The sequence below is a fragment of the Armigeres subalbatus genome, chromosome 3 (genome assembly GCF_024139115.2).
Source record: "Armigeres subalbatus isolate Guangzhou_Male chromosome 3, GZ_Asu_2, whole genome shotgun sequence".
NCBI classification, from domain to species: domain Eukaryota; kingdom Metazoa; phylum Arthropoda; class Insecta; order Diptera; family Culicidae; genus Armigeres; species Armigeres subalbatus.
The window spans coordinates 139015440-139592155 of NC_085141.1; the positions used below are offsets into that span (position 1 = coordinate 139015440).

At 40.2% G+C, this 576716-nt stretch overlaps 11 protein-coding genes, 2 long non-coding RNA genes and 2 pseudogenes across 21 annotated transcripts in view; 9 read left to right on the forward strand and 6 right to left on the reverse strand.

Annotated features, from left to right (window-relative positions):
- Positions 1-9423: 9423 nt before the first annotated feature.
- Positions 9424-64935, forward strand: LOC134220902 (probable multidrug resistance-associated protein lethal(2)03659). Of its 3 annotated transcripts, none has more exons than XM_062700059.1 (11): positions 9424-9571; positions 38720-39114; positions 59970-60101; positions 60168-60427; positions 60578-60954; positions 61021-62214; positions 62393-62617; positions 62671-63310; positions 63373-63603; positions 63676-64369; positions 64434-64935. In XM_062700059.1, the coding sequence occupies exons 2-11, from the start codon at positions 38930-38932 to the stop codon at positions 64753-64755; spliced, it is 4260 nt and encodes a 1419-aa protein (XP_062556043.1). In that variant the 5' UTR covers positions 9424-9571; positions 38720-38929; the 3' UTR covers positions 64756-64935. The 3 variants fall into 3 exon arrangements, with proteins under 3 accessions (XP_062556043.1, XP_062556044.1, XP_062556045.1); XM_062700060.1 differs by having other exon boundaries at positions 9457-9801; XM_062700061.1 differs by lacking the exon at positions 38720-39114 and having other exon boundaries at positions 9458-9801.
- Positions 64827-66905, reverse strand: LOC134220904 (uncharacterized). Its single transcript, XM_062700063.1, has 4 exons — positions 66641-66905; positions 66445-66585; positions 65824-65876; positions 64827-65761 (listed from the first exon to the last, which is right to left on the reverse strand). Exons 1-4 carry the CDS (start codon positions 66784-66786, stop codon positions 64923-64925), a joined length of 1179 nt encoding a protein of 392 aa, XP_062556047.1. The 5' UTR covers positions 66787-66905; the 3' UTR covers positions 64827-64922.
- A 2-nt stretch (positions 66906-66907) lies between these two features.
- Positions 66908-79230, reverse strand: LOC134220905 (mediator of RNA polymerase II transcription subunit 22). Its single transcript, XM_062700064.1, has 3 exons — positions 78994-79230; positions 67259-67360; positions 66908-67178 (listed from the first exon to the last, which is right to left on the reverse strand). Exons 1-3 carry the CDS (start codon positions 79088-79090, stop codon positions 66961-66963), a joined length of 417 nt encoding a protein of 138 aa, XP_062556048.1. The 5' UTR covers positions 79091-79230; the 3' UTR covers positions 66908-66960.
- Positions 79231-79283: 53 nt separating this feature from the next.
- Positions 79284-81356, forward strand: LOC134220903 (WD repeat-containing protein 46). The gene is made up of 2 exons (XM_062700062.1): positions 79284-79432; positions 79486-81356. Exons 1-2 carry the CDS (start codon positions 79430-79432, stop codon positions 81295-81297), a joined length of 1815 nt encoding a protein of 604 aa, XP_062556046.1. The 5' UTR covers positions 79284-79429; the 3' UTR covers positions 81298-81356.
- Positions 81357-92180: 10824 nt separating this feature from the next.
- On the forward strand, positions 92181-105908 carry LOC134225112 (DNA-binding protein K10-like). Its single transcript, XM_062704898.1, has 2 exons — positions 92181-93409; positions 103241-105908. Exons 1-2 carry the CDS (start codon positions 92411-92413, stop codon positions 103421-103423), a joined length of 1182 nt encoding a protein of 393 aa, XP_062560882.1. The 5' UTR covers positions 92181-92410; the 3' UTR covers positions 103424-105908.
- Positions 105909-115582: 9674 nt separating this feature from the next.
- On the reverse strand, positions 115583-458431 carry LOC134224223 (6-phosphogluconate dehydrogenase, decarboxylating). 3 transcript variants are annotated; one of them, XM_062703533.1, is made up of 7 exons: positions 458427-458431; positions 134853-134932; positions 134596-134790; positions 119004-119112; positions 118754-118868; positions 117127-117371; positions 115583-116741 (listed from the first exon to the last, which is right to left on the reverse strand). In XM_062703533.1, the coding sequence occupies exons 2-7, from the start codon at positions 134924-134926 to the stop codon at positions 115773-115775; spliced, it is 1707 nt and encodes a 568-aa protein (XP_062559517.1). In that variant the 5' UTR covers positions 134927-134932; positions 458427-458431; the 3' UTR covers positions 115583-115772. The 3 variants fall into 3 exon arrangements, with proteins under 3 accessions (XP_062559517.1, XP_062559515.1, XP_062559518.1); XM_062703531.1 differs by lacking the exon at positions 458427-458431 and having other exon boundaries at positions 134853-134999; XM_062703534.1 differs by lacking the exons at positions 134596-134790; positions 134853-134932; positions 458427-458431 and adding an exon at positions 150365-150657.
- Positions 128848-132749, forward strand: LOC134228104 (uncharacterized; annotated as a pseudogene).
- On the forward strand, positions 167378-168449 carry LOC134220912 (uncharacterized). Its single transcript, XR_009982103.1, has 3 exons — positions 167378-167600; positions 167679-167956; positions 168050-168449. It is a non-coding gene; the product is annotated as an uncharacterized LOC134220912 (long non-coding RNA).
- On the reverse strand, positions 170033-171324 carry LOC134226334 (uncharacterized). Its single transcript, XM_062707053.1, has 2 exons — positions 171152-171324; positions 170033-171090 (listed from the first exon to the last, which is right to left on the reverse strand). Exons 1-2 carry the CDS (start codon positions 171275-171277, stop codon positions 170110-170112), a joined length of 1107 nt encoding a protein of 368 aa, XP_062563037.1. The 5' UTR covers positions 171278-171324; the 3' UTR covers positions 170033-170109.
- LOC134224225 (LYR motif-containing protein 4) lies at positions 172700-188657 on the forward strand. 2 transcript variants are annotated; one of them, XM_062703539.1, is made up of 4 exons: positions 172700-172830; positions 172896-172997; positions 173062-173182; positions 188327-188657. In XM_062703539.1, the coding sequence occupies exons 2-4, from the start codon at positions 172909-172911 to the stop codon at positions 188375-188377; spliced, it is 261 nt and encodes an 86-aa protein (XP_062559523.1). In that variant the 5' UTR covers positions 172700-172830; positions 172896-172908; the 3' UTR covers positions 188378-188657. The 2 variants fall into 2 exon arrangements, with proteins under 2 accessions (XP_062559523.1, XP_062559522.1); XM_062703538.1 differs by having other exon boundaries at positions 172710-172759.
- Positions 188706-320473, reverse strand: LOC134224224 (D-2-hydroxyglutarate dehydrogenase, mitochondrial). 3 transcript variants are annotated; one of them, XM_062703537.1, is made up of 5 exons: positions 320269-320473; positions 228657-228778; positions 189276-190274; positions 189026-189191; positions 188706-188963 (listed from the first exon to the last, which is right to left on the reverse strand). In XM_062703537.1, the coding sequence occupies exons 2-5, from the start codon at positions 228747-228749 to the stop codon at positions 188710-188712; spliced, it is 1512 nt and encodes a 503-aa protein (XP_062559521.1). In that variant the 5' UTR covers positions 228750-228778; positions 320269-320473; the 3' UTR covers positions 188706-188709. The 3 variants fall into 3 exon arrangements, with proteins under 3 accessions (XP_062559521.1, XP_062559519.1, XP_062559520.1); XM_062703535.1 differs by lacking the exons at positions 188706-188963; positions 189026-189191; positions 189276-190274; positions 228657-228778 and adding exons at positions 240155-240879; positions 240935-241091; positions 241148-241446; positions 241513-242188 and having other exon boundaries at positions 320269-320449; XM_062703536.1 differs by lacking the exons at positions 188706-188963; positions 189026-189191; positions 189276-190274; positions 228657-228778; positions 320269-320473 and adding exons at positions 240155-240879; positions 240935-241091; positions 241148-241446; positions 241513-242188; positions 277595-277727.
- Positions 391033-475836, forward strand: LOC134224222 (polyhomeotic-proximal chromatin protein-like). 2 transcript variants are annotated; one of them, XM_062703529.1, is made up of 9 exons: positions 391033-391635; positions 446445-447189; positions 447322-447633; positions 447739-448165; positions 448230-448710; positions 448768-448927; positions 448982-450272; positions 463444-464238; positions 474467-475836. In XM_062703529.1, the coding sequence occupies exons 1-9, from the start codon at positions 391604-391606 to the stop codon at positions 475186-475188; spliced, it is 4965 nt and encodes a 1654-aa protein (XP_062559513.1). In that variant the 5' UTR covers positions 391033-391603; the 3' UTR covers positions 475189-475836. The 2 variants fall into 2 exon arrangements, with proteins under 2 accessions (XP_062559513.1, XP_062559514.1); XM_062703530.1 differs by having other exon boundaries at positions 391034-391635; positions 447742-448165.
- Positions 444035-444665, forward strand: LOC134220558 (uncharacterized). The gene is made up of 2 exons (XR_009981950.1): positions 444035-444172; positions 444234-444665. It is a non-coding gene; the product is annotated as an uncharacterized LOC134220558 (long non-coding RNA).
- Positions 475837-534400: 58564 nt separating the features above from the next.
- Positions 534401-576716, forward strand: part of LOC134219851 (uncharacterized) — a 444111-nt gene continuing 401795 nt past the window's right edge. The window contains exons 1-2 of the mRNA XM_062698736.1: positions 534401-534505; positions 557503-558385. The gene's annotated coding sequence lies outside the window, so the exon portion shown is untranslated. The remainder of the gene's footprint in view (positions 534506-557502; positions 558386-576716) is intronic.
- The window catches only part of LOC134222016 (uncharacterized), a 61177-nt pseudogene continuing 32222 nt past the window's right edge, over positions 547762-576716 (reverse strand).

Sequence of the window (576716 nt, forward strand, 5' to 3'; positions counted from 1 at the left end):
AGCGACCATGTACTTCGTTTTGCTGGTATTGATCGTGAGTCCAATCCTCACTGTCTCCCTCTCAAAAGGCACAAAAGCCTCTTCGACGTGCCATGGATCAATCCCGTATATCGACCTCAACAGAGAGGCCGTCTTCAATGTCTCGTACATGCTTATACTTGGCTCATTAGGGACTCCAAACTTTGGTTGCATCTTGAAGCCCAAGCTAGTGAATTAATTAATTAGAAATTTTCGATATCGATCAACTTCTTCCAGACTGACCATTCTAAGAACCCCATACAAACTTTGGTTTTGGATTGAAAAGCCGCGTTGGAACAGGGCTTTGCAATCCAAAATCAAAGTTTGTATGGTGTCCTGGAGATGTTTAGTCCAGAAGGAATTATGTAGTCAGTTTAGAAAAATCTATTTTTTTTTCTTTCTCGGACCGCGCTTCAAGATGCTACCAAAAATTGACTGAAGTTTGTCGACCCTTAGTGTATTTTTGTTTTTTAAAACGCGGCTTTCCAATCCAAAACGAAAGCTTGCGCCCTATGAAGTTTAGTCCAGAAGGAATTGATCAGTTTTGAAAAATCTATTTTTTTTAGTTTCTCGCACCGCGCTTCAAGATGCATCCAAAAATTAACTGAAGTTTGGGGTTCCTTATGATCGGTAGTGAAGGAAATTTTTGAAAAAAAAACGCGGAACGCGGCTTTGCAATCGAAAACAAAAGTTTGTTTGGAGTTCTGGAGATGTTTAGTCCAGAAGGAATTAATCAGTTTTGAAAAATCTCATAGATTTTTTTTTTCTGGACCGCGTTTTAAGATGCAACCAAAAATAAGTTGAGGTTTGGGGTCCCTTATGACCGGTAGTGAAGAAATTTTTGGAAAAAAATGGAAAGCGGCTTTGCAATCCAAAACGAGAATTTGTTTGAAGTCTTGGAGTCGTTTTAGATTGCAAAGCTGCGTTCCAATTACAGTCCCATCCCGATTTTGGCAATACCCGTTTTTGTCTACCCCCGATTTTGGCAACACCCGTTTTTGGCAACATTTCTTCCCGATTTTGGCAACAACCTCGAAAATGATTTTTTATTACTTTTCAGAGCTAAAACCTTCTTATTAATATGTAATAGGATAAACAAAACCAAAAGTGAATGTCATTAGGGTTTATATGCGTATTATGGGCTCTGTATGAATAGTGGGCACTTCCACTGAATTAATGAACCACTACTCGTATTACCGCTCATTACAAACAATGTCTATTGAAACTTTTCTGATCTTTTTATTCACGTTTTCCGTGTCCCTATTCACACTACCCTAATCTAACCAGCCCACCGTAGAATGTCGTATTTTTTGGCTTCTCACTGATCATGTCGTCGATAAGTTGACTCACACCGTTGTACATAGTACATCATCTATTAAGCGAAGCCCGCTGTTTACATCACAATGCAACCGATACTGCATGAGTGATTCAGGAACAAGCAATCCCAGTAGGTTTAATTGCTACTGATTGGCACATTCGATTTTCCAAGTGCGCTGTTTAGCCATCAAGTCGTTTTGCTCATTACGCGCCGAGAAACTGTCATTTTATCATTTTATCCGTCTTTCTGCCGAATTTTCATATAGAAAATAAGCAACAATTTTATCTCAAAGAATTTTATTGTTTATAATTTACACAAATTTATCTAGCAATTAAGATCAGAACACTGTTGGCTTTTCCATTTTCCTGATGTGTCAATTGCATAACGAGCCTTTTGATTCCAGCATGCTTGCCAATAGTTTAACAGTAATTGTAAGAGTTTGGTAATATGTAACCGTAAGGCTCTCGAGAAGGCATTGAAAAAATCAGATCATGAGAAAAAATCGGGTTAATCTAAGCCAACTTGATGCTCTTCCGCGGGGCAAGTTATGTGCTTCCTAAGATTTTTGAAATTGGACGTTAGATGATTTACCGTTTAATGGTATTTAACACTAACCAATGGAGCCAACGATCGCTCCTACTCGTTTTTGGCATCCATCTGAGTGAGGCAGTTCACTCATTGGCTATGGATGTAGCATAGATTGCAATAGATCAATGCTCACAATGCTCATTCACTTTTCAAATTTCTGCTCTCGAGTATGCTGTTTGTGATGGCGAAGTATCAGAAGTGGAGTACCTCCTGTGAAGTTCCCATGAGATCGCTGGTGTAATAGTAGCTGCTTCGGTAGGCGAGTGATGCGTCACATGTGGTTTTATTATTATGTATTCAGCCTAAGGCCGGATTGGTCTCTACGGTACATAATAGTCGCTGTGCGTTACCAGTCACGCAGTCTACGGAGGGTCCGTAAATCGTCTTCCACCTGATCGATCCACCTTGATCGCTGCACACCTTGCTTTCTTGTGCCTGTCGGATCGTTGTAGAGAACCATTTGTACTCCAAGTGCGCGTTGGTCCTCCACAAGCATAGTACAGATCTCGTACTTACGCTTTCCTGCCACGTTGCGTCTTCGAATTTGTCTGCTGATATCGTTATCGGAGGTCAAGTGAGCCCAAGTACACGAATTCTTCAACCACCTTGGTTTTGTCGAATAGCCGTTGTCTTCTCGTGAGCCTACTTCGTCTTCAACGTATTAATCACTAGTCCGATCTGCTTTGCTTCCTTCTTCAGTCTGATGTAGGATTCTTCCATCTTTTAAAAGTTATAATAATAAAAGTAGTGCATGGAGAACTGGAGTGCGATGACTTGCAGCGGTTGACTGCTATCGAGTTTCAGAGGTGGCATGCCGCAAATGGTCCTCCAGCTTCCACTTGGCCATACTATCACTCGTAGTACGAGGTGCACATAGTGCTCATGGATCAATCATTGCCGCCTGAAATATTCCTGGTTTGAGTGCTTGGAGACTGACTTGTGCAAAGGGATTTGGTTTTAATGACTCGAGTGTAGTGAACCCATACTCGTACTACGCTTGACCAATGTCCAGAATGCAGATTTCCGTTACCATTTTCTAAAACAATGGAACGTCTTATGCCTTGCGTTCTTTTTTCCATAATGTCAGCAAAAATTGTGCACAGAACTTTAATCTCAATCACACCGACTACAAGAAAGTTTGCCTCTATCAAAATCCGTTATATATGAATCCGAAATTTGTAGCACATTTAGTCATCTTGTATCCGTCGGATGGCTATTTGATTTATATAGTGAATTATGATAAAAATAAACATTTTCGGTGGACTAAAATTTATATGAGATGTCAGATTGAAGTCAGCACTTCAATGGACTACTATATAAACGTTTTTTATCACTAATTTTTTTTGTAAGGACATGGCCGACGCTATTATTAATTTCAAATATTATTTATTATTAAATTTGTATTATGAAATTGGCTAATTATTTACATTATCGTTTGATTACCATTCTTGAGTTTGTTTCAATTTTGTTTGAGCTACAATTTTCGAGTTATGAATATTATCGCAAAAATGACAATTATGATGCACGTGCATCACTTAAACACACTCCGCATACTTTGTAGTACATATTCTAAGTATTTAGCTTCAATCATGCAAACAAAAAAAAATTGAAATTTTGTATGAAATTTTTTTCCCGTTTTTGGCAACATCCCCATTTTGGCAACATTAAAATCCGGTCGTGTTGCCAAAATCGGGAAGGGACTGTATTTTAAAAAATTTCTTCACTACCGATCATAAGGGATAACAAACTTCAGTTAATTTTTTGATGCATTTTAAAGCGCGATCCGAGAAAGGGAAAAAATAAATTTTTCAAAACTGACTAATTTCTCCTGGACAAAACAAACAAACTTTCGTTTTGGATTGCAAAGCCGCGTTCCATTTTTTTCCAAAAATTTCTTCACTACCGATCGTAAGCTACCCCAAACCTCAGTTAATTTTTGGTTGCATCTTGAAGCGCGGTCCGGGAAAGAAAAAAAATAGATTTTTCAAAACTGGCCAATTCCCTCTGGACTAAACTTCATAAGACACCAAACAAATTTTCGTTTTGGATTGCAAAGCCGCGTTCCAATTTTATCCAATCCAAAATTTTCTTCACTACAGATCATAAGGGACGACAAACTTCAGTAATTTTTTGGTTGCAAGCGCTGTCCGAGAAAGAAAAAAAAAATAGATTTTTCAAAAGTGACCAATTCCTTCTAGACTAATCATTTCCAGGACACTTTTCAATCCAAAACCAAAGTTTGTATGGTGTTCTTAGAATGATCAGTCTGAAAGAATTTGATCGATATCGAAAATTTCTAATTGATTAATTCACTAGCTTGGGCTTCAAGATGCAACCAAAGTTTGGAGTCCCTAATGAGACAAGTATAAGCATGTACGAGACATTGAAGACGGCCTCTTAGTTCAGGTCGATATACGTATCTAACTCATCTTATGACAAGTGAAGTATCAAATCATATCTTTTGAACAGTATAGCCATGATGGAATGCTAACAGTTTAACCAGATGTAGATGACTGCCAATGGTATGGGCTACAGAACAATTTGGAGTGCCAGGAACATTTGCACAGGGAGAAACTGAATTGTAAATCATACCCTTGGACTCTGTGAGCCTGTATGGACATACACAGTTCACTCGATTCCATATCAGCTGAAGTTTACCTGGAAGACCAAACGATCTAAACTCCAGATAATTTGGAGAACCTAGAACATCTGAAGTAATACTTACTGTAGCATGCCTGCTCACATTACTAAATTGTTTAAAGCTTAATTCTCAAAAAATGGAATCTAAATCATTCGAAAAACAACGAAAATTAATACTGAAGAAACATGAATACAGTGTCGGGTTGACAATACCCGTAAGTTAGGCAATTATTGGTTAACTAGCAATGTTTGATATTACTCATGGCTTGAATATCCCTAATTATTCACTGCCAAAAATATCTATATATAATAAATGTGTCTTCGTTATAAATTTTTGCAGTAGCTTCACCCTAATATAGGGGAGATTGGGGAGACTTGATCCCCTTTTCTGATTTCCGATGTATCACAGCCAAAAATAAATAAACATACGCGATTTCCACACAGACTCTCTAAGAAATATAGTATTTAACTTTACTGATGTATGACAGTCCTTAAATTATTGTTGTTATTGATACACAATCGATTTTTTTAAGTGCTGTCAAAAATCGACTTTCAAAATATTCGGGGGAAATTGATCCTTCTCCAAGAACTTGCTTTGATAAAATTAGAAAGGTGCCCATAGATTTTTTTTTTAAATATTTTTCCTTCAAAATACGCAAAATTTTCGATTTGCTGTGCGTATACATGAACGATTTTTGTTATTGAATTCGACAGCTCATACAATTTTAAAATTTGGGGAGACTTGATCCCCTTTCTATGATATCTACGCAATACATATTTTTTCCTGCCAACCCTTCATCAAATCTGTCAAATTTACAAAAAAATAGAAGCCTGAGAACAGATTTATATTTTTTTTCGCAAAATTTTTGTATGGGTGACTAATAGGGGATCAAGTGTCCCCATATTGAGGCAATAACTTCAAATCTAAATATCCTAAAACTTTGATGGAATGTCGACATTTTTATCAGTACAGATCACTAAGCGTATTTATGGCTTTGCGCTGTGAAAAAACGAAAGCATTTGGTCATTGTTAAGAAAAGATGTTCAGATTTTGAGTGGCCAATAAAGAAAACTTTAAAAAGGTCAAAACATACAAACCGCCCTGCGGAATAAATAAGGTTGTAAATCCAAAAAATAACTCACCACATAAAGGTCATTTGTCTAGAGGATCTATACTAAAAAATAAGCTAGAACAAAACTACTTTAGTTAGGCGGGTCCCGTAGCGTAGTTGGCTACACGTTCGCCTTTCAAGCGAATGGTCATGGGTTCGATTCCCAGCCCCTCCACCAAAACCCTCGTCAGTCGACGGATGCGCAGCCTATGCGGTGGCGTATTGGGGTGCACGCCTCACCGTCACGGCTGCCTGATGACGACTGACAACTTGTTCTTCTCGGAGGTATTCCTCCAACGTTACCCGGATAAATGGAAAATGAACAATACAACGATCATTGGATACACGACATGGACAAAACGGACACAATGGACTCACGACGAGATGGACCAGCAATGAAAACAACAATGAATAATGGAAAAATCTAAAAATAGATTCTGTGTGGATTCTGGCTGCAGAATACCACAGTAGATCTCGGCACAGTAGCGGTCAAGTAACACAGAGTGCCTATCAAATAAATAAAGGAATAAAAAAAAAAAAAAACTACTTTAGTTCTCGATAAAACAGGGGGTGATTAAGTCTCCCCGGGGATCAAGTCTCCCCACCTTCCCCTAATTGATATAGAAGCACACATAAATTAAATAATTGCTGATTCGAGAACACACATAAAGTTTATTTGGATATATAGGGGAACGGTTCGCCACTTCATCCCATAGCTCCTATTTCAATCCCATCAAAAACAAAGCAATGGAAAGAAATTTGGTTTGTTTATAATTTTTGTGATTTTTTTCAGCGTGAGCACGCATGTTGTCAAAAAGAAGCTACGAATTTGGTACCGTATTTCTTTGTTTAGCGATGAGATGGATATATGTACAGTGAGATGGAGATCAGAACATTTCCCTTGTGTATATTAGTATTAGTAGTTTGCGTGGAGAATGGTTATGTGTGCGCAAATATACATCATAAGTTAAATCTATGGATTTTTGCCAATAAAAATGTGTAGATTTTGGATAGTGTGCAAACTTGAGTCTTGGATTTTGAAGCCGCGTTCCAATTTTTTTCTAAAACTCTTTCACCAGGGATCACTAGAGACCCCAAACCTCAGTTAATTTTTAATTTCATTTTAAAGCGCGATCCAGTTAAGCGGGCTTGGTAGTCATATGGCTACTGCTTCTGCCTCATACGCAAAAGGTCGTGGGTTCAATCCCAGATCCGTTCCATTATCCTACTTTGTATCTTTCTCTATATTTCTCATGTTCTAGCAATCGCTAGAACTGGGAATGGACTTCCATACCGTTTCCATTACTCTTCCTATACCTTCAACTTCAGTATTCTAACAGTAATCTGCTAGAATTGGAAATGAACTATAGAGCTCGTTTCCTACATCTAATTAGCAATTCCATAATTTGCCTTCTCATATCTATAACATTGGCAGCTCGTTAACCAAGCCGGACCTCTGACTCTAGCCCCTAATCCAAAATTCCAACAAATAGCGCATGAACTCGTAGCAAGTGCAGAGGTATATTCGGCTTGCAGTGGGCGAGTGATTGCATCATCATTTCCTCCCTTCCATACATTGACTTGCATTCTGACGTGGCAGGCGCCAGTATGACCTAACAAATGAGATCACCAGTACTTGTACATTGAAGATGTGTGCTAGTCCCAAGCAAACATCTGTTGGTTCCCTGTGCAAGAACAGCTGATCTGGTCATAATGGAGTAGCAACTACGAGCAGTCAATCAAGCTTAAGCTCATTTTGAAGCGCGATCCAGTGTTGCGAAATGTTGTCAATTGGGGCACGATCTCACCCTAACTAGCGTTTACTTTTGTATCGAACAAATGAATTTTCAAAGCAAATGCATCGATTAATAATTATGGTAGAAAAAAAATATTATATATATATTGTTAAGAAAATTATTTTGAGCTTTTTAGTGGACTGTCTTCTTGTCGAGTCAAGTACGAGACACTGAAGACGGCCTTACTGTTGAGGTCAAAATACGTATCTGTCAAGATACAATTAAGTGGTGGAATTCAATGGGATTGTACAAACTCGTCTTATGACATGACAAGTGGATATATATTATCAATTTCATACATTTATTTGAGTTTAAAAAAATCTAACAAAACATGTTATTTTTGTAATAAACTTGCAACAAAGTGTGAAATTCATTTATACCAAGCAATGTATTTTTTTATATAAATTCACATATTTTAACAACATCCTGCACCAAGCTTCTAACAAATTTGGGTATAGAAATTTAATAGGGTAAGACGGTATAATGCGCCCCACCTGGCCAAAGCGCCCCCTTTGATTTCTAGAAAACTATATCTAACTAAGGGTCAAAATCAGTTGGAACCTATAAATATTTATAAAACCATCATACTATGTGAATGTGGAAGTATTTTTGTATTACATAATGAAAATAATAGCAAAATACAAAAAGTTATAGTTTTGATGTAACTTTCAATGTTTGTTAGCTCAACATTCTGGAGCGACGGTAGCATACTGTTCGCAAAACTTGCACTGCAACACTCAGATGGGCAACAAAATAACTTCTCTCAGTGGTTAATATGATATAAAATTGCTTCCATCTTCAAAAATGTAACGTTTTTCAAAAATATGTTTTATTTGTCAAAACGCCCCAGTGTAGGCAGGACGATATTCCCTTACCGACTTAATCTCGTACACTGAGGATAATCTGTACATATTTATCGGCGAAAAGCCATAAAATTCAATATTAAGATTTAAGTGTGCGCACAAACCATTCACCATCCCAGAACGCACCTAAAACCAAATAGTATAACACATATCATGATCAGCTGTACATATTTTTCATAAGCGCTAAACGGTTTTATTAGCCGAACAAATGGATCACAAATGCGTGGTTAACTGATCAAAATCTATTAGTGTACACATATTTATTACGTGCAGATTATTCTGAGTAGATCAGGCGACCTTGAAATCTACCTCTGCTCGGTTATTAACTCCGCGGTCCTGGTACGTTTCAGTCTTTTAGGTTTGAGGCAAGTTCTCCGAAGTATTGTATCATTCTATTCTACCAGACCAGTATACCGGCTGGCGACTGCCGTAATGTATATTTTCATGGGCATGCACGTATCACATGCACGTGTTAAAAAATCGACAATTTGTCAGCCACCGTGAAATCCCTTGCGAAGAGTAATCGATACCAAAGCAAGTCTCCTGATGATTGTTGGAGATACCTTTATCCTTTATCACCCTACATTTAGAATTTTTCGTCCATCCAGCGCACTACAAAGTGTTAAGTCGATGAATGGCGCGCCGTAAGCTCCTCTGAACGTTGATGCGAACGATTATCATCGTTCAGATAGAACAAAAATCATGCTCCCACTATCACACAATTTTACCCCTAAATAGTCGTCTATAAAATAATCACTTTTACTTTGCCACCTTGAAGATCATTAGAATAATTGTTCTATTTGAATTAGAATTTGTACTGAAATATCTTGAAACAATTCAAAAAGGCAAATCCGTTCTTAACAGTTTTGCGTGCATCCGTCCGTCACAACATGTTTTACGATAGCACAAAAACATTCTCATAATGCTATCAAGCCTGTGTTCTCACCATCTCGTTGGAAATAAACGACGCTATCACCGGCATTCACATACCAAGCCGTTCACGCTGTCCACACCAGGGTAGTGTTTTTACACACCTCGACCGACACACTGCCAGATGGAAATAACTCGTGAGAGCTACATCCAATCCCGAATGTTACTCCCGCGTGTGTGAATACAACCCAAGAATCAGTCTACATCGAGCCGCGAAGAACTGCAAACGCGCCGTTACTGTGGTCGCGTAGGTCCGTAGATAAAGTGATTGACCGCCACGCGCCGTGCCTTTTGACCTATTTATCGGTAATCTGTCAATTGATTCTAAATGTGTGATTTCTCAAGTGCAATCTGTTGATATTATCTTTCCCAACCAGTAGTGAAAGTGAAAAGGCTCCACTAATTAGTAGATGTGAACAGGAGAAACGGTGATTCAATCGATTATTGACAAAGTTATAGCAAAATGTGTGCACTGTCTAGTCGAGTGTTTACGCATGACTCAGCTTTCTGAGCCAATCGAACAACTGAGTTTGAAGGTTGGTCCAGTTTTGTTTTAGTGAGTGATCGAAAATAAGATTTCTGAGCCAATGTACCCGTTTCAGGGTCGAAGAAAAAACGGTTTCCTTTTTTTTTTTGCAAGCAGATGACGAACAGCAGGAAAAGGGAGGACGTGTTTCAGCGATGTTTCATGAGTTGAATTATTTTTGCTGCCTTCCTTGTTAGTCTACGTCTGCGAGGCAACAAGTGTGGTCTAAGCGAACCGGCCGGCAATGTTCCATTGACTAAGTTTTGTTGCGCCTTGGTAGCTTGGTCATTCCTGGTCCGTTTACGCCAATCTACATGCGACACAGGCGTGTTATGTAATAATGGTACATACATGCGAAGAGGGAATGCTACATAATTCGTTGAAAATAAGTGCCAATCCGCTCCTGCAGCATTCAATATTGCAATGCAATTTCCTTTCCATTCACATTCGCTAAAAAATGCGAATGGAGAAAATATGCGAGTTGCCAGAAACAAAAGGACAGTGACATTGCACAAAATATTTAAAAAAAAACTGACCCGAACACTGTTCAAAGAAGTGGATTTTCGACTTTCTTTAGGGACAAAAATAGTAGAGTATCAAAGATGACCGTAGCTCCCCACATTAGAAAGATTCGATGTTTGTTTATTCATGGCCTGCATTATCTATAGGATACTAAGTTAAAAAGCCGGACAGGTCCCAGCCTTATAACAAAGAGAAAATAATGTAAATCTAGGAACTTTTTTCAAATAGGCGTAACTGTGTTTGACCTTGAAATTTGAAATGGCGAATACTCTCTCAATTTAGCATATTTCGTTCAGCTAACGGTACTATCAGATAGATCGGAGTCTATTCCTTCTGTTAGGCACATAAGTTCACCAAAACAGTTTAATTTATGAGCACAGTCGCCGTTCCAAAAATCAAACTAAGAATCATGTATGCCCATTTGAAAAAAGTTCCTAGATTTACATTATTTTCTCTTTGTTATAAGGCTGGGACCTGTCCGGCTTTTTAACTTAGTATCCTATAGATATTCCAAATGTTATTGGATTCACTATGTCCGGGGAGTCGATAATGTTTCTTGCCCTAAAACACCTTCCCTGACCGAGAATCAAAGTCGCCGTCTTCGGATTGGCAATTTTGCGCTTTTTCTCGCAAGGTAAATTGGAGACCTCATTTGTATCCAGGGGCTGAAAAAAAAAAATCTTAAAGTTAATCAAAATAACAAGAGCTAGACAGATGGTCTTCTGCTGAAAAATGATTGTATTAATAATTGATCATTTCAGCGCCAAGCAGTTACTGCAATTTAATAATCCTACTTATTAACGACAACTGCAGTGTTAAATAAGTTTAAGTAATTTACATTATCATTATAAATATTTGTCGATGGATAGAGAATGAAGCAGTGCACTGTTTGTCGTAATGACAAATATTTGTCAAATCATGTCGATTTCTAATTGGTTTGATGGATGTCCGGATCAACATGATAAACATTTGTCATTATGACAAACAGTGGAACTTATCGGGTGGTTGTTTGATATCCCAAATTAGATGAGTTCTTAAAATCTTAGAGAACTCCAATCACGCTAAACATACTGAACTGCCTTCAGGATAAAAAATATTTGACCAATAAGACTTTTTCTACACATAGTACCGTTTTGGCTCAAACTCCGAACATGACTCATATTCCGAACACTGGCTTTTTGGCACCCTAAAACTAAAAATTCCATTGGTTTTCAGTTCTGATGATTCTGATGAAGCCAAAATGGCCATTTAAAAGCGAATATGAACCATGTTCGGAATTTGAGTCAAAACGGTAGCCCTTCCTTATACTTGGGCAAACATTGTCCTCGAAAACAAAATATGTTACCTACCAGTTTCTACTAAATTCGTCTAAGTCATAATAATTAACCCCACTTTGGTTTGTCATCCAACAACAAACGCATTGAGGCAACTCTGCCAGTCATCGTGAAAATCAATCTATTTGACGAATGAGGTTACAAGCCTGAAAATAAGCTAAGCGGGTGTGCGTTGTGTAATGATAAAAATCCCAGATTGATCTTACTAGCAGTGATGAGACCTATCTTGTGCAATAAAAAAGTAATAGGTAATAAAAGTGAAAAGTCAGTACAAGTAGAGAGTCTCTGTAACTGCCCATGAAGGCAGTTTTTTGTCGAGTTTTGTTACAACTTTTTAGAATTATGAATCGTTTTCAACTCGTTAGTTTTCTCCAATGACTATTCTAGAAGAGTTTGTTCTAAACCACTCGAAAAAACTAACAAGTTGTTTTGTAACATTGTTCAATGTGACCGCATAGCAGTTACATTGGAAAATTCTGTCGCCGATATGTGTCTTGAACAAACATTAACAAAATTAAATTTATGCTTTATGCTCCCAAGTCGATTGTTACAAATTTGCAGTCATGTCCCAAGTAACATTTCAAGTTTTATTCCGCTCTAGGAATGGTTTTCAAGATCAATTTATAAGATCTAACAATAAAACCGAATAATACACGGCAACCTTCTGATGACCTCTATAAGAGTAAGATATTACCAAGTGGCCCTCTCCAGATAACCACTATAAACCTATTATAAGAGCATTAAGAAACCCTTTTTAAACCACCCGCAAAAAAGGGAATTTGGCTGCGGCAGCTGTCAAAATGTTGCTTTGAAAAAAGAGAAACAAAACTTTGCAGAAAAATAATAACAAAATGGATTGTTGATAGAAGTTATGATGATGACAACAAAATAATATTTTTTTCAGGTTGTTTTTTTCGATTCAGTACCATTGAAAGGAAGTGCGCTTTTAATTTTATGGTCAAAGCTGGTGAAAAAATAAGGTTGAACACCACGCGCCGGCAGTATAACGTAGTTCAGGGAAATAAATCGAAAATATTCATTACCACAACATCTAGGATGTCCACTAAATCGATTAGTACTTTTGCCCAAATTATTAATAAATAAAATTATTTATCAGAAAACGTATGATACGCGGTGAAAATGTCGTTAAATCATGAATTTCAGTGATATATTTCACTGACTGCGAAATGCTACTTCATTTTCAATATGGCCATCATGGAATTTGATCAGAAAATTTTCGCTTTTATTAAACACCGTCATAAACTCTTCGCAATGCAAACATTCTTATGGGGGTAATTCATTTGACCACATTATGACCAAAAATTGGAGCTTTATCCGAGCGTTGAGAATTAGATTTATTACGATCTTTATCACAGCCATAGATCTGCTCATATGGTCAATAGACATTTGACGTTTGAAGCTTTTTTCGGCAGATTTATGAGAGGTTTATTGATAGCAATAAGAGCGCCAACAAAACTGAGCAAATAGCTTGGTGGTTGCTGTCATAAGTCTGCAATAAGAATGAGATAAATCCAAGAAGCATGGAAATTGTTACTTGGGGTAGGCAGTTATAGACCAGTGATCCAGCGATGTCAGATCTACGGAAATTTCCGTAGATCTACGGAAGTGCATACTTTCTACGGATTTACGGATCCGCAGATAAAATCTACGGAAATTTGAACATTTCTGCGGAAAGCTACGTATTTCTATTTATCATTTTCAATTGTATTCTATGATTCTGAAAGGCAGTACGATGGTCTTGTCTCATATGAGCCTGCTACGGATCCTTGATATCTTGTTCACACACTCGCTTGGGAATATAAATGACACGTCAATCATGATTTTTACCAAGGACGGAAATCTTCATTTTACTATCACTTACATCGACATTCGGCAGACAGCTTCGTCATCGTGTTTTTCACGTTCGGAAATGCAGGCGCGAATATCTCGCAGCATAAAGGCGGAGAAGACCGCCAGCTGTCATCGAGAGGAAAAGTAGAATCATGGAAATTTCACACGGTATGGTATAGGAAATGAAGTATATTTTTGTTATAAAACAAAAATTGAAGATGTTTTTAAAAAAAATCTTGGTTTAAGGGGTAAGAATTTTAAAAGCACATAAAATAGTTATGATATCTCAATTTTATTTTTTTTACGCCACATACTAAGAATTGTTTGACAAAAAGTTTTTTATAACGTTCTTGAGGTATTTTAATTCTTATATCCTATATCACCCCATGTCCAAATTTCCATGATTCTACTTCTTCTCGAGATTTTTCAAGGTGGTAGCACTGATGAAAGAACCGCACCTATGCTGTCAAACTTCCAAAGAAAAGCTGCCGCCTGATACTTAGGGCGTGAACCATTCCACCGATTTATTTAATTTATAATTAACATTTGACAGTTCGATGATTATTTTCCTTTTTTGCCTTTCTCATACAACAAAGTTGTATCGAAAGGCTATCATTTCACTCCGAAAACGAACTTTTGATAAGAGTTCCGGAGACATATATTATTATATACCAATCGATTCAGCTCGACGAGCTGAACAAATGTCTGTCTGTCCGTGTGTATGTATGTGTGTGTGTATGTGTGTGCACAAAATGCTATAAAAAACATTAGCCAATTTTTCACATAGTAACTCTTAACCGATTTTCTTGCAACAAGTTGCATCCGACAGAGACTAAAACGCTGTTGATCACTATTGAATTTCATAATAATTGCGAATCGCATAAAAAAGATAATATTAAAATAGTGATGAGACATAGTTACATAGAACAATAATGTGTTATGAAAAATGCCTTGCATCTATGAATATTTTTGAAGTTTATCGGTGGATTGCTCCCATTAAGAGTTTCATCGTACTATAAAGATGCTCGTGTTGCACGCATTTAGGCGTAAGTATGCTCTTCGTTCAGTTTCATAGTACTATGAAATTGTCCGAAAGTCAAAATTCGAACATAGGAAATTCGAGAAACTTTTGGCAGCGCCATCTATCCTCTACTAGTGTAAATTTTCTATCATAATATTATACGGTGTAACTGTTTTGCCTTTCTTGTACATCATCGAGGTGTAAGCGTATAGGCTACATTTATTACCTTTTTGCGCGAGAAAGGCGCCATCACCGCTAGGTGGATTAATCTGGGTTTTTTTTATTTATCATCAGACTAAGGCCGGAGTGGCCTGTGCTGCACATAAAAGACTTCTCCATTCAGCTCGGTCCATGGCTGCACTTCGCCAACCACGCAGTCTGCGGAGGGTCCGCAAGTCGTCCTCCACCTGATCGATCCACCTTGCCCACTGTGCACCTCGCCTTCTTGTTCCCGTCGGATCGTTGTCGAGAACCATTTTCACCGGATTACTGTCCGACATTCTGGTTACGTGCCCGGCCCACCGCAGTCTTCCGATTTTCGCGGTGTGAACGATGGATGATTCTCCCAACAGCTGATGCAACTCGTGGTTCATTCGCCTCCTATACGTACCGTCCGCCATCTGCACCCCACCATAGATGGTACGCAACACTTTCCTTTCGAAAACTCCCAGTGCGCGTTGGTCCTCCACGAGCATCGTCCAGGTCTCGTGTCCGTAGAGAACTACCGGTCTTATAAGCGTTTTGTAGATAGTCAGTTTGGTACGGCGGCGAACTCTATTCGATCGGAGCGTCTTGCGGAGTCCAAAGTACGTACGATTTCCAGCCACTATGCGTCTCCGAATTTCTCTGCTGGTATCGTTATCGGCGGTCACCAGTGAGCCCAAGTACACGAATTCTTCAACCACCTCGATTTCGTCACCACCGATAGAAACTCGTGGTGGGTGGCTCACATTGATCTCTCTTGAGCCTCTTCCTATCATGTACTTCGTCTTCGACGTGTTGATGACTAGTCCAATCCGTTTAGCTTCGCTTTTCAGTCTGATGTAGGCTTCCTCCATCCTCTCAAAGTTACGTGCCATGATATCAATGTCGTCGGCGAAGCCAAATAACTGGACGGACTTCGAGAAAATCGTACCACTCGTGTCAATCCCTGCCCTTCGTATTACTCCCTCCAAAGCGATGTTGAATAGCAGACACGAAAGACCATCACCTTGCCGTAACCCTCTGCGGGTTTCGAAGGGACTCGAGAATGCCCCTGAAACTCGAACTACGCACATCACCCGATCCATCGTCGCCTTGATCAACCGTATCATTTATCCGGAAATCCGTTTTCGTGCATTAGCTGCCATAGCTGGTCCCGATCGATTGTATCATATGCGGCTTTGAAGTCGATAAATAGATGATGTGTGGGCACGTTGTATTCGCGGCATTTCTGCAATACCTGACGTATGGCGAACACCTGGTCTGTGGTAGAGCGTCCACCCATAAATCCCGCCTGGTACTGCCCCACGAACTCTCTTGCAATTGGTGTTAGTCGACGGCATAAAATTTGGGAGAGTACCTTGTAGGCGGCGTTCAGCAATGTGATTGCGCGGTAGTTGCTACAATCCAGCTTTATCGCCCTTTTGTAGATGGGACACACGACACCTTCCATCCACTCCTGCGGCAGAACCTCATCCTCCCAAACCTTGGTAATCACCCAGTGCAGCGCTCTAGCCAGTGCTTCACCACCGTGTTTAAACAGCTCTCCTGGTAGTTGGTCAACTCCAGGGCTTTGTTGTTTTTCAGCCGGCCGATCTCCTCCTGGATTTCCTGGAGATTCGGAGCCGGAAGTCGCATGTCCTGCGCGCGTGCTCCTAGGTTCATTACCATACCGCCACCGTTGTCTGCCATATCGCCATTCAGGTGCTCTTCGTAGTGCTGCCGCCACCTTTGGATCACCTCACGCTCGTTCGTAAGAAGGTTCCCGTTTATGTCCTTACACATATCGGGCTGTGGCACGTGGCCCTTACGTGAACGGTTCAACTTCTCATAGAACTTTCGTGCGTTATTAGCGCGGTACAGTTCCTCCGTCTCTTCACGGTCTCGATCTTCCTGCTGGCGCTTTTTTCTCCGGAAAATCGAGTTTTGTCTGTTCCGCGCCCGTTTGTATCGTGCCTCGTTCGCCCTCGTGCGGTGTTGCAGCAATCTCGCCCATGCTGCATTCTTCTCCTCAACTAACTGCTCACATTCGCCGTCATACCAGTCGTTTCTTCTGATCCGGAGCCACCGTGCCTAGTGCAGCGGTTGCGGTGCTTCAATGGCGGATCGAATATCTCCAGCCATCTTCAAGAGATGCTGCGCCTAGCTGCTCTTCCGTTGGGAGTGCCGCTTCCAGCTGCTGCGCGTAGTCTTGGGCTAGTCTACCGTCTTGTAGCCGCCCAATGTTAAGCCGCGGCGGACGACTCCGACGCGTGTTGATCACCGTCGAGAGTTTTGAGCGCAGACATACTGCGACGAGGTAGTGGTCGGATTCAATATTCGCACTGCGGTAAGTGCGAACGTTCGTGATATCGGAGAAGAATTTACCGTCGATTAGAACGTGGTAGATTTGATTTTCCGTAACTTGATTAGGTGATTTCCATGTGGCCTTGTGGATATTCTTGCGGTAAGTGCTTCGGACTACAATTCCGCGGGAGGCTGCAAAGTTTATGCATCGTTGGCCGTGGTCGTTCGATACGGTATGCAGACTATCCGGTCCGATGACCGGTCTATACATTTCCTCCCTTCCTACCTGAGCGTTCATGTCACCGATGACGATTTTGACGTCCCGCAGTGGGCATCCATCGTATGTCTGCTCCAGCTGCGCATAGAATGCTTCTTTATCGTCGTCGGATCTCCCTTCGTGTGGGCAGTGCACGTTGATGATGCTATAGTTGAAGAAACGGCCTTTTATCCTCAGCTTGCACATCCTTGCGTTGATTGGCTGCCACCCAATCACGCGTTGGCGCATCTTTCCCAGCACTATGAAGCCGGTTCCCAGCTCGTTGGTGGTGCCACAGCTTTGGTAGAAGGTAGCCGCTCGATGCCCGCTTTTCCACACTTTCTGTCCTGTCCAGCAGATTTCCTGCAGCGCTACGACATCGAAGTTGCGGGGATGTAATTCATCGTAGATCATCCTGTCGCAACCTGCGAAACCTAGCGACTTGCAGTTCCATGTTCCAAGCTTCCAATCGTGATCCTTTATTCGTCGCCTAGGTCGTTGCCGATTGTATCGAGTCGTATTATCTTCTATGTCGTTCGTAATAGTTGTTTTTAAAGGCGGCTTATTGGGCCTGCGCAAACCTCCTGTCTCGTCGGAGGGCCGTCGTGTCAGGGCTGTTTAGCGTCCCACCTAACACCAGGACTTAGGCTTGTGCGCTTTGAGCGGCACGCGGTCGCTTTGGCGGAGCCTACTTGCGGATACATGCAGCTTTTTATAGAGGTTTAACAGGGCCCACTGTCAAACCCCACCACATCCTAGGCAGGCGCCACAACTCGAAGATGGCCTGGGGAGGGATCGTCAAGCCCTTGGACATAGTCCCTGCTGCCCCAGATGATTATTTTCCTATCGTGGTTAAAATTTTACCTCGAAGCCGACCCATTTGAGATTTGACAAATTGATCGTTATTTGGAACAAAATGATTTTGGCGCCAATTTTCTCAAGAACAAAGTTTAACTATCCAATCTAACAATGATCCGGAGCAGGGTTATTTTCAACTACAGAGAAAGAACCATCGAACTGTCAAATTTTAAACTAAAATTTAAACGAATCGGTGGAATGGTTCACAGTCTTAATAGCCAATTGATCAGTACATTCAAAGTTCATTGCCTATATGCCGGGTATTAAGCCACCCGGTGTGGAAATTAATTACTATGTCTGAAACTTGATTATGCATATGTACAACATGTGATAGATTTAGTTCGGAAAAGGTATTGGAGGGTAACCGCCCCTTCGGTGGGGTTTGATCCCTGGGGTCGTGGGTTACCCTCCAATACCTTTTCCGAACTAAATCTATCACATGTTGTACATATGCATAATCAAGTTTCAGACATAGTAGCCAATTGATATTCAAGCGTAAAACATGAATATCGACTAGTGCTGTAAAGAATATTTAGGGGAAGGTGGGTAGACTTGATCCCCGGGGAGACTTGATCACCCCCTGTTTTATCGAGAACTAAAGTAGTTTTGTTCTAGCGTATTTTTAGTATTGATCCTCTAGACAAATGACCTTTATGTGGTGAGTTATATTTTGGATTGACAACCTTATTTATTCTGCAGGGCGGTTTGTTTGTTTTGACCTTCCTAAAGATTTTTTTATTGGCCACGCAAAATTTGAATAACTTTTCATAACAATGACCAAATGCTTTCGTTTTTTCACATCACAAAGCCATAAATGTGCTTAATGATCTGTACTGATGAAAATGTCAACATTCCATCAAAGTTTTAGGGTATTTGGATTTCAATTTATTGCCTCAATATGGGGACATTTGATCCCCCATTAGTCACCCATACAAAAAATTGGCGAAAAAAAATCAAAAAAATATAAATCTGTTCTCAGGCTTCTAATTTTTTGTCGATTTGACAGATTTGATGAAGGGTTGGCAGGAAAAAATATTTATTGCGTAGATATCATAGTAAGGGGATCAAGTCTCCCCTCATTTTAAAATTGCATGTGCTGTCGAATTCAATAACAAAAATCGTTCATGTATACGCACAGCAATTCGAAAATTGCGCGTATTTTGAAGGAAAAATATATGTATTTAAAAAAATATTTAATTTTATCAAAGCAAGTTCTTGGAGAGGGATCAATTTCCCCGGAATATTTTAAAAGTAGATTTTTGACAGCACTCTAAAAAATCGATTGTGCATCAATAACAACAATAATTTAAGGACTGTTATACATCAGTAAAGGTAAATACTATATTTCTTATAGAGTCTGTGTGGAAATCGCGTATGTTTATTTATTTTTGGCTGTGATACATCGGAAATCAGAAAAGGGGATCAAGTCTACCCAATTTTCCCTATAATTGTGGTTGATTAGTACCGACAAATGATGATTATTTCACTTTCTTTACGACACGTATGCATATCATTTAGAAAAAAGGCAAACACTCAATAGCATATATAATTGAAATTGAAAAAAAAGAACATTTAACGCCGATGGGAGGTACCTTTTTGTTCGATATTTAGCACATTAGAGGACTGAAATAGCATTTTAGGGAGAAAGATTCCAGTTTTTTCACCAATTCATATTTATTTGCATTCATTTTAATACATTGTAGCAATTTCTGAAAAAAGAAAGATTTTTATTTTTTTCTCTTAAAACACAACGATTTTCAAATAACTTAGGGCTAATTTTCAAAAGAAAACAATGAGACCGCACTCCTCGTCAAATAAAGCGAGAAGAACGCAAAGAGTTGAAACGGAATTTGTGAAGTAAAATCTAATTCTAAAATTTGGCATAGATTGTCAAAATCGAAAACCCCTGATTTCGTCTCATCGATACCTTGATATATGGGCCCCTCCTTAGCCTAGCGGTAAGACGCACGGCTACAAAGCAAGACCATACTGAGGGTGGCTGGGTTCAATTCCCGGTGCCGGTCTAGGCAATTTTCGGATTGGAAATTGTCTCGAATTTCCTTAGCATAATGCTACGTTTTGACAGGGCAAGTGAATTGAACAACTCAGTTGAATTCAATTGACTTGCCAAAAGTTGAACATGTTCAACTTTCTTTTCATTCAAGTGAAATGAATTAAGGTGTTTACACGTTCCATTCGCGTCCGATTCAAGCGACTTGCTCAATTCACTTGCCTTGTCTAAACGTAGCATAATAGTATCATCGTTGTCACCTCATGATAACGGATGCAAAAAATGTTACCTTGGCTTAGAAACCTCGCAAGTAATAACTGTGGAAGTGCTGAATGAATACTAAGCTGCCAGGCTGCAATGCCCCAGTAGGGGACGTAATGCCAAAAAGAAGAAGAAGATATCGTAATTTCTAGATTTATATTTTATGAAATGAGGCATGGAAATATGTACCTCCATGCGTACTTTTTTCTTTTAATTGTTCATCATTGATTTTACTTTAGAGATGATTCCACATACTCATTGTATTCTGCTGTAAATATAAGTACAAGTAAACCACCATTCCTGATCATGAGAAGCTAAAAACAATACAATATGTTTTCGGAATCGAAAAGATTGTCAACTGTGTTGCGTTTACAGTGAATTGGCAGGTAAGATAAGAAATTTTTATAACTCTGAAATATTGCTATCAAGCATGCAATGTGACAGCCTTTTTCCGGAATAACAGGGGGAAGTCGGGCAATATGCCCTATCCCTAGCAAATGTCGCTATACTGCCATTACCTACAGAAGGCTAAGTTTAATGAGTGGGCATACATATTACGGAAATTTAATCTTTTAATAATTATTATTGCGGTTTTCGGTGAGTATTTTACGTCGAAATTACAAAACAGCTTCATTCACATTTGAAAGGATTCAAAACGCTTGTTAGCTGGCAAAAAAACGGAATTTTGTTTATAAGGAGGCGAGCGGAACAACTTTTGGGGTCATCCTTCCGGAATCCAAAACTAAATTCACTCGCGTTTTCAATGGCACACCATTGAATACGGAAGCAACGTACAACATTCATTTTTGTTATTTCACGCAACGCAACGCGACGCAGAAAAGCTAAAATAAAAGGATTACAGTTGTGCGTTGCTTCCTTATTGAGTGTTGTGCCCTTGAAAACGCGAGTTTATATTTGGATTCCGGGAGGCTTGTCCTTTAGCTAGTAGGGAGTCTTCAACAAAACGTTTTACCCCTGGGGCCTCTACCCCTACTTGGGAATCACGCGTTGAATATAAATAAAGTACAATAGCTTATGGCCTTCTATAAAGTAGGTTGACAAAACAATGATTGCAATCTTATCACTTGTCACTATTATTTGGATAACCCATGAATAAAACTCCCAAAATAGCAAGCCGCGCTTTCTTCAACCTTCCTATTAATGTTCCGGCGCATTATCTCATGTTTGTCATATCTAGAACAAAGTAATAAAAACCAGTTCAGATTGTTTTTTAATTATTGTTTGTTTTTCAGTACTGAGTACACCAAAAAAAGAAATTGGTGTTTTATTCGTTAAAGTTTGGTGTATACATTGAGATTTTTTTTTAAAAAGGCGACAATGCTTCTGAGCTTGATTTTTGAAACGGCTATTTCTATCGGCCTCGTTGACTGGGTATGTTTCAAAGCATGATGTCTACAAATAATACGTGAGGAAGACTTTATTCGGAAAACAGGTTGCAAATGTTGGATCATGAGTACGATGTAGGGAATTTGGCCCAGCGTTAAAATAACACAAGTGTACAGTTTTCTTCCTATGCACACCTGCGTCCTTTTACGCCATGTGCGTGTTTCATTGCAGAGACGCTACGTGAGCATCGAGCCTAAGTTATTATTATTATTATTAAAATCTTTATTAAAGAGGTTTTTAGCCCAAGGCTAGTTCACCTCCGATAGAGCCTAAGTTGCGAAAGCTGACGGAGCTCCTTAGTTTAGTTGGAGGAAGTTTCAGTCTAGTATATTGAGGGTCGTGGGTTCAACCCCCATCGAAGGAAAGTGATTACTTCCAATAACGCGATGTTAATATATCTTCCCGTTTCAATCTCTATTGAAAAGCAAAGGATGAAAGGCATTTAACAAAATATCAACCGTGACAGGGCATGAAAGTGTGCAACATCTGCTTTATTTTTGTGTTTAATACCATTTTCAACTCAATGGATTAAAGAAATATAATCAATTTATCGATTAGTCAAGGCAAACATTTATCACAGTTATATCAATATGTGCTACAAATAATAATAACTGCAATAATTTTGTTATAAATGCCCTGTCCCGGATGAAAAAAAAAAGAATAATCCTTGATCGCCGACGCCATAACATGATGATAACACAATGTGATATGATAATTATGAATAGGAATACACAATCAGTGATAACAATAACATAATTAGTAATAATTCTAGTTATTTTCATTACTTTTCATGTAAATCTAGCTTGAATGTGCGCAGGGGTAAGATTTGGTTTCTGGTCATGAGTAACACGCCTTGTTGTGATAGGGAGTAACGGGCGTGGTGGTCATATGGCTACCGCTTCTGCCTCATACGCAGGAGGTCGTGGGTTTCAATCCCAGGCCCGTTCCATTCCTCCTACTTTGCATCTTTTCATATAATTCTCATGTTCTAGCAATCGCTAGAACTGGAAATGGGCTTTCACACCGTTTCCATTTTCTATCCCTATATCTACAAGTTAATTAGTTCTAACAGGAAACTGTTAGAATTCGAAAAAAAGCTCGTTTCGGCTTTCAATTAGAATTTACATCGCCCTTTCATTACTATCACATTGGCAACCGTTAATTACCCCCAGATTCCAATAAAATTCCGCCGGAGCTCATGGCGAGTGCAGAGGTGTACTCGGCTTGCAGTAGGCGAGTGACTGCATCATCAATTCCTTCCCATCCCCGATGACCGTGAAGACGCAGCGCCGTTATCGACCATCCAAAAATACTAGATCTCGTACTGTGCACACTGAGGTTGGAGAGCAAATCCAATACTTCTATCCATTGGTTCCCTGTGCAATTGCGATTGTTCTGGTCGATCACGGAGTAGCAACTAAATGCACGGTCATCATGCTTATGCTCATGAGCAGACATCATGCACGCGTACAAAAAAGAATGAGATTGAGCAACGACTGCTACGCGCACATAAAATTTAGCGCACGCGAGTCTCACGAGGCTTGTGTACCTCACATTAACATTGGTGAGTCGCATTGAGAAATCTCATCGCGATCAGCTCATGCGCTGTTTGCCATGGCAAACCTTTGCATACAACAGCGAAAGTGCGTAAAACAGCTTGGGCGGGAAATTTTAATTCAATAATATCGTCGCCTAAGTAACGCTAGCTATGCATTTCTACCGCATGAGATGAGTCTCATGAGACGTACAGTGAGACACGCTCACTCAGTTATTTTATGCGCGCGCTAGCTTCTCTCGTCGCACTGAATCGGTGCTACGTGAGCTTTTGTAGCTCATGGCACACTGTCTCATCTATGTATACACGAGAATTAAGAGACTCTGCTCATGAGTAACACGCCTTGTTGTGATAGGGAGTTTTTGTTTTATTCGTCAAGAATTCAGCTTTCCTAATTTACCAAGCGCATTGAAGTCGCCCACGCAGATCTTTTCCTTCAATGTAGGATTCTCGTACAAATTGATGTTTCGGGAACAGTAGTTTGTTGCCTACGCTAAACTATGCTGAGGGTGGCTGGGTTTGATTCCCGGTGCCGGTCTAGGCAATTTTCTATCCGGGTCGTAGCTGGTGTGAGGCAAGGATATATTCTATCACCGTTACTGTTCCTCAAAGTAATCGACGAGCTTCTGGTAGGTGCGATTGACCGTGAACCAAACCGCGGGCTGTTATGGCAGCCTTTAACCGTGGAGCACCTAAACGACTTAACTTAACGACGACGATCAACGGCGCTCTGACATGCAGAGTAAGGTCAACGACCTTGCCGAGCGCTCCTCTTCGGCAGGTTTAGTCATCAACGTCAACAAAACCAAATCGTTGGATGTAAACACGGTGACCCCTTCCTGTTTCACAGTAGCCGGGCAACCAGTGGAGAATGTTGAAAGCTTCCAATAACTTGGTAGTCAAATGGCGTCAGACGGTGGTACCAAGATCGACATAGGCGCAAGGATCAAGAAAGCAAGGGCTGCCTTTGCTTTAGTTTAAGAAATATCTAGAAAAACAGGCAGATAAGTGAACGCACCAAAATACGAATTTTCAACGCTAACGTGAAATCTGTGCTGTTATAGGCTAGCGAAACATAGTATGTATCAGTGGAAAACACTCAACGGCTGCACTGCCGCTAACCGAAATTCAGGATCGGTAGTGGGGCTGGGTCGGCCACACTCTACGTAGGGGCAGAAACGAAATCTGTAAACAAGCATTAGACTATAACCCAGCGGGACATCGCAGCAGAGGCAGACCCAGAGGCTCATGGCGGCGAAGTCTCAATAAAGAAATGAAAGAAGTCGACCGAAATCTAACCTGGCAACAGGTTAAAGCGATAGCTGGACAACGCTCAGGATGGAGATCTTTCAAGTCGGCCCTTTGCACCACCGAAGGTGTACAGGATCCACAAGCAACTGCGAGAATTTCTGTAGAAATGAATTATTCGTGAAAAAATGCATCCCAGAAATTCCTGCGGTGAATCCTCCGGGAATTCTCGCGGAAATTATCCTGTAAATGTTTGCAGAAATCCAACTGCTCTTGGAACTTCTGCAGAAGTCGTTCTAAAATTGTCTGCGGAAATTTCTACGTCCCGAATCAATAAATAAATGCGTGCATATCGTAAAGCAACTGCATTACTTACTAGAAGCAGAAATGCATTTGCATTTCGACTTTTAATCAAAGTTGGTAATTATTCGACTCAATATAAGCGCATCTCCACCAAGTGATATTGCGTCGCGTGCCAGTGTTATACTAACAACTGATAAGCGCAGAAATCTTTGTCCTCGACAAATCATCAAACATTCCGAAACAGATTTATACTATTTCATCAGCCGCGCTGTAATTCAGAAGTATGGTGGTTCACACAGCGAAGGCCTGACTGCTACCAGTAGTGCAGTAATGGTTGATGGATGCCATTATTTACGATTTATTTGGTCGTAGCTATTTGAATTTGGGAGATGCAAAGTGATTGATGTGTATTGAGCTTTCATGTGGTTTAATTGTGTTTGCGCATCAGCCTAAACCTCCGAGAGCTCGCATGGATTTCGTTCATGGACGCATTGTGGTGCATTAGGGTCGCTTCTTAGGCGACATGTTTTTGCTTGTCTCTGGCCTTTTAGAAAAAAAAATATTCGAAAAACTGAACATAAACCTGGTGGCATTCAAAAAGTTATTTGATTAAATCCATCCACTAAAAGCGATCCCAGTGTAGGGTAACCAACTTGATTTGAACCCCTACACATTTTGGACCCTCCTGGCGACATTTTCTTGATTTTTGAACTAAAAACAATGCCGCTGCTAATTCCTCCACTGACTTCAGAAAAATGATATTGTTCAGCATCTGTTTCACTAATTTCCCGTGCGAAAATAGTGATATTCAGATGAAATTTCGAGGAAATTATTTTGTTCAAGAAGGCGAGCGTTACAATGTTACGCTTAAAAGCAGGGAATCAATATTCGAGCAACGCCTAACAATATACTCTTTGTCATCAACAGAGTTTGTTACTGACAAACGCACTTCGCAACAAACCTTTGTCAGAACCTGAACACAATATGACAAGAATCATTTCCATTGCATGCTCGGATATTTCCGAAAATACGATGCTATTTTCGTAATCAGAGAAGGTTTCTCGAATATTTCCATAATAGCAGAAACTACGATAGCAAAAACCCGAAATTTGCTATAAAGGTAATGCAAAATAACGATATGACAAAAAAAATCGGATCTTTGTCATTATTTTCTCCGACAAAAACAAAGCTTTGTCGTTGATTCTCTTTTGTCGCTTGTTTCGCAAGCGCATCCAAGAAAAATTGATTCCCTGCTTAAAAGTATACATCACTGAAAATCTCAGAACGCACACAGTAGAAATTGTGAATTTAAAACGCAAGAATCTTCTCATTGATGCATGCCAATCCAAAGATGAGACGTTGCTTCGGCTCAATTGACCAGGGTAAATTAGAAATTCTGCTTTGAAGAGACTAAAATGGGGGTGTCCAAAATGTGTACATTTGGGGGTCCAAAATATGTTACACTGTCCAAAATGAAGAATATTTTAATTTCAGGAAGTTACAATTTCCAGCGATTTATCAACACTTGATGCCAATTTCAAATTTCTATTTCATAAATGAGTCTTCCATCTATGAAATGGTGTTATCCTATATCAAACGTGTCATTTGATCCCATTACGTCGCCTTTTACGCGGTTGAATTCCAAAGTTCCAATGCGTATTTATAGAATAAATTTAATCTATTTGAAGATTCAATGACGAATGCCATTCTCATTTTAGCACGAATTTTTTTCTTCACATTTGAAAAAGGCTGCAATATTTAATAGTGGAATGACACCCTTTAGGGTAACCAACTTGATTTGAACCCTTATGTATTTTGGACTCTCCTAGCGACTTTTTCTTGATTCCTGAACTAAAATCAATACCACTGCAAATTTCTCCACTGGCTTCAGGAAAATAATATTGTTCTGCATCTGTTTCACTAGTTTCCGTGCGAAAATAACGATATTTAGATGAAATTTCAGTGAAATCAGTCGGCACAAGAAGTCGCCTTACAACGCGTTACGCTTCAAAGCAAACATCACTGAAAATCTCAGAATGCACGTAATAAGTTCATATCGAAATTGTGAATTTGAAACGCAACAATCTTCTCATGGATGTATGCCAATCGAAGAATTAGACTTTGCGACGGCTTAGTTTACCAGCATATATTGAAAATTCGACTCTGAACAGGCTAAATTGGGGGTGTTCAAAATGTGTACATTTGGGGGTCCAAAATATGTTAGCCTGTGCAAAACGAAGCATATTTTCATTTTAGAAAGTTGCAATTCTCAGCGATTTATCAACTCTTGATGACAAATTAAAATTTTTATTTTACAAATGAGACTTCCACTTATGAAATGGTGTAATATTTGCTTGTATCAAACTTTAAATTCGGTAGATATAAGCAGCTTTCGGTAAGCACTTCTTCTAGGGGTCCGGTTCGGACATTTACCCTATTGGCTCAGTTTGTCGTTTTATTGACAAATCGTTCCATATCGCTGTAGTAGCCACCTAACTTATACTAATGACGTGTTGCCTTTCTCGTACAACAAAGTTGTACCGAAAGGCTATAGGACTACTAAAAAAACAACTTTTGATAGAAGGCCCAGAGACCCATAGTGTTATATACCGATCGACTCAGTTCGACGAATCGAGGTGATGTCTGTATGTGCGTATGTATGTGCGTGTGTGTATGTGTGTATGTGTACAAATTTTGTAGACACACTTTTTGGAACTTAGCATTACCCGATTTACTCGCAACAAGTTGCATTCGACGGGGTATGCGGTCCCATTGTTTGCCCGATCGGACATTGCATTTCGGAATTATTGAAAGATCATTGTTTTTTGCCAAGGGTCCCCCCTTAGAAAAAAAAATCAAAATCGAAAAAAAAAAATTTTTTCAAGAATGGTGGCAATGCATAGTAATTAATGCAAAAACATGCAAAATGATAGAAAATATGCGATTTATTCCCCTAAAGTGCTTTTTTTGACCTTTTTTATGTGATTTTTTTAGTACATTTTACGATGCACGAGAAAGGCATCATCGCCGCTAGGTGGATTAATCTGGTTTTTTTTTGCAGATTTTAAGAATTATTTATAATGAAACAATGAACACAGACAAACAGACGTAACACTTATTTTTTGTATCGTACACGCCACTGATTTCGCGCGATTCCGCCTGTAGAGGCGCTGGCTGTTTATCACTTTGGCACTTTATTAATATAAACAAATTGATGAACAAAAAATGCATCATAGTATGCATCTCCTGGTAACGCGTTTGAATAAACAAAAATGGGGCGTAAATGTGAAGATTATTTATGTCCGCACAGCAAAATCAAAAATGAATGCAGATCGTTCTCCTCGTGGGATAGATAGGTACATATTATAATTTAAAAGAAATACTTGTAGGGTTTCTTACCCCATTCCCGGCCTAACATGCGTACGACTGCAATATTTAATTGATATTTATGACAGGAAGCAACTTTTTCTGACATTTGTAGGCTGTATAATACTGCATTGGGGTTCACTTCTGCTTAAAAAATAGCTATTCGTGCTAAATATCGTTCAAAGAAGCTTTTATTTGATTTTAATGAACGAGGTGCTGCACTCATTTCAGTCATAGCGATTCCCAATCCGGCATACAAAAAAACCAGTTCCCGGCCTAAGCAAAATTTCACTCAATCTCTCAACATTTTACTCTCATTCTCTCTCGGGACGGTAGAAAGTGCGATGTAAACAAAAATATGCACGTTCCACGACAACAAGATGCCAGATGGTATTATTCATAATCATTTTTATTTGGTTGAGAAGATATATAAACTCATCCAAATTTCTTCCAAATACTTTAAAACAATATTTATTTCACCTTTTAAAATCGAGAGAACTATAAATAACATGATAACGTCAACATATTAGACAATTTTCCTATTAACGATGAAGGATCATTTTTATAATCCTGGCCTTTTGGCAGCACGGTGCGGCTAGAAGTTCTTGGGCCGAGGTGAATTTTTGTTCGGTTTGTGAATACATTTTAAAATGTATTCTAGTATGTTTAAATAAGTTCTAGTGAAACGAACAAATAAGAATAATTGAAGTGCGGGTGTTTAGAATTATGGTGCGGTGATTAACAGCTTCATGCAATGGTTGTATCGAGCACTGTGACGATTTTCAGGTAGGTGTTTATTCGATAATACCGTTTTGTAAAAGTGGAAAGAATCACTCCGGCTCAGTGGTGTGGCATCGGAGAGTGAAATTTTGAATTCTACATTTTATTTTCTACAATTGAATCAATTAGGAGTAAAACAAGTGATAGAAAAATATTGAGTATTGTGAAAAATAAATGGGAGACTTTTTAAAAATTATCAACCATAAACCTACGACTTCGAAAGAGTATAAATCATTAGTTTTCTGTGCAGTGAGCCGGGAACCGGGTCCATAGGCCCAAGTAGTGATTTATCCTATTTAAAACATATTCATATTCTCATAGATGTTCAAGATGGGTAGTAAGCTGTAACTCTATTGAACTCAAGAAAACTTATGTGGAGGGAGGTCAAGAAGCCGTAAATAAGTTGAAGGTTTGTTCAGAGCATTTTGAAAATAAGTGTTTCCTAAATTGTGAGCTACCATCGAGCGGGTTAGTATTAAGTCTATAAGAAAATAAATAAATCATAAATATATGGAAAACAAATGGTTTTAAGGTTGCGTAACGATGTTGTGCCCACACTAAAGCTTGATCCACCTGATAACTGGAATGCTACCAGCACAAATAACGGTCGTGACACCGGACAGAATCCTATCGACAATAAATATGACATCGAGTATCAAAATGTAGAGTAGGTATTTAGAAAAATCGTACTTCACAGATGAGCGTTATGAGGATATCGAATATCTGCAGGACCCTTCAGAAAATGCGGCATACTAAATGTCCATGGCTAGTGAATGGCCAGGTTTCTCAAATAAAACAATGAGTTCTATGGCACGTACTACGATTGAATGTATAAAATATAGGTTTTGCTAATTATAGTTTTTATTAGAAAACGGACAATTTGTCTGTGCAATGAAGTTTATTCATTTTTGTTTTGTTTTTTCATGTCCAAACTTGTGTATACACACTTTTTAAAATTAAGGTGACACGGGAAGCACGAACAATCATCAAATCGTCATCATTTTCATCATTGAATGCCTAACTTTTTTTCTACAACAAATATGATTTTGAAAAAGTATCACCGGCGCGTGCTTACTCGCAATCTACATGCTGATACATTTACAATTACATCAAACAACTGAAAACCGAAATACGCCACTCCAAAATTACGAAGTGGCAAAGCTAGAAAGAGACAAAAGATACGAAAAATAACGCGGTGTGTAGTGCCTCCCCGAGTCACCTTAATCATTAGCCGTTTTACGCTCCACAAGTAGCATTCAATGGGGAATTCGGTCCCATTGTTTGTTATTGAAAATTGAACCGATTGGATATAGTCTTCTGAATTTATTGAAGAATCATCGTTTTGATTCTAATTCTTTTGTAAATTTTTTTTGTAATTACTTTTTTGTTTTTGATACGGATGCAGGGTAGCACTTCACATGTTTGAAAAATCAGCGCGTCACGAAAAACTGATAGACTTTAGTAGCTATTAAGTCGCTCATTTTTAACCTTTTGTCTGTGCTCTGGGGTCAATATGACCCCAGGCCACTTTGAGTGGCTGCCATTTTTTTAGTTTTCAACCGATTCTCCTAATTTTTGGTAGTTTGGTAAAACTCGACGAGATCTGTCTCCTAGGTGCAAACTCGCTTGAAAAAACTTGAAAATATGCGCTATAGTGTACTTTTTTCAAAAAACTTACGTTGTCTGTGCTCTGGGGTCAAATTGACCCCAAATTGAAATTGCTATAACTTTTTTATTGTTTGGCCAATTTTGGATTTTATGGGCTGTTTCGAAAGATAATTTAATCATCTTTCAGGTCGTTACCAAAGATTGACTATAGGTGGGCGGGTAAATCGCTGGGAGGGGTTTTCGTAAAAAAAGGTACAAAAACAGTGATTTTTCATGCTTATTTTACTTATATCTGAAAATCCTACCCATTTGTAACTGCACCTTTTCAAAAAGGTTATGCAGGAAGGCGTGTGCTTTGACATGAGGCGTTGATTAATTTAGAGCTTGGTCGCTAGGTGGCGGTATATTTGAGTTCATTATTTTAGACTACTCCAGTAATTCCGATATATGGAATTTTCCTCATTGTAAATATTCTTATCGCACAAATTTGAAATTTGTAAAGATGACATCTTTAACAAAGTTCGTCTGGTGGGAATGGACGGAATAAATAATTAGGAAATTTACAAATAGGCGGCGCCAGCGTACTTGCAATATTCTTGCATATATGAAATATTGCTTTAGCTTGAGATCCCTCATAGCTACACCCAAGTTGTATTCCGCAATATTGTTTAGGATGTCTAGCACTACAAAGCGGTGCTCAATATAATAAGCACTTCTTCCAATTTTTAAATTTGTGCGATATGAATATTTACACTGAGTAGAATTATATATATCGGAATATCTTAAGTAGTCTAAAATAATGAATTCAAATATACCACCACCTGGCGGCCGAGTTCTAAACTTATCAACGCCTCATGCCAAAGCACATGCCTTCCTGCATATTCTTTTTAAAAAAGGTGCAGTTCAAAATGGGTAGGATTTTCGGATATAAGTAAAATAATCATGAAAAATCACTGTTTTTGTACCCTTGTTCACTAAAACCCCTCCCAGCGATGTACCCGCCCACCTATAGTCAATCTTTGGTAACGACCTGAAAGATGATTAAATTCTCTTTCGAAACAGCCCTAAACATCCAAAATTGGCCAAACATTAAAAAAGTTATAGCAGTTTCAATTTGGGGTCAATTTGACCCCAGAGCACAGACAACGTAAGTTTTTTTGAGCACAGACAGAAGGTTAACAGATTTAAAAAATTTCCTACAAATCTATAAGAATTTTCGTTCGATTTTTGATCTATCGAATATTTAGAAGGGTCATTTTCTGTGAAGCGCTACGAAGAAGAAATCATGTTTTTAATACAATTTTACAAAATTTTTACACAATATTGTTAGTTTTTGGGAACCAAAAGACTCGCGGTATGATCGAGGTTGCAACAATTAAATGCTTTCAATCATGGTAACTCAGCGATTGACAGAAGTACGGATGAAAAGGGAAACCCAAAATTTACGGATTGATTCATTAGGTTTCGTGCTCTCACGTATGATGACACAACTTTGTATTACAAATTGGTTGATCTTTGGATACGCGTGTAGACCCAAAGGCCTTATCTCTGAGGTTTTCTTGGATGACCATGACATATTCTGTGAACGCATTCTATTATAGCGATGCATTCTTCTATGACTCTACATTCCAACCGGAACTTGGCCTGCTTTTCAACTTAGTATTCTATTAGCATTTCCTCAGTTAATGATTGAAAGCTTTCCTATGCCCGCCATTGCATGGGTATGTATCTTGTGTACAATGTACAATGGATACACTATGCCCAGGGAGTCGAGAATATTTCCAACCCAACATCCTAGACCGGACCGAGAATCGAACTAGCCGTCTCCGGATTGGCAATCCTACGCCTTTGCTCGCAAAGCTACTGGAGACTCCATAGTACATCAGATCTCACATGGAACACTATACTCAAATCTAACTGCTCACTAGCGCCGCCTTTTGGAAGAAGTGCGCATTACACTGAGCACTAGACCTGGTCAACTGGTCAGGCCAGAATCACAATTCTTATGCTAAAATAAGCCTTCTGTCAAATTTTCAGCTAATTCGGATACAATTTCGAGGTGGCTCAAGTCGATTTAGTGTTTTTAAGCTATTTTTAATTTTGAAAAAAATCTTACAAGAGATATGAACGCCGAAAATTATCGCTACAACCTCTATAAGGAAGCTTTGGTCTACAAGTCTTGTGAACATTGCGATTTGTTCCGTTCACGTTTTGATTATGTTAAAGTGATTTTCGGGCTTTTAAGTGCATGAAAACATCGTTTCCCATGAAAGTCGTTGATTTACAAAATTCTTGAATTTATGACACATCATTGCTAATTTATTATATTATTATTCCCCTTTTTTTCTGAACATTTGAGTAATATAATTGCTAATATGCGATATGAGATTTTTTCAAAGTTGAAAATAGCCAAAAAAAACACTGTATCGACTTGAGCCACCTCGAAATGTTATCCAAATTAGCAGAAAATTTGACAGGAAGCTTATATTAGCATAAAAATTGATTCTGAGCTGACCGGTAAAATTTTTTATACTTTTTGAAAACATGAAGAGATCTACTGAGCACCGCTTTGTAGTCCTGGACATCCGACATGCCCAATGTATGTACGAAGGATCTCAAGCTATTGGAATATTTCACACATGCAAGAATGTCGCAAGCACACTAGCACCGCCTAATTGTTAAATTCTTAATTATGTTTTCCATCACAAGACAATCCATTCCCACCAGATGAACTTTGCTAAAGACATAATTTTTACAAATTTCTATTTTTTGCGATAGGAATATTTAAAATGTAGAAAATTCGATGTGTAGCAGCGGTTCTCAACCTGGGGTACATGTACTCCTGGGGGTACCTTTGCTGGTCTCTAAGGGTACCTGAGACAAAAATGTGTTATGACGGACGTTGTATTAAAATAGTAAAGAATGCTAATGTTAGGAACAGTTGCACATAACAAGTACCGTCGTGCGGGGCTTCGTTTGAAAAATCGGGGGTTACTTTGGACATTTTGAAACAATAATTACAACATAAATTTTATTTTTATTAAATTGCCATTATCACCATTCGGGTGTCTTGTTGATAGTTGGATGGCAAGTTTCGGTTTCAAAGTTGGTATTTTTACGTTTATTTTTTTTTCTAGAAAATCAAGAATCCGAATATCAGCTGTTTATATGTTTATTGTTAACTGCGATGTTTCCAAGCCAATCTATTATTTTTATATGCATATATCTTGAGGCTAACACGTTGAATTGAAACTCTTATGCCTATGAAATTTAAAAACAATCTTCCTAACCCTGTTCGAGAATTGAACTCGACCGACTTCACCGTGGTCTTGCAGCGAAAAACTATCTCTTTCAAGAACTCTTGATGCAAGATCGACTGTAACTTTTATATTCAACTTTACCGCTACGCAGTCTTTATTAATATAAATTTGTTTACGAACGTTTCAACACGGGCATTCAGTCTTTCTCAGTGGGTAATTATGTGTATCGTTTCACGTCTAAGGTTTCGTCTGAACTTTTTTCTCGTCTGAACACTAAAAATAGTGATATCACAGTACTGGCCAATGGCGCTATGTCAGGAATGTTTTTTTTAATTATCAAACATTTTTATTTTTCATCGAAAACCTAGATCCAAGTTTTAAGTTTTTCGTCGATAACTCGATGATTTATGAGCCTTTAGTTCAAACTTCAATAAAAACAAGGGGTACCTCAAGCAATCCAAAAGTCTGAAGGGGTACCACTCATGAAAAAGGTTGAGAACCACTGATGTATAGGAATATCTTGAGTTAGTCTAAAATAATGATTTCATATATACCACCACCTAGCGGCCAAGTTCTAAGCTAATCAATACCTCATGTCAAAGTACACGCCTTTCTGCATAACCTTTTTGGAAAGGTGCGGTAGGGTAGGATTTTCAGATAAAAGCAGAATAAGCATAAAAAATCGGGTATACCCCGTTAGGTACGTTATGAAAATCCGCGAAAATCGCGAAATCCACGTATTCGTAACAACCCTGTAGATCTACAATTCGAACAGCCAATCATAGGGCTGTACCTTGTAGTTATATACTGTGATGTATATCAATGAATGTAATAAATGTAAAACAATAAAAAAAATGAAGCCCAACTAGGCCTAAAATGCTATTTTATTCTTATTCATTTTTAGTCGGAATTTCCCGTAACCGACCCACAAAATTGAAATGTCCAAAAATGTCAAAATTGCGAAATTGTCAATTTTTTCTTCCAAATCGAAGAGGTCAAAAAATTTTTTCGCGATAGTAAGGTTTTTTGTCTAGCTTTCCATTGGTATGCAAATGTCGGCGTTATACCAACTAGGGCCAAAGCTATGAGCAAATTACAAAATGGTGCCTATGAACGAAACTGAACCTCTTCCCCTAGCTTTATAATAATCAACAAAATGACTCGGCAAGAAGCCAGGGAATTTCCATCAAAATGTTACTCTGCCACGATGGGTATATTTCCATGATTACGACATCAATTTATACTTTAGTATGTTCCGATAATACCATGAGATATCAAAATACATCGATCATATACAGGGATTGAATTCAAAAGAGAATGGACAAGCCTCTCACTTATTATCTCTGTATACATATACGATATGTAGCATACCGTGATAGACTTTTTCGCACGCTGTCATGATAAAGAACTGATTCGGGAAGCTATACCCCATGGAAAATTTCTTTTAAAATGCACCAAACACGGGGAGCACTGGTTCTGATTATGCATTTCAACTTGTTATACACAGCTGTGTGGTCATCAACACAAAATGAGCAAGAACAAAGCGAGAATCATCACTTCTCGGTGGAGGCTGCCTATCCGATTCTGCTTTTTCGCTCTTTTATACAAGTTTTATAAATTTGTTTTCATGGCTTGTTATGATTTGGAGCAGTTTTTGCCTTTATTTTATCATTCTTCGTTATCTATTGAGAGCGATTTCTGTAAACCCTGATCATATATCCAAATTATAAATTGATTAAAACTCACCAGCGAGTGAAAGCTATTTATAAATTTGAAGCATTTACTGCTTCTTTTTAACTTAATTTTCTTCTTATCTCCAAAACACAATGAAGAAAAAACTTCATTGTTGACATTAAAATAGAATTTATAATATTTTTACTTTAATGATTACTAGCTTTATGTACCCGGCCTTGCTCGGAATTGCCAGTTTGGTTTGCAGTTTTCTTTCACAATCGGAAAATGATAAAACTAATTAATCAACAGGGTAATTGTGTTTACTTATTCATACTTTATCATTTGATTAAAAGAAGGCTTTTGGAAACATTGACTGATTTTGAAGAAGGGATCTTGGGTTTGAAAGGTCTTATTCCGGAAAAACGTCTATTTCTAAAGAAGGAAAAACATTCATCGATGCCATATTCGGGCAACGCATATTTTTAAAGAAGGGATCACACCCACCATTGCCTTATTCCGGGCAAATGCCTACTTTTGAAGAAGCAATCACATCCACCATTCAGAAGGAAACACATTAATCATTGCTTTTCACTGGGCATACAATTATTCCGATGAACAACAATACCCAATCCCAATACCCCCCCACATCCCATTCCAAAAGTCCCTCCCAGCCTCTCTATAATAGTTTTCTTTGGGTAGGGATTACGTGCTTACGTGTTTGGTTTGAATTGACCTATGCGATAAAAAGGTATACTAAACTGTTCGTTTATTGAATATACCCTCTCTCTCATTTAGCTATGGCACTCATACCCAGTCTGATATAGTCTTCCTTAGACAGATAATATGGGTTCAAAATTTGGTGGACATCGATAAATGGGTTCAGAAGTCATGCTGAATTGATCGATAACTAAACAATACCCACTGTCCCACATCCTCCCCTTTTTTAAAAATTACTTAACCACATCCACTAAAATCGATTCCTTAGGACAGACAATATTTGATACAAATTTGGTTCAAATCGGTCATGAGGCTCAAGATTTACACCTCCCCCCATACACTCCCTCTTTTGTTAAGAACACCCCTCATCCCACACCCTCCCTCTTTTCCAAAGAGCATGCCTAACCCCCTATCGTTCCCTTCTTAAGATAAAGAATTTGTGTTCCAAATTTGGTCGAAATCGGCCAAGAGGTTCAGAGTTTACACTGCGTTGATCGATAATTAAGCAATACCCTCCCCCCATACCCTCCCCTTTTTCAAAGAGCATACTTAACCTCCCTATCGTTCCTTCTGTAAGATAAAGGATTTGTGTTTCAAATTCGGTTGAAATCGGCCAAGGGGTTCACAATTTAAACTGAGCTGATCGATAACTAAGAAATACCCCTCCCCCACACCCCTTCCCTTTTCCAAAGAGCATGCTTAACACCCGATCGTCCCCTTCTTGAGAGAAGGAAATTGTGTTCCAAATTTGATCGAAATCGGCCAAGGGGTTCAGAATTTAAACTTTTCTTCTTCGTTAGCATTACATCCCCCACTGGGACATTGCTGCCTAGCAGCTTAGTGTTTATTAAGCACTTCCACAGTTATTAACCACGAGGTTTCTAAGCCAAGTTACCATTTCTGCATTCGTATATCATGAGGCTAACACGATGATACATTTATGCCCAGGGAAGTCGAGACAATTTCCAATCCGAAAATTGCCTAGACTGGCACCGGGAATCGAACCCAGCCACCCTCAGCATGGTCTTGCTTTGTAGCCGCGCATCTTACCGCACGGCTAAGAAGGGTCCCCAGAATTTAAACTGCGTTGATCAATAGTTAAGCAATACCCCTCCCCCCATACCCTCCTCCTTTTACAAAGAGCACGCTTAACCCCCCTATCGTTCCCTCTGTAAGATAAAGAATTTGTGTTTCAAATTCGGTTGAAATCGGCCAAGGGGTTCAGAATTTACACTGAGTTGATCGATAACTAAGCAATACCCCTCCCCCACACCCTCCTCCTTTTCCAAAGAGCATGCTTAGCCCCCTATCGTCTCCTTCTTAAGATAAGGTAATTGTGTTCCGAATTTGGTCGAAATCGGCCAAGGAGTTCAGAATTTAAACTGCGTTGATCGATAACTAAGCAATACCCCTCCCCCCATACCCTCCCCCTTTTCCAAAGAGCATGCTCAACCCCCCTATCGTCCCTTCCTTAAGATAAAGAATTTGTGTTCAAAATTTGGTTGAAATCGGCCAAGGGGTTCAGAATTTACACTCAGATGACCGATAACTAAGCAATACCCCTCCCCCACACCCTCCCCCTTTTCCAAAGAGCATGCCTAACCCCCCTATCGTCGTCTCCACAAGATAAAGAATGTGTGTTCCAAATTTGGTTGAAATCGGTAAATGGGTTCAGAAGTTATGCTGGAACATACATACAAACATACATACAAACATACAAACATTGAGTTTTATATATATAGATTTAGTGTTTATTAGCAATTGATACCAAAGATTCAAAAGTTATCGCCGATGGCAACTCACCCACTTTTCACACCTGAAAAATTATCAAATGACAATTCCAATCATAATCGCATGATGATGATTCAGCACAACCCTGCTCGCAAGACTAACTGGAGACCGCAGTTATACATACGTGAATCAAATTGTTTTTCTTCGATTTGTCTGCAAACGTAGAACAACAGTCTATAAAACTATTCGCATTACTAAGATCAGCCTTTAACCCACTGTGCTTACAATCGCAATGTTCACCAACCTCCCTTGCCAATAAAACATGTTTATCAACGCCAAGGCCACCACATTAAAGATAAGAGTGTTTGCGTTCGCGAAGTGCAAATGTCTGTTCGGACATCAACTCAGAAAACGTGCTGAATGGATCATTATCAGAAACTGACCTCCACACATTAGGACTGCTAATTGTTTGATGCTACCGAAAAAAAACAAAAAAACAATTAGTTAAAGGCAATGTAGTGAATATACAACCCGAATTTAGTTTCATTTGCAGTAAATGCAACTTTGTTGTGTGGGCAAAGGTTATCATCGGCGGCTTTTGTGATTTTTTCAATGTCATTTGAAAACCATAACAAGAACTGTTCTAATAATATGAATTCGAAACATTTTTGATTACAGTGCTACACGATGGCATGCTGACAAAGTAATAGTCGCAAATATAGAAAGATGAGCTATCAAGCTAAGGTTTATCAACAGCAGTAGTTAAAATTTTATACCCAAGGGACTATTCCCTAATTAACACCTGTGTGGAACAACAGAAAAAAACGTCTAACCAACTAAAGAACCGCCTCACCCGTTCCGGCTCAGTGAGCGCTTTCGGCGTTAATAATGGACAGTTCGCGGAAGCCGGAAAAGAAGAATCCCCGCAAAGGGGCATTTGTGCTGTCGCAGTTGTTGTACGGCTGGATACTGCCACTGTTCTTCAAAGGATGCCGCCGCGGACTGAACAAGGACGATCTCACCAAGTGCCTCAAGGCGGACAAATCGGAAGACCTGGGCGATCGGCTGGAAGAGTGAGTTATTAAAATTTATTGACTAGCAATACTGTTTGTGATTGATATCTAGCGTTTTACTGTTTCTAGGTTGCGTCGCATTTTCCGAATTCAGCTTAAAAGTGACAGTACGGCCATGAGAATCGTTGCGCTTTTCAATTAAAGACATTTAACAAAAACCAAACCAATAATCATGCTCTGCGTGCAGTTCTACATAATCGATTATTACTGAACTATCACATTTAATTCCACTAAGTTTGGAAGTAAATGGAAAGAACTAAACTCATCTTAGACGGTTGAATACATTCCACTAAAAAGAGCTTAAAATATAATTAAGTAAATATCTCAAAATATCATGTTCTTCAGACATTGTCGGGTTGATTGGACGTGGGACATTGCGCTCCATCATCCTCCATGACAACGTTTTGATCCTCGGAGAAGTTGGCCTTACCCCAGGGAAGCACTTGGTCCTTTAAAATACCGATAAACAATTCGGTATTGATTTTAACCCCAACATCAATGAAAACAGGCCGCAGTTTCAAACCGTTGGACGCCCCAAGCCAAACATTATTGTACCAGCCTATTCATATTATTTTGGAATTTAAACTTCACTTTCTCCAGAACATCCGCAATTTTCTTCGGTGAAATGAACCGGTCTGCGGCCGTTGGCGTCAGCATCGATGCTGAAAGTTTTCGCGTCAGAAAACTGGATTGTAATTTTTTCCTTCTTCAAAAAAGAAAGCACTTCTAGTGCATATACCCGGTCCGTAATCAAGTGGCGTTACACTCAAGCTTTGGAAGGTACATGCAAGTCTTCTTTGATGGTTTTCGCATGGATTTCTCAGAAATTTTGACTTCCTTGGCAAATTTTCTGGTGGAACGGTTGCGAGCAACCTTTTCACGAGCCGATTTGATCACGCTTGGCATACGTGCAAAGCACGGACGTCTCCTTCCCGGCTTCCGCTGCTAAGACCCATCATGCTGAGACATTTTAAGGCGATAAACTATGGCCAAAAGCCATTCTACCACGATAGCAATCTCATTCGGCGTCTTCTGGGCGAGCAAAAAACTAGTAGTCACTTCTTTTGGGTACATTTTTACAAATTTGCATTACAACAATTACAATCTCTCGGTGCGCCATTTGAAAGTAAACATTGGCCCAGCTTAGTATGGGGAGTAAAAAATGTTGTCGAATTCCACGGAGCACCCCCCAGAATTGTGTCTTTGGGTGAGAAAATCAATCTCTGAAAATTTCAGCTGAATCGCTTGTTGCATAAGCTGGCGCATTTGATTTGAAGTTTCTACGGGGCGAATACGACAACTTTTTTTTTCTCCCCATACAAGGCTGGGCCACTCTAGTGTCCAGCCAACGAATTACACCGTAACAATGTTAATGCTAAATAATGCTAATGAACTTTCGATCTTTGAGTGAATTGTCTACATCTCTATTGATTTTGAACACCGAATCTGGAAATAATTATAAAGACACCACTTTTATATAGGGCTCCATACAACAGAACTGCCTATATAATTATTTCCAACAGAACGGCGTTGAAGCTGAAAATATGCATAAGTGTAACATTCATTGAATAAAAATTCAAGTCATTTTAGACCTGCTGGTAAAAAATCAACCAAATCGGCTAAGAATCAAGATATTGATAATCCCCACATTGTCATCTTTTATCTTCTCTATATAATAAAAATAAAATGTTCTGTGTTCGTATCCGCATAACTCACAAACGGCTGAATAGATTTTCTTCATTCCTTCAGCAGATATGTTCGTTATCGTTTCCGATGGGTTTATATATTTTCTCACACGGAAAGCATCAGTAAGGTTGAGTGAATTGTGATAAACTAAAATTAGGATTCGTATGGAAATTTCGCAAGAGCAGTCCACAGCGCGCATTACCGCCTACTATGCAGGACAACGTCTGCCGGGTCGTCTAGTTTTGTATGGAAACCGAGCCTGCCTCTATACTTATTTCCACCAGTGTAATTTGTATTTCGTACACGGACAGATAAATCAACCCAAACTTTGAATTCAATATATTCAATATATATAGAAAAAATTTACCCAAATTTGGGTAGTTTTCCCTTTCCTTCCCATGATTGCTATCAAAACACCTCACCGAGGTTGCTCAGCCCAATAACCCAAATTTGCGTAAATTCAATATTCTCTATTTTGGGTTGATCAAGGTCCGCTTTGGATAAATTAAACTCAGCTTTGGGTAAATTGTTTACATGGGATTAAAGACAAACTACCTAGTGCCAGAAAAGTCATTTTACTCAAATTTGGGTTATTGGCCCAAACCTCGGTTTTGAGTGCAAACAACCCATTTTTGGGTAGTTTTGGTTTTCAGTGTAGTAATTTTACAGTCTTTCTGTCACTTGTAAATCCGGATAAATAAATAGTTACCGTGGGGCATCGAAATCCGTACACTTGAGCACCTCAGTATATGCAAAAGTCATTGGAAAATAGGAATCGAAAGTAAATAAAACATTTGTCTTCCACACAGGAGCATGGAGGCTTCTACTTTTGAACTGTTTCACATTTACTCATTAAAAACTACGAAAAACATGATAAAATAATGAATTAAATCAACTACTTCTGACTCGATTTTAAATCAAAGGGTCAAAATCCGTACTATTTTTTAACTAAATACCGTGCTGTGCCCTTATTCCAATCAGCGCCTAATTCCGTTCACGCAAGACAAAATAATAAATAATGAAGAATTTTTGTCTAAAAATAACAGAAAAATATCCTTATACTTTTCTATGGTTATGTATGCATGAAATGCAATGGAAGCAGCGTCATTTTTAGTGATTAATAGTAAAAATTTTACACAAAATTTGTTGATCGTCACTACAGGCGCCATTTTGACTGTTTTCATTAAACCACTTGCTAAGAACGTCTGACATAATATTTAGGAATTTTTGTGTGAAAATTCGCCCTGAATTTCAAACACAACAGCATAACAAGACATAACAGGTAACATAATATTGTATTACCAAATCGTTGTCTGTATTTTACGGATATAAAATGCTGAAAAGTGAAAAGTGTGTTGACCGGAATAAGGGTACCTTTCAATATACTCGTTCCTTATTCCGCTCTCTGGGTTTGGAGGTTAAATTCCTAAAATTCCGTTTGTGGGAATATAATTTATGAACAAGAAAAGGGACATCGTACACGAATCCATATAAATGGTGGGCTTTAGAAATTATATCCTGCATGCTACCAGCCCGAAAGGAATTCCGTTATCGATTCTACGCGAAAAGGTTATGGGGCCGTTTTTCGACTCATGCCGGGAAAACTCAGTTTTTTTAGTTGATGGTGTATGACAAATTGTCATGTGGTTGCTGGACAAGAAAGGGTTTCCAAAAATCACGAACAGTTTCAAACAGCACAACCTATTTTATTGTAGCGTTATTGTTCTTAAAGCTTTTTTTGGAAATTTCTTGGCGAGTTTCGAGTCCCAATCAAAACACTGCCGTCTCTGAGCTACAAATAAGATTATGTTTTGCCGAAATCCGAGAATGATTTGTAAAATTTGGGTTATCCGATGTTTTAAAGAACCCTGAAAAAATATTCCAATTGAACAAAACAGCGGTACGAACAATTCCAAACAAACAAACCGAGACATTGTTTTGTAAGGTTCAAAACAAAATTAAAGGCCTAGTATTCAGGCTTTAATCAAAATTACGTTGAGGATGAGATGAAAAACTCCGTTAGGGAATCATATCTGTCCTTTCTGTGGTACTTAATACTACTGGGCAGCTATAGCATCAATGTCGTACAAATCTCGAATGGTAAGTGAAACAAACGAAAAAACAGCCAACTTGGCTAAACTAATTTGCTATCATTGTAATTTAAATTTGGAAGAAAATAACATTTTAAGCTTCTTATTTGCAATAATAATGAATGAAAAGATGAATTTGAGAGAAAAATGATGTCTGACATTAACATCTCCAAGAAATCAATTGTTTTTCGGGTGATTGGAATTAGGAACACGAATGAACGGAATTAGGAACAATGCTTTTTTAGATGATTGCAATTAGGACCACAGAATTGCTCAAGTTTGTTCTGACTATTGGAACCTAAGTCTATTAATGCATCCCAACATATTTTATTTTCAATTGTATATAGAAAATGATACTATGTAGCAAAATTGTGGCTTCAAAATACTAAACGGGTATTTTTTAGAGTTTTAAGACATAGTGCATTGTCTTAGGTGAACGGAATAGGGGCACAGCACGGTATTTAAATTGAAACAGTCTGATTGACTGAACTACCACTGTAAATAGTTCGATACGTACCTTGAGAAGCGATCCCTTCGATTTGTATTCCGCTGATCTTATGTAATTATTCGCAATAAGCATTAAAAACACAGGTACTTTTAGTGCAATTATGCTCTACCCGAAAACAAAATGGCGGCACAAATTCCGCGTTTGGTGGGTGGAGATTTGTTTTGGATTTTTGTTTTAATTTCAAAGCCTTCTTTCCAATTCTATGCCCTAAAAGCTTATTGTCAAGAATCTGAACAGGATAAGATTAATTATTTCTACAATCATTACCTTTAACCCCCTTTAATTTATTTATATCTCATGAGGTGGACGGATTTCGGTGCTGTACGGATTTCGGTCCCGCACGGTACAACTAAAATGAATTAGTTTACCGTGGGAACATAGGGTTTCTTGGATATGACATTTGAAAAGTAGTCTATGTTGACAACTGGTGGTAATGTTATCAACACCAAGTAACAAATCTTGAATAAAAATGTAATTGAATATTTTAGATTGTGATCATATAAGCGAAATCCTGCAAATTTGCTGAAGGTTTTAACGGTGTTTTGGATAATTGTGTATTTCGTTAAATCATACTAATATCTTAGTTCTAAGTTACGGCTGTGATGATAAAGTTATATGAGTCTAATAAATAGTCAGTCTTTTTGTCAATATAGTCTGTTGTTGGAGATCATCATCATAATACGAAAAAAAACTATTTTGAGAATTGTGTATCATTATATGTCGTCGAGCCATTTGAGTTCAACGAATTGCAGCAAAGTCTGGGGAAACAAGTTTGAGTAGGTTTGAAAAGTTCATTTCCCATTATGTCGAACGTTTCACACGATGTCTCTTCGTGCCACACTGTTCAATCCAGGGTTGTGCTGAATCATTATCATACGATGGAATTATCAATTGATAACTTCTCAGGTGGGAAAAGTAGGCGTGTTGTCGTTGGTGATAGCTTTACATTTTTTTTTATTCAATTGATAATAGGGGGAAAGACGGCTTTGGCAGGTTTTGTTCTATTATTGGCAGGGGGTTTTTGTCGACCAAATTTTATGAAATTTGGCCACAATATTCTTTGATATGCAAAGAATGTTTAGGCCAAATTTGAGCCTAGTCAGTCATAAAAAAAACCCCTGCCAATAATAGAACAAAACCTGCCAAAGCCGTCATTCCCCCTAAATATAAAATTATCATCTAACAGTAAACCTTAACAAACCAATTTAATGTCAACAATGAAGTTCAATATGATGTTTGACATTGTGTTTTGATGTTATGTATGAGAAAAAGTTCAGCAAGTACAGTCGACTCTCTACATCTCGATGTTCTATATCTCGATATCTCTCCCTATGTCGATGGTTTCCTTAGTCCCTTCAATCTACATACATTTGGGCTTTCTACATCTCGATAACCTCCCTATCTCTATATCTCGATGGGTTCTGATCATATTTTGTTTAGGATTCACTCTCCTTATGTCGATATGTTCAAATTTTTAGGCTACTAGACCATCTTGGTACAATAACAAACGCATCAGCAACAGGAAACGACATTTGTTTTGTTGTCGTTTTTCATAGCAACGAGCTTTTTTGGATCTAGTACCCATTTCAATTTTCCTTCCATTCCTCGATCTCTCCCTATCTCGATGGTCCCATCAATATCGAGATGTGAAGAGGCGACTGTAACGGTAATTGCTTTAAATGAAGACACAATTATCGAACGATTTTTACACGCTACGGATCAATTGAATTATTTGGATATGTTATCGCGTGAAAATGGTGTTCATCCTCGATTATTTTAAAATTTGATGTTTCCCATCCCTGGTTCAATCCACCCATCCACCCATCTGACTCAGTCGTTTTGTGTACCTCACGTTATTCAGTTCAAATCTATATTATTTGCAAGCCATGTACCCGGGTAGAGGTGAATAACAAACAAATAACATAACAATAGCAAATTTTGCTGTGATATCAGATTTTGTTATTCTTATGTTATTCATAAATAACATAAAATAGTATCCCAACAACAAGTTTTGTTATAATAGTAAAATTTGTCATTCATTTGTTATTGTAAAAAAGAGCAGAACAACAAATGAAGAACACATTTTGCAATCATAGCAAAGTTTGTTATTCATTTATCATTTGCTTTTTCAACATCAATAATAACTGATTTTGATATTTCCTTTTCTTCGAATATTTTGTTATTGGTTTGTTATTATAATAGCAAAATGAGTTATTTATTAGTTATTTGCTAGTGCAATGTCTGTTATTATTTTTGCTATTTTAGCAACTATATCAAACAAACTAATATCATATTTTGCTATTCAGTTATTCATATATTAATAGTACAATTTGATATTATTTTGCTGTTTTCTTCTACCCGGGTAGCGTGTAGCCATGTATGGACTCAGTTGATCTGCTAATTATAAAATAATGCGAACGCAATACAAAGAACAAATAATTGTAGAGAATGCATTTAGTTTAACTTTATTAATTTATATTATACCGAGATTAGGGTGGCTCAAATTAGTATGGGAAAAACTTTTTTCAATTTTTTGATGGGCCGCCCTCTTATTCGGTTCTATTTGATGCCCTGATGCTCTGGACAAAATTTCAGCCAAATCGGTCAACGTTTGGGCGGTGCTAAACTTGTTGGAAGTTTATAAGCAAAAATGTATGCAGAAACATCCAAAAACAGTGATTTGCAGTTGGACGGCACAACTTATGATGAAGAACTATGATACCCATTCAGATCTTGAAGAATTGAATACAGAATGTTATGCAGAAAACCGCGATAAGATTAGAGTTTGCCCGGCTAAGTTATTAGGATTTCTCTGAAGTGGGGTTTGAGCAAATTTCGTTTCTTTTACCTTTGAAAAGAAATAAATTCACCCCTACAACACTCCAGTAAAATGCTAATAACTTTGCGTAATAAACTCTAATCTTCTCGTGGTTTTCAGCATAACATTCTGTATTTAATTCTACAAGAGCTGAATGAGTATAATGGCTCTTGATCGTAAATTGTGCCGTCCAACTGCAAATCACTGTTTTTGGATGTTTCTGCATTCATTTTTCCATATAAACTTCCAACGAGTTTAGCACCGCCCAAACGTAGACCGATTTGGCTGAAATTTTGTCCAGAGCATCAGGGCATCAAATAGAACCGAATGAAATGGCGGCCGATCAAAAAAATTGAAAAAGTGTTTTTTGAGCCACCCTAACCGAGATACTTGACGAACCACCGTCGATCCCATTATCCGTGGACAGGGTTAAAGTGCCCGAAAACTAGAACTACAGTCAAACCTCCATGAGTCGATATTGCAGGGACCATCGACTCAAGGAAATATTTAATTATTTATCATCAGACTAAGGCCGGAGTGGCCTGTGCTGCACATAAAAGACTTCTCCATTCAGCTCGGTTCATGGCTGCACTTCGCCAACCACGCAGTCTGCGGAGGGTCCGCAAGTCGTCCTCCACCTGATCGATCCACCTTGCCCGCTGTGCACCTCGCCTTCTTGTTCCCGTCGGATCGTTGTCGAGAACCATTTTCACCGGATTACTGTCCGACATTCTGGCTACGTGCCCGGCCCACCGCAGTCTTCCGATTTTCGCGGTGTGAACGATGGATGGTTCTCCCAACAGCTGATGCAACTCGTGGTTCATTCGCCTCCTCCACGTACCGTCCGCCATCTGCAACCCACCATAGATGGTACGCAACACTTTCCTTTCGAAAACTCCCAGTGCGCGTTGGTCCTCCACGAGCATCGTCCAGGTCTCGTGTCCGTAGAGAACTACCGGTCTTATAAGCGTTTTGTAGATAGTCAGTTTGGTACGGCGGCGAACTCTATTCGATCGGAGCGTCTTGCGGAGTCCAAAGTACGTACGATTTCCACCCACTATGCGTCTCCGAATTTCTCTGCTGGTATCGTTATCGGCGGTCACCAGTGAGCCCAAGTACACGAATTCTTCAACCAATCAAGGAAATATAGAGTTGTGAAATAGAAAAACCATGGGAATTTATTTCAAGGGACCATCATAGTAACCAAGAAACTATTTTATAATATGGCATGATTTGCTTCCATGAGTCGATATCGAGTCATAGAGCATCGACTCATGAAGGTTTTATTATATCAATAATCTTTCGAACTGAACATCAAGATTGTAAATGAATGCATGATCCTACGAAAAAAAATACGCAAAATTTAGAAAAGAGCTTACACACGAGCGTGTCGGGAATATGAGTCATGTACGGAATTTGAGTCAAAACGGTATACAGAATCAGTTCCGGCTTCTATGATGGCTCCAATCACGGTATCAACCCAATTATGTCCTGCAAGTATAGCATAGCATAGTTACAGTGTACTTCGTAGATTGGACACTAGTGATACTCATGTTTTTTTTTTAATCTTCATTCAGATTGCTATCAGAAATCAAGGTGGGTGTGGTCCTTGATTTCAATCTAGGATAAAAATCACAAAAGCATGATGATTACTACTCCTGGCCACGCCCATCTTCACCATAACTTGGGAGGGAAAGGAAGTGTTGGTGTAGTACTTACTTAACGAGAGGCCCCCGACTCAGCGACACCCTCATAAGTACTACGGAGTTGGATATTAGGGAAGGTATTCGTTGGGTCAGGATTTGTCTGTAGCTGACAATGTGACCGTGGTAGATCTTACACCGTAACACAACCCAATTATGTCCTGCAAGTATAGGTCTTTTACTTGCGCCCCAAATCCAGGCATATAAAATGCTGTAAAGTCTCCAAATTGTCCTGAATTTGGATAATCTGCTGATTTTTTTTATTGTCTTTATTAGGGAGACTTTCAGCCCAAGGCTGGCTTGTCTCCGGAGAGAAAAAATCTGCTGAATTAACCACGCCTTCCATGATATCCTCAGCAGCGGTGTCAAGCCAATTATGCCCTCCAAGTATTTGTTTTTCACTTGTTTTTCAATTCGTAAGTTTTTTTTAACGAATTTATCCTAATTTAACACAGCACTGTGGAGGCCTGAAACTTATTGACTTTTCTTTTTTCGTGGAAAACTATTTTATTGAACGTTGACCTACTTTGTACGACGTTCCCGAAGGTATCCAAAACACGCACTTAAGGTCACTCCTGACGGAATCCAAGATTAAAAGTGCTCGCGTTTTCGGGGGCACACCACTCGATTCAGAGGCGGCGCACAACTGTCATTTTTGTTGATTTAGCTATGCTGCGTCGCAGCATGCGTGAAATAATAAAAATGACAGTTGTGCGTTGCTTCTGTATCGAGTGGTGTGCCCCCGAAAACGCGAGCACTTTTAATCTTGGATTCCGTCAGGAGTGACCTTAAGGTGTTCGGGTCATATTGACCCAGATTAAACATACATTAACATACATACATAAAACATAAAAAAACTCAACAAAAAACATTTTCAAAACAAGTTTTAAATTATCAAATAATCAAGAATAACAACATAATACGTTCTACATGTAGCAGTACTCGTAATAAAAATATGAAAAAAGCTATGATTTCATTTACGGTGCAAATATTTACAAAACAATGATGAATGTTCCCCCGAGTTACGGTAATCCAAATCACTCTAAGCTTTTAAGCTGTGGAATCTTCAATGCTGGTTGTGGTAAAAAAGGCTCTCTCTAAATAAGCTAAAAAGCAATAAAGCTGCCGGGAAGGATGAGATCCCGGTCGAGCTTCTCAAACTTGAAAGTGAGCTGCTGCATCAATCAATCCACGACATTTTTTTGTTCATATATTTATTTGGTTAGGGTGACCATATGAAGTTTTTCTAAAAGAGGACAACTCACCCGAATCGTAGCGAAAAAGGAGGTCATTTGGTTGAAAAAGAAGGACATAAAAAATAATGATAGATTTATAGTTTTTAATATGATTAAGAATATTGTGTTTGTTTAAATTTTGCACACTAAAGTCTATTGGAAGAAGTCTTCGTAAGTCGAGGCAAGTACGACATCAGGTTACTTTATTAACTCCAAATGGAACAATTCCGAGTCTCTTTACAGTCTACATTAAGCACTTTCTAGTTATAAACCACCAGTACCTACCACCTTGAAAATGGGAAGATTTTAGGTTCAACTAATTTTAAAATCAGTAGTGAACAAATGTTGAATTTGAAAAAAAACAAAAATTCTTCGTTTATGATTCTGAGCATTTAGCAAAATATTACTGTCCGAACATTAAGTTCTATTATGTAGGACCGAACACTAGATGCTTAGTTGACAAGACGATATTTTTTTTCTTGAATGCCACTGAGAATCACAATTTAAGGAATGAGAATGATACCGTTAACTGTATGACCACAAAGTTCTCATACAGTTGAAGAAACTCAAAACTGTTCAAATTAATGTTAGATATTTCTTTTCCATTCTATGCATGGCATGGTGGCTACTCTTTGCCTCACATATTCATGAAACATATCGCACGATGCGTTTAAAAGGCAATTCGATGCGCGTTTAGTCGTAAAAATTTTTCTGAAGCATTTGTATTTTTTTTTCTTATTAATTTCCAACAGTTTCGATTCTTCTGATATCTTTGAAACCTGTACTACTGTAACTCATGACTTTCATTTTTGATATTATATTTCAAGGGAGAACAATGATCAATCGTTTTCGTCCTAATATTATAGGACGCACACGATTGACCATTTTTTCTCTCCAGAAAGGCCACATTCAATGGGCGAAAGGTCGAGCAGAATAAAACGTTAACCGGTTAGTGGTTGTAGAGTCTGACACGCACAGAAATATATTGTAGTAACAACAATAATTCAGATTGAATTCAACAATAAATATTGTTAACTCAGGGCTAATAATATTTGTCGTTTGAGTCAATCCATAATATTGTTGTTTCTACAATCAAACCGCTTCATGATTTGAGTCGCATTATTGTAGAATCAACAATATTATTGTTGAAGCAATCATCATTGCAATATAGATTCAATGATATAAACATATCAATTCAACAATATAATATTGTTGAAATAATAATAATTATTTCCTTTTTAATTTTGCTTAATATTTTTCTTCGTTTCAAGGTGAAAATAAATAAAAACAAATGAATGTACTACGGTTTATATTTTATTTTTCAATTACCTTATTATATTCACTTAATACTTATCATTATTATAAAATCTGCTTCCAACCGCAATGCTGAATGAGAGCAAGCTCTGAAAATAAGATATTAGATTGAGAATTAATTATCGTTCGTTGATAAAGCACAAATTTTACCTAAGTTTCCCATATTTCTTGCTCATTTGTTGAAGGTGGAACCAAGCAAACCCTGCTAACAATGAAAGTTTCACCAGTGCTTGCCATACCGTTCTGCGAATTAGAAAACAATATAGTTTTAGACAATATAATTTAATTTTATCATACAAACCTATATATAGATATATTAAAGTCTATAACGTCCCGGAATACTCCAGAAATGAATGGTTCCACCTTCTGAATTAGTTTAAGGAAACAGCAAAATACCTAGTTTCTCAAAATATATTTTTCATTGTTATGATATTTTTACACATAAAAAAGAACACACTGCTTGACATTTAAGCACTTTTGGAACAAAAAGAAATATAGTTGAAATTAAAATAATATTGTTATTTCTATCAGGTTTTTCAGTAGAAACAACAATAAAATCTTTTTGAATCAACAACCAAGCGATTATTGAATTCAACAATATTTATCTTTAGTTTAATCATACACAATTTCGCTGCGTGGAGATAGCCGCAATTCCAACATGAAAACTATTTCTAGTCGTCTTCAATACCATAATAAACCATGAAGGAAAATATTCCAGATTTGAAAGCAGAAACGCAAACGTGTGCAACGTTTTGTTTACAAATTGATTATAAAGCTAGAATTTCGTCAGAAATAATTATTCATGCAACTATTTTCTCAAAATTATCAAAAAGGAGGACATTTTAGGGCAAAAGGGGGACATCTGATTTTTAATCTCACTCCCTCTGGCTCTGGGTTCTTAACCGCTACTGTGCCGGGAGATCTACTGTGGTATTCTGTTGTACATGTACTCTGCAGAGTCCACACATAATCAATTTTTAGATATCCTTAGTTTAGATATCTTTATTGTTGTCGTTGTCACCTTCATCTCATCGTGAGTCCATTGTGTCCGTTTGTCCATGTCGTGTATCCAATGATCGTTGCATTGTTAGGTTGCCATTTATCCGGATAACTTTGGGGAAATGCCTCCGAGAAGAACAAGTTGGCAGTCGTCATCAGGCAGCCGTACGGTGAGGCGCGTATCCCAAAACGCCACCGTATGAGCTGCGAATCCGGCGACTGACGAGGGTTTGGTGGAGGGGCTGGGAATCTAACCCATGACCATTCGCCACCACCACATTCTTCAACAGGTATTTCGTGAGGGTCGATCAACGACGGATCAGATGTTTTGCTTGAGGATGGTCCTTGATAAATTCCGAGTTGAGTATTCGGATTGCAGACGAGGTGTCAACCTCATTTTTGACCTTAGATGAATTGAAGCACGCAGGCCTTTGAATATGTGTTCGAAAATGAACGAACGCTTCGTTTTTAGTCCGCAATTAGCCTGTGCACGCGGGGATGTCGACCACCTGGGTCGACATGAGATGACATTTCCAGGGTGGCCACCGAACCGGGAAAAACGGGAAAAGCGGGAAAAAGACGGGAAATTGAAGTCACCGGGAAAAAAAAGCGGGAAACCGGGAATTTAGGACATGTACAGGGAAAAAATAATTTTCGTCAAGTTACATTCAAAACTCTTCAGATTTATTATTTAATATTTTCTACTCAGTCGCATTCTAACTGAATTATTTGATTTCAGTATATGGAATGTGTGAGGTACAAAAAATAAGTAGACCTTCTTCCTAATCCAGTTTGTATTGCCACTAGCTCATTTTGAAATCAATTTCGAATGACATCTTCTAGTCTTCATAAACATAAAAATGAATTTCTGTCTGTCTGAACCTTATAGACTCGGAAACTACTGAACCGAACGGCGTGAACATTTTATATGCAGAGGTTTTTGGGGCCGGGGAAGGTTCTTAAGATGGTTCGAGACCCCACCTTGCTTGGGAAACGGGGCCCCCATACAAATGAAGCAAAAATTTCTTTCTAACTCGAGAGCTAATCAGAGAATAAATCAAATATAGACGAAACGAAGTTCGTCGGGTCTGCAAGTATATCATAAATATTCAGTTCAATCAAAGTTAATTGCTTATTTTCCGGGCCACCCGACTTTTTTAACCTTTTAACCAACCAAGCTACGAAGGACCTCCTGTTTGGCCATTATAGACATGGACACTACAGAACCGATCGGCGTGAAAATTTGAATACAGGGATTTTTGGGGCCAGGGAAGGTTCTTATGATGGGTTCGAGACACCTACTCGCTCTAAGAGGGGGGCTCCCGTATAAATAAAACGCAAACGTCTGCTTAACTCGAGAATTATTCGAGAAAATGGAACTAAAATTGGCATGTCGAAGTTTTTGAAGACAAGAAATGTTTCTACGATGGTCCCCTCCCGCTCTAGAAGGGGGCTCCCATACTATTGAAACACACATTTCTGCATAATTTTTTAATAAAAAATTCAAGATTTTATTTGAAAGGATAGAACTAGAAATAAGAACGCCAAATTTTAGAAATTTTAAATGTAATATTGATTAAATTACGAATGCCTAGAATTACCCAAAATGTTGATAAATATATTTTTGAAAACAAAATAATGATTTTGATCGGAAATAAAGATTAGGGTCGTCAGATTAAGCTGTGTTCAAATTAGTTCTTGTGTTCTAATTTTGTGCTTTAAAAAAAAAGTAATACCAATAACTATGATGTGGTTATATACTGCTTTACTGTCACTGCTATAGTCTGAATAAGATCAAATAGAGAACTGAACATTGAAAATAGTTCTGCTGTACTATAAGATACTATACGTTTGTACTGTTTTCTGTGGTCATTATGCACTAAGAAATAAGAATAAAACTAAACTGGTATGTAATGTCCATTGGTTCTGTCAGAAACTTACGAAAGTTTTGCAACCAATAAAAGATTAGAAACTTTGTAATAAGGTGCTAATGTGGTATTGTGGTGATTAAATGCCGGTTGATACTACCATTACATGACCACGAAGCGCACAATTTAAGTGTGTCTGTTGATTAGAGCATTTTGCATTACTCTTTGTTGGTAATTATATGTATTTATTTCAAAAGTTCGTTACAAATTATCAGTCGCTTCGATATAAAACTCCGGTTTGGACAAAAAATAAAACACCCAATCAAAGCTTTAAAACTCTTTCCCTGTTTTTTTTAAGGCAAATAAAAACCGGGAAAAATTGACAAAAATTATCGGGAAAAGCGGGAAAAACCGGGAATTTGAAAATCGAATTTCAGTGGCCACCCTGCATTTCAATCATTTACCTGGGTCTTTGTTTGTAAACATTGGCATTTTTCTTATATGATGTTGAAATAAGATTCTAACAAGCATTCGGCTTCAATAAGAATGCATATTGGAATTATTGGAGAAGCGCGAAACTAAATTCTATTGGACTTGTTGAACATTCAATGTAATTTAACTACATTTAATAGGGCTTTGATAATTTATTGATATTTTTAGCATTGAATGTTCCTAGATATATAAGACTGCTTCTGCTTCTTGCAATGGACATATGTACTAACTATATAGAAGCGGCCAAACTTATTCTCATTGAAGTGTTCAAAAAATGGATCCATTCCGTTTAAAAAATCTCATAATCATAAAGGTCTTGTAAGTTTTCATATAGATTCTGATCTTGCGCATCCTCGTAACGGATGACCAAAGTCGAACCAGTTTTAAAACAATTACTTATCTACAATGTTTTGATTGAGCTTGTCTGTATAACTGAATTTTCAAATTAATATTGATCTTAATTTTTTTTTTCAATTTTGGGCTTTTAAATTGTACCTCTTTTTAATCCTTACAAATACGAAGAACAAGACTTCGAAAATGGCCTAACTCTATAGGGAGTAATACTAACTCGTATAGAGACCTCCAATATTCTATCTAGTTAAGACTTACGAGCTATATTATAACGTAGTATAGCTTGATGTCGAGGCTTACACATTCGAATTTTACTGGGAATAACACATATGATGTTCAAGATCCTTTTTACCAAGAAATAAAGCTCGTAGTCAGGATGTGATAACATGGGATGCTTTTTGCAAAGACCAATTATGCACTCAACCTAATTCCGAGCCTAATTCTCTAAAATGTGACTTATCAAGAAAATGGAATGAAGCCTCAGTTTCTACATAATTATTTACAACGCTAATGATTAAACTTGTATATCGTATACATTGAAACTTTCATTGCTTGTATTCATTATTACGTAGGATAGGATCGAGGATAGGATACACTCGATTTAGTTGAAAACCGGAATACGGGACTAGCGAAGTTGGATTTATCTCGCAATCCGTACGTAAAACCTAACTTCGCTAGTGGCGCGCTAGTCTAGTTAGAGCATCATTATCGGTCGCGAGCATTTTAATCACCCGCGCAGCGCTTTCATTTTAGTTTCGTCACTCGTTTCCGTATCGGTCACTATTTTCGGTTCTCAATTTGGTTGCTGTATTCCGTACCAGTGACGTTTGACAGTTGTCAGTTCATCAAATAGCAGCGCTCTTATCGCGCTACCAAATTTGGTCATCTGTCAGTCGCGCAACTGTTATAGCAGCGCGTTTAGTGGCGACCGGTAAAGTGTCAAGTAATGATACTGCGCTGCCAAACGGCTTAAATCCACCACCGGTAATCTTGCCCTTAGGGCCTAATTAGACTAGCGCATTACTAGCGAAGTTAGGCTTAACGTACGGATTGCGAGAAAAATCCAACTTCGATAGTCCTCCATTTCGGTTTTCAACTTGACTAGCGATATTGATTTGAAGAAGTGAAGTTTCCAAATAATTCGGATTAATCTAGGTAAGCATTGATACGGTTTTATTAACGGCTAAAATGTTATAATTTTGAATATCTTCATGGACCAAATCAGAAGGTTTACATATGATATTTGACGTAGAATTGCGTTTTTCGAATCGATAAGAAATGGGAGGGGGGTCATTGTTTCAAATTTGGGACCGTCAGGAAAAAAGGTCAGGAAGTAAGAGCCAATAACTCAGCCGTTTTTTTATGCATTCTGGAGCTTTTGGTATGATTCGATCAGTTAACTCCTTAGGATTTTAAACAATTATTGTAAACAATTGTTTCAATGCATTTAACTATTGAAAATCCAATTTTGACAGGTAGTGTTCAAATTTCACTTCAAAATAAAATGCCTTCTATTCGACTATCTCATCAGCAATGAACATGCACAAAATAATTGAATTTCACATCCACTATCGAACGATAAGTAGTTCTACGTTCAATTTGCGGTCGTGTATTTAATACAACATTCTACTTTTTTGGAATGACAACATATGATTAACAGCCAATTTCTTCATATCCGCATAACTCTTTATGCAGTGTTTACCCATAAGCTTAAACCTAGTTTGCGCTGTAAGCAGAGTTGAAGAAGTTGACCCCAAATGATAATCGACCTCATAAATGACACAGACATTATCCATCGCAAGAATTTAATAACTCCGAGCAATAAATATGTTTATCCCTTTTAATATAAAAGGATTGACTCAAAAATAATTATCGAAGACTAACTACCACAGCTTTCAAAACTATTATTTGCACTGGTTTCCTCAGCAGTGTTCCATTCATGTTTTTCAAATTTTCAATTAAATTAAATTATTATGTTGCGGCCAAGAAAAGCGCCGTAATTGCAAATTGGATTGATCCGTAGAAAAAATGACGCATTTTAATGACTGCTGATTTTACTCTAAAACGATTTTACAATGTTTAACAATTCCAACAGAATTTATTTACGCGCTTTTCCAATGATTCCAATATGCATTCTTATTGAAGCCAAACACCTGTAAGAATCTTATTTCAACATCATATAAGAATAATGCCAATGTTTACAAACAAAGACCCAGGTAAATGATAGAAATGTCATCTCATGTCGACCCGGGTGGTCGACATCCCTGCGTGCACAGGCTAATGAGGAAAAGGCAAATACAAAGTATTCATTTTATACATTGAAAGTGGGATGTTTTGCTGGAGTAGTGCCGAGGAAACATCGTTCAGTAGGGCAGCTTGAGATGGGAATGCTTCCTTCGTTCATCGGCAGTCTATCAACAAAGTTAGTACGCTTTTTATAACGAAGTTGGATTTTTCTCCTGATATAGGCAACTTACCCAACTTCGGAAGTAGTGCGATGGATTCGCCTACTACAACTACTACTACATCCATTAGTTTGACAGATAAAACTTCGGAAGAAAGTTCGGTTCGGAAGACCCGACTTCCGAATTCTAAGTTGGTGCTACGCCGACAATATTTTAGATGAGAGTGACTGTAAAAAAAACAATTGAGCGAGGAAGAGAGAACCTGTACACGCAAAAATGTTGCGGTCGAAACTACCATTCCGAGGGTTAATTTAAGAATACGCACCGACGATTTTCAGCAGACAACAAACCCGTTTGATTTTACCATGCGCGCAGTAAAAATCAACTGTGGTCCTGGTGGAATGTTGTTGCATGCTGAGACGAGACCTGCAAAGAGGAAAAAATGTAACTTCAGCTGCTGCCAGTCAACTGCTGTCACGAACTGTCAGGTGCAACCAGCAGCTTTTTGAGTGAAAGTATTGGTATCCCAAATAAAATATTCCACATCATTTTTGTTTTACCAAGACTTTTTTACTTTAACGGGTATTCCAAACCTTCCGTTTAGCTTGTTAATAATTAGTAATAAACCTGTGTTTTGTTCCCGGTATAAAAATCCTTATGAAAATGAATTAACTATTTCGTAAATTGGATACACTTTTATTGTGCTCAGAAGGGTCCACCTGGGGCTTAGGTGAAACAGTCAAGTAAACAGTTGAAACTCGATGGTCAACTGTGATGAAAAGAAGAACAAGTGTCAAAACAAGAGAAAAGAAGCAGCGTCTTTGCAGGTCTCGTCTCAGGTTGCATGAACTGAATCAGTGGTGAATTTGTCCGAATGCGTGGTTAATTTAACTGAAAATTTGTGGTTGTTTTAAAAACATGGCGTAGTCTACAAAATAGTAACCGTTACCATGGAATTTTTTTCTGTGTATGGACTTAACCACGAGCGTCTTCTTTTTCCATGATTCTTCTTCTTTTCGCTCGAAAAAATGACATCCGCTGCGGGCCGATGAACATTTGAGTGAATTCGGAGCTTTTAGTTCACCGGATGTTCACGTTGATGTTCATTTTTTGTAAACTTTGCCCTCAGATGAGGTTTTCTTCTTACTAAAAATCGACGCGTGACGTCATCGTGGTTTAGTCCATTACATGCCTCTCTTTCACACATTCATTCCAACAGAAATGCACAACTCAGTATGAACTATGAGTGAGGCAAGAGAGTTAAATATTCTCGGCAGCAGAGTGTGCTTGATTTTGCTCTCCAACTGTTTTGTATTACAGTGCCAGCATTTTTCACTAAGCTTCAGTGCTTCATTCATCTAAGCCCTGAAGGCCTGAAGCAAGGGGGATGCACATTCGAATTCATTGTTCAACATTGCACTCGAGGGGGGATTAAGAGATCTGGCGTACAGAGGAATGGCACTACAGTGTTGACCCGATTTTGTCACTCCCCGATTTTGTCACCCCCGATTTTATCACGTTTTCGACCCGATTTTATCACGTTTTCGACTCGATTTTGTCACCCCAAAAAATTTTGTCATTCTTTTTATTTTCGTAAATAATACCACAAACAACATTGATTTTCATGAAATAACTTTCACCGCCTGTAGTTTATTACGAACGACTTCTGAGTACCTGGGAAATATTCTGTAAGCAATTTCGACAAGAAATAACAGGTACCGTTCACGAATTTGGTCTTTCCATGATTCCTATTTGTGGAATGAATTAAAAAATTGGAAATATTTTTTTTCCAATTTTGTCACATACCTACCCTGTTTTATCACCCCGAAATTCACCAGGGGGGTGATAAAATCGGGATATTACTGTATCATCACATGGTCGCATATGATATGACGACATCGACCTCACTCACAAAAGCCTCACAATCGATCGCAAGGTGGAGGCTTTTGTCTCACTGAAGACATCAGTAGGCTGGTCGCATAATGCGAATGACAGAAAAATATTCACTAGAAAAGCGGATAGAGGTCAGCGAATTCGTGGTAGGCCACGTAGGCGTGCCGGCAGCACGCGTTGGAATCGGACGTTCGGGTTCAGTTTCCTCGCCCAAGGCCGATGATCATGGAGCAATACGTCAGGCATGGACTTAACCACGAGCGTCTTCTTTGTTCACGATTCTTCTTCTTTTCGCTCGAAAAAATGACATCCGCTGCGGGCCGATGAACATTTGAGTGAATTCGGAGCTTTTAGTTCACCGGATGTTCACGTTGATGTTCATTTTTTGTAAATTTTGCCCTCAGATGAGGTTTTCTTCTTACTGAAAATCGACGCGTGACGTCATCGTGGTTTAGTTCATAGATGTATCGATGCTCAACCAAAAGATCAGACCAGATCAGATCATGAGACTAAGAGGAATTCGAAAATTCAGAAAAATTTGCTATGGAATTATATAGGGAAAGGAAAATTCAAAGAAAAAATATTTTAAAAAAATATTCCGGAAAAAAATGCAAAAAAAATCTAGGAAAAATTTGAAAAAAAAACCTCAATTTTTTTTCCCGGGAAAAAATCATTAAATTTTCTCGAAAAGTCCAGAAAAAAACATTAAATCATGATTGTTTTTCGAGGAATAAAAAAAAGCCATGCTGATTGCCACCGCAGGCTAAAATGGCTAACGCGTGACGCCGAAAACTAGTCATGTTGCTGGTTTTAAAAAATGAATGTTTTGTGAAAATCTGAAATGTTTTGTCTTGATTTTTTTGGTGTAAAATCAATTCATGCTGGATTGCTTAAAGTATTTTATTGGTTCTCAGGACTTATGCTGATCTGAACCATTTGATTTGAAGCATAGTTAGTCAACTTTTTTTTACTTTTACTCTAAAACACATCGTAGTCCATAGAAAAAAAAAACTGCTGGTTCTTATCAACTTTTATACACACTTCCTAGCGGAAAACTAACCCGTAAACTAATTCCAAAGAACACAATCCAACAGCCGAAAACTAATTAAAAGTTAAACTAATCATCGTACAATGTTTTGCCTTCCCGGCCAAATCAGGCTTTACGAAACAAATTTCCAGAACCAAAGAGTGACTGTGGTGTATTTTTCCATGTCATCAAATGCGCCAAGAGAAAGATTTTATGGGGTGGGACTATTATTGGACAACATTTTTTCCCATGTTTGAGATTAGCATGTGAAATATTTTATTTCTAAAATAATTTGAATGCAATCATGCGCTTCAGTGAGAATCGAACCCACGACATTTTTCTCTCCCAACAATAGACAGATCCAGTTCACTGTTGCAGTAAAACGCTATGAAAGCACTTTTGGGTTCCAAAACTAGTTAGTGTCTAAATATTTCAAAACAACCCTAAATGTTGTTCTATTTTACAGACAATGGCAAAAAGAAATTCTCCTGTCCAGAAAGAAAAACCGCCCGCCACGACTTCGTGATGCTCTCTTCCGAACGTTTTACAAGCAGTGCTTGTTCGATGGCTTCCTCGTATTTCTCTTCGTATTAATCAAGTAAGATTTATTACCTCATTCACTTTGGAATGCCTATCTAATGTTCCGACTAACTCCAAATTCCAGATCAATTCTACCATTAGTATTGGCGCAACTCCTCATCCAGTTCCAAACGCCCATGAATATCACCCATATGGCGGTACAGGACAGTAGCGTAGCTACAACACTCAGTCCAGTGCCCGACGTTTTCATCACAACCACGGCGCATTTTCTGCAGGATCTCGATTCCAACCAGTCCTATGTGGATCGCGTTCGCCGTAGCATTGCCGACGGAAAGCAGTCAGCCGGCCAGAACCATCTCAAAACTGGCGACTATCGTGACGATGGTAGGAAAACAATGTACTTTTATGTAACTTTATTACATATGAATCGAACGCTGATAACAGTCGCGTGAAATGTATAGGAAGGGATTGATTTATTTATTTATAAATTGATAAGCGGGCAGTTTTTTCTTACATGCTTCTTTGCTTCTGTAGATTACAGCGTGAGTCGCGATGAGGGATACGATGACCTCGACGAGGAGGAGGGGCCCACCAAGGAGCGCAAGCTGTCTAGCGCGGCTGACTTCTTCGAGTACGCCTGGAATGACGCACAGTGGTTGGCGGGATTGTTGGTGTTTTTGACATTGCTTGGATGCTTCTGTAATCATCATTCGGACTTGAGGCAACGACTTGTCGGAGCACGTATGAGAATTGCCTGCTGCTCGGCAATCTACCGCAAGACCTTGCGCATGTCGAAGAAGGCAGCCGGACAAACACCAGCCGGCTATCTGATCAATTTGTTGTCTAACGACGTCAGCCGATTGGACTATGGATTTATATTTCTGCATTATGTCTGGGTGCTGCCGTTCCAGGTCAGTGCGGAATCAAAGAGTTGAATGTTCAAGTGCAATAAACAATAACGATTATTTGTCTTCCAGGCGGTTTTTACGTGCTACCTCATTTGGAGACAAGTTCGATGGGCGGCAGTGGTTGGGGTCGTTGGCCTGTTATTGAAAACGATTCCGGTTCAAACGGGACTTGGACGGTTACAGTCCGTACTTCGGATGCGAGTTGCTAAGCGTACAGATCAGCGAGTGGGTATAATGAATGAACTGATCCAAGGTATCCAGGTGATCAAAATGTACGCTTGGGAGAAACCATTCCACACGGTTGTTTCGTTGGCTCGTAAAAAGGAAGTCAGGCAAATTCGATGGGCGTCTTACATTCGAGGAATCTATCTAAGTACGATGATGTTCACGGAAAGATCTACTCTCTTCATAGCGATCGCAGCTTGCTACTTTGAGGGTCGATCAATTACCGCCGATATCGTATTTCCAATGGCGCAGTTCTTCAACACCCTGCAATTAACGGCAGCCATTTTTTATCCATTGGCGGTTTCGCTTGGTGCTGAAGCGTTAGTGTCAATTGACCGAATTCAAGAGTTTCTCGGAATGGAGGAACAGGACAAACGAATGATAGGATTGCAGAAAAATGACGAGCTCCAGAAAGTAAGCCCCGTTGCCGCTGTGGAGCTTAATAACGTCTCCGCTAGTTGGGATAGCGATAAAGACAAAACGCTGAAAGATTTGAATCTCACAGCCAAAACAGGAAAACTGCTTGCTGTTGTAGGACCTGTTGGTGCTGGTAAAAGCTCTCTACTTCAATTGATTTTGGGCGAGCTGCCCATACTAAGCGGAACGGCACACATCAACGGAGAAGTCTCGTACGGAAGTCAGGAGCCTTGGCTATTTACGGGAACCGTTCGGAACAATATTTTATTTGGTCTGGAGTATGATCGCAAGCGATATCAAGAGGTGGTAAAACATTGTGCCTTAGCGACGGATTTCGAACAGCTTCCGGATGGCGACAAGACGGTCGTAGGCGAACGAGGTTCATCGCTTTCCGGAGGACAGCGTGCTCGAGTTAATTTGGCACGTGCTGTGTACAAGAATGCCAACACCTACCTATTGGATGATCCGCTCAGCGCCGTTGATACCCACGTGGGACGGCATCTGTTCGACGAAGTTATGGGTCCCAAAAGTTATTTGGCGAAACAGCAAGCGACCAGGATCTTGGTGACGCATCAGGTTCATTTTTTGAAGGACGCCGATTGGATCGTGATAATTGATAATGTAAGTTCGGCTTCCTATTTGACTTGTCATGAGATGAGTTCGTACTATCCGATTTAATCCATTCACTGGATAGTAATTTTAACAGATACGTAAAATTCTCAAAAAAAAATCTATATTTGAAAATTAAAAAACCAAAAGAAAATCCGATCTAAGTTGAACGCAAATTATTTTGTTTCAGGGGAAAATATTGATGCAAGGAACATATCAGGAGTTATCAAACAGTGACCTGGACTTTGGTAAACTGTTAGGATCATCTGAGAGAAATGAAGATAACCTGGACGTAGAAGAGCTGGAAGAAGTGGTGGACGAAGATATTCCATTCATTGACGGAGCAAACGCCGAGAGTCACAAATTGCTCAAGAGTTCGTCTTCCGTAGGGGCACGTGGCTCGATGTCGTGCGCTGTAAGTGCAAATTACTTGTTACAAGAGTATCAATGTAGAAGTTTTTATTTCAGTCCAGCATTGCTGAGGACCTCGGTCGAACTGTCGGTGAAGATCAAGCAGACGGCACACTGGCTCTGAGGGTGTGGTCTACGTACTTTCGCGCCGGAGGGAATGTGGTCCTACTTTTGTTCACCGCATTTATGCTCGTTTTCTCACAAATGGTGGTCAGCGGGTCTGACTATTTTGTAACATTTTGGACGCGCCAAGAGGAACTTCGTATTCGTGACCTTCCGGTTCCTTACACCACCGAAGATCTGCTGATATCCTACGGAATAATCATAATCGGAGTGGTGACTTTTACCATCTTCCGAGGATATCTGTTCTTCAACATCTGCATGAAGGCATCCCGGACGCTGCACGATCGCATGTTTGCAAAAATACTTGCAGCTCCGATGAGATTTTTCGATACCAATCCATCGGGACGGATTTTGAACCGCTTCTCCAAAGATATGGGTGCCATTGATGAGCTGCTACCGAAGGCGATTATGGATGCAGTGCAAGTCCTTTTGGTAATGTTCGGAATCCTGGTGGTGATTGCCATGATGAACCCCATATTATTGTTGGCACTTTTCGGTGCAGTCGTTTTATTTGCGATTGTCCTGAAATTGTACTTACGACCTACGCAAGATCTCAAGCGATTGGAAGGAATCAGTAAGCTCGAAAATGGAATACGTTTAGGGTGATTTAAAAAAAATCTATTTTCTACATTACAGCGAGGAGCCCCGTTTTTTCGCACCTGGCGGCCACTCTGACGGGTTTGTCAACAATTCGAGCAAACGCTGCTCAGCAAAAAATCACCGAAGAATTCGACGCACTGCAGAATGTGCACTCTGCCGTCTGGCAACTGACAATGTGCAGCAACGCTGCGTTGGGATTGTGGTTAGACTGCATCAGTACGGCCTTTGTTGCTTGCGTTACGTTCAGTTTTATTGTGATGAACGGAGGTAACATACTTCGAATGTTGAAACTATTTCGCAGGTCTAGGCATTAATATCTAAAATATTACCCATTTCTAGAAACGTTCAGCGCCAACGTCGGTTTGGCCATCTCCCAGGCAATGATTCTTACCGGAATGGTTCAGTACGGCATTCGACAGACGGCGGAGTCAATCCAACAAATGACTTCGGTAGAACGTGTTATTCAATACACTGAGCTTAAATCGGAGAACGACCCACCGAAAGTTCCACCAAGTGATTGGCCGTGGCGTGGCCAGATCGAGTTCCGTGATATGTCACTTCGATACGACGCAAACAGTACTCCCGTGTTGAAGCACCTGGATCTGCTGATTGCCCCCGGGTGGAAGGTTGGAATTGTCGGACGGACCGGTGCCGGAAAGTCGTCGTTGATCGGTGCATTATTCCGACTGGCGCCGATAGAAGGAAGAATACTGATCGATGGTATTGATACGGGAGTAGTATCGTTGGAGTCTCTGCGTTCCAAGATATCTATTATACCGCAGGACCCAGTGCTGTTCAGCGCAACCATCCGTTATAATCTCGATCCATTCAGTCTGTACGATGACGATAGTTTGTGGACAGCAATCAATGAGGTAGAACTGAAATCTGCTATTAGTGGCTTGGACTACATGGTTACGGAAAGCGGTACAAACTTCAGTGTAGGTCAACGACAGTTGATCTGCTTAGCGAGAGCTATTTTGAGGAATAACAAAGTCTTGGTGTTGGACGAAGCCACCGCCAATGTCGATCCTCAGTAAGTCCTACGATGAAAGTTCAATGTCGATCAAATACTCAATGCTCATCCCTTTATTTTACAGAACCGATGCTCTCATTCAAAAGACAATCAGAGAGAAGTTCAAACAGTGCACGGTTCTGACCGTGGCACATAGACTGCACACCGTCATGGATTCGGACCGGATGCTTGTGATGGATGCAGGGGAGGCGCGCGAGTTCGACGTTCCTCACATACTACTTCAGCAAGAGGGAGGCATACTGAGGGACATGGTAGATGCTACCGGCCCGTCCGAGTCTGAATCTCTCAAACGTATTGCAGCAGAAACTTACGCCTCAATGGACCCTAGTCGGCATCTACTGAACGGCTTACCCAATCCTTGGCGTTTTAGCAAGGAAAATCAGTAGTTACGTATTGCTTACAAAAGATTTCTATATTTTTCAATTTTTTTACTCAATAAGCTTAAAATCAAACCAAATTTCATATAGGAAGGCAATACAAGTTTTAATAGCCAGTAAGATTCATATTTACATTGTTCGAATGTAACGATACCTCATTGAGCAATAAACAAGTATTATGGCTCTCCATTTTCTTCAGCTGTTTTCTCTTTTTTTCCGCCGCCAAAACATCCTTTGCTAGAAGCTTTTCGCGCCATCTTCAAGTCGTCCTTGGTAGTTTGTGTTCCACGAATCTTTTTCTTGAACCGTGGTGGGAATGTGATGCTCTCCCAAGAAGATTGTTCTGGAATCCGCAGAGCCCTGCGTCGTCGTATTGCATGATCGCGAGCCTGTTTCAAATGCTCCACGCAGTTATGCGGCGTTGGTTGTCTCCATATCGGTTCCGGTTTCTTGACGCAGCAGGGGCAACAGCACGCTAAACAACGTCGCCTGGCTCTACGTCGCCTGATGCGTGCTTGAGCAGCCTTTTGCTGTTGAATCCGTTCCTTCTGCTCTTGTTTGATTCGCTTCTCCCGTTGCTTGATCATCTTTTCACGTTGCTTCTTGTACTGCTCCTCGCGTGTGGGTTTCTTCCCACAGCATGTGTTACCTTGCTTACTTTTTGGTCTTCGTTCTTTTTTGGCTCTCGCTTGCTCCAGCGCTTCCATATCTCGCTTTCTCAAGCGTACCATCGGCGCTTCTCGCTTCGGCTCCTTTTTACTACAACAACTGCACAATCCTCCTCGTTTTTTCGCCCGTCTCGGTTTGGATTTCGGTCTCACTGGCAAGGGGACACATTCTCCGTGCGGGTCACTTCTGTTGCAGGCACATGTGTCCAGTTTGGCACGTGGTCCTGCGCCGCCGAAGTCTTTGCACCGTGTATCGACAGCCACATGGCGACAACCAGGACAGAAACGAACCTCTTTCGCTAGTCGTGGGGCCGCTGCCTTGCAGCCGTAGCTACTTCCCAAGGGTTCTATATAATTGTTTAAACATTGTATAATAGAATAAGCTGAAAACAAATTCATCGTAGCATACTTGTTATAGGTTTCTTTTTCTTATCGGACTTCTTGTCTTCCTTTATAGCAGGGCTGAAAGAAGGATCCAAATTATATTTTACGTATTTGACTGTCATGACAAAATCGACCTCAAAGTGATTTAATCAAGTAAGCAGACAAAAAACTCGAGAATAGTTCATTGACCACTCGTTTACCAGCCATTTCATATTATCATGTGCATCAACCTTACTTCATACCTTGGTTGCGTCGATCGGAATAAGTTGGACTTATATGAATAGGTTGAATTAGACTTGGATCAAATTTCATCTAAGTTTGAGTTGAATCTACGTTTGAAAAAGATTGAGTCTAGCCTTGGAGAGGTTTTGAATATTAATTTTATCGGATAACGATTTAATTTAGGTCAGCAAAATTGGATCGGTTTTCAATTTAATTTGTATGGAATTTGGATTAAATTTGTTTCGAATCAATTAGATTTGGGTCAATTTTCAAGAATTCGTTCATAAACAATTATTTGGATTCAATTATATGATTAAATATGATTTTCGATTGGAAAACTGGTAAATGAAAGAATGAACCGTTCTGTGCAAGTTATCTAATCTGAGCTAACCAAACGTCACGGAATGAAGAATCTAATACCCACAGTTTCTCGTTTATGTACTGCCGGAACACTTTGAAATATGGCCCTGGTTGGAAGCATTGATCGCGAGGTACTGCCACGAATGCCGAATCCTCGTGAATTTCTTGAATCGATCGAAGAATTTCACCAAACAGGGTGTAGACACTGAAATTTGTCGAAATTTAGTGTAAACAACGTACACAAAAAATATAAATCTTACACGTAGCCATTGTAGTAATGAAGTCGATTTATCCGTTCCACCACCTTATTCTCTTCTAGCTTCTGGCGATCGACCATAACCTTATGTGGTGGTTTGAACGGTTGACCGTTGGTGAAAAAGTAGACAGCAAATTTTGATTTTACCATTTTCCGAAAGAATTTAGACGGGGGTTACCGAAACAGAGCAACAATTTTGACGTTTACATAAAGTCGGATTCCTTGGATGGCTCACTAGGATTTCTTTTAGTCACTATTTTAATCAAATACGTTTTTCCAAGATCTTAACTTTTAAATACAATTCACCCAAGAGTCCACCCACATCTATTTGTACATGCTCGTATAGTATTCTTCCTCCAGATCGTACAGATCTGCGGCCATGTCATCCCGCACCGCCATCAGTTTGTTATCGCGATCCAGCTGCGTGCTCCGGTACAGCTGGGAGCTACTGCAGATGGCTTCGTTGACCGAGTGGAAGTCATTCAGAATCAAATACTGTTTGATGTCGGATACGAGCTTCATGAGCGATTCCCCCGCGCGTACTAAATTCGAATGGTTCGATGATAAAATCAATTCCCGTGCCAATATGGGTAGGGTTCAGTGTCTAAAATTGTGTACTTACCGATGTTCGATGCTCGGACCTGCATCTCGTAGGTATCCTGTTCGCATTGGGTCATTTTGGAGAGCTGGGTTTCATTCTCACCCTTGGCAAGTCGCACAATCTCTGAAATAGAAGAAGTTTAATGTATTTGTTAAGCAGTAAGTAAGATGTGTTTTTTTTTTATTTATAAAACTCATGGGTAACTGTTGTACAGTCAGAAAAAAATTCTCAAAAAAATGAAAAATAAAATCGCGCCCTTGGACACAACAAGAACAAAAGGCGCAAGAGAAAATTGTCTTTTTAATTACTCTGCATTTGAACAAGTGACTAGAAAATAGGTAATAGCAAGGGGTTGTGATCGCGCCGAAAAGGTACACAGACAGCTGGTACAAACACGTGGGAATTCGACTCGAAATTCAAGTTGACCTTCCCAGAAGAACGTCGAACACCGCCTGACACAACCCAGATTAGAATTCCATCGCTTTTACTATAACGTAACTATCGGATATCTGCTCTCTGCTTCGGGCACCGTTGGACTGGAGGCTACACCCCAACCGTAACCTTCGAACCGACTCCGACATCCAATAACAATAACTAGTCGTAATGAAGACAACTAATAGAGGTAATAAACTATAGAGGACGATTGTCGCTGCGGTTCCCTTTGTTATTGCCCCCAAACATGTTGGGTACCTATCTGTCAAAACGTACTGATTTTTCCTTTGTTGACATTTGGTGCCCTATGTTGAATCTGAGATGAGATAAGACAACTCAAAGCTGCATGCCCTTACAAAATTTTCACCACGATTCTATTGACGACGAGTGCAGTGCGACCATACCTTTTTGAATAAATAAAAGGGAACAAAACGAACTAGCTCCCACCAATAATTATAAAATACTAATCCTTCGAAGGATAATTCCTACCTGCGATTGTTAACATAATTACAACAAATATACTTTCATTCCCTTTTGCATTCACAACCGCGAAATTATGTTTTTTCAAGTTCACTTGTTATGACAACATCGATGTTAAAAAATCCCCGACTACTAGCAGCACGGCGAAAGCAATAACAAATTACCCACCTGGGAAATAACGCGACGCTGTGCTTACCGGCGTTTGTCAAATCGACGAATAGGAATTGGTCTTTTCTGACAGCAAAATGGTTGCAAAAAAGGACAACTAGATGTCTTATCTCATCTCAGTGTTGAATAGCAACCGAGCGCTATGAGCTAGCAACATTAAGGTGAATCGCGTTAAAGTCCAATTAAAAATCGACATAGCGCTTTAAAGGGCACATAACTCGAAAAGTAAACGACAGGCAAAAGCGGAAAGTAGTTTTTCACCTTTGCTCACTTGCAGCATACACGAAAAAATGGTTCACAGATGTGCTAACCGCCTAAATATTTACATTTGTGCGAGCAAAAACGCGAGGTGAGGGATAGCACGGCCATTGTGCCTGCCATTTTTGGACGCCGCCGTAACTCACCTTAAATAACAATTACTGTAGTAGGCTAGAACTTGAAAGAATAAAATTATGTCACTTCCATTGTTACCGTTACACAAACAAGACCTGTTTTACTACCAACTCTGCCTATCTCAATAGGTTATGGGCCCAGGTCAATTTGAAAAGGAAGTTGTAATCGGAACATTATTAGCAAGTGTCTAAACTTATCAAGATGACGGAAGATAAGCTTTGGTTGTTCGATGGAACAAACTTCGGAAATTGGAAGTTCCGGATCGAAGTTCTTATGGAAGACAAGAACATGCTAGGTTGCTTAACGAAGGCCATCGGCGATGAAGAGTTTGCGAAGGATCCTGCGACGGACACTCCCGAAGTACGTGCCGAAAAGAAGAAGAAACTCGAAGCGCGATGGGCCCTGGATAGGAAATGTAAGAACCTACTGATTCATCGAATCGCGGAAGACCAATTAGAATATGTCAAAGACAAGACGACAGCAAAGGACGTCTGGGATGCATTGCGGAACGCTTTCGAACGTATTGGAATTGCTGGAAAGTTGATTTTGAAGAAACAATTTCAAGAATTGAAACTCTCTGAATCTGACGATGTGAAACAGTTTTTACTGCGTTTCGAGAAGATACTAAGAGAGCTGAGGGCGGTAGGTGTGAATTTGCAGGAAGAGGACGTTGTTTGTCAACTGCTGCTGGTCCTTCCGAAATCGTATGATGCACTAATCACAGCACTTGAAACGATCCAATCTCAACAACTGACCCTGGAATATGTCAAGAAAAGGCTTCTGGATGAACAGGTCAGGCGAGCAAACTCTAGCCAGATTGGTAATACAGAACACGTTGGTGATTCGGCGTTTGCAGGCAAGAAGATGGGCGGCTTCAAGTGCTATGGATGCGGCAAATTTGGCCACAAGCGAGCGGAATGTCCAGAAAACGGCTTATCAAACGATCCTGGACATCAATTTTTTTTGGGGTCGGAAGTGGGGCTGGGTCGGCCATACTCTACGTAGGGGCGGAAACGAAATCTGTAAACAAGCATTAGACTGGAACCCAGCGGGACATCGCAGCAGAGGCAGACCCAGAGGCTCATGGCGGCGAAGCCTCAATAAAGAAATAAAAGAAGTCGACCGAAATCTAACCTGGCAACAGGTTAAAGCGATAGCCGGGCAACGCTCAGGATGGAGATCTTTCAAGTCGGCCCTTTGCACCACCGGAGGTGTACAGGATCCGTAACTAACTAAAAAAATAATGGTTGTCTATCCAAAGTGATGGAACACATAATGATAAAAACATATTAATCGCAGACATTCATTTATTCAGACTAAGGCCGAAGTGGCCTGTGCGGTATATAAGAGTCTTCTCCATTCGGCTCGGTGCATGGCTACACGTCGCCAACCACGCAGTCTACAGAGGGTCCGCAAGTCATCTTCCACCTGATCGATCCACCTTGCCCGCTGCGCACCTCGCCTTCTTGTACCCGTCGGATCGTTGTCGAGAACCATTTTCACCGGGTTATTGTCCGACATTCTGGCTACGTGCCCTGCCCACCGCAGTCGTCCGATTTTCGCGGTGTGAACGATGGATGGTTCTCCCAACAGCTGATGCAACTCGTGGTTCATTCGCCTCCTCCACGTATCGTCCGTCATCTGCACCCCACCATAGATGGTACGCAGCACTTTCCTTTCGAAAACTCCGAGTGCGCGTTGGTCCTCCACGAGCATCGTCCAGGTCTCGTGTCCGTAGAGGACTACCGGTCTAATGAGCGTTTTGTAGATTGTCAGTTTGGTACGGCGGCGAACTCTATTCGATCGGAGCGTCTTGCGGAGTCCAAAGTATGCACGATTTCCAGCCACTATACGTCTCCGAATTTCTCTGCTGGTATCATTTTCGGCAGTCACCAGTGAGCCCAAGTACACACCACACCATACCACCTCGATTTCGTCACCACCGATGCCAACTCGCGGTGGGTGGCTCACATTGTCTTCTCTTGAACCTCTTCCTATCACGTACTTCGTCTTCGACGTGTTGATGACTCGTCCGATCCGCTTAGCTTCCCTCTTCAGTCTGATGTAGGCTTCCTCCATCTTCTCAAAGTCTCGTGCCATAATATCTATGTCGTCGGCGAAGCCAAATAGCTGGACGGACTTATTGAAAATTGTACCACTCGTGTTAATCCTTGCTTTTCGTATTACCCCTTCCAAAGCGATGTTGAATAGCAGACACGAAAGACCATCACCTTGACGTAACCCTCTGCGGGTTTCGAAGGGACTCGAGAATGCCCCTGAAACTCGAACTACGCACATCACCAGATCCATCGTCGCATTGATCAACCGTGTCAGTTTATCCGGAAATCCGTGCATTTGCATTTCGTGCATTAGCTGCCATAGCTGGTCCCGATCGATTGTATCATATGCGGCTTTGAAGTCGATGAATAGATTATGTGTGGGCACGTTGTATTCGCGGCACTTCTGCAGTACTTGGCGAATGGCGAACACCTGGTTCGTGGTGGAGCGTTCGCCCATAAAACCCGCCTGGTACTGCCCCACGAACTCCCTTGCAATTGGTGCTAGTCGACGGCATAAAATTTGGGAGAGTACCTTGTAGGCGGCGTTCAGCAATGTGATTGCGCGGTAGTTGCTACAATCCAGCTTATCGCCCTTTTTGTAGATGGGACACACGACACCTTCCATCCACTGCTGCGGCAAAACTTCCTCCTCCCAAATCTTGGTAATGACCCAGTGCAGCGCTCTAGCCAGTGCCTCACCACCGTGTTTGAATAGCTCTCCTGGTAGTTGGTCAACCCCAGGGGCTTTGTTGTTCTTCAGCCGTCCAATCTCCTCCTGGATTTCTTGGAGATCCGGAGCCGGTAGAATTATGTCCTGCGCGCGTTCCCCCAGGTCCATCACCATACCGCCATCTTCGTCTGCCACATCGCCATTCAGGTGCTCTTCGTAGTGCTGCCGCCACCTTTGGATCACCTCACGCTCGTTCGTAAGAAGGTTCTCGTTTATGTCCTTACATATATCAGGCTGTGGCACGTGGCCCTTACGTGAACGGTTCAACTTCTCATAGAACTTTCGTGTGTTATTAGCGCGGTACAGTTGCTCCGTCTCTTCACGGTCTCGATCTTCCTGCTGACGCTTTTTCCTCCGGAAAATCGAGTTTTGTCTGTTCCGCGCCTGTTTATATCGTGCCTCGTTCGCCCTCGTGCGGTGTTGCAGCAATCTCGCCCATGCTGCATTCTTCTCTTCTACTAACTGCTCACATTCGCCGTCATACCAGTCGTTTCTCTGATCCGGGGCACCGTGCCAAGTGCAGCGGTTGCGGTGCTACCAATGGCGGATCGAATATCTCTCCAGCCATCTTCAAGAGACGCTGCGCCTAGCTGCTCTTCCGTTGGAAGTGCCACTTCCAGCTGCTGCGCGTATTCTTGGGCTAGCCTACCGTCTTGTAGCCGCCCAATGTTAAGCCGCGGCGTCCGACTTCGACGCGTGTTGTACACCGTCGAGAGTTTTGAGCGCAGGCATACTGCAACGAGGTAGTGGTCGGATTCAATATTCGCACTGCGGTAAGTGCGGACGTTCGTGATGTCGGAGAAGAATTTACCATCGATTAGAACGTGGTCGATTTGGTTTTCCGTTTCTTGGTTAGGTGATCTCCATGTGGCCTTGTGGATATTTTTGCGGGGAAAGAAGGTGCTTCGGACTACCATTCCGCGGGAGGCTGCGAAGTTTATGCATCGTTGGGTGTAGTCATTCGATACGGTGTGCAGACTATCCGGTCCGATGACCGGTCTATACATTTCCTCCCTTCCTACCTGTGCGTTCATGTCACCGATGACGATTTTAACGTCCCGCAGTGGGCATCCATCGTATGTCTGCTCCAGCTGTGCGTAGAACGCTTCTTTCTCGTCTTCGTGTGGGCAGTGCACGTTGATGATGCTATAGTTGAAGAAACGGCCTTTAATCCTCAGCTTGCACATCCTTTCGTTGACCCAATCACGCGTTGGCGCATCTTACCCAGCACTATGAAGCCGGTTCCCGGCTCGTTGGTGGTGCAACAGCTTTGGTAGAAGGTAGCCGCTCGATGCCCACTTTTCCACACTTTCTGTCCTGTCCAGCAAATCTCCTGCAGCGCCACGACTTGGAAGTTGCGGGGATGTAATTCATCGTAGATCATCCTGTCGCAACCTGCGAAACCTAGCGACTTGCAATTCCATGTTCCAAGCTTCCAATCGTGATCCTGTATTCGTCGCCTAGGTCTTTGCCGATTATATCGAGTCGCATTATCTCTTATATTGTTCGTAATGATTGGTTTTCTAGGCGGCTTATTGGGCCTGCGCAAACCTCCTGCCTCGTCGGAGGGCCGTCGTGGCAGGGCTGTTTAGCGTCCCACCTAACACTAGGACTTGGGCTTGTGCGCTTTGAGCGGCACACGGTCGCTTTGGTGGGGCCTACTTGCGGATACATGCAGCTTTTTATAGAGGTTTAACAGGGCCCACTGTCAAACCCCACCACATCCTAGGCAAGCCCCACAACTCGCAGATGGCCTGGGGAGGGATCGTCAAGCCCTTGAACATAGTCCCTGCTGCCCTCAACGTGACCACAGCAAGAATTATTTTACAGCGGTATGACTACCTAGGCGCCCACTTTCTGTGGTATAAATTTCATGATGTTTCGTGCAGCGAGTCAAAAATTATTCCAGATGTAAGCCGAGAGCAGAGAAAAAAATCTGTACACTCCCGTTGATAATCCTGCTCATCGACGGTGGACCTACGTCAAAATGGATTTAGGACAGCTTCCTGGTCAAACATTCTGCATGGCGACGGCACGAGGAGTTGTTCGTGCAATATTAAGTTTGCTTTTAAGGACAATTTTTTCCAAAAAACTGATGATTTAGCGAGAGATATGCACTATGCAGCTGCAGAGCAAAAACCAAAGTGTTCGTGACGAATAAGACGATGGACTTTAAGCTGTACAAGGAAGAATGTCTCAAAAATCGCGAACTAAGTTTCATGAAAGCCCATGAAGGTCCCGTGAAGTTTTGGCCAGATTTGGGGAGTTGCCACTACAGCCGGGAAGTCATCCAGTTGTAACGCGCTAATAACGTAGATTTCAACAATAAAAACATAATCCACCCAAATGCCCGTAATTTCAGCCCATCGAGACATTTTGGGCAATAATGAAGCGGAAGCTTAATAAAAGTGGATAAACAGCTCGGGACGCGTCTCAAATGACCAAAATGTGGAACAAATGTGCCAAGGAAGTTGTTTCCAGAGGTGTGCAGCGTTGGATAAGGAATAAAGAAGAAAATGCGAATTGTCACTAGAAAACTAGAAATGATTTGCATTTATATTTTTTCATTAAAGTACAGTAAATTATCTTTGTTTTGATGTATTACCCTTATTTGTATGTCAATCCGTTATCTAGATACAGATGTTTTATTATTCCGGATTCTAAATGGACATAGCTTTACGAAACGTATTTCTGCAAAGACACCCATGAACGATGTGTGCGATCGCCGAAACCAGCTATGAGCGACGGAAATCAGGAACGTGCGTTGGAAAGTGCAGAAGATAATAGCTGGGAGACGAGATTCTGTGAGTGGACTCGAGAGTTAGTTGATAATTGGCTGGCCCGCCGCCCTCGTCGCGGCATTTCCGAGCCAACTCCGCTGGCCGCATTCATAAGCCGCAAGCAACGCTCGGTGGCCGTAATTTATCGGCCTTGCCGATCACCATTCCCAGCGGCATTCTCGAGCCGCACACGCGGACCACTAACATCGGCCTAGCACCCCACGGCGGCAGCAATCCATCGGAATTTGCCGATTCAATCGCCGGCGGCATTCTCGAGCCGCAGCATCTAGCCGCTATCATTGGCCAGCAATCCATCAGCCTTTGCCGATTACCATCAACAGCGATATTCTCGAGCCGCACCCTCTGGTCACAATCATCGGCCAGGCAATCCATCCGCCTTGTCGACCGCCAGCGCCCGTCTCGGTCACCTGCATCCCCGACTATCGTGAGCCACACTCGGTGGCCAATCGCAAGCCATCAATCATCGGACAAGTAACGCTCGGCGGCCGTAATTCATCGGCCTTGCCGATCACCATTCCCAGTGGCATTCTCGAGCTGCGCACGCTGACCGCTAACGTCGGCAAAGCACCCCACGGCGGCAGCAATTCATCGGCCGTTGCCGATTACCATCACCGGCGGCATTCTCGAGTCGCACAATCTGGCCGCAATCGTCGAAAGCGCAACGCTGGTTGTCGGCAATCCATCCGCCTCGCCGATCGTAAGCGCCAGTCACTGGCACCAGCATCCACAGCTCTCGTGAGCCGCCCTCGTCGTCCATCTTCGAGCCGCCTGTCGGAAATAGTCATCGACCGTTATACTCGACCTGCCAGCCTGTATCGAGGCGTTTAATCTGCGCTCCAGGCGTAGACAACAAACACCTATCCGGTGGGGTGGCCACTCCGGCTTCCAAACGGGTTCGGACATGCAGGTAACTCAGTTGATTTTCAACCACTGTGAGGCAGCGCAAGCGTTGCTACATTTATTCAGACTAAGGCCGAAGTGGCCTGTGCGGTATATAAGAGTCTTCTCCATTCGGCTCGGTCCATGGCTACTCGTCGCCAACCACGCAGTCTACGGAGGGTCTGCAAGTCATCTTCCACCTGATCGATCCACCTTGCCCGCTGCGCACCTCGCCTTCTTGTGCCCGTCGGATCGTTGTCGAGAACCATTTTCACCGGGTTACTGTCCGACATTCTGGCTACGTACCCGGCCCACCGCAGTCGTCCGATTTTCGCGGTGTGTGCGATGGATGGTTCTCCCAACAGCTGATGCAACTCGTGGTTCATTCGCCTCCTCCACGTACCGTCCGCCATCTGCACCCCACCATAGATGGTACGCAGCATTTTCCTTCCGAAAACTCCAAGTGCGCGTTGGTCCTCCACGAGCATCGTCCAGGCCTCGTGTCCGTAGAAGACTACCGATCTAATGAGCGTTTTGTAGATAGTCAGTTTGGTACGGCGGCGAACTCTATTCGATCGGAGCGCCTTGCGGAGTCCAAAGTATGTACGATTTCCTGCCAACGTTGCGTTGCTACAACGGTCGGTATATAAGAACAAGACTGATGTTGCCACGCTATCGGTCCCTTATTGGATGCCTGCTAGGAACGGCAGTTGGATTGCAGACAAGTCCAGAACAGTGTCAATCTGGACATGCGGGAAGTAGCCAATCCAGGAAATAGTTTCATCTCCTGACGATGAGGGTTTCGTAATAGCCAAAGTAAACGGTGTTTACTTTTGTAGCTGCTGGTGTCCTCCTTAATGGATCATAGAGCATAGAGGGTATTAGATAACGCACTAACTGGTCTGAAACCATTAGTAGTAGCAGGTGACTTCAATGCGTGGGCAGTGCACTGGGGATCCCGGTTCACCAATGCCAGAGATAATATCCTGCTCGAGTCGCTAGCGAGACTGAACGTGGTCCTGTTGAACGAGGGGCAGGTATCCATGGCTAGGACTAATAGCACACCTTCTGAAAAGTTCCCGGAGATGTTAGCCAGGATCGTCGAAGGGATGACGGGTTCTACGTGGAGGGATGCCATTCATTGAATAAACGATTCACTTTGCGGAAACGTGTCTAGTCGTTTTTATTGTTCTATCTCAACTGAAATTTTTTGACAGAGCACGGGGACTACTGACGGCTGTCGCAAGGTATATTATATTTAACAAAGGTAGAGAAAACTAGCAAAATTTATGACACCGAAGCATGACTCATCAGACTGGCCCGTTACACCGTTGACGTGGTATCGCTAGTGACTCACGTCTAAGAAAGCTAAGAAATGGGATGGAATCCCATATCTGGTCATTGAACATGCGATTCTTGCTAATCTGGATGTGTTCAGGTGTTGCGTTGCAACAGGTTCAGACAAACATATTTCCAATTTCTTAAACGTGTATTTCTCAATGGTCGTCATCATAAAAAATTCCTGAAGAACATAATCAAAATACACAACGTGTTATCCATAATCAATAGTAACCTTCCTATTTATCTTACGTTTAGTGCCTGTTGTTCGATTCATTGCGGTATGATTGGAAGTGATGAGGTTTAATGATTTGTCGAAGGACTGAGTGCGTCCTTATGATCGGCTAATACACCCGATTATTTTTTACACGGGGGATGCGTTCCGTGTAAAAAAAGTTTTCAGTTCAAAATTCGAAAATCCGTGTAAAAAAAGTCATGCAAAATGGAGCAACTTTGCAAAAGTTTTCTATGAATTTTTTTTTACACGGCCGTGTAAAAAAAATCCGTGTAAAAACAGAATCGGGTGTAGAATAATGAGGTTAACAATATTATACATTAAGTTTAGGTGTAATTGAAATGTGTTGTGTACTAACCTTTGCTATAATTAACCGTAATATATACCTAGGTTTAAGCTATCTTATCGTTCAACTTTAGTTAGGATTATTAACCGTTTTTCACTTATCCAAATTCCACTAACTGGTACCAATGATACCTGGATGAAGGAAACTTTCCAGACCGTTGGAAACGGCAGAAACTGGTGCTGTTGGTCAAGCCCGGGAAGCCCCAGGGAGACCCTTCGGCATACATACCAATCTGCCTGCTCGGCAAAACTGGTGATTTGTTGCAGAAGATGATTCTGAATAGATTATCGGTTTGCACGGAACGTGCTGGCGTCTTACCAAGCAATTAGTATGGATTCCGTAAAAGTCGTTCTACCGTTGAAGCAATTCGATCGGTAAAGGATACGGCTAGGATAGCGCGTGGTTTAAATGGAAGAGGTATTAGGTACTTGCATTGATTACATAAGATGTAAAAAAGTGCTTTTAATAACGCAAGCCTGTTGTTAAATATCTTTGCTGTGCATATGCACAGCACATGTTTCGAAATGGACAAAATGATATGAAATTTGCGAAAAAGAATCCACGTGTCTTGGAGGTACTCGAATCCTCAACCTCCTACTCTCTAGATAGACGTGATAAACCCTACACAACTTAAAGGTCACGTTTGCGAAAAAGCTACCAGAATCGTAGTACCAACCTCCACCGCGGTTAGTTTTTTTTTTTGCAAATTGTGCTTTACTGCTGTGCTTCACATGTGCTTTACTGCTGTATATCCACAGTCAAGCGAGTCTACATTGTTTATTATCGAGAACATCACGCTTTATGCCCCCAACAACGGGCTGGGCGGATTTGTTTAGAGTGTGAATCAATTTTGCTTGGCTAAAGCATTCGATGAGTGTGATTGTTCTACGCATGCGGTCGCTTGAACTTAAAGCTTCATATAAAATTAGCAGAGTCGAGGAATGGCTCAACTTAAGGAGGTTGGCGTCAGGGCTGATAGCGATCAATGATGCTCAAAATAGTGACTTTAGTGACCAACACTGGCGAAAAAAGGGACCAAATAGTGACTTTCAGCTGCAGAAAAAGTGACCAAATAGTGACTTTTAATTTCATTTGCAGTGACAAAAATAAACTTTTATTTGAAGTTATTAAGGCCGATAAAAAACATTTAAAAAAATTATGTCTCCCCCCAATATTTTATGGTCGAAAATTTCAATTTGAAGGGGCAGTAAATTCAAAAAAAAAATTGCTAAAACATTATTCACCAAATCCGATGAAAAGGAAATTGTGTACTTATTTACTGGAATGTCTCCATTTTCTTGCACTATTTAATTCCATTACTTTGAGATTTTCACAAGTATAGGTATTTCGACCTCAAAAGTAAAGACGTCTTTAGTCGAGTCAAGTATGAGACACTGAACAAAGTTTACAAAGAGATGGAAATAAATGGAATAGTTCGTCTTATGACAAGTGAAGTCTGATAAGTTTGTTTTATTTGATTTTATTTAATATTTTTTTTAATTGTCCCCCTTCAACCCTTGGGAAGCACAACTTTGAGACAAGTCATACCGAATAATGTGCAATAATGTTTATTATGGACTCGGAAAATCTTCGCTTGTGTTTAAAAATAACGATTTTTTATGACAGAAATTTATATGTATAATTAATTTTTAGACATAGATTTAATTCGAATCACATAGTTTATAAATCTGAAACTTTTAAAAAGCCTAAACAAGAAGTTCGAGCTACCAACCAACAAATTCACGATTTTTCTCGATGGAATATCCAAAGTTTATGCAGTTTCAATTGTTTAAATGGTCATCGGAAAATGTTTTGGAAAATTCTTAAGTATTTATCTGAGCAGATGTCAGATCATTTAAGAGCCCACATTGACCCACCCTAATTAAAAGCTTACCTTCAAAGTTCTCCAACATACTGCGGACATCATCCTTCAAACGAGTGTTATACGATTTCAGTAATGCTTCTTTCGATTGCGTCAAGTTTCGTTGCATCTTTAATCACCAAAACACACGTTATTTTCACCGTTATCACTTTAATTCCAGCTGAAATTCACTCGCGATCAGCCCGACAGGAACAAAATCCGGAGACGAAATTTTTGTTTTGATTTTCTAGGTTTTCTTTTACTCCGGCTTTTCAGTTTTTTAGTACAACTGACGCCAGAGTCGAACTTGACATGTATAGGTAAATGAAAAATTATAACATAATGAAACGTCAAAAATACCAAAACAAAACAGCATGGTAAATGCTCCGCGGATGAAACCGCAACGTAGTGTATTCCTGTTAAGAATTTAGTGAATATAGTGATTTAAACAAGAATAATTTTGATAGAAATGGTAAGCTCATTGTCTTAGTTATCAAATTTATTTCTACAGCATCTCAATTTTAGCATAAACCGCCAAAAACACAAACACGATATTTCGATGCTTCTGCAACGAAAGATGGAAAAGACCAACCGAATCAAACTAAGAGTATCCCTACCGATGATGGTAGGAAGATTCCCGATGCAAAACATAAAAAAATCAAGAAAGAGGAGAAACTCCAGCTTGACACGGACATCACGAGAGTAATTGCAGTGACCAACCGCCAGAAGAAACAATTTAGGAAAAATCCAAAACTACGGAAACAGTGCAACAAACTGGATGATGTTCCCGTTGATCCAGCGGCGTTGGAAAGGCATTCCCGCGGAGAAGGGTTGGCCGTTGAAGGCGTCAAATCAAAGTTCCAGAAGATCCATCAGAAACGCAAGGAGATCAACATCGAGTTCGCCGCCGAACAGGCAGCGCGTGCCGAAGTTCTACTCAACGAGGAAGAGGGTTACCTAGAAGTTGACGATGACGAACTGACCGCCGAAATTAGTCAAGCGGAAATCGTTGCAAACGTGGACATAACGACAGCGACCAAGCATTTCAATTTGCAGCTGGAGTTTGGACCGTATCGGATGCGGTACACGAAAAACGGGAGATACCTTCTGCTAGGAGGCAAGAAAGGACACGTCGCTGCTTTTAATTGGGTAAACAAATCCTTGATGTGCGAAATGAATGTCATGGAATCAGTTCATGATGTGGCCTGGTTGATGAATCAAACTATGTTTGCCGTTGCCCAAAAGAACTGGGTTCATGTTTATGACAGTAAAGGTACTGAAATTCATTGCATCAAATCTATGAATCGAGTTTCAAAACTGGAATATTTGCCATACCATTTTCTGCTAAATTCAGCAAATGAAGAGGGCTACCTCTCTTGGATAGATGTTTCGATCGGTAAAACTGTTACGTCCTACAATTCTCGACTTGGAAAAATCAATATGATGTGTCAAAACCCTTGGAATGCTGTCACTTGTGTGGGAAACTCCAAAGGAGTTGTTTCCATGTGGTCTCCATCGGTCAGAGAACCATTGGCTAAACTACTGTGTCATCCGGTGCCAATGACTGCACTTGCAGTAGATCCCACCGGCATTCAACTGGCTACTGCGGGTCTCGAAAAAACCATTAAAATCTGGGACATACGTCAGTTGGAAGGCCCTCTGATCACCTACAAATTACAAACCGCGGCTTCTGGAATCGATTTATCACAGAAAGGACTGATGGCGATTTCACTGGGAAATATATGTGAAATATACAAAAAACCCAGCATTCTTCAGCGAAATCTACGACCTTATCTGCGACACAAAACACCGTCTACTATTTCCAACTTTCGCTTCTGTCCTTATGAAGATATTCTGGGAATTGCAACGGCCAGCGGTTACACATCGATCATCGTACCTGGCTCAGGTGAACCGAACTTTGACACTATGGAGGCGAATCCGTTCCAGACACTGTCGCAACGTCGTGAAGACGAGATCCACAGCTTGCTGGAGAAGATACCGTCGGAATTCATTTCACTCAATCCGTCTCAAATCGGAGAAGTCGATGTGCCGTCGCTTAAGAACCGATTGGAGGCAAAAGCCAAGGTGGCCACGATGAAGGTACCCAAGATCGACTTCGAACCTCGTGTGAAAAATCGGATGTCGAAGGCCAAGCAGTTTAAAAACAAACAGAAGGTAAAGGAAGTGCTTCGTAATGAAGCCATTGAAACCATTAAACACGCGAAGGCATCACTAAAACAGGATTCGGAAAGGCCCCAAGAGAGTCCTGATTTTATTCCATTGGTTTCGAAAAGCGTGCTGGATCGCTTCCGCGACAAGAAGGCAAAAAAGAAATAACAGTTGTAATGTTTATTATAGGTTATGATTATTTCAATAAAGATGTATTATACATCGTACCACTTGATTTATTTTTTTACAGTCTTAATAATAATTGTAACAGATTGTAACTAATTGTTAATGTTAATAATTGTTAATGAATATAAATTTTCCTTTTCCTTTGTGTGAGATTCCTTACCCTTGTTTGTGTCTACAAAAGGATCGCGTGGGTTTTGTCATTGTTTTGATTTTTTTTGTTTTGATAATTGTTTCAAGTGACTACATGTGAGCACGCAAACAAATGTTGCGGTCGAAATTACCAATCAAGGGTTATTTTAAGAATATTCAGCGAATAACTACTATTTTCAGCGAATAACTACCCGCAATAAATCAAAACGATTGTCGAACCATACTAGAAATGGTTTACGTTCCACGTTGTACCATAATCGTAACGATTCATACAAAAATATTAAACCTTCCATATAAAAAGATGTTACGAGGGGAAGGTAGGAGGTCCAAAACAGCCGAATTTTGCGTTAGGTAATTTTTGAACGAACTCTTACGAAAACTGAATCTTTCTGTAAGATAAAAAAAAGATTCATTAACACATTACGTGACGTCGAGTAATAAATTCAACGCGAAATTATTAAGCAAAGGTCATATTGACCGTATTGAAGTTGTTCCCGTCCTGCTTGTTCTTTTTTGTCAATAAATGAGCATGAGCAGGACAGGGAGAAACTTCGAGCTACTTCAAGCTCTCATTGGACAGCACTCAGGTATGGGAAAAAACGGTTCATTTAGCGCTAATCTTTCACTCACATCCCAAGTAACCAAAAGTTCCTTTAAGAGTACGTTTTTCGCTTAATCAGCCTCACAGAGCTGCTTAAGCGAAAAACGTACTCTTAAAGGAACATATGGTTGACGGATTGTGCAGGTTCCAATGAGCAGTGGAATCACGCGTATCTGGGAAAGATTCGGTAACGGGAAATAAAGGCACTCGCGAACTACTGAGCGTTAGACAAAAAAAAGGTATTTATTTATTCGATTGAAAAAGTACAGTATTAGTAGCACACACGTCTCGACGGTATGACGTTCGTTTTGGTTTGAATATCTCTACACCCACCGCGTGGGTTGGCTGACAGCAGTGGAGAGTACACAGGGGTGTACTGAGGCGAAGCTAGGGGCATTGCATCTCCACACTCCTCCTCAATGGTCATTAGCTTCGGGTTCACTGATGCAAGCCAAGAGCTTCACAGAATCTCGCGTGTTTGGTCGGCCCTAACGGCTTAGTCATCACGTCCGCAGTCATGTTCTCAGTCGGGCAGTAAACGAGTTCGACGACCTTGTTGGAACACAGCTGTTGTACGAACTTCTGCCTGGTGTCAATGTGTTTTGATTTCCGGCTCGCCCTTTTACACTTCACAAAAGATAAACAGCCCTGATTGTCCTCTCGAATCACCGTAGGCTGTACTTGTGGTTTTCCGAGGTCGCTGAGTAGTGTCCTGATCCATACAGCCTCCTGGCAGGCCTCGCTCAAGGCCACATACTCGGCCTCCATGGACGACAGCGTTACACTCCCTTGCTTCCGGCTGGCCCATGAAAGCACTGAACCGCCGAAGAAAAATACCATTCCCGACGTTGATTGCCGGTCGTTTGGGTCTCCGGCCCAGTCGGCGTCCGAATATCCGTTTAGCTTCTGATCTGGATCGCCACCAATCACTAGGAAATGGTCGCTAGTCTGCTTCAAATAGCGTAGAGCTCGTTTTGCGGCAGTCCAGTCACGTTGCGTCGGGCCACAAAACTTCCTACCGAGGATCGCAGCAGCGTTAGCTATGTCAGGGCGAGCGACCACTGCTAGATACAAAAGACTTCCTACTAGACTCCGAAACTTAGTGGCATCCTCCAGATCTTCACTGACCTCCATGTCCTTCAGGTAGCCCAAATCCATAGGCGACTTTGCTCCTTTGGCTTCTCCCATTCCATGTGTATTGACAAGCTTTTCGATGTACTGGTGGAGACGGATCTTGAAAATGCCTTCCTCCCGTTGTATTTCCAGTCCTAGAAAGTGACACACAGGTCCTAGGGACGTCAGATCGAACTCCGCCTTCAAATTGTTGAATATGTCCTGAATGTCGTTATCGGACGCTGACGCAAGCAACAGGTCATCTACGTAAACTATCAGATAAGTCTCGCAGTCTCCTTCTCGTACGTAAAGGCAGGGATCAGCTACAGATGCCTTGAAACCAAGCTTGGAGAGCACTTCATTGAGCCGCTGGTTCCAGCACCTCGCAGATTGTCGAAGGCCATAGATGCTTCGTTTCAGTTTACAAACCCAGTTTCTCTTGTCTTTCTTCTCGAATCCCGGAGGTTGTTTCATAAAAATCTCCTCTTCGAGTGACCCGTGGAGATAAGCAGCTTTCACATCAAAATGGTGAACGTGGAAGTTTCTGTTCACCGCAACAGTCAGGAATGCACGCAACGATACTTGACTAGTCACAGGTGCGTACACGTCGTTGAAATCGATTCCCTCTCGTTGGGTATAGCCTTGAGCAACGACTCTGGCTTTGCGTTTCACCAGTTCACCTTTCTCGTTTAGCTTCACTCTGAAGACCCACTTGGATCCAACTATTTTCTGTTTTTCCGGAAGGCACACCAACTCCCAGGTTCCATTCCGCCTGTGGGCGCTGAGTTCCTCAACCATAGCACTACGCCACTCCTTACCCGGATAAAAAATATGATTAGAATATTATAAATTTTACTGTTACATCACCATGTAAAACATAGAAATTACCATTGAATGTAATGGAATTTTAACAACTAAATCACATCAGAGACAATTGTTTTCCACGATTACATGAATGGTAAATGGGACTTTTACAATAAAAAAGGGGGGTTGTTATGTATCTTTACAATAAAAAAATCGAAAAATTTTCATACAAAATTCAGAGCAAAACAATTGATTTAACGGTTCTTCAATGGGATGATTTCGAAGGCCAAAACAATAGAAAACAATGTGTTTCAAATGTTTTTTCTCAAATTTGTTTTATTGTTTTACAGTAGAAATACAATGGGATTTTAAATAAATTTCACTTCAATCTCGACTTCAATATTACAATAAAAATACAATTCAATTTAATGATGTACAATTTATTTTATTGGTACTATTTCAATTTAGTTTTAAATTTTATTTGTAATCAGTAAATTTAAATTTTGTTTCATTTTTTATATATTTTTAAGATAATTCTACTTCAGTTTTAATTAAATTAAATTTAGCTTAATTTAATTTCAATTTGATTTTAGTTCAATTTGTGTTCGAATTAAAATTAAAATTATTAGTGGTATTGTTAAGTGCGTTAACTGCTATTCAGACCGGGATTCATAAACGTAGATTTCAGTCGCCAATGATGCAACCGGCTATATTCACTGAAGCAGCTGTAACTAATGCTGCTCGCATTTTTTTCCTGTGGAAGACGTAAATTATAAGATCATGTCAGGTTTCTTACAAAAAGTATAAGCCGAGAAGAAAAACAAAAGTTACCTGTTTAATTTTTTATTGTATCCCGTTGGTGATATAGCTCGATGATAGTCGCCGAACGATATTGAGTCATCAGTGATGGTGGCATGCAGCAGTGTTTTATCATGATTTCAATTTCTGAAAAGGAACAAGGATACATGTTAATAAAAAAATCTGCGAACTGCTTCGGCGGTGTAAATCAAGGAACCCCTTCCTGAAGGTCTTTCACGTAAAAAACAATAATGTTACTAGGCACATACATTCCAAAACTTATACTTTTCATTAACTTATTAATGTTATTGCTTTTTGGTATGGGATCATTCATCAGATGGCATAATGAATTAGTGTATTGATATTTTCGAATAGGTTGTTGCTTATAAGGTTTTAATTTATAAGTTTTTTTCTTTACGTGTTGAAAGATTTATCCCACATCAAAATGATCCGGTATCATGATGATAACACTAATATAGATACCTTGATAGATACTCACCACGGTACAGCGGGAAATGATCGGCCGTTGCTTGCTCGCAGAATCAGTATTGTCGGCGTAGCATCAACTTAGGGTTTGTCTCATTTGGAGAATTAAACTTAAAAGTGACAGTTCGAAAATTAAAAAATCACCCCGTTATAAGAATGGCTGGTGCTACCCAGCAATTCCAATAGGACATCGATGGAAAATGATTCGATATCTGTCAAAAGTAATCTTGCTCTGCGAGCAGGGTTATTTGATAATTATTGAAATGTCACTTTTAAGTTTAATTTCAGTTTAATTATCCAATTGAGATAGACCCTTAGAATTCGGAAGTCGGGACTTCCGAACCGAACTTTCTTCCGAAATGTTATCTGTCAAACTAATTGATGTGTTGTTTAGCGCATCTTTAGGCGAATCCAGCGCACTACTTCCGAAGTTGGGAGAAAATCTGTATCTGGATCTGTATCTGGAGAAAAGTCCAACTTCGATATAAAAAGCGTACTAACTTTGTACCGGATAGACGATTATAAAAGAAACACTTCGTTTACTTCGTCTTCTCACTAATCACAAACAAAATTGTGCACGCTCATCTAAATCCAGTCATTCTCCAAGTAAAATTAAAAGTGAAAGATTTTATTCCTTTGAATTTTTAAATTTAAATTGATCAGAACATGAATATTTCAAGACCTGCAATTAAAACATATATTTGAAAATCGGTAGAATTTTCATGTAACAATGAAAGTTATTGTTATTTTATTGTTTTCAATTGTTATTCCATCAACATAATGAATCAATGAAATATTCTAAAATTATATTTTTATTTTCTTTAAAACGGATTATCTGATCTCCGAGATGGAATACTTTTATAATTTGTTTAATTTTTGGATGAGCAATATAAAACATAAGCGAACAACTAAAATATTATAGAATGTATCGGTCACATTTGAATGTATTGTACTTTTAAAGTAAGTACAATAAAGGATTTTTACAACCGTGAAAAATCTACAATAAAAGTACAATAGATTGTATTATTTACCATACAACCAATTGAATTCCAATGGATCATACCATACAAGGAACTGTAAATTTTTATCCGGGTATCCTTCATAGCCTCTCGATAATCACCAGGCTCTTCGAAAGCACAGGACGCCTTTTCAACAACACTTTCCAGTACGTAGTCGCCGAGCCGCCGCGGAACCACACCACGAGTAGAACGAGTGGACCGCCGTGCGACTTGCTGTTCTTCACCTTCGGACTCTGCATCTTCGTATTGCTCGTCACAGCCAGAACCGTCACTCAATGGATCACGATCTTCTGAAGTTTCGTTCTTCGGACAATCGACTTCTTGCTCCTCCTGCTTCAGGGTACTCTGTCCCACTTCAGTGCCATCTCCACCTGACATTGGAATTTCCACGAAGGATGAACCGTTGCCCAACTCCAAGAACCGAGCATCTCTGCTGACTATAACCGAGTCCGTATCACGATCTAAGAACCGGTACCCTTTATGCTCCATGGAGTACCCAACGAAGACCAGCTTACGTGCTTTGCTATCCATTTTGGTACGCTTCACTGCAGGAACATGCACATACGCCTCGCTGCCGAACACTCGCAAATGTGACAAGTCGGGCTTCCGCCCCCACCATAGTTCGTACGGTGTTTTTCCTATCGATCTGGATAACAGGCGATTCTGAAGGTATGTAGCCGTAAGCACAGCCTCTCCCCAGTAGCGTTTCTCCAAACCGGCGTCGATCAGCATACAGGTGGCCATCTCGGTGATGCTCCTGTTCTTCCGCTCAGCTACGCCATTTTGCTGAGGCGAATACGGAGTTGTGAACTGCGGCTTAATACCTTCCTCACGGTAGAACTTTCGCAGCTCGTTGTTATCGAACTCTCCTCCTCCATCCGAGCGGATTACTGCAGGTTTGCGTCCAAATATGTTCTCCGTCCATCGTACATAATCCTTCAAATTCGCTGCTGCTTCGGATTTGTGCTTAAGTAGGTACGTCACGGTGAAGCGACTGTAGTCGTCGATAACGTGCATCACGTAACGATTGCCGCTCGGTGTGGCATTCTTCATGGGACCACAGAGATCCGTATGCACAATGTCCAAAACCTGCCGGGATTTCCTGTCGATGACATCCGGGAACGGCGCCCTTGCCGACTTCCCCTCTAAACAAATTTCGCAAATGATTTTCATCCCACAGTCGCTTACCTTTATTCCGTTGACCAAACCTTCCTTCAGCATCCGCTCGGTGGCTGTCCAGTCGCGGTGGCTTAGGCGCCTGTGCCACTGGTGTTGGCAATTCTCTCGATGCTGGCTCTCCGTCGCCTTCATAGCTGCACCTGCGATTCGCAGATAATACAATCCACCACTGCGAACGCCTGCCGCCACTGTATCGCCTGTTGCGTCGACGATCTTGCAATCTTCCTTCCCGAAACACACACTCATGTTCTTTTGCGCTAGCCTAGCTGCAAGACCCGGTACGAATTTTACGTCGTTCATCTCAATTTGTACCACGTTATCGTCATCATCGTGACCGTAAAGCACTCCGCGACCTTCACCGGAAATTCGCGTTTTCTTTCCGTCGGCCATCGTGATCCAACCGCCCGTGAACTCATTCAGTTCCGAGAAAAACGCCCTGTCACTCGTCATATGGGCACTTGCCCCACTGTCGATAAGCCACGAATGCGAGTCACCATCGACCACGAACGCGACGTGTTTTACTTCACTGCGAGCCGTTTTGGCTTTTCCGGCTTCTTCTCTTCTTTGCTTCACGCCACTCTCTTCGTTCTTCACGGAGTCCTTATACTTCCTGCAGTTACGCCGGAGATGACCGGGCATCTTACAGAAATGACATTTGCGCGTTTCTTTCTTCATTTCAGAGCGCATTGCCCGTTCCGGCTTTGAGCCTCTTGCACCCGCATCGCGTTCCAGACAACGATTATATTCGTCAGCCAGTTTTGCTTTCACTACCTCAAGCGTAATATCATCATCTGGCCTACTGTCAAGAGCGGACACCAAACTGTCAAACGAACGCGGGAGGCTCCGTGGCTTTCGTGTCCTTATCGAGGGACATTCCCGCGGCCTCCAACCGGTCAAACAAATCGTCCACTTCAAACAAGTGGTGCTCCAAATTCCCGCCTTCCGATAAATTAATTGCGCACAATTTCTTAAGGAGCGAGACGCGGACCGAACGCGACGTTTTCTCGTGGTAACTACGAAGAGCTGAAAAAGTATCGCGAGCATTTGTGCACTTTTTAATCAACGGTAGCTGGCTATCCTCCAGCAGCAGCACAATCGTTGCCCTCGCCTTCCGATCGTTTATTTCCCACTCGTCATCGCGATCGTCTTCATCTGGCAAATCTTCGGATACAATGCTCCACAAATTCTAGCGGCACAACAACATTTCGAGGCGTATTTTCCATGTTTGCCAATTCGTTCCGGAGAGCTTCGCGTCTGACATTTCGACACTAGCAAATTCGCGGCGCACACGGTACACAAAAAAAACTGGTTTTGTTTACTTGGAGAAGCACTCTTGCGTTTGTCGGTTAAAGTCACGGCGCGAAACACTATTCGTCTCCTTTTGACCTCAAGCGTCAATGGCTTGGAAACACTGACGAAGAATAAAAACAAACGAAAAAAAAACGTGCACTTTTTCCTTCAAGCGACAGTTGCTCAGCAACGCAATTCTTCTTTCTGTTCTTCTTCTCCTCCTGGAGAAGGGATCACTAACACTACTACTTTGCTTTGCTTTCTTCGCCCTCACCCGGGGCGGAACACCACGGAACCACAGACAAACAGACATAACACTCGTCAAATTTCCACCGTTCACTGATTTACTGGCCAATTCTACAGTGACTATAATAACAGTGTCGTCAAGTGTCAGAATTGGAACAGAATCGTCTGTCAGTTCCATACAAATGCGCGTTCCAAATGAGCAGGAGACCTGTCAAACGTGGCACATGACGTTACTCTTCTTATAGGACTCTAGCCAATTTAAATAATCATTAGTTGGCCAATCGATCACTCGTGGCGCGCGCATCATTTTTGCTTGAGTTTGACGTTTGCTCACTACCGCCATCTGGTTCGCGATTTGCCCAACTAACTGAAATCAACAGATGTCGTTAGTGTTCGAACGACGATGTATTTGATGAGTAAATGTTCAATGTGTTATGTCTGTTTGTCTGTGACGGAACTTTCCGTTTGAGCAAAAAGCCACTCGCGAACCAATTCACTTCCGCAGCTGCCACTGGGCCAATAACCTGACGGATTGTGCAGGTTCCAATTAGCAGTGGAATCACGCGTATCTGGGAAAGATTCGGTAACGCGAAATAAAGGCACTCGCGAACTACTGAGCACAGACATACAGACGTAACAGCTTGAACATTTTTCTGAAAAATTCATCGCTCAACTTATCAACCACCATCTTACGATCATGTTACACGAAACGATGTTTCGTATGACATCATCACCAGAAGGCGCTGGAGTGAAATGTCAAACCCGAAGGATTGCGACACTAGCGCCTCTAGTTGTGAATTGCGTAATCAATCAAATTCAAATTGATCGTTGAAGTCATGGTCGATGATATTTTCTCTAGTGTTACGTCTGTTTGTCTGTGTACTGAGCGTTAGACAAAAAAAGGTATTTATTTATTCGATTGAAAAAGTACGGTATTACCCGCATGGAAGGATTTCTAAAAGCGAAGAGGATTCTACCTCGATAAGATACGAACCCCCTTCGTTTAGGCTCATACACTTATCTTGGTTCTGAACCACTGTACAATTCCGTATAAATTGTATTATAAGTATGCGTAAACTGCACCGGTTCGGCGCACACAAGTAAATGAAGCAACTGTCGAAAAAGCACCGGTTGGAAAAGCAGGAAACGTGTTTTCAGGTTTTTCAGCTTCCCGAAAAGTTAACTTTTACTCATGGTTTAAATGTAATTCTTGTTTATTTCCGCTAATTGAGGTAAACTACTAATATTTTTTTGTATCCGCATTAATAAAAACTATTTATAATTTTCGAATAATGTAGTGTCTCGCCCTTCGTCATCCCAAAACGGCAGTACTTTCAAGGTTTTGTTCCGGAGGGATCTGTACTGCCATGCTCAACATTGGCCGCGAACCGCCCGAAAAGAATTGTCCCAGCAGGTCGAGATATTCCATCAAGAGTTCCGATAGAGTTCCACCAGAAGTTTCGAAATAATTTCACCAGGAGTTCCTAGATTTTTTCACCGAAAGTTCCGGAAGAATTTTAATCAGGAGATCCGAGAGAATTCCACCAGGTGTTCTGAGATTATTCCACTAAGAGCTCCACAAATTCTAAAAAGATTCCATGAATTCCAAGAGAGTACTTTCAGGTAATTAGTCAGAAATCCAACAAGCCTTCCAAGAAAAATCCTGGTGGAGTTCTATCGAAAGTAGCTGGAGGACATGCAACAGAATAACTGGAGTAAATCTCTCGGAACTTTAGGTGGAATTATCTCGTAACTTCTGGTGGAATTCCCTCAAAATAACTAAAGGAATTCTAATGCATATCCTGGGGGAATTCTTTTTTGGAGTCCAGATAAAATTTTATCGAAATAGCTGGAAGAATTTCCTCAAAATAACTGGAAAAATTCGCTTGGAATGTGTGGAGGAGATATTCCGCAAATAGTGCTTCCGTTGATAAATCTGCATTCTTTCAGGATTCCATACGATATTCTTTGAGAATTCCAAAAGGAATCATAAGAATATTTCATTCGGGATAATTTTGAATTCAATTTGAACTTGTTTTATGATTTCATTCGCTATTCTTTCAGAGTTCGATTCGGTATATATACTTTTACTTTTGAGGTTCATTCTGAATTCCATTCAGTAATCTCGGAAAGGTTTAGTATTGAATCATCAAAGGGTTTCGGAATTAATTCTCAAAGAATTATGAATGGAATCCTCAATCCGAGCGGAAATCAGAAATTATTCCAATCGAATATAAAAAAAATCCTAATGAAATTCTCAAAGAATATCGAATAGAACCCTTATTTCCCGAGAAAAAATGAAATAATCCTGATGACACATCTTATACGGAAAGGATTGCGATAGACCTAATATCAAATCTAATATAGGAGGATCCGATAGTGTTGCATAATGTCCTTCTGGCATATTCTCTTCAAGCCCATTAAAATAATCTTTTCTTCCATTCGAATAGGATCCTTCTTATGGGCCAATTTCCCGTAGCCGTACCTTGAAGTGGCCAGTTTGAACGACGGCGCTATCGCCTATTTACCGTCGAGGGGTTCTGTCTTCTGCGCCTCATCGATGTCATGCAAAAAAACTAATAAAATAGATATTTATAATAAAATTTATAACAAAATGCTTAAATAGTTTCCAAAGTAAACAAACCGAAAACAAACAAGAACAAAAAGAAGAAGAATCAGTAGGTACCCATGTCTCTACCACATCTAGCAAAAATCTAGAAGAACTGTGGTACCCATGTCTTTTAGATATCTCTGCGTTATACTAATGACACACTGATGGTATTCGTACCATGGTACAAGTTGTACCATTAGTGTGTCATCTTGTACCATGCTGGTACAACGTGGAAAACCATGGTACAATATGTACTAGGGTATATAACCGTGGTACTTGTACCACCAGTGTGTCTTTAGTATTATCTAAGAGAATCGATATGTCAAATCCCTTTCGGTTCAAACGGTTTACTCGTCTAAAATTTGAAGTAGACACCGGTTTAAACGGTTGTTGCATTTGAGGCGGATTTGAGGTCTGACAGGTTCTAGACATCGAAGAAAAATATCTAGGAGACTCAACATTTTGTCTCAGAGATATCGCGGAGATGTCTAGAACAAATTTCCGAGCGGGATAGGTACATGCATTGGTAGCCAATTCGACATCTTTTCCTTGTTTCCCAATCTAAACGTCAGATTTTAGTACAGCAGTCGCAGTGATCAGCAAACAGAAAAAGTGAAAAATTCACGCATTTGGCTTCATTTTACAATTTCAACAATCATTTTCGTAATTTTCTGTGTTCTAATTAACTTTGAAAGACCGGAAAAAGTGTGAAAAAGCTCGCGCTCGAAATAGGATAAAATAATAGAAGAATTAAACAATTTTCCGGTAAGATAAACAGTGAAAACACTGACGGACAAAATGGTTGCCCCGAAAATGGTTCCAAACAAGCGTCGAGGAGGATTCAATAATGGTATGCCCGGTCGACCCCGGTTCAAACCGGGAGGGCCGAAACCCTTGAACGCCCGGAATATTGGCGCAATGTTCAATGCTAATCAGCTCGGTGACAACCCCGGTTTCGTGGATTTCAACGACGATGTTCAGGTTCCTTCAGCTTCGACTACCAGCGGAACTACTGCTGCGGCTAATGCGACATCCGGTACGAATAATGGGGCAACCAAAGGTCCTGCTCGAAAGGGAAATCCAAACCAGAAGCGAATGAATATGAAAAATGGAGGCATGCGACGAATGCCGCAGGGCATGGGAGGCCATTGGGGTCCACCGATGCCCCCTATGCCTCCCATGTTTCCGATGGGTGGAGGTCGCCGGAACGGTCCCCTTCCGCCACCGCCTCCACACTTTCGCGTGCCTCCTATGGGAATGCGAGGCATGCGTGGGGGCCCAATGATGCCGCCGCCTCCTCCAAATGGCCGCTTCGGAGGTCCACCAATGGGACCGGGTCCTATGTCCATGATGCCACGGCCAATGCCTCCGATGCCACCCATGCGAGGTCCAATGTTGAATCCTATGGGACGCATGATGCCACCGCCGATGCGTGGTCGTCCAGATGGTCCTCCGATGCGACGCAACCCGAACGGAAAGCTACCTCCAGGAAGAATGGGTAAAGGCCCCAAGGGAGCAGTGCCGAGAGTGGCTCCCACAAATGGTAAGATCGCGAAAACGATAGGCAAAAAGATTAAACCCAAAGTGGCTGCCAAGCCGAAGGAGGACTATCCACTGGACAAACCGTGGGTAACGGAAGAAATCAAAGCCGAACATCAGAAGAAGGTAGATCTGGCCGAGCGATTGAAAGGCAATAAAGACGATGTGCTGTTTGCTCAGTTTAAGGAACAGCGAGACAAGTTCGTCAAGATGTACGACGCAGCCCGATTGGAGTTTATCGGCAAGCATCCGGAACAGGTAATTTGAAATTTTCGAGGGAGTCAATCCACTAACAAACGTAGCTTGTGTGATTAAAATATCATTACTTCAGCGTCGACGTCTAAAAAGTTGTTACAAAACTTGGTCCAGCATGTTATTTTTAGCTGTTCAAGTTATAGTGGTTTTAATTTTTTATAAACTTGGAATCGTAAATATTTTATAAATATGTACCATAACGATGAGACCCACCATAAGGGAGCGTTCGGCTAGGGCTCAAAGTATAAGTAGCGCCTATTCATCGGTGCGAGCACACAACAACAACGCGGGTGTGCTTCGTAAAAAGCGGTAACGCGGTGTCACCGTGCCGATGCACACCTGCATTATAATAACGCAGAGTTTAAAGACGCTACGTGGAGTTCGTAACCACCCGTCGATCGCAATCCATGACAGTAACCTAACGGTATCTATTAGTAACTCACGTGGGAAACGCGCACCCCGACAAGAACAATCGCGCATGGACCGCAATTACTTCTATATGGTTGTCCAGGGTCAAATCCAGGCCGCTGATAAGCAGTATGTCGTTTCGCTTAATATCGAATTGCGGGAATACGAACATCACATGTTCCGCCGACTTCGTCTCGCCTACGCATTCCGGGGAATCCGCAGATTCTGCGAACCTGACAAACCTATGCAAAAACCTCTTGAAACAGCCATGTTCAGACAACACCTGTGTAAGGTGGAATTATTGTTATTATTTATATTTATTTCAGACGTAGGTGTAAGATGGAAGTTGACCTGAACATACTTTCTATTGACTCAACACGATACATCCGGATAAGCCTGTGAGTTCAACGACCTTTAACTGCGGCATCTTTGCCATTTCAGCAACGAGGCTGCTCTTGCTTTCGAGGTCACACTTGTACCGAATCCTTTTCGTTAAAGCACTCAACATCTTCATCCAGAAGTACGTCTATCGGCATCATCTTATACGATATGGTACTGTGTGCGCTTGCAACCCATAGACACATCAGCCGGTGTTATCTGATCACGTTCCTTGGATTAAGATCCTAGGGATTAAGCTGGAACGCCGTATCGGATAATAGACAATGCTACTCCCGATATAAGCCTTTGCGATTGTACGACATTTCGCGGTAAAACATTCCGCGGTTAACCATTTCGCGGTGTACCAGTTCGCGGTCTACCACTTCGCGTTCAGTATCATATCGCGGTATAACATTTCGCGGTTTATATTATTTGGCGATATGCCATTCAGCGGTTAGTACTATTTCGCGGTGAACTTTTTCGCGGTTAATACTAATTCGCAGGTTAAATTTCACTAATGTTACAAATAGTTCAATAATGTGTTCTTCAGCTTTGAAAAGCCTCAAAATTCACTTAGGGTAATTCGCCAAATGTTGAACGGCTAATTTCTTCGCCTATTGTTGAACGCACGTGCATTTCTTATGGGAGTTCAACAATAGGCGACAAAATTAGCCGTTCAACAATTGTCAGTTTCCCCTAATTATTGTGTAAGTAAATAATCATCGAGTTTACACCAGACCAGTATAAATTCAAATCCCAAAAAAAATATTGTGGGGCAAAACATATTTGCAAATGCGACTATGTAAAGACACACTTCGCCTTATACCGTGCAAATGCGAACATTTAAAAAGGGCAAAACAACAGCTTTCACATTCTACCGGGTAAATGCAAATATTTAAAGAAAGCAAAACATAACATTTTGCTTTATACCGGGCAAATGAGAATATTTAAAGAAGGCAAAACATCAGATTTTGCCTTATACCGGGCAAATGCAAACATTTGGAGAAAGCAAAACAACACAGTTTGCCTAATACCGGGCAAATGCAAATATTTAAAGAAGGCAAAACATCACAATTTGCCTTATACCGGGCAAATGCGAACATTTAAAGAAGGCAGCACATGATATTTCGTCTAATACCGGCTAACATTTAAGGAAGATACACTTTGCCTTATGAATAATTTCCGTCTTCTGAGTTCTACCTAAATATCATACCTTTTTAAGCTATTAAGACAGCGAGCTTTATCATATGATATAGTGCATCTTGATGGCAAATTTCACACATCTAATTATCATATTTACAATAATGTATATGTCTTTTGGAAATAACATAAAATAATGCGTAAAAAAAGAGAAACATGCTAGAAAGGAAAACACAATGAAAAAAACGGCCATATAAAGAAGAGGAAATTAAAAGTTGGTAGAAAAGAACTATGTATTAAAAGTACATAAAAAAATTAAAAAGATATGTTAAGCTTAAATACCGCGGAACGAAGCGCCGCGAAATTGTAAACCGCGAAATTATATATACCGCAAAAAGGAATACCGCCAAATTGTATAAACCGCGAAACAGATTACCGCCAAATGATACAGACCGCGAAATGGTACACCGCGAAATAGTTTACCGCGGAATGTTTTACCGCGAAATGTCGGACAACCGCCTATGCACCGCCGATCCTTTGGACATCATTCGTGATAATGATTTTATCGCTAGTGATGCCCTTTGGAATGCATAATCAACATGGCTTGTAAAATTGAACTTATCATCGATCATCTCGCCCAGATGCTTTAAAGCTTTATTTTGGCCTGCGGCAACCCTATGGCGGTTATGCTCCACCTCGACTTCCGCCTTGTGATGTGCTAACGTCCATCTCATTGAGTTGAGCCGTTCCTTGACTCTGCTAATCGCATTTGAAGCTTTAAATTTAACTTCATCGAGAGTGTCGCCAGTTACGTCGCCGGCTGGGAGATTTGAAGGTAATATTCCGTCATATATGATAGGTAATATCTTCACATTTCGACTGCCAGGCGACATTGAAGAACTTATAAGATGGTAGCAGCCATGGACTGACAGAAATTGTGTCAGATGGAAGTGAACTTTCCCATAGGGTCTTCCCATTCAGCTCGATATGTTAGGTATCAGCCGGTGGGTCCACCTACCTTTAGAAGAGTTATCCCACTCGCGCTGCCATCTGGCCACCGAAGTCACCCTGATGCGTTCGCGGGCTCCTCGTCTTCCCGGATGACCAGCCCGACTGGCATTATGTTCGCAATGACGCAGGCTGTATCGTGTGATATTGTGCGGTAGGCAGATATCACTCTGAGATACATCAAGCGGTACGTGCTCTCCAGCTTCCGCAGGTAACTGGTTACCCCCAGAGCTCTCGCCCAGGACGGGCCGCCGTACACACATACACACACCTTAGGACTGATATCATCCTCGATAATGCCGCAACATCAGTAGTCGTATGCATAGTCGACATGGCTGGCGAAGGTCAGCTTGTCGTCTATTACGACCCCAAGGAGCTTCAAACTCCGCTTTGATGCGATCGCGAATTCACCCACGTGACCCACTGCATGTTGAACCGACTTGCGGTTTTGACGATAACCACCTCCGTCTTATGTTGAGCGAGCTCCAGGCCTCTAAATCCGCCACCACCGTGCTGATCGCGTGTGCTGCGGTTAGTTCTATCTCGGGAATTGACTCCCGGAAGACCTCTAAGGTTACGTCATCGGCGAAGCCCACGATCTTAACACCAGGAGGGAACTTTAGCTTCAGAACCCCGTCATACATAAGGTTTTATAATACCGGGCTCAGTATTGAACCTTGCGGAACTCCTGCGGTAATAGGAACGCTTCTCTGACCGGCATCGGTCTCGTATAATAGTGCACGGTTCTGGAAATAGCTTTCCAAAATCCGGTACAGGCCCACCGGCAGGCTAAGCCGGTGTAACGAAGTGCAAAGGGGTTACCACCTCCATGCTTAACGTATCGCCAAAAGAATTATTTTTAGCTTCACTCATTTTAATTGGGTCCCCCTTGTGCCGTCGAATCCTACTGGAGTAGTCGCTTTCAATGATCCCAGGTTATCTTTGTATGCCTTACGGCATGCAGGGAGGCCATGCAAGGGTTGACACGTATTCAGAGCCAGATCAGCGCAAGTCAGGAAAGGACATCTGAGCCTACTTTCACCCAGTAGGCAAAGCTTGGTGGCAGGATTAAACAGCGTGCTAAAAGGCCTCCCACGGTTTTAGGGGACGAAAGACAGCCTAGCCATTAGCCAACTCGCCGTTTCGAGTCAGTGTCGCCCGGATATACTAAGAGAGTAGAATGTCAGACTGCCAGCCCACGCTTTCACAATATTACGATATCCAAGACAAGGTCTGTTAACACGCGGCCAGAATGCCATAATCAGGATCTCGCTGGCATTGATCGTAATGTGCCAATTGGCACTCCTTGGGCTCCTGTGCGCTTTGAGCGGCACACGGTCGCTTTGATAGGGCCTGCTTTCGGACACATACAGCTTTTTGTAGAGGTTTAACAGAGCCCGCTGTCAAGCCCCACCACGTCCTAGACAGGCCACCTAACTCGCAGAGGCCGTTGGGAGGAGTCGTTAATCCCTTCGACATAGTCCCTGCTGCCCGTATGATTTGGATATGCAGTACCTTCTGAGTAAACATTCCGGCTACTTACTGGCTTTCAGCAAGGACTTCCATCCCTGTTTTGCCCCTACAACGATGTTGCAGAGAGTCATCACAGACATCTTTAGATCCCTGCTGTATTTCTAGCGGTTATCTAAAAAGGACATGATCATGTCTAAGCTGTTCGTGATTAGCTGCATTTTCCTGGTGGCTGGTAATAGCCTCGTTTGATCTCGACTGACGCTTCCTTTATCTTACAACGCCCCTCTTTGTCACCTACCCCTGGCGACCTATGAGACGACCGATTAAGATCACTTCGTCTGGCAAAAGGATCCACCTTGTTGTCGAACGCATCACTTGTTTTTTTTTGCAGTGATGAGATTTTATAATTATTAGGCCCTCCTTGCAGCTGTCGTCGAATTCCACTGAAGTAGTCGCCTTTGTGATCCCATGGTTATCTATGCTTGCCGAGGTAGCAGGGAGGCCATGCGAGGGTTGACACTTGCGTGTTCAGAGCCAGATCAGCGCTAGTCAGGAATTATCATCTGAGCCTACTCCCACCCAGTTGGCAAAACTGGGTGGCAGGATTGACGGCGTGCCATGTTTTTGTGAAACGGAAGACTTGCCTAGCCATTAGACCACTCGCCGTTTCAGGTTGGTGTCACCCTGCCTTACTAAGAAAGTAGAATGTCTCGCCTGCCAGCCCTTCCATCAAAAATATAGCAATAACCAGAGCAAAGTTCATTAACGCTCGCTGCCAGAACCATAATTGATACTTAACTGGCATCAGTCTCAATGCGGGCAATTGAAATTTGGAGGAAACATTCCAAACACCAAATGCACGTCATGGTTAGGGGCTGTCCATATACCACGTGGGCAGGTTTTGGTCAGATTTAGATACCCCCCTCCCCAAGCGATGACAACTGCTCATATAAATATTCAAAAATTTGTTTACCGTGGACATTCGCCATACACCCCCTCCCCTTTAAACTGTCCACGTGGTATATGAACAGCTCCTTAGCGGAGTCGATATTTGGAAGTTTTCAGCACAGACAAACAGACATAACACTCGACAAATTTCCATTGTTCACTGATTTACTGGTCAATTCTAATAATCATTGGTTGGCCAATCGATCGTACGTGCTCATCCGGATTTGCCCGAGTTTGACGTTTGCACACGACCGCCATCTGGTTCGTGGTATGTCAACATAACTAAAATCAACATAGTTAGTGTTTGAACGACGATGAATCTGATGAGTGAATGTTCAATGTGTTATTTCTGTTTGTCTGTGTTTTCAGTGTTGTCGTTTTTGACGTAGGACTTACGTCTTTCTTTACTATACTGGGTGTCATTTAGATTTTTGGAAATCGAGAGCGTTTCGCTGAAAGGGAAGATATCGAACGTTAGTAGCGCCTTTATCTTTCTATGGATTTTTAAGATTTATACATCAATCGACTCGGACACTCTCCAGTAATTTTCCAACTTCATTGAAACATAAGATTGTTAACGATAAGCTATTGAAAATTACAATTTTTGTCAAGGCCAATAAAAATTTCATATATAATCAATTTCGTGCATTCCTAACACTGACATCAGAATGTACTGCCGCGTGCCTTCGGATCCACCGCAAGATTATATTTGTGCATAAAAGAAGTAGTGCCTTCCGTGTGCGAGTCATTGCAGTTTGTGACAGCAGCTGACGTGCTTTATGCTCGCGTATTTTTTCTCGCATTCTTTTACCTACACAGCATGCAGTTGCCAGTGGGAGAGCTCCCGGTGGGTCTGCGAGTGTGCGTGAAAGAAGAGGGCGCATTTTTTTGCCATTCTATGCATGATGATGGTCGGATGCAGTGGTGTCGGTTACGATGGATGCAATCGCCCATCGCATCGCTCGAAGTTCACGGTCAGACACCGATGATGGCTGACGCTGCGAGGGCAGCGATGGTGGATGAAGAATAATAAAAATAGCCCAGGGAAAGTGATTGGTTTAATAATCCACATCATTCCGGGATGGGAATGAGTCATGGCATATGACTGACCATATGTTAAGTTGTGGTTGGTACTAAATGACAAGTACATTAAAACAGGGTTATACCATAACAGTTCTGATTCCTTAGCAAAAATAAAATCAACTACAATACTGATCAACTGAATAAAGAAATTTGATTAAAAATAATTATTTTCATTCATTCGCAGAAGGCATTGGCATTTAAATGATACACATTCAGCAATGGTGTTGGTATCCATTTTTAATAAAGAAAATTTGCCGTATTACATGTAAATGTTTTAAAATAGTCCGCAAAAAATAATTTCCAGAAGAATATTTTTGTACCTAAACATTATTTTATACTTTGGTTCTCATTTTCTGAGAAATTATATTATTAAACTGGACTCTTAGTTTGGACTTACTTACTTATGGATCCTCTACACCTCCGGTGGTGCAAAGGGCCGACTTGAAAGATCTCCATCCTGAGCGTTGCCCGGCTATCGCTTTAACCTGTTGCCAGGTTAGATTTCGGTCGACTTCTTTTATTTCTGTATTGAGGCTTCGACGCCATGAGCCTCTGGGTCTGCCTCTGCTGCGATGTCCCGCTGGGTTCCAGTCTAATGCTTGTTTACAGATTTCGTTTCTGCCCCTACGTAGAGTGTGGCCGACCCAGCTCCACTTCCGATCCCGAATTTCTGTTGCTATCGGCCTCTGGTGACAACGACGATGGAGCTCGTTGTTTGAGATCCAGTTGTGTGGCCACCAGGCCCGAATTATATACCGCAGGCATCTGTTAATGAACACCTGCAGCCGTTGAGTGTTTTCCACTGATACACACCATGTTTCGCTAGCGTATAACAGCACAGATTTCACGTTAGAGTTGAAAATTCGTATTTTGGTGCGTTCACTTATCTGCCTGTTTTTCCAGATATTTCTTAAACTCGCAAAGGCAGCCCTTGCTTTCTTGATCCGTGCGCCTATGTCGATCTTGGTACCGCCGTCTGACGCCATTTGGCTACCAAGATATTGGAAGCTTTCAACATTCTCCACTGGTTGCCCGGCTACTGTGAAACTGGAAGGAGTCACCGTGTTTACATCCAACGATTTGGTTTTGTTGACGTTGATGACTAAACCTGCCGAAGAGGAGCGCTCGGCAAGGTCGTTGAGCTTACTCTGCATATCAGAGCGCCGTTGCGCGAGGAGTGCAACATCATCCGCCAATTCGAAGTCATTTAGGTGCTCCATGGTTATAGGAGCCATAACAGCCCGCGGTTTGGGTCACGGTCAATCGCTTTGGATGGCTGTTTGAATCTCTAGCAGTGATGGAGCTTCGGTATTGACGCGTGTTATACGTCGGATCCTAGGCAGATCATGCCGAGGTGGTGGTAGCCTGGCTGGCACTTGAAAAAGTTGTTCGTTTCAGCGTTTCAGCTGGTCAGTTGAGTCGGTCAATAACTGATCATTCGCGTCTTTCACAGGCATCGTTGCATTCGTCTTCGCCCCGCTTAAGCGTCGTGAAATATCGTAGAGGAGGCGAATGTCCCCGGTTGCGGCGGCTCTCTCTCCTTCGTCGGCCAGAGAATCTGCCCACGCTCGCTTGTCCTGTCGACATGAGCGTTTTACTTCCTTCTCAAGAGCCGCGTATCGTTGACGGGCTAAGACTTTGGCTCCTCTGGTTTTCGATCGCTCTATCGCGGCTTTGGCTTCTCTTCGCTCCTTTATCTTTCTCCAGGTCTCATCGGTGATCCATTGTTTTCTCTGGGTGCGTAGTTCGTAGTTCGCCCATATTGTTCTTGCTGGTGGCGATGAAGGCATTATTGATGGCGGTCCATTGGTCTTCCACGCTGCCACCTTCCGGAATATCTGCAGCACGCGTCTCCAGTTCTTCAACGAAGGACCGTTTCACCGTGGCATCTTCCAGTCGGCGTGTGTTGAATCGTCGTCCAACTCTTTCCTCCTGTCGACGAATCCGCGCAATGCGCAGGCGTATTTCGCCGATGAGGAGGTGATGATCAGATGCGATATCGGCACTACGTTTGGAACCAAAACATTAATAGTAGTTTGTACAACTAGTTGCATAAAGATGATTTTTTCAGCACGAGTTGTACGTTTATCCAAGGAGGCTTACCTTGCATAGCTTAACAAGCCTTAAAGCGATAGATGAACTTTAATTTAGAAAATCAAACTATTTATTTTATTACGCGACGCTATTGGAACTATTTGAACACTTACCCAAGCTAATTTATTAAAATGTAGTCATGCGGTAAGACGCGCGGAAGCGCAGCACTCTGTACTCACTTGTTCGATGTTCAGCAAACTATTGAAGGTCGCGCTTATTTCGACCGGAGTAAAGCGCAATACATACGCATGAGCCACCGAACACAAGACAGATATTTTTATATCTTTCTCGACGACTAAAACACGCACTGTACTTGCTTAACATTTTTTTCATGAATTAATTTGAATAGCGCAATCAACAGAACAACATGAAAGCTATTGATTGCTGTATTCAAATTAATTCATGAAAAAAATGTTACTTAGGTCCTTTTGAAAAGTTAAGCGAGAAATCACGGCAACCGGCCGATCCGCTTACTGGAGAAAACGACTGGACAAGAGACAAACTTTCACTTTCTGATTTATTTACTCACCCGCGCAAAGCAGAACAAAATCCATGACTTGACAAATCACCATTCTTCCAATAAATACCTCGTTTCCCCTTGGAAAAGACTTTTTTGAAAACCGCGTAAAATCCGAAATCCGCGTAAAAACACGATGTTCTAAAAAATCAGTTTTTCGTTATTTTTACGTTTTTTTCGGCCTTTTTGAACATCTGCGCAAAAAAGACGATCACAGTGTACGATTATAGAGTTTTACCATTAAAGAAAAATTCCTATGATATAATGAGAAATCACACAAGCTTCGTTTGATTTATATTGTTACTCCTGCCATGTAGGGTATCGGCTGGTATTCCCGGCAGGCTATTGCGCTTCGGCACACCGCTTTAAAGGTACGGTGGTGTTTTATCAAAATAATACTTGTATCTGTGATTTTTCAGCCTGTGCCGGGAATGGGACCGAGAATACCATCCGTAACCCTACTGCTCTTATTTTTTACATTTTTTGTTATCTCGCTCTTATATATTTGCTCTTGTAATATTCACTTTCCCTGCAAATATGTTTTAAATCTGGTCGCCCATTACGTCCTTCTTGTTCTCTTTATCCCACTTTTGATACATAAATCAATTTATAATTCTCGCTAGATAATTATCACTTGATATTATGTTCAAATTATTCGCGAAATTATGGCTAATGCTCACTCTAACAACCATTCCACATCCTAAAAATCATACCGCGTAGTTCGAAGAAAAAAAAAATAGACCGTCTACTGTATTGCCAAATCTTGGTTCTACCTATTTTTGCAGGACGTTGAAAAAATCCTTACCGAAACAGGTGCGGCGAGCAAAGCCAAAGCCAATAACGAAAGTCAAAATTCCAATGATGCAGTTTCTACTGATACCCCTGCCGCTACCAAATCTTCTACCACTACTTCTGCTACTGCTAGCTCTGCTGCCGACGCGGCCAAGTCTGCGGCTTCCTCTGCTTAATAAGATTCTCATTTTTAACACTTTTAAGAACTCAGTCAGGAGCAAATCGGTCCAGAATGCATGTAACGGACCGGCGGAGGAAGTATTTTGTTCGGACATTGAGAAATAGAGTTTTTACGATGGGGATTTTCGACGATTCAAACAGCCTAATAATGACTTAGATTACGAAATGCGCAGTTTATCCTATGCTTGTTTTATGTTAGCGTACTTGAGCGATCCGTTTCTTAACGATTTTAACTTAGAAAAAGTTTGCTAACAAATAATGGACGACATTTGGTCGGTTTTTAATCGCTGTATTATGAACAAAAACGGATCGACCTATTAGAATACAGTTTGACGAAAATCAGTTCATAAATTTAGTTACAAAGCGCAAATTTTAGCATTCGTAAAATAATTATTACTTGTTCGACAAAACATTACTGTAGCGTTTAAGACAGACATCTTGTCTGATTATAACAAAGGAGTGAAGCCACTTATAAAATTAATTAAATGTATTGTTTGTTATTTATTAAAAGCTTTTCCAAAACGAACCCCATCTAAATCGGCAAATTCTATTTGTTTCCTCCACATTTAGATTTTTTTTGCATATTTCTACAAGAGATTCTCATATTTGAAGCTTCACTCCGCGTAACACAGTGTTATAAAATGCAAAAATAAATAGTAATGTATGTTTTAACGACAAACGAAGAATTAGTAATGCATATGTAGTGGTAAAAATAAAACTTTTAAAAGTAGAATACATTTTGAGGAATCATCATATAACCAGAACCACATCAACGGTTCACATTATATTGCAAAGCAAAGAACGAAAATGAAACTATATTAAACTGATTCACTAATTGTAAGCAAGTAATAGAAGTAGTTCTTTCTGTGAAATGAAATATGTGCTGATATTATCGTCCCTTGGAAGTAAGAAGAATAATTATAACTAAAATAGAAACGCTATGTTGGTTTTTTTGTTGTCTACCTCTGAAGAGATCAGTTCTCCCATGTAACACTTCAATCATATTCTAAACGTGGATCACAGATCGATGAAAGAGCAAGTATTTTTCCTAATATTGATGAATCAAAATCATACTTGTTTTCTTTGCTATAATTTCCAAAATAGGCAGTAAAAATACAATTCTTATGAAAGTGAACATAGGCAACGACATAGCTACATAGTATGTAATGTAATATGATTACTTATTGCGTCCCAACATTAAGCGGATTTTATCAGCTTCGATTTTATTCTTTATTTTCCTGCGAAAATAGTACATCAGAGAAACTAATACCCTCTTTGTTTTGATGTTTCTTTATCTGTGGAAAAGGTGGCTTTTTGATCCCATCTTGTTAGTTTCATCTGATGAGCTGTTTTCCTCAACATCGAAAAAAAATGGACAACATTAATTTCTGTTTCACGTGATGGTTATTTGATTGAGATTCCTATTGTTTTATATGTTGTATAAAAATCCCTCGCTAAATTAAAGAAATCAGCACAAATATCCACGATAAATATTGTCATTCGGTACAATGCGATTGGAGTAAAATTTTCTGAAACACTTGAATGGAATATGATTCCTAGGAATATTCAGTTGTTTCAAAAAGTTTTCCTCCGGCAAGCAATATCTCTAACTGTATAACCGACAAATAAGTACCTATGCAATCTGAACGGAGCGGCTTGATCTCCTCTGATTTTTATCTTAGTCACATCGATGTAATCGTCGTCGTCGAGAAGATGGAATTTTGAAGGCAGCGGTAGTTATCAGTAAAAACTTTTTATGCATCATCGAGACAACGGGGGCAAATCGTGTCTCGAATCCGAATCAAACTGACATCAGCAGAGTCTGCTGCTACTATAATCCCCTTTGATTGTGTATAGAATTAGAGTGTTATTCAATATAACAAGAGCATTATATGAGGTAAATGAGAATTACTTTTGAATGGTACTGCAGGCTGTTTAAACGAATAATATATTGGGCAACTCCGTATACTGCCTGCAATCGCATGTCAGTCACATTTTTGTTGGATTTTCTATTCATATGGAACAAATATGTGATTTTGGATAGTATAGTACTGCCGAAGTTTAATGTTTAGTCCCATAAATGTTTTCAATATGTTGAAATCATAGACGGCTTAGAATCATATTTTCCGCGAAGAATTAAAAATTACAATCGGAAGCAACAGGGTAAACAAAAGAAAAAAGATTTTTTGTCATATCATATTTTTATAATTTTTTCGTTAAACAATGCATAACAAAAAATATTAAAAATTTACACAGTTTGTGATCTAGTTTATATTTTGCCCAAAACTTTATTCGCTATGTTGGAGAATAATGGATTTATTAAATTTTTATATCGTTTCGCGTTTCTTCGGATCAATGTCTTATTGTTCCATCGCTTATTACTTGAAAGTAAATTTAAAATACTATTATGCTGAAAATGTTTATGGGAATAACAGGCGAGCATCGGTATCATGCCGATCATGGCATACTTGCTACATTTTTTTCTTGAAAAGAAATCCATGAGAAAAAAAAGAAGAGCCACATAATAATAATATTACTTGCAGTACTCTGACGACAGTGGACAAAGAAAACGAACGAAGATATATTCTAATCGTATGAATAAATTATTGAGTAAAACAAAATAGTCTGTTTCGCTGATTTATTTGAGAAATCCTTACTTACTTAATGACTTACCGCTAGCTTCATGCAAGACCCCAATTTCCTCAGCACAGCCGAGCTTCTCCTACCAGCGACGTGCAGCCGTCCCGGTCCTGTGTTTGAGGCCGGTGAAGGGGTCTTCAAAAATCGTCATTCAGGCAATATTTTGCATCCTGAATCATTCCTCTCTTCTAGTTGGCTTTTAACTGAAGAACCGCCTTCAATTCTAATTCTAAGTTTTATCGAACGCACACGATCACCAGATAAACTGATACGGTTGCTAATTTACTATGTTCTGAAAATTCTTATGTGAATATGTGCATTATGTGGAAGATTTTGATTTGAAAAAGGTATTGGAGGTAACCACTTTCCCTTCGATGGGACTCGAACTCACGACCCTCAGTACGCTAGACTGGTGCTTTTAACCAGCTAAGCTAAGAAAGGACCTCCGCCTGCTTAGCGGCTACTGATTGAACCCGAGATTCCCAAATCAAAATCTTCCACATAATGTACATATTCACATATGAGTTTTCAGAACATAGTAGATTAATGTCCATGTCGGGTGGTCTAATACCCGGAACATAGGCAATTAATTTTGATTGAACTGATACGCGACGATGGATCGGGTGATGGGAGTAATATACGAAGGCACGCAACTTTGAGAAGATGGAGGAAGCGTACATCAGACTGAAAATGGAAGCTAAGCGGATTGGACTAATCATCAACACATCAAAGACATGATGGGAAGAGGCTCAAGAAAAGACAATGTAAGCCATCCACCGCGAGTTTGTATTGGTGGTGACGAAATCGAGGCGGTTGAAGAATTCATGTACTCGGTTTTAGTGGTGACCTCCGGTAACAAAACCAGCAGAGAATTTCGGAGACGTATTGTGGCAGGAAATTGTACGTACTTTGTACTCCACAAGACGCTCCGATCGAATAGAGTTTGCCGTCGTACGAAACTGACTATCTACAGAACGCTCGCGTCATTCCAGTTTGTGATAGCAGCGCCTACGGACGTGCTTCTTGCTCGCACATTTTTTTCAAGTACTTCTCTTGTTCGTTCGCTGTGTTTACGCCTTCGCTTCGTCGCGTTGGCGTTATTTTCTCCCGGACCCTTCATGGGACATACCGCGGCCAATTCGGTGGCGAATAAAACGCGAAAGCGTCCACCAAAGGAGGTTGCTTCCGACGAGGGAAGTGAAAAGCTTCTCTTGAGCAACAAGTACTCCTCGCTCAAGGATGGTGGCGTCGGCAATTTTCTGGGTACCACGAAAAAACGGAATAAGCAACAACCTCTGTTCCACGATAAATCACCATAGCGAAACGAGAAGTGCCTGGGAAAGGGAACCCGTCGGACCTTCGCCCCGACCTTCGTAAACTGATCGCCCGGGGCCTAAAGTGCACCTTTCGACTGTGCGTCAAAGGTGGGAAACTAATGATCGAGGAAAGGTCTCATAGCAAAGTACCTGAATGCAAAACTGTTCCAGTTTTACACACACGACGTCCCCGGCGGCAAGCCCCTCAAAGTCGTACTGCGTGGCCTCGACGACGTAGACGAAAAGGAGCTGAAGGAAGCTCTGAACATTTAAAAAATCCGCCGGCATGACGCTTCCCGGACCTACCGTGATCAGCTGTACATGGTGCACCTGGATCACGGTACTACTACGCTGAAGGACCTCAAGCAAAAAAAGGTCATCAACAGCACCCTCGTCGAGTGGACAAAGTATAGGGCCGTGCACCGTGACGTGACGCATTGCATACTGTCTCCGCTTCGGCCATGGCACGCGGAACTGCTTCTTGAACGCACGATGCACCCAGTGCGGCGGAGACCACGGCATCGACGAGTGCGAGCAAACGGAAGAGGCTGACCCCAACTGTGCCAACTGTGGTGAAAAGCACCGGGCCACCATGAAGGCCTGCCCGAAACGCGCGGAGTTCTGCAAAATCTACCAGAAAGCTTCCACAAGAAATCGTCCAGCCCGAAGCTCGCCCCCATTGCTCGACGAACAAAACTTCCTGACAATCCTGCCCCCGCGGCGGCCGATCCCAGTCCGTCCGCCGCTGCAACCACAAAGGAAACTCGCAACTGCTGCAACCTTGGTCCCACCGGCAATAAGGCTAAGCAAAGCAACATCCAGTCCGTCCACCAGCGAATGGCCGCTGCTCCCTCCCCCAGGATTCCGCCGACAGCAAAATGAGCACCCAACTCAAAAAAAAAAACTCGAGCTCAGCGATTTCCTTCAGGAGAAGCCTCCTGAAGCACGAGGTAAACGCAACAATTACGGGTTTTAGGCTGCGGTCGAACAAGCTACAGAGAGAGAGGAGTGGCAATCGCCTTGCGGTGCTACATCGCCTGCCGCCTGCTGCCGGATTTCAAGCTCAGAATAATCGAAGCCGTTGTCGGAGTCGTCACGTTCATCGTGGCTTACTGTCCCACTCAAGTCAAAGTCGACGACGGCACGTCGGCCGAACTACAAAGAGATATAGTCAAGCTCACTCGGCGGCAGGGGCAGTTCATCATCGCTGGAGACCTCCCAAGTAACATTTTTGGTTTTATAACGGCCTTCAAAATTATGGTTTTGGTTACGGTTTGGTTACTCTTCATGACTATCATAAAACTAAATGTTACTGGGGCTGAACGCAAAGCACCAATCGCGGAGAAATACCGTCTCAAACCGGAACGTGTTCGTGTGGTGCAACGACAAGCTGGAGGGCCACTACACCATCCTGATCCCTGACAGCCCTACCCGGTTGACACGGTCCGGGGCCATGCAACACTCGACATCTTCATCACGAACATGAACGATCACGTCTCCTAACCGTCTTCCAGAAGCTCAGCTCGGACCACTATCCGGTGGTGGCGGAAGTTGGAATTTCGGTGAATCGGCACGAGCTAACCCGGCGTAACTATTACCAAGTCGACTGGGGTCGGTTTCAACGGTGCGTGGACGAGAACATCGACTACCAGCAGCATCCGGTGTCATCCGAAGACGTCAACGAGCAGCTGCACGCCATCCAGGAGGCGATCTCCCTAGCCCGCGAGCAGAATGTACCAGAGGCCCGGCAGGTAAGCAACACCCTTACCATTGAAACACTCACCTAAGATTTGATCCGTCTGCGAAATGTCACTCGCAGGCAGTACCAAGGTACCTGTGCAATCGCATGACCAAAATAATGTAGGCCAAGAGGTGGACCTCAGAAATATTGATTTTTCCAATAAGATCCACGCTCTCCCAGACTGTGCTAAGCCGTTCTGGAAGCTAACCAAAGTTCTAAAATCCAAACCTCGGCCCTTTCCACCTTTGATCTCACTAGACAACAATTACTATAAGGATCGCTTGTTAACTCCTGTAGAGAAGACAGCCGAAATAGGTCGCCATTTCGTCAGCTCACACTATCTTGGACAGAACATCATCAGTTCGCATGAAGCAGCAGCCAGCGAGCTTGCGAACAGCACCCACCTGATTCCAAACGACTTCTCGGAGGAGTTGGAGATCTCAGCTGGCGAATTGACGGCCTATATCAAATCGTCGAAAAACATGAAGGCACCAGGCTTCCACAACATCTCGAGCTCATGAGTGCTCCATTCTTTGAGCACCTTTCGCTGATCTTCAATCAGTGTATGCGACTCAACTATTTACTAGGAAGTCTGCGGAAGTCATTCCCATCAGGAAGCCTGGGAACGATCCTTCCTCTCCAAAAAGCTATCGTCCCATCAGTCTTCTCTCAGGGTTATCCAAGCAATTTACCGCCGTCTACTCGAGACTGCCGAGTAACTTAACATCTTGGTTTGGTTTCCGACGTTGCCGATCAACCGTACACCAACTGACCCGAGTAACCAACGTCCTCACACGGAACAAGCTTGTCTTTCAAGAGCTGAGCAGAATGGATACGTTTGCGTGCGTTTTGACAGTTTTCCGGTGGTAAAACTGTCAAAACGCACGCAAACGTATCTATTCTGCTCAGCTCTTCACACATCCGCCATGGCCTTACTCGATGTCGAGAAGGCATTCGACAATGTAAGGCATGATGGTCTGGTGTACAAACTACAACGCTACCATCTTCCCAGCTACCTGGTGAAAATCATCCGTAACTATCTATCGGCTAGGACATTCTGGGTCTTAGTCAGAGGAGCGTGTTCCATCCCGCATGGTAGTATCCTCGGGCCCCTGCTGTTCAACCTGTTCACCTCCGACATTCCAGAACCTCAAGAAGGCGGCACTTTGTCACTGTTCGCAGATGACACCTCTATCGTATAGGGGACGATTCATTCGAGCGTTCGTGGCAAAACTCCAACGAGGTCTGAATGTCCTGACAGATTATTTCACCAGCTGGAAAATCTGTATCAACGAGGCGAAGACCCAGACCATCATTTTCCTCCACTCAAAATCCCCCAGGCTTATTCCGGCCGTGGAATGGGCCAACGAGGCTGACTATACCTTGGCTTGACCCTCGACAGGAAGCGTATTTTTCGGCAACAGGTTAACAAGACGGTGACAAAGTGTATCGTTTTGTTGAAACTGCTGTACCCTTTGATCAACCGCCGGTCGTCATTGTGACTGAAAAATAAGCTTGCTGTCTACAAGAAAATCATCCTCCCCGTGATCGAATACGGCATGCCAGTCTGGGAGAGCTGCGCTAAAAGCCATCACCTCAAACTCCAAAGAGTACAGAACAAATTCCTGAGGATGATCCTCAACCCCACTTCCAGCACCAGGACACGAACTTGTGAGGTCCACCGTCTGGCAAGGATCAAACAAATTAACGAGCGCCTTGGTGAGTGTAAAACACGGCTTAGGGATCGTTGCATGGCGTTCGCCCAGCAGGCTGACTAATGCCTAAGATGGCTATACTGTAGAATATTGCAATGCAATTTTTAGAACTAGATTTTTTCTTTTTTTATAATTAAACAACACAAAGATGAAGGACCACATGATCGAACACTTATTATGTAAGAATATGTAAACAACAAAACTTGAAAAATAAAAATGAATTTTACTACTACTACAAAACGCTTATTAGACCGGTCGTTATTTACACACAAAGCTGAAAGTATGCTCTTTTACGATTACGGTACGATTTTCAACAGATCCAGTCAATTTATTTGCTTCGCGGATGACATGGATATTAGACTGGCCCAGCTTAGTATGGGGAGAAAAAATATTGTCGAATTCCACGGGGCACCCCCAGGATTGTGTCTTTTGGTGAGAATATCAATCTCTGAAAATTTAAGCTCAATCGCTTGTTGCATAAGCTGGCGCATTTGATTTGAAGTTTGTATGGGGATTTCAGTCACAATATATAGGAAAATACACCTCCGACACTCATTCGATCTGGAAATTGGCTCTGATTGCTCGATTGAGCACAGAATTGGAAAAACGGCTGTTGGTATGTTACAGAACAATTCCACAGAACATTACACGATGATTAAATGAACTTTTATATACTTTTCAACTGACTCGATTCGATCAATAAATCCAAAATTACACAAATCAGACCCTGATAAATCAGCCGAAAGCTAAATAAAAAGTTCATTCAATCATCGTACAATGTTCTGTGGAATTGTTCTGTAACATACCAACAGCCGTTTTTTGCAATTCTGAGCTCAATCGAGCAATCAGAACCAATTTCCAGATCGAATGAGTGTCGGAGGTGTATTTTCCTATATATTTTGACTGAAATCCCCATACAAACTTCAAATCAAATGCGCCAGCTTATGCAACAAGCGATTGAGCTGAAATTTTCAGAGATTGATTTTCTCACCAAAAGACACAATCCTGGGGGGTGCCCCGTGGAATTCGACAACTTTTTGTTTCCTGGGCCAGTCTAATGGACATTGTCGGCCGAACATTTGCAAAGGTGGCAGAACTGTACACCCGCCTGAAACGTGAAGCAACAAAAGTTGGACTTGGTGGTGAAATGCGTCAAAGACAAAGTACATGCTTGTGGGCGGAACCGAGCGCGACAGGGCCTGCCTGGGAAGCAGTGTTACGATAGACGGGGATATCTTAGAGGTGGTCGAGGAATTCGTCTACCTCGGATCCTTGTTAACGGCTGACAACAACGTTAGTCGTAAAATACGAAGGCGCATCATCTGTGGAAGTCGGGCCTACTACGGGCTCCAGAAGAAACTGCGGTCGAAAAAGATTCGCCACCGCACCAAATGTGTCATGTAGGGGTGATCGGGGCAATATGGGCCACCTAAGGAAATCGTCCCGAAAAGCGCTGAAAAGCTCTATAAAACATCGTTCAAATGTAGTTGACTTATACTAGAGAATGTTACCCTTCATATTACGTCGATGAATGACGAAAAATGCGTTTGGAAATTGTTGGAATGCACTTTTGAAAATGTATTGATTTCAATGTGTGTTCCCGACTATACGGGGCAATATGAGCCACCATTTGGGGCAGTATGGGACACCCTTCCAAAACCTTTATTTAGGCGAAAAAAGTATCGTAATATGGAAGATTATGATATTCCTACAACAGTTGTGAGTATTCCATACCAAATAAAATAAAAAAAACTGCACAACAGCGGACTGAACTGATTTGCCACTCTTCACCGTTTGAACAGCCACATTTCAATTGGTCAATGGTCATTTTTTCTGTTTCTATCGCAGTAATGCGCTGTTGTAATTTTTCCGTAATGAATCTTACATATATGATAATATTCTTGTATTTGACTACTGAAATTTGAACTTGTTCGCATTTTGAGGCCAGATATCTTGTTCTATGCAGGTATGCCCATATTGCCCCATAGAGACTTGTTTTGAGAAAAAAAAAGTTTTATGATAAATTCAGATTTGTATCAATATAAACACGTGTGCACAATATTTAATTTTAATATATCTTTTGATTGTGGTGTATTTTTGACCTGTATTTTTACCAGTTTTGTGTCAAAACCTTATTTATAAACTTGAAATCTTATAATAATTTTGCCTATGCAGCGAAAATTTGCATTTTCAAGTGTATTTTCATGTTTGAATTGAATTTTAATGCGGTTTTCACGTTGATGCATACGTGGAGCATCCTCTTAAAGATCATATAACTTTTACATGATAAAACTTGTCAATAAGCTCAAAATGAGGGTGGCTCATATTGCCCCGTATGTTCATATTGCCCCTACTGCCCCTACAAGACGCTTATAAGACCGGTTGACCTCTACGGACATGAAACATAGACAATGCTCGAGAAGGACTTGCAAGCACTCGGAGTATTCGAGAGACGGGTGCTTAGGGCCATCTTTGGCGGTGTGCAAGAAGACGGTATGTGGCGGCGAAGAATGAACCTTGCGCCCAACGGCGAACCCAGTATCCAGAAGGTAGCTAAAGCCGGAAGGGTACGATGGGCACGACATGTTGCAAGAATGCCGGACAGCAACCCTGCAAAGATGGTGTTTGCTTCCGATCCGGCAGGTACGAGACGGCGTGGAGCGCAGCGAGCGAGATGGGCAGACCAGGTGCAAAACGACTTGGCGAGCGTGGGGCGTATCCGAGGATGGAGAGATGCGGCCTCGAACCGTGTATTGTGGCGTCAAATTGTTGATTCAGTGTTATCTGTTTAGATGTAAACTAAATAAATGAAATGAAAGCATAAGTTTTACACATTTTTCCTGTTTTCATGCATAAAAATTAATCATTTGTCAAAGGATAGTCATAATTGTGCATAATATTTATTCCTTTTTGTGTGTAGTGAGTCCCATTCTCCCACGAAAGAGCGTACTTTGAAGTCATAATTGAACACTTTATAGTCAAAAGAGCAGCATTGACTATGCCCAAGGGCTTGACGATCCCTCCCCAGGCTATCTGCGAGTTATGGTGCCTGCCTAGGATGTGGTGGGGTTTGACAGTGGGCCATGTTAAACTTCTATAAAAAGCTGCATGTATCCGCAAGTAGGCTCCGCCAAAGCGACCGTGTGCCGCTCAAAGCGCACAAGCCCAAGTCCTGGTGTTAGGTGGGGCGCTAAACAGCCCTGACACGACGGCCCTCCGAAGAGACAGGAGGTTTGCGCAGGCCCAATAAGGCGGTAAACCATTCCAGCGATTACCAAGGTTTGGGAGGATGAGGTTCTGCCGCAGGAGTGGATGGAAGGTGTCGTGTGTCCCATCTACAAAAAGGGCGATAAGTTGGATTGTAGTAACTACCGCGCAATCACATTGCTGAACGCCACCTACAAGGTACTCTCCCAAATTTTATGCCGCCGACTAACACCAATTGCAAGAAAGTTCGTGGGGCAGTACCAGGCGGGATTTATGGGTGAACGCTCTACCACATCCACAGACCAGGTGTTCGCCGTACGTCAGGTATTGCAGAACACATCATCTATTTATCGACTTCAAAGCCACATATGATACAATCGATCGGGACCAGCTATGGCAGCTAATGCACGAAAACGGATTTCCGGATAAACTGATACGGTTGATCAAAGCGACGATGGATCGAGTGATGTGCGTAGTTTGTGTTTCAGGGGCATTCTCGAGTCTCTTCGAAACGCGCAGAGGGTTACGGCAAGGCGATGGTCTTGCTATTCAACATTGTCTGCTATTCAACATCGCTTTGGAGGGAGTAATACGAAGGGCAGGGATTGACACGAGTGGTACGATTTTCACGAAGTCCGTCCAGCTATTTGGTTTCGTCGATGACATTAATATTATGGCAGACTGAAAAGGGAAGCTAAACGGATTGGACTAGTCATCAACACGTCGAAGACGAAGTACATGATAGGAAGAGGCTCAAGAGAGGACAATGTTAGCCATCAACCGTGAGTTTGTTCCGGTGGTAACAAAATCGAGGTGGTTGAAGAATTCGTGTACTTGGGCTCACTTGTGACCTCCGATAACGATACCAGCAGAGAAATTCGGAAACGCGTAATGGCAGGAAATCGTACGTACTTTGGACTCCGAAAAACTCTTCGATCGAATAGAGTTCGCCGCCGTACCAAACTGACTATCTACAAAACGCTTATTAGACCGGTAGTCCTCTACGGACACGAGACCTGGACGATGTTCGTGGAGGACCAACGTGCACTTAGAGTTTTCGAAAGGAAAGTGCAGCGTACCATCTATGGTGGGGTGCAGATGGCGGACGGTACGTGAAGAGTGCGAATGAACCACGAGTTGCACCGCGAAAATCGGAAGACTGCTGTGGGCCGTAGCCAGAATGTCGGACAGTAATCTGGTGAAAATGGTTCTCGACAACGATCCGACGGGAACAAGAAGGGTGAACAAAGCGAGGTGCACACTGCACAGCAAACAAGGTGGATCGATCAAGTGGAGGATTATATGCGGATTCTCCACAGGCTGCGTGGTTGGCGACGTGCAGCCATGGACCGAGCTAAATGGAGAAGACTTTTATGTACTGCATAGGCCACTCCGGCCTTAATCTGATAATAAATAAATAAATCATTAGTGGACAAAGTGTCCTTAAGTACACGAACTCGTCGATCACTTGGATTTATGAAGTTTCGAATTTCATGACATTGTGATAATTCGAGAACAAACAAAAAAGATAATTAGTTGGTTTTTGATACAAAACAATCACTTTTATACAAACAAAATTTTCGCAAATCTTATCGAATGAGCAACAATAAATATTTTTTTCCATGATAATGTGTGTACTTTTCACAATGAAATCTAAACAGGGTGGGAATGTTGTTATGCAATTCACTGGTGAACTGATTGCCTTCCTAGCAGCATCGTTCAGCTTTCAAGCCAAATAAGTACTAGCCGAGACGTTTCCTCCCTTTCCGGTCCAGTTGGTGTGCACAAATTTGCCTTCCTTGCCCAGCAGTTCATAGGTATGGGCACCGAAGTAATCTCGTTGCGCTTGCAGTAGGTTGGCTGGAAGACGTTCCGAACGATATCCATCATAGAAGGCCAAAGCGGCCGACATGGCAGGAACTGGGACTCCCCATAGCACAGCACGGCTTACAACCTCACGCCACGATTGTTGGTTCGATACGATGGCATCCTTGAAGAAATCGTTCAACAGTAGATTGGAAAGCTGTGGGTTACGTACGAAAGCATCTCGGATGTTTCCAAGGAAGACACTGCGGATGATACAGCCTCCTCGCCACATTAGAGCAATGCCGCCATAGTTCAGATTCCATTTGTACTCGTTGGCGGCCTCGCGGAGAAGCATAAATCCTTGGGCGTAGGAAACGATCTTGGCACAATACAGAGCATTGCGGATGTGAGTCAGGAAGGCCTTGCGATCGGCGACGGTGGGTTTAACGCTCGGTCCGGAAAGCTGCTTGCTAGCCTTGGTACGTTCCTCCTTCAGGGCGGAAAGGCAACGGGAGAATACCGCTTCGCCGATTAGGGTCACCGGAACGCCATGATGCAGAGCGGCGATTGCTGTCCACTTTCCGGTTCCCTTTTGTCCGGCGGTGTCACGGATTCGCTCCAGCAGATATCCATCCTTGTCTTGGTAGCTTAAAATATCCCGGGTGATTTCAATCAGGAACGAGTCCAGCACTCCCTTGTTCCATTCGTCGAACTCCTGGGCCATTTCCTTCTGGGTCATGCCGAGCGCCAGCATCAGATGGTAGGCTTCGCAAATCAACTGCATGTCACCATATTCGATACCGTTGTGTACCATCTTGACGAAGTGACCGGCTCCGCCTTCGCCAACCCACTCGCAGCATGGATCGCCGTTCGATTTGGCACAGATTGCCTGAAACAAGGTGGAATATTAAGATTTTTTAATGTCTTTTTTAAAGTGATTTTTTAACAATCATTAAGTTCATCACTAGGAAATTCAAGAAGAAAATGATAATAAGGAACTATTCTGGGTGTCAAACGTCTACTCAAGCCACAACCTATCTAAACCAGAATTTAAATATTTAGTATTGGTTAAACGACGACTTCATTTAGTTATACGTTAGTACATTAAGTTCAAAAATCCATAAATTGAAATGTTGTTATATTTGTTCAATTCTGACGCAATGTTACGACATTGGTGGATTTGAGCTTTAGATTTAATAACTGCATAAGTATATTAAATTGCCTAATTATAGTACCTAGTTGATATTATTCAACCATAATTGCTTTTATCTCACCTGAAAGATGTTCTTGATCAGGGGCCACGCGTCCGGATGACCACCGGGCATCAGAGAGGGACCGTAGCGGGCACCTTCCTCTCCGCCACTGACTCCGGAACCGACGTACAGAATACCCTTGGCCTTGAGTTCCTCGTACCGCCGTGCCGAATCCTGATGCTCCGAGTTGCCGCCATCGATGATGACGTCACCCTTTTCGATGAACGGAAGCAACTGGTTGATAAAATCATCGACCGCGCTGCCGGCTGCAATAGGAAGCAATCAATTATCAAGGTGCTGTATGACAACTTCAGTAAAAAAATCACGAGCCTATGCTCACGTGGTGATTGTCTACCCCCTGAGGTCTACGCACAACCTTCAAGCCATGCTTCGTTACCGGCAGGTCGGTAAATTGAAAGTAATTGTCTATGATGTTGTGGGCTCGACCGAATGAATTGAATGGCTTTTTCAAGCAGTAGGTAGTGGAAGTTCCATGAGGTGTCGATTCTACTGCACCTTCACATTGTGCTTTGCGGTCATTAGAGACGAACTACTGAGCGAAGTGCTCCAAATCTCATGATCGCAATGTGCGATTTTGAGTTGTACGGACCGTGCAGTGTTATTAGTTTTCCTTATAGTCTGAATAGTCTTCTTTATTACTTGATAAAGTCTACCTATCTTGATATGAAACGTGATGCACATTATTCCTAATTAAAATTGATTTTGTGAACTTTGTCATCGAACTACCTACTCTACATTCTATGATGCTCAAAGTTTGAATATCCTCCATGAAATTTTTCACCTATCTACTTGACTCAACTTGATATAAGACCTTAAATAATTTTCACATATTTATGGTTAAACTTCTTATATAACCAGTTTTGTATAAAAATAGTTAAATTATTGAAAACAATCAAGTAATTGTTGATTTACAATCAAATACTTTTTTTTTTCGTTTTCCAATAATTTGAGCTATGTTAAATATTTTTAAGTTTGAGAAGATATTTTGGACCGTTTTACCTACGAATTTCAATGGTCTAAATGCATAAATGGTTCCGACAAAACTTGAATAACTAATTAATTAATTTATTAGTATTAGGCTTAAATGAATTGATTTTAAATTAGAAAAAAATAAAACAAACATTCAGCATGCCATATTCAACGGTACAAGCTTCGAACAGTATACGGATGAAGGTCATCACACGAAGGTATAGAACCTGTTATGAAATAGTCGATCGCGCGCAGCATGTGACTTTCGCTTGCCCCAGTTTTGCCTTGTGCCGCGATCCCGTGCACCAGTGTAGAGCAGTCAGTTTCGAACGACAGGTTAAAGCCCACGAACTTTTATGTGTGATTGAAATTTATGAGGTTTGTCCGAACAGCGGTAACCCCTTGCATATACCCAAGAATATAAATCAGACCCAAGATTCAAGATAGAGACGACGTCACTAGTTACTTGTTCCGTTTTACGCTTCGTCCATGTCTTGTCTTTGGTTATCTTGTCCTTGTAGCTTTTTATATATTTACACTCATTGCACTCTGACATGCACAGAGATTGCAGAGATCACATTGTATTTAACCTCTAAATGACATTAGGAGCGGTACAATCGACTCGCGTTAGGTCTGAGTTAATTTAGATGCAACTTACCTTTAACCAGCATCATGATCTTTCGCGGTTTCTTCAATTTGTTCACCATATCTTGCAGGGAAGTAGCTCCGATTATTTTGGTACCCTTAGCTTCATTATCGAGGAATTGTTTGACCTATCGACGGAAAAGTGTAAGCATTTTTACAACGGTACATAACTAGCTCTCAATAAGCGAGCAGCGTTTATGGCGTTAATGTGTTGTCACGTTTACTAGATTATCACTGGTGAATGTCTGCGATGACTAACCTACCTTATCGACGGTTCTGTTGTATGCGCAGACGACGAAGCCCTTGGAGTCCATGTTCAGGATCAAATTCTGACCCATCACGGCCAGGCCGATGAGAGCAATATCGGCTTTCCTAGAATTGTGGGAAATAATTATTTGATTATGAGGAATGTTATTTTTGCTTAAATAAGTGCTGCCCAGGATTTTGGACCTTTTTTTTCCTTAAATTAGTTCTCACAATAATAACAGGCAATAGTAGTTTTGACACCTTTTTAGCCCGAGTATAGTCTGAGAACAATGAGAAAACAACTGAGGTGATGTCTGTATGTGTGTTTTTATTTCTTCCTAAGCAATGGAGGGGGAATCTGCTCAACAGACATCCTGGGTTGTCCAGGAAGTGCGGGGTTAGGGGCCACCTCCAACAGCAAACGAGGGGGGCAGGAAACACGAAAGCGACGATACCATGTTGTTCTTCGCGCGGCCACTTGTTCGATAAAAGGATCGAGTTCGACCACAGGGCACCGGTATGATCCATGAAGCCGACTCCGAACCCTTGGACCACCTCTTATTTGCGCCTGAACTAGCCATTCCTCGAGTCCACGTGCCACCTTCTGTGTACCTCCGAGACGATTTGGACGATAGCCGATAAAACGGCGTTCCAGCCAACTTCATCTTTACACATCCTCCGGACTAGGTTGCCCGGGGTAGTGTCCAGACCACATGTGGCAAGCATGTGGTCACGCATTGTGCGAAAACGCGGGCACACGAAACCTGCGCACACCGGACACCGGGCGAGGCCGAGTGTCCGAACCGGTGTAGGTACTGTCTGAAGCAACCATGGCCTGTAAGGACCTGGGTCAGGTGGAAAGTAATTTCCCCATGGCGCCTCTTGACCCACGTACCTATCTCCGGTATCAACCTATGTGTCCATCTACCCTTAGTGGAACTGTCCCACGCACGCTGCCATTTGACCATTGAGGCCAACCTGACAGTCCTACGGATGCCTCTCGTGCCGCGCATTTCGAAGCACTCTATGTCTTCACCGATAACGATGTCAATAGGCATCATAACGGTGATGACGCAAAGTGCATCGTGCGACACGGTACGGTACGCGCTCGCAACTCTTAGGCACATGAGCCTATACGTACTTTCTAACTTCGTTCTGTAGCAGTTAATACGCAGGGCCGTGCCCCAAGCTGGCCCCCCATACCTCAGTATGGACAGAGCGACGCTAGACAGAAGCTTGCGCTTGCTGGCATAAACCGCAGAGTTATTGGACATCATCCGGGACAATGCCACTATAGCTGTGGAGGCACGCTTGCAGGCGTAATTGACGTGGCTACCAAAGGTGATAAGCTCATCGATCATTACCCCCAAGAGTTTGATGGAGCGCTCAGAGGTGATCGTGCAGTTGCCTGCCCTTATCACCGCTTGTTGCTCCGACTTTCGGTTGTTAACAACAACCACCTCAGTCTTGTGGTGAGCCAATTCTAACTTCCTGGAACTCATCCACTCCTCCACAATTGCGATCGAGTGGGCTGCATCGATTCGCCGTAGACCTCCAGCGTAATATCGTCAGCGAAGCCGACGATTACCACGCTCACCGGGAACTTCAACCACAAGACACCATCGTACATGAGGTTCCATAACACCGGACCCAGTATGGAAACTTGTGGAACCCCTGAGGTTATGTCAACGCACTTCCGCCCCGCCTCCGTGTCGTATACCAGTACTCGATTCTGGAAGTAGCTTCCAAAAATCTTGTACAGGTACTCGGGAATTCCAAGACGCAGGAGCGCATCTGCAATAGCTGCCCAACTGGCACTATTGAATGCATTCCTCACGTCGAGAGTCACTACTGCACAATAGCGAACTCCCCTCCTCTTACGCTGGATAGCTATCTCCGTGGATTTGGTAACCGACAAGATAGCGTCTACGGTCGACTTACCCTTTCGGAAGCCAAACTGGTTACTCGATAGACCATCCGCACCCTCCGTGCGTATCAACAACCTGTTGAGGATGATCTTCTCGAGCACCTTCCCCGCCGTATCAAGCAGGCATATTGGTCTAGGCGGTTTTCCCGCCTTTGGCAATAGGACCAAGCTCTGCCTTTTCCATGCTTCACGGAAGATTCCCTCGTCCAGACATCTCTGCATGACAGATCTGAACATCTCAGGAGCCTCAGCAATGGCCGCTTTGATGGCCAGGTTCGGAATACCATTCGGTCCTGGCGCCTTACCTACACTAAGGGACTGTGCAATCCCCGCAAGTTCCGCCACAGTTACTCTTCCCTCGTCGGCCACCCTGGCCCCTGGCAGCTCCACAAAGGGAGACCAGGGACTTGGGTCGTGACGTGGGAAGAACCCCGCGATGATCCTCTCCAGCATATCTGGAGACCGCTCTGTAGGGGCCATCGCCTCATTCCCGTTGGCACTTTGACACAGGCCCTCGAAGCAGGCTATTTTGCTTGATCTAATCTCAGTCTTCAGATCCGCTCTAGCAGCCACGAACGCCACCCGTCGTTCAACACGCTCCTATTCTGTGCGTGCTCGCTGCATCCGCCTCCTTGTCCGTAGGCAGGCGCGGCGCAGGTTCGCAATTGCTTGAGTCCACCAGTAAGCCGGTGGCCTTCCATTCCTAGGGTGGACTTTCCTAGGCATGGTGGTATCGCATGCACGTGAGAGTACTGTTACCAGCTGTTCGCCGCTCAGACCGAGAGTATTGTGCTCGCTTAAACACCTCGTCGTCGAAGTACGATGTCTTCCACATACGAGGGCTGGGCCTCGCCCCTTTTTCCTTCCGCTGAATGCTGGTCGTATAGTCGATACTGTAGCGAACCGCCAGGTGGTCGCTGTGAGTGTAGCCATCATCTACCCTCCAGTTCGAACTACTCGTTTGGCCAGGGCTCCAGAACGTATCGTCGATAATCGACTCGGCCCCGTTCCAGCTGTAGGTACTTTTGGTACCGACATTAGCCAAGTCCACATCCAACATGGCCAGTGATTCTAGCAGCACAGACTGTGCTAGCAGGATCTGCCCCCGTTGATTCGTGGATCGGCTTTCCCCGTTTTCATCACGGAAGTCCCACGCTATCACCACCGGCCTACGCCCCATCAAGTTAGCCGTCAAACAATTTAGCATTCGACCGAACTGCTCGATCGATCATCGAGGAGGCGCATAGCAGCTGCTGCATGTTTTTTTTTTTTTTTTTTTTTTTTAACGAGGGTAATGGAAATCTGCAAACAGACACCTGGGGAGGCGAACCCAGGTAGTGTGGGGATGGGATTCCCACTCCCGACCACCCAAAACCAACTCCTTTCCCTCCAGTCATTCCCCCGGCCCGCAATTAAGCAATACTTCGGGGGATGACTATTGGGCATTGCGCCCCCTCCATGACGTACACAAGTGCACGTATGCGCCTCAGCTCTTCGACACTCCCCATGCAACACATTTGCACAAGACACACTGGCACCACATGTGCCCCAACACTCACCTGCCTATGCCGCTTGAATGACTGCAAGAGACAAACAGGTACCCTGCAGGGGGTACCCCATGCCGCCATCTCACAACATAGGCAGTCCTCACTCAGTGTGGTGTTCACCCCATCCTGCAACAGGGTGGCACCACTTGTCTACCAAGCCGGAGGCGACCCTAGGTTGGTGGCTCCTATGCCGCTCCTACCTCAGCTACGAGGCAGACCCTTTCATGTCTCCTATTTCTGAGGTGCCGCAGAGGCATCAACCCCCCGACACTCCTGCCAGTCATAGCGAGACCTTCGTGTCCCCTACTTCTGAGGTGCCGCAGAGGTATCTGCCCCCCGACACTCCTGCCAGGCCTAGCGAGACTTCACTCATTCCGTCCCTGACAGCCGGATCACACTACTGCCTAAGCAGCCACACTGACCATACGTACCATGCGAGTCTGACTTGTGTGCCCGCTCTTACATTCAGTCCCGATCGCTAGCTCCACTTGTGCACCACTCTCTTTGACATTCAGTCACTCACTCAGTGGGGGTTGTAATACCCCCATCTCCCATTTTTATCCACTCTGTGCACCTCCTGTGCATCGTTTGGGCGTGGAACACCCGGCACGTCAGACGTGCCTAACACTCACCTACCCAGGCTTTGATACTGCCAATAGGTCTCCATTAGGTACTTTGCCGGTAGCACCCACCCACTGACATTTCGAAGCCCAGGTAGTCCTCAGCCAATGTGGTGGTCTCCCCATCCTGGAACGGGGTCGCACCACTACCTTACATGTCTCCGATTTCTGAGGTGCCGCAGAAGCATCAACCCCCCGACACTCCTGCCAGACGCAGCGAGACTTTCGTGTCCCCTACTTCTGAGGTGCCGCAGAGGTATCTGCCCCCCGACACTCCTGCCAGGCCTCACCAGACTTCAGTCATTCTAACACTACCGACCATGCGTACCATGCGAGACTTACTTGTGTGCTCACTCATACACTCGGTCCCTCATTCTGTGGGGGTATTACGAGTAATACCCCCAACTCCCATTCGCTTGCACCACATGCGCACCACTTGGGGGTGTGTGGGTATCACCCACTGCCACCCGCTTGCCGCCGAAGCAGCCCTCACTCTGTGGAACCTCCACAGGCTCCGTTAACGACCTGGCTAATTGTTTCACCCCCCAGGCCATTCATCCCTTCGGCACGGGTCGCCTGACACCTTGGGATTCGGGGTTAGGGGCTTGTATGCTTTGAGCGGCACACGGTCGCTTGATAAGGTTTGCTTGCGGATATGTGGTTTTTGGGAGGGAATTAACAGCGCCCCCTGTTAACCCCACCACCTCCTAGGCAGAACCCCCTGACTCACAGACGGCTGGGGAGGGGTCGTCAAGCCCTTGGACATGATCCCTGCTGCCCGCAGCTGCTGCATGTGTGTGCGTATATGTGTATGTGCACAAATTTTGGCAGAGCGAAGGTGATAATCTAGACAATAATGGATTGTCCACAAAAGATGAGCGTCCCAAACCACTCGAGGGTACCAGAGATTTGACTAGCTGGAGAAAAACATTTGTTACCGTTTTTAGAAGTCTCAATAAAATGGATAAAAAAATTGGCCAATTTTTTCCAAACTTGTCGTTAAGTGGATGCTTTTTCAGCCCATCTGGGAGAAGTGATAGTTGATTTCGAACATACGAAAAATAAAGATGGGTAGCTGTTTGGATCACACGAAATTTTACTTGCGTTGAACAATGGCAGCATGCAAATGAAAGCAGAAAAGATAAAGAATGTTAATGTCTTATTCAATCTTCATGTCCGTATGATTCCGTAGATAATACAAATCCTATTCCTTCTTTTTCTAAACCCTCGAGGTTATTCAAATTTGTCAGATTCCTTAATTTTTTGCGTTATCCAGAGTCTGATAAATCAACTTAACTTTTGTTGACACTTTTGAATCATAGAGTCCATTTCCCGACACTTTTTCTTGTCCCGGGATTCGGCATTAAAAATGCCGCTTGATCCGTGAAATCACGTGATCACGTGAACAAAATTTCAATTCAATAGCAAAAAAATGTTGCAGAAAACAAATAAGCAAACACGTGAATTTGATACGAATTGAGTTTCAGATGATAATTTAATGAACATAAGGTACACTGAAGGAAGTAGAAAAAGGGGATAAGTGTAAAAAGCGACTCGAAAAATTTAAATTGTACATACTCTACAGTTTTTACCACATCATAACATTGTCCAACGTTGAGCGCAATGACAACGGAAACGGAACGGCAACGGAAAGCGGTTCGTCAAATGAAATTTTGGCTGCATTCAAATCAATCGGGTAGCTCGCAATGATGACGGAACGGGAAAAGCGGTTTAGTACTAAAAGTACTAAACCGCGTTTGGTTTTCAAAAATATCAAAAATAGCGGTAGCGGAAAACTTTTGAAGTTGTGAAAATGGAGCTATCAGACGATGAACAGATTTTAATTTTGCAGAATTTCAATGACAAATTGATAAACTGTATCAAAATGTTTCCTGTTATTTTTGCGAAATCGGAACAAAACAGTTTCGAAACAATATTAACCTTCGGGGACTCGCGCCGTTGTAAAAAGTACAACAGGTTCGAAAAAAGCACGCTTCTCATTCACAACACAGGCGGGACTGCGTGAGCGGTCTAGGATGAAGCGAGTCCCGGAAGGTTAAAAAAGATGCGGCATGGCGAAAAGTTGCTGAGGAAATGCAAATGTCTTTGTATCTTTTTTGTCCCTAATGAATCAATTTTAACTCCCAGAGAAAATGGTGAAAAATAAATGGAAGAATCTACGCGATAGATTTGTAAAAGAGCATCGGGAAGTCACCTGCACGTCCAATTCTGGTGCTGGACAGGACGATGTGTATGATTCAAATTGGCCACTATATAGCGAACTACTTTTCCTCGCAAATCATTGCAAGCGCCGACCGTAAGTACATTCTGTAAATGTTTAATCCTTTGAAATGGCCAATCATTAAACAAATGTTTCCCAGGACTACCGGTAATTATGGCTTTTCTGAGCAAAGCTCTTCAAATACACATCCGGAACAATATATGAATGAGTATGCCGAAAACGATACTGGACCACCTTATCCAGACGTGATGCTTGAGGAAGTTGTATTTGACGAGACAGTTTTGGACGATTCTCCGAAGACGACAGGTAGGAAGAAAAGGAAGACGGATATTGACGGCAGGATCCATACCATTCTGAACGAGTTAACGCTTGAACTGTGATTTTAGAATTATATGGAAATGCTAATATCATCTTCCAAACTTAGACGTACATGTTCATGATAGAATTAGAGGCGAAAGTATAGAATTGATAGTTCCGTCAGGATACGGCAGGCATGAAGAATGTTTTTATAGAAGTCGATTTGAAAGCGAGCAGAGGGGCAATATTTGTGACGGCACATATCGCACGACCTTCCTTCTGCCAAACTCCATACCATTGAAAAATAAATGCAAATTCATCCAAAGATTTTATGATTATATCATTCAGTAGCAAATTTCTTGAAAATGGTGAAACTGATCAATGTTACCCCGGTGATCAATGTTCCCCCCGGATTACGGTACCTTTGATTTTATGGTTTAGGGAGATAAAAGATAGTTACAGTTTGCACCACAAGCAACAAAAATGGTTATATGTAACTTTTAAATAAATTAAGTTATTAACGAAAGAAAAAATCGATGAAGAGAAATCGATCAATACAGCTACGCCACTACGATCCTATGCGCGAGATTTTCTGATAGGGTAAGACATCCAGAAATCGCCCTCACCCCAGTTTTTGCCCATCAATTTAAAAATATTCATTTAAAACTTGAACTTTAACTGTTTCCAACAACTGGTCGGGGTTCTGCCAAATCACACCAAGCGCCAATGAAAATTTTTCATTTTTTTGCCAAAGTTTTTGGGTAACAAATTCAATTAATCACAAATTGCATCGGACATCGTTCAACGCCTTAACTGATGATATCCTACAGCAAATGTACGCATGAATTGACAAAAAATTCTTTCCGTTTTCTTTTTGCGAACAAAATATCCCGAGTCAGTCAAAAAACCGCTTGGTGCGGTTTGGCTGAACCCCGACCAACTAGTTTTCGAGAAATGAAGATTTTGATATTCGTGGACGAAAATTGGGGTGACGGTGATTTATGGATCTCTTACCCTATCCTTTTTTTTTCGGATTCTGGAGCTGACTCAGACCCATCCGATGCAGACAACCCGTGAGCAACTTGACAGCTCCAGAATCCGAAAAAAAGGATAGGGTAAGAGATCCATAAATCACCGTCACCCCAATTTTCGTCCACGAATATCAAAATCTTCATTTCTCGAAAACTAGTTGGGGTTCAGAAACTGCAGAGTTCAGTGGGAACCCGTTGTCTAAAATTTTCATTGAATGGGCGATACATAAAACAAATTTCGTCTTCCCAAGCGATAAATTTGAACCTTTTTTAGCATTGGAAGTTTTATTCAGAATCTTTTCATTAATTGCAATTACCAATTCACCCTATCCATATGACGCTCCTGTCCGTTGTTTGGTGACAACAAATGACGAAACAAAATACATGTTTCTACGGAGAAAAAGTGTGGCGGCGGTGTAGGATGACCCATTGTTTATGTTTCGAAGCGCCATCTGCGATTTGCAAGTGGGTATGCGAAACTAAGGCCAAATCACAGACAAACAGACATAACACTCGTCAAATTCCCATTGTTCACTGATTTACTGGTCGATTCAAATAATCATTAGTTGGCCAATTGATCACTCGTGGCGCGCGCATCAAATTTGCTCGAGTTGGACGTTTGCTCACCACCGCCATCTGGTTAGTGATATGCCCAACTAACATAAATCAACAGATGTCGTTAGTGTTTGAATGACGATAAATTTGATGAGTGAATGTCCAATGTGTTATGTCTGTTTGTCTGTGGCCAAATGTTAAGTTGTGGGGGGGTTGGATGCAGATCATTGTCATGGCCGTATGATTCCGTAGATCATACAAATCCCTCTTTTCGAAACCCTCGACGTTATTCAAATGTTTCAGATTCCTAAAATGTTTGCAAAACGATTATTAAAAAAATCTTGCAAATTGGCCCATTGGTTCGTGAGTTATATTGCCTCAAAGGAAATGCAAACTCATTTCCGGGATTGCAATACATATTTCACGAGATTTGAAAAATCTCGAAAATTCGTAAATCCCGGGAAACTTTGAATCGGGAAAGACTCTTTATACGTATACGTGCGGAAATTGTTTAAATTTTCAACATTAAAGACCGTTCGGTTTATTACCAAGACACTGTCGTTATAAGAGTGTGCTTCTTTCCAAGCTTCGCAAGTCCACTGCATTTCTGTTTTTTAAGAAAAATTGAAATTTGCCTAGGTATAAAAGATTCTTTTGAGAAACTTAAGCCGTTACAAATATTTAATTAACGGTTCCCAAGTAACTATCAGCACTATATTACGCCAAACCGTCATATAGGCCCACTATATGGCTATTTAAAAACTTACAAGCACTAAAGTGGCACTATATGGCCGATTTGGATAGTACTTATTGGTTTCTTTGGTATGTCCTACTGGTCTCCGAAAGGTAAATGGAGAGGGGGATATTAAAAAAAAAATAAAATGAAAAAAAAAAAAAATATACGAGAAAGGCAAAACTCTTCGGATGTGAATTTTATTTTGTTGCCCCCTCAAAATATTTTTTTTGACCAAAAAATGTTTTTTAATATTTGTATCGGCCTTATGTTTTATTAGAAATTCGAGCAACTTTGACAAAGCAAATTTCACTCGAAATTTCATCAGAATTAACTTATCCATCTATTTTAAATATATCGTTGTGGTGTTTCATTCTCCAATTTCAGTAGACCATCTAGACCAAGATAAATACACTACTAAGTGCTGCATACCTGAAAGAATAAAATAAAAGCTACTTGTAAATTAAATTACAGCACCATTCATACTTGTAAAAGAAAATACAATCCAGCGCTAATAATTTGTACTTGTATTTTCTCTATGCAACATCTACTTGTAAATTCTGCTAATATTATTAGTGCGCTTTACTTGTAATATTAGACTTGTGAATTGATACTTGTACACGCAGAAAAATATGACATAATTGAATTGAAAATATCATGTAGTAGAATCTATAATCATCGTATTTTTTAAATTAAACAACATTATTTTGTTATTTCTATAAATCCGTATTTTTTAAACAAAAAAATTCCAGTTGAAAACGATTTTGCTGTATCGATAATATTTCAATTTTCTACATGCATTGATTCAACTTGTAGAAACAACAAAAAAATATGTTTAACTAAAAAATAATTGAGTTTTTGTTTCGGTGTGTATAGTTTCAACAGTCGCCATTTTAAGTTTTTCAAACAATGTCTGCGGAAGCAAAATTGGAGCTGGAAATTGTAAGCATCGACGAAGAAACCGTAAAATTCGTCGAGCTGCTCGAGAATTTTGGTTTATCAGTTGATACTATTAACGTAATTTTGGGTAAGTTGAACAGAACATGAAAGTTTGAAAATTTCACTTCGACGATTTTTTTTTCTCAGCAAATCGATACACAGCCGAGACGCTTAAGATCGTCGAGCGGAAAGAAGTGGAGGACCTTTCTTAGCCGAGAGGACCAAGTTTATTCACGCTCTTAACGGGTGGCGAAAGCAGCAGGTACATATATTAAATTTGTTATTTGTTATTTAATTATCGTATGCAAATGTTAAAGTACAGCAAATTATTTTTCTAATTTTATGTTTTTGCAGAATCTCTCACTGTTATCAGGAGTCAGTACCGAAGCAGAAAAGATTCCTGAACCCGAAAAGATATAACGCGGGAGAAGTGTACTGCCACGTATTTGATTACGTCTTCAGCAAAAGGTCGGGTGATTCTCGGAAAGTATGCTGTGAATCCGTTTCTATCTAGAATCGACAAGAAAGCCATCACACAGATCGTAGTGGACGAGTTTAAGGATCGCTTCTCAAAGTTGTCCTCATTTGAATTGGAGCAAAGGGCCGCAGAGTTGACAAAACTATTTCCCAGTGAGCCAAAGGTAAGAATAATGTTGATATTTGCTTTGAAAGGGGGTTGAAACCAGAGCATGAAATATTCACTTTCATTAAGCACATTCGCTCCGAGTTTTGACAATTGTGTTTTGATTATTCAAAACATAGAATGACTAACTCTCAGTTTACTTCTTCATGGATTCATTCAATTGATTATCACTTAGTATGGTAACTGCGCGCGAAAAAACATAATTAGCCATGATAACCCGGATAAAAATGTACTATTGGTTCAATAGTGTAAACAATTGAATTACCATACCATGTACGGTATACAATAGGATACATTGTTTCTTGATGGTTGCACAGATTGTATCAACACTGAGGATACAATACATCAACATATTTCTCTAATGTAACAATACTTGCAATTGTTTTTGAAACGTTTTCGTACATAAGATTCATACATTGATAACTTTTGAAATATTTCATTACATTGCATATAAACTATTTAACAATATTTGCCTCATAGCGCCAAATATGCATTTTTTTCCCTTTAAATTGCATTGTTGAACAGTAAAGCTGTCACAACTGAGAAATCAAAAATCGTATTGTTTTACTATACAAATACAATACAATCCATTGTATTTTGAACAGATTTGTTCGGATATTTCAACAATATATTAACCATACACTCTATTGTGTGACGAAAAAAATGTGTGGAAAAAACTCAAATTTTGTATAGTTACGATACTTAACAACCCGTACATTCTATTGCGAAAACTTCATTTACATTTGAATAAATGGTTCATAACAATGCATTCAAATGTATTTCTATGGTTCCATTTACAATATAATCTATCGCCAATTCAATGTTATTAATAGTAGTGTTACAATAAATCGTACTGTTATTCTACTGTATTTTTTATTCGGGAATACTGACATTTGCTGCTGAAAATGCCCTTCAATTGAACGTCGGGATTAGATCTATGCGTTTATTTGTTTAAATCATTAAACATGTGAACACAATCACGCTTTACGATCATTTAATAATTTGTAAAATTCAAGTACACAGAAAGAAAAATCATTATTAAAATTAAGAAAAACATTGGTAAAAAAGTTGCATTGGTTCTTAAAAATAAAAAATAAAAATAAAAAGTTGCATTGGTTCTTTTTCGTAGAGAGTTGCGAATGTTCAAATTAAAAGTACGCCAACTTTTAAAATAACCACATTTTTGAAAGCCGCATACCACCCTGAAATTAAAAGTTCAAACATTCAAAACAAATTGTAGAAATGTCAAACCAAAATGGGTACACTGTGAAAAAAGAAAGCGTATTATTCTCAATAAAAAATCTTTTCTTTACAAATTAAATTTATTCGTTTTTGTTTATTTATTCATGCTTTTTATTTCTTCATGTTCAGTGATGATTTGCATAGAACCACTGAGAGCTACGGTGAAGATGGCCACAAAAGAGCCACTTGTCGTGCTGCGCATCATAAGGGTCCGTAAGCATTACGCTACTGATTTCTCGTTCGTCATAGATGCCGAGACTCGCAATTTACCTATAGGAAAAGAAACCGAAAAATTCACATAAGTATACCTCGATAAACTCATACTATGATTAGCCGCAACAAAAACTAGAACAGCAGCGCTTACGAAATTGGAGCACCAAATTAAAGCGCAGTTTTGCTTATTTCACACTTGCCACTGACATTTTTGGGTTCTATGTAGATAAATAAAAATGACTTACCTGTCGATACCGCAAGAACAGCGCTTTGGAAGCTCACTTCAGCGTTATATGAAAGTGGATTTGTTTAGCCGGAAAACATAACAGCATGTTACGCAGTGCCCCAGATCTGAGTGAAAGATTATTTTTTATTGCGTTTCACTGTTTTGCCGGATTCGCACAAAGGTTTACCGTTGATTAATTTGACAGTTTCACAATTTTTAGGCTGAATGCAAGAACTTTTAATTTCACATTGAGAAAATGAGAAACGCACTTTCAAATAAAAAAAATAACTTTGACTAAAACGAATTTCATTTTCATTTTTAAGGAAATCAAGTACTTTTTAGGTGGAAAGTATGAAATTTTCTGTAAAACAATTTTTGTTTTTTGTGTGTAAATACTCACTGACCCATATTCATTCCGAAAATTGACGGTGCAAAGCCGAATATGAATATGTTTAGAAGTAAAGTGACAAGGAAGGCCGATGGGCTTCACAAAAAATATTCGAATATTTACAGCTCTGGTTGAAACAACTTTGCAACTCAACAGGATATTTGGTATCAATCACCATGGGGAACTGACAGCACAGGCCGTAAGATCAAGCTAAGGAAATAAGCAAAAGGAAAACTGTACGACCGCAACATCAATTACAAGCTGACCTCCACAGATGAATCACACCTACCGACCGCGTCTGAATCCGGAGCATCCCATTCGGCAGCTGGGATAAGTGACGAACAAAGTATTTAATTATATATTGTTTAAAAGTAACCTGTTTTACAGTTTTTTATCTTACGTTTTAGTTGCGGAGTACCAGCTGGCCAAAAAGTGGATTATTCACAATCAAGATGAGTGGGAAGAGCTCAAGGCTAAGTGGAAACAAACTTCAAAATTAAGAATCTACGAACTATCATTGAACAGCCACAAAAGCACCGCCTCGGTCATATCGGATTATCCAGTTCTGCGTAACCACAAAGCATACCAACTTGTCCAAATCGACTTCCAGCAACGATATCCAGAGAAAGAGAAATTACATTACGATCGTTGGGACAAATTCCTGTCGGGCGTTTTTCCTATTTTGGAGGTTGAAATAACTGATGCTGAAGGCAAGACTTTGCTTAATCTACTGAGAGATCAAGAAATAATAAATGGTATAATATAATCATTCAATAACACAATTTGGAACATAATCAAATATTCCCTTCTCTAGATGGCCGAGGTCTCATAACAGTTATGCTGCTAGCCCACATGTTACCATGTCCTGTGCTGACAACATCCCAAAAGTGACGCTGGAAGCCATCAATCGTGGAGTCGCGAGACAGCGTGATCGTTGTGATTAAAAGCTTAACTGACCTTCAGACGACCTTGGCTAAATACTTCAACTCATGTCGTGAAAAGGAATTAGAAACAACACCATTCATCGTAGTTCATGGAAGCGACCCGAAACGTCCCGAAGGGTTCTCGGTTTGGAACAACGTAGTTTCATACAAGCTACCAAACCTACAGAAAGCTTTCGACGTTTGCATCAAGGTATATAAATCTTACGACATCGAATTTCCTATAGATTCTTTATGCAACGGAAAAATACAAGTTACAAGCTACTCTACTAATATTATTAGTAAAATTTCGATTATGCTACAGGCCCAAGATCTATCTTAAGATGGAGATCGCAGCAAGCATCGAACGCGCGTGGATGTGTTTTTCATTTTTAGCTGTCTAATTTTTTGTTGATATTTTTTTTCAATTCGGATGGAAAATGGCTTGAAGAAAGTTTTTGTAACAAAGTTTAGTTTAAGGTATCAGGAAAGTGATAGTTTTTTTAGTGTTTTACGTTCCAACAGTGATTCGGCTAAAGTGATTTTTTTACGCATAAAATCGCTAGATTTCAAGTGGAGTTCGCGCGGACCGATTTTGTTGTGCTGTGCGGAAACCAATCAGTCGTGTTGTCGTGTTACACGAACAGATAGTTCGCGCGGGATAGTTTGTGTGGTTGAAATAAAAACGTTGTTGGATGTAGAACGTTCGCGCGATTATCGAAACATCATATTCTGTTGTGCGGGCGAATAAATTAAAAAAAAAAGTGAAACCACCAGTGCAGATGAGCTTAAGGTTGGTTGGGAAAATATGGTAAGCTTTATTGTAAAACTGTGAATCAAAAATAATGCTTTCTATCACTAAATACACGCCAGAATCAAATAGATTAAATTTTGATTCAGGAAGTGTGAATACACTTCAGATATCATTATGATATGTGGGTGTAATCATGCGGGGCTTATTGTACACGAATATAGCTTCGGAATGCATGCGCTCTTGAAATGGGCTATAGGAGTTGCTATAGAGCTAGCACCTTCTAGCTCCCGGATCTAAGATTCTTGCAATTATATAAATAAAATGGTTGCACGAATATTCTATCCATAATGCCACTGCCAGACAGTGGGAGTTAGATTGTAAACACACACACACAGGCCCCAGATCTATCTTAAGAGATTCGAGAACGGACTACGGCTACGGACATCTAACCTAAGTTTTTTGCGTGAGACGAAAATTAACATTGAACATGTTGCATTCGAGAAACCGATTAATTCCAAGTAATAATATTAATATTCGTCCATTTATTCCAACTATCAGCCTCGTGTATAGTAACACCAACCAACTTCCGAACAATCGCCTAGAAAATGATATTTATCTAGAATTTCTCGGATATATCACACTTAAATTTCAGACTTATGTTACCTAGTACTATTAGCCAATAAGTCCAAACTAATAGCTTTGTGAATGCTGGCAACATTTTTTAACTTTGTGAATTTCGGATATCTGATCCAACGAGTAATTCCGCTATGACTACTAAGTCAGTGAATTCCAGAGATCTTACGAGAAGAGGCCGAGTCATGGCTTGCTGCTCACAAAAGATATTTTAGTTACTAGATAAAGATTGTCGCTTCGGTTCCCTTTGTTCTGCTGTCCGAAACATGTGTGATACATACCTGTCAAATCGTATGGATTTTCCTTCTTTGACATTTAGCTCCCCTATCCTCGCCAGCAAAAGATGTTCCGGACAGCGACGACAGCGACAATATTTATCTAGTAACTAAAATATCTTTTCTGCTCACCGATTGACACGCTGAGGTGTTAACGTATAATCACACACTGATGGTAACTCACTCAAACCCCACAATTATGCAATAATGTAATAAAGCCAACATAGTGTGATTCTTATCCGTTCATCTAATGTGCGAAAATAGGTAAGTCCCTTCAGAAAACTACTTTATTGGGCAAAAGAAAAAAATCTTGCACAGACCAAACCGAGATTTAAACCCAACCATTTTGAGCACAGCTCTTTTTGTGGCCACTTTGTAGTCTTACCGCTATTCTAGAAAAGGTATTTATATCATAGGTACTTACCTATCATAATCCATGAAATCAATATTTGGGATAGCACTTGCGCGGAGCTGCTTTTTATTTCCGACAAACATGAAATCGTTTTCACGGAAGTGGCGCGAGCAGATAAAGGCTCTGGGACCCGGATCGGGAATTTCATCTTCTGTATAACGAAGAGCCGCTCTCCATTTCGATAGAATGGAATCGTCACGGGGTAGGCTGATTTGATCACAGTTAAATTGGGTATCGTTTTATTTGAAAGTCTTTGGACGGAGACTTACCTGTGAAATGAAATTGAAGGTCCAGCCCTTCGTTCGGAAAGACAGCAACTCGAAACACAACATTGTCGGACCATTTTTTTTAAATTTGCGACAGCACAACAATGCAAAGCTTCACATTTCAACCGAATATCTTTCTGTGTGGTTGTCAACTAATGCAAACAAAGCAGTGCAGTGGGTTGATGCCGTTGATGCGGGAAGAACGACTGAGCAAGATACATTCTTTTCTTCCAATGAGGGCAATGTTAGCATTTTTACCCGGTGTGTTTATATGTCGAGTGAATTCTCACAATTCTCATGAGGGCCATGTTTGCAGTTCTATTCCGAGTTTGTGTGTTTATGTCGCTCGTGAAATTGTCTTTTCTTACACGGGGTCTGGAACAATCATCCTATTGGATGGAATTTAATCTATCGCTTTTTTAGCCGTGCTAGTACAAAGCACTACAAAGCACGACCATGCTGAAGGTGGCTGATTTCGATTCCTTGGTCCCGGTTCAGAAAATTTTCATAGCAAACTTAATTGGAATAAGTATTTAGAACACGCTATTAATAAAGCGACAAATGTTCTATGGATTAGTAAACGAACTTTTGGAAAGCAATGGGGGCATAAGCCGAAAATGGTCCATTGGATATGTTAATCCTTTATGCAACGTACACACCAGTCAAGCAGTTTGACGAACATTGACTCCGCCCCCAAGAAAACGCTTCGGTTGCTGCTTTGTTTGAACGTGTGTGAAGTTGTTCGAACAACCATTTGACAGTTGGTGATTCGGTTGGAAAAAAACCCAGATTAATCCACCTAGCGGTGATGGCGCCTTTCTCGCGCAAAAAGGTAATGAATGTAGCCTTTACGCTTACACCTCGATGATGTACAAGAAAGGCAAAACAGTTGGTTACACCGTCTAATGTTATGATAGAAAATTTACACTAGTAGACGACAGATAGCGCTACTGAAAGTTTCTCGAATTTCCTATGTTCGAATTTTGACTTTCGGACAATTTCATAGTACTATGAAACTGAACGAAGAGCATACTTACGCCTAAATGCGTGCAACACGAGCATCTTTATGGTACGATGAAACTCTTAATGGGAAGCCACGGATAAAATATTCATAGATGCAAGGCATTTTTCATAACACATTATTGTTCTATGTGACTATGTCTCATCACTATTTTAATATTATCAATTTTTTGCAATTTGCAATTATTATGAAATTCAATAGTGATCAACAGCGTTTTAGTCTCTGTCGGATGCAACTTGTTGCAAGAAAATCGGTTAAGAGTTTCTATGTGAAAATTTGGCTAATGTTTTTTATGGCATTTTGTGCACACACACACGCACACACATACACACACACACACACACGCACACACATACACACACACACGCACACGGACAGACAGACATTTGTTCAGCTCATTGAGCTGAGTCGAATGGTATATAACACTATGGGTCTCCGAGACTTCTATCAAAAGTTCGAATTTGGAGTGAAATGATAGCCTTTCGGTACAACTTAGTTGTACGAGAAAGGCAAAAATAAAACGGTTTGATTTTGGTTTGAGTTGTCGGGGGTGGAGTCAAGGTTCGCCGAACATGTTTGAGCATTTGTAGTGAAGTTGCACAAACCCCCATATATTTTTCGATGGTTGGTGCTCAAGTTGGCGCTTCGGTCGTTCGTGTGTGATATTGTTGGTCGAATAAATTGATTGTTTGTGTCGCTGTTGGTAAAACTTGGTGGATGTTTGAATAAACGAGAGGTGGATTCAATGTTGGTCAAACTGCTTGACCGTGTGTACGTTCCATAATGGACAACAACAATAACAACAACAAAAATAAATAAAAGTTTTTTTAAAATAAGGTTTTAGGTAAAACCAGTTAAATCAAGGCACGTTACATTTTTTGGTGAAGAGTCCTAGTCGGAAAACGCATTATAAGTGAAAAAATTTTTTTGCGCTTTTGTTCCCAAGGGTCCCCCCACAATTGCGTCAGAAATTCAAAAACCAAATAGGGGAAAATACCTATTCTTGGCAGTCTAAGACATTCGCCAAATTGAATAATAAAAATAATGAATAATTACACTAAAACACAGGTATAGTTGAACTGGTATACATTCGTATGCTCTTCCTTTGATGATTAGTGTTCACTTAATATAATAACTTTTACCACAAACTTAGTAAATTTAATATAAAGTAACAGGTCAACGTTTCTTCTATTGGCATAGCAATTTCTATTATCAGCAATGATTTTGCTCCCTTCAGCAACTAGACATGGAAGTAGAAAACTAGTAATGTATTGGTGCCAGATGCTGGTTGTTTATATCCTCTAGTAGTAAAATTCATTCATAATAATCGGAAGCACGCTCATCTCGCTTCACTCAATTTTGGAAGAAATTTTATTAATTATCAAAACTGGCTACAAAACATGAATTTTAGCCTTGGCATCAATTTTACATATGTCACGTGGAAGATAGGCAAAAACATTTAAACACATTGTAAAACAAATTTTACCCCTTATGCGGCCAACAAAAAACAGACGTGAATGGCAGATACGGCACCCGTGTACCCAGATATTGACAATTTCATAACTTTTACCATTTTTAAACTATTTGAATAATGTTGGCCATTTTGGAGAAGGGAACTTACATACTTTTCGTCCGCTGCCAAGATTTACATCTTTTGTCTTTTGTGATGCCTTAGAGTCTTCACGCGTAAGCAAAAGTCTATCAACCAGTTTCAAATATACAACTTGCTCTTTACGGTCCTTAAATTTGAAGGCCCTTACATGATATGTTTGTTTCATCAAAATAATCATGGGGGTTGTGTACAACGACGTAAACTATGTAAAACCAAATCTATACACATAAGATTGAGCTGGAGCCACCTTATTCGTACACTACGTTTCACAGTCGCATAATTGATATTACCCTAAAAGTAGGCAATTATTTATGGTTGAAATGCGCTATGTAGGAACGGGAATGGTTATGATTTTTTTGATGAGCTTGGAAAGTATTAAAGTTGCAAAAGGAAAACGGTTCTGTCAGCCACATAAAGCTTAAAATACTACGGTGTGGCTATCACTTTTGATATAATTCATGGTCTGAGTAAAAATCTGAATTCTGCGTAAGCATTTGTATTCTAACACTTTTTTAAAATAAATGCCAACGCCGGATATTTTGTTCGTAGTTTTGCTAAAATCAAATCACATGGAATTGTGCGTGGTATTTTTTTAGCGTGTGTTTGATATGCTCACAAACACATTCCCTCGCTCTATTCCGAAGTGCGCTGCTGCCAAAGAAAACGAACAGTCCCAATTTTATTTAGTGAAACATAGAGCAAATATTGGATAAATTTGCTATTTGTGCTGATAATCAAGTGGTAATAATGTGTAAAAAGTAGTTTACGTACCTAATTTGTCGTATCATGCACGATAAAGAGAAGACACAGGCGATCCAAAAAAGTAAGTAACAGTTTGCTTTTCGTCTGCTGCTTTCTTGGGCGATGCAATACTGGCAGGAATTTCGTGGGTGCAAATTTGTTTCGGTGATTAATTCGTCAAATCTTGCTACTTTTACACAAACAACTTATTCAAATGAAAGCCTAGACTTGAAATTGTGTGATTGAATCAAATTTATGTTCATAAATAGTGTATGTTTGCTGGAAAACGCAAATATTGTTGAGGGTGCCAACAAATGTCGCACCCTGCCAAAGCCGTATTCTACCCTATATAGAAAGGCAAAACTTTTTTCACGCTAATCACGTAATAATCAAACACAGGAGATTTAAAATAACTAATACAAACGGTAAAAATATATCTCCGTCGTTTTTTAATGAATTATAACTGAAAATCCTTCTTCCCCACAAAACTTACGATCTGTTCGTAAAAAAACTTCTCTCAAATTGACATTTCAATTTTTTTATGGCCCAAATTAATCTGGGGTTTTACAATGTTATGAAAACTCATATGTGAATATGTACGTTATGTGGAAGATAATGATTTGGAAAATGTATTGGAGGTAACCACTTTCCCTTCGATGGGACTCGAACCCATGACCCTACAGTACGCTAGACTGGTGCTTTAACCAACTAAGCTACGAAGGACCTCCGTCGGCCTTCGCAACCTAGCGGCTACTGAACGAGCTCGAAATTCCCAAATTGGACGCATAGTCAAATCACTCACAATTCGAACACGTCCAGGTTCGAATCCCATCGAAGGGAAAGTGGTTACCTCCAATACATTTTCGAAATCAATATCTTCCACATAACGTACATATTCACATATGACTTTTCATAACATTGTAAATTAACGTCCAAGTCGGGTCCAAGTCCCCGGAAATAGGCAATTAACTTTGATTGAACTCATCTGGGGTGTTACTAGGAAACAAATAAAGCAACTACATGGGAAATAATAAGTAGAGCTCTTGTTAATAAATAGAAAAAATATTATTTGTTGGTGGCAATATAGTTGCCAATGCCTTATAAAGAGTTAAACCAAGAATTACCTATGATTCGTTGGTCTGCTGACCAAACACGCTAACTTTCACCTACATTGACTTAGTAAAATTGTATTGCCCTCTCTTTTCTCCCCCACGGAAATTTTACTCAAAAGCGGGACTAACTCAAAACTATGAGTTGTCCTGCTTTTAACGGAAATTGAGTTAAATTTCCGTGGGAAGAAAAGAGAAAGCAATACAACTTTTCATCAGTCACTGAGAAGTTAGACTGGAATGGAAAGACTGCTTTGAGGATCGGAAGATCCGAAAACTCCCTAGTAATAAACAATTAAGATTGAAAGGAGAAAAAATACAATTTTAATCGACTTTTCAATGTAATTGGCCCTAGATACATGGTTGAATGGAGAATCCAAACTTCGTTCAAGATCGATAACGTTTTACAGACAAACCTCCATGAGATGATATTGAAAAGACCATCGACTAATGGAAACATCGCGATGCGGAATAAAAAATCCTTGGAAAGCTCTTTGGACCATCACAGTATCCCAGAAAATATATTTTAATATGGAATAATTTGCTTCCATGAGTCGATATCGAGTCATAGCACATCGACTCATGGAGGTTTGATATACTGACGGTTCAAAATTGAACAACCATGTGGGAGCAGGAGTTACTGATCCTGGGATAGATAAATCGATTCCCATAGTTGGCCATTCGTATTTCAAGCGGAAGTGCATGCAGTTCTAGACTGTTCTGTAATATGTTTGTGTAGAAATTACATACACTCAAATATATGCAGGATGTCATACAGCCAAGCAGCTTTGAATGCAATAAAGTCGGCAACATGTACTTCAAAACAAGTTACTCCAAAAATTGTCTTGTCGCAATCAATTTAACCTATATTGGGTTCCATCCAGGACACTGTGGAATAGATGGTAACGTAAAACCCGAAATGGTGGCGAGACTCGGCTCATCAAGTCAGTTTACAGGACCAGGAGCTTTTTCTAGCTTATCAAATTTCTCTTCATATGGAGATGAAGGCATGGGAATCTATGAAAATAGAAACCAATTTTAGGAACGCAACTAATGCTAGGCAATCGAGACGATTTATTAGGGGCGATTCTAATATGACGTCCACTACTTTTCTGGATTTCTAGACCCCCTCCCCCCCCTCTGTCACGCTTATTTGTATACCTAGTACATGTACTGTCACAAAATCTTAGACCCCCTCCCCCCCTAAAACCTGTGACATCATTTTTGAACGACCCCTTACTCCAAATAAGGCTATCTGACGTTTTATTATCTTTCTCTTGCACGCACATGGAAAGGATGGGATTTGTTTTGTTTCGCCTGGATACGGCAGTGGCGGGTAGGAAACCAACCACTGTATCTGATTCATTATCTTAAAGAGACCTAAGCAAGTATACGCCGGTTCTCATTAGAGGTCATTGTCCGAATTGATATCATTCAAAGCTCATAGGAAAACCTCGAAATGATATGTGTCGTTTCTGTGACACAGAAAAAGAAGAGTCGGAACATTTGTTATGCCGTTGTCCGGCAAATTTACAAACAAGACAACAGTTCTTCACCAAGGGCAAAGACTAATTAGCCTTTGACCAAGGGGCTTATAGAACCTTATAGAACCACTTGAGAGAACGAAGTGTGCCTTGAATACGTTCGGTCGTGAATTTTGACGCGCTGTGAAAATTCAAATATTTTTGTGCCCCACGTTTCGACCAGATCCGGTGAGTTTGTTATGGTGTAAATCGTAAGGAGTGATGCTCACGGTGGTTTGTCCAGAGTTGAAATAGATTTTGTGAGAGAACATGCGAGATAGCATGAGGGTTCGATCAGCGTTATTTTGCGGCTAGTCAACACGAAACCCTACCTTTTTTGCAGTGATAGCGTGGTAGTGCCCAGTAACAGCAGTGTTCATTGCATTCTGTAGGATAGGAGCTACCTAGGTTTCATAATGCTTTGATTTTACAAATTTACGTTTTTACGTTTTATCGATTCGATTTTATGAAAGTACGTTAAATTTCCAATGGAAAAGGAGCACATCATTTTTTTCTAAGTGCAGCCGTTTCTGAGATACAACGGTTTGAAGATAAAACAGACCGATTTTTAGATGTCCAGTCTTTTTCGAATGTTTTTCAAATCTATTTAACATAGAATCAAATGTTACTGAAATCATCGATATTTATTGTCCAAGATGCTAGTAATGGGGCAGTGGATGGCCATTTTCATGCTAAGGGGCCCTCCTTAGCCGTGCGGCTACAAAGCAAGACCATGCTGAGGATGGCTGGGTTCGGTTCCCGGTGCCGGTCTAGGCAATTTTCGGATTGGAAATTGTCTCGACTTCCCTGGGCATAAAAGTATCATCGTGCTAGCCTCATGATATACGAATGCAAAAATGGTAACCAGGCTTAGAAACCTCGCAGTTAATAACTGTGGAAGTTGTTGATGAAGAATGTGTATAGCCGCCAGACATTCTAAATACCCACGCTCCTCTAATGTGAACGTGTACTATACACATGTGGAAGTGTTGGCTTGACAAATGGATTGCGAGTGATTTGACTATGCGTCCAATTTGGGAATCTCGAGCTCATTCAGTAGCCACTAGGTTGCGAAGGCCGACGGAGGTCCTTCGTAGCTTAGTTGGATAAAGCACCAGTCTAACGTTTCCCATCGAAGGGAAAGTGGTTACCTCCAATACATTTATCAAATCAATATCTTCCGCATAATGTACATATTCACATATGAGTTTCACAACATTGTAAATTAATGTCCAAGTCGGGTGGTTTTAATTCCCGGAAATAGGCAATTAACTTTGATCGGATTGTGGAAGTACTTAATGAACACTAAGCTGCGAGGCGGCTCTGTCCCAGTGTGGGGATGTAATGCCAATAAGAAGAAGAAGAAGAAGGGTTGTGGGAGACAATATCAAATAATTTATTCTCCGAAATACAACCTCAGGGTCAACTATTTTGGGAAAGAATCTTTCAACCATACTAATATTTGACATATGTTACAGCGGAAGGCTTTTATTCAATATTGCACATCAGGATGGACAAATATTGAAAATAAATTCGAAAATCCTTGTACCAAACAAATAGAAGAGGACAAGTTTGGATTTTTCAACCTTTTGGTATTGGTTGCAGTGTGTATTTACTATGTTTTGCGCTTATATGAATTAAGAAATAAAGCCAGGAGTTACAATTGTTAAGTCCTAACAGTGAATTTTCTTGAAAACTACTGCCGATTTTGTATTTTTCAAATCTATCTTTTGATTTCAACACGGGTCATTCAACAATGACGTATAAAGTTTAAGGGGAACAGTTTAATTTATAATTGATGCTGATTCAAATTTTATTGTCTCCAGACTATGATTAATCATTCTCTTCCTCTCGTGCTAGTCAGGGCTGCCCAACGTACGGCCCGCGGGCCGGATGCGGCCCTTGACTCCATTTTTGTGGCCCGCGGCGTGTATGAAAATATTCTTTATAAGGTACACTGGGGGAAGTGGAAAAGGAAAAATCGATAGTGCATGTTTGAATTAGTGTAAAACCAGTTTAAATGATTAAAATGCATTCAATCAAAATGGGCTATCAAAAACAGTCAATTTTGCACCAACTGTGCGGTAATTCATACCATTTTGGTCGCTTGAAATTTATGGAAATAAATTTTAAAATTAGGAGTTGTTTTTCCACTTACCCTAGTGGGATGGGGTAAGTGGAAAACCCATGTTGCCTTGACCTTCAATAGTGATGAGTAGTTACATATAACTAAAATCAATACGATAATTGCTCTGAGTATCTTTGGTGGAATAATTGCATTACCTTAACGGAATAGATCCTCAAGGAATTCTCGTAATAGCTAGGGGAGGAATGGTTTTGCCTTCTCGGTCACTAAGTGTACGTAAAGTCTATATGTTCGCCCCAAAGATGAACATTTTAAAGGAAAAATGGGACTTATAGGGTGAAAAACTAATCAACTTAGTATAACGAATTGAGATGATGTCTGTATGTGCGTATTTGTATTTACGTGTGTGCGCAAAACACGTACAAAATTATCAGCTATTCTTAAGCACTTGTCCTTAACCGATTTGTTCGCAAAAAAATGCATTCAACGGTGAAACTTGTTAGGAATAAAAATTAATGTGAATTATACAATATATTCACCTATCAGTGCTATTTTTAACTTTCTTATATATTTTTTTTCATATGTAAAACATGTGAAAGGCATAAGTACCGATAGGTGGATTAATCAGGCATTTTCTCATTTATATGAGTCCAATCACCACTGGAATCACAATGATAACAAAGAAGGAACATATTAAGATTCACAGCTATCGAAATAAACCCTGGATGGACGAAAAAATTGCGTAATTAAAACATTATCCACTTCCCCCGCAGTGTTTGATACCTGGGGTAAGTGTAAAATTTTTGAATTATTTGCTTTCTTGGTACAAACCACTACCAATTGAATGGGATAAGTTTAATTTTATTGTAATGGTCACCTGTGATATAAATTTACTTGAAAAAAGAACAACTGGTGCAAATAAGAATTAATTTTATGAATGCAAATATCAATTTATCGCGAAACCTAAAATTACAGTTCAAGCGATAACCGTGTTAGTGTATGTGTTATACAATTTTCAACATAGTATTAGTGTGAGCATCGAAGTATAACATTGACATTGCATGATGCTATGATGTGGTAAAAACTGTAAAGTATGTACAATTCCAATTTTTCGAGTCAATTTTTACACTTACCCCCTTTTTCCACTTCCCCCAGTGTACCTTAACAGGCCCGAAAGCTTTTCTACCTGACTCGAGAAGCTTCTTCTCAATATTTATTAATGAATACCGTTACAGTAGGTTATTACTGAATAAAAAATAAAATCTGGGCAAGCACGGAGTCGAATAATGCAGCACGGGCCAGTTTTGCTGTTAATGAGATTTTGACAATACGGATGATGAAACCTTTTCCGAACAGAACTTGTTAAAAAAAAATACAATCGGCTGTTGGTGACATTGTGTGCTTTAAAGAAAAAGCAATCAATTGTTAATCAGCAACAAAAGTTAATTTCTGATATTTATCTGCACTTTGCAGATAGAATTGTGTGTCGAAAACTGATAAATTTCTCTCGACTCGAAGCCTTTCGACAGTAGTTTTCAGAACACAGTTTATCAACATCGTTTACTGATGTGAATAATGCAGCTGGAATGTTTCAAATGTTATCTTCATACAACAAATACAACAACGAGCTCAAATCTAAATTTCAGAAAGACACATCTCTTGTAAGATATTCTTGGTGAACAACTCTTATCAAGAATGAAAGCAGTAAAAAGTAATTGTTGATCTTCATTGTGCTTGCAAAATTCGATCACCGATTGTGAAACCAATATGCGTCGAGTATCGGAAAGAAGTCAACAATTCCATGTCCCGTAATAAGCATAACACAAAAATATTGTTCAAACGCAATAATATCGTGTTTATAGATTTTCTATAAGAAATTAGACGTTCTGTAAAACTAAATGCCATTCTAAAAAAAAGTGTTTTATTTTAGTTATTTTGAAAATGCCTAAAATTATGTACCGAAGATTTTCTGGCCCGCCAACAAGTGGTCAATCTGAAAATTGGCCCGTGGCTTGAAAAGGTTGGGCAGGCTTGTGCTAGTAGCTAACTATAACACGCAATCGTTGCACGAATATTTATTTTTTGTTAGAATATTACATATCATTATCTGAAATCAATTTATTTACGTTCCGGGAATTACCTGCCTTTTCCTATTTTTTTATTTTTTTTTTCATTTTGCTCATCTTGACTCATTGTGCAGAGGTTCATATTAATCTTCCGCTATAACATAGGGTAAATCACTACTTGGGCCTATGGACCCGGTTCCCGGCTCACTACACAGAAAACTAATGATTTATACTGTTTGGAAGCCGTAGCTTTATGATTGATAATTTTTAAAAAGTCTCCCATTTATTTTTCACAATATTCAATATCTTTCAATCACTTGTTTTACTCCTAATTGATCCAATTGTAGAAAATAAAAATGTAGATTTCAAAATCTCACTCTCCGATGCCACACCACTGAGCCGGAGTGATTCTTTCCACTTTTACAAAACGGTATCATCAAATAAACACCTACCTGAAAATCGTCCTAGTGCTCGTTACAATCATTGCTTCAAGCTTTTAATCACCACACCATAATGCTCCACACACGCACTTCAATCTAATCACTAGAACGTATCACTAGAACTTATATAAACATAATTAGAATACATTTAAAATGTATTCTCAAACCGAACAAAAAATCACCTCGGCCCAAAAACTTCTAGCCGCACCGTGCTGCCAAAAGGCCAGGAGAATGAAAATGATCCTTCATCGTTGATAGGAAAACTGTTTAATATGTTGACGCTATCATGTTATTTATAATTTTCTCGATTTCAAAAGGTGAAAAAAATATTGTTTTTAAGTATTTGGAAAAAAAATGGATGAGTAAATATATCTTCTCAACCAAATAAAAATGATTATGAATGATACCATCTGGCATCTTGTTGTCGTGGAACGTGCATATTTTTGTTTACGTCGCATTTTCTACCGTCCCGAGAGAGAATGAGAGAGAAATGTTGAGAGATTGAGTGAAATTTTGCTTAGGCCGGGAACTGGTTTTTGTGATATGCCGAATGGAAATCGCTATGACTGAAATGAGTGCTGCACCTCGTTAATTTAAATCAAATAAAAGCTTTCTTGAACGATATTTAGCACGAATAGCTATTTTTTAAACAGAAGTGAACCCCAATGCAGTATTATACAGCCCACAAAATTCAGGAAAAGTTGCTTCCTGTCATAAATATCAATGGAATAATGCAGTCGTACGCATGTTAGGCCGGGAATGGGGTAAGAAACCCTATATTGAAGTATTGTTGACTCATTCATTCATAAAAAATATGACTCTAAGTGTGTGTTTAAAAAAAAACAAAATATTTAGTTTTTACAAAGTAATTTTTATCACATATAATCAGAGCCGTAGCGTGGACTCCCAGCGCCCTTGGCGAAATCGTTATCGGGTGCCCCTTACTTTCATTGCATGTTCAAATCAAATACCTTTATTGCGTGGTTGATTTAATAAATGTTTGCTTGGCTAATTCATCTCTGAAAACTTTATGAATTCGTTAAGCCTCAATAACCTGCATATGTTTCAATAGGTAGGAAGTTAGTATTATTAAGAAAGCCAGAACATTTCTAAAAATCCCTGTTCTAGAAATTTGATGATTTTTTGAAAGATTTAATAAACCTACGTAAGTAAAAAAAAACTAGATTGAGTAGTACGTGTGTTACCGACCAAACATCCAAACTTCCTTATTATGAATTCACACACTAGTGGATCAAGCTAGGCCAATAAAATTCATCTCTCAAGTGTGCCGGTTAGTGGCTGGATCACTATCGGGCGTAGTCGCATCAAAAACAATCCTGTTCTGGCCTTTGGAATCGCCCTTAGACCTTGGTTGGTGGTTTGAAAGAATTACTGGACTTTGAATTTCAGCTTTGGAGAACTCAACTATATTCAACTTTGGAGGTATTTGGTAGAAGGTAGGAATCAGGGGACTGAAGAGAAGGCCAATACACCTACCCACCATTCATTCAATATGACGTACAATGTTTTTATTTTAATTTTGTTTAATTCATGATAACAAAACTTCGGAATTATCGACGAGCTTTTTTTCGACATAAAGAAGCCATACAAACACAAAACGGCTCGATGTACCTCAACTAATTGCAAGTTTTCGCCAGGAGAAGTTAATTGCCGATAATTGGCACTAACTGCGTACGAACCAATCACCCAAAATGAGCGCTGCATTCGGGTATACTACCCAGAAACAGGGTACCAAAAACAGAAGTACCAAAAACGATGTTGGGTAGAGTGTCATTGTACCGCGGATGACAGGCGTTTCACCCTCCTGGTAGGAATAGCGATTTGACCAAGACGTATCAAGAAAAAACTAACTCTGGATCAATTCGGATCGAGATACATCAATTCCTGGAGTGGGTCTATCGGTAGTTTGGTGGCATTGGTTGACGTGATTAGGCTAATAAATTTCATGTTCGAAGTAGATCAACTGCCATCATTACTGAAATCCCTGGATACATATTCTCGTATTCAGCATGTCTTTAAATAAGTGCCTTGTTTAATGCTTTACCAGATTATATAGACCCAAAATAAAAAATCAAATTAAAAATATCATCGAATATACAACGGCTTTGCTTGCTTTTTCACCATCATATGTGTCTGGTTTAAAGGAATCGAAAATGTCACTGAATCAAATGCGATCATCATGGTCCATTTGTAAACCTCAAATAGTTTGCCTGCATAAAATGAGAGAATTTATTTTACAAATATAACAAACTCCCTGACAATACTTCCGAGTATATATTTTTTGAAAACGAACAAAATTATACCCCTTTTTTACAGTCTACTCTCTGTTTCGCTTTTGGCGTATTGAAGTCCTAATCTAGGGCTTCTTGGAAACTTGTTCCATTCTTCTTTTCAGTTGTATTTCCTGTTCCTTGCTATTTTCACTTTCTTTTCCATCAGGTAAATGATAAAGAAAAGTCAGTGAAGATGCTCCCTGAGCCTACGTTCTGATTCCTGTATCAGTTATTTATGGAAAGGGGCCTTTTGAAAATCAGTAAAACGGTTGGTTACGGTTGTAGGGTAAATGATGTATTTTGGACCACCCTTACTCAGTGGTCCAAAATATGAGCCGTCGAACTGGTGGTCCAAAATACCTCCCTTACCCTAGTCCTCGATGGAATCTGTTAAAAGCTTGAATCTGATACACTTTTAACCGGTGAGTTTGAGAAGACACCAAGGTTTTCCACACGGTTTGATTTTAGCCGATTGAGACCTTCGGCATCAATAAAACAATGAATTAACTCCACCAAAAAATTCACAAAAAATCTATTAAAATTTAAGTGGAATCCAACCGTGTAACAACAATCTTGATGAGATTTTTCATAATTTCTCATATGGCTTGCTGACGTTTGATCATCTGTCTCTTGCAACAGAAAAGATAATATTTGTTTTCATCAGGAAACGCTTCCGAAGCGTTTGAAACAAAACAAATCCTATCCTTCCTGTGCGCGTGCAAGAGAAAGATGACTAAACGACAGCAAGCCTTATAGTGCAGTATTCTGGATTTCGGCGCCCCCCTAAAGCCCGGCGCCCTTGGCGGGGGCCAACCTGGCCAACCACACGCTACGGCGCTGCATATAATGCCACCATGTAAATGACCAACCACTGCTACAATACTTACATTTTGATCAATAAATTTCGACGATAGCAGTAAATTTTGATTCAATGGTAAATATATTCGAGAAAAATTCGAAAAATACTTGAAAGTTGAAATAAAAAAATATTGCTTTTTATCTTCAAACTGTTGTATCTCAGAAACGGTTGCACTTGAAAAAAAAATGATGTATACCTTTTCCATTGGAAATTTAACGTACTTTCATAAAATTGAATCGATAAAAACGTAAAAATAATATTCGAACCATTTTTTAAAAACAAACTAATTTAAAAAAATTATAACTTTTTTGTCCATCATTTCTCCATCATGACCCATAGTGCAAAATAATACATATATTATCTGCTACAACATATCAAAAAATAAAAAAATATTGAAAAAATCGTTTTTGAGAAAATCGATTTTTAAGTTTTATTTTCAATGTTTGAAATATCAGGGAAATCAAAAAATACAAATATAAATCGACCTTCGGTTTTACAGAGCTCAGCTAGAAAAACAAAGAGAAAATATTATTTATAATAGATCAAAAAATAGTAGCAGTAATGAAAATACCCGACGAGGAAAAATAATTATCGTACATACGAATGTAAAAATGATAACTTGACTTAGAAACCTTCCTGTTAATAACTGTCTTCTCTATATCATAAGTGGTTCTTTGGCATGTTTTATGTCCAACGTACATTAAGCCTATCGTTTGTTATGTCAAAAATTCATTATACCTAACGTATTTATGCACAACATACAGATGCGGTTCTCTTCATTTTTGAATGCAAGCATTAAATAGAATAGCAATTCTTTATTATTGCATTCATTCAAATCATATAAATTGGTTAAGTCAGCTTTGAGAGTATTGAGGTAAATTAGTAATGTTTACAAAGTTTTCTTCTATAGACTTGTCTAATAAATATTCAATACATAGTAATTATTAATTGAATAACACTACATATATTAGCGTATTGATGGCTATTCCTTCCATGTCTTGATTGCACATTTAAATATAATTAGTGTGTTCGATGCAATAAATATATAAAACAATTTAAATAATTTTGACTTGGTATATACGCTCAAAGTAAGTAGTTGTAATTTTCTAATTTTCAATTATTCTTTTTTTCTGTTATTGAAAGCCCATCTTCTGTGCTCTAAGATCGAGTACTGGTCGAAAGACAGTGAAGGTCGTAGGTAAGATCATGTCAATGATCAGAAACTGGTTCATTAGTTTAACCACGTGCTAGAACTTGTTTTTGTTTATACTTGTGTTCATATTATTTTCACTAAATCCATCAATTTTCCAGTTCCAAATATTACCATGCCAAACCCACGACCTATTGCAGGCAAGCTATACATTTCTGCTAACGACTGGAGAATGTTTAACCTTCACCTAGTCGTATGCACCGACCGATGCTCACCATCATCATGACACCCAACACCTATCCAAGCATATGACGACTAACGATCGACGTCGCTCAATACCGCGATAGAGTAGTATCACCGAATGACGAAAGTAAACTTTCAACAGCACAGAAAAAAATCACATAAGACATTGTTGACTTTACAAACTATTATGAAGGGAAAACTGTATATTCGTTACGTTGTGCGAGGGGCCAATTCAAGTGCAACCTCTAAATGACTGGCAGAAATTTGACCCAGACTTCGCCTTCTGCAGTGTAGTCTAAATAAGAACACTGCACTGATTGATCACATTTCACACGATATCTACCTATCTATAACTAGCGGAGGACACTTACGGTTGGGCCATACTGGAGTACTTTTGGGTGATAAATTGTACAAATTTGGAGAAAATGTTGTAGGCTGCAATGCAACGTAGCGTAACACGACTATGGACACTTAATTTCGAGGTAAACACGAAGTCGGATACACTGCGTACTGTTGTGAGGAAAAGTTTCCTGTTTAGGTGGATCGCGATAACCGCGGCGCGCGAAAGACTTGCGAAACGGAGCACACTCAAGCGATGACTGCGACTGGACGTCGTACGATACGTGCCTCGAACCGCGACCGTCTCAATAAATGTGGCGATTATGTGGTGTTCGCATTTGATAGTGTGGTCGCGGTTTGTTTTACTTGCTCTTGAATTCAACCGGCTCCAGTTTCTATTCAGTTAAGTTTGTGTGAGGTGAGATACGATTGGCCATAGTACAAAACAGTGTTTGTGTTGATTGTTCACTTATCCTCACTAGACTTATCCAGAATGAGTAATTAATTGTCCTCTTTTTATTTGTCTCAACTAAAAATGTAAAAAAGGTTCAAGGGGATTTTTCGAACGAACTTTTTGGATAAATTCATGAAACATTATCTGGATGATGATTCTGGAGAAATTTTCAAAGCAACTCTTGAACTAAATTCCCAAAGTATTCTCGAGAAGACGTATGATGATGACTGACTGCAATCCCAATCCTTTAAGGTATTTTTGGCTTGTTGTCTTAATTCCAGATTCAAAACAAAGTTTTGTTTTACTTCCCCCCGGATTTTCGAAGGAATTCACGGAGAAATTCCTAAAAGAATTACCGAAGTAGTCTTTCTGAAGTTCCTGAAGTAACTTTTTCAAGAGTTTCTGATGTAATTTCTGTTAAAATCTATAAATTTCCAATAGGTATTTGTTTGTTTAATTCTATTGAAAATTCTTTCCTTCAAAAATTCGTGTAGATTTTTTAAAAATCTATTCAGGTTGCTCCTTAGAACTTCCTTCCAGAATTCATTCGGAAATACATTTGGAAATTTCTCCAGGAAATTCTTCTAAAATACCTCCAGAAATTCTATCGGCAATATGGGAACGGTTCAACACTTCATCCCATAGCTCCTATTTCCATCCCATCAAAAACAAAGCAATAAAAAAGAATTTGATTTGTTTCTTATTTTTGTGATTTTGTTCACCAGTGCTTGTAGGCAAAAAGAAGCGACGAGAATGGCGTTGTGAGATGAATATATGTTCAGTGAGATGGAAAATGGAACAGTTCCCCTATCTCCAGGAATAATTTATAAAATTCCCCTATAGGTATTTGTTGTACAGTAGTTCAGCCCTGCCGTCCTTCTTAGTCACACTTGGTCGACAACTAAGAAGCTTTGCCCAAATCCAAAAAATTCTATTAGTCTCTTTAGGCTATATGTGTGCATGTGAGCGTGTATGTGTGTACAAAAAATAGTGTACCGTACGGTCGAACACCTTTACAGTCTCCTTAAAATGCTCCCACAGGTGCGGATTCGCACTGCTTCCGCCCACATGGCTCTCAATTATGCACTGTTGGTTACTATAAACCACCACCCCCACCCCCAACCCAAAATTTTGCGCTCCCGCAGGTGCGGATTCGCACTGCTGCCGCCCACATGGGTCTCAATGATGCACTGTTGGTTACTATCAGGGTTCATAATGCTCACTCAATCTCAGGAGCACATGATTTTCCCTCACGAAAGTATTCGGGGAGAAATCGGTTTTCGGGAAAGAAAAACAGCCTGGAGAGTGATAACAATTTTTCGCTCACTTCGATTGCCGCCAAACGTTGGTTTGCTCTTTTTCTTTCATATTCGAGTATTTTCGTGGCATCATCAATGAAAATGGTAGTAGCTTATGTGGAACAAATAACTTAAGGTTTTCATACAGATAGCGTGGTGGTGTGGCTAAAGTAAGCGCATCCCCACTGCTATTGTTGTTACTATTCAGGGTTCGAATCTCGGCGCGGCCATACAATTTTGTAATTGTTCTGCGATAATTCTCGCGAAAAGTGACTGAGAGGTGAAAGTAATGAAACGAAAAAGGATTTTCATCTAATAGGCAAGATTTTCGTTTATCTTCCAATGCTAATTCTAGAGAAAAGATTGATGGGTGAAAGATGATCCTCAACATAAACAACGAAACAAGATTTTCCCTTGGCCCAAAAAACGCTTACTTTGGTCTCATTGAAACGAAAAGTCGAAACCCTGGTTACTATAACACTATTGTTTTTACGGGCAGCAGGGACTATGTCCAAGGGCTTGACGATCCCTCCCCAGGCCATCTGCTAGTTGTGGGACTTGCCTAGGATGTGGTGGGGTTTGACAGTGGGCCCTGTTAAATTCCTATAAAAAGCTGCATGTATCCGCAAGTAGGCCCCACCAAAGCGACCGTGTGCCGCTCAAAGCTCACAAGCCCAAGTCCTGGTGTCAGGTGGGACACAAAACAGCCCTGACACGACGGCCCTCCGACGAGACAGGAGGTTTGCGCAGTCCCAATAAGCCGCATGGAAAACCAATAATTACGAATAAATGAAATGAATTTGAATCAATTTCTGAAGAACTTCCCGAAAAAAATTAAAATTAATGGAGAATGCTGTGAAGTTATTCCTGAGGAAAACGTACAGGAATTTCTTCCTAAAGTTACCAAAGAAGTTATTGAATTTTCGGAAGGTACATGTATCCGAAGGGGGAAATTCGAAAGAATTCCTAAGGAATTTTCTAAAGAATTCCTGGAGGATGTTCTTAAGTGATTCCTGAGAGTAATTTTGAAATAGTTGAAGAATGTCTTTGATTTTTTGGAGGAATATCTAGAGGAATTTCAAAATATATTTAATTTCTAAATTTATTTCCTAAGCAAATTTCGGAAGGAATTTCTAGAGGAATTTCCGAAAAAAGTCTTGACGGAATGTCCAAAGAAATTCTTGGAGTAATAATCTAAGACTTTGATATTTTCCAGAATTTTGGTCTAGAATTCCAAAAGAGTTTTTAGAGGAATTTCTAAAGGAATTTTGAAGAATACCTTAACGAATTTCGCGAGGTTTTCCTAAACAAATTTCTGAAAGATTACGTAGAAGAAATTCCCATTTATATAGTTAACATCTACACAGATAACACTGAATCAACAATTTGACGCCACAATACACGGTTCGAATACTCCGAGTGCTTGCAAGTCCTCCTCGAGCATTGTCCATGTTTCATGTCCGTAGAAGACTACCGGTCTTATCAGCGTCTTGTACATGACACATTTGGTGCGGTGGTGAATCTTTTTTTGACCGCAGTTTCTTCTGGAGCCCGTAGTAGGCCCGACTTCCGCCTTAGGTAGGTATTTCCTTTGAAATTCTTTTAGGAATTTCTCCGTAAATTCCTTTGAGAATTACTCCGGTCCATCAAAAAATGCTTCAGAAATTCTTTTATGGATTCCTCTGGAAATTCCTTTCAGAAATACCTTCAAAATTTTTTAGTTTATTTCCGAAAAAAGTTGAGGAATTCTTCAATGAATTTCTAAACGATACTTCTCCAAATATTCTTAGAAATTCTCGGAATTGGAAGTTTTTGGACATTTCATAGAATTCCTGGAGCTTCTACAATAAAGTATTAAACAGTCTAGACGATAGAATAAAATTAAAATTTCGTAATGTTTGAAAATGCCTGTATTTATTACTAAATCAGGCATTGCAATTTATCCCATCATTCGATCTTCTGAGCAAAGACACTGATGATATGCTGGGATATCGATCTTAGTTATCTATATGCTCAGTAAAAAGTGCAATGTTCGCCATGGAGAAAAGTTATTTCACTGCCTTTGTTGTAGCAACGCCCTCGCAACGTGAACAAACCCCGAACCGCGCTAGCTATCAGGATCATCATCAAATGCTCAAATGATATTGCAGTTTGCGTTGAGTTCGCCAAATGCACGAAGTTGCAGCAAACATGCAAAAGATCTTGCATACAGTGTTGCTGATTAATTCATCTTTCGAGAGGATTATATTATAATCGAAGTGGTAATGATTTGTCATTCTATTTAAGCAATATATAAATATGTGCCATTAAGCAAGATATGTGCCATCACAAATAACGGACTATACTTTCGCCTCTAATTCTATCATGAACATGTGCGTCTAAGTTTGGAAGATGATATTAGCATTTCCATATCAAAGAAAAGTGATTGAATAAGTGTCCTGGTTGATTTTAATATAAAAAGGTAGAGCGTAGAATTACATATAGTGCGATAGTGAATGCAAAATTTGATCATCAACATTTTATGCATGCCGAATGGCTAATAGCCGAAATAAAGGCAATTTACTGATGAAGTGCAATTTCAACATTAGCTGGCGAAATTGAATTTTTAAATAGTTAAATGCAAGCTCATACTTCGCAAGCTTCATACTTTGCGAGAGTTATGCGTGAAGAGATTTAGCGCGCTCTTGTATGAATCTCTGAAAATATGCCACGAATCAATAGAACTGTTTACGCTTGCCGAACAGCACTTTAGCAGGTTGAAATCGCTGTTATTTTGCCTGTCTTGGTACAGTGATCACCACGTCACTATCCAAGCCGTTCCTGGGTGGACGTTAGGCAGAATAACAGCGATTTCAACAATGTTTGTTCTCTCATATGGCCCTCTGCTAATCTTCAGTTTCTATTCATTTCACACTTGCCGCTCGCTTGCGGTGTCAATCGAATCTGTATCTTCATTACTTTCATCTACTCCCTTTCGCTTTGAGTAGTATAATTATCACCGAAAAAAGCCAATAAATTAATTTCGATAAAGTCACGCGGTGATCAAAGCTTTCCTAATTATCTCCAGAATCCGTTGTAAAACGGCTGAGTTATTGGCTCGTACTTCCTGACCTCTTTTCGTGACGGTCCCAAATCTGAAACTTTAGAATGAACCCCTATCTTTTTTTTTTTTTCAAATTCGTTTATTTATTAGGCTCAGTTGTGTATAACACTCTGCGGAGCCAGTATCATGTTTTGTAGTATTACAAAAATTGAACTTTAGAACAAAAACTATTCGTGATAAACCTCAATTTGGTCCACCCTTAAATTGTACGCTGTTGCTATCCTCATTTTGTCGTCTTCTATTATTAGTTTACGCTCGTGTTCATCCTCAATCCATTCGTACGTCGGTACACTGAACCGTCTCTTTCCGAGTGGTAGGTCCGGCGAGTGCAGAGTGGGACTGTTGTCTCTCTCGCTTGTAGAAGGGTTGAGCACATCGATTACTACATCTGATTCTGATGAATGCTGTTGCTTGGCTTTTGTTTTCTTTGCTTTCTGTATCAATTCCGTTTTGCACTGTTTATTGCCACTACACCCAGGTTTTTTTTACACGGTTTGGTTTTAGTCGTTTAAGACCTTCAGCATCAATGAAACAATAAGTTAACCCCACGAAAAAATTCACAAAAAATCAAAGAAAATTCAGGGGGTATTTGAAAAGCTGTGAAAATTCAGGTTACCCGAGAAATTAATGAATTCCAACCGTGTAAAAAAAAACCTGGGTGTATATTCAACAACGCTAATCCCGGTGGCTGTTTCGGTTTTCTTCTTTGCACCCTGCATCGTAGTGTCGGGTTTCACTATTGGCATCTGCTGTTTCGCACTCTGCTTTTCTTTAAGCACCGGGCAAACTTTTTTTACGTGTGCTTCAGATTTGCAAGTAAAACACTTAACTTTCATTCCATCGTAATGGACTCTACCTTTACGGTGATGGAAATAAAGCACCTCTGGAATTTCTTGTTCTATGTCCATGTAGAGTCCACGTACTCCAGTGAACATATTCAGCTGGTATTCCGCTGGAAATCTTTCGCGTACGGTACGTTTAACCTTGCCGAATTTGGACAATACAGCAGACACATCGCGATCTGGTATCTCCGGTGGCAAATCGTAAACCCGCACATAGCGAGAATTTCCTGCCACGGACATGCGAACCTGAACTTTCTTCCCATTTGTGTAATGGAAAGGAAGCATTTCACTATTGTTCTCCAAGGAGTACTGCATGGCATCTTCGGTTTTAAACCGAATGAAAACCGATTTTTCGTCGGAAATTTTGTATGCAGTTTCCATCTGCGATTGATCACCGGTTAGAGATTTCACAAAGCGGCCCATATCCGCCAGAGAAGGTTGAGCAGCATTCTCGGGGAAGAGAAATGCTAACGTGCTTTTAACCATTGCTTCACTGCACATTCCGACCGGTTGGTAAAATTACCGTACACGATTGAACAAAGCACCGAAAGCAAACGCGCGAGTGAACCAACAACGCGTCTGTTCACATAGAGATGTGATCGTCCACTGAACTCCTATCTTACCGTAGGATGTAATTATACGTCAAAAATAATATTGTCAAAATATCCAGGAAATGAAAGATAAGAAGCTATATTTTCACGTAGTTGAAATTTTAGCGATGCTCATTTTTTTGTGATAATATTGCTCTACCAAACACACCGGATTTTCTGGCATCAAATTTTGCGTTTCAAGTAAATAATTTCTGAGAACGATAAATTCTGAGCAGCAGATGTTTACTTTTCAAGCCTAAGAGGAACCGTAGGCTGCTGCTAGTGATTTTTCACCTATTTCATCCAACGCATATGCAAGTGTAACTCGAAGCTTCTCTAATGCTGGCGATATGAAGGACGACACTGTGCGGGATACGTGGAAATTTCAATGAAAAATTCCTCAAGTTAAAGGTACTCTACAACACGCATGACTGGATTAGGAATCAATGCACAGTGGGGAAAATCCGACCCAAAAAGGTACCTATTTATTGCGGCTACTTGCTGCGCCGGAAAAATACCTTTCCTAAAGGGAAAATCCACGACAAATCGAATGGTGCTATTTTCAATCGCCGGAAATTATGGGAATTGGCCGTTTTGCCCCATTTACTCTTAAAAATCATATTTTTTCTATGACAGCTACAATTTAAAATCGATTGCGGCTAACTATTTCTATGTTTTCTAATGCTAATTAAGTAGAAATTACGAGTGGTATCGATTCCGACCTTATACCATGACTGGAAGTGGCTGTTTTGCCCCATTTACCCCCGGAATCGTATTTTTTCTATGACAGCTCCGATATAAAATAAATTGCGGCTGTCTATTTCTATGTTTTTTTATGCTATGTCAGTAGAAAATACAAATGGTATGAATTTCGGCCTTGAAAAATGACTGGAAGTGGCTTTTTTACCCCATTTGCCCCCCCCCCATTTTTTCTATGACAACTACAATTTAAAATCGATTTCAGCTAACTATTTCTATGTTTTCTGATGCTTGGTCAGTAGAAAATACGAAGGTATCTATTCCGACCTTATACCATGACTGGAAGTGGCCGTTTTGCCCCAGTTACCCCTGAAATCGTATTTGTCTATGAAAGCTACAATTGAAAATGTATTTGTATTATGTATTTCTATGTTTTCTAATGTTAATTTGTAAGAAAATACGGTTGTTACATATTCCAGCCTTGGATCATGACTGCAAGTTGCCGTTTTGTCCCATTTGCCACTAAAAATCATTTTTTCAAGCACAGCTACTATTTGAAATCGATTGCGCCTTACTATTTCCATTTTAATTATTGAGAAGAGCGGAAAATCTTCCTGAAGTGTGAGGCTACTTTAAGCATCACAAAACATAGAATTAGCTAGCCGCTATAGATTTTAAGGAGTAAATGGGGCAAAACGGCTTCAGTCATGATTTAAGGCCGAAATATATGACAATTGTATTTTCTTTCAAATTAGCATCAGAAAACATAAAAATAATTAGCCACAATCGACTTAAAATTGTAACAGTCATATAAAAATATCGAAGTTTAATGGGGCAAATCAATTTCAAATTGTAGTTGTCAGAGAAAAATTCCAGGGGGTAAATGGGGCAAAACGACCAATTCCAGCCGTGGTATAAGGACGGAATAGATTCTACTCGGCCACTTCCAGTCATGATTCTAGGCCGAAATTAGCATCAGAAAACATAGAAATAATTAGCCGCAATCAATTTTAAATTGTAGCTTCCAGAAAAAAAAAATCGACAAAAAAAATGGGGCAGAATTGCCACTTCCAGTCATTTTTCAAGGCCGAAATTTATACCATTCGTATTTTCCACTAAACTAGCATAAAAAACATAGAAGTAATCAGCCGCATTTGATTTTAAATGGTAGCTGTCATAGAAAAATACAATTCCAGGGGTAAATGGGGCAAAACGGCCACTTCCAGTCATGGTATAAGGTCGGAATAGTTTACATTATTTTTCTACTTAATTAGTATTAGAAAACATAGAAACAGCTAGCAGTTAGTTAAATTGCAGCTGTCATAGAAAAAACCGATTTTCGTGGGTAAATGGGGCAAAATAGCCACTTCCAGTCATTTTTCATGGCCGGAATTTATACCATTTGTATTTTCTACTAAACTAGCATAAAAAACAAATAAATAGTCAGCCGAATATGAATTTAAATTGAAGCTGTCATAGAAAAATACGATTCCTGGGGTAAATGGGGCAAAACGGCCACTTCCAATCATGGTATAAGGTCGGAATATATACCATTAGTATTTTTTACTTAATATGCATTATAAAACAAAGAAATAGTTAGCCGCAATCGATTTTAAATTGTAGCTGTCATAGAAAAAATATGATTTTTAGGGGTAAATGGGGCAAAACGGCCAGTTCCCATAATTTCCGGCGAATGAAAATAGCACCATTCGATTTGTCATGGATTTTCCCTTTAGGAATGGTATTTTTCCGGCGCAGCAAGTAGCCGCAATAAATAGGTACCTTTTTGGGTCGCATTTTCCCCACTGTGCAATGGATGGAATTAATCAAGAACCTGTGGAGATATGACAGCAGACCTGGACCTATTTCAGCAACAAACCGATGTTGACCATCAAAGACTGGAGTCTTTGGTATTCAAATTAACCGTATGATGAAAGGGGAGGAATTACCACTGGAGATGTTTTGGATACCGCAATAAGTAAGCTAAAACACACAAGTTTAATTTATCTCGACATTAAGGTAAGTACGACGAAGTCATTTATATATTATACCTAATTGGGATAAGGGAGAAAGGGATATTATTTACCAGAATACTTCCGTACCAACCTTATTTGTTATGAATTAGGTAAACAACTTTCCTCTATTGTTTTTGCCTTTCTCGTACAACAAAGTTGTACCAGAAGGCTATAATTTCACTCCAAAAACCAAATTTTGATAGAAGGCTCGGAGACCCATAGTGTTATATACCAATCGACACAGCTCGAAAAACTGAGTACATGTCTGACTGTGTGTGTGTGTGTGTGTGTGTGTGTGTAGCCCCGGGAATTTTTTATTGTTAAACACGTTTCATATAGAAGGACTTGACCGATTCGAGTGCAACTAGTTTCATTCGACGGAGAAACTTTCCTAGTTGGACACTATTGTTTTTGTTTGCTAATATCTCATGCGGTTTGAATAATATTTCTATTTTTCTTTTATCAAATACGCTGTGTACATGCACATTTTAAATCATTAATCAATTTAGCCGTGACGCAATCCATTACTCTCATAGTTGAGTTATTTTTAAGCAGCGTGATATAATCGCATCAAAGCTATGAACCGCCTAAATGTAGGCAATTTACGTTGCATTTACCATACTAATTCGAATTCAACACATTGAATCGAGAAAGGCATAATCACCACTGGTGGATAAATTTGGGTTTTTAGAGGAAACATTGTTATTAGCATTATTATTCTTATGCATGTGCGCCTTTTTTGCTGTACCATAATTTATTTGAATATATATTCATACTAAATCAATTACATACAAAATTATACACGAATTAGATTCGCGTCATTATATATGAATTCGAATAATCAGTTATGTATGCACCCAATATACTTTATATAAGTTTCACATTTATATACTTTTGTATAATCATAATTTAAAATTTATTAATGTTTTTTTCAATAGCACTTTTTTGCAAATGATAGAGTAACCGTACTCTTAGTGGAGGTGGCACCAATGGTGAAGGTAGTGTGATTTTAACCTTCCGGGACTCGCTTAGTCACTCCTGAAGTCTCACCACCGTTGTGTAATAGAAGCATGTTTTTTCGCTAGTGTTGTACTTTTTACAACGGTGCGAATCCTCAATTGTTAATGAGATTTTTCAAAGTTATATACTTGACGATGGTTGTAGTTTATGCGTCGTGTTATGCTATTATATACAACTTACTCTCGAGTTTCGGTTGAGAACTGTTGAAAATAATGATTTTCCATAATAGAATTGACTCCCTTGTACCTATAGGTATATATATACTATATATAGTATATCAACTGTACCATAATTGTCGATTTTGTATATTTTTGGATAATGTAGCGTTAGCCACTTAGTGTTATAGATAAAAAAGATCGTGACCACAGTGCAGCCGGCAAGTTCTAAACACAAACGATACTTTTTACTGCCGATGTTATTATTTTATTATTATTGTTATTATTTTAAATTGTTTTCTTTATATTTTATTTTTCATCAATCAATGGTTTGGTTGGTCCAGTAAATAAATGTAAGGAACATCGAAATGGTAAGATACAACAACTATTTAAAAATATATGTATAATGAATTTAATTAAATGCGCGCTGGATTTAAAATATATTATATATATTTTGAATCCGGAAGTTTGATTATGATACCTTTATCCATTTGATAAACGGTAGCATAAACAGGCGGGGCTTACTGTTAGTGATAGTGACCTCGGAGTGGACATGAAATACCAGGCACTCTGAAATGGGCCACTGGAGCTGCAGTAGAACTAGCACTTTCTAACTCCCGGATTAAATCTGACTGTTTAAACAGACAGCTTACTTCCATAACATCACTGCCTGTGGGGGTTAGTTTGTACACACACAATATTGCTCTACCAAACACACCGTGAGCTGAGAGTTTCTCTCTCAAAAGAGCGAATATTCGTAAAACAAATACACCCAGGTTTTTTTTTACACGGTTTGGTCGTTTAAGACCTTCAGCGTCAATGAACCAATGAGTTAACCCCACGAAAAAATTCACAAAAAATCAAAGAAAATTCAGCGTGTATTTAAAAAGCTGTGAAAGTTCAGATTAACTGAGAAATTAATGAATTCCAACCGTGTAAAAAAAAAACCTGGGTGCTACTTTAGGGCCTGTAGTCAAGATAAAATTTTCAAAACGACTTATCTGCTTTTGTAAACAAAGATTCAAACGACGATTTGACGAATCTGATAGCTCTCCCACGCAAACCAACACCATCAACAGGTAGCGGAAACCTTCACCTACCTATTGGTGGTGTTGGTTTGCGTGGGAGAGCGATCAGATTAGTCAAATCATCGTTTGAATCTTTGTTTACAAAAGCAGATAAGTCGTTTTGAAAATTTTGTCTTGTAGTAAAGAACATCGGCTCTAACCCTTCATTTTGAACAGAAGCGCCACCGCCTCCATCCATCAGTTTCTTTTGTGCTTGACGTTGGCAAAACGAGACCATGGTCTTGTGTCGTCACGCAACATCGTCACCACCGACGGCCATGCCACGCCCCAACAGCAGCAACGACATCGGCACCGCCATTTTATTTTCAGGCTGGCATCCTCACACAACACGAAACGAATATGTGTCAAGTGCGTCGCTCGAAGCGAATCGAGGAAATATGGGCGTCATTTCTGACGTGGTTTGGACTCCCTTTCCCAAAAAACAAAACAAAAACTATTCTGTTCAGAACGACCAACAACTTGATTGATAAAATAGTTTGAATATTTCAGGCTTCTTCGAGAATTGTGAATGTTAAACTGTGACGAAAAACTAAAATGTTAAATTTGTTTCAAACAACAAATCGATGACGCGCAGACACGCATCGTTCAATTTGCGGACGCCCAATTTGTTGAAGACATTGTTTGTCGCTTGCGACAGAAAAAACGCGAAAACCGCCCTTCACATAATCGGATTGAAAAGATATTGTATCAGTGGCGTAGCCACGGGGGTGGTTTTGGGCATAAAACCCCCCCCAGAGACAAAATTTTTAGAACAAATTTTTTTTTGAAAAAAAAAAATTGTTCAGAAAACCCCCCCCCAGACCAATTTTCTGGCTACGCCACTGCATTGTATATATCTACATATAAGCTTCCCATTACTAATAATATTGATAATGTGTTGATAATTCGAGAAAAGAAGTTTACAACCGATGATGGTAACTTTGAAAGATTCCCTTTGTGGACCATAGGAAGATTATTTTAAAAGTCTAGACAAGACAGTTGGGCTGCGAAATGGTGAGTTGACATCCGGGAAGGGGCGCCTAACATAGCTCTGGTCCTCACAAGTTCCAATACTCACGCTTCCACGGGTCTTCCGATGACAATTGACCGCCAGCTAAGGGTTGCGTACTTAGCTGGTAGTGCAGCCTGGGCACTGTTGTCCTTCTGACATCAGCTAGAGTGAGAGGGTGCGTCCTGTGGGGTCTGCCTAGGATGTGGTGGGGTTCGACAGTGGGCTCTGTTGAACTTCTATAAAAAGCTGCATGTGTCCCCAAGCAGGCCCTATCAAAGCGACCGTGTGCCGCTCAAAGCGCACTAGCCTAGTCCTGGTGTTGGGTAGGACTTTAAACAAATTTGACTCGACTGATCGAGCGTCTGTCCACCAAGGAGGTGCGGCTCCAACAGCGTCTGTTCTGGCATCCAGCGGCTGAGTATGAAATGCTATTCCCCGGAAGCTATACTTAAGATGGCAGCCCCATCCCGGTGGATAGGGAACCTTGGGCCAACAACCTACTGTTCCCGAAATATCAATTTGTTCGAGAATCCGATAATGAAAGAATACGGACTGATTTTACGGCGACGACTCTTAGCGCGAAACAACGGACACGAATAGGAACATGGAACGTTTTAACCCTAGCCCAGCAGGGTAAATTGGCACAACTTGCCAATGAGGCACGCCGCATGAAGCTTGAGATCCTGGGACTGAGTGAAGTCCGTTGGCCAAACTTTGGAGAACACAGAACGCCGTCGGGACAAGTTCTGCTATACTCTGGTTTACGAGGTGAACACGCTCCCCGGCAACGCGGAGTTGGCTTTTTACTAAGCGCTCAGGCACACTCTGCGCTTATGAAGTGGGAACCTATAAGTGAAAGGATAATCGTTGCCAGATTTAGAACACTGGTCCGAAACCTTACTATAATCCAATGTTATGCGCCAACCGATGCTGCCGATCTGCAAGACAAAGAGAACTTTTACAGTCAACTCAATGCCGTCATAGATAGAATTCCGAAGGGTGATATCAAGATCTGTTTGGGCGACTTCAATGCGAAGATCGGATCCGACAACTCGAACCATGAGCGCATTATGGGACGCCATGGTCTCGGAGAAATGAGCGAAAACGGAGAGCTGTTCGCAGAATTTTGTGGTAATAACGACATGGTGATCGGGGGATCGCTCTTCCCTCATCGACCGGTTCACAAGGTCACGTGGGTCTCCCGTGACGGCTTTACAGAAAATCAAATCGACCACATCTGCATCAGCTGAAAATGGAAACGGAGCCTTCTTGATGTACGGAATAAACGTAGTGCCGATATCGCGTCTGATCATCACCTCCTCATTGGCGAAATACGCCTGCGCATTGCGCGGATTCGTCGGCAGGAGGAAAGAGTTGGACGACGATTCAACACACGCCAACTGGAAGATGCCACGGTGAAACGGTCCTTCGTTGAAGAACTGGAGACGCGTGCTGCAGATATTCCGGAAAATGGCAGCGTGGAAGACCAATGGACCGCCATCAAGAATGCCTTCATCGCCACCAGCGAGAACAATCTGGGCGAACTACGCACCCAGAGAAAACAATGGATCACCGATGAGACCTGGAGGAAGATAGAGGAGCGAAGAGAAGCCAAAGCCGCGATAGAGCGATCGAAAACCAGAGGAGCCAAAGTCTTAGCCCGTCAACGATACGCGGCTCTTGAGAATGAAGTAAAACGCTCATGTCGACGGGACAAGCGAGCGTGGGCAGACTCTCTGGCCGACGAAGGAGAGAGCCGCCGCAACCGGGGACATTCGCCTCCTCTACGATATCTCACGACGCTTAAGCGGGGCGAAGATGAATGCAACGATGCCTGTGAAAGACGCGAATGATCAGTTATTGACCGACCCAACTGACCAGCTGAAACGCTGGTTCGAGCACTTCGAACAACTTTTTCAAGTACCAGCCAGGCCATCACCACCTCGGCATGATCTGCCTAGGATCCGACGTATAACACGCGTCAATACCGAAGCTCTATCACTGCTAGAGATTCAAACAGCCATCCAAAGCATGAAATCGAATAAAGCCCCAGGGGTCGACCGCATATCAGCCGAGATGCTCAAAGCTGACCCCATGACATCCGCTCAACTACTGCATCGTTTATTTCGTAATATCTGGGACACCGCAACTTTCCCGGTCGACTGGATGCAAGGTATCTTAGTGAAGGTGCCCAAAAGGGTGACCTGACTGTATGCGATAACTGGCGAGGCATTATGTTGCTGTGTACCGTTCTCAAAGTTCTGTGCAAAATTATCCTAGCCCGGATTCAGGAGAAGATCGATGCGACTCTCCGGCGGCAGCAAGCCGGATTCCGTGCCGGAAGATCCTGTGTGGACCATATTGTCACGCACCGCATCATTCTGGAGCAGGTCAACGAATTCCAAGAGTCCCTTTACTTGGTATTCATTGACTACGAAAAAGCTTTCGACCGTCTCAATCACGAGAATATGTGGGGCGCCCTGAGACGCAAGGGAGTTCCTGAGAAAATCATCGGCCTCATCGAAGCACAGTACGAGGCCTTTTCGTGTAGAGTGCTGCATAATGGGGTCCTGTCCGATCCTATCCGGGTCGTAGCTGGTGTGAGGCAAGGATGTATCCTATCACCGTTACTGTTCCTCATCGTAATCGATGAGATTCTGGTAGGTGCGATTGACCGTGAACCAATCCGCGGGCTGTTATGGCAGCCTATAACCATGGAGCACCTAAACGACTTCGAATTGGCTGATGACGTTGCACTCCTCGCGCAACGGCGCTCTGATATGCAGAGTAAGCTCAACGACCTTGCCGAGCGCTCCTCTTCGGCAGGTTTAGTCATCAACGTCAACAAAACCAAATCGTTGGATGTAAACACGGTGACCACTTCCTGTTTCACAGTAGCCGGGCAACCAGTGGAGAATGTTGAAAGCTTCCAATATCTTGGTAGCCAAATGGCGTCAGACGGCGGTACCAAGATCGACATAGGCGCAAGGATCAAGAAAGCAAGGGCTGCCTTTGCTTTAGTTTAAGAAATATCTGGAAAAACAGGCAGATAAGTGAACGCACCAAAATACGAATTTTCAACTCTAACGTGAAATCTGTGCTGTTATACGCTAGCGAAACATGGTGTGTATCAGTGGAGAACACTCAACGGCTGCAGGTGTTCATTAACAGATGCCTGCTGTATATAATTCGGGCCTGGTGGCCTCACAACTGGATCTCAAACAATGAGCTCCATCGTCGTTGTCACCAGAGGCCGATAGCAACAGAAATTCGGGATCGGAAGTGGGGCTGGGTCGGCCACACTCTACGTAGGGGCGGAAACGAAATCTGTAAACAAGCATTAGACTGGAACCCAGCGGGACATCGCAGCAGAGGCAGACCCAGAGGCTCATGGCGGCGAAGCCTCAATAAAGAAATAAAAGAAGTCGACCGAAATCTAACCTGGCAACAGGTTAAAGCGATAGCCGGGCAACGCTCAGGATGGAGATCTTTCAAGTCGGCCCTTTGCACCACCGGAGGTGTACAGGATCCGTAAGTAAGTAAGTAAGATAAGACAGGACAAGACAAGTGAATTGAACAAGTCGCTTGAATTGAACCTGTAAACACCTTCATTCAATTCATTTAAACGAAAAGAAAGTTGAGTTGTTCAATTCATTTGCCATGTGAAAACGTAGCTTAAGATTCTTAATTCTCGTCATATCGATATGTATATAAAAAATGAGTTTAAGTTTGCTTTAAAGCAATATAATGTTGAAAAATCATTAAAATACAATAATGGCTTAAGGTGATTATACAATCAAGCCATGTGGTGAATTTCAAATTCACCACGCGGTTTTCTACTCCTATTGTCAAAAGTTCACATCTAGCGTAATAATGTTCGTACAATGCTGAAATTAAAGTCGATTGTTTAGCGTAAGTAAGCAAACGATCAAACGTATGTTTCATCCCCATGGGCGTTGTGGTTCTCTCAATTCGTGCTCTTGAAAAATCATTAGAAAAAACACGTGGTTTCCAAGATGGCCGATTTGTGGCTTTGTTGTATAACCACCTTAAGTTGTTGTAAGTAAACCCAACGCGATCGTACGAAAATTGATCTAGAATGCGGCGTCGCTAAAAACTCACAGATTGAGATTTAGAACGCCAAATTCAACCACAAACCCGACCAACACAGGGTACGTTCTGCTAGTGTGAACATATTCATTACATTTTGTCTGGACTCTGGAATTATGTATTTTGAAGTGTAAGTTGAAGTAAAGCTGCTAGGAGTAGGTAAATACAAATCAAATTTCACCACATTAATCATCAGGAAGGGAGGCAACGGTATACATATATCATTCCCTGACATTTTCCTTTTTCTTACCCTAACAAATCTAGCGGCAAGCACTGCAAACTCTGCGTTTATTTTTTCTAATTTGTCTATTGCGATAAAATAGAAAAATTCGAACTGGGGTACGATAGTTCTGACAGTCGGAGTCGTTCCGCAAACGTCAAACGGCAGTACACTTGACAAAATTTCATTTTTGCACTTCCAACATGCTGAAAAATTTGAAACGGAACTATGGAATACAAGATGGCTATAATGTTTTCGGATCCTCAATTTGTTTTTCAGAACAAAAAGATGCCCATAATATTTTATTGTGAAGCGTACCCATTAATACATAATTCATTACTATTTACTATATTTCAAATAGACTTTCCACATATTGGTATATGAACATAACGATCAATATTATATGTCTATTCTGTTTTTGACCATAATCTCAAATAACCGCGCCCAATGTGATCTCTGATCTGAGCTGATTGCATTGTTTTGTTTTGCTTATTATTGATTTGCATATTTTCACGAGTTGTATTAATATTCTGTCGTGCTCAATGTTAAAAGTATTTGATTTTCCGGATCAAGTTATCGGAATTAGTAGGCTATCTTCCAGATGTGTGATGGTTTCAGTTTAACGAAAGCTCGGGCGGAACTGGCTACAATAACGTTTATCTAATCGACATCTTTTCTACAAGGTAAGTTATGAAAATAAGTACAACGTTGAAGAACCTGTTGCAGTAGTACTTCCTGTCTATTTCGCTATAAATACTTAGGTAGAACTTCTGCTCGTTAATGTTTTCGATTTCGGATCGATGGATTACCAGAGGCATTAGCTGCATTGTATCATCTACAGAAACGTTCGGCAATTTTCTGGATAACAGGAACGGGAAGACTAGCAAAGCCTTTCTTTCAATCATGATCTGTTTCTGGGAGCAAATAATGAGAGAGGGCTTGGAAGCCGCAGACATTCCTACTGATATCCAAACAGCAAGCCGGGCCGCACTGGAATACTGTTATTCGAATCAGAAGAGGACAATATTTAACAAACAAGGTATGTACAGAACACTTTTGACAGCAAAAATAAGTTGTCCTATAATCCTTTGTCCTTTTTTCTAATAAGTTTATTTCTTTGGTTTTTGAACAGGATGTCGTAAATTGAAATTGAAGACGGAAACTTTTGTGGTTCATGCTCCACACGAGAAGATTTACAGCGCTTTCGGAATCAATATGCGGAACATTGGTTGGAGTTGCAGAACAATAAGTTAATTACAAAATGATAACATTAGTTCAGATATTATTTCGAAAAACCCGAGGAATTAGGGTTACAAAGATGAATAGATTTGGTGTTTAATAAATTGTTATTTTTATACTAAACCGGGTACTAAACCTATTAGTTTAAGAATCAATTAGAAGAAAATGCATTCGCATAACGGAAAAGTAACAAAAATCTTTTTATTTTAGATTTGCAAATTTCACGGAGCTCACGCTTAATTTATTTTTGAATTTCAAGCTAAATACAATAAATGAAAATGAACTACTTCCGATATTCATAGTGTTATTTTTTCGATTTGACAGTTCTACCATTTAGTTCTCATATCTCGAAATAAAAGTAAATTATTTGGAAGAAAAGTTAAAAAGAAATAACGTTTCGAAAATTGAAAATTACCCGAACCGTTGGGCTTTTCAATAAGACATATATTAAATGATTTGATGTCCGTCAAAAGTAATCTTGCTCTGCGTGCAAGGTTCTTTGGTAATTATTGAACTGTCACTTAAGCTCAATTCGAGTCGAATCCATCAAAGCTATGCGTGCAAGGTTCTTTGCTAATTATTGAACTGTCACTTAGGTTCAAGTCGAGTCGAAACCGGAAATTATTAGACGCAACCTGAAAGTGCATACTAACTTTTCAAACGAATTTTCTGTTGAAAATAAATATGTGATCCAGTCCAGACCTTGCAGTTAACGAGCAAAACGAATAACATTTTCAGTAAGTGATGTGAGTTACATTTTCATGATTTTAAACCCAATTAGTTAAATCTAATATTATTTTTTTAGATAGAAATGACTGCAATCAGTGATGAGGTGTTCCATAAACAAGCGACAGTAAATACAAGTAAATACAATTATTATGTATGTATGGCTACTATTTTCTGGGTTTGACGAAATTTCAGCTATCCATATATGCAAAGCATTACTTAACAATCGTAAATTGGGGTCAACGATATGAAAGCAATGGCTTCTACTCGCGGAAGCAGAGGGAAAATGTTTATTTGAAGTTTCCGGAGCATCAAAGAAAGTGGATAATCAATCGGTATGAAAGTAAACCAGTACTGTACTTAGATGAATCATGGTATTTAATTCAACAAAACTTCTACCAAATAATAAGCAAGTTGTCAATTATTAACATACTTACTACATGCTGAAGGCTTCACCTGGAAGGTTATCCAAAGGAGCGCAAGACAAATTCGTCAAGAAAACACATTTAATTTCTACTTCGAACTTTCTTCTTTCACCTGGGATATTAATCAATTGGTTTTTCTTGATGAAGTATCATTTGATTCGCGAGACATGTTGAGAAACAAAGGGTATGCTCCAATAGGAAAACGGATTCTATATAGAGGTGAATTCAAAAGACGCCCAAGAACATCATTGCTTTGTTTCTTGGGGCAGAACGGTCTAATCGATTCATTCATCACCAATGGAACGTTCACCAGGCAAATTTTTTTTGACTGCTGCCGAATTCTTGCAAACAGTGATCGAATTCAACAGTACCCGGGTCACAATTCTGTTTGGATCCTAGATGGAGCAAGAATTCATTGCCACAGAGCAATAGTAGAATTTCTTCGAAGCATGGGGATTCATGTCGTATTTTTACCTGCTTACTCGCCTTTTTACAACCCAATCGAGTTCATGTTCGGCTACGTTAAACGATATTTGCAACGTAATAACATCGAAAATCGCTCCAAAGGCTTGTCTATTGTCGTGTTTGAAACATAGGAGGAATTCAAATCCAGAGATTTCACTAAGGTGTTTCGTAAATGTGGGTTTTTCCCAGGCGGAATATTTGACCCGAGTATTGGACTAAACCATGATGTGAAACAATTTGAATTCGGGAAAATGCTGTAATTTTTATTTTATTGATATTGTCAAGAAATGTTGGTCAAGTTTTGAAAGAGAATAAAACGATACAGGATATAAAAATATTAATTGTGATCTACATCAACACAGTCTGTTATTTCTTCTGCGACTGATTTCGAAAATGAGGATTCCTCAGGTGACACAGCCTCAGACACAGAATTTAATAGCTTTCGATACTCGGAAACTTTTTTCTCCATCGCCCAAATTCTTCCATCAATTTGTTGAGTAAGAGTTTTTAAGCTGTCGGTACATGTACGAAGATCTTTCAGCTCATCGTCGAAAAAGTCAACCACATTCCTGGCTACTTTCAACTCCTGTTTAGTTTTTACCAAAATAGAATCTGGGTGAATCGGAACAGGTCGAAACAACCGAACCATGGTATCAGGTGGTCCACTGGCAATAAGACGGGTTCGAAGATGCTCCGGTTGCTTAAGAATATAGGTGGCCCAAATTGACCAGTTTATGTCATCGGAAACATAGTGTTCTCTATGGGCTTCTTTCAACTCGGCGACTGTTTCAAAAAGATTCACATTTGAAGGTGCTCCTGATCGGTCCGGATTCGACGGTTTCAGCTGCTTGGCCTTTACTTTGTCCCATTGTTGGGATGAGGTAACTGCCACTGAATATCGATAAATAAAAATATTCACATCCTTATTATACCAGCTGTGCAGCATATTCGATGTCAAAGAAGATGGAGTGTAATATCGCTTCGAAATCTTATCACTGAACAACACAAATTTATCGAAGTCTTCGAAACTAGGTTCTGATTCCTTCACACACAGTTCTAGGTCAGTTGAGGAGGAAGCTGTAGATTGCGGATATCTGAAGAATACCTCACGTTGCAGGAATTTAGAAGTAAAATCCCAAGTCTGCTTCACGACCTCATCTGTAGAATCTGCTGTAATGAGAAGTTCTCCTACGTTTTCACCGTGCTTCTGCCCTTTAAAATTCCTCGCTATGAAAACTCCTTTGAAACGATACTTTTTTTGATCGGGAGTACGAGGAAGCTCAGCTAGCTCCACAATTTGGGGTTTCTTTCGTTTTGGCTGAAATGAGTACGATGTGCGAAAACTAATCAACAAAAACCATTTTAAAAAATCAACCTACCTGAGTCTGATGTTCCGTATCAAAAAGTTGTTCTGATATCAAAGTATCATCGACATCGACAATTTCATAATCGACGCCTTCCCGGAGGAACTGAGTAAAGTTGTCCTGATCGAAGTTTCCATCCATTTTTATTTTAATTATTATTTTTCCCAATTAATGAATAGATTGTTCGTAAAGTCAGGCCGTATACAAATATGCGCTCACTTTTCATTTGACAGTTAAATATTTGTTTGCCCGGCAATAAATATAGCATTGGGTGTGTCGGTAAAAAAATGACAACTGTGACGTGACAGTGCAATTTGACAGTTCATTGATTCTGCATTGTTATTCTTTTGCGTGGGTCTTTCTCATTTCCAAATTATTCTCAAATTAAACTTTGAAAGAATAGGTCACTTAATAATAATCGTAATAATAAAAATAATTAAATAATAATAATAACGTAAATAATAACTTAATAATTATCGAATAACCCAGCTTGCAGAACGATATTGTCGGCGTAGCACCAACTTCGGGACTTCCGAACTGAATTTTCTTCCGAAGTTTTATCTGTCAAACTAATTGATGCGTTGTTCAGTGCATCGTTAGACGCAAGATGAATACACCACTAGGTGTTCCAATCTGCCAAATTCACGATTCAGCCACCTTGGATTTTAGTATGGAAGAGCCAGCCGGTTTGTTTATGTTTTGCACCGGAAATGAATTTTTCAACCCCGCCTTCTTCTCGTCCATAAACTGGGCAGATTGAAACACCTAGCTGTGTATTCATCTTGGTTAGACGGATCTAGCGCACTACTTCCGATGTTTGGAAAGTTGCCTGTATCCCGAGCAGGAGGAATTGGCTCAATAATACCTAATTCTGTTATTGATACTATACTCTGTTATGAACTAGCCCTGCATAAGAGGTAGAATACCAAAGGAATCAAACCAAAAACTAATATTCACAATACTTGAGCCATAACATACTCAGTTATTAAATTGAATTTCAATACCAAATGCATAACCAATTATTATTCGTTTGGAATTGAAATACCTAAGCATGTTATGCCTCAAGTATTCTGCATATATGTTTTTGGTATTATTTTTTGGTAAAATCTTATGCAAGGCTAGTTCATACCAATTTCTGTTATCGAGGTCGTCGCTCCTTCTCGAGATCTGGAGAAAATCCAACTTCGGTATAAAAAGCGTTCTAACTTTGTTCCGGATAGACAATATTACTTTTGACAGATATCGAATAATTATTGATATATGTCTTAATGGTTTCGCGCGGTTTTGCTGAATAGCATCAGCCGTTTACTTGATTGGGCATTTTTTTTTAATTCTCGAAATGTCACTTTAAAAAAATAAATGTATAAATGTTAAAAATGCCAAAATTATAAAATGAACAAACAAAATATGCCCGAGAACTTCGATCAGTGTAACCGTAATTTGACGTTTGCGATAGTGGCTCTTCTTTTTCTTCTTTACTCCGCAAAATTAGAAGTTTTCTCTGTTCTCGCAATACCCCTGGGTCTGTACCCCTCCTGATGCTTGGCTTCTGGCCGTTCATGCACCTAATTTTGAAAGCACGTGTCAAATGGTTTGTTTTGTTTCCTCACTGCGACGACGACGGTAAGCGTAAGAGCTGAATCAGTCGAACAGCTGATATTGAACGGAACGGTGCAGAGCGCTCAAAATTTCGAGTTTGTCGAACAGAAATCAATATTTTATATCGGCTATTAAAACGTTTATTCTGTTTACGATTTAGAACAATCATCCATATGTCCAGTGCCGCTCACAGGATGAAAGTGCTGTCCCTCTACAAACAGCTGCTGCGTGAATCGCAGAAGTTCAGCTCCTACAATTTCCGGTAGGCGGCTTAGTGATGGTATTTCGTGTGCAAAAAGGTTCATATTTATGTGTTAATCTTCCAGCAATTATGCTCTGCGGCGGATCCGAGATGCATTCCGAGAGGGTAAGGCGCTGACCGACTCGACAAAGATTCAAAGCGAGGTAGATTATGCCAGCAAGAATTTGGACATCATCAAGCGGCAGGTAAGAACTTTGAGCTGAATTCAGTCTGTAGGTAAATGCTCGTTACTTGATGTGAGCAACATCTACATTTTACTATGTGATGTAATCTTTATTTAGTTGCTGCAATGTGTAGAAAATAGGTAGTTTGCCTCTTTGATTATTCCGATATGGTTCGTTGCACGTAAATTGATTACGGTCGAAGAGTAGTTACGAGTTACTTATCGATCTGAATAAATATTTTATCAAGGCTATATTTGCCGCAATGAATCTGACAGATGTAGTGGTTTCACTTTTGTTAATGTTTACGCCTGAATAGCAACACGTTGCTTTTGATGCATGAGGCTGCACTATGCAAATGTGAGGTTTATTATTTTGATATCAAAGATCCTTGACCATAGATATTTTATTCATTCATTTTTATTTTGGATTGCTAATAATTCATTATTTAAGCCAGATTTATAATATTAAAGCTTATTCATTGTCATTGGTGTGTGCAAATCGTTGCAAAACTCGATTTTTTTTCAACACTCATATAGTGCTCAACAAGTTTCGTTGGATAAACGTACAACTTGTGCTGAAAAAAATATCCTTTTGCAACTCCGGATCATAATATGTACATGGTTTCACAGTTCGTGTTTGAGTGACAGAACGGCCTACCTTACCAACGATTACTTTGTAGCACTTAAATAAGTTGCATATGTATAATTTATTATAACATTCATTTGGGTGCTAAAATGGAAAATCAACAATGGGACAACAGTTACAAATAGTATATTTTCTGTGTCGCGTTATAAATGAAATAGTTTGATGGACGTGACTTCAAAGTTCTTCATAGTCAGGTCAAACTGTCGATTTGTGATTTGTAGAGCGCATTGCTCGATAATATGAAAACTGATCATTTTCTGCAACAACTTGATTTTTTTGGCAAGAACGATAAGGCGAAGCTTATTAGATGGAACCATTTAGGTTTTTATTCATTTATTTATTTATTTATTGGGAGCAGGGAAAAGCCCGCTTGAGTTGAACAATTAGAAATTCATTAGCTCTCACTCAAGCGGGCGCAAAACCTCCTCATCTTTTCTATGCATCAACAGATTACAATATCCAAATGATACAATTCGGCTTAAAACTACATCCCACAATAAACTTAAATCTAGGCCTAGCTACTACTGATTGTCGTTTAGAAGGTGAGAAAAGTTCGTACGGAGAGTGTTACGAGATGAATGGAAATCGAATCCAATGGAGCAGTTATTGAATATACGGCACATGCTAGTAAATGACTCGTTGTGACCATAATTAGTTCGTGCACCATGAAGAAAGAGGAGAGAAGGAGAGCGAAGATTCCTATGGCTAACATTGATGTTTAGCATGAAAAGCAGTGGGGGACAGTCGATTCTCGATTGCAAGAGGTCTGCAATGAATATCGCCCGAGAAGTATTGCGACGGACTGTTAAGAGCTCTAAATCTATAAGCTTGCAACGGTCTTCATAGCTGGGTAAATTTGAAGGATCTCTCCATGGAAGGCGGCGTAAAGCGAAGCGTATAAATTTGCGTTGAACGGATTCTATTCTAGCAATATTGTTCTGGTAATATGGAGCCCACACTGTGGAACAATATTCTAAAATCGATCTGACTAAAGAACAATATAGTGCTTTGAGGCAGTGGACATCATCGAAATGCTTTGCAATTCGGAATATAAAGCCAAGGGTGCAAGAGGCTTTAGAAGTTACGTACGCAATATTCTCTCTAAACGTTAGCTTAGAATCCAAAATCACCCGAGGTCTTTGACAGAAGATTCTCGCCGGAGACTAGTGGAACCGATTTTGTAGTCGTAGCTAATCACAGAAAGTTTGCGGGAGAATGACATCAAAGAACATTTGTCAGCATTGAGTACACACTTAACTCATTTCACCGTATTCGGTCAATTTTACCGAAATCTCAACAGCAGAACAGTTCGGTAATTTATTTTACAGATTTTTTGTAATTTTTTCCATTGCTCCACTGTCAAAATCACCGAAAATCAGTTAAATTATTTACCCACCAGTTCTGCTGTTGAGATTTCGGTAAAATTTTACCGAATTCGGCGATTTATTTTACGTGTAATTATCTGATTTAAATCACACCAGTTTGAAAACAAATTCAGTTGTGATTGTAGGAACGACGCATCATCGAGATTTTTTATAATCCAGTACAGCTTGAAATCATCGGCAAATGAGAGCTTGAAAGACTTGAGCAACAAATTGATGTCGTTTAAATAAATGATAAAAACAAGTGGCCCAAGATGGCTACCTTGGGGCACTCCTGAAGTTATCGGAAAATAGGATGAAATGCAATCTCCAATTTTGATTGCCATTTCTCGATTGCTCAGATATGACTGAAGCCAGTTCAGGAGAGGCCCGGAGAATCCGAGACGCTCGAATTTGGCTACGGCGATTTTATGATAGATTTTATCAAAGGCAGCTGAAAGTCCGTATAAATCGAATCAACCTGTTGTCCTTTCTGAAAAGCCTTAGTGATGGTTGACGAATAAACAAGTAGGTTGGTAGTTGTTGATCGTTTGGGGATGAAGCCATGTTGATCCTCTGATATATAACCCAGGCAGTTGTGAGATAAAAAATTGTGGACCAGTTTTTCAAACAGCTTTGAGATTGCACATAGAGCAGCAATACCCCTATAGTTCTTGACTTGCTGCTTATCACCTTTCTTGAAGACAGGAAAAATGTAGGATTTTTTCCAGTGATCCGGAAAAGTTCCAGTACGCAGCGATAAGTTAAACAACATTGATAGAGGCAGACATAAACTGGAGGAACATTTTTTTAAAATGATTGATGGGATGCCATCCGGTCCCGGATTAGACGATGATTTTAAAGAGGAACAGCATTCGGCGACGTACTCGGCGGTGACAATGGGATGTTGGCCAACTGGAGGATATAACGGGACATTGGCAGCAGCTTGCTGAACTTCTGATTCGTTGAGAAGATGGTTCGAAAAAACTCCAGAGAATTGCTCCAAAAAAAGATCACAAATTCCTTCAGTAGACGTCTGTTCGATATGCCCATTAGTCATGACAGTTGGGAGACCGGATGCTTTCCGTTGTGAATCCACGAAGCCCCAAAATCGTTTTGGGTTAAGTCGTAGTCGTTGATACGAAGAGTAGAGCCTGTCGTTCACATATTTAAAACGCCGATTTGTGGAGTGATACACGACCTTGTAATAGTGCTTTTTGAATTTTGAGTATTTCCTCAAGGCAGACCTTTTCCGGGTTTTCAGGCGTTTTAAATAATTATTGCTCCATAGGAAGAGATGATATACGTTTTGGTACAAACTGATCAATCGAGTAGAGTAATATGTTTGAGACCGTAATAACAGCACAGTTAACATTCATGTTCATGGTGACATCCTGCCAGTTAATATTTTCTAGGAACATATTCATACTAGTATAATCACCCTTTTTGAAGTTGTAGTAGATGCTTTCAACTGGTTCAGAGAAAATACAAGGCGTGACGCTACTCGCAGTTATGAGCAAAGGTGGATGATGTGAAGTTGACGTTAAAAGAGGCGAAGGAGCTTCAATCAACGTGCAGCAAATATTGCCGTCCGAACTGCCGAAACAGAGATCAAGTAGTCTTCCATTTTCATTCATAATGTTATTCATTTGATGAATGCGTGCTAGCACAAATTGCTAGGCAATAACTGTCTAAGAGAACCGAGCTTATTGAACTGATCGACGAGTGGGAAGCGTCGGGATAAAGATAGCCTGATTGACTTGGTATCCATTTAACATTAGGCAAATTAAAATCTCCTAGAATCAATACACTATCCTTGAGTTGCATCCGATCCAATATCGAAGAAAGTGAATTGACATGCTGGTCAATGACATATTGGTCTAGAATGCGGTCCGGTGGAATATACAAAACGCATATGAATAAAGTGTGGCTTTCAAAATTAACAGCAACCCAAACTTGTTCGACCGCTTCAGAATTCGGGATGGACAAGGTTCCGATCATATTATCTTCTCCTTCTTATTGGCATTACATCTCTCACTGGGACATTGCCGCCTCGCTGTTTAGTTTTCATTTAGCACTTCCGCAGTTATTTACAGTGAGGTTTCTGAGTCAAGTTACCATTTTTGCATTCGTATATCATGAGGCTAGCACGATGATACGTCTATGCCCAAGGAAGTCGAGACGATTTCCAAACCGAAAATTGCCTAGACCGAAATCGGCAATTGAACCCAGCTACCCTCAGCATGGTCTTGCTTTGTAGCCGCGCGTCTTACCGCTAGGCTAAGGAGGGCCCCATCATATTATATTGAAGACCATATTTCGTCATCGCGAAAATAGTATGTGCAACTCGTTGCAAAACTCGATTTTTTTCAGCACTAGTAGTATGTATCCGTAAAACTTGTGTCTTAAACATTTTCTTTTTAACTACTTGCTCGAATTACTGTCTAGTTGCATCGATATCAAAAATCACGGAATTAATGCCTGAGTCTTGAGTCATTGCTACGAAAGGTGTGACTGACTGTTGAAGTTTTTATGAGTTAATCGTAATAGAATTAGATGCTAACATGTACTCTAGAAGTCACTACGTGGGAATAATGTTTGATTGCTTTGTGTTTAGTTTCGTATCTAAAGCACATCACGTTAATAATCGACCCAGAGCTAATAATAATGGATGGGTAATGATGAGTGACAAAGTGATGCTTAGGATTGGGATCAGTCAAATCCGATTCCGCAACTGATCAACGTTATCCAATAAGAATGAATATTGTGGATTTACTCGATATCAAGATTTTCCCGATTACTTTTACGGCTACTCAGAGTAAGCGCAAAAAATCGAGGGGAACTGCAATGTTAATGTCTTATAAAACTTAATTTTAATTATTACAAATATTTAGTCAAATGAAATCAATTCTTCAATATTACAGTCGCAGAACTTTATGAAATAATGTAGGAATTTTTTTTCGCGGTTTTTTGTGGCAAGTATTAAACATTTTATATCTCACGATCAGGTAATAAATATCATATACATCTAACTACCCCTCACCTATCACTCAAATAAAGAATAAAAAAAAATCTAACTACCCCTCACCTACTGGGACACGTGCTCATTCTTTTGTCCGCCAAAAATGCAAATGCCAAAAAGCACGTGGTTGCCGGTAAACAAATATTCGCTCTTTCACTCAGATTGCTGGTTGTTTTTTTTTGACGTTTACTTTGTCTCGCTCAAACCAACAGCGAATACTCTAGCGACTACTTTAACGAACATTTGGTGGAACGGCTACTCTAACCGACCGTGTCCACCTAGCAAGTAAACGTACAATACTGAAAACAGTATTAAACCAAACTTACCAATGCAATAAGTCCATACTATGTAGATCTTTATTGGGAATTGTCCAGCTATTAAGATGAACATTTTGTGGAACAATGCATTTCACTGGAGATCTTTCATAATAAAATTGTTTTTCTTTTTGCCCAGTTGTTACGACATTTAGTAATATCTGGCATACGCTTAGTTCTTGATCTATACATAATTAGCCGAATGATTTTCCCCTCGCACTGAAGCACTGAAATCAGTTGGTGATAAATAGTTTTTCGTGCAAATGAGGTAATCAATAGCTTCAGTAAATCCATATTTGCAAATAACGTCTGCACTGAGGCTCTCCACTACATGATTGCAAACAGAACTTCCTGATATACCTTTGTCAAAACGTCAATGTTCATCGGCTTCAAGGTCCTGAATCATGCCTACGACGAATACCGTGGACCCCCGTTAATATGACCGCTTTTAATCTGAACACTTTTTAATTTGAACCCCGTTCGTTTGAACATCGTTCAAATTAAAAATGGTTCAACACGTGGAATCGAGAAAAGAAAAATGGAACATCGTGAAACGGAATGCAGAATCAAAACAAATTAGCAAAGAGAGCAGCCAGAAACCAGTTTTTCTGATGCAAATAGAGTAACCAGAAGTTCAAATTAAAAATGAACCCCGTTAATTTGAATGAGGTACCGTTCAAATTATCGTGGGTCCACGGTACAGTCTTCTAGTTTTTAATGTTTGTTTTTTTTTTGCGGGGAAGGGTTATTTGGCCGAAAGGGTCGTTTGGTCGAAAGGGTCGTTTGGTCGAAAGGGTCGTTTGGCCGAATGAGTAATTTGGCCGAAAGGGTCGTTTGGTCGAAAGGGTAATTTGGCCGAATGAGTCATTTAGTCGAATGGGTAATTTAGGTCATTTAGCCGAAAGGGTCATTTGGCCGAAAGGGTCATTTGGTCTAAAGGGTCATTTGGCTTAACACGTACGTCGCCAACCCCCATTTTACGACAAAACTCAAAATTCAAAACCACGTAGCCCAGCCAATTTCTAACAGATTTTCAAGCAATCTTCTGGAATCGATCACAAAATTCCTATAGTTTTAGGAACCGAGATCAATTTTCGTGCAATGAGCATGGTTTCGGATATACTCCGGGGAGTACTGATGATGATGATGGTCCCGCCACATACCCCTACAAGGGTTTGAGCTAGACGAGTTAGCTTTAAGATAATTATTTGATATGCATTTAATCGGATTTCCAAAAAGAAAAACGATCCGATTTCTTATCACAGATATAAATTTTAATATTTTACATCACTACACAGCAAAAAAAAAATAAAAAAACTGATCTTTTCAAAACCGCAATCTTGCTAAAGCATCAGTAGTGATACATACAGCTCTATGAAAATGCAAAACTTGTGATACCTCTCGCACAGATTTCAAAACTTTCACCAGGAATCGCGTATCAAGTCAATTTTCGCTCAGCAACTTATATGTATCTATACTGTCGCTAACCGCAAGTCGAGCACATCTGTATATGGGCGTCCATATACAGATGTGCTCGACTTGCGGTTAGCGGCAGTATAGTATTCATGATTCTCGACAATACAGGCAACAACACTTGTGATACCGCTCCGTCGATATTAAAAGTTTCAGTTTAACCGCGAAACAATCTACTAGATAGCTACAGTCACTCTCAAAATTGAGCGTACAGCATGGATAAGATGAATATATTCAAAAATTCCAAAGGAAATTTAATTGTTGGCTAGGTTGTTTTTAATGCATTTCAATATACATCCCTTCCTCCAATGTATGCGTACATAAAATGGTTGAATTTGTTTCTCTAAAGTTCATTTATTTGAAAATAATCTCAAAATACGCCTATTAGATGTGCCAAAATTGAGCGTACAGCGAATGTTTTTCTATAAAATTCTTATTATAAAAGCGATTAATGTAATTTAATGTTATTTCATGGTTATATTTATAATAATAAATATCCGCTACTTGAACATTCAATGTTTTGAAATTAAACCATGTTTTGGTCAAAATGACGAACAAGTAAGATGTATAAACAATGCTATTTAACAATTCAGTGCTGCTGGGCAAAATAGATGCTTTAAGATATGAATTTCACCGGCATCGTGTCTTATATATGATAGATAATCGAAATCGAGCGAGACATACGATAAATTTGGGAAAATTCAGTCGGTAAATGATGAAAACAGATGTAAACATACAGAGAAAACGATAAATGTTGGGAATGGCATATTTCAAATTAAGTATAACTTTATTTAAAAGTCGATGTATAGGTAGCTTATAAGCTCAGGACACTCATTAATAATAATATTAATAAAAAACAGCACACGGATACATTATAAGATGTCATTTTATATTTGAAGACTCAGTCACCGTAGGAACAAATTTGGTTGAATCATTTAAATTCACCAAGATATCATTAAATAAGTTGCCGAACTCTTAAAAAAAGTTTATTTTTACTCGCCACATGGAAATCATCCAATTGTATCCCTTATGGTAACAGATCGTGGAGTTTAATCCAAATTTAATTATGAAATTACGATTTTAGGCTATCTTTTCAATATTCAATCAGAAGTGCTCTACGGGGTTGAAAAGCTGTTTTTATGTTCGGTACCTTAAGATGCACCTTGTACTTTTATAATTTGACTGTGAATGATTGGATTCAATAATATTGCTCTTAATGATAGACCTGAGACAATAATCGAGCTTTAAAACAAATTTAAGTTGAAGACATACTAAATTTGAATTATGTCATTCCTAACATTTGTCGTTTTCTCTGTATGTTTCCATCTGTTTTCATCATTTACCGACTGAGTTTTCCCAAATTAATCGTATGTCTCGCTCGATTTCGATTATCTATCATATATAAGACACGATGCCGGTGAAATCCATATCTTAAAGCATCTATTTTGCCCAGCAGCATTGAATAGTTAAATATCAATGTTCTTACCTCTCACTTGTTCGCCATTTTGACCAAAACATGGTTTAATTTCAAAACATTGAATGTTTAAGTAGCGGATGTTTATTATTATAAATATAATCATGAAAAAACAATATTAAAATATATTAATCGTGTTTATAATAAGAAATTTTATAGAAAAAAATTTGCTGTACGCTCAATTTTGTCACATCTAATAGGCGTATTTTGAGATTATTTTTAAATAAATAAACTTTAGAGAAAAAAAATCAACCATTTTATGTACGCATATATTGAAGGAAGGGATGAATATTGAAATGCATTAAAAACAACCGAGCCAACAATTAAATTTCCTTTGGAATATTCGAATATATACATCTAATCCATGCTGTACGCTCAATTTTGAGAGTGACTGTATATCGAACATTCAAAACTCTTTCAGCAGTAACCATACAAAAGTCATTCACTCCTAATCATTCAAACAGATCAAAATGTGGCACACGAAAATAAAATTTGAAATAATTTATACCTGTATTCCGCGTGCGAGGCTCAAACTCTTGTAGACTACACAAAGAAAAGTTAAATTAATAATTACGTCAAGAAAATATAAAATCCATCACCATCATCATCGAGGCGATCGTTGTAGTCGTTAATGTCCCTATAACAATAAATTAAATTAAAATAAAACACAAAATTATCCGTTGGGTAAAACTTCGTCAAAACTCAAGTTAATGCTAAAAAAACAATGTCGAGTAGCTGTCTAAAATGCAGCTTTGACGTGTGGAATACATTGTCTCTTGAATTGTGCTAGTGTCGCTGCACGTTTGATGTTGTAGGCATCGAATTGAATAGAACAATGAATTTTGTGAAGCACCATGCAAAAAGAAAGGTGTTCTTACATCAACCGCGTTTCTCGTATTATATCTATGTAGGGTAAGACGGTATAATACGCCCCAAAGGCAACTCCTTGATAACTTTTTACTTTTCAACGCAATTTATGCAAACTTTGTGTTATTTGGTAGTCCAGGAAGTCGCAAATGCATTGCCCGTGAGTAGTCATATAAAAATATTACAGATAACACGTAATAAAGCTTTTTTGAAAAGTCGTGAAAAAATGAATTTTAAAAAGTGCCTGGGCAATACGCCCCACCTCAACCAAAGACGTTTTATAGCCCTTCATTGGTATTTTATCAATCCCATAATAAAAAGGCTACAAATCCTTATGCGCTTGACATTAAAAAACCAACATAGGTCCGTTCAAGCAGGTGTGAATTACATTTTAATATTGTCCATACAATTTGGAAGCAACTGCTGCAGGCTCGCTGCGCTTGTGTACAGTTGGTAAGGGCATACCGTCCTGCCTACACTGGGGCGTTTTGGCCAGTGAAACATGTTTTCGAAAATCGTTATATTTTTGAAGATGGAAGCAATTTTGTATCATATTAACCACTGAGAAAAGTTATTTTGTTGCCCAACTGAGTGTTCCAGTGCAAGTTTTGCGGACAGTATGCCAGAGTCGCTTCAGAATGTTGAGCAAACAAACATGAAAAGTTACATCAAAACTGTAACTTTTTGTATTTTGCTATTATTTTCATTGTGTAATACAAAAATACTTCCACATTCACATAGTATGATGGGTTTACAAATACTTATAGGTGCCAACTGGTTTTGACCCTTAATTAGTTATAGTTTTCTAGAAATCAAAGGGGGGCGTTTTGGCCAGGTGGGGCGCATTATTCGCCTTGACGGCAGCGAGAAAACAAAATGGGGGTTGGGTGATGCTTTTTTATTTCACCCGGCAAGGCATATAGGACGTCAATTTTAAAATTCTTGTTAAACCGTTAAAACTCATTTTAGCCGGAAATAATTAGATTTTTCGAGTTAGAAATTTCTTTTACTTTCAGATTAGCAACACTAAAGTTGAATTATTAAAAAAAACATGTATTGATAAGTAGTCAAACATGTAGTTTTCCAAATTTCTAATGCTACGTATTTAAAATCTATTGGTAAATCAGTTTTAAAAACATTTTAAAAGCAATTTAAAATATATTTCCTATCTTCACCATGTTGAAATACAGTGATTTCACGCACACGTCCGTCTTCACTAGATGGCAGCTGCGCGCCTTCGTCAAACCGAATACCGTCTTACCCTATGTCACTTACTCTTTCAATTCGATCACACAAATATCGAGGCAGCAAACCATAATTCACTTTAAAAATGAACACCATAGTCAAATAACCAATGCGTTGCTTTACTGACAGCCACTGCAAGGCGTCTAACAAAAAAGTTGAGGAAGTGGACCTATTGCATCTCAAAATCAAGCGCATTATTTTATTTTGCAAACGCTGTAATCTCGATATTTGTGTTTCGTTAGCCAAGAGTAGGATGGACGGGCAGAAATCCAGATGAGGAGAGATGATTAATTTATACAACAATATTTTACTAGCAATGATCAAATCGTGTTTTAATCGGCAAAGAATTCCATACTTCTTGGCAATTTTCTTGATAGCATTGTCAATATGTTTGTCAAATATTAGCTTGTCATCAATAATCACGCCAAGATATTTAATCTCCCGTACGCGATCAATTGCCTCATCATCCATCATAACAGAGACATTTTCACTTATTCGGTTCCGCGAAATTATCATGAACTTAGTTTTACTTATGTTCAATTTTAACTGTTTATTTTTCAACCATCTACTTAGAGAATGCAAATCTTCGTTTAAGTGTGAAACGGCCTCTTCTAGGGTTTTAGCTGCAATGAACAGCACTGGGGTTACCTCCCTCCCGGAAGAAATGGTCACTTCTCGGGTACTTATTCAAAAGGACGTATGTGATTTTGTAAACAAAGATTCAAAAAAAGAAAGCCTTCGGCTACCTGTCGGTGGTGTTGGTTTGCGTAGGAGTGCCAACAGATTGGACAAATCGACGTTTGAATCTTTGTTTACAAAATCACATATCTACATCCTTTTGAATAAGTACCCGAGACTTGCAGATCGGCTTCGAAATCCATCTTGCGACATTTCAAACTTCATGATTTTGCAAAACATTGGCCAAACAATTGGCCACCCTCCGGGTAATTCCAGGGCCTGATTCCCTTGGGGAAGTGGCCAATTTTCGTTCAATCTTGGAACTCATCTTGCGACATGTCAAACTTCATGATTTTGTAAATCAAGTACACTGGAGTACATTTCGGCGATTTTCTTTCGAATTGGCCACCTTCCGGGTACTTCCGGGTACTATGCGCTGATTGAAATTTTACCGGCGGTGGCGTAATATATGATTTTCAGCGGGCGGCGTTGGCGTGGCGTCGTCACGCCGTTGGTGATCGGCGGCGGCGTGGATCGGCGTGAACCAGTTTCAAGTGCCACAATTTATTCAGAAGTTCCTCCAGGAATTCTTCCGGAAGATCCTCCAAGAATTCCTCCGGAAGATCCTCCAAGAATTCCTCCGGAAGATCCTCCAGGAATTCCTCCGGAAGTTCCTCCAAGAATTCCTCCGGAAGTTCCTCCGGAAGTTCCTCCAGGAATTCCTCCGGAAGATCCTCCAGGAATTCCTCCGGAAGTTCCTGCAGGAATTTCTCTAGAAGTTCCTGCAGGAATTTCTCTAGAAGTTTCTCCAGGAATTCCTCCGGGAAATCCTCTAGTAATTCCTACAGTAATTCATCCGGAAGTTCCTCCAGGAATTCCTCCGGAAGTTTCTCCAGGAATTCCTCCGGAAGCTCCTCCAGGAATTCCTCCGGAAGTTCCTCCAGGAATTCCTCCGGAAGTTCCTCCAGTAATTCCTCCGGAAGTTCCTCCATTAAATCCTCCGGAAGATTCTACAGTCATTCTACCGGAAGTTTTTCCAGTAGAGTAGAGTGGGGCAAGAGTACGCACTTAGTTTTAAATCGATCATGTGGCCCTTATGAAGCAAGCTTCTCCATATAAAATCAGTGTCGATGATTCATATACTCTTCCTTTATGTTACCCAGTGGAAAAAATATTGAAATTCGTTTTAGTGGAACCCTTATTGCAAGACAAGTGAAAAACGCACTCTTACCCCACCGGTGGGGTAAAAGTGCGCATCGGGTGGGGTAAGAGTACGCATTTATCCAATCATGTGCTTTAAGTATATATTAACACAAATAAAAGTTAATAACATTTAATTGATGTTTAATGAGCATATATTACGGAATGGTTAAAGATTACGTAACTCTTAAAGGGGAGGGTCCTAAAATGTGCACTTTCATTCGAACAACCATTGTTTCTTATATATACAACAAATTACAGAGGTAAAAATATTTATCAGGTTTCGCGTGGCGTATACAAAGGCATTTTCCTTAAAGAAAGTCCACCAATCACGTAACGTAAAATTTGGCTATTTCATCACTCATGCTCCCCCCGCTATCTTACACTATTTGTAGGAATCCTCTAAAAATTATATGGATCGTCACACATCTCACAACCCCTCCCAGCTAAACGTTGCGTAGTTTATGAATGTTTGTTTTGATTAAATGAAATTATCATTTAGATGAAATTGTGTTTTCGTACTATGTTTAGGTGTACATCAAGTCCTAATACAATTTCATTATTTCGCTTCAGTGCTTTGTTCGCTAAGTCCTTTCTAACACCGAATTACTTCAACTTATCCTAAAAACTTGAGATAATTTCAAATTCTGTCCCTTTTTTCTAAGTTGTGGATCTTTACGCTTTGAAAGAAGTCTTATTTCGGCCGGAGATAACGGTTTGACATCATTACTTGAAGATTCATATGCGTACTCTTGCCCCATCGGTTCCTGCGTACTTTTACCCCACAGTCCCAAAAATTATTCAAGTAATGGCTTTGACTTCTTGGAAAACCAACCGGATTGGTGTTCTGTACCATAAAGTACTCTATACAATAGGTTATCGAAATGGTATAATGTTCACCTGATTGAACGTATATATGGTAATGAAATACTAGTTGCGGAAATCCAATTATTTTTAGCAAAATGACCAAAAAGTTAGCTAACTCCATATCTCTATTGTTGTTTATTCAAATCGTTTACAATTACACATGATAATAGTTGGCCAGAATACCTGTCAAACTGATGCAGTGCTGCTAGTTTATCTTTTTTTATTACTTCAAAAAATCGAAAACGTACTCTTACCCCACGCGCACTCTTGCCCCACTCTACTCTAATTCCTCCGGAAGTTTCTCCAGTAATTCCTCCGGAAGTTCCTACAGTAATTCCTCTGGAAGTTCCTCCAGTAATTCCTCTAGAAGTTCCTCCAGTAAGTCTTCTAGAAGTTCCTCCAGTTTCCCAAGGAATTCCTGGAGGAACATCCGGAGCAACTCCTGGAGAAACTTCCGGAGGAATTCCTGAAGGAACTTCCAGACGAAATCCGGGAGGAGTTTCTGGAGGAACTTCCCAGAGGAATATCTGGAGGAATGTCAAAAAGATTTTTTTGACGATCTTTTAAAAAACTCTTGGAGGAATTTCTGGAAGAATTTCTGGAGAAATTTCTGAAGAAATTTTGGCGCTTGAAACTGGTTCATGCCGAGCCACGCCGCCGCCGATCACCAACGGCGTGACGACGCCACACCGCCGCCGCTGGCTGAAAATGATCTATCACGCCACCGCTGGTAAAATTTCAATCATGCCGTTCGCTAATTGGGGCGGTTTGACAAGCGTCAATGTTGTTTACTTTTTGCATTGAACAAAAGAAAATTTTACGCGCCAGAAAATATCGATCCCGCCAAACACGGAAACAAAACTTCAACGCGTTTTTGACATTACATTCTGACGTTTAGCTGCTTTTTAATTGGGTTTCGCCCCAATTAGCGAACCCCCAACTAAAAAGCGCCCCAACTAGAAAAACCCCAATTAGCGAACGTTCACTGTACCTGGAAGTACCCGGAAGGTGGCCAATTCGATCGAAAATCGCCGAAATGTACTTCAGTGTACTTGTTTTGCAAAATCATGAAGTTTGACATGTCGCAAGATGGGTTCCAAGATTGAACGAAAATTGGCCACTTTCCCAAGGGAACCAGGCCCTGGACGTATCCGGAGGGTGGCCAATTCGATCGATAGTCACCGAAATGTACTCCAGTGCAGGTTTGTAAAATGTCATCTGCATGTCATTTGACTAATTTGTTCATAACTTTCTTCAGAAGCCAAATTTACTTCATAATTTTATATGTACTCATAACGCTTGAGTAGGGCTATATTTTTTTTCAAGGATACATTACTCTAAATATAACATCTGCGGCTGGAAAGGGAAAACTCTCCAAAATGTCACGTGTCATTTGACATAATGTCATTTGAATGACATTTTGCCTCCCACGCCCCAGATTACATTTTACAGGAACATTACATACCTCAGGAAATGATAGCTAACTTCTGAAAAAGTTCTGAGAAAATTATACAAATGAATGCAAATGACATTTTACAACACTGCTCCAGTGTACTTGTTTTGCAAAATCATGAAGTTTGACGTGTCGCAAGATGGATTTCGAAGCCGATTTGCAAGTGACCATTTTTTTCCGGGAGGGAGGCAACCCCAGTACTCCCCGGAATATATCCGAAACCATGGTCATTGCAAGAAAATTGGGTCTCGGTTCCTAAAACTATAGGAATTTTGTGATCGATTCCAGAAGATTGCTTGAAAATCCGTTGGAAATTGGCTGAGCTACGTGGTTTTGAATTTTCAAACCCCGCTTCTTTTACTTTTATACTTTTTGTATTAAACCTCCAAATTTTGTACATATATAAACCGTCACGCTGTTTGGAGCCCCCCTTCCCCCCTACAAGCGTAACGTACTTTGTGCATGGCCCTTTTAATGAATGCAATCATATTCTAATCTAATGCCACTTAAAAATGTAATCAATGCAAATAAGAACTAAAACAAATTTATTTATCTTTTTCTACCAGGCCCTTATCAGTCAGATGTTCCGGGCGGACAAACTTGTAATCGAAAAATGAATCATCACGCTGAGTGGCGCAATCACCGAGATACGCAAACCTCCACGAAGGAAACTGGAAAGCAGTTTAAATCACAACATTTAGCGTTAGTTTCGTAGGTTTTTTTCTATAGTCATGCAAGAATTTAAGTGTTCTCACATTCGAATATATGGAACACAGAACGCTGCACTGTTTAGGTATTAAACAAATGAGTAGTGAGATACAATAGCTTGTAAATGTCAATGGAAATCGTATAAAAGAAAAAAGAAATGGCGGAGAAATAAAATGTTTAACTCAAGAATTTTGTTAAGGCATAGATAATTATTTCTCGAATTCATCATCCCGTCTTCAGCCTACAGTAAGATAACTTTATAAGGATTGAGAATACCATTCGGATCCATCATTGCCTTCATCTGCTGCATGATCCGTATTGCTTCATTTGTTTTGGAATATTTCAGATAGTTGGGTTTCAGAAGGCCGATTCCGTGTTCAGCACTTACGCTCCCTTTGAGCTTTGACGTAAACTCATACACGAAGGGATCCACTAGCCGTTGTATCTCTGGTGTCAGCTCATCTCCAGCTATGTTGAGATGGATATTAGAATCACCTGTAATGCAGAATATTACTAAATAAGCATGAGAACCATTTCAATAATGATTAAATTATCACCTATGTGTCCAAATCCACAAACCAATTTTACTAAATGGCCAACACGCTGCTTCATTGCCGGAACAATATCGTAGAAGTTATTCAAAGGCAATGACAGATCGTACGTAAGGCAGAAGTTATTGCTGAATGTTCCATCGGGAATTCGTTCCCGTAATTGCCAAAGATCCTTGGAAATAAAATAAAAGCTAAATCAGAACTCTTTTGGTTTCACTCAATATAAACTCAATAAATATTAAATACAATTCATTACCTTAATTTTTGAAGGATCTTTGGTAACAACTCCATCACCAACTAATCCACTAACCAACAATTCCTCCAGAAAATCGTTGACCTTCTGTTCGTCGTGAACGGCATTGCTACCAGTTGTTTCAATCAGCATATAGAAAGGATATTCCTTTATCGGTGAGTACGTCTTCGCATGCGTGATACAGCACTGCAGTGCATCGTTATCAATCAACTCACATGAACTCAATATCTCCCCAAGCCGTTTCTTCCCCTCGAGGAATGTCCTCAGTACCGACTCGTATTTCTCGATACCCAAGAACAATACATTCTGGGTGGTTGTGGACGCTGGACAAGCGATGGCAACTCTCGTTATCACCCCCAATGTTCCTTCCGATCCGATGAATAGGTGCTTCAAATGATATCCTGTGTTATCCTTCCGGAATTGTGACATCAAATCTACGACCGTCCCATCTGCTTTCACTGCTTCCAAACCGAGAACAGATCCATGCAAGTTGCCGTAACGCATCAAACGGATACCTCCTGCATTGGTGGCCAAATTGCCTCCAATCTGACAGGAATTCTTCGAACCCAAATCCAATGGCATTATCATTCCTTTCTCGCTAAGTTTCTGCTCCAACGTTCCAAGAATGCAACCTGCTTCGCAAACCAGAACTCCAGAATATTCATCAACGGATTCTATCTTGTTCATCAGTTCCAGCGATAGGACAATTTCATCGAACACCGGTATTGATCCGCCGCAAACCCCAGTGTTGCCGCCGTATACAGAAAGGGCCAACTTTCTTCGATTGCAGTGTTGCAAGATGGCACTCAGCTGGTCGGTCGTCCTGGGCTTCAGGACTACTTCGCTTAGTCCTCGAACGTATTTGAAATAGTCTCGATTGTAGCCGGCGGTTTCGTCAAGACCCAACAAAATTTGACTGCGGCTGGGAAGTATCTTCTCGAAGTGTGTGATGTCTGCATCTGCTACGGCTGCATAAGGCCCTCGCTTGATTAGGTAGCGGTCCTGTTGAATGTGTATGTAATAGGTTACTATCACGAAAATCCATTAATTATGTATCGCAAAAATTTGCCATTTTTCAACCCCCCCTCCCCCTCTATGTCACACTTTTTGTATGAATCATTGAAAAAAATTGTCAACCTCTTCTCCCTCTTTGAGCGTGACGTAATTTATGGATGATCCCTAAGGATAAAACATCATCATCGAATCTTAAAACAGGCTACAGTCACTCTCAAAATTGAGCGTACAGCATGGATTAGATGAATATATTCGAAAATTCCATAGGAAAATTAATTGTTGGCTCGGTTGTTTTTAATGCATTTCAATATTCATCCCTTCCTTCAATGTATGTGTACATAATATTGTTGAAATTTTTTCTCTGAAGTTCATTTATTTGAAAATAATCTCAAAATACGCCTATTAGATGTGACAAAATTGAGCGTACAGCGAATTTTTTTCTATAAAATTTCTTATTATAAACACGATTAATGTATTTTAATATTATTTTTTCATGTTTATATTTAGAATAATAAACATCCGCTACTTAAACATTCAATGTTTTGATATTAAACCATGTTTTAATCAAAATGGCGAACAAGTAAGATGTATAAACAATGTTATTTAACAATTCAATGCTAGTGGCCAAAATAGATGCTTTGAGATATGGATTTCACCGGCATCCTGTCTTATATATGATAGATTATCGAAATCGAGCGAGACATACAATAAATTTGAAAAAATTCAGTCGGTAAATGATGAAAACTGATGTAAACATACAGAGAAAACGACAAATGTTGGGAATGGCATATTTCAAATTAAGTATAACTTTATTTAAAAGTCAATGTATAGGTAGCTTATAACCTCAGGACACTCATTAATAATAATACTAATAAAAGAGCAGCACACGGATACATTATAAGATGTCATTTTATATTTGAAGCTCAGTCACCGTAGGAACAAATTTGGTTGAATAATTTAAATTCACTAAGATATCATTAAATAAGCTGCCGAACTCTTAAAAATGTTTATTTTTACTCGCCACATGGAAATCATCCAATTGTATCCCTTATGGTAACAGATCGTGGAGTTTAATCCAAATTTAATTATGAAATTACGATTTTAGGCTATCTTTTCAATATTCAATCAGAAGTGCTCTACGGGGTTGAAAAGCTGTTTTTATGTTCGGTACCTTAACATGCACCTTGTACTTTTAGAATTTGACTTTGAATGATTGGATTCAATAATAATACTCTTAATGATAGACCTGAGACAATAATCGAGCTTTAAAACAAATTTAAGTTAAAGACATACTAAATTTGAATTAAGGTACACTGGGGGAAGTGGAAAAAGGGGGTAAGTGTAAAAATCGACTCGAAAAATTTCAATTGTACAGACTTTACAGTTTTTACCACACCATAACATTGTGCAAAACTATGGTTCATTGTTCACACTAACACTATGTTAAAATCTGTGTTATACTTACACTAACATAGTTTACGCTGGAGCTGTCATTTTAGGTTTCGCGAGAAGTTAATTTTTGCATTCATAAAATCGATTCTTACTTGCACAAATTGTTCCTTTTCCGGTAATTTTGCACCACAGGTGATCATTATAATACAATTAAACTAATCACATTCAATTTGTAGTGGTTTGTACCATGAAACCAAATAATTAAAAGATTTTACACTTACCCCTGGTATCAAACACTGCGGGGGAAGTGGAAAATGTTCTGATCATTTTTCCTTACCTCCAGGGTTTATTTTGATAGCTGTGAATCTTAATATGTTCCTTCTTTGTTATCATTGTGATTTGAGTGGTGATTGGACATATATTCATAAGAAAACGCCTGATTAATCCACCTATCGGTATTGATGCCTTTCACATGTTTTACATATGAAAAAAAATGTGCGAGAAAGATAAAAATAGCACTGATAGGTAAATATATTCCATAATACATATTCATCTATATTCATAACAAGTTTCGCCGTTGAATGCAATTTGTTGCGAACAAATCGGGTAGCAACAAGTGCATGGAAATAGGTGATAATTTTGTACGTATATTGCGCACACGCATACATACAAACACGCACACGCAGACATCATATCAATTCGTAAACTGAGTCGATAAGTTTATAACAATGTAAGTCTCATTCTCCCACAAAAAAAATCATCTTCGGGGCAAACATACAGATTTTACGTACACTTAGTGTTCGAGAAGGCACAACCAGCCCTCCTATCTATTTCAAGAATTCCTTGGGGACCTATTCCTTTAATCCAATGAAATTATTCAACAAAAAATACTCATAGCAATACCCGACTTGATTTTAATCACATATCACTACTCATCACAATTGGAGGTCAAGATAACTTGGGTTTTCCACTTACCCCATTCCGCTAGGGTAAGTGGAAAAATAACTCCCAAATTTCAAATATAATTTTATAAATTTCAAGCGGCTAAAATGGTATGAATTACCGCACAGTTGGTGCAAAATGGACTGTTTTTGGGAGCCCATAATGATTGAATGCATTTAGATCATTTAAATTGGTTTTACAATAAGTTGAACATGAACTATCGATTTTTCCTTTTCCACTTCCCCCAGTGTACCTTATGTCATTCCTAACATTTGTCGTTTTCTCTGTATGTTTACATCTGTTTTCATCATTTACCGACTGAATTTTCCCAAATTAATCGTATGTCTTGCTCGATTTCGATTATCTCTCATATCTAAGATACGATGCCGGTGAAACATACAAATTAAAGCATCTATTTTGCCCAGCAGCATTGAATTGTTAGATACCAATGTTCTTACTCTCACTTGTTCGCCATTTTGACCAAAACATGGTTTAATTTCAAAACATTGAATGTTTAAGTAGCGCATGTTTATTATTATAAATATAATCATGAAAAAACATAAGTTTACCCAGGGCTGCCAGGGCTTACCCAGGGAAAATTCAATGCAGGGCTGTTTACAAATAATAAAAAATATTTCCCTTTTTGAAAAATTGTGATACAAGTATTTAAAAATTTAAAGTTTCTTGAATTTGAATATTTTAATGATTCAAAAATTTAAAAATTTTAATGTTAAAAAATTTTAAAATTCAAGAATTTAAAATTTTGAATTTTTTTAAATTTTTAAATTTTAAAAGGTAATAATTGTAACATTTGAAACTTCAAAATAAGAAAAAATAAATTGAGAATTTTAAAAATTGAAAAATTTACAGATTTAAAAATATTAATAATCGTAGCTCCTACGATTTTTTTCCTCCAGGAATTGATATGGAAGTTCCTTCAGAAATGAATTTGGAAGTTCCTCCAGGAATTCTCCAGGAATCTCCAGGATATCCTCCGGAAGTTCCTCAAGGGATTCTTACGGAAGTTCCTCAAGGAATTTAATCGGAAGTTCCTCCAGAAGTTCATCCAAGAATCACTCCAGGAGTTCCTTCGGAATTCTTCCGAAAGCTTCTCCACGAATTCTTCCGGAAATCCCTCCATGAATTCTTCCGTAAGTTCCTCCTGGAGCTCCTCCGGAAATTCCTCCAAGAAGTCCGTCAAAATTGCCTACAGAAAATCCTTTGGGAATTTCTCTAGAAATTAATCCGCAATATTCTCCATGAATTGCTCAGGAAGTTCATCCAGAAATTCCTACGTTGGCTCCTCCAGGAATTTCTCCAACAGTGACCTCAAGAAATTCCTACAAGAATTCCTGCGGAAGTTCTCCAGGAATATTTTCAGAAGGTTCTCCACGAATTTCTACGGAATTCCTCCAGAAATTCTTCAAGAAGCTTCTCCAGGAGTTCTTTTGGAAATTTCTCCATAAATTCTTCTGGGTGTCCTTCCAAGAACTCTTCTGGAATTCTGGAACCAGGAATCTTGCGGAAGTTTCTCCACCAATTCCTCAGGAAGCTCCCGAAAAATTCCTCAGGAAGCTCCCTAGAAATTCCTCCGGAAGTTCCTCCACAAATTCCTGCAGGGATTCCTCCGGAATTTCCTCCAGAAGTTGTTTTGGAAATTCTTCCAGAAAGTGCTCCATGAATTCCTTTGAAAGTTTCTCCAGAAATTCCTCCGAATGATTCTCCATGAATTCTTAAGGAAGTTCCTCCAGGAATTCCTACACGTAGGTTCCTCCAGCAGTTTCTCTAAGAATTGCTCCAGAAGTTCTTCCAAGGATTCCTCCGGAACTTCATGCAAGGATTCTTACGGAAGTTTCTTCAAGAGTTCTATCGTAAATTTATCCAGGAATTCCTTCGGAAATCCCTCCAAAAAATCCTAAGGATTTTCCTCCAAAAATTCAAATGGGAGTTCTTGGGATTCCTCCGGAAATTTCCCTCCGGAAGTTTCCCCAGGAATACTATCGAAAGTTTCTTCATGACTTTCTCCAGGTATTCCTCCGGAAATTCCTCCAGGGGTTCCTTCCAAAGTTGCTAGAGGAATTGCTCCGCAAGTTTTTCCAGGAATTGTTTCGTATATTCCTTCAGGTATTGCCCTAGAACTTCCTCCAGGAATTTCTTCGAAAGTTCCTCAAGACATTCCATCGGAAATTCCTCCTGAAATTCCTTCGGTAGTTCCTCCAGGAATTCCTTCGAAAGTTCCTCTAGGGATTTCATCGGAAGTTCCTCCAGGAATTCCTTTGAAAGTTCTTCCAGGAATTCCTTTGGTAGTTCTTCCACGTGTTCCTTCGGATGATTCTCTAGAAAATCCTATGAAAGTTCCTCCAGGAATTCATTCGGAAGATCCCCTGGGAAGCGATCAATTCCACTAGGAATGAATTTCTTCGAAAGTTCCTCCGGGAAATCCTCCGGGGATTCCTCCGAGAATTCCTGCGGAAGTTACTCCAGAAGTTCCTCCGGAAGTTTCTACGCAAGTTCCTCTAGAAAATCCTATGAAAATTCTTCTAGGATTTCATTCGGAAGATCCCCTGGGAAGTGATCAAGGAACTTCTCCAGGAATTGTGAAAATTACACTAGGAATGCCTCCGGAAGTTCCTCCAGGAATTTCTTTGAAAGTTTCTCCGAGAAATCCTCCGGGGATTCCTCTGGGAATTCCTCCGGAAGTTCCTCCGGAAATTGCTCCGAAAGTTCCTCCGAAAGTTTGTTCATAAGTTCCTCAAAAGTTCCTCTGGAAGTTCCTCCGTATGCTCCTCTGGAAGTTCCTCCGTATGCTCCTCTGGAAGTTCCTCCGTATGTTCCTCTGGAAGTTCCTCTGGAAGTTCCTCTGGAAGTTCCTCCGGGAATTCCTCCGGAAGTTCTTCCGGGAATTCCTCCGGAAGTTCTTGCGAGAATTCCTCCGGAAGTTACTCCGGGAATTCCTCCGGAAGTTACTCCGGGAATTCCTCCGGAAGTTACTCCGGGAATTCCTCCGGAAGTTACTCCGGGAATTCCTTCGGAAGTTACTCCGGGAATTCCTCCGGAAGTTACTCAGGGAATTCCTCCGGAAGTTACTCCGGAAATTCCTCCGGAAGTTACTCCGAGAATTCCTCCGGAAGTTCCTCCGGGAATTCCTCCGGGAATTACTCCGGAAGTTCCTCCGGGAATTCCTCCGGAAGTTCCTCCGGGAATTCCTCCGGAAGTTCCTCCGGAAGTTCCTCCGGGAATTCCTCCGGAAGTTCCTCCGGGAATTCCTCCGGAAGTTCCTCCGGGAATTCCTGCGGAAGTTTCTCCGGGAATTCTTCCGGAAGTTCCTCCGGGAATTCCTCCGGAAGTTCCTCCGGAAATTCCTCCGGAAGTTCCTCCGGGAATTCCTCCGGAAGTTCCTCCGGGAATTCCTCCGGAAGTTCCTCCGGGAATTCCTCCGGAAGTTCCTCCGGGAATTCCTCCGGAAGTTCCTCCGGAAGTTCCTCCAGGAATTCCTCCGGAAGTTCCTCCGGGAATTCCTCCGGAAGTTCCTCCAGGAATTTCTCCGAAAGTTTCTCCGGGAATTTCTCTCCGGTTCCTTAGGGAATTTCTCCGGAAGTTCCTTCATGAATTCCTCCGGACGTTCCTTCCGAAATTAATCCGGACGTTCCTTCGGCAATTCCTCCGGAAGTTCCTCCGGGAATTCCTCCGGAAGTTCCTCCAGGAATTCCTCCGGAAGTTCCTCCGGGAATTCCTCCGGAAGTTCCTCCGGGAATTCCTCCGGAAGTTCCTCCAGGAATTCCTCCGAATGTTCCTCCGGGAATTCCTCCCGAAGTTCCTCCGGGAATTCCTCCGGAAATTCCTCCGGGAATTCCTCCGAATGTTCCTCCGGGAATTCCTCCGAATGTTCCTCCCGAAGTTCCTCCGGGAATTCCTCCGGAAGTTCCTCCGGGAATTCCTCCGGAAGTTCCTCCGAATTCCTCCGGAAGTTCCTCCGGGAATTCCTCCGGAAGTTCCTCCGAATTCCTCCGGAAGTTCCTCCAGGAATTCCTCCGGAAGTTCCTCCGAATTCCTCCGGAAGTTTTTCCAAGAATTCCTCCGGAAGTTCCTCCGGGAATTCCTCCGGAAGTTCCTCCGGGAATTCCTCCGGAAGTTCCTCCGGGAATTCCTCCGGAAGTTCCTCTGGAAGGTCCTCCGAGAATTCCTCCGGGAATTCCTCCGGAAGTTCCTCCGGGAAGTTCCTCCGGGAATTCCTCCGGAAGTTCCTCCGGGAATTCCTCCGGAAGTTCCTCCGGGAATTCCTCCGGAAGTTCCTCCGAATTCCTCCGAAGTTCCTCCGAAGTTCCTCCGAATTCCTCCGGAAGTTCCTCCAATTCCTCCGGAAGTTCCTCCAGGAATTCCTCCGGAAGTTCCTCCAGAATTCCTCCGGAAGTTCCTCCGGGAATTCCTCCGGAAGTTCCTCCGAATTCCTCCGGAAGTTCCTCCGGGAATTCCTCCGGAAGTTCCTCCGAATTCCTCCGAAAGTTCCTCCGGGAATTCCTCCGGAAGTTCCTCCGAATTCCTCCGGAAGTTCCTCCGGGAATTCCTCCGGAAGTTCCTCCGGAAGTTCCTCCGGAAGTTCCTCCGAATTCCTCCGGAAGTTCCTCCGAATTCCTCGGAAGTTCCTCTGGGAATTCCTCCAGAAGTTCCTCCTAGAATTCCTCCGGAAGTTCCTCCGGGAATTCCTCCGGAAGTTCCTCCGGAAGTTCCTCCGGGTATTCCTCCGGAAGTTCCTCCGGGAATTCCTCCGGAAGTTCCTCCGGGAATTCCTCCGAAAGTTCCTCCGGGAATACCTCCGGAAGTTCCTCCGGGAATTCCTCCGGGAATTCCTCCGGAAGTTCCTCCGGGAATTCCTCCGGAAGTTCCTCCGGGAATTCTTCCGGAAGTTCCTCCGGAAGTTCCTCCGGGAATTCCTCCGAAGTAATTCCTTGAGGAATTTCCAAAAGAGTTCCTGGAGGAACTTTCGAAGGAACGCCTGGATAAACTTCCGGAAGAATTCCTGGAGGAACTTCCGAAGGAATTCCTGGAGGAACTTTCGAAGGATTTCCTGGATGAACTTCCGAAGGAATTCCTGGAGGAATTTCCGAAGGAATTCCTGGAGGAACCTCTGAAGGAATTCCTGGAGGAACTACCGAAGAAATTCCTGGAGGAACTTCCGAAAAAATTCCTGGAGGAAATTCCGAAGGAATTTCCGGAGGAACTTCCGAAGGGATTTCTGGAGAAACTTCCCAAAGAATTCCTGGAGGAACTTCCGAAAGAATTCCTAATGGAACTTTCGATAGATTTCCTGGAGGAACTTCCGAGGAAATTCGTGGAGGAACTTCCGAAGGAATTCCTGGAGGAACTTCCGAAAGAATTCCTAAAGGAACTTACGATAGATTTCCTGGAGGAACTTCCGAGGGAATTCCTGGAGGAACTTCCGAAGGAATTCCTGGAGGAACTTCCAGGAAAATTCCTGGAGGAACTTCCAGAAAACTTCCTGGAGGAGCTTCCGAAGGAATTCTTGAAGAAACTTGCGAATGAATTCTTGGAGGAAGTTCTGAAGGAACGTTCGAAAGCCTTTCTGTAGAAATTCTGGAGAAAATCACAGAGGAATTCCTGGAATAACTTCCGGAAGAATTCCTGGAAGATCTCTCAAAGGATTCTCTGGAGAAACTTGAAAAGGAATCCCGGGAGGAACTTTCGAAAGAATTCATGGAGGAAGTTCCTGAGGAATACCTGGAGGAAGTTCCAGAGGAATTCCTGGAAGAATTTCCTGAGGATTTACTGCAGGAATTGCTGGAGGAACATCCGAAGAAATTCTTGGAGGGGCTTATGGAGCAATTCCTGGAGGAGCTTCCGGAGGAATTCTTGAAGGATATTGTGAAGAAATTGGTGGATACTCTAGAGGAATTGCTAGAAGAATTCCCAGAGAATCCAGTTTTCCGCGAACGGTAATGGCCGCCAGCTTGCCTGCGGGTTAGTCTCTGATTTGACGTTTCTGGAGGTCAACTGCACCCACCATTCGAGCATTTTGATCAATGTGGTATATAAGAAGGCTTGAATTCACCGAATCAGCACTTTCTTATATGGCACATTGGTCAAAATGCTCGGAGCGGTGGGTGCATTTGACCTCCAGAAACGTCAAATCAGAGACTGACCCGCATGTAAGCTGGCGGCCATTACCGCTCGCGGAAAACTGGATTCCTGGGAGAGTTTCCAATGGAATTCAAGGAGGTATTTGCACAGAAGTATCTGGAGGAATTTACAGACAAACTTCCGGACGAATTTCTAGAGGAACTTTCTGAAGTATTTTTGGAAAACCTTTTAAAGAGAATTTTGGAGGAATTTCCTAAGCAATTTCCGGAGGACTTGCAGAAAAAACTTTCGAGTAAATTCCATAGCCTACTTTGCCGATAACTAACAACGTGACGCCGCCGCGTCAACGCCGATAAAATATCATACATAAATAATGCTAAAATATATAGTGAATTAAATGAATTGAATAAAATATATAGGCTAGATGTACCAGTTCTGGCTATAGCACCAGTTGTCGCACTAGTGCTTTATATGTCAAATGGCCAATCAAATCATCGCAAACCAAGTTCATATCGATAAAGCATATTCATATGATACGATAACACATTTGATCTCCTCCAAAACAAGCGAAACATAATTGTAAAAATTGATTTTGCTTAATTTTTGACTTCCTTTGCACCAGTTATCGCACTAGTGGTCCCTATTTGGCCAGTCCCATAAGAAAACAATGGGATTTGCCAAATAAGGAACCAAAATTAAGAATAGTGCCACAACTGGTGCATGCGTTCCTATTATGGATTAATTAATTATAAGGATAATAACAAATTTTATTGTGGTTTTCACAGCTGCTCTAAGGAGCAGGAAGTAAAACCTTTCCCTTGATATATAAAGTTCACCCACATGCCTTTTACTTATTTTTTTTTAAAATAGTTGTTCTTATGTATGGCGACAATTGGTACACCCACCCTATTTATATCTTTAAAAAAAAATATAATTTAACTTTAAAATTGAATATTAATAATTAAAAATTAAAAATGATTAATTAAAAATATTTATAAAAAAATATATTGATAATTTGAAATTGCAAGTTCAAGTTTTTGTGGATACAATAAAATTCGTTTGAATAAATAAAATTCGAAATTGTTGCATCTGAAAATGTATTTTCGAACATGAAAGAAAAATATCCGAATACCCCTAACCGCCTCCTGAGCCGACGTTCTGATATCCCTAACCCCGCTGCCGAAAGCGGGATTCATCCTGACCTGTTTTTACGTCGTTTTTCAGTTACATCGCAAATATTACGTTGCAAATGAATTACACGGCTTTAATTTGAAAAAGAATTATCAAGCTCGTCAACTTTTGGTTACGTCAACATAATGTAATATAACATTATATTTACGACGGTGATGATGTGCATCAAATCTGATGTGATATTACTTTTTATTTTTTACTGTGTACGCTCAATTTTGTCACATCTAATAGGCGTATTTTGAGATTATTTTCAAATAAATAAACTTTAGACAAAAAATTTCAACAATTTTATGTACGCATACATTGAAGGAAGGAACGAATATTGAAATGCATTAAACCGAGCCAACCATTTAATTTCCTTTGAAATTTTTGAATGTAGTCAACTAATCCATACTGTACGCTCAATTTTGAGAGTGACTGTATGTTTGCCAAAGAATCAAGAAAGTTATTTTCTTCCCTTGCATTCTAACAATTCAGTGTACTGCTGTGAATCGCATATTTGTCCTATATGAATAGGAAACCCAGCAAAGATGGGACAGATATGTGATTCACGGCAGTGTACCTCATATAAATCAATGACTTTTTAGGGGAACTATTACTTAATTACATTGGTTGAAAACTCGATGTGTATGTGCACAACATGTAAAAGATTTATTTCGGAATGTAATGGAGGTTGTTTGGCAGAAGAAACCCCCCCGTAAAGGATAACAATACTAGAGTACCCCTTTCCTTTCCTACTGTATTATTGTATTTCCTAACCTCGACCAAACCGCGAGTCCTCAAAACTAACACTATGTATAAGAATCAAGAAAAATATTTCCGTTTCACAGCGATTTATTTTTCTTCTTATTCAATCGATTGGAAACGAAGTGGTGGCTCTCGATTTAAAGGTTGTCTTCAAGCTGCTGCTGGAATCCATGGCGGTAATTGATGCGCCACTATTTCCAATCCATAAGCAGTTCCTCCTGTTCCTGAACGGGACAACATGCCGAACCGAATCATTGAGCACAACAGGATCCTTTTTTTATAGTCGCTTGAATAAGTATGTCATGTGCGACAGACAATGAAAAAATTAAAAAGTATGTAACAAATGATGCAATGATTAACTTAGTAAATGACTTCTTTTTTTTTTGATCTTTCGTTTATTTGGAAGGCTCATTTGCCGTGAAGCGTTACGGAGCCGAAATCAAGTTTAACAATACATTTCTTGATTCTTATACATAGTGTTAGTTTTGGGGAACCGAAAAACTCGCGGTTTAGTCGAGGTTAGGGAATACAATAATACAGTAGGAAAGGAAAGGATTTTAGGGTGCTTAAGTAATTACGATGCTGATGTTCACAAAGTTGACATTCCTCGCATTTTTACATCTGTAACGGGACAAACAAACTTTTTTTGGGAGACAACGACGAGAGGAAGACATACGGAAGGGATTAACGACAGACATGGAAATGTACAACAAGAGGAAGACATTCGATATGGGGTACTACAGACAAGGGAATGGGCAGACAATGATTACAGTTTTACATCAGCAACTTTCAAAAAATGGTGGACCAGGGACATGTACTCGAGATCAAGGCCCGACAACACTTCCCTAATAGGCTTTGGTTGTTTTCCTCGGACCCGGAGATGTTCAGTTAGCACAGATCTGGGGCCACGATGCTCCTCGCACGCCCACACGACATGATCGACGTCCTGATAATCCTCGCCGCAAACACAGAGATTTCCTTCCGAGAGCCCCACTCTGAAAAGATGTGCATTTAGAGTGTAGTGATTGGACATTAGACGACACATGGTTCGAATGAAGTCTCGTCCCATATTCAATTTTTTGAACCATGAACGCTTCGATACCTGCGGGCGAATTGAATACAGCCATCTACCCAACTCCCCATTTGTCCATTTATGTTGCCAGCTGTTCAAAGTTTCCTGACGAACTAATGTGAAGAATTCATCGAAGGTGATTTTCCGATCGTAAATATCACCTTCCATAGCGCTCACCTTAGCCAAAGAGTCCGCTTTCTCATTTCCCGGGATCGAGCAATGAGCAGGGACCCAAGCCATGGTGATTGTGTAAGACCGTTGTGATAAGGCACTCAAAGCTTTTCGTATCCCATTCAGAAGATACGCTGAGTGCTTAACCGGTTTCATTGACCGAACATCCTCCAAGGAACTTAGACTGTCGGTGAAGATGAAAAAGTGGTCAGGAGGTAGGGATGCGATTTGCTCGAGTGAATAGTGTATAGCTGCTAGCTCAGCAGTATACACGGAACAAGGCTCTTTGAGCTTAAAATAGGCGCTATGAAAAACGTTGAAAACACCGAAACCAGTGGAGTTGACCCGTCTGTAAAAAAGCTTCTCTCCTCACTGGCGTGCCCGTATTTGCTTGCAAATAATGGAGGTATGACCTCCGCACACAGAAAGTCTGGTATTCCATGAACCTCCTGCTTCATGGACAGATCAAAAGTAACAGAGGAACTGTAAGAGTCTAAGAAGTTAGCACGATTGGTGTCAACCAAAGATGGGCTTACCTCCAGCGTTATGTACCCGAGGTATTTAGAAGACATGCTATGAGTGATTGTCTTACCCATCAGTTGGAGCGGGAACTTTGCCGGCTTATGTTTTTTTGAAAAGACAACCATCTCAGTTTTCTCTGGAGAGAATTCGATATCCAGCTTCGTAGCCCAAGTGGACAAATTGTCCAGAGTATCATGCAACGGTCCTTGCAGATCAACTGCGGTTGGCCCCGAAACGGATACAACACAATCATCTGCAAGCTGCCTTAACGAGCAATTTGGCATGAGACATTCATCAATGTCTCTGACGTAAAAAATGTAAAGAAGGGGGCTTAAACATGAGCCCTGGGGGAGACCAATGTAGCTAATTCGTGAAGTTGCCGAGTCACCATGAGAAAAACTCATACGCTTCTCTGACAACAAATTGTACAAATAATTGTTCAATCGAAGTTGGACGAATGGTTCCAAGACCGTCAAAAATCAGTGTCAAATTGCCTTTAATCCCTTCCGATTTATAGAACGAGAATTCCTCACGAATTGCATGCAAGGATCATGGCATCAACGTATTTGCCATCAGCAACGCAAGTGTTTTGTTTGCTACAGTCTCTTCACAAGTTGTTCTTTAACCGATAAACCAGAAAAATTATCAATAGAGGCATCTTCTACGTACCGATCGTCAGGTATGGTCGTTGTCTCAGTTTCAACGATCGCATCTGGAATGATTAGACGATTGCTTAATCAAAGTAGCTCTGGATGCCTCGAAGAAAATTTCAAAATCGTTTCTGATTGATTGTTTCTCGGCAGAATTATTCAAAAAGAAAAAAAATATCGGCGTATTTGGATCATCTCTCTTGGATGCATCGAATGAATGGTGGAAATTTCCGTGATTTGATTTGATAATTGTTCCAACATAAATTGGAACGCCATGTCAGCTTTATTCAGAGTGCAGAATTTAAAGAGCAGTAGTTCCACAGAAGCTTGAACAGGTTAGAGGGCTTGAATTATTTCACCAACCGCAAACAATCATCACTGAAGTTGAGTTTGGATTAAAGCTTCAACTCATGGATCTGTTTGAGCATAGAAAACATGTTTCATTTTCAAATTCTTCAAATTCTTTTCAGAATTCAGAACAGACATATTTTTGCAGAAAATCATTTTTCACAAGTGATCTCCGAAAAGAACTACTACGACTCGTACCTTTTGCACAATTTCATACATTGTGGTAAAATTCTCGACGATGTCAACAATGTTCATTCGCAGTTTGAAAGATGGCTAAGAGAATGAAGCAACAGGTATGATTAATGACGATGTTGATCTATTTCTAATGTAGCGTGAACGTCGTCAATTATGCTTACTTGGGCAAAGTTAAACATGCGCGCTAAATGCTGTATTTTTTGCTCGATGAATCAAGGCAAGCAGTAGTAACCGAATATTTGTTCAATCAATGCTGGATTTCCTGTTATATGGGACAGATATGCAATAACAGGCAGTTGAGCTGATATATGTAGGTGAAAATTTTTCGAGATTTTTTATACTGACAGCAAAATTTTAAATACCGAAAATACCGGTATTTTCCTTCTCTAATACCGGTATTTTCGGTACCCAAAATTTGCCGGTAATACCGGTATTACCGGTTTCGGTACTACCGGTTAGACCACCCTAGATTCAACCCATTTGTCTAGCCGGAAGAGAATCATCTTCTCCAACAACTTCCGAAGACATGACAGCATCGCAATGGGGCGATACGAGTTATAATCCGACGCGCGTTTTCCGGGCTTCTGGATGGCTATCACCCTCACTTGCCTCCAATCATCCGGAACAATGTTGCACTCCACTCCTCTTCGCGACGTCTGGGAGGTTTTTAAGCAAATTGAACCTGATTCTATCCATCCCTGGAGCGGAATTGTTACATGAAAGGAGAGCAAGCGAGAATTCAATCATCGAAAAGGGGCGATCCATGTCATCCGTATCAGCAAAAGCATCACGTAGCTCTTGTTTCACCGGCACCAAATCCGGACAAACTTTCTTTGCGAAGTCAAGTATTTACCGCGACGAGCTTTCACGATCTTCATTTACGGACGACGCGTTGCGCATTCTTCTCCCGACGGTCCACAGAGTTTTCATTGAAGTCTCGCGCGATAAACCTTCAACGAAAGTGCGCCAATATCCACGTTTCTTCACTTTGACCAGTTTCTTGAACTGGATCTCGAGCGTGTTTCCGAAATTCTTTGAAAGCGGCGGATTTCTTGCGATAAAGTTGTGTACACTCGACATCCCACCACGGACTGGGTGGTTTCCTACGAACCGAAGCTCCTGACACTGGTCGGCTGTATGTCTGAAGATCACTGTCAAGGATCAACTGGGATAGAAATTCGTACTCTTCTCGCGGTGGAAGTGCTTCTATCGACATTACGCCATCAATGAAGGCCTCCGCATATGTGCCCCAATCCATGTGCCTCGTGAGGTCATATAAGAGGTCGATAGAAACAGATTGATTACGTCCATTGGAAATCGAGACTTCGATCGGCAAATGATCACTACCATAGGGATCTTGGACCACCTTCCAAGTACAGTCCAACGATAATGAGCTCGAAAAAAAATGGAAAGATCTAGACGGCTATCTCTTGCTGGAGGAGCCACTCGTGTAACTTCTCCTGTATTCAAAATTGACATATTAAAGTCGTCGCAGAGGTCGTATATCATTGTTGAACGGTTGTCGTCGTACAGTTCCCTCCAGCCTGTTCCGTGGGAATTAAAATCTCCCAAGAGCAACCGTGGCTCGGGCATAACCGAGCAGATGTGCGAGAGATCTCTACGAGATATCGCGGTGTTTGGAGGAAGATATATCGAGGCGATACTGAGGTCTTTTCCTCGAATAGTCACCTGACATGCGACAGCTTCGGTGCCAGACATCGGCGCAAGATCGACTCTATAGAAGGAGTGCTGTTTTTGATCCCTAAAAGCACCCCTCCTTATCGATTTGCCCGATTGCGGCGGATTATGTTGAAATCAGGAAATTGAAGGTTCACATCTGGTGTTAGCCATGTTTCACATAAAGCAAAAGCATCGCATTGTAATTTGTTAACTAAAAATTTAAAAATATCTAATTTTGGAAGAATACTTCGACAGTTCCACTGTAGTATCTGTGGTATTCTAGATTGAGAGTGTAGATTGAGGTTTAAGGAGTTGGAGTTTAGTGTGTAAGAGTGAACTGTGTGTTGTGGTGGTTGAATAAAGATTCATGTTGTTATTAAATATTAAGACATCACATTGGCGATCCTAGCCATGAAAAAGTGCGCTGGAATGGTGAATTATTGGTTCAAGAGGTAAATCGAAGTGCTTTTGGTAGGCGGTAAGTTTTTTTTTTGTTTTCTCAAGGCTCTTAGAGGCATCATGTCATGATTGTGAAATTGTGAATTGTGACGATTGTGACAGTTAAATTGAGGCATAGTGAATATGTCTATATGCCCTGTAATTTCTTTGAAAATGCACGGTTAAGTGAAACAAACCAAAAGTAAATTTAAATAAAAGTTCGTTTAAGTTGAAAGTAAATATCAAATTACTAAAACCATTATACATTTTGTATTTACTCAACAGTTGATTTTGGTGAGGATGTTTTCTTTTGATGATTACTATAGAAAATGTGAGTTTGTAGTGTAACACCTAGAAAAATCTTTACAAAGAATAAGCATCTCCCCAAAAAAAAAAAAAAAATTGGTCCGATTTGAACGAAACATTTTTGAAACGTATCCAGTATTTCTGCATTTGTATTTTGACATGAGGGAAGATCTTTTGAGCGCGAGTAGCTTTTATGAAAGTATAAATTCAATTGCGATTATATGAGACCAAACCTAAACTTTTTAAAACGGATTGTTTTTTCGAGAATTAATAGGTATAAAAAGCTGAAGGCGATGTGTTTAAATGATTTTTTTTAAAAAATCTGATAGATAAGTCGGGTGAAGCCCAAGGCCATCTGGTGTTGTTGCAAAATTGAAATAGATGAGTCAGGTTAAGCCCAAGGCCATCTCGTGTTGTTGCAAATTTGGAAAAGATGAGTCAGGTGAAGCCCAAAGGCCATCTCGTGTTGTTGCAAATTTGGAAAAGATGAGTCAGGTGAAGCCCAAGGCCATCTCGCGTTGTTGCAAATTCGGAAAAGATGAGTCGAGTTAAGCCCAAGGCCATCTCATGTTGTTGCAAATTTGGAAAAGATGAGTCAGGTGAAGCCAAGGCCATCTCGTGTTGTTGCAAATTTGGAAAAGATGAGTCAGGTTGCTTCCAAGGCCATCTCGTGTTGTTGCAAATTTGGAAAAGATGAGTCGGGTGAAGCCCAAGGCCATCTCGTGTTGCAAATTTGGAAAAGATGAGTCGGGTTAAGCCCAAGGCCACCTCGTGTTGTTGCAAATTTGGAAAAGATGAGTCGGGTGAAGCCCAAGGCCATCTCACGTTGTTGCAAATTCGGAAAAGATGAGTCGGGTTGAGCCAAAGGCTATTTGATATTGATAGATTGCAGTTGAAATTATAACTAATGTGTTGAGTAAGCGAAGAAAAGAAAAGGCCATATAGAGATTATGAAATGGCCCACTTGGTCGGCAAGTGCAACATTGTTTTACTTACGATTTAATAGTTTATTGATTAAACTGAGCTACTGTTGACTAACAAAAAGTTTTTGAAGTGTAAGAAATCTAGCTTTTCCTCGTGATAACTGTATGATAACTTGCCAACTATTTCGTATTTTGTGTGGAAAACAGAGATTCTCCCAGTCTAACAATGTTCTGCATAGTTAATGCACATGTTTTCATAGATTAAGACACGCCTAATCAGCGCGTATTCTGTGAGAAGATGCATACCATCTCTAGTTATAAAAGGTGAGCCGGCTAAAGTCCAAAACCATCTGGTGATTGTTGCCACAAGCATAAAAAGGGAAGAAGACATAAGCAAATATGTTTTGAAAATCATGGGAGAAAAAAAATATTGCACAGTTTGTACAAGGCGTTTCTATTTTTGTGTTGAGGCATGAAGGCTCCTCCAGACTTAAGTCTCTACGATTCTATCGTTGGAACAATGAAGGCAATATTCCAATTATGCTTTTCTACTGACGGCGACAGAATCGCAGTCACCAAGCGATAGATTCGCGTCGCCTGTGTTTGGGGTACCTTAATACTATTCAGCTACATTTCATGCGTTCTTGCGGAGGTCTTAGTAGTGAAAGAGTAAACTTTCGAAGAAGTGTTTTGATTGTCGAAAAATTTAAATAGGGTGCATTGTGCGAAAAGTATTGAGTGATACCATTTCAAGAAAATTCAAAAAATCTACAATGTTTCAAAATCACAAATATTTCAACATACTTAATCAAACACATTCAACGTAATAGAAAAATATACAGGGTGTCTGCGAATTACCCGTACTTTGACCCGTACTTGAACTTTGACTGCATTTTTCTACACAGCAGCCAAAAGGATTATAACAACCGTACCTATACGGTTGAATACTTTGATCCTTTGTTCACAAACAAAACAAGTTTAGTGCAGTTTTGAATTCAAATACCTACGAAATGAAGCAGAACGTGTTGTGCGCAGCTGTTGTTCAGCTTTTTAATCAAGGAAAAAGTGTATCAGTGATAACGAAGACGCTGAACATGGCGAAATCTACTGTCAGTGATACAATCAAACGAAGTAAACATTCATTCTTAGTTGACAGCTGAAAAAATCGCTTACTAAACCATTGTGAAAATGAGTCAGATAAAATATGTGACACAGGATGGCAATAAGGCTGACTGAACGTTCAAGTGACAGGAAGTGGAACAGATGCGAATACCTTTTTTTTTCGACAACCTATATGAAATGAAAACTAAATGATAAACGGACGACAAGTAATTGACATTATTAGTATTATTTTACATATCTATGTTATTATGCCAGACCATTTATTCATTGTTTACAAATTATAACTATTAATTATATTGTTTAACATTATTCCTCTTGTTAGTATCAGAGGAGGAAGATGGATCTGAATGAAACTAAATACCAATGTATTTATAAAGGCTTTTCGTCGAATATTACGAACTATACAACAAAAACTGCTCCTTTGAAGTATAATAACCCAAACAACACAAATCAGGTGAAAATGGTTTAGCAACTTGATTGTGACTAAATCTTAGAATATATGAGTTTCAGTAACATATATGGAACATGTATGCGGCTAGGTAAATAACGTAAATATAACAATCCAATATAAGACACTAATGTATCACACCACCTATCGTACATCAGCTGTATATTTGAGAACAATTGACAGTCTATCGATTCAACTTTTCAATTACATTATTCCGTCTTGTTCAACATTATTTCTGCCAGGGGAGGATGTGGTATTCTAGATTGAGAGTGTAGATTGAGGTTTAAGGAGTTGGAGTTTAGTGTGTAAGAGTGAACTGTGTGTTGTGGTGGTTGAATAAAGATTCATGTTGTTATTAAATATTAAGACATCACAGTATCGAAATCGTGTTACCCTTATTGACTAAGTTAGCCATCGAAGGATACAAATGACTCGAGGAGGGGCATTTTTGAAGCCCGCTGCTTCAGGAGAGGAGTCAGAATAGGAAGAACAGTTTTGACCATGTTCTTCACGGGGTCGGAAGCATCAAAGAAGTTGAGGATGAGCTCCACGATGCCAGAAAGAGTGAACATTGGAGCGCTCGGGGGCTGAGAAATCGCAAAAATTCGGGCATCTGGGATTTTAGATGTTCCCGGAAGCGGTGGAAACTCTCGATCATTCCGATGTGAAACCACAAAAGTTGAACGTTTTTGAGTATTTCCACCCACTTTGAATTTGACCATGTTGGATTGGGGCTCACTTTGAGGCTGTTTTCTAGGATTTTTCGAGGGTCGCTGGCTCTGTTTTATTCTCTTCCTCGTTGAGCCATTGAAAACAAAGGGAACCCCATTTCCAACCTCGGAGTCGGAGCTACCTTGATCGTCCAAAGGAAGAGACGAGTAGATGGTGTCAGAAACGACTGGAGAAGCGGTTCTTCCTCAACATTTCGGCGTAACTTCGCCGAGAACGCTGCTGAAGACACCGTTTCTGGTGGATTCGCTGCTGTATGTACGTTGGGCAAGCTTCAAGAACATGTGGAGGGCTTTCGTTACAATAGACACATTTCGGTGCCATCTTGCACGCCCCCTCCACATGCTTCTCTCCGCATGATGCACAGCGAGGTTTATTGCAGCAATACTGAGCGGTGTAGCCCAGCTGCTTGCAATTAACACAGTTCATCACCTTCGGTACATACAGCCGAAAAGGTAGACGAAGTTTGCCAATCACTACGTAGTCAGGCAGTGCGGACCCGGAAAAGGTGACGCAGAAAGAGTCGGACGGGGAATAAATCCGCTTCTCTCCCTCCTGCAACACCGAATACATTTGTTTGCAATCCAGTATCGCAACAGGAGGCAAAGAAACGTTCTTGAAACGACCGAAACCTTGTTTCAAATCGTCGCATGGCATACTTCCCTCCGTCACCACCCCCGCGATCTCACACACTGCTGACGGTAAATAAACCTTATATTCGAGAGTGAAGAGCTCGCAGGTGGCAATCTCGTTGGCCTGTTTGCGATCACTGACCGTGACGCGAAGCTTACTGGACCCAACCATGTCAATGGTCGTGACAGACGAAAATCGCTTTTCCAGATCTTTGCTGATCTGGCAGATATTCAAACGTTTGCCTTTGGGTCGAAAGAAAACAACATACAGCCCACTAGAGTCGTGAGGGTAGACCTTGGGACGGGGGCTTGTAGAGGAAATTTTAGCGTTGCTGGTGTCCATTTCGTTTCGGTTTGGAACACCCGAATGCAACGAAACATCTGACATGGAATACGAAGTACCCCCGCCAACTTCGCCTTCGCGCATTGCGGACACGAAATGCGCCGCTGCAGCGAGGCACAATCTTTTATAAAACTAAACAATTATCACAAGGACAGAAAAAAAAACACACACATACACACACACATACACACACATACACACACACATACACTCAGCAGGGGGGGCAGCAGGGACTTTGTCCAAGGGCTTGACGACCCCTCCCCATGGCCACTGCGAGTCAGACCGGGACCATTGTCCCTAACCCCTAATCCCAAGGCGTCAAGCGACCCGTGCCGTGGGGATGCATGGCCAGGGGGGTGAAATAATAAGCTAGGCCTTTAACGGAGCCTGTGGGGTACCTGCCCAAGCAGCACAAATTGTTTCACTACTGAACATTTAACTGTGTTGCAACTATTCGGAAAGAAACAATCTTTGCGAATGTGCCATCAAATATAACTCTCTTGCAATCTAAAAAGCGCAAGAGGTGGAGCCTACGGAAACATCCTTCTATTGCAGTAAAATTGCAATATTGTTGCAAAATACTACAGCGAAAAAAAATAAAATAAAAATATAAAACTGGATTCGATTCATGGATCTTGTGATTGATAGTCCTTCACTCTACCACAGCACCATTTAACACTTCGAAGGGACTGCATGTTTACTCACCATAAAAACCATACGATTATGAAGTTTTGACACGGGTTTTCTGTTACTTGATTGCACCATCACAGGAAAAAATTGTAAGTTTTCAAAACGTTGAACGATGCTAAATTAAACATGAAGACACATGCAACTTATCTGCAACTTAATTTAAACAAACAATTAAATTTTGAAAGACGCATTGAAGTTACATGGTAAAAAATATGCAACTTAATGATTTTGTTTCGTGTTTGCAACATAAAGTGCAGTATTCTTTGTTTGTTTGTTTCCAAATGTCAAACCCGTACTGCAGTGCAATTTTAATGAAACATCTTGATGTAACTTTTTCGTGCATTGATGTTTTCCAATGCCTTTAATGAAACTGAATAGCTTTTAGGAAGATGTTGCGTGTGCTACTTGGGTGGGCCCCCTCCACAGTAATTGTCCCTTACCGCGTCATGCTGGGCTCTGGCGTGGTGGACCTCTTTTCCCGAGCAACTCGTGGGACCAAAATGGAAAACCAAGGCAATTCTTCAACTAGTGGTAGTAGTGTAGGCGACAACCCCTTCGCAAGAGGTGGGTTGTTCAGGTCTCCGCCTAGGAGGCCAGAGGCAATAGTCGGCAGCTCAGTGCGCAGCGCCAGCGTGGGTCACTTAACCTTCCTCTCGGCTAAAAAACGCCGGTAGAGGTTATTGACGGCCCATGGCTTGTGGAGGCGATGAACCGCAAACGCGATGGGCTTTCGGCCTTCGAGGTGGCGACGGAACAGCTGGACGCCATCATCGACTTTGCGTCATCGAAGCATAATATCAGTAAGGACCTCAAGAGGAGCTTGCAGAAACTTCGAAAGTCGATGTTGGACGCCAAGCTGGAAAAGGCGGTCGGGACGGCCAAGTGCGAACCCGTGAAATCCATGGAGTCAAGGTCTACCCAGACTGAGGCCCAAGAATTCGCGGATTTGGGCAAGGACGAATCGACCCAGGACGTGCCAGCGAAGACGGTGGTGCCAAAGTCTGCCCAGACCGAGGCTCAAGTATTCGCGGACACGTCGGGGTTGGCTGCTCCAACGGAGCAGACACAAAAACAGGGAGACAGTCTCCAGGGATGAGCTCCCTGGGGCCGCCCCAAAACGCGGAGGGTTACTACCCCGAACAAGGGTAGTGGGGCTGGGAAGCCGAACCCCGGCCAGGTACCTCCAAAACCGGGGGAGGAAGGACCTGGAAAGGTCCGTCCACCCAGGAAAGACGGTGGTAAGGGGTTACGGCAGGCTGAGAGCTCTTAGCCGCCCCAGACCAGGGAAATAGAGGGGGATGACGCCTCCTGGACCCTGGTCAAGAATAAGAGGAAACCGAAGACGTCAAGGGCCGAAATGAAGGCCCAGGCGAATGAGGGTAGCAGAAAGTCTAGGGTAGGCGCCAATCGCTAGGGCGATGCCCTAGTCATCAAAACGGACGAGGCTAAGTACTCGGACGTCTTGAAGGCGATGAGGAGTGACGTCAAGCTCGGTGAACTCGGCGCCGACGTACGTCGAATAAGACGTACCCGGACGGGCGAGATGATCCTCGAGCTAAAGCGGGCGTCTCGCAAAAGGGCGCCGCCTACAAGAAGTTGGCGGAGGAGGTCCTAGGCGAGACGGCCAAGGTGAGGGCACTCACGACGGAGGTGAATCTAAGGGTTAAAGACCTGGACGAGATCACCGAAGTCGAAGAGCTCGTCACGGCACTGCGGCGACAGTGTGAAGTGGAGGCGTCCACCGCAGCCGTTCGGCTACGGAAAGGTCCAGCAGGGACACAGGTAGCATTGGTTCGGCTACCTGCAGCTGACGCCTCCAAGGTAGTCAAGTTAGGGAGCCTCAAGGTGGGGTGGTCGGTATGCCCTGTGGGCATATACGAGCAACCCGAAGCTTGCTTCAAGTGCCTGGAACCGGGGCACAAGCAATGGGACTGCAAAGGCCTTGACAGAAGCAAGCTCTGTCGACGCTGCGGATTGGAGGGACATAAGGCACAATGCTGCACGAACCCTCCCAACTGTTTGATCTGTTCCAGCAAAGCTGCGAACAGCAAGCACCCCATGGGGGGTTCGAAGTGCCCGGCGTTTAAGCGTGTTGCAAAATCACAGTGCAGGTAACGCAGCTAAACCTGAACCATCTGTGATGCAGCCCAGCAACTGCTGTGTCAGACAGTTGCTGAATGGGGACGGATATCGCCATCATAGCAGATCCTTACCGGGTACCCGCCAGGAACGGTAATTGGGTCACCGATGGGTCTCAAATGGCAGCGATATGGACAACGGGGAAATACCCAGTTCAAGAGTTGGTGTCTTCGACACACGAGGGCTTCGTCATTGCCAAAATCAACGGGGTCTTCTTCTGCAGCTGCTATGCGCCTCCTCGATGGTCGATCGAGCAGTTCGGTCGAATGCTAGATTGTTTAACGGCTAACTTGATGGGGCGTAGGCCGGTGGTGATAGCGGGGGACTTCAACGCTTGGGCCGTGGAATGGGGAAGCCGATCCACGAATCAACGGGGGCAGATCCTGCTGGAATCACTGGCCATGTTGGATGTGGACTTGGCTAATGTCGGTACCAAAAGTACCTACAGCTGGAACGGCGCCGAGTCGATTATCGACGTTACGTTCTGGAGCCCTGGCCAAACGAGTAGTTCGAACTGGAGGGTAGATGATGGCTACACTCTCAACGACCACCTGGCGGTTCGCTACAGTATCGACTATTCGACCAGCATTCAGCGGACGGAAGAAGGGGCGAGGCCTAGTCCTCGTATGTGGAAGACATCATACTTCGACGACGAGGTGTTTAAGGAAGCGCTCCGCCACGAGCACAATACTCTCGGTCTGAGTGGCGAGCAGCTGGTAACAGTACTCTCGCGTGCATGCGATGCCACCATGCCTAGGAAAGTCCACCCTAGGAATGGGAGACCACCGGCTTACTGGTGGACTCAAGCAATTGCGAACCTGCGCCGCGCCTGCCTACGGGCAAGGAGGCGGATGCAGCGAGCACACACAGAAGAGGAGCGTGTTGAACGACGGGTGGCGTTCGTGGCTGCTAGAGCCGCTCTGAAGACTGAGATTAGATCAAGCAAAAAAGCCTGCTTCGAGGGCCTGTGTCAAAGTGCCAACGCGAATCCATGGGGTGACGCCTATAGGGTCGTAATGGCCAAGACACGTGGGGCGATGGCCCCTACAGAGCGGTCTCCAGAGATGCTGGAGAGGATCATCGCGGGGCTCTTCCCACGTCACGACCCAAGCCCCTGGCCTCCCTTCGTGGAGCTGCCAGGAGCCAGGGTGGCCGACGAGGGAAGAGTAACTGTGGCGGAACTTGCATTGCACAGTCCATTAGTGTAGGTAAGGCGCCAGGACCGGATGGTATTCCGAACCTGGCCATTAAAGCGGCCATTGCCGAGGCTCCCGAGATGTTCAGATCTGTCATGCAGAGATGCCTGGACGAGGGAGTCTTCCCTGAAGCATGGAAAAGGCAGAGCTTGGTCCTATTGCCAAAGGCGGGAAAACCACCGGGGGATCCGTCGGCATATAGACTAATATACCTGCTTGATATGGCGGGGAAGGTGCTTGAGAAGATCATCCTCAACAGGTTGTTGATACGCACGGAGGGTGCGGATGGTCTATCGAGTAACCAGTTTGGCTTCCGAAAGGGTAAGTCGACCGTAGACGCTATCTTGTCGGTTACCAAATCCGCGGAGATAGCTATCCAGCGTAAGAGGAGGGGAGTTCGCTATTGTGCAGTAGTGACTCTCGACGTGAGGAATGCTTTCAATAGTGCCAGTTGGGCAGCTATTGCAGATGCGCTCCTGCGTCTTGGAATTCCCAAGTGCCTGTACAAGATTCTCGGAAGCTACTTCCAGAATCGAGTACTGGTATACGACACGGAGGCGGGTCGGAAGTGTGTTGACATAACCTCAGGGGTTCCGCAAGGTTCCATACTGGGTCCGGTGTTATGGAACGTTATGTACGACGGTGTCTTGAAGTTGAAGTTCCCGGTGGGCGTGGTAATCGTTGGCTTCGCTGACGATATTACGCTGGAGGTCTACGGCGAATCGATCGAAGAGGTGGAGTTGACTGCAGCCCACTCGATCGCAATTGTGGAGGAGTGGATGAGTTCCAGGAAGTTAGAACTGGCTCACCACAAGACTGAGGTGGTTGTTGTTAACAACCGAAAGTCGGAGCAGCAAGCGGTGATAAGGGCAGGCAACTGCACGATCACCTCTGAACGCTCAATCAAACTCTTGGGGGTAATAATCGACGATAAGCTCACCTTTGGTAGCCACGTCAATTACGCCTGCAAGCGTGCCTCCACAGCTATAGTGGCATTGTCCCGGATGATGTCCAATAGCTCTGCGGTTTATGCCAGCAAGCGCAAGCTTCTGGCTAGCGTTGCTCTGTCCATACTGAGGTATGGGAGGCCAGCTTGGGGCACGGCCCTGCGTATTAACTGCTACAGAACGAAGTTAGAAAGTACGTATAGGCTCATGTGCCTAAGAGTTGCGAGCGCGTACCGTACCGTGTCGCACGATGCACTCTGCGTCATCACCGGTATGATGCCTATTGACATCGTTATCGGTGAAGACATAGAGTGCTTTGAAATGCGCGGCACGAGAGGCATCCGCAGGACTGTCAGGTTGGCCTCAATGGTCAAATGGCAGCGTGCGTGGGACAGTTCCACTAAGGGTAGATGGACACATAGGTTGATACCGGAGATAGGTACGTGGGTCAAGAGGCGCCACCTGACCCAGGTCCTTACAGGCCATGGTTGCTTCAGACAGTACCTACACCGGTTCGGACACTCGGCCTCGCCCGAGTGTCCGGTGTGCGTTGGTTTAGAGGAAACGGCGGAACACGTGTTGTTCGTGTGCCCGCGTTTTCGCACAATGCGTGACCACATGCTTGCCACATGTGGTCTGGACACTACCCCGGACAACCTAGTCCGGAGGATGTGTAAAGATGAAGTTGGCTGGAACGCCGTTTTATCAGCTATCGTCCAAATCGTCTCGGAGCTACACAGAAGGTGGCGCGTGGACTCGAGGGATGGCTAGTTCAGGCGCAAATAAGAGGTGGTGCAAGGGTTCGGAGTCAGCTTCATGGGTCATACCGGTGCCCTGTGGTCGAACTCGATCCTTTTATCGAACAAGTGGCCGCGTGAATAACAACATGGTATCGTCGCTTTCGCGGCGTCGGTCAACCGGGCGGGTTCCGAGCCCGAGGACGGAAAGGGGTCCTCGTCAAGGCTGGGGCAGGCGTAGGCACCGCGTCGGCAAGTCCCTCTGTGTGCTGGCGAATAGGCCCTATCGCAGAAAGGTCAATTTGGGGTGCACGCGGCATCATCATTCTTGATACCAGTCGTGCAGAGGGAAGCAGGCGCGAAGTCGACCCTGCCCACCTTCCGAGGACATAGGGCGTGGTAAGGCCACCTGGAAAGCCGGCAATGCGCTGGCACGATACCATGGTGTTCTTCTAAAAACGCGAGTCACGATGTTCGATGCTGCAAGGACACGCAGCTAACCTCGAGGGTGCGTTATGCACTGGCCCCCCTTTGAAGCATTACTTTCTGGTTGTACCGAAGGGACGATGGGCTTGGCGGCAATGGAAACGGTTTAGCTGGTCGGGGATGCAGTCCTGCCTCCCTCATTGGAGGTGGCCCCTAACCCAGCACTTCCTGGTCAACCCAGGATGTCTGTTGAGCAGATTCCCCCTCCATTGCTTAGGAAGAAAAAAAAACACACACACACACACACACACACACACACACAATGTGTCCTGACAAGCTGAAGATCATCGTTGACGGTCTCTTCCCGCAGCATGATTCTACGATGTGGCCGCCTACACCGTACGCAGATGAAGACGGAGTAACCATTGCAGGTATGCAAGTCTCCAACGACGAGCTGTCATCAGTGGCGAAAGGTCTGAAGATGAAGAAAGCTCCGGGTCCGGATGGAATTCCAAACGTGGCTCTAAAAACTGCGATTCTGGCGTTTCCAGATTTGTTCAGGATGGTGCTGCAGAAATGCCTAGCAGATGGTAACTTTCCGGATAGGTGGAAGATCCAGAAACTAGTGCTGCTGCCGAAACCAGGGAAACCGCCCGGGAATCCAGCATCGTATAGGCCCATATGCCTGCTGGATACACTGGGGAAGCTTCTGGAAAGGATTATCCTTAATCGGCTGACGCAGTTCACTGAGGGCGAGACTGGCTTATCGGAAAAGCAGTTCGGATTCCGAAAAGGCAGATCGACGGTGGATGCAATCAGGACGGTCATTGAAGTTGCAAAGAGCTTCCAAGAAAAAGAGGTGCGGCAATCGATTCTGCGCTGTAGTAACGATTGACGTCAAAAACGCTTTTAACAGTGCCAGCTGGGAGGCCATCGCCGCAGCGCTGCACGGTATGCGGGTTCCTGACTACTTGTGTAGAATCCTGGAAAGTTACTTTCAGAACCGGATCCTGGTTTACGAAACGAATTCGGGGCAGAAGTCGATTAGGGTTACGGCAGGTGTTCCGCAAGGTTCCATACTAGGCCCAACGCTGTGGAACATTATGTACAATGGAGTTCTAAAACTGAAGTTGCCCAAAGGCGTGAAGATCTTCGGATTCGCGGACGATGTCGTCCTTACAATAACCGGAGAGTCGTTGGAAGAAGTAGAAATGCTGGTGGCGGAAACGACCGACGCAGTTGAAAACTGGATGAACGGAGTCAAGCTGCAGCTAGCTCACCACAAAACAGAAGTGATGCTGGTTAGCAACTGCCGAGAGATCCAGCGGATCCAGATTACCGTAGGAGGGCACAACATACCGTCCGTGCGGGCTTTGAGGCATCTAGGAGCACACTTAAAATAAATCGCCGAATTCGGTAAAATTTTACCGAAATCTCAACAGCAGAACTGTTCGGTAAATTATTTTACTGATTTTCGGTGATTTTGACAGTTGAGCAATGGAAAAAATTACAAAAAAACTGTAAAATAATTACCGAACAGTTCTGCTGTTGAGATTTCGGTAAAATTTACCGAAAACTGTGAAATGAGTTAAGTGTGGTGATGATCGACGACCGGTTGAATTTCAACACCCATGTGGACTATTGCTGCGAAAAGGCGGCTAAAATGGTCAGTGCGTTTGCAAGGATCATGCCGAACGTGGGTGGTCCTAAAAGCAGCAGTAGACGTCTTCTGGCAGCAGTATCATCCTCGATACTGAGGTACGGAGCTCCAGCCTGGGGAGCTGCGCTCAAGACGAAACGTAACCGCAGAAAGTTGAACAGCGTGTTTCGCCTAATGGCCGTTCGAGTCGCGAGTGCGTACCGAACCATTTCCTCGGAGGCAGTTTGCGTTATCGCAGGGATGATTCCAATCTGCATAACCCTTGCAGAGGATATCGAGTGTTACCAACGGAGAGATACCAGAAATGTGAGGAAGACGGTGAAACTGGACTCTTTGGTGAAGTGGCAGCAGGAGTGGGACAATGCGGATAATGGAAGGTGGACCTATCGGCTCATCCCCAATGTGTCGACGTGGGTGAACAGGGAGCATGGTGAGGTGAATTTTTACCTTACACAGTTCCTGTCCGGACACGGTTGTTTCCGCCAATATTTGCACCGGTGTGGCCATGCGTCCTCGCCATTCTGCCCGGCGTGTTTCAACGTAGAGGAGACTCCAGAGCACGTGTTATTCGATTGTCCGAGATTTGCGGAAGCACGTAGAGGAATGCCTGCCCTAAGCGTGGACAACATCGCAGAGCGAATGTATCACGATGAAGATACTTGGAATGCGGTAAGCAGAATCGTGAGGCAAATACTGTCAGAGCTGCAGCGTCGATGAAGAAGGGACCAACAAGTAAGCGTCGGTTTGGAGCGAAATCCAGCACAGTGAGCAGTGTTTGGTCTCGAGTCGTCGGGGCGCCGGTGAACCGGAAGTCTTCTGCCAACCGGAATCGTCGGACCGACTTCGGCACTCGATCAATCAACCTGCTGAAGAAAGAAGAAAGAAGAAGGAAGTGCTTCGGGTATGTAGGGCACCGCCAGTGCGGACGTCATCCACCACCGGAACTGTCGGACCACCTCTGCAACCCGAAGACGAAGTCGGCGCAATGCGCGAAAGCGTCCCCTGCGATAGCCGCCGGTAGTCGGGGCACCATCAGTGCGGAAGTTTCCTTCACCGGAACTGGTGGACCACCCTCGACGCCGGGGGAAGTCAGGAGGATTCGAGTGAGGAAGTTTGCGGCACGACCGCCGAGGGATCGAGACAACGTAGCAGTGGATCTCAGCAAGCCAGTCGGCGAACTAGCCTAAGCTAGGGGCCGGAATTTTAGAAGAAGTGCATGAGCACAGCCCCCCCCGAAGTAGTCGCAGCATCCCGTGGTCCCGGGGGGATCGAGGCAAGGAGGAAAAGGGACCCGGTTTATCCGGGAGGCACATTTTTAGCAGGTCGGGAGGAGCCCATCCCTGTTCGCCTTCAAGCATAGTGTGGATGCTCGAGGTGTCTGTCGCGCAGATTTTTGATGGCCTTTAACCCTTGTAAAAAAAAAAAACACACACACACACACACACACACACACACACACACACACACAAATTAATGAGAGGGGAAGACGAGTTAAAGAAAAAGGAAAAAAACTATTCCAATAAGATGGAGAAGAGAGGGGAACAACGAGAGGGAGCTCAAGTAAATACTTGCGTTCACACTGCTGTGTCGCCGGCTAACGGTTCTGGCAGCACACACTGGCTGGATGGACAATCGCCGGGGCGGTGGTGCGGTTGAAGCGAACCCCGCTGTTGTTGGTGTTCTTGCCGCAGACAACACTGCAACTGGGTGGACGGATGGTGGCAAGACGGCAGCGTCTATGTTGGTGGAGACGCACGATGGATGATGACTGTCGGCGTGGGGCGATGATGCCTGCGCCTGCGATGGACGCCGAAGAAACTGCAAAACTTTGCGTTGTCTTCCAAAAGCAACGAAATGGTTACTTAACTGCATCAGCTAAGCACCACTTCCACTCAAGCACTATGCTTCAAAACACTTTCGGAAAAAAACCTCTACCTGTACTTCAGGAAAAAAAAACCAAAAGAGAAGCAGACCGTACACGGACTTACAACCGTCTCGCTCGGATGCTCGACGTGGAATGACCATAGTCTTGTCTGTCAGCAAATTCCCCTCTCGGTCATTGCACATGGCGGGCACTGGCGCAGTCTTGTGCCGCGCGCCATTGACAGTTGCGTAAAACCTCCGCATATCGTTTCTATCCATGTTATCCTACGCTGGAGCTATCACACTCTCTTCGTGTTGCCTTTTTTTCTGCGGTGGATTCATTACTCTTCTTCCCTTGCTACACTGTACCGCTCTTTGTTGGAACGGGTACGAGCCACTAGCATTCGACTCCTAGCTACATTTTTCTCTTCCGTCACTCGCTGGCACTCCTCATCAAACCAACCATTTCGTTGGCGTCACTGTGAAGTGCCCAACACTTCCTGCGCTGTTGTAGTCACAGCTTCGTGGATATGTTCCCACAATCTGTTGACGTCGCCAGATCCGGTGGCATCTCCTATCCGCTCGTCCAGATTCTGGTGGCACTGTTCAGCAACTCCTTCAACCGACAAGCGTTGGATATTGAAACGCATCGTTCAATTGTTTCGTGAATTAGTGACGCTGGAGAGTCGCGCCCTATTTTTTGCAACTACAAGGTAGTGATCCGAGTCAATGTTCGGACCTCTGAAGGACCTTACATCTATAACATCCAAGAAATGTCATCCGTCGACCAGCACGTGGTATATCTGTGAGCAAGTGTCTCCACTCTGATATTCGTCCCTCTACACCCAAAACAATTCTGTGTGACATTCTTTGTATTAAGCGTTTTGCATCAAAGCTCGTATTCAAACCGATAAGAGAATGTGATACTTGTTAATACAGCTCATTGCATTAAGTCGGTTTATTTGGTTTCGATAGATTTCGATAAATATCCAAACTAGAGTTTCCATTTCCCGGCCATTTTCGTTGTCCCGGGATTCGGGATGAACTTGTTCGTATATCCCGGGATTCCGGGATTTTTCTATGTTTCCACAGAAAACTTATTTTTTTGATTCAAAAACGATTTTTATTCAATGTCCTGGGGTAAAGTTCATATTTTAGAAAGAGTTCAAATTGGAACTCAATTCAATTCTAATTTGAATCAGAGCTACTTCTAATGGCGTTGCAGTCTTGGATAATCAAAACAAATGTTTTAGATTTTTCCCGACGTTTCGACTCTATTTCGAGTCTTTTTGAGGGGAGAATTCTACACAATCGTTTGTCGTTTAAAGGTACATATTTTGTTGGTGTCAATTCTTCAATTATACATCGGATATTAAACTAAGTGAAACGAAGCGATTTTTGTAACAGTTAATATCATAAGAAAATTATGTTGAGCTTTTTAGTGGAATGTTTTCACCTGTCATAAGACGAGTTTATACAATCCCATTGAATTCCACCACTTAAAGTTAAGTGGTTAAGTGGTGGAATTCAATGGGATTGTATAAACTCGTCTTATGACAGGTGAGTTAATATCACTTAGTTGCTCACTTAATTAGTTAGTTCGATCCCCGGTTGGTTTTTGTGTCTTTATTTTCATTGTAGCCGCAATATGTTGCAAATAGGCTCCACCTTTTGCGCTTTTTGTGTCACAAAGGAGTTTCAAATACGACGCGTTGTGCAAAACTCTGACCTTTAGTGAGTCATACCACAGTTGTTGTTACTCACTGAGAGTGTGTGTGCGTCCGGTGTAGAGGGTCCGGGTTCAATTCCCGTCTTTGATCGATTTTTTTGTATGGTTGCTGACTGCTGAACAGGCATTGAAAGCGTGAGTGAAGCGGACGAGCATTGATCTAACTCAATCATAGCATCCTACGCCAGCGAGTGAACAGCCTTGCTCAGATGGATACCAAACAACGATTATGAGCGATCGTTGCTGCGTAACCAACGAGCAACAGAGTTCGCCAAGCCAAACTTGGTATGGTACGCTTGTAGCTAATAGAATAAAACTAAAACATCAAAACACATCAAGTGTTCTTCTTTATTCACTCTACTTGCAAGTTGCTGGGATGGAGAAGAGAAAGTATCAAAGCCTCCCATGCAATGTATCAGAGTCCCATTCTCATAGCGGACTAAATTTCCCTAATGTCTGAAAATATTTTTCCAACAGCAGCGTGTGGCAACAACACTCATTGTTAGGTTACCAGGTGATTTGCCTCGCTCAGTTGTCTCCCATTGGTGAGCGATGAAGATCTTTGAACTTTGAATCAACGAACGCCAAATTTCAACGATCTAGAAAGCATCAGCGATTAGGCCGCAGTAGAGCATCAAGTTGGCATGAATTTAGTCGATTTTTACTCATGATCTGATTTTTTTCAATGCCTGCTGCTGAGGTTGTCGAAGTATACAGCATTTCACTTCTCGATGGGGGAGTGTAAAATTAGATTTAATGTAGACACTAACACATAACCAGTTCTTATTTTCTCGTGACCGGAGACCTAATGCAAGGGCCTGCCGTTTACTTGATACAATCTGTGCACATGTCGCAAATTATGGTAAACTGTACGCGAAACTAATGTGAGATTACAATAAAATGTTGCAATTTCTGGTTGGGTGTAACAGCAGCAAAGGTTACAAGTCGTAGACTATTATCGTTGGTAGCGGAATGAAGGCTCTCCGTACCAATGACAGGGCGTAAGAAACTTTCTCTTCCGATCTGCGCATTTGCATCCCCGATGACAATCTTTACATCGTGTGCTGGGCACTCTCCGTAGGCCTTATCAAGGCTCTCATAGAACTCATCCTTCACATCATCAGGCTTATTCGTTCGTTGAGGTATAGATGCTGATCAGGCTATAGTTGAAGAATTTACCCTTCATTCTCAACACGCAATGCGGTCGCTTATCGGCTTCCACCGGATAACACGCTTCATCTGCTTCCCGATCACCATGAAGCCATTAGTGAGGATCAGTGAACTTTTGCTGTTAAATTTAAATATGAAAAATAAATTACAGTACAGTATTGCTGAAATCTAATCAGCTGCTTTGGAAAACTTAGTTTCGTTATCGCGAACAAACTGAAATAAGTAGTGTTTAGTGAGCTTGTAGTGCCTGCAACATGCAATCCGGCTACTTTGGATTTTGGATTTTCTGAAAAAAATAAGCGAAAAAAAATACCAAATTTCAAACAAAAAGTTAGCATCCAACTATTAACAAGACACCTGAGTGGTAATAATGGCAATTAGGTAGTAATTTACGTTACAATTCTTGTTTCAAAATGTCCAAAGTAGCCCCCGATTTGTCAAAAGAAGCCCCGCACGACGGTCCTAAATTTCATGGAAACGCCATGCGAAATATTTGGTCCGTTAACTCATGATGAGCAAATGGTAGGCTATGATGGTTGTTCTGTATAGTTCCGTTCTAGTTGCGTGGGTATCGTCGAGGGCAATTTTCCGAAAAAAGGTTCTGCCCAAGCGAAGCCTGTCAGGAGATGGCCAAGGAGGCCCAAAGGAAGAAGGAGCGACAGAAGCGGCAGATGGAGGTTTTGGAAGTGGAAATTCAGTTGCGGAAGAAGGAGATGCAGCATGCTCTAGAGCGAACGAAGGTGTGAATGTAGGTGCAAATGGGTGACGAAAAGGAAGAAGAAGAGCGGAAGGCCTATCAAGCCAACATGCTGCAGAAGAAGAAGGAGCAGATGAGATAAATCGAATGAAGGCGAGCCAGCAGACTGTCGAGTAGTAAATGGTGGTCATGGACAAGGAGGTGGAGGATTTTTCGACTTCCAAGGTGCCCAAGTCGTCGAGATTTGAAGCTGATGATTCGCGAGCGGCTATTTCCAGCAAAATACAACAAAATGTGTGGAACCTTACCCAGAAGAACGTCAAAATGCTGGGAGAAGACGGCAAGGAGAACTAGGATGCCGATGCGGAAGAAGATTCGGAATTATCGAGCCGGAGCTTGAGTTACCACTGGAGAATAGAGCCAAATAACGCACGAGGGCGAACGAGGCACGATATAAACAGGCGCGGAACAGACAAAACTCGATTTTCCGGAGGAAAAAGCGTCAGCAGGAAGATCGAGACCGTGAAGAGACGGAGCAATTGTACCGCGCTAATAACACACGAAAGTTTTATGAGAAGTTGAGGGCCACGTGCCACAGCCTGATATGTGTAAGGACATAAACGGGAACCTTCTTACGAACGAGCGTGAGGTGATCCAAAAGTGGCGGCAGCACTACGAAGAGCACCTGAATGGCGATATGGCAGACAACGGTGGCGGTATGGTAATGAACCTAGGAGCACGCGCGCAGGACATGCGACTTCCGGCTCCGAATCTCCAGGAAATCCAGGAGGAGATCAGCCGGCTGAAAAACAACAAAGCCCCTGGAGTTGACCAACTACCAGGAGAGCTGTTTAAACACGGTGGTGAGCACTGGCTAGAGCGCTGCACTGGGTGATTACCAAGGTTTGGGAGGATGAGGTTCTGCCGCAGGAGTGGATGGAAGGTGTCGTGTGGGCGATAAGCTGGATTGTAGCAACTACCGCGCAATCACATTGCTGAACGCCGCCTACAAGGTACTCTCCCAAATTTTATGCCGTCGACTAACACCAATTGCAAGAGAGTTCGTGGGGCAGTACCAGGCGGGATTTATGGGTGAACGCTCCACCACAGACCAGGTGTTCGCCATTCGCCAAGTACTGCAGAAATGCCGCGAATACAACGTGCCCACACATCATCTATTTATCGACTTCAAAGCCGCATATGATACAATCGATCGGGACCAGCTATGGCAGCTAATGCACGAAAACGGATTTCCGGATAAACTGATACGGTTGATCAAGGCGACGATGGATCGGGTGATGTGCGTAGTTCGAGTTTCAGGGGCATTCTCGAGTCCCTTCGAAACCCGTAGAGGGTTACGGCAAGGTGATGGTCTTTCGTGTCTGCTATTCAACATCGCTTTGGAGGGAGTAATACGAAGGGCAGGGATTGACACGAGTGGTACGATTTTCACGAAGTCCGTCCAGTTATTTGGTTTCGCCGACGACATTGATATCATGGCACGTAACTTTGAGAGGATGGAGGAAGCCTACATCAGACTGAAAAGCGAAGCTAAACGGATTGGACTAGTCATCAACACGTCGAAGACGAAGTACATGATAGGAAGAGGCTCAAGAGAGATCAATGTGAGCCACCCACCACGAGTTTCTATCGATGGTGACGAAATCGAGGTGGTTGAAGAATTCGTGTACTTGGGCGGTGACCGCCGATAACGATACCAGCAGAGAAATTCGGAGACGCATAGTGGCTGGAAATCGTACGTACTTTGGACTCCGCAAGACGCTCCGATCGAATAGAGTTCGCCGCCGTACCAAACTGACTATCTACAAAACGCTTATAAGACCGGTAGTTCTCTACGGGCACGAGACCTGGACGATGCTCGTGGAGGACCAACGTGCACTGGGAGTTTTCGAAAGGAAAGTGTTGCGTACCATCTATGGTGGGGTGCAGATGGCGGACGGTACGTGGAGGAGGCGAATGAACCACGAGTTGCATCAGCTGTTGGGAGAACCATCCATCGTTCACACCGCGAATATCGGAAGACTGCGGTGGGCCGGGCACGTAGCCAGAATGTCGGACAGTAATCCGGTGAAAATAGTTCTCGATAACGATCCGACGGGAACAAGAAGGCGAGGTGCACAGCGGGCAAGGTGGATCGATCAGGTGGAGGACGACTTGCGGACCCTCCGCAGACTGCGTGGTTGGCGTAGTGCAGCCATGGACCGAGCTGAATGGAGAAGTCTTTTATGTGCAGCACAGGCCACTCCGGCCTTAGTCTGATGATAAATAAATAATCTGATAAAAAATTGAGTAATAAAGTTTATCCACATCGAGCTCGATTATACACGGATACTAAATAATATTATCTCTTAAATCTGCTTAGGTTAATCTTAAGTTTTCCAAAAAAAAATACCCCAGACAAGGAAACACCTCAGCAAATTCTTCTTTTATATTTTCTTCGCGTTTGTGGCCGAAGTAAGACACAAATCGGTACAGACACCTTATGAAGAAACAAGTGTACAAATCGATTTTTATCTGGAGTGATTCTATCTACAGATCTGTGTATGAAAGTGTAGTACTAAGTTCAGCTTAAGCGAAGCGGGTAGCCAGTTAAATTGTGTTTCTAATATTCATAATATTCATAACATTTATAATTATATTACTTCATTCGTTATATCAATTCATTCTATTATTATGCTATGATTTGATGAATATCATTAGATTATTTTCCTTTTAACAAAACTATTATATTTTCAGGAATATTACGATAACAATGCACGAAAAAGAAACCTCTGCATACAAATTTTCACGCCGATCAGTAATTTCGGAGTCTATAAGGTTCAGACAGACAGAAATTCATTTTTATGTATTATAGATATAGATTAATATCATATGGTTCGTGGTTCGCCGTGCGGCGCAGTTTAATCTTGCTTGTATGATATGACCGCTGGACGGCGGCCAATTCCATATGCTGCTTCTGATTCTATTGATGAGCTGCTTCGTGTCTTTCGCCTTCAAATCATCTTTGTATACACTGGAGCTCAGTAGAACAAAAATCCATCAATTTTCGTCACATTTTCACACTTAAAATTTGTTGGCGATAATTTTTTGAATATTCTAAGGGGTTCCTTCACATAAGCTAATATTTATCTGAAAGCATTAATGTTCTCATAGACAAGTGTTGAAGCATTGAAATAACCGTTTTTAGTGGCCACCCGTTATAACACCACACATATTTCGTATGAATATATTTTTTTTGTCTAAAGATGGGTAAATCATTTTTATATTTCTAAATATAGTTCATTCTTCCCCAGACAAGTCATTGGGTAGATATATTCCAGCTCCAGTTGATAGGGATGCGTCCCATGCTACTCCTACATTCACAATGATTATCAATCGAAATTTACATATTATTGATGATTAATCCAATAATGTATATATTCTATAAAATTATTATAGCAATACACGCGTGAGGAAATTCCCCAATATTGCTTATGCTATCAATATTTAGACTTCTGTGAAAATTTTTGATGGCGGGTCATAATTCCTCATCAAAGCAATCTGTCAAATACCGTTGGTCAAACAAATTTCGAGAATTTGACATCCCACAAATGCTTATCAGCGTAGGTGAGCAGTTGGTGTTAGATGAGCAGAGATCCTTGTGAGCCTTCCTTGGATAGCTTTCAAAAGGGTAGTACTATTAGCAATAATTCGCTAGCTATCAGCAGTATTCAATACTCACTAACTTTAGGTATCTTGTGCGTGTCCACAATAGCCTTTGTGTTGTGCTTTGAGTCTTGGCTCAAAGTATCCTAACTTTTATTAAATTCTACACATTCGAATTGTGGTGCTTAAGTAACGTCAAAAAATGGCTTTCACGCATCCACTTTGATTACCGAACCGAATCAAATTCAGTTCTACAAATGTTGTTATGTTTTTATCAAATCATTTGTAAAGAGTTTTATTTAATTTTAATTGTTTAACTAATGTCAGCTTCAAATAAACTGTTCTCTGTTCCATCAGCTCCATCCTCACAAATGATCGAATGAATACCACAAGCAGAGGTCCAAATTAGCTCCAAAATCTGCTGCATTTCTCGTTGATATTTAGGGGATTTCTGAGCGAGTTCAAAAAAGAACAGCTTGAAAGCTGTGAAATAGGTATTTGGTTAGAAAAGCTATCAAAAGTATCAATCGCTTCATATGGCCTACCTCCGTTTAACTATAATATTTATAGAAATTGCTTTCGGAAATAGCCAATACACCTCATAACGACAACAAATCAACAAGCATTTTACGAATTTGACGTACGAATAATCCGAAGATGATCAAAACAACCCAAGAAAAATCCAAGCAATCACGCGTTTCATATTGAGCTGAGGGATCGTAACTGAACAAATAATTTCCGCTCAGGGGTCTAATAAAGTGCAAAGAACTCAATAACTCGATTTTTAATTTTCAGCATTTAAATACATGGATATGAATAGCAGTATTTATTATAATCCATCACACATATATACAAATATATATTTATATTGCTTATTATTTCACATATAACATTGCTTCATATAAATTACTGTCATATAATTACATACATAATTGGGATGGGAGGGAGCATCAGGGCATCATTGAAGTTGCAACTAGAAGAAAATGGAATTGGAGTGCCTACCGGAGTCGAGGGGGAACTGGTACTGTAACATCCATGTAGATGGGTACACTTCCCCACAGTTGTAATGGATTTGACGCGCCCTTCTTCAAAGAAGCCATTCCTCGGAAAGCTCAAAAAGTATTGCGAATCTAGTTATTAGTCTGTTGGAAGGAGATTCTCTCTATCCCGTGGGTTTCACGTAAGTGTGGGTCCGCCACCCCTTTTTTGGTCCTTCATACAGCAGTGCATTGAATGCAGAATGATGAATAAATTGGACTATACTGTACAATAATGCCAATAATTTTTATACGTACGAGAAAGGCAGAGCTTTCAACTTGTGTGTGTGTTTATTATCATTTTCACAGTTATTTTTTGAAAGCTTTTCTATGTCCACTATTGCATGAATATGTATTTTATAGTTAATAAGAATAATACTAAACTCGTCAGTCGTCTTATAACAGGTGAAGACATTCTACTAGAAGAGCTTGATAATTTTCTTACCGTTGTAGTTGTTATACTTACCTTTGAAAAAGCAATGTCGTTCCTCATTGTTCCAAATTGCTTCGCGACATAATCAATAGATTGTCGAATATTTTTGTCTATAATCCGTAGCATCTTAAAGCGGTCACATGTAGATAACAGTTCTGAAATGATAATTATAACGACAGGGAATTAGTGAAGGATAATATAATGCGTTGTTTTTTTTATATCATAAACCCAAATTATTTTACCTAGTAGTCATATTGCACTTCTCGTAGCCTAGACACCATCATTTTGGTTCAATAGTGATACTCTTTGTCATATTCAACTTGTTGTAAGGAAATCGATGAGGGATTACTATGGTCCAATGAACCGAATGAACACAATGACGTTTGAGACGGGCGCTGTTTACTAAAAATGAACACTTGCATGAACTCGATGAATGAAAAAGTATTCATTCTAAGTAAACAGCGCACCGCTCAAACGTCAATGATGAACTCGGTGCATTGGACCATATGAAAAGTCTCCCAGAAATTCAATCTGAACTCCTCCAGGAATTCATTTTGAATTCCCCCGGAATTCATTTTGAATTCCCCCCGGAATTCATTTTGAATTCCCCCGGAATTTATTCTGAATTCCCCCCGGAATTCATTCTGAATTCCCCCCGGAATTCATTCTGAATTCCCCCCGGAATTCATTCTGAATTCCCCCCGGAATTCATTTTGAATTCCCCCCGGAATTCATTCTGAATTCCCCCAGGAATTCAATCTAAATTCCCCCAGGAATTCAATCTAAATTCCCCCAGGAATTCATTCTGAATTCTCCCAGGAATTCATTCTGAATTTCCCCCGGAATTCATTTTGAATTTCCCCCGGAATTCATTCTGAATTTCCCCGGAATTTATTTTGAATTCCCCCGGAATTCATTTTGAATTCCCCCGGAATTCATTTTGCGTTCCCCCCGGAATTCATTTTGAATTCCCCCGGAATTTATTCTGAATTCCCCCCGGAATTCATTCTAAATTCCCCCCGGAATTCATTTTGAATTCCCCCTGGAATTCATTCTGAATTCCCCCAGGAATTCAATCTGAATTCCCCCAGGAATTCATTCTGAATTCTCCCAGGAATTCATTCTGAATTTCCCTCGGAATTCATTTTGAATTCCCCCCGGAATTCATTTTGAATTCCCCCCGGAATTCATTCTGAATTCCCCCCGGAATACTAATACAAAATATGTACATTGGGCATACAAATTCAAATTTTAAATTCCTAAATTCCTCAACTCACAAATTCATGAATTTTTGTATTTCCATAATTCCATAAATTGCTAAATTCACAAATTTCTAAAATTCTAAAATCGCTATTTCTATGTTCCTATGTTTCTAAATTCCTGAATTCCAAAATTCATAGATTCCTAAATTCCTTGAGTCCGAAATTCTTGAATTTTCAAATTTCTAAATTCCTAGATTCCTAAATTCCTAATTTGAAACAGATTTTGCGATCGTGATGATGATTGATTTATTTATCGGCTATGGCAGGCCTGTCTTGGCATGGTAGTTTGCATCTGTTTGCATCAGAGTGTTAATGAATAAAGCTTCCAATGAATGATTAAATTTCAGTTCAATCAAAGTTAATTGTCTGTATTTCGTAAGTCTGTATGTTCTGAAAGCTTATAAGTGAATATGTACATTATGTGGAAGATAATGATTCGAAAAATGTATTGGAGGTAACCACTTTCCTTTCGATGGGATTCAAACCCACGAACCTCACTGAGGGTCGAAGGTTCGAGTCTCATCGAAAGGAGAGTGGTTACCTCCAATACATTTCTCAAATCATTATCTTCCACGTAATGGACATATTCACATATGAGTTTTCAGAACATGATTAAATTTGTTATGATTAAATCATTCAACTCTATGATTAAAGATTATGATTATTGTTTCATTCATTTTTGACAATGATTAATGACTATGATTAACGATTAAATTAATTTTTAGGAATGATTAACGATTATGATTAATGAAGAAAACGTTTTGAGTATGATTAACAATGATTACCGATCGTGATTAAATGTTGACACAATATGTGATGATTGATGATTAATTATCGATACGATTAATGATTAATGATTATAAATAATCAAATTAAATGATTGGCATTTCAATAATCAAGTAACCTTTCTACCAAATTGTCTATTAAAAGGAATAAAAATTGTATGATTATGATTGAAGATTAATGAATACAAGCGTATGCAATGATTAAAATTCATGATTAATGAATAAACAAAAAAAAAACAATCATGAATATGATTCTGTACGAAATCTGTACAGCACCGAAATCTGTCCACCTCATGAGATATTAATAAATTAAAGGGGGTTGACATAATTTATCTTATCCTGTTCAGATAATTGGCAGTAAGCTTTTAGAACATAGAAATGGAAAGAAGGCTTTGACATTAAAACAACAAAAATCAAAAACAAATCACCATCCACCAAACGCGGAGTTTTTGCCGCCATTTTGTTTTCGGGTAGAGCATAATTGCACCAAAAGTAACTTTTTTTTAATTGCTAATTGCGAATCATCACATAAGATAAGCGGAATGCAAATCGAAGGGATCGCTTCTCAAGGTGCGTATCGAACTATTTACAGTGGTAGTTTAGTCAGCTTCGTGGCCGTGCGGTTAGCGACGTCAATCGTCTAGACGCATGGGCTATGGGGCGAGGGTTAGATTCCCGCTCCGGTAAGGAGGAAACTTTTCGAGATCGAAACATTCTCCACCGGTCCACTGGGTGTTATGTGTCCTGTCCGTTGTCTAGGTGTTAAGTATTCAGTCTGTACGACCTCTGGTCGAAGACGGTGTTCCTGTCTTTTCTTTTAAAACTTTTATGGCTATTTACAATACAAAATAATGGGACAGCATCGTCAAGTGCTACTTGTTGCAATGTAAAATGAGTTAGATTTTGAAACGCAAATGCATTTAAAAAAAAATAGTAGTTTGTGCAACTAGTTGCAAAAAGATGATTTTTTCAGCACGAGTTGTACGTTTATCAAACGAGGCTTGCCGAGTTGGATAAATACTACGAGTGCTGAAAAAATCGAGTTTTGCAACGAGTTGCACACGCTATTTTTTGCAATGACGAAAATGGACTTTAATGTGATAAATCTGTACCAAAATGGTACAATTGTATTTACTTCACATGATCAATCTTGCCAAAATGTCATGCTGCTGCAGAAAACAAACATATTCCATGTTATCGTGCCACATTGTATGCTCGCAATAGATATACCTGCTTTTAGAGAATTTGATGTCATGTCCATTAAATTATTCCATTATTTACGTGACACAGAGAATACACTGTTTGAACACTCAACCAAGTCAATTGAGCTACATCTGGTCATATAACTATTGTTCTTATGCTGGTTTTTCATTATAGCACCCGAATGAGTGCTATAATGGTTATTATGCAACCCATTTGAGTTGCATAATGTTCATTAAAGCACCCATTTCATTGGTATGGAAAAGTAGGCCGTTTTATCACTCATACGTCAACTGTAAACCAGGTATTATGATCAGGAATTGCAAAAAATCTTTTTTCAGTTTTCACTGCAAATACCAACCCCTGCAGAAAGCGTGGAACGGCAACTTTTCCCCGATATATCTCAGGTGTTTTTAGTCCAATTGTCATGATTTTTTCCAGTTACAATCTGTAGGATATCAGGACTTCGTTAGTGACAAACAGATTGTAAATCCATGCATTGGCCATTGAGAACCAGCCGGAATGTTCCGTTCCACGCTTTTTGCAACACTTACAAGTCGCATTATGATGCTTGCAAGTCGTACCGCACTGCTTGTATGAAAGCCTTTCGACGGGTAGAAATTTTTCAAACGCTCAAATTTCGAAACCAGTTACCGGTCGAGCAATTCATACCCACCACAATTCACAAACAAATTTTGCCGCTCGTCAACGGGTAGCAAGCACTTCAGTAAATTCAAATTTTTCCAATGTACCTACGTATGCAAACATCGCTGCTGGTAGACAAAATTTCTCTTCTCAAAATGAGGTTTATACCCATGTCCCAACGGAAAATAACGGTCATGTTGCCGATTCAGGTAGCATGACTGCTTCCGATTTTGATTTTTTAACTGAACAATTGCATCACATGATTGATGCAATGTTCAAAGCAAATACCATTCCTGAAGCTGTTCAGGTTGGTATAAAGTACACACAAAAAATTGTTATCGGACTCCGTTTCAATGGATCTAAATAATTGTGTGAAAGTTCTAAATTGGAATGCCCGCTCTCTAAAGGGTAAGGAAGATGAATTATTCAACTTCCTAACAGTTCATAATGTGCATATTGCCATTATAACAGAAACTTACTTAAAGCCCGGACTCTCCATTAAAAGAGATCCAAATTATTTTATCTACAGAAATGATCGTCTTGACAGCGCCTGTGGTGGGGTCGCCATTGTCATTAAAAGACGTATCAAACATAAATTATTTTCTTCGTTTGAAACCAAAGTTTTTGAAACCTTGGGAGTTTCTGTTGAAACAAATTTTGGTCAATTTTCCTTCATTGCAGCCTATTTGCCTTTTCAATGCAATGGGCAGCAAAAGAATTTGTTGAAAGCTGATCTTCAAATTATGACTAGCAACAAATCAAAATTCTTCGTAATTGGTGACTTAAATGCCAAACACCGTTCATGGAATAATGCTCAAAGCAATTCCAACGGCAAAATTTTATTTGAAGATTGTTCTGCGGGATATTATACTATTCAATATCCCAATGGCCCTACTTGTTTTTTTTCCAGTCGAAATCCTTCTACAATTGATTTAGTTTTAACGGATTCAAGTCAGGTGTGTGGCCAATTGGTAACTCATGCTGACTTTTACTCTGATCACCTTCCTGTGACATTTGAAATCTCACAAGAAGCCATTTATAATCCAATCAGCTCTACTTTTAATTATCATAGAGCTGATTGGGATTTATATAAAACATATATCGATAGGAATTTTGATGTTAATATTCCTTTGGATACCAAAAGTGATATTGATAATGCGCTCGTATCTTTGACAAATTTAATTGTCGAAGCCAGAGGCATTGCAATTCCTAAATGTGAAATTAAATTCAACTCCATTATTATTGACGACGATCTTCAGCTACTGATCCGTCTTAAGAATGTGAGGCGAAGGCAATACCAAAGAACTCGGGATCCCGCGTTGAAAGTTATTTGGCGAGATTTGCAAAATGAAATTAAAAAACGTTTCGCTATTCTGAGAAATACCAACTTTGAGAATAATGTCTCGAAGTTGGATCCCAGTTCGAAACCCTTTTGGAAATTAACGAAAATTCTTAAAAAAACCTCAAAAACAAACTCCAGCATAAAATTTTATTAACAAATGGCGAAAAGGCTCAAAAACTTGCTCAGCAGTTCGAGAGTGCCCATAATTTTAGTCTAGGTCTCACTAGTCCAATTGAGGATCAGGTTACACGAAGCTTCGAAGACATTCTCAACCAAGATAATGTTTTTGACCCTTCGTTGGGATCTAATTTGGATGAAGTGAGATCTATTACTAGAAAATTTAAAAATATGAAAGCCCCGGGTGATGATGGTATTTTCTACATACTTATCAAAAAACTTCCTGAGAGCTCTTTATCCTTTTTGGTTAATTTATTTAACAAATGTTTTCAATTGGCATACTTCCCAGATAAATGGAAAAACGCCAAAGTTGTTCCAATTTTGAAGACGGACAAAAATCCAGCTGAGGCTTCTAGTTATCGCCCAATCAGTTTGCTTTCTTCAATAAGCAAACTGTTTGAAAAGATTATTTTAAATAGAATGATGGTTCATATTAATGACAATTCTATTTTTGCTGATGAGCAATTTGGTTTTCGCCATGGGCATTCAACCACTCATCAGTTATTAAGAGTTACGAACTTAATTCGGCTCAACAAATCTGAAGGTTATTCGACTGGAGTTGCTCTTCTTGATATAGAGAAAGCACTTGACAGTGTTTGGCATGAAGGTTTGATTGTAAAATTGATGAATTTTAATTTTCCTCTGTACATTATTAAACTGATCCAAAATTATTTATCAGATCGCTCACTGCAGGTAAACTATCAGAGTTCTAAATCTGATAGATTACCTGTAAGGGCTGGTGTCCCCCAAGGCAGCATACTGGGACCCATTTTGTATAACATTTTTACTTCTGACTTACTTGATTTACCACCAGGGTGTCAAAAATCTTTGTTTGCAGATGACACAGGTCTCTCAGCCAAAGGGCGTAGCCTTCGTGTCATTTGTAGTAGATTGCAAAAAAGTTTGGATATTTTCTCCACTTACTTGCAAAAATGGAAAATTTCCCCGAATGCTTCCAAAACTCAGCTTATAATTTTTCCACATAAGCCGAGAGCTTCATATTTGAAGCAGACATATTGTCACTATGAATGGGGTTCCAATTAATTGGTCTAGCGAAGCTAAATATTTAGGACTTCTGCTAGATCAAAATTAACTTTTAAAAATCACATTGAAGGCCTTCAAGCCAAATGTAACAAATATATTAAGTGTCTATATCCACTTATAAACAGAAAATCAAAACTTTGTCTTAAGAACAAACTTTTGATTTACAAACAAATTTGTAGACCTGCCATGTTGTATGCTGTGCCAATATGGACTAGTTGCTGCAATACCAGAAAGAAGGCACTTCAGAGGATTCAAAATAAAATTTTGAAAATGATTCTGAAGTTGCCTCCTTGGTATAGTACCAATGAACTTCATAGAATTTCTAATATTGAGACATTGCAACAAATGTCCAACAAAATAATTTCCAATTTTAGACAAAAATCGTTGCAATCTTCTATTGCAACGATTAACTCCTTGTATCCTTAGTATAAAATAGGTTAAGATTAGTTTAAGTTGAAAACATTGTAATTCCTACATGGTTCAATTCAACCAAAGAAAAAATTCTAACTGCCAGAGGCAATTGAAATGTATTAATAATAACTAAAAATATAACATAGCAAATAAGGATGATAGTGTTAAGAAAACACGGAACACCTAGTCTAAGAGATGAATGCATGTATCAGATAATTAGCAAACAAAAATTAGTTATAAAAAACAACGAGCAATGGGTAATGTTTTCAACATAACCGCGAGTAGACGTAGGACTTGTATAAACGTAACGTGTTTACATTTAACTTCTAACTTTTGGATCTATAGAGTTTGATTATAGGTATTGATATTGGAAACGACAACTTCCATGCTGTGTAGAATTATTAGCAATTTGTTTATTCAAAACTTCTGGAAATAAAACTAATAATTAAATACATAATTAGAATTGCTTTGTTTCTAACTATTAAGCCCTTATTTACTCAAGCAAATGTAGGGCATCTATAGATTTCTTATTGATGATAGTATTTGAAGTTTGAAAATTTTATTTATAAAACTTCCAGACTTGGACAAAATGTGCTATTTTAGGGGAACTGTCCCGTTTTCCAAACAAAGAAATACAGCACCAATTTCGTTGCTTCTTTTTGCTAACATGCGTGCTTACTGCTGAAAAAAAAATCACAACAATAAGAAACAAGTCAAGGAGCAGTAACCCTACTAAAATAGAGGAGGTACTGCTAATACGTCAACGAAAAATTATTTAATGTTTTGATCCCAAACTCCGAGTCTACGTCATGTTTAATAATACAATTTCTCAGAAAATGAAAAACAAAAAATAGGATAAAGTTTATTTGAATATTCTTCTGGAAATTATTTTTTACGGACTTTTTTAAAACATTTACATGTAAGACAGCGAAATTTTCTAATCTAAAATGGATATTAACACTATTGCTGATTGTGCATCTTTAATTGCTAATGCCTTTTGCAAATAAATGAAAGTAATTATTTAAATCAAATATTTATTTTCATCATTCAAAATCTATTATATTATCATTCAAAATCTTTCAACACAGCGTAACGCAGTCCACAAGCACCCCTCGCAATGTCTCTTCACTACATTGCTTGTCTTTTGTGATACCGCGACGCTACTGCGTTAACTCTTCAAATTAGCTAGAGTGGTAATAGTGGTCATAGAGTATACTTGCTGAAACACAAAATCACGTTAACCAAGAATATTCAAAAGCTTTATACCAACGTTTGAAAGTTATACAAAATTCAGTAGCTATTTACCTATTCACATCGACAAATAAATCAAATTTTAAATTGAAATATTTAGACTCAAAACAGTGACAATTTTTGGAATTCTAATGGATAAATTTCAAAAATTTTCGTTGAAGTCTTAGAATAAGAAACGCATTTTCTTTTGTCGTGAGCGAGGAAGACAGAATTTTGTAACAATTCATCGCCATGAACGCGAATATTAATAAAATTGTCACGCAAACGCTCTCTAATTAGTTGATTGTACTACATTTTCAAAATGATTCTATTGCGAAAAACTCTTTAGTAAGTATATTAGTGGTTCTGAAAAGATCCATTCACAATGTTAGATGTAAATTTCCTCTTGAGTGGTTCAACTGGGAGTTTATGATTGTTTAAAACATTATGAATCGATGTCTGCAGGAATACCAAACGCTTAACCGCTGCTGCCATCAGCCGAGAAAACTTAATCAGTAGTGTTGTCGTCGACACTCTATCGTCACACACCGCCGTGCCGCGCTTACTGTTGGCTTCTCGACAATGCCGGGCTGAAAATGCCGATGATGCTGACCTGAGAATGCTGACGATTCTGCCTTGCTCTTAAAAAGGCTTTAGGTTTGCGAATGCGTGGCTGAGACGATGATGCAACCGTTCAAAAATTCCGACGATGCGATGCTGTTATTGCTTTGCCTGTTTCGGTCAGATTGAGAGGAAAAATTCGCGCTGCGCTATTTTATGCCTTCTTAGCAGACCTAGCGTGAGCTCATTCGTTGACGTCTGCACCAATCAGAACGTGGTAATGGAATGATGCAAGAATGATGCGGTACCCATATTTATAGGTTTTCGTGAATTCAATGTTTTGCTTTGACAACAGTTTTAGGCCTATTGCAACAAGTTTATATCAAGCATTAATATGAAAGACATACTTGAAAGCTGTCGATTGAGGGGTTAACTGCAGAAATCTGTTCACTAGGGTAAAAGCTATTAACGTTTGAAATCTTTCAACACAGCGTAACGCGGCCGATTTAGAAATTTTGAAATGACACCCGGTATAGTAAAGAGAGACGTAAGTCCTACGTCAAAAAAAATCGGAGGAAACGAAAAGGCTATTTGGTGTGGTTCCAGATTACAAGCTGTTGATTAGTTTCGTTGGCGCATTTGTGTGGTTAACCTTCATTCACCGTAAGCCAAAGGACGTAGAAGATCAGCAAGGCTGTCGGACCGAATTCCAGAACTCTTTGATATCCAGATCGCAAAGTTTTCATCGGTCTTTCTCCTTCACGTGTGGCAAAGGTCGCGGTTTGGCAACGGCCACGCATCGATTGATACGGATTGGAAGCACAAACGTAATGGCGCATCGGGAGCAGATCAAGATCTGTAAGGACGCGGCATCCTGGCAAAGGCCGAACGTCTTAATACGTAGGCTAGAGCCCGGCGTACAGACGAACCATATGCCAGAGGCGCCGACAGAACAAGAGGAAGGCCGTGAAGACGAAAAGCGTGGGCTTTCCAGGGGAAGCAGAAAGCGGAAGCACCAAAACGTTGAGGAAAAAGCTTCAAGTGTTAGAAAATCTAAACGTAAAAAGAAATCGAACAAAAGTGATGATTATTGTTATTATAAATAATTTCAAAGGCCATACGATACAGATAAGCATATAGGTAGTTCAAAATTGAATTTCGAATTGATTATATGATTTTGTTATATGTTAAGCAACTCATTTTCTAGTTTATGAATTCGATCAAAGATTTGACAAATGTCAAGATATAGTAAGATAGAACTTCTCTGAAAGGGGGAGAATTGTTATGTACGACCCCTGCGCATTCGATATGAACGAAATGTCAGAAATCTCGCCTGCGATGTTTACCTTCGGGTACAAGCGAGGCATCGGACCATGTAACACGAATAAAGAATTATTAGTTCTGTAGACTCGTAACCGATCAGTCGTTTCTTGCCTGAACTCCCCGATATCACGGTTAATAGCAAGACTCCAAGCCTGACTCTAAGTAATTCTCAAGGACATAAAAAGAACCAGCCGGAATGTTCCGTTCCACGCTTTTTGCAACATTTACAAGTCGCATTATGATGCTTGCAAGTCGTACCGCACTGCTTGTATGAAAGCCTTTTGAATTGAAACCATCAAACATTTTATGCTAAATGAAAATTAATATTATGTTTTATCATTATGGGTTTCTAAAAATGCAGTTTGTTTAAAGTCAAAAATGAGCAGAAAAATTAAAAAAAAAATCTTTTACCGAGAAACGGGATTAGGAATTCGATGATTTGTGCAGTTGATGAGATTATGGTCCCTGGGGGAAACGAAGTTGAATCGCGGCGCAAGTGCGCTGGCCAGGCTGAAAACCGCAATCTGAACTGATAAATAATGACAATTAAGTAATGACGATATACCAAAATTAAGAAATTAGGAATTTGGGATTCAGGAATTAATTTTTCGGATTTAGATTGATTTATTTATCGGCTTTATCGATCAGTCCCACTGAACCCAAGAAGCACAAACCAGACAAATCTGGTCAGCAGCTCAAATGTGACTAAATTTTATTGCATTTGAGTCACAGACACTTTTGGGTAACACGTGTGTCGCTGGGGAAAGTATGAAGGAGTAGATAATCGAAAGTAATTATTCAAAAATTAACAGATCGAAAGCCGTTCGCTAGGGTGCGCACAACTATGAAGTTACAGAATGTGAAAGGGAGGCATAGAAAACATCTAGTGAATCGAATCGAGAAACATCTTGCCTAACGTCCTGGTTGTGGGCGACTTGGTTAGTGGTATGCAAACCAGAGCATTAGTGATTAATCATAGATTTAATCATGATTAATGAATAATGGGTAATTTAATCATTATTCATTAATCATGATCATACAAAAAATACGATTCAATTATCGCTAATCATAGATTTTTACATTTAATCATTAATCATTGGGGCATTGAAATCCGTACACTTAAGGTCCGTCCACCGTGGACGGATTTCGAATCAAAGGATCAAAATCCGTACAGCTATTTCTTAACTAAATATTTAAATTGAAACAGTCTGATTGACTAAACTACCACTGTAAATAGTTCGATACGCACCTTGAAAAGCGATCCCTTCGATTTATATTCCGCTTATCTTATGTAATGGTTTGCAATTCGCAATTAAAACACAGTTACTTTACACAGTTACAATTATCATCTACCCGAAAACAAAATGACGGCACTAACTCCGCATGTTTGGTGGGTGGAGAAAATTCGAAAAATTTGGAGACATTAGATATTAACGGAAGCGGAGGATACTCCCGTTCATCCTGATGTGGAACCACAAAAGTTGAACGTTTTTGAGCACTTTGGATTTGGAAATGGTTGCTTTTTCGGATGAAGAAGTAATATGGCCGAAATTTCTTTCTCAACGAATACATTTATTCACTGATTATTTTTCTATAGACAAATAGGCACAACACTTAAAAGTTTTCACCTTTTCTAATAGATCCATCAAATAATGTACCTGAGCGGATGGCGTCATTATAGACAATAATAATATTAAAAACTACTCCCATGTTGCAATAGCGACATTCTTTTCATCCGATGTAAGCCTAATCAATTACTTCAAATTGTTTTGGAACTGTCGGCCATGTCTTTCGAGGAAATTCATCCAAATGTGTAACATCGGTTTGTCTACGATCACACTCCAATACAAACATTAAACTTGAGGTAGCACTTTGTACGGATTCAGTATTCCATTGGGATCCATCAGTTGCTTCATCTGCTGCATCAACAGCAACGACTCCGGTTGCTTCGAGTATTTCAAATATTTTGTCTTGAGGAATCCAATTCCATGTTCGGCACTGACACTGCCCCTGACGTTGCTCGTGTACTCGTACACGAATGGTTCCAGTAGCTTGTAGAGCTCGGGGGAGAACTTCGGACAGGAGACGTTCAAATGCAAATTGGAATCCCCGATGTGACCATATCCGGTTACTTTGGTGGCCAGCGGTCCAACACGATCTCGCACTGCCAGCACAACGTCGTAGAATTGATCGAGCGGAAGAGAAATGTCATATTTGAAACAGTAGCCATCCTTGAGCAGGCTATCTGCGATTAGTTCCCGAAGTTGCCAAATATTCTAGAAACAAAATTATCAATAAAGACAATAAAATACTGTTGGATAAAACGCTTACTTTCATTTTAGTTGGTTCATTGGTAACGGTTCCGTCCAGCACAAGTCCACTTTCCATAGAATTTTCGAGGAAGCTTGACAATTTTTCTTCGTCGTGAGTTACGTTACTTCCGGAGGTTTCGATCAGCATGTAGAATGGATACTTTTCTATAGGAGAGCTGAAATATTGGAATTGTTTACCAGACATATTTCTAATTTCAAAATTCGAACTTACTTTAGATTAAAATGGTGTGTGCAACTATCTAACGAGGCAGCATCGATCATCTCACACGATGAGAGAATTTCTCCTAATCCTCTTTTTGCTGCCAAGAACGTATTTTTAACAGCGTCGTAGTTTTCCAATCCGAGAAAAGCTACGTTCACTGATTTCGATGCAGTCGGACAGAAAATCGACAATCGCGTAATGATGCCCAAGGTTCCTTCAGATCCTATGAAGAGATGCTTCAGATGGTAGCCAGTATTGTCTTTCTTGAAGTTAGACATCAGATCCATAATTCGTCCTTCGGCTGTGACCTAAGAACGATCAATTTCATGTATCCCTTTCGGTCTATGCAGTGTAGATTTGTGACTAATACTTACGGCTTCAATGCCAAGTACTGATCCGTGAAGATTTCCGTAGCGTACCAATCGCAATCCACCAGCATTCGTTGAGATATTTCCTCCGATATGACACGATCCTTTGGCACCTAAGTCCAGCGGCATTACTAGACCCTTCTCGTTGACCTTTTCTTCCAGGGTACCCAAAATGCAACCGGCTTGACACACAAGAATCCCGGAGTACTCGTCAATCTTTTCGATCTTGTCCATCAGTTGCAGTGATATAACAACTTCATCGAACACTGGTACCGACCCACCGACCAGTCCGGTATTACCTCCTTGGGGGCACACCGCCAGTTTCCTTTCGTTGCAGTATTTCATTATGTCCGCTAACTGTTCGGTGGTCTTCGGTTTCAGTACCACTCTGCCATAGCCTCGCACGCTGCCCAGATAATCGATATTGTATCCCTGCGTATCCTCCAGCTGTGTCAGCACTCGTCCACTTCCACTGAGGATTGATTCAAACTTGGCCACATCGCGGTCGGTCACTTCGGAAAATTGCCCGCGTTTCACCGGGTAGCGTTCTTTGGTGAGGGCAGGAATTTCGCGATTTTTAGAAGCAAAGCCGCGGAGCAAATTTTGGAAAGCTTTTCTTTGGCAAAGCGACGCAGTTGACGATATCGAACGAAGGAGCAACATTTTTGAAGATTAACCAATTCTGGAGAAGGAATAGAAGAAAATTATCTTTTAAGTAGGATGCCAAATTTTTGAACTTACATGCATGAATCAAAACATATTAAGAAACTTTTACTTCATGTTTCATGGGCAAAAATTATCCAACTAAATAATATAACCCGACCCAGATGACGTTCATGAAAATACCAATTCATAGTTCATACCAGTGTTGTAAAATGTAATTTGCATTCGTTTGTATAACTTTCCCAGAACTTGTTTCAGAAGGTAGCTATCAATTCATGCTGTATGATGAACTTATAGCGGTTAAATGGGCCTACAACTTTGTCTAACGAGATTTTGCTGTAAATATGTAATCTGGGGCGTGGGAGGCAAAATGTCATTCAAATGACATTATGTCAAATGACACGTGACATTTTGGAGAGTTTTCACTCTCCAGCCTTTGATGTTATACTTAGAGCAATGTATCCTTGGACAAAAATATAACCCTACTCAAGCGTTATGAGTACATTCAAAATTATGGAAGAAATTTTGCTTCTAAAGAAAGTTATGAGCAAATTAGTCAAATGACATGCAGGTGACATTTTACAAGCCTGGTTCATACTGAAAATGAAAAGATTTCTGGGAGTAGTGGGCACTTGGATGTTTCTTCTCCTGTTGAAGTGGTTGCCAATATCTAAATCTCTAATGAAACGAAGTCTGAGGATTGAAGAGTGAACGACTGCTAAGTGCTAACCTGATCGGAATTCAAAAGACGAAGACACGGAACACAGCCACCCCTGGCCATGGCGGTGATCATTGTTAATTAAAAGTCGAAGAATTACACTTATAATAAGAATCAGATTTCAGTTCAGTTGCTGTCGTTGTCGATTGCAGACGGAATAGTTTTGCTCTATGCAGTATTTGTTTTTTTCATATCTAACAATAGTAAGCAATTGCGCGTATTTGCTTCTCCTTGTTTTTCGGCCGTTAACATTCATTCGTTCTACGGTGGTGTGTCTCTGTCGCTGAAGAGGCACTAAATCATCGAAATGGGTGATAAAGTATTCGTTAATACAGTCCAGTTCAGGTTCCCAGTCGGTAGTCCCCGGCCATCATGGGCTGAAATCGCCTGCTTTTTGAAGCAGCTCGATACAGATTTATTAGTGATGGACACGGCATACAAAACGGCACACGATCGTTCGCTGTTCATCAAATTTGTTTCGCGCGATGCAATGGAGGAAACGATGAGGAAAAACATGGAGCCGAGGATGTTTGTTCATTCGAGTGGGAAGTCGGTTGAAGTTCGGATGCAAATCGCAGGAACAAATATGCGGTACGTCCGAGTATTCGATCTGCCCCTGGAGGTTACGGACGAAAGCTTGTCGCAGGTGCTCGGATTGTTTAGGCAAGTTGAAATATCTTATTTAACAAAAAAAAAAAGCAGGCAGCTAAAATTTAGTTTCTGCAAATTTACCGCCGATGAATGATACCCATTCTTCAACCGAAAATATTGGTCGCATATCTGCCTCCGATTTCGATTTTCTAACAGAAATTGCGAATGCATCACTCGCAACTAATCAATTTTTTTTAAATAATTGTTGACTTCAATGCCAAACACCGTTAATGGAATAATGCTCAAAGCAATTTCAACAGTAAAATTTTATTCGAAAATTGATCTACGGATATTATACTATTGAATATCCCAATCCAACTTGTTTTTCTTCCAGTCGAAATCCTTCTACAATTGATTTAGTTTTAACGGATTCAAGTCAGCTGTGTGGCCAATTGGTAACTCATGCTGACATTGACTCTAATCACCTTCCTGTGACGTTTGAAATCTCACAAGAAGCCATTTATAATACAATCAGCTCTAATTTTAATTATCGTAGAGCTGATTGGAACTTATATAAAACGTATATCGATTGGAATTTCGATATTGATATTCCTCTTGATCCCAAAAGTGATATTGATAATGCTCTCGTATCTCTGACAAATTAAATTCTCGAAGCCGTCTCGAGGCGTTGCAATTCCTAAATATGAAATTCAATTCAACTCCGTTATTATTGACGACGATCTTCAGTTACTGATCCGTCTTAAAATGTGAGGCGAAGGCAATACCAAAGAACTCGTGATCCCGCGTTGAAAGTTATTTGACGAGATTTGCAAAATGAAATTAAAAAACGTTTCGTTATTCTGAGAAATAGGTATTAACTTTGAGAAAAATGTCTCAAAGTTAGATCCCAGTTAGAAATTAACGAAAATTCTTTTAAAGAACCTCAAAAGCCAATTCCAGCGCTTAAAGAGGGAAATAAAATTTTATTAACAAATGGCGAAAAGGCTCAACACTTGCTCAGCAGTTCGAGAGTGCCCATAATTTTAGTCTAGGTCTCACTAGTCCAATTGAGGATCAGGTTACACGGAGCTTCGAAGACATTCTCAATCAAGAGAATGTTTTTGACCCTTTGTTGGGAACTAATTTGGAGGAAGTGAGATCTATTACTAGAACATTTAAAAATATGAAAGCTAATTTATTTTACAAATGTTTTCAATTGGCATACTTCCCAGATAAATGGAAAAAGCCAAATTTGTTCCAATTTTGAAGCCGGACAAAAATCCACCGATTTCCGCCTATCCAGTTTGCTTTCTGCAATAAGCAAACAGTTTGAAAAGATTATTTTAAATAGAATGATGATGGTTCCTATTAATGACAATTCTATTTGTGCTGATGAGCAATTTTGATTTCGCCATGGGCATTAGAGTGGGGCGTCATGGTCATTTTTACAAATTACAATTACATTACATTTTTACAAATGGTTTTTTGAAGCCATTCTGGGTCCTGAACAACTGTGCAGAATTTGGGACCGATTGGTTGCTTCCTCGCTTTCCGCATCGCGTTTGAAGTTTGTATGGAAATTAGTATGAAAGAACGCATATTTTTACATTTCTACTACTAGAGGTTTCAGTTCAACGTGAACCAAGTGGTACATTGCGTTAAAGTATAACCCAAAGGATGCCGAAAAACTTTGCTGAAGAAGGCACGCTGCTGGAACGTTCACGAAAAAAGTTATAACGTTTCGAAGATTGAGTGTTCAAACCAAATGCAAAAAATCGTTTATTCTGCCAGCACTGCCGAACTACGTAGACCAATAATTTAACTGAGTGTTATCTCAAAATAAATGATCTTATAGGGCTTTAGAGCTAATGGGAGCTATCCGGGATCATTTCACAAAGCAAAAAATCTGACAAGAAAGAAGATGGGTTTTGCCCTTCGATATCCATAGGTCGTCCGGTAGTGCTGGCAGAAACATTGATTTCTTGCATATGGTTTGAACAATCAATTTTCGAAACGTAATAACATTTTTTGTAGACTTTCCAGCTACGTACCTTCTTCGGCAAAGTCTTTTGGCATCTTCCAGACTATATGCTAACGTATTGAGTCACGTGATTGATGATAAATTGGAGCCGCTAATAGCAAAATGTGAAAAAGTAAGTTTTCCCATACTAATCTCCATGTAAATTTAAATCGCGATGCGGCATGCGAGGTCGCAACCAATCGAGCCCATATTTTGCATAGTTGATTGGGGTCCCACAACGATTCAGAAAAACCTTGATCTCATTTGATCCGACGAAGTTTGCGTTTTTCCATACAACTGCGCCCCACTCTAATGGGCATTCAACCACTTATCAGGTATTAAGAGTCACGAATTCAATTCGACTCAACAAATCTGAAGGATATTCGACTGGTGTTTAGAGAAAGCATTTGACATTTGTTACTATGAATGGGGTTCCAATAAATTGGTCTAGCGAAGCCAAATATTTGGGACTTCTGTTAGACCAAAAATTAACTTTAAAAAATCCCTTCAAGCCAAATGTAACAAATATATTAAGTGTCTTCATCCACTTATAAAAAGAAAATCAAAACTTTGTCTTAAGAACTAATTTTTGATTTACAATCAAATTTTCAGACCAGCCATGTTGTATGCTGCGCCAATATGGACTAGTTGCTGCAATAACAGAAAGAAGGCGCTTCAGAGGATTTAAATAAAATTTTGAAAATGATCCTGAAATTGCCTCCGAGGTATAGTACCTGTGAACTTCATAGAATTTCTAATATTGAGACATTGCAACCAATATCCAATAAAATAATTTCCAATTTTAGAAAATTTTCATAAATCGTTGCACTCTTCAACGACTACCTCCTTGTACCCTTAGTATAAATTAGGCTAAGTTTAGTTTAAGTTCAAAACATTGTAATTCCTACATGGTTCAATTCAACCAGAGGAAAAATCCTAACTGCCAGAAATTTTTGAAATTGTTGTATTAATCAATTGAAATGTATTAATAATAACTAAAAATGTAACATAGTAAATAAGGATGATAGTGTAAAGAAAACACGGAACACCTAGTCTAAGAGATGAATGCATGTATTACATAATATGCTAATAACATAGTTAAAAAAGATAAATATATTTTTACATCAAATTTTCCAAATTTTCGGATTTTCACAGCCATTACAAACCATTCCATCATTTGATCTTTTCAGCAAAGATACTGATAAAATCTTGGGATATTGATCTGAGTTATCTATCCGCTCAGTAAACATAGCTCCGTGTTCGCCATGAAGGAACATTTTTTTCACAACTTTTGTTGTAGCAACGCCATCGCAACGTGAATAAATCCCAAACTGCGCTAAATATCAGATTCATCAAATGCTCAAATGATAATATCTAGAGCGCTCTGTGATTTGGAATAATATCTTTGCACAAGCAAAGATAATATCCTGTGCTAAGATGATATTGCAATGCCTGCATTTTCCCCTCCATAATATCAAAGTTCGAGAACTAAATCAATTTTTTTTAAATTTGTGTCCCAAACGATTTCTGAGGATTCCAAAAGATCAATCGTATCCCATTTTTTATATTTAACTGATAGTTTTTATTTTCTTAATTTTTTTTTGTCAAAATCGTGAGAAATGAGCGACAATTAATTTTCAAATTTCAAAAGCTGTGTCGAAACATGAGAACTCTTGAAATTTTAGTGGAAGCCTGAGAATATATTTTAAAATTGTATAACGAATAACGAACAGTTCAAATATACGTTTGGATTAAAGTTAAGTAAAAAATTGCGAATAACCATTTTGAATCGTAAGTTTCTTGGTGCTTTTGCACAAATTTCTCACTCACTTTTCACGAGAATTATCGCAGAACAATTACAAAATAGTATGGCCGCGCCGGGATTCGAACCCAGAATAGTAACAATAAGCTGTGGGTATGCGCTTACTTTAGCCACACCACCACGCTATCTGTATAAAAGCGTTAAGTTATTTGCTCTACATAAGCTACTACCATTTGCATTGATGATGCCACGAAAAGACTCGAATATGAATGAAAAAAAGCAAACCAACGTTTAGCGGCAATCGAAGTGAACGAAAAATTGTTATCACTCTCCAGACTGTTTTTCTTTCCCGAAAAGCAATTTCTCCCCAAAAACTTTCGTGAGGCAAAATCATGTGCTCCTGAGATTGAGTGAGCATTACGAACCCTGTTTATAATTTATTTCACTTTTTACCATTATCAATGTTATTCAATATCAAATGCCATCTTTTATATGTTAATTGATGTAAACATTAAAAATTATGCTTTTTCGCCAAGGAAAGCACTCCATAATAACCATTGGCGTAACTAGTCTCGGTGCCTGGGGGGGGGGATGCTCTAGTCCCTTCATCTATTTTCTCTATTTTGAGCTTCTTTTAAAAAATTCTTGAACATTTTACGACCTCATTAAGTTATCTCAGTGGTATGGTTCAACCACCTAAGGCAATTGCGGATCAATCACACTCAACTAGATTCTGTTTTTGTGTGTGTGTTTGTTTACCAGATTATTTCTACAACGTCTCAAATTGGTAGCGTATTGTTATCGCGTCTAAGGAGGCCCACACATAGGATACGTTTGAGTTGCGTTTGACATACCGGTAATATGACCGCTTTTAATCTGAACACTTTTTAATTTGAACCCCGTTGGTTTGAACATCGTTCAAATTAAAAATGGTTCAAACGTCATTTAGCACGTGGAATCGAGAGAAGAAAAATGAAACATCGTGAAACGGAACGCAGAATCAAAACAAACCAGCAAAGAGAGCGGCCAGAAACCAGTTTTTTTTTATGCAAATAGAGTAACCAGAAGTTCAAATTAAAAATGAACCCCGTTAATTTGAATGAGGTACCGTTCAAATTATCGGGGGTCCACGGTATTTCCCATGGAAAAACTGTTAAACGCAACGCAAACGTATGCTATGTGCGGAGCTCTTAAGTGTAGTAGCGCTCGGTTTTGTCCCGCACTCTCAAAGGTTATGTGACGGATCGTCATCAGGCTCCCACCGTTAGGGAGTGGATATGTTTGCATATTTCCGGAATCTTGTATTTATCTCTAATGAAAAAAAAAAATAATAATGCAACATTCCTCCCGGGATCCCGATTTAATTTTAGGGATTCCGACGGGAATCTCGAGCGATTTTGACGCGAATACTTCAAGCCTACCGAAGGGAACCCTTCGGGGATTCTGGAGAGAATGTTCCAGGGATTTCAAATCCTCCCGGGATGTCGACGGGAATGTTTCAGGAATTCCAACGGAAACAATCCAGGAATTCCGACGGGAATGTTGGGAGCATCTGACAGAAATGTTCCAGAGATTCCAATGAGAATCTTCTAGGGATCCTCCATCCTCCAGGAATTCATAGAGAATTATTTCAGGGATTTGGATGGGAATGTTTTAAGGATTCCGACGGGTATATTCCAAGAATTTCGAGGGGAGTGTTCCAGATATTCTGTCGAAAATTCTCCAGGAATTCTAACGTGAAAATTTCAGGGATTTCGTAGGACGACGAATTAATCCTCCAGCGATTCCAAAAATAATCTTCCAGTGATTCCGAATGGAATTCTCCAAGGATTTCAAAGCAAATCGTCGAATGATTCCAAAGCAATTCGTCAAGGGATTCCGAGGTAAATTGTCGAGGGACTCCGAACAAATTCTTCGAGGAATTTTTGAAAAAAAACATCAAACATCAACAGTTTCAAATATAACTGGTTGGATGCGTTGGAGCGTGCCTGAACAAGTGTTTAAATATGCTAAGAGTGTACATACTAATCAAATAAACTTTCTCATTATTTCATGATAAGATCTAACATACCTCAAACTTCGAAGGGAAAGGCCGGTATGTAGACCACATGCTCAGTATCCCTTGATTTTTTTTCTTTTTTTTTTGTTCGGGATGAACTACTGCGTCCATTTCATTGAACTTTTGAATTCGAATTCGCATTTCTGAATCTCACCTTTACACAGAGCTCTAATCAGTCAGAGGGTTCAGCAGATCCACCAAATTCGTATCGCTTCTTTCCTAATTAGTCAGCGCTTTGGAGCTTAGTGATTCATGTCGTCGGCATCGAAACCAGCCTAAGATTGAGTTATTATTATTATTTATTCAGACTAAGGCCGAAGTGGCTGTGCGGTATATAAGAGTCTTCTCCATTCGGCTCACGTCGCCAACCACGCAGTCTACGGATGGTCCGCAAGTCATCTTCCACCTGATCGATCCACCTTGCCCGATGCAAACTCGCGGTGGGTGGCTCACCTTGTCGTTTCTTGAAGCTCTTCCTACCATGTCTTCGACGTGTTGATGACTAGTCCGATCCGCTTAGCTTCCCTCTTCAGTCTGATGTAGGCTTCTTCCATCTTCTCAAAGTTACGTGCCATAATATCTATGTCGTCGGCGAAGCCAAACAGCTTGATGGACTTATTGAAAATTGTACCACTCGTGTTAATCCCTGCTCTTCGTATTACCCCTTCCAAAGCGATGTTGAATAGCAGACACGAAAGACCATCACCTTGCCGTAACCCTCTGCGGGCTTCGAAGGGACTCGAGCATGCCCCTGAAACTCGAACTACGCACATCACCCGATCCATCGTCGCTTTGATCAACCGTGTCAGTTTATTTGGAAAACCGTGTTCGTGCATTAGCTGCCATAGCTGGTCCCGATCGATTGTATCATATGCGGCTTTGAAGTCGATGAATAAATGATGTGTGGGCACGTTGTATTCGCGGCATTTCTGCAGTACTTGGCGAATGGCGAACACCTGGTCCGTGGTGGAGCGTTCGCCCATAAAACCCGCCTGGTATACCAGTATACTGCCCCACGAACTCCCTTGCAGTTGGTGCTAGTCGACGGCATAAAATTTGGGAGAGTACCTTGTAGGCGGCGTTCAGCAATGTGATTGCGCGGTAGTTGCTACAATCCAGCTTATCGCCCTTTTTGTAGATGGGACACACGACACCTTCCATTCACTCCTGCGGCAAAACTTCCTCCTCCCAAATCTTGGTAAAATCTAAGATTGAGTTACGTTTTATAATTTACTCCATTGACTCCATCCAAAAGGTGCAAAAGATGGGTCATCTAAAAGTAAATTGAATTCGTTCCATATTCTTCCGACCATCACTAATAAGTATTCACAAGAATAGTAAGAACTAGAGCACAGTTTGGTAGATCTTACTCCATAATGCACCACGAAAAGTGTCTACCTAGCATTACAGGCTCCGTTAACTGTCTGGTTAATTGTTTCATCCCCTCAGCACTGGTCACCTGACACCTTGGGATTGGAGGTTAGGGACGTCATATTGTCAGCTTCAGTGTTGTACCGAGCCTGGCGATATGACCGGATTTACACCGTTACGCACTACTTCAGAGTATCCATATCCCAGCGTAACGGGAACTCCCTTGAATACTCAGGAAGGTTACTGCGTATAAGGACCACTGTTGATGGAATAATCAGTCGAAGATTTATGAGAAAAGCAAATTGCCTACATTCAGATGATAATATCGTTTAAATTTACGCTCTTTTTGGCATTCCCTTTATGTGCATTACTTTCGTGTAAATTTCAACAACTTTTTCTATCTGTGTAGCCCCTTCTTATCTACGCCAATGATAATAATCCATCCGAATTCCAACTTCAGATATCTATGAAGGTCGATCGAGTTCTTCGCATCTTCTTGAGTAGATATACAATCAACACTTACTAACCCTATCCCAACTGATTGCAAGGACCTGGCCACCCAAGTAACAACTGCCAGCTGAATAAACATCAGTACGGTCAGATTTATTCAGCCAGCGTTGATTAAAAATTATACTATCATACATGACAACATCTGTTCCAGCATTATTCGCCCAAAAATGGAGTATTTATTCAACAACAACTAGCAACATCTCTTCAACTTTACTTAAATAGTAGATACTATTTATTCATCAACTTTGTTCAAAAACCAGGAATAACATTATAATTCAACTAGTCAGCAACTTACTGATTAGGCTTTTTTTAATTATGCGTTTCAAAATACATTTATTTCATTACATTTATACTTATTAAGGCATTATTCAACATACTGGAAATAAGATGAAAAATTAATTATGAACAGGATAACAGTATCGATCCAAAGACCTTTGATTCCTCAGTCCTTTTGTTTACCATCAGCTATATTTATCACCTTGGAAAGTACCAAGCTGAATTAGAAATATAAACCATACGTAGTTGAACAATACTGGTTGAATAGCTGTAATGGGGTTGTTGGTCATTACTCAACAAAATTGCCAACAATCGAACAAAAGCTTAATAGGAGTTCAATGACGTTACAGTTAGTGTAATGTCATTCCGAAAAGTGAATTATCAGTCTTAATTTTATAGTTTGATTTAGTGAGTTTTGAAGCTACAGTCAAACCTCCATGAGTCGATATTGAAGGGACCATCGACTCATGGAAATATCGACATGTGGAATAGGAAATGTTTGGAAATCTGTTTGAAGGGACCATCACAGTAACCCAGAAAATATTTTTTAATATGGGATAATTTGCTTCCATGAGTCGATATCGAGTCATAGAACATCGACTCATGGAGGTTTGACTGTACTGCCTTCTATCTGCCATCATGGTGGTAGATTTTTCTTGCAGATTTCTTCTATCATTCCTGAAGTAAGTATAAAAATAATAATTTATTCTCTAGTGAATGGCAAAGTGCAAAATGTTTTAATAAGAATAAGTACGCTAAAAATAAATTTATTTGTAGAGTGGAATAAACGCTCGTACAACGTTTAACCAAAGGCATTTTTGTTATTCAATAAGCGAATTGTCAAACGTTTATTCAACGTTTCAAATTTATTTATGAATAAACAAAATTGAGATCGGATACAGAAGCTGAAGTTTGAAGAAGTTTACTGATAACGTCAATTATTAGACTTCTTAATAAGCTCATGCTCGTGCATATATTGTTATACAGTTTTCAAACGTTTGTTCGATGCTTCAAAAACAAATTATTTAAACATATGCATCACGATGAACAGCATAAACTGTGCAAGTTTAAGTTGTTTGTATTTAGCTAGTTGTTCAATCTACATTTCAATTTAAAAAGAAATAAGTCGGTAACGTTTATAAAAGTATAATTCAGATACATAGCTGAAAGTAGAACAGAAGCTGGTTACAAACAGCCCGGTGGCATCCCTATCTCACACAATAGGTTTGTTTTGCAGCCAACATTGCGCGACCGTATCCCACTGACAGTTCTGTATCCCAATGAAAATCATATCATTCCCTGAGTCGCAACGGACCGAGTCAGACGCATTTAGTTTGGATCTCTCACGCGAACTCGATCAAGTGCTTTTTTACGTTGCCAAATAAACGGCACCGAAGTTTCGCAAGGTGAATTCCTGGCGACCAGAAGGAAGCGGGCTGTAATTGGTAAATTACCAACCGGTAATCATTACAGCGCCGTGATTATCAGCATTCGGGCAGAGCATCATCCATCCCCGTACGACGACGTTCGTAGGCACCTACAAAGGCAGAAACAAAACGGCTAAGTACCTATTCGCTTTGTATTGTTTGCATGCGGTGGAGTTGGGTACACTTTTTCTCGATAGAAAGAATCGGACAGTGCAGAAAGAGTGGGCATTAGCCTGGTCCAAAAAATATGTTTTTCTTAAATAAATTTATTTAAGTTTTTTTTATCTTTGATACATGGACGAAGTGAGTGGAGGCGAAACGCCTCCCAAAGACAATGTCGTTCGCACGCGATTTTACCAGGCCACATCACCTGGTCCCTGGGTTGTTTACTTTCGGCAGAAAGTGAAAAGTATTGATTTTTTAGGAATCAAACGTGACTTGACGCGTCGTTTTCCGAAAACTGATTTTCATCAGATCAATCGGAACAAACTACGTGTAACCGCAGCTACATTCCAGGATGCAAATGCTATCGCAAAAGACCAGAACTACAATGTGGAATATTTGGTTTATGTCCCTCGCGGGAGGTTGAGATTGAAGGCGTAATTAACGCAGCGAGCCTGACTTGCAAGGATGTACTTGCAGGAAAAGGCCGTTTAAAGAATGCCCTGCAATCTACCGTGGATATTCTGGACTGCAAGGAATTGCATTCAGCAGCCATGGTAGATGGTAAAAAGTATATTCGAAGTCAGGTTCGCTACGAGTAACGTTTGCCGGTTCAATACTCTCAACATATGTAGATATCGAAAATATGTTGTTTCCGGTGCGTCTTTTTGTACCCAGAGTTTTTAATTGTACCAACTGCTAACAGTTGGTGCACACTGCCGAGTTTTGCGACAACAAGCCCTGTTGTGGCAATTGTTTTGAAAAGCATAGGGAGGAGTCCTGCCAGCAACAAGCAACAAAATGTGCTTATTGTGGCATGGACCCTTCCATGGTTTGCAAGAATGCCCGGTGTACAAAAAGCGCACCCAAAAGTTAAGCGTTCGTTAGTACAGCGCTCTAAGCAGTCGTATGCAGAAATGGTGAAGTCGCAAGACACATCCGCAACTGCCAACGCAACGGCTGCTATTTCAGCTGCCGTTCAAGTAAGTGATTTTTATGATGTCATTTCCATAGACGAATCGGACTCTGACGTAGCCGATATGGATGATTCTGCGGAGGTACACGTACCCGAAAAGAGGAAGAAACTGTCTTCCCCGGGATTGCGCCGTAAGAAAACCTCATCCCTTGAAGCTTGCCTAAATCTGATGGTAATGGGGGATTATTTAAAATTCCGAAGCAACCTGTCTATACAGCTCCTTTTGACCCATGTTGCAGTAAGACATTCCCGCCATTGCCTAAAACTGGTGTTACAAAGAAACATCAGTCAAGGAATATCTCTGAGCAGAAAACTGCTACTCGCACTTCCAAGAAAAGAATCTCGTCCAAGCGAGGATTGATATCCTTTGAGGACCTTGTGGATCGTATTTTGAACTTATTCAATATTCCGAATTCATTGAGGCCAATCATTGACCTCTTTATTCCAACAGTTGAAAGTTATCTGAAGCAATTGACTGTTTCATGGCCCCTTCTTGCAGGACTTGTATCTTTCGATGGATAATACGGCCATACAAGATACAATCACTGTGCTGCAGTGGAACTGTCACAGTCTGAAACATAAATTGGACGTGTTTAAGTTTTAATTCGCAACTCCGATTGCGATATATTTGCACTCTGTGAAACATGGCTTTCTTCTGAAGATGAAATCAACTTCCACGATTTTAACATTATTCGCCAAGATCGGAATGATCATTATGGTGGCGTTCTTTTGGGAATCAAAAATGTCACACTTTCTACAGAATTCCCATTCCGACTGTTAATGGTTTAGAGATCGTCGCTTGCCAAGTAAATGTAAAGAATAAAGACCTTTGCATAGCTTCAGTGTATATTCCCCAAATGCCTCACTTAATCGTCGGCATCTTTGGAGCGCAGTCTCTTTTATCATCCCCAGTTTTAATACTGGGTGATATGAATGCACATGGTATTGCATGGGGCGAAACTAGAGACGATAACAGAGCGCCTATTTTCTATGATTTGTGCGACGATTTCAACTTGAATATTTTGAACACAGGCGAAGTAACTCGAATAGGACCTCAAGGTCAGGAAAGTCGAATAGATCTGTCTTTATGCTCTAATTCACTATCATTAGATTGCACGTGGAAGGTAATCCAAGATCCCCATGGTAGTGACCACATGCCGATAGTCACCACAATCAAAAGCGGCTATCAACGATCAGTGCCAGTTAATGTTCCTTTCGACCTCACGAAAAACATTGACTGGCAAAAATTTGCATCGGCGGTAAAAATTGGTATTGAATCAACTGATATTCTTCCTCCACTGGATGAGTATCGATTCCTTACCGAATTGATTCATAAAAGCGCACTAGAAGCTCAGAAACGACGCGTTCCAAGTACATCTGTCATAAGAAGACCAGCCACTCCTGGATGGGATGATGAATGTACTAAGTTGTATTCCGAGAAATCTGATGCCTTCAAGGCTTTCCGTAAACACGGAAGGTCTGAGCTTTTCGAAGAGTATTTGAGGCTTGAAAGAAAGCTCAAAAATCTTCTCAAGGCTAAAAACGTAGCTACTGGCGACGTTTTGTTGAGGACTATCACGAGAAACCTCAATGACAACACTTTGGAAAACGGCCCGCAACATGCGGAACCGCATTTCCACCAATGAGAGTGAAGAATACTCCAATCGATGGATATTCAACTTCGCAAAAAGGTCTGCCCAGATTCCGTACCAGCAGAACCGCTATTTCGAGAATCAGTCACTGATCCCGGTTCTTTGGGTGGACCATTCTCAATGCTGGAACTTTCTATGTCTCTTCTTTCATCAAACAACTCTTCTCCGGGATGCGATAATATCAAATTCAATCTTCTTAAAACCTCCCAGATATCGCAAAAAGACGATTACATGACCTGTACAACCGTTTTATGGAGTACAACATTGTGCCCCCAGAATGGCGACTGGTCAGAGTGATAGCTATTCAAAAGCCTGGGAAACCAGCGTCTGATCACAATTCATACCGACCGATTGCCATGCTATCGTGCATGAGGAAATTATTGGAGAAAATGATCCTTTCAAGAATTGACCATTGGGTCGAGCAAAATGCATTACTGTCAAATACTCAATTCGGTTTTCGAAAAGGTAAAGGAACAAATGACTGTCTAGCGTTGCTCTCTTCAGATATACAGCTGGCCTATGCGCACAAGGAGCAACTGGCTTCAGTTTTCTTGGATATTAAGGGCGCTTTTGATTCTGTTTCCAAAGAAGTACTGTCAGACAATCTGTACAGTAGTGGATTACCCATTATTTTAAATAGATTCTTGAACAATTTGTTGTTAGTAAAACATACGAACTTTAATCTCGGCACTCTGACAACTTACAGGAATAGCTACAAGGTTCATGTTTAAGTCCCTTGCTTTACAATTTCTATGTTAAAGATATTGACAATTGTTTGGAAGGACAATGCACGCTTAGACAACTTGCAGATGATGCCGTGATCTCCCTAAGAGGTTCATGTGCAAATGTCCTGCAAAGACCATTGCAAAATTCCCTAAATAACCTGACTGTTTGGGCCAGACATTTAGGGATCGAGTTCTCTCCGCAAAAAACTCAATTGGTAGTGTTTACTAAGAAGCGGTACCCAGCTCAACTGAAACTAAAGCTGTTGAAAGATGACATAAACCAATCTTTATCTTCTAAATACCTTGGGGTCTGGTTTGATTCCAAGTGTACCTGGAAAACCCATATTGATTATTTGTTAGAGAAATGCCGAAAAAGGATCAATTTTCTTCGTTCTATCTCTGGAACTTGGTGGGGCGCTCACCCGGAAGACCTCATCAAACTATATAAAACGACTATTCTCTCTGTTTTAGAGTATGGCTCTTTCTGCTTCCTCTCAGCAGCTGATTGCCACCTGATCAAATTGGAACGAATTCAATATCGCTGTTTGCGTATTGCTCTTGGCTGTATGCATTCAACGCATAACATGAGCCTGGAAGTGCTTGCTGGAGTCACTCCTTTAAAGCACCGTTACTGGGAGCTCTCACTTAGAATACTGATCAAATGTGGAACAAGTAACACACTTGTATTAGAAAACTTCGATAATATGCTTGAACTGGCTCATCGTTCAAGATACCTGCGAGTCTATCTCAACTACATATCGACAGATCTCTGTCTTCCATGTTATAATCCACCTCGAGTTCTCTTCGTCAACGACAGTTCCTCAATTGAATACGATCTGTCCATGAAACATGCTATTCAAGGAATACCAGATCATCTTCGACAAATATCTATCCCTTCCATTTTTTCTGAAAAATATGAACATGTCAATTGCAATAACAGATATTTCACTGATGGTTCTCGCATTAACGGATCCACTGGCTTCGGTGTTTTCAACGTAAATTCAACCACCTTCCGAAAACTTCAAGAACCGTGTTCGGTTTATGTTGCTGAGCTGGCAGCAATTAATTTCGCTTTGGGGATAATTTCCGATCAGCCCGTAGACCATTATTTCATCTTCTCGGATAGTCTTAGTTCTATCGAGGCACTCCGGTCGATGAAACCTGTTAAGCACGCATCTTACTTTCTTACAACTATAAGAGAGCAGATGCGTGATTTGGTCGAAAGATCATTCAAGATTACCTTTGTATGGGTCCCATCCCATTGCCTAATCTATGGCAATGAGAAGGCGGACTCGCTAGCAAAGGTGGGCGCACAGGAAGGTGAAGTTTATGATAGACAAATCTCGAATAACGAGTTTTTCCCATTAGTCCGTCAGAGTACTCTTCAAAATTGGCAAATGATTTGGTCACACAATGAACTTGGACGGTGGCTATTTTCCATAGTTCCTAAAGTTTCTGCGCGAGCGTGGTTCAGAGGTGAGGACTTAAGTCGAGGCTTCATCCGCACGATGTCGAGGCTTATGTCCAATCACTATTCACTAAACACACATCTCTACAGAATAAACCTGGTCGATAGCAACCTATGTAGGTGCGGAGCCGGTTACGATGACATCGATCACGTAGTTTGGTATTGCTCGGAAAATGACGCCTCCAGAGAGCAACTATTGGATACCCTTGTGGCCCGAGGTAAACAACCCTTCCGGGATATAAGAGGTGTTTTGGGAGATCGCGATGTGATATATATGCAGGCCATCTATGCCTTCCTTTGCTTGGCTGACATCAAAGTTTAATGCCTATATTCTTCTCTTTCTCAGTTTTTTTTTGTCCGATTCTGTTTCTCTGTACCATGTACCCCGAAGCTCTGGCCATCCGGAAGATGCTCCCTGACGAACCAAAATCGAGCACGACGCCACGCAAAATCGTTTTCAACGTTCAACGTCAAACGCCCGGATGAGCAGCTGAAATAACCTAAACCCAAATCCCTACCCCGTCCGTCCTGTATTAAGTTTTTTAACCTTGAGTCGCCACGAGTATTATGGTCTATGTCCCCTCCCAACTAACTGTTAAGATAAGATGATATACCATGTAAAAATATCATACTTGAGAATTGCGGCTCCGCAAAGTGTCACACACGACTGAGCCTACCAAATAAATGAACTGGTAAAAAAAAAAAAAAAAATGAAAATCATATGTGATGTTTGTAAACAATACACATACTATCATGAATTTTACACTGAGATGTTGACTGCAAAAACATGGCGTCGTGCCACCCACCTGGTTACAAATGTCAACAATGTTTGCACAATTTGTTATTCCATACTACCAGAGGCGCATCCACGTTCCGAGTCGTGGGTAGGACAAAAGGAAAATACCGATTTGGGCTACAGTCTGGTATTAGCGGTAGCGTATAAATTCGCAGGAGTTACAAACCTACGATTTTGATTTTATGCTTGTTTTTGTGAAGGTCATGGAAAGCAAATTATGGTTTTGGAGATCGTTATTAAATTAAAAATGTTACTTGGGTAGACTTTTGTATGGAAGTAGCATCACTTCCATCCGTTTACACAAATAATGATTTTATTTGGGACATCTATACTTAAAAAGGAGCTATGTCCTCTTATCGGTGCCACGGAAGGTTATGGAACAGTTAGTGTGGTATAACGGTAGGAATAGTTTTGGTAAAACGTGAAACACAAAAAGAACTAAGACATACAATACAGAATAGGAAAAGGTAAAGGCTGTGATCGAACCCATGACCTCCTGCTTGTAGGCAGAAATGATATCCACTAGACCACTGAGCTTGTCTACGAATTGGGCAATAATTCTGGTAATGAGAAATCGATGCACAATGCACATTCTAACTACACTTAATACTACCACTGAAAGCATAACTGTTCCATGTTGATATGAAATCTATTTCGCTATAGGAAAGTTATGCTTGCCATTTAATCAATTTTGAAAATAATCAGGACTTGAAAAATCTTACGTCCAGAATATTTTTATAATTTGAGAAAATTTCCTCGATTTTTAGGACAAATATTGTTTTTCCATTATCGATTATCGAATATCTCTTTACAAGCTTCAAAAAGATGTCAGAGGTCACAGAAATTTGAAGAATACTCAATGGTTTCAATAATTTATTGCTTACTGCTAGCATTTCCTATTATAGAAAATCTGATGGATCTAGCGATACAAATCAAACCACCAAAAATAGCATGATTGCCAAAGAATCTATTTTGGGAGCTCAGAATCCCTTACGGATCAGATTTAGAGCGGACTTCGGTATGTTTCTGGCTTCTCAAATTTCAATAGATCTATTAAGGTTTGAAGAAAAGTTTTTCCGTGGGCTTCTTATAATCGTGCTTTATCATAACTAAATAAATATTTATATATTCTAAGAAGTAAAGTATAGACATCTTTGAGCACTTCATGGATTATAAAGTGCCTTATGGATTATAAAGAACAATCAGTCTTTTTCTTAAGGATCTTAAAAACATCTATGATTATTGTTTGGACTCTGTTAAACTTTAAAACAACCTTCTGCTAACACAAAATTTCTCACCATCGAATAACTTCATATGTTCTTACTATAATCATGGGTAGGACAATGCTTTGACTGTCCCACCCAGAAAAATTCATGCGTAGGACATGTCCATATTGTTCAGCTACGAATAATGTGCAGCACAGGCCACTCCGGCCTTAGTCTGATAATAAATAAATAAACGATTACTTCAATTAAACGTTAGTTCGACAATGATGTCTATTTGTGGTAACTGATTGTTACTAGGGTAGGTGTTGAACGAATAGATCGTTGAATGAAAAACATGTCAATCTCGCAACCCATTATAAATTTGACTACTTTGAATGCCTGAATGATTTATATTTGATTTATTTGAAGAATTTGATCAGTGTTTCATAATTGTGACTACTACAATATTTTACCACGGTTATGGAGCAGTTTGGTCTTTCCTCTATAGAATGCTTCTGAATCATTTTTGTGTCGACAACCACAATCAAAAGCAATATTTGTAGGATGGTTTCATGTTGCAGCAATTGAATTGGTGGTAAGAACAAATTTTTAACTAATGTTTGCATTAAAACAGAAAATGTCAATGACGAAATGAGTAATAGGGTGGATTCATTTCCCGTGCTAAAACCCTTTTTCATGAATATAAGTGAGGGAAAATCGGCGGATAAGAATAGCAAGAATCTCAACAAGAAATTCCATGAATAGAGTTGGCGCATGTGAATAAATGTCAAATCCAATCATTTAACAGTCTTTTTTTAATCGAAATTGTTCTAAGTACCGCCCACGGGGGTGTCATTGGGACAAAATGTGATATACTCCAAGTAAATGTTACAAAGCTCTAGTAGTTAACATTGGAATCAAGTTTTAATTAATTTGGTACAAGCTTGAATAATAAATTTACCGCTGTGTGGGGAAGAAATATTAAATGAGGGAAATTCTTCAAAGTTATATGTTGTTCAAAATTGGCACAGGGGGTGATATTGGGCCAAATGAAATAGTTCAGCGGTGATGGCTTGGCCCAATCTCGCACCTTTTTAGCGTGCATTGCTCGTTGCTACGGAAAACCAGAACCGTTATATAAATATTCATAAAATTCGATGAAACAACAACAGATTATCGTAACATGATAACCAGGTATCCATCGATCTAAAAACTAGTTATGTAATAGATTTGTGGAGTATAACTGACACTATTTAAATACGGGTTCATTTGATCAATAGTTTTGCATTCAAATTCCAAGCATTATGGTACGAGCACAATTAGTTCTTGGAATTTGTTTTGTGATTTCCTAGACGTAAATTTTAATATAATTTCGAACCGTTTGAAGTTATCATTAAAATTCGTAACAGTTTCTGAAATATTAGGAGTTAAAACATTTTTTCGTTTTTGGCCCAATCTTAGGGTCTGTCCACAAATTACGCAACGCAAAAATCCGTGTTTTTGACCCCCTCCCTCCCCCTCGTAACAAAAAGTAACATTTTTGGTACCCCTCCCTCCCCCATATAACGCGTAACTGTGAAAATTTTAAAGGCAATTTTTTTTCCTTCTCTGAAGCATTTGGGTTTTGGTATTTTTTGAACACTGTTAGAATAGGAACGGCATATGATCAAAAACCAAGGATATCAAGAATGCAGCTAGTAGAAACGAAAATAGAATTTGCGATCATAACCATTTACATAGTTTTGCCGAACTGTGGTGTCGAGAAATACAATATTCACTTGGATTTTTTTACGCACATAAGCATGCTTGATTTCTATGATGACTAATATGGTTAAAGTGGTTAAAAAAAAAGACATTCAAATAATTTTTTATTTGCGTTATGCGTGACATTAGGCAGTACCCACCCCCTCCCCCACCTTTTAGTGTAACAAATTATAACGCAAGTTGGACCTCCCCCTCCCCCCAGAAGCGTTACGTAATTTGTGAACAGACCCTTACCCCCTAGGTCCAATGTCACCCCGAATGACGGTAACGCTAGAAGTAGCCTCACATATCGGGAATCTTGTCCATTGATTTTGCTCCCATGTGCTTCCCAAAAGCGGGACTCATGCAATTTCGTCGCGAAAAGTAAAACAAAGCCAAAGCCAAAACCTAATTTATAGGCTGGTTTACAGCTCGGACCAAGGCTCGGACTCTCGGAGATCTCCGCCGCATTGTATTTTAAATCGGGCCAAAATTCTAATTTTCTACAACGCAATCACATAAATCCCGCCCACACATAAGAAAGCGAAATACTAGCCTTAAAGTACGTGAGGACCGAAATCCGAACAAATTTTCCCTCGGTTTGAAACTGCCTTAAACTCGATTTTGTTCGGCTGATTTATAAATTATTTTTTATTGTCAACGCTTTTTTCACGGTGAATAATTTCGAAATATTCAGAATTATTCAGAAAGACTTTGAATTATTTTTAAAGTTTCAAAAAGAATAAAACGATTAAAAAATATGTGAATTCAGTGAATTTGAAAAGAATGGAATTACCTAAAACATCGAAAACGAACTTAATCTGGAAATAATTTTTTTCCCTGCGCTTCATTTTATTGACGTTGAAGCGTGACCTGATTTTCAGGATATACTTGCCTACCAAGTTTCCGGTCCCGTTCAATCCACTGATGAAAAAAGTCATTGAAATGAAACTGTATGAAAAAATCTCCCGTTGTCCCCTGTTGTCATTAACTGTTAAAAACTTTAAGAAAAGTCGATCCATGCAAAATACATAACGGCATAGATAAAATTCTTTAAACAGCAACGCTAATAACATTACATTTCACACTTTGGTAATGGGTTTCGTCCACTTTCTTTGTATTTGGTTTAGATTCCTGCCTAAAATATTGAATTTGTATGATAATATTTTGGAGCTCTTTGGAAGAATCAATGAAAAACGGGACAAATTGAGGTTTTTCTAGATTACGACGGGACAGCAGAATAAGGTCTGAAAAACGGGACTGTCCCGTTAAATACAGAAATGTATTCTGTGGGCCAGACAGGATTTGCCTGTAGCTGATAATGTACCCTTGAAACGAACTACGAAAAGGTGTCTACCCAGCGTTACGGGGCTGTACAAATCGGTAAGGAGTCTGCATTCACAAAGAGCAGATCGAGCGTACGATTTAGACAGCTTTTAGTCACATTCAACTGCTTCAAGTGCATTCTATTTACATAGGGTAACTGTACCGATCTCCATCTCACTTTACGTATATCCATCTCATCGCTAAACAAAGAAATACGGCACCAAATTCGTCGCTTCTTTTTGTCAACATACGTGCTCACTGCTGAACAAAATCACAAAAATCATAAACAAACCAAATTCCTTTCCATTGCTTTGTTTTTGATGGGATGGAAATGGGAGCTATGAGATGAAGTGGCGAACCGTTCCCCTATACCGTCAATAAACGCAATGTTAGCAGACGGCCCGAGGTAAGCGAATATATACAAATCCATGATTTTCTTTTGCGCTGTTGCTAATTCATAAAACGCCATAATAATTGCACTTTGTTCAGAGACTCGTTCTACAAACAAAGCAAAGGTAATTTTCTGCTAAAAAACCAAGCGCCTATCATTCGCCCGTCGGCCGTCGTCAACGTAATATGCTTGAAAATTGCACGCTCCGCATTCGTACATTTGGCGTGCGCCAATACGAAGAATGCCGACGCTGTTCCCGGCTAGTCAGCCAGTCCGAGCGCTTATTGCGGTGTGATGACTCGGGGGCAAGCGTTTGATTCGATGGCGCGCAGACAGCGTTCATGTTCGCCGGGTAGCTTCGCTGGCGAAAGCACTCGCTTATTTGATCGCCTTACCGACTGGGATCCCGCTATCCCGAGGAGCGGGACCAATTGCAATCGTCACTCGGTTCGGAGAAGGAGAGCACCCTAATCGATTGGATGCACGGCCAGTCAGCCGCCACTCATTGGCTGCCAGTTCCGGCCGTGAATCGATGCGACGAGCGATTGGCTCCGACTGGAGATAAGAGGACCGTTGGGCGCATAATGAGCACAACATTAATCGTTGATTGGTTCTGATAAGATTAATTCTGTCTTGCTTTCCTGTACCTAGGTAAACGACGGTTTTCGGATGTAAAACGAAATCAACGGATAAATCTACCATTTAGGGCACACCCAAACAATATTAACTTTCTCTGTAGTTATTCAATCTCATTCGATCGGACTTGGTTCCGGGATTACCGATTGGAAGTAGGGAGAACTTTATGAAAAAGTGTCAAACTATTAGAAAAGCAAGAGACGATAAGTTAGACCACGCGCCTTCACTCCTCACACTATCCATGCCAGAATGGTATGTTATTAGATGACGCATGGTACAATGTTCATAAGAGCTGCCAGCTAGAAGGCGTCTTGCCTCCATGAACTTTGCGGCAATAGAATATCACCACTTTTTCGAAATATCAACAATTTTAATATTACTGAGATTTTCTACAGTTTTGAGATGGCATCAGCTATGTTCTTGTAACTGTTGCATAGGGTAGGAATGCCCATGAAAATCGTTACAACTAAGAGATTTAAGCCGTATTTGATCGGCTATGTCATATTAGTCTTTACCATGATGATACAATGATTTATGATTTCTATACAACACTATGTAGCAAATTACCACCAACCACCGCCACCGCCAACCACGCAGTCTGCGGAGGTTCCGCAAATCGTCTTTCACCTGATCGATCCACCGAGCAGCTTGGCTTCTTGTTCCCGTAGGATCGTTGTCAAGAACCATTTTCACCAGATTACTAGTCGTCATTTTGGCAACGTGCTCGGTCTACCGCAGTCTTCTGATATTCGCGGGTAGAACAATGGATGGTTCTCCCAACAGCTAATGCAACTCGTGGTTCATTCTCCTTCTCCACCATATGCACCCTACCTTATGAGTGTTTTTCAATAGGCTCGGAAGCCTCGCTTTGAGATACCCTGAATCCTCTTTACAATAGACTCAGAAGCCTCCTTTCAAGAAGCTCGGAAGCCTTCTTTCGAAAAGCTCGGAGGACTTTTTTCAAGAGGCTCGAAAGGTTCTTTTCAAAAGGCTTGGATAACTACTTTCAAGAGGCCGGAAGCCTTGTTTTAAGATGCCCGGAAGTCTAAACTTTCAAGAGGCTCTGAGGTCGACTTTTAAAAGAGTCGGAAGACTTCTTTCAAAAAGCTCGGATGGCTCCTTTCAAGAGGTATCAGGTATCATAACGTCGGCTCAGGAGGCACGTTCCTCTCAATTTGGGAGATTTGTGCCATTGCCTTCACTGGCCTTTCTCATCATTTACCTGACGGAAAAGGAAGTGAAAAGGGGAAAGGAAGAGGAAGTGAAGTTGGAAAGGAGAATGGAACCATTTATAGGAAAGCCAATTATGTAGACTCACACGCATTCAGCTAGGGACTAAAGAGAGGTGTCACGAAAACACAGAGGGCGTAACAATGAACGAACGTCAAGAACGAAACACAGAGTACACTGTGAAAAACGCATAATGCGAATCCATATAGGTAACATACACAAAGTACATTGTAAAAAAAAAACGCATAATGCGAATCCATATAGGTGACAATTTGTTGAAAACTAAGTAAAACGCATATTCATAACCCCACTCTTATTTAACCTCACGTTGAGATTGAACAAGAGTAACCGAAGCCGAACGTCAAGGACGAGACACAGAGTACACTGTGAAAAACGCATAATGCGAATCCATATAGGTAACATACACAAAGTACATTGTGAAAAACGCATAATGCGAATCCATATAGGTGACAATTTGTTGAAAAAAACTAAGTAAAAAAAACATTTTCATAACCCCACCCTTATTCAACCTCAAGTTGAGATTAAACAAGAGTAGCTGAAGCCAAACATCAAAGACGAAACACAGATTACATTTTGAAAAACGCATAATACGAATCCATATAGGTGACAAACACAAAGTACATTGTAAAAAAAACGCATAATGCGAATCCATATAGGTGAAAATTTGTTGAAAAACTAAGTAAAAAACATATCCATAATCCCACCCTTATTCAACCTTAAGTTGAGATTAAACAAGAGTAGCTGAAGCCGAACGTCAAAGACGAAACACAGAGTACACTGTGAAAAACGCATAATGCGAATCCATATAGGTGACAAACACAAAGTACATTGTAAAAAAAAATGCATAATGCGAATCCATATAGGTGGAAGTTTGTTGAAAAACTAAGTAAAACACATATTCATAACCCCACACTCACGTTGAGATTGAACAAGAGTAGCCAAAGCCGAACGTCAAAGGCGAGACACAGAGTACACTGTGAAAAACGCATAATGCGAATCCATATAGGTGACAATTTGTTGAAAACTAAGTAAAAACATATTCATAATCCCACTCTTATTTAACCTTACGTTGAGAATGAACAAGAGTAGCCGAAGCCAAACGTCAAGGACGAGACACAGAGTACACTGTGAAAAAAACGCATAATGCGAATCCATATAGGTAACATACACAAAGCACATTGTAAAGACGCATAATGCGAAACCATATAGGTGACAATTTGTTGAAAACTAAGTAAAACACATATTCATAACCCTACTCTTATTTAACCTCACTATGAGGTTGAATAAGAGTAGCCGTTATCTCGGAGAAGTAAAAAGTCAACTACGCCAGAGCTCCAGTTAGCGCAGCGAGGGCTAAAATACTGTGAAAGGGCCCTGGTGCTTTACAGGCTCCGTTTGCGGTTAGGTTCTTATTAGACCCCCCTAACCATTCATTCGTAGGCACGGTAAGCATAAAGCCGCATCACACCGAAAATTAAGGGTCACCTGTGTGGTGGACTTTTACCACTGGAACAGGCAATCCGTAATGTTATTCTTAGCCAGATAACCAGCTGCCGACACCACACGGCTATCTAGGCTGTTCGTGGAGAGAAGTTGACATTGACTTTACGTTAACTCTCAATGTGGCCGAACAGCCTTTTGAGAGGCCTGGAATCCTCGCTTTGAGTGACTCGGAATCCTAAAAAGGCTCAGAAGCCTCCTTTCAAGAGACTCGAAAAGTTCTTTTCAAAATGCTCGGAAAACTCCTCTGCAGCCTCTTTAAAATAGTCTCAGAAGTGCTCTCAAGAGGCTGAGAAGCTTCTTTTCAACAGGCTGGGAAGCCTCTTCTCAAGAGGCCGGAAGCCTTGTTTTAAGACGCCTGGAAGTCTACTTGCAAGAGGCTCGGAACCCGCCTTTTAAAAGGGTCAGGCCTTCTTTCAAAAAGTTTGGTTGGCTCCTTTCTAGAGGCTCGGGAAGCTCCTTTCAAAAGGCTTGTAAGCCTCCTTTTTCAAGAGACTGGGAATCTTTTTTTCAACATGCTGGGAAGCCTCTTATCAAGCCTTGTTTTAAGGCACCCACAAGTCTACTTTTTGGGGGCCCTTCTTAGCCGTGCGGTAAGTCGCGAATGCAAAAATGGTAACTTGGCTTAGAAACCTCGCAGTTAATAACTGTGGAAGTGCTTAATGAACTGTCCCAGTGTGGGGATGTAATGCCAATAAGAAGAAGAAGAAGAAGAAGAAGAAGAAGAAGTCTACTTTCAAGAGGCTCCGAAGCCGCCTTTCAAAAGGGTTGGAAGCCTTCTTTCAAAAAGCTCGGATGACTACTTTCAAGAGGCTCGCAAGCCTATTTCCTAAGCCGCCATGCAAGAGGCTCGAAAGCTATGCAAGAGGCTCAGAAGCCTCTTATCAAGGTGCGGAAGCCTACTTTTAAGAGATTCAAGGGCTTGGGATTGTCTTCTCAAGAGACCTGGAGTAGGTTTTAGGAGGAGGTACCTCAATTAATGCAATAGTTTGAAGGGGTACCTATCAAGAAAAAGGTTGAGAACTGCTGATATACGCTAACTAAATCTGATGACACGCCAGTTTTGATCAATTTTATTCGAAATTCCCGATGTAATTTCTAGAGAAGTTCCTGAATAAGGGTCTGGAGAAATGTATGATCATCGGAAATATCTTCTATATTTTGTTATAAAACCATACAAAATATGTACCTGAATTCTATCCGATGTTTTGTTGGATGTATTCTTCCAGAAATTTTATTACATCCTTGAAGGTATTTCCAACAGAATGTTTATAGGATTTTTTGATGGAATTATCAACGAAATAGATAAAGATTTTCCAATAAATTCAAAATGGTATTTCCAAACTATTTTCCAAAGGAGTTCCCAAAAAAATTGAAAGAATTTTCCAAAGGATTTTCCGCTGATATTACCGAAAAACATGCTAAAGGAATTTCCTCAGAAATGTTTTAAAAAAAATCTGGAAATTCCAGAGTAATTTCCGAAGAAATCTCTGAAAAGTTGCTGAAAAAACTGAGGAATATCCCAAGTAATTTCCTGCAGAATGTTCTGAAAGATTTGTTGGAAAAAGTTCTAAAGAAATTTCAGGAGGACTTTTTGAAAAATCCGGACTTTTTTTAATTTTTATTATGGTTTTATAAAATTTATAAATTAAGTTTAACGCTAACAGGAGTTTCTCCAAAAAAAAAACTTAAGCTACTTCCAAAGAAATTCTTACGCAATTTTTCAAATTCTTAATATCTTTCTGAAGGAATTTGTACTTTGTAAAAAAAACGCATAATGCGAATCCATATAGGTGAAAATTTGTTGAAAAACTAAGTAAAAAACATATCCATAATCCCACCCTTATTCAACCTTAAGTTGAGATTAAACAAGAGTAGCTGAAGCCGAACGTCAAAGACGAAACACAGAGTACACTGTGAAAAACGCATAATGCGAATCCATATAGGTGACAAACACAAAGTACATTGTAAAAAAAATGCATAATGCGAATCCATATAGGTGGAAGTTTGTTGAAAAACTAAGTAAAACACATATTCATAACCCCACACTCACGTTGAGATTGAACAAGAGTAGCCAAAGCCGAACGTCAAAGGCGAGACACAGAGTACACTGTGAAAAACGCATAATGCGAATCCATATAGGTGACAATTTGTTGAAAACTAAGTAAAATACATATTCATAACCCCACTCTTATTTAACCTTACGTTGAGATTGAACAAGAGTAGCCGAAGCCAAACGTCAAGGACGAGACACAGAGTACACTGTGAAAAAAAAAAACGCATAATGCGAATCCATATAGGTAACATACACAAAGCACATTGTAAAGACGCATAATGCGAAACCATATAGGTGACAATTTGTTGAAAACTAATTAAAACACATATTCATAACCCTACTCTTATTTAACCTCACGATGAGGTTGAATAAGAGTAGCCGTTTATCTCGGAGAAGTAAAAAGTCAACTACGCCAGAGCTCCGGTTAGCGCAGCGAGGGCTAAAATACTGTGAAAGGGGCCCTGGTGCTTTACAGGCTCCGTTTGCGGTTAGGTTCTTATTAGACCCCCCTAACCATTCATTCGTAGGCACGGTAAGCATAAAGCCGCATCACACCGAAAATTAAGGGTCACCTGTATGGTGGACTTTTACCACTGGAACAGGCAATCCGTAATGTTATTCTTAGCCAGATAACCAGCTGCCGACACCACACGGCTATCTAGGCTGTTCGTGGAGAGAAGTTGACATTGACTTTACGTTAACTCTCAATGTGGCCGAACAGCCTTTTGAGAGGCCTGGAATCCTCGCTTTGAGTGACTCGGAATCCTAAAAAGGCTCAGAAGCCTCCTTTCAAGAGACTCGAAAAGTTCTTTTCAAAATGCTCGGAAAACTCCTCTGCAGCCTCTTTAAAATAGTCTCAGAAGTGCTCTCAATAGTGCTTTCAAGAGGCTGAGAAGCTTCTTTTCAACAGGCTGGGAAGCCTCTTCTCAAGAGGCCGGAAGCCTTGTTTTAAGACGCCTGGAAGTCTACTTGCAAGAGGCTCGGAAGCCGCCTTTTAAAAGGGTCGGAGGCCTTCTTTCAAAAAGTTTGGTTGGCTCCTTTCTAGAGGCTCGGGAAGCTCCTTTCAAAAGGCTTGTAAGCCTCCTTTTTCAAGAGACTGGGAATCTTTTTTTCAACATGCTGGGAAGCCTCTTATCAAGCCTTGTTTTAAGGCACCCACAAGTCTACTTTTTGGGGGCCCTTCTTAGCCGTGCGGTAAGTCGCGAATGCAAAAATGGTAACTTGGCTTAGAAACCTCGCAGTTAATAACTGTGGAAGTGCTTAATGAACTGTCCCAGTGTGGGGATGTAATGCCAATAAGAAGAAGAAGAAGAAGAAGAAGAAGAAGAAGAAGAAGAAGAAGAAGTCTACTTTCAAGAGGCTCCGAAGCCGCCTTTCAAAAGGGTTGGAAGCCTTCTTTCAAAAAGCTCGGATGACTACTTTCAAGAGGCTCGCAAGCCTATTTCCTAAGCCGCCATGCAAGAGGCTCGAAAGCTATGCAAGAGGCTCAGAAGCCTCTTATCAAGGTGCGGAAGCCTACTTTTAAGAGATTCAAGGGCTTGGGATTGTCTTCTCAAGAGACCTGGAGTAGGTTTTAGGAGGAGGTACCTCAATTAATGCAATAGTTTGAAGGGGTACCTATCAAGAAAAAGGTTGAGAACTGCTGATATACGCTAACTAAATCTAATGACACGCCAGTTTTGATCAATTTTATTCGAAATTCCCGATGTAATTTCTAGAGAAGTTCCTGAATAAGGGTCTGGAGAAATGTATGATCATCGGAAATATCTTCTATATTTTGTTATAAAACCATACAAAATATGTACCTGAATTCTATCCGATGTTTTGTTGGATGTATTCTTCCAGAAATTTTATTACATCCTTGAAGGTATTTCCAACAGAATGTTTATAGGATTTTTTGATGGAATTATCAACGAAATAGATAAAGATTTTCCAATAAATTCCAAATAGTATTTTCAAACTATTTTCCAAAGGAGTTCCCAAAAAAATTGAAAGAATTTTCCAAAGGATTTTCCGCTGGTATTACCGAAAAACATGCTAAAGGAATTTCCTCAGAAATGTTTAAAGAAATTCTGGAAATTCTAAAGAAAATTCCAGAGTAATTTCCAAAGAAATCTCTGAAAAAGTTGCTGAAAAAACTGAGGAATATCCTAAGTAATTTCCTGCAGAATGTTCTGAAAGATTTGCTGGAAAAAGTTCTAAAGGAATTTCAGGAGGACTTTTTAAAAAATCATGACTTTTTTTTTTAATTTTTATTAACGTCTTAATAAAATTTATAAATTAAGTTTAACGCTAACAGGAGTTTCTCCAAAAAAAAAAAACTTAAGCTACTTCCGAAGAAATTCTTACGCAATTTTTCAAATTCTTAATATCTTTCTGAAGGAATTTGTAAAGGAATTTCAAAACGAATCCCCAAAGGAATTTTCGAAGGAATATCTGAAAGAATTACCAAAATGTTTTCCGTAGATATTTCTAAAGGAGTTCCAGAAGGTATTTCCGAAGAATTTCCGAAACATTTCAAAATGAATTATTTGAAGAATTTCCGGAAGAATTCCAAGAGGAAGTTTTAAATTCCGAAGGAACACCTGAGTTAGAATCTGAAGTAATTCTTTAAATTTATTCTTTCAATTTTCGAAGAAACATTGAGGAGCATTTTTACATTATCTTCCGAAGTTGTTTCCGGAGGATTTTTTTAAGAAGTCCCTGGGGGAATTTCTGAAGGAAATCTTGAAGCAATGCCCAAAGAAATTCTTGGATAAATCTAAGAATGTCGGAAGTTCCTCCAGGAGTTCAGTTTAAAAATCCTTCAGGAATTTGTTATTATCGGGTAAGTATGCCCAGCGCTATGCTGAGACTCGCTGCGGGCTTACCGGTGGTATCGCCGGGGTTGCTTGAGGATCTTCCTCGCTCCTTGCTTTGTTGCAACTCGACCAATAAGAAGGCCGATCGACTATCGGCGGAAACAATGCCAGGTTAGGCCGACTACGGACCAAAGAAATTACGGCATTTTTGCTGGGGTTTTCAACCCAAAAACAGTGGGACTGTCCTCAACGCCTACTTTTGTTCCACACACTTTCTTTTCTACTCTTCGACTTCCAACTTTGGTAACTTTGTAACATCCGTTCGCTTCGAAATACTTTGGAATAGTGACCACATCCCAGGGTCATGACCTCATGACCTCCTAGTCATGACTACCTTTTCCAGGTCAGTCACCTCGTCTCAAAGTATCGACCCATTAACGCCACCCCTTAATTGATACTTAACGAAGGTGCCCCGGGGAAAATGTTCATTTTTGATCATTTATGAAGACTGGTTTGCGGCACCTCAAACTTCATATTTTTGCAAAGCAAGATCAATGGAGCTCATTTTGAGGGTTTTTGGACCAGTTGGACATGTTCCGGAATTTTCCGGAATGGTGTTTCCTGGGGAAAATGGCCATTTTTGATCATTTATGAAGCCTCACTTGCGACATTTCAAACTTCATAATTTTGGAAAAGAAGATCAATGGAGTTAATTTTGAGGGTTTCTAGACAATTTTGGCATGTTCCGGAATCTTCCAGAATTGTGCCACCCTCCCGGTGAAAATGGCGAGCTTTGATAATTTATGAAGCTTCGCTTGCGACATCTCAAAGTTCATGATTTTGCAAAACAAGATCAATGGAGCTAATTTTTTGGTTTTCTGGGCAAGTTTCTAAATCCCCCGGACTGATGCCCCCGGAAATTTGATCGGTCATAGAGCCTTGCTTACGACAATCTTAGTTATTCGACAATAGACTGGCCCAGCTTAGTATGGAGAGAAAAAAATGTTGTCGAATTCCACGGGGCACCCCCCAGGATTGTGTCTTTTGGCGAGAAAACCAAGCTCTCAAAATTTCAGCTCAATCGCTTGTTGCATACACACTTAATTTTTTTTACCGGGATCTCAGCAAAATGTTAAACTTTTAGCGAGTTTCGCACAGCCGTGCCCCAGCAAACATGTTTTTTGCCGAGATTTTTGTCAAAGTTGCTGAAAATCAGCAAATAATTTGCCGAAAATCAGCTAACAAACGTCATTTTTGCCGGGATATCAGTTTTTATTTTGCTGGGCAGACGGCTGTGCGGATTTTTGCCGAGCTGCAGAATTAAAACTGAGTGTGTAAGCTGGCGCAATTGAATTGAACTTTATATGGGGATTTCAGTCAAAATATATAGGAAAATACACCTCCGACACTCATTCGATCTGGAAATTGATTCTGATTGCTCGAATGAGCTCAGAATTGCAAAAAGGGCTATTGGTATGATACAGAACAATTTCACAGAACATTGTACGATGATTAAATGAAGTTTTATTTAGCTTTCGGCAGATTGATTAGGGGCTATTTTGTGTACTTTTGTATTTATTGATGGATTTGAGTCAGCTGAAAACTATATGAAAGTTCATTTAATCATCGTGCAATGTTCTGTGAATGTTCCATGGATGCCGCATGGTACTGCCTCATAAAACCTCTTGCAATTGGTGTTAGTCGACGGCATAAAATTTTTGAGAGTACCTTATAGGCGGCGTTCAGCAATGTGATTGCGCAGTAGTTGCTACAATCCACTCCACCAGTGCCTTACCACCGTGCTTAAATAGGTCGCCTTGTAGTTGGTAAACCTCAGCGGCTTTGTTAATTTTCAGCCGGTCAATCTTCTCCTGGATTTCTTGGAGATTCGGAGCCGGAAAACATATGTCCTGCGCGCATGCTCCCAAGTTCGCCACCATGCCGCCATCGTTCTCTGCCACATCGTCATTCAAGTGCTCTTCATAGTGCTGTCCCCATTTTTGGATCACCTTACGCTCGTCCGTAAGAAGGTTCCTGTTTATGTCCTTACACATATCAGTCTGTGGAACGTGGCCCTTATATGAACGGTTCAGCTTCTCGTAAAACTTGCGTGCGTTATTAGCGCGGTACTGTTGCTTCATCTCTTAACGGTCTCGAGCTTCCTGCTGGAGCTTTTTCCTCCGGAAAATCGAGTTTTGTCTGTTCCACGCCCGTTTGTATCGTCCATCTTCCAGAGAAACTGCACCTAGCTGCTCTTCCTTTGGGAGTGCCACTTTCAGTTGCTGCGCGTAGTCTTAGGCTAGTCTATCGTCTTGTAGCCGCCCAATATTAAGCCGCGGCTTTCGGCTTCGATGCGTGTTGCACACCGTCGAGAGTTTTGAGCGCATGCGTACCGCAACGAGGTAGTGGAGGGATTTAACATTCGCACTGCGGTAAGTGCGAACGTTCGTGATGTCAGAGAAGAATTTGCCGTCGATTTGAACGTGGCTGATTTGGTAGGCTGCAAAGTTTATGCATACTTGGCCGTTCGATACGGTATGCAGACTGTCTGGTCCGATGATCGGTCTATACATTTCCTCGATTTTGACGTCCCGCAGTGGGCACCCTGCTGTTCATAGAACGCTTTTTTCTCATCGTCGGATCTCCCTTCCTTTTTATAGAGGGATGAAGGCAAATCTGCAAACAGACACCTGAAATTATCACTCAGGGAGTGGGGTTGACGGAACGCCGGACTCACTAAACCCACCCAAGCAACAGAAAGTTCCTTGAGTTACCTTCTATACTAATACCCTTTTTACCCCAGGAATTGCCACCCAGCATTACTTCTGAGGGGGTCGCCCTTCCTGTGGTCGTGCACATGTTCACACTTTCTGTCCTGTCTTGCAGATTTTCTGCAGCGCTACGACCTCGAAGTTGCGGGGATGTAGTTAATCGTAGATTATCCTGTCGGAACCTGCGAGACCTAATGACTTCCAGCTTCATGTTTCTAGCTTCTAATCGTGATCCTTCATTCACAGCCTAGGTCTTTGCTGATTGTATCGACTCGTACTCGACTCGTAATGATTGGTTTTAAAGGCGGCATATTGGGCCTTCGCAAACCTCCTGTCTCGTCGGAGGACCGTCGTGTTACCAGGATTTGGCTTGTGCGCTTTGAGTGGCACACAGTCGATTTGGCCGAGCCTGCTTGCGGTTCAACAGAGTTCAACAGAGCCCACTCTCGAACCCCACCACATCCTAGGCAAGCACCACAACTCACAGTTCGCCTGGGGAGGGATCGTCAAGCCCTAGGACATAGCCCATGCTACCCAGTATGTTTATTATTTTGAATTGATTTATTATTTAGTTTTAATTATTTTTATTATTTTACTATTGATACATAGTTGTTGTTACCCACATTTTGGATGACTGATTTATAATAAAATAACTACATTCTCTACACAAAGGTTTGGCAGATACACGACCTGTCAAGTCTTTAGCTTCTCTGTTGACCATTTCTGATATATCGTCGATGGTTGCATCGCCTCCTGCATCAGCAAATAAAAACAAAGATCTAAAGAATGACTAAAATTTTCAAATTTCTTTAGGTCGAGTTGAAAACGTCATAAAATCGGGGAGTGGCAAAATCGGGTCGATAGTGTATTTTTTACCCACTTGTTTTTTAGAGGAATTTGGAATTTAAGCTTTTTCTACGCGTATTTCAGATGGTTAAAAATTTATTTTTTAAGCATACTAAAATGCACTAAAGGTAAACTAATTCTTCTTTTCATGACTCACAACAACTCACGTAGTAGGGTAACCAACTTGATTTGGACCCCTACACGTTTTGGACCCTCCTGACGACATTTTCTTGATTTTTGAACTAAAAACAATGCTGCTGTCAATTCCCCCATTGGCTTCAGGAAAACAATTTTGTTCAGCATCTGTTTCACTGGTTGCCCGTGTGAAAAAAGTGATATTTAGATTTCGAGGAAATTATTTTGCGAGCGTTACAATGCGTTACGCTTAAAAGTATACATCAATGAAAATCTCAGAACGCACAAGTTTTTGTCCAAATTGTGAATTTAAAACGCAGGAATCTTCTTATTGATGCATGCCAATCGATAAATAAGACTTTGCTTCAGCTCAACCAGGGTAAATCAGAAATTCTACTTTGAAGAGACTAAATTGGGGCTGTCTAAAATGTGTTGTACTGTCCAATACGAAGAATATTTTAATTTCCGAAACTTACAATTCTCAGCGATATTTCAACACTGCCAATTTTAAATTTCTATTTTATAAATGAGAGTTTCATCTATGAAATGGTGTGATTTCCACCTATATCAAAAGTGCAATTCGATACATATAAGCAGATATCGGTACACTTCCTCTAGGGGTACAAAATGAAACATTTACTCTAACTCATAATCGTACAATTTTGTTATCGCTCTCTATTTTTTAAACCATCCTCCATCGAAAGCAACTTCCAAGATACCATTGTGTACGAAATAGCCACATTAGGTATATGACGCAACATAAATGGCTGACAAGTAACATATTGTTCCGACATACTATTTTATTACCGCTTTTCCATCTTTGTTGCCATCTTTTCCACTGTAGTCAGCGAGACATGCTAATCAAAAGCGGCAACGCAGCAGCAAGCAAATAAAATTCAAGAAACGTCTCGCTTCATGAAGTGCACGGCCTCGGCAGCTAATAAGCGAACGACCGTCATGAGCTACCGTTTCTCGACTTCATTTTTAATGCGCAATCGCAATTCCGTATTCCACTCGACAACCATTCGTCGCCAACTCGCGCATATCAATTTCCCTTCTGTTTGCTTTACGATTGTAAAGTGTCGGCGAAGGTGTACGACAACAGGGCGAAACGAAACAGCTCTAGTGGTAGAGGAACTGGCAATCAGTTCCAATGCCGTCGGTTTTGGTCGGTGGGAATGATTCAGTTATTGGAGGCGATTGAATACATAAGGAACGTCCCCACCACTGCGAGGTAAAACGAAGCAAACAACGCAGAAGCAGTAACACCATCGAAGGAGGAAAGCAAAACCACGCCCTGGACGCCTTCAGTTTAGAACATGCTCCCCACCCAAACGCCACGTACCGCCCGAGCGAAACAAGGATAGAAATAGAGCAAGACAACCCGTTCCACTATACGAACAAGGCAGGGGTTCAGCCCGAGAGTGGGAGGTGTAGAAACGGCCGGGCCACGCATCTGCGGAAACAACAGCGGCAACGTTTCCGTGGCTACCAGCTAGTAACGCGTCGGTCCCCGTACGAAAGTGACTGTGTGCGCGCCCAGGCCCGAATGTTCGGCTTCATTGTGTGCTCGTTCTGACAGGTTCGTCGCCGTCGCCCAGCAGTGGCGCTGTGTGTGAAGAAGGCAAAGAAGGAGAAAGCGCATAGGCTCGAGAAGAGTGTGAGGAAACGAAGAGAGACAGGAAAGTGACACAAAAAGCGGTGCTTCGTCAACAGCGCGTGTGTGGCATGTTGTAAATGTCAAAATCGTTTGCTAGTGTGTTGGAAAAGAATAGGAAAAGTTAATTGAACAAAAGAGTTTGATCGTATTAAGTGACTACTATCAGTGACACAAGTTTTTGCTGGATATCATGAGTGCTGCATTATGAATGGTGAGTAACATTTTGATTCAATTATTTTCGAACAATCGTCCATTGTAAGGCCAGCACTTATATTTCCATCCAGATTACTTCTAATTCTGGATTTAAGGTGTTAGTAGTGTTTGTGCAACAGAACACGCATCAGTGTGGGTGTGTGTTTTGTTCAATTTACGATTGCCACTAATACAGATTGTTTCTACTTCAGCTGTCAATCCTCAATGTTTTGATTGAAGCAAGATGATCGAAATATTGTTATTTGCAATACAAAAATTGATTAGAATTTTGTTCCATTAATATTTTTTTTATGTTGTTTAGATAACTCAACCAAACAATTTCACGTACTAAATAATAATTTAGATAAGTTCTATGTAAAACGATGGATAATTAATTACCTGTGTTCTCTGATGTTTTCCTCTAGTAGCACATGTAAGCAAATATTTGTTCAGTTATACTGCATAAATAAAACAAATTTAAAGATTCATTAGAGGGACTTGTATCCAAACTATTATTTTGCTGAGACTGAATTAATCGCTGGTGTAACACTGTTGAGGCAGCGGTAAATACAACCTCAATATATGATATAGAAAAAACTTACATTGCTTTTTTTAATAGAATGATGATTTATAGATAGATTAAGAATGTATTCTGTTTTATCGGAAAGTATGCTTCAATTATTTGAAAGTTGACTTTCACGACCTTAGTATCAATATTTATTGTTGATTTCCAGATAATTTTTACTACTCAATTCGTAATTAGCTTTCTACGTCCAGTGGATGATAATGTGTGTAAGCATAGAGTAAATCTTGTTGTGTTTATAATTTACCACGAATTTATTTCACCAATACATTGATCGATGAAAACAGTAGAGGCACGTAAGTGGTTACCCCTTGATGGATCTGTGATGTTTGTTTTCGTAAAGACAATAAATAATAATTCGGCTCAAACGACAAAAGTAAACAAAGCCCATTTTTTACGTTTTTGCAAAGTATTACAACAGTTGTGAAGAAGTAAGCTTTAGCTTTAGTGGTTAGTTCGACACTGGCCACATCCAGTATTACATTCCACGGCAAATTTCTTAACATTTCCACCATGAATTCATCTTGATTTCCAAATAAACGTTTTCTGAATTTCCACGAGAAACTTTACTGAATTTTCAAGGGAAGCTCTTATGAATATCCTCGTAAAATTATTCTGAATTTTCTTTTGGAAATTCTATTTACTTTCCACGGGAAACTTTCTTAATTTCCACTCTTCTGAATTTCCAATCATCTTGAATTTCAAATTCATTGGAATTTTCATGGGGTATACTTTTGAATTTTTTGATGATTGACAAGGAAAAAAAATTGAAATGAATTCTGATATTTTTTTTATTTAAAATCCTATGTACAAAGTGAATTTATTCGATGAATGCTTATTCCAATACTGATGTTTTTGGGCAAACATTCATTTTTTGCAACAATCGTGTAAAATTGCGAATTACGCTATCTATTCGTTCATTTCAGAAAGAAAATACAGCATGAAGAGAGTGTGATAGCTGAAGCGCACGAAAACATAGAAACGATTTCCCGTGAAGTCAGAAAACGTATTGCTGCTGCGAATAGACGCAAACGAAATTCACTCTGCATAAAACTCTGATTCTACCAGTGGCCCTTGACGGACGTGGAGCGTGAAAGTTGAAAGAGGCGGACTGAAATGCTTTCAGAGTTTTCGAGCGAGAAGTACTGCTTACAATACTTGGTGTAAACTAGAAATTGTGTAGCGCAGACACATAAATCACGAGCTGTAGCAAGGGTTCAAAGAAGAAAATATTCTGAATCATATAAAATACGGCAGACTACAGTGGGCTGGTCATTTACTGCGAATGTCATTTTTTGACACTTTTCTAGGCAGCCAAGTGTCAAAAAACGGCAGTTATTACCATGCGCGAAATGCTGGATAGCGTGCATTTTCCCCCGATGTAAAGTACACTTTGGAAAATAATTTTACTTTGGGTAGTTATTCCAAAATAAGTTACTAAATTGTTATGCTCATTCATGTGACATGGATGACATCATCTTATGAAGTCTAATTTTGTCAGATAGAAGCATTAATGTTACTGTTTTCTTCAGTTTACACGATCCTCAAAATTCTCCCGAGGTATTGGATTTTATCGAACACAAAAATCATTAAGTTTTTACCTGCTTTTGATTCCTTAGATGAAATATTTTGAAATTTACAGAGCGGACGGCTGGATATTATATCTTTCGAAAGGCGAGTGCAGAATTGATGGACATTTTTTTCTTTAATAACGGTCATAGACACACCGTGTGAAGAAACATCGTTTGCTATCTTCAATGAATAGGCCTTTCCATGTACCGTTTGAAACTATTTGAGGAACTATCCGGCTTTGTCAGAAATATAATGTATGATATGCAAATGATATTGAAACCAGATTTCTTTAATGTCGAGTCTAGAGCTCTTATCGGTAGTGGTAATGTAAAACAGTGATTCCCAAAGTGCGGCCCGCGGGCCGCATGCGGCCTCTAAGCCTTTTTTTGCGGCCCGCGAAGGATTTTTGAGATTAAACTACATGTGGCCCATTAATATGCATTATACAGGATATACAGGATATATAACAGGAAAAGCTTTTTATTATTTCCAATATTTCGGTGTACTCTGGAACATATCAAGTTCACATCATTGTGATGTTGAAGCATCATTTATATTGATAATAGTTCTATCATTATGATTGATGGAATTCATAACTTCATACATACATGTTATGCAGGTCGATAGCAAGTATAATTCGATGCTCTCACCCAGGTTATAATTGTAATGATTAATTATTTTAGAGCGTCTTAGGGGAAATGCTACAAGGTTAAAAGACTATTATTCTTACTTCGATAATAATCCATTGTTTTACACCACTGTTCATTAATATAAAGCACTTCTCCAATACAGCGTTATTATGTGATAAAATCAAGATGTTAACAACGAATGACCAGAAATTATTAAGATGTGTGTCTGGAATCGAACAAAATTGGATATACTCGATTACGGTCAACAAGTCTCCAGATAAAACTCGAGACGCTTTCAATAGAATACGGATCAAGCATCTTTTTCAGGAATCCACAAGCTGCATCGAAATGCTAATTAGCTTCTTCTAGGACTCTCGGAGATATCCTTGGTCCCAGGAACCTTCCGAAGCGTAGGGGGCATGTTGCTTTACATCAGTGGTCCCCAGCATGGTTACTATCAAGGGCCACATAGAAATTTCGAGCCATTGAAGCGGGCCGCAGTATATTTGCAACATTCGTTTTCAGTTCATATTGCATATTACAAAATATTGTATATTTGAACTAATATGTACTTGTAAGGACTGGCGTAGCTGACTTTTAGTCTTAAAACCCTTTTATGCAGTAGCGGACTTGACACGGAACATCACCAAGAAGCATCTTTTCGGCTAAGTTGGCAGATTTTTAAGTATCTTTTTGGAATTCGTTTGAAATTTTGAATAGAGTCCTGGATTCAGTTGAGATTCTGAACATAATCCGTTTGGGATTCTGAACAGAATTCGTTTGAAGGTTCTGATCAGAATATGCTTGTGATTCTGAAAAGAATTCGAATGGTTATTTGAACAGAATCCATAGTTGATAGAGCAAGCCAGCAGCGTTACATGCACTTTGATTTTGCAGCACGCTTAAACGCCGGGCACATCGAATCCCCCATGGGGTCTGGATTTGCTGGAACAAATCAAACAATTGGAAGAATTCGTGCAGCATTGTATCTTATGTCCCTCCAATCCGCAGCGTCGGCAGAGATTGCTTCTGTCAGGGCCTTTGCAGTCTCATTGCTTGTGCCCCGGTTCCAGGCACTTGAAGCAAACTTCGGGTTGCTCGTATATGCCCACAGGGCATACCGACCATCCCACCTTGACGCTCCCTAACTTGACTACCTTGGAGGCGTCCGCTGCAGATAGCCGAACCAATGCTACCTGCGTCCCTACCAGACCTTTCCGTAGCCGAACGGCTGCGGTGGGCGTTTCCACTTCACACTGTCGCCGCAGTGCCGTGACGAGCTCTTCAACTTCGGTGATCTCGTCCAGGTCTTTAACCCTTAGATTCACCTCCGTCGTGAGTGCTCTCACCTTGACCGTCTCGCCTAGGACTTCCTCCGCCAGCTTCTTGTAGGCGGCGCCCTTTTGCGAGACGCCCCGCTTCAGTTCGAGGATCATCTCGCCCATCCGGGTACGTCACCGAGCTTGACGTCACTCCTCATCGCCTTCAAGACGTCCGAGTACTTAGCCTCGTCCGCCGTGATGACTAGGGCATCGCCCCTGGAACGATTGGCGCCTACCCTAGACTTCTTGCTACCCTTATTTGCCTGGGCCTTCTTTTCGGCCCTTGACGTCTTCGGCTTCCTCTTGTTCTTGACCAGGGTCCAGGAGGCGTCATCCCCCTCTATTTCCCTGGTCTGGTGCGGCTGAGAGCTCTCAGCCTGCCGTAACCCCTTACCACCGTCTTTCCTGGGTGGACGGACCTTTTCAGGTCCTTCCTCCCCCGGTTTTGGAGGTAGCTGGCCGGGGTTCAGCTTCCCAGCCGCACTACCCTTGTTCGGGGTAGTAACCGATACCACATCACCTGGAGACTGTCTCCCCCTTTTTTTTACGAAAATGGTGGCAATACATTTTAACTAATGCAAAAACATGCAAAATGATCGAAAAAATGTGATCTATTCTCCTGAAGAGCTTTTTTGACCATTCTAATGTGATTCTTTCAATATATTTTATAATGCGTGAGAAAGGCATCATCACTGCTAGGTGGATTAATCTGGGTTTTTGGCATAAGCTTTGGTTGATTTTTTTACCTACAACCTCTCCTTCCTCTAGCCATTCGGCGTTTTGAGTTAAGAATCGTTCCTTTTTTCTATTAGATTTTTGTCATCGTCTACAATACTACAATACTACAAATTCGTTCACTTGAGTTTTAATTTCTTCTGCATTCGAATCAGAACAGCTCAGAAATAACTCTTCTATTCTTTTTCGTTTGAGCATTGAATCTGTAGCTTCATCAATTGCATCCAATATTTGTTTTTTTTTTAAAACAATTTCTACCAAAAATATTATTTGAAGAGAGGAAGAATCATAAAATAAGATTCACTAACCTTTGCTTGAAGCAGCCATGATTACTCAGCAATCGATATACATAGAAATTTGCCCAAATAATTTAAAGTGCACAAGAGAAAGGCATGACTTGCAACACGGAGAAATTGATTAGAGAAATCGACTGATATAACTAGCAGTATTGCCTAATGACAGCATCAAGTTCGGTAGTTTGACGTCACAAATGAATTGTGAATTCATCGAATGGAGTAACTGATGATCAGCAGTAGTACTTATGCAATGTTTATATGCTCAGAAATACTCACACATTTTTCCAATTGATCTCAATCAATGTTCGAACTGTGTGCACAAAAGAACATGGTAAAAGGGATCTCAAATTTGGTATACGTTTTTATTTGGATCCGTCTATTTTCAGATTTTCGCTCTTCACGAGTACATGAATATATAATATTGCTTGTTTTAATTACAGCCAAATTCCAGACTGGTTGTTAGTTTGAGTTTCATACAGACAAGTGTTTTACTTTTGTTCGTGCAAATCTTAAAAAGATCTCACTTATTAAAATACATATTAGTCTCGATTAATCAGGAATTCGAGAAATAAATTTTATTTTTTCTTCTTTTTTTTCCATCAGCTCAAGAACAATGTAAAAGGTAAAGATTTTTTAAGAACATTTTGAAAAAGAATGCCTAATTATTTTTGAGCTGATTTCTAGGATATCAGACCTTGTTTTATCATCATTAAAATTTTCATTTTATTTCATTTTGAAATTTTATTGTATCTTTCAAATGATGTCTTTTTTATTAGGGAGTTAAAGAAAATATTGATTTATGGTTCAGGAAGTTATATTCGAGGTTTGCGCGGATAGTATCCATATAGCCCTACATACAAAATTGCCATATCATGAGAAAATCAATAAAAATTTTCAACATCAAATTGCTTTCTACACTAATCACAGATCAATTATATTCGAGAGCGACCTAAAATATAGTTTTTGCAAATCCTGATCGTAATACCTGGGGTGGCATTGCGCATCTCGATTCGAACGTAATTTTATCGAGTCGAACATGTTTGGTATTACGGCTTTCGATTCGATCTCGAAAACGACTCATCGTTCGAGTATGCTCGAGGAGGTACAAGAATAACGAGATGTTGTGGCATTATGGATACTCGATAGCACACTGAAAAACGACTCAAGTCGAATGAAAAACACTCGTCACCTTTCTAGCTTTCGAATGTTGTTCGAGAGTCATTTCTTGCTGAAAGTTTTTAATTATATTTGTTATTATTACTCTACGGGAAGAGAATAAATGCTTCATTATTGTATCTTGAAGGAAATAATGTCATGATTATACCTACTTTTATAGTTCCCAGACACTATGCAATTTCTAATTATCCCGAATTCCGCGTAAAAAAACGACTTCAACTAATTTTTTTTGTAGTTTTCACGTATTTCTTGACGATTTTGAAATAACCGATGGGGAAAATTTGCGTAAAAACGTGTATCTAAATCTACGTAAAAATAGTGAGTTAAAGAACAAAAAACGCGCAAGAGATAACCCAAGTGCATTTAAATAAAACACATGGAAACATCAAAGTAATTTATTATCTAATCCTTCTTTATGGCCCGTTTGCATATTCGCTAGTTCTAGCGGACAATGCACTATCCAACAGTTCCAGCGCAATATTAGCACAATGTAAAGGCTTATTAGCGAGGATATTTGCTGTTTACATTGTGCTAATATCGCGCTAGTATTGTCGGATAGTTCTAGCATACAATTCACTATCCGACAATACTAGCACAAAATTAGCGTAATGTGAACAGGAATTGTCATTTGCTAATAGTGGGCCATTGGCTTTAAATTATTTAGCTCAAAATTTGATCTGTGGCATATGACCCGTTTACATATTCGCTAGTTCTTGCGGACAATGCATTCCGACAATACTAGCACGATATTAGCACAATGTAAACAGTAATTGTCTCCGCTAATAAGAGTTTACATTATGCTAATTTAGCGCTAGAATTGTCGGATAATGCCTTGTCCTCTAGAACTAGATAATATATAAACGGGCCAATAAAATATAAAACTTAGTGTCGTAACAATATCTCAATCTACAAAACATATTGTATCGGCATAATGTTTTAATCGGTTGCAACTACTCAATAAATAATATTCCTTTTTATAGTCATTGAGCACAATTTGCTTTTTTATAAATTAACCGCCAATTCATGCCCTGAAGGATGCCTTTCCAACAGGCAACATGCTACACGCAGATGAAATTACTCTTTTTCTCTCTGTTTACTCACATTCGCCATGCGCTGAAGGTTATCTCTCCTGCGGGCAGCACACTAAACACGGAGACAGCTATCTCTTATTCTCTCTGTTTACATTTCGTTTGACAAAAGATACTCGAATGAACTAGTACAGCACCATTCAAAATCTTGTACTGCGACTGAATGAAGTCGAACGAAATACATAATGCCGCATTTTTTTCGAAACGAATGCAAAAACGTACGAATCGAGTGATTCGATTCGAGATGCACAATGCCACCCCTGGTTTACAGTTCATCTTTGAGTGATAAAACGGCCTACTTTTCCATACCAACTCGGCAAGCCTAATTGGATAAACGAACAACTCGTGCTGAAAAAATCAACTTTTTTCAACTAGTTGCACAAACTACTATTTTTAACACGCTATATAGAATAAATGCGTATTTGTATATTCCTGTGAAAAACTTGTTCAGGCTAATACACATCACGTATAACCTGTTTACATTCACCTTATTGAAGTATTGGTGGCCTTGTTGTTCACATTCTAATAAAAGTTATTGTATCGAGATCGGTTTAACATTAACTGCTCGAAAACAGCATATTTTCACTCAGTGGCGTAGCCAGAAAATTGGTCTGGGGGGGGTTTTCTGAACATTTTTTTTTTCGAAAAAAAAAATTTCTTCCCAAAATTTTGTCTTTGGGGGGGGTTTTGTACCCAAAACCACCCCCGTGGCTACGCCACTGTTTTCACTACATACCTTTAAGTGCACCCACACATACACAAATATACATTTACAAACACGGGTATGTACCAAAACACACGAGCAGACCGATTCAACTACTCGAGCTGATTCGAATTGTATTTAAGTTTATATAACACAACACTTCTATCGGAAAATGGGTTCTGGTGTAAAATAAGGATCTTTCAGTAAAACTTAGCTATAGAAGAGAAACGGCTAAACATCGAAATGACCTGGCGCAGATTTGCTACATGCTACAAAATGATATAGAGAACGATCATTTTAGCCCTTTCCTTCCTAGTTAAAAGTCAAATTGAATTTTATTATTAATTGAGCGATTCCAAGCAACAGCATCAAAATTTAAGAAAATTTTTAATTCATGATTTTCTATTGAGTTGAAACTTTGCACAGTTTTTCAATTTCATCTAAATCGCCATTTTTCGATATCAAATCTTCATATTGAGTCACGACTAACTTTTCAAAAGGGTGTAGGTGAAAATGGTTCAAAAATATTTAAAAAGCTGCACAGCAAAAACGGAATGTTCGATTGTTATGATTTTTTCAGCAAAGTTAGACAACTAAATGGTGATTCTTAAGAAAATGTGCACAGTAAAAAAAAAATTTTTTTTGCCTTTAAAAATATCATTTTTGTCACAAAAACTCAAATATCTCAAAACCCTATCTTTTTTCGAACGTAATTTTTAGGGAAAACGGTCCATTATATTAGCTATCTACCATAAAAATTTGGTGATGGTAAACTAATAAACAAAAAAGTTATGACATTTCAAACATTTCACAATTTTCACATATAGTAAACAAAAAAAAATTTCCTTGTATTTTTTTTTTCAAGAATCGCAGTTTGATGCTGATTTTATTGTTAAGGGCCTTGCGTGAGTTAAACAAGTTGTTTGTATGATATTCCATATTTATGTATTCATCGATATTATGTATATTATATGTATAAATATTATATGTATAAATAAATAAAATGAATTAATATTGTCCTAAGTATTAAATTAAATGTGGCAGTTACACAAAGTTGTTATAGAAACTCTACGAGTTTTGGGTTTGAATTTTGGTATGGGTTATGATATCATGAAAACAGTTTATTAATACTTATTTTTATTTATTTTTATTCAAATTTTTTAAAATATCGAACACTTTTGAATTATTATCAGCACAGTTTGAGTATAGTTTTGCTTTAATTTTATTTTCCGACAATGGAATGAAACAGTGAAATTTTTGGGTTCCTTGGATCGTTTTCGCGTTATTAAATTGCTCGCTGAGCTCTGAAGCCTTTATTTCGTACTCTTCAGTAGTAGTAAAACAAAATGATAATTTGGTTAAATCTTTTCTTTTCTACGATTTGCCCAATCAAAAAGTTCTTTCGCAGTTTTAATTGGATGCTCACGTTCTTTGGCTAAACTTGCTCTTGTGGCCATGCGCTTTATTGTTCCTCCAATAGCATCACAAGGACCTTTGCCATGTGATGTAGCAAAAAAATCCATTCTGCAACAATTCCGGACAATTGATTTAAATTGACATAGGCTCGAAAATTCTTACGATTTTTGTACTGCGACGCTGCTCCATCAGACATGAAATATATCTTTTGACTTCTTTATGATTATCAACGCGTAAAAAGTTAATCATTTTTTCAATGAACAAGTTTACGGATACTGAATCGTGTATTAAATCTTCGGAAATTATAATAAAACTTAAGTGTTCAATTTGCGTACTTCCATTAAAATAAATAACGAATGGATGAATTGTAGCTTGTTGTACGTTCCAGTGATGGGACTGCACTTCATCTTGCAATACAAAGCTGTAATTTTCAGAAAAATCACAAATGACTAAAAATTCACCATTTTGTAATGTATTTTTCGTGTTTTTTAAAAAGCTGGATTGTTCTGTTTTAATGAAATCGTGAGGGATTAAACTTTCTAATTTCAAGCAAAAATATGACACAAACTCATCTACAGGTTTTACAATAGTTTCTATGTCACACCTATCCGTGGTCACCCATTGCTCAAATGATAACTGATCAATATATTTTTCTTCAAACTCAGCGAATAAAGTATTTTCCAATGATGAAGAATCTGGACAATCCGAACAAGATCGTAGATAGCAATTTGATGTTGTATTTTCACACAAAGACTACCAGTTAACATTTTAATATCCTTTGTTAAATTGATTCTTTTCAAACTATGTAAAATAAGATTAATATTCTCATGGGTTGTGTACACACACACATTATGTGTTCCTGAATTGGAAAGAAGCTTACATTGCCTTGGCCGAAGGCTTGCAAATGAGGAAAACCTATTTTAATATTATCGTGAATTTCCTTGAAGCGTGTGTACGCTTCTTTCAAAGTCGTTATCATTAATCGTTTTTGGATTGCTTGACGCTTTCCATCTTTTTTACTGATACATAATCTTTTTGACCAGGCATAGCTCGACTTACTTCATCATCTTCAAAATATTGAACTACTATTTCTTTTGTCTCATCTGTTAATGCAGTACTAGACCTAGTATTTTTGGTTGAAAGACAGTTATTCTTCAATTGTTTTGCCTCTTTTACTGTATTTCTATTGGTTTTGAACTCATCAATGGCATCCTGAATAGACAACGAACTTGGCAGCATCGACAAAATCAATAATTTTTCTTTCCTTGTCGTGGCTGCATTCGAGAACCTTTCCTTCATATTTATAATTACCTCATCGTAGTCTGTATTTTCCACATCATCAGGTCCTAATTTGAAGAGGTTTCTTCGTACAGCTTCGTTTATTTCACGGTATTTTTCTCCGGGTAATAAACGTAGTCCATCTTACTCCATTTAATCAGGTCACTTTTATCCCAGCTATGCCCTCGTTAAAGCGTTCGATGTTGACCTTTTGGATACACTCATCTTCCGATTGATTTGTTGAAACAGATTTCGCTGATGGTACGGTGGCAAGGCTCTCAGCACTTAATACTTCTCGTAATTCCTCAGTTGTTGTCGATACATCTGGCAATTCCTCAGTTGCTGTCGTTTTCGAACTTCCTGCGCTCTGCTCAACCGATGATATACAGATTGCTCTTTTGTCAACGTTTAGACGGCAGGACGTGCAAATGCGTAAATTTGTATTCAATGTGGACATTGGAGCATAACCAGTCGCTTTCAGTTTATCTATGGTGCTTTCGGTGAGATTTCGTAACTCTTTTGAACACTTTTTTCCATCAAACGGCCTACAACAGTTGAGAAAGCGGCTACTCATGTTGTTCGTAATATTTCAATAAACAAAATCACTTTTAAGTTTTTACTGACTAGTTTGGTGTCATTTGCTTGACTGAAGAAAAAATTACTATAAGATCTTTAACAACCTTAGTAGTAGTAATTTTTTGCTTTTCGTGAGCATTGTCATGGTATGTACCTATCATGCATTTGTTGTTGTTGAAGATACCCGTTTCCTCCCGATCATAAAGTCTATTCTCTAAGAGGTATATTTTTTGCAGGTAAACTATAGACGTACACGTGTATATAAATCTTTGATTTTGCAGCTTTTGTCTTAAAAATAACATTTCTGATATGTTTCTATCAACGTTATTATCAACAGGTTTCAACACTATTAAAAGAATTTTTCGCCAGTCACGTGCAATGAAAATTATGACACTATCAATACTTTTGATCACAACACTGGATCGTGTCTAAGTTTCTTATAGATGCTATGAATAATTAAATCAAAATATCATGAAAACAACTTGTTTAAATCACGTCCCTTAACAATAAAATCTGCATCAAACTGCAATTCTCGAAATAACTTACACAGAAAAAAAAATTTTTTTACTCAATGTGAAAATTGTGAAATGTTTGAAATGTCATAACTTTTTTGTTTATTAGTTTACCATCACCAAATTTTTATGGTAGATAGCTAATATAATGGACCGTTTTCCCTAAAAAAATACGTTCGAAAAAAGATAGGGTTTTGAGATATTTGAGTTTTTGTGACAAAAATGATATTTTTAAAGGCAAAAAAATATTTTTTTACTGTGCACATTTTCTTAAGAATCACCATTTAGTTGTCTAACTTTGCTGAAAAAATAATAACAATCGAACATTCCGTTTTTGCTGTGCAGCTTTTTAAATATTTTTGAACCATTTTCACATACACCCTTTTGAAAAGTTAGTCGTGACTCAATATGAAGATTTGATATCGAAAAATGACGATTTAGATGAAATTGAAAAACTGTGCAGAGTTTCAAATATTTTCGAAATGGTCGCTCAGGATCGACTGACATGCCCCCGTGGAATGCCTCATTACCATACATTTTCTATGGGACAAGAAAAAACACATCAAAACAGCTCAACTTAGAAAAATCCTGGTATGTAATCTCATTCTTCATCAATTCGATACTTACTTGGTATCAGATATCAATGTATCAAAGTATACACAAAGTATAGAATTCAGAAGCAACCTTCAGTGGCCGAAGCAACAATCACTATTGTTGAAACAATTGTTAATCTAGTTGTGTTATTAACGAAAGCTCGATCATGTCAGTTATGCATTCATGATGCTAAGCACGAAAAACGTAATGTCATTTATCCACGGTCTGATTTTCACAGGTAGAAATTTTCAATTATTAATGACAATTTCAATATGTCTCCATTTTGAACCTTGGCCAACCTTGGCCAGATACTATCCGGTCCTATTTACATGCATATTTTGAATTTTATTGTGACAAACATAATTATGTTTCGTCAAAGGTTAAGGATAATACTCCGTTCTCAAACCTGAACTGTAAAACCAAAAAGCATAAAATAATTGTTAACAGGTATGTAAACAAGAGAAAAAAACTGAGGAATTTGCACCGCGAATTAAAATCTCAATCAATTCGGTTTTATCACAAAACCATAGAAAATGACCAAATATCTATGCCAATCATGAATATTCCAAACACTCACAGCTCAATTTAATTATAGCTTCGGCGATTATAACCCATCCCGCAATTCCAGTAGCAGTTACTTATGACAGGTTGCTCATCACGTTTTTCCCTTTCGTGCTATGTTTGCATATTTATACGCTCGGGTTTGCTTTTTGCTTCCACACCTATGTTTCCCCACTTTCGGCAGATAACCTCGAGAGTCGAGGTTCGATGTGAGTAAAGAAAAACCAATCATCCAACTACTGACCATCAGCGTGCGTGTGGATATAATCAACGCTGTTTTTTTTTGTTCGTTAGGTCTACCAAAATAAAGCTCAATAATGAAGGCGGTTTAGCTTGTGAGGAAGCGAATGAATGAAAATATAGAAGCGAAATAATGACAATAATAAAGCTTCGAATGATCATTGGAGCTACCGTCTGACGCTTAAGCATTCAATTTGAATCGCAATCTTAATTATTCTGTGTTCAAATTGATTAGAACTTTTCTTTGAAAATTTCCATTTCAGGAACGTTTTAGGCCACTTTATGATATAACTCGAAATGTTTAAATATGGATGGAAAATTTCATAGTTGATAACTATTGTAGTGTTTGGTGTTTTTAAGCTGCCACTGCTACCTAAGTCTGAGAGATGTTAGTTAGCCCAAATCTAAATGTCAGATGGACAGGCCTGCTAAAGGCCTAGTTGAGTAATGGAATAATGTCTCTACGCCTAATTGCAATAAATATTTTGAGGGTTTTAAAACTCTAAAGAAGCCGTTTAATCTCTCCCTTCTAAGCTCTACGAGCTACCTATGCAATGCAGTTTGATAACTGTTAAAAATCATAATCAAATTATCTTTTTTTTTGCCAATGTGATCATGCGAAGTAAATAACCAGGAGGTCGTGGGCTCTAGGCTCTTCCCTTTTCGGCTTAATATTTCCATCTTAGTTCTTACTGTGTTCCACGTTCTACCAAAACAATTCCTTCTGTTATAATCTTCCACACTAACAATTCCAAAACCGTAGAGTTGTCTGCATCTTGCCTTTCCTCAGCATTCGCAAGGACGTGGCTAGGACAGATCTCGATTATTGGATAGTGCATTGCTTCCATCTAAGAGATAGTGATTAGTCCCAAATCCATATTTGTGGTAACGGATTGAACTAATGCTACTCTCATGCAATAGTCCTAGCTTGTACCACCTACGAATTTCTTGCGAATTGCTCAATGCTTATGCTAAGATATTACACTACGTACGATGTACCATAAGGAAAAGTTGTAGAATAAACATCGTGCTTGAAGTCCATCATACAATACATTTTGGAATTCAGCCTCTGGAATAAGATATGGACAAATAAGCAAATTTCTGACAAAATGATTGGCTACATCTCTGCGTTATCAGAATCAAATCTTCTTCGTTGAATCCATCCAACAAGGAAAATCACTATCGCCCTTTAATTCTAAAGCATCGTCATAGCTCCATTTCCAGCTAGATCCTTTGAAAGAAACGGCAACCCTACAGTAGTTCCTCTTTAACAGTCGCCCTTCCACTCCTAGACGCGCCGCGGCGGTGGCAGTTACTCGTACCACCTCGGGAAATCTCCTTCCCCTTCCATTTCCTCATCCGGCAAGTTCAGAGTCCAAAACATTCTCTTCTGCTCCGATGCTCTGCTGCTGTCGTTTATCTCCCACGAGAATCGTCATCTCACCACCCCCCGAAAGCTTGCCCTTGCTGTAGAGTTGCCGTATCAGGAGTTCTACGTCGTGTGACTGTTGCTGTCACTGTCAAAGGACGAGCATCAGGTGCAGACCGGCATACTCTTCCAGAGGGGTGCACCCCGGGTGGTTCGGAAGAGGAAGGATGAAGCATGAAAATGTTATAAATTTTTTAAGCACATTTTCAGCTGAAATCGAGTGAAATGTGATTTTTGCTATTTAGTGGGCGCGAAAGGGTAGCTGGGAGCAGTGTGATCATGACACGGATTGGGTGACTGTGTATATGGCTCTAGGGAAAAGTTTTACTATGGTCTGTCATAGCGTGCCGAGGTGTGTAATAAAATGAGGGAACCATTCTCGGTTACATTTTACGATGATTTTTACTTAGTATCACGTTCATTAAATTTAAAAAAAAAATAAAAAATACATATTTCTAACATCAATGTTAAATTAAATCACTAATCTTTGGCTATGAGAACAACCATTTAGAAAAATTAAAATTTACAAAAATAAAGTTAAAAACTGAACTTTTTGCTGTTGGAATCTTACGTTTATATGCTTAAGATTTAATAATTTCTGACACATCACGCAATTTTGATTTTTTTTTGCATTTGCGGACTTCCATCTAATAGAGACTAAAATTTTCAATAAATCAAAAGATATACTCAGGTAAAATTTTACGTTTTTTGATTCTGTTTTTTTACAAATTACCTTTCAGGTAAGCAGGTGAACAAGCCAAGCTAATCCTTTTCTACACATGCTAACGATCCATACAATTTGGAATAATAAATTATAACAAGTTTCCTTCTAAGTCAAGATTTTAAAACATCTTTTCTGAAAGCTGAATGATTTTCAGTTTTGTCAGTATGGCATAAACCCATCAATACGTCGACCGGAAGCCGCATAATTTCGTGCTCCATTAAGTCGCTGAATCTTCTTGATGTTATAGGCTAGTAACGCCTATGATCTTGAAATTACATCAAGCCGTGATACAGACAGCCAACCTGGCAGCCAAAGATAATTCGTTCCCCAGTCGTTTCAGTTTTGCCATTTTGAGTTATGAAGGGTTAATTATTTAGATACATCCTTGCACTTCAGGGATTCTCAACACCGAAACCTCGAATGGATCTATGACCAAATTTCGACAATTGAGCGTATTCTGCTGATGCGATTGGGATATTATTGTCATAAATTATCCATTGCCAATGACATTAATTAATGAGCAGGGTTTGCGGAAATCGCTCTCAATAGATAACGAAAAACGATAAAAGAGAAGCTAAAACTGGTTCAAATCATTATTAATTATAAGCCATGATAACAAGTATATCGAACTTGTATACAAGCTTGAGCTTGAGCTTGATTGACTGCTCGTAGTTGCTACTTCATTATGACCAGATCAGCTGTTCTTGCACAGGGAACCAACAGATGTTTGCTTGGGAGTAGCACACATCTTCAATGTACAAGTGCTGTTGATCTCATTTGTTACGTCATACTGGCGCCTGCCACGTCAGAATGCAAGTCAATGTAGGGAAGGGGGAGGAAATGATGATGCAATCACTCGCCCACTGCAAGTCGAATATACCTCTGCACTTGCCATGAGTTCATGCGGAATTTGTTGGAATTTTTGGGTTAGGTTCGAGAGGCAGAGGTCCGTCTTGGTTAACGAGCTGCCAATGTGATAGATAGGAGAAAGCAGCTGATGGAATTTCTAATTGGATGTAGGAAACGAGCTCTATATATAGTTCATTTCCAATTTTAGCAGATTGCTGTTAGAATACTCAAGTTGAAGGTATAGGAATAGTAATGGAAACGGTATGGAAGTCCATTTCCAGTTCTAGCGAATGCTAGAACATGAGAAATTTAGAGAAAGATACAAAGTAGGTGAATGGAACGGATCTGGGATTGAACCCACGACCTCCTGTGTATGAGGCAGAAGCAATAGCCATATGACTAGCAAGCCCGCAAGTATATCGAACTTGTATACAAGTGCAAAAAACAGAATCGGATAGACAACCACCACCGAGAAGTGATGATTAACTGCTTTGTTCTTGCTCTTTTTTTGTCGGGAACCATTTTTTTTCGCACAGCTGTGTAAAACAAGCTGGAATGCATCAACAGAACCAGCTTCCCCCGCGTTTGGAGCTTTTATGATAAATGAGAGATTTTTTATTCTCTTTTGGATTCATTCCCTGTTTACAAGTAGTCGATTACTGTTTTCGTGTCAATCGATTGGTTCGACTAATTCACAGCAACTAATCAATTTAATTGATATATTTCGATTATTTTGGAAAGCATTTAAAAATAAATAAATTTGATTAATCCACTTAATTGTAATTATGCCTCTCACTCGCATAAGGGCCGATGTCCACGTAGCGGGTTTTCAACGCCACGTGCACGCAGCGTTAAAATAACGCTGGTGTGCATCGGCGTGGTGACGCTGCGTTACCGCTTTTTCCCGGTGCACACCTGCGTCTTTAAGACGCCACGTGCACTCTGCGTTGAAATGACGCTACGTGGACATCGAGCCTAAATGTGTGCTGAAGAGAGGTGAAAAAATCTTAAAATCTAGTGTCTGTAATGAAATTTCTCAATAGCAAGAACAAAGTTATTTATATTCAAAATTTTGCTAGATCTCAGATAAATAGGCAAGGGCAGTGACGGCTTTGGAACGTTTTTCCTGTTATTGTCAGAGTGTTTTTAACATTGATTGTTGCTTTCAAATCACAGTCGAACCTTCCCTGAAGAAGGTTTAATAAACATCGAACCGTCGGATAGTTGATGCAAACCTCGTTTTAGCTTATCATAAAGACTGAAAGAGCCGAAAAATTCCGTCATCAATCCGTTTTTATTTGAATTTCGAACAGATTCGTAATTCGATTACTCGTTTTGAAAAATATGTCTAAAATATTTCATTGGAATGTTTTATAGGCTTTTTCTAAATAATGATAGGTTAATATTTATTCGGGACATGTTAGAGTATAAAAGTAAACAGATTTTAATTTTCTAGTTTGAGGCCAATACAACTGTCTTACAACAAAAACTCGGTGAAGTTTTGCAATTTGAAGCGTTTTTGTTGTTTTTCTGAATTTCAAAAAAAATTTGAATAAAGAAATCATAAGACGAGTTTGTACTACAGTAATATCCCGATTTTATCACCTCCCTGGTTTATTTTGGGGTAATGAGTTTATTGCCTAATTTCAGGCTATTAGCCAAATTGTTAGCAAAGGAATCACAGCAACCATGGTTGAAATAAGAAGTATATCAAACCTAAATAAACAAACCTAATAAAAAAACAATCAATTTATTGACGAAAGTTTCCGAAATTGTGTGAAATTCAAGATAATTACAATCAATGAACCATTTCTCCTGCAAGCTACATTTTGAAGCTTTTAAAATTTCAATATGCGGAAAGAAAAAAATTGAAGACTACAGCTCTACTTGATTGTGAAGCTAGCTCCCCCCTTTGCCACTAGCAGCATTGATCTCACCTCATACGGCCTCACCACAGTTCGACTGTCATTTCGAGAAGAAGAAACTCGAGAATCTCCGTCACTATCAACAGAGGACTAGGAAACAACATTAAGAGCAACAGAAACAAATCGGATAGCAGTTCAAATCCCCCTTGCAAAGTTCTCCAGTTGGAAACGAATAAGCTGCATCTACTGGATCTAATAACGAGAATAATACAGCCAACCGAATCGGGAAATGCGCATCACTTAAGTATCACTTTATTTCCTTTTTTTATACTATTAATTTATTCTGTCCGATATTCTGTCTGCTATTCTAATTTATTTATTTTTTCAATGGCTGAGCACATTCGAAGGTATATTAACATACGATACTTTTTTTGGATTTTGTTTTTGAATTAGTATTTTTTCTAAATTTACGTATATTTTGAATGATTCCCTTCCTGCATATAATGCAGATTGTAGAAATTTTATGTTATAATATTCAACAAATGATCGATTAACTTATATTTAAAAAAAACCATCAGGGCACCCGATTGAAGCGATTTGGATAGGAAGAGTGGAATCGCCAACTTCCTATTGTTAACATCTTGTGGATAAAGGGCGGGCTCTTCTCCCCATCTATTGGGTCAATCTGGGAAACGAGGGCTAGATTATAATATTGTATGTACAAACTTTCTTCTGGAAGGAGATTCTCTATTCATCCCGTGGATTCGCATAAGTGTCTCTGCTTATGGAATCACCCCACCCATTTTTGGCCCTTCATACAGGAGTTTGATGAAATACAAACAATAATTGTATAATCATGATCAAATCGTTTATCAGATATGGCCAGTGCTATCGGCAGGTGCCTTGCTACAATAGATGGTAGTATCCAGAGCGTTAATGAATAACGCTTTCAATGAATGATTTAATTTGTTATGATTAAATAATTCAACTCTATGATTAAAGATTATGATTAATGATTTAATCATTTTTGACAATGATTAATGATTATGATTAACGATTAAATTATGTTTTGACAATGATTAACGATTACGATTAATGAATAAAACGTTTGGAGTATGATTAACGATTACCAATCGTGATTAAATGCTGATACAATATGTGTATGATTAATGATTAAAGATCGCTATGATTAATGATTAATGATTATGAATAATCAAATTGAATGCTTTGCATATTGATCAATTATCAAGTAACATTTTTACCAAATTGGGTTATTGAAAGGTATAAAAAATAAATGATTATGATTAAAGATTAATGAACAAAAGCGATGTATGCAATGATTAAAATTGATGATTAATGAATAAAATCAAAACAATTATGAATATGATTAGTGATAAATGATTAAACGTAAAGTTCTATGATTAACGATTAGTGATTAATGATTAAATCATATTTTTTGTATGATTAAGTATGATTAATGAATAATGATTAAATAACACATTATTCATTAATCATGATTAAATCTATGATTAATCACTAATGCTCTGGTAGTATCATCATCATCATCATCATCCCTGGTTTATTTTGGGGTACTAAAATGGGAAATGTGACACAATCGGAAAAAACATTTTCAATTTTTTAATTCATTTCACAAATATGAATCAGTTTATGCCTCGGAAAGATAAAATGCGTTATTGGTATCCATTATTTTTTGTCAAAAATGCTTAAAAATATTTAACAGGTACTCAGAAATGATTTATAATAAACCACGGGCGGTGAAAGTTTTTTCATGAAAATCGATGTTGTTTGCGCTATTATTTACAAAAATAAAAAGAACGACTAAAATTTTCAAAATTTTTTGGGGTGAGAAAATCGGGTCGAAAACGTGACAAAATCGGGTCGAAAACGTGACAAAATCGGGTCGACACTGTATTCATTTAATTCCGCTACTTTACTGTACCTTTGACAGATACGTATTTCGACCTTAACAGTAAGGCCATCTTTAGTGTCTTGTACTTGACTCGACTTAGTCTTACTTAGATTACTGTTTACTAGTATTTATATTTGCCAAGGCAGATCCCTAGGTTGGATCTGAGGGTGGGTTCTAACACACCCCACGTGCTCTTGGGCCTTAGATCGTTATGACAAGTGAAGGCCAGAAAATTTATCAAAATTCACATAAGTTAAGATAAAATAATCGAATTGATCAGGTTTAGATCTGCGGGTTCGTTCAATAGTGATGTCACAAGTTTTAGAGGGGGGTCTAAGATTTTGTGACAGTACATAATTTACTAGGTAAACAAAAAAGCGTGACAGAGGGTGGGGTCTAGAAAACTTAAAAAATAGTGAACGTTACATTTAAATAACCCCCAACCAAAGAGTTATTGAATAGTTTTTCAGAGAACCGGGAATTAACCGGGAATTTGACAGAACCGGGAAAAACCGGGAAATAACCGGGAATTTCGTTGACACTGAGTTATTCTTAGGTCTTTTACTTTACACCGATTTCTCGTATTTTCTTAAATTTGTATTCTAGAAACTATGATGGGTCAAAAGGTTCCAATTTTGATGCGTATTTTAAATGAGTTTTGTTTCTAAGTTCGTTTATTTGGTAGGCCCAAGCGTGTATAACACTTTACGGAGCAACAGTTTTTTTTTAGATATGTACAATCGATATCAAAATGAATTTTACTATAATAGTGTTTTATAGGAACTATTATAAGGATGCGTGTTGTTGAGATTTTTGTTATCTCACTTCCACGATTTTCACAATGATATTATTCTTCTCAAAAGAACAGAATTGATTTCGGATATCAGAATTTCGATTCCTAAATTATTTTGTTATGTCAGTTGTTTTCGTTCAATCAATTTAAAAAAAATCCATCAGGAAGACGAGGTCTGTTCTCATTTCATATATTTTCAACATTCATTGCTTTCGGACAAGGGGCAAGTAACTCTAAACTTTGGGATAATATCACTCATTGTCCCGCAATAGTATTTCGTGATATTTCTAGTATCCACGATTTTCGTCAAACAATAAAACGGTTGCTAGTTCGTTGGCTCCAAAGGTTGCTCAAAATATAATAGTAATAGAAATAGTTGTTCAGTGATTTTTTAAGAATTTAAAGGAGACTAAAATCATGTGTTGCCTAAAACTGGGTGGACTGTATCGACTGGATAGCGTTGTGTTTCATGCTTTCCCAACCAGGGCTCTTCGATCAATTTACCGTAGATACGGCGTAGTTTTTCGCTAGTATTTGTTAGTATTTTTGGATAAATACTGTCGAAAGTTTAGAGTTAGTTGCCCCTAGGGATCCTACATTCAGAGATATGCGAAAGCGGCCATCTTGAGCCAATCGAGCATTGAGAGCTGTCAGAATCTGAGCCAAATGAACATTGTTATTGTTGCGGATTGAAAGGTATTGCGATTGTTATGAAAAAGATTTTACGAAAAGTTTTGTCGAATAAACAATATGTTTTACATTGGCAAGTTGAAGTAGTCCAGTTTATGCATGGTACTTTGTTCATTTGTATTGCACTTTTATTTTAGTGATAATGCACTGTTGGACGTTGAATAACGAAATCTGAAAATGCCATTATACGCAAAGTCATGTTGGAGCTCCAACATTTTGCACCACGGCAAGTGCTGGCAGCGTTTGTTTACGAAAGTAACAGCGTTGCTAAACCGTCTGGAAAAGTATTCGCTCATCTCTTAATATAGGATCCCTAGTTGCCCCTTGCTTTCGGAGTATTTTCACAGTTTAAGAATTGTTGGGTGGTATTTGAATACCAAAACTTGAATTCAATCCACTAACACGAAGCCCTTTTAAAATATATTTTGAAGAAATTATTTCAGAACTTTGGAAATTCGTCATTGGAAAATTGAAGAAACTGTTTTCGGAATTCTGGGAGTCGTAGAAAATCCATTTGAATTTGAGAATCCTTGTAACACTTTTCATTGTTGATTAAGTTTTTCTATTAAACGAATTCCATTTCTAAAGAATTGTCTTCCTTACATATCTCAAGCATACTATTCTTAAAACGGAGATTTAACATTATGATTAGCATAATTACGGTGTAATTCATCGATTGGAAACTTGTTATAGTCTCGTTTTTCTTAACAAAATGAAATGCTATCAGAAATCACGAAGGGGAAGGATCTTCGATTCCAGTCTTAGCAGGAATAATAAAATCATGAGAATAACTACTCTCGGCAACGAATTTTCGAACAACTTCCAGAAAAAGTTCCTTAGGATTTCCAAAGGAAATTCTGTAGAGCTTCCCGAAGAGTTTGCATAGAGTTTCCTAATGACGATTTGAAGAATTTCCGAAGTAAATTGCGAAGTGGACATGGATATTTCGAATTATTTGCCGAGGAAATTCAGAATAATTTTTTGAGGGAATACCAAAATAAAATCCAAGGAAATTTCGATAAGTTTTCCAAAATAAATCCAAAGAATTCCCAAGAATTTCCCAAAAAACAGCCAAAATAATCCCGAAAAAATACCGGACTTAGTTTAAAAGAATTTCCTTGAGCAAATTTAAAAGAAAATCCCGAAGAGGTTTCAAAGAATTTCCAGAGGAAATTTTCCGAAAAAATTCCAAAGAATTTGTCGAGAAAATTCCGGAAAATTTCTCGAAAAATTCCCGAAGAATTTCCTGAGAAATTTTTGAGGATTTTCCCAAAGAAAATTTCAAAAAAAAAATCATGAATTTCGAAAACTTGTCGAGGAAATTCCGGAGATCGCTTCCAAAAAAACATTTTCAAAAAAGTGTGACCAATTTTTAAATGAAACTTTCAAAAAATATCCTGTAAATATTTCGAAGAATTTCGACAGGAAAATCCGAAAAAAAATTTATGGAAAAATTGAAAATTCCGGTTGAAATTTCCGAAGATTTATAATAGAATTTTCCAATGAATTTGCTGATAAATTTCCCGAGGGGGCTCCGAAGAATTTTCCGATGAGATTTCGAAGAATTCCCTGAAAAAATTGGGATAATTTTGATATTTTAACAATTTTAAATTTAAATTTAATTAAATAAAATCCTGGAAAATCCTTAAAAAAATCTTCAATTAAATGTTAAAAAAATCAAATTTTAAGTAAAAGTATTGCGACGCCGATTCACGCCGCCGGCTAAATGAATCTCGACTTGACGCCGATAACCCCGCCGTCGCGGTTTCTGGACCTTTACTTCAAAGTTATTATTAGAATTATTAGCAAAGAAAAATTATACAATAATTTTAATGATGCTTATCACCCAATAAAATATAATGTTTTTAGAGCATGAGGTATCCATTTTTGAATAAAGTTTCTGTGAGAGCAGTTGGCTTACTTTTTCTGATAGTTCAGTTTTCCCACGAATTTGTGCAATGCATCCAAAAACCTATTCGTTGATCATCCCATTTTTGATGCACCACACATGGGGAAGTTTCAATATGTGAACCGGGAAAACCGGGAAAAAACCGGGAATTTGAAAATGGAAATTGAGTGGCCACCCTGAAGTTACACTGCAGTTAAGACAAGCAAACAATAGCGTGAGTACTGCTGCCATTCAGGGTAAAGAAATGTGTCTTTAAAAAATTAGTGAAAAGTGTAATGCGATTGAACCATTGAAATTAGCAGCTAACTTAGTGAGTTAGTTTGATCCGCTTGATAAATTTTGATCGTTTTCGCCATGTTCCGCAAGGTTAAAATTTTCATGTTTTTGTCTTGTAAATTAGTGAACCGAATAACTTCGTGAAAACGGTTTGCGGACCACGTTGTGGCCAACTAGCCAGCGGACAACCTAAATTGAAATTTGGCGATTAAGCTAATTTTTATGGGAATTTGTTCGAGATCACTGAGTAATTATGTTTATTGATCCATCGAATAAAACCGTTACATGTTTCAGCCAAATTGAACTTGTGGTTGAGAAGTAGTTAGCGGGTAGTGGGAACCGTTCGGCTCAACAAAATGTGAAAATCTACCATATCGAGAATATGGAGTGCATTGTACAATTTTCCACTTAAAAGCCAAGCTAGCCTTGGGCCTAAACATTCTATAATAAAAAATATAAGATATTTGTTTCTCCCTTAACAATTAAATATTGCTGCACTAAAATCCCTTAATTGTATGTTGACATTTTTATATAGCCCAGTACTATGGTCTAAAAAGAACTATTCTAAAATTTCACGTTCAGAAGGTCATGGTGAAGTTTGTTTCCCGTACCACAGAGCTTATAAATTCAAAAAAAAAAATTAACTTCGGTCAATTGAGAAACACTGTACTAGCACTAGAGCAAACTTCCACACGGTCCTCTAGGCTAGTCCTTTTCGTCATTCTCCCAGTCCTAGTCTGTGAGCTAACGGTCCCCCAACATCATATTGCCGCTGAGCTATTTACGAAATTTGCCATTTGCAAATGTTGTGCCCCACCACTACGTTGTTTATGCACCGTTGCGGAATGCGATTGCGAGTATCCCCTCTGCTCATGCCACCACTCGAGCAACTTACTATGTTCTGTGCGTGCATCTATCTGCTCTGCGGGGAACCCTCTGCTCTGGTGTAGGTAGATATTTGCGAAATCTCCCATCATTCGGGTTGTCGCACTGCAGCGAACGCCAGAAGTTGGGGCACGACGAAAATTACACAATCCGGTGATGTTTAGTATGACCGACTCGTTTACGCTCGTTTGCCATTCTCTAGCGATATCACCTCGCCGTGGGCTTGGGAAAGATTCCCACCAGAGTGTCGTCGCATCGCAAGACGTAGAAAGAGGACAGACAGGATCATCGAGCAATGATGACGACGATGACGCTGACGATGTCTGGCGTGTCGCTTGAAGTTTAGCCTTGGAGCGTGACGGGTAACGACCTTGATTGCAGGCAACAAGACCTCCGCCCAACCACTTCTTTCTGTGCTTCATGATATGAAATATATTTTTTTGTTCTTCACGTCTTATCCGGCGAATTTGTCTCATCAACGTGTTTCTTTGCCTTCTTTCTCATACCTCAGCTAATTTCTCGAGAACGTGTTTGCACGAATGTCACACCCGGGAGTGAGAGTGATCAAATTTCTGAGGTTAGATAAAAGGAAAAAAAAGTTACACTCTGCATTTTTTTTTTCAAATCATGATTTAATGCGACATAGAAATAAATTATTAGTTCTTTTGTGGTTTCAACTTAGTTATCTCATTAGCACTTCCACAGTTATTGATTGAAGAATTTATTGAAGTAATGAAGTATTTTTTTCTCGAACTAAGTACAGGCTGTCTCCTCATTTGCAATACAACATAATTTTTCGCAAAATTATTCGAAGACCAACAAGACGCTGATTAATAATGTTAGTTAGTAGCTAGTAGTATTGGATGATTTTTTTTTTATCTATTGTATTTATTTGACAGGCTCAGGCGTGTATAACACTTAACGGAGCCGAGACTATTAATGATATTTACAATCGATATCATCTTATTATCTACAGTTAGTAAGGGAAAGGGACAAAGACCAAGATACTCGTGGCGACTCAAGGTTAGATTGCATAATTTGGTGATGGACGGGGTTGGGATTTAGGTTTGAGGTATTTCAGCTGCTCATCCGGGTATTTGACGTCATGTCTGGTTTGGCGTTGCGTCGTGCTCGAGTTTTGGTTCTTCAGGGAGCATCTTCCGGATGGCCAGAGCTTCATGGTACACGGAACAATAAGACAGAGACAAGAAAAAAAAACTGAGAAAGAAAAAATTGAAGTATTAGACTTTGATGTCAGACGAGCAAAGAAAGGAATAAATGGCCTGCAAATAAACCACATCGCGATCTCCCAAAACACCTCGAACTTCCCTGAAGGGTTGTTTACCTCGGGCCACAAGGGTATCCAATAATTGCTCTCTTGAGGCGCCATTTTCCGTGCAATACCAAACTACGTGATCGATGTCATCGTAACCGGCTCCACACCTACATAGATTGCTATCGACCAGGTTAATTCTATGGAGATGTGCGTTTAGTGAATAGTGATTGGACATAAGCCTCGACATCGTGCGAATGAAGCCTCGGCTTAAGTCCTCACCTCTGAACCACGCTCGCGCAGAAACTTTAGGAACTATGGAAAATAGCCACCGTCCAAGTTCATTGTGTGACCAAATCATTTGCCAATTTTGAAGAGTACTCTGACGGACGAAAAACTAGTTGTTCGAGATTTGTCTATCATAAACTTCACCTTCCTGTGCGCCCGCCTTTGCTAGCGAGTCCGCCTTCTCATTGCCATAGATGAGGCAATGGGATGGGACCCATACAGAGGTAATCTTGAATGATCTTTCGACCAAATCACGCATCTGCTCTCTTACAGTTGTAAGAAAGTAAAGATGCGTGCTTAACAGGTTTCATCGACCGGAGTGCCTCGATAGAACTAAGACTATCCGAGAAGATGAAATAATGGTCTACGGGCTGATCGGAAATTATCCCCAAAGCGAAATTAATTGCTGCCAGCTCAGCAACATAAACCGAACACGGTTCTTGAAGTTTTCGGAAGGTGGTTGAATTTACGTTGAAAACACCGAAGCCAGTGGATCCGTTAATGCGAGAACCATCAGTGAAATGTCTGTTATTGCAATTGACATGTTCATATTTTTCAGAAAAAATGGAAGGGATAGATATTTGTCGAAGATGATCTGGTATTCCTTGAATAGCGTGTTTCATGGACAGATCGTATTCAATTGAGGAACTGTCGTTGACGAAGTGAACTCGAGGTGGATTATAACATGGAAGACAGAGATCTGACGATATGTAGTTGAGATAGACTCGCAGGTATCTTGAACGATGAGCCAGTTCAAGCATATTATCGAAGTTTTCTAATACAAGTGTGTTACTTGTTCCACATTTGATCAGTATTCTAAGTGAGAGCTCCCAGTAACGGTGCCTCAAAGGAGTGACTCCAGGCTCATGTTATGCGTTGAATGCATACAGTCAAGAGCAATACGCAAACAACGATATTGAATTCGTTCCAATTTGATTAGGTGGTACTCAGCTGCTGAGAGGAAGCAGAAAGAGCCATACTCTAAAACAGAGAGAATAGTCGTTTTATATAGTTTGATGAGGTCTTCCGGGTGAGCGCCCCACCAAGTTCCGGAGATAGAACGAAGAAAATGAATCCTTTTTCGGCATTTCTCTAACAAATAATCAATATGGGGTTTCCAGGTACACTTGGAATCAAACCAGACCCCAAGGTATTTAGAAGATAAAGATTGCTTTATGTCATCTTTCAACAGCTTTAGTTTCAGTTGAGCTGGGTACCGCTTCTTAGTAAACACTACCAATTGAGTTTTTGCGGAGAGAACTCGATCCCTAAATGTCTGGCCCAAACAGTCAGGTTATTTAGGAATTTTGCAATAGTCTTTGCAGGACATTTGCACATGAACCTCTTAGAGATCACGGCATCATCTGCAAGTTGTCTAAGCGTGCATTGTCCTTCCAAACAATTGTCAATATCTTTAACATAGAAATTGTAAAGCAAGGGACTTAAACATGAACCTTGGGAAGGCCCATGTAGCTATTTCTGGAAGTTGTCAGAGTGCCGAGAGTAAAGTTCATGTGTTTTACTGACAACAAATTGTACAAGAAATTATTCAAAATAACGGGTAATCCACTACTGTGCAGATTTTCCGACAGTACTTCTATGGAAACAGAATCAAAAGCGCCCTTAATATCCAAGAAAACTGAAGCCAGTTGCTCCTTGTGCGCATAGGCCAGCTGTATATCTGAAGAGAGCAACGCTAGACAATCATTTGTTCCTTTACCTTTTCGAAAACCAAACTGAGTATTTGAGAGTAATGCGTTTTGTTCGACCCAATGGTCAATTCTTGAAAGGATCATTTTTTCCAATAACTTTCTCATGCATGATAGCATGGCAATCGGTCAGTATGAATTGTGATTAGACGCTGGCTTTCCAGGCTTTTGAATTGCTATTACTTTGACCTGTCGCCATTCAGGTGGCACAATGTTGTACTCCATGAAACAGTTGTACAGTTCAAGTAATCGTCTTTTGCGATATCTGGGAGGTTTTCAGAAGATTGAATTTGATGTTATCGCATCCCGGAGCAGAGTTATTTGATGAAATAAGTGACATAGATAGTTCCAGCATTGAGAATGGTCCACCCAGAGAACCGGGATCAAGCGTAGATTCTCGAAATAGCGGTTCAGCTGGTACGGAATCTGGACAGACCTTTTTTGCGAAGTTGAATATCCATCGATTGGAGTATTCTTCACTCTCGTTGGTGGAAATGCGGTTCCGCATGTTGCGGGCCGTTTTCCAAAGTATTGTCATTGAGGTTTCTCGTGATAGTCCCTCGACAAAACGTCGCCAGTAGCTACGTTTTTTAGCCTTGAGAAGATTTTTTAGCTTTCTTTCAAGCCTCAAATACTCTTCGAAAAGCTCAGACCTTCCGTGTTTACGGAAAGCCTTGAAGGCATCAGATTTCTCGGAATACAACTTAGTACATTCATCATCCCATCCAGGAGTGGCTGGTCTTCTCATGACAGATGTACTTGGAACGCGTCGTTTCTGAGCTTCTAGTGCGCTTTTATGAATCAATTCGGTAAGGAATCGATACTCATCCAGTGGCGGAAGAATATCAGTTGCTTCAATACCAATTTTTACCGCCGATGCAAATTTTTGCCAGTCAATGTTTTTCGTGAGGTCGAAAGGAACATTAACTGGCACTGATCGTTGATAGCCGCTTTTGATTGTGGTGACTATCGGCATGTGGTCACTACCATGGGGATCTTGGATTACCTTCCACGTGCAATCTAATGATAGTGAATTAGAGCATAAAGACAGATCTATTCGACTTTCCTGACCTTGAGGTCCTATTCGAGTTACTTCGCCTGTGTTCAAAATATTCAAGTTGAAATCGTCGCACAAATCATAGAAAATAGGCGCTCTGTTATCGTCTCTAGTTTCGCCCCATGCAATACCATGTGCATTCATATCACCCAGTATCAAAACTGGGGATGATAAAAGAGAGACCGCGCTCCAAAGATGCCGACGATTAAGTGAGGCATTTGGGGGAATATACACTGAAGCTATGCAAAGGTCTTTATTCTTTACATTTACTTGGCAAGCGACGATTTCTAAACCATTAACAGTCGGAATAGAATTCTGTAGAAAGTGTGACATTTTTGATTCCCAAAAGAACGCCACCATAATGATCATTCCGATCTTGGCGAATAATGTTAAAATCGTGGAAGTTGATTTCATCTTCAGAAGAAAGCCATGTTTCACAGAGTGCAAATATATCGCAATCGGAGTTGCGAATTAAAAACTAAAGCACGCAAATTTTATGTATTAGACTATGCCAGTTCCACTGCAGCACAGTGATTGTATCTTGTATGGCCGTATTATCCATCGAAAGATACAAGTCCTGCAAGAAGGGCCATGAAACAGTCAATTGCTTCAGATAACTTTCAACTGTTGGCATAAAGAGGTCAATGATTGGCCTCAATGAATTCGGAATATTGAATAAGTTCAAAATACGATCCACAAGGTCCTTAAAGGATATCAATCCTCGCTTGGACGAGATTCTTTTCTTGGAAGTGCGAGTAGCAATTTTCTGCTCAGAGATATTCCTTGACTTATGTTTCTTTGTAACATCAGTTTTAGGCAATGGCGGGAATGTCTTACTGCAACATGGGTCAAAAGGAGCAGTATAGACAGGCTGCTTCGGAATTTTAAATAATCCCCCATTACCATCATATTTCGGCAAGCTTCTAGGGATGATTTTTGTTTTCTTACGGCGCAATCCCGGGGAAGACAGTTTCTTCCTCTTTTCGGGTACGTGTACCTCCGCAGAATCATCCATATCGGCTACGTCAGAGTCTGATTCGTCTATGGAAATGACATCATAAAAATCACTTACTTGAACGGCAGCTGAAATAGCAGCCGTTGCGTTGGCAGTTGCGGATGTGTCATGCGACTTCACCATTTCTGCATACGACTGCTTAGAGCGCTGTACTAACGAACGCTTAACTTTTTGGGTGCGCTTTTGTACACCGGACATTCTTGCAAACCATGGGAGGGTCCATGCCACAATAAGCGCACTTTGTAACTTGTTGTTGGCAGGACTCCTCCCTATGTTTTTCAAAACATTTGCCACAACGGGGCTTGTTGTCGCAAAACTCGGCAGTGTGCCCCAACTGTTTGCAGTTGGTACAATTGAAAACTCTGGGTACAAAAAGACGCACCGGAAACAACATATTTTCGATATCTACATATTTTGGGAGTATCGAACCGGCAAACGTTACCCGTAGCGAACCTGACTTCGAATATACTTTTTTACCATCTACCATGGCTGCTGAATGCAATTCCTTGCAGTCCAGAATGTCCACGGTAGATTGCAAGGCATTCTTTAAACGGCCTTTTCCTGCAAGTACATCCTTGCAAGTCAGGCTCGCTGCGTTAATCACGCCTTCAATCTCGACCTCCCGCGAGGGCACATAAACCAAATATTCCACATTATAGTTCTGGTCTTTTGCGATAGCATTTGCATCCTGGTATGTAGGTGCGGTTACACGTAGTTTGTTCCGATTGATCTGATGAAAATCAGTTTTCGGAAAACGACGCGTCAAGTCACGTTTGATTCCTAAAAAATCAATACTTTTCACTTTCTGCCGAAAGTAAACAACCCAAGGCCCAGGCGAAGAAGCCTGGTAGAATCGCGTGCGAACAACATTATCTTTGGGAGGCGTATCGCCTCCGTTTTCTTCATCCATCAAAAGCAGGATGAAGGAAAATCAGACAAAAAAAAAATAATAATAAATGAATAAAAAAAAAAAAAGATGATAAAGATAGGAAAAAATAAGGCCAAACTATATACCGTGATAGAATAATAAAATATAATAATAAATAAATAATAATAATAATTCAATTACAAAATTTCAATTTTTTTCGATCTCAATATTTTTGTCACACCCTGTACCTAACAACGGTAACTGGTGAAGACAAAAGTGATACAAACTATACAGCTCTAGCACTGCTGTGTGGTGAACACAAGTAGGTATAATACAACACAATGGGAACGGAGAAAATAATAAAATCAAATGCGGTTCTACTTATCCGTTCCCGTTCGAGATGCTGCACTAGTTGTTGTTGCTGCTTTTAGCTGGATGGCATCCGATGATGCTGATGCTTCACAATGAACGTGCGACCCTTTAGTCGCACGAACACCTTCCTCACCAACCACGAATCGCCTACGACAATCCCTTTATCCACAGTAGGATAGCGAAAGATATAAAAAAACTCAGACTAATGAACCGAGAAAAAAACTCCACTGTGAACCGATAAAGTTACTGCCTGCGATGGAGACACGGACCTTCTCATCCGGCTACTTCGAGCGATTGGCAAAGAATGTGTATTGGATGATCACGTTGAAATGGGTTTGTCAACATTAAAGTTACTCTTCGAGTGCACAATTTTTTCGACTTACCTGGGAATCGTGCTAGCCTCAAAATATACAATTTTTAAATTTAATTTCACCAAGTTCTAATCAACATTTGTTTTTTTCAGCACCTAAAATGTATCGTGTGTAAAGGTAAGTTAAATTCCACTATGGTAATGTATCCAGCAAGCGTCCTGCGAAACGCGGGATGCCTATCTGGATTGCGTCACTGGCTCCTAAAGTGCATTTTGCATAGATTTAAGCCCGAAAAAAATTGGAAAAATATTTGTAAGGCTGTATGAATTGTAATAAATTTGTAAAACGAAGCTGAAAAATGCAGCGTCCCGTGACTATGGGAATCTATCAAGGAACATGTCAGTTCAATGCCGGTTGTTTTTACTCGGCCAGCCAATCTGGTGGTCAGCTTCGGTACACTTCGGTCAACCCCCCTCTGAGCGTTACGTAAATTATGGATGCTCCCATATATCCATTTTACATAATTCTAAGAAAACAACAAAAACTGCTTTTAAACAAATTTGCACCGAATCCTTCAACTTCTTCGATACAGATCAATAGTTTTTGGCAAAACTCAACATTCTGGGACACTTTCAGTTCGATAACTGCAAGCAGTACTCCATAATTGCTATTCAAAGTGCTTCAAAGTTTCTCTAACAAACGAAAAATTCACATCTCCGAACAAAATTGTTTCGTATTTTTTTTTGCCAGATTACGTATTTTTTGACGAGAATTCTGAATACATAAAAATCTGGAGAATACATATAACCAAAAATGTCACATATATATGTCAAACAAACGATTCATTTATAAAACTAACCAAAACTGCATATACAGTGAAATCAGAAGTGACGCAAATTGCGCTGGAGATTGCTTTTGAACCTCAAACAGAAGGACATCCAAGATTTATTCATCTAATGGTTCAATTTTGTTTACAGGGTCGCTTCTTACGCGGATAGATTTTATAAATGTTTTTGTCGCGTTTTCTTTTGTTTTTAATTTGGCTGACATTTTCGAAAAAAATAACTTTAAAACGGCTTGTCCGGTTTTGCTTTATCAATAAGATGCCAGTTATCAACAAGATTATACCAGATGATGCAATTCATGCGCAAACGAATACCAACCACAGCATCGCTGCTGACCTTTGAAAGTTTAGCTTAGTGGCAGATTTATTCGACAACATAGAGCACCAGCTGATCGACATAAAAGAGACGCTGGTAGGAATAAACATAAAAAAATGCGAACATATGCAGTGCAATTGGCCAGCACATGAAGTCGGATGACTCACAGGCTCAAATTACTATGACCGGCATCAGAGAATCGCATTTAACTCTGTCGGATCAAATAACAAAATTATTGGACAAACGGCTAACGAGTATAAAGCAAATAATATAACATCTTTTCAAATTTGTCCGAAACATCATCATCATCTCCATCTGACTTAAAGCTTTTGGAAATTCTCGAGAAAGCGAAATGTGTTGCCACAATTGTGTCCGACATTAAATATAATTCAGTTAGCGATACTCATATACATTGACGTTACTAGCACCGATGCCTAGGGGGGCTATAGCCCCTTCATCTATTTTCTCAATTTTGAGCTTCTTTCAAAAAATTCTCGAACATTTTACCACCTCATTAAGTTATCCAAGTCCAACCACCAGTCAATTACAGATCAATCACACTCATCAATATTCTCTTTTCTCAAGCACATGCTTTCTGTTTTAGCCCACAGCATCAAAGTGTGTTTGTTTACCAGCCGATAATTGCTACAAATTGATTGCGTCTAAGTATAGTAGCGCTTGCCTTTCCCGTCAGGTTCCACCGATAGACATATTTTGGATATTTGGATATTTTTGCACATTTCATAAATATTCTATCTGCCTCGCATAAAAATATGCAACATTCATCCAGGGATTCCGACAGAAATCCTCCAAGCATTCCGATGAAAATCCTTCAGTGATTTCGACGGTAATCCCCACAGATTTTGATGGGAATCCTCCAAGCATACCGATGGGAAGATTCTGAAGGTAACCCACCAGGGATTCCGACAGGAATGTTCCATGAATTCCAAATCTTCACGGGATTCCGACGGGAATGTTTCAGAGATTCCAATGAAAATATTCTAAATATCCTCTATCGTCTAGGAATTCCGATGGATATATACCAGGAATTTGAACGGGAATATTGCAGGGATTCCGACGGGAGAGATCCAGGTATTCGGACGGGAATGTTCCAGATAATCCGACGGAAATGTTTCAGGGATTTCAATGAGAATCTTCTAGAGATTCCGAATGGAATCCTCCAGGAATTCTGACGGAAATATTCCAAGAATTCCGACGGGAATGTTCCAGGAGCACCAACGGGAATCCTCCAGGAATTCCAACGTGAATGTTCCAGGGAATCCATAGGCAATGCTCCAGGGATGTAGAATCAAATCTTCGAAGAATATCGAAGCAATCTGTCGAGGGTCCCGAAGCAAATTGTCGAAGGACTCCGAATTAATCCTCCAGGGATTCCGTAAAGAATCCTCCAGGGATGTTGAAACAAATCGTTGAGGGATTCCAAAGCAAATCTTCTAGCGATTCTGAAGCAAATCATCGAAGGATTTTGAAGCAAATCGTCGAATGATTCCGAAGCAAATCGTTGAGAAATTCTGAAGCAAATCATCGAAGGATTTCGAAGCAAACCGTCGATGTATTCTGAAGTGAATCGTCGAATGATTCCAAAACAATTCATCGAGGGATTTCAAAGCAAATCGTCAAATGGATACTGAGGCAAAACGTCGAGAGACTCCAAATTAAATATTCAAGGAATTCCGAAGCAAATCACTGAAGTATTTTGAAACAAATCGTCAAGGAATTCCGAAGCAAATCTCTGAACGATTCCGAAACAAATTTTCGAACGACTCCGGAGGAATTCCGAAGCAAATCAATGAGAGATTCTGAAGCAAATCCTCCATGGATTATGAAGGGTATCCTCCATAGATTCCCAAGGGTATCTCTCAACGCAACAATACCGAAAGGAATCCAGTATGAAATCTTCTGGATTCCGGTTGGAATACTTCGATGATTCTGAAAGAAATTCCTTAAAGATTCAAATGACAATTCTTTTTGAATTCTGATGAGAATCCTTCTCGTATGCTGATGGGAATTGTGGAGATTATCAAGCTGCTAGACAAACCACTCCTCTCCGCGATGGTTGACCATATGTCTTTGACTGATGGCGAAGTACCACGATTGCTTTGATTGATATTTTGGTGGCTCTCCGTCGTTGTTCATATCAAGCTTACTTTGATGCTTTCAAATCAATTAGATTTTCATAACGCCAAGTGCAATTTCACTGCCACACAATAATCTTTCTAAGAAATGAGAATCAAGCTCATTTGTTTTCCACTCATTTCATTGTGATATGTTTGAATATCGGGGATAACTCTTTTGTATTCAAACTTTTTCAGTAATTCATTATGCTATATGTCCATAAATTGATATCATTGCTAACTAACTTTCCAAATCCTGGGGGGGCTAAGTCAAGTACGAGACACACAGTTGAGGTCTTAGTCTTAGTTGAGTCTTAGACGGGTTTATTTTCCTGAGGAACAGAAATTGAAATTTTTAGCGGAGAGCCAGTTGAAAAAGCTGTTGTTTTGCCTAACGTCCACCAAGGAACGGCTTGGGTAGTAGCATGGTGACTACTCTCACCAAGACGAAACTCTGAAGACCATCATGTTTTGGCAAAATGTGTCCCTGGTAACAATTCTTCAGTCTTGAAGGAAACGCATATTGTACCCCTCTTTAATAGTATCTCTTCTTCTTCTTATTGGCATTACATCCTCCATTGGAATATTGCCGCAAGGCAGCATAATGTTCCTTCGGCACTTTCACCGTTACTAACTGCGAGGTTTCTAAGCCAAGCTACCATTTTTGCATTCGTATATCATGAGGCTAACACGATGATACTTTCATGCTCAGGGGAGTCGACAAAATTTCCAGCCCGAAAATTTCCGAGACCGGATCGGGAATCGAACCCAACCATATTCAGTATGATCTTGCTTTGTACCCGCGCATCTCACCGCACGGATAAGGAAGGCCGAAGATAGTATGTCTAAGTAGGCCGGTTAGTTCCGCTGTAATAGAACCTGCACTAATAAAAATTCACACATTTTTATTGGCAAAAATCTAAAGAAATCAACAAAAAAATGTGTTTGTTATTAACCACCTATTATAGGAGAATCCACATAAAGATTATTAGATAATAAAGGTTATGTGTGTTTCCACATATATGCTATGCAAATTCACATAGCCATCATGTGGGAAATGCTATAGTCAAAATTTATGTGTTCTACATATGATTGAATTTTTGTCAGTGTGTGATTCTCAAAACACGTAAATTAAAAATTCAAATTCTGTTCCATACTTCATTTAACAGATCTAATTCATGTCAATTAAGTAGTATCCCAATAAATTAGACAACATGCTTATCATGAGCAAATGCAACTGTACATAATAATTGTGGTAAGTTTGCAAATAAATTTAACTTATGTATTTATCAGGGGGAGAAGGCGAAGCACTGAATCCCTACCCCGACATGTGCTGGTTCTAAAATGTAAACAACAGTGTTAATTCTCTTTTTGTTATGGCGAGGCAATTTTTATGCACACTTTTGTTTTCGATATTTTATCAAAATTAAACACTCAATCATGCAGCAATATAACGATGTGGTATGCTTGAGAATCTGCTTGATTAAAGGGACTCGAAAAAGAATTTATTTGCAATAACTAACCGAATATAGAAATGTTCGCATTAACGATTGCGCCTTAACACTGGTCTAAGCTTCGATGCAGATTACACGAGCTTTGTTCGCCAATGACAGGCGTATGGGGTCCTTGGTATTTATCCATCACCGTCTCGAGTGTATTGAAATTTAACTATTCTCGCGTTAGTGCATCTTGTCCGGTTGTAGTATGGAATGAGTTCCCAGCTGGTTTGTGGTGCCTAAGTAGCAGTAGAAAGCAGCTCTGCCCATGATTTCACAGTTAACGTAACAACCATTACACTTTCGCATGTATTTCGAATAATTTAGGAACAAAAATCGCAAATTTAAAACATTTCTACCCGTAAGCACATAAATGAGGCTTCGGACAACTTGGTGAGAGCAATCCAATATTCTACTTTTATTGCTACAGCAAACCAACGGACTGTAGACTTTCATGCGGTTCTGTGTCGGAGCCTGCTGGGGTCTGTGTGGGAGTTGTGCATGTAAGCAATTTCTTGCGAGATTGTACTGCTCATGATTGCATATTTGCATTTCTTGCGATTTTGAGTTGAGGCTCATGAATTGTGATGATCTGTGTCAAATTTTGCATTTATTTTTAAAGATGAAGATGGCAATGGGGAAACTGATTTAAGTCAGTGCGCGTTCCATCATGTTTTGTTGAGAACGATCGCGTGATCATCGGAATACTTTGTTCTGCTTTGTTTTTGGCCACCAGTTCTTACACATTGAAGATGATGTTAGTCCCTAACATCATCTGTTGGTTCTCTTTGTAATTACAACTGGCCTGGCAATAAGGCATTTTATGAGACAGATCGAAACAGCTGTTTTTCTCGTGTTTATCTACTTTGACAATTAGTGGGAGCCCGTTTGTTTGGTAATTTCGCGATTAACTTTTCGATGGGTCCCTTCATCAATTCTACCTGTTTTACTTTCCGGCTACCAGGGTTTTAGAACAAAATTTTTCATATGATTCTTGAAACGTGTCGTTAGATTATTCATACCAATGCATTCTAAGCATGAAATGCTGAAGAAAACACGAATGAAAAGTAAAACGTTACAAACATTATTTTGCGTTCGGACCTAACGGAATGTTCACGCAGAATCATACCAAAACAAAACATTAAAAGTAAATAATCGGGCCACCGCGAAACGTCTCATAAAATGCCTTATAACGGAGGAGCAACCGTAGGCGATCAATCATGCTCATGAGTTTGGGAACTCGAAGCCCTAGGTTCTGGTTATAGGTTTTGAAAAATACATCCTACAAAGCACACACAGGCCCTGTAGAGTTTTTGACAGATTTTGCCTTGGTAAAGAGACAAAAGGGCGGATTTCTTCATTTTTCGAAAATAACAAAGTATTTAAAAAATAAAATTCACTCAATTGCTTTTCATTTTTCTGAATCGTGGCATTTGTTAAGCAGTTAAGGTAAAAGAATAAAAAAGCTACTTAGGATATTATAAAAATAAAAATGATCATTTAAGTGGCTACCCGACTTGACAAATGGGTGTCAAAATTAATTTTCTTCTTTCTGCTCCTGCTTCCCCTAAATAACTTTTATGACCTTTCTTATGTGATTGTTTCAATATATTTTATAATGCGCGAGAAAGGCATCATCACTGCTAGGTGTTTTTTTTTTCAAATATCAACGAATTTTCACAAAATTTTTAATTGGGAGTGTTTCTCAAACAAAAATGTAAAAACATCAGAAAAACGGACCCCAAGAAACGCTATAAGAAAAAAACAGAGCATCCAGATATTAAGTGATTCGAGCTTTATATGCAATGTGGCTCGTGGCTGTGTGCAAAATTGTGAGACACGTTTTGGTACTTAGCTTCAAACGATTTGTGGGGAATGTGCTTTTAAATATTAACTCGAGTAGCGCTTGCGTTCAGAAGTCATTGACAAAATATTGTTTTCTCCAAAAATAAAATAAAAACTCTGATTAATCCACCTAGCGGTGATGGTGCCTTTCTCGTGCATTATAAAAATAGTATTTTCAACATAACTTTCGAGGCCATAGTCCGATACAGCCAATTTTCAATAGGTAACAATGGAAGAATAGTCTGCGTCGAATGCAACTTGTTGCGAGTAAATCTATTTATCTATTTCTCTATCTTACTGAAACTGTGTGTTAAAATCATGATTTATAATTTTAGTGATAAAATATTTGAAATTTTGATTTTAAAGGTTTTGCTATCACTCAGGCAATTGGTCAAATTTGATAGGGCTGTTCAATAAAATGTGATTTATGAAAACTATTTTGACTTGGTTTGTTATCAGAACCAGGTACACTTTTATTTGGTTTCTGGCTTTGTTCTTGTCCATCGACCAAAGAAACAAATCCTATTTTCTTTACGTACACTTAGTGAACGATCCGATGAAAACAAAATCTTTAAATCAAAAATAGCGTAGAATAATGTCGAATAAAACTAAGTAAACATGTTTAGTATAATCATCTTATCGTTTTGTATGTTCGATGGCCCTAAAGAAAAGATATTTTAGTTACTACACTCCAAATAATCTGAACGTTGTTTCCACCTGAATTTTCAGGTACATTTTACGTGCACACGTAGCTGCAACTGCTTCAGAAAATTCAGGTGAAACTTACGTGTCCGGTGAATTCTATCCAAAACTCTGGTAGAACTTACCTGATTTTCACGTAGAATGAAAATTCTATCGACAAATCAGGTAAAGGTTACGTGAATTTCAGGTGGAAAAGAATCTACGTACTTTTTCAGGTGGAAACAACGTGCAGATTTTTTTCGGTGTAGATAAAGATTGTCGCTTCGGTTCCCTTTGTTCTGCTGTCCGGAACATGTTGGGTACCAAGCTGTCAAATCGTATGGATTTTCCTTCTTTGACATTTAGCTCCCCTATCCTCGCCAACAAAAGATGTTCCGGACAGCGACGACCGCGACAATCTTTATCTGGTAACTAAAATATTTTTTCCCTAAACCGAATGTTTTGCTTACTGAGCGGAAATTATACACAAATAATATTTCAAAATATGATAAATCTGAATTTCAAGGTTTCGTTAGTGAATACAACGTCCAAAACAAACTGTCACTTCTTCTATTGGTTTGATATATCGACCTACCGAACATTTTTCTACTTTCTTCGTGTTGAAAAAATAATGATAATGGTGTTGGGCGAGTAAATTGGAAAGTGAAACAATCAGTTCAGTGCAGATTTGTTCGTGTTTTGTATTGGACGTAGAACGATCGGAGATCGCGTCCAGACGAGTTTTCTTCAGTAAGCAGAACGATCGGCCGGTCATTGAAATTTTGTTCTGCTTTGTGCGGTGAGCAGAACGATCGGCCGGTAACCGAAATTTTGTTCTAATCTGTGCGTGTGTGTAAATTAATTTAAAAGTAAAAGCTTAAATCGCGTCCAGACAAGTTTTCTTCAGTGAGCAGAACGATCGGTCGGTCATCATAGTTTTATTCTGCTTTGTGCGGTAAGCAGAATGATCAGCCGATCACCGAAATTTTGTTCTGCTTTGTGCACTCTAAAAAATAGAAAAAAATAAAAATTAATATTGTATTCATCGATCAAACTACACGATATACACGGCATACCGTTTACCAAAACGAACCCTGCCACACTCCCTACCGCATAAATCCAACATCCCAGTGATCTCTCGTGGAAGTGCAGATGACTCATCGGCTTCTATCAAAGCGAGTATCACGTCAACAATTTCCTACCTATTCCTTAATTGACCTGCATTCGGACACGGCTGGCGCTGGTATTGCTTTTTTTTTTTGGTCACCAGTTCTTACACATTGAAGATGATGTTAGTCCCAAACTTCATCTATTGGTTCTTTGTGTAATTACAGCTGACCAGCCAATAACGGAGTAGCAACCGTGGGCGGTCAATCATGCTCATGCTCGTGCTCAGAACTGTGTATTTTTGACAATCCGCCCGCGTATCGAAGATAGCGTAAACAAAAGATTTTCTCAATTTCTGGTGTTCATTTTAAAAGCAGGTAAGATTGTATTTGTTCGCTACGTTCGAAAGAATGATTCTATTAGATTGATTTTCTTTATAGAAACTGAGAAAATCAAGCGAAATTCGCTCACGCTGAACCAAAAAGTGGAGGTTTTGCAAGCACTAAATAATCAGTCCTCCACCAAAGCTGATTTGGCAAGGAAATTCAAGGTCCACAGAAGCACTATAAGGAAGATTGAGAAGACTTCTAAATCGATTTTGTCCGCTGCAGCGAATAAAACAGGTATGCCTCCTGCGGTAAGTATCGACCTTTGGAAGAAGCGCTGTTTCTCTGGTTCCTTAATCAAAGACGGTTGAATCTCATGGTGTCTACCTCAATGATTATAATGAAAGCAAGGTCGTTTGCTCCCCGATTCGATGTTCCTGATTTTATAATACGTGAGAAAGGCACCATCACTGCTAGGTGGATTTATCTGGGTTTTTATTTAAAGGTGCATTGACTTCCAGCGGTGCCAGGTTTACTGCTCCTCGACTTAAACTCATGGCTCCGATGTTCATCCCATCAAAAACAAAGCAATGAAAAAGCATACGATATGTTTCTTATTTTTGTGATTTTTTGCAGCTGTTAGAGCACGCATGTTAGCAAAAGGAAGTAACAAGATTGGTGCTGTATTAATATTTTTCCTTCGCAATTTAACAATTATATATTCAGTGAGATGGAAAATGGAACAGTTAACTTTTTTTTCGCATTTGACTTTTGCGTACTACCGTGAGTCGTCTGAATAATTAATCGCAAAGCAGTAATGTCCCATTTGCCAGTAAGAAAAAAGAGATTCAAAGAGCATGCATTTGATTGAACAATTAGGGGAACGGTTCGGCAGTTCATCCCATAGCTGCTATTTCCATCTCATCAAAAACAAAGCAATGAGAAGGAACTTTGTTTGTTTCTTATTTTTGTGATTTTTTCCACCAGTGAGCACGCGTGTTAGCTAAAAGAAGTGACGAGATTGCTGCTGTAATTCTTTGTTTTGCGATGAGATGAATATATGTACAGTGAGATGGAAAACGGAACAGTTCCCTATTACTTTTTACACCATTTTTGTTCTGAGTTTGCATTTAGTCCGAATAATATATTGACCCGACGGGAATAAGTAGAGGTGCGTTTAGATTCTTACATTTCAATCCAAATCAATGAGCTCGCCGACAATTATGATCTTCTGAAGATAATTGTTGCTAACTGAATTTCTAGCAATAAAATAAAAACAATCAAGTTATTCCATTAGATTAGATTCTATTTTATCTGCTGGTCACATAATTTTAGATCGTGTTGATTTGATTATGTAATCTCCGATGTTAAATCAAACGTTACCATAAGTTTAGCGATATCCTAAAAAATAAATCAGTAAGCGTCGTCAGTCGAGGCGAGCATTTTTTTTTTCATTTTTTAATGATTATCATGAATGTTCTGTTACTACCTCCCAGTCACACGTTTTGTGAACTGTTCGACATTGGTTGACTAGTTTGAACTCGCTATTTCTGTTAATAAAATAGTTTTACATGCTCATTTAAGATAAAGAGTTGCCGTCGGCATTTTAATAAACTTATTATTTCTGATCTTTGCATTCGTTATTATTTTATCAGATAAATGTTCCATATTTTTTATATTGCTCCATTGCTTCCGTATTTTTTGATATATTTATTCTCAAGAAATATTCTGGTATCTTATCAGCCCCTGAATTTCATTAGTTTAGTTAGTTTTTCGCCAGAAAAGAATTAACCTAGGACTAATTCTGGGTCGGGTTCTTGCTTTTTCATTTCACATTTTGCTTTCTAGTTGAAACTTCTGCTTGTTGCTTTTTCATTCATAGCATGGTTAGATCAAGCCACGAAAAACGGGAAGCCATTTACCAAATTACACATTTTGCTAATGCCAAACTTCCATCGGGTTCAACTGTTGCTAACCCGACGGGAAGTAGCTCAGTCGCAAACGCCAAAGGCTTCCACCGGGAAAGGTTCATTCAACTTTCCTCACCAAGTAAGCACCAGAAATGCACACGTCTGGTTGGCTCAACGCCTTTAGCTCGCCGCGGTCAAGCATTTCCCCGCAGCATTCAGCCTTTTTCTTTGTAGTACGACACCAACCCGCGGCGGGGCTATCCTACGCCGCCCGGCTTCGCCACAGCCAAACCCAAACTCGGCAGAATCTGATATCCACCGTCTATCGTGATGGTGTTGAAAAACCGTTTCGTATTCAGATTACGCCTCACTCACTCGCACATACTTTCCACTGCTGCTTTGTTTCTGTTCACATGCTTGCTTTGCTTCTCGCTGGTTCACCGTCGTTTCGGTTTCACGAGCCGTTCAGAAATGATTGAAACTCAGTAGGCATTGGAAATTAAATTTCTTTCCAACGACCTTCTGCATCACTGCATGTAAGTACAAGTGCCTTTGTCTCACCAACACCGGCAACTTTGTTGCTACACGCATACTGATGAAATATTCAATTACCTACGATGTGTTTCACGAATACTTCTACAATTTGTCAAATAATAACATTAAGTTTTGCGCTGTCATAGGAAAATGTAAGGTTATTTTCCTTCTAGCAAGGCTCAAGCGTCGTCCAAATGTATCAAGGTCAAGGAAACATAGGAAACGAATCTCCTTTCTCCTCTACCGGTATCCCTTGACAGGCAGTCGTATCTGTGATCTGCCAATCGATCACATTTAACCTACATTTGCCGATGCGATAATCAATAAGGATTTTCGTTTGAATGGGTGTACTTACGATACGCTCCCTAACAGCTGGAGATTTTCGCCTAATTATAGATCTGGTGGTGACAAAAGCGGAACTGTTCGTTGAACTCCGTAGGAACCCCGAAAAGTAAATCGATTCTACCGGCGACAGATGATGCGAAAGACTGACAGTCTAAACTTGGTGTTTTCGTTTTGCTATCAGCTGTAGACTATAGAACGTCTGGCCAAAGAAACGAAAATAATCTCATTCACACACAAACCGTAGGCGCCTTCCATTAGTTAGCGCAGTCGAAAAAAAACAGGAACAAAAAAAAATCATATTGAACATAATAAAAATTAAGGAATGTCAATCGAACTTGGAAATTCCATAATAAAAATCCTTGTCATATTCGCATTTTGGAAATTTTGAATATTTCAAAAACATTTTTTCAAAACTACTTTTCAACATTTTATATGACTTTTTTTATTAATTATTTTTTTACATAACCGAAGAAGAGGGGGAGCCTATGCGCTTTATCTTGTATAGAAGAAGTGCGACCGTGAGCAAAAATACTCATAATGTTATTTCGAGCGTAGATAGAATGAAGACATGGAGAATGAAAGATAGCGACAATCACGCAATCGTCTGGTGGTGTCGAATGTCATATTATACGTCATCGTGAGTGAGAAGCGCAATGTCAAATATTTGACTAGCTCTCAACATCATCACCGATATGCGGCGTGATGTGCCGATGTTTGAATCGTGTTGTGGACGGAATTAAGAAGAACGACGAAGATAAAAACAAACATAAATATGGCTCATGTCAATTGAAGTGCTCAACAATACGTCACGATAACAAACCGTGCCAGTCCAGTCATTTGCATGTGCGTTCAAAGCAGCAGCATGGAACTTGGAGTGGGAAGGTTCCGCAGCCGAGTGACAGGAGTACAGCAGATCGGCTAGGTTAGGTTCAAGCAGGTCAACCGAAGGGCTCGTATTTCGAGCATGACATGAAAGTGTACCGCAGAGTCGTCTGGCTACTCCAAGAGGCAGACAGTGTGCTGTGTTCCAGTTTCGGTCTTGTTTATTGTTCGTTCGTGTCGTAATAGGGTTATTTATGTTCGCTTCCGATGAAATTCTCCGAACATCATTCATGCGCGCATATGCTGCTGGCGTGGATATGGTGTGAGTAACAACACGGCCAACGCAAAGCCGTAAAGCTTGGATGTAAACAAAAACTGAACCGTGCAAGCGGGAGGTGTTTTGAATTCGATAAACAAGTGAAGAGTGACGCAACTTGAGGCAGAACGGGAAGTGTGTTGTTGTGAATTGCCGGTGTCTGACTAAGATGGTTTTTCTCTATTAGTGTTAGTGAAGCCAATACGTAAGTGAAGGTCGGGTGAATGGTATTTTGGGTTTCTTGTTCTATTTTTGTCATGAGCAACACTGAGTTGGAACTTAATCCCATGTTGCCCTTACAAATAATGTGTATTTATTCCTGATCAAAAAATAATGATCAACATAATTAGTTGAAATCGTTACTGCTATGGTGTGTAAATAATACTAACTAAAGTGAAGGAGTATCACATGAATGCTGTCATCAATCAAGAACAAATCGGAGACAATTTGATACCGCCTCAGCCTATATTCTAGATATTTCCACACCAGATGTTCTAAGCTCTCTAAATCATTCATTCAATTGGATATGCCCAAACCGGATGTTCTAAGTTCTCCAAATCATTCTGGAGTTCAGACCAATTGTTCTACCAAGTCAAACAGGCTCAATACAAAGCCAATGGCAACCTATGATGTCCATACAGGCATGATTTGCGATCTAGATATGTTCAAACCGGATATTCTAAGAACTCCATATCATTCTGGAGTTCAGACGAAGCGGTCTACCAAGACAACTATGTTTAATACAAAGCCATTAGCAACCCATGGTGTCCATACAGGCCCTTAGAGGCCATGTCATCGTTATTCGTGAACCATGCACATGGCCTCTAAGGGCATGTATAGACACCATGAGTTGCTTTTGGCTTTGTACCGAGCCCAGTTGTCTTGGTAGACCAATTCATCTGAACTCTAAAATGATTTGGAAAACTTCTAACATCCTGTTTGGACATATCCAATTCTTAAATCATGCAAATGGGCTCTAAGGGCATGATTGCTATAGCTATTGCATGTGTGGAGCCCATGGGTTGCTATTGAATTTGTATTGAGCCCAATGGACTTGGGAGACCAATCTGGTGTGGAAATATGTAGATCGTAAATTATGCGCATGACCTCTAAGGGCCTGTGTGAGTTGCTATTGCCTTTGTATCGGGCCCATTTGACTTTGTAGACCGATTCGTCTGAACTACAGAATGATTTGGAGAACTTAAAACATCCTGTTTGCACATATCTAGATTGAAAATAAATCGTGCGCATGGTGTCTAAGGGCCTATATGGAAACTATGGGTTACTGTTGGCTTTGTATTGAGTCCATTTTACTTTGTATTGGTTCGAACTCCAGAATGATTTGGAGTACCTAGAATATCTGTAGAAATATTGTCTGCATTCATGATTCGTCATTTGTGAAATAGTATTTAGTGCGTTTTTGAGAGAAATAAATAGCAATAAAAGCGTACACGTGCGATATTTGTGTGCAATTTTCGTCCATATAAAAGTGGACAACTGACGATCCTTCCTCCGACGATAACAAGATGTAAGTGTGGCCGATCAACAATCTGAGTTCAGTTTCAGAAAATCTATTAGCTGACGATTATCAAATCTGGGTCAATATGACCCGAACACCATAAGTGAGAGTTTTTGAGCACTGTAGGAAGGTTAATTTGACCTAATTTTATTAGGAATTTTCTCGGGATATTCTTCGGAGTTTTTTTTAAAGTATCTTCGGAATTTACATTTATCACCATACACACTTAACTCATTTCACAGTATTCGGTAAATTTTACCGAAATCTCAACAGCAGAACTGTTCGGTAAATTATTTTTCAGATTTTGGAACTTTTATGCCCAGGGAAGTCGAGACAATTTCCAATCCGAAAATTGCCTAGACCGGCACCGGGAATCGAACCCAGCCACCCTCAGCATGGTCTTGCTTTGTAGCCGCGCGTCTTACCGCACGGTTAAGAAGGGCCCCATATTGAAGGTCTACCACACAAATAGAGTGATTCATACGGTCCTGCGCTTGTGTGTTAGTTGGAGCAACCCCATGGGACATCATTACACCAGTATATACAAATCACAACATTTTCAGAGTTCCTGCGGTACTCCAAATCATTTCTGAGTTCAGATATTGGAGGTCTACAAGACCATCAGAGTGAATCATGGGTTTAAAAGCTTGTGTGTTAGTTGGTGAAGCCCCATGGGACTAATTACACCAGTATATCCAAAAAACAATTTTCCCAGAATATTAACGGTACTCCAAACCATTCCTGAGTGCAGATCTGATTCAACGGCTACTTAGCTTATGTATCAGTTGCAAAAACCCCATGAGACACCATTACACCAGCTTATGAAAATTATGACATTCCCACAATATCTGAGGTACTCCAAAGCATTCTTGAGTTCAAGTATTGGAGGTCTACAAGATCAGAGTAATCCATAGGTTCCCGAGCTTGTATGTTAGTTTGAGCCCCATGGGACAACATTATACCAAATTACAAACAAATAATAACATTTCCATAATATCTACTATACCACACATGAGCTATTCCAACTCATAAAAATAGTTGAGACATCGAAGATTTTCATGTTGATCGTTTTGAATATTAGGATCTGTTCTCAAGGACAGTTTGGAGTGTCGTAGGTACTGAACGAATTCTGTAGTGTGTCTGTACTGGTGAGTTGAAGTTCCGTGGAGCTATTCCAACTCATAAAACTAGTAGAGACATCGAAGAACTTCATGTTGATCGATTTGAATATGAAGATCTGTACTCAAGAACAGTTTGGAGTGTCGTAGATATTTTATGATGGGGATATTTTATGATAAATTTTATGATGGGGTATAGCCTCCCGAATCAGTTCTCTATCATGACGGCTTGCGAAAAAAGTCTCCCGCGGTTTGCTACATATCGTATATGTATACAGAGATGATAAGTGAAAGACTTTAGGATTCAATCCCTGGTTATTATTCCATTTGGATCGCCATGCTGGCAATTTCGTCTGGCATGCATCGCAACGAAAATTACTTTTTTTGGAGATTCATCAAACGAAAACGAAAATTGTTTTTTTTTTTTGGGGATGGTTCCTCAATTAAAATGAGCGACTATAAATATCGCGCTTTAGTTTGGTCATATCAAAACAAAAAAAACAAATTCGAGATTAAATATTTAAAACCAAAAACTAAAATAAGGCCGATACAAATATTTAAAAACAATGAATCGCCTGCTTTAAGCGTGCTTACAGCGGCACACTTGTAGTTAACTTTCTGAATTCAATATGGCGAAAGGCATCTAAGATTCGATTTCTCAAAATTAAGCACCTTCATCGAAAAAATATTTGGTAGGCGTAGTAGAGGACACCTTCCTACATATCAGGTACTGAATAGTTTTTCATGAAAAGCTCCTAATATTGAGAAAACCCGCGTTAGATGTCTTTCGCCATACAAATTTCTGGCGGTTAACTCATGCTGGCTATTTTGCGGATATACTATAGCGCCTGGATGTGATAGCGGCGGGTCGAAAATCAACCACTGCCAATAATTCATTATGTCTCCACCCTCCTCGGTTTTTTAGCCCAAAAAAAATATTTTGAGGGGGCAACCAAAAAAATTTCGGGCAATTTTGAGGATTTTCAAAACATTCTACCGATTCAATACGGATGGGTCATATATGACCCAAGACGAAAATCTGCTGTCAAAAATCAGTTTTAAGAGATAGAGCCTTGCTTTCTTCAGCAAAAATGTTCAAAATTAACTGCTCCATCCAGGAAAAATATTGCACACGTCAGGTTACGGGCACTTCGATGATCTAGAGCATCCAAACTATCCTTGAGTTGTAATTTCGATGTTCTTAGGAATCAACACCATACTTCTCCATATTATTGTTAAATTATTGAAATAAAACGCTTAATGATAAAATCCTGCGCCTGCCCAGTGGAATAACAGACCTTTTTCAATATCTAGGATACTCCAAACTATCCTTAACTCAGAACTTAATATTTATATCGATCAAGAAGAAGATCTACGATGTCCTCACTATTTTTATGAGTTGGAATAGCTCCACAGTACCTCGTAACACCATTACAGACACATTACAGACTAGACTCGATATCTACGATTCTCCAAACTGTCCTTGAGTATAGATCTTAATATTCAAATCGATCAACATGAAGATCGTCGATGTCTGAACTATTTTTATGATATGAAATAGCTCCACGGGACTTCATTACACCATTACAGACAAACTACAGAATTCGTTTGACATCTACGGCACTCCAAACTATCCTTGAGTACAGATCTTAATATTCAAATCGATCAACATGAAGATCTGCGATGTCCTCATTAGTTTTATGAGTTGGAATAGCTCCAAGATACCTCGTAACACCATTAAAGACACACCACAGAATTCGATCAATATCTACGACATTCCAAACTATCTTTGGTTACAGATCTTAATATTCAAATCGATCAACATGAAGATCTTCAATGTCCTCATTAGTTTTATGAGTTGGAATAGCTCCAAGATACCTCGTAACACCATTACAGACACACCACAGAATTCGATCAATATCTACGACACTCCAAGCTATCCTTGATTACAGATCTTAATATTCAAATCGATCAACATGAAGATCTCCGCTGTCTCAACTATTTTTATGAGTTGGAATAGCACCACGGGACTTCAATTCACCATTACAGACAAACTACAGAATTCGTTCGACATCTACGACACTCCAAACTATCCTTGAGTACAGATCTTTATATTCAAATCGATCAATATGAAGATCTTCGATGTTCCCACTAGTTTTATGAGTTGGAATAGCTCCAAGGTACCTCGTAACACCATTACAGATACACCGCAGAATTCGATCAATATTTACGATACTCTAAACTGTAATTGAGTACAGATCTTAAAATTCAAATCGATCAACATGAAGATCTTCGATGTCCTCATTAGTTTTATGAGTTGGAATAGCTCCAAGGTACCTCGTAACACCATTACAGACACACCAAAGAATTCGATCGATATTTACGACACTCCAAACTATCCTTAAGTAATGATCTAAATATTCAAATCAGTACAGATCTTAATATTGGAATCGATCAACATGAAGATCTCCGCTGTCTCAACTATTTTTATGAGTTGGAATAGCACCACGGGACTTCAATTCACCATTATAGACAAACTACACAATTCGTTCGACAGTTCCAAACTGTCCTTGAGTACAGATCTCAATATTCAAAACGATATTTAAAACAATCAACAAGATCTTTGATGTCTCAACTATTTTTGCCTTTCTCGTACAACAAAGTTGTACCAGAAAGGCTTTCATTTCACTCCCAAAACGTACTTTTTATAGAGCGATTGTAGACCCATAGTATTATATACCATTCGATTCAGCTCGACAAACTGAGCAAATGTCTGTCTGTCCGTGTGTGTGTCCGTGTGTGTGTGTGCGTATGTGTGTGCACATTGAAACATTAGCCAATTTTTCTAGTACTAAACCTGAATCGATTTTGCTACAACAAGTTGCATTCGATGGGGAATGTTTTCTTCTTGTTCACTATTGAGTTTCATAATGATGGCACTTCTCAAAAAATAGTAAATATTCAAAGAGTTATGAGACATCATTATTTCGTAACAAATAAGCTATCGATTTTCTACACCGAAAAAATTATTTATATCGAATATATTTGTCGCACACATAAATTTTTGCAATTTGGCGACCCAAATATATGCAATTTGTACCCACACATAAATTTAATAACTGCATATTAGAGACCACACATACATTTTATTTGATTATAGATTATATTTGTACTTCGCGTGGAGAGTGGTTATGTGTGCACTAATTAGAATCATGAATTAAATTAATGGATTTTTGCCAATAAAAATGTGTGGAATTTTTGTAGTGTAGGTTATGTTCTCCCAAGACACAATTTATTCGAAACCGGCACACTGACAGCATAGAATACACAGCTTACACGGAAGAAAAAACTTCACAAAGAAACATAGAAACCCATTAATGAGTTAAAAAGTAACTATTTTAAGATTTCATGTATACACTGAAAATTCTCGTTTATTTTTTCAAAATGACCTAAGAATATATTTTCATGAATGAATTTTAATATTGCGATCAACAGACCAATATGATAGCTTTGATTGCAGTACACAAATTAATTCATGAATAAAAGGTGACATATGTTCTTTTTAAAAGTTAAGCGTCATTTGTGCCATTTCTTTCTCCTATGGGCCGATGTGAGCAGTGAGAAGTGAAAAGTGAGACGTGAGAAGTGCGAAGTGAGGAGTGAAAAGTAAGAAGTAAGAAATGAAAAATGAGAAAAATCACCAGATGATCCGAAATGAAAACAAAAATGTTTTTCCAAATTTAATCTAGACTATCCTTTGAAAAGAGCTGAAATTTTTTTTGCTAATATTTTTAAATGGATATAATAGAAAAACGACGCATCCCACAAAAAAGTGTTGTATGGGTGACCATCGCAAAATCAGTCAAACTTTCTAGTGAAAATATCGGAAACAATCCAAATTGAGCCCTACACTGAAAAAAATCAGTTTAAAAATTTTAAAGTCGATTTGCGAAAAAACGCCCTTCTTTATTTAAATGAAATTTTGTCTCAAGATAGGTGATTATGTTCCCTACCAACCGTCCATACGTCGCAAGCTGGGCACTCTTAAGGAAAAAGTTTTCTAACAAAAACTTTTAATTTTGATCACCGTATGATGATTAATTATTTAGCCTATTTGTTGATTAGTTCATTTGCATTACATGTTATCGGTGTACAAGCGAGCGACGAGTATGAAGCGTCATACTGGTCGCTCGCTTGCGACATCTATTCATACTGTTCTTCATTACTGCGCTCCCTCTCTACTTTGCGTATTAGATATTGTACTCACCGATAAATGCCAACAAATCAATGATGATTAAGTCATGCACGGTGAACAAAAACCTTTCCAATTTAGGAAAAACGAATTAGCTAAAAGGAATGGCAAAAATGTAATGCGGTTTTAATAAGATCATTTTTGGCAAAGTAAGAGCTGCGGGATAAGGCGTGAAGCAAAGTAGCACGATTTTCGTATGAATCTCCGATCGCTAGAACTGTTCTCATAAACCGAATAGCATAATAGCAGGTTGAAATCGCTGTTATTTTGCCTGTCTTGGTAAGAGTAGTCACCATGCTACTACCCAAGCCGTTCCTGGGTGGACGTTAGGCAGAATAACAGCGATTTCAACAATGCTGTTCTCACAAATGGCCCTCTACTAAAATTTCAATTTCTGTTCGCTTCATACTCGTCGCTCGCTTGTGACACCTATCCATACTGTTCTTCATTGTTGCGCTCCCTCTTACTTTGAGCTTTAGATGTTGTACTCACCGATAAATGCCAATAAATCAATAATGATTAAAAACTTTTTCTTGTCGGAATTATTTTCAGTGTATTTTCATCTGAAATTAAACCAATGAAAGCCATCGTTATAGAACCCCAAGCAAATCTATTTTTATGATACATTATCTAATTTAGTCACTAAATATAGTTTGTTTTTAAATTAAGAGTAATATTAAGAAGGGGTTTATATCTTCAAAAAAATATTATATTCCATTATTAGCTTTAGCTACGACCAGTTACGACCAAAACATTGTACTCTGCCTGACTGTACAGGAATACTTAATATGAGTATATTATGTATACATATGTTAAATCCAATTTTTAAAGACACTGAAAAAATCAATTCCGTCAAGAAAAGTTTTTGTTAGAAAATTTTTTTCCTTCAAAGTGCCCAGCTTGCGAGGGATGGACGGTTGGTAGGGAACATAATCACCTATCTTGAGACAAAAATGCGTCCAAATCGAAAAGGGCGTTTTTTCGAAAATCGACTTGGAATATTTTAAATCGATTTTTTTGAGTGTAGGGTTCAATTTTGAGTTTTTCAAAAGTTTTATTAGAAAGTTTGACTGATTTTGCGATAGTCACCCATACAACACTTTTTTGTAGGAAGGGTCGTTTTTCGATTATATCCATTTGAAAAAATCAGTAAAAACAAGTTTGACCCTTTTCAAAAGATAGTCTGAATCAAATTTGAATAAACTAAGTATGCACTTTCTTTTAACTGCATATTGACCAATAAATTTACAAAAAGTCAACTTAAACAATCAGAACACTTGCAAGTTCCCAAAAAGTTCTATTTTGGCTTTACGCATTTTATTACATTTCCCGCATAACTTTTCAAAAGGACCTAAGTAAATTTTTTTCATGAATTCTCGCTTAACTTTTCAAAAGGACGTAAGTAACATTTTTTCATGAATTAATTTGAATACTGCAATCAATATTGTGATTCTCGAGATATTATAGCATTTTGCTCATTCACCTCTGCCTCGCTTAGTTGTACGCCGCTAAGGTATTGTGTCATATTATGGTACTTTACTCAATTTAAGTGTAGAATATTACATCACAAATTAAACATAATTGCACTACTAATATCCACTTAAACAATATCCCGAACGCAACACAGGCGAAAGAAAAGCAAAAAACTACTAAATCTCGAACAATTTCACTTAAAAATATCTTTTCGTAAAGGGACGACAATATGCTACATACCTTCCCGCATAATAAAAAACAACATGTTATATGGTCAGAATCATTATTACGATGTAAGATATAGCTTCACAGTTTACGTTGCGGTTATCAAATACTTTTCGGCCGATTCAACCATAACTGCTCGACATCAACACTAAATGTCAATGTATAACATGCTGTCCTGAAAATGTTTTATATTTCCTGCATTATATGTCAACATTTTATCATACTGTCGAACGAAAATTTTGCAGGCGAAAAAGGCTGATTTTTTATGGTGACATAACTTAACAACCCATTCAACATATTGTTATTTGTCAAATAACCGTACCACAAACTGTTGGAACTTTATATGAGATTGTTCATATACAGTTGTCAACAGTAAAGGATACTGTTGCCGACCGCACGGGAAAATGTCCATGTACAGTTTTAAATTATGCGGGTTACAAGCGAATGTGGAAAAGCTTACCGAAAGCTCACATCTATTTGACATTGGTTTATTTACTTTTTGCATGGCGCACAACTCGGCGCATGGGACCCGGCGCGTAACTGGTGAGCCAGTATGCTAATTTTAGAAAAGAATCGCAATAGCTTTCATGTTGTTCTGTTGATTGCAATACTCAAATTAATTCATGAAAAATGTTACTTAGGTCCTTTTGATAAATTATGCGAGATCTATAGTACAGCAGAAAGTCCATTGCTGATAAACGTTCATTTCGAACAATACACCGCAGATTGCTGGTTAATTTTTTTTGACATATACTCTGTCTCGCTCAAACCAACAGCGAATAATCTAGCGACTACTTTAACGAACTATTTAAGGAACAGCTACTTTAACCGACCGTGTCCATTTAGCAAGTACGGTGTTGAACATAATCTGGAGATTAAAATAACACTTAATAAAGTTTAAAAAAAACTTAGCAAGTAACCGCACAATATTGAGTAAAACAAATTAAGGGTGTAGCATTTCTGTATGCGGTGAATAAATTTCGCACCGTGTATATAACTGACAGCATGAATGTTTGTGTTGCTTCTTTCGTGCTTTATTCAAGACAAAATTTTCAAAACGACTTATCTGCTTTTGTAAACAAAGATTCAAACGACGATTTGACGAATCTGATAGCTCTCCCACGCAAACTAACACCATCAACAGGTAGCGGAAACCTTCACCTTCCTGTCAGATTCGTCAAATCGTCGTTTGAATCTTTGTTTACAAAAGCAGAAAAGTCGTTTTGAAAATTTTGTCTTGTATTGATGATGCTAACCTCTCAAGCAAAGTTTTCCAAAGCTTCAAATGTGGAACACGAAAACTAATGGACGAACACACACGCGCTAGAGACCCGAAGCCGATGACTTCATCCGCCTCAACACAGCTGTAAAAGTTTCGTCGTTGGAAATAAAAATCGCATACCTACGTACATGCTTTCTCGTGCGCTCGTTACGTTTGCTGCCATTTTGTTTCATGCTTTGGAAGGAAAGAAGAGGCGTGTCATTAAGGCTAACTGCTTTTTGGTTTGGGTGGTTTGGGTGGAATGATGGTGTAGTTTGGGCATATGGGTGATTTGAACATAACGTTCGTTTTCATACACCTCCTTATTTCCATATTATGCGGCTTTTTTTTTTCATTTATATTTATGTGAATTGTTGGTTTCATTTTCACAAATGTACTTGTACAATTATTACACAAAGGGATGCAAAATCAATGTATGACATACAACTATGTAGTATGATTGAACTTTAATATTACATTGGTGAAAAAACACTACGTGGGAATCAGGAAAGTTGGAAACATATCGAATTTTAATCCATATGTATTTTTCAAAACGCGCCGTTGCGCTAATCATTGTATTTACTATCGCTAATCATTGTACTACCGCACGATCGCATGTTTGTAACATATGCATTTTTCCTTTCTCGTACAACAAAGTTGTACCGAAAGGCTATATGATTGCTAAAAACTTGATAGAAGGCCCGGAGACCCATAGTGTTATATACCGATCGACTCAGCTCGACAAACTGAGGTGACGTCTGTTTTTTTTGTGCATGTGTGTTTATGTGTACAAATTTTGTAGGCACACTTTTTAGAACTTAGAATTATCCGATTTACTCGCAACAAGTTGCATTCGACGGGGAATTGTTTGCTATTGAAATGGGCCCAATCATTGCTTTTCGGAATTATTGAAAAACATTGTTTTTCCCCAAAGGTCCCCTTGAAAATTCAAAGAACAATTTTTTGAATGGTGGCAAGGCAAAAATATTAAAAATGATCGAAAAATGTGATCTATTCCCCCAAAGAGCTTTTTTGACCTTTCTAATGTGATTTTTTCAATATATTTTATAATGCACGAGAAAGGCATCATCACTGCTAGGTGGATTAATCTGGGTTTTATGAGTTGGAATTGCTCCACGGGACTTCGTTACACTATTATAGACACATTACAGAATTCGTTGAACTTCTACGACACTCCCAACTGTCTTTGAGCTCAGATCCTAATATTCAAATCGATTAACGAGAAGATCTTTGATGTCCCCACTATTTTAATGAGTTGGAATAGCTCCACGGTAACTCGTAACACAATTACAGATATAATACATACTTCGCTCGACATCTACGACTCTCCAAACTATCCTTGAATACAGATCTCAATATTCAAATCGATCTACATGAAAATCTTCGATGTCCCTACTAGTTTTATGAGTTCGAATAGCACCAGGGGACTTCGTTACATTATTACAGACACACCACAGAATTCGATCGACACCTACACTCCAAACTATCATTGAGTACAGATCTTAATATTGAAATCGATTAACATGAAGATCTTCGATGTCCTCACTAGTTTTATTAGTTGGAATAGCTCCACGATACTTCGTAACACCATTACAGACACACCATTGAATTCGTTAAAATTTTCTTTAGAAAGCTCCAAATGCGGGGAGCACTGGCTGGCTGATAATAACGGTTCGAAGTCCCGATGGGCGTTCAGATCAGGAACCGTTTAAATGATCCGGATCTTTGAAGTGAGTGAATGATTCGAAGCTCACTTTTAGAAAGATCTGGTTCACCAGATCAGCAAATTATCTAACCATTTGTAAGGAAATGACAATATTTTAAGTTTACTGTAGATTCTATATAAATGTTATGTACGTTTGAAAGCGAGAGAGGGGTGAAATTATTGACTGTACGAGTCAAAAGTGTGGTTCTGAATGACAACCGTTTCAACATTTTGCATTCTCCTCACGTTTTGATTTAAAGATTCGGATCATTAAAATGAATGAACCAGATCTGATCCGTTCAACGAAGTGATCCGTTTTGCCCATCTCTAGTACACAGTGACTGTGCAGTGTGCATGTATTACACTTTTTTTTACACAGATTGCTTTTCTTTTGGGGCATTATCATCATGTGTAAAAAATGTTCATGCTATGTGTACTTCTAGTGCGTACTGAGTAAAAGGAATAGAGGTATAAAACAGAGAGAGAAAGAAGAGAGGGTGATCAATAAGAAAAACTGGGAAAAAGAAAAAGGACGATAAAAAGGAAAATGGTGAAATGTGGGGAAAGTGAGAAAGTTAGAAAAAGTGAGAAAGTTGCGTAAAGTACGAGACACTGAAGACGGCGTTACAGTTGAGGTCGAAATAGGGGAAGGGTCGTTTGGCCGAAAGCAATTTGGTCAATTGCCACTAGGCCGAACAAACCATTAGGCCGAAACCCATCTGGCCGGAAAGGTCATTCGGCCGAATAGGTTATTTGGACGAAAGGATCATTTGGCCGAAAGAGTCATTTGGCCGAATAGGACATTTGACCGAATAGGACAGCTGGCCGACTAAGACATTTGGCCGAATAATCATTTTAAAAGTGAGAAATGAAGAGTGAGTAGTGAAACGTCTCACTTTTTACTCCTCATTTCGCACTTCTCACTGTGAAAAGTGAGTAGGGAGACGTCTCGCTTCTCAATTCTCACTTCTTCCTTTTTATAGTGAGCAGTGAGAAATGAAAAGTGAATAGTGAAGAGTACGGTCCCTGTTTTTCTCACTTTTCCTTCGAATAGAAATACATCGACGCTGTTCACACTAATACTTATTTATTCCACATGATCTGGTACATTATATATTTTTTTGTAGTTAATTAGTTTCAATTTGTTTGTATTCCTCTCTAACTCAACAAATTATCAGCTGAACTAATCAACAACTGACTAAGTTTTCAACTTTAATTACACTCCACATTCTGACCCTTGCAGGCTGCCTCTAACTACTCACTTACAATCCTACACTGTTATTCTAGAATACCACAACGACCTTCCTCCATGTGTAAACAGAAGGGAACTTTCCTTTACGGCACTTCACACTTTTCAATGGGAACACACGTTCACCTTCAGGCATATGAACAGGCAACTTCCGTCGTTGGGAACTAAAACTACCAACCGACACCACACTCTAAAACTAACTGACCCCCTCCGACTCTTCGAAAGTTCCTTAAATAACTTTCGAAATCAATAAGTTCGGTTCGATAATTTCTCATTGCATCAGCATACAAAAAGAATTGCACATTTTGTATGCTGTTGCCGACCACTGTGACCACCGCAGCAAAATAAAATACCTCGGTCGTAACATTACACCGTCACCGTGTTATCATGCGCGGTGCCAAATTCTTCTATGCCCTATTTGTTCTATGCAACAGCGGAGACAGAAGAATTGAATTGAAGCGAATAAAAATCCCGACTCATGGGGTTTTCGTATGGTTGCCCCCAAGGCAACTATACTGCACTCCCAGCACGAATGCAACACTTGTTTCAGAACAAGTAGCATTAGGCATGAAAAAATGGACATAATTTTCATTAAGAAAATTATGAGACATTGCAATAGTGAGTCGTCTCACTTCTCTCTTCTCATCTCTCACTTCTCACTGTAAAAAGTAAGAAGTGCGAAGTGAGTAGTGGGACGTCTCACTTCACGCTTCTCATTTTTTACAGTAAGAAGTGTGAAATGGGGTTTGAGATTTCTCAGTTTTCACTGAAAAAAGTGAGTAGTGTGAAGTGGGTAGTGAGCAGTGTTGTAAAATGTCATTTGCATTCGTTTGTATAATTTTCCCAGAACTTTTTCCAGACAGTAGCTATCAATTCATGATGTATGACGAACTTATAGCGCTTAAATGTGCCTACAACTTTGTCTAACAAGGCATTGCTGTAAATATGTAATCTGGGGCGTGGGAGGCAAAATGTCATTCAAATGACATTATGTCAAATGACACGTGACATTTTGGAGAGTTTTCACTCTCCAGCCTCAGATGTTATATTTAGAGCAATGTACCCTTGGACAAAAATGTAGCCCTACTCAAGAGTTATGAGTACATCTAAAATTATGGAATAAATTTGGCTTGTAAAGAAAGTTATGAACAAATTGGTCAAATGACATGCAGATGACATTTTACAAGCCTGGTAGTGAGACGTTTCACTTTAAACAGCCCATTTCTCACTTTTCAAATAAAAATAACCTTTTCGTCCAAATGTCCTATTCGGCCAAATGACCCTTTCAGCCAAATGACTTTCGGTCTAATGGTCTGTTCGGCCATATGGTTTATGGTATATTCGAGCGATATTCGGCCAAACGGCCCTTCCCCGTTATGAATATGTCCTGTCCGTTGTCTCACGCTAGTTGTTTAGTGTTCAGTCTGTGCGACCTCTGGTCGAAGACGGTGATCCATTCAACTAAAAGAGCTTTTTTTATTGTCTTTATTTATGAGGTTTTCGGCCCTTGACCGGTTCACCTCATACTAAAAGAGCTTAATAAGTTTCCTAAAATGTTACTGTTGTGCATATTCCGTTAATACTTTATAATAAAGCCCGAAAATAACCTCTTCACCCGATTTGTTATAAGCCCAGTTGCCAAACTTGACTTCACTGGATCCCACCCATACCAAGCCCTTGCAGTGTTACCCACACAAACAGCGCATACTGCCGCATTTCGTTACCATCTTTCTTCGTCCATCCATTTATAAATACCAATTTTTCCCTCTTCGGCTATTCTCTATCCGGCTCTACATATCATAATCAGTATTGCAATCGTTAATCAAACCCCACAGATGTTGTCGAATGGTGCTGTGGAAGCAGGCGAATGATTCTCCCACTGTTCATATTGGAATTTGCTTCGTCGCCTTTATTCCCAGTAATGGTAGACTGCTCTCCCGCCTTGGTTTACCTCCTGCAATCCGGTACCACCCCGGTTTTATGATACGACCACGTGCTAAATGTGAAAAATCGTGCTCACAGATTGCGTAGTCGTATTTTCCGCTGCACTGCATTCAGTACGCGATCGACCATTATTGTTGTTCTTCTTCTTCTGACTCTTCCCTCCGTTATTTGCGTTATTATTAGTTCGATGTATAGAAAAAGTAACATTGTTGGGATTAGGCACATGTTCGTAGAGGGTGCGGCGAGGTGAGCCACGTTTTACCAACAACAACAACAACTAATGGTGCGATGGTGATGCTCTTCTTTCTTTTGGGATGCGGCGTTCTGCGCTTCGACTCGGCGTCTGGGAAGTATGCGCTCCTGGTAGCAGACTGCTTCCAACTGCCGACGGCACGACGGTTCTCTTTTTTGGAAATATCCGGAATTTCCCGGGACGAGAATTTGATTTTTATTTTCTAATTTTCATGCATTAATTAGGGAAAATAAATTTGCAAGCATAATTAATTTCAGTAAATTTTCCCAAATAGGAATGCAAAACAAGATTATATCAAAGTTTTAACAGAATCATTTATTTATAACAACCGTTGTTACTGGATATGACATTTTTTTCCTGATGAAAAGATATGTTCCAAAGTTTTGTTAGAAAATTTAGCTATTTTACAACATCTTGAGCGTCCAACTTGAGTCAAGTTCATAACAGCCTATAAAACTGTCAAACTCTTAGTAACAAACAAGATATTTTCTATTCTATTTTGTTTGGGATGCTATTTCTCTTTTTCAAAAATAGCACAAAATAAAGCAACTCAACTTTCCGTTGAGGTCTCTTCAAATATCTTTACAAAAAATATATATGCCTAACTAAGCATGTTTTCGGAAAGTCAAAAACTTTTCAAACAGAAATAATCATATTATGTGCCGGAAACGTACGATCTTTTAATTTTCTTGAAAAAAGTTTAATGATAAGCCGTCGGTTCTTGAAGGCCATATGCATTAGAGGAGATTAGGCGTTTGACTCATGTCGAATAATTTTTCTGACCACTGTCGATTAAAGCATGAGCCTTGTGATTAAGAAAATAATCAATACTATTATTATCATAATTGATATGTATTTTGTCGACTTATTCAACATAATAATCTCTTAAACTGTTTTTGAAAACGCTTTTGATCGATTTTTCAAAAATAATATATATTTCTGGATATTATTTCTCATTCATAATTGTAGGATAATTTTTTGCACAAGTGCAAATAATTTGTAATCCAACATGGCGGCACAGATGACGACGTACGTAATCCGACTTTCAGTAGTGAAAAGAAAGATGAACGACGGAACCACCAGCTCACACAAATCGTTTCGTTTCCTCACTGGTGGCATTTTAATAGAGGTGGTAACCCAACACTACTAAATAACGTGCCACTAATAATAGCTCTCTCTTGCTGCTCAACTTAACGGAAACCCAAAGCTGGCTGAAAGCCAAAAGAAGAAAAAAAGACGAAAATTAAATGTCCGACGACAATTCAACCGAACAAGCAAATTTTAGTGGTAGTGGAGGTATGCGCAATCAAACGAGCTCTTCCTCTTTTTTCAGCACCTCTGACTCGTTATTGAATCAATTTCATTTAATCGCTATACAGACCATTAATTTACATATTCTTCGCCCTACTCTTTTTCCCGCTATCGCGGAAATAGGGAATGTGGCTGTCGGTCGATCGAACGGACAAATATGACAACGCTGCAAACGATGGAAGTCAGCAACGCCGTAAATTATTCGTTCCCCTAGGGCGATAACTTTCGAATCGGTTAATGATGGCGAGGAAGCGAGTTGGAGCTATGCTGGTTTTGCAGGAGGGATAAAGAAGAACAAAGTTTTTCGGTGGAAGGGACTATATAATGCGAGGGTCATCCCCTCTCTGCGCCATTGTCGATTTCCGTGGTGGGAGGGACAACTTTCGTTGTGTGCGTCGGGCTTCCCCTACTTTTCGAGCGAGGATGTATGAGTTAGATAAGCTTGCGTCTGAGCTGTGTTCGTACCGTTCCGTTTGAGAGGGGATTTTCTGATAGAATGAGATAGTCAAAGCAACTATTGAAATGGGTACAACAATCAGATATACACCATGTAAATAAAGCTACAAACACTTTTAAAACATTGATTCCTTTTCAATATTCGTTGCAAAAGAAACAACGCTATACAAATCGTCACGAGTTGAAGCGAAAAAGACAAAAGTCGTTTCGCGGTGAATATTCTACGCATGAACAAGTTTTTGACTTCTTACTTCATTAGTAGTAGTGTCTTCGGTCTTCATCTGATTATTTGGTATTGGTGAGGACGGGTTTCTCTTTGTTCGAGCCGACGATGCCAACGCTCGGTCTTCATTTTTCTCTTCTTCTCTTATCGACTACGCTTCGTTGATTGTTTGCGTCTACGTTGGTCGTTCACCAACATTTTTTTCATCTGTGCGCCGGATTTATAATGGCTTTAAAATTCAAAGACTTCATTCCAAACTCTGGTTTTTATTGCCTTCATTTTTCTTTCCCCACTGTTTGTCATGTTGGCTTGGGTTTTTGTTGTTGTTGTTGTCCGATGGCATCATTCGACTCGCCTCTCGCCGTTTGCGTTGCTGCTGCAAGGCGTCATTTTTTTCATTTTCAATAATGCTTAACTATGGACGCAGTTTTTGGCTTCGGAAAAATGTAAAATGAAGGCCTTTGGGTAGGACCAACGCGCTTACGAATAACCTATTGAAATGTTCATGGGCTTTTTTTGTGGATCCAAGAACAAACTGAGGCAATGTTACAACACAAGATGGCGTTGAGATTTAACGGCTAGACACATGACACTACTGCGTCATAAACGGATTAATACATTTATCTTTAAATTTGATCATAGATCTTTTACTTGCAATGTATTGTATTAATTTATGTTCTGAAATGTCAGCCATTCCATTGACTATTAGAAAAAATATCAGCTTTGAAAACCTCCTTATGAACGCTTTTATGTGCGACTTTCGCTAAAATAAATTCGTTATCAATAATACGTATCCAATTTTCCACGATCGATAATGGCGGTTTATCAGTGTGTAAAAATAGTAGAAGCAGTGGGATTCCCGATCTCGACATTTTTGGTTCGAGCCCAGTCTTTTGCTTTTTATTCTTTCTTATTGTAATCTTTTATTCGACATAATGAAATTTAATCCGATTTCTCGCGACAATCAATAGCTCTGACCAGTTGAGGAGGCATGGAAAACGACATAACCAAAATCGTTATTTAGTCAACACAAACTTGTATCAACTTATGTTCTTTGCAATATTTTATATCAGTGTAAATAAATATCTATGTCTCACACAAGAGTGTCATGTCAAATGACATCACTGGCATGGCATTTCGTGATATTTGGTTTTCCTGCCATTAATAAAAGTTTCAAGTTAGTGATGAAACTTTTGAGAATTCACACACGCCGACCTCAGCAAAGTTTGTGCCAAGAATCCGAAGAATTTTCCGTGGATATCGAAAGAATTTACTTCGAAATTCCGAAAATATTACCGTTGAAATCCTGAGCGAAAGTCTTTGAAAACTTGGAGATTTTTCCATGGAACTCTGGAGAATTTTAGTGCACCGGGAAGTTGCTCAGGGAAATTCCTCCGGTAGTTCCTCAGGGAAATACCTCCGGAAGTTCCTCCGGGAAATTCCTCCGGAAGTTCCTCCGAGAAATTCCTCCGGAAGTTCCTCCGGGAATTCCTCCGGAAGTTTTTCCGCGAATTCCTCCAGAAGTTCCTCCGGGAATTCCTCCGGAAGTTCCTCCGGGAATTCCTCCGGAAGTTCCTCCGGGAATTCCTCCGGAAGTTCCTCCGGGAATTCCTCCGGAAGTTCCTCCGGGAATTCCTCCGGAAGTTCCTCCGGGAATTCCTCCGGAAGTTCCTCCGGGAATTCCTCCGGAAGTTCCTCCGGGAATTCCTCCGAAAGTTCCTCCGGGAATTCCTCCGGAAGTTCCTCCGGGATTTCCTCCGGAAGTTCCTCCGGGAATTCCTCCGGAAGTTCCTCCGGGAATTCCTCCGGAAGTTCCTTCGGGAGTTCTTCCAGGAGTTTCTCCGGAAGTTCCTCCGGGAATTTCTCCGGAAATTCCTTCGGAAGTTCCTGCGGGAATTCTTCCGGTAGTTCCTGCGAGAATTCCTCCGGAAGTTCCTGCGGGAATTTCTTCGGAAGTTCGTTCGGAATTCCTCCGGAAGTTCCTCCGGAAGTTCCTCCGGAAGTTCCTCCGGAAGTTCCTCCGGAAGTTCCTCCGGAAGTTCCTCCGGAAGTTCCTCCGGAAGTTCCGCCGGAAGTTCCTCCGGAAGTTCCCCCGGAAGTTCCTCCGGAAGTTCCTCCGGAAGTTCCTCCGGAAGTTCCTCCGGAAGTTCCTCCGGAAGTTCCTCCGGAAGTTCCTCCGGAAGTTCCTCCGGAAGTTCCTCCGGAAGTTCCTCCGGGAAATTCCTCCGGAAGTTCCTCCGGGAAATTCCTCCGGGAAATTCCTCCGGAAGTTCCTCCGGGAAATTCCTCCGGAAGTTCCTCCGGGAAATTCCTCCGGAAGTTCCTCCGGGAAATTCCTCCGGAAGTTCCTCCGGGAAATTCCTCCGGAAGTTCCTCCGGGAAATTCCTCCGGAAGTTCCTCCGGGAAATTCCTCCGGAAGTTCCTCCGGGAAATTCCTCCGGAAGTTCCTCCGGGAAATTCCTCCGGAAGTTCCTCCGGAAAATTCCTCCGGAAGTTCCTCCGGGAATTCCTCCGGAAGTTCCTCCGGGAGTTCTTCCGGGAGTTTCTACGGAAGTTCCTCTGAGAATTCCTCCGGAAGTTCCTTCGGGAGTTCTTCCAGGAGTTTCTCCGGAAGTTCCTCCGGGAATTTCTCCGGAAGTTTCTCCGGAAATTCCTTCGGAAGTTCCTGCGGGAATTCTTCCGGTAGTTCCTGCGAGAATTCCTCCGGAAGTTCCTGCGGGAATTTCTTCGGAAGTTCGTTCGGAATTCCTCCGGAAGTTCCTCTGGGAATTCCTCCGGAAGTTCCTCTGGGAATTCCTCCGGAAGTTCCTCCGGGAATTCCTCCGGAAGTTCCTCCGGGAATTCCTCCGAAGTTCCTCCGAATTCCTCCGAAGTTCCTCCCGGAAGTCCTCCGGCAGTTCCTCCGGGAATTCCTCCCGAAGTTCCTCCGGGAATTCCTCCGGAAGTTCCTCCGGGAATTCCTCCGGAAGTTCCTCCGGGAATTCCTCCGGAAGTTCCTCCGGGAATTCCTCCGGAAGTTCCTCCGGGAATTCCTCCGGAAGTTCCTCCGGGAATTCCTCCGAAAGTTCCTCCGGAAGTTCCTCCGGGAATTCCTCCGAAAGTTCCTCCGGAAGTTCCTCCGGGAATTCCTCCGGAAGTTCCTCCGGAAGTTCCTCCGGGAATTCCTCCGGAAGTTCCTCCGGGAATTCCTCCGGAAGTTCCTCCGGGAATTCCTCCGGAAGTTCCTCCTAGAATTCCTCCGGAAGTTCCTCCTAGAATTCCTCCGAAGTTCCTCCGGGAATTCCTCCGGAAGTTCTTCCAAATTCCTCCGAAGTTCGTCCGGGAATTCCTCCGGAAGTTCCTCCGAATTCCTCCGAAGTTCCTCCGGGAATTCCTCCGAAGTTCCTCCGGGAATTCCTCCGGAAGTTCCTCCGAATTCCTCCGAAGTTCCTCCGGGAATTCCTCCGGAAGTTCCTCCGAATTCCTCCGGAAGTTCCTCCGAATTCCTCCGGAAGTTCCTCCGAATTCCTCCAGAAGTTCCTCCGAATTCCTCCGAAGTTCCTCCGGGAATTCCTCCGAAGTTCCTCCGGGAATTCCTCCGGAAGTTCCTCCGGGAATTCCTCCGGAAGTTCCTCCGGGAATTCCTTCGGAAGTTCCTCCGGAAGTTCCTCCGGAAGTTCCTCTGGATGTTCTACCGGAAGTTCCTCCGGAAGTTTCATCGGGACTTCCTCCGAAAGATCCTCCAGGAATTCCTCCGGAAGTTCCTCCGGGAATTCCTCCGGAAGTTCCTTCGGGAATTCCTCCGGAAGTTCCTCCGAATTCCTCCGAAGTTCCTCCGGAATTCCTCCGAAGTTCCTCCTGAATTCCTCCGGAAGTTCCTCCGGAAATTCCTCCGGAAGTTCCTCCGGAAGTTCCTCCGGGAAATTCCTCCGGAAGTTCCTCCGGGAAATTCCTCCGGAAGTTCCTCCGGGAAATTCCTCCGGAAGTTCCTCCGGGAAATTCCTCCGGAAGTTCCTCCGGGAAATTCCTCCGGAAGTTCCTCCGGGAAATTCCTCCGGGAAATTCCTCCGGAAGTTCCTCCGGGAAGTTCCTCCGGGAAATTCCTCCGGAAGTTCCTCCGGGAAATTCCTCCGGAAGTTCCTCCGGGAAATTCCTCCGGAAGTTCCTCCGGGAAATTCCTCCGGAAGTTCCTCCGGGAAATTCCTCCGAAAGTTCCTCCGGGAAATTCCTCTGGAAATTCCTCCGGGAAATTCCTCCGGGAAATTCCTCCGGAAGTTCCTCCGGGAAATTCCTCCGGAAGTTCCTCCGGGAAATTCCTCCGGAAGTTCCTCCGGGAAATTCCTCCGGAAGTTCCTCCGGGAAATTCCTCCGGAAGTTCCTCCGGGAAATTCCTCCGGAAGTTCCTCCGGGAAATTCCTCCGGAAGTTCCTCCGGGAATTCCTCCGGAAGCTTCTCCGGGAATTACTCCGGAAGTTCTTCCAGAAATTCCTCCGGAAGTTCCTCCAGAAATTCCTCCGGAAGTTCTTCCAGGAATTCCTCCGGAAGTTCCTCCAGAAATTACTCCGGAAGTTCCTCCAGGAATTCCTCCGGAAATTCTTCCGGAAATTCCTCCGGAAGTTCCTCCGGGAAATTCCTCCGAAGTTCCTCCGGGAAATTCCTCCGAAGTTCCTCCAGGAAATTCCTCCGGAAGTTCCCCCGGAAATCCCCCGGGGAATTCCTCCGGAAGTCCCCCCGGGAATCCCCCCGGAAGTCCCCCCGGAAATCCCCCCGAAGGTCCCCCCGGAAATCCCCCCGAAAGTCCCCCCGGAAATTCCCCCGGAAGTCCCTCCGGGAATCCCTCCGGAAGTTCCTCCGGAATTCCTCCGGAAGTTCCTCCGAAATTCCTCCGGAAGTTCCTCCGAAATTCCTCCGAAAGTTCCTCCGGGAAATTCCTCCGGAAGTTCCTCCGGGAAATTCCTCCGGAAGTTCCTCCGGGAAATTCCTCCGGAAGTTCCTCCGGGAAATTCCTCCGGAAGTTCCTCCGGAAGTTCCTCCGGGAAATTCCTCCGGAAGTTCCTCCGGGAAGTTCCTCCGCGAAATTCCTCCGGAAGGAAGTTCCTCCGAAAATTTCATCAGGAAATTTCTTCAGAAGTTCATTGGGGAGTTCTTCTGGGAGTCCCTCGGGTTATTAAATTAATTTCGAGCAGACAATGTCATTTAATGCGGGATTTCGAAATTCATTAGGAAATACTTACTCATTCATTTCCCTCCATGATGTTTCGACCTTGTTTGCGTTTTAGCTTAGTTTTTCACCGAAAGAGGTGATACAGCTTTTTTACATTTTCATCGGTAATATTTTTCAAAGTTTTCTGTAAAGTATTAAAAAATAATGAAGTTCAGTGATTTTATTAACAATTTTCGATTAACTTGCTAAAAATTACCGAAACATTTGAAATTTTTCAGCTCAGCTTCAGCTTTTTCAGCCAATTTTTCAATAAAATAAATTACCGAGCTTCGATTCTCTGTTTATGTGTTTGTATACTTTAAATTCTGCCGGAAATTCCCACCGAAACTTTGACAGAAATTCCTTCCGAAAGTTCCCCATTTTTTCCTGCACTTTAATTTCGCCCCTTCCTCAAATTCTCCTGCATTCCCTTCCTCGAGTTTCACTAGGAGTTCCCGCGGAAATTAGTTCAAGAATACTTACATAAAACCCTCTACAGATTCCCCACGAAATTTCTCGGCAAATTGCTTCGGAAATTTATTTCGAAACTTCCCCTTGGAATTACTTAAGGTATACTCACGTGGGGTTGTTCAAAGGTTTCTCAATTTCTCGTGAAGGTTTTTTAAAGAAGTTTCTGAAGAAATTCGGGAACAAACTTCTAGCTAAAATACCATTTAAAAATAATAGAAGAAATTCAGTGAGGAATTTTCGATGAAATTTCTGATTTCTGATCCAGTGAATTTCCTGCAATGAATTTCCTGAATCTGGAAGAATTGTTAAAGAGATTTCAAGAGATATTCCGAAAGGATTTCCTTGTTTGGACCACAAAAACTTGGAATAATTTCGGGTAGATTTCCCAAAAGGCTTTTACTTAGAATATTAAATATAAATATAAATTTCTTAAATTAATAAATTAGTTTCGGAAGAGACTCCAAGAGTTATTCAAGAAGTTGAAGTAATTGTGAAGGGAGTTTCCGAATTAAAACAATTGACTTTTTAAATGAAAGGCTGATTCACAAAAAATCTAATAGGAGTTTCAGTTTACTTCTTAGGCTGCATTTAAATTTAAAAGTGATAGTTCGAAAATCAGATATCAAACTCTGACCGATAATCGCAGGTGCTTACCAATTAATAAGCTCGATAAGAAATCTGTCAAAATTATTTGGTGTCTGTCAAAAGTAATCTTGTTGTGTGAGCATCTTTATTTGGATATTATTCAACTGTCACTATTAATTTATGTTTGATTCGGTAAATGAGACGTAGCCCTAAATAAAATATTGTTATGTTTGCCGAGCATACTTGTATATCAAAATCTTCTTCTTCTTCATTGGCATTACATCCCCCACTGAGACATTGTCGTCTCGCAGTTTAGTGTTCATTGAGCACTTCCACAGTTGTTAACTGCGGGGTTTCTAAGCCAAGTTACCATTTTTGCATTTGTATATCATGGGGTAACAAGATGATACTTATATGCCCAGGGAAGGCGAGACGACTTCCAAACCGAAAATTGCCTACACCGGCAACGGAAATCTAGCCCAGCCACCCTGAACATGGTTCTGCTTTGTAGCCGCGCGTCTTACCGCTAGGCTAAGAAGGGCCCCATAATCGACCTTTCATATGTATCACTAAAAAGACTTGAATAAAAAAAACTTCGAACAGCATATTAGAAGCACAGACAAACAGACGTAACTCTTCATACAAACTGTTCGAAAAAATATCGTCATTCGCTTTTCAGAAAACACTACTGCCATCTGTTATCAGAATCGCGAGACACAGAGTCGGCCATGATTATTTTACTTTTGACGTTTGCTTCTAACTCATACATCTATATCAATCATCATCATCATCGTCATCAACACAGAAAACATTCAGCAGCATATACACTAATCAAATGTCAAAGCGATTGAACACTAGCGCCTCTCTTGGCACAATCGCGTAGTACAGATGTATTTCAAATCAACCGTTGAACACGTGAACGATGTTGAAATGGGAAGTGTTACGTCTGTTTGTCTGTGTTAGAAGGTTGAAAGCTTTGTTATTTGGCCTGTGTTGATAAGAGCAGCCACGCTCAAAATCAAACTCTGTTCGCTTCATCCTCTTAGTTTGCTTGCGCTATCTATCCATTCTATTTTTCATTGCTTTGCTCCCTTTTAACTTTGCGCAGTAAATATCGCACTCACTGATAAAAGCCAACAAACCAATAATGATAAAACGTGCACGCTGATAAGAACTCTCCCAATTGGATAGAATATTCGTGCAACCATTTTATTTATATACCTATTTGAAAGAATCTTGAATCCCGTAGCTAAAATGTGATGCCTTCATTGTTACTTCAATAGTTTGTTTTAAGAACGCATGAATTCCGAAGCTATATAGTCATGTAAAACAAGCCCCGCTTGATCACTCCCGCTTATAATAAGAATATTGGATGTGCTTCTTGAATCAAAATTAAGGACAAGCCTCACGGAATCCAAAACTAAAGGTACTCGCGTTTTCAAGAGCACCCCATTTTAAAACGCGTAGCGAAGCGGGATTAAGAACAATGAGAGTTGTGCGTGGCTCCCGTTTTTAATGGGGTGCTCTTGAAAACGCAAGTGTGTTTAGTTTCGGATTACGGGAGGTATGTCCTTAAATCCTCTTGATTCGGTCGCGTATTTTACCATTTTTTCAAGCATGTTTATTTTTGTTAAAGGATATTTTTTCGGTTGCCCAAAAAAAAATCGGCCCTTTTCATTGTTTTCTCATACTAAATATGGCAAAATCTAGGAGAACGATGTACAGACCTGTTCCAGTATGATATGAACGAAACAGACCCATGCCGAATAAACCTGTCGTCATTCCCCTTTAGCTATATCTAAAAATCGACTCTCCACACTTTTTATTTGAACGGCTATTCTTTATCACACGCCAAATTGTGTCCACCTTCGAAGCGTACGTTCCCCACGCCAACGAACGCTGAACCGCGCTGCAGCAGCACCATCGCAACAATGCGCATGCGTTGATTTTTATTTTTCCTCTTTTCGTTTTTGTACCTTCCAATGCTCGCCTTTTTTTCACTCATCGCATGCAAAACTCGTTCCGCGAGCTTCTCGGAATTGCCTACATATGTATGCTTTATTCATTATCATAACCATCATCTCTTATGTCCATGTTTTATTTTTTATTTTTTTTCCAGACCCCACCACTTGAAGAAAACGTAGCCATTGTCATGTCGAAAGAAGGATTTCAAGTGATTTACGAGGTGAGGAACTTTCAATGTTTGTGTTTTTTCCTTGCAATATTTTATAATTTTTTTTGACTGTCATGTGAACTGAAATTACTTAAAATTTAATGGAATGCTGTGCAGACGAAATTGAAAAATGTCTTCTTCTTCAACGGTTCTACATTCCAACTGGAACTTCGTCTGCTTTTCAATTATAAGTATTCTATTAGCATTTTCTCTGTTATATATTGAAAGCTAGTGCCCGTCATTGCATGAGTATGCTATGTGTCTTGTGTAGCAATGAATACACTATGGCCAGGGCGCCGAGAATGTCTTCTTCTTCTTCTTCTTCATTGGCATTACATCCCCCACTGGGACATTGCCGCCTCGCAGCTTAGTGTTCACTAAGCACTTCCACAGTTATTAACTGCGAGGTTTCTAAGCCAAGTTACCATTTTTGCATTCGTATATCATGAGGCTAACACGATGATACTCTAAGACGAATTAAGTACTGTCCATTTAATTCCACCAGTTAATTTTCGTTATCTTTGCAGATATTTCGACCACAACTGTGGTCGGCTTCAGTGTCTTGTACTTGACTCGACTCAAGTCAAGTACAAGACACTGAAGACGACCACACAGTTGTGGTCGAAATACGTATCTGCAAAGATAACGAAAATTAACTGGTGGAATTAAATGGACAGTACTTAATTCGTCTTAGACGGTTTAATACATTCCACTAAACGAGCTTAATATATTTTTCTGACGATGATACTTTTATGCCCAGGGAAGTCGAGACAATTTCCAATCCGAAAATTGCCTAGACCGGCACCGGGAATCGAACCCAGCCACCCTCAGCATGGTCTTGCTTTGTAGCCGCGCGTCTTACCGCACGGCTAAGAATATCGCCGAGAATGTCTTCCACCCGAAAACATTCAGGCTGGACCTAAAATGTAATTGATTGATGTAGAAGAAAAAAAAGATATGTCATGAAGTTTGAAGAATGTCGGTTGATTGCACAACGGAAGGGTTTTCGACAAACACGGGAAAGGTGATGATTCACATAATTCGCGCTCAAAATCATAAGGGCGTAACTGTATTGATCGATTTTTATGTGTCATTAATAACCAAGGAGTGTAATTGCCGCTGATAAATGCAAAAACAAGCAACAACGGAGAATAGCGATTATAACTTCGTCCCTATATACAGAGTATAAAAACGATGCGTTAAGATCATCTGCAAAAAATAAGATAAGATGTTGACTGTGAACTTTTCAAACTGCAATTATTTGTATACATATTTCAATTTCAAAAACAAAACTGAAGACATGTCTGATTATTGGCAGAGAGAGAATAGTTTTATTTTCATCAAAAACCGACTATTTCTGCTGATGCAGACGATCATAGTCGTTTTCTGTTGCAGTTTGGGACAACCGCTTGTTGTGAATTGTGTTCAAAAAAATGGGACAAGCCACCGGACATCGCGTCCTTAGTATGCAGAAGCCATTGGACGAGCATTGTGTAGAGCATACATTGGATCGTGTTATCGCTTATCAGGTGAAGCACATTGATTTTTTTTCACATTGATTACGGTTGTCGGATTGATTTGAAACACGGTTTTCGCCTTCATGTCTTTGATGCAGTTATTTCTTCTTCTCATATTCTAATATTTAAACATGAATTGGTTTGTGTTCGTATTTGCATAAATTAAAAAAAACGTGGCCGACATCGTAATTAATGTTTAACTACTGGAACATCAAGGCAAGTACAGTGAGAATGATTTTCTAATCCCATGAAGATTGTTCAATTGATGCGCTTGCAGTGCATATTTGTTGTTTATCGGTCAACCGCGACTAGAATTGTACAGTCAATCAAGCTAAGCTAAGTTGAAATTGTGCAACATATATTTCATCAGTAGAAAAATCACGAGCGTTGCTCAGAAGATACAAATTGCTCACACAAAGTATTATCAATGCTATAGTAAGGTAATAATACATTTTTGAAAAATATGTTATTTTAAAAGATTAACAACTCTATACTTTGCGTGCTTACTCACTAGAAGTACAACGAACAATCAGTATGCAACTAGACGGTTGGCTTATCGTGAAAGAATTGTGAAAAAATAAAAAAACGCCTAAATACCAGCTGTTTAAACTTGCTGTTGCAGTGATTTCCTGATCAAGGAATTCGACGTGTAAATGGAAAATACATATATTTTTCGCAACATGAAATTAGTCTGAGCTTTTCCATAATTATATGTAGCCGTATAAATTCATGCATCAATGAACATTATTTAATTGGTTGAAGTAATGAAATCCACATTATAAATATGGTCATAAGAAGTTGACGCTCAAATACACCATGCGTCTCCATATGTTCGTATGTTTCTTATGATGATCATTTTCAGTTTCGTGTTTTCTTAAAACTATCCACCTTATTTGCTATGATACATTTATAGAAGATTGCAACGATTTTTGTCTATAATAGAAAATTATTTTAATGGACATTTGTTACAATGTCTCAATATTAGAAATTCTATGAAGTTCTTTGGTACTACCAGTGGCAACTTCAGAATCATTTTCAACATTTTATTTTGATTCCTCTGAGAAGCCTTCTTTCTGGTATTGCAGTAACTAGTCCATATTGGCACAGCATAGAACATGGCTGGCCTAATAATTTGTTTGTGAATCAAAAATTTGTTCTTAAGACAAAGTTTTATTTTTCTGGTTTTGAGTGTCTACACTTAATATATTTGTTACATTTGGCTTGAATGCCTGCAATGTGATTTTTGTAAGGTATGTTTTGATCTAGCAGCAGTCCTTAATGCCTAATATTTAGCTACGCTAGACCAATTAATTGGAAACCCATTCATAGTGACAACATGGCTGCTAGAAGGTTTCAAGTAAGAAGTTCTCGGCTTATGTGGGAAAATTATAAGCTGATTTTTGGAAGCATTCGGAGTAGTTTCACATTTTTGCAAGTAAGTGGAAAATAAATCCAAACTTTTTTGGAATCTACTACAAATGACACGAAGGCTTCGCCCTTTCGCTGAGAGGCCCGTGTCATCTGCAAGCAAAGATTTTTGACACCCTGGTGGTAAATCAGGTAAGTCAGAAGTAAAAATGTTATACAATATGGGCCCCGGTATGCCGCCTTAGGGAACACCAGCCCTTACATGTAATCTATCAGATTTCGAATTCTGATAGTTTACCCGCAGTGAGCGATCTGATGAATAATTTTGAATCAGTTTAATAATATACAGAGGAAAATTTAAAATTCATCAATTTTAGAATCAAACCTTCATGCCAAACACTGTCAAATGCTTTCTCTATATCAAGAAGAGCAACCCCAGTCGAAGATTTGTTGAGTTGAATTAAATTCGTAACTCTTAATAACTGATGAGTGGTTGAATGCCCATGGCGGGAACCAAATTGCTCATCAGCAAAAATAGAATTGTCATTAATATGAACCATCATTCTATTTAAAATAATCTTTTCAAACAGTTTGCTTATTGAAAAAAGCAAACTGATTGGGCGATAACTAGCATTAGCATTAGCATTAGCATTAGCATTGTTACGGTGTAATTCGTAGATTGGACACTAGTGATACTCATGTTTTACTTTTGAGATCCTTATCTAGAATGCTATCAGAAATCAAGAAGGGGAGTGGTCCTTGATTCCAGTCTTAAACAAAAATAACAAAAGCATGAGGATTACTACTCCTGGCCACGCCCATCTTCACCGTAACTAGGGAGAGGAAGGAAGTGTTGATGTAGTACTTACTTAACGAGAGGCCACCGACTTGGCGACACCCTCATAAGTACCACGGAGTTGGATAATGAGGAAGGTATTCGTTGGGTCAGGAATTGCCTGTAGCTGGCAATGTAACCGTGGTAGATCTTACCCCGTAACACACCACGTAAAGGTGTCTACCCAGTAACTGATTGGGCGATAACTAGAAGCCTAAAGTGCATTTTTGTCCTTCTTCAAAGTTGGAGCAACCAATTGAAAGCATATAATATATTTTTAAAAATATATAAATTAACCAACAAGCACTTGTCATAATTTAACCAACAAGCATTCTCACCACTTAAGTGGTGGAATTAAATGGGATTGTATAAACTCGTCTTATGACAAGTGAAGACATTCCAATAAAAAGCTTAAAATATTTTTTTTTTACCAACAAGCTCTTTATCTTTCAAGAAGTGTTTTGATAAGTATGTAGAACACTTTATCCAAATTAGTTCCCAACGAAGGGTAAAAAACATTCTCTTGATTGAGAATGTCTTTGAACCTCCACGTGACCTGATAGGACTAGTGAGACCTAGACTCAAATTATGGGCACTATCAAATTGCTTAGGCATTCTTTGAGCCTTTACGCCGTTTGTTAATAACATATTTTATTTCCCTCTTCAAGCGCTAGAATTGGCTTTGAGTTTTTTTTAAAAAGAATTTTTCTTTCAGGAATTCCTCCGGAAGTTCCTCCGGGAATTTGTCCGCAAGTTCCTCCGGGAATTTCTCCGGAAATTCCTCCGGGAATTCCTCCGGAAGTTCCTCCGGGAATTTCTCCGGAAATTCCTCCTGGAATTCCTCCGGAAGTTCCTCCGGGAATTCCTCCGGAAGTTCCTCCAGGAATTCCTCCGGAAGTTCCTCAAGGAATTCCTCCGGAAGTTCCTCCTGGAATTCCTCCGGAAGTTCCTCCAGGAATTCCTCCGGAAGTTCCTTCAGGAATTCCTCCGGAAGTTTCTCCGGGAATTCCTCCGGAAGTTTCTCCGGAAGTTCCTCCGGAAGTTTCTCCGGAAGTTCCTCCGGAAGTTTCTCCGGAAGTTCCTCCGGAAGTTTCTCCGGAAGTTCCTGGTGGAACTTCCGGAGGAATACCTGTTGGAACTTCCAAGGCAATTCCTGGTGGAACTTACGGAGGGATTCTTAGTGGAACTTCCGGAGGAATTCCTGGAGGGACTTCCGAAGAAATTCATGGAGGAACTTTCAAAGACATTCCTGGAGGAACTTCCGAAGGAATTCCTGGAGTAACTTCCGAAAGAATTCCTGGAGGAATTTCCGAAGGAATTCCTGGAGGAACTTCCGAAGGAATTCCTGGAGGAACTTCCGAAGAAATTCCTGAAGGAACTTCCGAATGAATTCTTGGAAGAACTTCCGAAGGAATTTCTAAAGGAACTTTCGAAGTAATTCCTGGAGGAACTTCCGAAGTAATTCTTGGAAGAACTTCCGAAGGAATTCCTGGAGGAACTTCCGAAGGAATTTCCGGAGGAACTTCCGAAGGAATTCCCGGAGGAACTTCCGAAGGAATTTCTGGAGAAACATCCAGAGGAATACCTGGAGGAACTTACTTTATTTGTCTTCTTTGTCTCATATATTATATTTGTCTTATTTACACCATTTATTTATTTATCATCAGACTAAGGCCGGAGTGGCCTGTGCTGCACATAAAAGACTTCTCCATTCAGCTCGGTTCATGGCTGCACTTCGCCAACCACGCAGTCTGCGGAGGGTCCGCAAGTCGTCCTCCACCTGATCGATCCACCTTGCCCGCTGTGCACCTCGCCTTCTTGTTCCCGTCGGATCGTTGTCGAGAACCATTTTCACCGGATTACTGTCCGACATTCTGGCTACGTGCCCGGCCCACCGCAGTCTTCCGATTTTCGCGGTGTGAACGATGGATGGTTCTCCCAACAGCTGATGCAACTCGTGGTTCATTCGCCTTCTCCACGTACCGTCCGCCATCTGCAACCCACCATAGATGGTACGCAACACTTTCCTTTCGAAAACTCCCAGTGCGCGTTGGTCCTCCACGAGCATCGTCCAGGTCTCGTGTCCGTAGAGAACTACCGGTCTTATAAGCGTTTTGTAGATAGTCAGTTTGGTACGGCGGCGAACTCTATTCGATCGGAGCGTCTTGCGGAGTCCAAAGTACGTACGATTTCCAGCCACTATGCGCCTCTGAATTTCTCTGCTGGTATCGTTATCGGCGGTCACCAGTGAGTCCAAGTACACGAATTCTTCAACCACCTCGATTTCGTCACCACCGATAGAAACTCGTGGTGGGTGGCTCACATTGACCTCTCTTGAGCCTCTTCCTATCATGTACTTCGTCTTCGACGTGTTGATGACTAGTCCAATCCGTTTAGCTTCGCTTTTCAGTCTGATGTAGGCTTCCTCCATCCTCTTAAAGTTACGTGCCATGATATCAATGTCGTCGGCGAAACCAAATAACTGGACGGACTTCGTGAAAATCGTACCACTCGTGTCAATCCCTGCCCTTCGTATTACTCCCTCCAAAGCGATGTTGAATAGCAGACACGAAAGACCATCACCTTGCCGTAACCCTCTACGGGTTTCGAAGGGACTCGAGAATGCCCCTGAAACTCGAACTACGCACATCACCCGATCCATCGTCGCCTTGATCAACCGTATCAGTTTATCCGGAAATCCGTTTTCGTGCATTAGCTGCCATAGCTGGTCCTGATCGATTGTATCATATGCGGCTTTGAAGTCGATAAATAGATGATGTGTGGGCACGTTGTATTCGCGGCATTTCTGCAATACCTGACGTATGGCGAACACCTGGTCTGTGGTAGAGCGTTCACCCATAAATCCCGCCTGGTACTGCCCCACGAACTCTCTTGCAATTGGTGTTAGTCGACGGCATAAAATTTGGGAGAGTACCTTGTAGGCGGCGTTCAGCAATGTGATTGCGCGGTAGTTATTTACACCAGTTCCACTTTATTACCCAAATCCATTGGCGTAACTAACGAAAAATTCTAGGGGGGGCTAACTTTTCAAAATAACAGTCAAATTTTTTTTACCAAAAGTTATCGTTTTCGCCCGATGCTCAACCAAACTTATGTATGTATATTGTTCAAAAGTTGGTCTACCAGTTCGCCATTTCAACTCATCTTTCGACGACTTGGATATAACAAACGATATTTATCATAAGCTTCGACCTCATAAGAAGTCATAGGTGTTGTATGAATTCGTTTAAGTTTCATTTACCTCCCCTGAAATCTCAAAGTTTTGACGAACTTTACCAGACAAGAAGAAAGAAATAGATACGATATGGCCATACTGTACTCTGTATTTGGTAATAACATTCTCGAATGGATTCTAAGCATAATCCTTTCAGGAATCCGAAGCATCTTCTAGGATTATGTTAGAAAGCCAGATATTATTTGTATATGGTCGGGGTTCTGCCAAACCGCACCAAGCGGCTTTTTGACTGACTTGTGATATTTTTCGTTCGTAAAAGGAAAACGTAAATAATTTCAATTCATACGTACATTTGTTGTAGGATACCCTTAGTTATGGGGTTGATGGACCGGAGGCCTCTCCTTTTGACATTCGATGTTTTTTAAATCGGGCGAGAATCATTTCAAGTTCAAAAACTTAATAAAGTGTTATCAACTTGCTGTAGTGTTTCGTAGAGATACAATGAAAAAAAATCACTCTGTAGCAAAAATTCTAGGGGGGGGCTAATTTGATTCTAGGGTGGGCTATAGCCCCCCCCCTAGCCCCCCTGTAGTTACGCCAATGCCCAAATCCTTTTCAAAACTTGTGTGGAAACCATGTACATGTTCTACAAACGGCCAATGTTTTCAATTTTCAAAACCTGCTGGAGTTTGTTTATTTTGACCTTCTCATTGCTGTGATTGGTCGGCGCTGCTGCTGTTTTCTCGCCGAACCACTGCATGAGTGATAAATTGCTTCTCCATTGTTGCCAATTCCTTTTGTTCTCCGTTTACGGCAAATTCTAAAGCAATTTGTAAACTGCATAATGATGAAATAATTTTGGCGACACTGACTGCGTAATTTTGGCCGGCTAAATTGGGCAATTTTCTCTCTCAGAGAGTGCTACCACTTGCTTTTAACGGAAAACCCTTCCCTCAGACATTAAACACTTCCACAGTTAGTAACTTAAGAGGTTTCTAAGCTAAGTTACCATTTCTGCATTCGTATATCATGATGCTAACACGATGATACTTTTATGCTCAGGGAAGTCGAGACAATTACCAATCCGAAAATTGCCTAGACCGGCACCGGGAATCGAACCCAGCCACCCTCAGCATGGTCTTGCTTTGAGCCGCGCGTCTTACCGCACGGCTAAGGACTTGAATCCGTTAAAACCCATGCCCATTGCACTAGAAAGACGCACTGAATTTTTTTTCAACAGAAACTCCCAAGGTTTCCAAAACTTTGGTTTCAAATGAACGATATAATTTATTTATGATTATTTTCAAACCTTGAATATAATTTATGTTTGATACGTCTATTAATGACAATGGCGACAGGCGCTGTCAAGACGATCATTTCTGTAAATAAAATAATTTGGATATCTTTTGTTGGAGGTTTTAAGTAGGTTTCAGAAATAATGGCAATGTGCACATTATGAACTGTTTGGAAGTTGAATAATTCATCTTCTTTACCCTTTAAAGAGCGGCCAATCCAATTTAAAATTTTCAAAATTATGGGCTGAAAATAATTCCGACAAGAAAATTTTTTTGTTAGAAAAACTTTTTTCCCTTAAAAGTGTCAAGCTTGCGATGTATGGACGGTTGGTAGGGAACATAATCACCTATCTTGAGACACAATTTCATACAAATAAAAAAAGCGTTTTTTCGCAAATCGAGTTTTAATTTTTGAAACTGTTGAAACTGATTTTTTTTCAGTGTAGGGCTCAATTTGAATTGTTTCCGATATCTTTATTAGAAACTTTGACTGATTTTGCGATAGTCACCCATACAACATTTTTTTGTAGGATGCGTCGTTTTTTAATTGTATCCATTTGAAAAAATCAATAAAAAAAATTTGGCCTTTTTCAAAAGATAGTCTTTGGAAAAACTATGTATGTACTTTTCTTTTAATAGCACCTCTTAAAATATTGCACAAAAAGTCAATATAAACAATAAGAACACTTAAATGTTCCCAAAAATTCTATTTTGGCTTCATGCATTTTTATCACAGCAAAAATCCATTAATTCCGCTAAGTGGATTATTCCATTGCTGTCGAGCGTTGATTTCGAACCAAACACCGCATAGGTCAAGTGATCATCACGATAGTCAAGATGACATGGATATGACAACCACAACATCAGGAAAGTTTTCCTATCATTCATGCTGGTGATCACAGGCAGAAGAAGTGAAGACATGGTGAGTGACCAAGCGCTAGTTGCTAAAATGTCACTTTCATGGTGATCGTTACACCAAGCATGTGAGATCCACATTGAGCATCACAATTGAGTACTTGACACATGACCTGGATTTTGTTATTGTCACGCTTTGCGTGACTTGTACGGTGACACTTTGCAGCACTGCATAGGACATAATGCACGCCTTTTCCAAACTTTTCATATAATTTAGTTCACTTTTGTTAAAGTGAACTTAATGAAATTCTTGAGAAATACCCCTCTGGGAAGTACCAGAGCGAGATCGTCGGCGGCGGCGTGAATCGGCGTGGCAATTTTTATGAAAAAAAAATCAGAATTTTCACCGGAAATTGTTCCAATTTTCTACAGGAAAGTGTTCAGAATATTCATGAAAAAACTTCAGAATTTATGTTGAATATTGCTCAAAATTTTTACAGAAAATTCTTTGTAATTTCCACGGGAAACTCAAAGGAGTTTTCACAACAAACTCTCTAAATTATCACGAGAAACTCTCAGAGTTTCTGCGAAAGATTGTTAAAAAATCTGATTAATTTTTTTTTGATTTCCACGGAAAATGGTTCGGACTTCACATAGGAAATTATTCAAAATTTCCACGCCATTTTTTTATTTTCAGTATGAAGTTCCACTAAAATGCTTCAGAATTTCTTCCTTAAATTTGCGTATTTTCAGGCGAAATTCTTCGGTATTTGATTGGATTTTTAATTTTAAAGGTATTTTTTTGGATTTCTATGGGAGTTTCTTTGTGCATAATGAACTATTTGGTAATTGACCTTTGTTCTTTTTATTCGCTCAATAGATTCTTTATTTTATTTCAGGTCAATTTTCCCAAAGAACCCATATTTTTTTTATGTATTTTTAAAATTTGACACAAAAAATAAAAAAATGCTTTTTTTCAAATTGGCCTAACATTTGTTCGATATTGATATGGGTTTTTTGGGGAAAAGTTGACCTTGCATAAGCTAAAGATTCGTTTGAGACAATAAAAGCCCTGATTAATCCACCTAGCGGTGATGGTGCCTTTCTAGGGCAAATAAAAAAATGTATTTTGTCCAAAACTTCCAAGCCCATGGTCTGATCTGGCCAATTTTCAAAAGGAAACAATAGGACAAAATTCTGCGTCGAATGCAACATGTTGCAAGCAAATCGGTGAAAGATAAGTGACAAATTTTTTAATTGTTTTTTTTTGTGAAAAATGGTATTTTGGTCATTATTAGGATCTGGCCAATTTTCAATGGGACAGGATTCTGCGTCGAATGCAACTTGTTGGGAGCAAATCGGTTAAAGATAAGTCTCTGAAAATGACTGACAATTTTTTTAATCGATTTTTTTGTGAAACAATATGTTTTGACCATAACTTCCGAGCCCATTGTCCGATCTGGCCAATTTTCAATAGGAAACAATGGGACAGGATTCTGCGTCGAATGCAACTTATTGCGAGCGCCGGGTCTTCTATAAAAAGTTTGTTTTTGGAGCGATCATATAGCCTTTACGTATACTTAGTATACGAGAAAGGCAAAAAGATACATTTACATTTTTACGGGAAAAGTCAATTCCATAGGAGATTTTTTAAAAGAGGGAAAGGTCGTTTGACCGTTATTTGGCCACATAACACGTTAAGTCGAAAGTCATGTAGCCAAAATTAATTTGGCCGAAATGTACGAAATGGTTATTAGATCGAACAGTTAAGCTGAAAATTTCATTTGGCTAAATCGTTTGCCCTAACAGGTCGTTTTGTCAAACAAGTTATCTGGCCAAAAATCCGTTCGACTGAAATAGGCATTTGATGGAAAGGGCCATTTGGCTGAATAAGTCTTTGCCGGAATGGGTCCTACGGCCGAAAATGTAATTTGCTGAATAGGTATTATGATTGAAATGTCGAACCGTTTAGTTAAATGATGTTTCCGGTAAAATGGCCTTTCTGCCAATCGACCCTTTCCGCCGTCTCGGCCAAAGTATCATTTCGGTATGCGGCATTTTCGATCAAATGACCTATTTCGCCCAACGACTTTTTCGACCAATTGACAAGTTCGGCCGAATGACATTTTTAGCCGGATGGACTAAACACACGTAAAGTCGAAAGTCATCTAGCCGAAATTCATTTGGCTGAATTGAACGTTTGCCCAAAACAGTTATTATGTCGAAAATGGTTTGGCGAAAAAGAGACATTCGGCCAAGCAAGTGGTTTGGCCGGAAGAATTGTTAGCCCCAACAAGTCATTTGGCTGAAAATGCCGTTTGGCCGAAAATGTCATTAACCGAATGAACCACCTATTCAGCTAAACGACCTTTTCGGAAAAATGAACAGCCAAAGGAACTGTTCGACTGAACGACATTTTCGGGCCTACGTCCCTCTCTATCAAATGACATTGTCGGCCAAAAAACATTCCGGCAAATTGGTTTGAACAGTCATATAACATATTCGGCCAAACAACATTCAGCCTTGTGGCTTCGAAAAATTTATTTCAACCAGAAGTTCTTTGGATTTCAACGGAAAATTCTTTTGAATTTTCATTGGAGTTCGTCTCAGTTTTTCAGAGAAGCTTTTTGAAATTTCAACGGAATATTGCATGGAAATATCTAGGAAATCATTGGCATTTATACGAATGATTCTCTGGAGTTTCAACGTGATGTAGGGCGGTGCACACCTCTAAATGAACTGTCCTGTGACGGGAGAAGTTATTACGAATTTTACAAATAGGTGCCGCTAGTGTGCTTGCAATATTATTATATGTGTATATGTTCTTGGCCATCCAAAAATTCCCTGGTGTTAAGGCCTTTGAATCTATAAGCGTAACCAAAGATCAGTCAGCCTGTTTCAAATGTGGTACTAAGATTAAAATGCTTTCACTGTATATATTCTTGGTCATCCAAAAATTTATTGAGGTTAAGGCCTTTGGCTCTTCTCACGTAACCGAACCTCAGCCAATCTGTTTCAAATATGCTACTTGCTCTTGATACATACAATAAACTACGTTCACTGTACATGTTCTTGGCCATCTAATAATTCCCTGGATATAAGGCCCGTGGGTCTACACGGGTAACCAAAGATCAGTCAGTCTGTTTCAAATATGCTACAAACAATAAAATGCGTTCATGGTATATGTTCTTGGCTATCCCAACATTCCCTGGAGTTAAGGCCTTTGAATCTATAAGCGTAGCCAAATATGGTAGATTTAACCAAGATTTAAATGCGTTCACAGTATCACCCAAGAAACCCTTGAAGTCTAGGAATTGGGGTCTATACGCCCGGGACGCCTATAAATCCCTGGAGTTCAGTTAACAAAAGAAACACAATCTGTTTCAAATATTGTACATGCTCTTAGTGATACCAAGATTAGACTGCGTTCACAGAATATGTTCTTGGCCATTTCAGGCATCCCTTAAGTCAAGGGCTTTAGGTCTATACGCGAACAAAATACCAGTCAGCATGGTTCAGATATGACACTTGCTCCTACTAATACAACGCCTAGATACATCCATAATAGGCTACTCCAATTACGGTGCAAGCTTCTAGTGCTTCATTGGAAATAATGTATCCATCACATACACACTAGGTTGGGAGTTAAGGTCTTCTTGTTCCTGTCGGATCGTTGTCGAAAACGATTTTCACAGTACGGCGGCGAACTCTACTCGATCGGAGCGTTTTACAGAGTCCAGAGTACTTCGTCTTCGACGTGTTGATGACAAGTCCAATCCGTTTAGCTTCACTTTTCAGTCTGATGTAGGCTCCCTCCATCCTCTCAAAGTTACGTGCCATAATATCTATGTCGTCGGGGAAACCCAAAAACTGGACGGACTTCTTGAAAATCGTACAACTCGTGTCGATCCATGCCCTTCGTATTACCCCTTCCAAAGCGATGTTGAATAGCAGACACGAAAGACCATCACCTTGTCGTAACCCTCTGTGCGTTTCGAAGGGACCCGAGAATGCCCCTGAAACTCGAACTACGCCCATCACCCGATCCATCGTTGCCTTGATCAACCAACCGTATCAGTTTATCCGGAAATCCGGTTTTCGTGCATTAGCTGCCATAGCTGATCCCGATCGATTGTATCATATGCGGCTTTACCTTCAAAAGATGCCGAAGAAAACCCGGAAACTCTTTAACAGGGCTAAACGCACACAACAGTGGGATCAATATAGAGAATCTCTTACTACTTACAATAGAGAAATTCGTAAATCTAAAAGGATAAACTGGAGGCACACTTGTGAAAACATTGAAAGTACTGCACTAGGAGTGATGTTAGTACTCTGGCCAGTGAAATATTTACTGAACAGAAAGTAGAATGGGCGATTGATTATTTTGCACCCTTCAAGGCGCCAGGTAGGGACGGAACTTTTCCAAAAGAAATCTTAGCACCCATTCTGACTAAGATGTTCCGATTAAGCTTAATATTAGGCTATATTCCGACTGCATGTAGGGGATAAATCATCCCCAAAATCAAGCAAGACCATGCTGAGGGTGGCTGGGTTCGACTCCCGGTGCCGGTCTAGGCAATTTTAGAATTGGAAATTGTCTCGACTTCCCTGGGCATAAAAGTATCATCGTGCTAGCCTCATGATATACGAATGCAAAAATGGTAACCTGGCTTAGAAACCTCGCAGTTAATAACTGTGGAAGTGCTTAATGAACACTAAGCTGCGAGGCGGCTCAGTCCCAGTGTGGGGATGTAATGCCAATAAGAAGAAGAAGAATAATAATTAGCTTATCGTCCATCATATTAAAAATAATGGCTGACTAATAACAGAGCATTTAAAATCATCCTATTTAACGAAAACTCCTCTAAGCAGAAATCAGTTCGCGTATCAGGAGGGAAAATCTTCAGTAGCAGCGCTTCACAAGCTAGTTACAAAGTTGGAAAGATCTTTTGAAGCAAAAGAAATCTCACTTGACATTGAAGGAGCATTCGATAACACATCTCACAGTTCAATGAAGAATGCTATGTTGAAACGAGGTTTCGATGTATGTATTGTTGATTGGATTGGCGATATCTTATCAATTAGTGTAAGAGCAGTAAAAGGGTGTCCCCAAGGAGGCGTACTATCACCTCTATTGTGGTCTTTAATCGTTGATGATCTTCTCAAACAACTGGAGGCTCGAGGCTTCGAAATATTTGGCTTCCCGCATGATATAGTTATATTGGTGAGAGGAAAATATGACTGTGTTATTTCTAACCGAATGCAAATTGCCCTAAATTTCATCACACTATGGTGTGAAAAAGAAGGATTAAACATAAATCCTTCAAAGGCCACATTGGTGGCGTTTACAAGGAGAAGAAATTATTCTTTTCCTACTTTAAAATTGAAAGGAGCAGATTTGAAACTTTCAAACTCAGTCAAGCATCTTGGAGTTAGACTTGACAGTAAGCTGAATTGGAACTTACATCTTGAGGAAGCATTGAGTAAGACTACAAATGCTTTATGGATAAGTAAGGCGACATTTGTTAAAAAGTGGGGACCAAAAATGATTCAATGGATTTATACGGCGATTGTGAGACCCAGAATTTTTATGCCGCATTAATATGGTGGCCAAAAACAAAAGAAATGGTGGTTCAGCAAAAGTTGGAAAATCTTCAAAGATTGGCTACTCTTTCAATAACTGGTGCAATGAGAAGCACGCCGAATAATGCGCTAGACGGTTTGCTCCACGTGCTACCATTGGATCAATTTATTCAGTTAGAAGCAGAGAAGAGTGCTTTGAAGATCAAATGAGATTCAAACCTCTTCGAAGGTGACCTAAATGGACATCTTAGTATTTTAAGAAGAAGATATAATTTTTATCGTTGTTTTGATGTAATTAATATTGAGCGAAATACATGGACAAACGGTGGACCAAATCTTCGGTCAGGATCAATTGTATTTTACACATCTTAGTATTCTAAGGAGAAGATATAATTTTTATCGTTGTTCTGATGTAATTATTCCTGAGCGAAATACATGGGCAAATGGTGGACCAAATCTTCGGTCAGGATCAATTGTATTTTACACCGATGGTTCTAAGCTGAACAATCAAGTTGGAGCAGGCGTGACTGGCCCAGGGATAAATACAGGTAATCTTCGATATAACGTACCCCCGATATAACGTACACTCGATATAACGTCACTCGATATAGCGTACATTTTTCCCCGTTATAACGTACACTTTGAAAAATAATTATAATTTTGGTAGTTATTACAAAATAATTTACTAAATCGTTATGATGATTCATGTAGGGATGGCATTATTGTATGGAGTTTAATTTTATCAGCTAGAGGCATTAATTACTGTTTTCCCCACTTTGCACTATCCTCAGAATTCTCCCGAGGTATTGGACGACATTGAGTTAATGAGGTGTTAGGCATGTCTTGTTGATATGAGTCAAAGTCAGAATTGATGAAGGGTTGTTTTCAGGTCTAAGTCAGCTAATGTCGAGTGAAGTAATGGTATTTTAGATCCAGGCTTGAAATGTGTACCAGATTATTTTAAAATTAATTTTCATTCCTGGAGAAGCTCAAAAAAAAATTCTGGTGAATCTTGTAGAGGAATTCCTGTAGAAATTCTAAAAGAGTTCCAAAAAGAATCTCCTAATTGATTCTTTAAAAAAATCTGATTGAATTCATGAAGGGATTAAAAGAAACTGAATAAATTATCGAAACGAATTCGTTAAGTAATTTCTGGAAGACTATTTTAAAGAATGTACAATGATATTTTTGAAGGAAATCTTAAAAGAATCTCCGAAGGAGTTTCCTGAATATATTTTCAAGCAATTCCTAAAGGTATTTAGGAAGGAACTCGAAATAGAATTTGCGAAGAAATTCCTAGATTTCTACAGGAGTTCCTTTGGAAATTCCTTCAGGAACTCCGGCAATTGATCTGGCAATGAATCCAGTAATACCTTCGAAAATTCTTCCAGGAATTCTTTCGGAATTTTCCTTACTTTTCAATACTTTCACATCGTATTCTTTCTTTAATTTCTTTCAAGAAAATCCGGACCCTCTTCGGAAACTCCTAAAGCAACACTTTTAGAAATTATCCCAGGAATTTCTTGAACAATTCTAGAATAAAAGTGATGAGTGTTTCCGAGACATTCTTGAAAATGTAGTCTAATGCGTTAATTGTTTGTGAATGGCAGGTAAAACTCGTCTCGTAGGTTTTCTCAGTACTTTAGCAACTGCAGTAGAGCAGGGCATGATTAGCCTCCACCACCCTGTAAGACCGCATCCAACCACTCACCTTAGTCCTCCAACCCAACACCAGAAGTACCTTCGTTAAGTATCCATTAAGGGGTGGCGTAATTGGGTCAATACTATGAGACGAGATCACTGACTTGAAAAAGGAGGTCATGAGCTTGGGATGCGGTCGGATGTTACAAAGTTACCAAAGTTGGAAGTTGAAGAGTAGAGATGAAGTACTTGGGACAATAGAAGGCGTTGAGGGCAACCCCACGGTCTTTACATTGGAAACCCCAGCAAGAACCGCCGTAATTTCCTGGTTCCGTAGTCGGACAATCCGGCATTGTTTCCGCTGATAGTCGATTGCCCTTCTTATTATCGAGTTGTAACGAAGCAAGAAGCGAGCCACCCGGCGATACCACCGCCCGGTAAGCCCGCACAGCCACAGAAGGGAGGAAGGAAGAAGAGGAAGGAAAGAGTAGTGCAGTGCTGCGAGGAAGGCCATGGCTCTAAAGACAGGTTAACTAGTTGGGATTTCTGTGAAAAATCATCCGGAAACAACTTCGGAAATAAATCCAAAAATCATTTTTAAATTCCTCCTCAATGTTTCTTCGGAAAAAAAAAATTTAAGAGTTACTTTAGAATCTACCTAATGAGTTCCTTCGGAATTCAAAACTTCTTCCTGGAATTCCTTAGAAAATTTATCGAATTATTCATTTAGAAATATATTTACGAATTCCTTTAAACATTATCCGTAAAAACCTTCCGAAACTCCTTTAGAAAGATCTACGGAAAATATTCCAGTAATTCTTTAGGATATTCCTTCAAAAAATCCTTGAGAGATTCGTTCTGGAATTCCTTTACAAATTCCTTCGGGAAATTATTAGGGGTTTGAAAATTTGCTTAGGAATTTCTTCGGAAGTTTTTTTTTAGGAATTCATTGAGGAGTTCCTTCAGGAATTCCACCGGAAATCCCTATGGAGATTATTTCGTAAATACCTTAGGAAATTTCTTCAGAAATTCCTGTTAGCGTAGAACTTAATTTCTGAATTAAAATAAAAAAAGACGTTAATAACAATTAAAAAAAATCAGGATTTTCTAAAAAGTCCTCTAGAAATTCGTTTAAAACTTTCTCCAGCAAATATTTCAGATCTTTCTGTAGGAAATTACTTTGGATATTCCCAGTTTTTTTTTTCAGAAATTTCTTCGGAAATTCCTCTGAATTTTCTTCGGAATTTCTTTAAACATTTCTCAGGAAATTCCTTTAGAATGTTTTTCGGTTATACCAGCGGAAAATGCTTTGGAGAATTCTTTTGATTTTTTAGGCATTCCTTTGGGAAATAGTTTGGAAATGCCGTTTGGAATTTCTTGGCATATCCCTTTGAGAAATCTTTGACTTTTTCGTTGAAAATTCCATCAAAAATTCCTTCAAACATTTTGTTGAAAACTCCTTCAAGAAAGTAATAAAATTTTTTGAAGAATACATTCAACAAAATATCGGATAGAATTCAGGTATTTTGTATGGTTTAATTGAAGAAAAGAATTCCTCTTAAATAATATCAAAGGAATTTCCGATGAAAAAATCATAAAATTCTCCAGACTTTTATTCAGGAACTTCTCTAGAAATTCCATCGGAAATTTCGAATATAATTGATAAAAATTACCCTGATATCAGCTTTTTTTCAGAATAATGTTGGCGTACATAATTAAATATTTATAATGAACATATTCAATTTGGCGAGTCACGTGCCCCATCGTGCCCTAGTTTAAATCCGTTAAAGATCGCGGATACTCAATAAATAAAACAAACGGTGCAACGAAAAGGAAGCCTTGTGTTTCCAGTGCCTCTAAGCCTCTTATTTCCTGTACTTCATATAGAAATAAAATGACGAATACAATTCTTCGGGTCATTTTTCTTAGCAACGAACAAGTTGGTAGGAATTGTTCACAAGAAAAGCTGTTTCACACTGCTAGCTGAGCATTATATAAAAAAAAAATTCGCCCGTAAAGTACATGATAGTACAACATTTATGTAGTGTAAAATAAGGATGATTACTCATGCTTCGATATAACGTACAATTCGATATAACGTACAAACTTGAAATCGATATGTACGTTATATCGAAGTTTACCTGTATTTCGATTCCCATGGGTAAATGGCCAACTGTTTTCCAAGCTGAAGCTCAGTCTATTCTTGCATGCTCTAAATTATGCTTACGCAGAAATTATAGACATTCAAATATTTGCATAATGTTTGACAGTTAAGTAGCATTGAATGCTTTGAAATCAGCAATATGCAGATCTAAACTCCTTTGGGAATGTGTTCAGTCCCTCCAAACCTTGGGTAGTCGTGACAAAGTGAACCTGTATTGGGTTCCTGGTCATTGTTGGCAATGAAGGCAATGAACAAGCTGATGTGCTGGCCAGACTTGTTTCATCTCGACGATACACGCACAGCTGAAAGTATGCTGTTTTGGGCAGAAATACACTCTTTTCCGGGAGAATGGGACTACCCACAAAAGGAGTAAAATTTGACGCATAAAAAGAATAAGTTTTACACACTTTCCTGTTTCTATGCATAAATGTTATTCATTTGTGAATATAAGATAGTCATAATTATGCATAATATTTATTCCTTTTTGTGTGTAGTCCCATTCTCCCACGAAAGAGCGTACTTTGAAGTCATAATTAAATACTTTATAGTCAAAAGAGCATACTTCAAAGTCTTTTGTGTGTAAACTTTTTTAGCAGTGTAGGTCCCGAACCATTTTGTGGTGTATCTGCGTGTTCTCTTCAAATGAAACTCAAATCTTGGGAACATTTTAAAATAGATGACATCAAGAAAACCACCTTGATATCACTTGAAGCTGTTAGACAAACTTCAAGATGATGTATGCCGTTTCTGCGGCATACATGTTATGCCATTGTCCGGCAATTTTTAAAAAGAGATTACAGTTCTTCAACAAGGCACACGGTCGCTTTGGCGGAGCCAAACCCCACCACATCCTAGGCAGGCACCTCAACTCGCAGATGGCCTGGGGAGGGATCGTCAAGCCCTTGGACATAGTCCCTGCTGCCCACTAGGTTGGGAGTTAAGGCCTTTGCATCTATCAGCGTAATCAAAGATCAGCTAGCCTGCTTCAAATGTGGTACATACTCTTAGTGATACTAAGAATTCCCTGGAGTTCGACCCGTAACGCTGGGTAGACACCTTTACGTGGTGTGTTACGGGGTAAGATCTACCACTGTTACATTGCCAGCTACAGACAAATCCTGACCAAACGAATACCTTCCTCATTATCCAACTCAGTGGTATTTATGAGGGTGTCGCTAAGTCGGTGATCTCTCGTTAAGTAAGTACCACATCAACACTTCCTTCCTCTCCCTAGTTACGGTGAAGATGGGCGTGGCTAGGAGTAGTAATCCTCATGCTTTTGTTATTTTTGTTTAAGACTGGAATCAAGGACCACTCCCCTTCTTGATTTCTGATAGCATTCTAGGTAAGGATCTCAAAAGTAAAACATGTGTATCACTAGTGTCCAATCTACGAATTACGCCGTAACAATGCTAATGCTAATGCTATCCGAAAATTCCCTGGAGTCAAGGCCATTATTGGGTTCACACGCGTAACCAAAGGTCAGCTAGTCTGCTTCAAATGTGGCACATTTTATTTTATTACCAGACTAAGATCGGAGTGGCCTGTGCAGTACATAAAAGTCTTCTTCTTTCAGCACGGTCCATGGCTGCACATCGCCAACCACCCAGTCTGCGAAGGGTCCGCAAATCGTCATCCTCCTGATCAAACCACCTTGTCCGCTGTAAACCTTGCCTTCTTGTACCCGTCGGATCGTTGTCGAGAACGATTTTCACTGGACATTCTGGCTACGTGCCCGGCCCACCACAGTCTTTCAATTTTCGTACCGCTCGAGTCGATCCGTTACCTTCGTATTACCCCCTCCAAAGCGATGTTGAATATCAGGCACGAAAGACCATCACCTTGCCGTAACCCTCTGCGCGTTTCAAAGGGACTCGAGAAAACCCCTGAAAATCGAACTACGCACATCGCCCGATGCATCGTCAATCAACCGTATCAGTTTATCCGGAAATCCGTTTTCGTGCATTTGCTGCCATAGCTGGTCTCAATCGATTGTATCCATATACGGCTTTGAAGTCGATAAGTAGATGATGTGTGGGCACGTTGTATTCGTGATATTTCTGCAATACCTGGCGTCAAAGCTTGATATGAACTGTGAATTAACTCCAATATAACAGCCAGGAATGATTTAGAATAAATCATCTTGCCTGCCTGCCCGTCGTTCGCCGACGAAGGATTGCTCAAGATGTCTCAGTCTGCTAAACAGTATTCGCGACAGAATTTTGTACGCCAAGTTCAGAAGGGTGATCCCTCTGTAATTGATACACTCATGCTGTGCCCTTTCTTATAGATCGCTGAGGACAGCTGGAAGGCAAATTTAATCATTTTCTAATGTATTTATTGGATTTATTGATGCAGCTGCTTAATTCCGAGTTCGAGAAACTCGACCGGGATCAGGTCCTTCCTAGCAGCATTACACTTTTTCAGCTCATTTAAAGCTGCTCTATGTTTGAATAATGTCAGCATTAAAGTTTGATACGCCAATGCCACACATTTTGCTACATCTCGCGCTTGTAAAGTGCCATATGCATGTCATTTGACTAATTCGTTCGAAACTATTGAGTGGTCCAAAACGCTTGAGTGGTCCAATATGTGTGTCTTAAAGTACATAGCTCTAAATGTACAATCTGAGGTTGGGGAGTGAAATTTCTTTAAAATGTTATTTCACATAATGTAATCCGAATGACATTTTTCCTCTCATGTCCCTAGCCATGTTCTTCAAGTGCTACAAGTATGTCGTATCTCATGAATTGATATCTAGCTTCTGAAAAAATTTCTTCGGAATATATACAGATGAATAACAATGGCATTTTAAAGGAAATAATTTCTGTTCATCTGTGATACTTAAGTAAGGCGCTAATAGATCTGGCTATATTTAATACTGGCCTTTTCTTCGAAAAAAGGGGGCAAGCATCTGATTGAACCCACGACCTCCGGCTTATAAGACAGAAGCAGTAACCACATCACGATGCTGCTAATGTACCGAACAGTAACCCTATAACTAAGATGCACAACAAGTATGTGAGAGCCTATAAAAGGTACAATACCAAAGCAATACATTTCAGATCGATTTTATTGCCACACAATAAATGTTTCCAATTTTCCTGGCATATCAGGAACAAAAATTTGACTTCCGCTTGTGCACGCCTGACTATGATTTGCAGATTCATTTCAATTTCGATGGTTTAATAAATATAATTTGCTTGATATGTTATGGTCCTGTTTGAACCATATAATCAGATTTGAACTAGGACCCATAACTGAAATCAAAGATAAAATATGCGACATTCTAATGTTTCAGCTACGCAATACGGCAATGATTGATATCAACATGCGTTTTTGCTGTCTTGCTTGGAACACGAACCTCATCTCAACGGTGCACCTCCACATAATCCGAGTGATAGTGCAGTGTCTCTAGCAAAATGGCGTCCTCTGGACCATTAGCATACGTGGTTGGAAATGGTACTCGAGCGCTCATTGCTGTACAACAATATACCACCTCGTTGTCGTCACATCCAATCATCCTCTCCGTTCTTGGGGGGAAACAACGAACCCAGCATACAAACGAACGAACATATTCGTTATACATAATCGAGGTTTTCCCTTTTGCTACTCTGTTTCATTTTCGAAAAAGAAGACCACCGGTACGAGGAAGCCGCTTGCGATCATACTCTTGGGTTGCGTGTTCCAACCCAAGCAACAACTCAATACCAGTTCCTTCCGCCGCTTAAGCATATAACTGCCGATGCGATGGCAATAAAAGCAGCATCGAAAACAACATAATCACGAGAACACATTTTAAACACACTCTCTGCGCCGTCGATTAACGAAACGTATCAAGATAATAATCGGACCGAAAAAGGGAGGGCATGGAATTATGCCTTTCGGAGATAAATGCGTATCGGTCGACAGGCATGAAACTCGAGGGAACGGAATTTGGAAAAATGAAAATACAAGGGAAGGAAAAAAATAACACGATCCCTCATCGCTCAAAGCCTTCAACCTGCGGGTCAGGGATGCCAGATGTAGAAACGCATTGTCAGTTTAAATAGAGCTTGTAAAGGAAAACTGTAGACACGATTAATCCAATTTCCCTTCTTCTTTTGCGGGGGGTTTGGAATTCGAAGGAAAGTGGTTTCTTTAAATACAGTTTTCAAATCATATCTTTCACATACTGTGCATATGCACATCGAGTTTGAAACATTTTAGTTAAAAGCCCGTAACAAATATTAATTAAAATTTATGTCTTTGAAACGTGTATAACAAAAATAAACATTCAAATAAATGAAACAAAAAAACTCCTCGGATATGTTAAAGAATGAAAACTTAGAAAACTCTAACAAAATCTGGAATTTTAAAATTGCCTTTCAAATTAACATTTTAGACCAAAAATCCGAGGGATGGGAGAAAACATTTTTGTTTCAATTTGTGTGTGCCTATTTTTTTCAATCTGTACACAACGCGTATTCTCGCCTACTATGCAGGACATCGTCGTCTGGGTCAACTAGTAAGTCATATGTCCACACTTCTCTCGACCTATTGAATTTATGAATTTTCCTTATTTGTTCAATTAGTCCTATTTGCATAGTATACCCTATTCACTTGTTTTGCTCAGTTTTCCCAATCTGCCTGATATTTTCGTACATTTTCAGTTTTTACAGTTTGTTACCTTTGTGAATATATGCAAAGCCAAATCGTTTGCAAAGCCTACTCAAAATGTTCAAAAGTTGCCTTAGTTGTGTGATTTTCTGTATAATTTTCAAATTTTATTGTAAGATATAGTTTTTTTTCTGAATTCGTACGTTTCTCAATACGCTCAGGGTGAAGAACTGGTTGCAAAATTCACAATTCATATTAAATAATGAAGCTATAAAAAATAAACACGCTCATTTCGTGCAGATTTTCAATTTCCCAATATTCTTGTCAGTTTGTTTGATTTGATATTTTTTGTTTGTTGAAAATTGTTACAATTGATGAAGTCTAAGAGAAGCAATGAATTAATTTTCAAGAAGAAAATCCTTATTATTACAAAATTATAATTATAATGTGAAATGTTTAACGCAGTCTGAAGAAATTAATGTACAACAGACCTCGGTAGGCTGGGTGCATATCAAAGCAGCACTTTTTCCAAATCAAAAACTTTTTTTTTTATTCTCTCCATTCTAAAACAATCTCCTGGCATCGCTGTCACAGACCCTTCCTGTTCGCCTGCGAGTTTAGTTCGGCTTGCATGTTGATTGTCATTAAAAAAGAAAACAACAACCTCGTTGAAGAGGACGACGACGACGCAAAGAATTCCCTGGCCGGGCACACAATACCCTTCAACAACGGAGCAGCAGAAAAAAAGGAAGGGAACGCATAAATCTAATTTTCATTTCGTTTCCCCTCATCAATTTTAATCTTTTGCTCAATTTTCTGTCCTTCCATGCGTGCGGCAGCTTGATGTGGCTTCCACGGCGTGGTTCGTGCAACGTCAGGGACCTTTGGCGGGGCGACTCGGACGAGGAGCGGCGGAAAGAAGTGGTATGCATTGGATCGAACAGGGCAAGCAACACAAAGCAGCAGCAACTCACCGGGTAACAGACATTTTTCATATTACTTTTGAGGCGCATCTACCGAGCACCCCTGCGCCCTTGCTCGTACGGTGAGGTTGTCAGCATTTTTGTGAGCTGTTTGATCCTCCATCTATCCGACGAGAGCCGATGACGACTCTTTAGCAGTTTTGGTTGCATAGAGACAGCAGTTCTTAATCCTTCATGCATGGAAGTAGGCATATATGCAATCATGTATGGATGAGATGATAAAATTCACACTTTGCATGCGTATGCGTACTTCACAAAGGGGAAAATTATCAATTAAAAAAAAAAAACTTTATTCGAGAACGGTTATCCCGTTTGAGCCATTTACTGAATTTCAGTTCCAGTTCGATTTTAATTCTGCTTAGTAAACATTTTAATTCTTATAATATGTATTCGTTTAATAGGCATTCAAAAGGATTCCAATAGGAATTCATACGGATCCAGAAATCATTCAAACGTATTCCAAGAGGTATTCAGACGGATTTCAAGAAGGATCCAAACGGATTCCAGGAGGAATTTAGACTGGTTCCAAAGGAGGAATCCATATGGGGATTTCAAGAAGAAGTCCAGATGGATTCCAGGAGGAATCCAGACGGATTAAGAGAGGGATCCAGACGGGTTCCAGGAGGAATTCAGATTGGTTATAAGAGGAATCCAGACGGATTTTGAGAAGGAACCCATACGGCGTCCAGAACGGATCCAGACTGGTTCCAGGAGGAATCCAGACGGATTCGAGGAGGAATCCGGATGGATTCGAGGAGGAGTCCAGACGGATACGAGGAGGATTCCATGCGTATTCCAGGAAGGATACAGACGGGTTCCAGGGGGATGAATACGGATTTTAAAAAGAAATACAGACTGATTCCAGGAGAAATCCTGACGGATTTAAGGAGGAATCCGGACGAATTTTTAAAAATAATCTAGATGGTTTTCAGGAATTAGACGGATACCAGAAAAAAATCAGATGGATTCCAAGAGGAATATAGACGGGCTCCAGAAGGGATCAAGCTGGATTTTATGAAGGATTTCAGGAGGAATCCAGTCAGATACCCGAAGAAATTCAGATGGATTCCTCGGAGAATCTAGACGGATTCGAAGAGGAATTCAGACTGGTTCCAGAAGAAATCCAGGCGGGTTCCAGGAGGAGTTCAGACGTATCCCAAGAGTAACCCAGGCTGATTACAGGAGGAATTCATGCAGATTCCTGGAGGAATCCAATAAGTTCCAGGAGGGATCTAGACGGATTTTAAGAAGGAATACATACGGATGCCAGAAGAAAGGCACAAAGAATTCAAACGAATTCCAGATAGACTTCAGAAGGAATCCAGACGAGCTCTAGGAGAAATCCAAACTGGTTCCAGGAGGAATCCAGACGGATTTTTAGAATGATTCCAGGCGGATGCCAGAAGAAAGCAGAGACGGATTTTAGGAGGATTCCTTCTGGAACCCATCTGAATTTCTACTCTAACCAGTCTGAATCCCTCCTGAAGGCTACCTGGGTTCCTTCTTATAATCCGTCTGGATTCCTCCTGTTACCAATCTGAACTCCTCCTGGAATACCTCTGAATTCCTACTGAAACCTGTTTTGATTCCTGGAATTCGTCTTGATTACTCCTAGAATCCGTCAGGATCCCTCCTGGAATTTGTCTTCCAGGAGGAATACAGACAGATTCCAGGAGAAATCCAGACGGATTCCAGGAGGGATCCAGACGAATGTTAGGAGGAATCTAGAGCTCAAGGGAATCTAGTATTCAAGTATAACATCTATCACAGCGGCGGCGGAAAAGCAGAGCATGGAGTTGGTTTCGTAGTGATGGGCAAGCAGATGAAGCGAGTGATGCGGTGGAAACCTATTAGCGAACGAATCTGTGTGTTGAGGATACGGGGCAAATTCTTCAATTACAGCCTAATCAACGTTTACGCACCGACAAACTATAAATCCGACGACGTGAAGGACACGTTTTATGAAAATCTTGAGGACTTTTTCCGTCCCATAATTGATAGGGAGAGCCTTCACTCCGCTACCAATGACAACGGTCTACGGCTAGTAAATTTTGCTGCTGCCAAAGGGATGGCCATCAGTAGCACCTACTTTGCACGAAAGAACTTCCGAAAGCACACCTGGAGACAAGGATGTTAACGATCATTCAGTAATTTGCGTTCGATCATTTAGTAGTTTGTCAATAACACATTCCAGAAGCTGAATTTCAAAATACGTTGTATGGTGGACTTCTAGTGCAAAGGATTTTCTACAACTCTGCCTAATGGTTCGTTGTTTGAATTCCACTAGTAACGGAGTTATAGCTATAGTTTCAGTAACTTAGACTAAATGATAACAAAATTCCAATCATTTAGTTTAAGTTACTGCAACTAGCGCTCTAACTCCGTTATTAGTTGAATTCTAATAACGAACCATTAGGCAAAGTTGTAGAAAAACCTTCACACTAGAAGTCCACCATACAACATATTTTGAAATTCAGCTTCTGGACTGTGTTGTTGACAAACTACTAAATGATCGAACGCAAATTACTGAATGATCGACACCCAAATGGTGAAACTTGCAACCAGATAGACCATGTTCTGGTCCATGGGCGCCATTTCTCGGATGTTATCAATCTGCGGACATTCAGAGGTCCGAACATTGACTCTGATCACTACCTCGTTGCCAGTAAAATTCGATCACGGTTGTCAACTGTATCGAACGAAAGATCACAGCGAACGATGCGTTACAGTATCCAGCGATTGTCGGCGGAAGGAGTATCGGCTGAGTACCGCCAGAAGCTCGACGTACGGATAAGTGCAATCAACGTTAGCGACAACATCAACGATCTATGGGAGTCGATCCATGGAGCGGTGAGCACAACAGCACGAGAAGTGGTAGGCACTGCACAGAGGCGACCCAGGACGGGCTGGTTCGATGTGGAGTGCCAGAGAGTGACAGACGAGAAGAACGTTGCCAGAAGCCGGATGTTGGTGTCAGGTACCCGATCGAATAGAGATCGGTACAAGGAAGCAAGAGCAGCCGAAAAACGAACCCACCGCAGGAAAAAAAAGAGTACGAAGAACAAGTGATTAGCGAGGCGCAGGAAAAATGGAGCAGAACGATATGCGGAGGTTCTATGAGTCTGTCAATGGCGTGCGGAGAAAGACAGCGCCATCTCCCGTCATGTGCAACGACCAACAAGGGAATTTGCTGACAGATAAGACCGAAGTGGCTGCCAGATGGAAACAACACTTCGAGACATTGTTGAATAGTGGAAGTGACGGTGCATCGGTGAGCAGAATAAATATTAGCGACGATGGACAAGCTGTGGAGTCGCCTACACTAGATGAGGTTAAAAAAGCTGTTAAAGAGCTGAAAAACAATAAGGCTGCGGGGAAGGACCAGCTCCCGGCAGAACTTCTCAAACATGGCAGTGAGCAGCTTTACGAAGTTCTGCACCATATTATGTCGAAAATATGGGAAGACGCGGAAATACTTGCTAGCTGGTTGGACGGCCTCATTTGCCCTCTCTTTAAGAAACAGACTGGAGTGCGAATGCCAATTTCCGAGGAATAACCCTCCTTAATTCGGCGTACAAAATTATGTCCCGTATTCTGTTCAACAGATTGCGACCGCTTGAAGAGTCCTTCGTCGGCGAATACCAAGCAGGTTTTCGTGAGGGCCGATCAACGACGGATCAGATGTTTACCCTGAGACAAATCCTTGATAAATTCCGGGAGTGCAACTTGCAGACACATCATCTGTTTATTGATTTCAAGGCGGCGTACGATTCAATGAAACGGAATGAATTATGGCTAATTATGCTTGAACATGGTTTTCCGGCGAAACTGATACGGCTGATTCGTATAACGTTGGATGGATCGAAATCAAGTGTAAGGGTTCCGGATGAAATATCGACGTCATTTGTTATGATGGATTAAGGCAGGGTGATGCACTCTCGAATCTACTGTTCAATATAGCGCTCGAGGGAGCGATTAGGAGAGCTGGTGTGCAAAGAAGCGGTACCATTATCAAAAAATCGCATATGCTCCTGGGATTTGTGAACGATATCGATTTTATTTTCATTTATTTAGTTAACATCTAAACAGATAACACTGAATCAACAATTTGACGCCACAATGCACGGTTCGAGGCCGCATCTCTCCATCCTCGGATACGCCCCACGCTCGCCAAGTCGTTCTGCACCTGGTCTGCCCATCTCGCTCGCTGCGCTCCACGCCGTCTCGTACCTGCCGGATCGGAAGCGAACACCATCTTTGCAGGGTTGCTGTCCGGCATTCTTGCAACATGTCCTGCCCATCGTACCCTTCCGGCTTTAGCTACCTTCTGGATACTGGGTTCGCCGTAGAGTTGGGCGAGCTCGTGGATCATTCTTCGCCGCCACACACCGTCTTCCTGCACACCGCCAAGTATGGTCGAATACTCTGAGTGCTTGCAAGTCCTTCTCGAGCATTGTCCATGTTTCATGTCCGTAGAGGACAACCGGTCTTATAAGCGTCTTGTACATGACACATTTGGTGCGGTGGCGAATCTTTTTCGACCGCAGTTTCTTCTGGAGCCCGTAGTAGGCCCGACTTCCACAGATGATGCGCCTTCGTATTTCACGACTAACGTTGTTGTCAGCCGTTAGCAAGGATCCGAGGTAGACGAATTCCTCGACCACCTCGAAGGTATCCCCGTCTATCGTAACACTGCTTCCCAGGCGGGCCCTGTCGCGCTCGGTTCCGCCCACAAGCATGTACTTTGTCTTTGACGTATTCACCACCAGTCCAACTTTTGTTGCTTCACGTTTCAGGCGGGTGTACAGTTCTGCCACCTTTGCAAATGTTCGGCCGACAATGTCCATGTCATCCGCGAAGCAAATAAATTGACTGGATCTGTTGAAAATCGTACCCCGGCTGTTACACCCGGCTCTCCGCATAACACCTTCTAGCGCAATGTTGAACAGCAGGCACGAAAGTCCATCACCTTGTCTTAGTCCCCGGCGCGATTCGAACGAACTGGAGTGTTCGCCCGAAATCTTCACACAGTTTCGCACATCATCCACCGTTGCTTTGATCAGTCTGGTAAGCTTCCCAGGGAAGCTGTTCTCGTCCATAATTTTCCATAGCTCTACGCGGTCTATACTGTCGTATGCCGCCTTGAAATCAACGAACAGATGGTGCGTTGGGACCTGGTATTCACGGCATTTTTGAAGGATTTGCCGTACAGTAAAGATCTGGTCCGTTGTCGAGCGGCCGTCAACGAAGCCGGCTTGATAACTTTCCACAAACTCGTTCACTAATGGTGACAGACGACGGAAGATGATCTGGGATATCACTTTGTAGGCGGCATTAAGGATGGTGATCGCTCGAAAGTTCTCACACTCCAGTTTGTCGCCTTTCTTGTAGATGGGGCATATAACCCCTTCCTTCCACTCCTCCGGTAGCTGTTCGGTTTCCCAGATTCTGACTATCAGTTTGTGCAGGCAAGTGGCCAGTTTTTCCGGGCCCATCTTGATGAGCTTAGCTCCGATACCATCCTTACCATCGGCTTTGTTGGTCTTTAGCTGTTGAATGGCATCTTTAACTTCCCTCAAGGTGGGGGCTGGTTGGCTTCCATCGTCCGCTGAACTGACGTAGTCATCTTCTCTGCTGCCTTGAGTTTCACTGCCTGTACTCTCAGCGCCATTCAGATGTTCCTCGTAGTGCTGCTTCCACCTTTCGATCACCACACGTTCGTCCGTCAAGATGCTCCCATCCTTATCCCGGCACATTTCGGCTCGCGGCACGAAGCCTTTGCGGGATGCATTGAGCTTCTGGTAGAACTTGCGTGTTTCTTGAGAACGGCACAGCTGTTCCATCTCCTCGCACTCCGCTTATTACAGGCGGCGTTTCTTCTCCTGTCTCCGCTTCCGTCTATAACGTTCCATGTTCTGCCGGGTACCTTGCTGCAGCGCGACCGCCCGCGCTGCGTCCTTCTCCTCCAGAATCTGTCTGCACTCTTCGTCGAACCAATCGTTCCGTCGACTTCGACCCATATACCCGACGTTGTTCTCCGCTGCGTCGTTAATGGCTGCCTTTACTGTATTCCAGCAGTCCTCAAGAGGGGCCCCATCGAGCTCACCCTCTTCCGGCAACGCTGCCTCGAGATGCTGCGCGTATGCAGTGGCGACATCAGGTTGCTTCAGTCGCTCTAGGTCGTACCGCGGCGGTCGTCGGTACCGAACATTGTTGATGACGGATAGTTTTGGGCGCAGTTTAACCATCACCAGATAGTGGTCAGAGTCGATGTTAGCGCCACGATATGTCCTGACGTCGATAATGTCGGAGAAGTGCCGTCCATCAATCAGAACGTGGTCGATTTGTGATTCTGTCTGCAGTGGTGATCTCCAGGTGTACCGATACGGGAGGCTGTGTTGGAAGTAGGTGCTGCGAATGGCCATATTCTTGGAGGCGGCGAAATCAATTAGTCGTAGGGCGTTTTCGTTCGTCAGCCGGTGAGCGCTGAACTTTCCAATAGTCGGTCTAAACTCCTCCTCTTGGCCAACCTGAGCGTTCAAATCTCCTATGATGATTTTGACGTCGTGGCTTGGGCAGCTGTCGTACTCACGTTCCAGCTGCGCGTAGAATGCGTCCTTATCATCATCAGTGCTTCCGGAGTGTGGGCTATGGACGTTGATTATGCTGAAGTTGAAGAACCGGCCTTTGATCCTCAACCTGCACATTCTTTCATTGATCGGCCACCACCCGATCACGCGCCTTTGCATATCGCCCATCACTATGAAAGCTGTTCCCAGCTCGTGTGTGTTGCCGCAGCTCTGGTAGATGGTATGATTACCTCTAAACGTTCGCACCAATGATCCCTTCCAACAAACCTCCTGCAGCGCTACGATGCCGAATCCACGGTCCTTGAGCACATCGGCGAGTATGCGTGTGCTCCCGATGAAGTTGAGAGATTTGCAGTTCCACGAACCGAGTTTCCAATCGCTAGTCCCCTTTCGTCGCAGTGGTCTTCGCCGATGGTTCCGGTCCGTACTCTCTTGTTGATTGTTCGTTGCTTATGATTTTTAAAGGCTGGCTTGCAGGGCCTGACACCAAACCCCCTAAATTTCCGGAGGACCATTCCTCCTTATTTCCGGTGGACCATGGTGCACAGATTCACTTAGAGTCCCTCGCTGGCACTCGGACGATGATCAGCCGCCCCTAACATGGAGAACAGACGCTGTTGTGAGCCGATCCTGACATGGAGAACAGACGCTCAATAAGATTTGCACCTCCGGAGAGGAGCAAACCCCCCCCTTCCCTGTCAGCATACGACCATAGTTCCCACCGGGGTTGGTTACCCGATCTTCCCTAAGGTTGCTCGTATCCCGGCCAACACCGCGGGGAGGTAGGGATAGGAGTTGCTGGGTAAGAGGCTAAGGACCGCAAGATGGGGTCTATTTTATTCCTTCAGGTACGCGAAGTACCAATGGTACGCTTTACCCAGCATTTGCCGTGCGACGATATCGATATTATCGGGATTGATTGCCGTGCCGTGGAAGAGGCTCTTGTGCCTTTTAAGAGGGAGACAGTGAGGATTGGACTCACGATCAATACCAGCAAAACGAAGTACATGGTCTGGAAATCAACGTGGGTTCATTAGTGGTGGTGGTAGCGAAATGGTGTTGGATGGTGAAAAGTTTGAAGTGGTAGAAGAATTTGTGTATCTTGGAACATTAGTGACGTGCGATAATGATGTTACCCGCGAGGTGAAAAGGCGTATGGCAGCTGCAAATCGGGCTTATTACGGGCTTCGTAACCAGCTTAAGTCTCGTAGTCTGCAAACGAAAACAAAACTCGCGCTGTATACTACTCTGATTCTTCAGTGGCTTTATACGGCCATGAAACATGGACGTTAAAGGAGGCTGCTCGGAGAGCTTTCGGAGTGTTTGAGCGTAAGGTGCTGCGGACAATACTCGGCGGTAAACAGGAGAACGGTATCTGGCGGCGCCGCATGAATCACGAATTGTACCAGGTGTATAAAGGGCTGGATATTATTAAGCTTATTCAACACGGCATACTACGGTGGGCTGGTCACGTTGTTCGTATGCCGGAAGAACGTCAAGCGAAGATAATATTTAGTAGAGAACCCGGAAGAGGCCGCAGGCTTCGTGGAAGGCCGCGTACACGATGGCTTTTTTCAGTTGAAGAGGACCTGAGGGCGCTCAATGTGCAGGGCGACTGGAAGCGATTGGCCCAGGATCGAGTCCAGTGGAGAAGGATACTCCATTCGGCGTAAGTTCATCGAAGAGCTGTAGCCCATCAAGTATCATGTAAGTTTCTTGATGGAGTTCTAGACGGAACCCAGACGGGTTCCAGAAGTGATTTAGGCGGATTCGAGGAGGGATCCAGACGGGTTCCAAGAGGAATCCAGATTGATTACAGGAGGATTCCAGACAGGTTTTGAGAAACACTCAGATGGCCTCCAGGAGGGATCCAGACTGGTTCCAGGAGGAATCCAGACGGATTCGAGGAGGAATTCAGGCATATTCTAGGACGAATACATACGGGTTTTAAGATGGAATTCAGACAGATGCCAAAAGAAAAGCAAATTGATTCCAAGAGGAATTCAGGCATACTTCTGGAGAAATCCAGATTGGTTCCAGGAGAAATCCAGACGAATTCAAAATATAGACGGAATTCAAGAGAAAATTAAGTCGGGATCCAGGAGAAATCCAGACGGATTCCAACAGTTATCTGGACGAATTGAGCCCAAATGGATTTTAGGAGGAATCCAGACGGAGTTTAGGAGAATAGTCAAGGGAACCACGCACATAGGGCTGCCTACTGCAAGATAATATGACCTCACAGTCGATAGATTGTTTGTCATTCATTGCACGAAGTAGTCAAAGAAAAACAAAACCCCGGCAACAGTGGTAGAAGGCCGAAAAGAGTCAGATGGTGATCTCAACTGTTTTCTTCCTTCCTAAAAATATTTTCGTGCAACATTTTTTTAACGTTTGATCGATTTTCGGTGGAAAATATTCATTTGTTCATTTCCGTTTAGATTAGAGATCAATTCTAGACATCAATTCTAGACCCAATACGCTCACACATAGTTTGAATATCTCGTTAACTGAACGCGGCCAGGTAAAGTGTACGTGCTCCACTGTTTAGTTGATTTCGACGATGCGTTCCAAAACCTGCGCAGGTTTTGGAGGGTCATTACTTCTGCTTATCCTCTTATCCACCAGTTACAATAGACCGCTTGGGACTTCCCTCTCACTTCCCCATCATTCTGTCGTATTCTGTTTTCTTTAATTTGGGAGTCTGAACCGGTGTGCTGTTCTGCCTTTCAGAGCTACGGGTCCTTCCATTGCCTGTGGAAACTACGGCCTCGTATGGTCAGAAGGCAGCCTTGTTCGCTTGAAGCGTGTTTTCGCTCTGTCTGTCCTGTTCGCGAAGTCCAATGAATCTTGCACCATTGTTGCGCTCCTGTGAAATGAGGATGCGCCTTCTCGCTTTTACTCCAACGGACTGCCGGAGCTGGATGAAGACTGATTGTATACCTGCTGCATTTGGCTATGAACATCTAATCGATCACAAAATTTGAATGTCACAACATACAATCGCAGATAAGATTAACGGTAATTGATAGAACATATTGATTGCATGCATGGTTGATCAAATTCAATTTTGAAATTAAGGCAAACTAATATAACTGTTTTACAAGTATATTAAGAAGCTGATGTACATCAGATACTTTATTAAGAGAGCTATATATAGACATCACTGAGTCGTTTTGTAAAATTGGTATTGATATGGTCTAACTGACCACTCGTTTGGTTAAATGGCCTTTTTGATAAAGACCATTAAACTAAACTTCGTAACCTCTACTTTTTATGTCGATACTGGCCTTTAAGCAAAAAGTCATATAGAAAAAAAATCCATTTAGTCGAGCCCTACTGAATGTTTATCTGAAACGGTTATCAGGTCAACAATGGTTTAGCCGGAAGCGATATAGGGGTAATGACGGCTTTGGCAGGTTTTGCTCTATTATTGTCAGGGAGTTTTTATGAATGATTATGCTCAAATTTGGCCCAAACATTCTTTGCATATCAAAGAATATTGTGGCCGAATTTCATAAAATTCAGTCGACAAAAACCCCCTGCCAATAATAGAACAAAACCTGCCAAAGCCGTCTGTTCCCCTACAGCAAAAAAAAAATCGGCCGAACTGGTAATTTGACCGAAAATTTGATTGGCCCTAACAGGTCATTTGACTGAAAATGCCGTTCGGCCGAAAAAGTTATTCAACCAGATAGATCATGTCATTTGGCAGAAAGAGCCATTTGTCCCAAAAATGTCCTTTTTAAAAAACAACCATTTAGGCCAAATGGCATTTTCTGCGGAATTGATTATTTGGCCAAAAAGTCGTTTAGTCGATTAGGTCATGTGGCAAAAAATGCCGTTTGGCCGAAAAAGGTTGTTTTGTAGAAAGGACATTTTTGAGCCAAATGCTTCTTTCTGTCAAACGGCGATTCCTACCAAACGGCATTTTCTGTCAAATGATCTATTCTAACGATTTTTAACGACCAAATGTTCGTTTCGGCTATATGTCGCTTTTGACCAAACTACATTTTCGGACAAACCATTTTCGATATCAGTTTCGGCCAATGGAATTCCCCGGGAAACACTAGTCGTTAGATAACTGCAACATGTTTTTCAGTTAGCTAATACCGTTCGATAAGTGCAACGCATTCTAGACGTCAGATGCAATAGAAGTGTAATCGAATTGCAGTTGAATTACTTGCAGTTATTGAACGTGTACTGTAAAAAGAACGTCTCGTAGAAATCCGAAAAAAATCCTTTAAAAATCTGAACAATTTCCCATTGAAATCTACATTTTGATCAATCTTCCTCGGAAATTCTAAAGAATTTGCCGTTGAAATTCCGGCGCATTTCTTCTGAAAAATCCAGAGAATTTCCCTTGAAAACTCCTCTCTATGCTATGTCAAACTAGCCGTATTAATGATTCTAGACTGAGCAAGCCAACATTAAAACACCCATTCTACCAGCCGCACTCTTCGACAATTATGAAGAATTCTCTATGCAAATTTTGAAATAACTCAACTGGAACTTTCCATGGCTATTCCGAACATTTTTCTGTATAATGATGTAAATGTAAATGAATATTTTGGAAAACTTAAAGAATTTTCGAGAGAAGTTCATCAGATTTGCAGGCGAAATTCAAAAGATTCTTCCGTTAATGTCTTGAAAATACCCCGAAATAAAATCTTAAAGAAACGTAATAAAAAAATCGCCACGCCGATTAACGCCACCGTCGCTGAAATTCGGACGCTTCCATACCAACGGCGCCAGAATCGCAGTCGACAAGCGATACAATCGCGCCGCGTGTGAAGCTAACCTACAATGTACCAAGCGCCTCCATACATCTCACGTTTGGGTGGCTGACGTTTTTATCATCACGCCACCGCCGCCGGCGATGATTTTGCATCGCCGCTGATCAATATTTTATCACTTCTGGTTAAATTTCTAGACCAGGAGATATAAAATTCCTAGTTAAAATATGTTTTGGAACTTTCAGAAGCTGCACTTAAAGGAAAACCAGAAGTGATTCAAATTGCATGGTGATATTGAGTTTTTCTCATGCATTTCTCTAGAAAGCCGTTTATAGACTTATTTTATTTGATTTATTTCCCGCAATTCAAACCGCCTAAAAAACGTTCCCAGTGTAAATGCAATAGAGTTTAGCAGAGATAATATTAACATTTGATAGCTTAGGAGAAATTGTCCTCCTTTACGCTATAATGACCGACTGCGTTCAACTGATTGGTGTTTTTTTTTCTAAGTTGAGAGCCACTGGCATAACAGCTTGTAAGGGAGAAGGAGCAAAGTGAGGCGCACAACAATACGGCCAGGAAAATGATATACCGCTTGGCTTGGTTGGTTACAATATCTGCCGCTGCTGCGCTGGTCTGGCCCGGGACGGCCCGCGAACGAAAATGATGATGCTTGCATGTGCGCGCTGCAGCACAACAGCAGCGAACTCGCTCCACTCCGAATCATGCGGGAGAGAATAAGCAAAAAGATCGACGCGAGCTTCGGTTGCATGTCAAGCGCGTGCGGTGTGGCGTTGCTGGGTGGAGGAAAGAATGGGAAGCGTGTACGGTGGATAATGCGATAGTGTGGGCGAGGTGATTGGTCAAAATTGGAGTTGGTTGCGTTGAATTGTGATTTGGGAAATTTTTAAGGTATAGCATTTGAACTTTTTTTAAAGACAATTCTTAATAACATATAGAAAAAATATATAAAACTTATATAAAGCTTAATCGAAAATTTATGATATTAGTCTACAGTATTCTATCTCAAATGCAGAAAACACTGCGCATATTGCTTGGTTTGTAGCCGCGCATATTACCGCACGGCTAAGGAAGGCCCCCTACAGAACAGTTTTGTTAAAGAATATTCCGAAGATTCGTGATTTTTTTACAAAAGTATCGGCGTAGATACATAAAACAATCTACGGCGGAAAATCTAAACTTTTTAATAATTTCTTCAGTCGAAATAACATCCGTGTGATGAAAAATTTGGAAAATAAAAAAAGGGTAATTGCTTTGGTAGTTTCAAAACTGCACAAAAAATTTTGAAGATCCAAAAACAATAAAATTGATCTTCAACAGTTATAAATAGGATCGGACCTCGGAAATAAAACGTTGGTAAAATTCAATCCGATCTTAGATCTTAGGCTTCCAAATCTGTTCACCTCCCCACCAGGATGGTTCAAAATGCTGGCAGGCTAACTATTCAACAATCTAGCTGTAATCCTAGTCTTAAAGTTTTCCGCTAATGTTCTGAGGGTTGCCATTGTCATACGGAAAATTCTAATACAAGGTGATCATTCGGGAGGCTAAAGGGCTTCTAGGGAACAATTACTGGACAACATAATCTCGGATAACATTGGGGCAAAATGTGCGCGCTGAGTGGAGAAGAAGTTATGACCGACACACATGGAGTACCCGGGATCGGTTGTGAAGTGGTCAGGGGAAACTTATGAGGCGCTAGTGGCTGTCGCGAATCAAGACCTTTCTTTTCGGAAGAAAATTCTCGTTGAAAGGTTTACACTCGCCAGTTTTATTGTCAGTCACACATAATTTTATTTTGTTTAAAATAGATTAGGTGATATTGGGGGTCTCTCCTTATGTTCTTCTGAATTTCGGTGGTGGTTCGTTTAGAATAACAGTCGTATGGCATAATAATTTTTTGGCATAATAATTGTGTAATCATAGACGACGGAACTATTGGACAATGTATTCGTCGAATTTGGTCGAAAACCTTTTTAAAATTTTGGAATGTATCTAAAAACTATAGGAGGTAGATTTTTCGTGGCAACCCACGAAGTCTCCGGCCTCTTCCCGATTCTGTTTTGAATATTGTTTTTGCTATTCTTTATCCGACATTCACCCTAAGTGACCAACCAACTCTGTCGTATTTTATATGCTTCGCAATATTTTCTTCTTTGTACACTTGATATAGGTCGTGATTCATGCCTTTATGTCTTATACCATATTATAACTTTCCACCGAGATACGCAATATTATCGGTCGAAAACCTGTTCGGAAACACAATAATGTAGCCAACCGTCAAGACTTTGTTGCAATACAGCCGTACGACAGAATTGATAAGATTCAATGAAAAAATAATCTCGATAGAAATAGTCTGAACGGCTCTCTGAAGATCGTTGTACGTAGTGTGGGATGTGAAGTGAACTAATCTACTGGTGGAATCATCAGGTACTTTTAGGCCCAACAAATTGAAAGCGTATCTTTACCTAACAATTCGCCTGTTACCGATACTACAGGTAACAGAATGCCATTCGAGCACACCAGCAAACGAATTGCATCTCGTGGGAATTGATTACGACCAAAAGATACTAAAAGATAACATGGCGGCTCATTGTCATTGAATCGCGTTCTTCATGCAGTTAAGAAGAAGAACGATATGATCTCATCAATGCGGGCCCCAGCATCAGCACAGCACCGCACCAGTCAGTGAATAAGTAAGGTGCAATGAGGACTAAAACTTGTTCGTAAGGTTGCTAAGTAGAACGATAAGAGCTACAAATCTCAATCACCCAATACGTGGGACGTGGGATTGTAAGGATTTATGCGAGTTGAGTGTTTGAGAGCCAGCTAACTGTAAGTTAAGCTCTTAAAGTTAGAAATAAGCAACGAACCCCAAAAGCTCTCCGGTCCTTCTTGTTGAACGTCCATGCTTCGTGTGTGCAAAAAAAGGCAGGAACACCGTCTTTTACCAGAGGTTGTACATAGTGAACAATTGACACCTAGCATGAGACAAGGGACAGGACACAAAACACCCAGTGGATCAGTGGTGTACATTTCGGAGAACAGATTTTTACCTATGCAATATCACAAGGTCTACCTCTATCTCTACCCGCAACTATGTACTTTGTTTTGGTAGAGTTAATCGTTAAGCCTATTCTCGCAATCTCCTTCTTCATATGTACAAAAGTCTACATTACTGCCCTGCGATTGGTTCTAATAAGGTCGAAGTCGTCCGCAAAGCCCAGAGCCATGGGACGATAGTGCCATTTCTCAACACGTCATAATCGCCCCCTCAAGTGCAGTGTTGAACATTATATTCAAGAACAAATCACCCTGCTTCAAACCATCTAAGATCGCAATCGAGGTTGACCTTTCTGTAATCCGAAAACTATCGATATCGATATGGAGCTATAAAGCGTTGCAAGTATCAGCCTGATCAATTCTGCCGAATTATTTTCAGACACGGCCTGCCACAGGGAATTTCTATCCATTGAATTGTATACTTTTGGAAACGTGAACAGATGGTAAATCTGCAAGTTCTACCGCCAGAGTTAATCAAGCATTATCCATAAATCTCTGATCGGGCCTAACTCAAACGGTCAGAAGCGTAATCCTTCTATAATTGGCATACTCTAATTGGGCATATTAAGTCATTCAAGCAGTCCGTTAACAGTTCTTCAATCTCCCATACTTTCTGAATAATATGGTTGATATATTGTTACGGTTGCTCACTCCCAAGACCGGTATCTCGTCCTTCCCACCAGCCCTACTGTTTATCAGTTCATTTAGATCCATCCTTACTTCATCCAACGTTAGTTGTTCCATGGCTTGGCCAACGCCGACATTGTTCATTATGTATCTTAATACACTTTGGTTTTCACCGTTCAACAAATCCTCGAAGTGCTCCGTCCACATGGCTGCCACCATGATCTTGTCTGTAAGCAAGTTTCCCTCTTGGCCTTACAGCGTGCCGCATTGACAATCGCGTAAAACTTCTGCATAGAGTTTCAATCCATGTTCTCCTTTGCTTCAGCTATCACATTGTCTTCATGCTGCCCTTTTCTTTCTGCCGTGGATTAATTTCTCCTCTGTCTGTTCCGTTTGTATCAGGTACCAACCACTAGCATCCTCATCCTGGTAGCATTTTTCTTGTACGTTACTCGCTAGCAGTGCTCATAACGCATCAAACCAACCATTTTATTGGAGACTGTGCTGTGCCTAACACTTCCTGCTCTACTGTAGTCACAGTTTCGTTTCCCACAATCTGTTTATCAATTGATCAATCATCCGTTGGCATCTTTTATCTTCTTACCCTATTTTTTGCATCTTTATTTTTGTGATTTTTTATAATTAAAACAAGTTCATCAGATGTCCTCTCATCCAGCTTCTGGTGGAATTGATAAACCGCATCCTCCACGTCATCAGACGTTTGTTAGGGCATATAAGCTGACCAGGATGTATCTAAAGAATTTGATCCTAGTTCTCAACATGCAGATGTAGTTGCTTATCGGCTTCCACTGGATAACTCTTTTTTTCCGCTTCACGATCACCAAGAATCAAACTCTACATACATTCTGCTCTCTTAAAAAAAGAGGGTTCGAGGAGTCAGTCGTGGGCAGTCAAACAGTGCAGATGTGAAAAACTGTAGTAAGTAAATTGTAAATTTGGAAGCCTTTCATGTGAAGTCTGAAGCTCTGCGAACGCGGTAGTCTTCGAGTCCGACCTCCATTCCGAAGAACGGTCGGACGTCTCCAGCGATCAAACCACGTGAATTTATGACTTCAACCACCGCTCGCAAGAAGGGGCATACGAGCCTGTCAGACGCCTCTGGCGAACAACCACGCCACACGGAAGTCTTCGAGTCCAACCTTCGCTCCGACGAACGGCCCTACGGGTTTGTCAAATTTCTCCGACGACCAATCAAACCACGTTAGTAAGTCTAACCGCCGCTCCATAGAACGGGCGAACGAACCCGTCGAACGCATCTTTCGACCAACCAGAACCACGATAATCTTCGAGTCCAACCTCCGCTTGGAAAAACGGTTCTACGAATCCACCGGACGCCTCCGACGACCAACCGACCAGCGCGAAAGTCTTCAAGCCCACCCTTCCGCTTTAAAAACGGGCCTACGAACCCGTCGCACGCCTCTAGAGACCAACCATGCCACGTGAAAGTCCTTGAGTCCAACCTCCGCTCTGAGGACCGGGCGTACGAACTTGTCGGACGTTTCCTACTGACGTGAGTGAGTCCAACCTCCGCTCCAAAAACGGGCTATCGAACCCGTCGAACGTCTCTTTCGACCAACATAGGCCACGAAAGTCTTTGAATCCAACCTCCGCTCCTAAAACGAAACTACGAACACGACGAACGCCTCCGACGACCAACCGACCAGCTTGAGTCTTCGAGTCCAACAACTCCTCTTCAAATCACGGGTCTACGAATCCGTCGAACACCTTCGGAGACCATAACAGTCAACACCTTCATCGTCGTATATCCATTAGAGTGATTTAAATTTTGACTTTTTCGCTCCCCTATGCTTAAACAATTAGTTTTGTCATTTCAATAGACCTCCTAAAGTTTTAGCTAATTTGGATGCAATTTTGTTGTGCACGCGTCGTCTGAAGATTGTATGGAAATTGCAATGGAAATCGCCACTTACGTGAAAGAATGTTACATGAGGTGGCCCATAATCTCTTTGAATATGATCTATACTTCAGCTTTATAGAATGCTTCTTAAGCTGAAATTCAGTGGTTGTTGCGAAACAATCTGACTGTTGTACGCAGAGTCATAAAGAAAACAAGAATGCTCATTATTGATATTGATGTAATGCTTTTACATGTTTACTGGGCTTACTGGGCAACGTTGCGGAACGGTTTTCCACAAACATTACTGTTTTCATAGTAATTTTCATACAAAGTTCAAACTGCATGTGCTCAGTCAAATTACAACCAAATTAGCTAAAAATTTGGGAAGATTATTTTAATAGAAAATGCCATCGTTTAAGAATGGGGAAGCAAAAAAGTCAAAATTTGAATCACTACAATATCTAAGGAGAAGGAAGAAGGAAAAAGAAAGAAGGAAGGAGGAAGAAGGAAGAAAGAAGATAGAGGATGAAGAAAAGAAGAAAGAAGGAAGAAGGAATGAGGAAGAAGGAAGAAAGAATTTTTTTTTTCTAAAGCTTTATTAGGCCGTTACAAATATTTATTTAACTTTTTGTCCTACTGGTCTCCGAAAGGTCAAGGGGAGGGGATAAAAAAATAAATATTAAAATGGAAAAATTAAAAAAACTCCTCGGATTTGTTGTAGAATGTTTTGAAAATCCTTAAAATTATCCAAATTTTATTTTGTTGCCCCCTGAAAATATTATTTTTTGGCAAAAAAAATCCGAGGGGAGGGGAGACAAAATGGATTTTAAATATTTGTATCGGCCTTATAGTGATTTTTCAGAATTATAGAGTTCATCACTTAGGAAGAAAGAAGAAAGAAGGAGGAAGAAGGACTACTCGTAAACTGAGGTCATTGTTTCAACTATTCGGCCAAACAGCATTCGGCCAAACGACCCGTTCGGTCAAATAGCCTGACACCACCGGGGTTGTCAGATGTTCCGTACCTCGGCCGGAACCACGGGGATGTTGGAATGGATGGGTGAAAGGTTACGGACAGCGATATGGGGTCTATTTGCGAAATGGGGTCTTTTTTTTTAAGATATGCAAGGTATCAACGGTTCGCAGCGCCCAGCAGAAATCTACATTTAATCTTACTTCCAACCCGGACAGGAGAAATTAACTCAATAAGACCTCATTCTGGTATTGGTACCATACTCTGTTATGAACTAGCCTTGCATAAGAGGTAAATAAAACAAAGGAATAATTAAAAAAAATATTATGCACAATACTTCAGTCATAACGTACTCTGTTATTACACAACCAAACGCATCACAAATTATTATTCGTTGGTATTGAAATCGGACGACTGCGATGGGCCGGGCACGTAGCCAGAATGTCGGACAGTAACCCGGTGAAAATGGTTCTCGACAACGATCCGACGGGCACAAGAAGGCGAGGTGCGCAGCGGGCAAGGTGGATCGATCAGGTGGAAGATGACTTGCGGACCCTCCGTAGACTGCGTGGTTGGCGACGTGTAGCCATGGACCGAGCCGAATGGAGAAGACTCTTATATACCGCACAGGCCACTTCAGCCTTAGTCTGAATAAATAATAATAATGGTATTGAAATACCAAAGCATGCCATGCCTAGAGTATTTTGCATATTAATTTTTGGTATTAGTTGGTTTTGGTAATTTTCCTCTCATGCAAGGCTACTTCATACAAATTTCTGTTATAGAGGTCGTCGCTCCTGCTCGAGAAAAACTGTGAATATAAGAACATAAGACACCAAGCGCCTCCATGCATTTCACGAGGTGTCATACTGCAACACATGTTATTTGTGAAGATACTCGGTTTCAATCGGTTAGTTACTCTAAGATAAAAGAATTTTGTCCAATAACACCATTTCACACCCATTGTGCATATGTAATGCAGCGAAGAAAATGTCAAAAATGGTTTTTAGTTGCGGCGATTGGTTTTCTAAAAAGATTTAATGCTACACAATTTTCGAATTTTGTAATGAATGTTAACAGTATGATGTCTTTTAATGTTGTCAAAAACTGCTTCACGAATAAATTAAATATTTCTAATATTATAATCTAATTATTTGCAGTTGGCAATTTATTCTATTTAAAAAAATTAAGCGGTTTGATGGCCATTCAAAAAGAAAAAAACAAACTTTACAAACTACACGAATACGATAGGAAAAATGCGCATTTTATCCAGTTTTTATTACGAATCGGACAGATAATCAAAACGTCGGATGAGTTGTACGGCCGCATAGTGCCGATGACGATGGGGTCTATTCACGCATTTCGGTCGTTCGATTCCGCTCCCAATAGTCGCCAAGTTAGATTTATTTATTTATGTATTTATTTTTATGCCTGCCCGCTCGGTAGTAAAACGCAAGCTGATTCACCAAGCGTGGATTTATGCGCATAAACATAAATATTTGGTTGTTCGGGTCGGTGTGCGCTGGGTGGGCGAAGGGTAGGGGCGACGAATGCGACGACCGACGTCAACTGGCAACATAAAACATGCTTCGGTTTCGGTCTGATGGGTAGCGGTCGTGGATGTGGCGTGCGGTGGATCCAAGGAGGCAGTGGCGCTGAAGGTGGAGGCGGTCGGTCCAGTTGAATGTGGAGTGTGGTGCACGAAGAAGAAGCAGAAGGAAAAGAAGAAGCCTCTGGTAGAAACTGGCAAGGGAGGGTCAGGAAAGAATGAGGAAAAGGAATGCTGTTGAAATTTCAAATGGGTTTTACGACGGTTCAGGTTTTGTTCGAAGGATGTCTGTGTTCGTGAGACTGCGCCAGATGTCGAATCGGCTACGTAGAGGTTGTCCCTGTCTGGTTCGAGAGGATAGAATTGGAAATCCGGAGGGTTGAGTGTAATCGCCATTGGCAGAAAAGAGAAGTTGATAACTGGTAGCTGGATGCCAATGGCGGTTGTTCTGGGCAATCGAGGTGGGTAAAAAATCGTGTCCGATTCGTATGATTGAGGGGTAGCGTTGGTTGGTGTTGGTGGTTGTTAAGGCGCATGCGAGCTATCGAGGTGGTAGTTTTACATTATATGCTGCTTATGTGCATCAATTTGACGACGAGTCCATACAAGACTTGAACCGGGGGTCTCTTGATGGTGTTGGTGAGGCAGAGTGTGACTGTATGCGGTTATGATACGGACCGGGGTGGAAGGAGCGCGCAAGGCATCAAAGGTCCAAGGTAGCCCAAATGAGACAACGAGAACTTGAAATTCAGTTCGTTTCAACAATTCCTGTCGGTTCGCACGAAATCCGCGCTCGGCTCTGCTCCGCGAAGTGCTGTAGTGAAAATTTGGGGATTAGAATGAATATTCAGAGTCCCTGAGCAGCTCCATCGCGCCCCATTATAGGATAATTGGATAATAATCCCAGGTGCCTAGTCGATGGGAAAAAGTGTTGCAAAGTGATTCATTGATCTGATCTGATATTGATCTAACATCCTTGGAACGTGAATGAAAAGTATGCAATTCAAGTGAAACTGTGAAGAAGCAATGGAAAATCGGTTCACCCCAAACCATCGGCAGTGTTCCTAGAAAGGATTGGTCGCCCACATCGGATTGGTCGCGCAGTGGAAGCAGAAAGGAGATCTAGCGAAACATTCTCTGATACGCGCTTGGAAGGATATTCGATTACTTTGTGCCATACCGTCTTTCACGGCATTCGGGTACTGATTGATTTGATTTGTTTTTATCTGAAATAATCCGGTTGTGTTTTGTGTGTCTTTATGTGTTACCTAATTTGCCATATGAGTTTATTGTTTACCATCCTTGAAAATGGAAAGACCACCGAGGTTTTACACGAAAAGGTTTGTTTAGTTTTTCTGTTACTTTCCTTAATATCGCATACGTTTATTTCTTAATTATCATCCGTTTTGTTTCGTTCTGGGTTTGGGCCATGTGTCAACTTGACAGTGTTGCCAATTATCACAATTACAAATTATGAACTTCATGAGGAATCATTTTAGAATAGCATTCATCGATTTGGCAACACTGGTTGGTTTGTTCCCGCACCAGCTTGTGTGTATTCGTGCATGTTGTGCTTATCATCGAAGTGGTTCTATTTTTCCTTTACTTCTTTATTCTTCATTCTATAATATCAACGACGATGTCGCCTCCCTATTGAATGGGAATCGTCGAACCGGTGGCTACATCAATAATATTCTTACTCACTGTAGGACCATTGTGAGATTTTATTGTAACGAAGGATGCAAATATCACTTACTAAATAACACCATTTACTAACACCGGAAAATATTTCGAAGTTTCGAGCCACCTCATACTAAGATGCATTTGTGACGTTTAACCCGATTCTGCTTTCCAATATCATCGCGTCTTGCCATCTCCATTCAGTTTATAAATAAGAAGCTCAACTACAGCTGCCCGCACTGACACGGTATCGATGCACTGCACGAACGGCGCAAACCGGTTTTATTTCTGCCATAAATTACAATACTCCGAGTCCAAAAAGAAGCACAAAAATTAGCACACCGCTCGATGACGGAGACCGCGACCGACCGGGTCGGCCAGTCGGTTGTCAGCGCTATGCTTTGCATGCAATATCCCAAATTGCACTCTGTTTGTACTCCCTGCTGGCAACCGCGCGTAAAAAACCGTCTAATTCCAATGCCGTCACTGTTGTCTCGTCGCGGCCGTTCCGCAAACCTCCCATCCACCCCGTGAGCCATCATCGCTTGACAGAATAATAACAAAAAAGCAACTTACGCTTGCACCACTACACGCGAACCGCGGATGCCGCTGTCTCACCAATACCCACAGTGTGGCCCACAAGCTTACTCGCTGTGTGAAGTGAGAAATCGTAGAAAAGTGTTCTTTCCACACGGGTTTCGTGTTCAGTTTTGGCTGTTTTCTTCTGTTTATTTTCGAGTCCGCTGCCCGCTGTTCCGTCCCGTTGTCGCGCATTTGGACAAAAAGGAACCCAGGTTGGAATCGATGCGAGCAGTCAAACTGCTGCTGGTGGTGAATATTTTAGGTACATACATACGCTGTGAAACTGGAACTGACAAGTCCCGGGGAGAGGACCGAATGAATGGAGTGGCGAACGAATCAAACGAAAGGAACCTTTCGAGAGCGGAGGATTTAGGAAAAGGTGGCTGACTGGAAAGTTCTTTGAAAGCAGTTTGGAATGGCAAAAGTTTGTTGAATAATGGGTTGGATGTGATAATTTCTCGTTAGATTGGGAAAAAGTAGCCGTATCGATGGGATTGTTTTAGCTGATTCTAACGATTAGGGTTGGAAGTGGAAATCATTTTAAAATGTTCTTGCTTTCTTACTATCTAGAAATGGTGATGATATGTAGTGAAAACTTTGTTAACTTATCAATGCCTTGGTTTTAGAACAATGGTGCTGGGATTATCGACCTAGTTCGTGTCAAATAAAATATGCCGACGGCAACAGAAATCTATCAAAATGAAATATAAGTCGAAAACGACAACGGTAACAGAGAGCTCCCGAGTCTCCCGAGACGGCTTTACAGGAAATCAAATTGACCACATCTCATAAGCCAAAAATGGAAACGAGGTCTTTTTGATGTGCGGAATAAATGTAAGGCCGATATCGCCTGATTATCATGTTCTCATCGACATAATATGCCTTGAACTTTACGCAAAATTAAGGTGATTATACAATCAAGCCATGTGGTGAATTTCAAATTCACCACACGGTTCTACTCCTATTATCAAAAGTTCAAATCTAGCGTAATAATTTTCATACAATGCTGAAATTAAAGTCGATTGTTTAGCAAAAGTATGCAAACGATCTATGGATGTTTCATCCCCATGGGCGTTGTCGTTCTCTCAATTCGTGCTCTTGAAAAATCACTAGAAAATGCACGTGGTTTCCAAGATGGCCGATTTGTGGCTTTGTTGTATAACCACCTTAAGATGCAACGTCCTCGTTCAAGAACTGCGTGACTTGCGTTGCAAATATTTCGGAAGGTGGCAGCGTAGAAGTCCAATGGACTGTCATACAGAATCCCTTCAACGCCACTAGCAGGAATTATGTGGGTGAGCTACGAACCAAGAGTAAAAACGATCACAGGTGCAAGCTGGAAGAAAATAGAGGATCGCAAAAAGAAGCCTTAGCCGCTGTAGACCGGTCAATAAACCAGAGTAGCCAGACAAGGGAGAGTAAGTCGATTCAACCGGAAATATTCACCTCAACGATATCTCACAATGCTAAATTGGGGCAAAGTTGGATGTGACAATTCCTATGAAAGACGCGACTGGTCAGTTACTGACCGATCTAACTGATTCGAACAATGTTTCTTAAGTGCCTGCCAAACACCACCTAACCAGGCGTATCACACGCGTCAGTACCGGTGCTCCATCATTGATAGAGTTCCAAACGGCAATCCCAAGCATGAAATCGAACAAAATCACGGGAATTTTTCGCATATCAAGCGATATGTTGAAAGCTGACTACACCAAAAATATTTGATTATTTCTAGCCCTGATCTCAGCCGTTTCTCGATAGATTTTGGATTTTTGGGACCATTCGATTAAGGAAGAGTCAACGCTTCTATATTGAATTTTAATTCAATATTTAACATCATCGATAATTGTAAAACATTTTGAGATTTTCGAAAAAGTGAATAATCAATGTTAATTAAGACACAAAAACTATGATTGCAAATACCATCCATTACGTACAGCTACGTAGTCCTACATTGCCTTTACTTACAACCTGATTGGGCTGCACCTTTGAGTTTTATTCTTTACTAGCAGACCCGACGAACTTCGTTTCGCCTAAAATTGATTTATTCTCTGATTAGTTCTTGAGTTATGCAGAAATTTCTGATTCATTTGTATGGAAGCCTGCTTCTCCAGAAAGGGGGGGGGGTTAAAATCACCACAGAAACATATCTTACCTTCCAAAACCTCCTCATGACAGATTTGATTCCATTTGCTTGATTAATTCTCGAGTTATGAAGAAATTGGTGTTTCATATGTATGGGAGCACCCCTTTCCAGGGAGGGGTCTAGAACCATCTTAAAAACCTTCCTCGACCCCGAAAACCTCTGCATACAAATTTTCACCCATCGGTTTAGTAGTTTCTGAGTCTATAAGGTTCAGACAGACAGAAATTCATTTTTATGTACATATATAGAAGATTATGTATATAGATTTCCGTGAATTTTGAAATATGTCTTCAGTTTTTGACTTGTCATGATATCGCCAGTGCTAAGGAAGCCACTGACAAGGAAGTAGGGGGCTAAATCCGACGCCCCGCAAGTCCAAGCTTTGGCTGGATGACGAACTATGGATGCACAGTGAACCAAGAGTCATATGATTGGTACGCGCTGCTCTCCGCAGATGAATCGCTGCAGCCAGACAGAAAAACAAACCAAATTTAAGCATAACATCAATCCATGGAACCGACCAAAAAAGGAAAGTTTTCGGAGCAAATGATTTTCACATTAAACTAGTCAGAAAGTCAGTTAGGCGATAGCAATATTCAGATCGCTGTCAAACAACAGATCTGCTTATAAACAGCAGTTTGTTTCTTCGCGGTTAAATGATCGCGAAAGGCGTGGCTCACTTTGATAACAACTATTTAAGTAGTCCCGCAATACAGGAATAGGTTGGTTGGTGGCAAAATGAGGGAACAATGTTAGCAAAGTCTCCCTCTCAGCTAACCTTGTGAGGATTATGGTTGAAGAGTAAAGGACTTGCGATAGAGGTGCGCTGATAACCTGGTCACTGTGTGGAGGGGGAAGACTTACAACCCTGGGAAAAGCTGATACAGCCCTGTGTGCTTGTTGGGATTCCGTAGCTGGATCGAAGGGAGTCAAACTTTGGACAACAGCAAATCACATGTTCAACTGAGTTTTGTACGTCGTAGTTTTCCAAACGGTCCGAATGATGAAAATCAGGTATGGCCGGTAAAGAGGCGGAGAGTACTTACTGGTCCTTTAGACTGGGCATGTCGTACCAGAGTGCCATGGATCGTTCTACTTTCCGTAGCTGAGTGGTGCTGGAAGCTGCCCATTGGTTATACTAATCCTGGCTGCCGATCTTCTTGATCCAGTCTTTATCTTCAGTCAGGGGAATTGATGTCGTGAAATGCCAAATTGGGTATTTCGGTTAGTCGCTTTGCAGCGCAGCGATACTGGTGGAATCACTCAGAACTAGGACTGGTTTGACGGAGAGGGTAGTGGTTACAATAAACTGAGGCCGAAAAAGGCTGCATTGTTCGGGATGTTTGTCCGATACCGTAAGGTTGTTTCCTTTAACGCCTAAGGCGACTTCTTGTCTTGAAACGGAACCACCAGTGAAGCGGTGTTCGTGTTTTCCAAAATTCGGTGTTCAGCAGATCGGGACCAATCTTCGTAGAGCTTGCGTGTTGTCCCCTTTTTTGAAGCACCTCATGTCTAACTGTTTATGATGGCTATGGAGGAAAGCCAGCTCCTCGCTTCGAACCAGTCCATTCCAGCCACTGAGGAGAGACTTACGCCGGCCATCATGGGCAGAGTGCGGTCCTCTTTATAATGGAGAGGAATCCTGTGGTCTCCAGATGTAGCGTACGCGAATTCAGGCATATAGCCTGTTCACGATGGCGAAATGGGAGGACACCTGTTTCAGTGCAGGCAGCCTCGGCGGGTGTGGAGGGAAGAAGTCCGGAAACTATGCGGAGGTACTGGTTGAAAACTAGGAAGAGTATGCTGACAAGCACCTGACGTGCAAACGCTTGGACGATACGATACCGAGTGACCCTGTTATTTGTCCTATACGGCCTTGATAGGGTTTCAGCTAAATTAATCCTCGATCTGTAGCCGGTTTTGACCGCTCTGAAATGAGGCATGAGAGACTGTCCTCGGTCGATGGAGACTCCGAGAGACTCCGCTACTCGGATACGCAATCGCGCCGGAGCGTCTCCGACGACCACAAGTAGGATATCATCCGCGTAGATGAAGATGTAGATGTTCATCGGGAGCTGGGGTGTTACCAGCGAAGGTCCCCCAGCTGCTTAGGCACTTGTGGGTTCCCAGTGCGGATAGACTAGAAACTAGATTGGAATATTCAGAGAAACTAGATCGACGTGTTCCCCTTGGTAGAAGCCGCTTTGGAATACGTCTCCTAATCCAGTGAAGTACGAACGCTCCCCCTACGACGGGCGGAAGACGTGTTGGCGGAAACAAGATCTTCCTTCTGCTTCAAGCTTTTCATGCAGCCTACGATTAACTTACCTCCCGATGAACTTGGATACACAGAAGGTCAGTGAAATGGATGCGGGATGGATAGTAGCGAGAACGATCTTGAAAAGTCGGGAAGCGTTAGTGCGGTGATGTGCTCAATCGCGCGTCGGATGTTGATACCAAAGAACTCCCAGTCGCCGGTAACGCAGCCTACGAACATGCTTAAGGGGACAGACATTGCCAGCTACATGAATTGGGAAATGTTTGCTCTCATATAGGTCCGAAGCAACTTCAACTTTAGCACGGGAAGGTTGATGGTGGTCACGGCAGTAGTAGTGGCCGAAAGACCATTGAAAAAGGTGATGAACCATCGTTGCGTGGAACTAGTTCTGCCTCCTCGAGTGCTTCGAGTAGGGCAACGCCACTAGGGTCCGAACTTGAACCTCCCCAGGTCGGATGGTTAGCGTTCATATCTCCCAAGAAAAGAAGCTGTCGGGAAGCGTTCCACAGGAAAGGTAGACATTCACAAAGCTAATAGGAATGCTACCCGTAGACAAACTCTAACGAATAGAGGGTTTTCGCCAATTTTTGTCTTGTTTCAGGAGAAGATCGATGCGGCAACAGGCCGCATTCCGTGTGGAAGATCATGTGTGAACCATTTTGGATCTGGTTAACGAATTACAAGAGCACCTTTCTTTGGTTTTCATTGACATTGACTTTCTACAGTCTCAAAAACGATATTATGTAGGGCATTCTGAGATGCGAGGGAGTACCGGAGAAGATCGTCGGCCTCATTGAGGCATATTACGAGGTTTTCACTTGTAGAGTTCTGCATAATAAGATCATGGTAGATCTTACCCGGATCTTGGCTGATGGTAGATACTACTACTAACTGTTTCTCATTGTGTGAATGCAGCTTACCGTGAACCCAACCCATCATCAGAGTCAGATGTTATGAAACAACCATTCCAGGACGTTTGGGGTCAGACAGCAGTACCAAGATCGATATAGATCCACGAATTGAAAAGGAAAGGGCTGCCTTTGCGAGATTACGGTCAAATGGAAAAACCAGAATATCAGTCAACATACACAAATCTGAATATTCATGCTTGCGGAATACAACTCAAACTCGATGACCTGGTGTCACCAAGCCGATAGCTTTTGAAATTTGGGAACGGAAGCGGCGCTGACTCGATAACTGATTACGCAAAAGAGGATTCGATTGCTGCTAGTAATGATTAAATTGGAATCCAGTAGGACACCGCAGCAGAGACAAACCAAGATGTGTATGACGGTTCATGCTGACTATTTAGTGACAAAAATTGCAAGATTAGATAAAAAGCGTACTATAGACTTAACGCAGCTAGCTAAATTTTAGTGCGGCACAGTTTGTTTGACTGATTCGATAAGGTTCTTTTTACCTTTCTCGTATACTAAGTATTTTTTTCTTTATAATCACGACTTTCAGCCCTTAGCTGGCACGTTTCTTTTTGGAATAAAAAAGAATGACTGAGAAAAGATGCTTATGGAACCACCCCACCCATTTTTTGGCCCTTCATACAGGAGTCTGATGAAATACAAACAGTAGTATAATCATGATCAAATCGTTTGTCAGATATGGCCAGTGCTATCGGCAGGTGCCTTGCTACAATAGATGGTAGAATCATCATCAGCATCATCATCATCATCAAAAAAGGATGACTGAGAAAATAGATTACATGGCATAGGTAGATATAAACAGCAAGTTTTGGACCAGAGGGAATTTTTCGATAAGGTCCTGGAGCTTTTACCCATGTTTTCTACAGATCTTGCCTTGAATTATGATTAACTTCTTTAGTTTTGGAGTTTGATGTGAACATCAGAAATAGAATGGGTTATTAGGAGTATGTATTACAATTAATAAAAGATATTAGTTGATCTACAAATCCGTCAAATAATCAAGAATCTGTCATAGCTGAAGATTTTTTTGATTGCGTATACCATCAATAGATTTGATTAAAATTGCCCATGTGGTTGAAAAGTATTTCGTATAGCTGTTCAGACTGGCAATATAAATTACTGTAGGTTTAACTTCTTGAAGAAGGGCAAGACCACAAGGCGAAACGTCGGAAATCAATGCAACATGGGAAAAAATAATTTGGGGTAATTTCGAGATTTTTTTTATTAATATTACATTGAACGCCTTTCAATTTATTAATTATAAAAAGAAATTTTTGTATGTTATGGATTTAATTTAGCGATTTAATTTAGATTATTATTTTTTTGCTGACACATAAATCCGTTAGTCCATAATTTAGCTATCTCATGTATTTCATTCAAAATATGTTGTGTTGCTGGCCAAATAAATAATCTACGATTACGTTAGAATTTTTCGTACGCTGTTGTCGACATTTGATTTGTTCTGAGCAGTGTTGGGAAATGCCATTTCACTGTCATGGGACTAATTCGCTGATAACTGTCCTTCAAAAGTTATTTACAATTTCTTTTACATGTACATTTTAGACATGTAAAGCTCCTTCCTAATTGCTCCGGCTCTGAAAATGGCGGCGTGAGAGCCAAATTAGTGTCAAATCCCATTAATGTCATGACGTTTTGTGACATTATTGTATTTTTGCTCTTCTGTCTAAAACTTTGTATTTAGAGCAATGGTCTGTTTGCAAATAATAAATGGTTCTTCAAGCGTTACATCGAAAATCCAGAATTTTAAATAACTAAGCAATAACAACCCGAAGACTTTTTCTTGTGACATTTCTGATCATCCAACTGAATTCCACCAATCCAACATCTTTAATATTGATTCCTACCCATCATTCATTCCGTCGCCAATGCCCTTGGCATCGCTCGCCTCCCCCTACCTGGGCGGAACAATTGAACAGCTGTGACCATGCCGAAGAAAGCATCAGTAAGCGGCAATCATCCTGTGCACAGGACAACGAACCTGCACATTTTTTCGCTCTCACGGCTCTCCGTTCATTCCGCGCCTCCTCCATCGTTTTCCATCCGAATATTTCAGCGAGGGAAATACCTACAAAAGAACGCAGAGAGCCATCAATCCAAATTATTGTATGCATTTTTTGTACAATCATGAGATCATTATCGTCATCATCATTTCTGGTTTGACCGTCGTTCACAAATTACGTAAAGTTTTTAGAGGGGAGTACCGCAGCATCTACATCTACTCAAATAACTGTGATTTGAAACTCCACACTTCAGCGTTTCGTAATGAATGGATGCCCTTTTTCGCAGTGAGAGCCGGAACACAGAAAGCCCAATCCAAGGCCAGTAAAAAAGAGTGATGGCAAAACGAATCCCACAGCATGTGATCTTTTCACAGCTAATACGAAATTCTCCGGTCCCGATTCACCACATACTACATACTATTCTCCAGTGGGGTACTACACAAGCAGCAAAAAAGGACTTTCATCAAGAAAACCAAAAAAATCCCTCGAAACAGGGGGAGAAAAGGAAGCCCAAAAACGCATTATTATTTGCCCAAATACTGGTGATATGGCAGAGCCCAACAGCGTGTTCAAACGACGTGTGCATATATGTTTGCTTTTGTTCAGCTTATTCGAGTGGGGGAGGTGGACTAAACGCTTCAAACAATTGAATCCAATTGGTTCCTACTGTTACAAAGCACATTTCAATTGATTTCTACTTAGTTTCGGTACTGATCATGAATTGAATTAGACATAGAAATAATCAAAAACTTGGCTTGTAATCGAACTTAGTATTAATTCTACATTTGCCAAGAAATTGGGATGTTTAAACAATACCTATTGAGCTTATAGTCTGTGCAATTTATACCGCCGTCCTCCCCAAACAGAATCCGTACCATTTAAAACCCGGTCCAGTATTGCGTTCCAATCGTATGGCGACGATACGGTCAAAGTCCTGCTCAAGCTTGAACAGTTGCCCTACAACGACGACGACGAAAACGGTCCCGGCAACAGACGAAGCTGCATAACTTCATTTTTCTTTTTATGCTCGCTCTTCCTCTCGTCGTCGTCGTCGTCGTCGCCGCCACCACACCGCCGCCTTATCGCTTTCCACCCGACAGCCCGACTTCGCACTTTTCCCGGGCGGTTCGACGAGGAAAAGCGATTCGAATGACGACGGCGTGCATTGTTCAAGCCGTAGCATGACTTGTTCCGAATCGAACTGGCGATATTTACACTGAGCTTAGACACCGCCGCCGACCGTCATCTTCGATTACGCATCAAATAACGACCGAGCCAGGGGAACGATGCCGGAATCGGAATATGAGCGGGATCTCGCTTCTGGGCTGTCGTCGGTCGGTAGGTCGGTCGCGGTGCGGTGATTAATCACCTGACTGTGTGTTGGTTCGTATCGTTCGTGTACCGCATCCATCCAGGGGGGATTGTTGGTTGTCTTGATAGCGCTCTCCGCGCGTAACTATGGTGATGCTTCGTCCCCTTGTTGCGTTGGTACCACGCTTACTTGCTTGCTTGGTGCTGATGGACGGAGGGCGGCGAGCGGTTGGTTGTTGAATAGGGGGCAAACACGGAACACGGGCGGCGGTGAATTACCAATGTAAATGAATGAAATTTATGCACACCAAAAGCAAGTGTGCTGCTACTGCCTACAACCGTTCGCGGAGAAGATGAGATGCTTCTTCCGTGTGAGACTGTGTGCGCGGGAGGGTCGAAACCTAACCTACACGCGTCGAGTACCTATGCTTACGACTGTATCGTTCCACGAGTAAACTTTTTAATGGGGGTGGTGGTTCGGCTGGGAATTACCTATCGTGCCGGCCTAAATGAACACTCACACTTTTCAGGGGGTTCGGGTGACATATTGGACGTAGGAGTGCATCATGAAGGGATTGATAAATATCGCTCGCTCGACGAGCGTTGTTGTTTGATGTCGGTGGGCGCCATGTTGCTTTTTCTTGTCTGACGGATAGCTTGACGGGTGTGCTTGTTGATGAGTCTCGAACGTCCTCAACCTGTCGAAGGTGCTCGTCACGCACCATGGCTGTGATATAGCTACCGACGAATGAACGTGGGAACAATATTTTGGGAAAGCTCGTTAGTCCAAGGAATCTTTATCAGTATGAAGATTAACCGAGCATATTGAATCAATCACTTTAAATATCTGGTAAAGTATTGCTGTCGTCTGCATGTGAGTTTTTTAAGACCTCTTCATAGCTAGATACCAAACACAAGACCGGAACTACTCCTGTTTGATATAACCAGAGTTCTACAAATTGGACAGTTTTTATAAATGCTCAGGACTTCACTCCTGGACACTGTCAATTGGCGGACCTGGGAATCGCCAAGAAAGCTTCAAAAAGTTTCCGAGGAGGAAACCGGGGTTTCCCATGGTTCGGGCTTAGTGGTGACATTTTCTGTGGTTGCCACCAGCAATGGGCTGTTCAGATATCTACCGGCAAATGTCTACGCCTTCGGTTAGGCGGATGACATTTACAAATAGCCAGGAGAGGACCAGAAATAAATCGAGAACTGTTGTCTACAGCACGCCTTTTGAAGTAGGCTTCACAATGTTAGCATTGAAGAACGTTTGCAATAGTAGGGACCAACTCTCCGCACTTGCCATACAGATTAAGCCTGACTGCCGCTTCCAACCAGAAAAACGTACGGTAGCATGGACACTGTTTTCATGCTTTTTTTCACTTCCAGGAGATCAAAGAGAGTTGAAAAACTTCGCTTCATGTAATTAAAAGTATATCATGACCTCACCATACAAATAATCGTCAAATCCGATTGACAGCCGTCACTTGTACGGGTTCGAGGTAATCGCATCCGGTAATCGCATGCTGGCAACCCTGACACCAACTTACGGCACCTACGTTAAAATCATATTCAATCTCCGCGCGTGTCGACCTAGAAATTCTTTCCAGATAAGACTTCACTGCTGGACCAAACAGATCGAACTCTATGTGTGGCTTTCAGCACCAGTCTCCTTCCAGTGGCGCCTATTTGGTTCAAATCCGTCATAACTGTTGACAGTCGAATACAGAACAAATTTCGCAAGAGAGATATTAGCGTTTGGTGGCTTCGGACACCTTCCGGTACGTCTACCCTGATTACGAGCATGACTATAGTAATGGATCCATATCTTAGTTTGGGGTCGAGATGGACATTATAGGCACGAATTTTCCGTGTCACAAAGCCCGTCGACGGAATGCTTCGTATTTTCGGTAGAAGTTTCTACCATCTGTGTAGCAGCCACTAAATCATCCTAAGTCGTCTACCAAGCCAATTTTAATCTTCACTGACTCCAGGTGTAGATAGAGGTTTGCACCGCCGAAAGTCTTTGGCGTCTTATGCCTAATGGGGTTTGTAAATCAAAACTCGAACCCACGACCCATTGGAGATTTCCCAAGACATTCTTTTAAAAATTCAAAGAAGCAATTCTTAGAAAATTTCGATTTTTTTTTCGGAAATTCTTTTACGAATTCTTTTAGATTTTTTTTTTTGAAATTTCTTTTAGAAATTTCTTGCTTTCTTTTTTGAAAAATTCAAAGAAGCAATTCTTAGAAAATTTCGAAAATTTCTTCGGAAATTTTTTTACGAATTCTTTTAGAAATTTCTTTGGAAATTTCTTTTAGAAATTTCTTTTTAAATTTATTCGGAAGCTTCATCCAGAAATTCCTTCGCAAATTCTTTTAGTGAAACCACATGAAATTTCTTCCGAAATTCCTGCAGGAACTATTCCGTTGTTGGAAGATTTTTTCCGATAATTTATTGAAGTATGACATAGTAAATTCCAAAGGAAATTTCAAAGGAATGTCCAGATGAAATTTACGAAAGAACGTTCAACAACTCTGCGACCAATTGGGAATGCAATACAATGTAGCCTTTTTTATATAGAGGGATGAAGGCAGGGTGTGGAAATGGCAAAAGGCCGACCCACTAAACCCACCCGAGTATCAGAAGGTTGCGACCCACCCTCTCTTCTAATTTCCTGATTCCCCAAGACTACCTTCCAGTATCACTTCTGGAGGATAGGCAGCACTAAGCGTACTCCTTCCTTAACTGCACGTCTGAGACATTTGGCTCCCATTTGACCATTTATCTTTTCATTGTGCCATTCAGCACTATATCCAATTTCTTTCTTTCTTGTCTTTATTTTTTTGAGCCATTTAGCTCTCTGCATATTCGCAAGCTACTCAGACCCCGACTGCGGATCTATCCTACTCCGACGGGAAGTTCCCCGACGTCAGAAGCTCCCCTGTAACCAACGACCCGTCTCAACGGGTGACCGGGCGAGTGCCGAGGTCGATGCGAAGATTCCGGGAGGAGAAAACTTCCGGTTCAATGGTGCCCCGACGACCCGAAGCCGGTGCATTCGTAAGTCGCTGTCTAATCAGCTGGTCCCCGGTGGTGGGCCTAGCCTACTCCGATAACCGACTTTCGATGCCCTTGAGCCATTCAGCTCCCACCACCTTATTCGTTGAGCCATTTAGTTCCCGTCTCGGTCGCGATCGCGACGGCGGATCTAACCTAATCCGACCAGATGTTCCCCGAAACCGGGAGCTCCCCAGAACCCCGCCGTTTCGCCACGTTCTGCGGCTACGCGATCGCCGCAAGCTGACGTAGCTGGCACTGGCGTTCCCATATACAATCGACAGATCGCCAACTTCGTTGTAGGATGTCGGTTATCCTATCGGTTACTCTTGCGACCTCTCTCCACTGTTCTGGGCTCTGGCACAGCCACCAAGAGACCCTCAGCGTACAGACCAATCTGTCTAATAGACAAGGTAGGGAAGCTACTCGAGAAGTTGATCCAAAACAGGCTGTCGCCGTATGTGAATGAAGCAGCAGGATTATTGAGCGTGCCATTGAATCGGTGCCATTGAATCGGTGGTTGACACTGCAGAAATCACCATCGAATGCAAGCGACGCGGTATACGTTACTGTGCAGTAATAACACTCGACGTGTGGAATGCATTCAATAGTGCGTGCTGGATGGGGACGCGAAACCGTTGCTTCGACTAGGAGTGCCGGTAGGGCTGTACAAGATTCTGGGAAGCTACTTCCAGAATCGAGTATTGATTTACGAGACAGACGAGGGCTTGGTCCCACAGGGATCAATTTTGGGTCCATTGCTGTGAAACGTGATGTACGATGGCGTGCTGAGATTGAAGCTTCCGCCAGTAGTCAAGTTAGTGAGATTCGCCGATGACGTCACCATGACCGTGTACGGAGAGTTCATCGAGGAGGTCGAATTGACTTCAACCTGTTCGATCAGGTTGACTGTTGAGGTCGAAATACGTATCTGTCAAGGTACAATTAAGTGGTGGAATTAAATGGGATTGTACAAACTCGTCTTATGACAACTGTTCGATCAGTCTAGTAGAGGAATGGTTGCGCAGTAAGAAGCTACAGTTGGCGTATCATAAAACGGAGATGATAGTCGTCAACAACCGGAAATCGGTGCAGAAGGCGACAATTAGAGTCGGTGGCTACGACATCACCCCCTTGACCGCAAACTGCAACGTGCGAAAGCTGGAAAGTACACATAGGCTAATGTGCCTGAGAGTCATCAGCGCAAATCGCTCCGTATCTCACGAGGCGGCATGTGTACTCGCGGGCATGATGCCTACAAACTGGTGGTGGAGGAAGACGCTACGCTCTCAGGGGCAGCGGTAATGCTCGCAGGAATATCAAAGCAGCAACGGTAGCAAAATAGCAGAGAGAGTGGGACAACTCGGCTAAGGGAAGGTGGACCCAATGGCTAGTCCCAAGTGTGTTTGCGTGGATTAGCAGACCTCATGGAGAGCTAAACTTTGACTCAATTTTTAACAGGCCACAGATGCTTCAGGTGGTACCGGCCCAGGTTCGGACATGCGGCTTCCCCCGCCTGTCCGCAATGCCAAGACGTGACAGAAAACGGCTGAGCACATCCTGTTCACATGTCACCGGTTCGAAACGGAAAGGAGTGCGATATTGGACAGTTATGGAAGCAATAGCAGACCTTCCACAAAACTCAAGCGATGGAAACTGAACATAGGCGTCCGTCAACTCCAGACAGTTTACCTATACCACAGACAAACAGACGTAACACTAGAGAAAATACCATCGACCATGACTTCAACGATCAATTTGAATTTGATTGATTACGCAATTCACAACTAGAGGCGCTAGTATCGTAATCCTTCGGGTTTGACATTTCACTCCAGCGCCTTCTGGTGACGATGTCATACGAAACAACGTTTCGTGTAACATGCTCGCAAGATGGTGGTAGATGAGTTGAGCGATGGATTTTTCAGAAAAATGTTCAAGCTGTTACGTCTGTTTGTCTGTGCCTATACCCTGCTGGATTTTGCAGAGCAAGAAGCCCAGAAGTTCGGAACCAAGGGCATTGTTCAGCCCATAACTCTAACGGAAACAGCCGGCAACAGTTTAATCGACTGTTCGCGTCTTTCGCAGCTTTTGGTGGATCAGCGCGTTGGATCAGTTGGATGCGCGAGTCAGTATTTGCCGACTATAACAAGATGCAGTACGTGGTTGGAGCAAGATAAGCCGTTAGAACTTGAACTTGTTGGCTAAGAGAGAGGCTTATAGGCGTGACTAAGGAAGCCGACGGACAAATTCGGCTAGTGACCGCGCAGACGAAAAACGGACTGGTGAACCAAACTGCCTTGAAGTACTGGACCTTCGGACATCTGGACAATCCGGACGGGGGAATATCACGGACCACTGTGAAATGAGTTCAGCGATAACGGCGAGGATTCTAAGCCATATTATTATTCAAAATTCTCACCCGAAAATTACATAGAGTGAGCCATGTAGGTCACCTACAGCATGGGCTTCCCTAGCAGCACACATATTTCATATAGATCACTGCAACTCATATGTGACCAGATTTAGTCGCAATCAAGTTGCTGCAACCAGATTTACCTGACTTGTGCTGCTCGGGTTGCTTTGTAGCTGCTCATCTTACTGCCTTGACTGAGGTCCATGGATCAACCAACTCTTAGTTGGGCTCGTAAACCGGGTCCCTCCGGTCTGCTCCATTCTCTCTGCAGAGGGCACCCCTTTACTACAAATGGACAAAGGAAGAACTGTTCAATAAATATTGTGATCAATAAAATTTTCGCCGAGAATCCGACGACTGATTCGTCGGAAATGTTGCGAAGATCACAACTATCAATTGTAAATTATAAATTGTGGTATGATGTGCTTTCTCAAATTATCTTTCGTCACTTATCAGTCATGGAAGTCGAGTTGTTATCAGGATAGCAATGAGAAGTTATCAGGATGAGGTCATTAACGGGTGTTGAAAAACGGATCAAATCTTCAATTTGCGATAAATCCTGCGGAAACAATCACTTATGCCGCACGATATGCGGACTAATGTAATCAGCGAAACTAAAATTTAAGCTACGATGATTGCATAGATAAACATATTTTGTGATTTCAAATGTATGTTGCACGTCGTTTATTTTTAATTCTTTTTACTGTGCAGCGCATTAAAATTGCTGTCTGTGATCTTCAGCTCACGTCAATTCCTTCAGGTGGCTTTGCGTCTGTCGTCTAACATTCGAATGATAAACAATTCCTCAATTTTTTTTGCTAGCAATTGAACTTTCTTGAACATAGTGAAGTTGCGCTAAAGACTGTGACAAGTAATCACACTTCCATCGTCATCGTCATGCCAAACCTCAAATACCTCCTCTCCGGGTTTTATCACTCACACATCTCACCGGTCACCATAAATCAACGTGCGCGCGGTCGCTGACAGTCGGTGGCGGTCGCGGATTGCGACCGCGCGCTACTCCTTGTTATCTTTTCCGTTCCGTCCACATTGTTTCGTTCATTGCGGTTTTCGGCGGCCACCACAATCGCGCAATAATCTGCGCTCCCCCACTCTCACACACGCCTACTCGCACGGCGCACGGGAGGCACAACCAACAACGAAGAACAAGGAACGGCAAACCTTTTTCGAAGCTGGTGATGGTTCCGCTGCCGCGCGCTGTGTAACAACAAGCCGGGAAGAGCTTCCGAGAAGAGCCGGTTCTGCAGAACCGGTTGCAATTTCTGCCTTGCGCAACCACTTCACAACAGCGGGTGCGCGCGCGGTGGGTCCGGGTCGATGTGTGCTACGGCGCGGGGGTGCCGCGAGATGCCGGTTCGTCGTCGGTCGTGATGTTCAATCGACGGGATGGATTTTCTTGTGTTTATTCAATGTGCGGTTTTTTTATTGTTCTGTCATTCGGTGGTCGTATATATTTTTTGTTTTCTATTCTTCGGAGTTGTTTTTATCCTTTTTCACTGCTTCCACCGCCACTAGTAGAAATGGCGGAAAGCGTGTCGGGGCTTTTGGACTTCGGTGGTGTTGGCTTCGTGATAAGTCGAGCGCAAATGAGGTCCCAATCAGAAAGGACATAAAGACTAATTTGGGAATGGAAAATTATGAGGAACAATAAAGTAATAAACAAGCATGCAGCTCGTCTTGAACAATGTTTTAAAACATATTTTTGAGCGGTTATAATTGTATTTCTTAGTATCATATTTTAATTGAGATAGATAGGTAGCCAATTATAAAAGCAAATCCTTGAGATTTGTAATGATTCTAAACATATTATTTTACCGTTTGTAATTTTCTTTACGAACATGTTTTAAATTGTTTATTTTTTATTTTTCAGGTAATTTTCTTCATGATTCACTATTCCGATTCATTCTATTAATAATTTGGTAAGTATTTTTAAATGCAATCCAACGCACATTATTAGGTAGGGGAACTGTTCCAATTTCCATCTCACTGAACATATATTCATCTCATTGCAAAACCAAGAAATGCAACACCAATCTTGTCGCTATTTGCTAACCCGTATGCTCACTGGTGAAAAAATCACAAAAATAAGATACAAACCAAATTTCTTTTCTTGCTTTGTTTTTGATGGGATGGAAATAGGAGCTATGGGATGAAGTGCCGAACCGTTCCTCTATATAATTATATATTTTAAATGCGAGCAGAAGGCCAGTAGAAAACAGCATTTATCACAGCATTTTAACAGTTATTTCGTCTGAGAAACGGATTTAGACACTCCGTCGATTGGCATTAGATCGAAAACACATTTGGCCTCATGGAAAATTAACATTAGTCGCCTCTCCACATCTCGATATTGAAGGGATCATCGAGATAGGGCGAGATCGAGGAATGGAAGGAAAATTGAAATTGGTATTGTGCCTTGTAACAAAGTTCCAAGACTCTCATAGATGTGAAAAATTTCTCCGCAGTACAAAAAGCACGTGCTATCAAGGCATACGTGGCGATCAAATTTTCAAAAATATCAAAGTAGCTTTTTTCTGCACGTATGTTTCTCTTAGGCGACTATCAGGTGCTTATTTTTTGTTACAACTAAAAGTAAGCGGAGTAGTAGTTCTTTTTAGCCACGGTACAATACTAGATCCAAAAAAGCTAGTTGCTATGAAAAACGACAACAAAACAAAAATGTCGTTTCCTGTTTTTGATGTGTTTGTTATTGTTCAACGATGGTCTAGTAGCCTAAAAATTCGAATATATCGACATAAGGAGAGTGAATCCTGAACAAAATATGATCAGAACCCATCGAGATAGAGAGATATGGAGATAAGGAGGTTAACGAGATGTAGAAAGCCCAAATGTATGTCTTCAATCTACTAAGGAAAGGACTTCAAGGACTGAGAAAACCATCGACATAAGGAGAGATATCGAGATGTAGAGAGTCGACTGTATTTCTATATTCTCACTATAATCGTATCACAAGATCGTATGATAGTTTGAGCTAAATATTTTATGACAGTACTACTCTGGAGATAATTTTCTGTAAGCTTGGATCTAAATAGATTATACACCCACTAAGAAGCCTGGAGGCCTACTGTAACGTTCGCCGGCACCCCACAATGCTCCGGGACCTAGGCGAAGGTTATCAACTATCTGGCACTGGGATATTACTACCTGACAAGATGTTGGCTGCTGTGGATGGGTGGAGACTGCAAGCGATTCTAGCTATTGAAGGTCAGTGAGAAGGCGTTGACTAAGTTTTGGTAGGCAACGCAGGTGAACTCCAGTTCGCGACCAGATCGACCTGTAGTCGGAGATGGCTTGACCGACCCGAAGACGTAGACCCCTGTTGTTAGTCTTGTGAGTATTAGAGATAGTCTGGATTAGGGTGACTCTGGACTCTGGTACAATAATTTGGTTTCACAGATCGGAAGACCCTTATGGTACGCCAGACTCTTCTTAGAGATACTCTGAGGTATTATTCACCATGATAAATTGAAAAATGCGCCTTTTGAAGAAATTGTGAATACAGGCGAGAATATTACACGCAGATTCCTTTTGGCGTGCTAATGGAGTACTAAGGGCGTCCAGGTGTTGAAACCCTTCGAGATGTGTTGGGACAATTGGTCGGCATGCTTAACCTGTTCGAAGCCGCCCTGGAGGACATTCCCAAGTCCTGTAAAGTATGCACTCGTTCCACACACTGACCGAAACGCCAGAGATGCATTCTGAACAGATCATGACTGTGCTTTGGTGCAGTGATGGGAAATGTCAAAAAAATGTCATGGCATTGCTATTACTAATTTCGTAATAACTTTTTCCAAAAGTCATTTACAGTTCGGATTTTTTGATTAACATGTAGTACTTAAAGGGTCCTAAAACTTTGTCGAACAGATCATTGTTCTAAATACAAAGTGTGAGCCATGAGAGCGAGATTAAAAAAATGTCACGGAATGTCATGACATTAATGTCATCTGACACTAATTCGGCTCTCACGCCGCCAATATCATATTTAGAGATATTACCTATTAGAAAATGTTTTCGGGTCATTTAAGGACTATATGTTTATATGGAAAACATAATTGTAAATGACTTGTGAGAAAAGTTATTAGCAAGTTAGTCCCATGACATCGATATGACATTTCCCGTCACTGCTTTGGTGTTCTCAATTTTGAATCATGAACAGTCCATTGTTTGCATTGGGTTGGTTCGCAAGCAAAACGATCGATTTGGAAATATGCCAAAACAAACGAGCATGCTTGATTTCTATCCGTTAGATGCCCACGAGTTTCTTTATCAAGCAAAAAATCTGTAGTATGCCGTTGCTTGAATTTGTTTTCCTAGGAAATGAGTTATTTCAGGTTAATGCTCGTTAATAATGAGCTGTGTTCAGAATGTTGTAAACACGAGCACGCGTTCTCATGTTCAAAACTCATCTCTGCGAAACGCATGCCCGTCAGCTTCCGATTTTTCCCGTGGACCACAATTCAACAATTTGTTCATGACCATTCTGGAGCAAAAGGTCAGAAAATTGGACGGAATTTGAAAGCGTCCCGTAAGGAGACGCTATTCTTGGGAATTGGAACGACATAGCTCTGTCTCCATTCTTCCGGGAAGGTCACCCCACGTTTTTCCTATCATGTCAAGGCGAATGCCAGTTCTGCGGCATACAAAAGACTGGTTCAGTGGGGATACAGTGGGGGATCGAGAAGTTTTCCAAGTTTAGGTATCTGGTGTGAATGGAAGAGCGAAATTTGTTAGAGAACCCATTTTGGGGGCATCCACACACTTAGAGGGGGGAGGAGGCGTTACCCGAAGTGTGACAATCCATACCAATTTTTTGAATGCTTCATACAAAAAGTGTGACATGGGGGAGGAGGTGAAAATGGCGCATTTCTGCGTTACGTAGTTAATGGATCTTCCCTTTGAGGAATTTGTGACATGGCAGTAACCTTAATCACCAGTGGTGAGCCAGCTTTGGGCTTCAAGTAAAGAAGCTTAGAATAAAAAAAAACTTAATCAGGAGGGGTTATCAGGAGGGAGCCTCCTACGAGGTCGGAGTAGGCAAATATTTGGCAGTTTATCGTTGGTAGTTTTTGTAATTGTCTGGCAAGATCTGTTTGTAAGCAAAAGGAGATATCAAAGTTTAAACAGTAATCAAAGAGGTTCCTGCGATCCTAAAGAAAAAGTCTGCTAATTGTTCATTAAGATTCCAAGAAGTGATTTTTAATCTAAACAATATTTAAAGATATCTCAAGGTCTTCCAGAAGTAACAAATAAATTTTAGTAATATGAAAATGAGATTCAAACGATTATTTGACGATCACACGATTTCCTGGTAGTTCGCAGTGAATTGCCACGATCCATTGCAATTCAATTAAAGTCAATATAAAGACCAAGAAGTTAATAATAATTGCATAAAATATTTAAGACTTGGATAAATTTGTGGGAAACGTGACCTTTGCTGGAAAATTGTGAAGATTTTCGAAAACAGTATGGGCTCTGGGACAAATAGATCGAATATCAAAAAGTTGAAGAGACAAAGTGTCGAATTGATAAAAGATAGAAAATTTTTAGTTTTACGTACATAATTACTAAGCCAATATTTTCAACAATAATTTAGGAAATCAATATTAGAAAGATCTAGCTCAATAGTTTTCTCTAGTCACGATACAGTGAAGTTGAATAATTGATTATTGCTTGATGGATCGTGCACTTGAAGTACGCGTCATTTGTGTAGAAAGAAGCGCGAATCTGCACAATAAGAGCTAAAGGAAAACATATTCTTCTGTGGTCATCATAATGAAATGGTAATTTGTAATCAAATTTTGATTATCATTATTGTTCACATATATTGATTCCATTCTGCTGTAGATTTCTAATTTATATGATATGACGTCAAGCTTATTACTTATTTTGCTATCGAGGATCAACATCTCAATTGTGGAAATTGGAGTGCAGGAGACCCAGGGTTTCGGACTGGCTCCATAATATTTTATACAGATGGCTCCAAGCAAAATGAAATGGCATGGGCCGGGATTACTGGCCCTGGTATTAATATTTCAATTTCAATGGGAATTTGGGCAACGGTCAAGCGGAGATATACGCCATTCTAGAATGTGCAGAAATTGGTTTAAAACGGAATTATCGAAATACAGATACATGAAATGCATATGTTAAAACAGCCAAGCTGCATTGAAAGAATTAAAGTCAAAAACTTATAATTCAATGCTTGTGTGGGAATGCTTCAAGCTACTAAAGCTAATTTCCTATTGCAATAAGGTTAATCTGTATTGGGTTCCTGACCATTGCGGAATAGAAGGAAACGAAATAGCAGACCAGCTAGCAAATGGATCTAGCAGACAGTTTATTGGACCCGAACCTTTCATCAGTCCAACACCTTGTGCTCTTAAAGGGGATTAGAAACTGGGAAAAAGTACAGATACAGAATAACTGGACGAATACTTTAGATTCCCGGCAATCAAAACGATTTATTAGTCCAAATGTTTCCAGTACATTACGACTGCTTAGCCTAAGTATACATCACTGTCACTGTCCTTGTAAATATCACCTGAAAAATCATTGGACAGCACTGAACTTTTATTTTGCAACTGTGTTGCAATTTTTCACAAATTTCTCAAATTTCTTGACAAGGGTATTCTTGAACCCATAGTTATTGATAAATACAGCATTAATGCATATAAAAAAGAGGATAAGTCAAAATAGATCTAAATACTAGTCGCAGAGGTAATTTGCTCTCATCGACAGCAGGAATAGTTTTCAATTTGATGACACTGTAAGATTTTTCTGCTACACATTTTGATTTATCAACATCCATACAAATTATCCATTTTATCTCATGCTTTGCTCGGGTACTGGAGTTTGTGGAGTACGTTAGGGAACGCTGATCATGTGAAACACATTGAGTGCATCATTATTTTTTGTAATGCACGTTGACAGAAACTCGGTGCTCGTCTTTATATCTTTGAAGTCACACCGTACACTGAAATATTTATTCACGACTTCCTATTATTATTCTTACTGCTACTAGACTTACCTACTACATTTTTTTTACGTAGGACTTACGACTTTCTTTACAATACTGGGTGCCATTTAGAATTTTGGAAATCTACAGCGTTACGCTGAAAGGAAAGATTTTGAACGTTATTAGCGCCTTCATCTTTTGATGGATTTTGAATATTCATATATCAATCGACCCGGACACTCTCCAGCAATTTGCCAATTTCATTGAAACTTAAGATTATTAACGATACGCTATTGAAAATTTCAATTCTTCTCAAAGCCAGCAAAATTTCACATATAACCAATCCCGTGCATTCCTAACAAGGACATCAGAATGCTGTGTTTCACGGGCCTTCGGTCCACCGCAAGATTTTCTTTGTGTATAAAAGAAGCAGTGGCAGCGATTCATTTTAAGAGGTTCGTCATGGACTGTTCTCCCCATATTTCTACTAATTGCCCGTCCAGCTATACCTCCTGGAATGTTCAAAAGAACTTGCGATCTACAGCTACGTCAATAGCTGGATTCATTATTTTTAGGGATGCTATGTATTCAATCATATTCATTACATCTTCTGGAAGCTCAACAGACAAGGTAGAATTGATTATGATATTACGGGTCATCCAAATTACCCTTAAGTTACGACCCGCGATATACATTACATCTTCATTACTTTGAAGCCGGTTAAGATGATCCAGAACATATCAACATTATTTTATTATATCTGTTGACCTTCCAGAAGATTGAATGCATATAGGAATCTTGAAAAATAAACTCAAGAATAGTTTGGATGAACCAAATCATCGAAAATCAAATTGATTGATTGATCAAGATTGCAAAATAATCTGTCTTTCTCATATTCCACCAAATCCATTGCACTGACAAATTGTGCAGCCTTTTGACAGGCTACTGCGCCGCTTCCCGTCCAACATGACGAAGTTCCGCCATTAGAGAAGTCGATGACTTGACCAATTTGCGGCATTCCTCTCCGCTAGGAACCATATCTCGTTGGCTCCTAGCAACGCAGCGCAGCACTACGCAACGGCCTGCTACTCTAATGCAACTTTCACTTCGCAGAAGTAGCAACAAGAAGGAAAGAAAACCTTTCTCTTTTTTTGCCGTTCATTCATTCCGGTACCTGCCTACGAAACGAACCTCTCCGGTTGGTAATTATCCAAACAACCGAAACCTCTTGAGAGCTGCTCTATACCTAAAGTGTGCGCCGTACCGTATGTTGTTATTACGAATGACGAGCGAAAGGAACGATCACAAGAAGCATACGAAATAAAAAAAAACTAGCAGCAACTATGTAGCTGAGCTGTTGCATGAGCGCACATACCGCCAACACACCACGAACGAAGTGAGGTCTGTGCTGGAGGTGGCAAAAGCACACTCTCGTGTGTAGGAAAACGCGTGGAGGGGAGCGCACGAGATCTCTTGCCTAGTTTCTTGATTTTGCCTCCCTCCTCTTTCCAACGACTCCTATACCGTTGCTGCCGCATGCTGGCAGACCGTCTGATGCACGGACAGTTACGGACCGAGCTGGATGGTCCGGTTTGCGCGGGCCAGCTCGGTGGTTCAGTCTTCGGTCGGTCGGTCGGTCGACGGCGTCAACGTCGCTGGTAAGAGGAAAGGTGCACACCATCATCAGTAGATAGTGCTGCTGCTGTTGCTTCGAACGGGAAAACCTGTTTCCGTCGTGTAGAGCCGGTTACGTTTGTGGGGTGTGTGCATTGCAACTTGAGCTGAACAAGCAGCAGTCCCACCGCGCGGAGTGTGCGTAATTTGTTTGTGTGGTTATTTTAGCATAAATTTGTCATCTGCCCGTCCGTCGGTTTGGGGCACCCGCCCCCCTCGGTCCTATTGCGAATGGGTTCCGAGTGGTGATCAATCATCAAGTGGCCAATGATAACGCGTTGATTGAACTGCGGAACGGGATCGTACTCCGTTTGGATGTGGAGTGGGACGGAATCGAGCGAGAGTGGGACGTGTGTGTGTCTATTCGCAGTGGTGAAGTGGGAACTTCGGGTTATTTATGTAATACGATGTGTTGCCTGGTGGATAACTCGAAAGTTATGTTGAGTGTTTTTTATTGCACAAAACTCGCAAGTAGCACGCCGCGTTCCAAGTTTCACTCTGCTCACTGTAGTGGCGTTGCAGCTATTTTTAATTATGCCAACTAGCTGAATATGAGAAGATGTACCTACAACAAGTGCTATGGGAATACAACTCAGGAAAATCTACATAAAGTGACAATAATCGTTAACGAAGTATGGCAGTTCTACACACAAGAAGCACCACTATAGTGTCGTGTTCATTATGGCTACTGAAGCAGTTTGCGCATTCGCTGGGAGAGGTAATATATGGGTTATATCAACAAACTTGTTTCATAAGAGCCCAACGAGATATACAGTTTTAAACTATTTTAATTCAATAAACACAAGCAAATTATCAGATTGTCAATGAAACATATTTAGTAACATTTGCAACTAATGTTATTATTATTCAATATTTTATGTCGGAGCATAAATGTAATTTTTTTGATAATTTGCTGCAATTATTTTATTCCATCGACAGCGTTGTGAATTACTGGCACAACTCAAAACCTGTAAGACTTGGAGAAAACCGGATTCATGATTTTTTAACTCATCGAAATATTGAATGTTTTGAAATTAGCTTGCATTCGGTATTCTGTATAGCTAGCATTCCTTGACTGCCGTATTTGCAGGCATTTGCTGGTGATAGTGTCACGTCTACTCAAATAAGAAAAATAGACCAGGAGTTTAGTTTACCCTAGCATTGACACATGATTGTACAATCTGCCGAATAGTCAATCTTAGTAGAATAGTTATATGCACTTATTTGATACAGTTTTGACCCGATTTTGTCACTTCCCTATTTTGTAACGTTTTCGTCTCACGTTCGTGACGTTTTTGAACCGATTTTGCCACCACCAATATTTTTTGAAAATTTCACTGGTTCTTTTTGTAATCGTAAATAATACCACAAACAACAATGTTATTCATGGAATAACTTTCACCATTTGTGATTTATTATGAAGTACACCCAGGTTTTTTTTTACACGGTTGGAATTCATTAATTTCTCGGTTAACCTGAACTTTTACAGCTTTTCAAATACCCCCAGAATTTTCTTTGATTTTTTGTGAATTTTTTCGTGGGGTTATCTCATTTTTTCGTTGACGCTGAAGGTCTTAAACGACTAAAACCAAACCGTGTAAAAAAAACCTGGGTGTATTTCTGATTGTCTGTCAAGGAATTTTAAACTAGAACCAACAAGCACCGTTAACGCATTTTGACTTAATTTCAGTAAAATTATTCCAAAAATTAAAAAATATGTTTGTTAAATTTCCTATTTTATTATCATAATAAATGATACAACGGGATATTACTGTGTTCCTTAGCTATGCCTTGGTGAAATCAATTCATATTCCGTTCGTTTATCCAAACAGTATTCGCAGATAAAGCATGCGATGGCGAACTTCATTGTTCACACATATTTCTACCCCAAACACGAGTAGCCCATTCACCATTTTTGCCCGATTTCGCCATAATAAAGCATCAATCATCCGTTTGGTGATCCGCCCTACTCTGGCAACAGCGCCACATGCAGGGTAACACACTTAAGGTGATTATAGAATAAAGCCAGAAATCGGCCATTTTGTAAACCACGTGCTTTCCCAATATTTTTTTCAAGAGCACGAGATGAAAAAACCATAACGCGTATGGAGCTAAAATAATGGTAGATCGTTTGCTTAGTTATGCTGAACAATCATAATTTGAGTTTCAGCACTGTACGAAAACTATTACGCCAGATTTGGGATTTTGGAAATGTATGTAAATAAACGTGTGGTGAATTTCAAACCTCATCAGATACGGCACGTAAATAACATTAGATCCTATCCGATCAAAATCCAAAATTCGCATTGTGTAGTGTTCGGATAATCATAGTGCATATATTGCCAATGAAGGCTCAGTAAATTGCCAATAAAGAAAGTTCCTTTAAAAAATTGAAAACTTTCATATGCATAATAGAATTCATAATTAATTTGAATATTGCAATCAACAGACCAATACCTTTTGATTGCAGGACTCAAATTAATTAATGAAAAAAAGTAACTTAGGTCCTTTTGAAAAGTTAAGCGAGAATTTTCCATGAACCTAAAAGAACTCAGCATATCTAATGTCAAAATTAAAATAGATTATTTTTAACCTTCTGTCTGTGCTCAAAAAAACTTACGTTGTCTGTGCTCTGGGGTCAAATTGACCCCAAATTAAAATTGCTATAACTTTTTTAATACTTGGCCAATTTTGGATTTTTGGAGCTGTTTCGAAAGATAATTTAATCATCTTTCAGGTCGTTACCAAAGATTGACTATTGGTGGGCGGGTACATCGCAGGGAGGGGTTTTAGTGAACAAGGGTATAAAACCAGTGATTTTTCATGATTATTTTACTTATATTCGAAAATCCTACCCATTTTGAACTGCACCTTTTTTTAAAAAGGTTATGCAGGAAGGCATGTGCTCTGGCATGAGGCGTTGATAAGTTTAGAACTCGGCCGCCAGGTGGTGGTATATTTGAATTCATTATTTTGGACTACTTAAGATATTCCGATATATAGAATTCTCCTCAGTGTAAATATTCTTATCGCACAAATTCAAAAATTGGAAGACGTACTCATTATATTGAGCACCGCTTTGTAGTGCTAGACATCCTGAACAATGTTGCCGAATACAACTTGGGTGTAGGTATGAGGGATCTCAAGCTAAAGCAATATTTCATATATGCAAGAATATTGCAAGTCCGCTAGCGCCGCCTATTTGTAAATTTCCTAATTATTCATTCCGTCACATGACAGTCCATTCCCACCAGACGAACTTTATTAAAGACGTCATCTTTACAAATTTCAAATTTGTGCGATAAGAATATTTACAATGAGGAAAATTCCATATATCAGAATTACTTGAGTAGTCTAAATTAATGAATTCAAATATACCGCCACCTAGCGACCAAGCTCTAAACTAATCAATGCCTCATATCAAAGCACACGCCTTCCTGCATAACCTTTTTGAAAAGGTGCAGTTCAAAATGGGTAGGATTTTCAGATATAAGTAAAATAAGCATGAAAAATCACTATTTTTGTACCCTTTTTACGAAAATCCCTCCCCGCGATGCACCCGCCCACCTATAGTCAATCTTTGGTAACGACCTGAAAGATGATTAAATTATCTTTCGAAACAGCCCCAAAAATCCAAAATTGACCAAGCATTAAAAAAGTTATAGCAATTTCAATTTGGGGTCAATTTGACCCCAGAGCACAGACAACGTAAGTTTTTTGATAAAAGTACACTGTAGCGCATATTTTCAAGATTTTTGAAGTGAATTTGCACCTAGGAGACAGATCTCGGCGAGTTTTACCAAACTACCAAAAATTAGGAGAATCGGTTGAAAATTAAAAAAATGGCAGCCACTCAAAGTGGCCTGGGGTCATATTGACCCCAGAGCACAGACAAAAGGTTAATGTTATAAGTACACAAATTTTCAACATTAAAAAGTTGAGATGCTCTAACAATTAACCAATACATTTTTTTTTCATAGGATGATTTAAATTCATCATCGCAATTGAAAAATTATTATAAAAAAAATCAGCACCATACAATTCGTAGTTGCTACTCGGTGATTGATCAGATCAAGCGAAATTGCACAGAAACCAATTGGCTGAAGTCTGGGTACAGCTTTGCATCCCCAATGTGTACGTTCACTAGCTCACAGCTTTTGAGGTCAATAACGGCGTCGGCCACGTCCTTACGGCCATCGGGGAAGGTAGGGGATTATTAGCGTGACATCCATTGTTACTAGAGACCGAGAACACCTCTGCATCTCCACAGTTGACACAGGAAGGAATGTTGTTATTTAGGAGATGTTAATGGTAACATAAATCTGGATGGCACCTTATAGGCATGGTTCACACTGGGATAATTATTAACAAAACAGAAAATAAAAAAAAAACCAATAAAGTTGAGTAACCGTTAATTAATATTCGTTGCTGAAGAAGGAGTCATATATGGAAAATGATCATTTCTATTGCTTTTTCTATATTCCTTCACGGAAATTCCACCACTTGATAGTAGCTTCAACAGATACGTATTTCGACCTCAACAGTCAGACCGTCTTCTGTGCCTCGTACTTGACTCGACGAGTTATTTGACAAAAAACATGTCGTTTAGCCAAGCAGATCATATGACCGAAAATGCCGTTTGGCCGAAATGGTCGTTTGACAGAAAGAGCCATTTGACCGAAAATGTCATTCAGCTGAACGGGTCATATGGCCGAACGTACTTGGTCGAATGGATCATACGGTCGAACATGTCGTTTGCTAGACGGGTCATTTGGCCAGAAATTTCGTTTTGCCGAGTAATTAATGATATACTGAATAAACCTTCTAACTGACAAACACGTTACTAAACATAAAATGGAAAAATCACAAAGTCAAAGCCATTCGATTTTGGCAGTAAAGTCATTCGGTTTTAGCAATATTTGATTTTTCTTAAATTGCTCGAAGACCGCGTAAATATTTTTATCCGCGTAAATATTTTTTACTGCTCATGTCTCAAAACCGTCGTAAAAAAGCACAGAAAACAAATCGCATGAAAAGGTTTTTTTTAATATTATTTTTTTAGTTTGCAAAATCAGCCTAAAAAAGTGTCACAGTATGTCTAGTGTCACAATAAGTGAAGAAATGTGAAGTATCACATAAAAAACAAAAACCTTGAGATTAAGGCAACATGAACGTCCCGAACGTGTCGCAAAATCGAATAAGGTCTGTATGTAGTTGTACCCCCGTGACTGGAAATCTTAGTTTTGGCCTAATCACTTCTTATTTTTATCACCTTTCCCGTCTCAACTCTCCATCATTCCTTCTCAGGTCTTACTACTCATTTCTCCCTTCTCAGAGTGAGAAGTAATAAGTGAAACATGAAATGAGAAGTAGTACGTTTCCCACCGTACTTCACATTGTGAGAAGTGAGAAAGAAAAGTGAGTAGTGATTAGTGAGCCATGAGACGTCTCACTGCTCATTCCTCACTTCCTACTTCTCACAGTAAGAAGTGAGAAATAAGATGTGAGATATCTCACATCTCACTCATCACTTCTGACTTCTTTCATCTCATTCTGACGTTTCACTGTGAGAAGTGTGAAGTGGTTAATGATAAGTGAGAAGCAAGAAATGAGAAGTGAAAATAAGAAGTCGCTTGCTATTTTACACTTGTTACTTCTCACTTCTCACTTCTGAGAAATAACAAGCGAGAAATGAGAAGTGAGATGTGTGACGTTTCATTTATCGCTTCTTATTTCTCACTTGTCATTTCTTACTTCTCCTTTCTCATCCTCACTACTCATTGAGGAGTGAGGAATGAACATTGATTATTGAGAAGTGACGTGAGAAGAAAGAATTTCGAAGCGAGAAATGAAAAGTGATAAAGTTGAAAATGAAAAGTTAGAACTGTTTGGCTAGTAGAATTACATTTCCAAGGTCAAATGACCTTTTCGGTCAAACGGCATTTTCAGCCTTTCTGGTCGTTTCGGATGAATGACATTTAGGCCAACTGACTTTTGTGTCCAAATGGCTAACAACCAGAGCCGTAATGTGGACTGCCAGCACCCTTGATGGAACCTTTATCGGGCGTCTCTTTCTTACTAACGGAAATCAAATGCGTAAATTGTATATTGTGGATTTACTTGACCAATGAATTCGAAGGTCGGTTCACTTGCCTATTTCAAACGTTCCTTTTTGCAGCAAGGTTTGCCAAAATCAATAAATGTTTGGTAGATTACCTTGTTTTTTGCTCCTTGTCTATCAAAACAAATGTCAAAATATCGGAAAAGAAAGAGAAGTGCGAGGGAAACAGCAAAAAACACGTCGGGTCCAATAGGGAAATCCACGTACAATATGTAGAAAAGAATTTGAAACTTTCCTAATGGAAGTCAGATTAAAAGTCGAGTTAAAAGTAATACGTGCTGTGTTCTTGGCTAGGCTGTCTTGTTAATTTATTCGAATGAACGATCATAACATGAATAAATTAATAACGTGAGATTGGAAGATAACATTAATAATTTGAAGATGCTTCAAATGACAGGAGAGTATTGGAACCTTGTACCTGAAAGTGAACCGTTTGTTTGAGAAACTGCATATGTAACATTTTTGGCCAAAATGAGATTTTTATATATTCTGAATCCTTGTCCAAAAATACGTATTCTGGCAAAAAATACGAAAAAAAAAATTTTGTTCAGGAATGTATGAATTTTTTTCGTTTGTTTGAGAAACTACATATGTATGTCCACGTACTTTGAAGAGTAATTGTGGAGTACTGCTTACATTTGTTGCACTGAAAGTGCCCCATGGTGTTGAGTTTTTGAGTTTGAAATCGAAAGATTCGGTGCAAATTTGTTCAAAAACAGTTTTTTGTTGTTTTCTCGAATTAGTGTAAAATGGACTTATGCAGTTTCTCAAACAAATGATTCAAGTGTATGTGAAATACAGAATTCCTTTCTGAGATTTTTCAAAACTTTGTGATATTTTATGACTATTTTTAAGAGACCTTGCATAGCCGGGTTGGAAGTTCATAAAAAATCTGAAATATTTTTTACGACCGTAGCTAAAATACATCACAGAAATTTTAAAAATTATATTCTTAAAGATTACAGATATTTACAAATAAAAAGTGTGACAAGAATGACGAGGCGAAGGAAGTTCAAAATAACCAATTTTCATGCACTAAGATTCCTAGACACCTCTTGAAATTTGATCAAATAGAAAACTTACGTAAATTGTGTATAAATGAAATCATAAACAAAAATCAACTCTGAAGTGTATCATAGGACCTATTCGGATCGAGAAAAGTTCCACTCTGGATTGGGTAATTCGATGATTCGGACAACTGCATCTAGTTGGTTCAATTAATACCAGGTCTGAAGATCGATGTTCGAAATTGCTCTAAGACTTAGTCAGATTAAAATCTGGTCCGATCCAAATCTGGTCGGTGGTTTGAAGCTACGAATGTTCCAATAAAACCCAAATATGTAGTGCGTTCAAAGATAATTAGAATCGCTTTTAAAACTTGTCGGATCAAGTATGGGTTGGTTGGTGATCACAATTGTCAACTGATCCATTCGGATCAGGGAAAATCCAACTCTGGATTCGGACTTCCGGTGGTTTGGAGGCACTTCGGCGCATAGTTGGGACAATAAAACCCAACTCTGAAGTGAGTTGGTCAATGTCGGAATCGTCATCGGAAGTGGGAGGGTCAAAAAACAAAAAAAAAAACGCTGCCAATCGTTAAGGACTTTCTTCTCTAATCAATTGATCAATCGATGTTCTACTGCCTTTGACTTGTTCGGCACTTCGAAGAAGTTTTCTCCTTATACTATCCCCACCTCGACACACGAGACGGGTCAGATAAGATAAGAATAGTAGTAGTGAATTTGTATCACTAGGAAACATTGTATTTCCTGTTGATATGAGAAAAAAGTTTTTTGTTTTTGTTTTTTTCTTTCAATTTAATGTGACCAAATCTACCAAAATATGTAGGCAATAAGCATCCTCTGCAGCAAGATTCACCTTAAAAACGAGCGAATAGACTGAGTCGACGGACACCGTTGGTTGCTGTCTGAGCACCGTTCTACTCGCCACTCCACCGTTGAGCCACCGTTCCTTGGTTGTTGTCGGCGATGATGATGGTGCGAAGGCGTACTTCAGGTAGAAGATGTGGACGGTCGAGAGCCTCCGCTCCTCCGCTTTGTTCGCCGTTCTCGTCTACATAACAAAACTCGCTCGCTCGCTACGGAACATTGGAACACCGCTTGCTGGCTCATGGCTGGAGAGGTGATGGGGTCATAAATTTCCAACAGGGAGGTTCTCTGCTCCTTTTGCGACTGCGACCAACTCATACGTGGGTCCCAGCATGATCCGGGTTCTGCTGTGCGCTCTGTGGAATATGGCAAATGGTATTTCTTACTGCGGAGGAGTTCCTAGGAGACGACACCACATTCGCCTTGCACGCATATTGTCTATCACCTAGGCGAGGTTGTTGTTGTTGTGTTGAGTTCTATGCATGTTGAACCTCTACAAACAACAAAACGAAACGACCCAGAAGAACTGCAGAAGTCGCGAGCTGGTGAGGTATGATTTATAGCTGTGGCTTTATTTGCTTTTTTCTTGCACTCCAGCCAGTCGTCGTCGTCGCTCATCGTTTGTTCACTTTCTTATATGAGTAGAACTACCGATTATTTATTTCGACTTTCTATCTACGCTCTGACATCGGTTTTCACGCGTTTACTCAGCTGCTGATGTAAGAGCAAGAATCGATTGTGGATTTCACTCGTTGTGCATTTTTTGGGTGTGTATTTGCTCAGATAGCGAAAAAATTACTCTTTCTATTTGTTTCGTTACAACTTCCTGTCATGTCGTACATTTTCTTTTACTTTATTTGAGCTTATTACAACCATTGGATTTGGCAACAATCGGTTGTAGTGTTCGAATTCAAATCAAATTTTCCAAACGCATCTGATAACACATTCCCACGGCATTATCAATCAAGAAAGGCATTATCAACACCCTCGTGAAAATTTAATTCCATTGTGAACGAATGGCAACACTGCAATCGCTGCATCGATAACAATCACGTCATTTTTGTGCTACCAATTTTATTACGAACCAACCTTTATTTTGTACTAGCAGACCCGACGAACTTCGTTTCGCCTAAAATTGATTTATTCTCTGTTTAGTTCTCGAATTATGTAGAAATTTCTGCTTCATTTGTATGGGAGCCGCCATTTCCAAAAGAGGGAGGGGTCTCGAACCATTTTAAGAACCTTCCTCGGCCCCAAAAACCTCTGCATACAAATTTTCACGCCGATCGGTTCAGTAGTTTTGGAGTCTATAAGGTTCAAACAGACAGAAATTCATTTTTATGTATATAGACAATGGCTAAGACCTTCGGCGGTGTGTCAATTTCTCATTGAATTTCCATGAAAACGGTGCATCCAGCCCATTAAGTAAATCCAGTAATGCTCGAGGCTGATTGAGTAAATCCACTATCATCCCTAGATGGATAAATCAGTTTTCAAATTTGAACATCAAGCCTAAACAAATTTTTCGAACGGCGCTGATATCAGCTCATGATTTTCCTAACTGGTGAAACGTCCTAACCCAACAAATCCAATTCCCTGGAATTCAATTTCGACGGAGCCCTTAAAGTGGATGCTGTTTGCTTTGTCCGTCCAGTATCGTTCAAATGGCGAATAGCCAGTATTGATCGAATTTGCCTGTAGGGCATTCCTGCAACTTCTGTGCGTGTTTCAACTTTCATACCCGGACTGCTGGTGGCGTTGTTCCGTTGTTGTTGAGGGGGTGGTGGCTAGTTCCGGTGCTCTACGAACAGAGTTCTAGGCGCTGGAAAAGTAGCAAAAAGTGTATAGTCCCTGGCAGGTCCCAGCAATGTGGGAACGCGCCCGATTGCAACGATTGGAGTTTTTGCAGCCTACTGAGTATGATGCGGACGCTGGATGTTCGGAATGCGTGCAATTTGAGAGCAGGGCTTTAAATTTTATGCTCCTTTTATGGGGACATTTATACGTTTTGATTAAGTCATTTGTTGTGGATTGCTAATGGTTTTACAACGGTCAGTTGGCGCCATGGCAGTACCATCATGTTGCAGTGCAAGGACTTTCAGAATTCTTAAACCTTTTTCTGTTAAAAATATCGATTTTTGTCCTGATCGGAATAACGTTAATACTGCTCACAAAAGCATAACTGTCCCATAGAGATAGGAAATCTAGCAAAGATGGGACTGTTATGCTTGCAGTGGCAGTGCAGGTATTTAAAATCTAATAATAGTGTGAAAACGATCCACTTAAAAAATCTCAAAATTAGTAAAATTTACTAGGAATTAAAATTGCAATCGATATCAAATCAAAAAAGACAATCACCGGAAGTAGCTGCTCTCAGAAAACTACCAAATGTCTTGTTCGATTGTGTCATTTTTTGTTTGCCTGTCTCTCTATCCTAACTTTTATACAAGCTGCACCGACGTCCATGTGACAACGGTATCAGCATGTCGCATCAGGGAGTAGGTAATGCGTACGAAAGCAAACTCACAAGAACGGAATTGTATATGAATCGATCAATGAAACTGCCTCGTATGTAGTGTGTAGGATAGCGGATTGATGCAAAACGGATTACGGGAGTAAATCAGAACAAAACAAGAGAGGTCTCTAAAACCGAGATGAGAAAAATGAATAACAAATGATGCGGGAACGATAGGGTGCCCCAAAATTCTCAATTTCAATTACGGAATTCGTGAAGATGAGCAGTCCAGTGAAGTATGAGACATTAAAGATGGCGTTACAGTTAAATAAATTGTATTGATTTGAAATTTTATTGTTTTGCTTGAATTCCGCGTGATATTGTTCCTAAGATTTAATCTTTTCGAAATTACTTAAAACATCTTTCAAATGTTCTTACTGTATATGAAATTTTCTCCGTAAATACTGCTGAGGATGGGTATATCGTCGAAGGATTTTCTATGGAATTATCAAAAAAAAAAAAAATAGTTAAAGTTCTCAGAAAAAAATATCTGAGAAATCCCCAAAGGAGACTCCACACTATTTCATATAAGAATTCTCAGATGAATTCCTGCAGTAATTCTAAGATAAATGTTAACGAAAAACATCATAAGTTCCGAAATGAATTATCTAAAAAAATCCTTCAGAGAAATTACCAGAAGCTCGAAGCTCTCGAAATGAAAATATGCTAATAGTTTCCCAGATGGCGGTATTTCTATGATTTTCTTTCAAAATTGCTCCAAGATCTCTCTTGGGGAACCACTTCTTTGATTTTTTTTTTGTATATTTCTGCGGGATTTTATGATGAAAATCCTCTTGGATCTCTTCCATTCATACGGATTTTTTCAAATATATTGCCGGGGAAATGTCTAGAATAATTCTCCAAGACATTCCTAATGGTATTTATTTAAAGATTTGCAGAGAAAAGTTTGCTCGCGACAATCGGATGAATTACAAAAGTACTTATCAGAACAAATCCCAGTGGTGTGGAGGGATTTGTTTTGAGGTGAGGAGGTGTGATTGGGGTATCGCCATCGCCTTCACTGATAGTACAGAGCATAGATTGCACAGTTTTTCGAAATGCTGCCGTTTGACCGAATGTTGTAAAATGAGAAATAAGGAGTGATTAATTTGAAGGGGGATATGTGAAATTAAAAATAAGAAGTAAGAAGTCAGAATTGGGAAATGAGAAATGAGGAACTAGGAGTAAGATGCGACTTGTCAGAAGTGTGATGTGAGGCACGAGAAGTAAAAAGTAGGAAATGAAAATTAAAAAGAGAATTTAATCCTTTTTCTTTTTTCCTTTTTTCTTTTTTTTTCTTCTTTGTTCAGTCTTCCTTCTTTCTTTTTGCTTTCTTCGTATTTCATGCTTATTCCTTCTTCCTTCTTTATTTTTCTTTCTTCTTCTTGCTTTTTTCCTCCTATTTTTCCTCATTTTTCCTTTTTTTCACTTTCTTACTTCTAACTTGTTACTCCTTTCTTTTTCCTTCCTTTTTTTTTATAAATTCTTCTTTCTTCCTTCTCCCTCTTTCTTATCCTTTTGCCTTTGTCGTACAACAAAGCTGTACCGAAAGGCCATTATTTCACTCTAGAGATGGTCGGGTTTCGGGTTTTGAAACCGACCCAAACCCGTCGGGTTCGGGTTTGAAAAATTAGTGCAATACCTGTCTGTCCTTGTGTATGTGTGTGCTCAAAAGCTGAGAAAAACATTAGACAACGTTTCATATAATAATCCTTAACCTCAACTCGCACCAAGTTGCATTCAACAGAGGACAAATCTTAGTTGATCACTATTGAATTTTATAACGATCGTGAATTAAGTTGGGTTTTTCGACCGTCCCTTGAAAAAAATCAGAAATTATTGCAATACATTCAAATGACCGCAAATAGATATGAATTGATTGAAATTGTAAAATCTATCCCCCTACAGTGCTATTTGGATCTCTCTTATGTGTTTTTCTCATTTTTATAATGCGCGAGAAAGGCACCGCCAACGCTAGATGCATTAATTTGAGTTTTTGATTTTCTGCTTGCTTTTCGCTATTGTCACACTTTTCACCACTCACTTCTCACTTCTTCCTTCTCACATCTCACTGCCTACTTCATACTTTCCAATTTTCTCTACATACTTTTAACATCTCGTTTCTCACTCCTCACTACTTAGTTCTCACTTCTCACTTTTCATTTTAGACTACTCACATCTGACTTCGAACATTTCACTAATCACTTCTCGTTTCTCATTTATCGGTATTCAATTCTCATTTTTCACTTCGAACATTCCAAACATTCGGCGAAATTACTCTTTCGTCCAAATGATCCTGCACCATTTTACTGAGCCCGTTTCAGTTACCAATCGTTAAGACCAGGGATTAAATCCAAAAGAGAATGACAATTTTTCTTACTTATCATCTCTATATATACATATACGATATGTAGCATACCGTGAGAGACTTTGTTCACAAGCTGTCATGGTAAAGAAACTGATTCGGGAAGCTATACCTCTGAATGAAGCTCCAAACACGGGGAGCACTGGTTCTGATGATGCATTCCAACTTGTTCTACACAGCTGTACAATCCCCAACACTAAATGAGCGAGAACGAAGCGAGAATCATCACTTCTCTGTGGGAGCTGCCAGTCCGATTCTGTTTGTTTTGGCAATTGTATTCAAGTTTGATAAATTTGTTATCATTGCTTGTTATGATTCGGAACTGTTTTGCCTTTTTTTTATCATTATTTGTAATATATTAAGAGTGATTTCTGCAAACCCTGCTGAATATCAATGCAATACACTGGATATTACGACGTAACAAAGCACACAGTTCGATTATGTTCATGCTCTCAAAGTGATTATTGTTTTTTTGGTTCATGGCGTACACGAGTATGGGATACAAATCCGGAATGAATTTAGAAACGCTTCATCAATTACGCGCCCGTGTTGTCGGACTTATATAGAACGAACTAGATAGGGGAGCATTCATCATTGGCTAGTTCTGGACAAACGACTAATTCTAATCATGGAATCCCAATTACCTATGCTTAATTCCAGAAGAATGTCTACTTTTAAAGAAGGAATTACTTCATCATTTCCTTAATCCGAGCAAATATCTTTCTTACCTTTCTCGTACAACAACCGAAAGGCTATAATTTCACTCCAAAATCAAATTTTTTATAGAAGTCTCGGAGACCCATGATGTTATATACCAATCGACTCAGCTCGTCGAACTAAACAAATGTCTGTCTGTCCGTGTATATGTGTGTGTGTGATAACCGAAAAACATTAGCCACTTTTTCATAGTAATTCTCAACCGATTTTCTCGCAGTGAGTTGCATTCGATAGGGGACAAAGCCTTATTGATGACTATTGAATTTGATAACGATCGATTATTGCGTTTAAAAGTTATTAAAAAAATCGCTCCACCATGTATACTTATTCGCTAGCATATGCGACTTTGTGTTGGCTGGGCACATCCCCCAACACCTTATTTCAGGTAAACGTCTACATCATAAAAAGGAATCACGTCCATTGTTCTGGGCAGATGCACTGTAATTTAAAACATAAATCTTATTCACCTTTGCTTTCTTACGGAAAAAACGCCGACTTTATAACAAGTATTACAACCACTATTGATTGTCTTAATCCGAGCAAACGCCTACTTCCAAAGAAGGAGTCAAATTCACCGTTGCCTCATTTCGAAAAAAAAACGTTTTGTCTTCTAAGAAGGAGTGTCAAGAATGTTTTCCTCGAAAACATCCTAGACCGGATCGGCTTTTGCTCGGCTGGTATCTACCCGGCAGAAGGCAAAAGAGGTTATGACTCCTTCTATCAATTCATGCACTATAAGAGAATGGGAGATATGATCCCTTCTTGCAAATACAGTAATATCCCGATTTTATCACCCCCATGGTGAATTTTGGGGTGATAAAACAGGGTATGTGACAAAATCGAAAAAAAAATTTTTTTTAATTAATTTCACAAATATGAATCATTTCATGCCTTTGAAAGGCAAAATGCGTGAACGGTACCCGTTATTTCTTGTCGAAAATGCTTACCGAATTCTTTACAGGTACCCAGAAGTAATTTATTATAAACTACAGGCGGTGAAAGTTATTTCATGAAAATCAATGTTGTTTGCAGTATTATTTGCGGAAATAAAAAAAACGACTAAAATTTTCAAAATATTTTGGGGTGACAAAATCGGGTCGAAAACGTGATAAAATCGGGTCGAAAAGGTGATAAAATCGGGGGTAGACAAAATCGGGTTGACACTGTAATGCATTTGCCCCCGAGAGATGGCAAAAGAGAATATGACTCCTCTTCTTTCAACTCAGGCATTCGCTCGGTTGAGGCAAGAGGAGATATCATCTGTTCTTCGCCCGGCAGAACGCAAAAGAGGATACGACCCTTTTTTTCGATTCAGGAATTCGCTCGGTTAAGGCAAATATAAGATATGATTCCTTCTTTCGAAGAATGCATTTGCCCGCCTACGGTGAATAAGCTCGACGAATAGAAGTAAGTAATGTCTTTATGTAAGAGCGTATGAGATTTTGCCCTGCGATTCGATTTCATTTAGCAGAGTAAACAACAAAACTTATTTTTTATTCCACTTACTAAATTGGGTTCCAAGTGATAGTGATAGCGTTTACCCATGCATTTATGTAGGGCCGTCACTTTCGTGCACCAGCGAGTGAACCGAATGGACTGTCACTGTGGGCTGCGTGTGCGATGAGAAAAGAGGTTTTTTGTTTACTTCATCTTTGATTGAGGTAATGGTATCAATATCTTACAAATCTCAGTCACTGAGACTGAGAATTCGCACCCCTGTTTGTGATCAACAAGATTCGAAGATAGTAATCAGGATTTTGCATATAGAATTTGGTCGGTACCTTGAATGTCAACTTTATTGTTCTGCATGTTCTCAAATATCAGGATTTGGATACTGTGATGGAACATCTGGCCCATAAAGTACCATATTGAACAAAACATGTTGATTTGAATCGCAATTAGAAATTTAATAGGTACTTATGCTTCTACTAGCGGACTTTCGTCATTGCATCTTTTCGGCTCAGTTGGCAGAAAATATTCTTAGACGTTTTTTTTCAAATGATCATATGTCGACCGATCCTGTAATTTCGATCTTATGCTTTTCATGCTCGAAGTTATTTGTTCATTTAACTTGTCGTAGCAAATAATGAGGCGGTTCTGAGAAAATTTCTATTGGGATAGTGAGTAGCATCTGCTCGAGATTATGTGCGAAATTTGTTCGAGATTCTAAACAGAATCCGTCGTTCGGGACTCTGAAGAGAATTTTAAACAGAATACGTTCTAAAGAGAATCCGTTCGTGATTATGAACAGTATTTCGGTCGAGATTCGGAGCAGAATCCTTTTGGAACTCGTTTGAAATTTTGAATAGAGTCACTTTAGGATTGTATTTGAGATTCTGTACAGAATTCGTTTGAACGTTCTGAACAGAATATGTTTTTGAGTCTGAGAAGAATTCGAATGGTGCACAGAATCTATTTTTGATGATCAACGTATTTTCGGGAGGTAGTAATCCAACAAAACTACAGCTCAATGCAGCAAAAAAAAATTTTGTAGAAGTATTCTTGTTAAGGATCAGTGTATGACAACGTTATTCCTACTTGTAGTTCAACTTTTAGTTCCTTTAATTCTGCCTTTAAGTTTGCTATTATCATAATTCGGAGCGATAACATCGAACAAAATTTGCTGTCGGCCTAAAAAAAAAATCTTTGTATGAATTTCATGAATCGTAATCTATTCACGATGTATAAATTGTGCTTCAACATCATAGTGATGTGAACTTGACAGGTTCCCGAATACAGCGAGATACTGCGAATGATAAAAAGCCTTTCCTATAATATAATGCTTATCAATGTGCCTCGCAGAAAACCTTCGCGAGTCGCAAGTAAAGGTTTAGAGGGTCGCATTTTGGGGATCTCTGCTTTAGCAAATGGAAGGTGGAAACGCACAATCGGCAGGTTTTCCTGCATATATACCCTCACATGGAAAATAAAACTAGCCACCAATGTCAAATTCATTCAAAGCTGATTTATCTTGCTGGTAGGTGTGTCAAACATTTCTCGCGTGATTTTTGAAAACTTACGACGTCCAAAAGAGAGGCTCTCTTTGTTTACTTTCTCTTTCGATTGTTACGAAGCCATACTAACATTTACATCATATGTTTCAAAAGAAATCTGAAGAAAATAGCTTTGTCTAGCGTGCTGAGGTGGAAATATTGCAATAAATGCGAAACTAGCTTCGATATTAGTGAAAGAGAGCGTAATGAAAGAGAGTCTCTAATTCGGACATACGACGTTTTCAAAAATCATGCTAGATTTGATATATTTTCGTTTTTACGGGAACCTTCTTTATTCTTCTTTTGCCACATGGCAGAATCATGCGTCCAATTATCATGTATTACTCTCATGGTAGAAACAACGAAGCTAAATGGCTTAATATTATCCATCAACCGTTAACAATTATGCGAAATGACTATTATGCCAAACGGGGTAAATTAAGGAAGGGTGTTTTCGCATAATGGACATTTGGCAAAATTTTGAACCTTGGAAGTGAAAGTGTTATCTGTTTTTAATTATATGTATAAAACAAAGTTGGCATTTGTACGACCGCGCATTACTCAAGAATAGGGCACTGCACGGAAAAATATCTTCTTTTGACGTTTACTGGCCTTATTGTTTTCTAATTTCTTTGCAGCGAGAAAGAGACAAAGCAGTCCGTGCAGTGCTCAATTTTTGTTAATCTGAATTCTGAAGAGCCGATTTATTTTCTAGATATATTATATACGCACAGAATTGTATCAAAAAATGTATAACTTTTTGGCGAGACAGAGTTCGCTAGGTCAAATAGTTTGGTATATTATAAAGACAGACGAACAAAACAAACAAACAAAAACATTTTTTTGTCAAATATCTTGGCTGTGCATATGCACAGCATATGTTTCGAAATGGACAAATTGATATGAAATTTGCGAAAAAGAATCCACGTGTCTTGGAGGGACTAGATCTAGAGAGTAGGAGGTTGAGGGTTCGTGTCCCTCCAAGACACGTGGATTCTTTTTCGCAAATTTCATATCAATTTGTCCATTTCGAAACATGTGCTGTGCATATGCACAGCCAAATATTTAACAAAAAAATGGTTTTCGTACGGCCGAGTTGCCGAATAATATGCAATTAATTGTAAACAAAAACAGTTCAAAACAACTGAACTACGGATCAAAAGGATCAGACGTCTCCAATGGTCGAGTTCTTTTTCAGTCAATATTTCTTAAGTTCAAGGGGGTCCCGTAGCGTAGTTGGCTACACGTTCGCCTTACAAGCGAATGGTCATTTGTTCGATTCCCAGCCCCTCCACCAAACCCGCGTCAGTCGCCGAATGCGCAGCCTATGCGGTGGAGTATTGGGGAGCGCCCTTACCGATACGACTGCCTGATGACGACTGACAAATTGTTCTTCTCGGAGGCATTCCTCCAACGTTTCTCCAGTTCTGAGGGAAAAATTCTTCAGTTCTGAGGAAATTCTAAATACGTTTGGACAAATGAAAGATGAGAATGGTTGTACATTCTAAATTAAGTTCAATATCGTGATGCACCATCATTTTCGAAGGCCGAAATACTCAACGAAAAAGCTAAAAATGTGTTTCATCCTGAATATTTTCTGCAAAATTTTGAACAAGCTATATTTTGATTGAATGTTTTTTTTTTAGGAAATAACGTTTGAAACTTATCGACGACACTACTGTTCATATCCCAACCAGGTTTCTTATATCAGGGTTTACTCACTTCGACAGTAGAAAGAAAGAAGAAAGAAAGATTATTGCGGGTGTGATAAAATCATTTTCAGTACATTTACAAAAGTCCAAGATGACTGAATAATGAAATTGACATACTGTAACACCTGTATGTATTCTTCTTGATCCCTACCTTAACTTAACTTGACTTTGTTTCTTGAAATTGTTTCTGGTCAGAAGATTCAATTCAGAAACTATGTGCTATGGTCATTCCTTCGGAGGTTTCCATGACAGCTAATTTCGAAATTTTGAATTGCTTCGAAAATTTCTGCTTGTGATTTTGTTTTGTTCAACCAATTCTTTCATTTATTTATAATCAACTTACGTAAAGAACTCATATTTCTGATGGCTCGACTTATTTTTAAAATTGAATACAAAAAATAAGAAATCATGCCATTCAATTCTTTGATTTTGTTTTTTCCAATTATGAAAATATTGAGAGAAAATTTACTTTAAACAATTGCTTATCGAGTGGATAATTTTGAAACTCTATTTTTTTATTTTTCTACATATATAGATTTTGATTTTACAGCTTGGAGATAATCAAACAATATTGTATTTATATTCTTCCAATGAGGACGGTCAATGATTAATAAGAGTCATTCATTTATGATACGCCCAGCATTGGCTGAACGCAGCAGCTGTCGTCTCTCAATCCCTACATCTCGAATCCAGTCTACTTCCGTGCAGATGGTCAACTATCCGGTGTCCACTCGTGCCAAGTCCGGTTAACTTTTTCCCTTACTACCGACGTCCATTCTTGAAAATCTCAAATCACAAAAAAAACGCCCTCACCCCCAAAACAGGAACGAAGCCAGCCAGCAAAAAAGTGCCAAAAGCCTGCAAGATGAATTTCGATGAACATCCAATCCTAGCAGCGAGGGGTGAAAAAGCCAAACGCTGGGTAAAAAAACTTCACCCCTCCCAGCGGATCATGTCGCCTAGGATCAGGACCAGGACAGGATCCACTTCCACCCAAAACGACAACGCCAACGACGACGCGCGCCATGGTTTTGGCCATGTGCCGCCTCGCCTACGGGTCAGAGGTTACAGGAAGAAAACTTGTCCAACTACCGTGCCGAAAGGCATCCAGCAGCGGTACACAGCTCTCCCTTTGCAGATGGCACACGACTTGACAAGACGAGGTACTGCAATTGGTCTGGCCCTTACCCCTTTTTCGGGAAGTTGGATGTTGGCTTTGCTAAAAGTTTCGATAAATTCCTGTAACGGGACTAGTTTTTTTTTGTTGGTTCAATCGACTGCATCAGTGCTAAAGGTTTTTTTTTGTTGTTTCCGTAGCGCATCTTTCAGCTGGCTTCGGATTTAGTTCCAATGTCATTCGAAAGGGTTCGGGTGGCAGATAGTGTAGAGAAAAACACGTAAATTGGGATGAATCTAGGAAATTCGTAAGCAGTTGTCATTCGGGCAGATGGATACTGTCTATTGATACTAAATATTTGAATAGGTGAAAATGTAATTCTCTTCTTATGCAACATTAATAGAAAACTTCAATCCAAACGGATCGATAAGTATTTACATTCAATATTGTCTTCTCGGATTCCTATTTTAAAATGCAAAGCAGAGAGCTTTAAATTTCAATTCAATCAATGCTTTCTTCGACAGTCGCTTCGTGTCCTCATCACGAAGTTTATGTTTTTCCGTTCTTTCCTCCGTATTATCGTCAGGCAGCCTAGATTTATTTGCACAGAATATGAAATGTGGAAAGTTACGCGACAGAAAGCGAGCGAGAAGCAGGACAGGAACAAAAATAAAACGAACGAGAAAATCACATTTTCTCGTTGTTGACTAAAATCCTACTGTCGGCAGTTGTTGCGCTCGTGATCAAGAGCTTAAACAGTAGCTGGAAAGTATTATATCCTAAATAAAGTTTGCAACTTTAAGATTTGAATCGAAAGGACAGCTGGTATTTGGTTGCGTCTCCAATTGATTTGGTTCGAGCATAAAGCTGAGAAGAATTTCCCGTGGAATTTCCCTTGGAAGATCCAAAAATGAATCAGTAAAAAAATCGAACAACTTCCCTTCAAATTTCAGTAAAATTTCTCTTGGGGTCTCGATCAGTTTTCCTTACATTTTTTTTTACAGTTGCTAACCCCTTTTCAATTCACATGACTTTTGAACATTTCGTTCTAATGTCTGTACTAGTGGTTTCGTTCTCATGATTCCACAAAGAATTATCATTGATTTTTCCTCCATATCAACGGAACCGAAAAAAAAATCATTTAGAATGATTGATGAGACAATTCGGACTTCGGCACCCAATCCGTTCTCGCCATGACGTTTCCCATTTGTCTCGTTCGGTCAAGGATTCTCATCGCTGTCTCTCTTGCCCCGAAGCTGTTCTGATGTCTGTGCCAGGCAGGGCCAGTGCAGCGTTAGTTTTTAGGGGGTAGGAAGGGACCTCATTCGCCCGGTAAAGGCCAAAAGAGCTGTAAATCAAACTTTTACGACGCCATGGCTTGGGGTTATCCATTTTTGCACTCGATCCCAGCACGCGGATTCAAGGGCGTGTGATTTGCGAGGAAAAAATTGCTTGGGAAAATGGCACGTTTAGGGCAAATGTATTTGGAAAAATCATTTGATTCTCACATTTCTGATAAGGAGAATCTTGAACCTTGTTGTTAAGAGAACATCGCATGGCTTGATTTGTTCGAAAATGACGACCTTAATGGGCTTTTTTCCGCTGTTCGGTTCAGCTATGTTATTTTCGTGTAGAGCTTCTTATTTAATTGTAGGGTTTCAGCATGGCCTATAATCACTATTCGATGCCCAAGCAGCCATCGAATGCAATCAGCGACTCCTCTTCGGTAACCTTGCTCGTACAGGCATAACTGTCTCATAGGGTCATGTTGGGCCGAGGCAAAAGTTTCATCAGATATGGGTGGATTTTTCTATTTAGGGAATTTTCAAGCGTAAAATAAATTTTTTGTTGGTTATATTGAACCATTAACGGTAAATGATTCGCGAGTGATTTTTTCAGAGTCAGTGTCTGACTCAGCTGATAATTGCGTGTAAATCTTTTTTCTGCTTTGCGAGTAGAAGATCTGTAGTTCAATCCCAGATTCATACTTTCCCTGTCTAATAATTCTCGTATTGCATTCAGAATTTCATTCAACAACATTCTATTGCAATCCATTCGCTTCGGCGTCTTTGTCACATTTATTCTATGACTTATGAGGATTAAGTCTGCTTGTGTTTTATTAGTGTGGATGAAGTCCAGTCATAAAATAAAAATGGTTTTTAATTACTAGATCTGAAACAAGTTGTTTCTAATGTACAACTTTATTTATCTTGAATTCGACATCATGCTCGACTATCCCGTATCTTTTAGCTTGAAATGCCGCTTTTGGTGCCATTTATGCTTTTACTGGCAACTGCTCGGCCTCACGGAGGTAGGTGGAGCGGTTTCTTCGCTGCACTGCTATGACCATCATCATCGTTCGTGTTTGTCGTGGTCGGCAACATCGCCATGCTCTTTTTTGTCGACCGTCTTTTAGTTCAGATCACTTCAGACTCCAGTCCGTCCGGGTCGGTTCGGTACTCGGTCTTGAGCTGTCATCGTCGCCTTGCCCTGCTGCGGCCACCCCGCTCCGACCGGGCGGCGGTCACAAGAACTGTGCCGGGCGTGCGCGCTCATCTCGTCCCTCACACCGCGGCGGGGTTGGCTTATTATTGAATCGTTTAAATTGTTCTCCTTCTCCTTGCTGCCCGATGTGTGTGCAATAAAGGAAGCGAGGTGTACAGCCATAATAAGCGAACAGTAATAACACAAACAATGAAGACCGAAACGCATTAAAAAACCCAAACGCACTCAAAAGTCTGGAAACTGGTTTTCGATTGGCGGGGCGATTCCTGGAGTGCACCTCCGAGCGAAGCCTGCACTCAACGCGCAGGACTGAAGCAAGGCTCAGCAAGCAGCCAGACACGCTCTCCTCTGGATGGCGTACAAAGCCCGGCGACGAAAGAAGGTGAAACAATCAAAAAGTTGAAAGGCTTCCTCCTTCAGGGAAAACGGCTTTGCACACCTTGCGCGGAGGACGGACCCACTCGGTGGTGTGGGGAAACTGAGGAGGAGGAAATTGCATCCGACATCATCCTCCCCATTGCATTTGAGAGTCGAATCGAGACGTTTTTTTTCGAGGAATAAAAAACAAAATGCTGCAAATGGTTATGTACTTATGGTCGTTGGCTGTCAGCGATGCCAGATATATGAACATTTAGTCAAACACACAGACCTCATTCGGATGATCGATATTATGGACTTTTGAATAAAAACTACAGAATAATGAACATACAATTGAATGCGAGGTAAATTTTACAATATTTTGATTATAGGAAACTAATTCAAATTTCATAGAAAATTCATTCGAATGTCTTCCCACAGGAAATTGTAAAAAAAAAAACATGTCAACGAGTTTCCACAAGAAATTCATCCGAAATTCCACAGGAAGTTCATCCTAAACTCCACAAGTAATTCATCCAAATTTCCACAGAAAATTCATCCGAATATCTACAGGAAATTCATCCGCATTTCAAAGGAAATTCATCCGCATTTCCACAGGAAACTCATCCGCATTACCATAGGAAATTCATCCGAATTTCCATAGGAAATTTATCCGAATTTCCAGAGGAAATTGATCCGAATTTCCAGAGAAAGTTGATCCGAATTTCCAGAGGAAATTCATCCGAATTTCCAGAGGAAATTCATCCGAATTTCCAGAGGAAATTCATCCGGATTTCCAGAGGAAATTCATCCGAATTTCCAGAGGATATTCATCAGAATTTCCAGAGGAAATTCATCCGAATTTCCAGAGGAAGTTCATCCTAATTTCCAGAGAAAATTCATCCGAATTTCCAGAGGAAATTCATCCGAATTTCCAGAGGAAATTCATCCGAATTTCCAGAGGAAATTCATCCGAATTTCCAGAGGAAATTCATCCGAATTTCCAGAGGAAACTCATCCGAATTTCCAGAGGAAACTCATCCGAATTTCCAGAGGAAATTCATCCGAATTTCCAGAGGAAATTCATCCGAATTTCCAGAGGAAATTCATCCGAATTTCCAGAGGAAATTCATCCGAATTTCCAGAGGAAATTCATCCGAATTTCCAGAGGAAATTCATCCGAACTTCCAGAGGAAATTCATCCGAATTTCCAGAGGAAATTCATCCGAATTTCCAGAGGAAATTCATCCGAATTTCCAGAGGAAATTCATCCGAATTTCCAGAGGAAATTCATCCGAATTTCCAGGGGAAATTCATCCGAATTTCCAGAGGAAATTCATCCGAATTTCCAGAGGAAATTCATCCGAATTTCCAGAGGAAATTCATCCGAATTTCCAGAGGAAATTCATCCGAATTTCCAGAGGAAATTCATCCGAATTTCCAGAGAAAAATTCATCCGAATTTCCAGAGAAAAATTCATCCGAATTTCCAGAGAAAAATTCATCAGAATTTCAGAGGAAATTCATTCGAATTTCCAGAGGAAATTCATCCGATTTCCAGAGGAAATTCATCCGATTTCCAGAGGAAATTCATCCGAATTTCCAGAGGAAATTCATCCGAATTCCAGAGGAAATTCATCCGATTTCCAGAGGAAATTCATCCGAATTTCCAGAGGAAATTCATCCGATTTCCAGAGGAAATTCATCCGAATTTCCAGAGGAAATTCATCCGATTTCCAGAGGAAATTCATCCGATTTCCAGAGGAAATTCATCCGATTTCCAGAGGAAATTCATCCGAATTTCCAGAGGAAATTCATCCGATTTCCAGAGGAAATTCATCCGATTTCCAGAGGAAATTCATCCGAATTTCCAGATGAAATTCATCCGATTTCCAGAGGAAATTCATCCGAATTTCCAGAGGAAATTCATCCGAATTTCCAGAGGAAATTCATCCGAATTTCCAGAGGAAATTCATCCGAATTTCCAGAGGAAATTCATCCGAATTTCCAGAGGACATTCATCCGATTTCCAGAGGAAATTCATCCGAATTTCCAGAGGAAATTCATCCGAATTTTCAGAGGAAATTCATCCGAATTTCTAGAGGAAATTCATCCGAATTTCTAGAGGAAATTCATCTGAATTTCCAGCGGAAATTCATCCCAATTTCAATAAGAAATTCATCCGAATTTCCAGAGGAAATTCATCCGAATTTGCAGAGGAAATTCATCCGAATTTCCAGAGGAAATTTATCCTAATTTCCAAAGGAATTTCCGAATTTGCAGGGGAAATTCATCGAATTTTCAGGGGAAATTCATCAAATTTCCAGGGGAAATTCATCCGAATTTCCAAGGGAAATCCATCCAAATTTCAAAAGGAAATTCATCCACAGGAAATTCATCCGAATTTTCAGAAGAAATTCATCCGAATTTCCAGAGGTAATTCATCCGAATTTTCAGAAGAAATTCATCCGAATTTCCAGAGGTAATTCATCCGAATTTCCAGAGGTAATTCATCCGAATTTCCAGAGGACATTCATCCGAATTTCCAGAGAAAATTCATCCTTATTTCCAGAGGAAATTCATCCGAATTTCCAGAGGAAATTCATCCGAATTTCCAGAGGAAATTCATCCGAATTTCCAGAGGAAATTCATCCGAATTTCCAGAGGAAATTCATCCGAATTTCCAGAGGAAATTCATCCGAATTTCCAGAGGAAATTCATCCGAATTTCCAGAGGAAATTCATCCGAATTTCCAGAGGAAATTCATCCGAATTTCCAGAGGAAATTCTTCCGAATTTCCAGAGGAAATTCGTCCGAATTTCCAGAGGAAATTCATCCGAATTTCCAGAGGAAATTCATCCGAATGCCACAGGAGGAGGATCCTAGTTTTCACAAGAAGTTCATGCGTCACAATCGGAACAAGCTTTGATTCCATCTGTGAATTGAAAAACTGATCTGACATCGCTGCTGTTGGCTCCGATTCGCAACGGATGGTGTGGAAAAAATGGTTCTCGTTCGACATTTTTTGTCCATTTTTCGGTGCGATTCGTGGGACACACTTGATCCGGACCCATTATTCCGCTTCAAGGCAATGGAGTGCGAGCAAACTGAGCCGCGTTGACGTCGATTAGTTTTGAACCCTTCCAGCATCGGCGGAATTGTAGTTCTCCGAAAATTTCAATGTGGCGGCCTATCGGGTTACAGTTTCTTCCCTCTCTTCGGTGACTTCGGTTCATTTCTATTCATCAGAGGAGCTGACAAAGGAGCTGCATGTCCGCCTATTTCTACCAGCAGAAACTTGCATATTTGCACAGGAAACAGCTGCCATGTCAATTGCAGTCCAAATTCGGTGATTGGCCACCGCCACGATTCAATTAACCTAATTTTGTTCGCTTTTTTATCAACTTATCTACTTGCCATTTTAGAATCCGGTTTTTAGCAGAACGTCCATTGTCCACACATTTATTCTCATTTCACGCTTCAAGTTCTTCCAATAATTTTACAAGATTTTATTATATTATTTATCAGCAATTTTTGGAAGTTTGTACAAACGTTTTTATGATATTTTTTATGATTATTCGAGAGGTCCTAAAATTGTCCGGAAAGCGCTCAATATGAAAATTTTCGGTTAATTTTTTTCAAAGTTTTTGCTTTTCAAGAAGGTAAAAATACTGAAATCAAAAAGCATTACGAAACTGCAGTGAATTCTCCCTCCCTTCTTCCCTTCCAAGTTATTATTTTGAAAGAATGAAAAAGCTGATCAGAGTAGCTAGGATTTATTTATTTACTTTTGAAGATTCTGTTGCTTAACTGTTAAGGGTAGTGTGGACCTCAAAAGTACTGTGCATATAAATAGGACAAGGAATGGTCAAGGAATGATTCAGCTAGGCTAGTTGTGGCTATAGCACCAGTTATCGCACTAGTGACCATGCCAAATGACCAATCAAATCACCGCAAACCAAGTTCATATCGATAAAGCATATTCATATGATATGATAACACCTTTGATTTCCTCCAAAACAAGCAAAGCATAATTGTAAAAATTGATTTTGCTTCATTTTTAACGTCCTTTGCACCAGTTGTCGCTATAGTGGTCCCAATTTGGCCAGTCCCATAAGAAAACAATGGGATTTGCCAAATAAGGAACCAAAATTAAGAATAGTGCCACAACTGGTGCATGCGTTCCTATTATGGATTAGTCAATTTTGAGGATAATAACATATTTTATTGTGGTTTTCACAGCTGTTCTAAGGAGCAGAAAGTAGGGTTACTGCTCCTGGACTTCATCTCATAACTCCGATATTCATCCCATGAAAAACAAAGAAATGAAAAGGAATTTTATTTGTTTCTTATTTTTGTGATTTTTTTCAGCAGTGAGCGAGCACACATGTTAACAAAAAGAAGCAACAAAATATATGCCGTATTTCTTTGTTTCGCGAAGATACGAATATATGTTCAGTGAGATGGAAAACGGAACAGTTCCCCTAAAATCTTTCGCTTGATATATAAAGTCCACCCACATGCCTTTTGCTTATATTTTTTTAATAGTTGTTCTTATGTATGGCGACAATTGGTACACCAACCCTACTGGAATTCCTTGAGCAGTATGGAGTTGGCAAGAAGAACAAATTTTGTAACGCAAATAACGCCTGCTATGTAAAGTAAATGGAAAAATATGCCTTCTCATTGTTTCCCAAGGAAAAGTCACATGTCTCCCAGCTACACGTAAAGAAAAAATCTTATGAGTTATGGCAAAAACCTATTCGAAAATACTAATACACTTCATTATGCCACCTATTGAATGATCCCATACTAAAAAGCTAATAATATTCATAAGTTAATGAAAAGTATAAGATTTGGAATGTATGTGGCTTATGCAAGGTATAAGTTTTTTCTTATACACGTCATTAAGCGCCTGCTTTGGCAAAAAAGTATTCGAAATCTTAATCCTAATAAACAACATTAAATTTTTTTACGTGTACTTGAGTAGCGGTCAAATTTACTTCAGGAATAGAAGGGAGTTTTCCTTGACCGCTCTTCTTCTAAGCACCATACTGGGCTTCAGCATAACTCCTAGAAAATCATTCGAAAAAACAGCAATTGCATAAGAGATTTGAATTAGATAATGTTGAATTTTCTAATGAACAAGAGCTTTTTCCAGAGTTTTTGTTCTCCAAGAATTTTCTAAATATCAGAACAGGAAACTGGATATTCACCAAAAGTTTTATTTAAAAAAAGCTTTTACGTTCACTTGCAGTTCAATCTAGATAAGTGATTCCTTCTGAACTGTTTTTTTATGCTTAAAATTTTTCTAATAATTGTTCCAGAATTTCCATAGAATGTCAACTTAGAATTATCGCGTAATTGTTCAATAAATTGCTTATGCAATGAGACTATTCATATGGCGTAATAAATTACTTTCATAAAATTTAAAAATAAAAGAAGGATCAATCTTTTGTCTCTTTGTTGAATAAAACAACTTTCTCTCGTGTTATTTGTGCTGATTGGTTGAACAATTTTTTGAATGATAATTACACATAACTTCGTTCCATTCGTCCACCAATTATTGTGAAAAGGATAACCAAACTCGTTCAACAGCGGTTCTGCCGGGACTTCCTCGCTCACCGCATTCCACTCATCTCTCAGTGGGTAATTAAATTCTCGCATGCTCTCCGGTTGGCATCGTAAACTTGAATGAATGACCCAATAATTATCGTATTTATGCTTTCCGCCCACCCTTCTCGATTACACCACTCACTCTGGCGGCACGATGATTCTGGTTCTGATCCCGACACTCGAGTCCTCTCCCCAGCGCAAAGTTTTCTGCCTTGCCTCATCAGCGCCCGTTTCACCACAAACCACCGCATGATGCGAAGTAGGTGGAAACAAACCCCGCCATGTCGCACACTATAAAAAAAATACACGAGAGGACCGTGTGTTCTACACATGAATTTGCGCATGTTGTCAATACAAATCAATATCACGTGTAAAACAGATGACATGGTTCATTCAAAACTGAGCATTTTTTTATAAACAAACCACACGGTATTAACGTGTAAAGCAAATCGAATTCGGTTGCTCGACTTGTCATAGTCGCTTGTTTGATATATAATATCTAAGAATAATTGTGTTGATTTTCATTTGAATTGTGAGTGAATTTCGTGTTTTCTTTCACATTTTAATAATGATAATGATTGCATATCCGTCCGGATTCCGATTTCCGTCATCGGATCGAAATCCATTTCAAGAAACATAGTTTTCCTATAACTTCGACGAATCAACGGTGGAAGTATAGAAAAACGTCTCGTTGGTTTTCGAACCTCTGACGGAAATTGATATCCGGACAGATAGAAAAAAAAATCAAGTTGGTAAAAATGTAATATCCACAGTGGGTGGTTGCATTTATTATTTTAAAAGAAGTTGAACCACACCAACTAATACTATTTTGCGAGCTGAGGCCGGCGATTTTGTCTTCGAACAGGTAAGTGCTTTTATTTTCCGAAATCTGCAACCGGTAAATAAGGTTTTTATTATCCACACAGATCACAAAAAATTCAAGTTACCTACATCTAAAAGAGCTGCTGCCGGAGAACATGATCGGTTCGGTGCTTAATCCTGCTAGCAAGAAGCCGCCACGAAGTACATACGTCGCAAAGGATAGTCGGAAGGGGCCGGTATTGACGATGCGTCTTCGCCGTTTTGAGTATAATTCCATCTTATTTGATCCTGCTGCTGCTAAAGCAGGAAGGGAACATGCAATCAATTAGAAAAAGTACCAAATTAGTATGCTCTGATGCGATTCAACATAAACGAGGAGCCACAGCAGGTCAGCCAGATTTTCCAGAGCAAGAAAATTTATTTTAAAATATTAATATATGTATTAAATTAATGGGATTCAACCGTATAACGAAAGTCGCATTCCGGATGGATTAAATTAAACGAAAACAAATTATTAAAAAAAAGTGAAAAATCTACATTTCCTGTCGTTTAATTACAGTTCCGAAAAATATGGATTAATTTTTTTTGAGTTATTCCTTCGTAGATTTATAAACGTTTATATTTTTTTTTCAATTAGGTAAATCAAACATTATACTATACCTACTTGTTTTTACTTAGGATAGCAGGTGAACTTCACTTTTTTCATTTATTTGGCAGGGTTGCATGTTCCACACATCTTCTGCCCTCCCGGTCACTCAACAATAAAATGTCCCTTCTTTTTTATTCATAAATTAATAAGTGCAAATTAATATAAAATCAGTTCGCTATTTACCGATAATTGAAATTGAAAAATGTTGCGGCCTTTCGAAACATGCATGAACATGTCCGTTTTATTGAAATAATGACACATGGAGGATCGTCTGAATCGTCTGAATGCATACTCAAATTCGTTTGAAGTAATTCATAACATGTTTTAGATAAACATATGACATCGTGGTGTATCAATTATATAATTTGCTATAAACATAGTCATTTGAACTGAGTTTGTGAAGAACATCTCAGTGATGTGAAATACATCAGACTTGATGGTGTAATTTGGAATGAAATATCAACATTCTGAAACACACGAGTCGAACGTGTATTTGTTATGGTTATTCATGGATGTGCATATCATATGGTAGTGTATCAATAATGAATTTGGATGTATACAATGACATTTGAACTGAGGATGTCAAGAACATCGTAGTGATGTGGATTGCACTAGAATTGATGGTGTAAGCTGATTGAAAATATCCATATTCGGAAAAACATGAATCGAACGTGTATTTTTTTATCAGTGCAGGAAATTGAAAACTTATCCTTTTGAATTAAAATATTTTCAATATTTGCGTTTAGGCACGCACACACGCTCATGTCACACCCCCACATGCACGAAATTGCCGATCAGTTCTTACCCTTTGAGACATCCTTCCGGGTGCCGTTCTTCGCTCACGAACTGGAATCGATGCACAGAATCACATTCCCATCTGCCAGCATCCACTCGCGTTAGGAAAAGGCACCCATTACCCTCTGAAGGAAAGGATAGAAATGCTTTCCATACTGATCCCGATGGCGGCGCGGGTAACGCTCATACATTAGGGTCGGGTACGGCTATCTACCGCATCAAATGGGACTGGGATAAGGCTGGCCATATGTGTGTGTGTGCCTGCTCCTAGGGCAAATAAGCATTAAACGAACTTTTGGGGTGGCAACTGGAACGCAACGATGCACATGTGCCGAATCCGTTCCCATCCCGGTTACGAATCGAATGGGGTGAGTTAAAGTGAAAGCATCGACGCCAACGGGGTGGAAGGCGAGGACAACCACGGAGATGGAATGCAGTTGTGTTTGTGCTTTGTCGTCCTGGTTAGTCTGAGCGCCTGGTCGAAAGCCCATAAATCTTGACTAAACCATAAATTCAGAGTTCCCCTGCTATGTCTCTCTTTCTTTATACATTTCTTCAAACGCTGGAGGGGGTGGCTGTTGTGTGTCCCTTGATAAGGGCTTCGTGCCTGGTAGAAGTTTTCTTGCTAAGTTCGTCCCCTGACAAACTTTGGGCCAATTAGTGAAGTGTCGTTTGGGATGTAAATTTTGCTTTTTCCTCGAATAGCTCCTCCCAAACCCGGGAACTAGAGACCCTTTTATGTTGTGCAAATATCTATTAAAGTGTAGAGTAAATCCTTGTTCTTCTCTAATGGAATTGAATTCGATTCATTGCTATGGTGATAATCCACGCTCTCAGAGATTTGATGGCTTTTCTTTTTCATTTATTTCAGAACGGAACATTATAATAATCTACAAAAACAAGAGGAAGAGAAGCTTAACAACAACAATAACAACATCCGTCAGCCTGTTCATCAATCGCTGCATCACAACTCTGCTCAGCAACAGCAGCATCTTCAGCAGGGCCAGCATCCCCTGAAAGACAATTCAAACATTCGCCAGAAGCAATCCAACGTCGTTAAACTCGACCACTTGCGCAACCAACAACCAGAGGCGCAACAAGCCGGCTCTCGTCCCATCAAAACCGGTGCCCAGTCCCCGGCCGCAGCATCGACAGCCCCTACTCAACTATCGCCCCACATTACAACCGGGGGAAGCCCTTCGACTGTGTCCCATCTCCGTTCCATTCGTCCGTTTCCAGCTTCGGCTAGCGCTGCCAACAGTTCGACAGGAACTGCCAACACCACTGCCACAGGTTCGTCCTCCGAGGTATCCGGAGAGAGGACACTCAAGTGCCTGGAAACCCTCGCCCAGAAGGCCGGTATCACTTTCGACGAGAAGTACGACCTGCCGGCCCCGACCCTGGAGAAGTCACAGAGTCCGGCGCAGGTGGCACAGCAAACGTCGGTGCCCCTGCAGCTGTCCCAGGAGCAGCTTCAACAATTCCAACAGTTTCAACAATTCCAGCAGGCCTTCAGCGGCGCTGCTACCATCCAGGTCAAGCAGGAATACAACCCTCCTCCACCCCAGCAGACGAATGCTTCCGGTGGTCTCGAGCAGCAACAACAACAGCAACAGGTGCAACAAATGCAGGTCCTAGAGGCTAATGGTGGGGCTCCTGCACAGAGCTCCCACCATACGCAAAATGCTCAAACCCTGCAACAGCAGCAACAACAATCCACTACTATTAATACAATGTCCCCACTTCAGGCAATGGCTGCTGGTCAACAACTATCCGCTGCAGAATGGCCGCACGGGCGCGTGCAAGTGCTTCAACAACCCCTCCAGAACCAGTATCTGCAACAGCTCTACGGCTCCCAGCAACTCCTCCTGCATCCCGGGATCGGCGGCCAGCAACAAATTCAGCTGATAGCCGCTCCTAAGCCGTTTCAAGGTGCCTCCCAGATGTTGACGACGGCTTCCGGAAAACAGGTCATAGGCACCGGGGCCGGTAACTTTAGCGGAGCCTACGCATTGCCGACAATCCCATCGAGTCAGTCACAAACGCTGCTATTCAGTCCTGTAAGTTCATAGCTTTTAAGTTCTTGGAAAACCTTTTATAGTTCCAATGTTTAAATTCGTAAATTAATATTCTGTACCATCTCTAATTTCAAAAATTCTTGCCAGCAGGACGTCCAGAAGCAACTTACGGTAGCCGCAGCGGCTGCTGCTGCAGGCGCCGGAGGTCCTAAAGTCCAGTTGCAGAAAATTGGCACTAGCATATCCGCCGCAGGCCAACAGCAAAGCGTAACTACGTTGACTCAACAGCAAGCTGCCGCGGCCGGACAACAGTGCGTCCAAGTCTCGCAAGCCACCATGCCAACGGCACAGCTGTTGAGTCCGCTCCAGCAGCAGGGAACGCAGCAGATGCAGTTCACGGCCCCTTGGATTCAGGGTCAGTTGGGTCAATTTTGGACAGCGAACAACATTCAACCGCAAATTCTTGGGAATCCAATCATCTTCCGCGGAACTGCACCCGATGGAAGCAGCAATATGTTCATCCAACAGAGTCCGCAGCAAGCGATCCAACAAGCTTCTACTCAGGCTCATAACCGTAAGCTAGATTAAGTTTTTTTTAAATAGTTTTTAGTGAATGTTTATATAATATTCCATTCCAGAAACTCTTACACTGCCATGCACCATTGCACAACAACCACAACAGACCCAGCAACAGCAACAACAGCAACAGCAAGCTGCAAATCAGCAACAGCAAAATCAGCAGCAGCAAGCACAAGCTACGCAACAGCAGCAGCAGCAACAACAGAACGCAGCTGCTCAACAACAGGCCACCGTAGTGAACCAATCGCCTAACGCTGCCCAAACGGCGATTCAGCAGAAGAATGCCAGTCATCTGGCGCCGAAACAAGCCCAACGACCTCAAATTCTTCCGCAAGGAACATCGCCAATACGGCCCTCGGCATCTACGCAAACGGTGCAAGCTCAGCAGAACCTCCTCGCTAAAGGAGGAAAAATGCGCACCAAACAGCAACCGGTGCGTCCATCAGGTCCTGTTCAAATAAAAACTGCTGAAATCACCACCGGCCAGGCAAAGATCGGTCAACCGCAGCAAATGCAACAGGTTGTCACAACCGGTGGAAAGTGAGTTACAATAGTCGTTGATTGTATTTCGATGCTTACGTTTTATTCTTCTTTCAGAATGGTGCTTATGAATACGACTGGACAAATCAGCCAATCACCCGTACTCAACATCCAGTCGATGATGCCGGCTGATAAACAACAACAATTGCAACTACAGCAGCAGATCAAAACTGCTCAGCAGCAGCAACAACAGCAACAGCAGTTACTCCAACAACAGGTACTTCAAGTTGCTTCTTCAGGAGATCGGCATCTAACCATGTTATTCTTTTAGGCAATTCAACAGTTCCAACAGCAGCAACAGGCACTTCACCAACAGCAGCAACAACAACAGCAACAGAGCCAGCAACAGCACCAGCAAAATCAGCAACAACAAATCCAACAACTACAGCAGCAATTTTTGCAACAGTCCAATCAGCAAAACCATGCTAATCAGATGGTCGCCGGGTCAAATCAGACTCAACAAGGCCAGATTGTACAAACAACGTCTGGTACTCAACCTGGAAACATCCTGCAGCAGTTTGTCTTCCAGCAGCAGGGCCAACCGAATCAGTCCGGAATCTCCATGATCAACGTAACTTCCACCGATTCGATGCTTCAGCATCAGCAGCAGCAGCAACAACAACAACAGCATCAGCATCAACAGCAACAGCATGCTCAAGCAGTGGCTCAGAAAGGCACTACTCAAATGATCATTACCAACCAGCTGCCGCAAGCAGGAGATCGTACAAGCGTGGCCCAATCCCAAACCTTACAAATCGAACGAACTATCCTCCCTGTGGTTTCTATAGCCGGCATGACGACCGCTCCGATAGTTGTTTCCAGCAACGGAACAACCATTTCCCCCATTCATCATCAAGGTCAAACAGTCCAAGCTGGCCCCAATTCCGCCAACCAACTACCCACAGGTATGCAGCAAGGCTCACAAATCCTCGTATCAACAATACCCACATCCGTACACCAGCACAACACCCAAAACCCAATCGTCGCCATGACATCCCTTTCGGCCACCCCGCTTTCGATGATGGCCAACTCCGTTACAGCTACACCCGTTTCGTCCACTTCGGTGACAACGACATCAGCCGGAATCAACCAAGCGCCGGTGGTTTCCGCCTCTATAACGACTACATCGAAGGAAAGTGCCGAAAAGGCGGTCAGTGTTGCCATGCTGCAGCTGCAAACGTTGTCCACGCCCCAGAAGCAGATCCAAAACCTGCAGATGCTGGAGAGCATGAATGCGGCGAATGCTGCTGCTGCGGCGGCGGCCGCTGTCGCATCCGGGGGTTCCATGATGCCGGGATCCACTAGTACGGTCGCTAGTACAGGGCACGGTGCAACCACGTTGACGGTGACCATGCAGAAAACGCCAATATCACAAACCCAGTCGGCATCGCAAGCCGTCGGCGGTATGGGCAACATGGGAACGCCTGGTTCCGGTGAGCTGGCTACGAATAAACTGCTGGGTCATCATACGCCAACCAAGACAACGACAACCGCCGTGGGAAGTTCCGTTAGTGCGGACACTACCGCTAAGGAGAAAGCTGCGCTGGATAACAGTATGAAAGGTAGGTGGAATTTGGGAGATAAGATGCTAATACGAATACGTTGTCGAATGTAGATTAAGTTACTCGTCGGATGTGAGGGATATTTCGTTCTCTTGGCAGACTATCCGTCTTAGTCAGCCAGAGTTATCACACATCTTTAGTACCTAAAGACTGCTTCAGGGCTAATATTTGAACTAATATTTGTATTATTACTTTCCTTTTTTTTTTCCAATTGACGGAAATTGAAATATCCAAGTATTTTGTAATGCCATCCAGTCCATGAAAAGTGTCTACCTGTTTTTCGTAAGATAGAGCTGGAATATCTAGAATAGCTTTGGCTTCCAGTGCATCCGTGCAGTGCATTACGCCGTTTCCGTTGAGAGAGAACGTGCCCAAAAAATAGTACCTATGATAACACCTTCTTGATGATGTCAGATCCAGCGCAGCTCTCAAATTGTTGTTATGATCTTTTACGGCTTTCGCTTTAGTTGCGCCAAAACCGAGAATCAATACCTATGTCTTACTGCAGCAGAATATCTGATGTCTTCCAACCCAGCGATCAATTGTTGTTGTGCCGTCCGCAACGTTTCCAGTGCTGCAGAAATTCCAAACGGCTTTCGTTTCCGGCATCGACTTTATCTAGTTTGTGTCACAACCCATTTTTTCTTGGCGAGATGGGCCAATTTTGGCTTTAGCCTGTTAGTGAGGACAAAAGCAAAAAAAAAACATTTTGTTCATGAAAGACCGAAAGAACTTCAGCGAACTTTTTCATAAGTCTGGCAACATTTTTTTCATTGTAGGAATTTGGTGCCTAGCTCATTCAATCGCTGTATTTAGGACAATCCTCACGGAAACCAAATTTGAAAGTACTCGCGTTTTAAAGGGCTCATCACTTAATACGGGAGCAACGCACAATTGTCATTTTTATTATTTCAGCTTTGCTGCGTCACGTGAAACGTGTGCGTTTCTTCTGTAAAAAGTGGTGTGCCCTTGAAAACGCGTTCAGTGAGAAGTGCCCCTAACGCAGCGGGATCCAAACACAACCGCCACTTTAGTCTTCTTCAAACTATCACTAAATTGCTAATTCATTTCAAATGCCTGTTGTCAGGCTCAATGATGTCTCGAGACATGCCTTAGTTTTTATATTCTCTAGTAAACTAGTTCATTTATGCTACCGAAATCACCCTGGCCTTCTTTTGTGCTGGTCTAACTCGTTCGTCGATTTCAATGTTGAGTTCTCCATCGAAGCAACCCTTCGCTTTTAAAAATACTTCACGATACTCGTCGAGCTTCCCATCTCTACCTATTCACATTTCGTCGCTGTAATCTTCGCCGATTGTTCCGGTCCATATTCTCTTGTTGATTATTCGTTACATGGTTTTTTAAATCTGGCTTGCAGGGCCAACACCAAACCCATGAATTCCCGGAGGATCTTACACGATGCTTGATACTTGATGGGCTACAGCTCCTCCTCAATGAGCCAATGCCGGATGGAGTATCCTCCTCCACTGGACTCGATCCTGGGTCTATCGTTTCCAGTCGCCCTGAATGTTCAGCGCCCTCAGATCCTCTTCAACTGCAAAAATGCATTTCCTTATGTGAATTTTTACATTATAAGTAAGTTCTTCACTAAAAGAGAGTACCAAGGGCAGGGGCACTTGGCAGGGGAAGGGGGCTGGATGGCCTCCCCCTGGTCCAACCGCGGGACCTTTCATTGGTTCCGATGCAGACATGTCCTCGTACGCATTTGCTGGCTGTCATAGTGAGTTAGCCCAGTGGAGGACGGCACTGGTCGCGGATTGTGCCTTGATCCGTGTACGAGTCGTCGTGTCGCTAATGGCCACATATGTTGGCGGGGAGAAAACGAAACACCCGTTCATAGCCACCAGGAATAACGTCACGGCTAGAACGGAGCCCTGTGGAACTCCTGTTTTCTCTGGAAAGGTCCTCGAACATTGATTACCAATCATAACTTGAAAAGAGCGCCCTGTGAGGAAATTCCTGACAAAAGCATGGAGGTTGCCGGAAAATCCCCACTCTTTCAACTGTTGTAGGACGAAGGGGGTCCAAGTCCTGTTGAATGCCTTGGAAATATCCAAGGAAACAAGATCCACGGTCTTGCCATCGTTGTAGGCGTTCTGCAGTACATCTCCCAGGTATGCAAAACTACTCCTCACTCCTCCTAGTTACCCGAAACAACAATGCTTTCGTCCTCGTCACATTCGGCCAGTGGTAGACCCTGCTTCCGTGACAGGTAACAAATACTGGTATATGTCTGGCCAAAGGGCTTGCTGAGAACTTTGAACCTACGTTGGGTGAGTGCACTGCAATAGCAGAGGATGTGTTCTGATGTTTCTCTCTCCTCGTCACAGAAGCGGCAATTTGAGGTTTGGATTGCTCCGATCTTTTGTAGATGGTATCTGCAGGGGCAGTGTCCAGTTATTAGACCGGTGTAGATGTTGAGATCCCTTTTGTTGAGACCTAATAGTTGTTGGGTTTTCTTGGGGTTAATCGTTACGAGCCTTTTGGATTGGCTCGTATGGGGAAGTGCATTCCAGTTTGATGTGATTTGACTGACCATATATTTGTTCAGTTCCATTTTACAGAGCAGTCTGAGATCCCGCAGAAGGGCTCAGGGCCAATGAACCTTTCATTAGATCCATTCCTGGCTAGCTCATCAGCAATCTCGTTTCCCTCTAGACCCGTATGTCCTGGGATCCAATATAGGTAGACTCGATTGCGTATGGATAAGTTTTTCAAAGCCAGAATGTATTCCCACACTAGCTTTGAGTTACAAGTGTAGTTATTAAGCGACTTAAGTGCCGCTTGGCTGTCAGAGAAAATACATATTTTTGCAAATCTATACTTTCTCCTCAGGCATAATAACACGCATTCTAATATTGCATATATTTCCGCCTGAAATACTGTGGGCCACTGTCCTAAGTGGACAGAAATTTTTGTTGTAGGGCCATAGATTCCGGATCCTGACAGATTATTCATTTTCGAACCATCTGTGAAGAAATTTATAGAGCCTGTTGGAACGCTGGGTCCATCTCCTTCCCACTCCTGGCGGGAAGGAATGAACACATCGTAAGGTAAGTCATAATTGACTACCGTTTCCATCCAGTCACTACAAATTCCTATTGCGGGATTTATGGCAAATTCATTTAATATGCTGAGGTGACCCGTAAGGTCTCCCGACAGCAGTGGTTTTGTTCTCTTTAACCTTAGAGCACTTTTTTCCGCTTCCAGCTTTATGAATTGATCTAACCGGGGCAGGTGAAGCATTGCGTCTAGGGCCAAAGTGGGTGTACTACGAACTGCACCAGTGATGGCTAACGAAGTTAAAACCATTTGTAGACCAGCCGAGCTTTGCATCATCTCACTGCTCTACCATCGTCTCGAGACACCTGATTTCTCGGTCAACGGCATGCACACTTCCCAGGAACTGGACTATACAGTGATCGTTCGCTAATTGGGGCACGACCTCACCCCAACTAGCGAATGCCGTTCGCTAATTGGGGCGGTTTGACAAGCGTCAATGTTGTTTACTTTTTGCATTGAACAAAAGAAAATTTTACGCGCCAGAAAATATCGATCCCGCCAAACACGGAAACAAAACGTCAACGCGTTTTTGACATCACATTCTGACGTTTAGCTGCTTTTTAATTGGGTTTCGCCCCAATTAGCGAACCCCCAACTAAAAAGCGCCCCAACTAGAAAAACCCCAATTAGCGAACGTTCACTGTACTCCTAACTCCTCCTCGTCACGCAAAACAACAATGTATTCGTCCTTGTCACATTCGGCTAGGATAGACCCTGCTTCCCTGCCAGTTATAACCATTTGTAGATCAACCGATCCTTCCATCATCTCACTGCTTTACCATCGTCTCGACGCAGCTGATTTCTCGGTCAACGGCACGCAAACTTCCCAGGAACTGGACTTCTTCTTAACTCCTCTTCGTCACGCCAAACTGCTACAACCAGCTTTATCAACCCCATTGTTACCTCATTATCAACGTGATTGCACCACTGCCGAGGACATCCAATGATACCGCTGAGTCAAAGCAATCGCTACCAGGCATTCATACTACAAAACTTCTTTCTCTTTTCCTTTTTTTCTTCAGATTAATCAATTAATAAGTATATTTAATGATCGGCTACTCAGTCTTACAATTATTACAATGAGATTATGATTTACCCGACGTTTCGACACAGTGATTGTGTCTTTTTCAAGGGGAAAATATGTTTGTTATTTGTCGTCGTACGTTTAGTCTAACTTGCACCGCCTGTTTGTCTAATTGTCCGTACATGAGTTCGGAAGCACTGTTATAAATTTTCATTTTTTCTAGCTAAAAACAATTATTAACTTAGTTTTTAACAATTATTAACAGAGTTCGACCACAGATTGGCTGTGGTTGACCAAGTCGAGAAACCCCCGAACTGCTTTCTCTTCGCTTCTAGAATCACTGACCTGCAATCATATTGTTTTTCTTTACAATCCTGGAGGGCATTTGCTTTGTTAGGGTGACCAGCGGCAAGTCTCCGCAGCGCTCGGAAGGCCTTCCTTCTCGCCTTACCCACACAAACATTGGGGGTGGGTAAAGCACTTGTATGACCAAAAATCAAGACAAAATTTTCAAAACGACTTATCTGCTATTGTAAACAAAGATTCAAACGACTATTTGACGAATCTGATAGCTCTCCCACGCAAACCAACACCATCAATAGGTAGGTGAAGGTTTCCGCTACCTGTTGATGGTGTTGGTTTGCGTGGGAGAGCTATCAGATTCGTCAAATCGTCGTTTGAATCTTTGTTTACAAAAGCAGATAAGTCGTTTTGAAAATTTTGTCTTGAAATAGTCTTCTTCAGCTAAAAACTAGCTTGTTCAACTAAAATTATTTGTTGGGTAACCTCCCGGAGCTTGTCGTCCGACCACCAGCGAAGTGTCCTTCGTCCTGGCCGAGTGCTAGTTTGTGGTATGAAGGCAACGGCGGCATCGAGGACGGTTTAGTGAAATCGGGAAGAGCTGCGGGTGTGTTTAGTTCAAATTCGCGTCTAAGGTGGTGGCCATATGCCTCCCAGTCAGCCTCCGTGAAACACGGGGAAAAGGGTGGACAGTGATCGAAATCGGATGATGATTGCTCCCGTCCCTTCCCATATAAGAGATGGAAGTATGGACCGAGTGGCTGCAGTCACGTCGATGGCGGTGGCCGAGTGGCCATTGAAGAAGGTGAACGAAACGAACCGTTGTTAAGAGCTACTAGGTCCGCGTTTTCGAAAGATTCGAGCAGAGCGATAGCACGGGATGATGCGCATGCATGAGGAGAATATGGGCGGGGGAGTTGTTAATGATATCGCTTACCTTTCTCTCGGTGCCCGGTAGAGAACCACAGGATTAATAGAGATTTACCACGCTGACGTGGTAATTACCTCGGAGACGGACTCCGATAACTGGAAGACCTTCGTCGAGCTGAATTACGTCGAACGAAATATCCCGAAGCAGATATGTCCTACACAGTTGGCTGCCACCTTAGTTATAGCTAACCCAATACACGGTTCCATTAATCAGCCTCTGGTTAGCAGACAGACGCTGTTTGAGTCGCACCTCCATGTGAAAAGACGCTCAAGACATGTACTTCTCACTCTAGCTGGTGTCAGAAAAAAAAACAACAGTGCCCAGGCTGCACTACCAGCTAAGTACGCAACCCTTAGCTGGCGGTATTTTGTCAGCGGTCGATCCGTGAGCTATATTAGACGCTTATTTCTTAATTTCAATCCACCATTTTGCAGCCCCGGAGTACCTTTCCCCCTTGCTTAGAGTGCCTCGCTGACACCACTTAGACGATGATCAGTCTCCCCTAACATGAGGAACAGACGGTCGCTTTGGTAGGTACTAATCGAGGATAAATGCAGCATTTTCTAGATGTTTAATGGAACCCACTGTCAAACCCCTACGCATCTTAGTCAAGCCCTACAACTCACAGTGAACTGGGGAGGGCTCGTAAAGTCTTTGGACAAAGTGCCTGCTGCCCTGTCGTACAATCGTTCTTTAGTGCATTTTGTGCCTATTGTCCACTAAGGGCCCCACACACTCTCGACGCAGAATCCTGTCCCATTGTTTCCTATTGACTATGGGCTCCGAAGTTATGGCCAAAACACTATTTTTATAACACACGAGAAAGGCTCCATCACCGCTAGGTGGATTAATCTCGGTTTTTTTTTAATCCAATTGTTGTCGAACCCTGAGTATGCAAATGATGTTTTGACCACACACTGACCATTGTGACCACCGGGTGGTCCATTGGAACGATGAAATGTTCGAACTGACCATTTTACGGATGTTCCGGATTTTCCAGAGGACCACCCGGTGGCCACAATGGTCCTTGTTTGGTCAAAACATCAATTCCATACTCTGGGTTCGATAGCAATAAGTTGATGAAATTTTCAAATTGACCAATTTTTTCGATGTCCCGAATCTTCCAGGGGACCACCCGGTGGCCACAATGGTCCGTGTGTAGTAAAAACAAAAATTACATACTCAGGGTTCTATAACAATAGCTTTTAAAAAATCCCGCCGATCTATGATGAAATTTTCGAATTGACAATTTTTGCCGATGTTCCGGATCTTTCAGGGGACCACCCGGTGGCCACAATGGTCCATAAGGTCGTGGGGAAGCAACAAAATCATCAACTCAAGCACATTTACTAGGAAATGACGTTTGCTGATATTATTGTTCATTGTTGTTTTGGTTGGAACAAACGTTGGACAGGCGGCTGAAATGGTCTGACTAACATGCCCGGAAGAAATAAACTACCCAATAGTGAGTTTAATTCACCCAACCTCGAACATCCGTACGGGAAGCCAAAATTGAGTAAGTAGGGTCGAAGTAGTTTGCCTTTACTCCCATGTTAAAAAAGTACCCAACGGAAAATTTATTTACCCAAATGTAAGTTTAATTCACTCAATTTCAACCTCAGGTAATAAAACTCAAAATTGGCTTCCCGTATTGAACTGGCGTCGTTGGACTGTTTGGCTCTTTTGTTTTTGACAACAAAAGAAAGAGTGGATGAAAGAGAAGAGAAAAAATAACTCAAAAGTAAGTTTAAAAATACTCAATTTTGGGTACTTTTTTTCTTCCGTGTGGGGGGCCGAGTCAAAGTTGTACAACATGACGGAGCGTGTGTGGGGCTTCTTATGCCTTCCACCCTCCGACATGCTGGACAGCATTGATCCCGCCCCCAAGTTAGTCCGACCATTCCAGTTTGTACAACAGTCTGATCAACAGTTGGAGCAACCAAAATTCCAACAAACGTAATATTTCGTCATTTTCTTTGTGAATATGCTGATGTGTTTGTTGCTTCTCCACGAATACTGAATTGGATTTGAATTTGATTGGAATTCAATTTGAATATTATTGGATTGAAATAGGCTTGAAGCTTTTGCAATTTGATTCAAATTGAAATTGCATTGGAATCGGATTTTAATTGGTATTGGATTGGGATTAGATTGCAGTAAGATTGGAATTAGAGTGAAATTGCGTATAATTGCATTTTGTGTGGGTTGAAATTCAAATGAAGTTGGATTGAAAATGTTGTAGAGTTGAATTGAAATTAGATTTGGATTGGATTAGAATCGAATTGACATTGATTTTCACTAGAATTTAGATGGAATTGAATTGAAATGCAATTGGATTGGATTTGAATTGAAATGGGATTGGATTTAGATTGGTTGTGAATTGGGGAGCGGGCCATTTGGCATAAAGTCATTTGGCATAACGCCATTTGGCATAATTAAGAACAGCGACCAAAGAGAGGGTCATTTGGCATATCGGACATATGGCATATTTTTTTGGTTTTCATGAAATTAGTTACTAAACTAAGTAGTGCTGAAAAACAAAACCGAAATGGTGAATGTAACTCGATAATAATATTTAGAAGACATAATACTGTCGAAGAAGGCATACATTAACCGAGTATGAAGCAATGATAAATGTTATATTTCCATTGGAAGTAATAGCCTATTCAGATTGGGCTATTTATGACTTTGTTAAGTGAGAGGGTATCCAATTATTACGAAGTGTTCAGACTGCAGCAAGATAATATATCTTGACGTTTCCATGTTTGCTCATTTGCACGCTAATACAGGGTTGAATTCAAGGAGAGTTTTAAAATTTAATTTGCGAAATCAAGCATTTGTGTGGCGACAATCGAACATTTTTTTCTGAACAAAGTTTCTACGAAAAAAAAATATGAAAAGGGATTTTCGAAGAATATTTGAAGCTCTCATTAAGGATAATGATAATTCATTAGTTGGGTGCGCCGTTCTTCGGGGAATCAGACTATTCCTCAATTTATTTTTAAGTTTAAAAAGTATTTTGATTCTGTACTATGATCGAACGGAGATTTGATAGAAAAATTTAGATACTTTTGGGAATTCTCACAAATAAATAAAAAAGGACGATTGGACCAATTTTCAAGAAATATTATCGAACTAAAATGTATTTCCACCAGTATCTCCATGTATGAAGGGCAACTCAGCAATTTAATTTTTTTCAAAAATGGAAACTGAACCATTGCGTTCTACTCGACAATCAATGATACAGCTTCTAACAAAATCGAATCGTGTGAATGTGATATAATTTAAACTGGATTTTGGATGAATTAATGCATTACCAATCCATGTTTTATTTAAGGTTATTCTACTTCATATATACATCCCATTCAAATCGTACAGTTGTCCCACGTGTAAAATGTTGAAATCCAAAGTATATAAAGCCATTCAAGGAGCAGAATTGATACAATTTATGAAATCATGTTTATTCATCAAATATATTCGTTTTACAACCATTCCTACGTTTTAAATTGTCTTCCGCATTAGCCCTTGAACTTTGAAAATTTATTCGATTTGTTCTATTAAATCTAGGTTTAAGTTAAATACTTCATGTTAATTCTAGAGAGCATCTGTTTTTAAACAATTCAGGTTGAATAGGTGGAGAATAAATAATTATCATCATTATTTTCATCATATAAAATGCTTTCCTCAAAACCATCACAATCCGAGTTATTCTTCAGCGCTCAGAAGATTTCCATCTAACATGCATTCGACCCTGCTGCGACAGAAAGAGCATGACTGTCAACTACGAAACGAAATGAAAACAGAGAGAATTTTCTCTCTGGCAAAGAGAGCGTGACGCTTGTCAGTTTTGTTTTGTTGAATTTCTCCCTGCATCCCAGTTAGAACGAAAGCTCTCTCGTAATAATTGTTCGTAATAAATTCTTCATGACTCTTTTTAGCGGGTATCTTTTGACAGCGCAAAATGTATGGAATATTACGTAAATAATGACATCATAAAGCGTATTTACCCTGAAACGCCAATTATTATGTAATTAATGGCGTAATCTGAACAGGCTATAAAGCATCCATCGGGATGCGTTTGCCTGGGTTAAGGCAATGGTGGATGTGATCCCTTCTTTAAAAGTAGGCGTTTGCCCGGATTAAGACAATTGTGGAATGTCCTCCCTTTTTTAATAGTAGACGATTGCTTGGATTAAGGCAAAGGTGGATGAGATCGTTTCTTTAAAAATAAGCGCTCGCCCGGTTTAAGAAAATGGTGATGTGATCGCTTATTTAAAAGCAGGCGCTTGCCCGGATTATGACAATGGTGAATGCAATCCCTTCTTTAATAGTAGACGCCGTGAATTGACCCGTGAATTTAATTGAATTTTATTGGAACTTGAATAGAATGTTATTGAAATTGTAGTGGTGATGGATTGAATGCGATTGGAATTTGTTTAAAGTTGGAATTGAATTTGACTGTGATTGAATTGGAAATGGATTTGAATTGTATTGGAATCGGATTTTCACAAAAAACTAGCAAACAATTCTTATTTATCCATACTAGCGGTAATAGTGTTTTTTTCGTGCATAATGAAAATTTGCTTTTGGCAGACATTTTTGATCCAATAGCTCGATCTAGTAAATTTTTCAATAGGAAAAAATGGACAGGATTCCTTGTCGAATGCGACATTTTGCGAGCAAATCTGCAACGACGTCTCGTAGGAATTGTTGAAATAATTTCCGCAGGAATACTTGAAGAACTCTTCGAAAAAATTTCCAGAGGGATTCCTGGAGGAATTTCTAGAAGAGTTCTCTGAGGAATTTGTGTTGAATGTTTTCTAGGAATTTTTAGAGAAACTTTTGAAAGAGTTTCAAATGAATTATCAAAAAAAAAAAAATATTCGTGAATTTATTCGAAATTTTTCCACACATTCCTCCAGAAATTACTACGGATAGTACTCCGCAGTCTTAAGAAATTCCTCCATGAATATCTACTGTTTATCTAGTTCAGATTTGGGTGCATGATTTTACAAAACAAAAAATAAATAAAGAAGAGATAAGCTACTGCTACTGCTAGTTCTATAATTGTCGCACAAGAGATTTGAAAGCTTTTTCAATATGACGGATTGACTTAATTTCGAAAGATATTTGGTATAATAAATCGTACATCTAATGCTCAACTAGTAATTTTCCTGAAACAAATACAGAAATAAATTCCATGAGTCATCTTACACCGAATAGCACAACGGTGACGAACTAATGCCAAAATATATATATTGATTAGCCTCTTCATACCAACCAACATTGGAGAACGACAAGAGTGAACTTGACATTGCATTGGTGATATTATTTCGCACATTGCTTTCTGCTCTCCACTCAGAAGCTTGTCTACCACCGTTCACTGACTAGCTAGCTGCTCCATCGTGACGCCAGTTTCGTTTTAGCTCCAAACAAAAGAAGTCACGAAATAAATTCGAAATCCTCGTCGCCTGGTTGTTCTCATTCGTTTCGCTTTTCGGGCAGCAGCTTGCAACCGCGTAAATGACCTGGATCGGTAACGGGAATTATCACAAATTGGCAGGTGCGACTAAATTATGAATGTATGCCAATTTGCTCACAAATGAGTCATGGGCATGTGATCGATATATTTACCCAGCTATTAATGAAGGAAAATGAAACTGTATCACGCTAAATAGCAGAATATTTAACACCACGATTTTGTACTTGCTTTGTACATGTTTGTAATTCATGTTTATGCGCATCTAATTAAAGCATTCTCCAAAAAGTAATTCTTTAGCTAGTCTCAACGATTGATACATTTGATAAATGATCATCTATTTTTCTAAATGTCTCTATTGAAAACTAATTTAGATGAACTCATTATGTTTAATTATTCAAACTGTTCAGTATATGGAGCACTGAATTTGTGTGATTTACCTACATGCAAATAAAAATGTGAATTTTACGATTTTTCCGCTGATTTTCCGCACTGCTTGAAGGAATCCACTTTGGGTGCGCGCATTTAGTCCTAATCTCGCTCTCGCCTTCTACAACTCATTTGCACGAGCACGCGGTGAACCGCCGCGACACGCGGAGAGGACGGCATCCATCATGCACTGTCCAACCAACCAACAAACAAACCAATCATCATCACTCTTTTGAGTACTCTACACATCAGGGGCCAGCAGGCTTTGCATTAGTAGTGTCCCTCGCCTACTGAGCACCGGACGATCCGCCGCCTATAGTCACGATCGAATTTCGTTGGTACGAAAATTTTGCGCGTTTTGTTTTGCGTACCTTTCCATCCCGTTCTGTTTCTCCTGCGCACCGTGCGGCGGCGTCGTGGTTCATGTTGCTGAATTCGCGGATGGTAATCGCGAGAAGAAGAGACGTACCGCGCAGTTGAGTCACACACGTTGGACGCCGCGTGTTCATTCTGTAGCTTTGCCACCCTGTCGGTCTACTCAGCTTACGGTATCTGTGGCTTCGTTGTTGTTTGTGCGACGGCGATGACCAGCTAAGCTCCTTTTCCATTCGGTTTCGCGTGTCTTCTTGCCGTTTTCGTTTTTGCGTACTTTGGGGCTGTGTTAAGAAAATAACATCGAGGTAGGTTGTTTCGTTTTTTTTTGCACTATCACTAATCGCGTCATTTAGACCGATTCTGGTTTATTTTTTTGTGAATTTGCATGTCCACACGTGGCAGTGTTTCTCAAATTATCACTCTGACGGTGAAAATTCGTATGTACTACATGATCATAATGTAGAAAATTGTTCTCGTAACTATATATTAGATTAATCAATAACATAAATATTATACAATTCACTTGGTCAACCTAGATATGGGTATGGTATGTATTTTTTTTTTTTTGAATACTGGTTAGGTTTCAGGTTCTTTGATTCAATTGAGAAATTATTTGAAAAATACCTCACTTAATTGACAACTAATTACATGGACATACTTGCTATGCAAATCATACATATATTTCTCGCTTAACTTTTTAAAAGGACCTTAGTATTTCATACTGGTCTATTGATTGCTAGATTGAAATCAATTATTGACTTTTTTATTAGGTCATTTTGAAAAGATAAGCGAGATTTGTTCATTGAAACTATTGAAACAAGTATGAAAGGCTTTTACAAATTGTTCCCTTTATATTCAACACAAAGTATAAATAGTGTAATTATTGTGCTTTGGTATCATCTAAGATCAAATGATATATATAAATCATCTTACAATAAGAATAATTAATAATTTCAAATCTATCAAAATCAATTTTCTTTCTATAGTATAGTTCTATAAGTCTAGTATCCGGTAAATCTCAGCGTGAGATGGTGATTTCTTTTAATCGAATATATATTTGATATGGTATGCTGATCGGTTCCCAATTCAAACATAATTATCCAATATGTTTCTTTAACCAAATGATGCATTTATAACACATCTAAAAACGCAAATAGATACAATTTCATCCATTATTGTGCTTTGAGGACCACTGATCATTGTACAAGTAGATAAATTATTAACAAATTTGCCAAAATTCGCACATTACCTGGAGTGAGCAAGATGAGTGTTTATTCAAGACTATTCCCCAAATCAACTCACACCGACTGAGGAGATCATGGCCAAATGAATGTTTGTTTTACGAATACTTGCTGCGCACCTAATTTGCGTGAAGTACCTCAGGGTCACTAATTTACGACCTTCTTCCGCTTGCACGACGCGATCCTCACCTTAACCAAACGCAGAGGTGCTACGCACCGCCCGTAATCTGCATCGATGGATGTGCGATCCCTCGCGAACCCATCCAGCAACTTTTAACAATGTATCATATTTTTCTTTATGTTTACAGATTCGACCCAAAACACAGCTGCCGCTGCGGACAGCGCATCCGATGCGCAATTAAATGGTCCAACGCCGATGGATACCTCGTCGCCTGCGCCTTTGACGACGGCAACGACAACGACGACGACGACCACATCTACACCCAATGCGGTAGCGGTGGGAACCCCGACACAAGCAGCCGCAGCTTCACCAGCATCTGTATCTACCGCGCAGACCACGACGACAACAACCCCATCAGCGGCATCCGCAGCCGGGCAGCCAGCTGTCGCCTCGTCAGACGAGCCGGCAGGTGCAGTTAGTACAACTACCACCGCGCCTCAAACGACGACGACTACCAGCGCTTCATCGTTCACTACAACGTCGACCGGTTCGCTGTCGTCGTCCACTACGACAAGCATTGCAAGCGCCGCCACCGCCGCCGCCACGGTAACCAGTGTAACCCCAGTGACGGTTACCTCCGGTCCTCCAACTTCGGTCGCCGTCAGCGCTAATGGATTACACCTCGCCACTGCAACACCTCCGATCAATACCGCCGGTACCACTCCGACATCGCACGCTGTATCAACGCCCACCACCGCTAGCACGCTCGCCCCTGGTGGCGGTAACACCGGAACGGGCACCACCGGGCTACCACCCCAGAGCAAAACGGGAACCACCGACAAGGGCGGCCTGCCGAAGGCGATGATCAAACCGAACGTACTGACGCACGTCATCGAGGGATTCGTGATACTGGAAGCGAACGAACCGTTCCCGAGCCACTGGCAACGCGGCCCGGAGTGGGACTCCAGCGACGAACCTCCAAGTAAGTTAAGCTCTTCTATCTGGGTTTGGTGGTGTTTAAGGGAAGTGTTCATCACTTTGTTTTGATTTTGATCGTTATGCAAATTCAGTGTTTTGCGCACCCACCGTTCAAGCTTGTGTAAGCAAGTTATTAGTGTGTTTTTTAGTATGCGGTCGAGCAGAGTAGGAATGGACCATCACAAAGGCAATTTCATCGAACGATAAATGCTTTCAAGTTGAATTCAGTGTCATAGGAAGAAGAACTATTTTGGCAGTAGGTTATAAAAGTGCAAGGTTGGTAGATTTACAATGGAACATACGACGTCCAGGGATTACGGTAATCAAAGAGCAAATGCGTTATATTGTGTATTGATCTAGGGAGTGAGTGCTAGTAGTGGACCCCGTGCGTATAATGGACCCCCTGAACAAAATCCCTAATTAAACGCTGGAATCGACGATTTTCTGCAAGCTTCCGTCGGGTGAAGTTGCTTCATGTAACAGGACAGCAGTTCCATACATTTGTTATGGACAAGGAAACAGAAATTTAGTTATATTAACTAATTTGTAAATGTAAATATGCTAAAGGGTCCATTACTAGCACACAAGGGGGGGTCCATTATAGGCAAAAGGAACGTGTGGGAATGGAACATGTAAATCAAATGGGGGGACCATAATACGTATATAAACAAACTCGACGTTGCGTATTATGGACCCGGGGGTGGCCATAATAGGCATGCTAGCTACATAATTTTAAAATGCCTTTTTCATTGGTAAAAATGAATGTTTTGGCTAGTTTTTTGTACGAAACACGATGCTGGTACCTGTTGCTTGTCATCTGGTGCAGCAGAACTACAATTTGTCAAGAGGCTCGCTCTAGCGAAGCGACTGAAGTAAATTTTAGTCGTTAAGGGGTCCATTACTAGCACTCACTCCCTAAATCAGAATATTCATGATTGGAAAATATGGCCTGATTTAATATTCATTCATCATTCATGCCATTTGCATGGAGCTAGTATTCTTGAACGTTTTACCGAAGCAGTTAGATTGATTTTTCTTAATTCTTGGTTTAGATTCTTCGTCATCGTCAGGATCAACGAACATACTATAACATTTCTATTCAAATTTAAATAATTATAAGTTTCGTTCCGTTTTTCATATCCCAACACTTAACCACAATGTTCCCCGTATCCAAACGTGTTGGGTAAGAATTTTCTGTATTTTGTCGGCACTGTATCACTTGCCACCGCTCGAATATAGAACTCCTCGAGTGACGCTTTCTCGGAGAAAACATCTTAACTGCGTGAGCAAAAATTACCATTACAATTCAATATTAATTATTCATTATTGAGCTTCAATGGAAAAAGTAAGCAAAATCCTGCGATTTGCAAAAAATTTGCGATTCTTTCACCACACCCGTAAAATTTTCTTTCAATTCAAAAGAAGAGAATTCAAGACAAAACAAACAACCATTCGTTCACCATTACTACCTGCAATTGAGTAATTTTACACCAACATTCGGGCCTTTTACCCAAGGCCTATTTTCGCAACATTTTAAATGCGTTAGAAAGCCACAAAAACCTTGTTATAAATCGAAGATCATTTTACAATGATAGCTAATTTTGTAAATTTTGCACACGTTAAAATGGTTCGGTATTCTTGTTTATATTGGTGAAACCATCGAAAAAGTTTAAGGTTCAACTTACCGTCATCCAGTCATTGACCACCCTTCTCCTTCTTATTGGCATTACATCCCCACACTGGGACAGAGCCGCCTCGTAGCTTAGTGTTCATTGAGCACTTCCACAGTTGTTAACTGCGAGGTTTCTAAGCCAAGTTACCATTTTTGCATTCGTATATCATGAGGCTAACACGATGATACTTTTGTGCCCAGGGAAGTCGAGACAATTTCCAATCCCAAAAATTGCCTAGACCGGCACCGGGAATCGAACCCAGCCACCCTTAGCATGGTCTTGCTTTATAACCACGCGTCTTACCGCACGGCTAAGAAGGGCCTAAGGAGGGTCATTGACCACCCACCGAGGAGAAAAAGCAGTCTCCAGCTGGGTGGGGGAAGTATTTTTGTTTCAAAACTACATCATCCAATAGCGAAGACATAACTATATCCGGTGGATGCTTCATTTGGTTGTATTTCGCTTTAGTTTTCAAAAAAAAAAACTGCTTTCTGCAAAAAAAAATTCCCAAGAGGGGAAATCGACGATTTACTCTCACGCTTTTTTATATATATAAGAGAGCGTGAGAGTAAAACGTCATTTTTGGCTTTTTTATATATAAGAGAGCGTGAGAGTAAATCGTCAATTTTCCCTCTTGGAAAAAAAGGTTGCAATAGGCAATTTTTTAAAAACTAAAGCGAAATACAACCGAATGAAGCATCCACTGGATATAGTTATGTGTGGTTATGTCTTCGCTATTGGATGATGTAGTTTTGAATCAAAAATACTTCCCCCATACAGCTGGAGGCTGCTTTTTCTCCTCGGTGGGTGGTTTTGTCACTGGGGGTGGTACGAGCACGTGGCTGTCTTTCTTGTCAATGACTGGATGACGTTAATTTGAGCTTAAGAAGTGCGTGTATTACAAAGGGTTACTCAAATGCTAATAGTTCACCATTTTCGGCAAATTTTCGAAGATGAAAAGCAATTTTCTCGATATTCTCTCCAGGTTGTTATTTAGTGTTTGCACAGTTTGATGTAAACTATTGTAAAATAATACGACTAGTTCGATTACCGTTTAATACCAGAATGAAAATTATATTACGAATCATAAGTCATGGCTTATTCCAATACTTCTCCTTAAGTTATTATTCGGATGGCTTCACGATTCTTCTTCATTTGCACGGGGGCCTAAGGTTTCGTGAATCCAACAGCTAATTGATTTTCGGATGTGACAAATTCAATATTGATTATTTTTCTTTCCAGTGCATCTCGAATATAATTATGCCTTATTTATATATAATATCTTTATGCTTCGTCCTAGGATTATATCCACCAGCCTTAGCGATTTTAATTTATTGTGCCTTTATTATCACAAAAAAAATGTTAATTGAACCTACATCTTGGAACTGAAACATCAATCTTTTCCACCACGATGCATATAGATAGAGCGATGGTTGGTTACCGTTTACAACACCAAGAACCCGAGCAAAGCTTGAGAGCAAATCGATGAATAATTTTGTTGTTGTGAAATCGCCTAATTTTGATAACTCAGGTTGATATCCTTTTGGTCGTTTTAACGGTTAAAAGATCAAAATCTACAGCAGAAAAATCTTACTGTGACATCAAATCGAAAATTATTCTTGCTGTCGATGAAAGCAAATTGAAAACTAATTTTGATATTGGTTCCGATAACAAAATAAGTACACAGTTTGATGTCAAATCATACAATTTAGAACTCAACAGCAAAATGAGATCAAAATATGTAATCAGTCATGATGATTCATATTTGAAAACAAATTATGATTTCGATTTGATATCAATATCAAAATATGTTTTCTATATGCTCTCATAATGTTTTCAGACTTTGCTCGGGAGACCACTCCGCCTTGCAGCATGAAGAGGTATCCACTTGTTGACTTTCTTTCGTCCAGATCAGCTGCCCAGTCCGCTGTATCCCATGATTTCTTCGTTGTCATTCTTGCTATAAACTTCAACGCCTTTGACCTAGCTAGACGGATATCAAACTTGGCGAGGTGGGAGCCTGGTCATATCAGTTGAATTGTCTGCTGAACTACTACTTACGTGGCTTAAGTCTTTCTCATAATCGTCGTCATGTACATCACTCTCGGGAACATTTTATACGGTGTCGATTGACACCGTCGGCGTTAGATTGTTTTCTTCTGAAACATATGAAGGGAACGATATGCCTTGCTCAAAATCCAATCTGATTTTCATGCTATCAACATCTCGATCTGTTTTCAATATACGGTTATCAATTGCTCCTTCTTTAATAAATCTTACATCTTGGCTCTTTTCTGTCCTTCAGATTATATAATTGATAACCCTTGGTATTTGCATCCAATTCGATCGAAATTCATCTTTCCGATTTGTCATCCCATTTACGCCGCTTTGCTTTCGGAACATGTACCATAGCTTCTGTACCAAAGATTCTAACATGCGATAAATTCGGTTTCTTTCCGCTCCAAATTCTTCTGGTGGTACTTCATGCCCTCGTGTTGGCGAACGATGCAAAACATATACTGCCGTCGACACAGCTTCTACCCAGAAAGGTTTTTCCGGTCTTGCGTCAAATCTAGACCAACATTTGAAAGGGACATAGCAGCCAAAATTTATTCCTTCTGATTCTTTGTCCACATATATAGCTTTATATGTAGACGCAGAATCAGAAGGAATAAATTTTGGCTGTTACGCCCTTTTCAATTGTTGGTCTAGAAATAGTATACACCTTGCACTCGTATGGTTCGCCCTCTCAGCTAGTCCATTCTGTTCCGGAGTATAACTGTTTGTAGTTTGATGTCGAATTCTAAAATTTGGCAAGATATTCCAAAAAACCTATATTGGTGTAGCCGTTGTCAGCACGTCGGATTTTCGACTTGTGTCCGCTCCGCTATCACATGGATTTTTTTTTCGAATGTATCTAGTACTTCGCCCTCCGATTTAGATCGCAGGAAATAGACAAACATTCACCTTGTTTGTTATCTACAAAAACGATATTAATACCGACTTCCTCCGATCGACTTGGACTTCTATGGGACCACAAATGTCAGTATGCACAATCTCCAACAACTCGGTTGCACGGGAACCATTTCTACTAAAAGGATGTCGACAGTGTTTTTCCATCGCACATACGCAGCAATCATTACCGACCTTTTCGCCTAATTGCACACCACGAACTAGTCCATCAGCCAACGTCTTCAACCCTGCTAAATTAAGGGACCCATACTTGTTGTCAAAACACCACCACTTGCATTCAGCACCTTACAGCCTTCGTTGTCGAAAATCGTGGTAAATCCATTCTTCACAATCTTGTTCACGGATAGCAGATTCAGAGATAGTTGAGGAATGTACCGTACTTCATTGACTTGACGTTCAGGATTTTTCTTCCGACAGCGTGGCTTGGGAATGGTTTTGCCGATAGCACCTATACTCATCTCACCCTTGTTGGCCGCAACAACATTACTGCTTGAAGGTTTCCAATTTGTCAAAAGTGCTTTATTGTGTGTCATATGGACTGTTGGTCCCGAGTCGCAGGACCAATCGGAATTGATATTTAACTCTATCTACGACAAGACAGTACACAAAGCTTCTTTATCTTACTTACTTCGGTAATCTTTGGCGATGTGTCCATATTTCTCGCATTTTCTGCATCTCGGTCCCTTCATCGTTGCATGAATGTGTTATGCCTCTTGGGCTACTAGTTAAATCCAAAATGTTTTCCCTTCGCCAGTAGCGCTGTGTCCGACGAAGTTACCTGCAGCTCCTGCAGTAGCTTGGTTTTGATGATATCTCTTATCACTGGGATTCAGGTGTAGTTCACACAGTAGTAATGCACCAACCCAATCTAAGGAAATCTTGAAACCAATGCTATTCAGTTGACGAGCTGTCGAAACGACTTGATTGACGTATTCAGACATCGATACACAGCTTTCAAGGTCAGTCTTCACCAGTTTACGCAGAAGTCTTACTCGCCTAGTGAGTCCAGAATCTTCGAATGTCTTCTCCAGGTTTTCCCAGACTTCTTGTCGCATCTTCAACATGAACTTAGTTTGTCGGATCCAGTAGTAAAATTATCTTCGCTCTTGCTTTTCGATTTTTCGTAGGGCCGACATCTTCGAATGGATGAATTTTCATCATTCCTTCAGCAAATATGTTCGTTATCGTTTCCGACGGGTTCATATGATATTTCCTCATGCAAAACTCACAAGTAAGGCTGAGTAAATCTCGACAAACTTAAATTAAGATTGGGCTTGGGCAGTTCACAGCGCGTATTTCGCCTACTATGCAGGACAACGTCTGCCGGGTCGACTAGTATATATATAAAACTGGACTTCTGGACTTTTTGGATTTTTACGTAATATATGAAATTTACTTCGATTTTACGGACAAATATTTCCAATCAGCATGATTGTACATTTAGTAGTTGCTATTAGCTCTTTTTATTAAAACGATGGTGATCACAGTCAATGTAGGATAAGGAGAGGCAATTAATTCGCCAATCATTGGTACAAAAGACCGTGCAATTCTCTGCATCTCCATGATTGCCGTTGGAAATGAATAATGGGTTACCTTGGGAAGCGACTAAAAAAATGTTTTACGGTGATACTTCAAGATGTAGAGGCGAAACCCGTGTTTCACTCAAATGTGCTTTGATGCGCATTAAAAAATGATAACGCCACAGTGTTAAGCGATAGCATATTCCATCTTGTACTCCACACTCCAGTGGATTGAAAAGAATCGCGATTATTTCGCTAGAAACGACGCGTACTACAAGTACACGATCCGTCAAACACTAATTATTCAACTTTATTGTCACGGAAAAAATGACCCAAATGCTCACCCGGTGGCGGCTGCACACTTTAATTAGTTAGAGAATTGCTCGTAAAATAAAGAAGAAGAAGAAGTTCAAAGGACTTGTAAACTATTCAGTGGAGTTTATTTTGCTTGTTCCTTGTCTTTGGATTTAATGAATCATTGAAACATCATAATAAACCTTCCCACGAAAAAAATCATAAAGAATCAAAGAAAAAATGGTATTTAAAATGTTCTGGTAATGAATTATTGGCAGTGGCTGATTTGCTACTCGCCGCTATCACATCAAGGCGCTATAGTATATGCGCAAAATAGCCAGCATGAGTTAACGACCAGGAATTTGTATAGCGAAAGACATCTAACGCGGGTTTTCTCAACAGTAGGAGCTTTTCACGAAAAAATATTTGGTTCCAGTTATGCAGTAAGGTGTCCGCTACTACGCCTATCAAATATTTTTTCGATTAAATTGCCTATTTTCGAAATATTAAACATTAGATGCCTTTCGCCATACTGATTTACCAAAGTTAACTCTTAGTGTGCCGCTGTAAGCACGCTCAAAGCAGGCGATTCATTGATAAAATCCATCGACGTGAAAAGCAACTCCAGTGTATTTTGCTTTAGAAGTATATTCCCCAAATTATTGTTGAAAATATTGTCTCAGTCGTCATGTATATAAAATTAAAGATTTTTGAATTTTGTTCGTTCGAACTTTTATCTTATCCCTTCTACTTGCCCATTCGACCTATTGTATTTATGACTTTTTTTTTTCGATTTTTCGATCTTTTCGTTCCACAGCCCATTCTGGAGTGCTTCTGATTTTCGAAATTCTTTACATGCCTCCAGCAGAGATCACGGCTTCCACAAATTTCGCCAAATCTCTAATGGTTAAAGTTTTATTAACTTTCCGAAATTTCTGTGGATTGTAGCGATTCACTACCAGGAACCCGTGTTATTGTCAACGATTACGACTTAGACAGTTCAGATAGCCTTGCGGTCCAGATGCCACGTGGGTTTAGATGTAGACCTAGAAATCAGATCTACCAGACAGCATTTCAGCTAAAGTAATTACCTAGCTCTAGTTGATATGTTCATACCACAATCATGGGTAGGACGATGCCTTGGTTGTCCTACCCAGGAATATTCATGCGTAGGACATATCCTACTTGTCCTACCCACTCCCAGCGCCATTGACTACTGTTAAACTGTCTCAAACTTTCTGCTGCTTTCAGTTGCGGCTGGATTCCAACTATCAGGTCAAACAACTTAGTACAGTAAATTGTGCTTGATGTTCTGGTGTTCTTCAGTTAGAAATTCAAAATTTCATATTTGAGAACAGAGTCTCAATGTAGCAAATGAAAAAAACAACCAAATCAACAAAGGAAATGTTTTGATTTGATCTACCAAATATTGTTTTGCGGCAGAAGTGATGAATGCCAATAGGGTACTGCACGGACTGCTTTGTCTCTTTTTCGCTGCAAAGAAATTAGAAAACAACAAGGCCAGTAAACGTCAAAATTCATGAAGAACGAAAGAGAAAGAGATCTTTCCGTGCAGTGCCCTATATGTTTCACTGAATCAAAGCCTACATTGATTTGAATATGTAAGTATTTACTATCTCTTGAATGTCAAAAAGCCACTCAATTGGCCCCCATTACCAAGCGCAATTGTGGAGGAAGTGAGATTCTAATGAAATTTTTCATAATTATACACTAGGGTGCCAATGGAATCTATGGGGGAAAAATGACCATCGAATTTTAACAACGGGTAAGGCTCAAAAACTTCATCTCCTCAAAAAAAAAGTGCGCGTGCAAAATTTCAGATCAATCAAACTTCGTTAAGGGTTTGACCAAATTTGACCGAATTTTTATTTTTGATGCCGAATGTCTTAGAAATGCACGAAACATCAAGATCTGATGTTATCTAAGTAGCTTAGTTGGGAAAGCAACAGTCTAGCGTACTGGTTTAGTGGGACAAAACCCCACCGAAGGGAGTGGTTACCCTCCAATACCTTGTTCGAAATAAATCTATCACATTTTGTGCATATGCATTATTCGAGCCCCTTGTACCTTTAGTGAAGCAACTGTGCCAATAGTGGCGAGTCTCATAAGAAATCAATGAATAGCACCATTATGGGAACCAACATTAATTTTCACCAACACTAAAGGAACATTAGCGGTGCAAGCAATTTTTGGTAGTTGTTGATAGTAAATAGCATCAATCTCATTTTTATAGGCAAATTTATGAGTTTATCTATTGGCTAAGATATTAAAGCTGTAAATTTCGCGTAATTGTCGATTTTTTGAGAAACTGCTTGCTCATTCTTACCCACGAACAGCGACGACTACTCAAAATTGAATAAATTTCCTCCCCCTCCCAATCCATACATTTTTGCCTTTCTCGTACAACAAAGTTGTACCAGAAGGCTATAATTTCACTCCAAAAGCCAAATTTTGATAGAAGGCTCGGAGACCCATAGTGTTATATACCAATCGACTCAGCTCGAAAAACTGAGCACATGTCTGACTGTGTGTGTGTGTGTAGCCCCGGGAATTTTTTATTGTTAAACACGTTTCATATAGAAGGACTTGACCGATTCGAGTGCAACTAGTTTCATTCGATTTGAATAATATTTCTATTTTTCTTTTAACAAATACGCTGTTTACATGCACACTTTAAGTCATTAATCAATTTAGCCATGACGCAATCCATTACTCTCATAATAATTGCTTAAAAATTACTCAATTATTGAGTAATTTATAAGCAGCGTGATAGAGTTGCATCAAATATTTTAACCGCCAAGATGTAGGCAATTAGCACAGCATTTACAACATTAATTCGAATCCAACATATCGAATCGAGAAAGGCATAATCACCACTTGGGGATAAATTTGGGTTTTTTATTACATGTACACTGGATTCTGTTCCTACATGATTTACATTTTCTCAATTTTGCACTCATCCTAAATGTTTAATGAATATTAATCACCATGTGATTTTATTATTTAGGACTTTTTGAAACATGTTGCAAAGATTTTGGTGGCAAATTGAAGTTACATGATCAAAAACACGAGTAAAAAAAAGTGTGGAAACAGAATCCTGTGTATTGTATATATGTTTAGCTACTGCACCCTATGAACGCCTTAAACTGTTTGGTTTTTGTTAAATGGATTCAATAGACAACCCAAATTGTTTTGAACACTGTCCAGGTTTCAACAGCCTTTTTTCCGTAGCTCAGAATATCTTCATTTTCCATCATGGACATCATACTGCATCCTAAATTTCTAGATGCATTTTTCTTCGCCAAGTATTGTTTCCAAAGGAAAAGACCAAACCGACTCTAAAAGAATTATACATTATAAATGAACCTTTTCTTATAATAACTGTAAAACATTTCAACTGCGGAACTTTCATACAACTAACAAAAAAAAATGTTTCAAAAACTGGTATCATTTTGACCTCTTAATAGTCCCATTTAACAGATGTTCATAATCGTAACATTATAAAATATTCATAACCAATTTGAAAAAAAAATTAAAAGCGAATACACAATTTGCATTAATACAATTTCCTGCACAACGAAATGAGAATAAAACATAGGAACAATTATTTTTGTGATGTTTTTTATCAAATCTGGCCACGTGTTACGTGTTCAAAATCCTGTTATTTTGAGTTACATAATTCGTGCGCAAAGCCTTTTAATCTGAGACATTCTATTCACCATTTCTTTACTTTCTTCTCCCTCTTTTCCAGAAAAACGTGCCATCATCGATTCCAGCTCGCCCATTTCGCCGAGTAACGGCCTGCAGCACGTCCCATCCCCCCAACAGCCCATCCCCGCCGGCGTTGAAATGGGCAACTGCGAAATTTGCGGCAAACCGGAACCCCGCAGCAAGATGAAGCGCAAACGCTTCTGCAGCGTCGACTGTGCCCGGGCAGCCAAGCAAAGTTCCACCGACCGGGTGACGTCGCCGCCCCACAACGGCACGCCCACCGGTCACGAGGGTACCGGCCATCCCACCAGCACCGGCAACGGGCTGGACCACTCGTCCGTCACGACCACCGTCAACCCGGTGGCACCGTCCAACATCAAGCTGGAACGGATGGATACGATGGACCAGTCGGTGTCGCATCATTCGGCGGCGCAGTTTTCTGCGGCGAGCGCCGCCACGCCGATGGAAACGGGAACGGCAACCATTCCGGTAGTTCCCCCGGTGGCCCCAGAGGAGAGTCCGGTCATCGTGAAATGGACGGTGCAGGAGGTATGCGACTTCATTAAGAAACTGCCCGGATGCAGCGACTATGCTGAAGATTTTGTCATTCATGAAATCGACGGCCAGGCGCTACTACTGTTAAAAGAGAACCATTTGGTCAACACGATGGGAATGAAATTGGGGCCCGCTCTGAAGATCGTTGCAAAAATTCACTCCATGATTGCGAGTGTCACCGCCGATGGACAGCAGCAGCAGTCTTAAAAAAAGCTGGAGGAATGATGTGATGGGAACCCCATTCTACTGCCGCGCTGTTGACTATTTTCCAATAGACTTTTTTATTTAGTTTTATTTCCCCTCATTTGTATATGTTTCCTTGTACATAGTCATTTGTTGTTTAGAAGTTATCTTAATAAGCTGAATTGAAACTATTCAATTGCCGATACGATGGGTATTATACAACTGAATCAATAACTAATCGTTCTATCAAAACCACGCATTCGATGGTTATTAAATTAATTTATTTTATGATAATTTAGAAAAATCTCATTTGAATTGTAAATCTATATTGGTATAAAATATGAAGCTTTTATTCAATGACAAACTTCAACCTGTACATACAAACCCAGATTCTTCTACTTTCCTAAGATTAGTTCGACAAGTAGCAACAAGGTAGAAGTAAAAAATCAAAACACTGTTTCCTTAAATATAAATTCACAGACGAAAAAAAAACATTCAAAATCAATAATAAGTTTATATATTGCAAAACTTTTGCCAAATTTTATAATGATAAATAAAAAGAGTCAAGGCAATTCTAATGTAAAAAGAATAAATAGGGATTCTACGAAATAAATAATAATTACTGATCCTACTGTAATTAAAATCATACGAAAAATTAAATTAAAAAAAAAACATGTCGAGTTACATTGTGATTAGTCCGAACATTTCGTTATTGTTTAGGGAAAATAAATGGGAACATGAATGCCGCTGCTTTTTGGGTTGAGGTTGAATGGTTGAGGGGGCTTCAATCATGATGAATCACGAATCAAGGCGATCTATCAAGTAAGAAGCCTCCTGCGTTATTCTCACTCACTCTTATACATGGGTCCTGAACTCCTTGGCCTGCTATAAATTTCCTTTATATTTTTGTTGACGATGTGTGTTGTCGTAGTGAGTGACAGACCACCCTCCATTTGCGTTTTAGCCCCCCATAGATTTCGCGGTTCAGACGATCGCCAGCTTTTTACCTTTCTTGTATACAGGTATACCTCGATTATATGGACTTTTTCGATGCAAAAAAGTCCATATAATCGAATTTTCCATATAATCGAAGCAAATCTTTTTTTCTCGAAATTTGTGTTACACGATGAAATAAGTCTTAAAAGTTGAAAGAAAATATCCATATATTGCCTTACAGTCTAATCCGCATGTTTGGGCTCATTTTATGATAACTCAGTAGATTATGATTTTCTATAAGAACGTAAGCTTTTTTCCAGCCGCTAGTTTCTAAGATTACGTTAGTAATGAAGACTTCACCCAGCTCAATGTGAGCACACTAATATACTTTTTCACGAATTCTAACTACAGTGCCTTCATGTTTCAGCAACAAAGCAAACACTGAGTGGTCGAGAAAGGTATATGTTAGATTCAAAAACTGGCTTTATATAGAAGGACTGACACTTGTCCTCTTTTGATTTGATCGCAGCAAATTGAAACCGATGGAAAATTTGTCCTATTGTCTCCTATTGAAAATTGGCCGGATTGGACTATGGGCTCAGAAGATATGGTCAAAATGCATTTGTTAATGCAAAAATCGCGTAGAAACAGTCTCACTTTTCTGACACTTATCTTTAAAAGATCTCCTTGCAACAAGTTGCGTTTGATTGATATTCTTAAAAAGAATTTGAATCAATGTAAATAAGGGGCCCTATCCACGTATCAGTGTCATTTTTACAAGAACCAATTGACATTTCCCGCCAAAAAATGTATCTCGTTTTATTGTCTCAGTCAATTATTTGACTTATTTAAGTTCTACTTTTTCACAGAATTCATATTTTAGAATAAAAAAAAATCGGAAAAGTGCCGCACGTTTGAAGAATTGGAATTGGCCTTATTTTAATTCAAAATCGGGCGAATGTTAGGCCAAGCTTGGAAACCAGCACTATTCGTCAAAATGTATGGCGTTAAAAAGTATGGGTTCTTTGGGAAAGTTGGCCTCAAAAAATTGAAGAATCGATTGAGCGGATAAAAATTGTTGACGGGAAAGGTCAATTGCACAGTGCACCTACACCTGCTAAGTGGAATATTAAAGGATAAATTTAAATTGTTATGGCTATTCTGGACTATGTTCGTATATTAAAGCAGGGCTGTATTTTGCAACGGATTTTTAAATTCAAAACGACGCACAGTAGCGGGCCCTCATAAAAATCCCGGACAAAACTTGTGATTTCATTCAAAACTTCACCACCGCACGCTGTTGTATTTTGTACAACACTAACGTAAAACACATCGCTCGCATTACACAGCATGAACGAGTTTGACGAGCATGAACGAGAACTGCTAACAAGAACATTCTAAAGATATTCAATTTTTTTTCCTACTGTTGAGCGTCAGTATAATCCTTGTGCTGAACAAATGTGAATATCAGGATATTCGACAACATTTATTTAATTTATTAAATAATAAATAAGTTCGTCCGGAAGAAATAATGCCAGGTTTGAAAACCATTTGGAACTTTATGTATCACATATTGTTATCACATATTGTATTGTTATAAACTCTTCCAGTTTCGTGAAAAAATCAGTCCCAGTGGGTCCGATTTGCTGGATGTTGATGCATCATCCGTCCTTCTATACTTAATTCCATGCACCAAAAGCAGAAAAAGGTTGGAAGCAAAGATCTAACAGCTAAATATGACAATCTCATCTTATCACTTGCTCCGCATACTGTCAGTCTGACAATTCACTTCACGTTTTCGTATGGCAGAGATCACCAAAAATACGCATTATTTTTCACCACCTTTTGTAAGGACGTGGCCGTGGCTGTTGCAGATTAAAGAATTGTATATTTATCATTATATACAATGAAATTTCCCAACGCGAAAATGGTAAATCAATCAAGTCAATCGAACATATGACTCAGAGTGCATCTCCATATATAACATCATAACATGCCTTACGGGCCTTTATTTGCCCCAATGTACCATAATAAATATAGAATCAATGTAAAATATGGCTTACAATATTCAACATCTTTTTAAAACCCCAAAACACAAAAAAAAATTGAGCGAAAAAAAATGTCCATATAATCGAGGTAAAAAGTCCATATAATCGAAGTCCATATAATCGAGGGTCCATATAATCGAGGGTCCATATAATCGAGGTAAACCTGTACTAAGTACCTATACGTAAAGGCTATATGATCGCTCCAAAAACAAACTTTTTATAGAAGGCTCGGAAACCCATAGTGTTATATACCGATCGACTTAGTTCGACGAATTGAGATGATGTCTGTGTGTATGTGTGTGTCAGTGCGCACCCACGTACCAAAATATAGCAAAAGTGTCACACATTTTTCGGGCACTTATCCTCAACCGATTTGTTCGCAACAAGTTCGACGCAGAATCCTGTTCCATTGTTTCCTTTTGAAATTGGCCAGATCAGACTATGGACTCGGAAGTTATGGCCAAAATACATTTTTTTATTCGCACGAGAAAGGCATCATCACTGCTAAGTGGATGCATCTGTTTTTTTTAATAAGGGCGATACAAATATTAAATTTGTTTTATGTCACCCCCGTTCCACTTCAGCTTTCCAAAAATATAAGAGGGTAAAAAAATATTTTGAAGGGCTTGAATTTTTTCTTATTTTGACTTTTGCTGCGGTCAGTTCTACCTCGGGAATTGGCTCCCCATAGACCTCCAAGATTGGGGTCCTCCTTAGCTGTGCGGTAAGATGCTGCGAGGCGGCAATGTCCTTGTGAGGGATGTAATGCCAATGAAGACGAAGAAGAAGACCTCCAAGACCTCGAAGCCGACGATCTTGACATCAGGAGGAAACTTTAGCATCGGAACCCCGTCATGTATAAGGTTCAATAATACCGGGCCCAGTATTGATTGAGCTTTGCGGAACTCCTGCGGTAATGGAACGCTTCTCTGAACGGCATCGGTCTCGTATAATAGTACACGGTTCTGGAAATAGCTTTCCAAAATTCGGTACAGGCCCAACGGCAGGCTAAGCCAGTGCAACGAGAGCGCGATGGCATCCCAGCTTGCGCTATTGAATGCGTTCTTCACATCAAGTATCACTTATGTACGGTATTGAATACCTCGTCTTTCCTGTTAGATCGCTATCTCGGCGGGTTTTACCACCAAGTTAATAGCGTCCAACGTGCACTTACGAACACCAAACTGATTGCTTGAGAGGCCGCCCGTACCCTCTGAGTACGGGGTCAGCCTGTTGAGGATGATCCTCTATAGCAACTTGCCCATCGTGTCTATAAGACAGATTGGTCTATACGCCGATGGGTCACCCGGCGGCTTCCCGGCCTTCGGCTACAACACCAATTTCCTTTTCTGTCTTTCGGGGAATCTACACTCATGAAGGCATCTCTGCGTAGCTAGCCTGAACATGTTAGGGTTCGCTATGATTGCTGCTTGAGAGCGCTGTTCGGCCCTGGAGCTTTGTACGTTTACCAGGGATTTGGCCACCGCGAGTAACTCTTCGTTCGTCACAGGAGCCACCATTTCGGCCGCACCCATGTTGCCTTGCGGGGCATGAGGCCAGGGACTTGTGGCTCGGGACGGGAAGAGTTCCTCGATAATCCTCGCAAACCTATCCGGGGACCGTTTAGGAGGTAAAGAGCTCCCTTTGATCTTTTCCATCTCTATCCTGTAGGCGTCACCCCACGGATTCGCGTTGGCTCCTTCGCACGCTCCTTCCTTCCAAACACGCTCTCTTACTGCTCTTGATGGCCTTGTTAAAGGCCAGTTTCGCAGCTCGAAACACTTCACGGAGGTCCGCTCTTTCATCCTCGGTGCGGGCACGTTGCATCCTTCGTCTAGCCTTGAGGCAGGTTGATCGAAGGGCCGCAATCTCGGCACTCTTTTAGTATACCGGGCGTCTGCCATTTCTCGGCAGGACTTTCCTCGTCATTGTGGAGTCGCACGCGCATGATAGAACAGCTACCAACGCATCCCCGCTTTGATTGTCAGTGTTGGCTTCCAGTACCAGGACTACGCTGGAAACTTCACTGTTGAAGTGATTGGTCCTCCACCCCGGACCTCGCATGGATCCCCGAACCTCGGAAGTTGCACGCCACAGTTGATCTTAAAGCGAATTGCTAGATGATCACTATGGGTGTAACCCTCGTCCACCCTGCAGTCCAAGTCTGGTGCCAGACCAGGACTGACAATCGTTACGTCAATCCATAACTCGACCCCGTTCCTTCGGAAACATCATTGACTAGAACTGCGTCGAGCTTCGCTAGGGACTCTAGTAATTGACCTCTTCGATTGGTGCAGCGGGGCTACGAAATGGTGAGTTGACATCCGGGAAGGAGCGCTTAACATAGCTCTGGTTTTACAAGTTCCAATACTCACGCTTCCGATGACAATTGACCGCCAGCTAAGGATTGCGTACTTAGCTGGTAGTATAGCCTGGGCACTGTTGTCCTTCTGACATCAGCTAGAGTGAGGGGGTGCGTCCTGTGGGGCCTATGATGTGGTGGGGTTCGACAGTGGGCTCTGTTGAACTTCTATAAAAAGCTGCATATGTCCCCAAGCAGGCCCTATTAAAGCGACCCCTCAAAGCGCACTAGCCTAGTCCCAAATTTGACCCGACTGATTGAGCGTCTGTTCACCAAAGAGGTGCGGTTCCAACAGCGTCTGTTCTGGCATCCAGCGGCTGAGTATGAAATACTATTCCCCGGAAGCTATACCTAAAGCCCTCTGTACACCTCCCGTGAACATGAACATGAACAAGAGGTGAGAAAGAGCGATAATTTCACAGTGAACATCGTCGTGGACAATCGAGTCTAGTTGGAAGTGTTGAATTATTGCCCACGAATGCAGGCAGCAAGTAAGTGTGCAGTAGTAAACGAAGAAAATAAAAATGAAACATATTGTCGCATATATGTATATGAATTATTTGAGTGGGTAATCTAAGGAACGCTGTTGATCAAGTTATTTCATTTTAAACGTAATTTTCGTTGAAATATTCGGGAATTTTGTTATGAAAAGTCAGTAGTTACATATACTTAATGATTTTTGAATGACAAATCTTCAACTGTGCTATCAAATGTATACATTTTGCACCGTTCAAAGTTGAATTAACAAGTTCCGGTGGTCAATTAACCTGTATCCAAATATTATCTTTCGACTGGTATGCATCAAAGGAGAGAACAACACATTTTGTTAAATTATCTATATAATTCTGTACAGGATCATTACAAAATGTATAAACAAATTGGGCCATACAGAATTGCTAGATTTTTCTATGTACAAGAATGTTGGCCTATATTTTTAATGATTTTCTTCGAAATGTATAAATATTAATTTATCAAATATTCGTTGAATAAAATAAGGCCGTTACAAATATTTAATTTAAATTATGTCCTACTGGTCTTCGAAAGATCAAGGGGGAGATAATAAAAAATAAACATTAAAATGGAAAAAAAAAATCAATAAAACTCCTCGGATTTGTTAAAGAATCTTTTGAAAATCCTCAAAATTGCCCGAATTTTTTTTGTTGCCCCCTCAAAATATTATTTTTGGGCAAAAAAAAACGAGGGGGGGAGACATAATTGGTTTTAAATATTTGTATCGGCCTAATATTAGATAAATAAATTGATAATGCAATTGAAATATGAAGCAATTTGTAATGTTGCAAGAAGCAAATCTACTGAACAGAGAGATATGAAAATAAAAATAAATGAGATGGAAAGTAATCACTCACGAACTCGTGAGGATGCGAACGCAGCTTTTTTGCGATGATGGTTTTATTTAACTCTAGCGAGTTTGAGTAGTTCTGGTAAACCTACCCACGAAGCATGTAATTCACATGCCATAAGAAAATACGAATGTACGAAAAGAGAAGTAATTTCTTCAAATTCAAGTGACTTCTATCCCATTTGAACGATTGATTTTGACATGTTTAATTTGACGAGGAATTATTTTTTTTACTTTTGCTAAATATAATTTTTGGCTTTCTCTTTTGGCTTACATTTGTTAAATACTTTTCTTTATCACATTTTTTTTTATTTATTATTCATTTGTTCGAATAGTGTTAATTAATGTTTGAATATTTGACCATTTGAATATTTCGCCAATAAAAAATCCCAATTTTTGCTCATGTTTTGGTGTATAAAATTCAATTGATCACATATCGTATCGTATATAATTGTTGTGTTTAATATTGAAAGTCTTAATATGCATTTAATAACTTTTGCTGTGCTAAGATTTTGTTGATAGTCATTATCTAAGTTATGTAAATAAGTCACAATAAGTCTCTTTCTTGAGTTTTCATGGAACTCATGTTTTCTGATTTTCAAAATAAAAACACCTTTATTGAATAAATTCATATAGGGCAACTGCTCCTTGAATTCATACCATGTACCCAAATCAATACCATTCGAAAACAAAGAATCGGTGCCCAAATTGTTTTATTTTTCATTTTTGTGATTTTTTCAGCAGCAGGATTACAACAAAACACGACACAAATTGAGCCTAAATTGCCTGTTTCGCGAATGTTATTGATATAGGAGCATGTTATTATTAATGGAACTGATGCCCTATACCTAATCACATACATATCACAAAGAGCATACGAGCATGTGTGTACAAAAAAAAAACAAGGGCGGACTGACAGGCAGGATGAACACATCTACACATCTTGTTAGATTCTTCATTCTCCCTGTATCGCTGTGGTGTATATGGCGTATATGGAGTAAATATCAGAGAGGAGAGAAGCTTTCTCTGGTAAATTCAGGTAAAAAAAATCCACGGAGCTCGTTCACGTTCGAATGGCAAAAGCATTCTGAAAATCTGTTCACCGTGAACGACAGAGACGATGCGCAAGCATTTCAGAAGCATATCAAATGATTCAGCAGTAGCCTAATAGGCAAAGTAGAAAAAGTATGCCCAAGCATTTATAACTAATATAGCTAAGACTTTGAATAAACAAATGAAACAATAAATAAATAAATCACTTGAAATTAATGGGTTGATAAATTAAAAAATGAACAATCGATGAAATTACAAAATTATTGATTTGAAAAACTAATAAATGGATAAATTTTTAGATTAATAAATTCATAAATAAATTAATAAATTATTGAATCAATAAAAAATAATAAATAATAAATATAATAGAATAATAAAAAATTAAATAGTAGTATTATAAATATATATTTCATAATAAATAAGTTTATAAACTTATATTAATAAATTATTAAATTAGCAAATTGATAAATAAACAAATTAATAAATTCATAAATCAATGAAATAATAAATTAATAAATGGATGAATAAAAAAAAGATGAATTAATCAATTAATAATTAAAAAATTACTAAACTTCCGCTGCAAGCATAACTGTCCAATATTTACAAGATTTGCTATCTATATGGGAAAGTTATGCTTTTATGAGCAGTAAATTAATAAATTAAAAAAAAAACTAATAAATCAGAAATCTGATATATCAACAACAAAAAATATTAATTTTAAAAACCTAGTAAATCAGCGACTCAATAAATAAGCAAATGTACAAATTATAATTAATGAACAATAATAATGGTGTTGTAAAAACACACAAAAAAAATGATATTTTTCCTTCATTGCACACAAGGTTTCAAAAGAGGAAAAAATAATAACTTTTTTTACGGACAACTTACAGAAGAGATGAAGCGCTTATTCAAAAGGGAATTTTCCAAAGAATTTAAGAATCAAGGACGTGGAATACTTCTGTATGTAGTTATGAGGCTCGCTTTGCCCCAATATCCCATACATCACGAGTTTACATATTTCTGTCATTTTGTCTTTAGGACATTGCTCTTAATTGTGTTTATCTCTTCACTGTTAATCGACAGAAGGGTACTAGGGTAAAACGTCCTATCGTTGTGGTATATCCTAATGTTGCGGTAGTGTTAAAATAGTCCATTCTGGATATAATAGCATTAAAAACAATTGTGGATACGCTAAAACTCATCGAATTAACGACTAGAACAGCTTTTATTCGACAAAATTCCGTTCAAAATTATGAAAAATCAACATTTTTCATTAAAAAATCGAATCCTTTGAGCCTATTTTTGCGATAGTGCTAAGGTCCTATTGTTGTGGTATCGATTTCCATAAGAATTACATGCAATACCGCAACAATAGGACTGCTCTGGAAAAATGTTGCAACGATAGGCAACTGCGTCCTATTATTGCGGTAGTTTGTTTTTATTGTGATAAAAACAAAACAGCATAAGTTAAGCACAATTGACGTAATATGTGCGAAACTAGAGTTAAAGAGCAACCTATTCGACTACTGCAATGAGGAAAAAGACCAACAGGTAATTTTTAAAGAATTTTTGAAATCAGTTTTGTTTTGATACGGTGCTTGACCCCTCCATAATAGGTCGTTTTACCCTGCATATATTTTGCTGGTAAAAGTTGAAAATTGAAGGGATTTTGTTGTTTAATAAGCGTCAATGTGCATTTTATTAGAATTTTTTGGCCGCGTCGATTTAAGATCGTCGCAAAGCAAATTGTCGCCGAAATCGTCGCCAGCAAACATGGCCATAAGATCTGTTAAATCAACTGTGAACAAAATTGTTTGATTTCAATAATCAGATCATTTCCAGAAATTGAGTACTTTTTTTTGCATGTTTTAATGATTTGGCTTTGCATTAGCACACATTTAAATTAAAGATATTGGCGACGATTTTAAAGGTGCAAAAAAGTGATCGATGCGTTTTGTTACCAGCGAAACTGACAATACTATTAATTCAAATGATATTTGCCAATGATATAATGAAAATAACGAATAATCATATATTTCATTGAATGTATTGAATTATAGGGGACTTTGGGGTCATACAAGTCTCAAAGATCATTAAATATATTTTTTTACAAAATAGAATAATTTTTTTCACGGACGACTCACAGAGGAGAATAAGAGCTTATTCAAAAGGAAATTTTCAAAGAAATTCGGTGAGTGATTTTTTATAGACGCGGGATACTGCTGTATGTAGTTATTGAGCTCGATTTACTTCAATGTCCCATAAATCAAAATTTTTCATTTTTCGTCCTTTTATCTATAAAATATTGTACTAAAATTGTATTTTCCTCTTCATCGTGGTTTCTCATGAAGTACTATGCATATTTTATTGGTAAAAGTTGGAAATTAAAGTGATTTTGGGGTAAAATAATCATCAAAGCGCATTTTTGAGAATTTATTTTTAATATAAAATAAGCTTCTGAGCTTGTTTGACCTCAAAAACCCCCTGGAATCAATTTTTTTTAATGAATATACGAACATTTGTTATTTTCATAGTATAATTGACAAATTATCATTGAACTAATATTACTCCATAATTTTTTAACTCACAATTACTGAGCTTCATAATTTCATAGAGGAATTTGGGCGAAAAGGCATTAGAAAAGAATATTTCCGATCTCATCCTATCTATTGTCACATCGACCCTCAAATAATATGATAACTCTTGTCTAGTTGTGCAATCGGGTATGGTTTGGAAATGTTCGGCATCGGCTCTATTCAAAAGTATTTAAAAATCCTGTTTTATCCAATAAATCACAAAACATTTGCGAAATGATTTAGTTCTTTAGTTATTGTTTCACAAACATTTATCAATATCTGTATAACATTTTTGGACAATTATATCAACAATTATTTGTAAATATGATTCATTTTTACAGAATACATGAAAGTTCGCATAAAATGCACTTTGATGCCTATTTGACCCCTAAATTCCATAAATTTCTAACTTTTACCATATTTAGTGCCCCTCTATGGATCCACAGTGAAGAGATGAACACAATTTTAGAGCAATTTCCTAAAGATAAAATGACAAAAAATATGAAAACTCGTGATATATGGAACATTGGGGCAAAACATGCACAATATACTCACTGAATTTTCTTGGAAAATTCCTTTTTCGAATAAGCTCTTGATTTCTTCTATAAATTGCTCGTAAAGAAAGTTAAAAAAAAGGTTCGAAATCGGGTTTTCGCAGTGTGCATTAGCTCTACATTCCACTGAAACTTGGCTTACCTTTAACCAAAGATTTTAAAGTACAAGATAGCCCACTCTTCATTATCCCATACAATCGGCTGGCGAACAACTTTTCTGTAGTACAGCGCCAACTGATGATTAGAAGTCTAACTATTTTAGTAAAAACGATCAAAGTAACCGTGAATTTTCACTGTCCTATTTTGAAGAACAACAACAAACATGTTGATTGTTGACAGAAATCGTCAGAATATTATTTGTGAAAGGTTCTGACTCATGGAAGTATTTCGGTCACGAGCTAATAAATAGAGAAACTGGAACAGATGCCAGGACCTCAGGCAATTTGATTGCTTTGGACTCCTTGCAACGATTTCGGCAAGTGCTACCCGTGGAGGATTCCCAAACAAAGATCGGCTCTGAAGACCCCGGAAGGACTAATGGGGAGGCGTCCTTAGAACTAAAGGTCACATGCTTTTCTATTTGTTGAAAAATACGAATACATTAATATTTAATAAATACTTAATCTTTTCCTGTGTTTGTACTTAGTTTGTACCACTTACAGTACTGTATTGTAATAATCCCATTTTTTATTGGTTTGGTCCGTTGTGTGTTCACCAGAAGCAAGTGAGAGTTGACCTTTGAGAAGTTGCTGCATGAGCTGACCAAATCTTCATAGCATATTCCGTATGAATTTATGTTCATGAACTTGGTTATGTAGTACATAATTTCGGTGAAGGGCTGCTGGATGATAATGGAGGCATCTTTTTTGTTAGAAAAAGGGGCTAGAGTATACGCGATAGCTCAACGTTTTTGAAAAATAAAGTGTTAAAACTAAGAACAACAACGATCACGACCCAACAAAGTAAATATGAAAAACTTTAGGTTTTTGGGCCCCATACACGATCTGACATGATGTTATACAACTTTCACACCCCCAGGAAATTCAGTTCGGTCGGAGTAGAGTTGGACCGTCTAGTCTGTGGGCAAGTTGCATGACTGTTGAACAGTACAGCTTGCCCACAGATGGTCCAACTTTACTCCAAAACGAACCAAATTTGCTAGGGCGGAGTCAAAGTTGTACAACATATACAGCCATTTAAGGTTTTCGGGAAGGTAGCCACCAGAAGCACTAATTTTTCTTAAGTTTTGAATTGTTATGTGGGCTGTGCGTAAAAACGAGTGTTTCCATCAGAATTTTTATCCCAAATAAAAACGGCAAAAAAAATAATTTTTCGGAGGGTAGGGTAGCTCTTTCCTATAAATTGAAAAGCTAATGACGTTTAGCATTTAATTTTGTTTTGATTGTTCCTGAAGCAACGATGAACTTCGCAACGGTGCGCCTCAAAGCGTCGAATTGAAGGCAACGATGCGCCGCCACGCGTTGCTTTGATGAAATAGTTCGACCGCCATCCGTCGTAGCGCTGGAGTCATGTTCGCCTGTTTTGAGCAAGAGTGGACTATATTGTTAATATATAATATTTGCTTTAACTTAGTGTTCTATTGGCATTTCTGTCAATCGCATAAGTATGTATCTTGTGTGGCAAGTAAAATGGATACACTATACACTGGAAGGGAGCCGATAATGTTTCCAACCCGCAAACATTCTAAGTCGGACCGAGAATCGAACTCGCCATTTGGGTTGAGAATCCTACGCCTTTGCTCGCAAGGCTATCTGGAGACCCGTATAAATTAATATAATTTAATAAAATATAAATTAACTATTACATTTAGTATAAATCATGAAATAAAAAAATAATAAATAAAATAATAAATACAATGGTTTCAAGTTAGCCTTGTCAGCAAAGGCGGAGTATTCTCTATAACTAGAAAAAGAAAAATAATGAAATTTTTTATTAATGAAGTAAACTATCTATGAAAATATAAATTTTTCGATCGAATATACGAATGATTGAAGTATTAAAATAAAACATATTTAAAAAGAAAAAATAATATAAACAAATAATAAAAAAGGAACACAATTAATTTATGAGAAACTACTGAGTTAGTTTCCTTCCGACCAAACCGATACGAGGGCGACAGCGACACACAAAGCAGAAACCCACCCGAAACCGATTCAACGAGAACAGTAAACACTCTCGGTCGATGTGAACTCCCAATCAAAATCAATCTCTTCTCCTTGTATTTTTGAATTCACCACAGCTCCACGTTCATGTTCACCGTCGCGTTTACACTTGCGGTGAGTTCACCGTAGATACGATTTTACGATGATTTCACAGGCATGACCGTGGAATGCTCATAAAGCTGATATTATTGATATTTTTAATGATTTTATGCATCTCACTACTAAATGTAGCATCTGCCTTTCATTTGAACATGATTCCCTCACGATTTGAGTATGTATCAAGAAGTTATTATCGAAAAACAGTTTGTTCACGTTCACGTTCACGGGAGGTGTAAAATGCGCTTAAGATGGCAGCCCCATCCCGGTGGATAGGGAACCTTGGGCCAACAACCTACTGTTCCCGAAACATCAATTTGTTCGAGAATCCGATAATGAAAGAATACGGACTGATTTTACGGCGACGACTCTTAGCGCGAAACAACGGACACGAATAGGAACATGGAACGTTTTAACCCTAGCCCAGCAGGGTAAATTGGCACAACTTGCCAATGAGGCACGCCGCATGAAGCTTGAGATCCTGAGGCTGAGTGAAGTCCGTTGGCCAAATTTGGAGAACACAGAACGCCGTCGGGACAAGTTCTGCTATACTCTGGTTTACGAGGTGAACACGCTCCCCGGCATCGCGGAGTTTGCTTCCTACTAAGCGCTCAGGCACACTCTGCGCTTATGAAGTGGGAACCTATAAGTGAAAGGATAATCGTTGCCAGATTTAGAACACGGGTCCGAAACCTTACTATAATCCAATGTTATGCGCTAACCGATGCTGCCGATCTGCAAGACAAAGAGAACTTCTACAGTCAACTCAATGCCGTCGTAGATAGAATTCCGAAGGGTGATATCAAGATCTGTTTGGGCGACTCCAATGCGAAGATCGGATCCGATAGCTCGAACCATGAGCGCATTACGGGACGCCATGGTCTCCGATAAATGAGCAAAAACCGAAAGCTGTTGGCAGAATTCTGTGATAATAACGACATGGTGATCGGGGGATCGCTCTTCCCTCATCGACCGGTTCACAAGGTCACGTGGGTCTCCCGTGACGGCTTTATAGAAAATCAAATCGACCACATCTGCATCAGCCGAAAATTGAAACGGAGCCTTCTTGATGTACGAAATAAACGTAGTGCCGATATCGCGTCTGATCATCACCTCCTCATCGGCGAAATACGCCTGCGCATTGCGCGGATTCGTCGGTAGGAGGAAAGAGTTGGACGACGATTCAACACACGCCGACTGGAAGATGCCACGGTGAAACGGTCCTTCGTTGAAGAATTGGAGAAACCAAAATCTTATAAGACGGGCCATAGCCCGTCAACGATATGCGGCTCTTGAGAAGGAAGTAAAACGCTTATGTCGACGGAACAAGCGAGCGTGAGCCTCGAAAACTTCTTTTTATTTATTATCGGACTAAGGCCGGAGTGGCCTCTGCTGCACATAAAAGTCTTCTCCATTCAGCTCGGTCCATGGCTGCACTTCGCGAACCACGCAGTCTGCGGAGGGTCCGCAAATCGTCCTCCATCTGATCGATCCACCCTGCCCGCTGTGCACCTCGCCTTCTTGTTCCCGTCGGATCGTTGTCGAGAACAATTTTCACCAGATTACTGTCCGACATTCTGGATACGTGCCCACCACAGTCTTCCGATTTTCGCGGTGTGAATGATGGATGGTTCTCCCAACAGCTGATGCAACTCGTGGTTCATTCGCCTCCTCCACGTACCGTCCGCCATCTGCACCCCATCATAGATGGTACGCAACACTTTCCTTTCAAAAACTCCCAGTGCGCGTTGGTCCTCCACGAGCATCGTCCAGGTTTCGTGTCCGTAGAGAACTACCGGTCTTATAAGCGTTTTGTAGATAGTCAGTTTGGTACGGCGGCGAACTCTATTCGATCGGAGCGTCTTACGGAGTCCAAAGTACGTACGATTTCCAGCCACTATGCGTCTCCGAATTTCTCTGCTGGTATCGTTATCGGCGGTCACCAGTGAGCCCAAGTACACGAATTCTTCAACCACCTCGATTTCGTCACCACCGATAGAAACTCGTGGTGGGTGGCTTGCATTGACCTCTCTAAAGCCTCTTCCTATCATGTACTTCGTCTTCGACGTGTTGATGACTAGTCCAATCCGTTTAGCTTCGCTTTTCAGTCTGATGTAGGCTTCCTCCATCCTCTCAAAGTTACGTGCCATGATATCAATGTCGTCGGCGAAACCAAATAACTGGACGGACTTCGTGAAAATCGTACCACTCGTGTCAATCCCTGCCCTTCGTATTACTCCCTCCGAAGCGATGTTGAATAGCAGACACGAAAGACCATCACCTTGCCGTAACCCTCTACGCGTTTCGAAGGGACTCGAGAATGCCCCTGAAACTCGAACTACGCACATCACCCGATCCATCGTCGCCTTGATCAACCGTATCAGTTTATCCGGAAATCCGTTTTCGTGCATTAGCTGCCATAGCTGGCTCCGATCGATTGTATCATATGCGGCTTTGAAGTCGATAAATAGATGACGTGTGGGCACGTTGTATTCGCGGCATTTCTGCAATACCTGACGTATGGCGAACACCTGGTCTGTGGTAGAGCGTTCACCCATAAATCCCACCTGGTACTGCCCCACGAACTCTCTTGCAATTGGTGTTAAACGGCGGCATAAAATTTGGGAGAGTACCTTGTAGGCGGCGTTCACCAATGTGATTGCGCGGTAGTTGCTACAATCCAGCTTATCGCCCTTTTTGTAGATGGGACATACGACACCTTCCATCCACTCCTGCGGCAGAACCTCATCCTCCCAAACCTTGGTAATCACCCAGTGCCTCACCACCGTGTTTGAGCTCTCCTGGTAGTTGGTCTCCAGGGGCTGGTAGTTGGACTCCAGGGGCTTTGTTGTTTTTCAGTCGGCCGATCTCCTCCTGGATTTCCTGGAGATTCGGAGCCGGAAGTCGCATGTCCTGCGCGCGTGCTCCTAGGTTCATTGCCATACCGCCACCGTTGTCTCCATCTCGCCATTCAGGTGCTCTTCGTAGTGCTGCCGCCACCTTTGGATCACCTCACACTCGTTTGTAAAAAGGTTCCCGTTTATGTTCTTACACATATCGGGCTGTGGCACGTTACCCTTACGTGAACGGTTCAACTTCTCATAGAGCTTTCGTGCTTTATTAGCGCGGTACAGTTCCTCCATCTCTTCACGGTCTCGATCTTCCTGCTGGCGCTTTTTCCTCCGGAAAATCGAGTTTTGTCTGTTCCGCGCCCGTTTGTATCGTGCCTCGTTCGCCCTCGTGCGGTGTTGCAGCAATCTCGCCCATGCTGCATTCTTCTCCTCAACTAACTGCTCACATTCGCCGTCATACTAGTCGTTTCTCTGATCCGGGGGCACCGTGCCTAGTGCAGCGGTTGCGGTGCTTCCAATGGCTGATCGAATATCTCTCCAGCCATCTTCAAGAGATGCTGCGCCTTGCTGCTCTTCCGTTGGGAGTGCCACTTCCAGCTGCTGCGCGTAGTCTTGGGCTAGTCTACCGTCTTGTAGCCGCCCAATGGAAGCGACGGACGACTCCGACGCGTGTTGATCACCATCGAGAGTTTTGAGCGCAAACATACTGCAACGAGATAGTAATCGGATTCAATATTCGCACTGCGGTAAGTGCGTACGTTCGTGATGTCGGGAAGAATTTGCCGTCGATTAGCACGTGGTCGATTTGGTTTTCCGTTACTTGATCAGGTGATCTCCATGTGGCCTTGTGGATATTTCTGCGGGGGAAGAAAGTGCTTCGGACTACCATTCCGCGGGAGGCTGCAAAGTTTATGCATCGTTGGCCGTTGTCGTTCGATACGGTATGCAGACTATCCGGTCCGATGACCGATCTAAACATTTCCTCCCTTCCTACCTGAGCGTTCATGTCACCGATGACGATTTTGACGTCCCGCAGTGGGCATCCATATGTCTGCTCCAGCTGCGCATAGAACGCTTCTTTCTCGTCGTCGGATCTCCCTTTGTGTGGGCAGTGCACGTTGATGATGCTATAGTTGAAGAAACGGCCTTTTATCCTCAGCTTGCACATTCTTGCGTTGATTGGCTGCCACCCAATCACGCGTTGGCGCATCTTTCCCAGCACTATGAAGCCGGTTCCCAGCTCGTTGGTGGTGCCACAGCTTTGATAGAAGGTAGCCGCTCGATGCCCGCTTTTCCACACTTTCTGTCCTGTCCAGCAGATTTCCTGCAGCGCTAGGACATCTAAGTTGCGGGGATATAATTCATCGTAAATAGATTATTCTGTCGCAACCTGCGAAGCCTAGCGACTTGCAGTTCCATGTTCCAAGCTTCCAATCGTGATCCTTTATTCGTCGCCTAGGTCTTTGCCGATTGTATCGAGTCGTATTATCTACTATGTCGTTCGTAATAGGCGGCTTATTGGGCCTGCGCAAACCTCCTGTCTCGTCGGAGGGCCGTCGTGTCAGGGCTGTTTAGCGTCCCACCTAACACCAGGACTTGGGCTTGTGCGCTTTGAGCGGCACACGGTCGCTTTGGCGGAGCCTACTTGCGGATTCATGCAGCTTTTTATAGAGGTTTAACAGGGCCCACTGGCAAACCCCACCACATCCTAGGCATGCGCCACAACTCGCAGATGGCCTGGGGAGGGATCGTCAAGCCCTTGGACATAGTCCCTGCTGCCTCCGACCTAAAGACCTAAATGATTCCAATAATGTTTTTAAATAACTAATTAAATGGTTTGTTTCCATCTAGAAGCGTATAAATTTATGCAAGTTATATCGAGAAATATCCGAAACAAAAAGTGGGGATCATGTATGTCCACTGTCCAGTCTCCCCTACTGTATTCTCTTCGGTTTCCGTGGGGTTGCTAGGAATGCTTAATGCAATCGTTCATAAGTCGCATGGTTTGCTAGATTTTTGCATCAAAACAAACTAGCCAGCTCTCTCAACATGGTGGTTTGGCTTGTTTAGTATATCAAATCACCTTCATTTAAGACACCTTGGGCCAGACGGTCTTGAAACCTTGTTTTTTTAAGGAAGTTGAAATCGGGTCCAACGTATAACGAAGGTACGGGTCTAGGCGAAGATCGTAACGGGATCAATGGGTATAAATAGTTCAGAGAAGTACTATTGAAACAAAAGAAAAACAGCTTTTGTTAGTATTAAAACTTTAGACGTGATGAACTTATAACATAAAAACCTAAAAAAAGTATTAAAACTTACTGCCGCAAAAAAAAAAATAGATTCATTCGTTGTCTTGCTCAGAGCCTATTTTTCTTTGGTAAACTACTGTTTGCGTCAAGCTTGTAGCTAAATCAGCAAGAAATAATTCAAATGGTCATTGCGTCATTCTTCTTTTCTGATTGGCATGTTCAATTGAGCGCTAAAGTTGAACTCTACGGTTGAATGAAGTCTTCTTATGCTTCCCATTGCGTACTTCTATGCAGTTGCTGATTTATTAGCCCTGCAGGTGAGCTATCCATTTTACACACGAATCTTGTACACAGATGAAATGAATTACGTTGCCTTAAATAAACTGTTAAGTTTACCATCGTGATATAACGCTTCACTTTATCCACAGCACCCACCACTTCATCGTTACCATCATAATCTTAATGCACTTATTCATTACCGCAAACACCCATGGCCTCATCCCGTGAGTCCACCGAATCACTCCATTTAGGATGTGACGAATAGCCGAGACTCATCATCATCATCATCGTCACAGCCATTATCACCGTTTACTGTTCCAGAAAGGCTGAACCCGTACCAACCGGCAGCAGAAGTGCAGGATGAGTGACAACGACGACGACGACCGACCGACCGACGCAAAGACTAAAAACTGCCCACCCTCTACCGAGTGCAATCATCCAACCACGAACGGGTAATGAATACACGACTAGACTTCAAAGCGATTTGTAAGAAGCTCTAACTGCGACTCCTCTAATCAAGAGCTTCTCTCCGGTCGGCTTCCCCGGCCATCAGAGCACACGAATCGAGAACCGACGACGACGGTTGGTGCCGGTGGGAATTGTGCAACCACGCGTAAAGTGAACTCGTACTCGATGCAGCGAAGGAACGTCAATGTGCTTACCAGGCTAAGACCGGTTTCCTCCCGGATCTCCCGGTATGAAGATGTTTCATTTTCGCAACGAGCGATGGATATTGCTTGGAAGGAAATCTACGGTGGAAATGGAATTCCTTAGAACACTGGAGGACTTTTCTAAGAATGCTGCTTTGAAGAAATCTCAGTTTCTAAGACCATCAATCAAATCTATGAGCGGAAATATTTGCACAACATGCCCATTTCTTGGAAGCAATAATAAATTATTATTAAGTTGCGGTGGGCAAGCATTGAGATTTATTTGTAACAACCGGTTCGGTTCGATATAATATAGCCGTGGAAAAGTGGAAGCCCAGTCTCCTATAGACATTGGCCAGGGTGAGAGAATGAAAAGAATTCTTAAGTTGCTGAAAGACTTTTGCTTTCGATCCCGTGGGAGAGTTCCCGTGGTGGTATTCATTCCGACGGAAGGCATGCGATAAGGGTGGTGACCTCGTGGGATTTACTACCCTGGTGGAGTGCGAAATAGGAGTATGAACTTGATGAAAAAAAAAACAAATTTATACTTATAGAAACTGCTTTATAAAAAATTAATGTAGCAGGGCAAAAACGTTACGATACATTGTAAATATCATCACAATACGGTCTTCCATATGCTAGAAAAGCAGAAACGAGTTGCATATATGAAGAATTTATGACAACCCAACCGGGAGCTAATAAAAATAGATGTAAATATGAAGGGAGAACGCAAGCCTTCTGAGCTGCGGAGGTCCATCGTAGCATAGTAGGGAAAGCACCTGTCTAGCGTTCTGGTTTCGTGGGATCAAACCCCACCGAAGGAAGTGCTTATCCTCCAATACATTTTTCGAACTTAATCTTTCACAAGTTGTGCAATTGCACAAATCAAGTTTCAGACATCGATGCACTGTTTTTCCTTGCCTGCTTTTCCCTCAAAGCGTATCTGCTCTTTTATTTCACCCATATTAATAACAATCGAAAACAAAGGAATTGATTTTTTTTTCTCATTATTGTGATGTTTTCAGTAGTGTATACGAACAATAATAATAATAAATAACGAAACAGATAAAGTCAAGATTGTCCCTTGAACAAATATTATTGATTTAGGAGCATGTTATTAATGAAGGAATAACTATCTTAGAATGTCTGGATTGTTTGGGCAGGATTTACATAATGAACCACGGCACGTGACGCAAATAGAATTTCAAGCATTATTGTGATCCAAAAGTAAAGCTATAATTAGGAGCTCTTAGAAACCCCAAGAACTAAGTATCTTCAACATTTACCTTCAACAATTGTTCCATTCCAGGTCCTCCAAGAATTCCCTGGAGTCCACACGTGTAATCAAAACCTTAAGATCTACACGCGTAACCAAAGGGCTGTTGTCTCTTTTTAAAAATGGATCATGTCCTATTTGATCCATTAAACCAAATTGGAAATGCCTTCAATAACTGTTCCTTTTCAGGTAATATATGAATTCCCTGGAGTATAAGCCTTAACCCTTCCGTTACCAACCCCCCTTTTGAAAACGAAAATTATAATCTTTTTGACTGTAACTTTTTTGTCTTTTGACATTTTTTTCGCAACTTTCACCAAAAGAAGCGGAATTTATTCAAGTTTCAGGTGCTCTATGAATTTTTAGGACTGGCCACTTGATACCGGAGTTATTCCGGATTTAAAATGGGTGTTAGCTTTTGGCCATATGCCAGAACGCATACTTCGGAAATGATTATTTTAGATATTTTGAAGAGAAACGACGCATAAACTATACCAAATTTGATCAGGAATTTGATCGGTCCGAAATATGGCCTGTATTCCGGAATCCGGACGTTCCGCCGGAACCTGTTACGGGGTCACTTTACGGAAATAGGCGAATACCATCATGCGACCCATCAAACTTCATGATTTCAAAAGTTATGGTATTCTATGGTAGTTTTGTACTTCCTGGACCGTATTTGAACCGATTGGAACCGGTAAACATTTTAACCCAGACAAACAGACATAACACATTGAACATTCACTCATCACATTTATCGTCGTTAAAACATGAACGACATCTGTTGTTTTCACTTAGTTCGGCAAATCACGAACCAGATGGCCCTAGTGAGAAAACGTCAAACTAGAGCAAATCCGATGCGTTCATCACTAATGACCGATTGCCCAACTAATAATTATTTAAAATGATAATAAATCAGTAAATCAGGTAACTATTAGAATTTCATGAGTGTTATGTCTGTTTGTCTGTGGTTTAACCATGAACCGGTTCAATGGACAATTTTGAAAAATAAGCAAGTCCCATCATGCGGCATACCAAGTTTCATGATTTCAAATATTATGGCATTCTATGGTAATTTTGTACTTCCTGGACCGTATTTGGACCGATTGGAACCGATAAACTGGTACCGGTTCAAGGGTCAATTTTGGGAAATAAGCAAACTCAAACCCTATAAGAGCACCTCCACGGGAGTCCTCATCGCTATTCTCTTTATAGCGCTCCCTCCCGAGTGCCCCATCTTCCCACCGGCGGTTTTTGTTTTAGGCTAGGATAGGATGTGCCAATTAGTCATTAAAAATCGTACCGATTTTCTGTCAAAATCGTACCGGTTGCTGACTGGGTGAAAATGACAATCGATTACTTCGATCGGCGGTTTCGCATTTTCAAAAGGACAGCTTGTTGTTACCTTGGCCGTGTTGCTGGGTAAATAAATTGAAATTTATAGAAAAAATCAAAAGTTTGATTTTTGTTTTTTTTTGAGTAAAATTAATTTCTGCTATACTGAAAATGATGTATGCATGATTCTCAAGTGTCATGCTTATTCAAAACACTTGATTTGAAGTATTATTTACCAACTTTTTATCCATTTCACTTAAAAACTCATCTAATTCCATGTTAAAACTTTTTTCTGATAGTACGTAGCATCTTTTACTACGAATAATTAAAGAAATGAACGAGAAAAGATGATTTTTTTTATATATATTGTTCGGCGGATTTTGCATAAAAATTATTTGGAAGCACTGGCCACCACCTCGTCAAAGCAACCGACTGAGAAAACAACAAGGCAGTCGCAATTAGGCTATCCATGAGGACATTCAGCGATGGGACTGACAATCGAAATCAAAACAAAGTGTGTATGCAGTTGAAGGCAACTCATTTCTGGTGTAAACCGCGCTTAACAATTTCCTTTGGATTGTTCTGTCAGTTCGGTCAGAATCTGTCAAAAAATCAAGGTAAACAAAAATCGTCAGCTGATCGCAGCCGTCTCATGGATTGCCTTATTCAATTGTCACATCCTATCCTAGGTTTTAGGTATAGCGTCTTCGTAAACATATTGAGTTCTCACCGGGCGTTGCTAAAAGTAGTCATCATCTTCTTCAATGGCTCTACATTTCAACTGGAACTTGGCTAACTGCTGAAAGTAGTATTCTATTAGTATTTCATCAGTTATTAATTTAAAGCTTTTCTATGCCCGCCATTGCATGCGTATGTAATTTGTGTGACAACTGACAACTATGCCCAAGGAGCCTACTCGAAAGCATCCTTGACCGAATCGGGAATAGATCTCGCCATCTCCGGAGGGAAATTCTACGCTTTTGATCACAAGGCTAGCTGGAGACCCGTCGTAGTAAATTTTTTCACCGTTATTTCTTCTGGACTTCCTTCCTCCTGGAAATTTCTTTCGGGGATTTATACTTGCAGTCGAAGAAATTTTCCGAAGTTTTCCCACAAGAATCTCTTGACAAAATCCAGCAGGAATGCTTTCACAGTTTTTTTTTCTCTGAAGAATTTCTCGGAGAAAAATATTTGTAACAACATCCGAAAGAATCCGGAGAGTTTTCAAATTAAACCACAAAAAAATTATAGGGCATTTCCAATAAAATCCAAATCCTGGGAGAATCTGGAAGAAATCCTAAAACTATTCTGGGAGAATTGCTTAAGATTCTTAAAAAAACACAAAGATTACTGGGGAGCTCCCGGAGGGATCCAAGATGAATTCCCAAAACAAATTATTTTTAAAAGACCGACAGAAAAGATAAACTTGCTGGAGCTTTTCTGGAGGAACTACTTGAAGAACATACTGAACAATTACTAAAAAAAACCTTCTGAGGCATTCCTGGAAGACCTTCCCTTGGAAAAACTATAATAACAAAATAAAACAGTGGAATTTTCTTTCGCGAAAAATCCATGAATATTTCGGGCTCTATCGGGCGCCAGTGCGCATCGTTCCTCATTATAGCTGATCCATTACTGTAATTATTTCTTCGCGGAGTTGAACTGGGGCACTATGTAGTTTAAAAAAATTGAATATTTCCATTGTTTTTTAGTTTACGTCGAAATTATTCTGAAAAAGAAAAACAAATTTTCTGCATTTTTTTTATCAATACCAAAGTGACGTTTCACAAAATAGCAACCCTGTATGGGGTTTATCAATACCAAAGTGACGTTTCACTAAATAGCAACCCTGTATGGGGCGCAAAATTTGGAAACTCACGGCTAATTTTGAGTTGCGTTCTTATTTTACATTCCCGTTTTGATATCTCCGGTGTAAAAGAAGGTCCCTATTAGGGGCCCGGAAATAGCGATAGGGACCCAGATGGGGACTCCCGTGGAGGTGCTCTAAGCAAACTTCATAATTTCAAAAGTTATGTGTTCATATGGTATTTTTCTGCTTCCTGGTATCATGCGGTATATCAAACTTCATGATTGGCATTTTCATGCTAGTTTTGTATTTCCTGGTCCATATTTGAACCGATTGGAATTAGTTGACAGGTGAACTTGGGCACTTGTTCTGAGGTCAATTTTGGGAAATAGGCACCGGAAATAGGAAATAAACACCGCATCCAGTTAGCCTTGCGAACAATACCGTCGCATTGCCAATCCGAAGATGGAGAGTTTGTTTCTCGGTCCGGTCCTGGATGTTTTCGGGTGGAGGATATTTTCGGCACCCTGGGTATAGTTTATGCAGCATAATTGTATCAAAAAATGCATGTTCATGCAGTTAGAAAGCAGAATCACCATCTTCAACTAGAGGTCGCACATTAATACAACACACATTTGTACGAAAGTTTACTCCCGACCAGGGCGGGAATCGAACCCACACTCCACAGCACATGCGTTTAGACGATTGACGTCGCCAACCGCACTGCCATGAAGCTCACAATTGATGGGTATAGAAAAGTCTTCAATGAATTACAGCAGTAATGGTCATAGAATACTAAGTTGAAAAGCAAGCCAAGATCCAGCTAGAATCTGGAGTTATTGAAAATGAAGAGGAAAATCATGTGTTTGGTATCATCATGTTTTCGATAGTTATTGCATTATATGATGCATTTGTATTTTCTAAGTAACATTTTTCTCCATTCGACCAGTACAAACATTTCAATAGGTTCAAATATTGCCCATGAAGTGAAAAACTACCCGTCTACCGGTTCCAATCGGTTCAAATGCGATCCAGGAAGTACAAAACTACCATGGAAGACTACCATGCAATAATTTCTGAAATCATGAAAATGTATATGCCGCATGATGGGATTAGCTCATTGTCCAAAAATTGACCTTCAAACCAGTACTCGATAAATCCGTTTAACGTTTCCAATCGGTTCAAATACGGTCCAGAAAGTACAAAACTACCATAGAATGCCATTACTTTCGAAATCATGAATTTGGGTTTGCTTATTTCGCAAAATTGTCCCTTGAACCGGTACTCGGCAAATTAGTTTACCGGTTCCATTCGGTTAAAATACGGTCCCGGAAGTACAAAACTATCATAGAATGGCATAGCTTTTGAAATCATGAAGTTTGATACGCCGCAACTTATTTCCCAAAATTGACTCTTGAACCGGTACTCGGTAAATCAGTTTACCGGTTCCATTCGGTTAAAATACGGTCCCGGAAGTACAAAACTACCATAGAATACCATAACTTTACATGATTGTACATGATTGTATTCGCCTATTTCCGTAAAGTGACCCCGTAACAGGTTCCGGCGGAACGTCCGGATTCGGGAATAAAGGCCATATTTCGGAGCGATCATATATACGTCGTTTCTCTTCAAAATATCTAAAATAATCATTTCCAAAGTATGCGTTATGGCATATGGCCAAAAGCTAACACCCATTTTAAATCCGGAATAACTCCGGTATCAAGTGGCCAGTCCTAAAAATTCAAAGAGCACCTGAAACTTGAAGAAATTCCGCTTCTTTTGGCGAAAGTTGCGAAAAAAAAAGTCAAAAGACATAAAAGTTACAGCCAAAAAGATTAGGTACCCCTATTTTTTCGCTGTAAATACAGATAGACGTAACTCATTGTTTATACATCATGATTTCTACAAGAGTTTGAGGCTTTCAATCCTCGTTAAGGAATAATTCCGAGCCACTTGGAGATGAGCTTCCGATCATCTTGAGATGCATGAATTAATGAACCGTTTATATTAAAAACACTTACCACGGGCAAACAACACAAATAAACTAGTATTATTCTCAGAATTAGGCCGTTCAAAGTCTTTTCTATTCAACTCGGTTCATGATGGCACATCGCCAGCCATGTAGCATGCGGAGGGTCCACAAATCGTCTTCCACCTGATCGATCCACCTTACTCGCTGTGCACCTCGCCTTCTTCCGAGCCTTTTGATAGGAGCCTTCTAAGCATCTTGAAACGAGCCCTCGAGCTTCTTGAAAGAAGTTTCCGAGCCTTTTGAACGGAGGTTTTCAAGCCTTTTAAAAGGAGGCTTCCAAGCCTTCTATGAGGCTTCCAAGCTCCTTGGCAGGAAGGCTCTGAACCTTTTAAAAAGAGGCTTCCGACCCTGTTAAAACCAGGCTTCTTAGTGTTTTGAAAGGACTTTTCTCAGTCCCTTGAAAGACGATTTCCGAGCCTCTTGGAGAAAACCTTCCGGAAAGCTTCTTGAGAGGAGGCTCGCAAACTTCTTGAAACGATGCTTCTGAGCCTCTTGGAAGGAGTCTTCTAAATGTCCTAAAAGGATGCTTTTCAGCATCTTGAAAAAAGGCTTCCCAGCCTCTTCAACCGAGGCTCTCGAGCCTCTTGAAAAAAAAAATGCGCCGTAGCCTCTTGAAAAGAGGCTTCATGACCTTTTGAAAGGAAGCTTCCAAGCCTTTTGTAATTGAGAAATTGAAATACATCCGCCATTACACCTTTTTGCTCGAGGCACTCTCTTTTTTTCTTGAGCAAGTGTAAACGGAAATCTGAAACCATACACCTGAGGAGGTTAACTCAGGTAGGTGGGGATGGAAAAGGTATCCGAAGCTGCTCTATCGACATCATCCCAGATATAACGCACACCGCCTCATATGATATGGTGCGATATGCGCTTGCGACTCGTAGGCACATCAGCCGGTGTACTCTGATAAGTTTCTTCACATTGTACTTGGCATTTAGTGCTACGGTGCTGGTACGCCATAGCGGATGATAGACAATGCTACAGCCGTTATCAACCTACGCACCTGACTATGCACCGCTGATCTGTTGGACATCATTCGTGATAAAGATCGCCAATGAAGCCCGCTGGCATGCATAATCGACGTGGCTCGTGAAATCGAACTTATCGTCGATCATCACGCCCAGATGCTGAGACCTCACGGAGTTAGCTGTGCAGGTCCCTACTTCTATCCTCGCTTGCTCCAACCCATGGCGGTTATGCACCATCACGACTTCCGTCTTGTGATGAGCAAGGGACAGCCGCCTCTAGTTGAGTAATTCCTCTACTCTGCCAATCGCGTATGAAGCCTTCAGTTCGACTTCGTCGAGAGTGTCTCCTGTAACTTCTAGCATTACGTCATCCGCGAAGCCTTCGATTTTCACTCTGGCCGGGAGACTTGAGCGTAATTCTCCGTCGTACATAATATGCCACAAAACCGGTCTGAGGTGAGGATCGATCCCTGTAGAACACCCGCTGACACTTCGATCGACTTTTGACGAGCATCCGTGTCGTATATCAACACCCTATTCTGAAAATAACTTTTCAGTATCCTGCACAGGTAATCCGGAACTCTCAATCGATGCAGGGAGTCAGCAATAGCTACCCAGCTAGCGTTATTAAACGCATTTTTTTACATCAATTGTAATCAATGCGCAGTACCTAATACCTCGCCTGTTCAAACCTCCGGGGATTTCTCAGGAGGCGTGCTGTTAGTCCTAGCCATCACCATCCTGTATGCATCTCTCCATGGATTGTCGTTCGCCATCCTGCACAGCCGCTCAAAGCAGACTCTCTTACTACATTTGATCTCGTAGTTCAGAGCTCTGCTCGCTGTTTGGAACACCCGGCATCTCTCGACCTTTTTAGCGTCTGTTCTGGCACGTCGCAAGGTTCTACGAAGGTCTGCAATTGTGTCTGTCCAATTGTGTCATCACATCGCATGCATGATTTAGTACATCGATTAACTCATCGCCACTTAATCCTGTTGTTCGTCTCTCCCATCGTAGTGATTCCTCCAAGAGTTCTGGATTGAACTGCGAGGTGCGCCATCCTAGATCGGTTTTGCCGATCCGCCTTGTGGTTGCGACGGGGGTATTCCGGGCCATAAAACGAATTTCCTGATGATCGCTGGAGGTATGCCCTTCATGAACCTTCCATTTTGGCTCTGCCGTCCATCCCGCGCTGTAGAAGGTCAAATCGATGCGTGAATCATCGCTCTATTCCGCCAACGTTCAGTGGCACTTGGCCTTCGTTCAGCAGGACTACGTTCAGTACCGCTAGCAACTCTAGCAGGGTATGATCTCTAGCGTTTGTGAACCGCAATCCTCAGTCCATTGCCCACGCATTGAAGTCGCCTGTCACAACTAATGGTTTTAAGCCAGTTAGTTTCGCTGCAAGAATGTCGACTTCCCTAGTAAACTGCACTATACTCCAGCTGGGAGGACAGTAGCAGCTTCAAAACGTAAACACCGTTTACCTCTGCTATGACGAAACCCTCATCATCAGGTGATGATAATATCTCCTGGATGGGGTATCGCCCGCAAGTCCAGATGGCCACCATCTGAGACTTATCTGCAATCCAACTGTCGTTTCCAGCAGGGATGCGGTATGGATCGGACAGCAAGGCTACATCAGCTTTACACTCGGTAACCGACTGTTGTAGCAGCAGCTGAGCCGCCTTGCAGTCGAGGTACACTCTGGGCCAGCGACAATACCCCCAGGGGTACATGTACCCAAGGTTAAACACCGCTGTTCTTTTTGATCTATTAACAAAATTGGATACGCCTTCAATAGCTGTTCCTTTCCAGTTCATCCAAGAATTCCCTAAAGTATACGCATTGAGGTCTACACGCGTAACCAAATGGTTGATGTCTTTTGTTTTAATGATTCATGCCCCGATCCGGGAAACCAAATTGGATTTGCCTTCATTAACCGTTCAGTTTCAGGTCATCAAAGAATTCCCCGAAGTATAGGACTTAAGGTCTACACTCGTAACCAAAGGACTGTTATCTCTTTTTTGAATTGGCTCATGTCCTATTTGGTCTAGTAAACCAAATTGGATACGTCTTTGATTACTGTTCCGTTTCTGGATAGGTATCCAATAATTCCCCGGAGCCATAATGTCTACACGCGCAACCGAAGGGCTGTTATCTCTTTTTTTTTTTTAAGTCTCATGCCCTATTTGGTTTATTAAGTCAAAATGGATACGCCTTCAATAGATGTTCTGCTCCAGGTCATCCAAGAAATCTTTATCTTTTTTGAAAATGATGCAATCCATCGACTAAAATTGGATATACCTCTAATAACTGTTGCGTTTCAGGTTATCCAAGAATTTCTTAGCGTATAGGCCTTTAAGACTACACCAACATTTGAAAAGGGCGTAACAGCCAAAATTTATTCCTGCTGATAGCTATATATGTAGACGAAGAATCCGAAGGAAAACATTTTGGCTGTTACGCCCTTTTCATATGTTGGTCTAGAAGTCTACACGTGTAAACAAAGTGTTGTTATCGTTTTTTGAAAATGATTCATGCCTATTTGACCTATTTAACCAAATTGGATACAGCTTAAACAACTGTTCCGTTTCAGGTCATCCAAGAATTCCCTGGAGTACAAGCCTTAAGGTCTATATACTCAACCAAAGAGTTATTGCTTGACGTTGAACTTTTTGACGTCTTATATTTATTCGCAATCCCCAAGAATTAATTTCCCGGACACGAGAAATATTACTCGTGTTCCTTTTGACGTAGGATTTTTAATTTAATAGTTGTTTAGAGTTTCATTCCGTTTTTTTGTTTTCCGAAGCGATAGAGCCTGCCGACTTGCCGAGAATTGGGCAAGTTGACGGATGTGTGGAGGTAACTGATTTGTGTTTTGGTCGGAGTGCCGCATGGGCAGGTCTTTGGGGTTGTATTCTGCCGGAGTATTACTTTTGGCAGCGCGAGCAAAATTGTTTGGTCAAGATTTTGTGGGTTTTTCTAATAGCGTTCTCTCTTTTTTCAGTTGCAGGATTATTCGCGAAAGAGTTGGTAGATTTGTTCTCTTGTTCGTGGGTACTTTGTGCGGAAAGATGGTAGACCAGCGGAAAAGCGGCTGGGTCAGTGATTTTTTGACGTAGAATTACGTCCTTCGGTAAGACAGGGGGGTCATTCCAAAGTTTCAAATAAAGGACCGTCACGAAAAGAGGTCAGGAAGTACGAGCCTATAACTCAGCCGTTTTTCAACGGATTCCGGATATTTTGATATGAGTCGATCAGTTAACTCTCTAAGATTTTATACAACTATTGTTAACAATTGATTCAATGCTTTCACCTATTGAAAAATACAATTTCGACCGCCAATGCTGAAATCGCACTTTAACAGTAAATTGCCTACATTTCGGTTATTAGCCATTCGGCATAAACATGCATAAAATGTTGTTGATCAAATTTCGCATCCACTATCGCACCATACGTAATTCTACGTTCAATTTGCGGTCAAATCTTTGATACAACCCTCTCCTTTTTTCTTATTTTCTAGTTTGCAGGTTATAGTAGTAGATGAGGAGCAAAGTTGGCACGGTGATCGGCTGGATATTGTTGGTGAGTTTTGATGGACCCACGAATGAAGGCGGGATCATAACGGTCTCCATTGGGTTGGAGTTCTTTGGGTGTGGCTTTGCGGGTTCGGTGTTCGCAGTAGGGACTCCGATGCTCACTTGCCTCAAAGCGGCAGGATCAATAAGAACTGAAAAGTCCTTTGAAGCAGTGATTGGAGCAGGATACGGCCGAGTGCGAGCGTTCTATAGATGGCAGCAGTTGGGGTAGGATTTCAAGAAGGAAGGCGACAATCGTAGAAGACTCGGTTCTGTCCCTCGAGGCTGGACCAGGGCCGGTATTCCCGGTGGCGGTCAATTTCCCCTTGTCGAGGCGATTTAATGATGATGAAAAATCCCGCATACCGCTTGGGTCCCCGGACGATAGTCGCCTCGAGTCTACGAGAGCGCCATTCACCGGGTTCCGGTTAGGGCATTGGCCGTCGGCATTCACAGAACTGGGTAGGTGAGTTTGTCTTGTCTAACCAATATATTTGTTTGTATCGATTTTAGGTGCTTCGCCGGATGATTCCTTGGTGGATATGTGTGGTGTTTATTGAAGTTTCTGAAGGAGTAGAACGGTAAGCTCGTATTTTCGTACTGAATCTTGACGATTTTTTCAGAAAGACAATCTTCGTGTCGTTTGATTTGGGGGTCGTCTTTGCTTCATTCGCGTGGGTAGTCCTTCAGGTCAGCAGCAAGGGGCAGATCAGTGTATAATGGTGGCATGCTTATAATCTGTTCTAATGCGCCAGCAGCCACCCAGAGGGATCCCCGTTCCGGTCTCATTATGCTTCCGTCCGGATGGCCGCGAGGCAGTCATCATTCCTCTCTGCTTAGATGTCCGGCATTCGATAGTCCATGGTGATTTCCCACTCATTGGTGACAGGCGATGGCGGTTGAAGAAGGGTCATAACAACTTGGTAGAATTCTCTGGCGGTTCGTATAGTGGCCGGGAGGACGCCGAAGTCAGTTCCCTGGTTGGAGCATGGCTTCCGGTTCAAGGGCGCCCCGGCGATCCATCCTCGGGCAGCAATAGCAGATGATTCATTTCGCTGTATGGATTGGATAGGAGTAGAGGTGTGCGCCGGTAAAAAAATTCTCGGCGGCGGCGTTTGTCAGAATTCCGGCCGGCGGTGGCGGCGTTTTCGGCATCACGCCGAAAGCCATTTGGTCCGGCGGCGTGTATTGGCGTGGCTATTTTTTAATAACATTATTTTTTTTCAAGTTTTATTTTTGCATTTTTGTATTTGACGCTCTCTGATTGTCCCACACCTTTAACAGTCATTCGCTTTTGCGGGCGATCGATCCTGTCAAATTAGCTAAGACATAACTCCGCTGCAATGTTAATAGCGGTAGGTTGGTGGCTGATCTACGAAAACTTCGCGAGCCTTTTATGAGGGTGGCGGTAGTGTTCGATGATTTTTCATCATGGTGTCGTGGGCAGCAAATTTGAATTGTTTTCCATGGGGTGACACATTTTCGGCCAAATGGGTCTAATGATTTATATGGCCAAACACCTTTCGGCCAAATGGTCCGTTTAGTCGAAAGTCATTCGGCGAAAATCCATTTGTTCGAATGCCGCTTGGCTGAATAACACGTTAAGCCGAATTCTATTTGGTGGAAACGTTTGTCCGTTGTTTCGTTGTTTCTTTGAGACGAAAATGGTTTGACCGAAAATGTAATTTGGCCGAAAGCGACATACAGCGAAAAGGGACATTCGACCGAGCTCGTAATTCGGACAACAAAGGGCCCTCCTTAGCCTAGCGGTAAGCAGTACCCTAGCAGCACACAGGTTCCACATAGGTTACTGCAACTTTTATGCGACCAGATTCAGTCACAATCAAGTTGCTGCAACCATTTTTGTCTAACTTGTTCTGTCTGGGTAGTGGAAATACTCGCATCACGAATGAAAAAAGAGTGTGATTGGGCCTATCAAAAATGTCACACTCGCGCGATCCTACTTCCTGAATTTTTCTGGCGCTTGCTTTGTTCGCGAGTACGGGCAGAACAAAGACAAAAAGCAGGGCAGTATTTTGTTCGGGAGTAAAAATCACGGTCGCGAGTATTTTTGATTACTTTGAATACAATGAATAAATTTGACTTGACATAAACATAATAACAATGAACAATTGTGTTCTTGCTCGAACATCCGTGAGAAACATGTTCCGAGGTTGTTTTATGACTTTTTGCAAATTAATCCGAATGACTCGCAAAGCTTCACGAACATTTTTCGGTTTTTGACCCTTCCTTCGGAAGTGTCTATAATTTCACTTTGTATGCGTTACGCAGGTGTGTTACGTATTGATCTATCAAGAAATCTCGTGAATTATTAAATAAAATGTATGGTATTTCAAACAAATACACTTTGACATTGAAAATATAATTATAACAAATAATATGACATGGAATTATGCCTATTTTTCTGATTTGTTTCAAAGAAACAAATGATTTTAATTTAGGAACATATAGAAGCATGTACAAAAATCTTCTCAGAAAAGCAAAAACGTAAAATTGAAAAGGATTTCAAAAATTTCTTCAGTGGAAGCTAGATAGCAAATGTGAGCATGTTTTGAGACACTAATAGATCACTTGTATGCATGTATGTGTGCGTATGTATGCAAATTCTGAAATTTACTACCATAAAATCTCGCTCATTTTAAGGCATTGAACAACTTTAGTTTTACCAAATTAGGCATCCATAAGGCGAAATATATGTTATTATTGAACGCTATTGAGTTTCGCTCAGATCAATGACTGATTTAGTTAGTTCTGGATTAATTAATATCGAGGTATCTGGAAATTACGAGTACAATATATTAATCCAACGTTACGATAGTTACTAACCATGTCACAATAGTTATTCAATCCGACGAGCGCCTTATAGACAGGCAGCATGAAGCACAGTACGTTATCATTCGTTAAGTTGTCATTCAACCCATGACATCCGCCTTTGGGTAGGCAGTTATTTTGCCAGCTTCAAGATAAATCACCGTGGGAAGCTGAGTAGTTTTATCTCGGTTTAAATACTGGAGTCTGGAAAAAAATCCTTATAACTGAAGCCCCAAACGCAATACAACGGAACAGCGACGGAAACGGAAAATTTGGCAGCTAGCCCATATATTTTCTGTCAAATTTGCCGTATCCGTCGCCGTTCCGTTGTATTGCGTTTGGGGCTTAAGGAAGGGTCAAAATCTCACTGTAGGTGGATTAATCTGGGTTTTTTTTGTTTGTTTTCTCTGCAAGTAGTACTTGTAGGCAAGAAAAACGCAAAACAAATGTTTGCGAGTATTTTGCATTGCCTTCTTCTCGTTTTATGAGTAAGGTTCACAGATTTCCACCATTGGCGGTTATAAAGCAAGACCATGCTGAGGGTCGCTCGGTTCGATTCCCGGCGATGGCCTAAGCAATTTTCGGTTTGGAAATTGTCTCGACTTCCCTGGGCATAAAAGTATCATCATGTTAGCCTCATAATATAGAAATGCAAAAATGGTAACTTGGCTTAGAAACCTCGCGGTTAATAACTGTGGAAGTGCTGAATGAACACTAAGCAGCGAGGCGGAATGTCCCAGTGGGGGATGTAATGCCAATAAAAAGAAGAAGAAGAACCCCTTAGGCTTAAACTGTTGTTTGGCCCAAAATGTCGTTATACCGAATAGATCATTTAGCCGAAAATGCCCTTTGGTCGTTTTGCAGAAAGAGCCATTTGGCCCGAAAATGACCTTTCTGCAAAACACTTCGACGCCTGAGCATTTCGGCCAAATGGCTAAATGTCAAAAGACCATTTCGGTAAATTGAGGTTATCGGCCAATGATTTTTTTCAGCCAAAGGAATTGTTAGACCGAACGACATTTTGGACGGTATGTACCTTTCGGCCTTTCGGACATTTTTGGCGAAATAACTTTAGGCTAGCTGGGCTTCAGCTAAATGGTTTGTACGGTCAAATAGCGTTCTGTTAAATGACCCTGCTTCGTTCGAAAATTCTATTTCATCGAGAAATTCTTCGGGCTTGAAGTTCTTCTTAGTTTTTCTCAAGAAAATCATTGTATATAATATCATGTACGAAAATATCACGAAAAATTAAGTTTAAACGGGATGAATTGGGGATATCTATCGGGAAATTCTGCGAACTTCTTCGCATTTTAATCGGCGTGGAAAATCATAGTTAAGCGGGGTGACAAGATTTAAACGGCGGCGCGTCGATCCAAAATTGTCGGCGGCGGCGTGCCAAAAACTGTCGGCGACGACGGTGTGGTGCGGCGGCGCATACCTCTAGATAGAAGTCGAGTTTTCCACGAGGATGATGCGCAGTGCTAAAGTGTCTTTTTCTTTGGTTGAATCGTGGGGCTTTTGTGTTTCCATTTGAATAGGGAGGACTGGAGGAGGGCAACACGCACTCGCAGCGCTCGGAGGAAAAGTCACCTGTCACCTTTTTCATTTTGCTTCACCGTATTGTTTGTGATTTTTTACAGAACAACTTGACATTGTTGTTTCACGAGGGAGAAATTTGCAACTGTATCAATGACTTTTTCCGCTTATTGTAGAAAGATTGAAGCCTGCTCAGAGTATTTTCCACTTCTATTCAGTAAAGACCCATTGTTGATTATATCACAAATTTCGGTAGCTTGCCTACACTCCAAAAAATCTAAACGTTGTTTCATGTAGAATGAAAATTCTATCGAAAAATCAGGTAAAAGTTACGTGAATTTTAGGTGGAAAAAATCTACGTACTTTTTCAGGTGGAAACAGCGTGCAGATTTGTTTGGGTGTATGTGAAATTCAACGGAATTTTCACTGACAATTCTATTAATTTTCCACAGAAAAATCTTCTTAATTTTCTCAGAAAATTCTTTAAAATGTCCACCAAAATTTCTCCGGATTTTGAACGAAAAAATCTTCGAAATTTCCACGGTAAAGTCTCTTAAGTTTTCGCTGGAATTTTTGGAATTTTAACGAAATTGTTTAAAGAACTTCCGCAGAATGTTGATGAAATTTGGTATTTATCGACAAATGCTTTGAAATTTCCACTGGAAAATGCATTAAATTCTTAGGAGTTTAAACGGCTAGTTTAAGGAATATCAATTGGAAAAAATATAAATTTTACTTAAAACTCTTCAAACAGGGATAATATTCAATTTGGTGGTTAGTTATTATCAAAGTTAGCGGAAAACCTGTTTTATTTTCAGAACATTTTTGACGTAAATTTTTATTTTACTAAGAAAAAAAAATCGATTTGCTGGTTATTATGTATCATCAGCGTTATCATCATCATAAACTCCGCCTGTGAATTCCTTCTGGATTTAGCATTTATTTGGAAATTACTTTGAAAATTCTTTTAGGAATGCTTTAGGTGGGTCACTTATGAAATCCTTCGGAAATGTGGGTTATGCTCTCATTCGGGTCAAAAAGTTCAATTGTAATCGAGCTTTCACGACACTGGTTGAATTTCCTACAAAAGTCGCCTACGTTATTAGTGTACGAGCCCTTATAGTTTACTCTGCCAGAAATATGCGTCAACATTATTACGAATGTATAAATGGAAACCCCAAGAAACGTAAATAAACACACTTACATATAACAGCATACCACGCGCGATCAACGATCGCCGAGGGAAATTGTAGCGTGCATAAAAAATATGGGAAAATTTCAGTTTTAGCACCACGCAGAAGAAAGAACCCTATTGTTGTTGTTGATTTGTTGGTGTTTCGTTTCTTTCCGGTACCCAGCGCTATGTTGATGGGTATATCGAGTTGAGAGTTTGAAATGCTGATCAGCCACCAGCAGCAACGGTGTGAACACTCATCAAATCCAAAGCAAAACGCGCGCGCGCCAAAGGAACGGTGGATCATGGTGCAGTCAGCACGGAGAGTGCGACTATGCTTGAAAAACATGAAATGTGTGCGAGACGCGAGAGCTAAGCATAGAAATTTAAAAGCAAAGGCAGCATGCTGCAGAGTTATGCGAGAGAATAGCTGAAGATTTCAGTTTAAGTCATACCTACATGGAGGTGCTATTCTGCCACGGTGGGAAACGGGAGAGAACAAAAGGTGAACGTAACGACTGGCATGGTGCAGCGAAACGGACGAAGCAGCGTGGCGCGAGAGAATTATAAAATTGTTTTGGGCTAATTAGATTTGCCTGAATGATGGCCAACATTTTGCAGCAGGAATTTATCCTAAATTTAAAAATGGTCAGCTTGAAAGTATTGGAAAAAGTTAATATGAACAGTTAACAGTAATCAACAATTTGATGTCACAATACTCGGTTTGTGGCCACGTCCTACCAATCAGGGCTGCATCCCACACTCGCCAAGTCGTTTTGCATTCATATGCCATATGCAGGGTTTGTACTTTTCGTTTCGATGAGACGAAATCAAGCGATTTTCGGGTCGGAAGTTCTTTCAGAAATATTTCCCGATTTTTTCAGGATTTCGTCTGGAAATTCTTTCAAGAAGTTCCTCCAGTAATTCCTCTGGAAAATCCTTTGGAAAATCCGTCAATATTTCCTTCAGAAACTCTTACGGCAGTTCCTTCGAAAATTCATCCAGTAGTTTCTCCATATATTCATCCAGAAATTCCTCTAAGTGTTCCTACAAAAAGATCGACAGGAGTTCTTCAAAAAGTTTGTCCCGAAATACCTCCAATAGTGCTTCCGGAATTTTCTGAAAAAAAATCTTCGGGAAAGTCCTTCAGCGCATCTTCCGGAAATTCCTCAAGGAGCCCCTACGGAAATGCTTGCTTTTCTGGGAAAACTTTTTAAGGAAACCCTACGGACATTCCCCCAGGGGTTCCTCCAGATATTGATCCAGGAGCTCCTCAAGAAATTTCTCCAAGAGTACGTAAGGAAAATCTGGCAAGATTACTTTGAAGAAAAATCCTCCAAGAATTCTTCCGGAAATTACTACAGAAACTGCCTCAGAAATGCTTTAAGGAGTTTCTTCGTATATTCCTCCAGAAGTTCTTCCAGACATCCCTTCGGGAGTTCGCCCGTTCGTTCAAGAGTGTGTGTGTGTGTACAAACTAACCCCCACTGTCTGGCAGTGATGTTATGGAAGAAAGCTGTCTGTTAAAAGAGTCAGATTTAATCCGTGACTTAGAAAGTGCTAGCTCTACTGCAGCTCCAGTGACCCATTTCAGAGTGCCTGGTATTTCATGTCCACTCCGAGGTCACTATCACTAACAGTAAGCCCCGCCTGGTTATGCTACCGTTTATCAAATGGATAAGGGTAGCATAATCAAACTTCCGGATTCAAAATTTATATAATATATTTTGAATTAAGCGCGTGTTTAGTTTAATTCATTATACATATATTTTGAAATAGTTGTTGTATCTTACCCTTTCTATGTTTCTCACTTTTATTTAATGGTGATCCTCCTCGTTACACCCTGTCCACTTGTCCTATTAACAATTACTATGAACCAAGTTAACGATAAAATTATCGAAAAGAGTGTAAATAAGTTAAAAAGGTTGGGATAAATAGAATGATACGATCTCACAATTTATCCGAAATATACAGCAGTGAATATAATGCAGGTGTATCCTCGAAATCGTAATCGAAGCTCTGCAAGACATCACAATTGTCGCATGATTTGAAAAAAGAAAAAACACCAGAGCCTCGTCGAATAATAAAAACATTAAAGTCACACTGTTACGAAACATAAATTGATACAAATAATTTAATATAAAGTTTTCCCTCTTTGATTAAACCAGGCTATTAATTGATGAACTTGGTTAGGTAATTTGATGACTACCCGTAATGCTGGGTAGACACCTTTACGTGGTGTGTTACGGGGTTAGATCTACCACGGTTACATTGCCAGCTACAGGCAAATCCTAACCCAACGAATACCTTCCTCATTATCCAACTCCGTGGTACTTATGAGGGTGTCGTTAAGTCGGTGGCCTCTCGTTAAGTAAGTACTACATCAACACTTCCTTCCTCTCCCTAGTTACGGTGAAGATGGGCGTGGCCAGGAGTAGTAATCCTCATGCTTTTGTTATTTTTGTTTAAGACTGGAATCAAGGACCACTCCCCTTCTTGATTTCTGATAGCATTCTAGATAAGGATCTCAAAAGTAAAACATGAGTATCACTAGTGTCCAATCTACGAATTACACCGTAACAATGCTAATGCTAATGCTAACTTGGTTAGGTAATTTGATGAACGTTCTCATTTACCTTTCCACCGCTGATTTATTTTTTAAGTATAACGATAAATATTGATATTATTGCAAATTGGTGGTGTTTGGAATAACAGCAGCAAAACAACAGTTTTTGTTTTATTGGACTGAATAATTGAGTGACGCGAATTTTTTTTTCTGGAATTTTTATGCGTCGTAATTCTCCAATGCAAGAATCTCGACGTGCTGATAATAGAAATTACTATGCCAATAAATGAAGGGTTGACCTGTTACATTAATATTAAAATTACTGAGTTTTGGTTAATAGTTGTTATATTTAGTGAGCACCAATCATCAAAAGAAGAGCAAACAAATGTATACCAGTTGAGCTCCACCTGTGTTTTAATGTAACTATTCATTATTCCCATCCTTCAATTTGGCGAATGTCTTAGACTGCCAAGAATATAGGTATTTTCCCCTACATACAATAGTTTGACACCCACAAAATACACTAATGTTTGCTGTTGTAAAGGTTATGCGAAATAGCTTAGAAGAAGTAGGCTATTTCGTTAGATCGTCTTCCTCTATGACAGTGATTCCCAGCATCTCAAGCGTCTCCCTCCCAAAAGATCTCCCCACAAAAAATAAGCTCCCATCCTTACTTGTACGAAAGCAAAGAAAAAATATCATCCTTGGCTGGCATCCTGACAAAAATTCACACCGATTTCAAAATGTTTCCTCACGACACGATCAAAGCAAAAAAAAAGAAGAGTCGCGGCCGGTAGATTGCAATAATATTCTGCCCTGATCCAACCACACGCAGTGACTCTGAGTCCTAATACACCAGATCGGTAGATACATTTCAAAGCTTTAGCCCAATATACTGCGAGACAAACACTGAGACTGAGAATCACTACTCTATGATGCAAATTAAATCTTCCTCACAAGTATCCATATATTATTTGAAACCGAGGAATAGGAACAAAACATATCATTTGATATAGAAACCAGAACAAATATTCTAAACATAATCCTAAATCGTGTCTTCAGAATCGTCGACTTCACACGAAGAATCAGCTTTATTCCAAAAATTTGAAATGATCTTGAGCACGTAATCGCCACGTCCGCCTTATAAGTTTCATATCAGGAAGCTATAGGCAAGTAGGATCAGACCCCACAATCAGATGTACATAAAAGAATCCAAAAATCCAGAAAAAATTGGGCCTGAAATTAAAGAAAAATATGACAGCAGAGAAACAAAATCATCTAACCCGGTCAAGGCCTCCTTCGGTCGTTTTCCTCAGTCACATGCAGTGGATCGTGTGGCTTTTTATTCCGTTTCACATGCGTGAGGATGACGATGTCTCACTATTCTGCTTTGACAACAAGAAACGGACTACTCTTCGCCTGTTCGTTCAAGAGTTCTTCCAAAAAATTCTCAAGGAGTTCCTCCAGAAATTCCTCTAAGAGTTCTTCGGAAATTCATCCACGAATTCTTCCGGAAATTCCTTCAAGAGTTCCTGCGGGAAAACCGCCTGGATTTCTTCTAGAATTTCACTCGAAATTTTTTCAGGAGTTTACTCAGGAAGTCCTCCGGTAAGGCCGCCAGCATTTCCTCCAGAATTTCCTCAAGGAATTCCTACGGTAATTTCTTCCTGACATTCCTTCGGAAATTTATCCAGAAATATCATTCGAAATTTCATACGGAAAGTTTGAAATCAGAAAATTCACCCAGCTCTTTAGGAAATTCCTTCAATTTCTTCGGACATTCATTCAGGAATTCTTCTAAAAATCCCTACAACGGAAAGTCCGCCAGGAGTTCTCCCAGAAATTTCTCCAGGAGTTCCTCCGAAAGTTCCTTCAAGAATTCCTTTGGTAAATAATCCAATGGAAGAGTTTTCTAGGGGCTTCCATCAGCAAAAAGTAAGTCCATCAGCAATTCCTTCAAAAACTGCTCTGAAATTACTACAAAAGTTTCTCAGGGAATCCTTCGGTAATTCCTCCAGTCCTCGGTTCCTCGTCTGGAAAGACCTATAGGAGCTCCTCCAGATATTTCTCAGAAAATCCAACCAGGAGTTCCTTCTCAGGAGCGAAAATGCCTCTAGGTCTTCCTCCGGAATTCCCTCCAGTAGTTACTTCGGATATTCGTCTAGGAGTTCCTTCGGAAAGCCCTTCTAGAGTTCCTCCGGAAATATCACCCGAAACACCTAAAAAAATCCGTGAAACTCGTGGAAGATATTCCGGAGAACTCTTAGAAGATTTCCGGAGTAATTTTTGAAGGATTCGCTGGAGGAGTTTCCGAAGGAACTCCTGGCAGAATTTCTGAAAGAACTCCTGGATGAATTTTCGGAGGATTTTCTGGAGGAATTTTCTTGATAGAAATTCTAAAGACAGTTTCTGAAGAAACTCGCAGAGGAATTTCCGAAGGAGTTATTGGAGAAATTACCGGAGGAATTCCTGAAAAAAAATCGGAGGGTCTCCTGGAGGAATATCTGGAGGAACTGAGGAACTCTTGGGGGCAATTCCTGGATGAATTTGAATGAGCTTCTTCAGAAATTCTTCCAGGAGTTCTTTTGGAAATTACTATAAAAACTGCTTCGAAAATACCTTCGACAATTCCTCCAGGATACTGTCGGAAATTTATCTAGGAGTTCCTCCAGAAACCCCTAAAAAAAATCTTTCGGTAGTTCCTCGGTTCCTCCAGAAAGTTCTGTAGAAATGTAGAAATTCCTCTGAAAATTCAACCAGGAGTTCCTCCTGTAAAACGTTCAGGAATTTTGAGAATTATGCCAGAAGATCTTTCAGCAATTTCTCCCAAAACACTCTCGAAAATTGTTTTTGGAAGAACTTCTGGAGGAATTTTTGGTTTTCGGAGTAACTCTTGGAGATATTTCCGGAAGGGTTTGCAAAGGAACTCCTGGAAGAATATTTATAGAAATTTCTGAGAAAAAAAAACTCTTGGAGGAATGTAGGGAGAAATTTCTGAAGAAGCTCTTGGAATATTTTTTTGGAGAAACTCCTTAAGGGATTAGTGCAGGAATTTTTAAAGGAGGTATTGGAGTACTTTATCGGACGAATTTCTGGAGAAATTTCCAGAAATCTTGTAGGATATTTCTGAGGATCTTCTTAGGGAATATCTGGAGAAATTTTTGGAGGAACTCCTGGCTATCTTTTGCAGTTGTACGTGGCATGAAGTTGGGTAATTACGGTATTTTATATCACTCTCCCAGTGCTAATGACCAGCATTTTTTGGAAATTTTTGAAAACTGGTTAGAGTCGTTAATGGATCCTAGTAAATTAAATGTTATTGCTGGCGATTTTAATATCAATTGGTGTGACGATTCAAATTCGAATCATTTGAAGCGATTAGTTGACTTTTTTAATTTAAAACAAAAAGTAAATGAGTATACGCGTATTTCTCGGCACAGTAGAACTTTGATTGATCATGTTTACTCTAACTTTGATTCTGTCACTAGTGTTACGAATTGTGATTTAAAGGTAACCGATCATGAAACACTAGTCATTAGCATTACAGATGACAGTAGTAATAATAGCGATTTGGTAAAACTTAAGTGCTGGAGAAAATATTCGAAACAAGTAATTACGAGCCTTATCGAAACAAACGTGGATTTTCAAGAAAATACTGGTAATTTAGATCAAAGAGCAGCTGTTATCACGAGCGTCTTAAAATCCTGTACCAATCAATTAGTTGAACAGAAATTAGTAACTTTGAATAATTCAAACAGCTGGTACAATCTAGATCTTTTACGTCTTAAACGTAAAAGAGATAAGTTGTACAAAAAATGTCGTAAAAGTAATAATGAAAATCATTGGAATAGGTACCAGGTTGCGCGGAATAATTATTCGCAATGTTTAAAGCATACTCGATGCGAATATATTCAGAGGACAATTTATCAGCATCGAAACAACAGCAAAGAGCTATGGAAAATATTAAAATCTTTGTTAAAACCTAGTTCTTGTAAACCGCGATCCATAACTTTTAATGGCACATTAGAAGAATCAGAAGAAGTAATTGTGTCTAAATTTAATGATTATTCTGTCGACAGTGTTTCAACCATTAACCGATCTATCGAGTTAGTGGATGAACCTGACGAAATAAAACAGCCAGTCAACAGTAACTTGAGATTCGAAAGTTTTCACCCCATAACATTTCAAGAACTTGAAACGATTTGTTTTAATTTAGGAAAAACGGCTGGTATTGATAATGTTAATGCTAAAATTATACAAGATTGCTTTCATGCCATCGGACACAACCTGCTGGACCTGATAAATGAATCATTGCAAACTGGGCACGTGCCGCAAGTTTGGAAGGAATCGTAAGTGATTCCAATTCAAAAAGTTGCTGGAACGATTGAAGCCGAAGAGTTTCGTCCCATCAACATGTTGCACACAGTAGAGAAAATTTTAGAACTTGTTGTGAAAGGCCAGCTACTTATGTATTTAAATAGTAATAGCTTGTTAATACCGGAACAATCGGGATACCGGGAGGGTCACTCCTGCGAAACCGCTTTGAACTTGGTATTAGCTAAATGGAAAGAAAGCATAGAGCGTAAAGATACGATTGTTGCTGTGTTCTTGGATCTGAAACGCGCTTTTGAGACAATTTCTAGGCCCTTATTGTTGAAAACTATAGAGCGCTTTGGAATTTCGGGTTCTGCATACAATTGGTTTAAAAGCTATTTGTCTGACAGAACTCAACGGACTGCTTTTAATGATTCTGTATCTAATCCCGTGGAGAACACCCTCGGAGTGCCACAGGGAAGTGTATTGGGGCCCCTTCTGTTTATTATGTATCCTAAATGACATGCGAGGGGTTTTACGTTTTTGTTATATAAACTTATTCGCAGATGATACTGTGTTATTCATTGCAGCTAGAGACTTAGAAGATGCGATTGAACGCTTGAATGAAGACTTGCATTCTTTAAGTAGATGGTTGAAGTACAAACAGTTGAAATTGAATATAAGTAAAACAAAGCATATGATTATTTCGCGAAATCATTCAATAGATAATGTCTCTGTGAAAATTGATGACGAGACACTTGATCGCGTACGGGAAATTAAATATCTTGGCGTGATTATTGATGATAAATTGAAATTTGACCAACACATTGACAATGTCATCAAGAAAATAGCCAAGAAGTATGGAATCCTCTGTCGACTGAAACACGAATTAAATATTGCTAGCAAAAATACAGTTGTACAAATCAATCATCTCTCCTCACTTGAACTTTTTTCCTTCCATTTTGTTTTTAGCAAATCAGACACAAATATCGAGATTGCAGCGTTTGCAGAATAAGATTATGCGTTTGATTTTGAGATGTAGCAGATTCACTTCCTCAACTTTTTTGTTGGATGCTTTGCAGTGGCTCTCGGTGAAGCAAAGAATTGTGTATTTAACAATGGTGTTTTTAAATTTTTTTTAAAATTTTTAAAGTAATTAACGGATTGCTGCCTCGATATTTGTGTGATCGAATTTAAAGAGGAAGTGACATTCATAGATATAACACTAGAAACGCGGAAGATATAAGAACACCGTACTTTTTGCATGGAGCTTCACAAAATTCTTTGTTTTTAAAGGTATCAATTATTTCAATTCGATGCCTACACATATCAAACGATGCAACTACACTATCACAGTTTAAGAGACTTTGTGTTTTCACACGTAAAAGCTGCCTTTTAAGCAGCTACTTAGTTGACTTTTATAATTCAATAAATTTTGTATCTTGACGAAGTTTGACCTACGGATTGTTTGTTTGGACAATTGTATTTTTTATTTATTGAGACACTGATAAACTGTTTTGTTCGCCTCGATGATGATGATGGATTTTATATATATTGACGTAATTGTAATTTCACCTTTTTTTTGTGTAGTTTACAAAACTTTGAGTCTCCCGCACGCAAAACAGATATGGATGATTTTAAAAATTTATGTACAGACTTGCGCATTTTCAACTGTTTGAATGATTCTTCGGATTAGTAATGGGCTATCTGGTAGAGTTTTGTTCCCGTGGTTGATACCGAAACTTTTGATATCGACGGAGCGGTAACACAAGTTTTAGTTTTGTTGACGACTTAGATTATTAATTTTATTGATGCTTACGAGTGATAAACGTTAAGTGGTCTTGTATAAACATGAAACGCGATTCTTGGTGGAACTTTTGAAATCTGTGCGAAAGGTATCACAAGTTTTGCATTTTAGTATAAACTCGAAGTATCACTACCGATGCTTATGAGAATCTGTAGATGAAAACAACAGTTTTTTTTTCTTAATTTACCTTTTTTGCTGGATAGTAATGAAAAGTTATGTACATAATTCATATCTGTGATGGTAATCAGATCGTTTTTGTTTTTTGCAAATCTGAATAAATTGTTATTATATCATTCAATTAATTATCTTAAAGATAAATCGTCTAGCTCAAACCAATACTGGAGGAATTCTTGGATGAATATCCGAGGGAGCTTCTGGAGGAATTTCTGTAGATGCTCCCTGAGGAGTTTCCTCAGGATCCTTAGGAGGAACTTCCAGAGGAACTCTTGAAGGAATTTCTAGAGGAACTTCCGTGAAATGTCCTGATGGAATTCTTGGAGGAATATGCGAAGGAATTTTTGAATGTGTTTTTGAAACTCTTGGACAAGTTTCTGGAGAAACTCTCGGGGGTTTTTCCAAAAAAAAATGTGAATTTCAAGAGCTCCTACAAAAAGTCCCTCAGGGATTGCTCCAGATATTCCTCAGAAAATTCCATAGAAATTCCTCCGGAAATTTCTCCAGAAATTCTACTGAAAATTACTCCACCTTCAAGGCTACCCCGAAAAATCCTCCAGAAGGTTTCCGGAACTCCGATCCTCCGGGAGTTCTTTTAGTAGTTCCAATAAAACTCCTAGAGGTTTTGTCGGAGGAATTTGCGAAATAACTTTTTCGGACTTTTCTAAGGAACCACTGGAGGTTTTACCGAAGGATTCATTTGGGAATTTCCGGAGTAATTTGTGGAGGACCTCCTGGAGAAATTTTCGAAGAAATTCCTGCTGAAATTTCCGACGGTACTCTTGGAGTAACTCAAGAATAAAATTTAGGAGGAATTTCCATAGCTACTTCGAAGGAATTTTCGAAGGAACTCCTGCAGGAATTTGTGGAAGTATTTTCGAAGCAGGTTTTGTGTAGTAATCTCTGTTCTTTCAGCAATTTCTGAAGGAATTCCTGGCGGACTTTCCGCAGGAACTATTAGAGGAATTTCTGAAGAAACTCCTGGAGAACTCTACCAGACTTTCCAGAGGAATTCTTCGATTATTTTCTAAAGGAGCTCCTGGAGGAATTTTGGGAGCAACTCCTGGGGGAATTTCGGGAGAAATTTCTGAGAGAACTCATGGCGGACTTTCTGTTGGAACTGTTGGAGGGATTTCCGGAAAAATTACTGAATGAATATCCGAAGGAATTGGAGGAATTTCCGAAAGAACTCCTGGAAGAATTTCCGAAGGAACTCTTGGAGGAATTTTCGAAAAAATAATCTGGAGGAATTTCTGGAAGCATTTGCGAAAGTATTTTCAAAGAATTTTGAAGGAGCTCTTGGCAGACTTTCCGTATGTACTCTTGTACGAATTTCTGGTGAAATTTCTGAATGATATTCCGGAGGAATTTCCGAAGGAACTTCTTGAGAAATTTTCGGAAGAACGCTCGGAGGAATTTCCTAAGGAACTCTTGGAAGAATTCTTGGAGGGATTTCCTGAGCAACTTCTGGAGTGAATTCCTAAGAAACTCCTGCATGTATTTGGAGTAATTTCTACAGGAATTTCTGGAATATTCGAAAGCAATCTTGGAGGAATTTTCAGAGGAACTACTGTCGGACTTTTCGTAGGAACTACTAGAGGCATTTCCGGAGGAATTCCTGGAAGTATTTCCGCAGGAACTCCTGGAGAAATATTCGAAGGATCTCATGGAGGACTTTTCAAAAGAGGAATTTTGAGAGTAACTGCTGGAAAAATTGCAGGAGGGTTTTTCAAAGTAATTCCTGTAGTAGTTTTCGAATGAATTGTCAGAGGAATTTCCGAAGGTGTTTTTGGAGAAATTAGTTATCATGCGCCGTTCCTGCTACACATCAGTCGTTTCTGCTGCACATCAGCTAGTCACAACATTTATCAAAACATCCAGCCGATGCCCGCATTCCTTTGACCGGTATCGCACACAGTTCTTATTTCAATTTAAAACACAAACAAAATTGTCAATTATAAAAAGAGAAATCAACAATAAATCGCAAGCAGTTCGATTATAACCATCATAGCGTTTAGTCGTTTTAATTTTAATCTTAGTTTTAGTTTTAGTTTTAAAAACTCTTTTGCGCATGCAAAAGTTTAACTGGCGCCCGAATAGGGACCAGCGCGAGTAATTTATTGTGTCGCGAGTGATAAAACATCGGGAACAATTTAAACTTCGACTTGACCGCCGCATCAGCAGCAGCCGTGAGGAAAGGCCCCCTAGTCACCAGCAGGAAAAACGGGATTTTTGCCGCCTACACTGGGAGAGTTGGAGACTCGTGTCTGGTCTCTACCTGAAAGGAATCCAACCGATACAGGATAAGGATCCGAAGGAAAGTCAAAATATTCTCTGAAAAAGGATAGAATATTTGCGCTCTCGGCGAAACAGCATAGAGAGCTATGCCTAAGTTTGTTTTGTAAGTATTACTAATAAAAAATTCTAATTTCAGCAAGGAAAGAAAATAAAAGTGAAAAAGTGTTTTATCAATTACTTGAAGTGTATTATCAAATAAATTAAATCAATCAAAGTTTTATTGAAGTGTTTGCGTTATCTTTTATCTAAAAAGCCCCAAATTATTTTTAAATAACATAATAAATTCCAAATGGCTGAGGAACAAATAAATTCAATATTAACCAGACTTTTGGCTATTGAAACTGCAATAACTACTGCAACACCAACCACCCCTGACTATTCTGATCCCCACTATATTTGGTGGATCAAAATAATCAACCAGTTGATCCCGAAGCCATAGAAGACATACCCGATCTGGTCAAAGCTCTTCCAACTTTTAACGGCGAGCCAAGTGAATTACATGTTTGGCTTGACGATGCGGAAAAATTAGTGAACTTATATCGACCTAAAACAAATGGTTCTATCAACCAATTTAATAAGTTTCACATAGTATGCAGAACCATAAGAAGGAAAGTAAGAGGAGAGGCGAATAACGCCTTGGTCTCCTCGAATGTTAACTTAAATTGGCTTATGATAAAAAATACCTTATTAACTTATTATGGAGAAAAGCGAGATTTGGCAACTTTGGACTGTCAATTAATGAGTGTACAACAGAGAGGCAAGGATCTTGAGAAATACTACAACGAAGTGAGTGCTATACTATCCCATATAGCTAATCACGTCAAGAGTGATAGTCGTTATAATCACCCCGAAGCCTCGAAATCCATTATTGAAATGTACAATGAAAAGGCGATGGATGCTTTCATACGAGGTTTAGACGGAGATATGGGTAAATTCCTAAAAATTACAGGGCAGAATCATTAGCCCAAGCTTACAATTATTGTAACGCATTTATTAATGCGGAATTCAGGAAAAACTACACAAAATTAAAAACGGACACTCCCATCTTTCACAACACCCACAGTATCAACAACAAAATACCACCAAAAATACCACCCAGAATACCAACTACATTCACACCACAATATTTTCAACCACTACCTTCACAACACTTGATTAGACAAATTTCGAGACCACAATATAATCCATTCCTTCCAAGGCAACCATTCATTCCTAGAAACCCACAATATAATCCATATATTCATAATCGACATGTGGTAAATGCAGCCCCACAACCAGTTGTCCCCAAAAATCCACAATATAATCCATATGTTTATAACAGACAAGTTGTAAATCCTTCCGCGCAACCATTCGTTCCCAAAAATATTAAGCCTGAGCCAATTGATACTGATGTATCTATGAGAACGGTAAACTATATAAACCGGCCTTTAATACATAATAGGAATCCGAAACAATTCCATATTGAAACAGAATGCGATGATATTGATACGCAACAATACTTTGAAAATTTACCTTATACATCGTACGAAGAATGTCCAGCAGGACCTTCATTCGAAAGATATGCTGAAAATTTGGAGTACCAGTATCCTCAAGAATTAGAAGAACATAACGAAGAACCAGAATTAAATTTTTTAGAATAAAGTCTGCATTACCATATTTTCTATTCTATGGTAATCGAAGTGATCCTTTAAAATATTAGTCGACACTGGATCGAATAAAAATTTTATTCATCCGAAATTCGCAAGAATTTCACATCCAGTAAATAAACCTTTCAATGTTTCTTCAGTTGGAGGAAATATTCAACTTCAAACTTATTCCCAAGCAAAACTTTTTAGGCCATATTCTGACGTAAATGTGAAATTGTATCCCATGGACAAGTTGCGATCATTCGACGCAATTATCGGCCATGATACATTAAAAGAAATGGAAGCAATTACTGATACCAAGGAAAATGTGTTGATAATCAATAATAATGTTATACCTTTATTAGCGCATCGATTACAGGAGGTAAATCAAATTCGCATCCGAGATGAACATTTGCAACAAGACGAAAAGGACAAGGTACATAATTTATTAAACTAATACCAAGATTTATTTCAACCACCTGATAAGAAGTTAACGTTTACCACAAAATACGTGCAGATATACGTACCACTGATAATGAACCTATTTATTCAAAATCATATCCTTACCCGCAAGCCTTTAAAAATGAAGTAAACAATCAAATTGAAAAAATGCTACACGATGGAATTATACGACCATCTAGATCTCCGTATAATTCTCCCGTGTGGATTGTTCCAAAAAAACAAGATGCCTCATGTCAGAAAAAATACCGACTTGTTATTGATTACCGAAAATTGAATCAAAAAACAATAAGTGACAGGTATCCGATACCTGATACCTCTACAATTCTAGCAAATTTGGGAAAGATGAAATATTTCACAACCATTGACCTTGCATCTGGTTTTCACCAGATTCCTTTGAATAATAATGATATAGAGAAAACAGCTTTTTCGGTAAACAATGGAAAGTATGAATTCGTTCGTTTACCCTTAAAAATGCTCCTGCCATCTTTCAACGAGTTATGGATGATGTTCTCCATGAGCATATTGGAAAAATATGTTATGTCTATATAGATGACATTATCATATTTGGTGAAACTTTAGATGAGCAAATAAAAAACTTAAAAATAATATTGGAAACATTACGCAAAGCTAATTTTAAAATTCAACCAGATAAATCTGAATGGTTAAAATCTGAAGTTGAATTTCTTGGATTTATTGTATCCCAAAAAGGATTAAAACCAAATCCAAAGAAAATTGAAAGTATTCAAAGATATCCAGAACCCACTAATTTAAAAGAATTACGTGCGTTCCTTGGACTATCTGGATATTATAGAAGATTTGTTAAAAACTATGTCAAAATTGCAAAACCTTTAACAAAATTTCTAAAAGGAGAAAACGGTCATAAGCAAGTTTCGAAGAATGAATCCAGAAATTTTAAAATTGAATTAGATCAGGATGGAAAAAAGCTTTTAAATTATTAAAAGATATTTTATCCTCAGAAGATGTATTAGCATTTCCTGATTTCCAAAACCATTTTTACTAACCACTGATGCTTCTAATAAAGCAATTGGTGCCGTATTGTCACAAAATTTTCATGATGGAGAAAGACCCATCACTTTCATTTCAAAAACTCTTTCAAGTACCGAAGAGAATTATGCAACTAACGAAAAGAGATGCTTGCTATAGTTTGGGCACTATATACTTTCAGAAATGTTCTATATTTCACAAAATTATAATTTACACAGACCGTCAACCATTAAATTTCACTATTTCGTCAAAGAGTTATAATGCAAAGTTAAAAAGATGGAAAGCTTTTATTGAAGAGCATGATCATCAAATTTTCTACAAACCAGGCAAAGCTTACGTTGTAGCTGATGCTTTGTCTCGGGTACAAATAAATTCTTTAACTGCAACCCAGCATTCATCTGATGAGTATGATAGCCCCTATTAATGTTCTCAAAAATTAACTACTGTTCAAAATTGGGAATCGGTCGAGTTATGGCTTAATAGTTCCTTTCGAAAATTATAAAAGAAACATATTTTTATCGAAACCCGATTCACAAACGAATTTCTAATAAAAACATTTAAAAAAATCTAAATCCGTACGTCCTTAATGGAATTTTTACTACCGAACCAATAATGCCAACTATTCAAGAAATTTATAGGCAAAATTTCAATTCAAGAACTATTAAAGTTAGATTTTCGCAAAAAAAAAGTTCAAGACATCAATGCTGAAGAAAGACAATTTGAAGAAATAAAAGAATCCTCAATTTGCCCACTGAAATGACGTAGAAAATACAGAGCAACTTCTAAAAAAAAATTATTTCCCTAAAATGGCAAAGAAAGTAAAATAATTAGTAAAAACTTGTAAGGTTTGTAAAACAGAAAATACCAACGTAACCCCAGAAGTTTGTACCATTTAAAACCCCAATACCCCAGCAACCTGGAGAAATAATTCATGTTGATATATTTGTTTACAATATAGATAATTTATTTCTAACAACCATTGATAAATTTTCCAAGTTCTTAAAATATAGAGCAATCGACTCTAAATCCCTTCTAGATGTAGAAGATGCCTTATTTGACCTAATTTATGAATGGAGTATACCAAAAATTGTAATAATGGATAATAAAAGTACTTTTAATTCAAATGTTATAGAGCAAAGATTACGAAACTTGAATATTCAAATTTTTAAAACCCCTGTTCACAGATCAGAGACAAATGGTCAAATCGAAAGATGCCATTCAACTTTAAGAGAAATTTCAAGATGCATAAAAAAGATTTTCCAGACATGGATGCTGCTGAATTAATGAGATCAACTGTGTATAAATATAATCATTCAATCCATAGTTTTGTAAAAACACTCCTAATAATATTTACATTGGAGAAATTAATAAAATTTAGATGCAAATGAAATTAATAAAAGAAAAACAAAAGCCATGAAAAAGTTATTCAGATGTACGACAAAAGAACGAAAAATTCCCGAAGAAACTTATCCAACTTTTGAACCAGGATCTGATGCATTTGAAAAAACACATGATATCTCAAAGCGAAAAAGTAAATATAAAAGATCAAAGTTAAAGAAGATTATAGTACTTATATTATTGACATCAATAATCGCAAAATTCACAAAATGAATTTAAGAAAAACTAATGTTTGTTCAATACTTTATTGTTTCAGATTTTTGATGTGTACTGCAATTCCTATGCAAGGACAAATACAAATACATGATTTAAATAAAAACCCAATAGCCATAATACCTCTAGGGAAAGCAAAAATTAAAAATGGATACGTGAGAATAATACAACCCATTAATTTATCACAACTACCTCACAAAATTGCAAAATTTGACCAATCGATAAAACCTAAGGTATACAATAATCAGCTTTACAAATTATTGGAAAATAGAAACAATCTGTTGTATCAAACCTTTTGAAAATTATACCATCGTTCAGTCGAGTGAAACGTTGGGACACAATTGGAACGATTTTAAAATGGATTGCTGGAACACCCGATGCCGAGGATCTCCACATCATCAACAAAACCATGAATGCCCTAATTGACAATAACAATCAGCAAACCTACATCAATGAAAATATCAACTACCGAATTAAACATCTAAATCAAGCCGTCAACGAATTAGTAGACTTGGATTTCAAATCAACACAACAACATGCAATTGAAATCAACCTCCTCACAATTTTGCTAAATCTTAACGCCGCTCAACATCAACTAGAAGTGCTAGAAGATGCTATTTTACTTGCAAAAATGGAATCCCTAGTAGTCAACTCTTAACTATGAAGGACTACTTAAGAATTAAACAGTTCCTCGAACACCAAAATATCCACGTAAAATCCTTTGAAGACTTATTAAGTAAATCAAGTACACAGGTCGCAATGAATAATACACACGTTATGTACATGTTAAAAGTTCCACAGTTCTCAAGTGAAATCTACAGTTATGAGTATGTTAGTCCACTCATTTTAAATGGAAGTCGAATCCACATCAAGTCGAACTATCTTATCAACAATAATTCACACATCTTCGAATCCTCACAACCATGCCAAGAGGACTCAGAAAATTTTATATGTGAATCCGAAATGCTACAACCAACAACTCCTTGTATTTTTAATTTGGTCCAATTACATCATGCAAATTGCACATACGAAAAGGTCTATTCAACTGGAATCATCAAGCGAATAAATGACGCTACTATCCTTTTAAACAACGTAAACACAACATTACAATCCAACTGTAGTAAATTGAATCAACGCTTAGAAGGATCATACTTAATCCATTTTGAAAAATGTGAAGTAAGCATTGATAACGACAGCTATACGAATCTCATCATACAAACCCCAAAATTATCCTTCAGACCTACAACCGGAATACTAGCCCATGCCGAAAACCTAATGGATATTCCACCACACGAATATTTGGCAAATCTTACATTAAAGCACAGATCAGTGCTCAAGCACATGTACTTGACTAATAATTCTTTACAGTGGAAACTTCACGTTTTTGGAGCAATAAGTTTTCAACTCTATTCCTAATAACAGCCGCTTTTACAATCTACTTCATCATCACCAAGAAACAATCTAGGATTCCAAAATAGAAATCAACCTACAGGATCAAATGAAAGCATCTGCACCAGAAGAAAACCCAACGAAATCCCCATATTCGGATATTACCAATGAAAGACTTCAAGTTATCAATAATTATCTTAACATGCCAACAGCCAATCGTCCGATAAGACTTTGAGGGCAAAGTCATTTTAAGAAGGGAGGAGTTATCATGCGCCGTTCCTGCTACACATCAGTCGTTTCTGCTGCACATCAGCTAGTCACAACATTTATCAAAACATCCAGCCGATGCCCGCATTCCTTTGACCGGTATCGCACACAGTTCTTATTTCAATTTAAAACACAAACAAAATTGTCAATTATAAAAAGAGAAATCAACAATAAATCGCAAGCAGTTCGATTATAACCATCATAGCGTTTAGTCGTTTTAATTTTAATCTTAGTTTTAGTTTTAGTTTTTAAAAACTCTTTTGCGCATGCAAAAAGTTTAACTAATTTTCGGAAGAAACTTCTTCAATTTCCGAGAGAATTCATCGTTAAGTATAGTACATCAAATATTGTAGATAAATGTTTAATGTATAAAATAAGTCCATACACACCGTTGCCGCCGACTGAAAATGATCTATCACGCCGTTGCCGACAATATTGTTATCGGCGCACAGATCTCCTAAATATTCAAAAATCTTAGAATACTTATCTTCAAGGTTGAAATACTGAAAATCTGAGATTAAGATGTTTGCAAACCCGTTGAATAACAAAGTATTCCCAATTTGTTCATACTTTTATTGCAAACAAAAATTCTTTATTACTGTTGGTTGAAACGAAAATCAATAATTTCACTTGTCATAAGACGAGTTTGTACAATCCCATTGAATTCCACCATTTAATTGTATCTTGACAGATACGTATTTCGACCTCAACAGTAAGGCCGTCTTCAGTGTCTCGTACTTGACTCGACTTCCAAGTCAATTTGCCCGAAATCCAGGATGACTTGGAGAACTTAGAATATCATGCACATAACCTCTAGAGGTCTGTATGAACACCATGGGTATTGACTTTGTATAGAGACCTGTTGCCTTGATAGACCAATTTGTCTGAACTCCAGAATGATTTGGAGAACTTAGAACATGCGGCTTAGACATATCTAGATCGTAAATCATGCGCATGACCTCTAAGGGCCTGTATGGACACCACGGGTTGCTGTCGGCTTTGCATCAAGCCAAGTTGTCTTGGTAGATCAATTCGTTTTAACTCCAGAATCACTGGGAAAACTTAGAACATACGGTTTGAATATATCTAAATCGTTAATCATGCGCATGACCTCATAGTAGCCTGTAAGGCACTATAAGTTGCTATTGGCTTCGTATTGAGCTCAGTTCACCTGGTAGACCAATTAGTCTGAACTCTAAATTGTTTTGAAACTTGGAACTCCCGGTTTGTATACATCTAGACCGTAAATGATGCACATGGCCTCTAACGACTATTGTGGGTTGTTATTAGATTGACATCGAGCCCAGTTGTCTTGGTAGACCAATTCGTCTAAACTCCAGATTTTTGTGGAGAACTTAGAACAACTGGTTTGGACATATATAGGTCGTAAATCATGCGCATGGCATCTCAGGGCCTGTAAGGGTTGTTATTGGCTTGCTATTGAGCATAGTAATCTTGGAAGATAATTCTTCTGATTTGGAGAACATTGCTGCCTCGCAGCTTAGTGTTCATTAAGCATTTCCACAGTTATTAACGGCGAGGTTTCTCAGCCAAGTTACCATTTCTGCATTCGTATATCATGAGTCTAACACGATGATACCTTTTATGCCCAGGAAAGTCGAGAAAATTTCCAAACCGAAAATTGCTTAGACCGGCACCGGGAACCCAGCCACCCTCAGCATGGTCTTGCTTTGTAGCCGTGCATCTTATCGCACGGCTAAGGAGGGTTCGGTTTGGACATATCTAGATCGTAAATCATGCGTTGCAAATCATGCATTGCCTCTAAGGGCCTGTTTGGACACTATGGGTTTCTATTTGCTTTGTATTGAGCTTGACTTGGTAGACCATTTAGCCATAACTCCAGAATGTGTTGGAGAACTAAGCACATCCGGTTTGGACATATCTAGACCGTAAATGATACACATGGGCTCTAAGGGCCTGTATGGGTTGTTATTGGATTGATATCGAGCCCAATTGTCTTGGTAGACCAATTCATCTGAGCTCCAGAATGTTTTGGAGAACTTGGAACATCTGGTTTGGATATACTTCTTCTTCATTGGCATTACATCCCCCACTGGGACATTGCCGCCTCGCAGCTTAGTGTTCATTAAGCACTTCCACAGTTATTCACTGCGAGGTTTCTAAGCCAGGTTACCATTTTGCATTCGTATATCATGAGGCTAGCACGATGATACTTTTATGACCAGGGAAGTCAAGACAATTTCCAATCCGAAAATTGCCTAGACCGGGACCGGGATTCGAACCCAGCCACCCTCAGCATGGTCTTGCTTTGTAGCCGCGCGTCTTACCGCACAGCTAAGGAGGGCCCCAATATGGATATACATAGATCGTAAATCATGCGCATGGCCTCTCAGGGCCTGTATGGGCATCTTAGGTTGCTATCCAGCTTTCCACGTTCGCCATAATGGCGGATGCTATAAAATTTTTGACATTAACTGCTTCCCGACACTGAACTGAAATTTTAGTCTAAGCAAACATTGATGTTTGCCGTTACCACTAACAACCAATGCGTTGTTTGTTTACCATCAACAAGGAAAAATTTGGTGATCAATTTCTTTCGAAAAATACTCTTTTTATTTCTAATACTACTAAAGTTATTTTTTCTTTTATTCTAGATATATAGATAACTCAATAACGCTATATTACGAGGCCTACACATTTATTGCTTAAACCAAACGACAATTGATTAATCAGTACATTTCCAGTGTAAAGTGGACGCTATTCAATCCAAAAAGATAAATACAACCACATCCGTAGAATTTGAATGAAGATTGTACCTTTTAACAAGAAGCAAGAAACGAGCAATTTGCAGTGAGCCTCCAAAAGACCCATTTTTCGGAACCTCTCACGCTCATCATAAATTTATTTGATCCACGTCGAAAATCATTTACTCTGCGTGACTTGGGCAATAACCGGAGTTCCGTAGATAAAGCTCTAACAATTTTTAAAACAATAAAATATTTTACCTTATTTTACAAATCTGATTCGCTGTCTGAGTAGAAATACCTGGCCTGGATTGTTGAAACATTTCATTGCTAAAGAACAAATCTGGTTTTGAGCATATCTTTGATACCTTAATCATATACACCACTCGTGAGAGGCAAAACCTATTATGTATCGTAAGGACCCAGTTTTCAAATAAAGAAAAGAAAAGGGAGAACTGGTGTCGTTCTTTTCAACGCTTAACAATTTGAATGCACACATAGGATATAAATTTATAAAAATTTTGCTGTGTGAACGAAGTTATGAGAGCTTCACCTACTAAGTCCCAGCCTCGGTCCCAGCTGTATCCTAAGCTACGGAGAGCGAAAGACCTCCGATATAGGCCAAATAAAATTATGATGTGCAGTTGTTCAATACTCCAAAATCTGAGTCTTTTTGCGGTCCATTTTAATTCTGTTCTGTGTAATTTTTAAGTAACATTGACATCAAAGAATCTCTCCAATTTCTGCATGACCGGCATGTTGTTTTTTAATAACTATTTGTAATCTCTATAGCAGACCCCACACGAGGCATATATTGACAATACTTGTTTCGTCAAACTTTTCTTCAATATTTTCCCTGATTAGCCGGCATGGCACATGGCACACACACACTCAATCGTCATCGACTCCTGTGGGCAAACTGCGGGGGGAGATGAGGGGAAATATTGAAAGGAATATCAAACTTTTCTGATTTCCCTCAATATTTACTTCAATATTTTGGGTTCGCACTCACACCATCAATCTTTTTCTTCAATAATCAAGAGTTTGTCAAACATTTTCCGTCGTGTGGGGTCTGCTTATCAATAGAGTACTGTCCTGGAGGTAAATATCATGTCCAAAAATACGAGCTAGCGGGAACTATTTGGATGTCCATTCTATAAGGCCAACACCTCATAAGTAGGGTATCTCAATAACTAGAACGAAACAAAAGTTAGTAATATAAATAGTATTTGTCGAAAAACATTCATCGCCAAATTTTCCTTATTAATGGTAAACAAACAACGCATTGGCTTCTAATGGTAACGGCTAACATCAATGTTTACTTAGACCAAAATTCCAGTTCAGTGTCGGGAAGCAGTTAATGTCAAAACAATTATAGCATCCGCCATTATGGCGAGCGTGGAAAGCTGGATTAGTTCCGTACCAACCCAAGCAACCAAAAGTTCAGATTTTACTTAAATTTGTTCCTAACCGAACCAATTGGTTCACATTGAGTTCCAAGCCCCTTAACGGAACTTCAAAGTTCACTTCTGCGCTCCCACCATACAAAAAGTTACTTAAAATGCGAGCTGATTAAGCCAAAACATCCCATCTTATCCGTACTTTTGGTTGCTTGGGAAGCGTAATTGACCTGGTGCACCAGGATTCTAAAATCCAGAATGTTTTGGAGCAACTAGAATATCTGTGGAAATACCCCGTAACGCTGGGTAGACACCTTTGCGTGGTGTGTTACGGTATAAGATCTACCACGGTCGCATTGTCAGCTACAGGCAAATCCTGACCCAACGAATACCTTCCCCAATATCCAACTCTGTGGTACTTATGAGGGTGTCGCTGAGTCGGGGGCCTCTCGTTAAGTAAGTACTACATCAACACTTCCTTTCCCTCCCAAGTTACGGTGAAGATGGGCGTGGCCAGGAGTAGTAATCCTCATGCTTTTGGGATTTTTACCCTAGATTGAAATCAAGGACCACACCCACCTTGATTTCTGATAGCAATTTGGATAAGGATTTCAAAAGAAAAACATGAGTATCACTAGTGTCCAATCTACGAAGTACACCGTAACTATGCTATGCTGCTATGCTATGCTAACTAGAATATCTGTGGAAATATTGTGTGCATTCATGATTCGTCATCACTGAAATTGAATTGGGTACATTTCTGAGAAAAAACAGCAATAAAATGGTTCATTCACTATATTCGTGTGCAATCTTCGTACTAATAAAAGTGGCCTACTGACGATCCTTTCTCCGACGATAACAGGATGTAGGTGTGGCCGATCAACAATCTGAGGTCAGTTTCGGGTAAATACAACCCGAACACCGTAAGTGAGTTTTTTGGAGCCCTTCAGGAACGTCGTACAAAGAATGTCAACGTTCCGGAACATAGTTTTCCACGAAATAGGAAAAGTCAAGAAGTTTCAGACCTTCACATTTTTGCGTTAAAAGGTTATAACAATTTGAAAGTGCGATTCGGGATATATTGACCCGAACACGTTACGAAGGTGCGAAAGATGTGGGGTTGACCTGTGGAATCTCCGGTGCCATATTGACTGCCATCGTGGTACTCTTCTAAACAATGTCCCTCAATTCGACGAAATGTTTCCTTGAAACCTTCACTGTTGTGAGCTTACTAGCCGTGTGGGTAATGCCGACAGGCATTCAATGACATCGTGCTGAGGATTGTAGGTTTGATTCCCACACTAGTCGGAGTATACTAGATCACAACACTTTTCGACTAAGTATGTGAAGTCAATACTTAATCGAAAAAGTAAATCAAACATTAACCTTATGACATTCCAGGTGAGTACGATAGAATACACGTATAACAAATCTTGTGAAATTTTTTTCTTTTGCTTGAATTCTCACGTTTGCACGCTGCATACAAGCGAATACACAGTCGGGCAAGGGAGGCAGTCAGAAAAAAATAACACAACACCCAACAGCTCCGCGAACGAGAAACAAAAGCACAAAAGAGCCACCGAAAAACACAACAAACATTACGTTCCCTGGCCTGGCCACCATGCAACCAGCCGCCCTCTATGCTGCGCTAAGACCCACGCCTCAAGTCAACAAGTCAGTACGCTATCAGCTGTATGCCGGTGCGGAGCTAATGTGAGTCAGTGAGTCCCTACTGGAGGTCCCTCGAATGACCGTTCAGCAGTGAAGCCGCGTAAAGGTCCCAGGACGTCGACAAACACGCGACCCTTCACCTGAACCTGATGTGCTATTGTTGGGGGGAGACACAAACACAAAAATGTAACGACTTTTTTCCGTTATCGGTCGATTGCCTTCGACGGGTGCTTCGTCAGGAAGACAGGTTTTAGGCGACGGGAAGAAACAGTGAATAAGTGAGTGCATTAGTTGTGAAGATTTACGACCCCGCGCACCGGAAGCCTGGAAGCCTTGTATGGCATAGTTTCGTCCTCGCCGAGAGGGCTTTGCTTTGGAGTTAGCCAGAAAGTGGATGTGTGTTAGGGTGGTGTCATAGGGAACCCTGTGGTGGAGAATTATTCGTGGTGCTCGGCTATGCTTGAATGGATATTTTTTGTAAAATAGTGCTATGAATGTCGGTGGGTTCGAAAAAATCCTTTTACAACTCCAACGTATTTGAGTAGCATTCATGAATAATAACGTTTTAAGAGTAGCTAAATTTTAAAGACGTGGCTAAGATACCTTCTCTTCGTGGCTACGGCTATTGCTTAGGAAAATTTAAAAAAGCAAATTTAGATTTTGTGTTTAATTTTTTTCGATTTTTATATATTTATTTATGACTAGGGAATGATAAATATCCTATAGGTAGATCACAAAGTAAACCAAAGATTAACGAAAACACATAGAAAATTATGTATTCTAGGGTTGAACAACATGATCTTACCAATATTGATAATCTTGGGGTACCCTAACCGTTTACGGAGCCGAACGGAAATTAGATCGATGCGTGCGATATTCCTTTTTTTATGTTTTCGTTCTCGAAGAAAGTTTCCACCCCTCGCTGAAAGGTCGTAAGTCAGTTTTTGACAGCTATGACAGTGTCGATCGGGGAGGTCGTACGCCCCATTGTACACCACCACCTACCCGGTGTTGTAGTTCGCGGATGATTGGAGCTTGCGTGCCGGTATGTGGTCGCGGTTGAAGCTGTTTGTTGTTACCGCGGGAATGTGTCTGGCTGGGCCTAGCAAAAGTTTGTTGATACTAATGGCATGTCGTTAGGCTACGTATGTTCGGTGGTTATGTGATTCCAAAGGTGGTCGTTTTCTCCCAAAGAAACAAGTGACTGATTAGGCGTACAGAGTGCGCATGTTCTTCGCCCGCTGTGTGATGGCAGCGGTGGATGTTAGGAGAGCTGAATATTTGACGTGACAAGTGCCTGTTTTGTCGGTTGGGTTTGTTTATAAACGAAAAATAAGTTTCCGTTGCCTTGGAGATTGATTATGGGCAGCGGTGGATTCGCATGGACTGCATAAATGACGGATATGCTCTCTGAAGCTGGGCGTTCGTTCCATGGTAATATGACTTGTAATATTTAAAGAAAGTCCGAAATTACTATACTTCTTATCTCGATCATTTCTAAACGAGCATTCACACATTATTTCCTTACATAGCCTTAGCTAAAAAGCTATTAGGCTGGTAAAGTTTGCCCTAGTATTTCAAAATAAATGAACCTAACTTAGCTTTGACTGACTTCACATATCTATGATTGCCTCTCCGTGATTGACCAGAATCAGTTCAATTGCACAATGGTTCAACTGAATGGATGACTGTATCGTTTATTTACGTTTAAACTAATTTATTTTGCATTTTCATTTGTGTACATTAAATTTTAATGTTATAAGGCCTTTCAACTTTGATTTGAAGTACAGTAATATCCCGATTTTATCACCCCCTGGTGAATTTTGGGGTGATAAAACAGGGTATGTGACAATATTGGAAAAACAAAATTTCCAATTTTTTAATTCATTCCACAAATATGAATCACTTTATGCCATGGAAAGGCCAAATGCGTGAACGGTACCCGTTATTTCTGATCGAAATTGCTTACAGAATATTCGTTCGTAATAAACTACAGGCGGTGAAAGTTATTTCATGAAAATAAATGTTGTTTGTGGTATTATTTACGAAAATAAAAAGAATGACAAAATTTTTTGGGGTGATAAAATCGGGACGTGATAAAATCGGGTCGAAAACGTGATAAAACCGGGGGGTAGACAAAATCGGGGAGTGACAAAATCGGGTCAACACTGTATTGTATTTTTTTTTTCTATTTTAATAATAATATTAAAATTTTACCGTCTAAGACGAGTTTAGTACACATTTAATTAAGACGATCTCACAGTTGAGGTCGAAATACGTATCTGCCTTAGAGAGGCATTCCAATAAAAAGAGCTTAAAATGTTTTTTTTTCTAAAAATTCGAGCTTTAAATTTCAGTATTTAGGAGGCATAGATTCATTAGGAAAAATTTGATTACTTAACTACTATGTACACTAGTATCTACAAGATGAATTGGATAATTTAATTGGATACAAGCGCCCTAATAGCTACCTGGGCCCTGTAGCATAATCAGATTAATAATATTAGCTACAAGTTACAAGTTAAGTCAAAAAATTACAAGTACTTGTAATTTGTGCTGTATAAAAGTGATTCGCCAACTAATAATATTAGTACTTGTATTATTAGTAAGGTTGAAATGACAAGTCTGTCAGCTTCATTTACCTGTCAAAATTCATCCAACAGTTCACTCTAAATGCGGCGATAAATGATTTGTTTATGTTTTTCTGCAAGTTTGTGCATAGAATACTGCGATAGATATACACGGAACACGAATTTATTATCTTTCTCTCTTTATTTTTTAATTCCGCGGTTCAATCCGATTTCGTGGTATTGGCATTTTTTACGAAGATAAAGTAATGCACACTGGAGTGATTTTTTACGTGGTTTTATAGGTGGAGTTTGAGATTGACATGGGTTTTAATTTGGGCGATTTATACTTGCGGGTTTCAATTTACGTGTTTTGCGGGACTTATGCGGATTTGGATTTTGTTTTTAGTCCAATAATTGAAATGGTTGAAATTATTATGAAATTCAGGCAATTTCTTAAAGATAAATTTTCTCAAAATTTTAGTTCAAAATACATACTTACTGATGATAATACCGTATCAAATTTAATTTTAATATCTGTACAACAACTCACATTTGAGTTGAATAAAGTCAACTTTAGGTAAACTAAAGTTACTAAACTTTGCTATAGGTAATATGTTATTACGTGGTTTTAGAAACTACGTAGTGTTAGAAGAGTTATTTTACACAAAAGTGGGTTATTGGGCCAAGGTACGGTTTTAAGCGAAAACAACCCACTTTTGAGTTTAGCGCCCCAACATTTTTTTTAACTTTATATTTGTTTCTTAGTTGTTTATGTTAATATAAAATATATAGTTGTCCAATCCTAATACATTTTCAATAGTTTCTGTATTATAACTGAAAAATTGACCTTTGAATACTCGATGTCAGCACTTGAAGTATTTCTGTTTTCTCCAGTGTTATCTGAAAAATTTCATTATTCTCATTTTTGTATTAGAACGAGAAATTTATTCTTAGTGCATAGTATTTCGCTGTATGGTAATTTAAGGCACTTTGAATAATAGTTTTTCTCTCTGTTAAGTCATTAAAAACAATAAAACGATGTATATTTACTTTGAACAGCTGAAATAATAAAATAAAAGCTACTTGTAAATTAAATTACGGCACCATTCATACTTGTAAAAGAAACTACAAGCCAACGCTAATAATTTGTACTTGTATTTTCTTTACGCAACAGTTACTTGTAAATTCTGTTAATATTATTAGTGCGCTTCACTTGTAATATTAGACTTGTAAATTGATACTTGTAGATTCATTATGCTACGGAAAAATTCAAGTTACAAGCTACTCTACTAATATTATTAGTAAAATTTCGATTATGCTACAGGCCCCTGGTCGTAGCGCAAGCAACGAACTCTAAACACCTTATACTAACCAAAGCGTTCACGTATTTTTTTGTTAAATATCTTGGCTGTGCATATGCACAGCACATGTTTTGATATGGACAAATTGATATGAAATTTACGAAAAAGAATCAACCTCCTACGTTCTAGATAGGCATGATAACCCATACATAACAAGACCACTTAAAGGTCACGTTTGCGGAAAAGCCATCAGAATCCAAACACAAACATCCACCGCGGTTTGCTCTGTTTTGAAAATTGAATATCTTTCGGATACTTGATTTGTCCAATCGTCAGATATTCAATTTGCTAAAAAAAAACGGTAACCGCGGTGAAGGTTGGTACTTGATGGCATTTCTGCAAACTTAACCTTTAAGTAGTCTTGATGTATTGATAGGCCCAACAAACATTGGAACCTGGTAAAGTTCTTATTCAGTCAAAAATAGACTTCTTCAGGGGGGGGGGGGGTTATCACGCCTATCCAGAGCGTAGGAGGTTGATGGTTTGACTTCCTCCAAGACACGTGGATTCTTTTACGCACAATTCATATCAATTTGTCTATTTTGAAACATGTGCTGTGCACGTACTTTTTTGCATTTTGCTTCTATCGGCTTCAATTTGGATTTAACATACAGATTTGGGGTTTTCCGTTTGATCTTGCCAAAAATAGTATAGAAAGAACAAGAAAGGTGTTGAAATTTTTTTTTCGGATGTCCTAGGACGTTCAAACTGTTCTGGAGAACATATCCTGGAATGCATCAGAAAATATCTATAGAAACAAAATGTCCAAAACTGAGAATATGCCCAAAACATCTATGTGATCATAAGACATGAAATTATCAAGTTTTAAATTAACGTAACCTATTTCACGGTCTCCAAAACGGCCTGGACTTCAGAACATACGATCTATCCGATCAGCCAAGCCGAGAGCGATTTATTTGTGCAGCGCTAAACATCCTAGCAGGTCCATTGGGCTGATTAGATTCCACTCATAACTTTCTACTCATAACTTCTACAGAACTTTTTGGTTCCCAGCAGGTCCATTGAGTCTATAGAATTTTACTTATTATGTGTTTTAGCTACTACAGATCTTGTTGCTTTTCCAAAACGCCCGAGAGTTCAAAAGATGCGATCTACCCGATCAACAAAGTCGAGAACGATGTATACGTACAACCCTAAAAATCCCAGCATGTTCATTAAGCTGATAGGATTTCACTCATTACTTTTGCAAGCTACTATGGGCCTTTTTGATTCTCCGAAACGTCATGGAGTTCAAAATATGCGATTTACCTGATCAACCAAGTCCTGGACGATGTATCCCTGCACAGCATCACAGCATGTTCATTGAGCCGGTACGGTTTCATTCTTTATTTTCACAAGATACTATATCTGCCCATGATTTCATGGTTGACTTAACAACCAGCACTATCGATGTTGGGAAAACGTATTTTTATTAATTTTACCCAAATTATCATATCAATCAACAAAATACATGAACTAATCTGACTAAATGAACAATATTAGTAGTTGTTTTGAGGCCCCGGGGAATAAATTATTTTTCCTTTGATTGAAGTGGTCAAAATATGCATACGACAGTTTATGCGATCAAACAAACGTTTTGTGAAATATTTGTTCCTATAACATGACATAAAAACCAGGCTACTGCGTGTGGTTATATTGCGCTAAAGAATAATTGATTCCGACGATTTATTGGTTGTGGAATAGAAATCTTTCGAAAAGTTCAAGTTTCCGGGAAAGGTTTTTCGGATAGCTCTTTCCGTGAAAATTAAAACTATGTGTGGAAGAGTTTGTGTTGCAAAGAATTTAATCAGTACCGTACGGGGATTTTAGCACCATTACAGCATTATACTGCCCATGATCGCATATTTGTAACATTTGCATTTTTGTCGATTTTGAGGTAAGCTCCAGAATCATCTCCAAATTGCTAGTTCTTCCAGCTGACCAGGTGAAATAAGAAAGTTTGTTCCAAAAAACTTGAAAAAACTACCAAGTTGTTTTGTAACATTAAACAAAGTGATCGCATAACCGTAACACCAGAAAACTTTATTGTCAGTACGCCATGTGTTGTGTGCAAAAAATTTCGAAATTAGTTTGCATTCAAATACCAAGTAATGGAAATGTTTCTACCGAAGATTCCAACTGGATAAATTGTTTGTAAAATTTAAGGGATTTTTTTTAGAAAATCATTGAGATTTCCATACTTTTGCATATCACAAACTTCATTGTTCCATTTCTCCCATGCCTACTTTTGTTGATTGTTACAAATATGCGATCATAGGCAGTATAATATCGTTATCATGTATTGGCCCCTCGTTCCAACCAAATTTCCTGCAAAAATGGTTCCAATCCCTATTTTAAAATTTGTTTAGGTAGTTTTGCTTTGAACTAAAGATCAAATAAAACTTAATCTTAATCCTCTAAAAGACACGTATTTTATCCTTAAACACGGAAAGACAAAAGCACGAGCAAGATGCCCGTACGATTCGTAGTTGGTATATCATATGATAATCAAACTTCCAAAATTGTACGAATGACTGGGACAATGGGTTTGGAGATTAGCTATCCATGGTTATTTTTCGGAAGTTCAATGTATAGCCAATATAAATCCACGTTCATAAGCTTAATTACCTGCATCTACATATTAGTTTAGGGTCGTATATTGCAATCACAGGAATATAAAAACCCAAATTACACCACCTAGTTACCGTGGTTTTCACAAGAAATACTTGCTTTAGCAGGAACTTGCATATTAATGTTTGATAACAAAATCAGTTACGCCCGAATCATAAAGTAGTCCTGAAATACGACAAAGTAAAACGAAAACCTATGTTGTGCTTAATTAGTGGATTGTGAATGTCGATAAAATAGGGTAAAATGCCCAATAGTGGACCCCCTAGTAGCGAAATTTTGCTCTTCCGGGCATAATGAGTGGAAATTTTCAAAATATTAATTTTGCGTGATATCTAATATCAAGCTCTGCATCTCCTCTTCACGATACATACATAAAACACTCAAATACTCGACGTTATTCTTCGAAATTAACATTTTAAAGTCGGACTGAATTCACCCTATAGTAGACCCTCTGGGGGTCCATAATAGGAAATTGCTTCCCTATAGTCGACACTTCATTTGATTTTCATGTTTCGTTTCGGGACGTTCTTCTTCCCTATTATGGACCCTCCAAAATATTCCTATAATGGACACTCTCGTGTTTATTTTCTATAGAATTGTGAAAAATCATCTAATTTTACTTTCCATAGCATTTTCAATGCATGTAATCAAATCATAGGACTGTAAGGTAGGTTCTCCCGATGGAATTTCATAGCAAAATGTTTTCATTGTGCTGTAATAATGAAAAAATGGTTGGAGGGTCCACTATTGGTTGAGGGTCCACTATTGGGCATTTTACCCTATGAGGCAGGTTTTTGCTTCATATTGCAGCAGGAGGTACGTCAACTTATGCGATCAAATGACCATTTTTCCAAAAACAATTATCGCCATAACTCGAATGTTTCCGAACAAAACATAAATATTTTTTCATGGAGCATACCATACGAAGAATCCATATCCGCAAAAAAGTGAGTTTTGGTTATTTATACGTCAACTATGTGATCGTGGGCAGATATGGCCTCCATGATTCGATGTTCTACGGCTTAATATCGACTCGTGGAAGCAAATGATGCCATCCCGAGTAAACGAAAATAGCTTAATAATATCATCTTACCGCACGGCTAAAGAGAGCCCCTGGTCCGGTAGATACCGTGGGCTGTACTCGAGAACGTTTTGGAGTACCTTGAGCATCTCGTATTTCTGAAAATTAATCACAGGCATAACGTTCAGGATGGCTTAAGACAATGTTGAAAGAGTACCACGATGGCCGCCAATATGGCACCGAACCTTCCATGGGCCAAACCCACACCTCCCGCACTCCTCTCCCACCAACATTCAAATGCATCGAACAGCATCGAACAAAAGTTTTATATTCAAATTACTAACCTGCTCACAGCATATTTATTCACTTCCCGTGATAATGAACATGTTTATCCAAAGAGTCTGATGCATTTCGGCTCGAATTATATCATAAATCAGCAGTTTCGTGCCAATTTATTAGCCGTTCGCGATTTGGTGGGCTTATCACTGCACTTCACTTCTTCTCAAAGGGCACTGAAAAAATCAAGTTTTCACTCACTTCTCCGCACATGAGGAGCCCGAAATGTTGATGGAATGCAAATTAAACATCACTTTTCGAAATCAGTCACTTGTTTAAACCGAAAACTTAATATAAACTGCTATTTTTGCCCGAAAAAAACGATTAAAAACTGATCGCGGAGCGAATGTAAACAACGGCACCGGCAGCAGCAAACCAATAATTAGGGTGGCTCAAAAAATCATTTTGCTCCGCCACGCTCAGTCGGTTGTGATTTATAATTTGGGTGTCATCCGATGGTTTGGGCTGGTTTGAATAGAGGCTTACCGTGCACAAGTCGTTTCAGGTTTGTATGACAGTTTATATGGCGAGGTTGAATTTAACATTATTCTGATTGTGGTGCTTCGTCATTGAGCCCTGGCGAGGGGGAGACCATATGACTGGATGAAATATTCAAGGGCTTCAGCTCCATAGACAATCCATATTAAATGGTCGTTCCAATAGTTGCGAGTCGATTTTAATCGAGGTTGCGAATCTTTAGCATGGTAATAAGGCTTCTCAGAAGGCATCAGAGAAACGTGCAATTCAACAAAATACCCAGAATTTGTCTGTGATATCTATCGCACCAGGGGCAGATACTGCTAGTCTAGTCTACACTATCGCACCAGGGGCAGATGCTTCATACAAAAAGTGTGACATGGGGGTGAGTGGGGTATAAAATGCTATTTTTGCGTTAGGGGCCGTACATATATTACGTAAGCACTTATGAGGGGAGGGGGGCTGGTCAATATCTTACGATCCATATAAATAAAAAAATCATTTGTATGAAAAAATCTTACAAGGGGGGAGGGGGGGCGGTCGAAAAACCCAGAAAAATTGCTTACGTAATAAGTGTACGATCCCTTACGTAATCAATGGATCTGTCCTGCGGTGCGGTTTTCTTTCAGTAAAGTCCCAGGAATGTTGCTTTCAGCTATGTGGGTTCTCTTTTCGCCAGCGTATGGAGGGGAGGCACTGTAGCCAGTGTAATAAAAGATTTAGTTTCCATACTAGTTTTCATACAAACTTGAACCGGCATGCGCTCAACCACTTTTTGTTCAAATCGGTTTTTGGAGGACACTCGGAGCATGGGACGGAATCGAGTGAGCGTGGTGGTGCTGGGTCGTTTTTTGAACCACCCTAGTAATATTCTTTGTTTTTTTAATACGACACCAATACTACTACAGTATATGACAGTTTTTATTGTACAAATACTTTCAAAGCTTTGTTTTGGTACTCAACCCACCTTCACCTTAACTTGTCTGAGTATTCATAACTATCGAACAATGTGATTTATGATTCATACATATCAGATTTATTTGCATGCTCTCAGAAGCGAAATCTTCCCAAGGTTTCGAATATCTGGGTCTTCAGGGTATAGTCAAACTAGACCCCTGATATTTGTCCTGAATGCACGCTAACAATAAAAATCAATTCCTATTTATCATATAAATAACACGAATTACATATAAGAATCATGACAACACAATCTAGAACAAAATAAACATTAATCGCGACGTGTGCATGGAAATATTATTCACTAACTTTACAGACAAAACTTTGACTCTCAAATTCTCTAAATTTTATGCCTATTGGCCACGTACAAGGCTTTAACGCTTTTGATTTGTATTTGCTGTTAACTGAAATCTTGAATGATACATACTCTAAGCTTTCCAAAACTCTTCCCTTCGGTATTATCTTCCTGATATTAATCTTAGCCGAATCACGAATTTCAAGACAATCACGAACTAAACATATCACACGACCTTCCTTCTGCCAAGCTCCCGTCCCGTACCTAAATATTGCCCTCCGCTCGCTTTCAAATCGACTTCTATAAAAACATTCTTCATGCCTGCCGTATCCTAACGGAACTATCAATTTTATACTTTCGCCTCTAATTCTATCATGAACATGTACGTCTAAGTTTGGAAGATGATATTAGCATTTCCATATCATTGTAAATCGTTTAACTTCACGTAGAAGTAACACACACAAAATCATTAATTTAATCTATTTTATGTTTTTTTTATTCCTTTATTTTTTTGTTAGGCACTCTGTGTTACTTAACCGCTATTGTGCCGAGATCTACTGTGGAATTCTGCAGCCAGAATCCACACAGAATCTATTTTTAGATTTTTCCATTATTCATTGTTGTTGTTGAATCCCTCCGAGAAGAACAAGTTGTCAGTCGTCATCAGGCAGCCGTGACGGTGATGCGTGCACCCCAATACGCCACCGCATAGGCTGCGCATCCGGCGACCGACGAGGGTTTTTGGTGAAGGGGCTGGGAATCGAACCCATGACCATTCGCTTGAAAGGCGAACGTGTAGCCAACTACGCTACGGGACCCCCCTTCTCTATTTTTTGGTGTAAGTTGTAAGTTGTAAGGCCCTTTTGTGACAAACTTTGTAAAATACTGTTCTACAAAGTTGTAGAAAATTTAATTCTAAGCGTGTTTGCCAAAATAATAATTCATTTCATACAGGTAATGTTTTATGACAAAACTACTAAATTTAGATAGGGTGGTCCCGAAAAAAAAACAATTTTTAGCTTCTGCTTTTTTCAATTCAAATTATTTTCAAAAACTGTCGAAGCATTGCTTCGCGGTCTTTGGATTGCGCATCTTTTGGTTATATAATATGGTTGCTTGCTTTATTTTCAACAGGCATTGCAATATCATCTGAGCACATGATATTATCTTTGCTTGTGCAAAGATATTATCTCTAATCAAAGAGCACTCTGGAAAGATATTATCATTTGAGCGTTCGATGATGATCCGGATAGCCAGCGCGGTTTGGGGTTTGTTCGCGTTGCGAAGGTGTTGCTACAACAAAAGCTGTGAAAAAATGTTTCTCCATGACGAACATTGCACTTTGTTTACTGAGCGGATAGATAGCTAAGATCGATATCCCATTATTTCATCAGTATCTTTGCTCAAAAGATCGAATGATGGGATGGTTTGCAATGCCTGATTTTCAATCATGTTATTTATTTTTGGTTTTATTCCACCAAGTTATTGCGAAAATCCGGTAGGTAATAAATATGTTTTACTTGGAATTGCGGAATTTTTATACAAAATACGATACAAAATACGTACATAATACGATCATCAAACAAAAGTGAACAAAGATGGACAAATGAGATGTCATGGTTTCATTTGCCTGGATGTATAGTTTCATAAGACGATTGATTTGTTTGCTAATATTTGCTACTAACTACAGTATAAAGCTCAGAAAAATGACATTTTTCGTAAAAAACGCTCATAACATGCTTGAAAATGAAGCTAGCAACCATATTATATAACCAAAAGACGCGCAATCCAAAGACCGTGAAGCGATGCTTTGACAGTTTTTGAAAATAATTTGAATTGAAAAAAGTAGAAGCTGAAAATTGTTTTTTCCGGTACCACCCTATCTAAATTTAGTAATTTTGTCATACAACATTACCTGTATGAGATAAAATTAATATTATTTTAGCAAAAATGCTTAGAATCAAATTTTCTACAACTTTGTAGAACAGTGTGACCCCCAAATCTGAAAGATTAAAAAATACATTTTACAAAATTTGTCAGTTCAACTTTGTAGAACAGCACACCCCCCAATTTGAAAGAATAAAAAATATATTTTACAAAATTTATCACAAACGGGCCACGCTAATGACAACTCACACAAAAAAAAATTTCTTATAGATAATTTCGTCTGAATAGGTAAAAACTTTAGCGCTGATGGTTTTCGAGTTATCGAATTATGTCGTGACCATTGCATTGTGCGCTGTCGCCACCGACGATTTTTGGACCGGCGCTTACCTCTACTGCCGTTCTACGCATAATTGTCCCATGTACATAGGAAATCTCAGTAAACATGAACAAATATTCGTATGACGGCAGTCAAGGACAATTGTGATTTAAATATTTGCTTGGTGCAAGAACGCTGCCTACTAGAACAATAGCATGCATGCGACAATGGGTGGATTTTTTTTCTTTATTAGAGTGATTTTTAAGATATTACAAAGTTCATCACTTAGACAATGGGTGGAACCGGTTTCACGGATTTCACGGAAACGGCCATATCTCAGGTTTTTGTTGTCCGATCTGTGACATCAATATATCAATCAACTCAGGAAGAGTTCTAGTTTATGTAAAGCCAAACTATTGAAAGCCTAACTATTGAAAAGATTTTACATATCTATAGGGGACCTGTACCAGTTTTGGCCATGTTCCTAATTTGGCCAGTTTTTCGCATAACTCCAAAAATGAAGCAATTTTTGAGGGTTTTATTCGCTGTAACGGGAGATATATCCCTCATGCTTCTTCACTGTTGAAATTGATCGATATATTTTTTTTAATATGCATTTTTCAGGGTTGACCAAATTAGGCACTAAGCTGGCCAAAACCGGTACACTTACCCTACTGCCGTCTCAAGCATAGTTGTCCCATGCCGTTTTTAGTTGATGGGCTTCTTGCTGCCCTGGCGGCCTACAAAAGAATTCATCAGTGGATTAAAGAACTAGAAAGGGTTGCTGGCAAGCCTAGACGTCATGTCTGATAGAGAACTAACTTATCTGAGCAAATGCGATACCGCCAGCAGAGTGGGAGTGCTTATAAGCATACTAAAGACCGGATCATTTAGAAATCGGGCACTTGAAAATGCGTGTATTTTTTTAACTTTCAGTTTGATCGAAAAACTTTCTAAGAATGAAACCAAAGTTATATTATTTTATTTCATATGAATGACTGAAACGATGCCGCTTGTCAGTCGGCGCACACCTTCTCCAGTCATGATTTTGGCTAGCTAATTCTATCAATTCTTCATACGGCCAATGTCAGTGGTAACTGCTCCCTTCATCTTCAGTTTCTGGTTAATAATTACCCAAAATTATTCTGTTGTATGGAATTGAAGATTTTTGGGATGATCTGGTCTCCACTATTGTAGTAGTATTCCTTGCTACAATGACAGCTGGCTAAATCTAGCCAAAACGTAAATGGGCCATCATGGGACTGAATGAAGGGTAAAATCTGGCTTTTAACGAAGATGGATTTTGCAGGACTGTGCAGAATTATTTATCGTTTCTCTTCCTGCATGGTGAATATTTTGAAACCACGTTAGTTTCAATCTGTGAAAAAATAGACTCAAAATAATGGTTTACTAATTATGAAACGCTGTGAAAAGCTTGCATATCCGACCACTAGGAACGCCACTATATCTAAAATAAAGTGCCACATTTCTAAATGATCTAGGCTTTATGCTTGGCACGGCGGTATGAAGAATCGGATAATAATGGAGTTCAAAATATCTGAAGATATTATTATCTTAACGCATAATCATTTATTTGAATTCAAATAATTCTGTAATTCATAATCAAACCGATAGTACAAATCATTGTCGAATGCTTCACATTTGTGTTCTCATAGTGATCAGTTATTCGGTTTCGATATTTTTTGCTGCCACTGATAGGAATGCTGCCACTGAGAGAAAGCATAAAATATTTTGCATCGCTGTGACTCAATCGCTGCGACAGAACCACACAGAACCCTCGTCAATTTCCATTATTATTGTATGCCTACTACCGTGCGATGGTGGCACTCGTAAGATCCGCCAATAATTAATGGACAAGTTTGGGTTCTGACGAGCGATGGTACGTAATATAAATTATTTAAAGTTTTTTCAAGAAGGAGCACAGTTGGCTGGCACCGAAAAGATAACTCGTCGCAAAGGGCAGATTTTTACATAGGTATGGTAAAACTTCGATATCGGAGATGATTTGATGTTGACATATCTGGTGCAGCGCCGTTTTCAACCATCCCATAGACACTTCGTCTCGTGCGTAGAACCAACCAATGCTTGTTTTGTATCCAGAGTCGAAGAATCTTGGAGATGGGACGTCATTGGGTAGGCCACTCTGGATATCTAACAGTGCCGAACAAACCGATTCGAAATATTGTTGATCAACATCGGATTTTTCCGTTTGAAAGCCAGTTTCAAATCAAAGTTTTCCGCTCTAGTTTTTTTTCCTCACTAGAGGCTGGAGAATTAGCGGGCCGTTTTGGTTTTTCTTGCTTGGAGCCGCTGCAGCATTTCCAGGTGACAACAAAAGTTGATACTCAGCTTCAAATTCATCCTAAGAACAAAAATGCAGTCATGTGCAAACATGTATTTAAATCATGATAAGATAGGGTAAAGTGCCCAATAGTGGACCCCCAACCAGTATTGCATTATTACAGCACAATGTAAAAGTTTTGCTATGAAATTTCATCGGGAGAACCTACCTTACAGTCCTATGAAAGTGTAATTAAAAGTAAAATGGATATGGAAAGTAAAATTAGATGATTTTTTACAATTCTATAAAAAATAAACACGGAGTGTCCATTATAGGAATATTTTGGGGGGTCCATAATAGAGAAGGAGAACGTTCCGAAACGGAACATAAAAATCAAATGAAGTGTCGACTAGAGGGAAGCAATTTCCTATTATGAATCCCCATGGGGTCTACTATAGGGCGAGTTCAGTCAGACTTCAAAATGTCAATTTCAACGAATAACTTCGTGTATTTGAGTGTTTTATGTATGTATCGTGCAGATGAGATGCAGAACTTAGTATCAGATGTCAAACAGAATTAATATGTTGAATATTTCCACTCCTTATGGCAGGAAGAACAAAATTCCGCTACTAGGGGGTCCAGGTAAATAGATGGTAGATTTTTAATAGATGATCACTATCCGAAGAGATTTTTTTTTCTATTGGCACTTAACTGAAGAAGCGAACCAAACGTTATCGGTTACAGACAGAGGCGCGGCCATGTTCCGAGACGTGGGTAGGACAAAAACAGAATTATCAAATCTATAGAATACTTTTATTGAATTTCAGCGATTTTCCGGAGATCCTATCCGTACTTTCTCAGATAAGTTTTTAAAACTCCCTATGACTATTAGGATAATCATTACATTTCAAGTGTTTAAAGAACATTTGAATCATTTGTTTGAGAAACTGCATTAGTCCATTTTACACAATTTCGAGAAAACAACAAAAACTGTTTTTGAACAAATTGGCATCGAATCTTTTGATTTCTTCGATACAGATCAATAGTTTTTGGCAAAACTCAACACCCTGGAGCACTTCTGGTGCTAAAACTGTAAGCAGTACTTCACAATTGCTCTTCAAAGTGCGTAGACGTTTGTAGTATCTCATACAAACGAAAAACTTTTTTCGTATTTTTTGCCAGAACACGTATTTTTGTACGATGATTCAGAATATATAAAAATCTCACTTTGGCCAAAAATGTTACATATGCAGTTTCTCAAACAAACGGTTCATTTCTGAAAAGCATGTCTTCAAACATTTTTACGAATTTCCAGAAGTGATTATGGATTACTGTAAATTTTATAAAATATTGGATGATTTCAACCAATTATCACTAACTTCAAGGAATTCGAACCTTTAGAAATCTTCAGAAATTTCACTACGATCTATCAGTAAAGCGTATGATCCCCCAAGAATCTTTATGTGTCGTCCAAGAATCTTCAGCGTAAATAGCGTTTTCAAAAATCTCAAGCACAATTTAACTCCGAATTCCAGACTTTTTTTCTCTCTAACTTCTAATATTTGTTTGCAAACGTAGGTATATTTGTGGTTCCTACAGTTTCCAATAAACTCTTAGAAGCTTTCAGAATTCTTCTTCTCATATGCCTGCTACAAGACATCCGGATGTGCTACAATCATCATAAACTGCTTCATATTTGCATATTTCTGCGATTGTTCTCTCATATCCTTGTCTAGTTTCTCAACTTTTGAAGATGAGCTCAGCAGTCTAGTGACTACCGCTTTTGCCTTATAGACAGGAGGTCTGGCATAGACTACATCACTTTTCCTTTATCTATATTTGTCTCCATCTGCCTTACTGAGTTAACGAAATTTTCTTTCCGTGGTATTGTGGATATGCGCAGGTTTTCTCGGCCTCTATTAGCAACAATAACTCCACACTAACATTCCTCTCCTTTCCTAACTGACTGGAGCCTAAAGGCAGTAAATTCCAACCTTTATTCATTTGGATTGTAACGTAATTTACATCAGTTCTAACCAGTCATGCAGAAGCAACCATTGACAAGAACAGTCAGTCTTAGGTAAGTTAAGCTAACTATATCCTTGTTTAGGTATTCAACAAAAATTTCAGAAATTCTCTGGGCCTCTCTGAACTAGCAGAAATAATTACGTACTTCCAGAAAGTTTTCATCAATTTCATGGAAGAAACTATTAAAAATTTCAAGACTTCTAGGAAAATCTCAATACATCATTGGACACTTTTTGGAATGAAAAGAAATTTCTCATAGACTCTGAGAAGTCTTTCGGAATAGTTTTCTCCTTTACAATCCCTGCAAAACTCCACGATTGTCAGTTTAACCTCTGATAAACTCTCAAACCTCTGATTAACTTTGAAACGTTTTGATGCAATTTTTGATAGATCTAGAAATGTAATCACGTTAAAAAATCACGTTTACGACGTTCTGTTCACAATTGTGCGTACTGACGAGGTGACGACTTATTCCAGCGACCTTCTCTGCAGGAGATCCTTAGAACCATTGTTGTCTAATGGGATCAAAGGTGGAATGAGCCGAGACCTGCATTTTTTAATTTTGAACAATCTCCAGAACGGCTTAGCACAACCTGGGAGTGCGCGGATCTTATTGGAGAAATCACTATTTCTGGTGTACACTATTTTGGAATAGATAATTTTTGGCATTCGATTGCAACGTGTCTTGACCGCAGGCTGCCCAGTATGTTGATACTGCCGGCGAGTGACATCACAAAGTCGATTCAAATCTTTATGGAGTTTATCAATGATGAGGGTGTTGCTTACCTGACGAGTCGTTGCGTTGGTACGTGTTGTTCTCGGGTCAACGAGATTGCTTCCTCGATGGAACTCAGCTGCCGGCTATTGCTCCAGCCGTTTCCGTAGTTGACGTTGGAGTCGATTGTACGACAATTCCCCGAAAACCAATTCCCCGAATGCAATTTCCCCGAATGAAATTTCCCCGAATAACAATTCCCCGAACGTAACATTTCCCCGAATGTAACAATTCCCCGAATGCAACATTTCCCCGAATGTAACATTTCCCCGAAATGTTTCCACAGTGCAGATAAAACTAAAACTGAAAAAGGAATCTGCGTCGTTTAACATAAAGTCGCATAATTGGCTTTTGACACAATTTTAAGTAGCAACAAAAGTGAGGGTCGCGGGACAACTCGCTTAAAAATTGTAAAAAAAAGATGCTGGGACATTGGGCCGAAGACAATTACAGTCAATCCTCCATGAGTCGATGTAGAAGGGACCGTCGACTCATGGATATCTCGAGATGTGGAATAGAAAATCCTTTGGAAGCTGATTGAAGGGACCATCTAAGTAACTCAGGAAATATTTTTTAATATGGCATAATTTGCTTCCATGAGTCGATATCAAGTCATGGAACATCGACTCATGGAGGTTTTACTGTATGCAGAACCGTCATTAGGCCGAGTGAGAAGTAAGAAGTGAAAAATGAATAGTGAGTAGTGAAAAATGAGACGTGAGAAGTGAGAAGAGCGTAATGAGAAGTGAGTAATGAGAAATGAGAAATGAGAAGTGAAAATTGAGATGTGAGAAGCGAGATATGAGAAGTGAGATGTGAGAAGTGAGAAGTGAGAAATGAGGAGCGAGGAGTGAGAAGTGAGTAGTGAGTAGTGAGTAATGGGAAGTGAGAAGTGAGAAGTGAAAAGTAAGAAATGAGAAGCAAGTACAGTAAGTAAGTACATAGTAAGAAATGAAAAGTATGGAGTAAGAAGTGAGAAGTGAAAAATATGATGCAACAAGTGTTATGTGAGGAGCGAGAAAGAGCGAAATGTGAAGTGAGATGTAGGAAGAGAGAATGGAAAAATTAGGAAGAAGGATAGAGATAAAGGAAGAAAATTAATGCGTCTTCCGGTATAATGTTTTTTTGCCTTTCTCGTACAACTAAGTTGTACCGAAAGGCTATCATTTCACTCCGAAAACGAACATTTTATAGAAGCCTCTGAGACCCATAGTATTATATACCAATCGACTCAGCTCGACGAGCTGAGCACATGTCTGTCTGTCCGTGTGTATGTGTGTGTGTGTATGTGTGTGCACAAAAACTATAAAACACATTAGACAACTTTTCGTATAGTAATCTTCAACCGATTTTCTCGCAACAAGTTTTATTCGACAGGGGACAAGGCCTTGTTGATCACTATTGAATTTTATAACGATCGGTCATTGCTTTTAAAAGTTATGAAGAAAATGGTACATCGGACCATATAAGCACCATATAAGGTTGGTGTCTTAACTAAATGCGAGAAAGGCACCACCAACGCTAGGTGGATTAATCTGGGTTTTTATAATCGCTTCGCCCGGTATTAGGGGAAGGCGAGTTATAATGCCTTCTTAAAATGAACACGTTTGCCCAATATAAGACAAAGAGGGTAGATAGACCCTTCTTCAATTGTACACTTTTGCATGGAGTAAAGCGAAGGAAGGAGATAATGCCTTCCTTAAATGATCGCGTCTACGCAGTAAGTAAAAATTATAATATAGGGACAATGGAGGAGATATTGCCTTCTTTGAATGAAAACATCATTTTTTTTCGGTTTATATAATTGATATTTATTGCTAGATGCGATCTCATATATTATATCTATTCCAACCAAACTCGTCTACATCAAAGGAAGAGACTACATTTATCATAACCTTATTGCAGGCAAATTTCTACTTCTGAAAAAGTAATTTCATTCTACTTTGGCTTATTTCGAGCTAACGCCTAACTTTAATGAATTGATCACATCTACCGCTTCCATATATAAGGTAGATACAGATTTTTAAAGAAGGAACAACATTCACTTCTTCATTATTCTGGAAAAACATCTACTTTCAAAGTAGAGATCAAATTAATCCATTGCGTTATTCCGAGTAGATGTACTACTTTTAAAGAAGGGATCACATTCACCATTGCCTTATTCCGGGCATACGCATTATTTTTTTTAAGGATTCATATCCACGATTACATCAACTTCTTAAGAAGAGATAGACCTTACATAGGACATGAGTTTGATTTCACAAATTTTTACCATGATGCTTTCAAACGGAATTTATGTTCGCGATTCTGCTCCACCAAATAAATTCAGCCTATGTTCGAATATTTTAGAAAAAATGAATAGGAAAACACTTTATTATAATATCTTCATAAATTAACAATAAGATATATAATTTAACAGTAAAGAATATCAAGGGCATACAATACTATCGAAAGATTTGGTCATGTTCGGCATCTCCAAAGAGACACTCTGGAACAAATCTTTGAACGCTGCTCTGTTCGGGCGTCAATAGTCGATGACAATTATGTGTTTGCAAAACTACTTTATTTTCAGGGATTTGTTACATTCGGGAAATGTTACGTTCAGGGAATTGTTATTCGGGAAATTGCATTCAGAATTGTTACATTCAGAAATTGCATTCAGGAAAATTGCATTCAGGGAATTGGTTTTCAGTGATTGTACGTACAATCTTCAATAACAATTCCCTGAATGCAATTTCCTGAATGCAATTTCCTGAATAACAATTCCCTGTATGTAACAATTTCCTGAATGTAACATTTCCCGAATGAAACAATTCCCCGAATGTAACATTTCCCCGAATGCATCTCCTTTCTTTTTGAGTGCGGCACAAGGCGATGGGTATTAAGTAAGCCATGCGAGCAAAGGCGTATGATTGCCGATCCGGAGGTTGCGAGTTCGATTCTCGATGCGGCCTAAGATGCTTCAGGGTGGGAAGCATTTTCGGCTCCTTGTGCACAATGTATCCATTGTACATGCTACACAAGACATTCATGCAACTGGCAGGTACCGGAAAGTTTTAAATAACTGTGGAAATAATAATAGAACACTAAGCTGAAAAACAGTCCAAGTTTCAGATAGAATGTAAAGCCATTGAAGATGAAGACAATGCGCTGAAAGAAGGCAATGCTTTCTTTGAATAAACGCATTTGATCTGTATAAAACGAAGTGAGGAGATAATGCTTTCTTTAAATTAATAAGTTTGCTCGGTATGATGAACGCATCTGCCCGGTTTAAAGCCAAAGGAATGTCTTCTTAAAATGAACGCGTCTGTCCGGTATAAGACGACGGTAGGAGATAATCCCTTCTTTAGGTTATAGCATCGCCCGGTATTAGGGGAAATAAAGTGATAATGTCTTCCTCAAATGAACACATTTGACCGGTATAAGGCAAAGAGGATAGATAGCCCCTTCTTTAAATGAACTCGTTTGTCTGGAATAAAGTGAAAAAATAAAATAAAACAACGCCTTCTTTAAATGATCGCATCTGTCCGGTGTAATGAGAATGGAGGAAGATAATGCCTTCTTTAAATTAAGGCCTCTCGAGACAGAAATTCTGTCCGCAATAAAGCAAAAAAGAGGAGATTATTCGTTTACTGAGCAAGTAGCACGCTTGCCAGGTATAATAAATAATTGATTTGAAGCAATTATATGTTTCAAAACTGCTGTTATATTACACCACATTTATCTAAGAAAATGCTAATTTGTTTGACATAACATTCTGAAAAACGGCATTCTTCCAAAGGTCATTCTGGAAAAGGTAGAATCCATCAAAATCACACCGCAAAAGTTACAGACCGCCTAATTATGTATTGAGAAAATGAATTCGGCAAAATGTTTTTCGGTGAAATATGATACATTCAATACATATTGCGTAATAAGGGATCTTATATATTTTTTTCCTTATTCTGGCCAAATTGGCCTGCATCAAAATAAGAGATCAGATTATTCCTTATTCTCATTCTCAATTAATTCATTCTTGCATTATTTCGAGCTAACGCCTATTTTTGAAGGACCACATCTACCATTTTCTTACTTTGTAAAAATGTCTTCTTTTAAAGAATGCATCACATCCTCCATATTCAGAGCAGATACATGTTATTAAAGAACGAATAATAACATTCGGAACATTATTCCGAGCAGATGCATTATTTTTGAAGAAGGAATCACATTCACCATTGCCTCTTTTCGGGCAAACGCATTATTTTTGTTTACAAGGATTCACATCCACCATTGCATTATATATTTGAAGAAGGTATATACACGACTGGAGTTTGATTCCGAAGATAGGAAAAATATTTGTCAATCGGAATTGCAGTTTGATACTATCTTGGGAGAAAAAAAACTACCTTAGAAAACGCTGAACTCTGACATCTTTATAATTCAACAACACATCTTGGAGGAACAAGAACTACAAATACTACCAAAGCCTATTCAGCTGATATTCTCCTATAAGACACTCTTGAATGTATTTTTGAACGCTGCTTTTATCAGACGCATACAACAGTCGATTGCGAAGATGTGTTTGAAAGAGGTATTTTATTTTCGGGAATTGTTCCATTCGGAAATGTTACATCTGGGGAATTGTTACATTCGGGGAAATTGCATTCGGGGAATTGTTACATTCGGGGAAATTACATTCGGGGAAATTGCATTCGGGGAATTGGTTTTCGGGGAATTGTCGTACAATCGTTTCAGTAACTTTCAAGTTCAGCCCGTCGATCATCTTCCCTAATGCCGTGGAGTCCTTACAGCAAAACCTTGAGCAAGTTGTTTGTAGCGGGCACTTCTTCTTCCGTTCTGGTTGCACCTGCGGCAGTTGCAGTTGCTGCTTCTACTTCTCGCGATTTTTGTGGTAGATTGCCGGCGTCGTCAATTGACAACGGCGAGTAGACATTGCTTGTCAGAATATGCTTGGAGGAGTTTCCATCGCTTCTAGTTGTTGTGCGCTTTGACACCTTGCCAGTGACCGGATCGGCAACTGAATTTCCCGGACCGGGAGAGAAGAACGCCAACGCGCGCAAAACAGCAGAGAAAATGACGAATGTGCAAAAACTTTTCTTTTATGGGCGAATTAAAGACATATACGGACGAGCCGTTGTACGGGACTTGAAAAAACATCAAGCGGAGCGCACACAGCAGCACGAGGCACTGGTAGCATTTTCGACGGAAAACCATCGCATTGATGGTGGTCGTCGGCGTGGTTCCTGCAGATCATTCAACCTCAACGAATCAGATTTTTATATGAATAAGGGTTTGTTCACAAAAAATGCCGTCAGTTGCGGTACCCCGCCACCAGTGGCGATGCTGAAAATGTATTCCAAATGATGGCGTCTTAGTCATAGAGTAGGTAGCCGTCGCGCAATAACAGCACGAAGTGAAATTTCAATGCAAGGTTCCGACAAGCTCCCTTCGACGCGCTCTTGTAATTGTGCAACCGAAGGGCATCTTTCTGTCATCGCCAAACGATTAGGTTTGGCACTTTTGAGAAAATTAATCTCGGATCATCTACTTTTGTATAAAATTCTGATTTCCTCCACCGATGGCCAGACGAGTGGCTTCAGCGGCGGATGCGACTTTAAGTCCATCCAACTGGCAGATTCTAGTCGGCTTCTTGAATCGGTTGACCTCCGGGCATGCTAATAAAGAGACACAAACTATCTTGGCAAACAGCATCCATTTCGTAGAGCTACGTGATCCTCCGTAGCCATTGCGTACAACCCGATTGGGCTGCACCTTTGATTTTTTTTGAGATTGAGAAATATTACTCTTTTCCTTTCGTAAAGTAAAGCCAGATCTGTTTAATTTAAGATTTGAGATCTGCGGCAACTGTTGTTCGGAAAAAATAAAATTATCACCCATATCATATCGAAATAACAGTAGGTCAATGTTTGCATCGTCATCTCAAATGCAAATGATTCTATTTACATTTGTTATTCCACATGGGCATTTTTTGCCAATTTCATGTAACGCAATTCAATCGAACAATTTTGGCCAATTATCGTAGAGCTCACGCCACCCAATTCCATCCAACAACAGCAAGGCCGATACAGGACGGTAACCTGCCACGCCAAATAGTTGCCACCAACAACGCCAATGACGACATTACCGCTGGGTCGAAGGGGAAGGCACTTGGGTACCCAGTGATAACAATGCTAAAAGACTCCTCCTTTCTTTCAGCTCGAGTTTAGTATCATTGTTTAATTGACAGTGAGCGGTTTGAAAGCTGAACAACTTTTCGAAATTTGGCAGTGGAAACGTTATACCTTTCTCATTTTTTTAGCTAATTCCAGTGGAATGTGATTAACTTGAAGCAACAAAGAAGTAATCGACTAACTGCATTCGAATCGCGGAGTGAAAACGTCAGTGTCATAATTGTAGTGCTTTTGCAAACCGTGGAGCACCAAGAACAGTCGACAGCCGTTCGGTTTGCTTTCGGTAAATTCGTTTGACTTCAAACATATAATTATCTGCCACTGCAATTGGGAGCGCGCAGCGCTACCTCGATTGTGACCCCGGTCCGAATTTAACAGTTTGAATCGTTCCACCCCTGGTGGCCACCCGGCGCCTCTACGGCGGCAAAGAAGAGCCTCATCAAAAGTGAAACAATCGCAATAAGATCGCGCCGCGCAACAACGTCGCATCAAGGAGGGATGCTGTTCTGCGTGATCTTGGCGTTCGCCCTTCTGAGTGCAGTCGTCATCTATGCCATTTTCACCGTTGCTTTTTGGTTCTGCTGCGAAGAGTGAAGCGTGTGCGTGTGTGTTTGCGGCGTTCGATAGATTGGCAAAACACGTGATCGAATCCGCGTGGCTCGTGAGTGTTGGCGCAACAGAAGAGATGTGCTTTTGAAATTGATGATCACCGAAGTGCCTGTTGAAGGATGAAGAAGAGTGCGGTCATTAGCAGCAAGAGAAGAAAAACAAATTCAAAACGTGTAGCGGCTACTGGTCAGAGTGTTTGCATCTGATACTGGAGAAAATGTGTGCAATTTGAATGCTTGTTAGAAGGTGTAAACATGTAAAGCTAAGATTTGAAAACCAACTTTGGTTGATGCAGTCAAAGTTAAATAAGGGAAGGTTTTCAATTGCTGCCTGTTTATTAATCGACTTCGGATCCGGTATTATGAAGTCATGACAAAAAATCATCACAAGATTGTTAGCAAGGTAAGTGGATTGATTAGCATTTTCCCGGTACTTGCGATGGTGAGATGCGCAATGTTCGAAATGTCTTATTAACAATTCGGAGCCACCAATTGTGAGAAAATAGTTTTCTAGTTGTTAACTGGGGCTGCGGCTGTGGTGTCGAAATTTTGATAGCATGAGAAGTGATGTTCGAATTATTAATTATGAATTATTATTTTGCTTAGTTTTTGCAACAAATATAATTCCCTCAAAAAGATTTTATGAATAATAATATATTACAGTATCGATAAGAAACATGATATTACCATAACTATATTTTGTGCCTATGTTTTTCGAATTCTGTGGATCTTTGTTCAAATTAATTGATTTGATAAAAATCAATTCTAAAAATATTTAAAAAATGCCATACCATTTTTGTGAAAATTTTCGATTATGTCCTAGTTTAACAAATTCTGTTTTAAACATTCAGATGTAACGATTCACATAAGTATTTTTACATTATGCGACAGCTAGCTGATGCCATTTTAGAATTGTTGAAAATCTTGATAATTGCATCTGGTCGCTAATCTAAGGGTTGGATCAAGTTCTTGTTTTTGCCGTACGTGTACTGCTTGATTGAATAGTGTCAGCATGCAGGGCTGCAGCAGGGTAAACATACGGCATGACCAGGGATTGAAAGAAATGAAAAAAACTCACACTTGTCATTTCTGTATACACTCACGATATGTGGAATATCGTGAAAAACGTTTTTCGTAAGCTGATGAATTTATTTATACTCCGTAATAAATTTCTTTATAGTGTATCCATTGTATTTGCAAAACAAGAGACATACTCATGCAATGGTGGACATAGAAAAGCTAATGAAATGCTAATAGAACACTTACCTGATACTTGATGGGCTACAGCTCTTCGATGAACCTACGCCGAATGGAGTATCCTTCTCCACTGGACTCGATCCTGGGCCAATCGATTCCTCCCCTAGCAGCACAATCCACGTTGATTTGGTTGATATAACTCATATATGACCAAATTTAGTCTTATATGAGTATAATAGACTGATTTACAACATGTGTGTTGCTCGGGTCCTCTACTAAATATTATCTTCGCTTGACGTTCTTCCGGCATACGAACAACGTGACCAGCCCACCGTAGTCTGTCGTGTTGTATAAGCTTAATAATATCCATACGAACAACGTGACCAGCCCACCGTAGTCTGCCGTGTTGTATAAGCTTTATACACCTGGTACAATTCGTGATTGATGCGACGCCACCAGATGCCGTTCTCCTGTTTACCGCCGAGTATTGTCCGCAGCACCTTACGCTCAAACACTCCGAAAGCTCTCCGATCAGCCTCCTTTAACGTCCATGTCTCATGGCCGTATAAAGCCACCGGAAGAATCAGAGTAGTATACAGCGCCAGTTTTGTTTTCGTTTGCAGACTACGGGACTTAAGCTGGTTACGAATTCCGTAATAAGCCCTATTTGCAGCTGCAATACGCCTTTTCACCTCGCGGGTAACATCATTATCGCACGCCACTAATGTTCCAAGATACACAAATTCTTCCACCACTTCAAATTTTTCACCATTTCGCTACCACTACCACTAATGAACCCACGTTGATTGCCAGCGACCATGTACTTCGTTTTGCTGGTATTGATCGTGAGTCCAATCCTTGCTGTCTCCCTCTTAAAAGGCACAAAAGCCTCTTCCACGGCACGGCGATCAATCCCGATAATATCGATATCGTCCGCAAATCCCAGGAGCATATGCGATCTTGTGATAATGGTACCGCTTCTTTGCACACCAGCTCTCCGAATCGCTCCCTCGAGCGCTATATTGAACAGTAGATTCGAGAGTGCATCACCCTGCTTTAATCCATCTAAGGTAACAAATGATGTCGATATTTCATCCGCAACCCTTACACTTGATTTTGATCCGTCAAACGTTATACGAATCAGCCGTATCAGTTTCGCCGGAAAACCATGTTCAAGCATAATTTGCCATAATTCATTCCGTTTCACTGAATCGTACGCCGCCTTGAAATCAATAAACAGATAATGTGTCTGCAATAGACTGGCCCAGATTACTATGGGGAGAGAAAAATGTTGTCGAATTCCACGGGGCACCCCCCAGAATTGTGTCTTTGGGTGAGAAAATCAATCTCTGAAAATTTCAGCTCAATCGCTTGTTGCATAAGCTGGCGCATTTGATTTGAAGTTTGTATGGGGATTTCAGCCAAAATGTATAGGAAAATACACCTCCGTCACTCATTCGATCTGGAAATTGGTTCTGATTGCTCGATTGACCTCAGAATTGCAAAAACGGCAGTTGGTATGCCACAGAACAATTTCACAGAACATTGCATGATGATCAAATGAACTTTTATATAATTTTCGGCTGATTTATTAGGAGCTGATTTGTGTATTTTTGGGTTTTTTGATCGAATCGCATCAGCCGAAACCTATATAAAAGTTCATTTAATCATCATACAATGTTCTGTGAAATTGTTCTGTGGCATACCAACTGCCGTTTTTGCAATTCTGAGGTCAATCGAGCAATAAGAACCAATTTCCAGATCGAATGAGTGACGGAGGTGTATTTTCCTATACATTTTGGCTGAAATCTCCATACAAACTTCAAATCAAATGCGCCAGCTTATGCAACAAGCGATTGAGCTGAAATTTTCAGAGAATGATTTTCTTACCCAAAGGTAAAATCCTGGGGGGTGCCCCGTGGAATCGGACGACTTTTTGTATCCTGGGCCAGTCTAGTCTGCAAGTTGTACTCCCGGAATTTATTAAGGATTTGTCTCAGGGTAAACATTTGATCCGTTGTTGATCGGCCCTCACGAAAACCAGCTTGGTATTCGCCGACGAAGGATTGAAGAGTCTCAATCTGTTGAACAGGATACGGGACATAATTTTGTATGCCGAATTAAGGAGGGTTATTCCTCGGTAATTGGCGCACTCCAGTCTGTGCCCTTTCTTAAAGAGAGGACAAATGAGGCCGTCCAACCAGCTAGCAGGCATTTCCTCGTCTACCCATATTTTCGACATAATATGGTGCAAAACTTCATAAAGCTGCTCACTGCCATGTTTGAGAAGTTCAGCCGGGAGCTGGTCCTTCCCCGCAGCCTTATTGTTTTTCAGCTCTTTAACAGCTTTTTTAACCTCATCTAGTGTAGGCGACTCCACGGCTTGTCCATCGTCGCTATTATTTATTTTGTTCACCGATGCACCGTCACTTCCTCTATTCAACAAAGTCTCGAAGTGTTGCTTCCACCTTGCAGCCATTTCGGTTTTATCTGTCAGCAAAAGTTCAACATATTTTTCTTAACTAATAACTGTCATCTTTTAATTTTGGTTTAGCTGCGTCGCAGCAAGCATAAAATAAAGATCTGACATCTGTTCTTTGCTTCAGTGTTGATAGTGATGCCCTTGAAAACGTGAGGTGAAACAATTTTGGACTCCGAAAAGCTCGTCCTAAAACTATCGAACGAGGGCATTACGTTCCGAAGTTTGGGAAAAGTGTGTCAGCTTTTGAAAAACTTTTTGTTGAAACTCGAACCAACCAATCAATCAACCAATCATCAAAGACCCATGCAATTTAGTAAATGCTGCAATTACATTCTGGACCCGAAATTTGTAATTGACTGATGACCCTTCAGAATGCACGGAACTGTTTTACGTAGTTTATGCTTAGGGTCACTTCTTAGATAGAACCCTTCTGCTAAAGTGGAGGTGATAGACGTACTTCGCCATACATCTTGTACGTATATTGCCTTCACTTGTAAGTGTTGGCAATGTTATGTGATGAGTGTTGCCGAGAAATTCGTAGAATTGTGAGGGTGAATTGTTTGTGAATGGCAGGTAAAACTCGTCTTTATGTGTAGGTCTTCCCAGTGCAGTTGCGACTGCAGTAGAGCAGGGTGTGATTAGCCTCCACCACCCTGTAAGACCGCAGTCAACCATTTTCAACCCAACACCAGAGGGTTAGAAGCACCACCGAAGTAGCCAAGAAGGGGTGGCGTAATCGGATTGATGCAATGATGCCAGGTGACTGACCTGGAAAAGGAGGTCATGACCCTAGGATGCGGAAATCAAGCCCAAAACCGTTGACCATTCCAACGCATTTAGAAGTGAACGGATGTTTAATATCCAAATCACCAAAGTTACTAAGATAGATAAGGATGAAGTGATGAGAGTTTGTGGATGAAGACCAGGCATAGAGGACGTCAGAACCCCGCCGTCTTTATGGTTAAAAAAAATTCCCCAAGCCACTCCGACGTTACTACCGGCTACCGACGCGTAGGTGACCGAAGAAGAAAGGTAGAGAGGGAGTAGAAAGTCGCGAGGAGAAGAATCCGCCGCCGTCGCTGCATAGGGCGTCCAACAGTGAAGGAAGCCTAGATTCCATAGCGAGTTGGAGTACAGCCGCCGTCGCCGGCGTAGATGCCCTCGCGAAGACGAGGAAGGACGGAAGAAGAGGATGGACGGGAGAAGAGGAAGCAAAGAAGTGAAGTGGTGGAGTGCTGCTAGGAAGAGGCGCCCCAAAGACAGGTTAGCTACACTTAGGAAAGTGAAGACAAAAGTCAATCACCCTTATTCTTGTTTACGGACGAACGATACTCAGGTAACGCGTAAGCATTAAATAAAGCATTCAAGTGGCATTATATACGCCTTTACTGCAAAACATTAAATGCCAATAAGCCCTTTAGTCGCCTTTGGTGCTAATTTAATGCAGGTTTTGGCCCAATATATGGCTTCTGTTAAATCCTACTTTATCGATAAAATAGAAATTTTGCTGAGTAGCATTTATTCAGCAACCGAAATGCTGAATAAATGCCTAACTTTAAAAACAAGAAAAAAGGTTTTTTCCTTTTAGCACAAAGTTTTTTTTTATAATATATCGTTTTTATATTTTCAAATTCAAATGGAATACAATTTTTTCTTTCCGAGCGGGATTCGAGCCCGCGCTCTTGCCACCCGACGGTGTAGTCATCGCCCTTACCAGCTGGCTCATAAGAAAGAGATGGTAGTGGGAATAATTTTGCCCAACATAAACATTACGCCCCTTCAGGAACATTGAAACTTAATCTAACGCATATCAACATTGAAACTTAATCTAACGCATCAATGCAATCATCACAAACGTCATACCCCAGGTGCAATGAAAAAGCTACAGTAGTGCCGCTTTAAAGCATCCATCGAACATAGTGCAATGGAATAATAAAATGTAGATAAAGTATGTAATTAATGATAGGGTACTCCTGTCAGTGGTCGGAATGGAAAAAAAACCTTGTGCACGTACCGATTTCTATTCTCAACTGTAGGTTTATTGGACAAATAGTCCCCGCTATATGTTTCATATTGGAAAACGTTCGACGTATGAACACTATAGGCTTTAAAGTGGCACTAATGTAGCTGTTTCATTGCACTTCACGAAAAAAACAACATTGTGCATTCAAAATGCCATTATAAGACTATGCCTCTCATGATTGCTTTGAGAATGCTTATTTAGAACAGCCAGGTTTTCAGAATGCTTATATACACATGGAGCATATGCAATGTGAGTATAATGCTGCTATAGTGCTTACTTTAATGCTTATCGGTTACTTGCGAATGAATGCGATTCGTTCGAACCGTTTCTCCATTTGATTTTGCTGGCGTAAACGAGAATGCGCTTCAACTTTCGTTCGAAAGCGCGTTCGTACGTAAACAAGAATAAGGGTGAATAAAGTGTCGCAAAGTGAAGCTCTGTGGTTTTCCCTGCGTTTTGATTGCGACCATAGCTCAGGGCATACTTACCCAATTATTACACAATCTAGCATAGTATGTGGCATTCTATTCGAGTGTGTGTTGACTGGGAAAGTACCATTCGACCAACATTCCTACCCAGCTTCAACGACATCTCTCACTTATGAGGGACCCCATTGTCCAACAGTTGGAGCCACCCAATTCATACACCACGCTCACATCCTAGTGCAATAATAGATACCTCGACAGAGAATAAAGCGTAGTGGATGACTATTGAATTTCATAACATGCTATAAAATACCTTGTAGAATCAACCCATGCAAGCTCTTCTACTCGATTTATTACACGACCTTAGTACAAGAAACGGAACACAAGATTTAATAGCATGCAAGCTACGACGCATAACGCCAATCGGTTCAGTAGTTTCCTAGTCTGTAAGGTTCAGGCAGAAATTAATTTTTGTGCTTATAGAATACAGATTGTGTTGTTTAATAATGAACGAGAAAGACAGTAAACCGGTTAGTATAAATATTTTTCTCAAACTTCTTGCCACGTTCTGTATTGTTAATATCGCCAAAATAATGTCAAAATACGACTTTCCATCGTGCCACAGTGACTGGAGTTAATTGAATTAATCCGTGGAATCTGCGGGATAATTTTTCACTTTATACCCCATTAGTGCTGCGTTGTTAATTGGAGTGGATACTTCCGGATGCCTTTCGATACTTATTCTCTGATGGCATGGATGATGGAACCATCACCGCAAAAGAGTCGGAGACATTTTGTAGGGTAAAGGTACCATCAGTTGAGGTGTTAGCATATCCTCAATAGGATTTTTTTTTAAATCGATAATTATGCGAAATTTGCAGTTTTAATACCTTAGAAACTTAGAAAAACTTATAAATTTGGTAACAACTATGAGATTGTCGCTATTTGATATTAACAACTACCAAAAATATATTGCATCACTAATGGGTACAATGTTCCTTAAGTGGTGGTAAAAATTAACCTTGGTTCGCATAGTGGTGCTATCCATTGATTTCTTATTAGACTGGTTCAGTTGCTCCACTATTAGTACAAGATATTCAATTTCATCAAGCAAAATCATTGTTTTCAATAACAGCACATTTGAAGCACGCCGCATAAACTTGAACAATCGTAAAGTAGCAAAAGACCCAATAGTGGAGGAACTAACCACGTTTCACCACTATTTGTTGCTTACCTCAACAGTGTAATAGATAGATCATTGAACATATTTCATCCGAATCGTGTTGTAATTGCAGCAGCATCCATAATTGCCACCTAAAATAGTACCTCCAATGATTGGTGAAGTGTTCCAATAGTTGCGGTATTTTTTAATTCATGTTCCTATAGTTGCGAATCCCATTGTTTTCATACGGGATTCGCAACTATGGGAACACTACCGCAACTATTGGTGCAAAGCCAGGAAAACGATAAGGTATTTTAGTGATACTTTACCGATTTTAAGGGAAATCCAAACCTGTTTTCTTTTATTTTGTCTACTGACATGTGGACAAATTGATGGACTACATGGGTTGCTGCGTTTAATACGTAGATTTTGTAAAAACAAGACTACCGCAACTATAGGAACACCCACAACTATCGGATCTTTTACCCTATAATAAAAAAATGTTAAGAAACTGGAAATGGAAAATAGGTTGATCTATAGGTGATCTAAAAGATGCTATGTGTTAACCTTCTTCGGATATTAGAAAAAAACTTACGAATAAGATGTTAGGGTCATATTGACCCAGAAATGTAAATGCTTATAAAACAGTCAAATTATAACCAAATTGCAAAGTTTATATACCGTTCGAAAGATAAACTCATCAATTTTGTGGCTATGTGGTGATATGCTGGTTCTGGAGACAATGGCCACCGGGAAACGACTTCCACGGGGACCTTGTCGGTCATATAAGGGGAACAAAAAAATCGCTCCATATATGCCATTCGATCGCTAATTCTTCATAGATTCTCTTAAAACGGTAATGTATGGTCCATGAGAGGGCTTCCGATGAAAGTGGCCACTCCTGGTACATGCAAGGTGCCGCAGGAGAGGACATTTCCGTTTTAGCACCAAAATATACCGTGCGGCGGCTATGTCCTCATGATTTTCCACAAAATATATGATAATGCACTTGAAATCGCTAAGTGGCCACATTGGCCACTCTTGGAGCCTATGAGGTGCCCCCGTAAAAGGGGACATTTCCGTTTTAACACCAAAATATGTCGTGCGATAGCTCTTTCGTCATGATTTTCCACAAAATAGATGATTATGTGCTCGAAATCGATAAAAGACCATATTGGCCACTCTTGGAACCTATGAGGTGCCCTTGGGGAACCCGTAGAAAGGAATATTTCCGTTTAAACTCCAAAATATGCCATGCGGTGGCTCATTCGTCATGATTTTCCACAAAATAGATGATTATGCGCTCGAAATCGATAATTGGCCACATTGGCCACTCTTGGAGCCTATGAGGTGCCCTCGGGAAACCCGTAAAAGGGGACATTTCCGTTTTAACACCAAAATATGTCGTGTGGCGGCTCTATTATCATGATTTTCCACCAAACAGATGGTCATGTGCTTGAAATCTATAAATATCACATTGGCCACTCCTTGTATATGCAAGGTGCCCCCGGGGAACCCGTAGGAGAGGACATTTCCGTTCTGGCACCAAAATGTGCGGTGCTGCGGCTCTTTCATCATGATTTGCCACAAAATAGATGATTATGCGCTCGAAATCGATAAGTGACCACATTGGCCACTCTTGGAGCCTATGAGGTGCCCTCGGGGAAACCGTAAAAGAGGACATTTCCGTTTTAACACCAAAATATGCCGTGCGGCAGTTCCTTCGTCATGATTTTCACACAAAATAGATGATTATGCGCTTGAAATCGATAATTGACCACATTGGCCGCTCTTGGAGTCTACCAGGGGCCCCCAGGGAACCCGTAGAATGGGATATTTCCGTTTTAACACCGAAATATGCCGAGCGGCGACTCTTTCGGTGTGTTTTCCCACCACAGAGATGGTTATTCACTCGAAATCAATAAGTGATCACATTGGCCACTCTTGAACCACACATCGTGCACACGTTTACGTGTGCATTACTCCATTTGATGCTGGGTACCTTGCGTGAACGCGGCGTGCAAGCAGCGTGAAAAAACTTTACGTGGACATCGGCCCTTAAAGACATGCCGTGCAGCGACTCTTTCACTATAATTTTCCATCAAATAGTTGGTAATGCTCTTGAAATCTAATATCAACCCGGGGGAACCCCAGGCCCAATTTCGGTAATTGTGGAGTGCCTTGAAGAATTCATTGAAAGTGTCTGTGCACACAAAATCTAACTCACTTTTGAGGAACTTTTCCTCAACCGAATTGCTCGCAGTAAATAGCATTTGACGAAAATCCTGCCCTATTGTTTCCTATTGAAAATTGGCCAGATCGGACTATGGGCTCCGAAGTTATACTACAAAATACTAGTTTCAGCAGCTACATGGGAAATTCACTTTTCTGGCACTTAAGCTCATCCGATTGGCTTGCAATAAGTTGCGTTCAGCAGAAAGTTTTAGAATGCAAATAAACAAATATGAAAAATAAGAGCTATCTACCTATTAGTGTTATATTAGACTTTTCTTATATATTTCTCAACCCTTTTGAACGAACGATAAAGGCACCATCACCACTAGGTAGATTAATCTTGTTTTTTTTTTTCTATCAAATAGGTCATTCATTCTGAACTTAATATCTACAACCTACAAGGTACCCGCAGGAGTCTCACAGAAAGAGAGATTTTTTTATATCAAAATGTTGCGTTTTCATATCATTGTCCACGGCGATTGGTGAAAACCTCAAACTTCTATGAGTCGATATTGAAGGGACCATCGACTAATGGTAATATCGAGATGCGGAATAGAAAATCTTTGGAGAGCTGTTCGAAGGAATCACCACAGTAGCCCAGAAACTATTTTTTTAATTTGACTCAGTATACTCAATTTCAAATGAAGAACAATTTCAAGCACATAACCAACTTTTTGAAGACTTGCGGCCAGGGTAGATAATGATAGACGAAGATAGAGCTGCCGCAAGCGGCACAGTACATTTGATATAACCATGAAAATGTCCTCTCCTACGGGTTCGCAGGGCATCTCAAAGGTTCCAAGAGTAGACAATATCACTAATCAACTCCAAGCACATGACCATCTGTTTGGTAGAAAATAACACAGAAAGAGCCACCGCACGGCATATTTTGGTGTTAAAATGGTGCCCCGGGCTCCCGCGGGCACCTCATAGGTTCTATTTTGTGGAAAACCATGATGGGGGCACCTCATAGGTTCTATTTTGTGGAAAATCATGACGAAAGAGACGCCGCACGGCATATTTTGGTGCTAAAACGGAAATGTCCTCTCATACGGAATACCCGGGGGCACCTTGCTTGTACCAGGAGTGGCCAATGTGGTCATTTATCGATTTCAAGCGCATAACCATCTGTTTGGTGGAAAATCATGACAAAAGAGCCGCCGCATGGCATATTTTGGTGCTAAAACGGAAATATCCCCTCCTGCGGGTTCCCCGGGGCGCCTTGCATGCACCAGGAATGGCCAATGTGGTCATTTATCGATTTCAAGCGCATAACCAAACCATCTGTTTGGTGGAAAATCATGACAAAAGAGCCGCCGCATGGCATATTTTGGTGCTAAAACGGCAATGTCCCCTCCTGCGGGTTCCCCGGGGGCACCTTGCATGTACCAGGAGTGGCCAATGTGGTCTTTTATCGATTTCAAGCGCATTATCATCTATTTGGTGGAGAATCATGACAAAAGAGCCGCCGCACGGCATATTTTGGTGCTAAAACGGAAATGTCCCCTCCTGCGGGTTCCCCGGGGGTACCTTGTATGTACCAGGAGTGGCCAATTTGGTCTTTTATCGATTTCAAGCGCATTATCATCTATTTTGTGGAAAATCATGGCGACAGAGCTGCCGCACGGTATATTTTGGTGCTAAAACGGGAATGTCCCCTCCTGCGGGTTCCCCGGGGGCACCTTGCATGTACCAGAAGTGGCCAATGTGGTCACTTATCGATTTCAAGCGCATAACCATCTGATTGGTGGAAAATCATGACAAAAGAGCCGCCGCACGGCATATTTTGGTGCTAAAACGGAAATGTCCCCTCCTGCGGGTTCCCCGGGGCGCCTTGCAGGCATCAGGAGTGGCCAATGTGGTCATTTATCGATTTCAAGCGCATAACCATCTGTTTGGTGGAAAATCATGACAAAAGAGCCGCCGCACGGCATATTTTGGTGCTAAAACGGAAATGTCCTTTCCTGCGGGTTCCCCGGGGCACCTTGCATGTACCAGGAATGGCCAATGTGGTCTTTTATCGATTTCAAGCGCATTATCATCTATTTGGTGGAGAATCATGACAAAAGAGCCGCCGCACGGTATATTTTGGTGCTACAACGGAAATGTCCCCTCCTGTGAATTCCCGAGGGCACCTTGCATGTACCAGGAGTGGCCAATGTGGTCACTTATCGATTTCAAGCGCATAACCATCTGATTGGTGGAAAATCATGACAAAAGAGCCGCCGCACGGCATATTTTGGTGCTAAAACAGAAATGTCCCCTCCTGCGGGTTCCCCGGGGGCACCTTGCATGTACCAGGAGTGGCCAATGTGGTCATTTATCGATTTCAAGCGCATTACCATTTATTTTGTGGAAAATCATGACGACAGAGCCGCCGCATGGTATATGTTGGTGCTAAAACGGAAATGTCCCCTCGTGCGGGTTCCCCGGGGGCACCTTGCATGTACCAGGAGTGGCCACTTTCGTCGGAAGCCCTCTCATGGACCATACATTACCGTTTTAAGAGAATATATGAAGAATTAGCGATCGAATGGCATATATGGAGCGATTTTTATGTTCCTCTTATATGACCGACAAGGTCCCCGTGGAAGTCGTTTCCCGGTGGCCATTGTCTCCAGAACCAGCATATCATCACATAGCCACAAAATTGATGAGTTTATCTTTCGAACGGTATATAAACTTTGTAATTCGGTTAAAATTTGACTGTTTTATAAGCATTTACATTTCTAGGTCAATATGACCCTAACATCTTATTCGTAACTTTTTTTGTAGGGTCGTTCCTGTTGCACCTTAAAATACTTTTTTCATGTCAGATGCTTCATTTCCACAAAATATTAAAAGTCAAGAAATTTCAGAACGATCGGATTAGCAGGTAAAAAGTTATTCTACTTTGAAGTTTCGTTTTGGGTCATATTGACCCCAACATCTTACTAAGGTTAAGGAGTATTTTGTAGAATGATTTCTGGTAGCAGTCATGCATAGCTTTAATATGCGATATGTTCAAACAATCCAATTTTGTTAGAATTTTATTTTAGTTTTTCTATAATCCAAGGTTTAATAGGTGAAGGTGAATCAGCTAAACTGGATCTGCAGAATAAAATTCAGGGCCAAGGCCAGCCGAAAAAATCGGTATAAGAACAATACAATTCGAAAGAGCAAATAATTTTGATGTCCGTCTTCACGCACAGATTACTACGATCTAGATAGATGTGCCACGCTTTGTTTAAAGGCAACTATTATGCAAAGTGAATGCACCTTGGATGCTAAGTCGTTATATCATAGTTTTTGACCTCTAGTTTAAGGATCTGTGTCGATGGAAATATTTCTTTGGTGAAAATTTGACTTTTTTTTACCATTTAAGGGGATATTTTTAACCTGAAAATCTATTCTGATTTTTTAAATTTTTTCGAAGCAAGTTATATAAAATCCAGGCACCACATTTTTTTCCTGACACTTCAAGGAAAATTTTCATATAAAAATAATTTTCATATGATGAAAGTAGCATAAGTTATACTAGAAATACTGTTGACACTGAACATAAATTTCATATTTCGATAGCGAATTCTTTTTGTAACTGCATATCTCATACGTGTCTATTGAAAAAAAAAAAAAAACCAGCAACCTTGCACCGTCCACTTGTTACCATAGAAACAGTATTTAACCCTGGACAGGTCAAGAAAGATGCTCGATTATATTTCAATTCTGTTCATAATCATCTTCTGGAAGGAGGAGACTATGACACAATTTTAGACAAAACCCCTCCTCCAGCGCTACATTAGCTGGTGGGATTGGTCTACCAAATTTTCAGCCCTGTAGCAAAAAAACCATCAAGACAAATCTGAAGTCTGGACATCGGAGATCAACGCAACCCATCCCGCTCAACATGTTTCACTGGGCGTTACTGCCGAAGTCTTGCCGAAGGGTTGTTTTGAATGGAAAATAATGCAATGGTTATTATAAGGTGTTAGAGAGTCTACCACAGGCAGTTGATTGCTATTTTAGTGTAACATTGTTGGACTTCTATTCAGACGCCATACGAACTTTTTGTGACAGTTGAATAGCAGCCGGGCTACCAATCACCGAAAATTTCAGCGCATCACAGAGAGGCCTTAAAAAGTATACGGAGCAAACAACGGAAGTCATCCACAGAAATGTCTATACTATCTAGCAAAACTACAAAATGCCAGATAACCACAAACAGTAGTATGCAAGTAAACTGTTATCCACGGTGGTAGCATATAACAGTAGACACATAATGCAGACGTCCATTGAGGCTCAATCAAGTTTGAAATACAGAACATAAATACTTCTTTGAACTAGTTCGTAGTTTTAATTTTTTGGCATTACACCAACCACTCTGACATATGCCGCCTCGGAAGTCGGAGCTTAGTGTTTATTTAGCACTTCCACAGTTATTAACCGCGAGGTTTCTAGTCCAAGTTACTATTTTCGCATTGGTAGAGGCTAAAACGATGATACTTTGACCAGCGAAGGCGATAAAATTTTCTAGACAAGACCGGGAATCGAACCCAGACACTTTTAGCATGGTCTTGCAGTCTAGCAGTGCATCTTACCGCACGGCTAAGGAAGGCTCCAGATCTATTCATAATAAACCTTAAGAACATTTAAAACTGGCAGTAATTTTAATATAACTAATATTTTTATTAGAAAATTATATGAAAAATGTTTTATATGAAAATGTTCCTTAAAGCACCAGTAAAAAATTAAGTGGCCGGATTTTATATAACTTGTCTTGTTTTAAATATTACCTTAAATACTTAAATACCACCGATGAAATATTTTAATCGACACAGATCCATTAACTAGAGGTCAAAAACTATGATCTAACGGCTTAACATCCGAGGTGCATTCACTTTGCATAATAGTTGCCTTTAAACATAGCGTGTGTGCCACAAAAAATCTGATTTACACGAGGAATTATTGATCAGGCGGATGGCATACAAAAACATGGCACTATCGACACGTATGTAAAAATCAATTTTCACTGTAAGCAATTGACGTCACTGCTAGCGCTGCTCGGGACGAAGCAAGCAAACGCTCTACGATTCAGTTTGGGCTTCTTTTGCACTCATTTATACTGCGATAGCAATCATGTCACTTTTGAACTGTCATTTTCTTTACGAGCATTTTTCTCTATTCTGTATACCGTGGGGCATATGGTCTGAGCTACCCGCCCAATGAAAGTGGTTGACAGAAGTACACCACAACCAGAGAGAAGAAGAAGAAGAAGTATACCGTGGATCAGGCGATTACTCACTTTTTCTCCGGCCTTATAAAGTTTATAATAGCAAAACAGTTTAGGTATTTTAAATGAATCCATTCTCAAATAGCATTTACCAGAGCTTCTGTCAAATATATCGATTGAACTACCGAGATAACATAGTAATTGCCATAAAATCCATGGCCATGGCTCATTAACCTTGAACAGCAGTCGCCTTTGAAGAAATGTGATGCTTAATTCAAATCCAATAATCCTCATTAACTTATATTACTTTGTGGTCTCGTGAGAGATCAACTATTGGAAAAGAAAATTATTGTGATTACCAGTGTTTCACCACCAAAACTGTATTGCTCTAGCACTAATGATGGATGATTGAATCAGTGCCAGCCATAGTTGCCGGAAGCTGAATCAAAACTCGTTTTTTTTTTTTTTTAATTTGATACCTACACCCAACCGGCGGTTGTTTGATTTTCTAACAATTTTGTATAAGAATCTACCAAAACCTGTATAAGAATTGGGCATATGCGAAATTGTTACATTCTTATACAAAAAATGTAAAAAAAGCTTACAAAATTGTTAGATTCTTATACAATATTTGTATAAGAATCTAGCAATTTCGAATATGCCCAGTTCTTATACAGGTTTTGGTAGATTTTTATACAGAATTGTTGGAAAATCTAACAACCGCCGGTTGGGTGTAGATTTTATCTCTTCCAAGAATGTGTAAATCGAAACGATTTGTAGAGTTTATACAATGGCCGCCTGTTCGCTCTGATTTATTCTAAAATTATGAAACCATAGTTTAAATGTTTTCAGGATCACTGATCGACTGGGTTGGCTATTCCTGGCAATGATGATAAACGTAATTTAAAAAACTTTTTTTGGAGGCTTGTCACTGTATGACGCCGCAGTGTACCAGCTCGGACAAAATAAGCCAAAGTATACGGCAGAATGAAATGGGCGCGAGTAAATGAATGACGGTGCGTTTGGCTAATGTACGCATATTGATGGCACATTGTGATGGGAAAGTTAACATTTTCTCCTGGATCTACTGGAGCCATTATATGGCTTTCTCTACGTGCACGATGGATGTTACTTAATTTCGGAAGCATGACAATCGATTATTCGTGAAAATTGTTAAAACAATTAAGACGAAGTTAGAGGTGAGCGAAAAGAAGCAAACTCGTTTCCAGTTACGTCTCGTCGTCATATTTTTAGGCTTTTTTATTTGTCACCATAGGCGTAACTAGAGTCTCGGTCTAGGGGGGGCCATGGCACCAGCTGGTGGGATGTAATTTTCAAAGGCGATTTAAAGCACTGTGCGCATGGATTGCAATAGAAATTGTTTGACTAAGTTTATCGCTCATTCGTCCTAGAACTAACATAAAAAAATAGCGAATAATACAATTGATTTCCAATGATGCTGTGATTGCTTCAAAACGCTGTGTCTGTGTCAACTTGTCTTCTCCATGTTACTAAATGTGGATAAGTGTGTAATCTAAGATTCAAGAATCTTCTTCGAATTATCTATAAATGAAATTCGATATGAGTATATTTCTGAAAGTTTTCAAGCATTTCCATGATTACTTAATGCATAAAGATCTCGATTTTTTTGAAACTTGAAATTTTTGAAACTTTTTAGATGTGGAATAAATTCCACGATTTTTTTTTCATAATCAATATAAGTATTCATGCAATTCCAAAATGCATGCTATGTGCTGAAATAGTTAAGTACCGATGAACACAAATTTGGAATCCTAAAGTGTTTTTTATAAATTCAATGAGTCATAAAATTATGAGTCATAAATCAAATTCCAGAATAACATAGGGTTTTTGAAGTTACTGACGTTAGGAAGAGGCTTTATTATGGTTTTCTGAATAGGTGAGAGATTTCTCTGCAAAAATCAAAGAGACTTGAGAAGCAACCAAATCGATCTGAATTGTGTGTAAAAGAAATGTTTTCTGATACGAACTGGTTTCTTAATCTATTTTTTTTATCCTAAGAAATAAATTCTAACTAAAGCAGGCACAAGAGTTTTCCGATGATCCTTATGAAATCGCCAAAAAATTAAATGGAACAAGATCCTTTGAGGATTATAAAAATATTTCTTTAATGCAATCTCTGTTGTGAGTGCGAAGGTTGCCTAAGTTTTGTCCTAATACTTTCAATGGAATGCGTTGTTGATTTTTCTGTCATTGTAACAAAGATTCTTAAGTTTTATAATTTTATATTTTTCTGTGCCAGAATTATATAGCGAGAGCAAAAAGCTCCATAGGAATTTGATCAACTGTTTTGCGGCATACCTTGCGATTAACTCGAAGATTTTCGAAAGAATGATCGTTCGAAATTTCATTGACCGGATTTGTGTACATGTGATCATTTTGATGTAGTTGCTTCAGTCTTTTTTGAAGCGGATGGTAGCTGAAAAGAACAGAAATATTTATAGCTTAATACAATTATGTTTTTATGTTTCTGCGACCAGGATACTAGTCAAACAAATGCAGAACAAATTTATTATTTTAAGCTAGCAACTGAATTAGAAGCGGCATTGATTTTAGCTTAAAAATCGAGAAAATTTTCCCGGGGGTCCAACTTAAATATTTCGATGCTTTGCTGAACAAATGGTCATAGATGTGATAACGCAACAAATATATGTTTATAGAATTCATAATTAAAATTAAGAGATGTGTAGGAAATATGTAAATGAAATAAAAACTGACTAAGTTGGAATTACTTTTCAAAATTTTCTGGGGGGGCCACAAGTAGGTCTGGAGGGGGCCAGGCCCCCCCCGGTCCCCCCTTATTTACGCCAATGTTTGTCACGAGCGTTACAACAACACTTTTACTTCCTGATACGATCGTGTTCTGATTTGTTTCTGTTTGAAACCTGAAATAAACTTGCATCTAAATTGATTTATTTTTTGATTTCTGGAATAAGCACTAGCGACAAGGCACATCCAATTCCTACTTCACACACAATCCAAAGGTGGAAAAAATAAAAGCCGCAAAAATATTCTGCCTTTCCGCTAAACTGTGGTGGCAAGAAGCGCAAAAATGCCTTTTTTTTCACGTGAGAAACATTCTTGACCAGACCGCAATTATACCGAACGCAGCTCTGTCTCTGCTGGCAAGCAACGAGACCAGCCAGTGATGACGACGCCGTCGTTGGTTGGGCTGCGATGCGAAAATCATTGAAGGATATCATTCATCGCGCCGTTTGGCATTCCCGACGTCCCGAGACACCTCGCATGGTTCATGTGGGAAGTCGGTTTGCTGCGTTTCCGCTGTGGGATTATCGCGTGAGAACTCACACTGAGATCTGCTTTCGGAAAATTGGCGCTGGGCTTTAAAATGATGACGCTGGTCATTAGTTCGAAGGCCGTTAGGCGAAACGAACGTTAGGTTGAGTATATTTAAAATAATGTATTATGGTAGACAACGATGTTGGAAAATGTCTACAAGTCGAAACATAGAGAAAATGCATAAAAAGAAGAGAAAAATAAAGCACTAAAGATAAATGAAGATGAAAGAAGTAAAAACAAAAGGTTTTGTATGGATTCTCAACAATATACGAAGTGATAGTAAAACAGTTGATAAGGATGAAGTAAACAAAAAAATATTTGTCAAAGAACTGTGAGATTATCTAGAAATTACATGGTTGGGAATAAGAATTTTTCCATAGAAACATTAAAAATTCCAGTAATAATACTGAGCTGAAATTTACAAAAGGCTTAAAAATTCCATAAACAAAAATATAAAAGTTTTCCCAAAACCAAAAATAAATTGTAATATCAAAGTTGCAATTAAAAATTCATTTTGTAATGCAGGCATACCTCGATAGTACGTACACCTCCGTAATTTTAGTGTACGTACTATCGAAGCAAAAAAATAACGAACAAAAAAAATGTTTTTTGCCTTTCTATTTATTTGGGAATGGTGTAATGTTTATAAAACCGCTCGGAAG

What these genes read in the sequence shown, in the direction of transcription:
- LOC134220902 (XM_062700059.1), top strand. Translation starts at nt 38,930, where the DNA reads ATGGACAGTTCGCGGAAGCCGGAAAAGAAGAATCCCCGCAAAGGGGCA. An exon ending in CTGGGCGATCGGCTGGAAGA is followed by an intron (nt 39,115 to 59,969) that starts GTGAGTTATTAA and finishes TCTATTTTACAG; the next exon opens with ACAATGGCAAAAAGAAATTC. An exon ending in ACCGCCAATGTCGATCCTCA is followed by an intron (nt 64,370 to 64,433) that starts GTAAGTCCTACG and finishes TTTATTTTACAG; the next exon opens with AACCGATGCTCTCATTCAAA.
- LOC134220904 (XM_062700063.1), bottom strand. Translation starts at nt 66,786, where the DNA reads ATGGTAAAATCAAAATTTGCTGTCTACTTTTTCACCAACGGTCAACCG. An exon ending in CATTACTACAATGGCTACGT is followed by an intron (nt 66,586 to 66,640) that starts GTAAGATTTATA and finishes GACAAATTTCAG; the next exon opens with TGTCTACACCCTGTTTGGTG. An exon ending in GAAAAAGAAACCTATAACAA is followed by an intron (nt 65,762 to 65,823) that starts GTATGCTACGAT and finishes ACAATTATATAG; the next exon opens with AACCCTTGGGAAGTAGCTAC.
- LOC134220905 (XM_062700064.1), bottom strand. Translation starts at nt 79,090, where the DNA reads ATGCAACGAAACTTGACGCAATCGAAAGAAGCATTACTGAAATCGTAT. An exon ending in TATGTTGGAGAACTTTGAAG is followed by an intron (nt 67,361 to 78,993) that starts GTAAGCTTTTAA and finishes CTTCTATTTCAG; the next exon opens with AGATTGTGCGACTTGCCAAG. An exon ending in GGTCCGAGCATCGAACATCG is followed by an intron (nt 67,179 to 67,258) that starts GTAAGTACACAA and finishes ATTCGAATTTAG; the next exon opens with TACGCGCGGGGGAATCGCTC.
- LOC134225112 (XM_062704898.1), top strand. Translation starts at nt 92,411, where the DNA reads ATGGTTGCCCCGAAAATGGTTCCAAACAAGCGTCGAGGAGGATTCAAT. An exon ending in TCGGCAAGCATCCGGAACAG is followed by an intron (nt 93,410 to 103,240) that starts GTAATTTGAAAT and finishes CTATTTTTGCAG; the next exon opens with GACGTTGAAAAAATCCTTAC.
- LOC134224223 (XM_062703533.1), bottom strand. Translation starts at nt 134,926, where the DNA reads ATGGTCCGACAATGTTGTGTTTCGAGTTGCTGTCTTTCCGAACGAAGG. An exon ending in ACAACAGAACCGTCGATAAG is followed by an intron (nt 118,869 to 119,003) that starts GTAGGTTAGTCA and finishes TTCCGTCGATAG; the next exon opens with GTCAAACAATTCCTCGATAA. An exon ending in GATCATGATGCTGGTTAAAG is followed by an intron (nt 117,372 to 118,753) that starts GTAAGTTGCATC and finishes TTCCTATTGCAG; the next exon opens with CCGGCAGCGCGGTCGATGAT.
- LOC134226334 (XM_062707053.1), bottom strand. Translation starts at nt 171,277, where the DNA reads ATGGATGGAAACTTCGATCAGGACAACTTTACTCAGTTCCTCCGGGAA. An exon ending in ATACGGAACATCAGACTCAG is followed by an intron (nt 171,091 to 171,151) that starts GTAGGTTGATTT and finishes TACTCATTTCAG; the next exon opens with CCAAAACGAAAGAAACCCCA.
- LOC134224225 (XM_062703538.1), top strand. Translation starts at nt 172,725, where the DNA reads ATGGTTTGTTTTGTTTCCTCACTGCGACGACGACG. An exon ending in TCCTCACTGCGACGACGACG is followed by an intron (nt 172,760 to 172,895) that starts GTAAGCGTAAGA and finishes TTTACGATTTAG; the next exon opens with AACAATCATCCATATGTCCA. An exon ending in TTCAGCTCCTACAATTTCCG is followed by an intron (nt 172,998 to 173,061) that starts GTAGGCGGCTTA and finishes TTAATCTTCCAG; the next exon opens with CAATTATGCTCTGCGGCGGA.
- LOC134224224 (XM_062703535.1), bottom strand. Translation starts at nt 242,169, where the DNA reads ATGTTGCTCCTTCGTTCGATATCGTCAACTGCGTCGCTTTGCCAAAGA. An exon ending in CAGTACTTGGCATTGAAGCC is followed by an intron (nt 241,447 to 241,512) that starts GTAAGTATTAGT and finishes GATCGTTCTTAG; the next exon opens with GTCACAGCCGAAGGACGAAT. An exon ending in ACACACCATTTTAATCTAAA is followed by an intron (nt 241,092 to 241,147) that starts GTAAGTTCGAAT and finishes CCAATATTTCAG; the next exon opens with CTCTCCTATAGAAAAGTATC.
- LOC134224222 (XM_062703529.1), top strand. Translation starts at nt 391,604, where the DNA reads ATGGAAAGACCACCGAGGTTTTACACGAAAAG. An exon ending in AAACGCTGCTATTCAGTCCT is followed by an intron (nt 447,634 to 447,738) that starts GTAAGTTCATAG and finishes AATTCTTGCCAG; the next exon opens with CAGGACGTCCAGAAGCAACT. An exon ending in GCTGGATAACAGTATGAAAG is followed by an intron (nt 450,273 to 463,443) that starts GTAGGTGGAATT and finishes TTATGTTTACAG; the next exon opens with ATTCGACCCAAAACACAGCT.